Source organism: Schistocerca nitens, chromosome 4 (assembly GCF_023898315.1).
Source record: "Schistocerca nitens isolate TAMUIC-IGC-003100 chromosome 4, iqSchNite1.1, whole genome shotgun sequence".
NCBI classification, from domain to species: Eukaryota; Metazoa; Arthropoda; class Insecta; order Orthoptera; family Acrididae; genus Schistocerca; species Schistocerca nitens.
In genome coordinates, this window is record NC_064617.1 from 701189302 (window position 1) to 701766017 (window position 576716).

The 576716-nt window shown below is 41.3% G+C and overlaps 4 protein-coding genes and 2 pseudogenes across 5 annotated transcripts; 2 read left to right on the plus strand and 4 right to left on the minus strand.

Moving 5' to 3' along the window:
• Window positions 1–11326: 11326 nt before the first annotated feature.
• LOC126253816 (5S ribosomal RNA) lies at window positions 11327–11443 on the minus strand (annotated as a pseudogene).
• A 41847-nt stretch (window positions 11444–53290) lies between these two features.
• On the plus strand, window positions 53291–184833 carry LOC126252069 (lysyl oxidase homolog 3). Its single transcript, XM_049952915.1, has 8 exons — window positions 53291–53963; window positions 108164–108310; window positions 120800–121014; window positions 132111–132198; window positions 146257–146532; window positions 153884–154142; window positions 173361–173613; window positions 184404–184833. The coding sequence occupies exons 1-8, from the start codon at window positions 53780–53782 to the stop codon at window positions 184524–184526; spliced, it is 1545 nt and encodes a 514-aa protein (XP_049808872.1). The 5' UTR covers window positions 53291–53779; the 3' UTR covers window positions 184527–184833.
• On the minus strand, window positions 180246–344147 carry LOC126252070 (protein fuzzy). 2 transcript variants are annotated; one of them, XM_049952917.1, is made up of 9 exons: window positions 343935–344147; window positions 326253–326374; window positions 301154–301301; window positions 289859–289963; window positions 264441–264641; window positions 250135–250310; window positions 225868–226095; window positions 219505–219558; window positions 180246–180346 (listed from the first exon to the last, which is right to left on the minus strand). In XM_049952917.1, the coding sequence occupies exons 1-9, from the start codon at window positions 344025–344027 to the stop codon at window positions 180343–180345; spliced, it is 1131 nt and encodes a 376-aa protein (XP_049808874.1). In that variant the 5' UTR covers window positions 344028–344147; the 3' UTR covers window positions 180246–180342. The 2 variants fall into 2 exon arrangements, 1 of the variants encoding a protein (XP_049808874.1); XR_007545826.1 differs by lacking the exon at window positions 180246–180346 and adding an exon at window positions 225495–225735 and having other exon boundaries at window positions 219471–219558.
• Window positions 344148–472208: 128061 nt separating this feature from the next.
• Window positions 472209–479655, minus strand: LOC126252849 (pyridoxine/pyridoxamine 5'-phosphate oxidase-like). The gene is made up of 7 exons (XM_049953800.1): window positions 479414–479655; window positions 479183–479339; window positions 478991–479090; window positions 478846–478899; window positions 473275–473480; window positions 473003–473175; window positions 472209–472804 (listed from the first exon to the last, which is right to left on the minus strand). Exons 1-6 carry the CDS (start codon window positions 479514–479516, stop codon window positions 473010–473012), a joined length of 786 nt encoding a protein of 261 aa, XP_049809757.1. The 5' UTR covers window positions 479517–479655; the 3' UTR covers window positions 472209–472804; window positions 473003–473009.
• A 4099-nt stretch (window positions 479656–483754) lies between these two features.
• On the plus strand, window positions 483755–483872 carry LOC126254242 (5S ribosomal RNA; annotated as a pseudogene).
• A 3099-nt stretch (window positions 483873–486971) lies between these two features.
• Window positions 486972–557281, minus strand: LOC126253122 (signal recognition particle receptor subunit beta). Its single transcript, XM_049954247.1, has 5 exons — window positions 556887–557281; window positions 556590–556756; window positions 534154–534293; window positions 509878–510009; window positions 486972–487263 (listed from the first exon to the last, which is right to left on the minus strand). The coding sequence occupies exons 1-5, from the start codon at window positions 557002–557004 to the stop codon at window positions 487050–487052; spliced, it is 771 nt and encodes a 256-aa protein (XP_049810204.1). The 5' UTR covers window positions 557005–557281; the 3' UTR covers window positions 486972–487049.
• Window positions 557282–576716: the final 19435 nt, after the last annotated feature.

A 576716-nucleotide genomic window follows, 5' to 3' on the forward strand; every position in this document is an offset into this window, starting at 1 on the left:
GGCTATGGTTTCACAACTAGGTTATATATAACCTAGATGTGAAACCATTATATACAACCTAGATGTGAAACCATAACCTATGTGTGAAAATGGACAAATCATGTAATATTTCAGGACACCCACTTAAGATGCCTTGTAAAAAAGGCAAAACGCCTCTTTATATAACCTAGATGTGAAACCATAACCTACGTGTAAAAATGGACAAGTCATGAAATATTTCAGGACACCACTGAAGATGCCTTGTAAAAAAGGTGAAACGCGTCTGGGGTGCATAAATAAAAATTTCGATGTGCACCTTGCAAAAAAGGCATTTTCTTAAAAACAACTGCAATTTATATACTGCTGCTGCGAAAATGTCCACTACAAGAAACGTGTTAAATCTACAATTACAGTTACAATCTATATTTTCGGGTATTTACATTATTTCCATTTTCACGGGTACTTACAATTAATTCAATCTTCATATTTTTTCATGCCAAGCCAATGTATTTACATTATCTATAAGTATCAAATATCTGTCACCCCGTGCATATAAACTTAGTGCGAGTTATTTAACAGTAGAAACAACGTGTTGCTTTAACTGAACAAAAAATAACCCACTAGTGTTAACTTCCCAATCCAGTACACACTGTCTGCGACTGTTAATGGTTGACCTATTAACAGAAGATTGTTTTATACGTTTTGCTGTTTGCATTAGGCGTCCAGACTCTGACTCGAGTACATACATTTTTGCTGTTACACCTAAAAATTCTGTAATAGGTTTATCATTAAGTTTGTTTTTCATATCTGTTATTTGCAGGGGATTCTTGGGTATCGAATCATGTGTGCACAATACTCCTGATGTCCTGAGGGGTATTTAGTGTTTTAATGCGACAGATTAAGCTAACAGTGTCTGAGTAGCATAGTTTTTCATGATTTGATGGAAACTTGTTGAACATGTATCCATAGCGAAAGTCGATAAAAAGTGTTTTTGAAACAACCAAAATGGCTACATCAAGTATGCTCAGCTCAATGATGACTAAATTTTCGTTAAAAATTACACCCCTTCGAAAATTTCGTTCGGTAACTATTGTATCACCCCCCAATATACTTTCCACGATGCCGCTATTCTTATATCCTGCATCTGTTGTACATTTTGCACGGTTTTTCCAAAACATGCCATTATTCAGCAGTGTGAAGTACTTCTCAGACTCATTGCTTGCACTTGCCTGAATGATAAAAGATGGATCTTTACTTTTATTAGCGAATAAAGACGAAAATAATTTCTTTGGTTTCTTACTATTGGATGGTAGCAAAAGAGTTCCTTTGATTTCTTACTAGCGGATGGAGGCGACATTTTTCCAGATATAAAGACAAATACGAAAAAAATGTAAAAATTCTTGGGACAATCAAGATCCACCTCTAAAATGTACCCTTTGTAGGCATCATCTGGTACGTTCTGAAGAAAGCCGTCTGAAATTGGACATTAGAAGATATTGCAATATCGCCCAGCTGTATGGGCTATTCACACCAAGATAAATGGTGAAATATTCGTCAGTTTTGTCATAACATTTGGCCATGAAACTGTTGCTGGCAGCGGGATGTCTCTGGAAACAACGGATAATGCCGCCTCTAATGCCTCCTTCGACAAACTAGAGTTGTGCAACATTGGTAAGAAGCTCCAGTTTAGCTTTAGTAATTTTCTGCAGAGCAAAAAATTTGGTCTGATGCTATTTCAATGACGAAACTGTCAGTCTAAAGTAATGTTGTAATTAGTAACGGAAACTGGGTCAACCACGCGAACAGCTTTAACGGCTACCCTTCAGCTACGGACAGGGATGTGATGTTTGTGACATAACTGAAGTTCATATAATCAGTTAATATGACCTCAGGACATTTTGATTAATAAATTGGTCTCCATGGCGAACTACCGAGCGCTTCGCCAGTGCTCAGTTATGAGGAGTTCACCGCTTACGGACTCAAACTCACGCTCCCTAGCCGGCTGCGGCACCTCCCTCCTAGGCTTGCCATCACTTAAATTCCCGATCCCGAACAAAGACTTCAAAAATCCGGGACTTATGGGTCAAACCGTATTATTTTCCCGACATATACAACCTGTCGACGATAGGTTGGCCGATAACCACAGTGTACTGACGGGGAGCGGGGACATGAGAGGGACAATTTTCCCTCGTTTGCCTATCAGTGCTGACAATGCCGCAGGGTGCGAGCCCCTCGTGCGGACTAGCAACTACGACACAAATAAAACCACGACGAGTTAAAAAAATCTTAACGAATATAAATGATACGAACTTATGTAAGCCGTTGTACTGCAGTATTGAAATATTATGTACACGGTAGGGAAGTGTGGAGAGAATTGTATAATTTCAAGATTGGTTTGCAAGCGCGTGTGGGGCGGCGGCGCGGAGCATGCTATCGTCGATTGTCAGCGGCTTCTCATTGTTCTCAACAAAGAAGTATGTAAAATTTGTTTACAAGAGAGCGTCTAGGCGTGCTTGACGGTGGATTTTTAATTTAAAACGAACGAAACTACCTACAGACTAGTCCTCATGTGGTGAATATAAATTAAGATTCATTAAAATCTATTAATTTGCAATCAATCGAATTTCTATAGGCACAGAAAAAGGTTCAGGTTTACCCCGGATGGTTGTATAGCCCCCCCCCCTTCCCAGGACGCCACCACACGCTCTCAAAATTAGGACAAACCCGAAAATATTGGCAGCGCTACTCCCTAATCTCCTTCCGCACTGTATATGGTAGACGACAGTGACATACAAATGATATGGTAGCAAAACTTGGTTCCAAACAGCAGTATTTATACTGATTCTTGTTCTGTTTCCACTTGTCCGGCACTTTTGGAAGTTATGTATTTTTACTGCCTTCACAACGTTGAAGAACTGACGAAAATGTCTGAGTAAAATAAACATTCTCGCGCATATTCTTACTCCAGAAAATCAAAAGGAAGAAAATGAAAAACAAGCTAAGGGCATGAAAGCTTCTTTTTACATAGTTTTCTATATGCAGCTGAAAATCATGTAAAGATTCCCAAAATAGAAATACTACGAACTTAGATGATGGTCTGCAATTCTCTCTTCAAGAGTTGAACAACTTCTGGTGCGGGCAATAGCTTCGTGTGCTTACTTGTTGCCAAAACTTAGTTCCTTATTTGTAAATCATTACGAATTTTATATTGACAAATAAAAGTTGATTAGTGTAATCTTTCGTTGTTACAATCAGAAGCTAGCTTTGCAATCAAAGAAGTTATAAATGATAGTTAATTGAAATCCTCATCTGCCGACAGGTGTTGTTGATATACCTCGATGGGGCAGCTGAAAATGCTTGCCCCGACCGGGACTCGAACCCGTGATCTCCTGCTTACATGGCAGACGCTCTATCCATCTGAACCACCGAGGACACAGATGAATAGCATGTGTCCTCGGTGGCTCAGATGGATAGAGCGTCTGCCATGTGAGCAGGAGATCCCGAGTTCAAGTGCTGGTCGGGGCACACATTTTCAGCTGTCCCCATCGAGGTATATCAACAACACCTGTCGGCAGATGATGGTTTCAATTAATTATCATTTATTCTAGAGAAGCTGCACGGTCATCACTGGTTTCTGTTCTTTAGAGAGCAGTTACTATCTTCATATATAAAGAAGTTATAACTGATCAACACAGTAAACTCTCGACTATCTGCCTCATGACTAACCAGCTCTCCATACTATAAGGATTTTACAAGCACTTGTATTTCTGAACGCATTGTACTTGGGCGTCAGGCTCGATCTCACTAAGCAGCATGAGAAAATCTCTGTTGCATCATCAAGAGTCTGAGGGGAAAGTGGAAGCTGGGCCACCATAAGAGATGATGCCTATGCGTCAACATTTTCTCTAACTGGCCCTGAATACTACAATACGTTTTGTAAAAGATTTATACATTTGCATAATACACTGCGCAACGCAATTAAAGAGTCACATTTTTTAATCCCGACAACTATCTCCCATTGCGACTGAGAAGTATGAAATTTGGCTCAAAGCTGCCTACAGCCATCCTCTGTAACGGTGAAAGGCGTGGCACACTGCAACGTCACCCTCGATCTCGGAGACGCTTCAAACAAATGTTTCAGTGCACGTGGAATCCAAGGGGTGTCGAATGGGTTGCCTGCCTTCAGTAGCTAGAGCATCAGTGGAGCATTCGTGTAGAAGCTACATTTTTAAAGTACTCAGCAAAGTTGAGTGGGTGACTCTGAGGGTGCTGCCAAACTGGGCGCCATAGAGGGGCCCGTTACCGTTTTATTCAGGCACACTTAGATGTTGTAACCCCCACGATCACGCCACAGGAGGGATGAAAAGGCATAAAGACGTTTTACTGCTTCGGGTCGCATTAAAATTTCGTCGAATGATTTTGAACGGTCCCTAGTGATTCCACGCAGTACACCAGACCAAAATTGCTTTAGTGTTACACTCCAAATAAGTCAGATCACGTTCGGTGGGGTTGCAGCCCTACGATGCGCTTACACCACGGTGGCGTTGGGCAGAATTTTGGTGGAAAGTGGTGCCAATGTGACATCCTTAACCGCCCTAACAACTCACGTGAACTTCCGAGCTCTGGCCTTTTTTCTCACATGTGTCGACTCTTTGCTGTTTGAAGCGTCTCAGAGCCCGAGGAAGACGCTGCTGAGTGCCACGCATTTTTACTATTGTAAAGTAAGGTTGTAGATACCTTTTAGCCGAATTTCAAACTTCTGAGTCGCAATGGAAGATACTTATCGAGTGTCAAAGAAATGGACATTCAATTGCATTGTACAGAGTAGATGCAAACGAGAAGCGTAACCTGGATTTAATTTAACGTCTTTGTCACCATCTGTTGTCTTTCGTTCGCAGATGTTTGTGACCAATAAACTCCCATCGTAATTTCTCAGATTGTGGAACACGGTGGGCACCGTATAGTAGGAAATGTAATTCCCATTACAACTGGGATATGCTGGGCCTCAGAACGGTGAAATGACAACGGTCTCTGTGTTGCTCACGACAAGATACCGTCTAATATTCCAGTAGCGTGGTTGCTATTCACCTGAATGGCTGTGATACATTCTCGTACCATGGCAGCCAGATAGCTAAATAAGTAGAAGATGACCAGCATATACGAGGTGTTTGAGAAAAGCAGTGAGACTGACTTCTTATCTACCAAAGACCTCATTCTTTCTTTTTTTTTCAAATAACAATATCATATACTCCAAAGCAGTTTCTTCGGCAACTATGCGTCACGGGACTCGTTGTTCCTAGTCTTGGTAGCAGCAATGAAAGGCTTCAACTGGTAGGGCCTTTAACATGTCGGTCGCATTCTTTTGCGCGTTCTGCAGAGTCACAACATGACGTTCTTTTAAGACTTTTTCAATTTCTGGAAAAGAAAAATGTTACAAGAACTCAAATCAGGTGCTGTGGAACACCGGAATGCCTTTTGAGGTCAAAATTCTGTGATGAAAGTGGCCGTGTCACATGGAGCATTGACGCGATGCAGCATCCACTTGTCTGCAGTGTCCGGTCTCTCTCGGTCCAACCTTTTCCTGAGCCTTTCAAGGAAATCTTTGTAAAGCACTGGGTTACAGTTTGTCCTGGAGGAACAAGTTCTTTATCTACGATCCACTACTGCCAAATAGCAAATCAGCATTGTTTTAATCTTTGATTTCCGCATTCGAGCTTTTATGTGTCGATGAGATGTCTCAGCATGCCATTCGGGAGGACGACGGTTCAATCCCGCGTCCGGCCATCCTGATTTAGGTTTTCCGTGATTTCCCTAAATCGCTCCAGGCAAATGCCGGGATGGTTCCTTTCAAAGGGCACGGCCGACTTCCTTCCCCGTCCTTCCCTAATCCGATGAGACCGATGACCTCGCTGTCTTTTCTCCTTCCCCGAAACATCCAACCAACCAATCTCAGCATGCCACGCCTCATTTTCCCTTTATCTCAGGATCGTAATTAGAAATGGACTTAGCACACCATTAGCCGCCACTTCCCAGCCACGTAGCTCTTAGCTTGGAATCACCAGTCCATGTCTACCCCGATCATTTTTGCCCACCAAGGAAAATTCCTTCGCAATACCAGGAATCGAACCCGGGTCCTCCGCTTAGCAGCCAAACGTGCTACGGAGACGGACGCTTTACAAATATTTTATGTTTCAGATTGCACTAAGGTAATTTTAGAATTCGCTTTTTGCTGACATCAACGATTAATGTAGATTGTTTTAAAATTATCTGGCGAGTATAACTAGCGATTTTAATCATGAATTCACGAAAGAGTTAATTCGACGAAAGAAGAGAGAAGTTTTCCGTTGGAAATGATCATATTTTATATAACATTTTGCTTCGAAACAGCACTGGCTTATGTCGTCTCGAATCGCATACCCCAATGGGCAGTTTGCCTATGAAAGGTGAACGTTATTGATACATCTTTTCGGCGTTAATTTAGTTCCACGAAATGCTGCAGGCTCGTACGGCTGCAGAGCTCTTATTCATGTTAAATACTTGAGCAATGCCTGTGCGACTTGGAAAATGTTCAAATGTGTGTGAAGTCTCATGGGACTTAACTGCTAAGGTCACCAGTCCCTAACCTTACACACCACTTAACCTAAATTATCCTAAGGGCAAACACACACACCCATGACGGGACTGCAGCGCCTTAGACCGCTCGGCTAATCCCGAGCGACGCCTGTGCGATTACTTATCAGCGCTTCCAGGAAATCCTATTCCCAAGTGTACGCCGTTGCTGCTGGCTAATGCATGCTGGAACATGTGAAAGGCAAATGTCTTAAAAGTTGAACTTGAAGCTGGGGTGGCGTCTATCTTATATATATCATCATCATCATCATCATCATCATTTAAGACTGATTATGCCTTTCAGCGTTCAGTCTGGAGCAAAGCCCCCTTATAACATTCCTCCATGATCCCCTATTCAGTGCTAACATTGGTGCCTCTTCTGATGTTAAACCTATTACTTCAAAATCATTCTTAACCGAATCCAGGTACCTTCTCCTTGGTCTGCCCCGACCCCTCCTACCCTCTACTGCTGAACCCATGAGTCTCTTGGGTAACCTTGATTCTCCCATGCGTGTAACATGACCCCACCCTCTAAGCCTGTTCGCCCTGACTGCTACATCTATAGAGTTCATTCCCAGTTTTTCTTTGATTTCCTCATTGTGGACACCCTTCTGCCATTGTTCCCATCTACTAGTACCTGCAATCATTCAAGCTACATTCATATCCGTAACCTCAACCTTGTTGATAAGGTAACCTGAATCCACCCAGCTTTCGCTCCCATACAACAAAGTTGGTCGAAAGATTAAATGGTGCACAGATAACTTAGTCTTGGTACTGACTTCCTTCTTGCAGAAGAGAGTAGATCGTAGCTGAGCGCTCACTGCATTAGCTTTGCTACACCTCGCTTCCAGTTCTTTCACTATGTTGCCATCCTGTGAGAATATGCATCCTAAGTACTTGAAACCGTCCACCTGTTCTAACTTTGTTCCTCCTATTTGGCACTCAACCGGTTTATATTTCCTTCCCACTGACATTACTTTCGTTTTGGAGATGCTAATCTTCATACCATAGTCCTTACATTTCTGATCTAGCTCTGAAATATTACTTTGAAAACTTTCAATCGAATCTGCCATCACAACTAAGTCATCCGCATATGCAAGACTGCTTATTTTGTGTTCACATATCTTAATCTCACCCAGCCAGTCTATTGTTTTCAACATATGATCTCCATAAATAATATGAACAACAGTGGAGACAGGTTGCAACCTTGTCTTACCCCTGGAACTACTCTGAACCATGAACTCAATTTACCGTCAACTCTAACTGCTCCCTGACTATCCATGTAAAGACCTTTAATTGCTTGCAAAAGTTTGCCTCCTATTCCATAATCTCGTAGTACAGACCATAACTTCATCCTAGGAACCCGGTCATATGCCTTTTCCAGATCTATAAGGCATAGATACAATTCCCTGTTCCACTCATAACACTTCTCCATTATTTGCCGTAAGCTAAAGATCTGGTCCTGACAACCTCTAAGAGGCCTAAACCCACACTGATTTTCATCCAATTGGTCCTCAACTAATACTCGCACTTTCCTTTCAACAATACCTGAGAAGATTTTACCCACAACGCTGATTAAAGAGATACCTCTGTAGTTGTTACAATCTTTTCTGTTTCCATGTTTAAAGTTTGGTGTGATTACTGCTGTGGTCCAGTCTGATGGAACCTGTCCCGACTCCCAGGCCATTTCAATTATCCTGTGTAGCCATTTAAGACCTGACATTCCACTGTATTTGATGAGTTCCGACTTAATTTCATCCGCCCCAGCTGCTTTATTGCACTGCAATCTATTGACCATTTTCTCCACTTCCTCAAATGTGATCCTATTTCCATCATCATTCCTATCCCATTCTACCTCGAAATCTGAAACATTACTGTTCGTATTTTGACCTACATTGAGCAACTCTTCAAAATATTACCTCCATCAAGGCATCCACAGGATTCACCAGCAGTTTTCCTGACCTGTCCAAAATACTTGTCATTTCCTTCTTACCTCCCTTTCGAAGACTGCTAATTACACTCCAGAATGGTTTTCCAGCAGCTTGACCCATAGTCTCCAACCTGTTTCCAAAGTCTTCCCAAGATTTCTTCTTGGATACTGCAATTATATGTTTGGCTTTGTTTCTTTCTTCAACATAACTTTCTCTGTCTACCTGAGTTCTAGTATGTAGCCATTTTTGATACGCCTTCTTTTTCCTTTTACAGGCTGCCTTGACTGTGTCATTCCACCAAGCTGTTTGCTTCATCCTACTTTTACACACTACTGTTCCAAGACATTCTTTAGACACTTCTAGTACTGTGTTCCTGTACCTTGTCCATTCCTTTTCCAATGACTGTAATTGACTACATTCAACTAACTGGCACCTTTCTGAGATCGCTGTTATGTACTTGTGCCTGATTTCCTTATCGTGAAGTTTCTCCACTCTTATCCTCCTATATATGGACCTGACCTGCTGCTCTTTCGGCCTCACAATCCCAACTTCACTGCAGATTAAATAATGATTAGTGTCATCAAAGAATCCCCTGAATACAGCCTTCTTGAATTCCTGATCTGTTATTATATAGTCAATGACAGATCTGGTTCCCCTGCGTTTCCAAGTATACCGGTGAATGTTCTTATGTTTAAAAAAGGAGTTTGTGATTACTAAGCGCATACTGGCACAGAAATCCAAGAGTTGTTTCCCGTTCCTGTTGGCCTCCATATCCTCTCCAAATTTACCCATAACCTTTTCATACCCTTCTGTTCGATTTCCAATCCTGGCATTAAAATCACCCATGAGCAGAACACTGTCCTTGTCCTTTACTCTAACAACTACATCACTGAGTGCCTCATAAAAACTATCCATCTTATCTTGATCTGTCCCTTCACAATGCGAACATACTGACACAATCCTAATTTTCTTGCTAGACACTGTCAAATCTATCCACATCAGTCGTTCGTTTACATACTTTATTGCAACTACGCTGGGTTCATTTCTTTCCTGATGTAAAGCCCTTCACCCCATTGCGCTATTCCTGCTTTGACTCCTGACAGGTAGACCTTGTATTCTCCCACTTCCTCTTCTTTCTCACCCCTTACCCGAATGTCACTAACAGCTAAAACGTCCAGTCCCATTTAACTTGCAGCCTCTGCCAGCTCTACCTTGTTCCCAGAGTAGCCCCCATTGATATTAGTAGCTCCACATCTCATTACCATTTGTTTGCCAAGTCGTATCTTAGGAGTCCCTGGTTTGTCAGTTAGAGGTGGGACTCCGTCACCTCCAAAGGTCCGAGGCATTTTGCTCTGATTGTTGCCTGCATCATATTTAAAGTACCAGGGAAGCAGGTTGCTAGCCTTACTTGCCCCGAGTCCCCTTGGGTTTTACCCCTAACGGCTGAGGGACTAACCGGTGGATTTGGTAGTCTTTGCCGTATGAGCACAAAGGTGACCACGACTCAGAATATGTCCGAGATGCCCAGCCTTATTCCAAAGTAACTGGCATCCCGACTGTCGGGACCACTTACTTGGCCACTCATACGTTGCCCGTGGTTCATGAACTAGGACATGACTACAGGAACCCACACCATGAACCACTTATATATATATATATATATATATATATATATATATATATATATATATATATATATATATATATATAGGGATGCAAAGAAGCAAAGAACAAACGGCTACGACGGTTCAATCCCGTGTCCGGCCATCCTGACTTTCCCTAAATCGCTCCAGGCAAACGCCGGGATGGTTCCTTTCAAAAGGGCACGGCCGACTTCCTTCCCCGTCCTTCCCTAATCCGATGAGACCGATGACCTCGCTGTTTGGTCTCCTTCCCCAAAACAACCAACAAACGGCTGCATTCTATGACAAATTCAAGGAAACAATCAACAAAAGCTACAAAAGTGACCATATCTTAATTTTTCGAAATTTTTTATGCCGATGTTGGAAATCTGTCAGTAACGGGAGTGAAAGACTTTTCTGAGGAAGATAATACGGTTAAAAATGGAGAAGAGCTCTTACAGGTCGCAACATTCAGCAAATTAAAACTAACTAATATTTTCCTCTACAAAAAATATATATGCATGTAGCGTAAGCAGGTATAGTTTACTTGTAAATTATATCATCACAAACGAAAAAACGGAAACCCTAATTCAAGAGGGACAGATTTATAGAGGCTGTGACATATGTTCAGATTCTATTGGTTTCTGCAGTTGTATCATTAGCTGAATAGAAAAGCGTAAAACAAAAAATAAAGCTCAAGAAATATGCAAAATTCACTTTCTCCAACATGATAGTGCAAGGATACTATATCAAAATATATTAAATCCTCATCTGCCAGAAGTAACAACCAGCCATGATACTGGTGAAAAGTGGCGCAATGTAAGAATCTGAGTAGGAAATGCTGAGAAGAAACCGTGGGGAAAAGAAAGGAGCATAAAAAGGAGGTAAATTAAGAATATGGAACAACTGGAATCATCTACATAACAGAAATATAATGCGTGTGAAGTGCTCCTGCAGAATACACAAAAAACTAAAAACTCTGCCCGAACAGTCCATGAAAGCCCTACTGTACCGACCGGCCGCCGTGTCATGTTCAGCCCACAGGCGTCACTGGATGCGGGTAGGTAGGTACATGTGGTCAGCACACCGCTCTCCCGGCCGTATGTCAGTTCACGAGACCGGAGCCGCTACTCCTCAGTCAAGTAGCTCCTCGGTTTGCGTCACAAGGGCTGAGTGCACCCCGTTTGCCGACAGCACTTGGCTTACCGGATGGTCACCCATCCAAGTGCAGCCCAGCACGACAATGCTTAGCTTCGGTGATTTGACGGGAACCGGTGTACCCACTGCGACAAGGCCGTTGGCAGAATAACACATTAGAGGCATCTCCAACATCTAAAGCGAAGCCGTGGAAGACAAATACTAGCATACAAGATAATGATAGAAACCATTCGGAAAAATATACTTCAGAAGTGAATATAATTAGAACAGATGGATTCGAATTTATCAAGAATTATGTTGCAAACATACGAGGAAAAGGGACTTACTTAAACATATTGACATTATAGTAATGAATGAGCTACAAAACACGCTAAAATAGGAAAGTTGTAGCAATAAATGAGATGAATGCAGATTCAGTCAAATAAGCAGGAAACTTCTAATATCTCAGATTCCTAACTATTATCAAGATTTGCTAACATATGTGTGAAATCCCATACTCGTGATAGAAGGTGTAAAATGTCTCCCTGTTCAAAAAGGGCAATAGAAGTGAAGGCTGCATACAAGATATACCACAAAATCATGAACAACAGAATAACAGTTATAGCCGAGGAAGAAGGTGAAAGTGGATTTACAAAATGACGTTCGTGTATTGACAGTAATATACAATAAAACCATTCATAGAAAGTCAAAGATACTTTAATCTTAATATAAACACTGATCTTTATAGAACTGTAGAAATGTTTCGATCGAATTGATTGCAATATAAATATTAATGAGCGACTGAGGCTACCCACAAACTCACATGGCCAATTAAAAGCATGTATAATGAAATGAAAATGGCAGTAAATATAAGAGAAAAGGACAAATGAGATAAAAGTCAATTGCAGAGTGGGTGGGACAACAGTGTTCTCTTCTGCAATATCTTTATCATTTATATTGACGAGATTTTAAAAAATAGGAAATAAAATAATTATCCAGGAATTAAATTAGATAAACACACTAATGTAAATGAACTACTATATGCATACGACATTATAGCACAGAGAAAATAATGATGACCTTCAGCTACAAGTAAACCAGCTAAGCCAAATACGTACCGAATACAGTTTCAAAATCTCATTACATAAGACCAAAGTTATGGCCTTTTATGATAAATACCTTATACAGCCGTAGATAATAATCAACAATGAAATAACTGAATGGATGCTACATTTTAAATATCTTACCTCCGAGGCGAGCTATAATGATAATGTAGACGAAAATCTGTCCAAATTTCAAGAAATATTCGCTGTTGTGAAACCATAAACAGAAAATGTATCTAAAACCCCAAACATATAATAGTCAAATTTTATAATACTACAGTACCGTAGGTGCAACCACAACGAAGGGGTATATGTTGAAAGGCCAGACAAACGTGTGGTTCCTGAAGAGGGGCAGCAGCCTTTTCAGTAGTTGCAGGGGCAACAGTCTGGATGATTGACTGATCTGGCTTTGTAACAATACCCAAAACGGCCTTGCTGTGCTGGTACTGCGAACGGCTGTAAGCAAGGGGAAACTACGGCCGGAATTTTTCCCGAGGGCATGCAGCTTTACTGTATGGTTAAATGATGATGGCGTCCTCTTGGGTAAAATATTCCGGAGGTAAACTAGTCCCCCATTCGGATCTCCGGGCGGGGACTACTCAAGAGGACGTTGTATCAGGAGAAAGAAAACTGGCGTTCTACGCATCAGAGCGTGGAATGTCAGATCCCTTAATCGAGCAGGTAGGTTAGAAAATTTAAAAAGGGAAATCGATAGGTTAAAGTTAGATATAGTGGGAATTAGTGAAGTTTGGTGGCAGGAGGAACAAGACTTTTGGTCAGGTCAATACAGGGTTATAAATACAAAATCAATAAGGGTAATGCAGGAGTAGGTTTAATAACGAATGAAAAAAATAGGAGTGCGGGTAAGCTACTACAAAACAGTATAGTGAACGCATTATTGTGGCCACGATAGACACGAAGCCCATGCCTACTACAGTAGTACAAGTTTATATGCCAACTAGCTCTGCAGATGATGAAGAAATTGATGAAATGTATGATGAGATAAAAGAAATTATTCAGGTAGTGAAGGGAGACCAAAATTTAATAGTCATGGGTGACTGAAATTCGAGAGTAGGAAAAGGGAGAGAAGGAAACATAGTGGGTGAATATGGATTGGGGGAGAGAAATGAAAGAGGAAGCCGTCTGGTAGAATTTTGCACAGAACATAACTTAATCATAGCTAACACTTGGTTCAAGAAACATAAAAGAAGGTTGTATACATGGAATAATCCTGGAGATACTAGAAGGTATCAGATAGATTATATAATGGTAAGACAGAGATTTAGGAATCAGGTTTTAAATTGTTAAACATTTCCAGGGGCAGATGTGGACTTTGACCACAATCTATTGGTCATGAACTGTAGATTAAAACTGAAGAAAGTGCAAAAAGGTGAGAATTTAAGGAGATGGGACCTGGACAAACTGACTAAACCAGAGATTGTACAGAGTTTCAGGGAGAGCATAAGGGAACAATTGACAGGAATGGGGGAAAGAAATACAGTAGAAGAAGAATGGGTAGCTCTGAGGGATGAAGTAGTGAAGGCAGCAGAGGATCAAGTAGGTAAAAAGACGAGAGCTGGTAGAAATACTTGGGCAACAGAAGAAATATTGAATTTAATTGATGAAAGGAGAAAATATAAAAACGCAGTAAATGAAGCAGGCAAAAGGGAATACAAACGTCTCAAAACTGAGATCGACAGGAAGTGCAAAATGGCTAAGCAGGGATGGCTAGAGGACAAATGTAAGGATGTAGAGGCTTGTCTCACTAGGGGTAAGATAGATACTGCCTACAGGAAAATTAAAGAGACCTTTGGAGAAAAGAGAACCACTTGTATGAATATCAGGAACTCAAATGCAAACCCAGTTCTAAGCAAAGAAGGGAAAGCAAAAAGGTGGAAGGAGTATATAGAGGGTCTATACAAGGGCGATGTACTTGAGGACAATATTATGGAAATGGAAGAGGATGTAGATGAAGATGAAATGAGAGATATGATACTGCGTGAAGAGTTTGACAGAGTACTGAAAGACCTGAGTCGAAACAAGGCCCCGGGAGTAGACAACATTCCATTGGAACTACTGATGGCCTTGGGAGAGCCAGTCATGACAAAACTCTACCATCTGGTGAGCAAGATGTATGAGACAGCCGAAATACCCTTAGACTTCAAGAAGAATATAATAATTCTAATCCCAAAGAAAGCAGGTGTTGACAGATGTGAAAATTACCCAACTATCAGTTTAATAAGTCACAGCTGCAAAATACTAACGCGAATTCTTTACAGACGAATGGAAAAACTGGTAGAAGCTGACCTCGGCGAAGATCAGTTTGGATTCCGCAGAAATGTTGGAACACGTGAGGCAATACTGACCCTACGACTTATCTTAGAAAATAGATTAAGGAAAGGCAAACCTACATTTCTAGCATTTGTAGACTTAGAGAAAGCTTTTGACAATGTTGACTGGAATACTCTCATTCAAATTCTAAAGGTGGCAGGGGTAAAATACAGGGAGCGAAAGGCTATTTACAATTTGTACAGAAACCAGATGGCAGTTATCAGAGTCGAGGGGCATGAAAAGGAAGCAGCGGTTGGGAAGGGAGTGAGACAGGGTTGTAGCCTGTCCCCGATGTTATTCAATCTGTATATTGAGCAAGCAGTAAAGGAAACAAAAGAAAAATTCGGAGTAGGTATTAAAGTCCATGGAGAAGAAATAAAAATGTTGAGGTTCGCCGATGACATTGTAATTCTGTCAGAGACAACAAAGGACTTGGAAGAGCAGTTGAACGTAATGGACAGTGTCTTGAAAGGAGGATATAAGATGAACATCAACAAAAGCAAAACGAGAATAATGGAATGTAGTCGAATTAAGTCGGGTGATGCTGAGGGAATTATGTTAGGAAATGAGACACTTAAAGTAGTAAAGGAGGTTTGCTATTTGGGGAGCAAAATAACTGATGATGGTCGAAGTAGAGAGGATATAAAATGTAGACTGGCAATGGCAAGGAAAGCGTTTCTGAAGAAGAGAAATTTATTAACATCGAGTATAGATTTAAGTGTCAGGAAGTCGTTTCTGAAAGTATTTATATGGAGTGTAGCCATGTATGGAAGTGAAACATGGACGATAAATAGTGTGCACAAGAAGAGAATAGAAGCTTTTGAAATGTGGTGCTACAGATGAATACTGAAGATTAGATGGGTAGATCACATAACTAATGAGGAGGTATTGAATAGAATTGGGGAGAAGAGGAGTTTGTGGCTGCACAGGATAGAGTAGCATGGAGAGCTGCATCAAACCAGTCTCAGGACTGTAGACAACATCAACAACAACAACAACAACAACAGTGTTATTACTGCTGTTTAATGGAAGCGACCGTCTGATAAATTTTTAAAAAAATCTGATATCAAAATTCAAGCAAGACAGATGAGATTCTTGAGGGGCGTGCCAAGACTCTGCAAGAAGACACTTAGTTAAAAATGAAAATCTTGGCAATGAATTGAATGTATCTGCTATTAATGAGAAGACAGTTGAATCAAACACGAATGCGAATAACACGTGAATAAAATGGTTCAAATGGCTCTGCACACTATGGGACTTAACATCTGAGGTCATCAGTCCCCTAGATCTCAGAACTACTTAAACCTAACTAACCCAAGGACATTTTACACATCCATACCCGAGGCAGGATTCGAATCTGTGACCGTAGCGGTCTCGCGGTTCCACACTGAAGAGCCTAGAACAGCTCGGTCACAGCGTCCGGCAACACGTCAATAGAATGACAAGAAAATTCTGAAGTACAACCCGAAAAGAAGGAGAGGCAAAGGTCTACTGAGCAAACGGTGGGCATAAACGTTGTGAAGTCGAAACAGGCAGACGTCTAATCCCTGCACGAAAGACGACGACATGCATTGTTAGGTTCGACGGTTTGTTGGATTAAATACTTCACTTCCAGACTTGTACATGAATTTTATTTCAACAATCCATGGTCACGTCGGCTACAGAATGATTGGTCACAGAACGCGTGCAGAAATTGGGCTGAAGCACACTGACCACAGATTTCCTTTCGCATCACTCAGGGAATATATATTCAACGTATACTACTTCAGAACCCTAAAAATAATTACAAATTGTGCGCAAACAGATGTAAAATATCTAAATCAACTTAGAAAGTCCGCAGCTCTTGGTCTCGCGGTCGCGTTCTCCCTTCCTGAGCACGGGGTCCCGGATTCGATTCCCGGCGGGGTCAGGGATTTTCACCTGCCTCGAGATGACTGGGTGTTTGTGTTATCCTCATCACTTCATCATTATTCATGAACGTGGCGAGACTGGACTGAGCAAAGGTAGGGGCTTTGTACGGGCACTGATAACCACGCAGTTGAGCGCCCCAGAAACTATACACCATCATCATCAGCTTAGAAACATATTTTGAGACGAAATATTTCTGAATCGTAGTACCAGAATTCAAGATCTTCAGTTTTGTGCTACGGTAGCAGGTCCTTTGCTTCTCTATTTCTAGCGGTCCACAGTTTCCTTCCTAATGCGGCTGCATGTACTGCCGTCCAGTATAGCTTTGTCCCAGGGCTATGCTGAAGTCCCACCCCCCACCCTGGAATTTGGGGGATATTCAAAATGTCGGTGCTCTTTCTGGGACTCTAACCCTGGTCCTTCTGGATGGAAAATCCTAGTGCAGCCGCCAACATAATGATACCACCAGAGGGACTTGCAACTGGTATTAGCCAATAGGAACGCAGCATCTGATCGCACTAGGGATATAAGAAGTGCTCAGTAGCTCTGCAGCCTCACATGAAGCGCCAGCCGAGATCGTTCAGTGCTGCCCAACCCCAGCAGCAGAATAGGAAGAAGCCGCAGAAGAGTAAGTACCCGTTGCTTAAGGGGAGGTTTATACCATCTTTTGGTTCAAAAAATCGATTTTTTTAAATTGCATTTTTGTATCCCTAAAAGTGTTTAGAATCCACCCCTGAAACGGTTTTTCCGAATACGGAACGGAAATGTTTGTTATTCGCGGTTGAAGAAAAAAATTCACCTGCCTGAAATCGGCCTTTTTCACGCACCAGTTTTTTTTTCTTTCGGAGGACGAGTTATTGAACCGGTGCTTGGGAGGAAACACACAAAATTCAAGTGAAAGTTTGAACGCATGTGTTTGTAAGTTAGCCCCTAAAGCATTTGCATTGTGGTGCGAATACTGGGCAGATTGCGACTTTCCTGGCAGTGAGCAGCTTCAATGGTTCTGAGCACAATGGGACTTAACTTCTGAGGTAATCAGTCCCCTAGAACTTAGAACTACTTAAACCTAACTAACCTAAGGACATCACACACATCCATGCCCTAAGCAGGACTCGAACCTACGACCGTAGCGGTCGCGCGGCTCCAGACTGTAGCGCCTAGAACCGCTCGGCCACGTGAGCAGCTTCAACGAAGGGTATTCAGCAATTCTGAAGACCATGACAACGATGGACGTCACCCTGGACTCTATTCGACGCGGTTCGCCAAGCATTCGGACGACCACCGGATTCAAGAGGCCGAAAACCACTTGCCACCGGCCGTACGAGCGGCTCTGGAGCAGCGCAGGATGGCCCAGATCGAGCAGAACGCCCTGTATGAGGAAGAGGAAGGACTAGTTTATGGACCAGGAATAGCAGATTGATCGCAAGTTGCATAGTATTGCATTTACATGTAGTCAAAACTTCAAACGCGTTTTTCTCGAAATGACTTTTTTTTATCGCGCGGTATGGTAACTTCAAATCTACTGAACCGATTGCCGTGATTCTTTGTCTCCGACGACGCTAACTTAATTGTCTCGGAGTTGTACCACTTTTATTCCTATCCATCAACTATAAATATTTTTCACTTGGCCGACGAAGTCGAAAAATCGATGAAAAACCCTATTTTTTTCAAATGGCCGCCATTTTGTTTCTATGGTCCAAATTACTTAAGCGAGGTACCACTCCTAAAGAATCTTATATACTTCGCTAACGTCAACTCAATTTTGACTTCAGACGAGCCGGCTGACCCGTGACATACCGCGCGTGGAGGTCTACATCGAAATTTTGTTTTGTTCCGATGGCACTTCCGCCTTTGCTCTTCGATATTTCCGGTCAAAAAATATCCAGTTTGTACGGGAAATATCAATAAACATTTTAACCAAATTTGATATTGATATCTATAACACATCTCAAGAAAAAAATTTTCAAAGAACATACTTTTTTCGTGCCAAAGATAGTAAACCTCCCCTTAATGTCTGTGTTTACTGTCGTGTGTAGAAGATGAAGTCTTTATGCTGCTATTATCGCTTGTGAAGGGTTCTCATCTTTGCTCATCAGTTCAGCGTTTGCAGCAGCAACGTGTCCCAGTCCGTCGGGACCCGTAGCAGCGGCAGCACCCTGGCGCACCTGGTCAGCTTGGTGGAGCAGGACAATGAGCTGTTATTGTCGGCTGAAGACACCCAGCCAGCCCCTGACTCCCTGAAGTGCACCAGAGGCTCCAATCAACATGACGCAGGTCGATACTGGACCACATCACACGCACCATCGCAGAATATTGCAGTGATACTGCATGGACAAGGATTTAATGGATGAGAATATACCAATTAAGCCATGTGCGTTACTACTGTTCACTTCGTGTATAATTTAAACGGAAGTGATTCGAAGTGTTTACATATTGGTAAAGAAGCAACCGCATAGAGACTGGCGTGTTGTGATAGAGATCGAGAATGCAGCTAAAAGTTCGGTTTACGAAGGAGGAATGGGCTGAACTGCGTCGTACATAAGCCTACATCAAGCAGCAGCTGACCGCCGAGTATCATCCGAGCCGACCTCCCCTGGACATTGACTGCCCTGCTCTAACTCTGTCCATTACAACAGTGTTCTACAACTCTGCACTCCATGTGAAATCGAGTGACACATTCATTTATTTACAACACTCCACAATTAAAAACCTGTTCAGTCTACAGATGGCGCTATCCATTGTGTTAAAAAGACTGGACAGATGGCTACCTTGTGCTAAAGCTGTGTATAGGGACATTGCAGAATATCTAAGCACGAACAGATGTAGACGACTTCAAGCAATGGGTCAAATTGGTGCCAACGAAAACTAATGTACTGCGAATAAATTTGAGAGAAATACATGTAGAATTCTGTGCCTACAAGAAGGCTTTATTTTCTGTATTCTGTACTGGTGTTAAGATAAAGAAATAACCTCTTGATGTAGTGCATCCCATGTATGATTACTGAATAAAAACGTATATAACAATAACCATGCATGTGTGTTTATTTCTTACCTCTCATTATATTGCAAGTACTAAAGCTATTGCCTCCAATATTTTCACTGCAGCCGTGCAGGAACAGAAAGTTAAGTCATTTAACTAAAGTCCCTGTAAAATACCATCGCACACCAGTAACTGACATAGTCGGTACCATGACAGGGCACAGTGTTCATTATTTTCTATAATAGCTCATTGCACGCCAGTACCTGACATAGCTATCGTGACAAGGTGGATGAAGCATCAAGACGTTGTTGTAAGCGATTGAGCTAATGTGCAAGAAGAGCAGAAGAAGAATGGCGTACTCCTACCCGACAACATGCGCGCAATAAATGTAGGTCCATCCAACTGCAGTAAGACAAATGTTCTCATGTCACTGCTAACACATCCGGATGGAGCCCGCGTTGAACATGTAAGCGTATTTTCAAAAACAGCCCAAATACCAACTATTACAGGAGATACTGCAGGGTGTAGCTGGTGTGACATTTAGGGAGAGCAGTGGTATCCCTCCATCGGAAAAAGTAAAGCAAAACACAGTGTTCAAATTTGACGATGTTGCTGCGGAAAACCAAAATCAAATTCGAAGCTATTTCTGTCTCGGTCGCCATATGGCTGTTGATATATTTTATCTGAGTCAGACATATTGCAGAATCTCAAAACAGCTGGTAAGGGATACTGCAAATCTAATTATAGCATTCAAACATGACAACCTGAATTTAAAATACATTTGCCAGGCTCATGTAGGAACCGATATGTCGTTCAATGATTTTGGGAACATATGTACAGATTTCTGGAATCACTCACAGTGTGGGTTTCTCTTTATTGACAAAACAAGAAAACTGAATGATGGCAGGTACAGACGTAACTTTCAAGTTCCTATATATATAACCATGAAAAGAGGTAACTACATCAGTATACGCATCACCATGGATAAATTTGCACGCATGCCGGGAGCTCAGTCTGATAGGAAGGGTGTGCATAGGCCAAACATTCGCTTGTACATGCATGGGAAAATTCAAACTCTCGAACGTAAAGTTGGAGGCGTACGCAAGGAACAAGAGGCTCATTGTCATACCCTTCTGAGACTGAACTATACACTGAATGATAGGGTCATCCAATCGAGAAGAAAGTAAACGACTTAAATGAAAGGGAAATAGCTGTTATTGAGAAGGGGGCTTGTATGAAAGGGTTAACGCAATTGAAAAGAAAGTAAGCGACTAAAACGAAGGGAAAATACACTACTGGCCATTATAATTGCTACACCAAGAAGAAATGCAGATGATAAAAGGGTATTCATTGGACAAATATATTATACTAGAACTGACATGTGATTACAATTTGGGTGCATAGATCCTGAGATATCAGTACCCAGAACAACCACCTCTGGCCGTAATAACGGCCTTGATACGCCTGGGCATTGAGTCAAACAGAGCTTGGATGGCGCGTACAGGTACAGCTGCCCATGCAGCTTCAACACGATACCACAGTTCATCAAGAGTAGTGACTGGCGTATTGTGACGAGCCAGTTGCTCGGCCACCATTGACCAGACGTTTTAAATTGGTGAGAGATCTGGAGAATATGCTGGCCAGGGCAGCAGTCGAACATTTTCTGTATCCAGAAAGGCCCATACAGGAACTGCAACATGCGGTCATGCATTATCCTGCTGAAATGTAGGGTTTCGCAGAGCTCGAATCAAGGGTAGAGCCACGGGTCGTAACACATCCGAAATGTAACGTCCACTGTTCAAAGTGCCGTCAATGCGAACAAGAGGTGACCGAGACGTGTGACCAATGGCACCCCATACCATCACGCCGGGTGATACGCCAGTATGGCGATGACGAATACACGCTTCCAATGTGCGTTCACCGCGATGTTGCTAAACACGGATGTGACCATCATGATGCTGTAAACAGAACCTGGATTCATCCGAAAATATGACGTTTTGCCATTCGTGCACCCTGGTTCGTCGTTGAGTACACCATCGCAGGCGCTCCTGTCTGTGATGCAGCGTCAAGGGTAACCGCAGTCATGCTCTCCGAGCTGATAGTCTATGCTGCTGCAAACGTCGTCGAATTGTTCGTGCAGATGGTTGTTGTCTTGCAAACGTCCCCATCTGTTGACTCAGGGATCGACACGTGGCTGCACGATCCGTTACAGCCACGCGGATAAGATGCCTGTCATCTCGACTGCTATTGATACGGGGTCGTTGAGATCCAGCACGGCGTTCCGTATTACCCTCTTGAACCCACCGATTCCATATTCTACTAACAGTTATTGGATCTCGACCAACGCGAGCAGCAATGTCACGATACGATAAACCGCAATCGCGATAGGCTACAATCTGACCTTTATCAAAGTCGGCAACGTGATGGTACGCATTTCTTTTCCTTACAAGAGGCATCACAACAACGTTTCACCAGGCAACGCCGGTCAACTGTTGTTTGTGTATGAGAAATCGGTTGGAAACGTTCCTCATGTCAGCACGTTGTAGGTGTCGCCACTGGCGCCAAGCTTGTGTGAATGCTCCGAAAAGCTAATCATTTGCATATCACAGCATCTTCTTCCTGTCGGTTAAATTTCACGTCTGTAGCACGTCACCTTCAGGGTGTAGCAATTTTAATGGCCAGTTCAAAAATGGTTCAAATGGCTCTGAGCACTACGGGACTTAACTTCTGAGGTCATCAGTCCCCTAGAACTTAGAACTATTTAAACCTAACTCACCTAAGGACATCACACACATCCATGCCCGAGGCAGGATTCGAACCTGCGACCGTAGCGGTCGGGCGGCTCCAGACGTAGCACCTAGAACCGCTCGGCCACTCCGGTCGGCTAATGGCCAGTAGTGTAGCTCTTACCGAGAAGGGGTTACAGCATAAGAAGAAAAAGAGTGGATACATAAAATCTCATGCTTCACAGAAGTCCGATTAGTGTACGAGGAGTTGTCGACTAAGCATAAAGTCATCTAAGAATGGAAGGCCGTTCGAGAGAAGTTACAGTTGCTGAGGTTAGGGCATTTGAAGCGAGAGAAGTCATTGCGAGAAACATTTAAACTAGTCACTGAATCTCTTGATGAACATTGAGCAAAATTCCACAACGAAGACGATGACGCTATTGTTGATTTCATTAACCGTCGGAGCGACGCTAGGACAGACAAAACATTCGGTGTCAGTGGTGAAAAACCACACATGTTGGGCACGCAACCTATAATTTTAAATGAAAAACAATACATATCGGTGATAGACAGTTTCAAAGAACATCCAATCTACTGAACCTTATTTTCCTATGAACCCACAAAAACTGTGAGCTATTCGCCTAACGATCTGGAAACGTATCGTGAAATATTGCTTTTGATTGACCATAAGAATGAAAAAAGCTGAAGCAATGTGAAATACAAGTCCATTATAAAACCTATATTGGATGGTGAAAAAAATATCAGTGGTGGTGGTACTGACATTCAGCGTAAAAGAGTGAGCAATCGACTCCCGCAGTATATATGTTACGACTAACACTAATCATGGCATTAGCTGCCACTGATAATAAAGTTCATTCGAATGAAGTTGTTTGAATAATTTCTGAGCTTAGAGAGAAAGGTATCATCGAATAAGTATGGAGACTGTAGTTCGAGAATGGAACAAACCAGCAAGCAAAAATATATCCTCGAAAATACACTATGTGATCAAAAGTATCCGTACACCCCCCAAAAAATACGTTTTTCATATCAGATGCATTGTACTGCCACCTACTGTCAGGTACTCCATATCAGCGACCTCAGCCGTCATTAGAAATCGTGAGAGAGCAGAATGGAGCGCTCCGCGGAACTCACGGACTTCGTGCGTGGTCAGGTGACTGGGTGTCACGTGTCATACGTCTGTAAGAGAGATTTCCACACTCCTAAACATCCCTAGGTCCACTGTTTCTGATGTAATAGTGAAGCGGAAACATGAAGGGGCACGTACAGCACAAAAGCTTACAGGTCGACCTCGTCTGTTGACTGACAGAGACCACCGGCGCTTGAAGAGGGTGTAATGTGTAATAGGCAGTCATCTATCCAGACCATCACACAGGAATTCCAAACTGCATCAGGATCCCCTGCAAGTACTATGACAGTTAGGCGGGAGGTGAGAAAATTTGGATTTCATGGTCGAGCAGCTGCTCATAAGTCACACATCACTCCGGTAAATGCCAAACGACGCCTCGCTTGGTGTAAGGAGCGTAAATATTGGACGATTGAACAGTGGAAAAACGTTGTGTGGAGTGACGAATCACGGTACACATTGTGGTGATCCGATGGCAAGGTGTGAGTACGGCGAATGTCCGGTGAACGTCATCTGTCGGTGTGTGTAGTGCCAATAGTAAAATTCGGAGGCGGTGGTGTTATGGTGTGGTAGTGCTTTTGGTTCAAATGGTTCAAATGGCTCTGAGCACTATGCGACTTAACTGCTGAGGTCATCAGTCGCCTAGAACTTAGAACTAATTAAACCTAACTAATCTAAGGACATCACACACATCCATGCCCGAGGCAGGATTCGAACCTGCGACCGTAGCGGTCACGCGGTTCCAGACTGAAGCGCCTAGAACCGCACGGCCACACCGACCGGCGGTAGTGTTTTTCATGGAGGGGAGTTGCACCCCTTGTTGTTTTGCGTGGCACTATCACATCACAGGACTACATTGATGTTTTATGCGCCTTCTTGCTTCCCAATGTTGAAGAGCAATTAGGGGGTGGCGATTGCATCTTTCAACACGGTCGAGCACCTGTTCCTAATGCACGGCCTATGGCGGAGTGGTAACACGACAATAACATCCCTGTAATGGACTGGCCTTCACAGAGTCGTGACCTGAATCCTACAGAACACTTTTTGGATGTTTTGGAACGCCGACTTCGTGTCAGGCCTCACCGACCGACATCGATACCTCTCCTCAGTGCAGCACTCCGTGAAGAATGGGATGCCATTCCCCAAGAAACCTTCCAGCACATGATTGAACGTATGCCTGCGCGAGTAGAAGCAGTCATCAAGGGTCGGCCAACACCATATTGAATTCCAGCATTACCGATGGAGGGCGCCACGAACTTGTAAGTCGTTTTGAGCCACGTGTCCGTACACTTTTGATCACATAGTGTTTGTAATGATTAAAGGTTTTGACGACCTGTGGCAAGCAGAGCGTGCCAACATGAGAGAATATCACGTGTGAATAACGGATTTAAATTTTTGTCGGTCATTGGTACTTATTCTAAATTTGCCCGGGGCATTACCCATGAAAGCAAAAACAGAGATGTCGCGCATGTGTATGAGCGATTGCTGCAGACGGAGATGAATCGAAGCCCAGACAACCTCCAACCAGCTCATGGAGACAAGCTGGCGGCGGCTACATTATGCCCTATAGAACATTCACGTGGGCATCCATGTGCCAAGTGAAGCTCGTGCAAGGCACCATGACGGCCAGGAGGTATTGGTTACAGACTACGTACACCTCTTCATGACGATCATGCTTCCCGACAGCAGTGCCATTTTTCAACAGAATAATGTACCATTTCACAAGGCCAGGAGTGTGATGGAATGGTTCAAGAAACACATTGGCGAGTTTCAGTTGATATAGTGCCCTCCAAATCGCCAGATCTGAACCCAGTCGAACATTTCTGAAATATCATTGAACGTGGCATCGGAGCTCTTCGCCCCCCTCCCCAAAATTTTCGTGAATTAGGTGACTTGTATGCGCAGATGTGGTGTGAACTCCATCCAGCGACCTACCAACGTCTCATTGCCTCCATTTCACGACGCGCCGTCACTGTTATGCATGCCAAATGTGGACATACCGGCTATTAGGTAGGTGGTCATATTGTTCTGGCTAATCAGTGTAAAAGCAAATCATCACATCGTCTCCCAATGAACGTAAAGAGTTGGCCAACGCAACCTTTCTGCAAAATTTCACTCACCTACTTTTCGGTTTAAAACGTAAACAAACACTACTCCTTTTGACAACAACATGCTGTCAGTATCCAGAAATCACTACATTAAAATTTAGCAGCCTGTTCAGTCAGACATTAATACAATTATTGTTAAATTCGTTTAAACTTTCGACTAGTCATTATATCTTAATATAATTTCTACTGTCGTAATATTTATTTATTTCTCGCCTCTTATGTTGTTCTCTGTATGTACCACAATACTTACAAATCATCATTTAGGTAACAGTTCCTAACAAACTGGTTGCTATATCTGTTGACTTTATTTGTTATTAATGCTCACTAACTATTAAATTCACGTAATGTAATATTTATTCTGTGTAAACGTTTTATTGACAAATCAATGTATATATAGTAATGTCTCTGAGAAATAATTTCTTTTACACAATTCTATGTGTGATATCGCCATCTTTGTGAATGTTTCCCACGTGCTAAAAAGTTTTTGGTGTGTATGTGATGCTTTGCGCAATATGGTTATACGCTAATCATGTAAGTGCTGCATATACTCTACAGTATTTCATAAATGCAAGCCACCAACATTTCAACAAAATTAAGCGGTATTTTCGACATATTACTACTACTCAATCTTAAATATATATATATTTTTTTTTACATTGTGTTCGATCGTTATGAAGGATAGTTACTTTTAAATAGGTCGTTTCTAACATCGGCTTTTTGCCAGAGGGCACCAACAACCCAAGAATCTTTCACCATAAGGGGGAATAAAGAGCAAAAATCTTATGTAAACTTCAAACAAATGCGAATCTTGTGAACAGCAGTCTGAAGATGGAACTATCGCTTCGAAATCGGTTACGATTTACTTAAATAAATAGCATTATTAATAGTAGTTATTACTTTTGCTTTCTTCATATTGATTTTCATTCAATATCCCTCCTTTTGCTTCAGTTGTGTCCGCTATTTCCCGCAATTATTTTTCATTCTTTGCTAGAACAACAATGTGATCTGCAAGTCTCAAACACTACATTATTCGCCTCCAATTTTCGCCCCCCTTTGTATCTAGTGGAAATAGCCCAGTCGTATTTCCTAATTACAGATTTAAAAGTTTGGAGGCATACAGCAGCCTTGCTTTAGTCCCTTTCGTTCGCTACTATCTCCACTCAGTCTCACGCTTTTTGATTTAAATACTGACTTCTTCTGTCGACGCTTTTTCTTGTTACCTTATCTCAAGTCACATTGTCAAATACCTTATCCAGATCTGTGAAACATGTAAGTCCGTTCACTACTCAATAACACCCCCCCCCCCCCCCTACACACACACACACACAAAACTGAAAGTGTCCTATTGCTTCCCTTATGCTTGTACTCCTTTCAAAATTAAACAGTTCCTCAACGAAATTTCCCTCCATTATCTCCATTAAAACCAGTGTTTGCACCTGAAATCACTTACGTTCGTACCAACTTAGAACACTTTAATTACAATCGTACAATGAATAAATTCCTTATAAGCCTTAATGGACGAATTGCAGCCCATCACCTCGATAGTTTCCTGTCACATCTGTTGTCATCTTTTACTTGCGAACGACAGACTAACCAGATGCCATATTAAATGCACTATCCGTCGCTTCATCTACACCGATTCGCTGAACTTTTGTGCCATCAGCAACATAGTACATAATTCCATAACTCTCGTGCTGTGGTCGTGTGACTCCATGAACGTTGGGTACACTTGCAAACGCCAAGGTCAGCTGACCTCAATCACGTGGAACACATCTGGGACGAAGACTGTAGAGAATGTCTTAGTTGACGCTGCGGCGAACGATCACGAATGGTGGCCAGACGTTGCCACTAACTTCGTTCTACTTTTCCGCTCGTAGTGGCACGGCTAATAAAAGCGTTGTATTCTTGGCCATTTTTCATAATTATTAAATCAACCTGGCGACGCCTACATAATAATTTTTAACCTGTCCTGTATTTATTACCGAGACACGAACCCGTTCTAATCGACTCTCCAATATCGCGCTCCACGCACGTAATCGAGAATACTTTACGGGGCAGGCTTTAACCTACTTTGAAAGCGACCGGCTGTACTAAGCGTGGGTGGAAACTACTGGCTGCTCAGGCGTCCCAAGCACTAGAGTTTTTCGGCTCCATGCCTCGTGGATGCACTCCAGGGACTAATTAAAAATGTCTGCAGCAAATATCGTAACACATTTTTCAACACTAACATCACATAGGGTGGTGAAACGAAGCATTCTAATACTAGTTGCAGCTATGCAACACACGTGTTTATTGAGTGTTCACTTTTTTTCTTAACTAAACGATAGTGGCACGTTCGCAGAATATGTTTTCATTTTCTTTTTACTGAGAAATCAGCCCAGGCTCACAATCTCTAATTTACGAACTAACCGATTCATTCAGACCTAAATCATAACTCCCAGTCGGCACTAAATCAGTTGATTCCGAGTTCGATGCTCGGTAAGTGGTATGAGGTATTTTCACCAGTGGTCTGACTTTAACTTCAACCAGCGCTTTGCGTTTGTAAAAACTTGATAACGGTATCGTGCTTCCGATTTCTTGTTGACCGTTCCTCAAAATCGATACCGTTTGGACGTTGATCAAGTGCAAAAGTTGGCACAGTTTCCTTCGGGTTTACAGGAGTTTTGGCTCTGCGTTCTGCTTCCCAGGAGTTGATGTTACTTGGACGTTGATTAACGCTATTTTTAAAAGTAGGAGACAGTCTTTGTTTAACAGTGAGATATCCATTCCCTCTATTATTTCACCAACATTTTGTCTATTATGCAGTTATAACAGGTTTCCGGATTGGTATTCTTATCCGCCTAAACGACTTTGCCTGAACCACATTAACGAAAAATAATTGATACACTATATTGCGTCGGCCGGGGTGGCCGAGCGGTTCTAGGCGCTACAGTCTGGAACCGCGCGACCGCTACGGTCGCAGGATCGAATCCTGCCTCGGGCATGGATGTGTGTGATGTCCTTAGGTTAGTTAGGTTTAAGTAGTTCTAAGTTCTAGGGGACTGATGACCTCAGAAGTTAAGTCCCATAGTGCTCAGAGTCATTTGAACCACTATATTGCTGGCCACTAAAATTGCACGCGAGCAAGTGCAGCAAATAACTAAATTTTACTTACACTGAGGGGAAAAAATCGCAAAACCAAGAAGGAGTTGTGCGACATAAACGAAAGTTGCTAGACGTGTTTCTACATCTGAAAGATGCTGTCTATTCAAAATTACGCCCCCGTCACGTAAGAGTGGCCCTAGTAATGCCATTATGAGAATTCAAATCAGCTTTGCTTTAAATATAAGCAGTAATGGTGATGAGCTTTTGTTACCTTTGAGATTGAACGTGGCGAGTTGATGTTAGTCAAGAACGCCTTTAAGGTGACAAAGACATCATTATCAACACCTCACTGACTTTGAAGTCAGAAGGTACTTCTATGATACTGCAGAAAGACTTGGCAGAAATGTAACCACTGTACTTGACTGCTGGTAGCCGTGGTCGCGAGAATGTTCGGTCGCAAGAAGATCGGGCTCCTGACGGCCACGTGGCACTGCGAAGAGGGAAGACCATCGTGTTCGGCCTATGGCTGTGGCGCATCGTACTGCATTTGCAGCAGAAATCTGAGCAGCAGTTGGCACCACAGTGACACAACGAACTGTTACAAATCCGTTGCTTTAAGGACAGCTCCGAGCCAGACGCTCTGTGGTATACATCCCACTGACCCCAAACCACCGCTGTTTGCGACTTCGGTGGTTCAGTCGAGGGCTTATCGGAGAGCAGGGTGGAGGTCTGTTGCGTTTTCTGATGAAAGCTGGCTCTGCTCGGTGCCAGTGATGGCCGTTAGAAGGAGACCGTCGAGGGCCTGCAAACAACCTGTCTGCATGCTCGACACACTGGGCCTATACCTGAAGTTATGATCTGGGGTGCGATTCTGTATAACAACAGGAGCACTCTCGTTGTTATCCCACGCACCCTGACTCCCAAATTGTACGTCAGTTTGGTGATTCGACCTGTTATGCTGCCATTCATGAACAACATTCCAGGGGTTTTCCAACAGGATAATGCTCGCCCTCATACCTCAGTTGTTACCCAACATGCTCTACATAGTGTCGACTTGTCCCCTTGCCCTGTTCTATCAGAAGGAGAAGAGTAGTTATTTTATTTATTTGTTTCATTAACAGTACAGAGTAACCCACAGCCTTAAAATGTAACGTGGGTCGTATGCTTCTGAATCTAATAGCAAAGACTTCTCATTGTTACAGTCTTATTGGTATACAGTTGTTAATACTTTTTAAGTAATATAAAGAACATAATACAGGGTGATTCAAAAAGAATACCACAACTTTAAAAATGTGTATTTAATGAAAGAAACATAATATAACCTTCCGTTATACATCATTACAAAGAGTATTTAAAAAGTTTTTTTTCACTCAAAAACAAGTTCAGAGATGTTCAATATGGCCCCCTCCAGACACTCGAGCAATATCAACCCGATACTCCAACTCGTTCCACACTCTCTGTAGCATATCAGGCGTAACAGTTTGGATAGCTGCTGTTATTTCTCGTTTCAAATCATCAATGGTGGCTGGGAGAGGTGGCCGAAACACCATATCCTTAACATACCCCCATAAGAAAAAATCGCAGGGGGAAAGATCAGGGCTTCTTGGAGGCCAGTGATGAAGTGCTCTGTCACGGGCTGCCTGGCGGTGCTTGAACCAATTTCAGACGATAAGGTTTCATAACTAACCTGTTTCGTAGGACTCTCCATACAGTTGATTGTGGAATTTGCAGCTCTCTGCTAGCTCTGCGAGTCGATTTTCCTGGGCTGCGAACAAATGCTTGCTGGATGCGTGCTATATTTTCATCACTCGTTCTCGGCCGTCCAGAACTTTTCCCTTTGCACAAACACCCATTCTCTGTAAACTGTTTATACCAACGTTTAATACACCACCTATCAGGAGGTTTAACACCATACTTCGTTCGAAATGCACGCTGAACAACTGTCGTCGATTCACTTTTGCCGTACTCAATAACACAAAAAGCTTTCTGTTGAGCGGTCGCCATCTTAGCATCAACTGACGCTGACGCCTAGTCAACAGCGCCTCAAGCGAACAAATGTACAACTAAATGAAACTTTATAGCTCCCTTAATTCGCCGACAGATAGTGCTTAGCTCTGCCTTTTGTCGTTGCAGAGTTTTAAATTCCTAAAGTTGTGGTATTCTATTTGAATCACCCTGTATATAAAGATTTCTCTGAGGTTACAGCGAATTGAATGCTTAACAATTGTTAAAATGGTACCATATAATTTGTTACTACATAGTTGATGAGAATATAATTTATATAATGCAAATGTCAAAGAAAAATTAAAAAAAGAAAATGTAACACAATGAGCGTGGTTAAGAATAATTTGTAATATATAGAGGGAACTGATATGCTGTATTTTGATGAGTAATACAGTCTAAGTAGCACGTTGGTTAGTAATGGCCTATTTTTATCTATTTCAGATTAGAAGGTCTCGGTACAACCTCGAGCTATTCTCATCTGAAATGGTTTGCGCTGATGTATGTTTACACAGATTATACAGCTTAAATGCTGATTGAGCACTTCATACATGGAATACATGAATTTTAGCTTCACATGAGAAATACACTTATGCTTGTAACATGTTAGTTGAAATAGAATATAGTTCATTGCTACTTGAATGCATTATTCCTTAAATAACTTAATACATTTCTGATATATGAAATTCATTGATTATAGCTTTGAACAGAGAAGAGAATATACTTCTGTCTGCACACAATAAGACGAGCAATACATTACTGCTTGTGTACAGTATACTTTAAACACTATTCCATTGGGGAGGAGGAGCATCGGAATAAAAGTTCTTCGAGCCTTCTCCATCCAAGCAACGTTACCTTATTACTATAGTCTTAGTATGTGGTGTTTTATGACTTTTTATTTGTTTTATGACTGTTGTGATGTTTGTGACTGTGTCGTGGTATGCAGTGTCATACATTGTTGGTTTTGGTTCCTTACATGTTGATCCCTTCTGAGTCATGTTCACTTAGTGTTCCTTCCTCGGTTTTGGAATCTGTGGTCGTGTTCGTGTCCTCTCATGTGGTTTGTTGTGTTGTTTGTGCTTGTCTACGCCTCCTTCCATATGGGTTTTGGCGCTTGTAATATTCGTGCAGAGTGTTCGATACAATATCGGCTACACTATTTCTTGTGTTCCAGTCATCGGGATTACGTATTATTCTAGCATTGTCATTGTCATTCTGTATAGGTCTAACTTGTGCTAGCGTGTTGCACAGCAGTGTGACATGTTCTGGTGTCTAAGTTCCTTCGCATACGCGTACTTCATCGTTAGGGAGTCCCATATGGTTTAAATGTACCGGATAAGGCCCGTGGCCTGTCAGGAAATGAACCATCCCGCGGCTTGGGTCGACATGTTTAAGTTGTAGTCTTTCGTGTACACTTGACAGCAAAAAAAGTGGGTCACTGCCGAATGCAACCAACATACCGTAGCTGTGTTGCAGGTCCTCTAAACACCAAAACCCCGTGAGGTACAGTCGTTTGACTACACACAATGGGTACCGCAAGAGACTACTAGAGGCCAAAGGTCTTTATGGCAGTCAGTCTAAGCGTCAACTAATATCGTCATACAAAACATATTAGAAAACACGTTCTTAGCGATGAGACATCTCATGATGATGAGACACCCCATAACACTCATAAACTAACCTTAATTACAACAAGTGACATTCCAAAAGTTGTGAGAAAACGGATTATTTTACATATATCGTACAATAATCCTTAGTCAAAATTAAATACTTGAGACAATATATGGAATTAGAAGCTAAAAAGTTTTTCGCTCTCGAAAAGGTTTTAAATCCACGTGCTGAACGTCGCTCAACGGCGAGTGGCTCTGGAAACTGGATATTGGACGAACCAGTAAAAAAAACGCTACTAACGGCAACAAGAGCTCTACGGAAATCTCGACTTAACAGGGAATCACCAGTAATATCGTTGTTCTCGTAACACATCAACAGCTACGTGTACACAAATTTGAACTTTAAATGACATGACCAACGTCGTCGTTCTGGTCCCGGATTCAAACCCACCCCTACAGACATTGCTAACTAAGCTAAGTTTTGTTTGTGCCTTATTGAGACCCTATCACTAGGCATAAAGAGACATGAAGTATAGATGTTTGCACCAGTATCAGTTATCAATTCAGATCCTGAAAATAAATGACGAAAATGTTTGTACTGAACTGGGAATCCTGTCATAACAGTTACCTTCCTGGGAACTACCCCCAACGACGTTTAATATGGTGTCATTCACAAGGAACAAGATATGCTCATGTTTAAAACTGAAATGCCATCATGTAAAGCTTGTGACGGGGATGCGAACCCAGGACATAGATTGTTAACGATGTACGAAAAATCAGAAGTTAAATAGTAAATGTTTTCACTAATAGCGAGACGTTGGAACCTTAAGTGACGATAGAATTGTTTTTGCCTGACTGGGATTCGAACCCAGCATCTAGCGCCTTCGTTTTATAGCCACGAACAGACGATAAATAGCTATTGGTGGTTCACCAGTAGCGAGGTGTGCGCATGTTTAGGTAGATATCAGGCAACGAAAAGTTCTGTGCTGAATGGAATTTAAACCCTGCACACATGGTTATGAAGACACTTTAACTATCAAATTCTTTTCCAATAATAGCTAGGAGTGGCATGTTTGTACTTTCAATGATGTGATGGAAAATACTCTGCAGGCTAGAAGTTGAATCCACAACATATCGTCGTTGCTGACCACAACGAACACAACGTCAAACCCAAATCCGTTTTCGCCAGTAGGATGGAGAGGAATGTTTGAACTTGAAAAGATGTAAGGAAACGTTTGATCTTGTAATGTTGTGATAAAAAGCTCACCATGTGGCTGTGAGTTGAAACGAACACGTTAAAGCTGACAACGCATGAAGAGACGTTGAAAATGCAACTATTTTTCGCTAGTACAAAAATGGTTCAAATGCCTCTGAGCACTATGGGACTTAACTTCTGAGGTCATCAGTCCCATAAAACTTAGAACTACTTAAACCTAACTAATCTAAGGACATAACACACATCCATGCCCGAGGCAGGATTCGAACCTCCGACCGCAGCGGTTGCCCGGTTCCAGACTGTAGCGCTTACAACCGCTCTGCCACTCCGGCCGGCTTTCACTAGTAGTTCGGAGTGCACATGCTAGGGCTTGAAATAATGAATATTTTGTGCTGATCAGGATTCGAAACCAGATAGGTGCCTTTCGACGAGGCCTACAAGAGTTTGCAATATTGGGGAACACAGTGAAATCGAATTCGAATCCCAGTCCAGCACCACAATTTTCAACGTCTCAGTTTCAAATCAAGTAAGAGCCTTTTGAACTTACATGGCCATTGGTTCATTAAATGAAATACGTTTTCTAGTTTACGACGGCTTGCTGGTGACAGAGTCTCTGCCTTCCGGGATTTCTCCATCTGTCACAGCTCAAACGAATGCCGCTCTGCCCCGGTCGGCAGCGAAGGGATGTTATATTTACTGCGGATATTGAAATACGGAGCTTACTGGCGTTCTGCACTTGGCGTTTCTAGGGGTGAAGGAGAGTTACTTGTGTGTGTTAAAAATCTACGCCTCACGTGAGATGTGAACCTACACGTTTTACACATCAATACAAGATTAATCCACCAGACCACAGAACCCCCTGCCAAGCACATAATTATGAATTGCAGAGTATTCATTTAGATGTAGATGCAGATGTCAAGGGACGGGTAACAGGAAGGAGGGCGGGATCTGGGAATGGACAGAAGTGAAAAATATAAGCGTGAAATGCTTGCAAAGTATTGCTTATTTAGATGAATGCCACAGTTCGTTTTATCTTAGGGCCGAGAGTTAAGGAAGGACTGTTTTCAGCACGAAGAATGTGTTATAGGGAAGGGGAGATCAAAGAATACGGATTCATAGCTGTTGAGAGGAATGATAGAGAGTAAAGACAGCAGCAATTAAAAGAGAAAATGTAGCGTCAATACAAACCGCTAGATTTGTTTATAAAGTTTTGGGGGAATGGAATAGAAGGGCACTTGCGGCGATAGTGTCAGAGAGAGAGAGAGAGAGAGAGAGAGAGAGAGAGAGAGAAAATAGACATTAACAACGAGTAAACGTAATATGAAATCGTTTGCGTATTGTGTGGAGGATGGACGGTGTATTCATGGATGGAGGTGAAGAGAGTGATGTATTTGAAATAACAAAAACTACTGTGACAGAGTCCATCTACGCTGATTAGTTTGTAAGTATCTAGACAAGGTATAAATAAAATCAAAATAGAATATTTAACAAACTGTATATTCAAAAGAAACCCACTTGAATTATAAAAGCAACTCATAGGAAAACTAACCGATATTGTATCTTTTCTGCTCCCAATGAGGAAAAATGACGAAAAAGAAGACATAACAAAACATTTTAAGGACTCTAATATTTTATCCAGAACCATTCATTATTTTGTACTTCTATCACGCGTCTTGGCATAGAATGTATAAGCCGTCGGACGTAACAGCCTGAAGAAGCAACTTCCTCCCAGGCTTCCAGGACGCAGTCCCAAAGAGAGTCCGAAGTAGTTTGTTGGTTTCGTGGCCAGTTCTCTGTTAATGTTCTGGCGACCTCAGCCCACATGTTTTCCATGGGGTTCATATCAGCCGGCCGTGGCGGCCAGTCCATGACGTTGACACCAATCGCGGAGAGCCGCTGCTGAACAAATGCAGACTTGTGAATGGGAGAATGGTTCCTTTGCAATGTGACGTCCCCTTCTGCGTACAGCATTCGCGCTGACGGAAGCATCACATTTTCCAATATGTGGGCATACTGCAAGCTGTCCAGAGCTTCTTCTATCCTGTGAAGAATTCCCGCCCCTCTCGCAGAAATCCAAACCCAGCAGGTAACAAATAGCCGGCCACTTCTTCTCGTCGTGGTTACATATTCGCGTCGATGGCGAGTCCCTTGCGGCCTGTAAACGATTCGTGGACCGTCTTTACTGGTGGTAAACACCTTCTCATCAGTGAAAATGACGTTGTTCCACGACGCCCTCAGATGGAGCTCCGCAAATGCTAGCCGGTATAAATGTTGTCTTTGCTGAGCTCTTGTTTCACGACGGATCGTCGTGCATGCAGTCCAGCGTCCCTCAGCCTTCGGCAAATCGTGTCACTAGAGCCGAGTAAGTTGGTCTCCCGCCGCAACTGCTGCGCGTTCAAAAAGGGATTTTCTCTGCCCCTAGACACTAGGTCCCTGTCTTCCTGCTGTCAGATCACTCTCTTCCTGCCTGAGCCAGGAGCCCTGTTGGTGGTGCCTCTATCAAGGCTTCTCGTTGCACTGGTATGTGGTACGCCATACCGTCTGCCAGCTTCTCTGATGGAACATCCTCCTTCTTCAATGAGAGCGACGACTCTGTCTCGAACAGATCTCTCCTAGTGAGCCATTAGGGCAGATAGCCTGATGTGTATTTCTGCTTGCCGCTCTTATACTGATGCCAGGAGAGGAGGTAAACATATTTACGTCAAACGGAGCGGCAGAGGCAGAGGCAGAGGCATGCGGCACAGCCGTGCTGGCTCGTCCCGGGCTGTTGGCCCACCAACGCCACCGCCAGCTCACTCACTTCCGTCTCGCCTCGGCCAGCCTGGCTGGCCCGTAGCTCGCGAGCCGCGGGTAGTACAGACCCGGGCCGCAAGGCCACGATCACCCCTTGAAGGATCAAAAGTTCCACCTAACCTACCCAAGTGTGTAGTACAAACTAACGCATCTACAGCTATTATGCTATAACATGTGCAGGCACACCTACAGTTGACGATTCATTCAAATATTTGACGAACAATACGTTCAAAAATACACTCAGTTTAAACATAGCTACCACAAAATATTTCACCTAACTAGCAATAGCATGACGCAGGAAACTATTCTCTCTTGTAAGCGCTCTGCATTAGATGTAGCCTTAGGAAAACGTGTATTCAACCACAACTAAGCGGAATGTAAAAGTAAACTGGTTTGGCGGCAGCTTCTCCAAATAATAGTATATAGTAGTATATAATACACGTTTTGTGCATTTATAACATGTACTCAGTGTCTCTGAAACAATACGTGCAGCACGACGGAAATTACTTTCTGCTGAGGCACATCATTTACATCTCAATGATAGACGACTAATAGAGAACATTGCTCTTTAAGGCAGTCAATCAACTTGTAAATTAACACCATGATATCGCAGATATTAGGCAATACGTTACTAAGGATGAGAAACGCCTTAATGTTTGCAACTAAACATGCTACTCCTAGCTACTACTGAATAAGAATTTGATTATTAACGTGTCTTCATAACCATGTGTGCGGCGTTCGACTCTCAGTCAGCATAGACGTTTTCGTCGCCTTATTTCTAGTTAAACGTGCGCACATCTCGCTAATGGTGGACCAACATTGGACATTTCTCGTCTGTTCCTGGTAAGAAAACGACGGAGGTAGGCGCCGGGTTCGAATCCCGGTCAGGCAGTACAACTTCAGTCGTCATTGAAGGTTCCAGCCTCACTACTGGTGACCAACTGTGATATCTACATTCTGATTTTACGTACTTATTCAACAATCCGATTAGGTGCTGGGTTTGCATACTTGTCACCAGCATTACATGATGGCATTTCAATTTTAAACATTTGCATCCTTTGTTCCTTGACAATGCAACAATATACAACGTCTTTCGAGGTTAATTACCAAGAAGGTAATTGTCATGTTAGGGTTCCTGGTTTTGTACAAACATTATCGTCATTTACGTTCAAGTTGAGAATTGATAATTGATACTGGTGCAAACGTCAATATTTGATGTCTCTTTCTGCCTAGTGATCAAGTTTCGTTAAGGCACAAAGTTTTGCTTTGTTAACAATGGCTTTACGTTCTGGGTTTGCATCCGGACCCAGAATGAAGACGTTGGTCATGTCATTTAAAGTACAACTTTGTGTACAAGGAACTGTTGATGAGTAATGTGAACGATGATATTACTTGTGATTCGCTGTTAATGTTGGGATTTCCGTAGAGTGCTAGCCGCAATTAATCAAGTTTTCTTTTAACTGCTTAGTATTACATAAAGTTGATGCTAAACCACTCCCTATAGAACGTTTAACGCCGTTCAGCACATGTTGGTTAAACCTTTTACACAGCAAAGAACTTGTTTCCAATTGCCATACAACTTTATAAATCCATATACTGTCTCAAATATTTAATTGTGCCTAAGTATTACTGAACGATTTATGTGACAAAATTAGTTGTCCCATAACGTTTGAAATGTCACTTATTGTAATTAAGTTTAGGACTGTCTGATCTCTTCTGTACTATCGTGGTGTTACTTTACATCTGGACGAACTTTCATGAAGACCGGTGTTCTCTAGTAGTCTCTAGCGGTACCCATTGTGTATCTTACAACGACTGTACTGTGGAGGGTTGCGACGATGTGCAATACAGATATGCTATGTTGGTTGCATACATTCAGGTGCAGCCTACATGTTGAAATTCAGGTGTGACCCACTTTTTTTGCTGTCGAGTGTACATCAGGAAAGAAAGAGTGTACTCGGCGACCCTTTTCGGATGCATCCCACTAAGAAGAGTAGTGTCTAACGTCCCGTCGACAACAAGGTTATATGAGACGGAGTACAAGATCAGATTAAAGGAGGGATGGGGAAGGAAATCGGACGAGCCCTTTGAAAGGAATCATCCCGGCATTTACGTGAAGTGATTTAGGGAAATGACGGAAAACCTGAATCAGGATGGTCGGACACGGGTTTGAACCATCCTCCTCACGAATGCGAATCTAGTGTGATAACGACTGCCCTACCTCACTCGGTGCCTACTCAGTCACCATATTTCTCCAATCGAGCACATGCGGGACGTAATCGAACGACAGTTTCAGTGTCATCCACAAACAGCGTTAACCGTCACCGTATTGACAGACTAAGTCCAACAGGAATGAAACTCCATTCCACAAACTGACGTCCGGATCTGCACAACACATTGCATGCACGTTTGCGTGCTTGCATTCAATATTCTGAGAAGTCCACCAGTTATTAACGTACCAGAATTTCGCATTTGCAATGGCTTATACCGCGCTTCCATTAACCTGTGATCTTGCAATGTTAATCATTTAAATATATTATCTAGACAAATGTATTCCCGAAAGTTCTTTACTCTACATTAATTATTTTTTAGTGTTGCGATTTTTTTCGCCAATGCACTATGTGTACACAGTATAGTAGAAAGAACTGAATTTGATTCAGGGGTTATGCAGTACAAGAGGAGGAGCTGAGTTTGTATGTGATTTGAGGGTTGTACCTGGTAGGAAATTTAGTACGCAGATCTTCCATCTTCGGCAACAACAATGACTCATTGGGCGCTGGGCATCGACTCGAAATGTTCTTGGTTGACACATATAGGTACATCTTTCCATACTGCTTCAGCTCTATGCCAGAGATCATCAATCGTAGAGGGTAACGAGAGGCCTGGTGCAAGTCTCTCGGTAACCCATCATCAGACTGAAAGTTCTTGCTCCTTAGGTAAGAAAACAAACTTGTAGTAATATAGGACGAGCAAGTCCAATGCTCGTTTCTGTCACAAGATAACATGTAAAACCAAATTGTGCTGATGCAAAACGAACGAGTACAACGCTCGTTACTTTCACAAACTTGTACCTAAATTATCCTTGTAGTTGGCCAGTGTGCACAATGACAACTCCAACACAGTGAAGTGCAACTACAGGTTATATACTTTTTAATGGATCTCCTAACCAAGACAAGTTGTAGGACAAGTCAGAGGATCTTGAAATTTAAGTCAATACTGAGATTAATTGTTATTTCTTTACTCTAATAACTGACGTTAATCGCAATGAAACTGACATAGAGCAATGCAAATTTGAAAATGGCGACAACGCCGTGATGAGGTACCAAAAAGTGTGGAAGACTGTTAGGTGTAAGCACAACAAGACCTGCTTACGTGGGCAGCTCCAGAAATCAAAGTCAACTCTACAAGAAGAAGCCATAAATTATAATTACTTTAAGCAATACGAGTTGCATGGTACAGTGCGTAAGTAACGATCTTCAAGGAATATGGATCACATTACCGCAGTTGCAACACTTACAGTCCGCTAAACAGTTTTCGTGCGCCAATCAGCACCATATGGTGACCGGAGATGACTCTGTCTCTGCGATGGCCCAGACCAGAAACCGCAGAATCCTCTATGTAAAAAAGAAAATACCAGTACATGGCGAGGACGACTCCAAGCTGTTTCCAACGGGATAGTTGATAATTGTTGCTATATTCGTAAACAAGCAGAGAAAAGGACACGTAACTTAGTTCCTTTCACATACATATTGGTACTGAGACGAATCAGTGTCTTCGTGATTGTTCAACCTTAAGCTCGAAGCTCACTGTCCAGAGTGATGCAGTAATATTGGCTGAACCAAATTTTTGGAGTGAATGCAAGTGACTCCCCTACACTGTTCGGAGGGTGCCGTGGCGTCTGGCTCTTTGAAGTATACACAGAAAGGAAAAAAATTGGTGCTCAATTATTCTCTAGGTGCTCTGCCAACAATAGAGGCCATAGAGACGTTTGGTGATACACAATCCCCGCGAGCGAAGGCTGTCTTTTTCAGTTAACTCGCCTAAGTCACTACGAAATAACCGCAGAAAATGAATTAGTGCCGCACAGCAACTGAGATAGAACATCAGATTCTAGGAGTTATGAGACAAGATGTTTTCAGTGAGTGAGAGACGTGGAGAAAGCACTGGCCAATGCAACTTTCGAACACTGTGTATATCAAAGTAGCTCAGAATAGCACATGCAAAATGGAGTTTTGCGTTCTCTTGTTGAAAGACAACGTCAACGAGATCTCGAAGATAAAGTTCATTCACCAGCCTCAAAGCCTCAACCTGTCCGAAATGTAACGTATAATGACCAGATAGGCGAACCAGAGTGTCGCGTTGCGTACCCAGTGGTACCCCACACCACCAAGCCAGTCGCTGGCTCCTCATAACGATGACGAATGCAATCTGACAATGTTCGTTCTCCATACAGCCTTCACACTGAGATGCACCCGTCTGGAAGGACTGTGTCCAGTGCTGTCTTAGGGCGCGCTGATGTCAGTGGACCTCGCTCTGTGTGGCTGCCTCGAGGGAAACCTCAACACTGCACGCCATGCTGACAGTCTGCAGCGCTCCAGTCGTCTCACTTTCCGTGTGTATACTTATCTTGCTAAAATCACCAAAGTAAAGATATGTGACGCCGCTGTACGATACTGCACAGCCAAGTGAACAACACTCCTTTGTTCTCGGTTGCTTGTCGGACGGGGTCGCTGAGATCCCACATGGCGATTAGTATGGCTGTCCTGAACCCATCAGTTCCATATTCGCATGACAGTTGTGGGATTACAACCAATGCGAGTACGGATATAGCGGAACAATGAACCACAGTCTCGACAGCCTACAAATCCTGCGGCTGACAAATTCCAACACATTCTGGTGGACATTTCTCCTTTTTACGCGAGTCGCGGTCGCGCGGTTCCAGACTGAAGCGCCTATAACCGCTCTGCCACGCCGGCCGGCGACGTTCGTTGCAGCTCATTTTCATGACAATGCATTTTTAATGGATGACGGTGTTATTCTCGAGAAAAAAATCAACGATGTTTTTCACTCGTGGATTGGAGCCTGAATTTCAGCCTGAAATTCAGAGTTCCAGTCTTGCTTGCAAGAATAAGGCGGAGCTCACCATCTGCAGCATTGTCGATAGAACGACTGTGGTCCTTTGGTGCAGAGCCGAGCGGAGGGTCTGAATCAGAGGCTCAGGTGGTTCTGTGTCCGTGTAGGCTGCAGATTCCTTGACTTGCGCCATCGGGTGGTGAGTTTCCGGGTTCCGCTTAATAGGTCAGGAGTCCACTACACACAGGAAGCGGCTACACGGGTATCGGTGGCTGTGTGGAAGGGACTGGGCGGTTTTTTAGGTTAGAGGGTCTCAGTGAACCACAGAAAGAGCGTCCGTCTAAAGGTTGGAAGGTAAAAGACAGTAAGCTAGCTGTAGAAACGATTCGTATTGTAGTTGAAAATTGTTGTAGCTGTGTTGGGAAAGAACCAGAGCTCAAAGCCGTAGTATAAAGCACTGAAGCTCAAATAGTTATAAGTACAGAAAGCTGGCTAAAGCCAGAAATAAGTTCAGCAGAATTTTTTTCTAATGATATAACAGTGTTCAGAAAGGATAGATTAAATACAGTTGGTGGTGGAGTATTTATTGCTGTCAGAAATAGTTTGCCTTGTAGTGAAATTGAAGTAGATAGTTCCTGCAAAATAGTATGGGTAGAGGTTATACTAAACTATTAATTGGGTCGTTTTACCGACCCCCCCCCCCATACTCAGAAGATATAGTTGCTGAAGAGTTCAAAGACACCATGAGTCTCATTTCAAATAGGTACACCACTCATACAATTAAAGTCGGTGGAGACTTTAATCTACCCTCGATATGCTGGAAACATTATACGTTTAAAGCCGGCGGCAGGCATAAAACGTCATCCGAAATTGTAATGAATGCTTTCTCAGAAAATTATTTTCAACAATTAGTTCATGAGCCCACTCGAAGCGTAAATGGTTACGAAAGCATACTTGACCTCTTAGCAACAAATAATCCTGGACAAATCGTAGCCGCGCGGGATTAGACGAGCAGTCTTAGGCGCTGCAGCCAAGGACTGTGCGGCTGGTCCCGGCGGAGGTTCGAGTCCTCCCTCGGGCATGGGTGTGTATGTGTTTGTCCTTAGGATAATTTAGGTTAAGTAGTGTGTAAGCTTAGGGACTGATGACCTTAGCAGTTAAGTCACATAAGATTTCACACACATTTGAACATATGAACATTTGACAAATCGTATGAGCATCGTGACGAATACAGGGATTAGCGACCACAAGGCAGTAGCTGCTAGGCTGAATACCGTAACTCCTACAACCATCAAAAAGAAACGCAAAGTATATCTATTTAAAAAAGCTTATGAAAATGCTCTTAACGCCTTTTTAAGAGACAGTCTGCACTCCTTCCGATCTGATAATGTAAGCGTAGAAAAGTTGTGTAATAATTTCAGAGAGGTTGTATCGACAGCACTTGAGAGATATATACCACATAAATTAATAAGTGATGGTACTGATGCATTTTTAATGGATGACGGTGTTATTCTCGAGAAAAAAATCAACGATGTTTTTCACTCGTGGATTGGAGCCTGAATTTCAGCCTGAAATTCAGAGTTCCAGTCTTGCTTGCAAGAATAAGGCGGAGCTCACCATCTGCAGCATTGTCGATAAAACCGACTGTGGTCCTTTGGTGCCGAGCCGAGCAGAAGCAGAAGCAGCGAAAAAACGCATGCCAGATTTAAAAGAACGCAAAATCCCCAAGACTGGCAAAGTTATGCAGAATTTCGAAATATAGCGCGTATATCAATGCGAGATGCTTTCAATAATTTCTACAACGAAACTCTGTCTCGAAATCTGGCAGAAAACCCAAAGAGATTCTGATCATACATAAAGCACACCAGTGTCAACACGCAATCAACACCTTCACTGCGAGATAACAACTGTGAAGTCATTGATGATAGTGCCACTAAAGCAGAGTTATTAAACACGATTTTCCGAAACTCCTTCACCAAAGAATACGAAGTAAATATTATTGAATTCCAATCAAGGACAACTGCCAAGATGAGAAACATAGAAGTAGATATCATCGGTGTAGCAAAACTTAAATCACTTAATAAAAGCAAGGTTTCCGGTCCAGATTGTATACCAGTCAGGTTCCTCTCAGATTATGCTGATACAATAGCTCCATATTTAGCATTTATATACAACCGCTCGCTCACAGAAAGATCCGTACCTAAAGTCAGGAAAATTGCTCAAGTCACACCAATATCCAAAAAGGGAAGTAGGAGTAATATGTTTAATTACAGGCCCATATCACTAATGTCGATTTGCAGTAGGGTTTTGGAACATATACTGTATTCGAATATTATGAAGTACCCGAAGAAAACGATTCATTGACACGTAGTCAGCACGGAATCAGAAAATATTGTTCTTGCGAAACACAACTAGCTCTTTATACTCATGAAGTAAAGAGTGCTATCTACAGGGGATGTCAAATTGGTTCCATATTTTTAGATTTCCAGAAGCCTTTCGACACCGTTCCTCACAAGCGTCTTCTAACCAAACTGCGTGCCTATGGAATATCGCCTCAATAGTGCGACTGGATTCGTGATTTCCTGTCAGATAGGTCACAGTTCGTAGTAATAGACGGAAAGTCATCGAGTAAAACAGAAATGATATCCGGCGTTTCCCAAGTAAGCGTTATAGGCCCTCTACTGTTCCTAATCTATATTAACGACATAGGAGACAATCTCAGTAGCCGTATTAGATTTTTTGCAGATGATGCTGTCACTTAGCGTCTTGTAAAGTCATCATATGACCAAAACGGATTGCAAAATGATTTAGATAAGATATCTGTATCTAGCAAAAAGTGGCAATTGACCCTGATTAAAGAAAAGTGTGAAGTTATTCACATGAGTACTAAAATAAATAAGCTAAATTTCGATTACGCGATAAGTGACACAAATCTGAAGGCTGTAAATTCAACTAAATACTTAGGGATTACAATTACAAATACCCTAAATTGGAACAATCACATAGATAATGTTGTGGGTAGAGCAAACCAAAGACTGCGATTCATTGGCAGAAGGTGCAACAGGTCTACTAAAGAGACTGGTTACACCACGTTTGTCCGCCCTGTTCTGGAGTACTGCTGGGCGGTGTGGGATCCGCATCAGATGGGACTGACGGATGACATCGAAAAAGTACAACGAAGGGCAGCTCGTTTTGTACTATCTCGAAGTAGGGGAGACAGTGCCACAGACATGATACGTGAATTGGAGTGACAGTCATTAAAACACAGGCGTTTTTCGTTGCGACGGGATCTTCTCATGAAATTTCAATCACCAGTTTTCTCCCCCGACTGCGAAAACATTCTGTTGGCACCCACCTACATAGGGAGAAATGATCATCACGATAAAATAAGAGAAATGAGGGTTCGCACAGAAAAATTTAAGTGCTCGCTTTTCCCGCGCACGGTTCGAGAGTGGAACAGTAGAGAGACAGCTTGAAGGTGGTTCATTGAACCCTCTGCCAGGCACTTTATTGTAAACAGCGGAGTAATCACGTAGATGTAGATGTAGAACAGGTACAATGATGGTGACACCATTATTTATTCAAATAAACAACTGAAAATTAATTTAAACAAACATACGGAGAAAGTGCGCGGAATTGAAGTATGAAAGGGTGAACTAAATAGAGAACAATTCTCGAATGTACCGCCAGATCTCGGTGTTCAATCCGCGCAATGTTGGCAAACGACCACACAACTGTGCCGATTATCTAATAGAGTTCGCCTCTTACAGAGTTTCACAGCGGCAACAGAGTGGCTAAATCTGAGGATGCAAATCATGGCCGATAGAAAGCTCGCAATATGATGAATTTGATTAAATAAATGAAGACTCTCTTGTTGTCTCTGCCAGTCCTTATAAGGCATCGCGCTTTTGTTTCGTTGATAAGAATACGACGTCTCCGCGTGAATGTCATGTGACGTTACATTTCATGAACAATTACTACGCCATATGTGAGGTGATTGTCTCCGGGTGTAGTGACGGGTGGCTCCTCAACTGCCATGTTCCTCTAAAGCAAAATCTTCTGACTAATTAGGTTGTATCGTATATACTTTCCAAAATATTCTGCTAAGATTTTCTTCATGAGTCATTTGGTGTTCCCATCAACATCAAGATCGTTAGTGAATGGAGGAAACTGGCCTAAACTTGTGCAGGTGGTTCCATACGGCTTGTAAGTATTTAACAAAACTCATATTCCCAAACTGACAAAAGCTGCTTATAAACTAATTATTTATTTACTAGCGGTTTCAGTTATGTGAATTATCTCCAGGTATAATAAAATAATTTCCGCAACATTTCGAACCTTTCCATGCAGGCTGAAGGTAGTGGGAAGACAGAAAGCGGTAGTAAATGAATAATTATTTTATCAGCTGCTCTTTGAAAGTTTGAAGTTTGACATTTTTCAAATAATTGGAGTTTGTTGAAAGAACTGCCCAGTATTTGGATGAAGTAACCTTGGAAAAATAAAGAAGCGTCAAACATGGATGTCACGGAAGTGTTTATAAGACCAGCGTATACGTGTTTGTCGAATATCTATACTGGGTGGAGGAAAAGGGCAAGTGCCGATTTTATTTCCCTTTTTTCGATACGTTGGACAAGTATGGATTTGTAACGATGGCTGAAAGCTGAATTTAGTTTCATTGGTCGTTTACAGAAAGTTTCGCTCGGAAATGTATTACATTTAAAGTGAGTACAATTTTAGAGTCCTTTTAGCCAAAACCAGGCGAGCAGGTAGTCTGTCTGGGTTCAAAATGGCTCTGAGCACTATGGGACTTAACATCTATGGTCATCAGTCCCCTAGAACTTAGAACTACTTAAACCTAACTAACCTAAGGACATCACACAAAACCCAGTCATCACGAGGCAGAGAAAATCCCTGACCCCGCCGGGAATCGAACCCGGGAATCCGGGCGCGGGAAGCGAGAACGCTACCGCACGACCACGAGCTGCGGATAGTCTGTCTGGGGAATCACAGTTGTGTATATTTGAGAGGGGATTTTCAGTTCGGAGTTAACTTACAACCAATGGAAACTTCCCATAAACGTTGCTCAGGGAATTTTTGATTTATCTGTGAGATATTATGAAGACCTATAGCATGGTCAGGTATCTGTGCATGTATGTAACTCAGTGAAATAGATGACTCGTTCGACTTGTGACGTCCGCCTACCATCCACTTCTGAGCGAGCAAAACAGACTCCGTTTCTTTCTTTAATTGGCATTTACATTCCCCTCTATAGGTGGCTCTTCGACATTACGATTTCATATTTTTTAAATTTGAAAAGAAAATAATAAAAAGGTTAAAGTAGGTGACCAGGTTCTTGATAAGGTGGAAGTAAAGGGATGTGCAACCTTTTCATTGTGAGGATGATATGATAGAATCTGCTGGATAGAATTAAGATGTAAAAAATAAGGGGGGGGGGGATGATACGAAAAAGGATGGGGTTTATGGCTGAGTGAAGCGATAGGTGGGATGTATGTGTTAGGAGATAAGTGGGTCGACAACTGGGCAAGGGAACGGTAGATTGGAACCTTCGTATTGGATGGATGGGACAGGTTATGGGTGGAAGAATGAAGAATTCATGGTCTGGGAGGGGAAGGTGATAGAAATTATGTTGGGCTCTTTTTTATGTAATCGTTATTTCATCCCCCTCGCCCCACATGGGCGGCGGGTGAGCTATCAGCGGATACAATTTGCCACTCTTCAACCACATGAGAGTACAAATTTTAAAATGATAGGATAAAAACTAGACACACCGATTGGCAAAAAAGAATATTTAGCAACAAAAAAGACTGATCGTCAGTTGCATAACTTATAATAGAAAGGTTGATTTATTGATTAATTAAAATATAGACACAGATAAATGGAAAATGAGTGTTGCACACGAATATATAAATCCAGCTAGATAGGTGCATAAGATAAAACGTAAAAGATCACTGTGTTGACTGATTAAAATGGATGTAGATTACCAGGGATAAGGGACCTTATCATTCAAGGATAGTGCGTAGGAGGTTGTTTTTGAGTGCATGGATGTTTGGAGGAGGGTTTGGGGAAGGTTGAGGAGGGATGCGTTTCTGAACCAAGACTTAGGAATCTGGTGGAGACGAGTGAGGGGAAGGGTCCCCTGATAAGAGGAAGATGGAAGGGATCTCCTAGATCTGGTATGATGGGTATACATCAAGCTGTATTTCAAGGTCGGGTAAGGGAAGGCGACTAAAGTTCCGTTGGGAGATGACATGGAGGGTGTGGAAGTGTAGTGTTGGGGGAATGTGATGGTAGAGGTGCAGCAGAATATCAGGATCAGTGAGCAGAGGGGAACTAGGGGATGAGTAGTGTCGAGTTTATGGCTAATGTAGAATATTCAGAGATGTTCAAGATGGAAGAGCAGGGTGGAGAATTTTATAAGTTGGTAGAGGATGTGGGTGGATGAGGGTAAGGAATCGAAAGGCTAGGTGGAGTGCATAGCGTTAGAGGATCTGCAGAGGAAGTTCATGGAACATTTGCATAGTAGGGGATGGTCAGATCGGGGTATTGTAGGTGTGGAGGACTGTGGAAGGGTACAATACCCAGGTTCATTCAGTTAATAGTTTTAGTAATTTTAGTCTATTGTGGGCTTTCTGTTGAATGTTAGTCAGCGATCAGGTATTTTAGTGTGTTAGTTAACTGGATAGGACGGTCGTAAAAGAGAGAGGACAGAGCCTTGTGACACACCTGCTGTGGGATGGAAGCTACAGGAATTAGTGTTGTCGATGGTGACATAAGACTGACGGTTAGAGAGAAAGGATGCAGTGAAGTGAACATACTTATGGGAAGTGCGTTGGTCTAGAGCTTAAAGAGAAGTTCGGAATGCCACACAGGCTCATATGCTTTCTCGAGTCAAGGGGGAGAAAAATGGCCGATTTGTGGTCGTTGATTTGGTGGGATAGGAGGCACGTAAGTACAGGAGTTGGTTATTGGAGGAGATATTGGGATGTAAACCACACAGATGGACAGGAATGGGTAGGTTTTGTTGTTGGCTTTATGGATACGTCGGGATAGGATGGACTCAAAAACATTGCTGAACACAGAGGTGAGGCTGATGGGACGGTAAAAAGGAGGTGTTAGGAGACGTTTTTCACGGCTCAGGATAGAAATCGGTGTAAAGGATTGTATTATAAAGGGTGGCCAGGATTTCTTGGAAGGAGGGGTCATTCTTTCAGGTGTCTATAGGTCATGCAGACGCGACTGGGAATGGTGTTGCATTCGTTATGGGCTGTCTGTTGATTGTCTTGTGTTGTTATTGGATTACTGAGTTCAGTCTGTGGGCTGTTACCGAGGTACTGGAAGCTAGGAGCAATGAGTGGAAGAGAGGTATCTATACTCCCCTGGACTATAGGGAATAAAGAGAATCTTGGATGGTGAAGGTTTCAGGGAGATAGGATGCAAAGTCGTTGGTTTTGCTTAGGAAGTCGGGGACGGGGTGATTATCGTCCAGGAGGGGTAAGAGGAAGCAGGGGTATTGCCAGTAAGACGGTGAAATTCCTTTCAGTAACTGGAAGACTTTATGGGCAGTGTATCTTTGCGGTTTGTGGAGCCAAACGCGGTGTTTCTCTGCGATCAGCAGATTTCGGATGTGTCGTTGTAGTTGTGAGTGGCGTGGAAGTGTGTCTCGATCGTGGGTGTGCAGGGAGCATCAGTGAAGGCGACGGATTCACGGAGGAGTAGAAGAGCACGTGGAAGGAGTATGGAACAGTGCGTATAGAGGGGCTTCGTCGGAATGTGGTGAGTTTGTTGTATCAAGATGGCAGTATGGTGGATGTCATTGCAGTACTGGTAGGATAAAGGATAGATTCCGAGTTGGATAGCAACGATTTCCTTGTAGGCATCCCAGTTGGTATGGGAGTAGCATGTGCTCTGGAGAGGCAGAGGGTGCACAGGTTTGATACGTGTTGCAGGGGATGGTGAGTAGGACAGGGTGATGGTCGCTTCCAGTGGGAGGAGTTTAGGAGAGGTGAGGATAACATCAGGAGTGGAATTGTTTTCAGGGCGAGTATGCAGTGGGAGAGGGACTATATGATCGTAGAGAGCGGCAGTAACATAACACTACGGGTTTTCTATGGATGTTAAGGTCAGCAGCAATGATATAGGTCGAAAAAGTATGGTCCAAGTGGGTAAGGAAGTCATATGGAATGAGATGATGTGGTTGGATATTTATGGTTTTGAGAAAGCGAGTGAGAATAAGGAGTTCAGTAGGAGTACTGTAGAGGAGTTGTGGCTGAACAGGTATGTTCTTGTGGTGGTCAATAGCAACTCTGCCTCAAGGCATGGGAATTGTTTTATCTGTCTGGTGGAGGATGTGTGGCGAAATGTAGATAGTATGATGAGATTGAGGGAAAGTTCCATTCAGAAGGAAAGCGTCAATATGATGTTGGGATAGGGTTTTCATGTAGAGGTGTTCGTTGGCTCAAAAGGAGCGGATATTGTGGAATAGATATTACACTTCTTGAGCCGTGGTAAAAATTGCTGTTCTGAAGAGCGCGCCGCAACGCGTAGTGTGAAGCAGACGCCCTCCGTTTCAGGCGGTGGCGCCGCTGTGGCAATCGCAGCTTTGGTGTCTCCCTCTGGTGGGAAAGGGGAAAGGTAGCCTGTTCACGTGCATTTAAGGGGCGCTATGAGCTCGCCAGTATGTCACATTTGCCAACATTTTAGTGCAGTGTTCCAGTGACTGTTCAGTGTTGTTCGTCTTTCTCGTGTTGCGAACAGAAACCATGCTGTCGCTGGGTGTGAATTTTATGTCTTTTGCGAACAGAAACCAGACTGTCCCCGTGTTTTTTTAATTGTCTGTCTATTGTTTTACCTTTCTGCTTTGTATGTATTTTCTTAGCGTCATCATCCCTCAGTTCTTTGTTTTAAGTTCCACGATTTCTTTTCGCCATGTTACTCTTTAAGTCTCCGATTTTATCGCCTGTTTTTATTATTTATTCTCTTCATCTTTCTAACAAAGTCTGTAGGCTGAAGAGCGGCATACTAAGCTGCTGCCAGCCCGCCCCCTTCGGGGGGAATTGAAATTCAATAAAGGAAAAAAAAAACTTGCCAGTCGGTCAGTCTGGGTCAGTCTCTCGGCCCCATCTTGCTAGTCTGTCTCTCGTCCGCATTTGTTAGTTAATGTCTGTCTGTCGTTCGGAGTGCTAGTATGTCTGTCGTTCGGATCAACCTTTAAAGCCGGCAAAATGAGAGTCTTTCCACTCCGCCAGTAAGATAACTCAGCGAGTGGTCGCCCGGTCGGGGCTTAGTTCCTGCATCTGAGTCTGCACGTTAGGCCGCCAGCCTGCTCGAGTTTGTTCGGACAATGGTCATTGGCGGTTGGATCGATCGGTTGGTCGGTCGCGCACTGAGACACAAGATGACTTGGTCGTCTTGAGCGTCGGCGCATGTGAGGTCGCCACGTGAGTCCAGTGGGCCGCGGCGTATAGCGAGGGTTAGTGACTTCGCGGTCGACACGAGAGCAACAGGAGTCAACCCACGACATCAGTCTGGCCGGTGCGAGCTGCGACGCCGAGAGACGGGAGATCGGCGCGCCTTCCTGCGTCCGTTGAAGCGGCTGGCAGCGGACGGTTCGGGAGAGCGATTTGGGGGTGCTGCGCCAGGTCTTCTCGAGAAATCGCAGTTTATTAGAAGGTAAGTGACTGGTGATATGTTGTTTGATTTACTCTTGTTAAATTGTACTTGTTTTCTTGGTGATGTCACCAGTCGTTTTGCTTTGGGGTCGTCCCATCATTCTTCTCCGATTGCCCACCCACGGGAAGGTGGTCGTTTATAAATTGGGTGGTCCGTTTTTCCCATGTGGAGTAGGGGCGGGGCGAACCTGTGATTCGGGTTGTTCGGTAATCTCCCTATCAATCTACCGTACGTTAGTAGCTGCCTCTGTCATGTTTGTCGGATTTGGTGTGTTAACGAATTCATTGCTTGGAGTGTAACGGCCTAATACCTGAAATATGTTTTGATCTTTGGAAACTTTGATATTATTGGCTATGATCTTGAGAGGCGGTATCTGTGTAGTGTAGAGCATCTTAACTATTGTTTTTCAACCTTGTATAATTTTACATAAGATTGCATTTCATGGGCTTTTATTTAAATGATCATTTTCAGCATATAAATTTGCCACCCTTTCACCGTAAGACTTTTCTTAGATGTTAAAATCAAGTTGCACCTTCTGTGGCAAAGTTAATATTTTAATTGTTAGTGTACCATTTCCATCCCTCCTACCGAGGGGAGGGGGGGGGGTGCATAGTTTGTGCGCTTGTGTAAATTGTTAAAACTGTTAGTTTATAGTTATCTGGTGTGTTGCAGATTTGCACCAGTGTAGTATTTTCAGAGGCTGTTGTGAGCGGTCGTAACTACGGCCGTGTCAAAAGGGAGCGGCAAGGTTCTCTGCCTGAAAGCTCATACAGTGAAAACTTGTTTCTTTCTGCCTCTGAATAAATTGTAACTTTGATATTTAGCGGGTGCTTTCTGATTATAATTTTAAATCTGTTTCTTTTAAAAAATGCTTTTAGGCACTATTAAAGTGAATAAACTTCCCATTTGTTAAAGGGAATTTGGTTATGATTTCATCAGTTACTCCCTGGCAACTTACTCCCTGGCAACTACTTCCATGCTTACATAGTGTGATTAAATGTGAGAATGTTCTTGATGAATCGCTAGTAAATAAAATAAATTCTTAAGAATATTCTTTGAAAATAAATCACGGTTCACTTCTTTTACGAAATGGTTTAGGGGAAGAAGGGGTGGCGTGGTTGGGTGGTTGGGATTGATTTAAACTAAGGCATAGAGATGGGTGAAAAGAAAGTGGATCTGGTTTTGGCAATAGGTTGATTGTGTATTGAAGTGGAAGACAGAGTGGGCAGGAAGGGAAATTTGATGTAGGGCGAGTGGCCTCTATAAAGGATGAACTTTTTGAAGAACTATGGTCATAAAATGGATGATGGGTTCAGCTGTGGTAGGTGGGCGGAGAGAGTTGTTGACGTAGGGAGTGCTGATGATAACTACCAGCACAGGTTTGGAAGGTGGAGGTTGATCCTCACACTTGCAACAATGTTGAGTGAGGCAGCTCAAAGGCAATACTCGAGGCTGGGAAAGTGAGGTCAGGATATTGTTTGAGGAAAGGGTGGGACTTACAATGATGGCCGGTGGGAGGGTTTTTGCAGTCACTGGTTTTGTGGTCGTTATATATTAGGCATCTTTGGTAGTTGTAGGATTCATGGCAGGATTTGGTGGTACAACGGTGTGTCGTCTTTTGTTGATCGGAGCCTCATGGTGGAGAAGGTAGTCGATTGTGGATGGAAAATGGTTCAAATGGTTGTAAGCACTATGGGACTTAACATCAGAGGTCATCAGTCCCCTAGACTTAGGACTACTTAAACCTAACTAACCTAAGGACATCACACATATGCATGCCCGAGGCAGGATTCGAATCTGCGGCCTTAGCAGCCGCGTGGTTCCGGACTGAAGCGCCTAGAGCCGCTCGGGCACAGCGGCCGGCTTTGTGGATGGAGGAGATTCAGTGAAGATGTGCACTTTTAAGGTTGAGCCAGAGTCGTCAATTGGACTGTAGGCTGACGCATGTAATTAACGGATCTCCTTTATTTTGTAGTGATAGGTGTAAGGATGTACAGCTGCTCCCAGATGTCTCTCCTTACTCCGTCTACGAAGTGTAGCAAGAATGATGTCATATGCACGAACAGTCTTTTGCAAGCTGTTTGCGCGACAAGGCGACCGCTCCTGCGGCGAGTGTTGACAGGCGGCGCGCCCTCCTTTTTGCTGGCCCGGCGGCGCGGGGCGGCGCGTGCAGAGCGCCGCAGGAGGTCGCCGCGGGGTGACGTCAGGCGCGTCGGCTGCAGCGGCCATAAAGAGCGCCGGGCAGGCGCGGGTCTGCACAGTGACCGGCAGACCGCGGCAGTCGTCACCACAGCGTCCGCTCATGGGATAGGCCACCGCCGACCGCACCTGCGTGACCGACCCGGCTTCTGGCCGGTACCTGCCGCATGCTCTCCAGGTGAACGTCGCTCCAGGGCGCTGAATCTGCAGCAGCTGGACCTCACCGCTACTTGGCTGACTCAGGTGGCGAACCTAGCGATACCAGTATTCCGACACGCTGCAGACGTGACTCTCACTGCGTTTGTTTACCGTTAATTCTTGCGTTGCTACACGACACGACGCATGTGGTGCTGACAGTGAATTCCGGACCCTTTTTAGTGAGCTTTTAGCGTCGGTTTTATCGCAGCGAGGGTTTAGTGTTGCCCGAAACGCGGCAGCTGTTGGCGTTCGTCGTTCGTATAGCAGTTTTTTTTTTTCGACTTTTGGGCGGTAGTGGTCGCCAGCCCGCAGCGCAGGAAGAGAGAAGGCGCCCGCGATGCGACTGCTGAGATACTGCGCGCTGGCGTGCGCGCTGCACCTGGCCTCGGCGGCGGCCAACAACGAGACGGCGACCGGGGCGGTGCGCCAGCAGAAGGCGCTCCAGCTGCGCAAGCAGATGCGCCGGCTGCGGAAGCACGAGGGCGCCGTCAGGCTCGTCAACGGCGACGACGAGCACGAAGGTAACCTGCTGCTGCAATGTGTGCGAGATCCTAAGACACGTTTTAAGCTCGAACATCGCTACGTTCCTGGAGGAGAAATACAGATTCAGCAGACATCAACTGTGTGGAACACAGATTCCTTTATTCACGTTCGATATCTTGCAAACAGACGATACACGCGTAAAGGTAAGCGTTGCTCCTAGACCTCCGTTAGGCGTACCACATTCTCCACAGTGCCGATGGTACTGTTACCGACGACTGTGCCGCTGAAGCGGAGTTATTGAACGCAGTTTTCCGAAATTCCTTCACCAGGGAAGACGAATGGAATATTCCAGAATTTGAAACACGAACAGCTGCTAGCATGAGTTTCTTAGAAGTAGATACCTTAGGGGTTGCGAAGCAACTCAAATCGCTTGATACGGGCAAGTCTTCAGGTCCAGATTATATACCGATGAGGTTCCTTTCAGATTACGCTGATACAATAGCTCCCTACTTAGCAATCTTATACAACCGCTCGCTCACCGATAGATCTGTACCTACAGATTGGAAAACTGCGCAGGTCGCACCAGTGTTTAAGAAGGGTAGTAGGAGTAATCCACCGAACTACAGACCTATATCATTGACGTCGGTTTGCAGTAGGGTTTTGGAGCATATACTGTATTCAAACATTATGAATCACCTCGAAGGGAACGATCTATTGATACGCAATCAGCATGGTTTCAGAAAACATAGTTCTTGTGCAACGCAGCTAGCTCTTTATTCGCACGAAGTAATGGCCGCTATCGACAGGGGATATCAAGTTGATTCCGTATTTCTAGATTTCCGGAAACCTTTTGACACCGTTCCTCACAAGCGACTTCTAATCAGGTTGCGGGCCTATGGTGTATCTACATCTACATTTATACTCCGCAAGCCACCCAACGGTGTGTGGCGGAGGGCACTTTACGTGCCACTGTCATTACCTCGCTTTTCTGTTCCAGTTGCGTATGGTTCGCGCGAAGAACGACTGTCTGAAAGCCTCCGTGCGCGCTCGAATCTCTCTAATTTTACATTCGTGATCTCCTCAGGAGGTATAAGTAGGGGGAAGTAATATATTCGATACCTCATCCAGAAACGCACCCACTCGAAACCTGGCGAGGAAGCTACACCGCGATGCAGAGCGCCTCTCTTGCAGAGTCTGCCACTTGAGTTTGCTAAACATCTCCGTAACGCTATCACGGTTACCAAATAACCCTGTGACGAAACGTGCCGCTCTTCTTTGGATCTTCTCTATCTCCTCCGTCAACCCGATCTGGTACGGATCCCACAATGATGAGCAATACTCAAGTATAGGTCGAACGAGTGTTTTGTAAGCCACCTCCTTTGTTGATGGACTACATTTTCTCAGTTGTGCGACTGGATTCGTGATTTCCTGTCAGGAAGTCCGCAGCTCGTGGTCGTGCGGTAGCGTTCTCGCTTCCCGCGCCCGGGTTCCCGGGTTCGATTCCCGGCGGGGTCAGGGATTTTCTCTGCCTCGTGATGACTGGGTGTTGTGTGATGTCGTTAGGTTAGTTAGGTTAAAAAAATGGTTCAAATGGCTCTGAGCACTATGGGACTTAACTTCTGTGGTCATCAGTCCACTAGAACGTAGAACTACTTAAACCTAACTAACCTAAGGACATCACACACATCCATGCCTGACGCAGGATTCGAACCTGCGACCGTAGCGGTCACGCGGTTCCAAACTGAAGCGCTTAGAACCGCACGGCCACACCGGCCGGGAGTTAGGTTTAAGTAGTTCTAAGTTCTAGGGGACTGATGACCATAGATGTTAAGTCCCATAGTGCTCAGAGCCATTTCCTGTCAGGAAAGTCGCAGTTCGTAGTAACAGACGGCAAATCATCGAGTAAAACTGAAGTGATATCAGGTGTTCCCCAGGGAAGCGTCCTGGGACCTCTGCTGTTCCTGATCTATGTAAATGACCTGGGTGATCCACATGAGTTCCAAAAGAAATCCGTTGGAATTCGATTACTCGATAAATAATACAATTCTGAAGGCTGTCAATTCAACTATGTACCTGGGTGTTAAAATTACGAACAACTTCAGTTGGAAAGACCACATAGATAATATTGTGGGGAAGGTGGGCCAAGGGTTGCGTTTCAGTGGCAGGACACTTAGAAGATGCAACAAGTCCACTAAAGAGACAGCTTACACTACACTCGTTCGTCCTCTGTTAGAATATTGCTGCGCGATGTGGGATCCTTACCAGGTGGGATTGACGGAGGACATCGAAAGGGTGCAAAAAAGGGCAGCTCGTTTTGTATTATCACGTAAAAGGGGAGAGAGTGTGGCAGATATGATACGCGAGTTGGAATGGAAGTCATTAAAGCAAAGACGGTTTTCGTCGCGGCGAGATCTATTTACGAAATTTCAGTCACCAACTTTCTCTTCCGAATGCGAAAATATTTTGTTGAGCCCAACCTACATAGGTAGGAATGATCATCAAAATAAAATAAGAGAAATCAGAGCTCGAACAGAAAGGTTTAGGTGTTCGTTTTTCCCGCGCGCTCTTCGGGAGTGGAATGGTAGAGAGATAGTATGATTGTGGTTCGATGAACCCTCTGCCAAGCACTTAAATGTGAATTGCAGAGTAATCATGTAGATGTAGATGTAAGGTACGATCGCAGAGAGTGTATTCAAAGATATGCAATCGGTCCAATGACTTTTTGACAAATAGAATGTATTATGTCCAATAGAAACAGAAAAAACAGTGTGTTTGCCGCAAGGCACTGTAATAGGACCAAGGGTTTATCCAGTGAGTGCACCTGACCCTAATCTTCGCAAACCAAATTCGTATCGTGTCCCAGACAGATGTATTCGTTCAATAGGAGAGCTTCTTCGAACTCTGGAAGGTAGGAAATGAGGTACTGGAGAAAGTAAAGCTGTGAGAATTGATCTTCAGTCGTGGTTGGGTAGCTCAGGCGACAGAGCACCTGCTGGCGCAGTGGTTAGACACTGGACTCGCATTCGGGAGGACGACGGATCAATCCCGCGTCCGGTTACCCTGATTTAGGTTTTCCGTGATTTCCCTAAATCGCTCCAGGCAAATGCCGGGATGTTTCCTTTCAAAGGGCACGGCCGACTTCCGGACCGTCCTTCCCTAATCCGATGATACCGATAACCTCGCTGTCTGGTCTCCTTCCCCAAACAATCCATCCCAACAGAGCACCTGCCCATGGAAGGAAATATTCCTAGTCCCAGATTCGGTCCGGCAGACAGTTTTAATCTCCCAGGAAGTTTCATATCAGCACACACTTCACTGCAGAGTGAAAATTTCCTTCCAATTTAGCATCAGTTTTAAGAAGGCCACAACGTGTAATAAATACTGACTAGTATCAAGTGCATCCAGGACTATCAGAGTGTTCGCCGACAGCACTTTCATCTACATGGTTTTTTTTTTTTTTTTTGCTGGATTGTATGGAAATGTACAAAGAACTAGACAAAATTTTTGCTCGGTTTAATGAAAAGAAAATCTCTTAAATATGGGCAAATGGAAGATTATGCACATACCAAAGAGAAATGACCCGATACCACTCAGTTGCAAGATCGGGGGTAAAGGTTTCGAAACTGTCTCATTGTTTTAATATTTAGTGTAATTTTAAAAAGAGATAAAAAGTGTCTTCGTCTACATAAATACTCTCCAAATCACAGTGAAGTGCATGGCACTTTTGGAAACGTTCGCTCGCTATGCTCTTTAGAGTTTTCTGTGCGTTGAAGTCTTTTAGTAATTTTCGTGCTTTGGTTTTCAGCTGACATTGTTTATTGTTTCTAGTGAAATATTTCAGTAAAATTTTCATCCACTGTTTTAACTTCATTGAGTGTTCCAGTCGCCGCTTGAATTTTTGGTTTTAGCTAATTATTTTGTGAAGTTTTGTTGGTATTGGTATTAGTTGTGGTTTAGTAGTATTAATAAAAGTAGTTGCTTTCTTAGTAGCGAGAGAAATTCGAGACCGCTATTGTTAGTTCTATATATAGTTCTACTGGTGTAACTGAACGTAGACGTATAGTTCTTTTTCAGTAACTGTAAAATTTCACCATGAGCGAGAAATGTGGGCTCTGTCCTAGGTTTGTAAGTATTTTCATTGGGGGTGAATGCAGTGGGGAAGCCAGTGGGCGTTGTGGCGAGATCCTCTCCTGGGAATGCAGAATCTCTATAGAAATAAGTTGATAGAGGAGCAGGGACGTAAGATCTGTGCCCTACGGGTACACTTAAACACCCAAAGGAGTAACTAGATAGGTTGAGGAAGATGAAGGGCGCTGGGGAATGGTAACTGGCATTTGGCAAGAAGGCAGCGAGGGGGAGGAGGTATTCAGAAAGTTATACTTTGCGTGCATACAACAGATTTGACCAACTGTCAGAGTTGAGTGGAGAGAAGACTCTTGTAGCTGTAGGTGTAGAAAACCTGCAGCAGTCCGCAGCAGGTAGTGGGCCTAGGTCAGTTGCAAAGTCTAACAGAAAGAAGGTTCTGCAGCTAGGTAGTTTGCACGATAGAGGTGTGGGCCAGCAGTTGCCGGAAGCGTTGGGGAATGTGTACCAGGTAACCAGCATTGTGAAGCTAGAGGAGAGTTATGTAGGAATTTTACGAAGAAGGGTCAGGTAGTGATAGAGGGTGGAGCAGGGAGTAGTCTTGATGGGGACAGAGAATATGATGTAGGTGGTGACCTGGTAAAGATAGTTACTCAAACTGGTGGCACTAATGTGCATTTCGTGCAACTATTTCAGTGTCATGATCGGTCTCATCTCAAAGCGGCTGTTAGGCGCGTTAACATAGTGCTGGAGAAGGTGCTGATGGCAGAGGGCATGGGTCACATTGCAGTGGTGCCAGTTGAGTCTGTCAGTAGATTTGGTTTCACTAGGCATGGCCTGCACCTTAATAGGTATGGGAAGAGGAGGCTGGCAAAGCTTATAGGGGACAGTCTAGTGGGTGGTGGTAGGATCACTCATGGAAAAATTCCTGTAGTAGTTGGTGACAGAGTTGCACCTTTTCTAGATAGAAGTCAGCTGACAGGTATACCTGCTAAAAGGAAGCCCCTCTAACTGAGGGTTCACCTTCAGAGGACGTCATGTTTCCAAGTAGAGAAGGAATTAGCATGTTTCATCAAAATATAAGATGTATTAGAGATAAAGTTAGTGAACTGCTTATAGATGTTCACTCTGAAATTATTGATATATTCGAGCACGAATTAAATAATTTGGCAATTCAGAGGCTTCCTTTACCTGAATACAGATTAGCTTGCTGTTTTTCAAGGACTTCCTTGCGGGGTGGGGGAGTGGCCACGTACGTAAAAAACAGTATTTCATTTGAGTCCATAGACGTATCACGGCACTGCGCTGAACAGATATTAGAATGCTGTGCAGCATTGGTTGAATTTAGTGAAACTAAACTTCTAATTGTTGTTGTTTATAGGTCCCCTAACTCTGACTTCAGAGCATTACTGCTCAAGCTAGAGAGGGTTCTTAATTCACTGTATAGGAAGTACCAGAAATTAGTTATATGTGGTGACTTCAATATTAATTTTGTATGTGATGGTGCAGGAAAAAGGATGTTGGTAGGTCTCCTAAATTCATATGATCTGATGCAGACTGTGTTTTTTTCCAACTAGGGTGCAGGGGAACAGTAGCACAGCCATAGACAATATTTTTATTCATTCTTCATTACTAGATGGGCATTCTGTTAGTAAAAGGATGAATGGCCTTTCAGACCATGATGCACATATTTTAACACTAAAAGGCTTCTGTGCTCAAACAAATGTCACATATAATTACAAACTATGTAGGGAAAGTTAATCCAACAGCAATAGAGAGTTTTTAAAACCTCGTCCTTGGAACAAGAGTGGCAGGATGTTTACAGTGCTAATAACAGAGATGACAAATATAGCACACAAATATAACATATTTCTCATGCTCTTTGAGAGTTGATTTCCATTAGAACGTTCTAAACGGGGTACTAGCAATAAAAGGCAGCCTGGGTGGCTGACTAGTGCGATAAGGATATCATGTAGAACAAAGCGGAAATTATATCAAAATGTTAGTAGTCACAATCAAGCTACAATAGCCCATTACAAACAGTACTCTAAAGTGCCTAAAAATGCCATTAGGAAAGCAAAGATTATGTGGTACGCAAATAGAATAGCTAATTCACAGGATAAAATTAAAACCATATGATCAGTTGTGAAGCAAGTCTCTGGTCAGCAGCACAAGGTCGACGATATAAAGTCAGCTCGTAGTAAAAAAATTTTTGTTACTGATAAATCATATATATGCACAGTATTTAACAATCATTTTCTTAGCATTTCTGGTGAATTAAATAAAAATTTAGTTTCAACAGAGAGTCATGTAACTCTCTTGGCAAATGTCGTTCCGAGATTGATGTCTGAAATACTCCTCTGTGATACAGACAATGGGGAGACTGAGTCAATAATTAAATCACTGAAGACTAAGGACTGTCATGAATATGATGGAGTGTCTAGCAGAATATTAAAGTACTGTGCTGCACATGTTAGCCCTGTATTTAGCCATATTTGTAATTTTTCCTTTATGAATGGTCAGTTTCCTGAACGATTAAAGTACTCAATAGTAAAGCCGCTTTACAAAAAGGGAGAAAGGGATAATGTAGATAATTTAAGACCTATCTCCATGCCATCAGTGTTTGCTAAAGTTATTGGTTCAAATGGTTCAAATGGCTCTGAGCACTATGGGACTTAACATCTTAGGTCATCAGTCCCCTAGAACTTAGAACTAGTTAAACCTAACTAACCTAAGGACATCACACACATCCATGCCCGAGGCAGGATTCGAACCTGCGACCGTAGCAGTCGCGCGGTTCCGGACTGCGCGCCTAGAACCGTGAGACCACCGCGGCCGGCAAAGTTATTGAAAAGGCTGTGTATGTAAGGATAATTGATCATTCTATACCACACGATTTGCATTCAAATGTGTAGTTCGACTTTAGAAGTCTTTTAACAGCTGAAAATGCTTTATTGTCTTTTCTCTGTGAGGTATTGTATGGGTTAAGCAAAAGGTTTCGAACGGTAGGCATAGTTTTTGATGTAACTAATGCGTTTGATTGTGTTGATCACAAAATATTGCTCCATAAGTTGGACCATTACAGTATGCAGGGACTAGCTTGCAATTGATTCATCTTTTGCTTGCAACAAATAGCAAAATGTCATCATTCACAGTTTTGAGAATGGCTGTGATGCCGGCTGTGAGTGGAGACAGTCAAATGTGGGGTGCCCCAGGGATAAGTGATGGGGCCACTCCTGTTCCTTATTTATATAAATGATATGCCTTCTAGTATTCTAAAATATTTCTGTTTGCTGTTGACACTAGCTTGGTAGTAAAGGATGTTGTGTGCAACATTGGCTCGGTTTCAAATAGTGCAGCACATGACGTAAGTTCATGGCTTGTAGAAAATTAACTAACGCTAAGTCGCAGTAAGACTCAGTTTTTACAGTTTCTAACACACAATTCAACAAAACCTGATGTTTTAATTTCACAGAATGGTTATATGACTAGTTATACTGAACATTTCAAATGTCTGGGCGTTCAGATAGATAGAAAACTGTCATGGAAACCCCTCGTTCAGGATTTTGTTCAAAGACTTAATGCTGCTATTTTTACTATTCGAACGGTATTTTACTATTTGACACGAAAATTAATCTTCTTTACTTATTTTCATTCGCTTATGTAGTATGGTATTATATTTTGGGGTAACTCTTCCCATTCTAAAAGGATATTTTTGGCTCAGAAACGGGCGGTTCGGGCAATAAATGGTGTAAGTTCACGAACCTCCTGTCGACCCCTGTTCATGAGTGTGGGTATTTTGGCATTGGCCTCTCAACATATATATTCTTTGCTGTCATTCTTGTTTACAACATTAGTTTATTCCCAAGAATAAGCAGATTTCACTCAGTTAATACCGAGCAGAAATCAAACCTGCATTTTGGGTCGGACTTCATTAACACTTGTGCAGAAAGGTGTGTAATATACTGCTAGATCCATTTTCAATAAGCTGCCACAAGAATTCAAAACTCTTAGCAGGAATCCAAATGCTTTCAAATCGAAATTGAAGAGTTTCCTCTTGGGTAACTCCTGTTCTGCCGAGGAGTTCCTTGAAAAATTAAGCTGATTCTTGTTGCATTGTCGATTGCGTTTACTTAAACTTATAGCTTGATATTTTCCGGTTCATTTTTATCTGTTATTACTTTTATGTTGCAATTTCATGTACTGACACGTTCCATGACCTTAGAGATTTGCTCCTCAATTTGATCCTACGGAACTTGAGGTGTATATAAATAAATAAATAAACAGCGTACTTAGCATAGCATCACATGTGGTGCTTTCTTTTCTTTCCAATTGCGTGTGGGGCAAAGAATGACTACTGCCCAGATGCCTCTTTCTTGCTGTAATAGTCTAACCCTGTCTTCACGGTCCCTGTGGGAGCGGTATATAGAGCGCTGATGAATATCTCTGAAGTCTTCACTTAATGCTGGTTCCTGATATTTTTTTCTTTTTTTTTTTTCGTGGGCTTCAGAGGGATAACTGGCATCTACATTCAGTGGTCTGCCAAGTCATCTGTTTTGACATTTCCGTGACTCACTCTCGTGAGTCAGACAAACCAGTATGAACTAGAGCCGACCTTCAATATATGCCTTGAATACGCTCTGTTGGTCCTATTTAGTGAGGATTATCCACAAATGATCAATAATTCTCCTTTGTAGACTGACTGCATTTTTCCAATATACTGCCAATGAACCAAAATCTGCCGTTTGCTTCACCTACGACCGAGCGTTTGTGATGATTCTGTTCCATATTCATACAAGCTGTTACACAGATATATTTTTATGAGTTGAATGATTCCGACTGCTGCTCATTGATGTTATATTCATAGAACAGTAACTGTCCGCGTTTTGTGAAGCGTACGGTTGAACACTTATCAGAATTTAAACAAGTGCCAAATTTTGCACCACTTTGAAATCTTATCAATATGTGATTCCAAATTTGTACAGGTTTTGTCAGACAGTACTTCATTGAAGGTAATGGCATCATCTGCAAAATGTCTGAGGTTGGTATTAATTTTGTTTGTTAGGTTATTAATGCATAAGAATAACAATAGTCCCTAGAGTATACTTTGAACTACAATATTCCTGAAGGATAGATACCTCTCCCAAGGAATCGGACCGAGGAAGGTGATACACTGACTGGATTCGCATTAGGGAGTGAGGTGGTTCAAATACCCGTCCGGTGGCCACCTAATTAACTCGCCTCCCTCCCTCCACCCTTGCCCTCACCGTTCTCTCGTTCTCTCCAACCAATCCATGTCATCAACGGATAACATTTATCTAAATAAAACGAACGCCTGTTGCTTCCGTGTGCTCTCTAATTTTTACAATAGTCGTATTTACTTTATGAGTGAATAGTGTGGAGTAACAAGTTCGCAGAAATTTCTGTGTGGAATGATGCCTGCACTTTAAAACTCATCTTTTCACAATACGCTTGACGCCGTTGTATATGCCTCCTATTTTATTAAGAATAGGACAACACTTTCGCATCTACAAATCATAAATCCCCCGGTAATCTTAACATTATGTGTTTCATTACACCCTTCAGTGTCCTAAAGATGTCTTTAATACTGAACGACGTATTGTAGTTATTAAACTATTTCCTTGTTGCCTTGAAGATCGCTAAAACAGCAGTGCACATTTTCATTTCTGCTAGTTAGCCGTGTTTCATCTCCGAATTTTCAAACGACCTTCTCATTAGACATTCTTTCCCAGTTCTGGCGTATCTGTCAGTTTCTATTAAAGAAGAGTCGCTCACACCTCGCAGAGAATGGTCGCAGTTCGCTCGCAAATGCAAACGTCCTACTCAACAGCATCCTAAATGTCGCAAATAAGATTGTACGCGGGAACAGCGCCACCCAACTACGGAACTTCATATGCGTACAGCGTCCAACGACACCAGCGTGACACTGATCAAAAACGACAGAACGGTGCACTAATTTTCCGAACCTACAATTGTTCATTAAGACTTTTTCAGGAATTCAAGAGTTCTATATCATCTGCCAGTATTGCCCCTCATAGAAGATGCCAGAAGTACCGGTGATCCTGTTTAGGCTCTCATAATCGTTCCTTTAGGCGCCACTACCAATCCGAACAACACCTGGTTGGTATGAAGGAATCACAAAGTCCTGTAGTCTGCCATTAACATGTACCGTGAGGTAGTCCGCGTCCTCATCTCAGGTTGTCGCGGTTGTCGCGTTCCATGGTTTCTGAAACCAATGGCGGCGATTGCACACCGGTGTTAATGTTTGGTAATGTACTAGGGGTAAGATAGATACTGCCTACAGGAAAATTAAAGAGACCTTTGGAGAGAAGAGAACCACTTGTATGAATATCAAGAGCTCAGATGACAACCCAGTTCTAAGCAAAGAAGGGAAGGCAGAAACGTGGAAGGAGTATATAGAGGGTTTATACAAGGACGATGTACTTGAGGACAGTATTAAGGAAATAGAAGAGGATGTAGATGAAGATGAAATGGGAGATAAGATACTGCGTGAAGAGTTTGACAGAGCACTGAAAGACCTGAGTCGAAACAAGGCCCCGGGAGTAGACAACATTCCATTAGAACTACTGATGGCCTTGGGAGAGCCAGTCATGACAAAACTCTACCATCTGGTGAGCAAGATGTATGAGACAGGCGAAATACCCACAGACTTCAACAAGAATATAGTAATTCCAATACCAAAGAAAGCAGGTGTTCACAGATGTGAAAATTACCGAACTATCAGTTTAATAAGTCACAGCTGCAAAATACTAACGCGAATTCTTTACAGACGAATGGAAAAACTGGTAGAAGCGGACCTCGGGGAAGATCAGTTTGGATTCCGTAGAAATACTGGAACACGTGAGGCAATACTAACCTTACGACTTATCTTAGAAGAAAGATTAAGAAAAGGCAAACCTACGTTTCTAGCATTTGTAGACTTAGAGAAAGCTTTTGACAACGTTAACTGGAATACCCTCTTTCAAATTCTGAAGGTGGCAGGGGTAAAATACAAGGAGCGAAAGGCTATTTACAATTTGTACAGAAACCAGATGGCAGTTATAAGAGTCGAGGGGCATGAAAGGGAAGCAGTGGTTGGGAAAGGAGTGAGACAGGGTTGTAGCCTCTCCCCGATGTTATTCAATCTGTATATTGAGCAAGCAGTAAAGGAAACAAAAGAAAAATTCGGAGTAGGTATTAAAATTCATGGAGAAGAAGTAAAAACTTTGAGGTTCGCCGATGACATTGTAATTCTGTCAGAGACAGCAAAGGACTTGGATGAGCAGTTGAACGGAATGGACAGTGCCTTGAAAGGAGGATATAACATGAACATCAACAAAAGCAAAACGAGGATAATGTAGTCAAATTAAATCGGGTGATGCTGAGGGGATTAGATTAGGAAATGAGACACTTAAAGTAGTAAAGGAGTTTTGCTATTTAGGGAGTAAAATAAATGATGATGGTCGAAGTAGAGAGGATATAAAATGTAGACTGGCAATGGCAAGGAAAGCGTTTCTGAAGAAGAGAAATTTGTTAACATCGAGTATAGATTTAAGTGTCAGGAAGTCGTTTCTGAAAGCATTTGTATGGAGTGAAGCCATGTATGGAAGTGAAACATGGACGATAACCAGTTTGGACAAGAAGAGAATAGAAGCTTTCGAAATGTGGTGCTACAGAAGAATGCTGAAGATAAGGTGGGTAGATCACGTAACTAATGAGGAGGTATTGAATAGGATTGGGGAGAAGAGAAGTTTGTGGCACAACTTGACTAGAAGAAGGGATCGGTTGGTAGGACATGTTTTGAGGCATCAAGGGATCACAAATTTAGCATTGGAGGTCAGCGTGGAGGGTAAAAATCGTAGAGGGAGACCAAGAGATCAATACACTAAGCAGATTCAGAAGGATGTAGGTTGCAGTAGGTACTGGGAGATGAAGAAGCTTGCACAGGATAGAGTAGCATGGAGATCTGCATCAAACCAGTCTCAGGACTGAAGACCACAACAACAACAACAATGTAGGGTACTCAGGTATGACAATGATTTTTTCACCCATAACAGAGAAACGGTTGTGAATGTTAGGATGGTCCACCTGTTAACCAGCACTGATCTGCAAAGTGATATCATGCTCTGTGATCCGTCTGTCCGCTGTTACAAGCCGCGGCTTGCTGCCTTTGCCGACCACTGGGCAGCGTCTTCTCAGTCTGGAATCTTACTGATCGAAGTACAGTGGCCTTCAGAGATCAGTACCGGTTCGAATTGAGCCCCGATGAGCAGTGAAGACGTGTCTGAAGACGCCGTGGACAGCTGGGGGGTACCAACCTGACTGATGTCCACCATACAGCCAGACAACTAGGAGTGATGGTCTGGGCTCCAACTTCTTTTCATAGCAGGTCCCCTTTGGTTGTCATCCGCGACACGCTAACAGAACAGTGGTACGTCGAATATATTCTACGCCTCGTTTTGTTGCCCTTCATGGCAAGCCATCCTGGACTTATACACTACTGGCCATTAAAATTGCTACGCCACGAAGATGACGTGCTACAGACGCGAAATTTAACCGACAGGAAGAAGATGCTGTGATATGCAAATGATTAGCTTTTCAGAGCATTCACACAAGGTTGGGGCCGGTGGCGACACCTACAACATGCTGACATGAGGAAAGTTTCCAACAGATTTCTCATACACAAACAACAGTTGAGCGGCGTTGCCTGGGGAAACGTTGTTTTGATGCCTCGTGTAAGGATGAGAAATGCGTACCATCACGTTTCCGACTTTGATAAAGGTCGGATTGTAGCCTAACGCGATTGCGGTTTATCGTATCGCGACATTGGTTGAGATCCAATGACTGTTAGCAGAATATGGAATCGGTGGGTTCAGGAGGGTAATACGGAATGCCGTACTGCATCCCAACGGCCTCGTATCACTAGGAGTCGAGATGACAGACATCTTATCCGCATGGCTGTAACGGATCGTGCAGCAACGTCTCGATCCCTGAGTCAACAGATTGGGACGTTTGCAAGACAACAACCATCTGCACGAACAGCTCGATGGCTGCGGTTACCCTTGTCAATGCATCACAGACAAGAACGCCTGCGATGGTGTACTCAACGACGAACCTGGGTGCACGAATGGCAAAACGTCATTTTTTCCGGATGAATCCAGGTTCTGTATACAGCATCATGGTGGTCGCATCCGTGTTTGGCGACATCGCGGTGAACGCACATTGGAAGCGTGTATTCGTCATCGCCATACCGGCGTGATGGAATGGGGTGCCATTGGTTACACGTCTCGGTCACCTCTTGTTCGCACTGACGGCACTTTGAACAGTGGACGTTACATTTCAGATGTGTTACGACCCGTGGCTCTACCCTTCATTCGATCCCTCCGAGAGCTTACATTTCAACAGGATAATGCACGACCGCATGTTGCATTCCTGTATGGGCCTTTCTGGATACAGAAAATGTTCGTCTGCTGCCCTGGCCAGCACATTCTCCAGATCTCTCACCGATTGAAAACGTCTGGTCAATGGTGGCCGAGCAACTGGCTCGTCACAATACGCCAGTCACTACTCTTGATGAACTCTGGTATCGTGTTGAAGCTGCATGGACAGCAGCTCCTGTGCACGCCATCCAAGCTCTGTTTGGCTCAATGCCCAGGCGTATCAAAACCGTTATTACGGCCAGAGGTGGTTGTTCTGGGTACTGATTTCTCAGGATCTATGCACCCACATTGCGTGAAAATGTAATCACATGTCAGTTCTAGTATAATATATTTGTCCAATGAATACCCATTTATCATCTGCATTTCTTCTTGGTGTAGCAATTTTAATGGTCAGTAGTGTATTTCATCACGATAACCCCGTCCGCACATGAGTATCCACTTCTTTTCTTCGTGCTTGCCAAACCCTACCTTGGCCAGAAAGATTGCCGGATGTCTCCCCAATTAATAACGTTTGTTGCATTATAGGCAGGACGCTCGAACTATCTCGGGATTCTGACGATCTAACGCCCCAATTGGACAGAATTTGGCACGCCATCCCTCAGGACATTTAGAAACTCTGTTAATCAATGCCAAGCCGAATAACTGCCTGCATAAGGCCAGAGGTGGACCAACGTGTAATTGATTTGCGCAATTAATGAAGCTTTTTCTCTTGAATAAATCATCCATTTTTTCTGAAATTGTAATCATTTGTTTGTCTGTACATGTACATCGCATCTACCGATTTCCGTCCCATTCGAATAATCCTTTAGTGCTGATTCATTTTTTTCTTAGAGTGCACGTTCAGTTCCTTAAAAAAATGACGAAGACTTCCAAAAAGAACTAATTACATATCAGAGTGGTTAACTTATCAAGAGCCAGGAACAAAAAAATTATTAACTGACAGCCACTCTCCAACCGTTGGTGACCACGTAGTGCTGTTCAAAGTTAGTGTCGTGACGCCGGCCGGAGTGGCCGAGCGGGTCTAGGCGCTACAGTCTGGAACCGCGTGACCGCTACGGTCGCAGGTTCGAATCCTGCCTCGGGCATGGATGTGTGTGATGGTCTTAGGTTAGTTAGGTTTAAGTAGTTCTAAGTTCTAGGGGACTGATGACCTCAGAAGTTAAGTCCCATAGTGCTCAGAGCCATTTGAACCATTTGAAGTGTCGTGACAGGCGTGCAAACACTGCTGCCTAGTGTAGTGACACTATGGTTAAGGCAGTTCGCATTCGTGAGGGGAGCGGTCAAGATCCTCATGACAATAATATGATTTTAGTGTTCACAGTTTTTAAGAGATAATTAAAGCGAATTCTTGTATCTTTCTTGTAAACCTGCAGACTTCTTTTTGAGACGACCGCTGAACTTTATCTCATTCACGTACAGTCACTTCTCTATGCTATGTATGCTCTGTTTCTGAATTTCACTCCATTTGGAACGTGGAAGTGCTCATCGATTGCGCTTATTTCAGTTGGTGAAAGAAGGTACAGCAGTCAGTCACAACTTGTGTTTACTGTAGCAGATGTACAGTAGATTTCGGTCACTGAATGACTATTATCAGTGCAGCAGATCAGGTTAACACATTTCCGTCGTTACTTGGCTTAGTCCCTCTTGGACAACAGATGTCAAGAGTTCGAATTGTACTCAACAATTCAAACTGCAATTGCATTTCGATCTCTTGGCGTATATAGTTCAAGGGGGACTATGCCAAATAACGACTGAAGTGTTTTAACTTTATCTGTTGCACTGAAGATGGTCACTCAGTGACCGAAATCTAGGTTTGCTACACAAGTTGCAGCTGATTGTTATATCTTCTCCCCCCCTCCCCCCCCCCCCCCCGCCAATTGGCTGCATGTTACTATAAAATAATTTGAACATACTTTTTCCCATTCTCTAGTAAGCATACCATATAACTGAATGATAGAGACATCGTTCTTTAACATGTATGGCTGCATAAACATAAGAACTTTGTTTAGCTTTCTGTGAACCCGACATTAAGTTATTAGAAGTGAGAACAAATGCGAAAAGAATGTAAGTTCTTAAATAAGTATGTTCTCAAAACATAGGACTCTAGATACTCATGCTCAGCTTCAAATGGTTCAAATGGCTCTGAGCACTATGGGACTTAACTTCTGAGATCATCAGTCCCCTAGAACTTAGAACTACTTAAACCTAACTAACCTAAGGACATCACACACATCCATGCCCGAGGCAGGATTCGAACCTGCGACCGTAGCATGCTCGGGAGTTAGGTACAAACTGTTTTTAGCCCTTTTGTCCCAATAAAGAATCTTTAGTGTGACTCGGTGGCTCACTGCCTTACTATGGATCCAAATCATTGGGGTTCGATACACGGTCAGTCCAACAACTTTGTCTGTCACTTATCAATTCTTTCACCTCGGGCAATGTCTGCTAACGTGATAAAGGCTGAGTGGCACCGTGCTTCAGAGTTCCCCTGCAGCTGGCTTGGAAAGTCATTTCGGAAGTCGGAGAAAGGCAGTAGGAGCTGTAATAAGGCCATGTCGCATAAAGCACTGTGGTTTTCCAACCACCCTTCGGGTTGATGACAGATTTGCTTTTAGGAATCATTATGATGAGATTATGTGGAGTAGAATCACAAGGAAGTAGATTATCAGTACTAAAATCCATGTCCAAATCTGCAAAATATATTGGACTTAATTTACTGTTAAGCTGTCGATTGTATTTTACTATCCACTGGAATAATATGCCGCACACAGTCTTGCTCCTCCTGCTTAACCGTCCAGTTAATGTGTATGTTTGATCTGATTATGTATTTTTCTGATGAACAGTCTAAGAACCGACGGTAGACCGATTTATGCGAGGACTCAAGTTTTGGCATTTATCAAGCAAAATCTGGTGTCACCACGAAACCATTCCGAACTTGTTTGTTTACGATTATCACCGTTCTGTGGCCTGCCAGAGTGGAATATTAAGAGTCCACATTCAAGGACAGTTATCGGTCTCTCCACGAAACAGTGCCGAAAGGTCAAGTTAGTGTCCTAGAAAATGAACATCCTGCCCTACTTGCTTAATCTTTCTACGCGCTGTGACGGTTTTCAACATGTCAAGGATACACACAGTTATCACATCACTATGGCCGCCTGCTGAATGATACGTCCATAGAGCGTAGGTCATCAGTAAATTCATGTGTGAAGCGCCGACTAAATAGGTACATAAAATTAGTGGCAGGCTGTCCGCTCTAGTGTCGTTGAGGAAGAATGCAATTTCTCAGACTGAAAACAGGAATTGTAGGTTTTTGGGTCAAGGACAGCAAAATTTCTGTAACAGTAAACTTCATGAAGACTTCTTGTGCCTTTATGTTGAAAATGTGTAGTGAATAGACTAACGGTATTACCTCGGAAATTGCAGAATTACGTGTGTCAGTGATGTCCAGAGTGAGCGTAAAATATGAATGCTCAGGAAGTCTGCGCGACATGTTACTGTGGAATACGTCACAATCTAAATTAGCAAGTAATGACACTAGTATCTACCATCTACATCAATCCATGTGCATATACCACTGTGTATGAGTCTCCGAAGCGTCCGGAATTACGATTTCTGCACCCCATGCCAAGGACAGTTAGCTGGCTGGCTACATGCAGTCTCCCCAGACAAGTCACAATCCCTGTATTATAAAACTTCGACATGTCTGGTGACAAACGATCGATAAGTCACATTCCAGTCGTTGTTGGGAGAGTAAGATACAGTGGGGACAGCTGAGGAATGTTCTTGTGAAACTCCAAGCAACAATTAAATCATGTGGAACACAGCGTTGGCCGATCTGGCTGTAAATCCATCACGTTCGTTACACATGATAACTGTCTTTTTGGAGGAGATAGGATCTTTGAATATTGAAATGGCTACAAGTATCCAGAGATGGCTGGAAGAGCTTGACGAGCACTTCAGGGTGATTCCCTAGCCCCTAAAATTCTCGTTTCTTCACCTACACTGTCGGAAATGAAGAATACAAGTATTACACTATGCTAGTCTGATATTTATCAAACTTTGTGGACATGTTCATCACACACCGGGTATTAAATTATTAAACTTTCATTCCATTCAGAACTAATCTCCATCATCGACAGCGGCGTAAAGTATGACCACCAAAAACACGAATACACTTCTGTGGCATGAAAGCAGACAGGCACTGAAATGCATCTTGAGGAATTTCTTGCCACGCTGAAACATGTACTATGTCAGTTCACGAAGACTACTGGTTGGAGGCTGATATGAGAGTCTAAGTCTTCCCATCTCATCGCAGACAAACTCTGTGGGTGGCAAATTTGGGCATCGGCAGGCCAGTCAAGGATCTGTATATTCCTCAAGGCGTCTGTGGTGTAAACGTGAGTGTAGGGTTTTATATTGTCCTGCTGGAATATGCTATTTGGTATCCTGGTCTTGAAGGATATGACAACAGGTTTTAGCCTTCCTTCAACAACTACCAAATAAATCCTTTTATCACCTCCGACAGCTATTCACATCATGATCCCAGGAGTTGGAAGGGAATGTGACTCAAAAACCGTTGTTTCCAGTGATCTTTCACCAGGTTGTCTATTGACACTTTGGCTTCAATCTGATCACCACAAACGGAACGTCACTCTGTGAACAACACAGAATGCCATTCAATGTCCCAGAAAACTCTGGCTCTAGTGGTATGATGTCAGCACTAAACGATGAGTGGCAGCCCGAGGTCTCAACCCAGTTTCCAGCTGTCTGTTTCCGACGGTCTGTGGTGGTGGTTCAAAAATCAAATGTGTGTGAAATCTTACGGGACTTAACTGCTAAGGTCATCAGTCCCTAAGCTTACACACTACTTAACCTAAATTATCCTAAGGACAAACACACACACCCATGCCCGAGGGAGGACTCGAACCTCCGCCGGGACCAGCCGCACAATCCATGACTGCAGCGCCTGAGACGGCTCGGCTAATCCCGCGCGGCTGTGGTGGTGGTGCCCGTAATCCCTGGGCGGATACCAGCTATTGTCATTAGTCTATTTGTCACAGTCGAATAATCCTGTGATCTTCTGGTAGTGCAGTCCCTATGGAAGGGTGCATGCCTACTCTTTTTGCCATACGACTGCCTTGAGTTCATCCCACCACTACTCGTTCTTGCTCACTGCACTGCAGCCAACAGACAGTACGATCGGTCGGTGGAATGCCCTCATGGTCCTCATATCTAAAATAATTCGATCTTCGTAACAGTAACAAAGATTTTGACGAGCTTCACATGAACCCCTCCAGTACAGAAAGCCTGGAGACTGGATGAACAAAAAAAATAGTGGTTTTAACCCTTCAGGCGTTCTACATAATCCCCCCCAGTTGAGTACTCGTACAGAAGTTCATACAACCACGCGAAACTGTCAGAAAAGTCCTTCTTTTGAATGTTGTTCCTCTCGCGCCTCACGTTGGCTTGCATGTTTCCCGTGTCATCAAAGCCTTGACCCTTCAGGTGAATTTCTGTACTATGATAGTTTGTGGTAGGTTCGTATTCGTTAATAATAAGTCTTAGCATCCAAGACGGTTCATTCCAGAAAGAAATGTCCAAGTTTTTCATTTCAGTCAGTTCAGGGCAGACGTCCACGTGTTGCTGTTTCTGTTCGGGAGTCGAAGTGTATTGGAAAAATTTTGAACACATTTTTCTCTTTTTCTTTTTCCTTGAGAATGCCTAGTACACTTGATTTAGAAATGTTGTTCCATTGTGATTTTTGACACACCAGCGTTGAAACACTACGGCCGCACGTCCACTGCTTAACAAGTCTGCTCGCAGCTGACTGGTAGAATGCACATATGTTGTTTACAGTTGTTAGTTCAAGCTGCCACCGTAGTTACTGCGCTGGCGTCGCTCGTACGCCAGGAAGTCTCGGAACTTTTTTACAGACGATGCACGTCCTCCGGGCACACTGTGTTGCACCTCCGTCTAAGAACTTCCAGTAACATTATACATACCCAGTAGACATATAATGTAATCATATCATTTTTCATTTGTAGGAAAGGATTTTCTGTTCTGAAAATTTTTAAAATAAGTTTGCATAATGATGAAATTAAAAGAGGTATGCTGTTTTGTGAAACTCGATATTCGCATGCATTGCCAAGTAAAAGCGGTCCCTACTCTCAAGAAAAAGTCTGTTGATCAAAAGAGGGGACGCTAAGAATGGGGGCATGTTTTTATAATTACATAACGTAAGTTGGTGTACTTCTTCACAACACCTTTTTCACCATATGACATGGATTTTTGCTTAATCATTTAGATTTCTAACCGAATCGTCGCTCACTTTGTGTGCAATGTCTACGGAACTTGGATAGTTTGTAGACTGGACCCTGGTGAAATTATTGACACAAAGATTATGGCATGAAACGGATAAACTCTCTTATCTCTGTACAACTACACAATGAAGGTCGTTCCTTGGCGCATTTATATTTCGTAACTGAACGCAGTAGTGTTTAGAAATTGACCTGCTAGAAAAGCTTTTGGGGATTATTCAGCACTAATTACTGAGAGTGCGCAGACTATAAATGAAAGCGGAAAGTGAGAGGGAATTAGATTAACTGATCTGGTAAAGGTGGATATTTATTGCAATCAAATTCCACTACCACACACGAATCAGTGAGTATATCCCGAACAACTATAGATTTTATATGGTGGCTCATACATCTATGAAAGACATTTCCACACCTTACCAGTCTGATGAACAGGAGAGTCCTCTTCGGGAGCAAATAGGATACGACGCATGGAAATCGTTGAACAATGACTAGTTCCTAATGGAACCTATCAATCAATCATACAGAGGAGAAATCAAATGTAACGACTGCATGCTACGCCAGTACAAGAGAGTCTCCTTACAACGCATCAGATACGACTGGCACCCGAATCCATTACAACGATAAAATAAAAATAATCTGGTAAAACTCGACATGCAGAAATATTACCAAACATAGAGAGGTTCATCCACTCCGTAACGTCAACACCATGGAATTGAAGAAAGTGATTAGGGACAAAAAACAAGATCAGAGCCAAAACGTAAATTTACAATAATTTAGATAAAATTTAGTAAGTGAAACTGTTAGCAAATTGTATAGGAGTTTGTTTTACGCAGTGAACTGAGCTCTTTCTAACAGTAAGAATTACCAAACCCAAATCACCGATTAGCAAAGACGTGGTGCTAAGTATTATACAAAGAGCAAGTTTGACGTAATGAATATGTGGTATTAAGAACACAGTAAATGATGCAAATCCGATTGGATGAATATGGAGAGATCGCTGAGGGTGATTAAATGATAGAGAGATTAGTGAAATTTAGGTGATTGGGAATTGGCACACGGGTCTGTCACTCACGAATTCTAGGATCCGTTACACCTGATCAAATTTAGCGTTAATGGGCTGTGGCAGCAGACGATGTATGCGAGTGCCTTTGCTAACAGCACATTACTTGAAGCGCACCTCATGGGCTCATGACCCCAGACGTCTGGAAAACCGTGGCTTGGTCAGATGAGTCCGATTCCGGTTGGTAAGAGCTGATGGTAGGGTTCGAGTGTGGTGTAGACTTCACTGAGCCATGAATACAAGTTGTCAACAAGACACTGTGCAAGCTGGTGGTGGCTCCAAAATTGTTTGGGCTGTGTGTATGTGGAGCGGACTGGGTCTTTTGGTCCAAGTGAACCGATCATTGACTGGAAATGGTTACACTGGGCTACGTGGAGACCATCTGCAGTCATTAATTGACCTCATGTTCCCAAACGACGATTCAGACGAATGATTCGGCCACCCAGATCGCTCGACATGAATCCTACCGAACATTTATGGAACATAATCTAGAGGTCAGTTTACGCATAAAATACTGCCCCGGCAACACTTCTGCAATTATGGATGGCTGTGCCGCGCGGGATTAGCCGAGCGGTCTAGGGGGTTCAGTCATAGACTGTGCGGCTGATCCCGGCGGAGGTTCGAGTCCTCCCTCGGGCATGGGTGTGTGTGTTTGTCCTTAGGATAATTTAGGTTAAGTAGTGTGTAAGCTTAGGGGCTGATGACCTTAGCAGTTAAGTCCCATAAGATTTCACACACATTTTAACATTTTTGAACATGGACGGCTGTAGATGCAGCATGACTCAGTATTTTTGCAGGGGACTTCCGACTTGTTGAGTCCATGCCACGTCGAGTTGCTGCACTACGTCGGAAAAATAGAGGTCGGACACGATATTAGGAGATATCCCATGACTTTTGTCATTTCAGTGCGTTTCCTGAAATACACTGTTGTAGCTATTTTTCTCCAATGAATTAAACTAAAAGCGAAATGCTTCTGGTTATAGGTACATTAACGTACATCGAGCCACGAGGAAATAATAACCAACAGCACTCCTCCTACACAACGCATGTCATACTGATTTTCGTCTGACGGAAGGCTAGTCAGGAGTACATAAACGAGCTAGCATACTGTGTTTCACTTAGTTTTAACACTCCCACTAGTGGACGTGAGTGACAGCGGATTGGAGGCACTACAGTTAAACTCAATCAGGTGCCACCAGAGGCGCGACCGCCGCTCCAGTTCACATGGTCTCGGCTCAGTTTTGGGCAAGTTGCCTTGGTCCAGTATAGTATAATGCGTCACATGAGCTCAATTAAATCCTGCCTAGCTGCTATTCGGATTTCGACCCTGCTTTGGACCTTGACCTTCTGGCTTACATACTTGGAGTTTATGCAGTGCTCCATTCACAACAACCTTGGATTTGTTCAAAGATCACGCTTTCGTGTCAGGTGCGGACAGTTTACCTGCCATACGATGTTTGACGTCTTCACTAGCCAGTGAAATTTTGGTATCCACTTGACTCCTCTAATGTGACGTACGGTAGAAAAGGTACAGCCCTGCTTCCTCGGTAACACTCCATTACCTAACCAAATAGTGAAGGTTCCGATGTCGCTGGTAAAGAATGGGAAAGTTCGGTGGCCTCTAAAATGCTTTTGGAGGGACTTAGGCCATGAGTCAGCATAGAATTTAATCCTGCCTCTCGTATCTCAACGTCATGAAGAAAACGAACATGGGACTTCGCTATGGACGCAGCCATCTGACTGAACTAAACAGTTAGATAACACCCATGCTTAATTGAAGGAAGTATTAATGCACACTAAAAAATAAACCCTTTTTAATTATGTGGCTGAACCAATCCTTTTGGGTGTAACTGCAAACAGTTTCATAGAGCTTTACTTCCTAATTGCGCGGCTGGTCCCAGCGGAGGTTCGAGTCCTCCCTCGGGCATGGGTGTGTGTGTTTGTCCTTAGGTAAATTTAGGTTAAGTAGTGTGCAAGCTTAGGGACTGATGACTTTAACAGTTAAGTCCCATAAGATTTCACACACATTTGAACATTTTCTAATTGCGCTGTTATTATCGTACTTGACTGTAATAATAATAATAATAATGGAAAAAACGGATGCCTATAAATATCTAGGATACAGACAAAAAATAGGAATAGATAATACAAATATTAAAGAAGAACTAAAAGAAAAATATAGACAAAGACTAACAAAAATACTGAAAACAGAATTGACAGCAAGAAACAAGACAAAAGCTATAAATACTTATGCCATACCAATATTGACCTACTCATTTGGAGTAGTGAAATGGAGTAACACAGACCTAGAAGCACTCAATACCCTTACACGATCACAATGCCACAAATATAGAATACATCACATACATTCAGCAATAGAAAGATTCACATTAAGCAGAAAGGAAGGAGGAAGGGGATTTATCGATATAAAAAACCTACATTATGGACAGGTAGACAATTTAAGAAAATTCTTTATAGAACGAGCAGAAACTAGCAAAATACACAAAGCAATCACTCATATAAATACATCGGCTACACCACTACAATTTCATAACCACCTCTACAACCCTTTAAACCACATAACATCAACAGATACGAAGAAAGTAAATTGGAAAAAGAAAACACTTCATGGCAAGCACCCGTATCATCTAACACAGCCACACATCGATCAAGACGCATCCAACACATGGCTAAGAAAAGGCAATATATACAGTGAGACAGAAGGATTCATGATTGCAATACAGGATCAAACAATAAACACCAGGTATTACAGCAAGCATATTATTAAAGATCCCAATACCACAACAGATAAATGCAGACTTTGTAAACAACAAATAGAAACAGTAGATCACATCACAAGCGGATGTACAATACTAGCAAATACAGAATACCCCAGAAGACATGACAATGTCGCAAAAATAATACATCAACAGCTTGCCTTACAACATAAACTTTTAAAACAACAAGTTCCTACATACAAGTATGCACCACAAAACGTACTGGAGAATGATGAATACAAATTATACTGGAACAGAACCATTATAACAGATAAAACAACACCACATAACAAACCTGACATCATACTCACCAATAAAAAGAAGAAATTAACACAACTAATCGAAATATCCATACCCAATACAACAAATATACAAAAGAAAACAGGAGAAAAAATTGAAAAATACATCCAACTGGCTGAGGAAGTCAAAGACATGTGGCATCAGGATAAAGTTGACATCATACCAATTATACTATCAACTACAGGAGTCATACCACACAATATCCACCAGTACATCAATGCAATACAGCTACATCCAAACATATATATACAACTACAGAAATCCGTAATTATTGATACATGTTCAATTACCCGAAAGTTCCTAAATGCAATATAACACATACCGTACAGTTAATAGGAAGTGACGCTTGATCAAGGTCCGCGTCACTTTCCATTCTCAACCAGACTTAACGTCTGAGAAAGTAAAGAAATAATAATAACAATAACTATAAAGCTCATAATAAATACAATTCATAGGACTCACAGGGTCTAAATAATAATAAATATACTGGTTGCTGTGGTCTTCTGAGACTCTTCATATCCGAATAAGTACTGCATCCTACATCTGAATATTCTTAGCGTTTTCATCTCTTGGTCTCCCTCTTCGATTATTATCCTCCACACTTCCCTCTAGTACTAAATTGCTTATCCCTTGATGCCTCAGAACATGGCAGTACCAACCGATCCCTTCTTCTTGCCAAGTTGTGTCACAAATTCCTCTTCTCCCCAATTCTGTTCAGTACCTCCTCATTAGTTACTTGATCAGCCCATCTAATCTTCAGCATTCTTCTGCAGCATAACATTTCGAAAGCTTCTATTCTCTTCTTATCTAAACTGTTTATCGTCCATGTTTCACTTCCATACATGGCAGCACTCCATGCAAACACTTTCGGAAAAGACTTCCTGACACCTAAATCCACACTCCCTGTTAACAAATTTCTCTTCTTCATAAACGCTTTCTTTGCCAGAGCCAGTCTGTATTTTATATCCCCTCTACTTCAGCCGACATCAGTTTTTTCCTCCCAAAATAGCAAAATTCATTTACTACTTTAAGTATGTAATTTCCTAATCTAATATTCTCAGCATCACCTGATTTAATTCGGCTACATTCCATTATCCTCGTTTTGCTTTCGTTGATGTTCATGTTATATCCACCTTTCAAGACAGTATCCATTCTGTTCAGCTGCTCTTCAGTGTTCTTTGCTGTCTCTGACAGTATTACAATGTCGTCGGCCAACCTCAAAGTTTATATTAATTCTCCATGGATTTGAATTCCTACTCGAAATTTTTCGTTTGTTTCCTTTACTGCTAGCTCAATGTACAAATTGAATAACATCGGGTATAGACTACAACACTGTCTCACTACCTTCTCAACCGCTGCTTCCCTTTCATGCCCCTCGACTCTCATAACTGCCATCTGATTTCTGTACAATTTGTAAATAGCCTTTCGCTCCGTGTATTTTACCTCTGCCAGCTTCAGAATTTCAAATACAGTAGCTTTCTCTAAGACTACAAATGCTAGACACGTAGGTTTGCCTTTCCTTAATCTATCTTCTAAGATAAGTCGTAGGGTCAGTATTGCCTTGCGTATTCAACATTTCTACGGAATCCAAACTGATTTTCCCGGAGGTCAGCTTCTACCCGTTTTTCCATTCGTCTGTACAGAATTCGTGTTAGTATTTTGCAACCGTAACTTATTAAACTGATAATTTGGTAATTTTCGCAGCTCTCAACACCTGCTTTCTTTGGGACTGGAATTATTATATTCTTCTTGACGTCTGAGGGTATTTCGCCTGTCTCACACATCTTGCCCACCAGATGAAAGAGTTTTATCACAGCTGGCTCTCCCGAGGCTGTCAGTAGTTCTAATGGAATGATATCTACTCCCGAGGGCGTGTTTCGCCTTAGGTCTTCCAGTGCTCTGTCAAATTCTTCATTCAGTATTATATCTCCCATTTCATTTTAACCTGTGTCCTCTTCCATTTCCATAATATTGCCCTCAAGTACATCGCCCTTGTATAGACCCTCTATATTCTCCTTCCACCTTTCTGCTTTCCCTTCTTTGCTTAGGACGAGTTTTCCATCTGAGCTCTTGACATTCATATAGATGGTTCTCTTTTCTCCAAAGGTCTCCTTAATTTTCCTATAGGCAGACTCTATCATACCCCTAGTGATACATGCTTCTACATCCTTAAATCTGTCCTCTTAGCCATCCCTGCTTAGCCACTTTGCACTTCCTGTCGATCTCGTTTTTGAAACGTTTGTATTCCTTTTTGCCTACTTCATTTATTGCATTTTTGTATTTCCTCCTTTCATCCATTAAAATCAGTATCCCTTCTGTTAACCAACGATTTCTACTAGCCCTCATCTGTGTACCTACTTGATCCTCTGCTGCCTGCACTATTTCATATCTCAAAGCTACCCATTCTTCTTCTTCTGTATTTCTTTCCCCTGTTCTTGTCAATCGTTCCCTAATACTCTCTCTGAAACTCTGTACAACCTCTGGTTCTTTCAGTTTATCTACGTCTCGTCTCCTTAAATTCCTACCTTTTTGTAGTTTCTCCAGTTTCAATCTACAATTCATAACCAATAAATTGTGGTCATAGTCCACATCCACCCCTGGAAATGTCTTACAATTTAAAACCTGGTTCCTAAATCTCTGTCTTACCATTATATAATCTATCTGAAACCTTCCAGTGCTCCAGGTCTCTTCCATGTATACAACCTTCTTTCATGATTCTTAAACAAAGTGTTAGCTATGATAAAGTTATGGTCTGTGCAAAATTCCACCAGGCGGCTTCCCCTTTCATTCCCTATCCCCAGTCCATATTCATCTACTACTTTTCCTTCTCTTCCCTTTTCCTACAGTCGCATTCCAGTCCCCCATGACTACTACATTTTTGTCTCCTTAACTATCTGAATATTTTTTTTTTTTATCGGATCATACATTTAGCCATATCTTCTTCATCTGCGGAGCTAGTTGGCATATAAACTTGTACTATTGTGGTAGGCGTGGGCTTCGTGTCTGTCTTGGTTACAATAATGCATTCACTAGGCTGTTCGTAGTAGCTGCTATTTGAATTCGTATTTATAGCCCTGTATTCACTTGACCAGATGTTTTGTTCCTCCTTCCACCGAACTTCACTAATTCCTACTACATCTAACTTGAACCTATCCATTTCCCTTTTTAATTTTCTAACCTACCTGCCAGATTAAGGGACCTGACATTCCACGCTCCGATCCGTAGAACGCAAGTTTTGTTTCTCTTTATATCTCCTGAGTAGTCCCCCCCCCCGGAGATCCTCCAGAATATTTACCCAAGAGGACTCCATTATTATTTATCCATACAGTAAAGCTGCATGCCCTCGGGAAAAATTACAATTGTAGTTTCCCCTTGCTCTCACCCGTTCGCAATACCAGCACAGCAAGCCCGTTTTGGTTGACGTTACAAGGCCAGATCAGTCAATCATCCAGACTGTCGCCCCTGCAACGACTGAAAAGGCTTCTACCCTCTTCAGGAACTACACGTTTGTCTGGCCTCTCAACAGATACCCCTCCATTGTGGTTGCACCTACGGTACAGCTATCTGTATCGCCGAGGCACGCAAGTCTCCCCACCAAAGGCAAGGTACATGGTTCATGGGGAGAAAATATACTGGATCCGAGTAATTTTACCCATTACAGTACTACCCTGACCGTACAACATTACATCTCTTTTTGCTAAATTAGACGCTAATTGCATGATTCTGTGCAGATGCTTTAATCAAGTAATATTCGGTCCATAACTAATTCACCTCAAGAAAATATATAAAAATAAATATTATATTCTGAAGATGATACATGATTCTCAAATAACAATGATGCTACATAGGTTTAGCCAACAGTCTCTGTGGGAAATGGCTAACTAACAGGGCTGAGTACGATTTCTTCTTCTTCTCTTTAGGTATTGCCTGTTACTACCCATCGTCTCCTATCTCTTCTTCCTTGACATTTATAATTTCTAGCCTTTCTAGGAGTTCATTCCACTTCCTTCTGTAATTTTCAGTTTTGTCATTTAGACTAAAATTTTTAGTTCTCCTCTAACATCCGTCATCTATTGTGCAGCCTTAATCTCCTCTCAGGAATTTCATTTCATATGCCTGAATGCGCCTTTCTTGCTTTTTGGTAACCACCCAGACGTCGCTTCCATAGAGCTATGTAGGGACTGCAAGAGTTTTGTAGAATTTGATTTGAGTATCTTCCTTAGTTTTGTTTTTAAGGTTCTTTTAATTGTTCCACACACCCTGCTCAATTTACTAAGCTTAATCTCTATTCTGCAGCCATATGTCATCACACATCTCATGTAATTCAAGTGATTTACATGTTTTAAAATCTCATCTATAACTATTTTCGTTCTAGTGTATTCTTTCTCCATGGCGGCCATTGTCTTTGTTTTTTTCTGTTCATATTTCCATTTCAAGTTACGCACTTACTTGTTTCAATAAGTAAATTTCTTTGCGAAGTTCTTTTTCTTCCCCTGCTTCGATCTTTGTGTTGTCAGCATATAGTAAGTTATTAAAAGAGTTCTCCTGTCTAGGTATACACCTTTTTTGAAATTCTGTTTTCCATATATGCATTATTTTATATATGTACATGATGGAGAAAGTTGGGGAAATACAACATCCTTGTAGTGCTCCTTTGTTAGTTGGTATCCAATCAATCACTTTTCCATTGAGATATAGAGTGACAGTCGTATTCTGATATAACCTTTTTATTGCTTTTATTAGATGTTTCAGAAATCTGCGATTTGTCATTAATTCCGGATTTTCTGTCTACTGACATTGTCAAAATATTTTTTATATCAAATAAAAGCAATTCTCTGCGTTTTTTTTTAATTATTTGCTATAAATTAAAGTCTGCATCTATCGTGGAGCGTCCTTTCTTAAGACTTATTTGTTTCTCATGCAATACTACTTCAGTTACGTTTCTAAGTTTTGTTTTCCGAATCTTAGCATATACTCGTTATCTCGTATGCTGAATCCAGTAAACTCATTTCTCTGTAGTTACTGCATAGATTTTTATCTCCTTTTTTAAAAACGATATCACTCTAGCGATCTTCCAATCTTTGGGGATACTCTTGCGCTTCCAACATTCGTTTAAGAGATGTAGCAGTCGTAGGTGTGGCATCATTCAACCAAATTTTAGGGATTCAGCATTAATACCATCTGTTCCTGTCGCTTTTCTGTTGTCAAGTGGTACTAAGAGCGATGTTATTTCAACAGACCGTATTTCATTTAATATCTTCTCATCTGTTCGTTCAATGTCAGTTTCTTGTGCTGTATCATTATACGAGAACTCTTAGTGCTAAGACAGCCATTGTTCTTCTACAACATTGTTTATTTTAATTTTCTCTTTCGCTGAAAACATAAGTAAAAAACTTCAGTCATCCACGAACGCTTTTCTAGATCATTTATTTAGATTACTGGTTGAACGTTGTCATCTTCAGATCGGTATAGCATTGACCGAGCTGTAAGCGCAATGTGGTTACACAAATCAGATGTGACATATCTAAATAACATTTGTAAAAAATATTATGTAGATACGTCAGACTGATTTGCATAACCACAGTATACTTACGTCTCGGTCTATGCCTTACAGATCCGAAAATGGGAACATAGTTTGCCGAAACTGATAATCTAAATAAATACTCTACAAAAGCGACCGTGACTGTCTGAATTAAAAGGAAATTTGTGGTAAGTACCTATGGGACCAAACTGCTGAAGTCATCCACCCGGCGCGGCCTGTTTGAAGTATTTTTACCTCTGTTTTCATATTAATCAAGATCGTCCCCGAACTGAAAGAATGTCGAGTACACACTCCTCTTTTTCTGTCGTGTGAGATCACAAAGTGTAGTCGCTTTCTTGAGAGTATGTAGGTGGCAACCAAATGAGCCCTTAGCTAAGTCTGACATTAGTTCCACTTACCTGTTTCAGGCTTCTTCTGTTTTTCTTTACTGTCGGCTTCCCTTGGCCTACTGTTTCTTTTTTTACGACCCTAACGCCTTTAGGTTTGAGGCCCGCCGGTGGTTGTGTAATTATTATTATTATGTAATTGCTTACGTAATTGTTGTTATGTCATTAGCACCCTCTATGTTCATACGCTAAATGTTCGTCACTGATGTAACAGATGTAATGTTACAAAGAATATGATTGCGTCCTCGTCTGTCATTTAGATTTCTTTAGAAAGTATCTAAATCAAAATACGCTCGGTACACGTCAATTAAGGTAACCTAAATTTACGATAATCACGATTAAAGGACAAATAATCACGCTGATCTGATACTGAAGACTGCTATATTCACCCCAAACTCTCCACACACTTCGAGGAGCACGCTGCCCATAACTGCTCCGCATGGCCTTTTGCAGCTTGCTGACAGAGGACTGAATCACAAACTCGACAACCAGTCAGATCTCCCAAACTCCCGAAAAGCCGAAAGTATACAATAATAATTTATTTTCTGTTTTTAATTTGTGATGCGGAAAAATATAGATAATATAAGTTACGTGCGCAAGAAATAATGAACGCATGATCAGCAATTCCGATACATTTCAACCAGGTTTATGCCGTCTTCATTGATCACTATGCATCGTCGAATTTTATCTTCACTTGTGTACTATTTACACACCTTTCTTCTTTATTCTGCTGGCAAAAATCATAGCATTGTTATTTACCTTTGAGACCATCCTGTTCCCGAGGCTTCTTGGGGTACTAGGAGTAGTGTGTTTTCCGGGAGTTGGTTACCAGCCATCTGCTCAACCCCCCTATCTAGGTGGTCCAGGATCTTCTTCGATGATTATCTGCCTTAGCCGATATGGCCTGGTTATTTAAAGGCGCTGCGAAACTCGCCTTTAATCCTCTGCCATTGCCTATATAGCGCACAGCCAATGTAAGCCACGTATTGTCCAGGGGACGCACGATTAACGTCTTCTTGGACATGGGAGAGATCTGGAGAATGTGCTGGCCAGGGCACCAGTCGAACATTTTCTGTATCCAGAAAGTCCCGTAAAGGACCTGCAACATGTGGTCGTGCATTATCCTGCTGAAATGTAGGGTTTCGCACCGATCGAATGAAGTGTTGAGGTCCGCAGCTCGTGGTCGTGCGGTAGCGTTCTCGCTTCCCGCGCCCGCGTTCCCGGGTTCGATTCCCGGCGGGATCAGGGATTTTCTCTGCCTCGTGATGACTGGGTGTTGTGTGCTGTCCTTAGGTTAGTTAGGTTTAAGTAGTTCTAAGTTCTAGGGGACTTATGACCATAGATGTTAAGTCCCATAGTGCTCAGAGCCAATTGAACCATTTGAAGGGTAGAGCCACGGGTCGTAACACATCTTAAATGCAACGTCCACAGTTCAAAGTGCCGTCAATGCGAACAAGAGGTGACCGAGACGTGTAACCAATGGCAACCCATACCATCACGCCGGTGATACGCCAGTATGGCGATGACGAATACACGCTTCCAATGTGCGTTCACAGCGATGTCGCCAAACACGGATGCGACCATCATGATGCTGTAAAAAGAACCTGGATTCATCCGAAAAAATGACGTTTTGCCATTCGTGCACCCAGGTTCGTTGTTGGATACACCATCGCAGGCGCTCCTGTCTGTGATGCAGCGTCAAGAGTAACCGCAGCCATGGTCTCCGAGCAGATAGTCCATGTTGCTGCAAACGTCGTCGAACTGTTCGTGCAGATGGTTGTTGTCTTGCAAACGTCCCCATTTGTTGATTCAGGGATCGAGACGTGGCTGCACGATCCGTTACAGCCATGCGGATAAGATGCCTGTCATCTCGACTGCTAGTGATACGAGGCCGTTCGGATCCAGCACGGCGTTCCGTATTACCCTCCTGAACCCAACGATTCCATATTCTGCTAAGAGTCATTGGATCTCGACCAACGCGAGCAGCAATGTCGCGATACGATAAACCGCAATCGCGATAGGCTACAATCCGATCTTCATCAAAGTCGGAAACATGATGGTACGCATTTCTCCTCGTTACACAAGGCATCACAACAACGTTTCACCAGGCAACGCCGGTCAACTGCTGTTTGTGTATGAGAAATCGGTTGGAAACTTTCCTCATGTCAGCACGTTGTAGGTGTTGCCACCGGCGCCAATCTTGTGTGAATGCTCTGAAAAGCTAATCATTTGCATATCATAGCCTCTTCTTCCTGTCGGTTAAATTTTGCGTCTGTAGCACGTCATCTTCGTGGTGTAGCAATTTTAATGGCCAGTAGTGTAGAATCATCCTACAAGCTCAGTCATAGGTAAAGCAGCAGGTGATATAGTTTGGTTGGTAGCATACTGGAAAAATGCTCTACTTAGGAGACTGAATACAAAACAATTGTGCGGTCTGTGCTAGACTATTGGTCAGTGTATGGAACATATATCAAATAGGACTAATAGGGGATGTTGAACGTGTACCAAGAAGCGCAGCGCAAACGGTCACAGATTTCAGTCAAAAAGATTCTTATGGCTATTTGCAACAGTGGCCGAAACGTAGGAGACTTTTACACATTGATAATGCGGTCACGCACCCAGAAGACTAATTTATTGCAGCAACGGCCGGGGAAGCCTACACTTTCACGGTCACCGGTTTGTTTGACCGTTAGCAGAGCGTCACGGAGATGCTGGAAAACTCGCACTAGTTGAGAGCCTGCTTTCAGTGTTTCAATAACCAGTGTTACCTGATGAATCTAGGGATATGCTGGAATGGCCTACTTGTCGATACTGCAGGAACTGCGAAATTAAATGAGACTAGTTACAAACGGTACAGAAGCTTTCAAGCAATCATTCTTCCCGCACTCAATGCAACGGGAAGAAGCCCTAGTATATGGTACAGGAGGCAGTACCGTCCGCCATGATATTCGCAAAGGATTGCAGAGTATAGAAGTAGGAACAGTCAGTTCAGCACTTCAAAAATGTTAGGACTCTCGAAGCAGATTTTTCAAATATGCAGTAGAAGTAGCGACACCAAGCAGACTCGAGGGCAGCGCCGCCGCTGGCGGCCTTGTGTTCAGTGACCTGTGGCGGGGGCGCCACTGGCTTATCGGGCGGCCGACGCCTGCCATCCCGCCGCGCCACGTCACTGCACGCTGCACCACTGGGACGCTGGCCGCCGACGTGAGCCGCCACTCTTATCGTGTTGGTTTGTCAGTTATGTAATATCCACGTCGGTTCCGCAAAAGTGCTGAACGTTAGCTCGGGTCACTGGTTACACACGACAGATGTCTGCTCCTGACACGTTTCCCGCCCTTCTCATCGAATAGAATTTGAGCTGATAAAATCTGAACCCATTTGCTTCCGTTTTACGTAACACTCATTAATTGCAGTAACTGTGTGTAACTTCGTTTCACGGCTTGGTCACGGTTAATAAAAGAAAACATTGCCCATAGTATGCTCTAATGCAAACGAACTTCGTTTAAATCACGCGATTATCTAATTTAGACGAATTTTACGTATGACGTATACATGCCATATTTTTCACTACACGTGAAACGTAGGAATTACGAGATGTAATACGTAATATTTCATAAGTGCTTGAAAGTGACCAGTCGTCGAAATTAGTTTATCGCACGATGTAAGTGAAGGCCGTATACCTTACAGCCTACTACGGATCATGTTTTCTTTTATTAGACATTTAGAGGCTGCGCATCCTCTCATAAGAAAAATTTCAGTCACGATTGTTGATTCTCTGTTGTATTAAGATGACTTTTACTTCCTGACAAAATCATATTCATTATTATATTATTATTATTATTATTATTATTCTCGTTTAGACCCTACTGGTACCACTTGCCGTACAACGAAAAGAACTTCAGGCTTTTCTTTTAGCCGTACTTCATGTTCTTATTAGTATCATTCTCTCCGAATGATCTCTTTTCCTATTCTAAGACGAAGTAGTTCCAATATTCTTGGGACTTCTGCCTGTAGCTGTGACTTTTCTGCCTTCATACGATAAAAGGGTCGTTCTCTGTATTAATGTCATGCAAAATGAAGGGATTGAATTAATACATTTATATCTACCATAAGAAAACTTACACAGAGTAACACAAACAAGCACGCCCGGTTAGCTGTGCGGTCTAACGCACTGCTTTAAGGGCGGGTCCCAGGCACGAATCCGCCCGGCGGATTAGTGTCGAGGTCCGGTGTGCCGGCCAGTCTGTGGATGGTTTTTAAGGCGGTTTTCCATCTGCCTCGGCGAATGCGGGCTAGTTCCCCTTATTCCGCCTCAGTTACACTGTGTCGGCGATTGCTGCGCAAACACTTTCTCCATGTACGCGTACACCATATACACCATAATTCCTCTACCACTCGAACATTTGGGATTACACTCATCTGGTGTGAGACGTTCCGGGGGGGGGGGGGGGGGGGGGCACTGGGGGGCCGAACCGCGTGGGGCGGCGAAGGAGTAAGTGGACTGCTGTAGCCTGTTGTGGGGTTGTGAACCACTGCGGGCTACAGCGGGGACGAAGCCTCTCCATCGTTCCTAGGTCCCCAGTTCCATGCAATACAATAAACACAAACAAATAATTCAGTAGCTACAACCTGTCGGAATAACTGAATTCCCAATATAGGTAACCTGGAAATTTTGTGTTCACTCCAAATTAATAAAGACAGTGAACACTCAGGACTAGTGGGCACGAAAAATTTCTTCCGTTTCGTCCGTCGAGGCTGCGGCAAGAATCGACGCACTTTTAGCGATGTGCTTCTACTCCTATTCCACGCATTGCTCCGCAAATGTGCTCATAAATGGTATTAGTGGACCGGAATTAATTAATACTGTGCTCTGCGACACTCCTGAAGTAGTCTAAATAAGGGACGCTAGCCTCTCTTTGGGCCGCAGTAAAAGGTCAGAACTGTATTTACTCCTATACCACTAACAAATGCCCTGTATTTTTCCAGTTACCGTCAGCAAGACTTCCGCATTCGACCACCACAAAGGAAAACGTACTCAGCCACTACTCTGTCTCTCCAGCTGGTTTCCCCTCAGCTTGCGCTGAGAACCTCCTACAAAAACCAAACAGGATTAAGTTCAAAGTCAAAACGATATCAGACAAGTAAAAACGCTACTATTTTTGAAGTACAAGCGGAAACAAATGGCATTTACTGTAGTTTATTAAGCCTCGCCAAGATTGTCTCTTTTGTTAAACACCACCTCGACCTAGCCAGTGACTCCACGCTCCACTATGCAGCCAGTTCCTACCAGGACGTGCACGCTCACTAAACCGCATCATTCACATAGAAAACCAGCAGATTATGCTTAATTCCAGGCTCGCACTCGTGAATGCAGAAGCAAACAGTAAGAATAATATGTGGTGTTCATCTGTAGTCGTCATGTTGGTATCTCTTCAAGGAATACTCGTTTCAACTGTACCATCACATTACCTACAGGGTGCTCACAAACAATCTGAAAAGTTTGTCAGAATATTGCAGAGTGAGTTGCGCTCAGAACTAATTGTTAGGAAAAAAATTCTGTACTCTTCACCATTTCCGCATTAACTAGCACTGAATGTAGTTAATGAGGCCTCTGGGCTCCCCCATTTCAAACAGCCCCAACATACAATTAGTGTCAATTGTTCTCATAGCGTAGACTGCTCAGGGTTTGGTTTAGGTTCGATCCTTTCTACTGCTCATGGTTCAAGTTTTGTATCGTTCACTAGTCAAGATTTTAGGAAACCAAACGAAGAACACGTTTGATGACGACACCATCTGTGGCGGGGCGTTTGAAATTGCACACGCAACGGCCTGATTGGCTAACTTCAACATTAACTAACTCGGGACCAGCGCAGCGTATTGAATTTTTAGCTTAACAATTACGTCTCGACACAAACTACCCTACAACGCACTTACAAGCTTTCCACACTCTTTATGACCACCTTGTATATTCACTAATGAAACTCAGAATGAGTTAGACAAAATGTCTATTTGGTGTGATGAACAGCAGATTGCTCTAAATGTAGAAAAATGTAAATTAATGTAGATGAGTAGGAAACACAAACCCGTAACGTTCCAATCCTCCCCCTTGAACCATGGAGCTTGCCGTTGGTGGGAAGGCTTGCGTGCCTCAGCGATACAGATGGCCGTACTGTAGGTGCAACCTCAACCGAGGGGTATCTGTTGAGAGGCCAGACAAACGTATGGTTCCTGAAGAGTGGCAGCAGCCTTTTCAGTAGTTGCAGGGGCAACAGTCTGGATGATTGACTGATCTGGCTTTGGAACAATACCCAAAACAGCCTTGCTGTGCTGGTACTGCGAACGGCTGAAAGCAAGGGGAAACTACAGCCGTAATTTTTCCCGAGGGCATGCAGCTTTACTGTATGGTTAAATGATGATGGCGTCCTCTTGGGTAAAATATTCTGGAGGTAAAATAGTCCCCCATTCGGACCTCCGGGCGGGGACTACTCAAGAGGACGTTGTTATCAGGAGAAAGAAAACTGGCGTTCAATGGATCGGAGCGTGGAATATCAGATCCCTTAATCGAGCAGGTAGGTTAGAAAATTTAAAAATGGAAATGGATAGGTTAAAGTTAGATATAGTGGGAATTAGTGAAGTTCGGTGGCAGGAGGAACAAGACTTTTGGTCAGGTGAATACAGCGTTATAAATACAAAATCTAATAGAGGTAACGCAGGAGTAGGTATAATAACTTATAAAAAAATAGGCGTGCGGGTAAGCTACTACAAACAACATAGTGAACGCATTATTGTGGCCAAGATAGACACGAAGAACACGCCTACTACAGTAGTACAAGTTTATATGAACTAGCTCTGTGGATGATGAAGAAATTGATGAAATGTATGATGAGATAAAAGAAATTATTCAGATAGTGAAGGGAGACGAAAATTTAATACTCATGGGTGACTGGAATTCGAGTGTAGGAAAAGGGAGAGAAGGAAACATAGTACGAGGGCAGTTCAATAAGTAATGCAACACATTTTTTTTCTCGACCAATTTTGGTTGAAAAAACCGGAAATTTCTTGTGGAATATTTTCAAACATTCCCGCTTCGTCTCGTATAGTTTCATTGACTTCCGACAGGTGGCAGCGCTGTACGGAGCTGTTAAAATGGCGTCTGTAACGGATGTGCATTGCAAACAACGGGCAGTGATCGAGTTCCTTTTGGCGGAAAACCAGGGCATCTCAGATATTCATAGGCGCTTGCAGAATGTCTACGGTGATCTGGCAGTGGACAAAAGCACGGTGAGTCGTTGGGTAAGCGTGTGTCATCATCGCCGCAAGGTCAAGCAAGACTGTCTGATCTCCTGCGTGCTTGCCGGCCGTGCACAGCTGTGACTCCTGCAATGGCGGAGCGTGCGAACACACTCGTTCGAGATGATCGACGGATCACCATCAAACAACTCAGTGCTCAACTTGACATCTCTGTTGGTAGTGCTGTCACAATTGTTCACCAGTTGGGATATTCAAAGGTTTGTTCCCGCTGGGTCCCTCGTTGTCTAACCGAACACCATAAAGAGCAAAGGAGAACCATCTGTGCGGAATTGCTTGCTCGTCATGTGGCTGAGGGTGACAATTTCTTGTCAAAGATTGTTACAGGCGATGAAACATGGGTTCATCACTTCGAACCTGAAACAAAACGGCAATCAATGGAGTGGCGCCACACCCACTCCCCTACCAAGAAAAAGTTTAAAGCCATACCCTCAGCCGGTAAAGTCATGGTTACAGTCTTCTGGGACGCTGAAGGGGTTATTCTGTTCGATGTCCTTCCCCATGGTCAAACGATCAACTCTGAAGTGTATTGTGCTACTCTTCAGAAATTGAAGAAACGACTTCAGCGTGTTCGTAGGCACAAAAATCAGAACGAACTTCTCCTTCTTCATGACAACGCAAGACCTCACACAAGTCTTCGCACCCGAGAGGAGCTCACAAAACTTCAGTGGACTGTTCTTCCTCATGCACCCTACAGCCCGATCTCGCACCGTCGGATTTCCATATGTTTGGCCCAATGAAGGACGCAATCCGTGGGACGCACTACGCGGATGATGAAGAAGTTATTGATGCAGTACGACGTTGGCTCCGACATCGACCAGTGGAATGGTACCGTACAGGCATACAGGCCCTCATTTCAAGGTGGCGTAGGGCCATAGCATTGAATGGAGATTACGTTGAAAAATAGTGTTGTGTAGCTAAAAGATTGGGGAATAACCTGGTGTATTTCAATGCTGAATAAATCAACCCCTGTTTCAGAAAAAAAAAATGTGTTGCATTACTTATTGAACTGCCCTCGTAGATGAATATGGATTGGGGCTTAGAAATGAAAGAGGAAGCCGTCTGGTAGAATTTTCCACAGGGCATAACTTAATCATAGCTAACACTTGGTTCAAGAATCATAAAAGAAGGTTGTATACATGGAAGAATCCTGGAGATACTAAAAGGTATCAGATAGATTGTATAATGGTAAGACAGAGATTTAGGAACCAGGTTTTAAAATGTTAGGCATTTCCAGGGGCAGATGTGGACTCTGACCACCATCTATTGGTTATGAACTGCAGATTAAAATTGAAGAAACTGCAAAAAGGTGGGAATTTAAGGAGATGGGACCTGGATAACCTGACTAAACCAGAGGTTGTACAGAGTTTCAGGGAAAGCATAAGGGAACAATTGACAGTAGTGGGGGAAAGAAGTACAGTAGAAGAAGAATGGGTAGTTCTGAGGGATGAAGTAGTGAAGGCAGCAGAGGATCATGTAGGTAAAAAGACGAGGGCTAGTAGAAATCCGTGGGTAACAGGAGAGATATTGAATTTCATTGATGAAAGGAGAAAATAAAAAATGCAGTAAATGAATCAGGCAAAAAGGAATACAAACGTCTCAAAAATGAGATCGACAGGAAGTGCAAAATGGCTAAGCAGGAATGGCTAGAGGACAAATGTAAGGATGTAGAGGCTTATCTTACTAGGGGTAAGATAGATACTGCCTACAGGAAAATTAAAGAGACCTTTGGAGAAAAGAGAGCCACTTGAATGAATATCAAGAGCTCAGATGGAAACCCAGTTCTAACCAAAGAAGGGAAAGCAGAAAGATGGAAGGAGTATATAGAGGGTCTATACAAGGGCGATGTACTTGAGGACAATATTATAGAAATCGAACAGAATGTAAATGAAGATGAAATGGAAGATGCCATACTGCGTGAAGAGTTTGACAGAGCATTGGAAGACCTGAGCCGAAACAAGGCCCCGGGAGTAGACAACATTCCACTAGAACTACTGACGGCCTTGGGAGAGCCAGTCCTGACAAAACTCTACCATCTGGTGAGCAAGATGTATGAGACAGGTGAAATACGCTCAGACTTCAAGAAGAATATAATAATTCCAATCCCAAAGAAAGCAGGTGTTGACAGATGTGAAAATTACCGTACTATCAGTTTAATAAGTCACAGCTGTAAAATACTAACACGAATTCTTTACAGACGAATGGAAAAACTGGTAGAAGCGGACCTCGGGGAAGATCAGTTTGGATTCCGTAGAAATATTGGAACACGTGAGGCAATACTGACCTTACGACTTATCTTTGAAGAAAGATTAAGGAAAGGCAAACCTACGTTTCTAGCATTTGTAGACTTAGAGAAAGCTTTTGACAATGTTGATTGGAATACTCTCTTTCAAATTCTGAAGGTGGCAGGGGTAAAATACAGAGAGCGAAAGGCTGTTTACAATATGTACAGAAAGCAGATGGCAGTTATGAGTCGAGGGGTATGAAAGGGAAGCAGTTGTTGGGAAGGGAGTGAGACAGGGTTGTAGCCTCTCCCCGATGTTATTCAATCTGTATATTGAGCAAGCAATAACTGAAACAAAAGAAAAGTTCGGAGTAGGTATTAAAATCCATGGGGAAGAAATAAAAACTTTGAGGTTCGCCGACGACATTGTAATTCTGTCAGAGACAGCAAAGGACTTGGAAGAGCAGTTGAACGGAATGAACATTGTCTTGAAAGGAGAATATAGGATGAACATCAACAAAAGCAAAACGAGGATCATGGAATGTAGTCGAATTAAGTCGGGTGATGCTGAGGGAATTAGATTAGGAAATGAGACACTTAAAGTAGTAAAAGAGTTTTGCTATTTGGGGAGCAAAATAACTGATGATGGTCGAAGTAGAGAGGATATAAAATGTAGACTGGCAATGGCAAGGAAAGCGTTTCTGAAGAAGAGAAATTTGTTAACATCGAGTATAGATTTAAGTGTCAGGAAGTCGTTTCTGAAAGTATTTGTATGGAGTGTTGCCATGTATGGAAGTGAAATATGGACGATGAATATTTTGGACAAGAAGAGAATAGAAGCTTTCGAAATGTGGTGCTACAGAAGAATGCTGAAGTCTAGATGGGTAGATCACATAACTAATGAGGAGGTATTGAATGGAATTGGGGAGAAGAGGAGTTTGTGGCACAACTTGAGCACAAGAAGGGATCGGTTGGTAGGACATGTTCTGAGGTATCAAGGGATCACAAATTTAGCATTGGAGGGCAGTGTGGAGGGTAAAAATCGTAGAGGGAGACCAAGAGATGAATACACTAAGCATATTCAGAAGGATGTAGGTTGCAGTAGGTACTGGGAGATGAAGAAACTTGCACAGGATAGGGTAGCATGGAGAGCTGCATCAAACCAGTCTCAGGACTGAAGACCACAACAACAACAACGTTCCAATACGGAAGTAGTCGATCGGATATCTAGGTGTAACCTTGTAACCTGATATGAAATGGAACGAGCATGTAAGGATTGTACTAAGGAAGGCAAACTGTCGACTTCGGTTTACTGGGAGAATTTAGGAAATTGTGGTTAATCTGTAAAAGAGACCGCATATAGTACATTAGTGCACCCTATTCTTGGGTACTGCTCTAGTTTTTGGGACCCCCACCAGGTCGGATTAAAGGAAGACATCTACACTACTGGCCATTAAAATCGTTACACCAAGAAGAATTGCAGATGATATACGGGTATTCATTGGACAGATATATTATACTAGAACTGACATGCATTTTGGGTGCATAGATCTGAGAAGTCAGTACCCAGAACTACCACCTCTGGCCGTAATAACGGCCTTGATACGCCTGGGCATTGAGTCAAACAGAGCTTGGACGGCGTGTACAGGTACAGCTGCCCATGCAGCTTCAACACGATACCACAGTTCATCAAGAGTAGTGACTGGCGTATTGTGAGGAGCCAGTTGCTCGGCCACCATTGACCAGACGTTTTCAATTGGTGAGAGATCTGGGAATGTGCTGGCCAGGGCAGCAGTCGAACATTTTCTGTATCCAGAAAGGCCCGTACAGGTCCTGCAACATGTGGTCGTGCATTATCCTGCTGAAATGTAGGGCTTTGCAGGGATCGAATGAAGGGTAGAGCCACGGCTCGTAACAGATCTGAAATGTAACGACCACTGTTGAAAGCGCCGTCAATGCGAACAAGAGGTGACCGAGAAGTGTAACCAATGGCACCCCAGGTGATACGTCAGTATGGCGATGACGAATACACGCTTCCAATGTGCGTTCACCGCGATGTCGCCAAACACGGATGCGACCACCATGATGCTGAAAACAGAACCTGGATTCATCCGAAAAAATGACCGTAGCCACGGTCTCCGAGCTGATGTTTGCTGCTGCAAACGTCGTCGAACTGTATGTGCAGATGGCTGTTGTGTTGCAAACGTCCCCATCTGTTGACTCAGGGATCGAGATGTGGCTGCACGATCCGTTACAGCCATGCGGATAAGATGCCTGTCATCTCGACTGCTAGTGATACGAGGCCGTTGCGATCCAGCACGGCATTCCGTATTACCCTCCTGAACCCACCGATTCCATATTCTGCTAACAGTCATTGGATCTCGACCAACGCGAGCAGCAATGTCGCGATACGATAAACCGCAATCGCGTTAGGCTACAATCCGCCCTTTATCAAAGTCGGAAACGTGATAGTACGCATTTCTCCTCCTTACACGAGGCATCACATCAACGTTTCACCAGGAAACGCCGGTCAACTGCTGATGGTGTATGAGAAATCGGTTGGCAACTTCCCTCATGTCAGCACGTTGTAGTTGTTACCACTGGCGCCAACCTTGTGTGAATGCTCTGAAAAGCTAATCATTTGCATATCACAGCCTCTTCTTCCTGTCGGTTAAATTTTGCGTCTGTAGCGCGTCATCTTCGTGGTGTAGCAATTTTAATGGCCAGTAGTGTAAGTAGTTCAGAGGCGTGAATGTTCGAACTACACACAGCTATTATGGAGACGTTTCGGTAGCTCAAATTGGAATGCCTGGAGAGACGGTGACGTTCTTTTCGAGGAACACTGTTGAGAAATTTAGAGAACCGGCATTTGAAGCTGACTGCAGATCATTTCGACTGCCGCCATCGTATATCTCATGTAAGGACCACAAAGATAAAAGAAATTAGGGCTCGTACAGTGGCATATAGATAGCCATTTCTGCCTCTCTCTGTCTGCGAGTAGAACAGAAAGGAAATGACTAGCAGTGGTGCAGGGTACCCTTCGCCACGCATCGTGCGGTGGCTTGCGAAGTATGTATGTAGATGTACTTGTAAATTGTGTGGCTATCACTTTACGTTCGAGTGTATGCACAATGAAAATAATGCAGTATTCGGGTTTGAGATTCATCAGTGAAGAACACATTCTACTTTCGATGTTACTGAAATCACAATCCTTCCGCGGTCCCGTCCGCTGGATCGGACACCACCTGAGGTCTGGCTCGCAGAAGGGCACCTCTGAGCATCCGACACACAGTGTCGGTTAACTGCGAAACCAGAGGCAACTGTAGGCTGTGTACCAAGAGGCTGCGCTCCCACCACATCAAAAAAGCAAACACGAGTGAGATACCGTGGGCCTAATACATTGCTTCTTATTTTCTTTCTACCATGCATCTAGTCGAAGCAGGGAACACACTTGTCATACACAGATGGTGGGACCTTCCCGTGTCTGTGTACAAGACAAGATAATAGCTGAACAGGAGGGAATAATTATGGCCTTTAAGTAGCGTAATGACTAATGCGCATAAGGGGGAGGGAGGATGAGTGTTTATGTGTAATATGTAAACTAAGAATAAATATCAAAAACCAGTTAAAAATTACGTATATCACTGCACGCCAAAGATATGCAGAAGTTAAAGAATTGGGACATATATCATCGATAAGACAAACTGCAACGTAACGAGGCTAAAGTTACCTTATATTACGTTCCTTAACGTCGTGCAGTGGGTTACCTCTATGGCAAAAGTCCATCGGCCGCTGTGGCCGAGCAGTTCTAGGCACTTCAGTCCGGAACCGCGCTGCTGCTACGGTCGCAGGTTCGAATCTTGCCTCGGGCATGGATGTGTGTGATGTCCTTAGGTTAGTTAGGTTTAAGTAGTTCTAAGTCTAGGGGACTGATGACCTCAGATGGTAAGTCCTGTAGTGCTTAGAGCCATTTGAACCATTTGAACACTTTTAAGCAATATTCGAGACCTTCGTGTAAGTCCTCAATATTAGTGGAGCTTTCCAGTACATATCCCTGTCTTGTGATTTTTTTTTTTTAGTAGCGTACACTCTTTCGAAAGGAATCATTCGTTCAATGAAATAAAAAAGATAATAATCTACACCTAGTACAGGTATTCAACTGTACGAGAGGTGTTATACAGAAACGTGTCTGATGCTCTGTAGGTTCAATTTTCAATAGACTTACAACATAAATTAAACATTTTAGTGAGAAACTTTAAATTTTATGGTATGAGTTGTGAGGTTTACTTCCCTGGCAAACTGCCACTATTCTGTCTAGCATTTCCTCTCAGTATAATAGTACTTGCATGTATAAATTGCGATAAAATCTCTCTATTTTCCTGTTGTTCGTCCTCAGGGTGATACGACGTGCCAGACAGTCGTGCCGCTCATAATCCTCAATAAAATCCTGTTAAAACAACTGTGTTGCCACGTATGCGCCTGGTTTAGGTCACACAAAACTCTACTTTTATTCGGTGAAGTATATGCGAGACTCATATTAAGACCACATAGCTTTAGCCCAGATGATCCCGTGGAACCAGTATATTAATGTAAAAGACTTTATCTGCACATTAGTCATTTGACATCCACGGCCGCATAAACGATTTCTGCAGACTACTCCATTCGTTACGACATTCAGCTACACTATGTTGCTCCTGAATATTTTCATAATCTGACGTGCTCATCTTCCATGACCTACTCATCTTCCATTAGGTCGTCTTCTAGGCTTTTCTTATCTGTTGGAACAAAGTAAAGACGTTCCTTTGTCATTTACCATTCACTCTCCTAGGTATATATCCCGGTCACCACCATTTCATTTTCATTATAGTCACAATTATGTCTTCCACTCCATTCTTTTCGCTGATCCATTTTTTCTGAAAATTATATTTAGTTTACGCAAAGTACTACAGGCTAATTTTTGGTCTTCTATTGTTTATTTTGCTGTTGATCCAGGCATTGTTTCTGTCTTATCTACGGAGCAGAGCAGTCACGGTGTACTGATACATAATATTTAACTAACAAACATGGACCCTGAGAGCCAGGAGCTCTTTTTAAGTCTTGAACACATATTAAATGAAATATTGTAATTAAAGTGAAGATTATTACTACAAGAGTCTGAAATTTATTTTCTTCCTTTTTTTCACTGTTTGTGTATGTGTGTGTGTGTGTGTGTGTGTGTGTGTGTGTGTGTGTGTGTGTGTGTGTGTGTAATATTAGAGATTTTGACGTTAATACTGTACATATGTACACTTAACGACACAAAAGTTGGTCGTCGGAAATCAGAACTAGATGTAAAGCCCTATGCAGCGCTAACACGAATCAAACGGAAGATGCCCATTTTTCTAACTGCATTGGGAACACGCGAAATATCGTGTCAGTATTCTACACATAATCCAAAAAGACACAAATACTTTTCAGCAAATTTGAATGCTTATATTATCTATAGTTACAGCACATTGTAACAGGAAACGTTCCATCATTGATCTCTGTGCGTGCAACGTGGTCACAGTGAATTTCTGTGAGGAGCTGACACGCGCCAGAGTTGCCGATTCTATCCTGCAACTGTTCTCAAATCCCTGATACCACTGAACGTCGCTTCTTGTGTCGGGACCAGATCTTCATTTGGAACTGTACACGAAAAAATCTGATCGTCATCACCAGGACAGCACTTCACGCGAGTCACGATATCGCATTCGTTACAGATGAAAGAGAAACTACAAAAAAATGAAATAAAAGGCTGCTGCGCACGTTAGCATACTCGCCCCAGGACTCAGAGAGGCGCGCCAGCCCTGGATCGAATCCACCAGGCGTATTAACAAGGAGGGCCCGAGTGCCGACCAGCCCGAATGCCGTTTCTAGGTGGTGCCCTATATCCGACCGGGCTGCATCAATTACACGATTCGCAAATATTTCGAACACGTTCTCACATTTTCACACGGGATAAAATTGGGCCCAGGTTCATATGGTACACAAATACTGTCCTGGGGAGGAAAGGCTGGCGTCAGAAATGGCGTCCGGCCACCCTCTACCACTAACGCTGCCAGATACAATAATTAACACACGTAAATACGGGATAAGGCCGAGAAAAAGAAACGACACCCGGAATGGGAATTCTTCCCACCCGCTAAACTTTAAGCTACGTTTGGTTGACTGAGCCCAACAGAAGGCATACGGTGTCCTTGGAGACTTCGTCACTTACCTTTCCTTACCTTTCAAATCGTCATTAGCATCTAACGTAGTGCCTGCGAACGAGACGCAAATACACATCTTCACCGACAACTACAGCCTCCCATGCCCCTTCGTTCCGATCACCCTTCCCCAAATCCCCCATCCCCCGTGTGTTACAAAGCAGGATGTGCGGCTTTTTACACTGTGTGTCACAGTTAGTTCTGTTTGATTATGTATTTGGGCTGTGAAACAGGTCAATGAGCTCAGCAGAAATCGTATACAAGGCACATTTAACATGCTTGAGTTGGACAAGCTTCTTCAGGATTTGGGTCAAAAATTTGTACAAATGTTATTTCAGTTTACTAGAACATTCATTTGATTTCCACATCTCTAGGTATGAATTCCCTTCGACACTGCTGCAAAAGACCGTTGACGGTTTTTTAATTTCTCACTGGCCAAGGAGATATTGCGTGTGCAAAATATTATTTCATCTTAAAAGCTTGCGTCCTTGAACACGTTTAAGGCGAGTGTAGGACGGTGCTAATGTAATGGAAGGAGGTGCCACAAAAAAACGATATAAACAGTCAACGCCCAGTTTTCGTGTTCCGGGACGATTTTTCTATTTACTCCTGCAGCTCCCAGGGATCTTTGTCCCTGTTAACCACTTCTTGTTTGGCTTTCATCATTCGTTTTGGCCTACTTTGTAAAGTAGTAGTATTGTCGAACTTTTTGATTCAGTGAGCACACGTTTTATTAATAAAGGAAATCAATTCTCTGTATGAGACCGCGATCATTGTGAATATTTCGTTAATAAAAGCGTCTAGACGGCTTCTAAAATTTTCTTTATTTGCTACGCCGTTTCGGCTACAACCTTCATGAGATATCAAAAAACTTAAAACTTGCGGAACAAGGTTCATTGTCAGTCCTGGACCTTGTTCTGCAAGTTTTAAGTTTTTTTGGTACCTGATGATGGCAGTAGCCGAAACGGCGTCGTAAGTAAAGAAAATTTTAACTGCAATCCTTACGATTTTATTCACGAATAAAGGTTCATCGCAGCACTGAACTTCCATAGGTAACTCATCTCCAACCGTCGACCGTAGATGGTAGCTAATGATAGTGTGTGAATGTGCTGTTGGTAGCCTGCGAGGAAGACGGGGGGCACACCTAAATTTTCTTAGGTAAGCAGAAGTGGGGTTGTACCGTTTTTTATTTTGAAAAATGTTAGCTGGCGAAGGTGACCACGAATCCTCTGACGAGGAGACTGGGTTAATAGCTGCGTGTCCGTCCAGTTGGAGAGACTGTGCAGTATACGCGGGAAAATCAGATTGTCCCATGGGACAGCTTCATGTTGATTAAATTGGCACCTGCCATCAGTTGTTTCTGAAGCGTTGGTAGGGACGCCTTCTTCCGCCAACCCCTACATCACCAATAGCAGTTTCACCCTGGGCACTGCCGCGGGTTGAAGGGGGGAGGGCTCTAACATCCGACCACTCCAGCGATCTGGAAACCGACTAAGAGAGTGGCGGCGTGAATACCTGTGGAGGAGCTAGTGCTGCTTGCGTCGGCCGCGAACCCGTATGTCGCGGAAAACACGTCGCGTGGGGGTAGCCAGTAATTTGCTACATGACATACAGTGTTTCGGCGCGTAGACGCCTCTTTAATAGCTGCAGTATTATGTACTAAAAGCCCGCTGGCTTTGTTTCCTGCCTGCATCAGGAAGACTTACGTCAAGTATTGCGACGTGGAGGTCTGTACTCTTGTGAATCATCATGCGGTGCAGTTTTCTTGTGTGCTTTTACAGGGTTCGTCCTTAAACTGAATATCAAAGTGTTAATCACTTAGACTAAGAATAGCAACTGTTCGTTAGTTTTATCAGCAGCACTACATACCTTCTAGAAATTTTCGGATTTGCAGCCGGAACCCATCAACATTCTGCCACGATATTTCGGTCCAGAGACTTCCGGCCAACCTCAGGCGAGTAGACGAAGTACTGAAGAGACCTGATGCAGTCATGGTATTTATAGCGAATTCCGTACTGGCGATTTACGGCGCATGCATTAGGGGGTGACATGCGCGAGGCAGCCAAGTTGTGTGTGCTGCCCTCAGTGGTGAAGTAAGAACAAACTAATCCCTACGTATCGACTGAACATGTCGATTCCGTTGTGACCGCATAATTTTAATAATAGGATCACAATTTTTATCAAACTGAAAGCCATTATCACGATTCATTAAATTATCAGCAAGACGTATTTCTATGGATTCTTTAATTACAGAGTCCCAGAAGCTGGAAACCAGTGCTAAAATTTGGTATTATTGTATTTCATTGAATGTCCCATGGAAATGCAATGTTCGGCCACTGCTGATGTTAAAAGTGTGCCGCGACGGATGTGTTTTTCGTGTTCTACACAGCTTTCCTGGACCGCTCGTGTAGTCTGACTTAAAAATGCAGAGCCACTCTCACAGGGAATCTTATAAACACCCGCCTTCCTCAATTGTAAATCGTCTTTAACGGATCCGATTAAGGCCCTGCTCTTTTCTGTTGGACGGAAGATGACATTAATACTATTCTTACTAACCAATCTGCCTATTTTAGATGACACATTCCCGGCATATGGAAGCAACGCAGTTGATTTATAGTCGTCATCAGTCTCCTCAGAGCTTGTTGTTATAACTGTGTATGGCCTTCCGTATCTGACGCGAAGTATAGCCATTCTCTTTAAAAACCTTCCCCAGATGCACCAATTCTTCGTGAAGTGTATCAGCATCCGAAATTACATGTGCCCGATGAATTAAAGTACTGAAACACCGGCGGATTGTGCGGGGTGATGGCAGCTAGACGCCAGAAGATATAGATCTGTATATGTGGGTTTTCTGTACACCGAATGTCGCAAAGACCCATCATTCTTCCAACGCACTAACACATCTAGAAAGGGCTAAGTCCCATCTTTCTCAATCTCCATAGTAAACTTGATGTTCTCGTGTAAAGAGTTTAAACGACAAAGGAATTTTTCCAGTACTTGTCTGCCATGAGGCCATACAACGAAAGTATCATCTACGTACCGCCAGAAAACCGTAGGCTTTAAGACGGCAGGATCAAGAGCTTTCTCCTCAAAGTCTTCCATCAAAAGACTGGCCACCACAGCGGACAAGGGACTCCCCATGGCGACACCGTCATTTTGTTCAAAAAATTCGTTATTAAATAAAAAATAAGTTGAGAAGAGAGTATGTTCAAACAAATCCGTCAAATCATCACTGAACAAGTTACCAATAAGATGTAGCGAATCAAATAAAGACACCTTGGTAAAAAATAAGACAACATCGAAGCTAACTAGTAAACCCGAGCTGCTCAGCTTAACAGACTTCAAACGATTGATAAAATCCTTGGAATTACGTATATGGTGGCAGCACTTATCCACATACGGCTTGAGTAAGGAGGCCATATGTCGAATAATTAGAAGCACCAATATTACTATAAATCGTAGTGGAACGCCATCCTTGTGATTCTTGGGCACCCCATACAGTCTTGGTGGAACAGCATTGTGTGGTCTGAGCCTCTCGTTCAAAAGAGTAACAGTTTTTCTGGATGTACAGCTCGTTGGGTCCTTACATAGAATCACTTAGTTGACTATATATCTTCTCGTCGTAGGCTTTCCTTGTCAAAAGGACCGTAGCATTACCTTTATCAGTAGGGAGTACGACCGTACCAGTATCTTCACGGAGGTTGCAAAGAGCAGCTCTTCCTGCTGGAGAGATGTTACTCCGTTGCGGCGCACATTTCAGCAAGGTACGACACGATTCCCGACGAACGTCGTCTGCAGAATCCACAGGAAGAGGTCTAATAGCCTCCTCAATAGAACTGTTGAAATCCATTAAAGGAGGTGAAGAAGGTGTAGGAGCAAAGTTTAAACCTTTCGCAAGCACTGGCGTCGTCGCATCGTTAAACGATTTCTCCGTGAGATTCACAACGGCAATAAGCCCCTTCTGGACGACCCGTTGTGACAACCGTTAAGATTTTAAACAGGACACATCAGAAATAGTAGAGGTAGGGGTGTTAATGTGGAAGCGTGTGGGTAATGTGGAAACGTCTAGTATCTAGCCTGCAGAGTGCTACACTCTAGTGGGGCAGCCAGAAATTGTTGCAATAGTTCCTATTTGTCACGGTAGAAGGTTAGCAGTCAGTTGAGCAACAAGCGCCGTGACAGTGATGCAATTTACGTTCGTGCATTTTCTAAGCCTTTTTCGAGGTAAGTTGTAGTATTATATTTATCTACATATTTTGTAGTTATCTTTCTTTACGACTGATAGCTTATAAAGGGAGGTGCATAGAATGTTTTAGCAGTCCTTTGTCAACCATAAGTGGATAGTTGCTTAATGTAATCTACCGAAATTTACAAAATTTCAAATGGCTCTGAGCACTATGGGACTTAACTTCTGAAGTCATCAGTCCCCTAGAACTTAGAACTACTTAAACCTAACTAACCTCAGGACATCACACACATCCATGCCCGAGGCAGGATTCGAACCTGCGACCGTAGCGGTCGCGCGGTTCCAGACTGTAGCGCCTACAACCGCTCGGCCACTCTGGCCGGCCCGAAATTTACAAATGGCCATTGTGTAGGTAATGTGGAAGCATACATACGATGGCATTGTGGACACGTTTCCACAATACCAACATCAAATACATAAGTTCTAATACGTTTTGCGTCTGTTTCTAGATGCCACGAAAGCTAACTGATCGGAAACCAAGAGCTATTGTGAAGAAGTGGGATGCTGAAAACATTATTTAGGCTGTAATAGCCTTAAGGGAAAATCAGATGGGGTTAAGAAGAGCAGTAAAAGCTTTCAGTGTACCTCAGACGACACTTCAGAGGTTTGTGCATTGTGATATGTCACCTGAAGAATGTGTTTCTTTGAGACTTGGACGTAAGCGCGTACTGCCCGATGCTATTGAGAAACAGTTGGTACAGTAACTCGATGAAATGGATAATCGCTTCTATGGCCTTACCAGATTAGATGTCAAGAGAATGGCATATCAGCTAGCGGAAAGAAACAATATTAATCATCCTTTTACTTCAAATGCTGCAGATCTGCAGGTGGAGCTTGGTTTGACCTTTTTCTTAGACGACACAGAAATAAACTCACAATCCACAAACCTATGGGGACCTCATTCTCGAGAGCAAACGAGTTCAACAAAGAAGCTGTAGACAACTTTTTTGACTTTTGGAAGCTGAGTACATTGAACATTCCTAATTCCTGTAGTGCTGATCGCGTGTACAATGTGGACGAGACTGGCTCTCTGTCGTCCAGAGTACAATACCACTTGTAATTGGTCTAAAAGATAAATGTCAAGTAGGTGCCCTCACATCAGCCGAGCGAGGATCCCTGGTGACTGTCATATGCTGTATGAGTGCTGGCGGTACTTTCATACCAGCAATGATGATCTTCCCCAGGAAGAATTTGACTGATACTCTACTGAAAGGAGCACCATCTGGAACAATTGGTAAATGCCATCCTTCAGGCTGGATTCAAACTGAGCTCTTCTCCGAGTAGTTTGACCACTTCTTTTCTAAGCCATATCCCTCAAAAGAATCTCCTTTGTTGTTAATTCTTGATGATCATAACAGTCATGCCAGAAACCTTCAAGTTATAGAACGTGCAAGGGAGAACCAAGTTACAATCGTGAGCATCCCGCCTCACACCTCTCTTAAAACTCAGCCATTTGATAAGACCTTTATGGCCCTCTAAAAACCTACTACGCTGAGTATGTTTGCCAATGGTTGCGACACAGCAGCCGGCCCTTAGGACCATATGACATACCTGAGTTGTTTGGGAAAGCCTACCTAAAGTGCCAGACTGGCTCTATTGCTGCAAAAGGATTTTTGGAGACTGGAATTTTCCCATGTGACAGGACTGTTTTTGCAGAAATCGACTTTATAGCTGGCACGTCGGCTTTAGATGACCCCAGAAGTCTGAGAGGAACTTATGAGAATCCAGGATCTGCAGGTGGAAGTGATGACCTCAGACAAGAAGACACTCAGAATGCATTCAGACCTGTGACAACTGACAGTCCAAGTGAAGATGGGCAAAGAGAAAGCAGAAGGTCAACATCGTTGTCAAATACCTCATCAAACACGTGTGTGTCTCCACAAGATAGCATGCCAACCCCTCCTCTAAAGAGGAAGGTTTCCAGCAGAGGTCGTAAGCCAGGCTCAACAGCTGTTCTGACATCTTCGCTTTATAAAACACTCCTTGAAGACTCCTTACTGGAGGGTAAACAGAAGCTTCCTAAGGCACCTACCAAAAGCCAGAAAAAACATGAAGCTCCTCCTAGAAAACCATACAAAAAAACGGCTTAAGTTATCTGAGGATTCAGATGAACAGCACACTGCACCAACTGTCTCTTCAGGCGAATCAGATTTGCATCTCCCAGTTTGGGAAGAAAAACCTACTGAAGAAGATGCCATTTGTATTTTTTGTGGAGGCGCATTTTTCAAAGACGTTCTGGGAGAATTGTGGATTAAGTGTGTAGTGTGTGAGGAGTGGAGTCACTTTTGTGTGCCAGAAATGAAGGAGATATTTACATATGCGATTTTTGCAAGTGAATTCGCTTATAAAGCTTTCTTCTATTACAGTTGCGTTTAAAAATATTTTGTGTGATTTAAACTTAATATAAAATAAAATAGTTTCTAACATTTTTAACAGTTTTCGTTTGAAGTAGTCAGTTTCCCACAATTTTAAGGCGTTTCCACATTACGCGCACTTCTTGAAAAATTAATGAGTTGTTGTGCAAGCAGAAAATGTTTTTTAATTTTTAACGTATTTAGTTTTTGTGTTTCATAATATTACATTCGTTGCTAAAACATTATGAATTAGCTTTGGCTAATTTTTGAAGCTGAAAGAGAAGTAAGCATTTCTTTTATACAGCAAAAACAAACTGGGTTTCCAAATTTACACCCCTACCTCTGGTGACTGCTTGTGGCGCCAAGTTGAGAAGGGTGCCCAAGTGCATGAGTTGTATACAGGGCGATTACAATTCGTAGCGAAAAATGACACTGATGATGTATGAGGGAAAACGAGGAAGTGATAGGTCACTTGTGTGGAAAAATGTTCTCAAAGCAGCCCTGTATATGAATGTGCATTATACATGATGATTCAGCTGCCCTACTGATGGGTTTTATACAATCCGCATCATCTTCAAAAACCGTGCACAAATTATTGGTCCTACAGAAAAAAATGAACGGCACCTTTTTGCCGAAAAATTTAATCTAGTTAAATTTTGTACAGGGATACGTTTTCGCTGGAGCGCACGGTTTTAGATTTATTCAAGAAAAACGCGTTTGAAGGTGTAATCGTACTTGAATTACGTAACCATTACGGCACCTCATCTCAACCTCTCGATACCAGCAATATTCTACTGTGTTTCTGTAAAATAGTTAAAATATTTCTGTGACAACATTCAGATTTGATTTTATTAATGTAGAGGTACTTCGATACGTCGATATGTATATATTGCAATGATATTATTCTTATGTGTATTCTTTCTTTTGTCACTATGATCTTTGACGTACTTGTAACTCTGATTTTTGGACGCGTAAGCGGTTATTAGAGAGTCAAGTTTTGGTGGTCATGTTAAAAAGACGCAAATTGTAGTCAGTTTATGAAATGTGAACTTTAACAGTGAGGAAAATATTTTCAAGTATGTTTTATATTGTGAAGTGATGTTTTGGAAAGAGTTACGTGATATTGCAACAAAATAAATAAAAAAGAAGTGTAACTTAAATTCGGAGTGCTGATTACATTTTTACATCGCCATTGTCCTAACTTGCAAAAGTTTAATTTTCAAGAATGGTTTATGAAACACATCTATAAAACTTTTGAATATCGCAGAATAACACCTAGGCCTCTTTGCATCCGAGCCTGGAATCATCACTACCTAGATTTTCGACGATTGAGCCATGAGTTCACAACGAGACCAGCGTGGGAAACACGAAAAGATGAGTGCCTAGTTTATCCATTATTTCAAGAAACGACTTTATTAACTGTGCTCTAATGACACCTGCCACATAATATAACTTTGTTGTTGCCCTAAAATACAATATTTAGCAGCGTGAGCAACACTACAATCATAATTAATATTTTGAACTTTGTTGTGGTAGGGTTGTTAGAAAGGTCACTTTTGTGCGTTTTTCTTGAAAAAATGGAAAACTACGACCTCTAGCGGAAACGTATCCCAGTACAAAATTAAATTATCCAAATTTCTTACAAAAAGGTTCTGTTCATTTTTTTCTGTAGGACCAACAAGTTTGTGTATAGCGAGCGAGAGAATATGAAAATCTTGCGCGTGGTATTTGAAGACGTTGCAGGTTGCATAATACCAATCCGTAAGGGTAACTCAATCACTCCGTATAATAATACACTGAACGAATTTTTGACGAGCTCGGTTAGTTCATTAAGTGTCAAATTTTTGAACGTCGTAGAAAATTAAGCTAATATCTGTGTGTCAATATAAAATTCGTTTGTTACGCGTCGACGCGACTGGTGGAGACTTGGGGCACGTTTGCGTTTGGTTGCAGGCAACGTGGAGGTGTTCCACTTCGGGCGGTGGGGCAGCGTCTGCGACGACGAGTGGGACGAGCGCGACGCGGCCGTCGTCTGCCGGCAGCTGGGCATGGCGGGCGCGGCGCGCGCCACGCACAACTCGCACTTCGGACAGGCCAGGCGTGAGTAACAGTGTTCAAATTGTCTGGACTATAAAAGCTACTTTCCAATCACATTTGAGGAACCTAGAAGCCCACAGAGGTAAGTGCAACTTTTGGGTCAAGGGACTGACTGCATTCCTGAGTGAGTCTGTATGAGTGTCCTCTGTTGAAGTATCAAGGGACATAAGCTGGGAGTCGAGCAGGTGCTGAGATCTAGTGGTAGATATAAGAACTAGATCCGAGCAGGTTTCCAGATATCCCGTTTTTGGCGGGAATGTCCAGATTTATGTTGGAAACCCGACCCCCGATTAAATGTTTTCAGGATTCGCAAAAATTCTAACCACACCAAAATAGCCAATATTTCACACAACATAGTCTGTTTATTAAACTAGTGTTTAAACTAAGTAATTCGCTATTTTGTAAATGTAACTGAAATTAAAAAGTCATCTTTTAGTCGAAGACAGCTAAGTTGGCAAAACTGCATTCAACGGCTATTACGGCAAACTTACTCGCATTCAGTAGCGAGGCAGAAGTCACTTGTTACTGTGCGTTTTACACTTAGCGAAACATTCTTTGCAAATGGACTATTCGTCAGATGGAGAAAGTAATGAAACGCCAGTGCCGAAAACGCATCAAAAGTTGAGACTAAAAATCAAATTTGATAATGAATGGTGTAAAGTTTGCAGGTAACCTAACAATGGTAAAGATTACTGTAATGTCCAATGTACTATCCGCTCCTTATATTTCGGTACATCTCACTCAGGCGTTAAAATATCTATTAAAAAATGGCGACTTTGTTAGGATTAGAAGTGACAGATTCATAAAAAAATCTTGGTTTCTTTTATAAAAAACCTGGCCACCCTGATTTCAAATGTACGCTCTGATACATAAAGAAGACGCACCACGAAGAAATTATCCGAATGGGACCGAAATCTGTAGATGTGGTGTTCAATTGCAGACAAACAAATTATTACAATTTCAGAATCATTATTCAAGAGAAAGAGAGTCACAAACTTCCTGGGGGATATCGTGTCGGATTCTGTCCAATTGGCGCGTTTCATTGTCAGAATCCCGAGCTGGATGAAGGTCCCTGTCCACACTACTCCAAACGCTCTCAGTTGGGGAGAAATCGGAAACCTTGCTGGCCGAGGCAGGGTTTGGCAAACACAAAGACAAGCGTCAGAAACCGTCGCCGTGTTAGGACGGGCATTATCTCGACGAAATGTAAGCCCAGGATAGCTTGCCATGAATGGCAACAAAACGGGGCGTAGAATGTCATCGACGTACTGCTGTGCTCTAAGAGTGTCGCAGGTGGCAACCAAAGGCGTCCAGCTAGGAACAGAAATGGCACCCAGATCATCATTCCTGATTATCAGGGTGTATGGCGGGCGACATTCAGGTGCCTCTCCGGGACTTCTCCAGAGACGTGTCCATTGGTCCTCGGGCCTCATGTCGAAGTGGATCACTAAAGACAATTCTTCTCCAGTCAATGAGATTCTAGACCGAAAACGTATCTGGAGACGTCCTGGGCATAGGTGGGATACCAACCTAAATGACGCCCGCCATACTCCCTCATAATCTGGAATGATGATCTGGGTACCATCTCTTTCCATAGCAGGACCAATTTGGTTGTCATCTGCGGTACACTTAAGGCAAATAAAAAATATTCGCAGCCCTCTGCCAACGCATCCGCCCGTCTTTTCCAGCTGCTTTTTTGCTCCTTTTCTCCCCACCTTCCTGCCCCACAACGCCTGACGGTGCGCCTGTTGGCATGCTAGTCCTTACACACTCCACCAGACAGCGTTCCTCTCTTTGCCCACCCGCACACTACTATCCCTTCACCTCCCCGTCCCCTCCCAGACTGGTGCTTGCATCCCACGTGTTCGAGTTGGCGGTCGTGTGTGCCTGAGGTGTGCTTGCTTGTGTGTATAAATGATGTGTGTGTGTCTCTTTTACTGATGAAGGCTGTGGCCGAAAGCTTCATGTAAGTGTCTTTTAATTGTGCCTGTCTGGAACTCAATGTGTTTTCTTTGCGGTAAGTAGAAATCTATCTTTTTCTACATTATTAAATAGTATCTCTCACGCAAAATTATTCGAAATGCTACTTTTCTCCGTAGTAATTTCATTAATAAATCATTATTTATAGCAAAGTTTCTTTAAATGTATACTCCGTTTGTAGTTCATAGTTAAAATTCCAAATATTTGGACATTATCTTCCTGCGTTTAGTAGACGTGACCTCGGCTCTTGCGCTCTCTTCCTCTCCGACTGTTACGGAATTCCCAGACCTGTAAACCGCCAACTGACATTTGCTAAGGACATTACTACGGCAAAAATCACTATTTTTTAATAATTTTCCGTGATATACACTATTCTGTAAGATAAAACTGAAGAAAAAACGAAGTACATGGTCAGGGATTTGAACCCCTACCGTCAATGTGGTAGTTGTGGATCTTAGCCACTGACTGTACTACGTTCGCTTAGTCAAATAATTCCCTAAAACTTTCTGGCAGATTAAAACTGTATATCAGACCGAGACACGAACTCAAGACCTTTGCCTTTCACGGGCAAGTTCTCTACCATCTGAGCTACCCAAGCACGACTCACGCCACGTCCTCATAGTTTCACTTCTGCCAGTACCTCTTATCCTACCTTCCAAACTTTGCAGAAGCTCTCCTGCGAACCTTGCAGCACTAGCACTCCTAAAAGAAAGGATATTGCGGAAACATGGCTTAGCCACAGGCTCGAGGAAGGTAGGAGACAAGGCAGTGGCAGAAGTGAAGCTGTGAGAACGGGGCGTGAGTCGTGCTTGGGTAGCTCAGATGGTAGAGCACTTTCCCGCGAAAGGCAAAGGTCCCGAGTTCGAGTCTCGGTCTGACACAGTTTTAATCTGCCAGAATGTTTCATATCAGCGCACACTCGCTGCAGAGTGAAAATCTCATTCTGAAAACATCCCCCAGGCTGTGGCTAAACCATATCTCCTTTTGTCCTTTCTTTCAGGAGTTCTAGTTCTGCAAGGTTCGCAGGAGAGCTTCTGTAAAGTTTGGAAGGTAGGAGACGAGGTACTGCCAGGCAATGGCCCCTTTCCAGGCTGTGGTGAGCTGCAAACCGGCGTTCTTACGATGAAAGTGGGTCGTTATTTCCATCAGATCAAGGATATCGACGATTTTAAAAACGTAATTAAACATCCCCCCCCATGAACCTTGGACCTTGCCGTTGGTGGGGAGGCTTGCGTGCCTCAGCGATACAGATGGCCGTACCGTAGGTGCAACCACAACGGAGGGGTATCTGTTGAGAGGCCAGACAAACATGTGGTTCCTGAAGAGGGGCAGCAGCCTTTTCAGTAGTTGCAAGGGCAACAGTCTGGATGATTGACTGATCTGGCCTTGTAACATTAACCAAAACGGCCTTGCTGGGCTGGTACTGCGAACGGCTGAAAGCAAGGGGAAACTACAGCCGTAATTTTTCCCGAGGAAATGCAGCTTTACTGTATGATTAAATGATGATGGCGTCCTCTTGGATAAAATATTCAGGAGGTAAAATAGTCCCCCATTCGGATCTCCGGGCGGGGATTACTCAAGAGGACGTCGTTATCAGGAGAAAGAAAAGTGGCGTTCTACGGATCGGAGCGTGGAATGTCAGATCCCTTAATCGAGCAGGTAGGTTAGAAAATTTAAACAGGGAAATGGATAGGTTAAAGTTAGATATAGTGGGAATTAGTGAAGTTCGGTGGCAGGAGGAACAAGACTTTTGGTCAGGTGATTACAGGGTTACAAATACAAAATCAAATAGGGGTAATGCAGGAGTTGGTTTAATAATGAATAAAAAAAATAGGAGTGCGGGTTAGCTACTACAAACAGCATAGTGAACGCATTATTGTGGCCAAGATAGACACAAAGCCCATGCCTACTACAGTAGTACAAGTTTATATGCCAACTAGCTCTGCAGATGATGAAGAAATTGATGAAATGTATGACGAGATAAAAGAAATTATTCAGGTAGTGAAGGGAGACGAAAATTTAATAGTCATGGGTGACTGGAATTCGTCAGTAGGAAAAGGGAGAGAAGTAAACATAGTAGGTGAATATGAATTGGGGGGAAGAAATGAGAGGAAGCCGCCTTGTAGAATTTTGCACAGAGCATAACTTAATCATAGCTAACACTTGGTTCAAGAATCATAAAAGAAGGTTGTATACATGGAAGAATCCTGGAGATACTAAAAGGTATCAGATAGATTATATAATGGTAAGACAGAGATTTAGGAACCAGGTTTTAAATTGTAAGACATTTCCAGGGGCAGATGTGGATTCTGACCACAATCTATTGGTTATGAACTGCAGATTGAAACTGAAGAAACTGCAAAAAGGTGGGAATTTAAGGATATGGGACCTGGATAAACTGAAAGAACCAGAGGTTGTAGAGAGTTTCAGGGAGAGCATAAGGGAACAATTGACAGGAATGGGGGAATGAAATACAGTAGAAGAAGAATGGGTAGCTCTGAGGGATGAAGTAGTGAAGGCAGCAGAGGATCAAGTAGGTAAAAAGACGAAGGCTAATAGAAATCCTTGGGTAACAGAAGAAATATTGAATTTAATTGATAAAAGGAGAAAATATAAAAATGAAGCAGGCAAAAAGGAATACAAACGTCTCAAAAATGAGATCGACAGGAAGTGCAAAATGGCTAAGCAGGGATGGCTAGAGGACAAATGTAAGGATGCTTATCTCACTAGGGGTAAGATAGATACTGCCTACAGGAAAATTAAAGAGACCTTTGGATAAAAGAGAACCACTTGTATGAATATCAAGAGCTCAGATGGAAACCCAGTTCTAACCAAAGAAGGGAAATCAGAAAGATGGAAGGAGTATACAGAGGGTCTACACAAGGGCGATGTACTTGAGGACAGTATTATGGAAATGGAAGAGGATGTAGATGAAGATGAAATGGGAGATATGATACTGCGTGAAGAGTTTGACAGAGCACTGAAAGACCTGAGTCGAAACAAGGCCCCGGGAGTTGACAACATTCCAATAGAATTACTGACAGCCTTGGGAGAGCCAGTCCTGACAAAACTCTACCACCTGGTGAGCAAGATGAATGAGACAGGCGAAATACCCTCAGACTTCAAGAAGAGTATAATAATTCCAATCCCAAAGAAAGCAGGTGTTGAAAGATGTGAAAATTACCGAACTATCAGTTTAATAAGTCACAGCTGCAAAATACTAACGCGAATTCTTTACAGACGGATGGAAAAAGTGGTAGAAGCGGACCTCGGGAAAGATCAGTTTGGATTCCGTAGAAATGTTGGAACACGTGAGGCAATACTAACCTTACGACTTATCTTAGAAAATAGATTAAGGAAAGGCAAACCTACGTTTCTAGTATTTGTAGACTTAGAGAAAGCTTTTGACAATGTTGATTGGAATACTCTCTTTCAAATTCTGAAGGTGGCAGGGGTAAAATACAGGGAGCGAAAGGCTATTTACAATTTGTACAGAAACCAGATGGCAGTTATAAGAATCGAGAGGCATGAAAGGGAAGCAGTGGTTGGGAAGGGAGTGAGACAGGGTTGTAGCCTCTCCCCGATGTTATTCAATCTGTATATTGAGCAAGAAGTAAAGTAAACAAAAGAAAAATTCGGAGTAGGTATTAAAATTCATGGAAAAGAAATAAAAACTTCGAGGTTCGCCGATGACATTGTAATTCTGTCAGAGACAGCAAAGGACTTGGAAGAGCAGTTGAACGGAATGGACATTGTCTTGAAAGGAGGATATAAGATGAACATCAACAAAAGCAAAAGCAAAACGAGGATCATGGAATGTAGACGAATTAAGTCGGGTGATGCTGAGGGAATTAGATTAGGAAATGAGACACTTAAAGTAGTAAAGGAGTTTTGCTATTTGGGGAGCAAAATAACTGATGATGGTCGAAGTAGGGAGGATATGAAATGTAGACTGGCAATGGCAAGGAAAGCGTTTCTGAAGAAGAGAAATTTGTTAACGTCGAGTATAGATTTGAGTGTCAGGAAGTCGTTTCTGAAAGTATTTGTATGGAGTGTAGCCATGTATGGAAGTGAAACATGGACGATAACTAGTTTGGACAAGAAGAGAATAGAAGCTTTCGAAATGTGGTGCTACAGAAGAATGCTGAAGATAAGGTGGGTAGATCACGTAACTAATGAGGAGGTATTGAATAGGATTGGGGAGAAGATAAGTTTGTGGCACAACTTGACTAGAAGGAGGGATCGGTTGGTAGGACATGTTTTGAGGCATCAAGGGATCACAAATTTTAGCATTGGAGGGCAGCGTGGAGGGTAAAAATCGTAGAGGGAGACCAAGAGATGAATATACTAAGCAGATTCAGAAGGATGTAGGTTGCAGTAGGTACTGGGAGATGAAGAAGCTTGCACAGGATAGAGTAGCATGGAGAGCTGCATCAAACCAGTCTCAGGACTGAAGACCACAACAACAACAATTAAACATCTGTGTCTTAGGAAAGGTGAAGTTGTAGGATTGCTTAAGCACATGTTGATATCATCGCATTTATTATATGGCGGCTATGACTTCGACCGGTTGGAGGGAGTGGCGTTGGGAAGTCCTTTAACTCCAGCCACAGCCAACCTTTTTATAAAGAAATTTGAAGACATCGCTTTGGACACGGGTCCAGATAAGCCAAGTTGCTTTTATTGTTACGTCGACGGCACTTTTATCATCTGGCCCTACGTACGTGAAAAACTGGGGGAATCCTTACAACACCCGAACGGCAATCACGATCACATCACATTTACGACAGGAAGTAGGAATAGCTGGTCCATTGCCCTACCTTGACGTCCTCGTTCTTCATAAAACCAATGGACACTTAAGTCACAGTGCGTACAGGAAATCTAAACACACGGATCGGTATCTGAACGCTCTGAGACACCATCATCAAGCACAAAAATGTGGCGTTCTGAACACCCTCGTCCATCATGCTAAAGTCATCTGAGACACTGAAAATCTGTCACTAGAACTAAGTCACTTCCGCAATATCTTCCACGGAAACGGCTACAATAGCCGCCAGGTATCGCAAACTATTTCTGGTGAATCACGCAGGAGAAACACCAGCGAAGAAAAAAACAAGACACTTGCGTTTTTGCCTTTCTGTGGCACAGGACTTGAAACGCCTAGAGCGTACAAAAAAAAAAAATACTATGTCAGTGTGATCGCTACTACGTCCGCTAAACAGTACACCGGACGGAACACGAGAAGTGCTTATGCCTACACTACCCTGAAAAATCAGCTATGGCAAAACACGCTTTAGAAAATCGACACCGAATTCTATTCGACGAAACATCTACCATTATGAGGACGAAGAGCTTTTGTGATAGCGTCGTAAAAGAAGCGGTAGAAATAAAAATATTTGAAAACACCATCGACAAGGACGGCGATTTGCAGCTCAGCACAGCCTGGGACTCGGCCATCGCGAAGATGAAGCGGGCGCGACAGACGCGGGACGAAAACATTGCCACAGTTGGTGAGGAAGAGAGCACGAGGCCCACGAGAAAGACAGACCGCGGCGCGTACGTCACGAAGGAAATCCTGCGCTCGCTCGCTCGCTCAAATCAGCAGACAAACTACGTTTCTACACCTTTTAACTCGTAACTAGGCGTGTCCGTACAAACGAAAACTAAATCTTCTACTGGAATCCGCTATTATGGAATCTTACTGTTATTAGACCTATAATGATGGGTAGTCCATGGGCCTACTTATGATTTGTTACGGCTGTACTGGCGTACAATAAAATAAAATCATGCTAAAATGATTATCAGTTTCATAAAGCACCATTTCCAGCACGTAATGAGTACTGTTAAACAGAAGAGACTAAATGCTATAAACAAGCCGTTATACCATATATATCGAGTATTGATCTTAAATTAAATTTTGCTGTAGTACTGTTAATCAGTAAGCCTTCATAATATCATATTCCAGTGGAAGATGCTATTCTCGTTAGTACTTACATGCCCAGCTGCGAGTTAACAGGTTTAGAAACGCATTTTGTCTGCTGAGCTGAGCGAGCGAGCGAGTTCAGGACTACGTTCGTGACGTACGCGCCGCGGCCTGTCTTTCTCGTGGGCCTCGAGAGAGCACCAGTGACGTCACAGCCAGCAGCGGCTATATAACGACGAGGCTACGGCGACACGGAAGTCAGTCATCTCTCCACAATGGCCAACTCGGTCGAAATCTGGTGGGATTTTAACCACGCGACGCAGCTGCAAGCCCATAAACTTGCTTCTTGCGATACTACATCCAATTAGTGTACCATCCAATTTGCGTAAATCTGCTTCATGAAGAGGAGAACCGAAACGCTAATCACAGACGACTGCAGTGCCAGCAAGCGGAACCAGATGGACAGTCGTGTATGGCTTTTGAGACTGACTCTATACCTTCTTACTTCATTTTTATTGCCCAGTTATCACTACGAATACAGAAATCTGCCGGCCGAAGTGGCCGTGCGGTTAAAGGCGCTGCAGTCTGGAACCGCAAGACCGCTACGGTCGCAGGTTCGAATCCTGCCTCGGGCATGGATGTTTGTGATGTCCTTAGGTTAGTTAGGTTTAACTAGTTCTAAGTTCTAGGGGACTAATGACCTCAGCAGTTGAGTCCCATAGTGCTCAGAGCCATTTTGAACAGAAATCTAAGTTGATAAGTGCAACATCGTATTTTAACGGTTTCCTGAACATCAGCAGAGTGAGTCCCTGGCATGAATAGGAAATGTACAGGTGAACTGGAAACTGCATTACCCATCAGATTAAATACAACAAAGAGACTGTCACTAACTCAACTTTGCGCTTTATTTTCTCAAAAAGCGCTAAAGAGCAGTTACTTGCTTTGAATTTAGGCGTCTCGTTTGTAAGCAATGTGTAGCATGAAGGAGCAAAAGTGAATCTATAAAGGATGTTAACGATTTACGAAGATGTGCTGACTATTGTTAGGACTCAACCGAATTTATTTGGAACTTTTTCAATCAATAGATGGGTGATGTTGTGCAATAAGATATTTATCAATTTCCGATGTTTATTCTGAGCGCTTTGTGTTGAACCCGAAAATCAGTTCCTGTGTTATTAGTTTTGTGGTCTGCTTCGAGTAGAAGATCCGCTGCTGCTGTCTTATTACACTACTGGCCATTAAAATTACTAAACCACGAAGATGACGTGCTACAGACGCGAAATTTAACCGACAGGAAGAAGATGCTGTGATATGTAAATGATTAGCTTTTCAGAGCATTCACACAAGGTTGGCGCCGGTGGCGACACCTACAACATGGCGCCACGCCATGGATTCCCATTTTGTTTCCGGTTCGAAGTGGTGAACCCATGTTTCATCGCCTGTGACGATGTTCGACAAAAATTACCAGCATCAGCCTGGTAACACGCAAGCAATTCCTCACATATGGTCCTTCATTGCTCTTTATGGCGTTCGGTTAACAAGGGAGGAACCCAGCCTGCACGCACATTTGAGTACCCCAACTGGTGGAGGAGTGTGCCAGCATTACAAACGGAGACGTCCAGTTGAGCAGCGAGGTGTTTAATTGTGATCCGTCGATCACCGCCGGCCGAAGTGGCCGTGCGGTTCTAGGCGCTGCAGTCTGGAACCGCGAGACCGCTGCGGTCGCAGGTTCGAATCCTGCCTCGGGCATGGATGTGTGTGATGTCCTTAGGTTAGTTAGGTTTAACTAGTTCTAAGTTCTAGGGGACTAATGACCTGTGAAGTTGAGTCCCATAGTGCTCAGAGCCATTTGAACCATTTTCGTCGATCACCTCGAATGAGAGTGTCCACACGTTCCAACACTGGTGGAGTCCCAATTGTGTCAGGCCGGCCGGCACACGGAAGCGGTTTACTGTAGGTCTCTAGAAGAGCGTACCGTTCCAAAAGAATGGAAAAGGGCGCAGCTCATCCCCGTTTTCAAGAAGGGACGTTGAACAGATGTACAGAACTATAGACCTACATCTCTAACGTCGATCAGTTGTAGAATTTTGGAACACGTATTATGTTCGAGTATAATGACTTTTCTGGAGACTAGAAATTTAGTCTGTAGGAATCAGCATGGGTTTCGAAAAAGACGATCGTGTGAAACCCAGCTCGCGCTATTCGTCCACGACACTCAGAGGGCCATAGACACGGGTTCCTAGGTAGATGCCGTGTTCTCTTGACTTCCGCAAGACGTTTATACAGTTCGCCAAAGTCGTTTAATGAACAAAGTAAGGGCATATGGACTATCAAACCAATTGTGTGATTGGTTTGAAGAGTTCCTAGATAAGAGAAAGCAGCATGTCATTCTCAATGGAGAGAAGTCTTCCGAAGTAAGAGTGATTTCAGATAACCGCAGGGGAGTGTTGTAGGGCCGTTGCTATTCACATCAAAAAGTCAGTATAAATTTGAAAACTGAATAAATCACGGAATAATGTAGATAGAGAGGTACAAATTGAGACACATACTTGGAATGACATGGGGTTTTATTAGAACCAAAAAAATACAAACGTTCAAAAAATGTCCGACAGATGGCGTTTCATCTGATCAGAATAGCAATAATTAGCATAACAAAGTAAGACAAAGCAAAGATGATGTTCTTCACAGGAAAAGCTCAATATGTCCACCATCATTCCTCAACAATAGCTGTAGTCGAGGAATAATGTTGTGAACAGCACTGTAAAGCATGTCCGGAGTTATGGTAAGGCATTGGCGTCGGATGTTGTCTTTCAGCATCCCTAGAGATGTCGGTCGATCACGATAGACTTGCGACTTAGGTAACCCCAAAGCCAATAATCGCATGGACTGAGGTCTGGGGACCTGGGAGGCCAAGCATGACGAAAGTGGCGGCTGAGCACACGATCATCACCAAATGACGCGCGCAAGAGATCTTGCACCCGTCTAGAAATACTTCGTTTTTTTTTTGTTCTAATAAAACCCCATGTCATTCCAAGCCTGTGTGTCAATTTTTACCTCTCTATCTACATTATTCCGTGGTTTATTAAGTTCTCAAATTTATACTGACTTTTTGATCAGCCGGTATATAAATGACCTTGTGGATAACATCGGAAGTTCACTGAGGCTTTTTGCGGATGACGCTGTAGTATATCGAGAGATTGTAACAATGGAAAATTGTTCTGAAATGCAGCAGGATCTGCAACTAATTGACGCATGGTGCAGGGAATGGCAATTGAATCTCAATGTAGACAAGTGTAATATGCTGCGAATATACAGAAATAAAGATTCATTATCATTTAGCTACAATATAGCAGGTCAGCAACTGGAAGCAGTTAATTCCATAAATTATCTGGGAGTAGGCATTAGAAGTGATTTAAAATGAAATGACCATATAAAATTAATCGTCGGTAAAGCAGATGCCAGACTGAGATTCATTGGAAGAATCCTAAGGAAAAGCAATCCGAAAACAAAGGAAATAGGTTGCAGTACACTTGTTCGCCCACTGCTTGAATACTGCTCACCGGTGTGGGATCTGTACCAGAAAGGGTTGATAGAAGAGATAGAGAAGATCCGACGGAGAGCAGCGCGCTTCGTTACAGGATCATTTAGTAATGGCGAAAGCGTTACGGAGATGATAGATAAACTCCAGTCGAAGACTCTACAGGAGAGACGCTCAGTAGCTTGGTGCGGGATTTTGTTGAAGTTTCGAGAACATACCTTCACCGAGGAGTCAAGCAGTAGCTCCCTCCTACGTATATATCGCGAAGAGACCATGGCCATGAGGGATTAGCCGAGCGGTCAGAGGCGCTGTAGTCATGGACCGTACGGCTGGTCCCGGTGGAGGTTCGAGTCCTCCCTCGGGCATAGGTGTGTGTGTTTGTCCTTAGGATAATTTAGGTTAAGTAGTGTGTAAGCTTAGGGACTGATGACCTTAGCAGTTAAGTCCCATAAGATTTCAAACAAATTTTTGAAGAGACCATGAGGATAAAATCAGAGAGATTAGAGCCCACACAGAGGCATACTGACAATCTTTCTTTCCACGAACAATACGAGACTGGAATAGAAGGGAGAACCGATAGAGGTACTCAAGATACCCTCCGCCACACACCGTCAGGTGGCTTGCGGAGTATGGATGTAGATGTAGATCGGACAGGTTTGCGCGACATCGTTGCGATGATGAAAGACGCCTTGCCTAACGACTCACCGTACTTTGGTTCTCTGCCGGGTGTCTGTAGACAGTATGCAAGAGCCTGTGAATATCTGCGATGCTCTGATTCCCCGCTGAAACAAACTAAATGACGGCTCTCTTCTTGGAACGCAGCTCCGTTGCAGACGCCATTTTGAAGGTTAAGTGGAGAGCCGCTAGCTATGGGAACCTCGTCAAACTATAGGGGCTCAAGCGAGAACATTCCACGAAGTCCTACAACAATTTACACTTTTTTTTTTCAAACTAAATTGGCCGAGAAAAAAACAGCGTTGCGTTAGTTGTTGAAGCCTCTCATACAAAGGGTCTCCGCATCCAATAATTTACATTTGTACTTTACACGCAGAGGAGCGCTTCTGGATGGACAACCTGTACTGCACGGGGGAGGAGAGCCTGCTGTCGCAGTGCCGCTTCGACGGCTGGGGCAGCAGCGACTGCACCATCGCGGAGTCGGCCGGCGTCGTCTGCCTCGGCGGCGCCGCCACCTCCACCACCACCAGCAGCAGCGCCGCGGCGGTCACGCCGCCGCCCCCCGCAGACTCGCCGCGCCTCAAGATAAAGGTCAGTCTCCGGCGCACTGTCTGGGCCGGCGCTGGGGGCTACTATTTGATGCAGGATGTTATTTGTGTGGACGTGGTGGCTCTGAGGTTCTGATCGACATAGGCTTACGAACTTAAATCGACATACTGCTCAACTTGGAGCGCTGTAGATGTCACCCCTACCGCAAGTGGTAACTATGTGTCAATCGGTTGTATGGAAACAGTGCAGTAGCATGAGTCGATGTGGGGACGTGTCATATTACACTATTGGCCATTAAAATTACTACACCACGAAGATGACGTAGTACAGACGCGAAATTTAACCGACAGGAAGAAGATGCTGTGATATGCAAATGATTAGCTTTTCAGAGCATTCACACAAGGTTGGCGCCAGTGGCGACACCTACAACGTGCTGACATAAGGAAAGTTTCCAACCGATTTCTCATACACAAACAGCAGTTGACTGGCGTTGCCTGGTGAAACGTTGTTGTGATGCCTCGTGTAAGGAGGAGAAATAGGTACCATCAAGATTCCGACTTTGATAAGGGTCGGATTGTAGCCTATCGCGATTGCGGTTTATCGTATCGCGACATTGCTGCTCGTGTTTGTCGAGATCCAATGACTGTTAGCAGAATTTGGAATCGGTGGCTTCAGGAAGGTAATACGGAACGCCGTGCTGGACCCCAACGGCCTCGTATCACTAACAGTCGAGATGACAGGCATCTTATCCGCATGACTGTAACGGATCATGCAGCCACGTCTCGATCCCTGAGTCAACAGATGGGGACGTTTGCAAGTCAACAACCATCTGCACATACAGTTCGACGACCTTTGCAGCAACAAACATCAGCTCGGAGACCGTGGCTACGGTTACCCTTGACGCTGCATCACAGACAGGAGCTCCTGCGACGGTGTACTCAACGACGAACCTGGATGCGGGAATGGCAAAACGACATTTTTTCGGATGAATCCAGGTTCTGTTCACAGCATCATGGTGGTCGCATCTGTGTTTGGCGACATCGCGGTGAACGCACATAGGAAGCGTGTATTCGTCATCGCCATACTGGCGTATCACCCGGCGTGATGGTATGGGGTGCCATTGGTTACACGTCTCGGCCACCTCTTGTTCGCATTGACGGCACTTTGAACAGTGGGCGTTACATTTCAGATATGTTACGACCCGTGGCTCTACTCTTCATTTGATCCCTGCGAAACCCTACATTTCAGCAGGATAATGCACGACCGCATGTTGCAGGTCCTGTACGGGCCTTTCTGGACGCAGAAAATGTTCGACTGCTGCCCTGGCCGGCATATTCTCCAGATCTCTCACCAATTGAAAACGTCTGGACAATGGTGGCCGAGCAACTGGCTCGTCACAATACGCCAGTCACTGCTCCTGATGAACTGTGGTATCGTGTTTAAGCTGCATGGGCAGCCGTACCTGTACACGCCTTCCAAGCTCTGCGTACCCAGGCGTACCAAGGCCGTTATTACAGCCAGAGGTGGTTGTTCTGGGTACTGATTTCTCAGGATCTATGCACCGAATTGCGTGAAAATGTAATCACATGTCAGCTCTAGTATAATATATTTGTCCAACGAATACCCGTTTATCATTTGCATTTCTTCTTGGTGTAACAGTTTCAATGGCCAGTAGTGTAGCAGGTAGGAGTTATCGTCAAGATACAAAGGAATTAAAGACATTAGCAAGCTAAAAATTTGTGACAGACCGCGATTCAAACCCAGGCTCCTGCTTATTAGGCAGATGCGCTGACCACTACGCCATCAGGACACAGTGGTCATCACGACCACGCGGTCTGTCCTATCACACCTCCCGTAGCCGGCCGCGGTGGCAGTGCGGTTCTAGGCGCTCCAGTCCGGAACCGCGCTGCTGCTACGGTCGCAGGTTCGAATCCTGCCTCGGGCATGGATGTGTGTGATGTCCTTAGGTTAGTTAGGTTTAACTAGTTCTAGGGGACTAATGACCTGAGAAGTTGAGTCCCATAGTGCTCAGAGCCATTTGAACCATTTGAACACCTCCCGTCAGACCCAAAGTCTCAACTTATACCAAACACCACTAATGTAGTGCCCCTGCTCATTACCATCATCACTTGCGACATCTCGCCGATTCTGTAAGACTTTGAGATTGGTGTTCATCTGCAATGAAGGGATCATTTGCCATCATCACCTGAATTATACAGTATACTTATATGGATATGGTGTCTGTTCTTTCTGTCATTTCCGAAAGAACAGACACCATTGATGACCAGCAACCATCTAGAACGAAATTAGAATTATATTAATGCCTTCAGCTGCTTACGGGCGTTGATATATGTCAACGGGGACAGGTGAAAATGTGTACCCCGACCGGAACTCGAACCCGTGATCTCCTGCTTACATGGCAGACGCTCTATCCATCTGAGCCACCGAAGGCACAGAGGATAGCGCGAGTGCAGGGAATATCTCGCGCACGCCTCCCGCGAGACCCACATTCTCACCTTATATGCACACATATTACCCGAACTCTTGCGGGACTTGGTAAGAATGTCTTCCATGAGTAATGAGTGTATTGGGGTGGGACACTACGAATAGTGTGTGGACATACAAGGTGAGAATGTGGGTCTCGCGGGAGGCGTGCGCGAGATAGTCCCTGCAGTCGCCCTATCCTCTCTGCCCTCGGTGGCTCAGGCGGATAGAACGTCTGGCATGTAAGCAGGAGATCCCGGGTTCGTGTCTCGGTCGGGGCACACATTTTCACCTGTCCCCGCTGATATATATCAACGCCCGTTAGCAGCTGCAGGTATTAATATATAATTCTCATTTGGACTTATACAGGGCGAACATTGGTAAAACCTACAAACTGCAAGGACGGATTTCCGACTGCAAGTGGGGAAAAAAGATCCTATGAACTTATGTTAGCCGGCCGCTGTGGTCGAGCGGTTCTAGGCGCTTCAGTCCGGAACTGCGCTGCTGCTACGGTCGCAGGTTCGAATCCTGCCTCGGCCATCGACGTGTGTGATGTCCTTAGGTTAGAAAGGTTTAAGTAGTTCTACGTCTAGGGGATTGATGACCTCAGATGTGAAGTCCCATAGTGCTTAGAGCCATTTTTGAACATATGTCAGGAAATGCCACTTTGCCACGGTAGATGGCGCTGACGAATGATAGTTCCTCTGACCACGTGCCGTGTCTTCCTTGTGTGTTGCAGGCTGTGTGACTGACGCAAGGTACTGTAAGCACCAGAATGGTCCGGTATTCATGTCAGGGACAAGTCGAGATAGTGTTTGTGTACGGTCAAGCAGATGAAAAGGTCGGGAGGCTGCACGCCTATACCAAAACAGGTACCTTCACAGACACAAAATACATCACACAACATTTCAAGCCCTTTTTGAGGGTTTGTGTCCTTTCAGACAGACGAACGTGTTGGCGGGCCACTTGCCTGGAGCTTGTACTAGGGTTCGTCTCAGTATCCTGTAGAACCCGTTTATCCGAATCTAGTGTACGCACAGTCCGCCGCCTCCCTGCACAGGCAGACATTCGGAAAAGTACGGCCATCTTCATCAAAAAACCAGGGCAGCTCATTGAGAGCCGTTCGAACAGCATCACTGCTGCTTTATTTGAGCTTCTCTAAATGACAACTTGAAACACGTAAGGCACATGTACTTAGAAATAAGCTACAGCTAGGAACTGTCAGTATATAGTGGACAGGTTAAAATCACACGAAAACCGAAAGAAGATGGAAGTAAAATACCCCAACAACAGTTGGTAAACAATATATAAAAATGTAAATAATAAAATACTAACAACAGATGTGCCAGTGGCATGGTACAGAGTCATAAATAATGTTGTTAATAGCGATGAAAAATTTTTCTCACTAGGATTCAGTGCAACAGTTGTATGTCCTAAATGAACTACCCTCAACTCATTAAATCACCGCTTCATTTGTGATGGATATAAAGAAAGGCCTACATGGAAGGAAGTTGCAGTGCACGTTACTTTCTTCAAACAGAGTGGCGGAAAAGAAATAACACTGAACAATTTATTCTTTCCGGAAGAATCTTATTAACAACAACAAAATTTAATATTTTTATGTTTGCAAATTACCTCAGTTATGTTATAAATAAAAACGGAAATGATAATGCATAAGAAAATAGAAAATATTCGAAAAAAGTCTATTACAAAAAGTACAAGAAAAAAGACCAACAAAGGAACTTCGATAGTATGTTGAAAATTGTTCCAGAAACAAGATGTAGGCTAAAGGTATAATTAATACCCACATGACAAAATGATGAAGCATTTCAAAGTAGGGGACTCTTGTTGGGGGGGGGGGGGAGTATGGAGAAGACTTCACGGTCCCCGTGGTCGTTACTGAAGCTGTGAAGTCCTTAACACAACCCCGAAATAGCATTACCTACAGGGATACAATGCTACGGACTGAAGAACAGCTACAACGATTGCATCAACAAAGTACTGTTTACAAATGTAATGACATTATGTGTGAGAGTAGCAGCTAACGTCCTTCGTTTCCTGGTCCGCCGCAAAGACGCAGACGCACCTCGCAGCCACAGCCACAGTCTCCTGATCGTCCCGGCTTATTTCTGTGTATTAAAGAACTCTGTCGGTACAAAAAGTGGTTAAGTGCCAGAATTCAAATCCAAATGTCTCATATTCGATCTCCAGTCAATCCCAGAAGTTTTATCTGTCATTTATCAGTCTTTTTTTTTCTTTTTTTCGCCTCTGACAATGTCTGTTGATGTGAAAAAGGCCGAGTTACACCGTGATTCGGAATCCACATTATATCACTATATCTGGCTGGTTAAAACAATACAAAAAGTGTGAGGAAGGCAACGACACACTTCCTCCAACAAGACCATGACTAATAAAGCTTTGTGGTGTTCAAAACAACATTGGGGTTGGTGACTGCTTTATTTAGCGAGACGATGTACACGATTTTTCCGTCTAATCTTACCTTAAAGTGATGATGCTACGGTAGGAATGGAATTTGGTCGTTGAAATAAAACAATACTAAAGCAGGGTCAGAAAACCAAGTCCAGAGCTATCGAGAAACTAACTTCTCGAAGGAAGGACCCTTGTCCTAAGAGACAATAATAATTCCTCGTACATGGAACTGCGATATCACAGTGTCCTCGCGTGACGAAGTGTCGTGTAAGACGGTCATCCGCCCAGGTAAGAGCCCCGGCAATGAGCACGGTAGTCGTAGAATCCACCGGCACGTACAATACCGTTGTCAGTCAGCAGTTGAAACCCTGACGTCGTTCGAGATAATCTCATTCCGATCAATGTGTCCTCCACGGCAACTTTGCTAACAGAGATCTCAGAATTTGAACGAAAGAAAGAAAAGAAAAAACATGGGACACACTAAACCGTAGGCCTTTATCACTCACGTTCAGGCTGTTGTAAAATTTTGTAACATCAATGCTCGCACAGTATCACATGTCTGGTGACCGAAAATCTTCTCTACAGTAATCAACATGACTTCCGAAAACATCGGTCGTGTGAAACCCCTCTTACTCAGTTCGTCCACAAGACGCAGAAAGCAGTAGATACAGGCGCCCATGTTAGATACTATGTTCCTTGACTTTCGAGAGGCATTCGATACAGGTACCGAGCGAGGTGGCGCAGTGGTTAGACACTGGACTCGCATTCGGGAGGACGACGGTTCAATCCCGCGTCCGATCATCCTGATTTAGGTTTTTCGTGATTTCCCTAAATCGCTCCAGGCAAATGCCGGGATGGTTCCTTTGAAAGGGCACGGCCGACTTCCTTCCCCATCCTTCCCTAATCCGATGAGACCGATGACCTCGCTGTCTGGTCTCCTTCCCCAAAACAACCCAACCCAACCCAACGATACAGGTCCACACTGCCACGTAATGAACAAAATATGAGCTTATGGAACATCACAGATTGTGTGACTGGATTGAAGAGTTTCTAGCAAACAGAACACAGCATCTCATTATCAACGGAGAGATGTCCTCAGGAGGAACTTAATTCGGAAATGCCCCAGGGAGTGTTATTGAGTCATTACGCTTCACAATATATATATATATATATATATATATATATATATATATATATATATATATATATATATATATATATATATATATATATAACCTAGTAGATAACGTCGGAAGTTCCATGAGGCTATTCGCGGGTGATGCTGTTGTACACAGAGAAGTTGAGACGCTAGAGACGTGTAGTGAAATGCAGGAAGAGCTGCAGACGATCGACAGATGGTGCAAGGAGCGCCAATTAACCTTCGACGTGAACAGATGTAAAGTACTGCGAATACATAAATTGAAGGATCCTTTATTTTATGATTACATAACTGCGCAACAATCTCTGCATCAGTTACTTCCACAAGGTATGTAGGAGTATGTGTAAGGAGTGTCTGAAGTGGCACTACAACATAAAATTTATCGCAAGTAATGCAGATACCAGACTGAGGTACACTGGAAATGTAGTACAATAACAAAGGAAGTAGCATACAAAACACTCGTTCGACCCCTGATACTCCAATATTGCTCGCCAGTAGGGGATCCGTACCGGACAGGAGTGATAGAGGAAATAGAGAAGATTCAAAGAAGGGACCACGTTTCGTTAAAGGTTCATTTAGTAGGCGCGAAAGCGTGACGGAGGCGCTCCGCCAACTCAATGGCAGACGCTGCAATAGAGGCATTTTGCACCACGTTATGATGTACTGTTGAAGTTTCGAGAGCGTACATCCCTAGAAGAGTCAACCAGTGTATTTTTTCCTCCTACGTATCTCTATCGAAAAGTCCATTAAGATAAAATTAGGGAGTCGAGTCCACATGTAGGCTTACCAGCTGTCATTCTTCCAAGAGCCATACGCTACTCGAACAGAAAAAGGTGGAAATGACACCCGGTACACAAAATGCCCTCCGCCACAAACCGTAAGGTGGCATGCGGAGTACAGACCTTTCGTCTGGCGTAGTGCAGCAACTCTATCTGGCATGAGCTCAACAAGTCTTTGGAAGTCCCCTGCAGAAATAATGAGCCATGTTGCCTTTATAGCCGTCCATAACAGCGAAAGTGTTATCGGTCCAGGATTTTGTGCACGAAATGACCTCTCGATTATGTCCCATAAATGTTCGATGGAATCCTTGTCGGGCGATCTGGGTGTCCATAACATTCACTCGAATGTCCAGAACGTTCTTCAAACCAACTGCGAAAGATAGTGGCACAGTGACATTGCACATTGTCATATATAAACATTCCATCGTTGTTTTGGAACAAAAAGTCCATTAATGGCTGCAAATGTTCTCCAAGTAGGCAAACATACCCATTTCCAGTCAATTATCGGTTCAGTTGGACCAAAGGACCCAGTCCATTCCATATAAACGTAGCCCACACAATTATGGATCCACCACCAATTTGCATAATACCTTGTTGACAACCTGTACCCATGGCTTCTTAGGGTCTGCGCTACACTCGAACCCTACCATCACCTCTTACCAACTGAAATCTGGACTCATGTGACAAGGTCACGGTTTTCCAACCAATGTGGTCACGAGCACAGCTGTTAGCAAAGGTACTCGTGTCGGTCGTCTGCTGCCATAGCTCATTAACGAGAAATTTTGCCGCACTGCCCTAGCAGACACGTTCGTCGTAAGTTCTACATTTATTCTGCAGTTATTTCACGCAGTGTTGCTTGTCTCTTATCACTGAAATATCTTCGTAAACGTTGCTGCTCTCGGTCGTTGAGTGAAGCACGTCGGACACTGCGATGTCCGTGGTGTGAGGTTTTTGTAACGCCCTTCATAGCGACAACACTTCGCTGTAGAAACGGCCTACGAAGTCACCGCCACACTTTTAATAGCGGGCCGACCGGTCCGCTGGAACAGTGAACAGAAAGATGAAAACCCAAACACTCGGATTAAATGAAAGTCGGTACTTATCTTTATTAACGACGATACAGAACACAGTGGTGAACATGGTCTACAGAAATCTGTCTAGTTCGAGTCGGAGCGGCTTGGTCAGCGTCGGCTGACGACAAACAACAACTCTGCTGCGATGAACACACAACTGACTAGCAGGTACACAATTCGGTGGCGAGTATACAACTGAGCGGCGAATCCAGAACTGTCCTAGCGCTCGCGACTCCAGCGCTTAAGAAGCCAGAAGCCAGCGGTGGCGCGCGCAGACTTGCGGCGATTTCCTGTCTCGCTGGCGCTGCTTATGCGGACGGCGTCCGGACTTTGATGCTGCCAACCTTTTGGCAGCGGTCTCAGGTGGCATTACTGGCTAGGATATAACAGAGGTAATGCCTGAAATTTGATATCCTTGGCACACTCTTGACACTGCAGATCTAGGAATACTGAATTCTCTATTTCCGAAATGGAATATCCCATGCATCTATCTCCAGTTACCAAAGTCTGTTAACTCCCGTCGTACGGCCAGAATCTCTTCGGAATCCTTTTCACATGGATCACCTGAGTACAAATGAAAGCTCCGCCAATGCACCGCCCTTAAATATCTTGTGTACGCGATACTCCCGCTATCCCATGACTTTTCTCACCTCAATGCATAAGCGGAGCAGAGGCGAATGGAGGTCATTGCCCTACAGTTGCTGCTGCACTTCTGTTTAGTATGTTCAACGATGTTTTCAGAACCATACACTATCGGTCCAAATGGTTCAAAAGGGCTCTGAGCACTATGGGACTCAACTTCTGAGGTCATCAGTCCCCTAGAACTTAGAACTACTTAAACCTAACCAACCTAAGGACATCACACACATCCATGCCCGAGTCAGGATGCGAACCTGCGACCGTAGAGGTCGCGCGGTTCCAGACTGTAGCGCCTAGAACCGCTCGGCCACTCCGGCCAGCTACGCTATCGGTTAGCTTGGAAACATGAAGAGATAGTGGCCATACCGATCACTGGCAAAGACCTGCGACAAGCACAAAATTACAGGCTTAAACCTTGTTAGCAGGCCTATCGAAAGTCTTCGAGACGGTGTATCTCAAGAGAAGACGGCGTCACGCCACTATGGAGGCGATAGTATCCGAGCAGCCTTTCGGGTTTTAGAAGGGCCATTCAACAGAGCAGCATTCAGATTTTAGAAGGGTAATTCGACCAAGGATCAGCTCCTGCTATTAGTGAGGGAGGGTTTTGATTCTCCAGACAGCCCCGGGTACATCTGGGTGGTGCTCCTCAACGTTTCCGGGGCGTTACCGCCTCTTGTTCACCCTACTTGAGCATGGGAGCCGATGTCACGTGTCCGCATCATCCGCTCCCATCTCGACGATAGGACATCACTTGCATGAGATGAAGCTGGAATGTCTACAGTTTGTCATATCTGTGCTGGGCTCAGTCCTTGGATCGATCCTGTGCAAACTCGACACTCCTGACGCATGTAAGACAGTCCAAGAATTTGTGTAGAGAAATTGCAGATTGGGGACTTAGTGTGGAATAGGTAGGGAAGGTTATAACTGCTAATCTGGGTAGATCTCAGGAGTGATTTCATGGTCTAGGACGGGAAGATGGTTTACATGATCCTAGGAGTGTGTGGAGATTTAAGGAATGTGGGACGAGATGGCAGAGGCACTGCAGCAGGCGCGGGTTCTTTTGGATGGGAAATATAATACGGTATTTTGATTCGATTTTGCGAGTGACAGGAATAGCGAAGGTACTCCAAGTCTTTCAGTAGCAGTGGGAACTTTAGAAGCTGGAATAGCATACAACAAAGGAAAAGTAAACAGATAAGGAAAGTGAGGCGGAGTTCAAGGTCCTTAAGGGTTTTGAGGGCATGCTAAAACTTTTAGTCTATTGTGGGCTTTCGTAAGGATAGTTAGTAGGTGGGTCGGAGTCTTACACTGAGTGCTAGTCTAAAGTGTTTTAGCGGTTAGATTACGTGAATTTGAGGGCTTTGGGTTGTGAGAATGAGTTTTTGAGGACAGCAAACTCGTGTGGTTTGTTTTATAATTAATGCCAGGTAGAGGGTGGTATGGTCAGCAAGGAAAATGATATCGTCAGCATATCCAAACAGTTACACAGAAAATAATGGTTAAGGAACGTCGGTTATGTCTAGAAGATAAAGGAGAGATGACAGGATGGATCCTTGGGGCATGCCTGCAGTTAGATGGAAAATGTGGGCGTAAGTGTTGTTTATTGTTACATTCTATTGACAGTTAGATGAAAAAGATGCAATTAGGTGCGTTTGACAGTTGAGTTGGAACTAGACACCTCAATAACGTACACTGTTGTAGGTTCTTTCTTTGTCTAGGGATAGGAAGAAGGAAGGTCGGCGTTGGTTGTGATTTGGTTTGGGAGGTGGAACAGGTGTAGGATGGATTCAAGGACCAAGACTGTAGTAAGGCTGATAGATCAGTAGGAAGATGTTCCACTAGGAGACTAGTTTGGTTTTAGGAAAAGAAGAAATTTTGAGGTCTTCCACAGCTCGTGATAGAAACTAATAAAGAGGACGGTGAAGGCGGTGTTATGTGGGCTATCAAAGGTTTCTGGGACGGAGAAAGTACTTTCCTTAAGGTGGTGGTATGTGATGAAGCCGTGACCAGGCGCTGTGTCGTGTTTCTTTGCAACAGAGGCTTGTACGATGTGCTGTGATCGTTGTGTTTCATTCTGTTCATAATGTGGAGAGTGATTGGAAAGTTGGAGCAAGGGGAACAGCAGCTGTATCAATGTCCTCGAGGATGTATGGGTCACGGTGAGATCAAAACTGGATTTGTAAGAAATAGTAAATGTGTCTTAAATACCAGTTAGTTGTGGTAGCCAAGCTGGCACACAACCAATGGACTTGACTACGTGACATGGTGCTGTGCGAAGTCGAAGTTCTCTATGCTGGAGCCTCCTATAGTCTGTTTACTCTTACTAATTGTACGACCGTCCGGCGTCATCTCGAGTTTTGGGCGAGGATACAACATTGCATTTTCTTGCTGAAGCTGCCGCTCGTTCTTTTGCTTATTTAATATTAGTTTATGGGAAACTTGACACGTTCTGTTACAAAACTTGGGTGACCGTTTTGTGACCTTCAACACTTACTCTGGCTTTTGCATCCATAAGCAATTGTTGTAGTAGTGCTGCCCTCCAGAGATGGTAAATACATGAACTTTCTGTTGCAGGACGCTACGAAGCACAAGATGAAGGTGAGGCTGGTTGGCGGACGAGTTCCTACGGAAGGTCGCGTCGAGGTCAAGTTCGGGGATTCTGGTGAGTCCAGAGGCCGTTTCGGCCACCCATGGCTCCTCAAGTTTCATTGTTGTTCATATGGAGAGCACTGTCACCTGTAATCACTATACTTAATACAAATTTAGAAATATTATTCTGATCAATCTGGAAACAAAAGTAGTCGCAGTGTATCTTACAAAGAGTTACTGTTCAACTGTCGCGGATCGTGCTTCCAACCTGTCATTCCAAGCCACAGTTTTCGTAATTTATTGCTGATCCAGGTCACATTCTGTATCCATCAAATCAGTCTGCTCAGTCAATAATGCCTTACTACCAGGTTCTTTATGATCCAGGCCCATGTCCAACTACGCAAACCGCTTGTCGGTGCCCGTCAGAGCGTATTTCGTATCAGGTTTCATCTGTTTCTTTTCTGTTCCCTTGTGGATGTTTGAAATATCTAAATGAACCGCAAGAAAGGTGTAGTTACCTGATGAAAAGTTCTTAGAAAAATTCAAAAACCGCTATGTGTAAGCAATCTAGAAATATGCTACGATCCCTAAATCTCCCTCTCTACAAGAATAATTAAGGTGAGACTATCTCTAAAACTTTCCTGAATAGGACATATGTGCATATGAAGTTTTCTGCTTCAAATGAGCGTTCCTGTCATACTCTTGAATGTTGAACATTTCTCCTGGGACACCCTGTATTGAGATTTAAATAGATCAAAAGAAATTTGCGAAACACGTCTGCTAGTTGATAACACTGACGCCACAAGCGGTGATTCGTGTGGGTACCTGATCGGCTGTTCACTTGATTGCGTCATTTTCTTCCACCCAAGAGAGACTACAGTGTGTATTATGGTTTCCCTTAACGAAATGGTCAACTTTGATCCACGTTCCTCTCCGACTTGTAATGGTCCGCCTGGTCGTAGATATTGCTAATTGCTGTAATCGCACTATTTCACTCCAATTTACGGAGCTTGTTAGCACTTGATGTTAGGTTGGCGCCATTAAAATGTATTGTATTGTAGTAATCGCTGCTGCTTGCTGGATCGCTGCTTTGTCTCGATGCTGATGCTGGCTCTAAATTTGGTTGTCTAGGGTAAACACATGAGGTCCCGTGTTTTTCATGTGCTTTTGATGATAAAGAACGAGCGAAACCAACACATATGTAAACATCAAACATTTATTACTTTGGTGGCCATATTAATTCCACTGTCCACCAAAGACCATAACACAACACAAAGTAGTACTTCCTTTACATGTTCTTTGCATTGTTTTTCCATCCCAAACAATAACACAGAAACACACTTCACCAAAGTGACATTCCGACTGCCTCGACTGCCTCCGACTGCCTGTATTTATAACATTGTCAAAGAACTACTAAAAAGAGATATAGTTTATAAGTCACATGTACATCTGTTATCATAATTTGTGCAGAAAAGTTATTAATTTGCATCGAGTGACATAATTTAACATGTTATTAAAATGACAGACAGATTTGTTGACTTGACAGAATAATTCTTTGTTACAAAAAGGCCGTTTTTTAGAAGTTTGTCAACTGACTTCTCTAATTTGCATAAATAAGTAAGTAACATGAATTATTAAGAATTTCATTGGTTTTTGTCTTAAATAGAATTGATTACGTGAATACTGAGTGAAAACGCTCCTAGTGAACAAATAGGTTTCACTGGGTGATTTTTATTTAAGGAGATCCAGAATACCTTAGTTGGCCACTATTTTTCGTACTTCATATTATTTATTTAAGATAAACTTAGTGTTTTTCATGATGACATTTGCTGTATCAGTGATCAAGTGATATAAACTTTTGTGTGGGTCAGTTATTCAGTATAATTTAATGGGTTGACTGTTTATGGAGACATGTTGTGCAATCATTGTTAACATACACAATAACTTTTCTATAATCATAAATACTCATTAAACTGGTTGAATTTGGAGGGTATCGCATACTTCGGGAAAGTAAAGCCTTTAATATGTTCCGTTACAGACTGAAAATGGTAGATATTCCCCCGCTCTCACCAGTATTCTGTGAAAACACAGCGATTTCGGTAAACAAGTGCAAAAACAAATACAGATATCCACGATTATTGATGTAGCATGCAAACGTTCACGTTTCTGCTGTCAGAAATTAAATGCATCATGCCTTTCCGCGCGTTTTATCACATATATTGAAACAGTTTGTTGAGTTTATGTTGCAACGCTTCGATAACGTGTCTATGATGAACTACTGGGGCGAGATCACACCTCATGTCCGTCGTAAAGTGAACATGTGCGGTAGTATACTACTGCAGAGTTTTGTTGGTTGAAAATCTGTAAATCCGATGGAATATGAACGTGACATCTCGAAGATGAATCTGTAGTGCTGTGTGATGACTATTTGTACCAACGGATTGTCTCCTTTATCGAGTCAACTGACTTGTAAGACTGTATTACATACATTGGAAAATTATACGTATCCACAGTTGCCACTGGGAACCGTTTTTCATCATGGCAGTACCGCTCTACACTGAAGTCAAGAACGTGCGTTGCATTCTTTAAGCCAGCTCTCGTGACAGCTGGAAGGAGAAAATCGGATGTACAAAATGGCCACCATGATCGCTGGATTTGGCCCATCAGATTCATTTCTATGGTGATTTTTTAGTTAAAAAGAAGAAAGCACCCGTATTGTTGACGTCACATATACAGTGCATGATCATTTCGTGTACTATTTTAACACTTTCACATCCACAATAAATATTTACTGTGCTTCCGAAGACACCACAATACAACTTCTTTAATTAAAATTGCTGGCGACCTCAAAAATGTCATAGACGGGAAACGACCATTTTAGTGGTGCTTGATTTCAGCTAAGAGTCTGATGGAGTTGATTCCGAAATTTCGCTATTATGAAAATAATAACTGAATATCTGAGAGAGTGCACTCACGTGGTTGACATCTAACTGTGAAACAGATTTCGACGAGTCGTCGGTGTAATGGTGTAGTCTTCGTGGAACAATATGCTCCCAGAACTTCGTCAGGGTTAATCCATCTGCCGTTGCGTTTGCCCTTGAATTACGTTGTATATCTCATATCTCCTCCCCATGAACCATGGACCTTGCCGTTGGTGGGGAGGCTTGCGTGCCTCAACGATACAGATAGCCGTACCGTAGGTGCAACCACAACGGAGGGGTATCGCTTGAGGCCAGACAAAAGTGTTGCTCCTGAAGAGAGGCAGCAGCCTTTCCAGTAGTTGCAGGGGCAACAGTCTGGATGATTGACTGATCTGGCCTTGCAACACTAATCAAAGCGGCCTTGCTGTGCTGGTACTGCGAAAGGCTGAAAGCAAGGGGAAACTACAGCCGTAATTTTTCCCGAGGGCATGCAGCTTTACTCTTGGGTAAAATATTCCGGAGGTAAAATAGTCCCCCATTCGGATCTCCGGGCGGGAACTACTCAGGAGGACGTCGTTATCAGGAGAAAGAAAACTGGAGTTCTACGGATCGGAGCGTGGAATGTCAGATCCCTTAATCGGCCAGGTAAGTTAGAAAATTTAAAAAGGGAAATGGATTGGTTAAAGTTAGATATAGTGGGAATTAGTGAAGTTCGGTGGAAGGAGGAACAAGACTTTTGGTCAGGTGAATACAGGTTATAAATACAAAATCAAATAGGGGTAATGCAAGAGTAGATTTAATAATGAATAAACAAAATAGGAGTGCGGGTAAGCTACTACAAACAGCATAGTGAACGCATTATTGTGGCCAAGATAGACACGAAGCCCACGCATACACAGTAGTACAAGTTTATATGCCAACTAGCTCTGCAGATGACAAAGAAATTGATGAAATGTATGATGAGATAAAAGAAATTATTCGGGTAGTGAAGGGAGACGAAAATTTAATAGTCATGGGTGACTGGAATTCGATATTAGTAAATGGGAGAGAAGGAAACATAGTAGGTAAATATGGATTGGGGCTAAGAAATGAAAGAGGAAGCCGCCTGGTAGAATTTAGCACAGAGCATAAATTAATCATAGCTAACACTTGGTTCAAGAATCATGAAAGCAGGTTGTATACATGGAAGAATCCTGGAGATACTAGAAGGTATCAGATAGATTATATAATGGTAAGACAGAGATTTAGGAACCAGGTTTTAAATTGTAAGGCATTTCCAGGGGCAGATGTGGACTCTGACCACAATCTATTGGTTATGAACTGCAGATTAAAACTGAAGAAACTGCATAAACGTGGGAATTTATGGAGATGGGACCTGGATAAACTGAAAGAACCAGAGGTTGTAGAGAGTTTCAGGGAGAGCATAAGGGAACAATTGACAGGAATGGGGGAAAGAAATACAATAGAAGAAGAATGGATAGCTGTGAGGGATGAAATAGTGAAGGCAGCAGAGGATCAAGTAGGTAAAAAGACGAGGGCTAGTAGAAATCCTTGGGTAACAGAAGAAATATTGAATTTAATTGATGAAAGGAGAAAATATAAAAATACAGTAAATGAAGCAGGCAAAAAGGAATACAAACGTCTAAAAAATGAGATCGACAGGAAGTGCAAAATGGCTAAGCAGGGATGACTAGAGGACAGATGTAAGGATGTAGAGGCTTATCTCACTAGGGGTAAGATAGATACTGCCTACAGGAAAATTAAAGAGACCTTTGGATAAAAGAGAACCACTTGTATGAATATCAAGAGCTCAGATGGAAACCCAGTTCTAACCAAAGAAGGGAAATCAGAAAGATGGAAGGAGTATACAGAGGGTCTACACAAGGGCGATGTACTTGAGGACAGTATTATGGAAATGGAAGAGGATGTAGATGAAGATGAAATGGGAGATATGATACTGCGTGAAGAGTTTGACAGAGCACTGAAAGACCTGAGTCGAAACAAGGCCCCGGGAGTTGACAACATTCCAATAGAATTACTGACAGCCTTGGGAGAGCCAGTCCTGACAAAACTCTACCACCTGGTGAGCAAGATGTATGAGACATGCGAAATACCCTCAGACTTCAAGAAGAATATAATAATTTCAATCCCAAAGAAAGCAAGTGTTGACAGATGTGAAAATTACCCAACTATCAGTTTAATACGTCACAGCAGAAAAATAATAACGCGAATTCTTTACAGACGAATGGAAAAACTGGTAGAAGCGTAAATCAGTTGGGATTCCGTAGAAATATTGTAACACGTGAAGCAATACTGACCCTAAGACGTATCTTAGGAAACAGATTAAGGAAAGGCAAACCTACGTTTCTAGCATTTGTAGACTTAGATAAAGCTTTTGACAATGATGACTGGAATACTCTCTTTCAAATTCTAAAGGTGTCAGGGGTAAAATACAGGGAATGAAAAGCTATTTACAATTTGTACAGAAACCAGATGGCAGTTATAAGAGTCGAGGGGTATGAAAGGGAAGCAGTGGTTGGGAAGGGAGTGAGACAGAGTTGTAGCCTCTCCCCGATGTTATTCAATCTGTATATTGAGCAAGCAGTAAAGAAAACCAAAGAAAAGTTCGGAGTAGGTATTAAAATCCATGGAGAAGAAATAAAAACTTTGAGGTTCGCCGATAATATTGTAATTCTGTCAGAGATAGCAAAGGACTTGGAAGAGCAGTTGAACGGAATGGACAGTGTCTAGAAAGGAGGATACAAGATGAACATCAACAAAAACAAAACGAGGATAATGGAATGTAGTCGAATTTCATCGGGTGATGCTGAGGGAATTAGATTAGGAAATGAGATACTTAAAGTAGTAAAGGAGTTTTGCTATTTGGGGAGCAAAATAACTGATGATGGTCGAAGTAGAGAGGATATAAAATGTAGACTGGCAATGGCAAGGAAAGCGTTTCTGAAGAAGAGAAATTTGTTAAGATCGAGTATAGATTTAAGGGTCAGGAAGTCATTCCTGAAAGTATTTGTATGGAGTGTTGCCATGTATGGAAGTGAAACATGGACGATAAATAGTTTGGACAAGAAGAGAATAGAAGCTTTCGAAATGTGGTGCTACAGAAGAATGCTGAAGATTAGATGGGTAGATCGCATAACTAATGAGGAGGTATGGAATAGGATTGGGGAGAAGAGGAGTTTGTGGCACAACTTGACTAGAAGAAGGGGTCGGTTGGTAGGATATGTTCTGAGGCATCAAGGGATCACCAATTTAGTATTGGAGAGCAGCGTGGAGGGTAAAAATCGTCGAGGGAGACCAAGAGATGAATACACTAAGCAGATTCAGAAGGATGTAGGTTGCAGTAGGTACTGGGAGATGAAGAAGCTTGCGCAGGATAGGGTAGCATGGAGAGCTGCATCAAACCAGTCTCAGGACTGAAGACCACAACAACAACATCTCATATCTTTTCCCTGTAACATGTACGTTGATGGCGTCCAGTTGATAGTCCCAAGGAAATTGTTTCTCCAGTCTCGCTCATAAATGATGATCTTCGTTCTAAGAAGATGGCAAAAATTGCGTCTGATATTGATCTGTCGGCAGTCATAATCGGGACATTCATATCTCACCAGAAGTTGATCAGCGAACCTTTTTGAAGAACATTTCTTCCCACTCCCCTTAAGAGTAACTTTTTACCTTAACAGAGAGGAGTTAAAAATCTTAGAAAGCTCCTGGATAAGCATCTGAAAACCGCGCGAACTGTCGTATTATGCAAGAAATCATTCTCTTGCATATTTGCATTTCAAAAATGAAGAAGAGTATTTTCGATTTGAATAAGACTAAAATTAGCTCCGTCATTGGTGCTGACGAATCTTTACTAGTGTTACACAATGGCTGGACAAAAACATGTGAACCCCGCGAGATCTGCCCGCTTGCACATAAATGCAGATGCCACCTCCTCCGTTGCGCTGTTGTATTTGACCGCGAACCGCACCAGTGCACGACGTTGCTATGTCAGTCGCAGTTAGAACAGTGTTCTGCGTAGTTTTTGTGAGTGTATTATGCCGGAACTAAGTGATTCGAATGTGGCTAATTGTTGTTGCTCGTGTGGTGGGTGTTTCCATAACCAAGATAGCCGATATATTTGGTGTTTCAAGAGGCGTTGTGTCGAAGATTTATACCGCACACAGGGAAAGCGGACGATACCTTGTGCTGAGTGGTCGTGACCGACGCTCACTGAAGAAAACTGAACAAAATTTATAGGATGACAATTGCAGAACTCACTTCAGAACTGAAAGTCGCACTCGCCAACCATGTCATCACATAAAAAAACAAAGTCAGTGTGTGTGAAAATCACGTTGCATGTCTGCTCGCATCCACTCAAACTGAGCATAAGAACTAACATGAAAAACCGGTCGAATGCTACATACATATCTTATGAAAGCATAAGTGGATAGCCCAAGTCGCCTGGAGTTTCACCTGCTCGGACCATACTGAAATATAGAGGAAATGGACAAAAATATGGAAACACCAAGAGTACAACACATTACCACGGTCAGTACGATGCAGGAAAACTTGCATATTCGACTGTTAGCCCTTGGGCTCGGTTTGCATGGCTGCGAGCAAACACGAAATGTGGTTCTTGGTCGGTTTCTGAGTCACTGGACTCGTCAGTATCACACCTCAGATAAAATTATGATTGTCATTCCATAATAGTAACACAGGATATGACACATACCGCGCAACTCCTAATATTTGTCCTCCTCCCTCATCATTTCACCCATGCATCTGTGAAGCAAACTGCCAAATAACCTGCGTCTATATAAAGGTTGTTGCATTACAGAGAAAAGTAAAGCTTTTCGTTATCATTGGCTTAGTCTCCTTTTCAGTCTTCCTTCTGTCCGACAACGAACAACTGTCTGATTCATTGCCTTAGCTTTCCTCACTTCTGTTCCCATCTAATGTTTTTTTCCCATTTCTACCTCCACTGCTTTTTTTTGTTTTACTATCTCCTATGCAAACTTTCCTGTTATTTTTCGCACTTCCTCGAGCCAGTTAACTTCTCGAGATTCGTTTCTTTCAGTACTGCTATCATGCATTGTCTCATTACTCCCATTTGACAGGAACGTTGTATTGTGAAACATTTACTAAATGTTAACGGGGTTGACATTACAGTAACATTATGTCAATTACTATAAAATAATAATTGTTATTATGTGTAACTCGTTTATAGTGCACAACGTAATACTGACTGTAAAAAGAAATCTCAAGAATGCGTAATTAAGTATAAGACAGCAGGGAAGCCCTAATCTTGTCAAGTAAAATAAATACATAAATAGCTAATAATCTCGACACTCAGGTCCTATATTCTAACATTCTTTTCAGTTCCGTAAGTTTACTCGCAACACTCCAATAGATAACAGCTTGTCAGACCTGTTTTACATTTGTTGATTCACGAAATATAAACGCCATAAAGACATAGCATCAGAGATACGACATCTTGCTTGTCATTATTTTCTTCCTGCCCTCTACACTTAAAGGCTGCGTGTTAATGAAGGCAAATATTGTAGCTGATTGTCAGGGAAACTTGAAAATTTCACTTCTGGGCATAGGAATTTTGTTGTTTCATGTTGTTGCATGTTAAACATCACCGTAACCCAAACGTCAACTTGTCACGAGAAACAGTTTTGTACTCAACGGTTCTCTGTTGTTACCCTGTATGAAACAGCGTGCCATCAGACAATTCTTTGTTTTGGACGGCCTATTTCCAGCTGACATTCATCCAAGGCTAATGAAGGTTCGTGAAATGAATACTGCGAAAGTTATGTGGACCAAACAGATGAAAAATACACGGTGGATAAACCAAGCTGATAATAAGTTCAGAGCAGGAAGTTAGCAAAATTTTCCAGATAACCACAAGTACGAGAAGCAGTGTCGTGGAACTCCGGTCATAAGATGAGAGCCAATCAGCGACGATCGCGCGGAATCTGTCCGGTAAACGAACGTGTTTGATAGTGTCTAGTGCTGCGGTTTTGTCCGAGAACGAGCGCCCGTCATTTCTTCGACAACGTCAGTTTCGTAGCAAGGTTGGAGGCAGGAATTTCGAGAATTTTCTGTAAAAATTGACTTCAGAAAAAAGTATTTAATGTAATTTCTTAGAAATTACATGTTGTAACAAGTGAGGTTGCAGTATAATTTATTTTTTATTGTACGAGGGATTTCGGTCAGAGATCATTTTCAGGTGTAAATTTAGTTAATAGCAGGTGTTGTGGGACGGGGAAGGCGACTGAAAAATTGATACTGGAAAATTATCTCTGGCCAAAACCGGTCGTAAATTAAATTCTAATTATACATCAGTTTCACGTGTTACAGTACGTCGTTTCTAATATTTATCAAAGCTGTGGAACACTATCGACAAAAACTATTTTGGAATATAATTTCTATAGTTTTTGCCATCATTGTCTTAGTTCACACTTATGGATTTACTCTACTTGTAAGAACAGAATGTCATTGGTGCTCTCCGTACATTAGCAAAAATTGAAATATTTGGCATTTAGATTTCAATATCAATAACGTTGCGCCTTATAGTATCAAACGTCGACAATCCTAGAGCAGTGATGTTTCTGCAAAACAGCTTATCATCTGAACAAATTAATTAGGAGTAGTTGATTAATAGTCAGACTTAACCAACCATGGACAGAACCTCGAACTTTATCTAGCATTGATCCTTCAACGGGAACCACCCACTTCCGCTAAATTAATGAATAACTACAATCTTTAGCATAATACATATTACCAGTGTAAGTGGAGTTAATTTAAAATGTGCATACTTCCGAGTGCTCGTCAACAAACTGCTTCGTTTTACGGCTGCGATTTCATAACGGTTTTATTTCCGACCTGCGGATACGTGTAAAATTTTGCTTCATTCGACGCCCCCTACGCTGCCCTAACCTAATTAATAGTTTCTTTGTATCCACGCCGTACGTAAGACGTAGCCTCAATTACAAAACAGAGAAAAATGATCTTTCATATGTACAATGGGAGTTGTTTTGGGAACAAGAAAATTGCAGGATTTGGAACACGAACTATTGAAACATCTACAGCATACATTGCATTTGGCACTTCCTCCTATTCCCCACATCTAATTAAATCAGTGACTAGCAAACTTTTTAAACACGGAAAAGTGATTATAACAGTAGACGGACGGCTTCTCCGAGGAAGAAACACTATACGCATCAAACTGCAAACGAATTTTAACGAAAATTAACTGTCTTTGTTAATTAAAGGCCCTTTTTTTCAAGTGGTAGAGCGAGAACTTTTGATATCGCACTCGTACATTCATAATGTAGAAATATAAAGGTGCGTACAGTATACACTTGCGAGGCGAGTTTCTCGTGAGCCTCTCGTTAGGACGTTGCTCGCGATGGTGACTACGCTAGCGAGCGGTTAGTGGGCTGCTCAGCGTGGCCTGCCTGCTGTTGGCATTCCCAACGCGCCCAGGCGTAGTGGGACGGCACTGTCGAGTGTTCGTACACAGATGAGCCTAAAAACTATGGCCGCTGCCCACTGCGAGATTGAATGCCGCCTGGCAGCGCTGTGGGCGAGTGAAACGGTAAGGAAAGTGTGCAAGGGCAGCAGAGGTGAGTGGGGAATCATTATAGGGACGATATCGGCTGCAAATGGGGAAATTTTATTGACATAAGCAACTTTGACGAAGGGTAAAATGTCATCGCGCGGCACCAGAGAATGAGTATCTCGGAATTGGTGGAGCTGGTCAGCTGTTCGCCTGCTATTGTCGTGAGCTTCTATTGAAAGTGGTCGAAGGACGGTGAAAACATTTTAAAAAAGCAATAGGCCAATAGGCGACAACTTACTAGACCTCTATGTCACGCCACACAACGTGATTCGAGGCTAGCCGACTCTGTAGAGTAGTGCAGGCGGCGATTGTGGCAGACTTGACGCCACAGTATCAGGGGACTTCAGAAATTAAGTTACGCATTATTATGGCAAGCAAAGTAACTTTTATTGAATCCTGCATTACACTTCAAAGTGACACGGAAATAGGACACTATTTTCAGCCTGTCACCAATTCTCTGTGTACAATGTCGATTGTACTACCTGTCGTTCAATTTCCCGACCACAGAAATCTACTCCTCGGTCACAGAGCCAGTCGAGAACCGCTGCGTGAACGTCCTATATTTGGTAAAATCTCAATCCCCCCTTTCACATGTTCTTTCAGTTTGCCGACTGGCTGGACTCTGTCGTCTGCGGCCTTAACCACATGCAGAAGTTTCATGATAACTAGCTCCACAGCCTTCGTGAAATTTTTAAATGAGATCATTCCGCTTTTGGCAGTTCAAACAGCTAGGCACGACACTGCATTTGGTCCCTACACCGCCAGAATTTAACAGTGAATCTACGTGCTGTTTACATGTTTTACCCACAAGAATCGTACTGTCCCATACACATCAACTGTGGCGTACGTCTGCAATTGCCACAAAATTCCATCCACACATTGTGATGCACCTGATATTCTCATCGCAGCAGAATTGTCTGAGGAAACTTGTAACATGTAGCCTCTTCTGACAATGCGCCACTGTTCTGGTGCAATGGTCTTAGTGCGGGATGGCGTGTCTAGCTTACTTAATGAGATACTTACGTACAGTGCTAGTCCAGGCACAAGCGTTGCAAATCACATCATTCAAAGAGCGTAGCTGAACATGAGTCTCCACACATGACGACCCCCACGTATTCCAGTTTTGACCGAACGACATCGTCAATTACGATTGCAGGGGGAGGGGGGTGGGCATATGGTCATGGTTGGACCGTGGGCCAATGGAAACATGTCGCCTGGCCAGATTAACCACGTTTCTTGTCAGGTCAATGGTCGTGTCTGGGTACGTCATCATCCAGGCGAGCAACTGCTCGAAACGTGGACTGCACAACTGATGCAGGCCAGTGTAGGCAGTATCGTGCTATGGGGGACATTCATCTGGGCTTTCGTGGGACCTGTGGTAGTAATCGAAGGCACCATGACAGGTGTAGAGCACCTGAACACTACTGTGAACCACCTACATCCCTTCATGCGTGATTTCTTCCCCAAAAGCAATGATAATTTCCAGCAGACTAACTGTCCACGTCACAAGGCCAGAGTCGTGCTACAATGGTTTGAGGTACATGATAGAGAACTCACGCTGATGTCTTGGGCAACAAATTCGCTTGATCTGAACCTGATGGGGGACATCTGGAAGGTTGCTGATGCCATCTTCGCGCTCTTAATTTACAGGAATTACATGACATGTGTAGACATCTGGTACCACATATATTCAGAAACCTACACAACTTGCCATTAAAATTGCTACACCAAGAAGAAATGCAGATGATTAACGGGTATTCATTGGACAAATACATTAGACTAGAACTGACATGTGATTACATTTTCACGCAATGTGGGTGCATAGATTCTGAGAAATCAGTACCCAGAACAACCACCTCTGGCCGTAATAACGGCCTTGATACGCCTGGGCATTGAGTCAGACAGAGCTTGGATGGCGTGTACAGGTACAGCAGCCCATGCAGCTTAAACATGATACCACAGTTCATCAGGAGTAGTAACTGGCGTATTGTGACGAGCCAGTTGCTCGGCCACACATTGACCACACGTTTTCAATTGGTGAGGAGGAGAAGATTAGTGTTTAACGTCTCGTAGACAACGAGATCATTAGAGAGGGAGCACAAGCTCGAATTAGGGAAGGGTGGGGAAGGAAATCGGCCGTGCCCTTTCGAAGGAACGACCGTGGCATTTGCCTGAAGTGATCTAGGGAAATCACGGAAAACCTAAATCAGGATGGCCGGACGCGGGATTGAACCGTCGTCCTCCCGAATGCGAGTCCAGTGTGCTAACCACTGCGCCACCTCGCTCGGTCTAGACGTTTTCAGTTGGTGAGAGGTCTGGAGAATGTGGTGGCCAGGGCGGCAGTCGAACATTTTCTGTATCCAGAAAGGCCCGTACAGGACCTGCAACATGCGGTCGTGCATTATCCTGTTGAAATGTGTGGTATCGCAGGGATGGAATGAAGGGTAGAGCCACGGGTCGTAACACATCTGAAATGTAACGTTCACTGTTCAAAGTACCGTCAATGCGAACAAGAGGTGACCGAGACGTGTAACCAATGGTACCCCATACCATCACGCCGGGTGATACGCCAGTATGGCGATGACGAATACACGCTTCCAATGTGCGTTCACCGCGATGTCGCCAAACATGGATGCGACCATCATGATGCTGTAAACAGAACCTGGATTCATCCGAAAAAGTGACGTTTTGCCATTCGTGCACCCAGGTTCGTCGTTGAGTACACCATCGCAGGCGCTCCTGTCTGTGATGCAGCGTCAAGGGTAACCGCAGCCACGGTCTCCGAGCTGATAGTCCATGCTGCTGCAAACGTCGTCGAACCGTTCGTGCAGATGGTTGTTGTCTTGCAAACGTCCCCATCTGTTGACTCGGGGATCGAGACGTGGCTGCACGAACCGTTACAGTCATGCGGATAAGATACCTGTCACCTCGAGTGCTAGTGATACGAGGCCGTTGGGATCCAGCACGGCGTTCCGTATTACCCTCCTGAACCCACCGATTCCATGTTCTGCTAACAGTCATTGGATCTCGACCAACGCGAGCAGCAATGTCGCGATACGAATATACGATAAACCTCAATCGCGATAGGCTACAATCCGACCTTTATCAAAGTCGGAAACGTGATGGTACGCATTTCTCCTCCTTAGACGAGGCATCACAACAACGTTTCACTAAGCAACGCCTGTCAACTGCTGTTTGTGTATGAGAAATCGGTTGGAAACTTTCCTCATGTCAGCACGTAGTAGGTGTCGCCACCGGCGCCAACCTTGTGTGAATGCTCTGAAAAGCTGATCATTTGCATATCACAGCATCTTCTTCCTGTCGGTTAAATTTCGCGTCTGTAGCAGGTCATCTTCGTGGTGTGGCAATTTTAATGGCCAGTAGTGTATTAAGGACGTTTTGACACAGAATCACTGCTATATTGTGTTTCAAAGGTAAGCCAAAAGGTTGTTAAGCAGTGTATCATAATTTTTAGGCTCATCATTGTGTCTACGCACTCGCGAGAAATGTGGCTCACAGAACACTCAGGGCGAGCTTCTTCCCTGAGTACTTCATAAGAGATGTGTTGTGTGCTCAGAGTGGGGGACGGTGTGCGGCGACGGGTGGGGCATGCTGGAGGCCGGCGTGGTGTGCCGGCAGCTGGGCCTGGGCTACGCGGCCGACGCGGCGCAGACCGACTTCTTCGGCGGCGCGGGCCGGCCCTCCTGGCTGGCGGGCGTCGCGTGCAGGGGCAGCGAGGCGGCGCTGGACGAGTGCGTGCACGACGCCATGGCCACCGGCAGCGGCAGCGCCAAGGGCCACGTCGCCTGTCCGGGCAGGCATGACAGCTTCGCCGCCGCCGTCTGCGTCGACGGTGAGTCGCAGCCGTGTCCGCTTCTGTTTTTGCTGCCGCAACAGCGAAGGGAGGCTGCGTGCGCCGGCCGTCGTATACACATCCGACACATGTCGATTCGCTACTTTACTCTACATACCTACCAACAGGATGCGACTGAGAGAAAATACCTTTCAAAAAGGGTCAGACCTCCCAAGAAAGAGATTCTTTAGCCAACGGCCAGCAGGTTCTGCAACCCACCAGCCAGAGTCCACGAGAAAGCAGGCAGAAGATTGCTAGATACCAAACAGAGAAAGCATTGTCTTAGCTTCACACTTGTAAACGCGGCTACCGATTAAACTTGGCCAAGGTTTGTAAAAATCTCGATTACACCAAAATGGATAATTTGTAGCCTTACGAGGAACTCCTAGAGGGCTGATAGAATCCGTTCTATCCACCCATTTTAGAAGCTGAATTGTCCGCCAGCTTACCCTCGAGTGAAAAGTTTAAGGACAGACATTTTCCTGCCGCCAAATGTCGTGCTATTACGTGGGTTAAAGGGTGGGCGGTCGCTTATCTCTTTCATGAGGGACCTAAATCCCGCCCCGACTTCTGGACCTATTTACGAACAGCCCACCCAGCTCTCGAAAACACGCCACGTTACCGAACATTATTTGCTAACTACCTTCGAGCGGTCTTTGTTAGACCTCCACTGAGTTGGGGGTTGCCTGGCTCAGAGGGCACCTACCCCTCCTCCCCCGGCGGTGTCTGAGTTTAAACCGCCTACGATCGATTCTACTTCTGACCTCCGCGGATGGCAGAGCGCGTCGTAGATTGCGCGGATTTTATTTCTTTTTGCTTTTCGTTTTTCTTTTCTTTTTCTTTAACCAGAATTTATATTTCTTTTTCTCTTTCGCCGATGTGTTCACATAATTTCATGATAGTGAATATTACAAAAACACATGCAAATAAATAAATAACAACAACGCCTTCCACTACTGTTGATTCCTGTGTCTCCCACTTCCCTAAGCACCACAGGCTCGGTGGTGGTGAGGGGGACACTGTGGCCAGGCCTCGGGTTTCGACCCCTGCCCACTTTGCCCCCCGAGCCCCCACCGGTCCACTACCACCCCAAAATAAAATTTAAAAAAATAAAAAAGTGGTCAAAAAACAAAAAACAAAAAATAAAAAAATAAAAAATGGATAGAGCGTCTATTAAAAAAAGCTGGGTGGTAACGTGCTTGCCTTCCATGCTAGCGGGCTTGGGTTCAATTCCTGGCCGGGTTGGAGATTTTCTCCACTCGTGGACTGTGTTGTGTTGTCTTCATCACCATTTCATCCTCATCATCGGCGCGCAAGTCGCCCAATGTGGCGTCGAATGAAATAAGAGTTGCACTTGGCGGCCGAACTTCCCCGAATAGGGGCCTCGCGGCCAACGATGCCATATTTTCATTTCCAGAAGCTAAATTAATGGTGAAGATGAATTATTATTCATTTAGATGTCTGCAGTTTCGTCATTTTCTCAACAGCAGTGAAAGGAAGGTTCTGACAATAACGTTCCAAAAGATAACAGAAATATCTATACGGTAAAATGCAGTACTTTGCTTCAACTCAAACTTGTTCATACTGTGTTACCTGCGTTGTTACACCTTAACCATTAAAAATAAAATGACCAGGATTTGTAGAAAATTTATTTGTATTTTAGATTTGTATGAGTAAATTCTAGCTTTAGAGGTGTCAAAAAAATCTCACTGTTAAGTTTTGAATGGTCACGTTCACAAAAAAAATCACACCTTGTTTACAAAAAATTTGGCGACCACGATGGTACCCAACTTTCAATAAACTATAGCATTTGTACAGTGATTTCAGCACACAGCGCATAACACAGTCCATTTTATGCAGACTATTGGAAGTCACGGGCCCCAGTTGATCCACAAACTCATTTTCGAGCGGTGCTCCCCTGTCGAAAATGACGCCCATGCAGCTAAGAGGTCTGAAGCAAATGAAGGGGAGCAAAGCAACTGAGATCTAGTACTCCATCAACTTCCCCAGAGCCTCCTGCTCACGAGCAGTTTATTCAGGCATTAACAGATACATTGTTTAACGAGTAGCCCTCAAGGTGCAGATACATTCACAATCTGCCATGTAAGACACACACGTCATGCAGGTAACGCATCCCCACATTCCGAGATAAATTAACCTGAGCCAGGACTGATGGGCTCTCCCAGGCCGCACTGCCGCACTTCGGACTTGCACAGGAGTATCCAGGAGCACCCAAAGCTTTGGCCGTCAACGAGCAACAAACACGGAGGCCCAGTATTTAACTTTACATTAATGCCTAAGGAAGATAAACTTTGTACTGCAAACATCTATCATGCATCCCTCCATGGTATACAGTGTAGTACCATGTTTTCTGGGCTCAAGACTAATTTTAATAGACATTTTCAGTTTCTAATTCCATGAACCATGGACCTTGCCGTTGGTGGGGAGGCTTGCGTGCCTCAGCGATACAGATGGCCGTACCGTAGGTGCAACCACAACGGAGGGGTATCTGTTGAGAGGCCAGACAAACATGTGGTTCCTGAAGAGGGGCAGCAGCCTTTTCAGTAGTTGCAGGGGCAACAGTCTGGATGATTGACTGATCTGGCCTTGTAACATTAACCAAAACGGCCTTGCTGTGCTGGTACTGCGAACGGCTGAAAGCAAGGGGAAACTACAGCCGTTATTTTTCCAGAGGACATGCAGCTTTACTGTATGATTAAATGATGATGGCGTCCTCTTGGGTAAAATATTCCGGAGGTAAAATAGTCCCCCATTCGGATCTCCGAGCGGGGACTACTCAAGAGGACGTCGTTATCAGGAGAAAGAAAACTGGCATTCTAGGGATCGGAGCGTGGAATGTCAGATCCCTTAAACGGGCAGGTAGGTTAGAAAATTTAAACAGGGAAATGGATAGGTTAAAGTTAGATATAGTGGGAATTAGTGACGTTCGGTGGCAGGAGGAACAAGACTTTTGGTCAGGTGATTACAGGGTTATAAATACAAAATCAAATAGGGGTAATGCAGGAGTAGGTTTAATAATGAATAAAAAAAAATAGGAGTGCGGGTTAGCTACTACAAACAGCATAGTGAACGCATTATTGTGGCCAAGATAGACACAAAGCCCATGCCTACTACAGTAGTACAAGTTTATATGCCAACTAGCTCTGCAGATGATGAAGAAATTGATGAAATGTATGACGAGATAAAAGAAATTATTCAGGTAGTGAAGGGAGACGAAAATTTAATAGTCATGGGTGACTGGAATTCGTCAGTAGGAAAAGGGAGAGAAGGAAACATAGTAGATGAATATGGTGTGGGGGGAAGAAATGAAAGAGGAAGCCGCCTTGTAGAATTTTGCACAGAGCATAACTTAATCATAGCTAACACTTGGTTCAAGAATCATAAAAGAAGGTTGTATACCTGGAAGAATCCTGGAGATACTAATAGGTATCAGATAGATTATATAATGGTAAGACATAGATTTAGGAACCAGGTTTTAAATTGTAAGACATTTCCAGGGGCAGATGTGGATTCTGACCACAATCTATTGGTTATGAACTGCAGATTGAAACTGAAGAAACTGCAAAAAGGTGGGAATTTAAGGAGATGGGACCTGGATAAACTGAAAAAACCAGAGGTTGTACAGAGTTTCAGGGAGAGGATAAGGGAACAATTGACAGGAATGGGGGAAAGAAATACAGTAGAAGAAGAATGGGTAGCTCTGAGGGATGAAGTAGTGAAGGCAGCAGAGGATCAAGTAGGTAAAAAGACGAGGGCTAATAGAAATCCTTGGGTAACAGAAGAAATATTGAATTTAATTGATGAAAGGAGAAAATATAAAAATGCAGTAAATGAAGCAGGCAAAAGGGAATACAAACGTCTAAAAAATGAGATCGACAGGAAGTGCAAAATGGCTAAGCAGGGATGGCTAGAGGACAAATGTAAGGATGTAGAGGCTTGTCTCACTAGGGGTAAGATAGATACTGCCTACAGGAAAATTAAAGAGACCTTTGGAGAGAAGAGAACCATTTGTATGAATATCAAGAGCTCAGATGGCAACCCAGTTCTAAGCAAAGAAGGGAAGGCAGAAAGGTGGAAGGAGTATATAGAGGGTTTATACAAGGGCGATGTACTTGAGGACAATATTATGGAAATGGAAGAGGATGTAGATGAAGATGAAATGGGAGATAAGATACTGCGTGAAGAGTTCGACAGAGCACTGAAAGACCTGAGTCGAAACAAGGCCCCGGGAGTAGACAACATTCCATTAGAACTACTGATGGCCTTGGGAGAGCCAGTCATGACAAAACTCTACCATCTAGTGAGCAAGATGTATGAGACAGGCGCAATACCCACAGACTTCAAGAAGAATATAATAATTCCAATACCAAAGAAAGCAGGTGTTGACAGATGTGAAAATTACCGAACTATCAGTTTAATAAGTCACAGCGAATTCTTTACAGACGAATGGAAAAACTGGTAGAAGCGGACCTCGGGGAAGATCAGTTTGGATTCCGTAGAAATGTTGGAACACGTAAGGCAATACTAACCTTACGACTTATCTTAGAAGAAAGATTAAGAAAAGGCAAACCTACATTTCTAGCATTTGTAGACTTAGAGAAAGCTTTTGACAACGTTAACTGGAATACTCTCTTTCAAATTCTGAAGGTGGCAGGGGTAAAATACAGGGAGCGAAAGGCTATTTACAATTTGTACAGAAACCAGATGGCAGTTATAAGAGTCGAGGGGCATGAAAGGGAAGCAGTGGTTGGGAAAGGAGTGAGACAGGGTTGTAGCCTCTCCCCGATGTTATTCAATCTGTATATTGAGCAAGCAGTAAAGGAAACAAAAGAAAAATTCGGAGTAGGTATTAAAATTCATGGAAAAGAAGTAAAAACTTTGAGGTTCGCCGATGACATTGTAATTCTGTCAGAGACAGCAAAGGACTTGGAAGAGCAGTTGAACGGAATGGACAGTGTCTTGAAAGGAGGATATAAGATGAACATCAACAAAAGCAAAACGAGGATAATGGAATGTAGTCAGATTAAATCGGGTGATGCTGAGGGGATTAGATTAGGAAATGAGACACTTAAAGTAGTAAAGGAGTTTTGCTATTTAGGGAGTAAAATAACTGATGATGGTCGAAGTAGAGAGGATATAAAATGTAGACTGGCAATGGCAAGGAAAGCGTTTCTGAAGAAGAGAAATTTGTTAACATCGAGTATAGATTTAAGTGTCAGGAAGTCATTTCTGAAAGTATTTGTATGGAGTGTAGCCATGTATGGAAGTGAAACATGGACGATAACCAGTTTGGACAAGAAGAGAATAGAAGCTTTCGAAATGTGGTGCTACAGAAGAATGCTGAAGATAAGGTGGGTAGATCACGTAACTAATGAGGAGGTATTGAATAGGATTGGAGAGAAGAGAAGTTTGTGGCACAACTTGACTAGAAGAAGGGATCGGTTGGTAGGACATGTTTTGAGGCATCAAGGGATCACAAATTCAGCATTGGAGGCAGCGTGGAGGGTAAAAATCGTAGAGGGAGACCAAGAGATGAATACACTAAGCAGATTCAGAAGGATGTAGGTTGCAGTAGGTACTGGGAGATGAAGAAGCTTGCACAGGATAGAGTAGCACGGAGAGCTGCATCAAACCAGTCTCAGGACTGAAGACCACAACAACAACAACAATTGTGAACTGCTGAACATTGGTCATGGATTTAGCATGTAACACAGGTTAATAAATAAGATGTTCGTAGGTTTACTCGGAGGGGGTGGGGAGGCCTGGCGCTTCCCCCCACCCCCACCCCCTCTCCAGCATAACGAAAATTTCACAAACCGAACTCCAGTACCGCCCTGCCACACAAGCATGCGGATCAAATCAGTTTCAAGAAGGGCGGAAAAAGTAATGGACACTGAGTAGTAGCACGTGTACCCAGGAACATCTGTCGTGGAATCTCAAACCTATTTCAACATTCACCATAAAACTAGTATCCACCACAGCCCCCTCCCCTCCTCCGCATGGGCACTGCTCTTGAAGATGGGGTCTTGCAAGGTAACAGAAAAATCACAAGCTAGAACTGTAGAAACAGCTCAGCTCAGCCGCCTTCGCCAGTCTTGGGGAGAAACATACCGTAAGCTAATGTCACTTTCGTTCAGTAATGTCATTTGACGCTTAGTCGAGCGTGTCGGCTTCTAGCACTATTCTGGATTTTACAGGGTCGTTACCCAGGAAGCCCATAAATTTTACTATCCTTCAGGGTACAGTTAGTGCAGTGTGCATAGTCTTGGCAGAAAGGATGTAATCTTTGCACCATTCTTTGCAAGGCATTTTCAGTTACTTGTTTAATAATTGTACCGTTGGCATATGAAAGGATCTAGGATTGTTCCAGAATTCGAGAATAGTAAATTAACTTTAAACTATCGACTTGTGTCTAGGACTCAAGTCGATTACAAATTTAAAATTTCCAGTGTATATAACGTGTTAACACGCCTGTGGGAAGAACTCGTGTTTTTAGCTCGCTGGTTTGATGGGGTGGCATAGGAAACTACCAGCGCCATTTCTAGTCAATGTGAGAATAATGTCTAATCGATACATTTAGACCTACCTCCTAGCTGAGGTGCCTGATGGTTGGCGCTCGACACAGAAGTAGCCAATCCGAATCCGAAATCTAGTAGCAGAAGAGATTTCTGCAAAGGGAGGCGGTGATGGCATAAAGTTCCTGATCAACAGACTTGCACTAATGTCCTGGATTAAATTCCAAACTTCTTTGCAGTGTCTCATGAGGTGAGAGCATGTGACTCAGTTGATAGTGACGCGTCCGGCCGGGTACACACACACACACACACACACACACACACACACACACACATACTTTACGTGAAAGAATGGATCGTAGGAACGGTGGTTTTAAACAAGTGACTTACAGCAAGGATAGACAGCTGTCATGGTTCAAATGGCTCTGAGCACTATGGGACTTAACATCTATGGTCATCAGTCCCCTAGAACTTAGAACTACTTAAACCTAACTAACCTAAGGACATCACACAACACCCAGTCATCACGAGGCAGAGAAAATCCCTGACCCCGCCGCGAATCGAGCCCGGGAACCCGGGCGCGGGAAGCGAGAACGCTACCGCACGACCACGAGCTGTGGACACAGCTGTCATGTATTCGGACACAATCCTATTCTCTTAGTAATATGAAAGGAAACAGAATTATGCAGTGCTTGTTGTAATAACAATACACTGTATTTCTGTATGAACTGCTTTGTTTTCACTAACTATCACTATTAGGTGACTTTACCCAATTTGTGAAAAGCAGTGTCACATCGGCAACTCTGTGGTTCCAGTGATGGCGGACCTAGTGATTGACCACTTTGAGATAATGCGGACGGCGCACCTGGAGGACCGGCAGCTGTTCCTGCTGCAGTGCGCCATGGAGGAGAACTGCCTGGCGTCGGAGGCGTACCGCATCCAGCGCGACAACCCCTCTTGGCACCTGGAGACGCGCCGCCTGCTCAGGTTCACTGCGCGCATTCTCAACGCGGGCACCGCCGACTTCCGGCCCTTCATCCCCAAGCACCTCTGGGAGTTCCACCTCTGCCACATGTCAGTATCCATGCGCTCACTGCAATACACCTAGATGTAGCCCACTCGGAATCGAAAAATCATAACTTCTGTAACGCCACGACAATTTTAAGTGATAACATAGCATTTCAGTGTGTCCTTCAGTAGTCACCGTTACTCCTCAGAAGCTGAAAAGTATCCTGTAAGATACAAAAAACCAGTGCCCCTCACATGCATCAACTGAGAGTCATGCAAAGCGCTGCTCGGTTTCGAGACAACGGTCATTAAAAAAAATGGTTCTGAGCACTATGGGACTTTACATCTGTGGTCATCAGTCCCCTAGAACCTAGAACTACTTAAACCCAACTAACCTAAGGACATCACACACATCCATGCCCGAGGCAGGATTCGAACCTGCGACCGTAGCGGTCACGCGGTTTCTGACTGAAGCGACTAGAACCGCACGGCCACACCGGCCGGCACAACGGTCATTAAACACTGGTGGTTTAGCTGGAGAACGTAGCGCTTAGTATCAGAGTTCATACCTTCCCGGAGACTCGGACGAGTGATTCCACAGGAGAAGTTGCGAACCAAGCAATCCATAAGCAGAGCAAAGTCCTTCAACAGCGGATTATCACCTCTCCAAAGATAAATCCAATACAAAATCCTAACACACAGCGATGTCGTCAACGGTGGTCTATTAAGGCATCTTTCCAACAGCTTCATATAACATACTGATCACCTCTAGGCACGTACATTGACATGTCAAAAGTTAAGGAACACAGCGATATGCACATAAACAGATGGTAGTAGAATCGGGTACAGAAGGTACAAAAGGGAAGTGCGTTGGCGGAGCTGTCATTTGTATTCAGGTGATTCGTGCAAAAAGATTTCCTTGCTGTTGATAACCGAACCAAGACTGAAAACTCAAGACACGTTCGTTGGATTTGTCGACTTGAACAAAGCGTTCGACTGTGTAAAATGTTATAAGATGTTCGAAATTCTGGGAAAAGTAGGGGTAAGCTACTGGGACAGAAGGGTAATATGCAATACGTGCATGAACCAAGAAGGAACAATAAAACTAGAAGACCAAGAACGAAATGCTCGAATTAAAAAGGGTGTAAGACAGGGATGTAGTTTTTCGCCCCTATTTTCAATCTGTGTATCGAAGAAGGAATGATGGAAATAAAAGAAAGGTTCAGGAGTGGAATTACAATTGAAAGTGAAAGGATACCAATGATACGATTCGCTGATGACATTGCTATGCTGAGTGAAAATGAAGAATCAAATTAGATTAGATTAGATTAGTACTTGTTTCATAGATCATGAATACGACACTTCGTAATGATGTGGAACGTGTCAGGTTAATAAAATGTGTCTATACAAGATATTTCATTACACAAAATATTACATGACAAGATTTTTAATTTTTTTGTGGGGGTTGGGGAAATTACCCACTAACTATATCCAAAAATTCATGTCATAAGTAGAAGGAGTTGCCATTAAGAAATTCTTTTAATTTCCTCTTAAATGGTATATGGCTATCTGTCAGACTTTTGATGCTATTAGGTAAGTGACCAAAGACTTTTGTGGCAGCATAATTTACCCCCTTCTGAGCCAAAGTTAGATTTAACCATGACTAGTGAAGATCATCCTTTCTCAAAGTGTTGTGGCCATGTACACTGCTATTACTTTTGAATTCGTTCAGATTGTTAATAACAAATTTCATAAGTGGTTATATATATTGTGAGGCTACAGTGAAGATCTCTAGCTCTTTAAATAAGTGTCTGCAGGACAATCTTGGATGAACTCCAACAATTATTCTGATTACACGCTTTTGTGCAATGAACACTCTTTTGCTCAATGATGAGTTACCCCAGAATATGATGCCATGTGAAAGCAGAGAATGAAAATAGGCGTGGTAAGCTAATTTACTGAGATGTATATCGCCAAAATTTGCAATGACCCTAATAGGATAAGTAGCTGAACTCAAACGTTTCAGAAGATCTTCAGTGTGTTTTTTCCAGTTCAACCCCTCATCAATGCATACACCTAGAAATTTTGAATATTCTACCTTAGCTACCGATTTCTGATCGAAGTCTATATTTATTAATAGTGTAATTCCATTTACAGTATGTAACTGCGTGTACTGTGTTTTGTCAAAGTTTAATGAGAGCCCATTTGCAGAGAATCACTTAATGATTTTCTGAAAAACATCGTTTACAATTTCACCAATTAATTCTTGTCTGTTGGGTGTGATAGCTATACTTGTATCATCGGCAAAAAGTACCAGGTTTGCATCTTCGTGAATATAGAATGGCAAGTCATTAATATATATTAATGAATTACATGATCTGCTGAATGGAATAAACAGTCTAATAAGTACAGAATATGGATTGAGAGTAAACTGAAGAAAGACGAAAGTAATTAGAAGTAGCAGAAATGAGAACAGCGAGAAACTTAAGATCAGGATTGGAGGACACGAAGTACATGAAGTTAAGGAATTCTGATACCTAGGCAGCAAAATAACCAACGAATTCATCAAAAGCAGGCTAGCATGGCAAAAATGGGATTCCTGGCCAAAAGAAATCTGCTTGTGTCAAACATAGGCCTTAATTTGAGGAAGTAATTTCTGAGAATGTACGTTTGTAGCACAGCATTGTATGGTAGTGAAACGTGGACAGTGGAAAACCAGAACAAAAACTGGAATAGAAGAGAATCGAAGTATTTGAGGTGTGGTGCTCACAGGTGAATGTTGAAAATTATATAGTGCGTTTAAAATAAGTTGCGACTTTTGACAGTTCAACACGGAGCGAGTGGAGGGAAGCGTAGATGCCAGCGTGTGTAGGGCGCGTCAACAGATAACTACAGTAAAATGTCAGTTCCACTAGGCGCGGAACTTGGCAGGGTCGCTCGACTGCGTAAACAGCAAGCTGGCCGATCAGCGACCTTTCTGAAACGATTTTAAAGAAACTATTTCGTAATAAACTCTCATTCTCACGCATCCTATCGTTTAAGTGGTCAGCTTCATCACGAACCACCTATCATTTCGTTAATGGTCATAGTTACTGTGATGTTTCGGCAGTAGGCAATACTACAAGAAATTCTTACTTTGTAGTGAAAAATAGGTGTCGCTATTAATGTGTGTTTGATGCGTTTTAGGTTTCATATTGCTGTGTATTAAATGTAGATAATATATTGAATTACTCTTCAAACTTGTCAGGATATCGTTGTCTATTCCCAGTCTTGAGAAAATTTAACGCACATAAAGCGCTCCGACACGAACTCGTGAGTCAGTCAAAAAACTAGCATGAAATATTCATAAATTCCTCGTATCTCATAAATGTTTTAAGGTATCGAAACATGATTATGGTAAATGGTAACCATTACGAAACTGTTTCGCCATATGATTAATATGCGGGCCGCGCGGGATTAGCCGAGCGATCTCAGGCGCAGCAGTCATGGACTGTGAGGCTGGTCCCGGCGGAAGTTCGAGTCCTCCCTCGAGCATGGGTGTGTGTGTTTGTCCTTAGGATAATTTAGGTTAAGTAGTGTGTAAGCTTAGGGACTGATGACCTTAGCAGTTAAGTCCCATAAGATTTCACACACATTTGAACATTTTCATTAATATGCGGAATTTCTATATCTACAGCGATATTCAAGCGACCACAATTTTTTTCAATGATATAATGTAATTATTGAGGGTCATGGTGAAACGATCTCTGCTGTGGGTTTTGTAACAATATAAGTGAAGAAGTTATACGTTTATTTTTATACTGAGTATCTGCTGTTTCATATTCTATTGACCTGACTTGCAGGCAGTTGCTAGTTTAATAGTACACTATGTCAGGATTCTGTCGCAATTTCAACTACAATATTGTTAGTAATGCTGTGTTTTAACAAGAGATGCAGATTGTAACGTGGCAGCACAAGAAGTTACCGTATTCCTCAAAACTCGTCGGTCCTTCATGAATCAATGTCTCCTCAGCTACCTGCTTGATATCATGGCTGACAACTCAAGACCAGTCCCGTTGTGTAACATTTGCAGTGACTTCTTTTATCAGCATTTCAATCTCAGTTAACGTAAACTTCTTGCTGTTTTTTGCCACATTACTTTTCACCTAGGCCCAAAGATTCTGTCGGATTTAGATGATTATGATACAGATGAAGCCTGATTAAACTATGTCCTTTACCGTTAGCCAGTTCGTCGACACGGTAGCGTCAAGTTTTGGCTTGTACAACAAACAACACTAAAAGTTCCATTAACTTCACCTTATACATGCCAAGTTAAAATTTATGTCATGGAACATTTCCTTGTACCCAGAGCAAAATTTCCCTTTCGTCCACTGTGTAGTTGGAGCTGTATGCATCATAACAGAGTGGTATGGAGTTTTATCCAATACTATTGTCGAATTCTGAGGATGTTTTGCAGCAGAACGTTATCTTCCCAGCCGGTGAACGTGTTCTTGGACGAGACTTTTATTGCAAATCTCGATTCAGATGTGCTGCACTGTTGTCATTAACGCAACGTCAACACAAAAGACTTTTCACAGTACCTGACGACTACAAAACACTTCAACGCCAGAAAATATGACTCTACTGCGAGAGCTGACAAACGTTGATGCATCTGATGGGTGACACCACGTGGTGCGGTTTACCCATGGTGTAGCAACAGGGGTGCTTTACCAGCCGAACCGCTGGTGGCGTAGTAGGAAAAGCTGGCTCGCCATTACCTGGGCAATGCCGTCATGTCCCCTCCGGTAGCCAAACGCCAAAAGTCGCAACTAATTTTAAACGCCCTATAGGTGGACCGATAAGGTAAGGAACGAAGAGGTACTGCGTAGAATCGAAGAGGAAAGGAATGTGTGGAAAACACTGACAAGGAGAAGGGACAGGATGATAGGACATCTATTAAGACATCAGGAAATGATTTCCATTGTACCAGAGGGAGCTGTAGGGAGCAAATGCTGTAGAGGAAGACAGAGATAGGAATATATCCAGCAAATAATTGAGGACGTAAGTTGCAGGTGCTACTCTGATATGAAGAGGTTAGCACAGGAGAGGAATTCGTGGTGGGCCGCATCAAACCAGTCAGACGACTGACGACTCAAAAAAAAAAAAAAAAAAAAAAAAAAAAAATCTGATGGTAGGGTTTGAGTGTGGTGCAGATTCCACGACGCCATATGGCCGCAAGTTGTCAACAAGGTGCTATATTTATAAGGAATGGACTGGATTCTCTGGTCCAACTGGATCAATCATTGAGTGAAATGGTTTATGTTCGGCTACTCAGCGACAAAACATGGATGAAATTTTTATGTATGACAATGCACCATGTCATTCGCCACATTGTTCGCAATTGGTAACCAGTTTGCCCGACATGAATGTCATTGAACGTTTATGGGACATAATCGAGAGATCAGTTCGTGCACACAAATCTGCACAGGCGACACGTGGGAATTGTGGGTGGCTAGGCAGCATGGCTCAGTATTTCTGCAGGGGACTTCTGATGACTTGTTGAGTACATGCCTCATCAAGTTGCTGCACTACGTCAGGCAGAAGGATGTCCGACACGATATTAGAAGGTATCACACGACTTTTGTCACCTCAGTGTACTGCGACGGGATTTATAGGCTGCTTTCACGGCGATATGCCTATGCTTGTCGTATCCATACCTTCACCCATGATAAATCAAATATCTCTGAGTCTTCATCACTGTCGAATAAGCTTACAATATCAATGTTTCAGAGTTTTAGCAAAAATTAAAACATACCAAACTTTAACTGTATACAGGAAACTTCACAAAGATCATCAACTTCAAGCAAATAACTTAACGAAATATTTTGTAAGAGAAAACCAGAGAAATATTTTTATACTGAATTTTTCTCTTCCAACTTCAATAAACTTTTCACCTCTCTTGGATACGCAATAAATAACTCTCCTGGGGGCATCTTGTCATATTATTATTAAGATAAAACACTGTCAAAATTTCAAGTTACTATTTTGTCCTATATATCTACTTTTACACGAGATTATGAACTACATTTTTCGTCAACTCCATCAAGCAAATATCTAGCATAGTAAGAGCTGGAAACCTTAGCAGCAGCTTATGTTACTAGTTCAGCTGATCCAACGGTTAGAGTATATTACATTATATGTTATCTGATGAACAGATAAATATGGATTCTGAAATTGTGAAAGAATATACCCATTCTTATAGCTGAAAATGGTGTATCGAGTGACAATTGCAACTCCTTTAACTTGTATCTTCCAAATGTAAGAACATAAGCTAGTTTAGTAAGACTATAAGCCTAAGTGAGAGATTTTCGATTGAATGTACAAAGATGCTGTTTTGAAAATGTGTCCCCATAATAATATACGGATTTATCACACCATTGATTTTTTTTAGGACTTCTGTTGATATCATCACATGTCAGTGAAAAATATGACTGTATTAATCAGAGACGAAAGGGTAGCTTTGAGAGATGAAACATTTAAGGAAGCAGAGGATCAAATATATAAAAAGACAAGACCCAGCAGAAATAATCAGACAACAAATGAGATACTGAATTTAACTAGGAAAAAGAGGAGATATAAAAATGCAGCAAATGAAGTAGGCAAAAATGAATACAGATGGCTAAAAAATGAAATTAGCAAACAGGCAAAAGAAAATAGCAGGAATGGCTACAAGAGAAATCAAAGCTGTGGAGCATGTATAAGTACTGGCAACTGAAAATTAAGGAAACCTTTGTAAAAAGGGAAGGAGCTTTATGACCATAAAGAACTCATACAGAAAGGCAGTAAAAATCAAAGAAGGGATGGAATCTACAGAAAGGCTACAGGAAACAAACCTGATGGCAGTATTATATAAATGGAAAGGGATGTAGATGAAGATGGGATAGGATATGTGATTCTGTAAGAATAATTGGACAGAGCACTGTATGACCTGTCAGAACAAGATAACTTGTGTAGACTACATTGCCTCAGTATAATCAAGATCTATAGTATCCCCACCAGTGGACAGACACATGGACGCAGATGAGGAGGTGTGGATCTCGCGGAAGAGTAATGCGAAAAGTTATCAAGGACAGCACGCATTGAGCATAGTATGGGCGAACCTCAGACCCATGTATTTACTTGCCATTAGTGATAGGCTGGACTAGTCAGTTCTTATTCAATCAAAAATGATAATTGCATGCTTTTATAGACCACCTGCATAAGGAGTTGTAGTGATAGAGCACTTCAGAAAGAACCTGTAGAACTTCATGAACAAACTTCACGCCCATGCCATTGTAATAGGGGGTGTACCTCACCAGTTATAGAATGGGAGGGCCATGTGACAAAAACTGGTAAAGAAACAGGGATTCATGTGCCATTATTCTGAATGTATTGTCCTAAACTGACTTTGAGCAGGTAGTTAGAGAACCAACTCATGAAGTTAACTTTGTAGACCTCCTAGTAACAAACAGACATGAACTTTTCAAATTAGCTCACATCAAGGAGGGTATCTGTGATCATAAGGCTGTGATAACATCTCTGACTATGGGTATTACAAAGAATGTTTAGAAAAGTGGGAAAATATTTTTACTTAACAATGGGTGAAACAGTACAAATTGCTGGGTATCAGAGTAGTCAACATCAAATATTCATTGCTGAGCACCAAGACCTGGTGCACTTTCAGAAAAAATTCAAAAGCATCATTCAATATGTCTTAGACAAGTATGTTCCAAGTAAGGTCTTAAGGAATGGGAAATACCAAATGTTAGAAAACTGGTACATAATTAAAGAGAGCTTCATCACAGATTCCTATTACGAAATCTGCAGGTGGTTTTCCAACACCATACGGTGAACAGCCTTCATCGCACATTGGGAAATTTTTTTTTTCTCCCCCAAAGGTGCATTTTTTGGACATGTGCTTAGCAAAAATGGCCTTGTCCCTACAGCCAATGATGTCAAAGCCATCATTAACCTATCAGCATTCAAGAACTTGAGGGAGTCCCAGTCCTTCTTGGGCAAGATTTCTCTTTATGCTAAGTTTATCGCCCAGAGTGCAGATCTCCACCATCATCTTAACCACCTTTTGCAAAAGGCCATTGAAATCATGTGGCCTGTGGACTGTCAATAAATGATGGCACTCCACTTACTCTGGCCATCAGACTATCCCTCACAAAGTCAACAGAAAATATTAAAGCATTGTCACTCATTTTTGCTGTTACAGCTCCCCCAGAGCCTCATAACCAATAATGGTTCACAATTATTGTCATGTGAGTTGGAAAATTTTTGCATTAGCAGACTTATCCAGCATCTGACTATCATTTCATTTCTCCTGGATTCTTACTCAGAGAGGGAGCTTTCGAAACAGAAATGAAGAATGATTGAAGCAGAAGAAATGAATTAAAATTTGTTCTTCAATCATTATCATAGATGAAGGAGAGACTTAAATGTCTCAGGGAAAAATATAATTATGAAATGAAGAAGTCCCTGTCTGGCTGGTTCCACAATAATGCAGTGTCTAGCTTTCATTCCATAATGTCATATGGGATTATTTTTTTGGGTAATTCATCAAGCCAAGCTAAAGTTTTCCGGGCACAAAAACGTGCAGTAAGAGTTATATGTGGTGTGAACTCAAGAACATCCTGCAGAAGCCTGTTTAGGGAACTAGGGATACTAACTACTGCTTCCCAATATATTTATTCCTTAATGAAATTTGTCATTAAAAATATATCACTTTTTCAAACCAACAGCTCAATTCATGGAAACAATACTAGAAATAAAGTTATGAAGTCTTGTACAAAAAGGTGTGCATTATTCAGGAACATACATTTTCAATAACTTGCCAGCAGCCATAAAAAGCTTAACAGCCAATGAAATTCAGTTTAAGAGAAGCCTAAAGGATTTATTGGTGGCCAATTCCTTCTACTCCATTGATGAATTTCTCAGTAAAACCAAATAGTATAACTTCTGCACAATTTCAGTGCAGTAATGTGTTCATTGTAAATATATATATGTGTGTGTGTGTGTGTGTGTGTGTGTGTGTGTGTGTGTGTGTGTGTGTGTGTAAGTACAATCTAACTTCTGCACCATTTCTGTGCAGTAATGTGTTCATTGTATTATAGTAACTGTATTACATGTTTATTACCTTATAAATAAATAAATAAACTTTTTTATTTTAAATTCAGTGCACTAGTATTTGTAAAATGACTCTTTCATATAGCGTTCATTAAAAAATGACAATCATTCCACTTGGGACCTATGGAATGGTACATTAGCTTATTTGTTTTAGTTGTAAATATTTGTCATGTATTGTTGTTTTTCTGACATGTTCTACATCCTGGAGGACCTCCTCATTATGGATCAATTTGAATGAAAGTAAATCTAATCTAATCTAAACACATACTGGTTGATGCCAGTTAATGGATGCAGTCCAGTGGAATGTTTGCATGGGGACCAGCCATGGGCCTCCTGGATTTTTTATAACCTGAGTCACATGCCCCAGACTACTGTGACCTGCCCTGTTTCCCTTGTGAGGCTGCCATTCAGACCCAGTCTTTTGGCCACTAACAGAGGTGGCTGCCACGTGTAGTAGTGAGGTACAAAGGTTGGCGTTTGTTTGTGGTGGATGTAGGTTCGAACCACCTGACCCATCATTCAGATCAGTTGCACATATGACTCCTTGGATCCATGACACTACTGTCTCCACACAAACTGGATATTGGGTTTGTTGAGCATTTTCCCAGTAGCAATCCACATCCGCTGCTGCCCCTGCTATGTCCTCTGCTGTATTACTTTTACTTGGAAATAGGGCCCAGTGGCAATTACTCCTGCAGCTCCTGCTGCTGAGCCCATAGACTTGGAACCTGCACCCTCCTTTCCCCACTCACCATGGATGATGAAGGTAGACCAGCCAATATGCCAGCTTCCACAATCTGTTGCTACTCTGGCAGAAGCAGCTGAGTTATCATTGCCTTTTCAGGAATAGACTCACTGCTAGGAAATCGCTTGCCCTCACCTGTTTTGCAATTGAGATCATGACAGAAACCAGGCCTTTTTTTAGCCCTATATGGCCTTTTCAGGGTGGAAGGAATTTAGTATCTCTGCCAGTGGGTATACATGTGGATGCAGCATATGGGCTGGTGCAGGTTCATGGCAGAACAATGTCAAAAGCTATCACAGATAGTGTGCATGGTGTCTCATAAAAGCGGAACCAAGCCAGGTGTTACTGCTCTTGGTTCCAGGTGCTAGCTGTTTTGGTCATTCATACTGGTTGTGTTTCGTGCTTCCTTCCTTGCTATTCTCTACACAGTGTTTGGGCTCTCTGCTCCCGTGTAGACTGACCGGCATGTCAATCTTTTCCTGTTTTGGGGTCTTTCCCCCCCAGCTTACAGGTCAAATAATCACCATCAGCTAGCATAGTGATGTTTGTGCTGGCAGGACAGTTTTATAGTGTTGTCATGTATATGCAGAAACAATGTGATTCCTGAGACAACTTACTATGATTAAACTGTATCACCCAGTATGCAAAATTTGTGACAGATGAAATACCTTCAGGTTTCAAGAAGAATGTAATAATCTCAGTCCCACAATAGGCAGGCGCTGACAGATGTGAACATTATCAAACTGTGTGTTTAAAATGCCATGATTGCAAAACATTAACACACATTATGAGCATAAGAATGGAAAGACTGATAGGAGCTAACCTTGGGGAAGATCACATTTCATTCCTTAGAAATGTAGAAACATACCAATAGGCAATACTGACACTAGAAGATAGTTTGAAACAAAACAATAAAAAAAACTACATTTATAGCAATTGTAGATTTAAAGGATGCTTCTGAAAATGTAGATTGGAATATAATATTTGACATTATAAAGGTAGAAAGCATAAAACACAAGGAGCAAAAATATATCTTTGACCTGTACAGGAACCAGACTGCAATTATAAGAGTCAAAGAACAGACAAGAGGCAATAGCTGAGATAAGAATGAGACAGGATTGCAGTCAATCCCCAGTGTTGTTCAATCTCTACATTGACCAAGCAATACAGGAAACCAAAAAATAGGGAAATGGGATTAAAGTTCAATGAGGAGAAACTTTTAGGTTAGCCGATAATATTGTCCCATAATTCTGTCAAGCAGTAAGAGGACTCAGAAGAACAATTTAATAGACTGGACAGTATCTGGAAAGTATGCTATAGTACAAATATCAAAAGAAAGTAAAAGAAATGTAATGGAATGTAATGAACTTAAATCAGGAGATGCTGAGGGAATTAGATTCGGAAATGAGATACTGACAGTATGAGTAGTAGATGAGTTTTGCTATTTAGAGAGCAAAATAAGTTACAACGGCCAAAGGAAAGAGGACAGAAAATGCAGACTGGCAATAGCAAGAAAAGCTTTCCTCAGAAAGAGAGGTGTTTCATCACCTTATATAAATTTAAGTTTTAGGAACTCTTTTATTACAATATTTGTTTGGAACTTGCAAGGGGAACATGGATGATAAATAGTACAGACTAAAAGACAACAGAAGTCAGAAGGTTTTGGGCCTTGAGAGAACTGTTGCAGGGAGACCAAGGGAGATAACAGTAAGCAGGTTCAGGAGGATGGAGGTTGCAATAGTTACATAGGGAGGAGGAGACCTGAACAGAATAGACCCTCCGCCACACACTGTAAGGTGTATTGTGGAGTATTGATGTAGATGCAGCAGAGAGATGCATCAAACCAGTGTTTGGACTGAAGTCCACAACAACACTATTTTAGTATTCATACCAGGGAGAAACTCAGATGGTGCTCATGTATATCAGTAGTCTGATGTCTGAATGTTGTACCAATTTAAGGAGTAAATATCATTTCCATTCACTTGGACATACTTACAAGCAACTTTACAAGGCAAAAAGAAAGATTCATTGCATATTTCACTAGTAAAAAAGGAAAAGAAACAGTGTTTAAAATATTGAATAAAGTGTCAGGAAGAAATACACTGGGGATGTAAGTGGTACATAATGTGGCCTCTCTGCCAAGTTTTGAGTAGTAACTAATAGTGTTTATGAATGCATATTTTCTGAGTTCATAAAAACCATTGATAATTATTTAAAAATAATTGCAAGGCTACCTATTTATTTATTTACATTTTATGGCCTTCATTGGACCACTCTAACCAACTTTAAATCAGGAATTTTTCAGTTTCCTGTCAGCCCAGTACTTCTTCATTCTCTTGGATCTCATCCTTCTTTCTTCATCAGAAATCACCCTTCCTGTTGTCTGTTTGTTGATTCTCGTTTGCAGTCTGGTTCGTTTGTCTGTGAGTTTCCTGATTTTGTCAGTTTTGTTTCTTAGGTCTTCCAATGTAATCTGTAGCTCATCCATATCTTCCTTGATTTCTGTAATCCACTTAATGTTGCACTTACTATTCCACAATTTTTCTATTTTGCTCCTGATGCTCCTGTTCTCTGGTGTTCTGATTATGAAATGTGTTTCTTCTTGATTGTACTCGTTACCAGTTCTATTTCCTTGTAAGGCTACCTATTATGAATGAATTAATATTAGTTCCCATACTTGTAATTTCCTGTAGATCCAGAAGAAATTTGTTGCCATCATACTTTGGTAGCTGCCTTGCTAAGTGGTTCAAACCTGGGAGATACATCTGTGAGTTTTCCCGTATCAGTCAGTAATAATACTTTATTTATAAATGCCACCAATATGAACACAGAGATTAACATGACACTTCTCATATCTTGTCCACAATATAATATCCAAAGAAAGATGGATGGGCACTCCCTGCTACCAAGAATCCAATATTAATCAGAATTATGTAACCTAAAGAAAAATCCGATCTTAATAACCAATAAAATATGTTGAACATGAACACACTTCATATGCTGCGATCACAGTGTACACTCTTTTATCTCTGCACAATGACCAGTTTCAACAGTCTTCTGTTGCCATCATCTGATCTAAGGGGAAACAAAGATAATATGGAGGGTGGAGGGAGACTACAATTCATGTGATGGACATATAAAAATATACAATATTCCGTGCACCTTCTGGAACTCATTATAAAACTGCCATGTTACACTACATGAAGTCAAAGCATGAAAGGCACTCTCCACATATACATGCCTTGATAAAAATCCAGTTGATAAAATACACACGGTCGGTAAAATGAACACAAATGATAAAAACCCCAGCTAAAATCCTTGTATCATCAATGCAGGCTGGAGGCAAACACGATTCTTACAATATAATTCTTCAGACTTTCCTGGCAAAACATTGTCATGTTAATTAATTGGATTTCTGCCAGTTATTTGCATCTTTCCTGCATGATATTTCAACTGCATGACTCGTAGTCTTCTTCAGGTGCTAGAAGACTGCAAGTCACACAGTTGAAATATTGTGCAGGAAAGACATGAATAACTGGTAGAAACCTGATTAATCACCATGATTCTTACAAGCTTGCCACACAGCACAATGCTGCCATCAGTGTTGACATAGAGGTGGCACTTAATGATGACAATGTTTGGCTTGTGGGGTGCTCAAATGCTCGGTCATCAGCACCCGTACAAAGTCCCAAGTTTTACTCAGCCCAATTTATTACACAGTCCAATCTAGCAATTATCACAAATGATGATGATGATGATGATGATGAAATGATGAGAACAACACAAACACCCAGTCCCTAGGCAGACAAGATCCTCAACCCAGCTGAGAATCAAACCCGGGTCCCCACGATCCAGAGGCAGAAATGCTAGCTACTACACCACAAGCTGCAGATGAGGTTGCAGTTGCTACAAAGTTATCTATCTTGTTGCTGGATGGCATGTGTAGTACATGCTAAATGATCATGTACTGTGGTTACCAGCAATGAATAGTGATGCACCGGAAGAAAGTTTGATTTTTCAAAGTGCTGTATTGAACAATTAGGAACGCCACCTGGTGAAACATACAAAATTACTATGGGTGTAGGCCCATATAAAGTCTGTTGTAATTACATGCTGTGCCCTTATTGATAGTGTGAAAACAACAGTAACAATCAAAAACTTAAAAAATCAATAACTTTAATTTACAAACCAAGATGATGTGAAAAGAAGAAAACCGCTCTGGTGCAAGCATGAATCCTAAACTGGCCAGACCTAGATGGGTCCCACAAAGTACCCACATAGAAAAAAGGGGCAACACACCCAAAAGCCATTTGGTGCTGAACTTTCTTCAAAAGTCATCTACTCAAGAGGCATATGCAAACCTTACTGGGTGTGATGTGTCTACTGCAGAATCAATTGAAATGACATATACCATAAAAAAAATGTAGATGACTAAATAAAATTAAAAGTATGAACAGTTGATAATAGTGCTTGTGTGAGTATGTCATACAGCATGCAGAGGATGTCTGTAATCCATGCTGTGTGAACTATGCTCTACAAAGACTCATTCATGCTTTTAATTTGGTATGTACCATTTTAATTGATTCTGCAGTACACAACTCACTCCCACTAAGGTTTGCATCTGCCTTTGGATCAGACGACTTTTGAATGAAGTTCAGCACCTTGTGGCTTTTGCACACGCCCCCCCCCCCCCCCCTTTTTTCTGTGGGGACACTTTTGCAGGACCCATCTAGATATGGCCAGATTAGCATTTGCACTCGCACCAGTGCAGTTTTCTTCTTTGTACATCATACTGCTTTGTAAATCAAAGATATTGTTTTTTTTTAAGTTTTTGATTATTACTGTTGTTTTCACACTGTCAAGAAGGTCACAGTATGTAATTACATAGGCCCATAGCAATTTTATATGTTTTGCCAGGTAGCATCCCTAAATGTTCTATTGAACACTGAAAAATCAAACATTTTTTTCTAGTGCACCACCAATTGTTGCTGGTAATCACTGTATGTGATCATTTAACATGTACTATATATGCCATCCAGCAGTGACATAGATAACTTCGTAGCTGGTGCCACCTTTATGTCAACACTCTGCTGGAGCATAGTGCTGTATGGCAAGCTTGTAAGAATCATGTTTGCCTCCAGATTGCATGGTTTATACAATGATTTTAGCTGTGTGTTTTTTATCATTTGTGTGCATTTTACCAACTGTGTGAATTTTATTAATGGGATTTTTATCAACACATGTACCCTTGACGAAACTTGTCATCTTGGAGCAACAAAAGCGTCTACAATGCGATTGTGGCATACAAAGGATGTTCATTTTCAACCATACCAATCACCCCACAGTCATGTGTACCTTACAATAAAGTCTGTGGATGACTTGTTTAGGGAGAGATATTTTTCTTTCCTTTTTATTTTACTTACTAGCTGAGTACTCTGAATTCCCTGGGTATGTATTTGTTCCAATCCTCTATTTGTTTGTCTCATCATCCCCCTCTCTGTCCATCTCTAATCTGCTCTCTCTCTGTGTCCACATACACCACACCTCACTTTCTGCCCATCTCCTCCCTCCTCTCTCTCTGTCTATTTGCTCCTCCACTCTCTCTCCATCCATCTGTCCATCCCCCCTCTCTCTGTCCATCTCCACCTTCCTGCCCCCTCTGTTCATCTACTCCTTCACCCTCTGTCCCTCTATTCCAAACCCCCTATCTTCTCCTCCCCTTCTCACTGTCCATCTTCTCCTCTTTCCTTTCTCTGCCCATCTCCTCCTTTCTCATCTCTCTATCCATCTCCTCTTGCCCCCCCCCTCTCTCTCTATCAATCTCCTCCTCCCCCTCCTCTCCTCGTCCATCTCCTTCTCCGCCTCTCTCTGTCCACTTCCTCCTCCACCTCTCTCTGTCCACTTCCTCCTCCACTTCTCTCTGTCTGTCCCTCTTCTGCCCTCCCTCCATACATTTCCTCCTCTTCCCTTTATCTGTCCATTTCCTCCTCTCTCTCCCACTGTCCATCTCCTCCCGTCCCCTCTTCTCAGTACATCTCCTCTTCTTTCCCTCATATTACCATGTCTCCCTCTCTCCTATCTCTGTCCATCTCATCCTCTTCCCTTTCTGTTCATTTCCCCCTCCCCTCTCTCTGTCCATCACCACCTACTCCACTCCATCTCCTTCTTCCCCCTCTGTCTCTGTCCATCTCTTCCTTTCTCCTCTCTGTCTATCCATCTCCTGCCCCCCCCCCCCCCCCATTCTCTCCCCATGCTATCATGACCACTGCAATAGGGGGTTGCTGGTTCTTACCACCACTGTATTTCTTCCCAGTAAGTAATGTGGGTACCAAGTCTTGTTGAAATCGATCCAGGGGTTTAGTAGCTGTATCTTACCCTTGGCTTTGCATGCATATGCACATTTCACATATATTTCATGCATATTTAATATATTTCACACATATTTGCACCCATATTTCACATGTATCTCTAGCAAGTTTACCCAGCAGTTTCTTTTTCTCACAGCTTATTGTTTACGTAGTGATACCTTCTGAATTATGTATCGTACAATGATATAGTGTCACAGGTATGTACAGTGGTATATGTGGCTACTGTCTGTAAAATGTGTTGAGAATAGAGTCAGCAGTAAAGAAATAATAAATTAAAATATCATGCATGATGTAACATTTTTACATACATCTCAGTGTTTATTGATGTATCTCCTGAACTATGTGTTGTTGGTTGGTTTGGGGAAGGAGACCAGACAGCGAGGTCATCGGTCTCATCGGATTAGGGAAGGATGGGGAAGGAAGTCGGCCGTGCCCTTTGAAAGGAACCATCCCGGCATTTGCCAGGAGCGATTTAGGGAAATCACGGAAAACCTAAATCGGGATGGCCGGACGCGGGATATGTGTTGTACTATTATAAATTTTTGAGAGTACATTCAATGGTACATGTGAATACTTTCTGACAAATTTGTTGCAAACAGAGTTAGTAGCAAGGAAGTAATAAATTATGAAGTCATGTCTGATACGGCAGTTGTACTGCATGAAAAGTGAAAATGTGGTAAGCAATAAACTTCTTTCCTTTCAGCATTTTTGAAGTGGCAGGACCAGGGGGGGGAGGGGAAGGGGACAGTGATAAAATGTTTGAAATTAGGTGTAAAGTTGGTTGCAAGTCACTAGGTACACTAAGTACACTCATTTTCAAAAACCAGATGAAAATAGTCTGGCTATTTGCATGTCATGATCTACCCTACATTTTGATCCCCACGATCACCCCTTTGAGAGACAAATGCTTTTAGTTTTACAGTAGTTCTTTCCCAATGGTAAGTGATACATGGACCAACTTTGGTTGAAATTGATCCAGTGGTTTTCGAGGACTGTTGGAACATACATATGTACATACATACATAGACTTTTATAACATGTATGGGTTAATAAATATACAGCCAGTATTAAGTTATAAATGGTAGATCAACTTGTCTGGACAAATAGAGGGATGGAATCAGCAATAATTTTTATGAGATCCATCTTTAATGTCACCCAAAACTATTTCAAGAAACCACAAAAAAAATTAAAGTTCTTTGAACCATGCTTGTCTCGTGTATGAAAATGGATTTATAACTTGGATTAAAAAAAAAACTACAGAAGCTTAATGCAAAACAAAACATAATCTCAACATAATCTGTATAGAGCATTTTGTCCAATAAGATTCAATTTTTTAAATCTTTTCAGTAAGGACATTTGTTTGAAACTCTGCTCTGCAGTCATTTTCAGGAAAGATAACCCCTTTAGCCCCCAAAATCATTTCCCTCCAAACCTTTATATGATTTTTTTTTAAATTCACTTGGGACTTAAACTCAAAAATAGGATGAGTAGGGGATCTATTCTGAAGTCCAGCAAACACAGATTTCCCATTACATTGGGCACTTGCCCACAGGAAAGCAGGTACATTGTCCTGATGCAAGAGTACTTTGCAAATAGAGTTAGTAGCAAGGAAATAATAAATTATGAAGTCATGTCTGATGTGACAGTTGCACTGCATTAAAAGTGAAAATGTAGTAAGTAATAAACTTTTTTCCTTTCAACATTTTTGAAGTGACAGGGCCAGACATGCAAATAGCCAGATAGCCAGACTATTATCATCTGATTTTTCAGAATGAGAGTACTTAGTGACTTGCAACCAACTTTACACATAATTTCAAACTTTTTATCACTGCCCCCCCCCCCACACACACACACACACACACTGGCCCTGTCACTTCAAAAATGTTGAAAGGAAAAAAGTTAATCGCTTACTACATTTTCCCTTTTCATGCAGTACAACTGTGAGTAATAAGAGCCAGAAACCTTTTTACTGCATCCATGAACATTACTGGTCTGGGTCAACAAACATAGCCCCCCACTCGGAATCCATTTTTCCATATGCAAAAATTCTTATAATATATTATGTACCCATTTGTATAACATGTCTACCATCTCAATAATCTCACAAATCATAATGTGATTGTCTCCTACCATGATGTTTCATACCAAAAGATTTCCAGTGAGCGTATTGGAAGCCTTTTGGTCCGAATACAGCTAGTTAATTTGTCTGTTTTTCTTTTTACTTCTTTTGCGTGTCATGCAAAGTCATCTATTAACTTCTCATATCTTGTTTTTGCTAAATGTAAGTTCATATACTTGAGAGAAGAAGTCTACTGAATGATCGTGTGAAATACAAAGTGTAAATATAAAAATATTAGATATGAGGATGGAGGATTTATTTTCATAGAGTTAGGGAAATAATAATTTCTTCTTTCAACACAATATCCTATTTAATTTTCACAATCATTGTTAACTGATATTTAGAAAAAACAATAATTTATGTGCCACTAGTGTTACTTGTCATCTGTCATTTCAATGTAAGGATGGGAGCTATAGCTTTGGTTTCTAAGATTAGGTGTCAAGCTGCTTTTGTCCTGCAATTTAATGTCACAACTTTCGCTGTGAATAAAACAATAAGAGCCATTGTTTGGACACCACAAGAAACTATACAGTCTACACACAGAAACTGGTTACATACAGTCACCCACAGAAATGTAGTCCCCTATAACCTGATGACACAACACTTCACATACAAAAGAACAGCGAGCAGACAGTTAAAACATTCATTTAACCAATTTTATGGTATATTGCTACAAGGTGTAAAAGAATATTCACTTCATTTCTTTTAGACATAAATTTTACAACACTGCTGGAAGTTAACAGCATGCAATTTGAATAGCTAAATCAAGTTTTCATGCTATTGCTACACCAGCTGTAATGTAGAATAGGCATAAAGTGTGGCCTTAATGCAGTGTTGCATTAATTTGCATGCCTTTATTAAAATGTTCCATTCTAATCTCTGCATAAACACTTTTCTTTCAGGCATTACCACAGTATGGAAGTATTTGCAACTTTTGATATTTTGGATTCAAAAGGAGTGAAAGTGGCAGAAGGCCATAAGGCATCATTCTGTTTAGAGGACAACCAATGCATGCCTGGGGTGCGTCCCTTCTACGCCTGTGCCAATTTTGGAGATCAAGGAATTTCTGTAAACTGTTCTGATATTTATAGGCATAATATTGATTGCCAGTGGGTGGACATATCAGAACTCAGTCCTGGAATGTACACATTCAAGGTATGATTTCAGGAATCACCTTAAAAATAAATAGAATAGAAATGCTTTAAATGTAAGAGATGAATTCCAAAATCTTATGATCAGATGTTACTTCTATGCATGATGCAAACAGAAAGGAAAGGTAATTTTTTGATTAACATATGTCAAGATGTGCAAACACCATACGGCTTTCTCTTGACAACAAAATTCTATGTATTAAGTACAGAAGTGTTGCTGCTTCATTGAAAATTTAGATGGTTTTAATAGCAAAATTATAAATAGAAATGAGTGTACATATATCATGCATTGTAAAGTAAAAGGATTAAATGTTGAATACTCTGGTGATAAAAGCTCTAAAATAGATAAGCTTGAAATTTTTTGTCTGAGTTTAAAAATGTTAAAGTAATTTGTTTAAATGAACACTGGCTTAGTGAAGGTACAATAAAAATCTTAAGTAAAACTGAAAACTTTAAGATAGCTGCCAGCTTTTGTAGGAAAAGTAAGTCACTTGGAGGTTCATGCATACTTATTCATTCACATTTAGATTACCATGTAAAAAGTGACTTTAACTTTTTAAATGAAGAGTGTAGTTTTGAGGGGTGCTGTGTGAAATTAAGGAACCTAAGTGTTGATATAATCTCGATTTATACAGTCCCAGGGAAAGAGATAACTGAGCACTTCCTACATAAATTTCAGTTTTTTCTAGAACACCTTAGTAAAGAAAACAGAAGAAAATTGTAATTTCTGCTCATTTCAATATCAAAGTGTTGAGTGAAAATGATCAAGCATCAGAATTCACTGACTTAATAAAAAAAATACAATTTCAAATTAAATTTTTCAGAATCAACAAGGGAAAATGCTCAGTCAGCTATGTGCATTGACAATATTTTAACAAATTATTTTTCTGAAGATGTACATAAATTTTGTTTAGATTTGGGTATTCTGTTCATTCAGCACTATTAACTGAGTTGCCCAGATCAAGTGAGGAAGTTCTGTGTAAAAAGGTCTATGTAAAACAAAACTTTAATCAGGAAAACATGACTTCATTTCATGACAAGCTGAATAAGACAGAATGGCACTTTGACAAAAATATTTCAAGCATTGCAAATTTTGAAGCATTCTTAAGTAGCTTTTTAAATGTTTTCAATTAAATGTTTTCACCTACAACTTATTTTAATAAAGTGCTAAGAAAAGGCACTTACATAATGAACTAAGATATAATAAAAATACTGATTTTGTTGAATGTGTTAGACAGTACAAAATTACGTTTAAGAAAGTTGTCAAGGCAGCAAAACAAATGGCAAATAATAGTTTAATTTTAAGACATGAGAATAAATCAAAGGCAGTGTGGTCAGTTGTGAAATCTGAATTAGGTGTTAATGTGTCTGGTCATGAACTTTGTAAAGTCAAGCTTGAAGATAAGCTTATTGTGAAAACAGCTCAAATTTCAGAATACTTCAATGAATTCTTCATAAATGTAGCAAAATCAGATATCAGTGTTGCAGATTATGACAACAAAGTATGTCCCTTCGGACTTGATCAAATGTTGGAATGCTTCACAAAATTTAAAGCAGTGTCAGTGACAGAAGTAGAAAACATTATATTAACAATGAAAAACAAAAATTCTTCAGGTTAGGGTGGGATACCCATAATAGTTCTCAAATTTGTGTGTAAAATAATAGGACACCCATTATCTTTAATAATAAACCCGTCTTTTGAACATGGATGTTTCCCAGAGATGCTGTTCAAAAAAAGGTTAATAGAGGATATGGGAAATTATTGTCCCATATCTCTTCTCCCAGTCCTGTAAAAACTGTTCAAAAAAGCTACTGCCATCCAGATTCAAAATTTTATTGAAAAATAAGAGATTATTTTGAAAACTCAGTTTGGCTTCCAATGCGGGAAAAGCACTACAGATGCAATACACAAGTTTGTGGGTACGAGTAGCACATCATTAGACAATAAAAATAAAGTCACAGGGATCTCTTGTGATCTCACAAAAGCTTTTGACTCAACAAATCATGCACTTCTTATCCACAAACTTGACATGTATGGAATTAGGGGTAGTGCTTTACAGTGGCTTACTGCATACCTGTACAATGGAAAACAAAGAGTGATTGTCTCTTCAAATGCAGCAAATTACTTTTCCAAATGGAAGACAGTGACACAAGGTGCCCCTCAAGGTTCTATCCTTGGACCTATTTTGTTTCCATTCTACATTAATGACCTCTCTATCAACCAATACCAGTGCCCCATCGGTCTCATTTGCAGATGACATGACTGTATTAATTGAAGAACAGGAGCCAGAAACTATTCTTATCAACATCATCAATACAATAGAACATTTAGAAACTTGGTTTCATTTCAGTGGATTAACCCTAAACATCCCAGAAGCCCATGTGGTCCAGTTCAGAACAAAACAGTCAACATCCCAGTAAATTAAAATAAATCACATAAATCAAATTCTGGGAGAAGCAGATTCTGTGAAATTTTTAATATTAAACCTAAACAAGAATTTAAAGTGGAATAAATATGTTGAATATCTATTAAACAAACTATGTAGCATTGCACTTGCAATGCAAATATTAGCTAATGCCACTGATGTGGACACAAGAAAGATTGCATACCATAGCTACTTCTAGTCAGTTATACAGTATGGTATTGTTTTTTGGGGAAATTCAAGCAACTTAATGCACATACTGAAATTACAGAAAGGAATTGTTAGAAACATGTGCACTGTACATCCAAGAAAATCATGTTGCCCAGTATTTAAAAATCATAAATTATTAACAGTGGTCTCCCTATATATCTATGATATAATTTTTTAAATATCAATTTAGAATTATACCAGAAGAACTGCTTTGATCACACTTACAATACAAGAAATAAATAAAATTTTATGCTGCCTGCTTGTCATTTAAAATGATATGCTCAAAGTCCGCAGTGTAAGGAAATGAAAATTTACAACAAACTAAAAGCCAAGGACATTCTGAGTGTGAAACTAGATTCACTGAAAAGAAATCTGCATGATATCCTACTTCAGTGATGCTACTATTCAGTTGAGGAATTCATGAATAATGAACTGAATACTTGAGCAGGATGTAATATATCAATTGTCTTTTTATGTAAATGTGTGAATGTATCTTTCTACAAAAAGTTACATCAACATTTCAGTCATCTTATTAATCATAGATTTATATCAATGAAATTGTATAAACCATATTTTGATGTGTCTCCTGCACTCTAATCAAACGATTAGCTTTTGCATGATATGAGACGAATAAATCACAATTCACATAAGACAGCCCCAGCTCACTTAAGTCAAGCTGCAAAGCATGTTTCTATAGCTAAAAATTGTCTGCACATGCAATTTTGTTATGGTTTTCTCAGCACAGAAAGCTGTTGGGTTCTTTTAAACCAATCAGTAAGTGACATTAGACATTTCAAATGAGCACCTGATATTTCCATGATATCCTTATTGAAAACAAAATCACAAAATTATTCCATTCTGTTCATGCCATATTTTCAATAATTACTTCAGCTGAGACACCACAGACACTATCTGAGGGAAGAAACTTCAGTGTTATGGTATAGATGAAGGTATAGAGTAACAGATAGGAATAGCTGTTAGGAGCTACTCCTGTGTAATCTGTACATATTACCAGGCCAATTATAAAATTAATTAATGATGGTTTTTTTCCCTTTTGAATCTCTTTTCTGTCACCCAGAGCTGTAACAAACATTTCAATAATAATTACTTCAAAATAATTTCAGAGTAGAGAAAAACTTGTGAATGTTATTATTAAAACTGACAGCAAGGGCATTGACATTATTTTTATTTTATTTACTAGCTTTACACACGCAACTTAGATCTCCCCATCACTCTGTCCACCTCCTCCTCCCTCCTCCCTCAGACCCTCTCCTGTGTCACCCTGTTTTCACCCCTCCCCAATGGGAGGTGGTTCGTACCACCACAGTATTTCATTCCAGTCAATAAGTGGCATATATACCAAGTTTGGTTGAAATCAGTCCATTGGTTTAGGAGGAACTGTAAAAGAAACATTTTATAATATATATGTATATATAGACGGAGAACCTCTCTTACCCTGAACCAAGGTTTGACATATACAGTATTTTCTACATCAAAATTTCTTAAAGTATAATGATAATTTTAATATGCTGCATGGTAATAAAATTATAGTCATCATATTAATTTTAAAACAAGAAGCTGATGTATATAATGACACCTGAAATAACAATATTGAATAAAAAATAATAGCAATAATTCTAGTGATACTATTACTACTACTACTACTACTACTACTACTACTCCTGCTGCTAGTGATGGTACTACTGCTAATAATAATTATGACAACACTGACAACAGAAAATACAAAAGTAGAGGGTGTTTATAAAGTCATTAGCTGTTTTCCACGTAACACATTCCCTATCGAGGAAGATTTAGTATCTCACCTGTATTTCATACTAGCCCACTGGTGATCTGATGAAAACTATGCTGAAGTATGGCTCAGGTCACCAGTGCGCCAAACACCACTAGTGTAATAATACATCAGTATGACGTCACTACATGAGTGCTTGCTGGGCTGTCTATAGCAAACAGGACATATTGCTGCATAAACTGCTGCAGTAGTGGCCAGCTAGAACCTGCAGTGACCCTGAAACAATGTTTTTTTATTGGAAATTTCCACCATACTGCTTTATTTGGTAAATACATATCTTACAGGAAACAATAAAAAATAAAAAAATAAAAATAAAGATGTTTTCACATGAACTTTGCACTCTTTAACAACTGCAATCTTAAAAATTCATTCTTGGTTTTATTGTATCTTGTTTTGTTTTTTTCTTTTTTTATTCTTGAAGGAAATTTTACTCCTAATTTATTTGCAAAACACATAAACAACATCTACAAACAACACAAAAGATACTTATCAATGTAACCTTTGCACTGTTTAAACACTGCTATCTTACATTGTTTTCATTGAAACAACTGATGCACATTTTAGGTTGATCTGGACAGTCATTGCAGAAGGTTGTAACTTTCTTGATTTTGTTTTCTTCTGCTTTTTTGGCTTTCTGAGCGAAAATCCTCTTGTAGCCCAATGTGAAGTGTCACCGAAATTTTCTTGCTAGAGTCTCAGTTTTTCGCACAGTATGGGCTTTCTTCCTTGATGGATGAGTGGCACAGGTCACATGTTCACATAAATGCAAGGCAACAGACTTTTTGAAAATCCAAGTTCTTCTCCTCAAAGTGCTGTTTTTACAATGCAGAATCGCAGCATTTACTATAGAAGTCCCTAGTAAAAGTTCCATTACTACTTTTCTCCACCATTTCACCCCTTTCTCAATGGTAAATAATGCGGATGTCTGGTCACTCAGATCAATGCTTTTCTTTATTTTGTACTCCAGCATAGCCTTTTCCTTTCCCTGATGGTATCTAAACCATCATTATGTTCAGGAACCACTGAAATCATTCTAAACCTCCTGTCGTCCACCCAGTTAAAAATTTTGAGATCATTATTGTTCTCTGCTCCACATATTTCCCCCTTTTTAAGCTCCTTCTCCACAATATCCTTGAGCAGGCCTGCTCTATTTAGATTAATTGTTCCACAGAGAAGCATATTTATTATCTAAAAACTTATGCACTAGATAAATGCTTGTATAGAAATTGTCAACATACAGAATGCAACCTTTTCAAAAAAAGGCTCACATATTTTGTAGTGATAGCCTCACCATGACCTGCAAATTGCAGTTCATCATCTTTCCCTTGGTAGATATGCAGGGCAAAAGTGTAGCCTTCCTCTGTACAAATTTTGTACAGTTTTACACCATACTCACATAGATTTCCTGTGTATAAATTTCGTACAGTTTTACATTTTACACGTGAGACTTGTTGGGGATGTTCTGCCTAAAATCAATCTTCCTCTCTAATGATTCATATATTCATCAATTACTACATCTCTTCCATTGGTCAGAGCATTTTGAAAGTTACTCTGCAGATGTTCAGCTAACAACAGTACTTTGTAAGACTTGTCATTTATGTTTCTAGGGGCATCATTATCAATAAAATGCTAGCAAGATAATAATGCCAGAAATAGATCATGAGGCATAGTGGCTTTTATAACTTTATTTTTGTACAGTGAATTCTTTAAACAATAAAGTGAAATTTCTGGGACCTCATTTAACCCCATAATTAGCATTATGGCAATATACTTGTCAATTTCTTCCTCAGAAGTGTCAACCCAACTGGCTAGTTGGGATCTTTTTTTGCCTGTCATGTTGTACACTTTCTGTACTGTATATCTGTTTGTTTCCAACACCATTTTGTTAAATATAACTTGTGTTACCAGTGTTTTGAAAACACTGGAAGGGGTGTCAAAATTTGTGGATATATTAATCGCTGAATCCCAATTAAAAATTACTCTTGTTATATTTTGTCCAGTTGGTTTCCAAATTGGGATATCATTTTCATTGCCATTATCAGAGTTACACATGGTATCATGAGCCTCATCAGAACAGGAGTCATTATCACTTACATTTAAATCCAGAGAGGATCTTGGATCTTGGGGATTGTAAGTTGGCTCATCGTCAGATGCAGGAGAGACATCATAATAACTGGAGTCACTTTTATTTAGGTAGTAGTTCAGATAGTAGCATAACTCTCCTCATCTGCTGGTGTAATACATCTCCACTTCCTTGTTACTGGCAGCCCAGAAGCAGTTGGATCCATTTCTAGCTAAATATGCAATGAAATGTCATTATATCTTGTGGCCAACCATAACTATTATAGAGCATAAACAATCATCTCATAACTGTCAAACATACGTTAAAGCAACTATTCTTGGCTACTAGCACTAATACAATTTTAAAGCAGTTTTTCTTACCTGCAAACACTAACAAATTGCATTGGGACACGTAGTGCGCAGAGCCACAGGGAACATGTTAAACACTTTATTATAGACTATAAACATGAACATACACTTCTTAACACAAATTCAGTACATTTCATTGTGATGACCCTAAAAATGTAAGCACACTCCTGTGTAGCCCAAAACGAGCTCACTAACATATTTATTTGTTCCACAGCTACAAATATATGGCTTTCCAATTGTTGGGAATTAGTGATTTTCACTTGATATTCTTCAGAGCTGGTAAATTTCCAGAAGAAAAATCCAATTGGGTCAAATTGGGCAAGTTAGGAGCACTAAGTCTCCGTGATGTACGGCCAATCTGTCACCCAGGGAAAGTGGCATTCACCTGTAGTCCTAGACAGTTACAGAAAAATGTGGAGGTAGTCCATCTTCTTGTCAGATGATAGTATCTAGAATGTCATCCTGAATCAACTGAGGCTCCAAAAATTATTCCATTAGGTCAGGATAGGTGTGACCTGATGCTATTATCTCAGCAAATATGAACAGTCTGTACACTATTGATCTTGTGATATTCCACACACTTATCCTTTGGCATTTCCTATTCCTATGATGCATATGGCTGTTCTTTTGCCAAATCCTATAGTTATGTCAGTTCACACACCCACGGTGTGAAGTGTTGCCTCATCACTGAACTGAATGTGCTGCGTTACATATGCATTTATAACGGCATCCAATTATTCATAGAGCATAGTGCAAAGTTCATAGATAAGTGAGTGGTCCAAAGACTTCCTAAATGATAGAATCCAGTATGTTGTCCTCAATGGCAAGTGTTCATCAGAGACAAGAGCATCATCAGGAGTGCACCAGGGAAGTGTGATAAGACTTCTGTTGTTCTGTATATACATAAATGAACAAAAATGTGAGAACTGTGGTAGGGAAGGGAAATTGTTGACTTCAGTTTATTGGGAAAATTCTAGGAAAGAGTGGCTATAGAGGAAATCACATATAGGATGCTTGTGGGACTTATTCTTGAGTACTGAGTGTTTGGGATCCATAGCAGGTCAGATTGAAGGAATATGTCAAAGCAATTCAGAGACGGGCTGCTAGATTGTTACTGGTAGGTTCAAACAACATATAACTGTTACAGAGATGCTACAGGAACTCAAATTGGAATCCATGGAGGGAAGGCAACATTCTTTTTGAGAAACACTATTGATAAAATTTAGAGAACTGGCATTTGAAGCTGATTGCCAAACGATTCTACCACTGCCAATATACATTGCACGGACCATGAAGGTAGGATACAACAAATTAGGCCTCATATGGAGGCATATAGACATTCATTTTTCCCTTGCTCTATTTGTGAGTGGACCAGGAAGGGAAATGACAAATAATGGTACCGAGCACCCTCCACCATGCACTGCACAACGGCATGTGGAGTATCGATGTGGATGTAGATGTGGATGTAGATGCAGATGTAGATGTAGATAGCCTGTCTGGTGGCATAGTCCTCATATCCAAGTTCATGAACAATTTGAATGTGGTAAGCACCTTTTTTAAATGAGTCAGAGTTTTCCACATAAAGGTGTGTGCAATCCCAAGTTCCCTATTTAGCCTTCTGGTTGATGCTGAGGGGCTGGAAGTAATCACTTCCTAGATCATTCCACTGTTTCATTTGCTACCACTAGCCTTCCCAAATGCTGTTCATTAGTAACAAAATCAGTTTGCTTTAATTTTTTGACCATGTTCTTAGTAGCATCTCCGGTAGGACGTGGTTTTTGAAATTTATGCATGAAATTATTCCATGCCTTCTTATACAACATTCCACATAGTCAGTCAGCAGCAACAACTGTTATTTCTTCTACTGTGTACATTCTTTTAAATTAGCTGCAAAAAAGTCAAAACTTAAACGTTAAGACAGAAATGGTTAGATACTTTACAAACATCCCATATTTATGGCTGTACAAAGAAGAGATTTTATGATATAGTGAGTTCCGAGGAAGAAGACTACAGCATCTACGAGTTTTGGGAAATAAGGAAGATCTGATGGGAGAGACTTTTTTTAAATTATTACTAATGATAAAGGTGCAATCAGAAGATATGAAAGATAGCTACTTAGCTTTAATGGAGTAAGAGATGCATAGAGAGCAAAGGCAGGTATTATTGATGTTTTACGTGGTCCAGCCACATTAATGTGACCACCACCTATGTTCAGCATCAGAGTGCAATAACCACTCACAGATGTCAGGTGCCAGCACTAGCTGTGGATGATATATTAAGCATTTAGGAGGAGGGGGATGAAATGGAAAACAGTGCAGGTCATTGCTGTAACGTGGAAATGGAGCAAAAAAAAAGGGCATGATCATTGGCTTTCAGGCCAAGGGTGAAAGCCTTTCTGAAACCACTAATTTTGTAAACTATTCATGAGATGCAGTGGTCAAAGTATAATATGCATGGCAAAATCTATCTAAAACCATCAGCAAGCAACTGTGGTGGATCACGAGCCATAAATGAGGGGGTGAAAAACAGTGGCAGAGAGATGTGTGAGAGAACAGACTTGCAACGTTGAGCAACTGATGACCCAGATGAACCAAGAGGCTGCCAATTGTGTCTCCTCAATGATTGTTGAGAGAGTGTTGCTGCGTATGTGCCTCCACAGCACGACCTGGTTCATGCACCTATGCTGACTGCTATTCTTTAGCAACAAAGGCTGAAATTTTCTTACCAGTACCACAACGGGACATCTGCGGAGTGGTGACAGGTGGCTTTTTCAGATGAATCGCATTTTATGCTCCATCGCACAGATTTCCAGCGGTGTGTGTGGTGTGAAATCTCTGAAAACTAACACCCTGCAACAATCATTGGAAGACTCCAGGCTGGAGAAGGAGGCATTACAGTCTGGGGAACGTTTTTATGGCATTCCATGGGTGATCTCATCATTCTGGGAGGCACAAAGGACCAACAGATGTATGCATCTGTCCTTGGGGACCACGTCCATCCATACATGCAGTTCGTTTTTCCTCAGCATTCTGGCATCTACCAACAAGACACAGCTTACAGTGTAAGTGCATGGTTTGAAGAGCATCAGAATGAGTTTGTCATACTACCCTGGCCACCAAACTTGCTGCATTTAAACCCAATCAATAATCCGTGGAACCACCTCAATCAGGCAGTTCATGCCATGGATCCTCAACTGAGAAACATGGCACACCCGACTGTGGCACTGGATTGACATGACTCCACATCCCTGTTGGTACCATCCAGAACCTCGTTGACTCTTTTCCTGCACACCTTGCATTGGTCCATACTGCTATAGGTGGTTATTCAGGCTTCAGACAGGTGGTCACATTAATGTGATTGGACAGTTAGTGGGTATATTGTTACCTGCATTTTGAAGTTGGAAATGTCATTTGGTTTTCTGTGTAATGAGGGAGATCATTCCAGAGGCTGCTTTCTGCTACTGAAAAAGACTTAGAGAAAGTGTCCAAGTAATGAGAATGAGTGTTTCTGCTTTGTTGTTCAGGCTAGAGAGTGAAGATGGAGAAGAGATATAAGTAACTGTATACAGATAAAAAGGTAAAGGAGACAGGGTGCATAGAAATTTCTATGTTTGTCTGTGTGTAGCCAGGATAGCAATGCGTATTATGGTAAAATTATGATCAAAAAGTCAAATGTTGGATGTTAAGCTGGGGTTACCTACAGCTATGAAAGAAGCTAAGTGTGTGAAAAATATTATTACTAAGGTGAACTCTAACATTCTTATGTTCATACTTTATTGTTGTTGATCATTCATTTTAAATTATGTCATCAACTATTAGTTTAATAGCACACAGCATAAATAAAAACGTTGAGTTTTTTTTCAATATATGAACTTTTATGATTAGTGAAAATGTCAAAATCAAAATTACTTCTTTGTTTCAGGTATCAATAAATCCAGAGTTCAAAGTTGCTGAGATGACATATGAGAATAATGCTGCTGTTTGTTCTTTGTATTATTCAGAATCATTTGCACATGTATTCAACTGCACAATACAACGGCCATGAGCATATGAAGGATAATAGAAGATGAAGATATATGGTGATGAATGTTAAAAACACAACATATTTTCCTAACAAGAAGACAATTTTGTTCTTCAAGAACTGAGAGGTGTTGAACAATTGAGGATATGTTAACTTATAATGTAGCAAACTACCTACATAACTGCACATGCAACTGTAAACTAAAAAGTGTGTATATATGTTGTTTTTTCTGTACATAGTGCACAAATATTTAAGAAGTTTGAACATTTTAAATATTTTTCAGTCTCAGTAATAAATTCATTTAACAATCAATTTGTACAAAAGTCTCAATAAATGTGCTTTTACAAACTGATGGCTTGCACAAACAATTCAACTACCTTCTTTTTGGACATTTCCTGTAATTATATTCACCTGACATTTGTATAAATCTACAGAAATACTGTATAGTGGATGATGGAGAGTATTTCTATTGTTCATTGTTTACCCTTTCTTTCTCATATCATTTGTGAATTCTTGTGAATTTTTGAATACTTATAAAAAGTGTACCACTCCTTTAGGGTTAAAATTGTGTGAATGTAAGAAGGTCCTAAATTGAATAATTTTAGAAAGGAAACTAATGGTCAAAAAAGAATGTTTAGTTTTCTTTGACTTATTAACACAAATAGCTTACATAAAATAGTAATGAGTTAAACTCGACTGCTATTACTCAGAAAGACAGCCACCTATCACTATATAAAACAAAGATGCTGTAACTTACCAAATGAGAAAGGGCTGGTAGATAGACACAATAAAAAAACACACAAACACACTTACAAATTTCAAGTTTTCGCAACCCAAGGTTGCTTCATCAGAAAAGAGGGAAGGAGAGGGAAACACGAAAGGATGTGGGTTTTAAGGGAGAGGGTAAGGAGTCATTCCAATCCCGGGAGCAGAAAGACTTACCTTAGGGACGTTAATTTTTTAGGCTAAAGTGAAAATAAAAATAAAGGTGAACTAGAAAGCAACTGGAGTTCTGGTGTGAAAAAAGTCGAAAAAGTGTTGGTTAAAGCTGAGCACAATCCCGGGATTGCAATGACTCCTTACCCTCTCCCTTAAAACCCACATCCTTTCATCTTTCCCTCTCCTTCCCTCTTTCCTGATGAAGCAACCTTGGGTTGTGAAAGCTTGAAATTTGTGTGCGTGTTTGTGTGTTTTTTTATTGTGTCTATCTACCAGCACTTTCTCGTTTGGTAAGTCACAGCCTCTTTGTTTTTTGAATTTTGGATTTAAAGGCATTTGAACCCTTTGCTTCTCCATCAATACTCTCCACATTGTATTTTTTGAATTGAGTTGAAGGCTGCCTAATCGTTAAATCTTTTACCACCCAATCCAAAAGCAACTTCCCAATTACTACAGAGCAAGCAGCCTATTCTTTGTGGCTTTAATAATCCAGTTTCTCATATGTTTTTAAGCATGGCAATAAACTTCTTGCAATTAGCTTTATGCCTGCAGGACAATTTTTCTCAGTGCATATGCTCAACTTTCTAGGCAATACATCTGCTCCACTGTACATTAAATGCTTGTCTGTAAGCTCCTCATATGCATTTTGAACTGCCAGTTAGTAAATGTAAACAGTGTTGAACTCCACCATGGATATATGAAAGGCAACTGCATATTGGTTTTTAAGGTACAGCTTCCAACATTGTTGTTGCAGGCAGTGTACTGGTTGTTACCTATCTCATTTCTTAGATAACTGAAAAACTGTGGAATCTTACGCAGTATATTGTGGTAGGACCACTTTCACCACGTGTTTTTGAATGAGAGTAATACAACTAGTTCCAGCACAATTTCAGCAAGCCTTATTTTTTAGTAGCTGCTGAAAGATTACACACTGCAGATCTCATTTGTCTAAGGGGCTCTCGAAGTTTTGTCTGCAAAATAATCATTCCAACAAGCATGGCCTGGGTTTTCTTCTTGTTTGAAATAAACACCACCGGATCTGAAATACTTTCAGCTAAAATTATATTTATTCGTACTTTTTGGTAGTAACTACACCATTTTCACTATGAACATTGATACTCTACATCCATTATACTGCACTTGTCACATAAACACATCCATCTCCCTCCAATACAGACAAAGAAGTGGCGGGCAAGCCAACATGTGCCCGAAAGTTGCAGACATTCCTGCATTCTAGATTCTTTGGTCTACTGACCTTAATAAACTCCAAAGATACATATAAATATACAGCATTTAACATCTTAAACGAATCCATTATTTATCATAAAAGAAAATATTCATAATTAAATAAATTAAACACATTTTCTGGCAACATAATGAAATTACCTTAACTCTTTACTGTGGGCATCGTACTTTTCGCATGAGATAAACTTTATCTCTGACAGTTAATTACATTACAGCAGTTAGGCAGTTTTATGTCATGCAATAAGTAGTTAAAAAAAACTCACTTTATTATAGGCCTTTGCATATTCGCCAGTTCAGACTACAGTTTTTTCTCTCCAGGCTTCACAGAATGCTAGACTTGGTTCTTAAGAATGGCGTGAGACTGATAAAAAAAATGTCTTGTGACTAGGGCCTCCCATCAAGTAGACCGTTCGCCAGTTGCAAGTCTTTCAATTTGATGCGTCAATGGGAATGAGATGAGATGAGATGAGATGAGATGAGATGAGATGAGATGAGATGAGATGATGATGATTAGGACAACACAACATCCAGACCCTGAGTGGAGAAAATCTCCGACCTAGGTGGAAATCGAACCCAGGCCCTTGGGATTGACATTCTGTCGTGCTGACCACTCAGCTACCAGGGGTGGATGTGAGACTGATCTTGTGTGGGGATTGCTGTACATGGTTTCTGGTTGAGTCCCCAGAGAAAAGAATGTTAAAGGATTTACTTGAATCTTACGATTTGGTACAGACATTATACTTTCCAACCGCTGTTCAGGGAAACAGCAACATGACCACAGAAAATATCTTCATAAACTCTTCTCTAGTTGATGTGTGAGAAATCTTGGTTACTGCCTGTCAGCCCAAGATGCACAGGTAGTAATACTGAAATGAATAAAGGCATAGTCAGATCCCAAAGTAGTGAACAAAAGATTTAAAAATATGAGTTCACATGACACCATGCAGACATTTAAAGCCAATTTTGGAAGGCTAACTTGGTAGGTAGTCTACAATACAGACCACTTGAATGATGAACATAACAATTTTCTTCAAACTTTTATAAAGTTCTTTAATAGCACTTTCCCAGTTAAAAAGTGCAGGCAAATATAGAATATCTTCTGGTAAACCTTCTGGGATGTAAGGTCGTGGTCCATGAAACATTTCAGCTCCTAAAGTTTCGTCCAGAGCTGTGCTGGACTTCTTCAGAGGGGTGTTTCTCCTCCGGTGAGTCTTGCCGACTGACGGGTCGGACGTCTGAGAGCGACTTATATATCGTAGAAAGTGGGCGTGACCAGAGTTACACGTGATATGCAGAGATAATCTTTGTCAGAGATAAAACTTAACTATCGATCGTAATCTCGTCACGGATAAAAACTGTCTAGCAATTCTGTAGTGCTACTGTCCAAATATCACTAAGTTTCATGGTCTCTTCTTTCCGATTAAAATTATCCCTATGTTTATATATTTCAATAGCAAGATATCTAGCAACTCGTTTGCATCCATATACTGGAAAAACTGACTCATATATAAAGGACTCACGTCATTTTATAGAGAAAATTGAAGGTTTAATTCTGACTCCTGAAGATATTTTAGTAAGTTTTGATGTAGTGTCTTTATTTACCATGATTCCAGTTAATGAAGTTATGGATTTTATAACAGATATTTTTCCAGAAGATCTCACTGCTCTTTTCAGACATTGTCTTACTTCCAATCAGTTCCAGTGGAATAATGAATTTTATGAGCAACTTAATGGCGTAGCAATGGGTAACCCATTGAGTCCTGCAGTAGCTAATTTCTACATGGAGAAATTCGAACAGTCAGCCTTGGAAAAAGCAGATAAGAAACCATCTCGCTGGTATCGGTATGTAGACGACACATTTGTGGTCTGGCCACATGATAGAGAAGCCTTAGATAAATTTCTTGATTACCTTAATAATATAAATCCAAGAATCCAGTTCACCATGGAGAGAGAAAATGATAACAAAACACCGTTTTTGGATGTTTTAGTTATGAGACAGACAGATGGAAGATTGAAACAACAGATTTTTAGAAAAATAACGCACACAGACAGATACTTACATAAAAACTCTAACCACCATCCACAACAAAAGAGAGGTGTGATTAAAAGTCTCGTTGACAGAGCCAGACAGATTTGCACGCCGGAGTATCTAGACGTCGAATTAAAACATCTGAAGCACGCTTTTGAGAAAAATGGCTACTCAAAGAAAGAAGTAAGCAGAATTCTGCACCCAAACAACAAAAAGCCTAAGGACAAGCCCGAAAAATGATGGAAGAATACAGTCTCTCTCCCTTTCATAAAGAAAGTAACGGATCAGATTGGAAAGATTTTAAGTAAACATGATATTAGACCTGTTTTTAGACCAACGAAGAAAATTTGTCATGTTCTCCGGTCTGTAAAAGATAAACGCGCTCCTCTATCAGCCAGTGGCATACATAAAATTCCGTGTACAATGGAAAAGTTTATATTGGAACAGCAAAAAGAAGCGTAAATACACGGTTAAAACAACACAGAAGTCTTTGCCGATTAGGAAAAACAGATAAATCGGCTGTAGCAGAACACGCTTTTCAGTCAAGAAATCATCAAGTGAGGTTTTCCGAAACAAAAATTTTATCTACGACAATGAACTATTACCCACGGCTTTGTAGAGAAGCAATTGAAATATATAAACATAGGGATGATTTTAATCGGAAAGAAGAGACCATGAAACTTAGTGATGTTTGGACAGTAGCACTACAGAATTGCTAGACAGTTTTAATCCGTGACAAGATTACGATTGATAGTTAAGTTTTATCTCTGACAAAGATTATCTCTGCATATCACGTGTAACTCTGGTCACGCCCACTTTCTACGATATATAAGTCGCTCTCAGACGTCCGACCCGTCAGGCGATCATTGTAGGCAAAACCACCCCTTCCTTCCGCCTCCTTGATTTCTATCTCTCCATCTATGGCCGTCCTATCACCCTCACTCCCACCCTTAAGTACCTTGGCGTCACCCTCGACCGTCACCTCTCCTGGACTCCCCATCACCGGACAATCCAAGCCAAGGCACACTCCCGACTCCGTCTCCTCAAGCTCCTTTCCGGCCGTACGTGGGGTCTGGACCCCTCCACCATCCTCCACACCTATAAATCCCTCATCCACCCTATCCTTTTTTACGCCCATCCGGTCTGGATCTCTGCCCCCCCCCCCCCTACCTTTTATAAATCCCTCCAAATCCTTGAACGCCATGCTCTCCGCCTTGCCTATCGCATCCGTCTCCCCTCCCCCACGCGGATCCTGTATGATCTCATCCCCTTCCCCCACCTCCTCCTTTTCCTTGAAAGGATACAGATCCTGTACACCTCCTGCAAACTCGATCCTCCTCATCCGCTTGTCTCACCCATCCTCTCCCACCCCCGCCCGCTGCCGCGCCTGTATTCCCATGTCCCACCCGGTCTCCATCTCTCCACCCTCCTTACACTCTCCCAAGGTGGCTTCCGCCAGCTCCCCCTCCCTGATGATGTCCTCCTCCCCTCCATCTACCCCTCCTATCAACTTTGATCCTCCCCACCCCACTTCCTGTGTCCTTTCCTTTAGGCACCCTCCCTCCCTTCTCTCCCCTTTTTCCCCCCCATCCCTCTTCCTCCATCCCTCTTCCCACGAGCTTCCCCTCCCCCTTCCTCCTTTCCTCCTATCTCCTCTGCTCATGGCATCTCTGCTCTCCCCTCTCCCTCTCCCACCCCCCTCCTCCTTTCTTGGCAGGTCCCAGGACTCGCACACGCTACGTGGACTTTTGCGCGCCGGAGATCATCGCCATTAGTGTCTCGTGTATGCCGTCGTGTTTAGTGTTCAGTGTTCACCCTCGCACTTCATTGTTCACCTGTGCCATCACCATTGTCAGTGTTTGTGCGTCGTATCAACAGTTTGCCGTGTGGTTTATCGTCGAGTGTGAACGGCTCCGTGTTTGTCCTTATGTGTCTACTGTTTTATTGCCCACCGTTCTGTAACTTATGTGTATTCTTCCTGTTTTTTCTCATTGTGTATTCTATGGCTGAAGAGCAGCGTAGAATGCTGCTGACAGCCTGCCTGTTGTACAGGTTTTAAAATAACAATAAAGTAAAAAAAAAAAAAGTCCGACCCGTCAGTCGGCAAGACTCACCGGAGGAGAAACACCCCTCTGAAGATGTCAAGCACAGCTCTGGACGAAACGTTAGGAGCTGAAGAGTTTCATGGACCACGACCTTACATCCCAGAAGGTTTACCAGAAGATATGTCATCCGGTCGTGAAAGCCTTCATACTAAATATAGAATACTAATAAGCAGATGATTTGGGTAACTAATAGCATTAGAAAGTGAGCTTTCAGCCAACAAGGCCTTCGTTGGAAATAGACAACACACACACACACACACACACACACACACACACACACACACAAATGCAACTCACACATACATGACCAAAGTCTTTGGCTGCTGAGGCCAGACTCAATCTGTAACCTCAGCAGCCAGAGACTGCAGCCATGTATGTGTGAATTATGTTTGTATAAGTGTGTGTGTGTATGTTGTCTATTTCCAATGAAGGCCTTGTTGGCCAAAAGCTCACTTTCTGACAATCTTTTTGTTGTGCCTATGTGCGACTCAGCATCTCCACTATACGGTCAGTAGCACCTATCCTTTTCATAATATTGCTACATTCTACCCCATATTTTCTATTGTTTAAAAGCATTAGAATATCATCTATGGGGAAATGAGAGCTGTATCAAAATGTGGAGCACAGTCAAAGCATAAGAAAAAAATTTCACTACAGATAGTATCAGTACCGCAAAGTGCAGAGAAACATCATCAGACAATTTAAAACAATTAATTACATGAAGAGAAGAGAAAGCTTTCATAATAAAATTAAAGCTAGGTGAACAACTGTGAATGCTGTATTAGGGTAGGATGTGAGTGCTTAACATATTACATCTCTCTTGTGTGAGAATGAAACTGTTAGTGATCCACCAGAGTTGTGCAAGATATTTTATGATCACTTATTGTCAATAGCCATTAAAAATAATAAAATAACACAAATAAATATGAAGAACTCTTAAAATCTGGTTTTCTGAGATGACTGCATCACACGCAGTTACAGGAAACAAGCAAAGATGAAACTGAATCAATTGTTACATCATTAAAGTGTAAACACATACTTGGGTATGATGAAATTTCCAGCAGGGTTACGGAAATCATTGTACCATATACTAGTTCTGTACTTAGTCACCTGTGTAATTAGTCTTTCAGATGTGGAAAATCTCCTGATAAATTGAAATGCTCATTAGTGAAACCACTTTATAAAAAGGACGAAGAAAGAGATAATGAAGACAACTGCTATACAATTTTTTGTTACAATTGTTTTCAGAAGTTTTTGAGAAAGCAATGTATAGGAGAGTAGTGGCACATCTCAGTACCCATAATTTGCTTTCACACATGCAGTTTTGTTTCAGGAAAAGGGTACCTGCAGAAAATACAATATATATATATATATATATATATATATATATATATATATAGAGAGAGAGAGAGAGAGAGAGAGAGAGAGGGAAACATTCCACGTGGGAAAAATATATCTAAAAACAAAGATGATGTGACTTACCAAACGAAAGCGCTGGCACGTCGATAGACACACAAACAAACACAAACATACACACAAAATTCAAGCTTTCGCAACAAACTGGTGCCTCATCAGGAAAGAGGGAAGGAGAGGGAAAGACGAAAGGATGTGGGTTTTAAGGGAGAGGGTAAGGAGTCATTCCAATCCCGGGAGCGGAAAGACTTACCTTAGGGGGAAAAAAGGACGGGTATGTCTGCTTGTGTCTGTATATCTGTGGATGGATATGTGCGTGTGTGTGTGTGTGTGTGTGTGTGTGTGTGTGTGTGTGTGTGTGCGCGAGTGTATACCCGTCCTTTTTTCCCCCTAAGGTAAGTCTTTCCGCTCCCGGGATTGGAATGACTCCTTACCCTCCCCCTTAAAACCCACATCCTTTCATCTTTCCCTCTCCTTCCCTCTTTCCTGATGAGGCAACAGTTTGTTGCGAAAGCTTGAATTTTGTGTGTGTGTTTGTGTCTGTTTGTGTGTCTATCGACCTGCCAGCGCTTTCGTTCGGTAAGTCACATCATCTTTGTATTCCACGTGGGAAAAATATATCACTGTCCCTGACTCTGAAACATGAAGACATGTCTACTTTACTTACTTTCACTCTATTATCTTGCATGGTGTTATACAGGGTGAGGCAGCTAAGTCATAATATCCCTTTTATCTCCCCAACCGTAATAGATACAAAGATGCCATTTGGAAAGTGAATTGCAGGGACAGGGGCTACTTGAATACACCACATTTCATGTTTGTCCTACTTTTTATTACAGAGATATGAGGCCATCTTTGGCTTTTTTATATGGAACCCTATGTTAAATTTCAGTGTAACATGATGGGCTTAAAAAGGTGGTTTCAAATATGTACATACCATAATATTTAGGTGAATAGTTTTTGAGACACAGATATGTTTTCATATCATGTTCGTCATTTGAAGTGGCATTGACCAATGCGACCTTTCCTGTTGACCACTGAGGAACTTAACAGGGAAGGCATTGTTTTCCTGCTTCTCGATAACACTGCAAGGTGACGCACAAGTTAGCTGGAGAGAAGGCTATAAATGTGCTGCTGGGGTAATGAGACATCGCATTTCTGTCACAGTTTCTTGGAGCAGACATGTACACCAATGAAGAAAAGTTAGATATGCTTCTAGCGTATGGTGAAAGCAGAAGAAATGCTGTTAGAACAATAAAGTGATACGGAGAGCTGTATCCTGATCGTGAGCATCCTAGGCGCCAGCTTCTTGCATGTATTTGCAAGAAACTACTTGAATTGGGATCATGGAACACTATACTGAGGACAAGGCAGAAAACTGCAACTGGCAAGGTACATGAAGAGGGCATTCTAGCATTGGTGCATTACAACCCTATTGTTTCGTCGTGACGTATAGCCTCGGAATGTGGTATAAGTCAGAGAAGTGTTCTCCGCATATTACACTGGCATAGATTTCACCAATTTCATCTCTCATTACATCAGGCACTCTCCAGTGTGGCTTTTGAATGGCGCCAGGAATTTTGCTGGTTTGCTCTGCAGCGCCTGCAAGATGATTCGATGTTTTTTCAATGGGTGCTTTGTACTGATGAAGCAACTTTCACCAACCACGGTAATGTGAATTTGCATAATATGCATTACTGGTCAATAGAGAACCCTCATTGGCTTCGACAGGTACAGCATCAGCAACCGTGGAGTGTTTACATGTGGTGCGGCATCATCGGAAACATCATTGTGGGGCCGTACGTCATTCTGGGTGTACAAAATGGCAATAACTGCGAAACGTTCTGCCCATTTTGCTGGAAGAGGTACCACTAACTACGCATCAGTGCATGTGGTTCCAACATGACGGCTGTCCTGCTGACTCTTCCCATGTGGCTACAGAGCTGTTAAATGGAAAGTTCCTGGATTGTTGGATAGGATGACATGCTGAAGTGAAGTGGCCAGACCGGTCTCCTGATTTGACCCCTCTTGATTTTTTTTTCTGTGGGGAGCAATCAAACATAAAGTGAATAAACTTGTTGTAGCTGGGATTCAGAGTCATAAAATTTTTTTCTAAGGACATCATCTTTATGCCAGTGACTGTTATAAGTTTTTATTACACTACTGCAATTTTGGCCTCACACTATTATCAAGTGCTGCTGAAAAGTACAGAATGCTTAAAAAATTATTTTACAGATTCATCATGTATCTTGCTTGACCACTTTTAAATATTTTAACTTTTTTATATGTGATTGCCCTATAATTGACATGCCCAAAACAGTTTTTTAAAATAATTTATCTTGCACCTTTACTGGATGGCAGCCATTTTTATTTGTAGGTGCGCGACGATTTTTCAGACTGGAGACATTAGCGACAATTTGAATATCTCTGCACCGGGCTAGGTCACAACATTGCAATTGACAAGATTGTTTTTAGAAAAGTGTCCTCTACAACACTGACTATTACACAAAATACCCTAAATTCAAAAATAACCAGTCAAAATGACCTGCAAAGTTTGGTATCCAAATTTTCAAAAATCCAATTTTTAGGCCCAAAAATTACAAACAAGGAGTGATTTATGAGAGTCTATTTTTCCTGTAGTTAGATATCATACACTACTAGCCTCATGTAAAGCAAGAACACTTACAAATGTTTTCTTAACTTTTTATGAATATTTGAAATTTGAAGATTTTCATTTTTTGTTAAGTTTGGGGTTAGTTATCTTAGGTGGGACTGAACATAAAAATATGATTTTTGCACAGTTTGTACACCTATATGATAGCAATGTACTGTAAAAATTTCAACATTAATATCTTACTGGGAACAAAGATATCAATTTTTGAAAATGAGGAAATAATTCACATTACCCTACAACTGATCTTATGGCTGTTGCCTATTTAAATGGTTTATTGTTTCACCGTAATAAAATCTAATTGTGACATATATTTAGTTAACACTATCACCCAATTTTTATTTATTTTATTTATTTTTAATAATGCAATATTAAACAACAGGAGATTTCGCTTTTGTTCTATGATAATAAAAATGCCCATTTATGTTTAGCTTTATTGTCAATAAAGTAGTACATAATTGCTGTGTTCTGTTCTGAAACATCTGTTAGAGTGGATGTACATACTTCATCAAGAGTGTAGAATGTGTTATGTGCTTTGTTCTGTGTGTAACTTGTAACTAATTGTTAGAGATTGACTGCAATGCAATAACATGGATAAACAGTGCTCTGTTGGACTGATAGCAAGTGAAGTGTGTCACAAAACAGTTTACGGTTCAGTTTCAAAAAACTTGAAAACTGTCAATGACTTTGATGAAGTTAGACAAACTTCGTTTAAATTTTGAGTAAATTCTTCTGTAATATCAGTGTGTGAGTTTCATGAGAAGAAATACACTCCTGGAAATTGAAATAAGAACACCGTGAATTCATTGTCCCAGGAAGGGGAAACTTTATTGACACATTCCTGGGGTCAGACACATCACATGATCACACTGACAGAACCACAGGCAAATAGACACAGGCAACAGAGCATGCACAATGTCGGCACTAGTACAGTGTATATCCACCTTTCGCAGCAATGCAGGCTGCTATTCTCCCATGGAGACGATCGTAGAGATGCTGGATGTAGTCCTGTGGAACGGCTTGCCATGCCATTTCCACCTGGCGCCTCAGTTGGACCAGCGTTCGTGCTGGACGTGCAGACCGCGTGAGACGACGCTTCATCCAGTCCCAAACATGCTCAATGGGGGACAGATCCGGAGATCTTGCTGGCCAGGGTAGTTGACTTACACCTTCTAGAGCACGTTGGGTGGCATGGGATACATGCGGACGTGCATTGTCCTGTTGGAACAGCAAGTTCCCTTGCCGGTCTAGCAATGGTAGAACGATGGGTTCGATGACGGTTTGGATGTACCGTGCACTATTCAGTGTCCCCTCGACGATCACCAGTGGTGTACGGCCAGTGTAGGAGATCGCTCCCCACACCATGATGCCGGGTGTTGGCCCTGTGTGCCTCGGTCGTATGCAGTCCTGATTGTGGCGCTCACCTGCACGGCGCCAAACACGCATACGACCATCATTGGCATCAAGGCAGAAGCGACTCTCATCGCTGAAGACGACACGTCTCCATTCGTCCCTCCATTCACGCCTGTCGCGACACCACTGGAGGCGGGCTGCACGATGTTGGGGCGTGAGCGGAAGACGGCCTAACGGTGTGCGGGACCGTAGCCCAGCTTCATGGAGACGGTTGCGAATGGTCCTCGCCGATACCCCAGGAGCAACAGTGTCCCTAATTTGCTGGGAAGTGGCGGTGCGGTCCCCTACGGCACTGCGTAGGATCCTACGGTCTTGGCGTGCATCCGTGCGTCGCTGCGATCCGGTCCCAGGTCGACGGGCACGTGCACCTTCCGCCGACCACTGGCGACAACATCGATGTACTGTGGAGACCTCACGCCCCACGTGTTGAGCAATTCGGCGGTACGTCCACCCGGCCTCCCGCATGCCCACTATACGCCCTCGCTCAAAGTCCGTCAACTGCACATACGGTTCACGTCCACGCTGTCGCGGCATGCTACCAGTGTTAAAGACTGCGATGGAGCTCCGTATGCCACGGCAAACTGGCTGACACTGACGGCGGCGGTGCACAAATACTGCGCAGCTAGCGCCATTCGACGGCCAACACCGCGGTTCCTGGTGTGTCCGCTGTGCCGTGCGTGTGATCATTGCTTGTACAGCCCTCTCGCAGTGTCCGGAGCAAGTATGGTGGGTCTGACACACCGGTGTCAATGTGTTCTTTTTTCCATTTCCAGGAGTGTATATTCTGAAGTACAACCACATTTTTGGAAGAAAGTGCTGTGATCCACTTAAAGTTAATAAAAAGCCTATTACTAAAGGTTTGAGGGAAATAAAACTTGAACATTTGTCCTTGATATGTGAGAGTGAAACAGCTTCCGAAGTGATTCCTGGAAATTCCCTGTGCCCAAATTGTTACTCAAAAATATTTGTTGTGAACCCAGAACCAGTATCATGTAACCTTGTTAATGACATTTATATTCCTAATGAGGAAGCTGTAAGCATATTGGATTTTGTTTGTTCTAAGTTAGACGTATTTCCTGCTTTGAAAATAATAAAATTAAGTAGCAGAAAAAGAAAAGTAGCTATTGAAAATTAGGTACAACAAATTTCAAACAAAATTAAAAAAGGCTTGGAATCATGCTGTAATAACACAGATACCAACATTATTTCTAAAAAAGAAGAAAACCTGTCACCAGCATCATCTGACCCTGAATATTTGAGCTTAATAGAGAAATTAAAAATTAAATGTTCAGTGACATGTAAAGACGAAAAAGTTAAAATTTTAAGTTTACTTCCTGACTCACGGTCAAGAGAAAAAGTAGTTCATGAATTCAACGTTTCTCATCGTTTGGTTAAACTAACCCAAAAATTAGTGAAAGAGCAAGGCATTCTTCCAGTTTTAGGAAAGAAGAAAGGAGTAGGTATAAGTGAAGAAACAATTTAAAAGATCCAGCAGTTTTTTGAAGATGATGAAAACAGTAGAATGTGCCCAGGTTGCAAAGATAGCAAAACAGTAGTTATAAATGGAGTTAAAGTAACAAAGCAGAAATGACTAGTGCTGTCAAATTTAAATGAACTTTATGTAGCTTTCAAAATTTCTCATCCTGAATTTAAAATTGGAAGGTCAAAATTTTGTGACCTCCACCTTAAGTGGTGTATTTTGGCTGGATCCTCAGGGACACACTCCATATGTGTTTGTTTATATCATCAAAATGTCAAAATGATGATTGTGGATGCAAAACTCAGTGATCTTAATTACAAAGAGTTAATAGATTTAATGGTCTGTGACACTAACAGTTATGACTGCATGATGAGTTTGTGTAATAAATGCCCTGGTATGGAAACCATTATTGAATTGTTTCATGAATATGACGAGAAAATACCAGACAGTATTACCTTCACACAGTGGGTCACAACTGACAGGGCAGAAATGATAACAGTGGTTAAATCTCAGGAAGAGTACCTGGAATCTTTAATTGATAACTTACAAAAACTCAAAAGTCACCACTATGTTTCTAAAATCCAAAGTAAGTTTTTGAAGGTCAAAAAAGTACAACTTCATGAAACTGAATGCATAGTGCTAGCTGATTTTGCAGAAAATTTTACATTTGCGTTGCAGGATGCAATACAAGAGTATCACTGGGTCAATGACCAGGCAACAGTGCATCCATTTATTCTACACTTTAAAGAAAGATGAAGTTTGCAGTTCAGTTTGCATTCTAAATGACTACTTGGAGCACAACACTTTGGCTGTACCTGTGTTTCTAAAGTATGTAATAAATTACATAAAAGAAAATTTTCCCAAGGTTGAGCGGCTGATATACTTTTCAGATGGAAGTGGTAGTCAGTATAAGAATAAAAAGAATTTTTCCAGTCTGTGCAACCACAAAGTAGACTTTGGGTTGGAGGCTGAATGGCACTTTTTTGCACCTTGCCATGGTAAAAATGCATGTGATGGAGTAGGAGGTACAACAAAACATGAAGTAAGTGAGGATCAACCACAGACCAAATTCTCACAATGACAGGACATGTATGTCTTTTGCAGGGATAATATTAAAGGCATTACCTATTTTCTGATCAAGAAAGAAGTAGTGGTTCTGCATATGAAAACAACACTTCAAACCAGATTTGAAAATTGTATAGCAGTAAAAGGAACAAGGCATTTCCACAAATTCCTTGGCATTGCAGAAAACTTAGTTTGATGCTATGTAACATCGGAAACCAAAATTTATGAGGATCATTGTGTCAGTAAAATTACATCTCTGTCTTTCATGTTCAATGACTTAGTGGCATGTGTGTATGATGGACAGTGGTGGCTTGCAGAGGATGAAAGAATAAGTTTGGAAAAGAATGATGTTTTTGTGCATTTTTACCACCCTGCTGGCCCAAGAACATTATTCAAGAAATCTACTAGTGACAAAGTTTGGATACCAATGAAAAATATTTTAAGGAAACTTTCAGTGCTTGAACTTACCACAGCAACTGGGAGGTCTTATTCTATATCACAGAAGCTGTCTGAAGAAATAAGTGTTCTTAACATTCACCACAAGGTTTAGGAACAGTCGCATCTCGAAGGATGTTAATTGAAAATATTTATTTTAAGTATGTCAAAATAATATAAATGTTAATTTCAGTGATGTTTCCACTTTTTGTATATAATTCAATACCTTACTTCAATAATAATTGATTATATCCCGCCAATATCACATGTGAATAGGCAACAGCCATATCAGTTGTACAGTAATGTGAATTATCTCCTCATTTTCAAAACTTCATATCTTTGTTCACAGTCAGATATCAATGTTGAAATTTTTACAGTACATTGCTATCATATAGGTGTACAAACTGTGCAAAAATCATATTTTTATATTCAGTCCTACCAGAGATAACTAACCCCAAACTTTGCAAAAAATGACAATTTTAAAATTTCAAAAATTCATAAAAAGTTAAGGAAACATTTGTAAGTGTTCTTGCTCTACATGAGGCTAGTAGTGTATGGTATCTAACTATAGAGAAAAATAGACTCTCATAAATCACTCCTTGTTTGTTATTTTTGGGCCTAAAAATTGGATTTTTGAAAATTTGGATACCAAACTTTGAAGATCATTTTGGCTGGTTATTTTTGAATTTATGGTATTTTGTGTAATAGACAACTTTGTAGAGGACACTTTTCTAAACACAATCATGTCAATTGCAATGTTGTAACTTAACCCAGTGCAGAGATATTCATATTTTTGCTAACATCTCTAAAACTGAAACATTGTCACGCACTTACAAATGAAAATGGCAGCCATTGAGTAAAGGTGAAAGGTAAATTTTTTAAAAAAAACTGTTTTGAACTTCTCAATTATAGGGTAATCACATATAAAAAAATTAAAATATTTAAAAATGGGCAAACAACAAACTTAATTTTTATTGGACCACTTCATTTGGATTGTCCCAAATGTTTTAACTATGTAGCCATGTTACTTACATTTTATGGCTTTAAGCAGTAATGTAAGCTGACACATTTGTATGTCGTCATCAACACTGTTAAATACATTCGTGACATTGACAATATTACACGCTGTACCTAAAGGAAGAGTTACGAGCGTCCTTGAAGACATGGAAATATACAAGCATTCCAAAAATGATCCTGATAATCTTCTAAATGACCAAACTAACTTTATAAAAAAATGATTCTTAGATAATTTTTACTCGATCTTATGATGCACACGCTAATAGTAGCTCAGATTTAGGCTCAGATTAACGTATTAATTCAGTCTGTTATGAATTTTATACAACGACGAATGTTAAGGCAGTGTAGTACAAATTTTATAAAATGACGAACTCCCGTCAAAACGATATTGTACACTTTTTTACCATTTATTGCTTTACTCGTCTATGCCGGTAGCACATTTTATATGACTGACATGGAGAAGACATACTATATTGTATTTTCACATTACTTTCGTTTGCTATGTCGATGATCAGTTTATGTACTGAAAACGTATGTAAAGCTGACAAAATGTTATGCCAGCTGTGTTGGATTTGAGCGAAGGTGGTTCCATGGGAGCATGCTACTGATTCGGTAGCACATGAGGTACTGAGTGACTTCTCACTGTCTCTCTCTTTTGTGTGTGTGTGTGTGTGTGTGTGTGTGTGTGTGTGTGTGTGTGTGTGTGTGTGATTTCATTCCCCTGCCATGTATGGGCAGGGGAGGGCTGTCAGCGGCACAATCCGCCGCTCTTCAGCCAAGTGATATGGCAACTAATACAAGAATAAAATGTTACATATAAGGCGATAAAAAAGAGTAAGGGAGGTAAAAATACACTGACATGGAGACGTTCATGGGGGACAATTAAAAAAGTCGACAAAGTTAAAAAACACAGCTGGTGATTCGGAGAACACAAAAAAGACACTGAAGTCACACGCACAGGTTAAAAGTTGGCCACAGTATTAAAAACACTCCATAACAACACACTTTAAACCCACTTGGAGCACACATGATGAAGAATAAAACTGCCAGGTGGGACCTGCTGAGGGAGAGGCCTGAGAGGATGGAAAAGGAGGGAAGAGCAAGGTGCAGCAGGGGAGGGAGCGGGATGAAAAGAGTAGGGGGTATTAGCGGGTGCACCAAGAGGCAGGAGACAGGTGGGGGAGGAGAGGAAGAGGGAAGACAAGGCAGGAGGGAGTGCAGAGACACCGAAGGGGAGCACGAGAGAGGGAGGGGGAGTAGAAGGGGAAAGCCGTTCAAGGAGGAGGGAGGGGGAGGAGGGGGAGCCCTGAGGAGGAGGCAGGAGGAAGATAGGGTTAGAGTTGGTAGGAAGCGTAGATGTCAGGGTGAAGCTCATCATTCGGGAGGGGAGATGGTGGAAGTTATGTTGGGAAAGGAGGCCGAGGGTGTGGAGATGGAGAGAGGGTGGGATCTCACTGTCTGTCAGTTTGGTTATATAGTGTACTGCGTGACATCTCAGTGTCTCTGTCAGTTTGGTTATGTAGTGTTAATACAATAAACCTATGATGTAATAATATATATCCTGTACAAATTTAACAGGAAGAGTGGCTGAAAAAGAAAACCTAAAGTTATGTATAACAATGTTTAACACTTGTGTGTGTAATTCGACATATAATTCTCACGTTTATTCATGATGTTTTAAAAATAAGTCATGTAAGATTTTATGTATAACAATGTATAACCCTTGTGTATGTAATTTGATAGTAATCCTCACATTTATCTATGATGGTTTAAGAATAGGTCACATAAGATTTTATAGCAGACTTCATAATTGTGTAAAGAGGGTATACTCTTTGCTTCCTAGTACAATCATTGGACTGCAATGGCGCTCCTGCAAAGTGCAAACAGTAGTCTGCAGTTGTGGTGTAATGTGTTTGTGACTAGTGATGGGTTAACGAACACGTGCACTTACAGATTATGTTGTTTTACGATTTTTAAATACGTGTGCTTGCACTGTGTAGCAACGTCACGAATGTATTTAACAGTGTTGACAATGACAAACAAATCCTATATTGTGCGTTTGCAAAGATTCTTCTTCTCTCTCATTCATTTCTGCTACTTACTCTGAATCTAAAGTTGTCTCTCGCAAATATTTTATGGGGTGCTTGATGACACTAGTTTCTGACGCATTCCCTGTATCTAAAAGTGTTTTGTTTCAAGTACTTTTGTAACTACTTAAAGTTATTTACATCCATTATCAATGATTATCAATCAATGGATTTTATTTATTGTAGGGTGTGTAGGCTTCCATGGCCGTTGTCACTGTCAGTAAAATTCTTCTCTGTTACTGACAGAATTGTCAATATATAGAATTATCTAACATTTTGGCCAATATTGCGAGTGGCCTCCCTCAGAGCTTTGTGCTGAGCTGACTGCTGTATGAGAGAGACTTTAGGTCTTATACAGTAGTGGAAGAAGCTGTTGATGGGGTACTTGAGGATAGGAGCTCTCCCGCCCACATGTGTGATATGCTTTGCATGTGGTGGTCATACGTATACAGAGCGTAGACACACTGCAGCTTGCACATGGCAACAAGTAAACAGCACTACATCACAGCTACCACCCATCTCTAGTCTGCCTGTTTCCGCTAAGTGCAAGAAATAATGTAAACACCAATCAAGCACATCTTTAGCCACCAATGACAAGGAATAATATAAAGACCAACAAAGAATGCCTAACACCCCTCCTTCCTAGCCTCATATACACTATCAAATTGCGTATACAGCTTCCTCCACTAGATTTAGAGTCTCTTATTCAGCAATCTGCTCAGCACAAAGCTCTGAGGAAGGCCACTTGCAATAGTGGCCAAAACGTCAGACAATTTTATACATTGACAATGTTGTCAACAGTCCAGAAGAATTTTATTGACATTATTTATTGTGTCTGATATTTGGTATTGTTTTGTCTATATGGCTCTATGACAACCATTTACTTAATAAGGCCTTTTTAATGTTGATGGATTTGTTCTTGGATGATGTGTGAAGACCACTGGCAGGTGATAACCATTTATCATTGTGTAAGTAGTGTTCAAGTGTGATCCATGTTGAGGTGGATAAAAGACAGCAGTTTATGTTTGAGCTCTGAATTACAAAAGCAGTAAAAAAAAGATAGTAAGCAACAGTTCTTTGGGAATTGGAGATGCACGGATGATAATACAGGAACTAGGTTTAATGCACATAGCTTGTAGGAGGTGCAATAATTACACGCAAATCATAGCCCACCAATTTTTCCTATGGCGGACTGCTGCAAATTATAGCCATATTGGGAGAAACTCAGGCTGACACTGAACAAATGAGGATGATATGGCTGGTATGCTAAATATAGGTGGACACTGCAGCAGTGTCAGAATGCTTAAACAGGAAACCCGCAAGGAACATGATGTTCAGAGTGTCACCAACAATCAGGAAGTTCTCAAGTAACCATGAAAAGGTCCTGCACACCAACATACATTTGCAGGAAACAGAGAACCAACAGAATGATTTAATGATACCAGTAACAGGGATAGTCTAAGTAACAACACATGTGCAGTAGACAGAGAAACCCAATGCCACAATCTAGAGAACAAGGCTCAAACATTCAGAGAGGCAGATTACAGTAGAAGTAGGAAGCAAATCTGTGACCACTCAACACACATAAACACATGGCCACCTAAAAGAATTGTTGCCAAAGTGCGGTCATTACAGCAATGGCAGTCCTAAGGATTTTCCATATTCAGCCAGTGATGATACACCTATTCAATGTTGCAAGAACATGAGAACCAACTTTTTGATGAAAGTGAAGCATGTTCTAGACAATGGAATAAAATCATATCCTCTTCCACAAAAGCGAAACTTGTACAAATTGGAATACACAAGCAATGCTACATCATACAAATGTTATAAAATGATCAGTGAGATTGAGGAAGAAAATGCACTGATATATATATTTATTTAGGTCAACACCAGGGATGTGAACAGTGTCACATAGCTATGTAAAGGATTTTATCACCCAGGAAAGACAGGGATGAAAAATCCATCTAGGCTCAAAAATGACAAACTTCAAAACGCATGTAAGATGTGGGGACTGCTAAATCAATAGTGACTAACAATAATACACTTCTTGCCTCATCTAGTTCTATGGGTGTTATGAAAGAACACCCATGATAGAATGACTGAAGAAGATGACTGCAAGTGATACTCATCAATGATTAATACTACAGTCAAGCAACTCATTCCAACACTAAAATAACTGTAGTACTTTTCTCAGATTAGCTGGGAATCTGTGTAAAGAACACGGTGCACTTGGATTATATTTTGTGGAGACACAGTGATAGTAAAGATTGTTTGTTTTGTGCTGTGTGTTTTGCTCCCAGAAAAATAAGAATTCCTGGCACACTAGAGAGACAAAACGACTTTCTCTCTCAGTTCACGACAACACGGAGGCGGCTTTTACTTATGCTGAAAAACTGCTGCCAAATAACATGTCTCCAGCCAACCAAAGCTACCAAAGAAATGAATATTTGAATTACTCACACCCTCAGGTATTCCTACAGATACATGACTGTACACATTCTCCAGTCTGGAAAGTGCTTCCCAGATGCAATAACGGAGGCAGAGATTGTATAGAAAGGGGCCGTACATTTCTGAATGCCAGAGGAAGGAACTCGCACAAGAGAATTGCCATTGCCACCTGTGATAAGCCACAGTTACCACTCATCACTCGGTGTCTACCATTTGTATGCCTGGTAATGTAAACGTATGTTATATGTAATGTACTTATGTTGACACAGAGTTCCCCATAGCGCATGCATCAGAAAATAGAGATGTATGTGTCCTCAAGCACAGCCTCTGAAATCTATTTATCCAGTATATTTTCTATTCTGGTAACAGATCTCAGAATGTCTCACTTTAGCGCAGGGAAAAGTTGTAAATAATATTGTAACTGTTCTGTATGATTTGTCATTATTCATTAAATATTGTTCTTCACTATTTTAATTCACACAGGCATGTGCTTCTTGTGCCCAGTATGGCTTTTCATGGATAATAAATTTCCTTAAATTATTTTCATTTCATTTCAGTTAATTAAAATAAAGTAATAACACACCCTGGCTCAGTTGTCTGCTACAACATTCACAAAGCTACTCTCTATGGTCAAACCTTTGTTATCAGTTGACAATAACACACAGTAGCAAAAACTTTTGAAAATTCAGGAGTGTGGAACCTTCCTGTTAATTTGCATCTATAATTTGTGAGATGTTTGTGAAAAGTGCTTGATGAGTTTTATGCGCATGATGCTTTCTGAATCCAAGCTCATTATTTTTGGAAATATAATTTCTTCCCTTACCTATGTCTGCCATTGTAAAGGGTTCTTCAAAAAGGAATAATGTAGTATATTTTTTTGATTTATTCACCACATTAGTGTGTGTGTGTGTGTGTGTGTGTGTGTGTGTGTGTGTGTGTGTGTGTGTGTGTGTGTAAGTGACTTAGCGACGTGGTGCAGTAGTTAACACACTGAAATCGCATTCGAGAGGATGACGGTTCAAACCTGCATTCAGCCATCCAAATTTAGGCTTTCTGTGGTTTCCCTAAATTGCTCCAGGCAAATGATGGGGTGGTCCCTTTGACACAGCACACTCAATTTTCTTCCCTGTCCTTGAAACATTCCGGGTGTATGCTCCGTCTCTAATGGCCCCAGGTCGACAGGACATTAAACCTTATTCTCCCTTCTTATGCAATCCAACTGTTGCTTCAGTCTGAATTTCCACATTTCTTCATTGCATGTCTAGCCATGGAGCAGTTTACTATTGTACAACCTATGTTAACACTGAAAATATGAGGGGGAGTTGGAAAATAAGTTTCCCCTGTCGACTGTGGGCAGAGTTGTGTGATATGGGCAAAAGACGACATGGCAGGTGAACGCACATGTGCAAGACACCTATACACCACTGGGTAGAGGTCGACCATGATCAAGCAGATGGCGCTGTCACAGTGCCTGCCGCTCGGTCTTTTCCCGGAGCTATGGAGAGAAGGTGCGTTTTGGAGTCGTAGTCAAAGGCAGAAGTGAGAGCTATTATCCGCTATGAATGGGCATGTTGAGTTTCAGATACAGACATTCATAACCACCTTGTTGAGGTGTATGGGTCAGGTGTGATGTCGAGGCATATGGTCTTGAGATGCTGCCAGCAATTCAGTGATGGACGTCAGCAAGTGCAGGACATACCGAGACTCGGACAGACACGTCAGGAAGGTGGATGACATGATTAAAACGAACCGGCGTATCACCATCAATGGAATAGCGACAGAACTTGGAATCGGACATGAGCAAGCTCACAAGATCATCCACAACATTCTTCGATACAGGAAGGTGTCAGCATGATGGGTGCCCCGCCAACTGACCCCAACACACATGGAACAACGTATGGCGTTCAGCCTGGAACAGCTTGTGCATTACCATGTTCTGTTTCGGATTGTGATGGGGGATGAAACGTGGGTTCACCATTATACACCCGAATCTAAGGCTGCATCCAAATATCCATCATCACCTGTCCGAAAGAAGTTCAAAAGCACTCCATCTGCAGGTAAAGTGCAAATCACCGTTTTCTGGGATGCCAATGGAGTTTTGCTGCTGGACTTTCTGGAGGATGCAACCATCAATGCTACGCAGTACTGTGCCACTCTGTCAAAATTGAAAGAGGTGATTTGGAAAAAGCGGCCAGGCCTTCTCAGATCTGGCGTTCTGCTGTTGGATGATAATGTGAGACCACACACGGCAACGGCGATGCAAAACCATATTGCAACTCTTGGTTGGGAGCACCTACACCATCTACCTTACAGTCCGTATCTCGCACCAAGTGACTTCCATCTGTTTCCTGCTTTGAAGAAGACTCTCAGCAGAAGGTGCTTTTGGCAGCAATGCTGACGTCAAACAAGCCACTCAACGCTTCTTCCGTATGCAATGCCCTGATTTTTTCGTGGAAGGCTTTTTGAAGTTTATAAAGCAGTATGACAAATGTCTCAATGTACTTCGAAATTATGTAGAAAAATAAAGATATGTCTTATCTTTAATGTCTCATTCTTTTTTTTTTTTTTTTTTTTTCCTTTCACATACAACTCTGACCACAGTCGACAGGGGAAACTTATTTTCCAACTCCCCCATGTATTTATCAGAATGGAGACAGCTATACAGAAACTGTGACACTTTTTGTGCAGTCCTAGGGGGCCGTGAAGTACCAAATGAATTAACACTTCCATGAATGGCCACCAACAAACTGTGGCCAAGAAACATATGGACCACCCTGCTGCTGAACATGCCACCCAACACGACATTCTTCATTTCAATGGCTGCTTCACAGCATGTGCCATTTGGATCCTACCCAACAAACCCCCTTTACTGAATTGCATAGGCAGGAAATCTCCATGCAACATATCCTTCATTCTTGTAACCCTCCTGGCCTCAACCTTCATTGGTCATTCTCCTTACCCATCTAGCCCCTCCCCTGTTCCCATTCCAGCACTACACAGCCCTCTATTCCACCACTGCACCCAGTCTTTTTACTTCTCTCCTTTTCCACTAACTCCGCCTCCTCTTCCCAATCCTCCGTTTAATGTCATGACTGCACCTAGCTGCCCTACCCTCTCTCCATCTTGCCCTGCTCACTCCCACATGCAGTGCTAACCTGCTAACCCCTCCCCCCCCCCTTCCCCCACCTGCTTCCTCCTTAACCCCCACCACCCAGTTGCTTCTCCCATCATGCGCTGCTGGTCACAATCTGGCTTCAGCTGCCAGAGACAGTAGGCATGTATGTGTGAGTTGTGTTTGTGTGAGTATGTGTGTGTATGTTGTCTATCTTCGACAAAGGCCTTGTTGGCTGAAAACGCACTTTCCGACAGTCTTTTTGTTGTGCCTGTCTGCTACTCAGCAGCTCCACAATATGGTGAGTAGCAACTACCCTTTTCATAGTATTGTTACATTCCATCCTGGATTTTCCATTGTTTGACAAATGTTTCAGTGAGTTGAGCAGTATGTTCCTGGTACCACCCAATAGTAGTTCTTTCGCAAGCACCACATGCTCACTAATGTGCCAGTACGTCAGGGTCTGTATCCTGGCAAAACTAGCCCTCACAGCTATTTAGGTCACTCTCTCTCTCTCTCTCTCTCTCTCTCTCTCTCTCTCTCTCTCTCTCGCTCTCTCTCTCGCCCCACCCCTCTTGCCTTCAGTTACAAATGATGTTACAGTAACATAGTGGTTGCTGATACCTCTCTCTTCATTAAAAGTATCTATAGGGCCATATACATAATTTCCATTTGATACTTATACAGACAAGCAGAGAACTGAACCCATGTTCTTTTCTATATATATATATATATATATATATATATATATATATATAAAATCCACGTAGGAAAAATATATCTAAAAACAAAGATGATGTGACTTACCAAATGAAAGTGCTGGCAGGTCGGCAGGTCGACAGACACACAAACGAACACACAAAATTCAAGCTTTCGCAACAAACTGTTGCCTCATCTTTCCTGATGAGGCAACAGTTTGTTGCGAAAGCTTGAATTTTGTGTGCATGTTTGTGTTCGTTTGTGTGTCTGTCGACCTGCCAGCGCTTTTATATATATATATCACAAAGATGAACAAATGAAACAATTGAGTCACACTTACCAAAATTCATAATCATCAGACATCAACAAGGCAAGACTTGTCCCCAACTTTATTGATTTTGTTATAAATGATATTTTCCTCAGAATTTCAGATGAATAACAAACAAAATCAACAACACGACACTGAGCAAAGAATAGGTTTTTTACTATGCTTTCTAATTTTTAACTTTTTACTGTCTTGCTGAAGCTTGTATATTCAAACTGTGTGGCAATTCAGAACTAATTGCTAATTTATGGCAATGTGAACAGCAGTTAGGGGTGAGGTAATATAAATGTGTGGAGGAGAGTGTATAATACTCAAATGGATGTAGATGTTTCTGTCTCTACCTCAAGAATGTCTCACAAGAAACAGAAAGACTTGGCAATTGTGGTGTGAGTAAACTACTGGAACATATTTAAAAATTAATATTCTCAACTGATTCCATCAACATTGCAGAAACAAATCAAGAGCTAAACGTATTGTCACAATAAATGGCTATTTTAATCTGAGACTTCAGAAAGGGAATAATGCACCATTTGGTTTCAGTTTCTTCAGAATTTATTCAAATTAATCATGGAAAAATACATGGGTTACATCGAAGATATAAAATACATCATCGTGATGTCAGTGTAAATAAAATACAAAATTATTATGTAAAATATATATCAGAATAAACATTTGCACACATTTTATAATAATCTGCAAATATAATACAAATGGACAATGTAATTTTAGGAACATGCGGTTTGTTTTCTCTCTGTCAACACTATTTATAATAGTTACAATACTGTTTTTCATAATTACCATTAACTATTTCATAAAGCAATGTGAATGAATAATTAATTAAATCACATTCACTTGCTTCTTTTAAATTCTGTAAAGCATAATATGGACGGCACACATTATTTAGTGATTTCTTTTTTCTTCTCTCTTGTTTTTTTTTTCTATGGAGGAATTATTTCATTTGACTACAAAGAAAAATTTGTCTAGATATTCATTCTCAAAACTCACATTCTTTCTTTTTCTTTCTTGCAAGCAAGTAAAAGATTTGTTTACAAGCTTTAAATTTGAAATATATTATCAAGTTTCATTGTGTTTCAGTTTCCAAGTTAAATTGTAAGTTCTCTTATAACCTGAGGGGTAGTAATTTTAAAAGATGAAGGAAGGCAAGGGCATACCACTTTCAATAGAACCATGCCTAGCATACCACTGCAGCGTTCAAACTAATGACTATGACTAACCCAACAATAGTTTGGAAAAGAGAGAGAGAGATCATTTCACATTGAAGCTTTGATGGCATAGAAAAAAAAAAGGTAATGTACTACCAAGTGGAAGGCAGTACTCATAACAGATTTAATTAGGCACACACAATCACTATGTATGTAACTTGGTAGTTATATAGTAACCTATGCATATTACATCAGATATTTTGGGCTTCACAAGGACTAAAATAAATCCTACTCGCAAAGTTAGTAATTTCTTGAAGAATTGCATAGCAATAATGATAATGAATAAGTGGGTAAGAGTCAAACTGCAAATATGAAAATTCGGTGTTCAATCCTCAGTTGGTGCTTTAGGGCAATGGAAGGCCGGCATAACAACCTACTTTCAATTTTCAAGTGATCGCAGCCTGGTAATATAAAGATTACAGATACATATAAATCCATAAAGAAAGAAAGTTGCTACTCACCGTAGAGCAGAGATGCTGAGTTGCGATAGGCACAACAAAAAGATTCACACGATTATAGCTTTTGGCCATTAAGGCCTTTGTCAGCAGTAGACACACACACACACACACACACACACACACACACACACACACACACACACACAACTTGCACACACGTCTCAGCATTTCCGCTATATGGTGAGTAGCAACTTTCCTTCTCTGATATTGTTACATTCCATCCTGGATTTTCCATTGTTTTATCTATAAAGAAAGAATCTCATGAAAACCAAATCAAAAAAGTAGACTCTGAAAATTATTTAAGAGTGGGGAAGTACTACAGATTAAATGAAGCAACAAGTTCAGCATCTTGGGAAATTAAGATTGCATAAAAATAGACAAAAAGGGCAGTTACCAAGGTGCTTGGACAAACAACAAAAGATGATGCAGTTGCAAAGAAGACATCAGAGAAGAAATTCTGAAATGGTTGTTATTTGGAAATGTCTCTGATAGTACGCGAGAAGACGTGATGAATATTTGGTAAAACATGCATCCTGTGCGCGCGTGTGTGTGTGTGTGTGTGTGTGTGTGTGTGTGTGTGTGTGTGTGTGGAGATTCACTAAATTATCAACAACCACATAAGAAAAAGAAACATTAGTTTTTGATCAAGCACATGAACTAGCTGCCTGTCAAAGCAGATAAAGCACAGTGGATCATTTGCAAGTCATGAATGAAACCACAGAATGGATCAATGAGTATTAATTACTCCTTTCTGGGGATTCCCAGAATTTGCTAAATTCAAAATTGTTAAGGCTTTCGTGGCCACTTGTTGACAAACTGCCTATTGGCTTCTGTCTTGGGTTCTTCGGCCGACGTTCATCTAATGATTTTTCTGACGTTTCGCCAGCACGAGTGGCTGGCATTGTCAAAGCTTCACCCTCCATTGCCGGTGGTGAACTGGACCCGAGCTCGCGGCCGCAGACTATATGTACCTGGCGTGCCAACGTCCGAAGGCTTCTCCGCGGTCATTTCCGGTGCGGTTCTCCTCTTGCTACCTGCGACGGTCGTTCGCTGCAGTACGGGAAGCCAGGATCCGTTTACCTTAAGGCTTTCCTCTTTCTTGTTCAAACTGTTCGCGTGCTTTTGTATTTCTACAGCTTCTCTGAACAAGCGTGTGTGATAGTGCTTCTCTACAGCCGACCACGTAATAAAATTTGCCGACACGGAAGTTCTGGCCGTAGAGAAGCACTATCACACGCGCTTGTTCAGAGAAGCTGTAGAAATACAAAAGCACGTGAACAGTTTGAACAAGAAAGAGGAAAGCCTTAAGGTATACAGATCCTGGCTTCCCGTACTGCAGCGAACGACTGTCGCAGGTAGCAAGAGGAGAACCACACCGGAAATGACCGCGGAGAAGCCTTCGGACGTTGGCGCACCAGGTACATAAGTCTGCGGCCGCGAGCTCGGGTCCAGTTCACCACCGGCGATGGAGGGTGAAGCTTTAACAATGCCAGCCACTTGTGCCGGCGAAACGTCAGAAAAATCATTAGATGAACGTCGGCCGAAGAACCCGAGACAGAAGCCAATAGGCAGTTTGTCATTTGCTAAATTGTTGACTTGATTTCAACAAAATCTGTACAAAGAGCCAGAGAGGAAAGAGGTACTGATTCCATCCATGTTAGTACATGAGTAGTACAAACATCAGTGCTACAGCTTTCATCAGACTTTATCAACATAGTGAGAAAGTCATAATTGAAAGTGGAGTAGCACATGGAGATCCACAACACTAAAATTGCCTCAGCAGTTACAGAGGGAAGTTACAAGATGCTTAAATTGTGAAAACAAAGGAGGAAAAAATGTTAATCGATCATACTTCAGCCACCTTCATTTTAATGATGATATTGTATAATTTGTTCTTTGTGCAAATCAAATTTGACAATGTGTGGAAGAACTTAATAAAGGGATTTCAGAAGCAAGCCTGAAAATCACTTCCATTAAGGTTAAAATAATGTACAATTAACACATCTAAAATAAAAATACTAATTAACATTCAAACCATGAAACCAGTTGGTGAGATTTTGTATCTACAACTTCTGAAGACAATGACTGGATGTGCTGGATCAGAGATAAAAACTGAAGATCTGAATTGTCCAGGAGTGCTTTTGATAAACTAAACAGAGTTTTCTAATTCAGTTTTCAATTAATCTGAAACAGAAGGTTTACAGTTGGTATGTCTTGCTAGTTTTGATTTATGGTAATGTGACACCTACTTTCTGTACAAAAGCAATTCATAAACTGGGGTTTGCTCAGCAAGTACTAAAAGAGTCACGATGTGGATTACTGGGATGGACAAGAGTGCAAGCAAATGAAACAGAGAACAGGCTGGAATGGAAGATGTAATAATAACTGTATTGAAATTTAAATGGAATTTAAATGGGATATGTGACCCAACGAGTAGATGGTATATGGACCAAAGAAGTTCTTTGCTTGATGCTGGAATGACAATGTAAGGGGTCATGTGTAGATGACATTGAAAAAATATGCAGAAGTAACACCCACACATTCTGCTGAGGGCCACAAAGTCTGGAAAAATCTATAAAGGAACTTAATGCAGTAGCATATGTCAGATGGCTGATGACAATTACAATATTTGAGAAACTGAATTTAACATTAAAAATCTTTCTAAAAAAATTATAGTTTGCTTAACAGGACACCTGGGACAGAAAATTGAAAAAAAAAAAAAAAAAAAAAAGAATTGATTTTCTTTTCCATTAAAATCTAAGGAATCCACTGAACATTCTGATACATTATTTACTGGGAGGAAACATTACCTTGCTGGTATTATTGCCTTTTTATTGTTCATCAGCATTGTCAATTTGCCTCCTCATGAGTTACACTGACTCAATTCAGTGGGCATATTTCCAAAACTGATGATTCCAGAAGACTGTTGTTTTTGTCATTTTGTTGTGGACAGCCTGCTCTATGTAAGGTTTTATCCCCCAGCTCTTTGTTTGAATAGCATAAAGTATTTCAATTTAGTATTTTTAGTTTGTACAGCAAGCAGACATTGAAGGAATTTCTGCAGAAGGAAAATGAGAAAACCAAGCAAAATATTCGAAATGAAAAAACAAAGGTAACTGGTTTTACCAGAAATGTGTAGCTGATATTAAAAATGCTTGTTTATGCACAACACAAGACACTATAAGCAACAGCTGTGACAAGACAAGTGCAGTGCCAATTCCCTCTCTCCCCTGCGCTTCAAAATGGAAAGTCAACTTCAGCATTTATGAAGAGCTCAGTGTAGAAAAGGACATGGATTCCAATATAATTATGGAGTTTGGCATTTTGGCTCATGTTCTAAGTTAAACAGTGAGCCGTTCTCTTGGTGGTGGTGCAGTAACATTGTCTGAAGATGAATCAACAAGGAAAGGAATTGTGTGTCAACTACGTATTTTCTGTCGGACCTGCAAATACTCTAAATCAATCAAATGCAAAAAGAACCTTCATTCAAGTAATGTAAGATCAGTGTATGGACTGAGGTGCACTGGGAAGACATTGTGCAGAATTATGGATTTGCCAGGCCCACCTACAGAGTACAAACACTACACAGATGCCATCGGTGATTGCATAAAGGAAGTGGCTACAGATTCCATTATAGCTGAAACCACAGATGCAGTGGAAGCAAATGATGGGAGAACTAATAGAAGTATTGCCTTTGATGGTTTCTGGCACAGACGAGGACACAAATTAAAGAATGGAGTTGCAACAACAACAAATGTCAACACCGGGAAAGTCCTGGATATACAGATTTTGACTAATTATTGTCTTGGATGGACATTGCTGGTGTGGATAAATAAAGAGTAGAAGCCCATAAGCCAAACTGCGGAAAAATTTATGGGGGACAAATTGAGGAATGGATGTGGCTGCTGCACTAATTTTTTTCAGTGATCTGAGGAAGAAAGAGGAATTAGATACACCCAGTCTTTGGGAGATGGAGACAGCAAGTCTTTCAAAGCAGTAATTGCCAGCAAACCATATAGAGTGCCCATAACTAAATTTGAGTGTGTAGGCCACGTCAAAAAGAAAATGGAGGCATGCACATCTCAGACACCTAAAAATAAAACTCGTCAATGCAAAGATATCAGATGGTAAAACAATAAAAGGCACTGGTAGACTGACAGACACGATACTAGATCAGTTTCAACACTATTATGGCAAATCAGGGAAAACTCCAATGATTTGCACAAGATAGTGAGAGCAGTGTGGGCTATCTACTATCATAAAATTTCAAAACCCAGTATATTGCTTGTGTCCTCTCCCTCCTGAGGCATGGTGCAAGTATGGAAAATCTGAGGCTGAAGGATCTCTGGAAGATTTTTAGCATAAAAACACTGTGCCTCAATCAGTAATGAAGACCCTGAAGCCCATATTCAGAGATCTAGCCCATCCAAATCTGTTTAAAAGGTGTTTGCATGGCAAAACACAAAATGTCAACGAATCATTCAATAATCTTCTTTGGACTCGTCTGCCAAAATGTATATTTGTTGGGATAAAAAACCCTACAGTTAGGAACCTGAGACACTGTAATTACATTTAATAGTGGAAGCAGCAGCAGATTGAGAGCACTCTAAAACCTAGGAGTGATTTTGGGAAAGCATACAGTGGAAGGACTTCACAAAGTGGATATGACAAGAGTGAAAAAAGCTGAGGTTTCAGCAAAAAATATGACCAACAAGGCTAGAAAAAGAAGACAGCTGTTACTTGATAGCACTGGTGGTAAAGATGGCCTACAATATGGAGCAGGGTGTTTTTAATAACATCATGTAACAATAAAGGCAAGAAGTTTCATATGAAAACTTTAAATGTCCTTTCAGTTTGTACATTTTTCACTACAAATGCCCCATTTTCTCAGAAACAATTCATCTTATTGCAATGAAACTTAAACAAGTTCCTCCACAACCATCCAGTAAGCCATGAATCTATAATCATGAATATACATTCAGCTGAGTTAAATTTGTGTACATTTATCACACAATTTTAACAAAAATATAAGCATTGAGCAAAAAAATTATAAAACCTGCTGTATCGAGGGTGGGGGAAAAAAAACCTTCCACTGTACATCAATAGAATAAAGAGACTATTAGTAAACATATGATATCAATTTCAAATCTATATCTCCAACAATCTCCGAGATAACGGGTGATTAACACTGTTGATTTACCGTGGGGGAGATTGGGCCCCAGGTCTCTCCTTAAAGATATAGTTTTGCTAAATGTTAGCATTATAAATCTCAGATATACTAAAATATCTATAAACCTAGCCAAAGAGGTACCAGTTGGCAGACAGAGGTTTGCAGAAGAATGCTACGGAAACATATTTTGCCTGCAAAAGAGGCAACTTAAAGTCTTCATTTGAACATTTCTCAAATACTAATATTACGAAATTAAATATTTGGAAGAGAGGGAAAATACTTGAGAAAGAACAAGTTGTTTCACTACAAGTTTGCTTAGCAAGTATGAAATTCCCATATAACTCCAGTGGGAGACACAAACAAGAAATGTGTTTTACATCACTGAGACTCAAAATCCCAAGAAACCATATCCATACATACATCAATAAATAGATTACTTCCACCAACATACACCTCTAAAAATGCAGGCAACAGTAAAATTAAAGAAAGTCAGCCTTACACAGAAGAGTAATAACAACTGTTCTTCACAGGCACCTCCTCAATTACTTAAAACAAGAGGTGGATGTCTATGGTACTCTGGGACCAACTGCAACATACTGTGCAGATGGCCTGCAGTACACAAATGTGGAAAACAGTGAAAGAACTGTCAGTGCTTACTGAGTGTATAAATAATGAGATAGTAAGAATCCAACAATACAGCAGAACCTCAATTATCTGACCTTCGATTAACTAACTTCTTGGATTATCCGACCCTGTGTCTCGCCATCTGTCAGTGTGCTGCACCAGAGAATGCTATGTTATTGATCAATTTTACTCCTGTCACAACATGTGTCCATCTGAGCCATGCTCCACATGCATGCTCAGCTGACTGACTGCAGTTTTTGCTTTATTGTGCTCTTTAATCTTCTATTTTATCTGTGCACTTTTTAAGTTTATTATTGTATTCCTTTTAATTTTAAAGTTGCAATGTAACTTTATTCAGTTTATTAAGTTGTGGTTATGTTGTGTAAGGGATTCTGAAAGTGTAAAAATGCTACAAATCCGAAAAGGAAATGTGTTGTGTGTACAATTGAACAGAAACTACATTTTCTGCAAAAACTTGACAACCATTAGTAAGTTACTAAATTAGCCTCTGAAATGGGTGTTGGAGTGGCAACCACTAAAGACTGGAAAAAGAACCGAAAAGACCTTGAAGTTTTTAATTAACTGTAGATAGTGAAAATGCTTTAAAAACTGCAAAAGCATTGAAAAACCAAAACTTGAGTTCTTGGATGACACAGTATGGGTTTGGTTTTGTCTGGGAAAATGAATAGGGGCCCCACATTGAGGCCCTATCATAAAAGAAAATGCTTTTCAGTGCAGGATGTGGGCGGGAGGGCGGGGGGAGGGTGAAGAAGAAAAATTCCAAGCAAGTGAAGACTGGCTTCACTGGTGGAAAAATCTTCACAGTGTCAGGTTGCTATTTCAGAAGAAAAATTTTCTTCTGATGATGCTGTAGATAGGGAGTTTGCTGAAAATTTTGAAAAAAATAGTCTAAGAAAATAAACAGATAGCAGATCAATTATACAACATTGGTGAGATGGGGCTGAACTATAAAATGCTCCCTCAAAGAATCCCTGCCTCAAAGAATGAAACGGCCACAGGAAATAAATTAGCAAATACAGGGTGTCCATTGCAACATGCAGCAACAGAAGTGGTGACCATAAATTTCGTTTGATATCGGCAAATGTAAGAAACCAAGAGCTTTCAAAAACATAAACATATCAGCACTTTCTGTTTACTACAAAGCTCAAAGCAGTTAATGGAAATTTATTTAAAGATTAGTTTTTGATGCATTTGCTCCAGATGTTAAAAATTACTTGAAGTCAGAAAACCTACCACCCTGTGCAAGTGTACTGTTAGACAATGCTCCAAACCACCCTTCTCAAGACACCCTTCTGAGTCTGAAAAACAACTAGGTGACATAAAAGTTAAGTTTTTGCTCACCTCCCTCCAGCCCTACCCTGTGTGACTTGATTAATCCAACCAGTGGACCAGGGGGTGAGTGAGTGGTTAAAACAACATTACAGGAAGGAACACATCAGTGTTTTGTTACAGGAAATGCAAGTGTGTTGTGATCTTTTTTGAGGTAATGAAAAGCCTGAACATAAAAGATGCAATTTACACAGTTGCTCAAGCTGAGGAAGAACTTCAGAAAAACACTCTACAAAAATCATGGAACACAAACTTCCAGAAACTAATGAGTGAGACATTGCAGATTTGCAAACTCTTCAAATTCTGATATACGACCTGCCGACACAGAGGAATGGCTAGCAGAAGGTGACATTGCTACTGTTATCAATGAAGGATATGAAAATGATCAGATGATGAGGAAAAGGAATACAATGAAAAGATCAACCACTGTACAGCAAAGGATGCATTTGAAACTGCCCTCAATTCAGAAAACCGCTGCAGCTACGGATATATTGTGAGCAAAGAAGTGGTGTGATGCAGCTGCAAAATCAACGTTTAAGAAATTAAAACCAAAGAACATTTTACACTTTTCAAATACATTTTCCATGTCTAAAATTTTCCGTGTTCCTTTCTCTTTATTAGAAACATAATTTTTCATTTAATTTTGATTTATTACATTGTTTTGAGCTCTGTGAATGACTTGTTTCATTCCCCTCTGATTAATTGCCCTTTTTAGCATTCTGACCACCCTAAGTCCCAACAGTGCGAGTTAACCGAGGTTCAACCATATGTCATTACTGGTGCAAGGAAAACAAGTACATGGGCAATAGCTTTGTGGCACAGGTCAAAAATGACAATGATAATATCAAAATAAAGGCACAATATTCATTGCAAAAATGAAAAAGAATGATGAAGGCAACAAACACATAATCTATAAAACAATCAATGTTCCAAAAGCGAAAGAACATTAGATGATGATTCTGAAAATGGAGAAATAGATAAGGAACTATCTACAAGTTAAAAGAGCATAACTACCTGTTGCACTTTTCTTGGTTTTTAGCAGGAAGTGATGCAACAAGCAAACCAACAGAACAACATGAGATTCACAAAGTAATGGCTGCTACAGTACCACACAGAGTATTGTTACTATTAGATCTTTGAGGTAGGCAGCAGATGGACATAAAACACTTTTAGCCCAAGGACATTTGGGAACAAAACACAACTAGCCCAACAACATGCCACTTCTACAAGTTCACCATAAAGTACGGGACAAAACAGTAATTACTTTTCCTGGCACTTTTTACTTTTCCTGGCACATTAAGTTTTATATTACACATGTGGTCAAGCATGGCACTTTGAGGAATGTAACATCACCACACTTAGGTAATAAAAATTAAACTCACAAACACATTTACCATTGACTTCACAGAATTCAACTGAACAGTTTAAAACAAAAAAAAAAAAAAGTAAGAGAATTTTTTAAAAAAGTGTTCAGGAAATTGTCTGCTGTAGTAAGGCCTACCTGTCCTTTCTTAAGTGGAAGGAGAAGAAGTGTGGGGGGCAGGGGGGGGGGGGGGGGGGAGAAGGGAGGCATATGAAAATGGATCGGATGCAGTGTAAGGAAGGGAGTGTTGGAAATGTGAAAGAATGTTTTAACTGAGATAATAATTACTAAACTCTTGAGCATCTTGAAGAAATAATAATGTAGTTACCAGCATAGTTGCTTGTCTGATAGAATCATTTTCAGAATCTTCTTGGATAGAATCCTGAAAAAAAATAACTGAATTGGTTAGAATCCAGAATGGAAAATCAAAAATGCAAAATTCTAAGTACTATCAATAGATACATGTAAAAGCAGAAAAATCTGTCCTTGCTTTTGGAACTATTTGTCTGTCCACTGGAGAGGAAAGAGGTATAGGTTTGGCAGGGAAAGTTATAAAGGCAGGACTGGTCACTCATAGCTTTGGTTGAGAGGGGTGAACCTGTTGTGAAACTGAAAGGGAACAAAGTTATTGAGGAAAATGTCAGAGAGAGAGCAGTAGCTCTTCATGCATTCCAACGGGTAGTGACTAACATTAAGAAAGCACAATCTTCTACACTGTAACATGAGGTTCTACACAGATAGGCCTTCGCTGTCCCATTTGTATTCTGGAGGCAAACAAACAAGCACATACTTCACAAAAATTGCTTGCAATTCTGTCTTGCCCTTTCTTTGGTCCACAAAAATCACAGAACTGTATGCTGTTCTCTTAGGGTACACACCAGTATTACATCTGTCATCTTGCACTGGCTGCAGTTCACCAGATTACTGTGTGTAGGCCATCTTACATCTGACCTCTGTTGTCACCATATAGAAACGCAGTGGCATGAAATTAAAATGGTATACAATATTTTAGTGATTGTGACTTATTTATTGACTCTCATCACCATACATTAATAATTCAGACAATTCTCAACAGACATATTCTGTGTAGACAATTCTCAACAGACATATTCTGTGTGTGTGCGGGGTGGGAGAGTTGCAATCTCACCTCAAGGGAAGTCAATAGCACAAAAATGCACCAAAGTAACCTGGTCATACAACCACTCACATCTCAGCCAGATTTCTCGACATTGCCAACTACACCCCACAATCACTTAGCCAATGGATGTACACTTGAATCCCATCTGCTCAAAAGAATATTCCTGTCAATAAAATACCTAGTACATATATGAATGTGTGTATGTAACCTAATCTCCCTTACAAATCAACAACACCTTTTGCAACCTCACGATGTTACTTAGCCATATGTTGATTATGCCTCAATCCTGTCTCACATGGAATAAGATTCGCTGTAAGCTTACTTGCTGGCTTATGCAATGACTCCCTAGCAGGCTCTGTCGTCTGCTAGCCAGCTGTGCATACTTTCCGTCATTGCTCTGGTGCTGTTTCCCTTGTAAGGTTCCCTGAATGCTTAAAAAAATTTATTCTCACACACTTATAGCTTCATTAGTCATCTTCAGGATGAACTTCCTATCATTTTGTTTAGGGTCATGGTGGTTGTGATATTTCGAGATTAAGTAAACTACTTGAGAAATGCAGCAACAAACTGAAATAGTCTTTACACTTTAAAGTCTGTACTATCTGCCTCCAGTCTTCACAAAATGGACTGTACGTAGAGCACCCTGATCTGACTGCAAGCACCAATGAAAATGCCACAATGAAACGAAGGGATGAGAACGATACAATCCATAGCCAAGCTTTTCTCAAAATACGTTTTTAGTGTTAGTTCAACAACTATTGAACAGAAGAAGCTAATGCGAAAATATTTTAACTTTGACTCACTACATGGCAGAGCAGTTCACACTTGTTATTCTCATACGGTGAGGAAGTAGTCTTTTGTGTTTGTGTGACACAACCCAAAGCCACAGTCAAACTGTGCTGGCAAAGAAGAGGCTGTTTCCACGCATAACCAAAAAAGAAGATTTCATGACCGAAATGGCCAGTTCTGAAGAAGTTATTCATCCAGTCATCCAGTAGAAGTAGTTATTGTCCCTCTGATGAATATTCATCTTTAAAAATGACATAGTAAGTTGAAAATACTTACTTTTTTAAACATTTAAAACATTGAGGCTTAGGACTGTATCTGCGTAAAATATTATTGCATAATTATAACTATTATATACTCGCTAATTAAAATACGTATGTGTAAATCATGAACAAATTATACTTCTCCTATTAATTACTGCATTATTGGTAATAATTTTAATATTATAAGGCTATTTGTGTAACATATTAAGGCATGTTATATGGGGTAAGCGGCTTTGGTCTTTCTCATCCTGAATACTTTGTTTGGCTTAGGATGCTGACGAATGTAAAAGGTCTCCCAATCTCCCGAAGTATCACCTACTAAAGAACCTGAAGGTAGAAAAAAAAGAAGAAATATGTGCAATTGGAAAAAAGAAAAATGTAAATATCATAGAAATTCTGGCAGAGTGTACAGATCTGATAAAACAGGAGTAACTGTTGGTGCTAAAATTCGTGGTTCTGGATGAAAATGTAAAAACAAGTGTTGGAGCAAGATTTATGAATGTGTAGAGCAGATATTCCATTCTTTTTGCAATATGGGTGATTTCAACTGCCAAAATAATTACCTTCTAAGCAATATTAAGATGAAACAAGTGCAAAGGAGGTAACTATGATTAATGAAAATCTAAAATTAATTTTTTTTATTTCATGTACTTTTTATAAATAAAATATAATTATTTTGATTAATATAGCTTACTTTTTTAGGTACCCAAAGAAAAGGAAAAGCACAGTTTCGTGGCGAATGGTTACTTTTTTGTACCAGGTTAAAGTTAATGGCTGTAATATATTGGTATGCGGAGAAGCAGTTTTAAATGTACATGGGCTTCAGAACAAGCAATGATGACTTAAGAACTTACAAAAACACTTGCGTGATGGGCACTCCATTTCTCCTAAAGACAGAAGAGGTATTTAAAGATTAATTTAATGTTGCTTCCCAGAAAAACCATAATTTTATTCTATTCTGCTTATTTGGAGAGGGTATGATGGGGTGGAACAGCTGTAGAAGTAGAAGCAGGTGAAGGACAGCAACAAGGAAACAGAGGCCTGAGAGATTGTGGGAATGAATATACTTCACTGTCATGTCTCATCAGCACAATTCACATTATCTGAATAACCGTGTTCCTTACATGGGTGCCACAGTTCAGCAATCACTATTCATCCAGATGGATAATTTATTAGCTGACGTTATCATGTAGAATGCTGTGCAATGCTTGCAGAAAAGTGGGTAGACCATGAGACAGCTTTCACAGGTGGTCTTGCCTCTGACATGGTTGAAAGTGCCAATGACAGAGCTGAAATAGGAAGTGGTGGTGGACAACTGCACTACACAGTCATTAGCTGTCCAGCTTACCATTAATCACATACACCCTGGGCACTCCACAGTTATATTACTCATGCCACCAAATGTGGTAACTTCTTTTTCTACACTCAACACTAGCATCAAATTCATACAGCAACTTAGTTTGTTTACTATTGAACAGCTGTTGTTAATTCTTATTCTTTTATATGCTTGTTCTAGTTACATTTATCATCTATCTATAATCCTTAGTATTTCACAAAGCTTTTGGCTGGCAGTATGTATGTTCCTGCAGCAGTGTTGCTGTTCCATGTAATGGGTAGAATAATGCTACCGTGCTTATGTACATATATGGTTGTTTTAATAAAGGAGAAAAAAAAATTTGTTTACTGAAATAATAAGCCCATTGCATTTATCCTCTATGCAATGCATTGAATCTTTCTGATACAGTTCTCCAGCAATAAGTCTCTTGCATACATGCCCAGATTATCAGCAAACTGTAGTATGTGAGTACTTCCATCAAATATACTGTATCATGAAGTTATAACAATGGAAAATCTAGGATGGAATGTAACAATATACTGAAAAGGACAGTTGCTACTCACCATACAGCAGTGATTCTGAGACACAGAAAGACACAACAAAAAAACTGTCAGAAAGTTAGCTTTCGGCCAACAAGATCTTTTGACAAAGGCCTTGTTGGCTGAAAGCTAACTTCCTGACAGTCTTTTTGTTGTGCCTTTCTGCGACTCAGCATCTCTGCCATATGGTCTGTTGTACAAGTGATGAAAGGTAATAGGCTAAAATTGATTTATTGGTCATTCATGGTCTAAGAAGTATACCACAGAGCTAAATTATCAGCAACCTCTCAAATACTAACATCAGACCAGTGCTGAAGTCTTCTACGATGGCATGTGGTTGTAGCTTCCGTCTAAAGGAGGCCAATGACACAGTGTTGCATCCTTTTTTAGTATTTACATATATTGCAAAGATGTACTTATTGTTCTCAAAGCTCATCAATTTCTGCTGCAAGTAAACAAGTATACTAACCATACTTTTGTATGGTATGACATGGAATATAAAGTGCATTTCTGGAAGTAAATTATTACTTTTGTACCATTGTTACAGTTTTTGCTTTATCATTCTTTTGAGCACTTTATGCAAACATGCAAGCAATGTTCTTCCTCTGTATGTTTCAGTGTACATATCAATTCTTATTTGTTTTTTGTATGAGAACAATCTGACCCAGTTTCATATGTAAAGGACATAAATGTTTTCCACTTACAGTTCAGAACTTTGCATTTGAATATCATCAGGTCTAGGCACAGTAATTTCATCAACACTCTATGTATTCTTGTGCCATGAAAACTTTACAGAGGATAGGTTCCATTTTTTGGTTACTTCCTCTATTTTTCTTGAACAACCTGTGGTAGTATCATACCCTGACGAACATACAGTAATATTTCAATTATTCACATTGGACTAGAAAAGTTTCTCCTCTGACCAATTTGAATCTAAGCAAATGAGATTTCTTTACTGATGTTAAAGCAAAACATTTTCCATTTGTCTCATAGGATTAGCTTACAGAAAACCAACTAACTATATCGTATGTTCCATGGGTGGTGTAATACCACTTTTGGAACATTGAAAGGAGAGTTGGAAAATCTGCTTCATTTCAGGGCACACTGAGAGGTAGTCTAAGCATTCTTGGAAAATGTTACTCAGCTGGTCAAATTATATATGGCATTATGCAATGAAGAATCATTATATTGTGGTTAGTCAGGCATGTGAGGCGCACTGAGTGCATATGATGATAGAACACGGAAGCTTTGTATGTAGACAAGTTATGGTTAGTCTGCATATGTCTCTGCAACGTCAGCATAATGGTAGAGAGACTGCTTGTCACTGTAAATGTGGCATCCATGGCCATACAGGATGTATCAAAGGAAATTTAATGTTATTGTTAATGTGAAGATATGTTGCTGATGGATTACTCCAGGAATTTACTATGACCGCCCCCAAACTGTCAGATTGCATGAACAGGCATCCACTATGCAGTTGCCAAACTAGATCTACAGTATAACTCCACGACTTTAAGGCCTGCTACACTGCAGGAGTTAATTGGATCCTCCCAGCCAGTATGATTTTGCGTAACTCCAGAAAAGCGGGAAGGGGGTTGCTTTGTTTTCCATATAGTTTCACGATTTCAATAAGGCATCCTGTCAGACACAATTCACCTTATTTTCTCCCCCACCACCCAAATATAGAAGTCTATTTTATTTCATCTGATTTGCTTATTATTACTATGCTCTTCAGTGCCATCAATGTTTCTTTATTATTGCCCCCACTCCCTGCCCTTTTCTTTTTTTTCTTCTTCTTCTAAGCTGACACTGGCTCAGTGCTTACTGACTTACTGACTTACTGATCTGCCATGTTTAGCCTTTCTAAAAGATGAAGGAAATCACCTCATGGGTTACCATAATCTTAGCCTGGGATGACCTGCTGTTCCCACCCCCATGCCCTTCCCCGAAACAAAAAAGTCTCCACAACTTGTCAAGTTTTCCTCTTTTCTCATCCTAAAGATGGAAGTTAAGAGAACAGTTTCATTGGTATTCGTTTATTGTACCTGCACTGGTAGTTGCGCCTCCTGAAATTAAGTGCTGGCCTGAGAGTGTGTTCCTATTAATTTAATACATTTCTGAGTGGGATCTTCATTTTTACAGGTACATCTTTCAACCACCAGAGTGAACTGAAGGCTTATCTCTACAATGTGAGGTACATCATATGAGTCCCCAATATTTCTGAACAGTGTACTACTTATGATCTTGTTGTCTCACCTAGTAATTTGAGCTAATACAAAGTTCTTTCGTTTCCAGATAGGTGACATCATCAAAAAAGTTGGACATTTCCATTTTGATAAGTGTCATTCTCATCAAGATTGGGATGATAGGTGTAACACAAATCAAAATGTTACCTTTGTGGCAAGATAACTTTGCAGGAAATCTGTGGATACGTATCACAGTACTTGTGTTTCATGTATTATACTGCAAATCACAAACGTGCATTTTTCTTGAACACCTGAAGCACAAAATACTCTGATAACTAAAATATTTTTGTCAGCACATACTAGAAATTTTCACACAAAGTTATACGGTTGCAACAAGAAAGGCAAAATTATTGAGACTGTCACGACAGAAATAAACTACTAACCTCATGGTGACATTTGGGACAGTTGCCGAGTACATAACACAAAGTAAGTTGTTACCAGATCGCAATGAGTGACATTTATGATATTCTGAACACCAGTAACTCTCTAAAGCATGAGAAACACTAGAGCTCACAGTATGCTGATAGAATGTACGCAGCATATCCATACGCTTCATTCCAGGTGTGCGATTCAACATGAACTTCCCCATTTCCAGATCAACTAATAGAACACTGTAACATATACAAAAGAAACAATTACACTGAGTATTGTCAATCTGTACAAGGATAAAAACATTACGACAGAGAGTTAGACAATTTTGCTCAGAGGAGTTACATGAATAAAATACAATTAAAACCAGAAATTTTGTAAGCAAACAACACTGAAATAATAACAACAATAATAATAATAATAAGACACCACCTAAGTGGCTTGTGTGACCTAACCTACCCTGAGTAAATGGGATTTAGTTTAACATGGAATCCAGACCATTAATCATCCCTGGTGAATCTTCACATCACACGGGGTGAAGGCTAGGTTAAAGCCAGACTGAAATATTCTGTGGTCCAATCAGATTTCGTTACCACAACCCAGTGCTCGATATGCATAAAAAAAAGAGGTTCCAGTACTGTGACTTCTTTGGGGGGGGGGGGGGGGGACTATTTATTACATGTCTTAAAACATTATTTTAACACTTTTCTGTGCATTTTAAAAGTGTGAATGCAACAACTGTACTGGTAAAATATGAAGTTATATTGTACCACATCTCAGAATCTATGCTTCCGATTTCCCCCCCCCCCCCCCCCCATCAGAGGAACCAACATGAAGTATCAAGGCAATTGACACAAATCAAGCACTGCTGCAACCTATCACTTTCCTATCATGTACTTTACCATAAGACCATCAGACCTGACAACAATCAAATCACAATCATACTATGGCCTTGAGTTACAAAATTTGAATCCTCATTGTATTTCATCACTTGCATTTTATAGGGAAAGGAAGAAGAGATGGTGGAATAAAGGTATTAAGTTAAATCCTAAATGTCTTTACAGTTTCTCGTGATATATGGGAATTTGACACTGGCCTATTTGTCAGATGGAGATGTTAAACTTGATTGCCTCACTGACACCATACGATGGCTGTTCAAAAAAGTAAGGTACATTCGATTAATGATCTTTTGTTTGTTGTTGTTATGTTGGTACACATGTCCCAAACATATGCACAGTTTCAAGTGTACAGCATACTTCGTTTGTTTTTGACAGATAGAAAGGTTATATGTGTTTTTGTGAGCTTGGTGATTGCATCAAATTTTTTGTGAAAAATGGTATCAAGTGCTTAAAATGTTGACAGTGCCATATGGTGAGTCTGCTCTAAGTAAAAAAAAAATGTTTACAAGTGGTACAAGCTCTTCCAAGATGGCCAAGAAGATGCCAATGACGAACCTCAATCTGGACACCACAGCACTTCAACAACAGATGATAACATCGAAGCTGTGAAGAAAATTGTTTTGGAAAATTGTCAAATTACCATAAGAGAAGTTGCTGAGGATGTCAGCATATCAGTCAGCTCGTGTCATTCAATTTTTTCAGATGTCTTGAGCATGAGACGTGTGTCAGCGAAGTTTGTTCCAAAACGTCTCAATTTTGATTAGAAGAACCGTCGCATGAGCTTCGCTCAGGAGCTCTTGAATGACATCAATTACGATCCTGATTTGCTCAAAAGGGTCATAACTAGTGACAAAACATGGGTTTATGGTTAAGATGTCAAAACCAAAGCCCAATCGTCACAATGGAAGCATCCCTTAGAGTCAAGACCAAAAAAAAGCATGCCAAGTTCGATCAAATGTCAAAATTTTGGTCCTTGTTTTTTAAATTACCGTGACATAGTGCATAATGAATTTTTGTTTCAAGGTTGTACAGTCAATAAGGAGTATTACCTTAATGTTATGTGCCATTTGTGAGAAGCAGTATGCAAAAAACGTCCGGAATTGTGGAAAAATAATTCATGGCTTTTGCATCACGACAATGCACCTGCTCATTCATCATTGCTTGTGAGAGTTTTTTAGGCCAAAAACAACACGACAATCATGCCTCAACCACTATATTCACCGGATTTGGTCCACTGCAACTTTTTCCTGTTCCCAAAACTGAAGAGACCTATGAAAGGACAAAGATTTTCAATGATTGAGGAAACAAAAACTGCATCGCTGGAAGTACTCAAGGCTGTACCAAAAAGTGCTTATGAGAAGTGCTTTGAGGATTGGAAGAAGTGTCGGCACAAGTGTATTGTATCTGACAGGGATTACTTTGAAGAGGACAACATGAATATTGATGAATAAATAAAGATGCGGCATCTGGATGAATTGCCGGAACTTCATTCATCTGTATTTCATTATCAGGTAAACATGATCATTTATATCGCAGAGTGTGGAGTAGTGCTACTTACTGGCTTGTTTTGATTTCAGGTAAAGAGCAGAGATTGTGCAAATATATTATGTAAGAAAGCTTTTTTGTCCTTGTATCGTATTTCTGCTTCCCAACTTAGGAGTGCTACTTCAATCTGTTTACTAAAGGAGAATTTTCTCCTTTGACAAGTGTGGTGGTAGGAGAGAAATCTACGTAAGTGAAACTGTGAGAAAGTTATATATTTTTAGAGAGTGCTTTGGAGCTCAAAACTGCAACAACATTATTATGAAATATTCACATTCTTTATTTAAAGTGGAAGTTTGAACTACATCTGCCATGTTTTCCCCACCCAAGGTCACTCATATCCGTTTTGTGACTGTGATTTTACCCACACTGAGCAGAAGAAAAGAAAGATGATAGTGTCAACACACCAAATCAGCAGCTTAAGAATATCCACAAAAGTGCTGGTAATATATGTCTCTGAAGTGCAATCCCCAATAAAAGATTACAAAACCACTTTCTCCAGTTTGAGAGAACCTGTTTCTCTGACAAACAACCAAGGCATGTGGAAACTGATGGCATATAAAATCACTATGTGCCATAAGAATTATGTGATTGTAAGCAAAACTGCAAGTGGTCTGGCCACTGATATATTTCAGTTCCGACGGAAGCAGATTTTTAATCATTGGTTGCTTAAATGTGCTTTTAAAGATGACACTAATGAAAGCTCCTAGGGCAAAGGAGATTAGGAAGTATGTAGCATCAACTTTGAATAACAGATACAGATATATGAAACGCAAACAGAGAAACATGTTGATTCAGAAACTGAAGTCTGGGACACAGATTAAAAACATGAATGTATTATTAACACTATTTTAAACCATTTAAGTCAAAATAAACACTGTTTCTATCTTGCTAACTTAATTTGAGCTCTCTTATTGTGAAGTTGCACAAACTGGAATACAGTGACTTCCAAAACACCAAAAAACAAAATTTTAAACATTTTCTCACACTTAAACCATTCACTGAATTTCATTGATGTGAAACAAGGTTATATATACATCTACTAGTTAGATGCACACAAAATATCAGTATAACAAACTAAATAGTTCTAGAATTTAATATAGTACGAAAATATAAAAAAATTTGCTCACCAAACAGCAGCAGGAGAAAACACACATAAAAGATATGGAAATGCGCAAGCTGCAGAAGGTCTGAAGGAAAAGAAAGGACAAAGAAAAAGGGCTTGTGAGGTTTAGGAAATATGGAGTGTCATGGAAAAGTTGCCAAGAACCCTGGGCCAGGAGACACTTGCTGTATAGAATGAGGAGGAAAAATTAATTGTTGTTACCTCCACCGGACACTGGAAAACCTGAGAACTTATTGGTGGAAGATAGGGTAAAAGCAAGACAGAGATTACTGAAAAACAATCATATGAAAGTCAGTAACAATGGAAAGCTAAGTCCATTATATATGATAGACAGGTGGCGGAGTGGGAGAAAAACAGACAGATCAGAAAATAAGATAGATGGAATAAAAGGGAGTGAAGAAAAATTACAGTTACTGAAAAGAAATGCTGAGACTGCAGAAATTAATGTAAATTTAGGTCAAGAGGGTGGCAAGAAACAAGCACGTTGCACTGACAGTTCTCACCTTCGGAGTTCTGAGAAATTGGTGTCATGAGGGAGAATCCAGATGGCAAGTGTCATTGAACAGGCACTGAGCTCAGAACCATACTGTAGAGCATGCTCAGTGACAGGACATTTTGTGTTACCAGTACACACACTATCTATGTCTACTCATCCTAACTGATAACTTGGCAGTAGTCACACCAATATAAAAGGCTGAACAGGGTTTATAGTGAGTGTAATGGGTGTAAGTGTAGATATTTCTATTGGTGACTGAGGATAGTGTACTGAAAAATATAGCTTCAGTATTTATGTCATTTGCAGACCAATATTACAAGTGGTATTTTTTTGGATGAGTAGTACCTTCAAGTACACGTGACAAGAGCAAGGCATTAATGTTTATTTTCCCCTGGGCAGCAGATTAAGGGTTGAAGTGTGGACGCAAAATGGTCAGTCTATACAGACAGGCACATTCCACTTAAGAGGTGCAGCTATGGCCATGGTCGTAAAGTTTGTGAGCTGTTTGTGGGAACACTGTTCGGTGCAGGGAACAACATTCAACACACTGATGTGTACATATTACGGTACCACATATAAAAATATCTGCACTTGCACCTGTCACACCCTGTATAATAACTGGTACATGACGTGTCACTTCACAGATGGCTCCCTCTTTGATAGCATATTTTTTGCCAGATATAAGGCCTGTCCCCCCCCCCTCCACCACCCCCCTCCCCCTCCCCCCAAGAACCATGGACCTTGCCGTTGGTGGGGAGGCTTGCGTGCCTCAGCGATACAGATAGCCGTACCGTAGGTGCAGCCACAACGGAGGGGTATCTGTTGAGAGGCCAGACAAATGTGTGGTTCCTGAAGAGGGGCAGCAGCCTTTTCAGTAGTTGCAGGGGCAACAGTCTGGATGTTTGACTGATCTGGCCTTCTAACACTAACCAAAACGGCCTAGCTGTGCTGGTACTGTGAATGGCTGAAAGCAAGGGGAAAATACAGCCGTAATTTTTCCCGAGGGCCTGCAGCTTTACTGTATGGCATGGAGAGCTGCATCAAACCAGTCTAAGGACTGAAGACCACAACAACAACAACATAAGGCCTGTAGGAGTATGCATCCGCCTTACAGCTGGGACAGGGGTAGGAGCCACACGACAGGGAAATGAATGCAGAAGGAGCATGTGGTCTGACTATAGTTCAATTCTTTTATCTTGGCGGCTCGCGCATGCCCGCCCAGACGCGGGAGATTGCTGCGTTGCCTGTTGCACACGACGCACGTGCCAATAGAAGCGGCGCCATAGTATAGCATAGTTCGCAAGCTTACGTTTAGGGGGGAGCGCGCAGTTCATGAAGTAAAGCCACCACGGCCGCATTAACCCTTTCGCTGCTACAAAGACGTGCCCCCTGCATTCCGCGCTGTGCGCGATTTTGTCACTGCACTGCTCGCCTGTGCAGACACATCGTGTTCCGACTGCTTTGACACTCTTTTCATTCGGTTCCACAAAACAAAATTTATATTTTTACACATCTTCTTGACTGATACCTTCCCCCCATAAATGACTTAATTTTGTTTCGAACGCAGTTATTATGCAGCATTAAATATAGTAAACCATTGCACAAAATTTTGAAGAGTTTGCAGAGGTAAAAGTCCATAGAGTATACTTTCCGTATGGTCGATTTTAGTTGCCACAATGTTGAGAATGAAATGTGGACAAGATAACTAAATTTCATATAAAATTTACTGTATAACAATATTTCATTTAAGTACCACATAGGTGTCGTATGTAATATTGAGAAATATTCCGTCTTTCGCAACCATAACAAAAGTTTTATTTACGCTGAGCACGTTTGGCTTTATTTTAAAGCACTTCAATCAATCAAAAGGAAGTAGACAAAATACATTAAACAAAACTGTGGACTTACAAAAACATTAGAACTTGAATATACCGTCTATCAGTGAAGTGCTCAGAGCTATGTCAAATATAATTTTTGTGTGTGGCACACACAACCATCATTTATCTGCTAAAACACTGTTCAGGCAACATAACTGTTGAATATTGTGTTACCGCAGCACAAAACTACGAAAGGTGACTTGGCAATGGAGGAGACAAAATACTGTCCACTGAAGATGCTTCAAAAGAGAGAAACGCGTCTGGTCTAAATAAGTCGCTTATTACAGTTGCAGAAGAGGAATATATTTCAGTACCATTGGTAAAACTGCGACTGTGGAACAAAAAAAGAAAGAGAACATGAGTACCATTGTGTATGTGCCATACCTTTCATTGATTGAAGTGCTTTAAAATAAAGCCAAACGCGTCCGGTGTAGATAAAACTTTTATTACAGTCACGAAAGACGGAATATTTCTCAATATTACATGTGACACCTATGTCGTACTTAAATTGAATGAGATATTGTTATACAGTAAATTTTATATGAAATTTAGGTATCTTGTCCACATTTCATTCTCAACATTGTGGCAACTAAAATCGACCATACGGAAAGTATACGCTATGGACTTATACCTCTGCAAACTCTTATGCTGTATAATAACTGCGTTGAGAATTGAAACAAAATTAAGTCATTTATGGGGGGAAGGTATCAGTCAAGATGATGTGTAAAAATCTAATTTTTGGGCCAAATAGTTTTTGTAAAATCGAATGATAAGAGTGTCAAAGCAGTGGGAACACCATGTGTCTGCACAGGCGAGCAGTGCAGTGATGACAAAATCGCGCACAACGCGGAATGCGGGGAGCACGTGTCTGCAGCAGCAAAAGGGTTAATGAAGAGACAAAGCACTAAAAATTTAAAAAAAAAATGCATTCAAACGAATATAATTCGTGTAGTAAGGCACTTCCATATTGTTTTTAAATAATAAAAACATTAAGCACCACACAAGGTTTGAACTCATAACCTTCCACGTAGGAGCCGAACACCTTAACTGTTACGCCATCGCAACTCGTCTGACTACAGAATGCCATGAGGACTCTAACATGTGACGCAAAATACTGACAAACACTGTTGGTATGGCTATGAATTACTCACACTTCGTCGAAGTACAATAGGAAATAAACAATTACCACTGTTCTTTATTGCGAAAAAGCAGTTCGTGAGATTGATACAAACACCTTTCCTTGCTATCGCCTGAATTAGGAGTCTTATTGCTTGATTGGTTTAATTAATTAATAGAATATGACGCAATTGGTATCAAGAATGCTTTTTCTAAACTTTCTATAAAAGAGAGTCTGCTATCATGACATTGCTTTTGTTCTATTACTTTATTTATGACTGAACGTTTCTAAAACTGAAGACACTCGTCCATGCTCTGCACTGCAGTCGAGATCTGGCAACGTCGTTCTCTGTTCATTGGCCGACTGTGTTTTGTGACGTCAGATGCGCAGAATGAACCTAAACTCGGCCACCAAAATAAATGACGCGCACTTTAGTATACTGAGGAGATTGTGGGAGGGGGGGGGAGGGGATGAAAAGTTAGATAAATATGGTGGGGGAACGTGTTCGACAGAATGGACCTCACTTCAGGAAGTCATAGCCTTGCTGAAGTAGCTACTTAACACATTTCAGACAAGGTTACGCCGAGTAACAAGATGTATACTCTGAAGTTGAGTTTTGTAGGGATCAACAGTACCAGTATTGGATGATACTGCCTGGGAAATCTGCTTTCAAACTAGGTTAGTAGGATAATCTTGTACTGCGGAGGCTGAGGTGAGAATGGTGTACTGCTGTAAAGAGTCTGCATCTGAACAATACATTTGCCTCAAATGGCTAAGCTATATGGGAGGAAATGTTTGATATATAAAGAATGGCAACTGTGAAACTGTAAGTACTGTTGTATGTTTGTAGCTTTAATATGAACAGAAGTGGGTAGCTGACCCTCAATGAGTATAAGGTCAGCATCATGAAAAATGGCAAGAGTCAAAATAGGACCATGAGAAATTTAACTGGTAGACTGTGATTAGAGATTCCAAAATGAATCTCTAAATATAAAATTAATCTCTAAATACATTCTCTCAATTAAATTTAACACAGTCCTATTTCTGGGGATGCCACTTTCTTTGATGTTGAACTCATCCTCACTGAGGGTTTGTTACATAATTCTGTTCATATTAAAGTTAAAACAACGACAATACTTACATTTTGACAGTTGCCATCCTTGAAACATTCCCTCCCATGCTGCCTTGGCATCCAAGCCCTCAGTGAATGTAATTATCCCACCCAACTTAGTTCAAAAGCAGAATTTTTGGGCCATCACATCCAATCCTGGTACTGCTGACCCCCTTTTTAAAAAAACACTCCTTAGGAGTACACCTCATGTCTCTCAATACTCCTAGTCCTGAATAGAGGTTCATTCTGTGTGACATTTTTCTCACCACATCTAGACTAGCTTTTCACCCACCCCACCCCACCCCCAGGCCCCCTCTCCCCCCTAATCTCTGCAATTTCGTGATGTTGCCCTTTACTCCTAATGCACTCATTTCTCTACCCATGAGTGTACTCATTTCCCTACCCATGATTCCTGTGCCTGTGACTTTCCCTGCTGCAAGACTTGCCAGATGGATAGTCCTACCACCACCTATACCAGCCCTGTAACTGTCAAAACATACACTATCAAAGGGACAGCAATCTGTGAAACTAAACATTGTGTACCAGCCGATATGTACACACTGTTTAGCCTTCTGATTGGTATGACTACCATCAAATTATCAGTTAGGATGAATGGGTATAGATGGAGGGTATATGCTGGTAATACTCAGCTACATCTACATCTATACTCTGCAATGTGCACTGTGAAGTGTGGTGGAGGGTACTTTGTGTACCAGTGTCACTTCCCCCATTTCCAATTCCAATTGTGGATGGTTCGCAGAGATAACTATTGCTGGTAAGCATCCATGTGGGCTCAAACCTCTCGAATTTTATCTTCAGCATCTTTTTGAGATATATACTTAGGAGGAAGCAATATATTCACTGATTCTTCTAGGAATGACTCTCTCTCAGAACTTTAACTAACCACACCGTGATACAGAACAGCCATCTTGCAGAGTCTGCCACTGGAACTGGTTGATCATCTCTGTAGCACTTTTGTGTTTACTAAGTGAATCTTTAATGAAATGCACTGCTCTTCTTTGGATCTTCTCTGATTTCTCACAATCTTATCTGGTACAGACCCCATATAGGCAAGTAATATTCAAGTATCGGTCAAATGATGTTTTGTACTACCTCCTTTGTTGGCAAACAACATTTCCTGAGGATTCTTCCAACGAATCTCAGTCTGGTGTCTGCCTTTCCAGCAGAATAGTTTTAAGTGATCGTAGACTTTAAATCGGTCTGTATGCATACTCCTAGACATTTTACCGAATTAAGTGCTTCCAGTGATTGTTCTGCAACCATGTAATCAGGCAATGATGGGACTTTCTGTCTATGTGCATGCAATGTGTTACATCTGTTTACATAGAAGGTCAACTGCCACCTCCTGCACCAAGCATCAACCCTTTGAAGGTCTTCCTGCATTTCACTACAATTTTCTAGCATGCTCTGTCGCATGACAGTCGTAAACTCAGTGCCATCCAGATTCTCAGCCCTGACACCAGTCTCTCAGAACTCCACAGGTGGCAGCTGGTGTTATAACATGTGCTCAGTTCCCGCCACCCACCTAGCCTACATTTATGTCAACTTCTGTTGGTCTAAGCATTTCTTTTCAGCAACTATAATTTAGGGGCATGAAGGGGGAGCAGTTGTTGGGAAGGGAGTGAGACAGGGTTGTAGCCTCGCCCCGATGTTATTCAATCTGTATATTGAGCAAGCATTAAAGGAAACAAAAGAAAAATTCAGAGTAGGTATTAAAATCCATGGAGAAGAAATAAAAACTTTGAGGTTCGCCGATGACATTGTAATTCTGTCAGAGACAGCAAAGGACTTGGAAGAGCAGTTGAACGGAATGGATAGTGTCTTGAAGGAAGGATATAAGATGAACATCAACAAAAGCAAAACGATGATAATGGAATGTAGTCAAATTAAGTCGGGCGATGCTGAGAGAATTAGATTAGGAAATGAGACACTTAAAGTAGTTAAGGAGTTTTGCTATTTGGGGAGCAAAATAACTGATGATGGTCGAAGTAGGGAGTATATAAAATGTAGACTGGCAATGGCAAGGAAAGCGTTTCTGAAGAAGAGAAATTTGTTAACATCGAGTATAGATTTAAGTGTTAGGAAGTCGTTTCTGAAAGTATTTGTATGGAGTGTAGCCATGTATGGAAGTGAAACGTGGACGATAAATAGTTTGGACAAGAAGAGATAGAAGCTTTCGAAATGTGGTGCTACAGAAAAATGCTTAAGATTAGATGGGTAGATCACATAACTAATGAGGAGGTATTGAGTAGAATTGGGGAGAAGAGGAGTTTGTCGCACAACTTGACAAGAAGAAGGGATCGGTTGGTAGGACATATTCTGAGGCATCAAGGGATCACCAATTTAGTATTGGAGGGCAGCGTGAAGGGTAAAAATCGTAGAGGGAGACCAAGAGATGAATACACTAAGCAGATTCAGAAGGATGTAGGTTGCAGTAGGTACTTGCACAGGATAGAGTAGCATCGAGAGCTGCATCAAACCAGTCTCAGGTCTGAAGACCACAACAACAACAACAATCTTTTCACTCTCTTTTATGTTTCTATATCTTTTATTTTCCAATCGGTTTACTTTTACCTTTCTCCCCCCCCTCCCCCCCCCCCCCAAAAAACCTACCTACCATGTACAATACACCTTGCTTTCCATCCTTACTGACTCTTGCAGGATGTTTTTTCAGTAATCACTGTCTTGTTTATTACCCCGTCTTTCACCTTTAAAGTTCTTAGGTTTTCAGATCTCATTAGATGCAGGCACAAATAGTCCATCTTTCCTTCTTATCCCGTCCAGTAAGTTTCTCCTGACCTGCTGGTCCGAGCAACTCTTCTGTAGCTCTCCCCATTTCTTAAACCTCACAGGCCCTTTTTCTTCACCTTCTTCCTTTCCTTTCAACCCTTCTGCTACAAGAAAGAGCAAGTGACTCCAAAAGCTTGCACATTCCCACATCTTTTATACGTGTTCCTCCTGTTGCCACTAGGTGAGAAGTTTTTTTTCTATCCACAATAAATAATGATATATGAAAATAACTGATTTCTTAAAAGGAAGGTTGGTAGACTTGTGCTGCTCTGAAAGTCATGGCTTCAATTTTTGCAGAATATTAGAAATCCGTTTCCTGTTTAATAGTGTTACCATTTAAACATGTTTTATTTTATTGTGTACTGCTGTTTATTTCTTATGCTGCTGGACTTTCTTTACATTTTATGACATACTTCTCTACTTTCTGGGTGTAGACCACCTTCCAACTGTAATATTTTGTCACTGATTAACTTACTGGGCATAAACTCATGCAACTTCATGATCAGTTCTTTGAATTACCGAAAGTTCTGTGCTGGACAACAATGCCTCAAATATCAGTATTGTTTAACATGCAAACAAGCAACAGACAACTTCAGTAACTTCTAGCTTCATAAATGCTACCATTCATACTACTCCAAATCAGCTTTCACTTTCTTTGTTTCTTTCCTTCTGATTTATCATATATCCATGTCTCTCCCATCATAATTGCACTGATATTTTAGCTATTTTCCAGTTTCAGAATTCGAAAGGATAGTACATTAGGGTTTAACATTTCATCAATGGCAGTGTCATTCAAGGCAATTTCACTGCTCAAAGGTGCAGTAGTTTCACTTTGGGGAGGGGGAGATTGGTTGGTTGGCTGATTTGAGGGAGGGCACCAAGCAGCTAGGCCATTAGTCTCATCACGTGAGGGAAGGATGGGGAAGGAAATTGGCCACGCCCTTCCAAAGGAACCATCCCAGCATTTGCCTGAAGCAATTAAGATAAATCACACAAAACCTAAATCAGGATGGCTGGACACTGGTTGGAACTGTCATCCTCCTGAATGCAAGTCCAGTGTGCTAACCACGGTGCCATCTTGCTCAGTGGGAGGAGGGGGGGCCATGTGGAAGCATTATTTCGGTGTAGCAGCTTTTTCAATCCCCATTACATAATTGACAACACATACTGAGATCAATTAATAAAGTTTTCCATGATAATGTCCTGCACTTTGACTGGAATTCATCTTACTTCTTTGATTTATTCAATAGTTCCAGGACAATGTACATACATCTTTACTTACAGTGTTAAGCAAAGGAGCTTGAATTAGGTAAATGGGGAGGTCAAAGGTTGCTATCTTGCAAAGAGATTTGATGACAGGAAAATATTTCTCTAAAACTCAGAAACAGATTATTATTATTGTTATTATTATTCTCAAGTCAGAAACATACAAATTTGCAGTAGCTACACACATAATTAGGGCACAAAGGGCCCTGAAGCATGTGGCTTGTGGTTTGCCCTTGTGCACAATTACAAGATGTATCTTTTGTTATGAAGCCACATCTCTTCAGGTTGTCTCTGGATCATCCAACTCCTGATCGTAATCTATTTAAAGATTTCCACACCAGCCAGCTCTCATTGTGTCCAGGTGGTAGTTCTTCAGCTTCTGGCATCCATCTGTGCAGGTGAGGCATCGACTTCTTCCATAACTCCAGCCTTGCCTTCTCTGGTGAAATGGTGAGCTTCTTGGATGTCCTCACAAAACTCTTTCGCGATCTCAGCTGTTGCTGTGGTGGATTATGTCCGTGCAGTTGAATTACGTCCGTGCAGTTGAGTTATGTCCGTGCAGTTGAATTATGTCCGTGCAGTTGAATTATGTCCGTGCAGTTGAATTATGTCCGTGCAGTTGAATTATGTCCGTGCAGTGGATGGCCACTGTTCTGTTCCACTTTCAGCCTCTCCTTGCTGGAACCCACTACTCTGCGTACCCCTGGTGGCACTATTCCAGCCAGGTAGTACAGCTTAACAGTTGGGGTAGGTCTTAAGCAGCCTGTGATCAACCTGCAGGTTTCGTTGAGAACAATGTCTACTTGTCCGGCATGAGATGACCTATACCAGACTGGGGAGGCATATTCAGCAGTAGAAAAGCACAGTGCCATTGCAGAAGAGCGAACAGTTTGTGGATGTGAACCCCTATGTGTCGTCGCTAGTTTGCGAATTAGGTTGTTTCGAGTGGAGATTTTCATTTTGGTGTTCTTGCAGTGAGTTTTGAATGTCAGAGTTCTATCGAGAATGACTCCCAAGTATTTAGGGGTGTGATGATGCTGGAGATGGATGCCTGACCATTCAATATGTAGCTCACAATTATCTTCTCTGTTCCTTAAATGAAAGGCACACATTTGTGTCTTTGAAGGGTTTGGGCTGAGTTGGTCCCAATTGTAGTAGCTTGACAGTGTTCTAAGTGCAGTTGTCAGGTTTCTTTCCACTGTTTAAAAAGCATTAGCTCTGCGTAACTAGGGCATATAAGAATCTCCTTGTGCCCAGGGTCAATAGCTGGTCTTTAAGAGAAATGGAGCCGAGACACTTCCCTGAGGTAGACCATTTTTCTGCACTCTCCAGCGACTGCAAAGTCCTTGACATTCAACAAAAAACCTGCAGTTCTGGAGGAGGATGCTGATTAGTCTAATGAAGTGAGCATTCTTGATCATATTGTATAATTTTGCATGAAGTAACTGATGACGGACAGTATCGTACACTGCTGTGAGATCCACAAAAACCACGCCCGTTACTTGTCGGGTTTCAAAGCCATCCTCTATAAACTGAGTGAGATTAAAAAGTTGCCCTGTGCAGCTTCTGTTTGGTCAAAATCTTGCTTGTTAGGGTATGAGAAGAGGGTCTATTACTGGTAGGATTCTATTCAGAATCATACGTTCGAATGGTTTACAAAGGTGACTCGAAAGGCTAACTGGTCTGAAATTCTTGGGAAGATTTGCTTCCTTTCCAGGTTTCAGAAGAGCTATCACTCTGCTCTTTCGCCAGATCTTTGATATTTGGCACTGGTTCATGCAGTTGTTGAAAAGCTCGATGATCCATTTTCTTATTGCTGGGCCAAAATTCTTGATTTATTTCATACAGATGTTATCGAAACGGGATGCTTTACCAGTTTCACTCTCCTTAATAGCCTTGTTTAATTCAGATATCTCGAATGAGAGAGTCAGATCCCTCGTTTGCTCTTGGGCCTCTTGTACTTTTGGCACTTTGATTCTATGACTTCCTTTCCCATTCACGAGCAGTTAGTGTGCTCTCTGATCTGTAGATATGTTGCAGTATGCTCTGGAGCTGGTTGGGTCATCATTGAGGCGTCTCAATAAACTCCATGCTTTATGACTGTCTCTGATTAGATCAAGTTCTTTCCTAGTTTTAACCTAAGAATTCCTTTTGGATTCTTTCAGAGATGCAATAAGTTTATTCCCAGCCACCAGCATTGTCTCGCCAAATTGATCTTCTTTGAGTAGTACCTTATACTCTGTAAATTGAGCACTGAGTTCTGAAGTTAGACCAGGAATGTATTATGTTTGGCAACCCCGAGGAATGGCAATTCTGGAGCATCTCATTACAGATGTTTGGCAACCCTGAGAAGTGGAAATTCTGGAGAATCTCTTTACAGCAAAAGTGTCATATGAATCAGGTAAAGGTTCAATATTGGGAACTGCAGTGTCCAGCATTTCTGTAAATTTTGGCCAGTTGGCTTTTCTGAAGTTAAATCTCCTTCTAAACAGAACTGTCTGTGATCTAACAGCTGTGTAAATTTTGCACACGATAGGTCTGTGCTGTGTATTTTGAGTAAGGTTGCAGACAGTTTTTATGCACTGTTGTGAGATGCTCTCATTGCAAAATATCAGATTGGGGTTGTATCCGCATTTCCATCTGCCACTGTTGAATGATGCAGGATGCTTAGGGTCATGTATAAGGCTGATCCTTTCACACCTGAAACATCATCTTGGTCCTTTTCAGGACCATTGTTGACCATCATATAGGTGAATATAGAATGTATATCATCACCAAAAGAAGAACTGTTATAAGAGCTGTGCAGGCAAACCAAGTGTGATGTACTCTGCACACACGAGACCCACAGAATCTCTCAAAGCTACCCATTCTTCTTCTACTGTATTTCTTTCCCCCATTCCTGCCAATTGTTCCCTTATGCTCTCCCTGAAACTCTGTACAACCTCTGGTTCTTTCAGTTTATCCATGTCCCATCTCCTTGAATTCCCACCTTTTTGCAGTTTCTTCAGTTTTAATCTACAGGTCATAACCAATAGATTGTGGTCAGAGTCCCCATCTGCCCCTGGAAATGTCTTACAATTTAAAACCTGGTTCCTAAATCTCTGTCTTACCATTATATAATCTATCTGATACCTTTTAGTATCTCCAGGGTTCTTCCATGTATACAACCTTCTTTCACGATTCTTAAACCAAGTGTTAGCTATGATTATGTTGTGCTCTGTGCAAAATTCTACCAGGCGGCTTCCTCTTTCATTTCTTAGCCCCAATCCATATTCACCTACTGTGTTTCCTTCTCTACCTTTTCCTACACTCGAATTCCAGTCACCCATGACTATTAAATTTTCGTCCCCCTTCACTATCTGAATAATTTCTTTTATTTCATCATACATTTCTTCAATTTCTTCATCATCTGCAGAGCTAGTTGGCATGTAAACTTGTACTAATGTAGTAGGCATGGGCTTCGTGTCTATCTTGGCCACAATAATGCGTTCACTATGCTGTTTCTAGTAGCTTACCCGCACTCCTATTTTTTTATTCATTATTAAACCGACTCCTGCATTACCCCTACGACTCCTGCATTACCCCTATCTGATTTTGTATTTATAACCCTGTATTCGCCTGACTAAAAGTCTTGTTCCTCCTGCCATCGAACTTCACTAATTCCTACTATGTCTAACTTTAACCTATCCATTTCTCTTTTTAAATTTTCTACCAATGGCAAGGTCCATGGTTCTTGGGGGAGGGGGGGGGGGGATGTAGAAGTATGAAACCGAAATTTCTTTATAGATGGTGCTACCCATCAGTGTAGGGCCCATGACACAACGCGTGCAGCACCCTCAGCTTCCTGTAACAGCTGACGACAAATGTCAACACACAGTGACCCAAGTTCCATATACTGGTATCTGTTTCAAACCCATAAACATGTCGAGTTTTGTGTCTACGAAATATGATTTGTGGACAGTATTGGTGTTCTGTTATCATTTGAAGAAAACTGCTGCAGAATCACATAAAATGCCTGTTGAAGCTTTCAGCAAACATGCTCTTGGGAAAACACAGTGTTTCGAGTGGTTAAAAAAATTCAAAAGTGGTGATTTTGATATGAGATACGACAAGTGCGGGAAACCAACAAAAAAGGGCAAAGACAACAAATTGCAGGCCTTATTGGATGAAGATGATACTCAAACTCAACAGGAACTCGTGGAACAATTGAATGTGACACAGAGAGCCATTTCTCTTCGGTTGAAAGCTGTGGGAAAGATGCAGAAAGTGGGAAAATGGGTTCCGGATGAACTGAATGAAAGACAGCAAGCAAATCGAAAAACCAATTGTGAAATGCTGCTCACAAAAATAAGTTATTTCTCCATCAAATAGTAGCAGGTGATGAAACACAGATATATTTTGAGAATCCTAAGCATTGTAAATCATGGGTGAATCAAGGCAAACCATCGACATTCACTGAAAGACCAAATTGCTTTGGAAAGAACACAATGCTCTGTGTTCAGTGGGATCATAAGGGTGTCATCTATTATGAGGCTGCTAAAACCTGGTGAAACCATTAACACTGATCATTACCAACAGCAAATGATCGATTTAAATAGAGCATTATGTGAAAAATGACCAGAATATGGAAAAAGACAACACAAAGTCATATTGATCTATGATAACGCCCCATCACACGTAGCAAAACAGGTCAGGGACACGATCGATGCATTCAGTTAGGAAATACTAGGACATGTGGCTTTTTCTGCAGACTTGGCTCCACCCAATTATCATCTATCTGCACCACTGGGACACATTCTCACTGAACAATGCTTCAGTTCATATGAAAATGTGCGAAAATGACTTGCTGACTGGTCTGCTTCAATAGAAGAACTGTGGTTTTTTTTTTTTTTTTTTTTTTTTTTTTTTTTTTTTTTTTTTGCGTTCATAGACTGCCACAGAGGTGGGAGAAATGTATAAATAGCAATGGAGATTATTTTGAATAAAATATTGTTTATCAGTTTCAAACAACAGATGTGTAATTATTGCAACCAAATTCTGGTTTCATACTTCTCCACCTGGTACCCCTTACCCAATACAGAAAGTTTATCCACTGTGAGATACTGAAAGTTTTACTAATTTATGATGCATAGCTGAGACCAATATGTATCGTTGCTAAACAATGCAAGAACTGCATAGGCACAATAAAAGCTCTATTGCCTGATAAAAGGCCCAGCATGTTTGTTTGTGTTTTGCTCAGCTCTTGCCCTAATGTTGTGTTTTCAGAGATACATTCTAAAGCTGCACACAATATGTTTCTGAGATTTCAGTTGAAAATTCCAGGGGGACAGCTTGTTTCCTTCCAGAATGCTTTTAACACTGCTCAGTTAAACCCTTATTGACGGAACATTTTCAGGCCTCGTAGTGCTCTGGGTTCAGTCAGGTTGTTTATAGTCTAGTGCTGATCCAACAGCTCTTATTTTCTAATCCGTATATCAATCATGTCAAAAGACAGATAATTCTCATTTATTCTTCCATCTCAGTTACATATTTTTAATTAGATTAAATGTTTCGATCTCTCCAAATGCGCTTCAGATCTAAAACAAAGTAAAACTAAGTAGTTGCATTAGTATGTAATGGATCTGGGAGATGTGTTATTTTCTACTGGATTTGTCGATACCAAATCTAATGAGGGAGGTTGTAAATGTTTTCTTATATTTTTGTCAGAATATTTTTTGTGAATTGTAATTTGCCTTATTTTATGCTAATTTGTTTATAAGTTCGAGAGTGACAGCATATTGATTAATATTACTAGATGTGACAAATAATATCAAAGAGACTGGTTACAAGTGGAAGCTCGTGTGTTGTGTGAATTGACTTTGACGCTGGAGTCATTTTTGATCGTAGTCAGTCGGCAATGAACACTCGGTGTGTGACGGTGGAACAATCTACAGGTCCCCGTTATAATAATTTGCAAGTGACCAGCAAAAGTGAGTTATTCTACTACTTTTTTATATAAACATCAAGAAGGAAGCACATTCGGATAAATGGTATTTGAAGCACCAAAAATGAGGCAAACGCATTGAACCAGGACATTTCCGCAGCCGACGAAACAGCATTATGGAATCATACTTTCACTAGATGACTGAAGCCAACACAAAAAAGTCAAATATCATCTTATAAACATCCACAGAAAAGTGAGTATTGTCACAAAATATGCTAAATTCAAGTATATAAAAATAGTGAGCATATTTCAAGTAACCTGTCTTGTCTTCTCCGAACCATGTCAGGATGCTAGTAGAAAAGATTGGCTGCTGACACAACTACTTCGTTTTACTTTGTTTTAGATCTAAAGATGATCCAGAGTAATAGAAACTGTAACGTAATTAAAAATATGCAACTGTGACAGAACAATAAATGAGAATTATATTAATTATCTACACAGTTGCCAAATCTCTCAAGACAATTGTGTCTACTATAGTGAAACATGTCAGAAGTGCCTACAAAATACCCTTTATGCCACGCTCACAGTTTTATTGCTGTTGAAATACAAATCAAAAATCCGTAAGTCTCACAAAGGATTACACTGAAAATTCATAATGCAGTTAGCAGTGAGCCTTGTAACTTAGATTGATACAGACAGACAGAACCAATCATTTTTGTCAATTTGGTATGTGGTCACACACATTAAGAAACCAATGTTATTGTGCTCACTAATTGTGAATTGGGCACAAGAGATCGTGCAGTCTCACATCAAAAACAGGCCCAAAGGCAGTGTATTGTGACCACCAATTGACAAAGAGGGCAGCAACTTCCAGCCAGCAGCAAAGTTTGACCTCAATTTACTTCAAAACCAGTGCCTCAGATGATTACCGGGCAACAGCAGAAACTACACTATGTGATCAAAAGTATCCGGACACCCCAAAAAACATACGTTTTTCATGTTAGGTGCATTATTCTGCCACCTACTGCCAGGTATTCCATATCAGCGACCTCAGTAGTCATTAGACATCATGACAGAGCAGAATGGGGCGCTCCACGGAACTGACGGACTTCGAAAGTGGTCAGGTGATTGAGTGTCACTTGTGTCATACATCTCTATGTGAGATTTCCACACTCCTAAACATCCCTAGGCCCACCGTTTCCAATGTGATAGTGATGTGAAGGGACACGTGCTGCACAAAAGCGTGCAGGCTGACCTCATCTGTTGACCGACAGAGACCATCAACATTTGAAGAGGGTTGTAATGTGTAATAGGCACATATGTATCCAGGCCATCACACAGGAATTCCAAACTGCATAAGGATCCACTGCAAGTACTAGGACAGTTAGGCAGGAGGTGAGAAAACTTGGATTTCATGGTCAAGCGGCAGTTCATAAGCCACATATCACGCTGATAAATGCCAAACAACACCTCACTTGGTGTAAGGAGTGCAAACATTGGACGATTGAACAGTGGAAAAAAGTTGTTGTGTGGAGTGAAGAATCAAGGTACACAATGTGGCGATCTGATGGCAGGGTGTGGGTATGGCAAATGCCTGGTGAACGTCATCTACCAGCGTGTGTAGTGCCAACAGTAAAATTCGGAGGTGCTGTTGTTATGCTGTAATGTATTAATAAAGAAATCAGTCAATCAATCAGTCACTCACTCAATGTGACTAGCCATCTCAAATGTCTGCACCATCGTAAGACAACTTACTGTTTTGTCCACTTAGTTGACTTGATGTTGGAACCCTGCAATGAGAGTGGACCTGCCTGGGGTCACAGGCATGACATCATTTGTTGCAAGCTGGGCTGGTGCCACTATTTCATTGTGCTAGCTTCCACTGCACAGACGATAGAAGCACTTCTAACTGCAATGACACATTAAACAGTACCCACTGGCATTTTTATGGTCAAAATGTATGGTTTTCAGACTACATAGTAATCACAATCTTGCAGTCTACACTGTTGAGCTGCATAATAGGCAAGTCCCAAGTCTGTAGTTTGCGATGCCATGTGATCCTGACTCGTACCCTTTAAGAGCACTGCGACCAGTAATCATTATGTTGCAAAGGTTCTAGAACCCAGGACACTGAACCTCCCTTGAGCAACCATATTTACGTAATGAAGTATATAAACCCATGAGACAAGGTCTGTGCAAGCCTTGTTAAAACAATAAATGTTGCCGTTGCTTCCTTGCGGTATATACTTGTCTGACAATTTACCTAATACAGATCTGAGATATAGTTGGTAAACAACTTATTCCTCATGGTCCTCCAGCAACCGCTGATGTTTTGAAAGCTTGCATTGCAACAACGGTACTCAAAAACATATCAAGGCCCAGTTAGATTGGAGTGCCACAATAATTAGAGCTTGGCTGCAACATGTGGGAGCCTCACACCCTGGTGAATTCTCATAGTTAGAGATCATGCACAATCCTGCAATGAACATTTGTGTATTGTCTGGCATACAATCTATGGTATAAAATTCATTTCAATCACATTCATCGTCCTTGGCATTACAATTTTCACAAACATCAGTGTTGTTGTTGTTGTGGTCTTCAGTCCTGAGACTGGTTTGATGCAGCTCTCCATGCTACTCTATCCTGTGCAAGATTCTTCATCTCCCAGTACCTACTGCAACCTACATCCTTCTGAATCTGCTTAGTGTATTCATCTCTTGGTCTCCCTCTACGATTTTTACCCTCCACGCTGCCCTCCAATACTACATTGGTGATCCCTTGATGCCTCAGAACATGTCCTACCAACCAATCCCTTCTTCTGGTCAAGTTGTGCCACAAACTTCTCTTCTCCCCAATCCTATTCAATACTTCCTCATTAGTTATGTGATCTACCCATCTAATCTTCAGCATTCTTCTGTAGCACCACATTTCGAAAGCTTCTATTCTCTTCTTGTCCAAACTATTTATCGTCCATGTTTCACTTCCATACATGGCTACGCTCCATACAAATACTTTCAGAAATAACTTCCTAACACTTAAATCTATACTCGATGTTAACAAATTTCTCTTCTTCAGAAACGCTTTCCTTGCCATTGCCAGTCTACATTTTATATCCTCTCTACTTCGACCATCATCAGTTATTTTGCTCCCCAAATAGCAAAACTCCTTTACTACTTTAAGTGTCTCATTTCCTAATCTAATTCCCTCAGCATCACCTGACTTAATTTGACTACATTCCATTATCCTCGTTTTGCTTTTGTTGATGTTCATCTTATATCCTCCTTTCAAGACACTGTCCATTCCATTCAACTGCTCTTCCGAGTCATTTGCTGTCTCTGACAGAATTACAATGTCATCGGCGAACCTCAAAGTTTTTACTTCTTCTCCATGGATTTTAATACCTACTCCGAATTTTTCTTTTGTTTCCTTTACTGCTTGCTCAATATACAGATTGAACAGCATCGGGGAGAGGCTACAACCCTGTCTCACTCCTTTCCCAACCACTGCTTCCCTTTCATGCCCCTCGACTCTTATAACTGCCATCTGGTTTCTGTACAAATTGTAAATAGCCTTTCGCTCCCTGTATTTTACCCCTGCCACCTTTAGAATTTGTAAGAGAGTATTCCAGTCAACATTGTCAAATGCTTTCTCTAAGTCTACAAAAGCTAGAAACGTAGGTTTGCCTTTCCTTAATCTTTCTTCTAAGATAAGTCGTAAGGTCAGTATTGCCTCACGTGTTCCAACATTTCTACGGAATCCAAACTGATCTTCCCCGAGGTCCGCTTCTACCAGTTTTTCCATTCGTCTGTAAAGAATTTGTGTTAGTATTTTGCAGCTGTGACTTATTTAACTGATAGTTCGGTAATTTTCACATCTGTCAACACCTGCTTTCTTTGGGATTGGAATTAATATATTCTACTTGAAGTTTGAGGGTATTTCGCCTGTTTCATACATCTTGCTCACCAGATGGTACAGTTTTGTCAGGACTGGCTCACCCAAGGCTGTCAGTAGTTCCAATGGAATGCTGTCCACTCCGGGGGCCTTGTTTCGACTCAGGTCTTTCAGTGCTCTGTCAAACTCTTCACGCAGTATCGTATCTCCCATTTCATCTTCATCTACATCCTCTTCCATTTCCATAATATTGTCCTCAAGTACATCGCCCTTGTATAGACCCTCTATATACTCCTTCCACCTTTCTGCTTTCCCTTCTTTGCTTAGAACTGGGTTTCCATCTGAGCTCTTGATATTCATACAAGTCATTCTCTTATCTCCAAAGGTCTCTTTAATTTTCCTGTAGGCAGTAGCTATCTTACCTCTAGTGAGATAAGCCTCTACATCCTTACATTTGTCCTCCAGCCATCCCTGCTTAGCCATTTTGCACTTCCTGTCGATCTCATTTTTGAGACATTTGTATTCCTTTTTGCCTGCTTCATTTACTGCATTTATATATTTTCTCCTTTCATTAATTAAATTCAATATTTCTTCTGTTACCCAAGGATTTCTACTAGCCCTCGTCTTTTTACCTACTTGATCCTCTGCTGCCTTCACTACTTCATCCCTCAAAGCTGCCCATTCTTCTTCTACTGTATTTCTTTCCCCCATTCCTGCCAATTGTTCCCTTATGCTCTCCCTGAAACTCTGTACAACCTCTGGTTCTTTCAGTTTATCCATGTCCCATCTCCTTGAATTCCCACCTTTTTGCAGTTTCTTCAGTTTTAATCTACAGGTCATAACCAATAGATTGTGGTCAGAGTCCCCATCTGCCCCTGGAAATGTCTTACAATTTAAAACCTGGTTCCTAAATCTCTGTCTTACCATTATATAATCCATCTGATACCTTTTAGTATCTCCAGGGTTCTTCCATGTATACAACCTTCTTTCACGATTCTTAAACCAAGTGTTAGCTATGATTATGTTGTGCTCTGTGCAAAATTCTACCAGGCGGCTTCCTCTTTCATTTCTTAGCCCCAATCCATATTCACCTACTGTGTTTCCTTCTCTACCTTTTCCTACACTCGAATTCCAGTCACCCATGACTATTAAATTTTCGTCTCCCTTCACTATCTGAATAATTTCTTTTATTTCATCATACATTTCTTCAATTTTTTCATCATCTGCAGAGCTAGTTGGCATATAAACTTGTACTACTGTAGTAGGTGTGAGCTTCGTATCTATCTTGGCCACAATAATGCGTTCACTATGCTGTTCGTAGTAGCTTACCCGCACTCCTATTTTCCTATTCATTATTAAACCTACTCCTGCATTACCCCTATTTGATTTTGTGTTTATAACCCTGTATTCACCTGACCAGAAGTCTTGTTCCTCCTGCCACCGAACTTCACTAATTCCCACTATATCTAACTTGAACCTATCCATTTCCCTTTTTAAATTTTCTAACCTACCTGCCCGATTAAGGGATCTGACATTCCACGCTCCGATCCGTAGAACGCCAGTTTTCTTTCTCCTGATAACGACATCCTCTTGAGTAGTCCCCGCCCGGAGATCCGAATGGGGGACTATTTTACCTCCGGAATATTTTACCCAAGAGGACGCCATCATCATTTAATCATACAGTAAAGCTGCATGCCCTCGGGAAAAATTACGGCTGTAGTTTCCCCTTGCTTTCAGCCATTCGCAGTACCAGCACAGCAAGGCCGTTTTGGTTATTGTTACAAGGCCAGATCAGTCAATCATCCAGACTGTTGCCCTTGCAACTACTGAAAAGGCTGCTACCCCTCTTCAGGAACCACACGTTTGTCTGGCCTCTCAACAGATACCCCACCGTTGTGGTTGCACCTACGGTACGGCTATCTGTATCGCTGAGGCACGCAAGCCTCCCCACCAACGGCAAGGTCCATGGTTCATGGGGGGGAACATCAGTGTACATTTACAAATTAGTTAAATCTACAGTTAAAGCTACAGCAGAAGTTCTGTTTATGCAACAAATTCTAAAGATTATGTTAGTGCAAACATTTTCTGTGCTATGGAGAAAACAAAGAGAAGAAACACAAATTATGATTAATTTTCTGTTTCACAAACTTGTAAAGATTTTTACAATAGAAGCTATTTAAATATTACTCCAATAAACAGGACCGCCATTTTCAAGCACTAACCCAGCAACTCCAGAATCAAAAGAAAAGGACTGTTGAGCATTGCGCAACAAGTCAATGGCACTCCTCCAGCACTGTGCAGCTGCGCGCTCAACCTCACTGAGGCCTGGAGTTGGTCCACACAGCACACACACCTCCACATCAGACGTCAAGAGACAGGACACAACACGATAGGCTACCTGCAGACATCCACTATATGATGTACTGGGTTTATGGAGCAAGTAACTATTCTTATGTAACATTAACAGCAGCATTAAACAAAAAATTTATGGACTGAAAAAAGTTGGGCTTAAGTTAAGAGTAAGGAAAATGTAAGCTGTGACTCATTTTACTTCTCCTTGTAGGGTGGCAGCAAGTGGCATGCAACCAGTGGGAGGATACTTTTAGATAGCCAACTAGAGGTGAGAAAATGCAGTTTTCTTTTGTGCCAAAATTAAGATGTTAGAAATATTGAATACGTGAAGGTTAGTCATCAAGATTGAATTATTACCTTTAAAAATAAAGTTACGTAATTATTTTTTTCCAAGTATGTGTCTGCAGTTCTGGTACACACTGAAACTCATGTGCTAGTTTTATAGCACACCACTATAGTTCAATTCTTTTATCTTGGCGGTTCGCGCATGCCCGCCCAGACACGGGAGATTGCTGCGTTGCCAGTTGCACACGACGCACGCGCCAAGAGAAGCAGCGCCATAGTATAGCATAGTTCGCAAGCTTACGTTTAGGGGGGAGCGCGCAGTTGATGAAGTAAAGCCACCATGGCCACATTAACCCTTTCGCTGCTACAGAGACTTGCTCCCCGCATTCCGCGCTGTGCGCGATTTTATCACTGCACTGCTCACCTGTGCTGACACATGGTGTTCCGACTGCTTTGACACACTTATCATTCGATTCCACGAAAACTATTTGGCCCAAAAATTAGATTTTTACACATCATCTTGACTGATACCTTCCCCCCATAAATGACTTAATTTTGTTTCGATTCTCAATGCAGTTATTATGCAGCATTAAATGTAGTAAACCATTGCACGAAATTTTGAAGAGTTTGCAGAGGTACAAGTCCATAAAGTATACTTTCTGTTTGGTCGATTTTAGATGCCACAATGTTGGGAATGAAATGTGGACAAGATACCTAAATTTCATATAAAATTTACTGTATAACAATATCTCATTTAATTTAAGTACCACATAGGTGTCGTATGTAATATTGAGAAATATTCCGTCTTTCGCGACCGTAACAAAAGTTTTATTTACGCTGAGCACGTTTGGCTTTATTTTAAAGCACTTCAATCAATCAAAAGGAAGTAGACAAAATACATTAAACAAAACTGTGGACTTACAAAAACATTAGGACTTGAATATACCGTCTATCAGTGAAGTGCTCAGAGCTATGTCAAATATAATTTTTGTGTGTGGCACACACAAACAGTATTTATTTGCTAAAACACTGATCAGCCGACACAAACGTTGAATATTGTGTTACCGCAGCACTAAACTACGATAGGTGACGTGGCAATGGAGGAGACAAAATACTGTCCACTGAAGATGTTACAAAAGAGAGAAACGCGTCTGGTCTAAATAAGTCGCTTATTACAGTTGCAGAAGAGGAATATATTTCAATACCATTGGTAAAACTGCGACTGTGGAACAAAAACAATAAACAGAACATGAGTACCATTGTGTATGTGCCATACCTTTCATTGATTGAAGTGCTTTAAAATAAAGCCAAACGCGCCCGGTGTAAATAAAACTGTTATTACAGTCGCGAAAGACGGAATTTCTCTCAATATTACATATGACACCTATGTGGTACTTAAATTAAATGAGATATTGTTATACAGCAAATTTTATATGAAATTTAGGTATCTTGTCCACATTTCATTCTCAACACTGTGGCAACTAAAATCGACCATACCAAAAGTATACACTATGGACTTTTACCTCTGCAAACTCTTCAAAATTTCGTGCAATGGTTTACTACATTTAATGCTGCACAATAACTGGGTTGAACATCGAAACAAAATTAAGTCATTTATGGGGGGAAGGTATCAGTCAAGAAGATGTGTAAAAATCTAATTTTTCGGCCAAATAGTTTTTGTGAAATCGAATGATAAGTGTGTCAAAGCAGTGGGAACACCATGTGTCTGCACAGGCGAGCAGTGCAGTGATGACAAAATCGCGCACAGCGCGGAATGCGGGGAGCACCTGTCTGCAGTAGCGAAAGGGTTAATGAAGACACAAAGCACTAGAAATTTCAAAAAATTGCATTCAAACGAATAAAATTCGTGAAGTAAGACACTTCGATATTGTTTTTAAATAAAGAAAATATTAAGCACCGCACAAGGTTTGAACTCTTCACCTTACACTTACAAACCGAACACGTCTTAACCATTACGCTAACGCAGCTCATCGTATAATGTGACTCCATGAGGGCTCTAACAGGTCACGCAAAATACTGACAAACACTGTTGGTATGACTACGTATTACTCACACTTCGTCGAAGTACAATAGGAAATAAACAATTACCGCTGTTCTTTATTGCGAAAAAGCGGTTCGTGAGATTGATACAAACACCTTTCCTTGCTATCGCCTGAATTAGGAGTCTTATTGCTTGTTTGGTTTAATTAATTAATAGAATATGAAGCAATTGGTATAAAGAATGCTTTTTCTAAACTTTCTATAAAAGTAAGTCTGCTATCAAGACATTGCTTTTGTTCAATTACCATATTTATGACTGAACGTTTCTAAAACTGAAGACACTCGTCCATGCTCTGCTCTGCTGTCGAGATCTGGCAACGTCGTTCTCTGTTCATTGGCTGACTGTGTTTTGTGACGTCAGATGCGCAGAACGAACCTAAACTCGGCCGCCAACATAAATGACGCGCACTTTAGACGATCCAAAATGTACATTGCTACAAACATGTCCTCTACCTGGTACTCTCTCCTTGTCCACCTACAACCAAATGTCATCATACTATTTTGATTTCCCATCACACCTTATCCGGAGTTTTGTCAATATTGATCCATGAACCATAAGCATAACAGCATTAGCCCGGCTCTCAACATTTAATGAAAGTAAGGAATGCATATACATTAACACGTTCACACACAAAAGACACAGGAAACAAAATTCAGAAAAATAATTGTGAAAAGATAATCATCAAAAAATTAAATGTGTTATCTTTCTTTTGTTTACTGCTTTACTATTTTACTTAAACATGAACCTCATAAATAACTGGATGACAATGAACTTTCAGAGTTATTTTTAGCTGACATCTCATGAAAACATAAATAAATATTTACATTTAAGTGTCAGTACACAGAATAGCACAAACAGCCAATGGAACTGTACAAGCAGGTTGTGGAGAAGTCAAATGTTATGTAAAACAAGTATGAGACAGGAATGAAATAACACATATCTAATATTTAGAGACTATGCTTAACCAAACATTTGAAACTAAATCCTGATTTTTGTCAAACTGACAAAGCATTCTGCAAGAATTTTTTACTGTAACATGCTAATCAAGTAATTCTAGCCACTGTGAGTTAGTAATCCAAAAATCTTGACATCAACATCCATTAAAGGTATAGCTTAACAGACTATTGGGTTTCAATCTTAACAGTTAGTATCAGGGTTTTTTTTTCCATTATAGATGCATGTGTTTAAGTTTTCAGTAGTCTATGTTGTTACTCTGAGACTGACAGAAAATATAGTGCAGGACTTGCACCTGTACAGTATGTGGTTTTCTATGATGGAAGCAGTCGTGAGAAATCCAATAGTTTCATTAAATACGGTGTTACATCAGTTAACAAAACTGCTGATTCTAATCTTTTCCTTGACCAGCAAAACCAAACAAAGCAAAAAATAAATAAATAATCACATTATGACCACCACAGTAACATAATATACTGATTACAATATAACTATTTTTTAAAAAATACTTATTTGCAGTCTTCTGAAACAATTAACAAGAAAAACAACCCTATTTCCAAAATAACAGAATGATGAAACTGATATCAACTGTTCCAAAGATATAAAAATACCACAATAACCTACAGGACAGCTTCTAAAACCTAACCTTCTTTTTTCTTTCATTTTTCTCTTTTTTGTTACTCTGAGAACTTAAACTTCTTAGTATCCTGAACCATTACATTTCCTACATCTACAACTACATCTACATCTACGCAGGTACTCTGCAAGCCACTGTATGGTATGAGGCAGAGATTATCTTGCACCACAACTAGTAGTTTCCTTTCCCGCTCCAATCGTAAATAGAGTGAGGCAAAAAATGACTACCTACAACCCTCCATACAAGCCCTAATTTTTCTTCGTCTTCTCTCTGTGGTCCTTACATGAAATGTACAGTGGTGGCAGAAGAATCATTCTGCAGTTAGATATGAATGCCAGTTTTCTACATTTTTTCAACAGTGTTCCATGAAAAGAACACTGCCCTCCCTCCAGGAATTCCCACTCAAGTTCATTAAGCATCAGTGTAATATTCACATGTTGATCATACATGTGGGTAACAAATCTAGCAGCCCACCTCTGAATAGTTTCAATGTCTTCATTAGCCTGACGTGGTGGGGATCCCAAACACTCAAGCAGAACTCAAGAATGGATTACATTAGTGTTCTATATGAGTCTCCTTCACAGATGAACAACACTTAACTAAAATTCCCCCAATAAACTGAAGTTGACCATTTGACTTCCCTACTACCCCATCCTTATACGTTCATTCCATTTCACATCGCTTTGCAGCAATATGTCTAGATATTTAATTAGCATGGCAGAATCAAGCAGTAAACTACCAATGCTGTATTCACATACCCTTTTTTTGTGAGATTTAAAACCTTTTCCAGCGTTCCAAAAAATTTTGGGAGAACTGCCGAATGTTTGTAACTTCCTGCCACAGTATTTCTGTGCAGAGTCTTCTGGCCATCTTCAGGTGATACTGGTGAAAACGCACTGAGCTCTGCTATTTAAGGCCTCACCGGCACATGTGTGGATCTGTCAAAGATGACCTAGAACTGCGCAAGGCAGGTGTTTACAGGATTCCGTGTGAATGCGGCAAATCTTATATAGGGCAATGATGCAAACTGCAGGATCGCATTGTGGAACATCAGCGGCACACTCGCCTTCTTCAGCCTTGTAAGTCTGCCATCACCGAAATCTGTATTTCCACTGGTCATGTCATGAATTAGAGTGAGACAAAAATTGTGGCCCATAGGTTCCACTCCAACTTTTGGAGTTCTATTATTAATGAATCTGTGGAAATACGACTGTCTGACAGTGAGTCTCTTATTAATTGAGATGGCGGTTTTCAATTGAATTCGGCATGGAATCCAATCATCGAAAAACTTCGTGTCCTCCATAGCCGGCGTAGTTCTGTAATGGAACCGCAGGAAGACAATCAAATTGATATTGATGTGGCAAATTTTCACCACGGAGGGCGCGCTGCACAGCAGAATCAAACACGCTCAATAGCACATGCGCAACGCCAAGTGAATTCACCATGCATGTGCTGGCTGGGCCTTAAATACCAGAGTTCAATGCATTTTCACCAGTATCACCTGAAGATGGCCATAAGACTCTGTGTCGAAATATTGTGGCAGGAAGTTACAAACATCTGACAGCTCTCCTGGAATTTTGTGGAACACCCTTTAAAAAAATAAAATAATAATAATAATAATTAGAGCAATCTGCCATGAATCATGCCAACTAGAAATTTTGTCTAAGTCATTTTGTATCCTCCTAGAGTCACTCAAAGAGAACACCTCCCCATCCACCACTGCATTATCAACAAACTGCTGCAGATTGTTGCTCACCCTGTCTGTCACACCATCTATACTACTATATAAAGCAAGTGGTAGTTAAAAGTTGTTACCAAAAATCTTGGAATATTCTTGACTGATTTACTTAAAACTTTTACACATATTCTATCAAACGTTTGGACGGACATGGGCTAAACATTTCTTTAATGTATATGGTATACAAGTACATATATACTATATAAATGGGAAATGTTTTTAGCAAAAATGTCAGTAAATTTTGGTCAATTTCCTTAAAATTTTTAAACAATACTCTAATAAATGTTCAGAAAGACACCAACTGCACCTTTTCTCATCCATAGGGTATATACATCTTCACACAAACATCTATATGTCTATTTGAAAGCAAGTCATACTTCAATATTGTTACCAAAACTGTCAAAAAGTTCTTGACTGGCTTGCTTCAAAACAGAACAGGCTCTGCTAACGGAATACGCCTTCCACATCACTGGCAACGGGTTCTACACAACGCTAGTGACTACTTTGAAGGAGAGTAACAAATGCAAACATTTAACTCTTTTGTATCAGTTGTGAATAAATAGTTGCCACTACTTAAGTTCCAACCCTCATGTATGGTATTTAAATATAAATATAATATACAAAGGGGAAACATTGCTCGCAAAATTTTCAAAAAGCTCTTGACCATATCACTTCTATGCACAACTGTACTAAACATTCAGGTGGACATAGGCTACATATTTCTTCAATATATAAATATATATGTAATACATGAAGAGGAAGCATTGTTAGCATAAATCTCAAAAAGTTCTTTAGCAAGTTACTTCAAATTTTCATACAAAACACTAACTCTACATATTTTTTCAGTACAAATAATATATGAATGAATATAAGTAATAAGTAACAGGCAAATTATGTTAGCAGAAATCTCAAAAAGTTCTTGATTGATTTACTTCAAATTTTTGCACAATACTCTAATGAAAGTTCAGACACGCATAAGCTTTATATAGTTTTAAAGAAGAATGAACAGGTTTTCTGTTAAAAGAAATTGCAGTGCTGTGCTGTGCTTTGGAAATGTATGGTTTAGTCTTCTTTCTTCCAGTCAATTTTAACTACAATACCAAGGCATTGAAACCAATAGACAGATTGTTTCTCCTGTATATATTCATTCCCCTTATGTACATTTTTAAACAAAATGTGTATAAACAGCAATGTGCTGTTTTGTTTTATTCTCTGTAGTTGATTTCAACAGAAAACAGAAAAGCTGTGTTTATGGCTTATTGGCCTATGATTAGAATACTACTACAGAATATCTGAAACTTTATAATCAAACCCATTTACAGATTAATACCATGCCAAATACTGTCACTGAAGGTACTATCCTCACAGATCTAGTACTTGGAGAGATCTCACTCATACTCTGTATATCAATTATACCAACCAATCCTTTGTTAGTGATTTCAATTCCGGATCAAAGTTTCATTTGTAACACCAGTTACCAAGGCTCAAAGTGAGAGCGAGAGGGCGGAGGCAGGTAGCCAGAGAGAGGGGGGGAAATGGACATAGAAAGTAGGAAACACAAGATGGACATAGAGAGGAGGAGGAGGAGGAGGAGATGGATATATAAAGATGATATGAATATAACAGAGGGAAACATTCCACGTGGAAAAAATATATCTAAAAAGAAAGAAAGTGATGAGACTTACCAAACAAAAGCGCTGGCAGGTCGATAGACACACAAACAAACACAAACATACACACAAAATTCTAGCTTTCGCAACAAACGGTTGCTTCGTCAGGAAAGAGGGAAGGAGAGGGAAAGATGAAAGGAAGTGGGTTTTAAGGGAGAGGGTAAGGAGTCATTCCAATCCCGGGAGCGGAAAGACTTACCTTAGGGGGAAAAAAGGACGGGTATACACTCGCACACACACACATATCCATCCGCATATACACAGACACAAGCAGACATTTGTAAAGGCAAAGAGTTTGGGCAGAGATGTCAGTCGAGGCGGAAGTACAGAGGCAAAGGTGATGTTGAAAGACAGGTGAGGTACGAGCGGCGGCAAATAGAAATTGGAGATTAGCGGAGATTGAGGCCTGGCGGATAGCGAGAAGAGAGGATATGCTGAAGGGCAAGTTCCCACCTCCGGAGTTCTGACAGGTTGGTGTTAGTGGGAAGTATCCAGATAACCCGGACGGTGTAACACTCTGCCAAGATGTGCTGGCCGTGCACCAAGGCATGTTTAGCCACAGGGTGATCCTCATTACCAACAAACACTGTCTGCCTGTGTCCATTCATGCGAATGGACAGTTTGTTGCTGGTCATTCCCACACAGAAGGCTTCACAGTGTAGGCAGGTCAGTTGGTAAATCACGTGGGTGCTTTCACACGTGGCTCTGCCTTTGATCGTGTACACCTTCCGGGTTACAGGACTGGAGTAGGTGGTGGTGGGAGGGTGCATGGGACAGGTTTTACACCGGGGGCGGTTACAAGGGTAGGAGCCAGAGGGTAGGGAAGGTGGTTTGGGGTCTGCCTGTGTCCATTCATGCGAATGGACAGTTTGTTGCTGGTCATTCCCACATAGAAGGCTTCACAGTGTAGGCAGGTCAGTTGGTAAATCACGTGGGTGCTTTCACACGTGGCTCTGCCTTTGATCGTGTACACCTTCCGGGTTACAGGACTGGAGTAGGTGGTGGTGGGAGGGTGCATGGGACAGGTTTTACACCGGGGGCGGTTACAAGGGTAGGAGCCAGAGGGTAGGGAAGGTGGTTTGGGGTCTGCCTGTGTCCATTCATGCGAATGGACAGTTTGTTGCTGGTCATTCCCACATAGAAGGCTTCACAGTGTAGGCAGGTCAGTTGGTAAATCACGTGGGTGCTTTCACACGTGGCTCTGCCTTTGATCGTGTACACCTTCCGGGTTACAGGACTGGAGTAGGTGGTGGTGGGAGGGTGCATGGGACAGGTTTTACACCGGGGGCGGTTACAAGGGTAGGAGCCAGAGGGTAGGGAAGGTGGTTTGGGGTCTGCCTGTGTCCATTCATGCGAATGGACAGTTTGTTGCTGGTCATTCCCACATAGAAGGCTTCACAGTGTAGGCAGGTCAGTTGGTAAATCACGTGGGTGCTTTCACACGTGGCTCTGCCTTTGATCGTGTACACCTTCCGGGTTACAGGACTGGAGTAGGTGGTGGTGGGAGGGTGCATGGGACAGGTTTTACACCGGGGGCGGTTACAAGGGTAGGAGCCAGAGGGTAGGGAAGGTGGTTTCCAAACATCTCTCTCTCTCTCTCTCTCTATATATATATATATATATATATAAATATAACAGAGGGAAACATTCCACGTGGAAAAAATATATCTAAAAAGAAAGATGATGAGACTTACCAAACAAAAGCGCTGGCAGGTCGATAGACACACAAACAAACACAAATATACACACAAAATTCAAGCTTTCGCAACAAACTGTTGCCTCATCAGGAAAGAGGGAAGGAGAGGGAAAGACGAAAGGATGTGGGTTTTAAGGGAGAGGGTAAGGAGTCATTCCAATCCCGGGAGCGGAAAGACTTACCTTAGGGGGAAAAAAGGACAGGTATACACTCGCACACACACACATATCCATCCACACATACAGACACAAGCAGACATATTTAAAGACAAAGAGTTTGGGCAGAGATGTCAGTCGAGGTGGAAGAGTAGAGGCAAAGAAGTTGTTGAGAGACAGGTGAGGTATGAGTGGCGGCAACTTGAAATTAGCGGAGATTGAGGCCTGGCGGATAACGAGAAGAGAGGATATACTGAAGGGCAAGTTCCCATCTCCGGAGTTCGGATAGGTTGGTGTTGGTGGGAAGTATCCAGATAACCCGGACGGTGTAACACTGTGCCAAGATGTGCTGGCTGTGCACCAAGGCATGTTTAGCCACAGGGTGATCCTCATTACCAACAAACACTGTCTGCCTGTGTCCATTCATGCGAATGGACAGTTTGTTGCTGGTCATTCCCACATAGAATGCATCACAGTGTAGGCAGGTCAGTTGGTAAATCACGTGGGTGCTTTCACACGTGGCTCTGCCTTTGATCGTGTACACCTTCCGGGTTACAGGACTGGAGTAGGTGGTGGTGGGAGGGTGCATGGGACAGGTTTTGCACCGGGGGCGGTTACAAGGATAGGAGCCAGAGGGTAGGGAAGGTGGTTTGGGGATTTCATAGGGATGAACTAACAGGTTACGAAGGTTAGGTGGACGGCGGAAAGACACTCTTGGCGGAGTGGGGAGGATTTCATGAAGGATGGATCTCATTTCAGGGCAGGATTTGAGGAAGTCGTATCCCTGCTGGAGAGCCACATTCAGAGTCTGGTCCAGTCCCGGAAAGTATCCTGTCACAAGTGGGGCACTTTTGTGGTTCTTCTGTGGGGGATTCTGGGTTTGAGGGGATGAGGAAGTGGCTCTGGTTATTTGCTTCTGTACCAGGCCAGGAGGGTAGTTGCGGGATGCGAAAGCTGTTGTCAGGTTGTTGGTGTAATGTTTCAGGGATTCCGGACTGGAGCAGATTCGTTTGCCACGAAGACCTAGGCTGTAGGGAAGGGACCGTTTGATGTGGAATGGGTGGCAGCTGTCATAATGGAGGTACTGTTGCTTGTTGGTGGGTTTGATGTGGACGGACGTGTGAAGTTGGCCATTGGACAGGTGGAGGTCAACGTCAAGGAAAGTGGCATGGGATTTGGAGTAGGACCAGGTGAATCTGATGGAACCAAAGGAGTTGAGGTTGGAGAGGAAATTCTGGAGTTCTTCTTCACTGTGAGTCCAGATCATGAAGATGTCATCAATAAATCTGTACCAAACTTTGGGTTGGCAGACCTGGGTAACCAAGAAGGCTTCCTCTAAGCGACCCATGAATAGGTTGGCGTACGAGGGGGCCATCCTGGTACCCATGGCTGTTCCCTTTAATTGTTGGTATGTCTGGCCTTCAAAAGTGAAGAAGTTGTGGGTCAGGATGAAGCTAGCTAAGGTAATGAGGAAAGAGGTTTTAGGTAGGGTGGCAGGTGATCGGCGTGAAAGGAAATGCTCCATCGCAGCGAGGCCCTGGACGTGCGGAATATTTGTGTATAAGGAAGTGGCATCAATGGTTACAAGGATGGTTTCCGGGGGTAACAGATTGGGTAAGGATTCCAGGCGTTCAAGGAAGTGGTTGGTGTCTTTGATGAAGGATGGGAGACTGCATGTAATGGGTTGAAGGTGTTGATCTACGTAGGCAGAGATACGTTCTGTGGGGGCTTGGTAACCAGCTACAATGGGGCGGCCGGGATGATTGGGTTTGTGGATTTTAGGAAGAAGGTAGAAGGTTGGGGTGCGGGGTGTCGGTGGGGTCAGGAGGTTGATGGAGTCAGGTGAAAGGTTTTGCAGGGGGCCTAAGGTTCTGAGGATTCCTTGAAGCTCCGCCTGGACATCGGGAATGGGGTTACCAGGCGGAGCTTCAAGGAATCCTCAGAACCTTAGGCCCCCTGCAAAACCTTTCACCTGACTCCATCAACCTCCTGACCCCACCGACACCCCGCACCCCAACCTTCTACCTTCTTCCTAAAATCCACAAACCCAATCATCCCGGCCGCCCCATTGTAGCTGGTTACCAAGCCCCCACAGAACGTATCTCTGCCTACGTAGATCAACACCTTCAACCCATTACATGCAGTCTCCCATCCTTCATCAAAGACACCAACCACTTCCTTGAACGCCTGGAATCCTTACCCAATCTGTTACCCCCGGAAACCATCCTTGTAACCATTGATGCCACTTCCTTATACACAAATATTCCGCACGTCCAGGGCCTCGCTGCGATGGAGCATTTCCTTTCACGCCGATCACCTGCCACCCTACCTAAAACCTCTTTCCTCATTACCTTAGCTAGCTTCATCCTGACCCACAACTTCTTCACTTTTGAAGGCCAGACATACCAACAATTAAAGGGAACAGCCATGGGTACCAGGATGGCCCCCTCGTACGCCAACCTATTCATGGGTCGCTTAGAGGAAGCCTTCTTGGTTACCCAGGTCTGCCAACCCAAAGTTTGGTACAGATTTATTGATGACATCTTCATGATCTGGACTCACAGTGAAGAAGAACTCCAGAATTTCCTCTCCAACCTCAACTCCTTTGGTTCCATCAGATTCACCTGGTCCTACTCCAAATCCCATGCCACTTTCCTTGACGTTGACCTCCACCTGTCCAATGGCCAACTTCACACGTCCGTCCACATCAAACCCACCAACAAGCAACAGTACCTCCATTATGACAGCTGCCACCCATTCCACATCAAACGGTCCCTTCCCTACAGCCTAGGTCTTCGTGGCAAACGAATCTGCTCCAGTCCGGAATCCCTGAAACATTACACCAACAACCTGACAACAGCTTTCGCATCCCGCAACTACCCTCCTGGCCTGGTACAGAAGCAAATAACCAGAGCCACTTCCTCATCCCCTCAAACCCAGAATCCCCCACAGAAGAACCACAAAAGTGCCCCACTTGTGACAGGATACTTTCCGGGACTGGACCAGACTCTGAATGTGGCTCTCCAGCAGGGATACGACTTCCTCAAATCCTGCCCTGAAATGAGATCCATCCTTCATGAAATCCTCCCCACTCCGCCAAGAGTGTCTTTCCGCCGTCCACCTAACCTTCGTAACCTGTTAGTTCATCCCTATGAAATCCCCAAACCACCTTCCCTACCCTCTGGCTCCTATCCTTGTAACCGCCCCCGGTGCAAAACCTGTCCCATGCACCCTCCCACCACCACCTACTCCAGTCCTGTAACCCGGAAGGTGTACACGATCAAAGGCAGAGCCACGTGTGAAAGCACCCACGTGATTTACCAACTGACCTGCCTACACTGTGATGCATTCTATGTGGGAATGACCAGCAACAAACTGTCCATTCGCATGAATGGACACAGGCAGACAGTGTTTGTTGGTAATGAGGATCACCCTGTGGCTAAACATGCCTTGGTGCACAGCCAGCACATCTTGGCACAGTGTTACACCGTCCGGGTTATCTGGATACTTCCCACCAACACCAACCTATCCGAACTCCGGAGATGGGAACTTGCCCTTCAGTATATCCTCTCTTCTCGTTATCCGCCAGGCCTCAATCTCCGCTAATTTCAAGTTGCCGCCACTCATACCTCACCTGTCTCTCAACAACTTCTTTGCCTCTACTCTTCCACCTCGACTGACATCTCTGCCCAAACTCTTTGTCTTTAAATATGTCTGCTTGTGTCTGTATGTGTGGATGGATATGTGTGTGTGTGCGAGTGTATACCTGTCCTTTTTTCCCCCTAAGGTAAGTCTTTCCGCTCCCGGGATTGGAATGACTCCTTACCCTCTCCCTTAAAACCCACATCCTTTCGTCTTTCCCTCTCCTTCCCTCTTTCCTGATGAGGCAACAGTTTGTTGCGAAAGCTTGAATTTTGTGTGTATATTTGTGTTTGTTTGTGTGTCTATCGACCTGCCAGCGCTTTTGTTTGGTAAGTCTCATCATCTTTCTTTTTAGATATATATATATATATATATATATATATATATATATATATATATATATATATATATATAGAGAGAGAGAGAGAGAGAGAGAGAGAGAGAGAGAGAGAGAGAGAGAGGGAGGGAGATATGTTAGGATGTACACCCAATTTGCATACATTTTTAGCAATTGTGAAGCATTGCTGGGCTTACTAGTTTATGTACACAGAGAATAAGAGCAGTCCTGTCACGCTTCCTTGGGGCACACCTCTGATGAAAACTACCTGTCGAGGACACATACTGGGTTCTATTACTTAAGAAATCTTCAAGCCACTCACATATTTGGGAATCTATTTCATATGGTTGTTCCTTCGTTAACAGTCTTCAATAAGGCACCATGTCAAAAACTTTAAGGAAATCTAGGAACATGGAACCAGCCTGTTGCCCTTCATCCTTCACAGCATATCATGTGAGAAAAGGGTAAGCTAAGTTTCACACCTTATCTAAGGAAGTACTAAAAAGAAATAAATTGAAATTATTGTGAGCCTATAGACATTTGAAGTAATACTTGCCCATCCTGATCCTTACAAAATTAGTGGGCTGTAGTATACTAATATAGGATAATCTTTCTTTTTCTTATTCCTTCGCCTAATAATACAGACATCAAAATCAATGTGAATGGATTGTGCACTGTGTGAGGAATCACCAAATGTATTTAACAAGCCATTAGATTTTTCAGTTTTCTTGTAAAGAACTAGTTTGACCAAAGAAATGCTCCAGTGAGACTAGATTCTCTCTTATATCTCATACTCCAGTCTCCAGAAGTTGTCAAGCTCTAGTACACCAGACAGCTGGTAACAATAAATGCATATATCACTTAAAGGTGAAAGTACAGCTAACAGGAACAGCCATTATGTATTTAATAGTCAGTGAATGGTAGCAGAATACCACCACACATAGTGACAGATTGTGTGTAGAATGGGTGCATTCAGTACACAGCTGAAGCATATACTTACATGTGGACTTTTAACTGGCAGGAAGACTGGAACATCATGAGCCACAGTATGTTCATTACCACACTGCAGCAGAAGAACCAGCAACTGCCTTTCTACTGGTGCCAATGACCACCAACTGGATGTGGCAACTGACACACAACCACGAATCATGAGAACTCCATAGGAGGAACCGACACACTCACAGAAGGCATCTAAAATTCCCTGAAATCAAAGCTGTTTTTAAGGTACAAAAACTCACATAAGGTTAAAATACTGCTATTAATCTTCACTATTTAAAATCTCTGTACACCATTCATAATACACAGATCTTTCAGGAACACCAGGATGAATGGCCACCACCAAACTGAGGCCAAGAGCAAAGTGTACTGCTCTGTGGCACAACATGCAGCTGAACTTAACATGTTTGATTTCAATGGCTGCTTCACAACCTGGGCCATCTCGATCCTCCCTTCCACACTAGCTTTTCTGAACTGCACAGATGGGAGTCGTCCTTCCAACACATTCTTCGCACCATAAATCATCCTGGTCTCAGCCTACAATAACCTATTGTCCCCTCTCACTGCACTACCACCTCCTCCCAATTCACATCCCCACACCCTCACTGTGCACCGCTCTCTGCCACTTTACCCACTGGTCTTTTCCCCTTCTCTGATCCTCTCCTTTTCCACTCCCCTCCCCCCCCCCCCCTCCCTTCCCCACAGCCTCCTGAAAATACAACTGGCAGCCTTGTCCTAACACCATCTAGTCGCTCTACACACTGCCAGGCTGCATCGACTTCTCTCCCTCCACCAGTACCGTGTTATCCCTCCCCTTCCCCGGACCACTCTGGACTGCTGCTTCCATCTGACACAACACAGCTGCTTTCTGTCTGGAGCAGCCGAAGATAGTGGTCATGTGTGCATGACGTGTACTTGCTTGTGTGAATGTGTGCATGTTTTCCTTTCTGAAGAAGGTTTTGGCTAAAAGCTCAAAGTGTGACGGTCTCCTAGTTGTGCTCATCTGGAACTCAACAGGTAATCTTTATGATGAGTAGCAATCTACCCTTTTCATAATATTGCTGGTATTCCAACCTGGACTTTCCATTGCTGAATATACACTGAAGAACCAAAGAAATTGGTACACCTGCCTAATATCGTGTAGGGCCCCCGTGAGCAAGCAGAAGTGCTGCAACATGACTTGGCATGGAGTTGACTAACGTCTGAAGTAGTGCTGGAGGGAATTCACACCATGAATCCATAAATCCATAAGACTATGAGGGGTGGGGATCTCTTCTGAACAGCACATTGCAAGGCATCCCAGATATGCTCAATAATGTTCACGCCTGGGGAGCTTGGTGGCCAGAGGAAGTGTTTCTGGAGCCACTGCAGCAATTCTAGACATTTGAGGTGTCACATTGTCCTGCTGGAATTGCTGAAGTCTGTCGGAATGCACAACGGACATTAATGGATGCAGGTGATCAGATAGGATGCTTATGTATGTGTCACCTGTCAGAGTCATATCAAGGGTCCCATATCACCCCAACTGCACACACCCCACACCATTACAGACCCTCCACCAGCTCGAAAAGTCCCCTACTGACACGCAGGGTACATAATGAGGTTGTCTCCATACCTATACATGTCCACGTCCACCCACATGATACAATTTGAAATGAGACTTATCCAACCAGGCAACACGTTTCCAGTCATCAACAATCCAATGTCGGTGTTGACGGGCCCAGGTGAGGCGTTAAGCTTTGTGTCATGCAGTCACCAAGGGTACATGAGTTGCCCTTCAGCCCCAAAAACCCATATTGATGATGTTTCATTGAATGGTTCACACACTGACACTTGTTGATGACATAGCACTGGAATCTGCAGCAGTTTGCGGAAGTGTTGCACTTCCATCACCTCGAACTATTCTCTTCAGTCGTCGTTGGTCCTGTTCTTGCAGGATCTTTTTCCGGTCAAATGATGTTGGAGATTTGATGTTTTACCGGATTCCTGATATTCACAGTACACTTGTGTAATGGTCGTACAGGAAAATCCCCACTTCATCGCTACCTCAGAGATGCTGTGTCCCATCACTCGTATGCCAACTGTAACACCATGTTCAAACTTACTTAAATCTTGATAACCTGCCATTGTAGCAGCAGTAACCCAGCTAACAACTGAGCTAGACACTTGTCAATATTTCCAGTTTTTAGTACAAATAAACACAAAATCTATCCTCAAAATGCACAGCTACATACAAAACTGACAATGTGCACAAATTTTTGTTTAAGAGATATTACACTCATGTGTAATTCCAAAGAAAAACTGTATAAACACTTGGATAGCATGTGTTTACACATATACTCACTAATGGTGAATGGGTGAATTTTGTTGCTTAAATGAGGATAACAACTGCTGATATGAAAGTGAAAACACACCAATTTCTAATAATGAAGCCTATTCAGTTTTCTCCAATATCCACTTATTTTTAAGTGGAAATAATCACCACAAAAGATTGCAAGTATGCCTATGTCTGCAGCTACACAATGGTTAGTGAAGTCGCACACTGCCATAAAAGACTGAATAGTTAAGAAAGACAAATAAAAATTCACACACATCTAACAATATGAGCAACCACAACTGAACTGCTAAACGCAGAAAGGGCTTCAGTCACAAAATTTCCAAAATGAAATTTTGACAGAAATTATACCTTTATGGGGATTTCCATCATTCTGAGCAAAAAGGTATTTAGTCCACTGCTTGGACTGAAGCTTTTTGTTTAGAGTTCTATGCAGAAAGAATTTCACTCCAGGACTGAAGCCCTTCTTTCTAAGAAACTGCATTTCAGCACAGAAGTTGGACACTTTCAGGATAATTCTGTTAACTTTAATGTGCAAAATATACTGGCCAAACTGTACAATTTATTTGTTGGATGGCAAGAGCTGATACTGTACACTGTAGACATACACATTTCTTCTGTAGATAATATTTCCAGTTTTATTTCTGAAAGAGATGGAAGGCCCCACTGTATCCAGGCAAAAAAGGAAAAGCAATCCTTTAACAGGAAAGAGGAATATTTCAAAAACAGTGAAACTAAAAGTTCAAGAATGAATTGACTATAAAGTACAATGCATACCAGCTATTGGGTTCATGCATAAGTTCATAGCATTTTTCCATAAGATTAATAAACACAACATATATATATATATATATATATATATATATATATATATATATATATATATATATATATATATATAACAGAGACTTTAGTCACCAATACTGTATTCTATTTCACTATTTACAACAGTCTGCCAATGCTGCAGTAACTTTTTCATTCTCCAACTGTAGAAATCATGTAATTCAGAAGTGAAGAACTCGTGAAGCCATGTTCGGAGCACATTTTCTCCCAGAAAAGAAGCTTCTTGAAAGTTGTTCGGTAGAGATCAGAAAAGATGAAAATCTGAGTGTGCAAAATAAAGTGAATAAGCTGGGCGCAAATGACTTCCCAAACCAGCTCCTGTATAGAGTTTTTGTCAGTCTACCAGAATGTGCACAGATGTGACCATGGAGTCGCATCACTTCACGATGTCTTCCAGGTAGTTCTTGGCCTGCATTTGCAAGATGTCTCAGTTCTTGACAATAAATGTCAGCAGTGATGGTTACATCCCAAGGAAGCAATTCATAGTACACCACACCACTGTTGTTCCACCAGGTACATAACATTATCTTCTGTGGATGCATGCAGGTCTTTGTAAGAGGAGTTGCTGCTTTGTTTGGGCTCAACCATTCCTTTCTCTTCCTTATGTCAGCATAAAGACACCATTTTTCATTGCCAATAATGATACAGGATATGAATGGTCAGTGTTATTCACTAGCCAATTCATGACGAGCAAGCAGAGATGAACATATGGCCACCTGCTGATTTTGTGTTTTTGCCTTACAGCATGCGGTGTCCATACACCAAATTTCTGAACCTTCCACATTGCTTGCAAATATCACACCATGGTGTAATGATCACAGTTCATCACATTTGCCAGTTCTTGAGTACACTGACGTTGATCATTGTGGATTAAAGCGTTTGAATGATCTTCATCAAATGTCAAAGGTCTTCCTGAATGTGGAAAGTCTCTAATGTCAAAACATCCTCCTTAAAACAAGAAAACCATTTTCTTGCTGTGCTCTGTTCAATGGTATTATCCCCATACATAGAGCAAATGTTTCTGGCTGCCTCCACCACTGTCAACACTCTGCTGAAGTCAAACGGAAGAATATTTTGGAAATGTTCCTATATCTCCACTTGGCACTCCATTTTATAGCACCCACAGCTCAACTCACTATCTCCAAATACCAAAATTATAATATGTAAAACTCACATAGCACCAGTGAGCTACAAATAAAAAATGACAATCCATAAATAAACCCACAGCAACCTGCATACCAACATGCAAAACAAAAACACTATGAACTTATGCACCAAGCTAATAAAATTAAAGCATCTGACTGTAGGTAATTCATAACTATACTGGATGTTCCTGACAGTTTCTTGAACACTGTTAGTAGTGTTTGTAATATATGATATACTATATTACAATCCTGTTAACAGCTTAAATAGGTTTCTAGACTGGATTATTTTATGTTCACAGTTGCAAGAGATTCAAGTGCTTTCCAGCCATTAGTGCTGATTAAAAGGAACCTATTTTTGTATGGCTTCATGACCTCCCCTACGAGGATGAACAAGGTATTCATATCCAGTCACTTATAGACATACGTCCAGTGACACTGACAGAAAAGAGGGTTCAGTTCGACAAGTGACCAAAGTCTTTGCTGCCCATGTAATTCTGTGCAACAACAAAAGGAAGGTACGTTACAAAGCATTTCTGGCTGTTCTAGCTATAACTGACAAAAGAATGGAACGACTGGGAAAGCTGTCTATATTAGATCACACTACACATGACTAAAGAGGGAAAAGTCCCAGTGTAAACGCTTTGTCATCCAAAATCTGATAACTTATCAAGGAACATATAAACAGCTAACCAGTAAAAGGAAGCCACTACTCTTGGAGGGCAAGTACATATTTAGACACAAGACTCAACAGAAAACTGTTTCATAAAACGCTCAAGAAGGAACTTATTGATGTTAAATGTAGCAACCAGACTTTTGCTCTGTTTTTCAATGAAAACTACTACTTGTCATTTGGGTCACCTCAGGTAGATGCATGCTGCTTGGGTGAAGAATTAAAAGTTAAGATTCAAAATCCCCTTATTAAAGATGTGGCAAAAAGGTGTGCATTGGCTGAGATGATAGAGCACAAGGAAAAGGCTAAAAGAAGCTGAAATTCTAATGAAAGATCAACCCCACATATTGTCTCTGGCAACAGATTTTATGCAGAACATTCAGTTACCAGTTTTCCCTGTCCACAAAAACTTTATTTGTGCCAGATGGCTACTTATGTGTTTTGCACCGCAGGACATTCCTGTTGAAATTACAGGACTACATTTGTTGCCCAACAACTGTGCAGGACAGAATAAGAACCATACTTTAGTAATGCTCCTTCTACTTTTAATATACACTAGCAAAGTTAAAGAAAAAAAAGAGCAATCCTTTGCTGTCACAGGTGATTCTTTTCTGTCCTGTTACTGGGGTTTTGCTACAACTAAATGCACCCTTAGACGGTATGATTGACTGTACTCCACGCATGAAATAACCAAACTGGCCATAAAAAGCAGCACTTCCATGAAGTTTGAAGTATGAGAAGTGAAAACAGGAGATATTTTGGATTTCAAAAACTGGTGGCCAATGATTCATACAAGAAACTGTATATCAGAAGAAACTGAGCCAAGATCAGTACCATGAGACAAGAAAGCACATTTTGGCATCAGCATAATGATGCATTTTTCATACAGTATCTGACTCTGTGGTTGTTTAATAACATCCAGTTTACTGATGATATCATGAAACACACAGGCTTTCTCAACCTGAGCTTATTTCAAATTCTACTTTTCTAACAAACTGTGTATATTCCATGGGGAAAAGTCCAGTACAAGCAACAAAAATAAAGGACATTACTAGATTACTCACTTATATACCTAATGAATATCAAGAATTCTAACATGAAATTACATTTTGGCACAAAAGTGAAGCTGTTAATTCACAAGAGTAAGATGACTAAAGAAACTCGAAACAGTATTGCATTTTCTCCTTCTCCGTTATTTTCTTAATAAATATTGATTGAAAACCAATTGTTTTACTTTCTGTAATTCTCATGATTCTTTCACATTCCTAAACTATAGCCATACCCTCAAAGTAATATATGAATCATTATCTTTTCCCCAAGAAAATACTGAAAACATAAAAATCTATTTTGGTCCATACAAAAAGGACTTAAAATACTTCAAATTCTTTAAATCTCTATAAGGACTTTTGTAATTGGTCAATAAACAACAGTGATTTTTCCCTTAGCTTTGCACTCATACTGTAGAATCCAGAATTTTTTTTAAAGCCCTTTTGCATGGAGCGATTCAATTAATACAATATCAACAACATCTCAGTGATGGGTATGATAATGCCCTATATAAAGTAACTGCAAACAACTGCAAATTGCCTGATGTAGAAGACAAAACAATTTCCACTTAATGCAAGGATTCGCCTTCTGCCATGAACAACACAAAGTGCAAACACCACAAAGTTATTTAATTGGATAGATAAAAAGTCTACTCAACAAGTGGCGGCAGAATACACACATAAAAGACTGTTGTAATTGGCAAGCATAAGAGTTTTGCTATTTGGGGAGCAAAATAACTGATCATGGTCAAAGTAGAGAGGATATAAAATGTAGACTGGCAATGACAAGGAAAGCGTTTCTGAAGAAGAGAAATTTGTTAACATTGAGTATAGATTTAAGTGTCAGGAAGTCTTTTCTGAAAGTATTTGTATGAAGTATAGCCATGTGTGGAAGTGAAACATGTACGAGAAATAGTGTAGACAGGAAGAGAATAGAAGCTTTCGAAATGTGGTGCTACAGAAGAATGCTGAAGATTAGATGGGTAGATCACATAACTAATGAGGAGGTACTGAATAAAATTGAGGAGAAGAGGAGTTTGTGGCACAACTTGACTAAAAGGAGGGATCGGTTGGTAGGACATGTTCTGAGGCATCAAGGGATCACCAATTTAGTACTGGAGGGCAGCGTGAAGGGTAAAAACTGTAGAGGAAGACCAAGAGATGAATACGCTAAGCAGATTCAGAAGGATGTAGGCTGCATGCAGTACATACTGGGAGATGAAGCAGCTTGCACAGCTTAGAGTAGCATGGAGAGCTGCATCAAACCACTCTCAGGACTGAAGACCACAACAACAACAACAACAACAACATTATTATTATTACATTACAAAGTTTCTAGCATTACTATAGCTAAAAATATGGTAAGATAGCCATTTTTTCAGCAGGGTTGTTACTTTTCAGGATGTAAAAAAAAATGTATTAAAAAAATTACATAGATATGAAAGCTATATGATTCAATTATAAAAGCAGTAAACAGAATCCATTGCTGAGATGCACCTACAGTCCTTTAAGAACATTTCCATTAAAACAAAAATAACTATGTCTTTGTATGTGGACAAAATCTCAAAAATGTGTCTGCAACACACAAAAATCATCCACCCATCAAAGAAGACCAAGATAAAGACAAAAAGTACAACAACACAAAAACAACAAAATTGATTAGAAATAATGTATCCAAAGGTAGTGGCTTAGAGTTCTTTGGCAGTGTAAATTAAGTAATCACGTAATTATGGTATTATTTTACCTTCTGCCTGCTTCCAGTTTTAAATTTCTAAGCTGGCTGTAACAATGAGAAATAATGTGTTTCCATAATTCCAAAAGGGGCTTTGGTCATCATCTGGTTATTAAAAACATAATACCCACTAACTATTCAATGCAACAAGAAGCATTCAAGCATGACCTCCAAACCAGGGCTGAACCACAGTCTCACATAAGTTCTTTCAGGAAGTAAAGCAACCAGATGCACACATCACTTCTCTCTCTCATTTATTTGTTTATTAATGTGTTAAATACCACTGACACACAACTACGAAACACATCATTACAACAACAACAAATAAAGGCTTAAAATCAATAATAACAGTAGTCCTGCAGAGATACTGATTTCAAAATTGGGCTGTAGAAGTTCATGGCAATCATCTATCTAACCTATCTTAAGGATCCATTTTGGCATTGAGTTCAAATGCTCTGAGAAAACCCAGAGCTCTCATTATAAGGACAATACTACTTAAGATCCTATTGTTTTATCAACAACCACAATTAAAAGGATCTAATGTTCATTAATCAACTAATTGATTTCATTTACCATAAATTCTATCTTTAAACAGAGTCTTAACGGAGTAAGAACAGAAAATTATCTACTTCTTAAATTATTCAAGTGCTGTTTTCATCTAATAAGTCTTTTCATCTAATGATTCCATTTAAGAATTTATGTAATTTTACACACAATATGTATTTATACTGGTAAAGTCAAAACCCGTTTTGTACTAACTTTAGCGTTAATAACAATACAGAGGAGATGTTAAGTTGCAGAGAGGCACAACAAAAAGACTACTAAACATGTGGGGTTTTTGCCACCAAAAGACCTTCATCTAAAGTAGACAAAATATACACACACACACACACACACACACACACACACACACACACACACACACACACACACACACGACCACTGTCTGTGGCCACTGAGGTCAGACTGCAAGCAGCTGCACATGATGGGAGAAGTAATCTAGGTGATGAGGGTAAGAAGGAGTCTGGGATAGGAAGGGGTAGGGATAGCTGAGTAAGGATGGGTGATGATAAAGTGGTGCTTGTGGGATCATGCAGAGACATGGTGGAGACAGGGTAGGGCAGCTTGCTGCAGTCAGGAAGTTAGATAGTGGAGGGGAGAGTGGGGGTGGGAGGAGGGGGGGGGGAGGGGGAAGGAGAGTGGAAAAGAAGAGAAGTAGATAAGGAGAAAAAAAGACTGTGGATGTGTTGGTGGAACAGAAGGCTGTGCAGTGCTGGTGTGGGATCAGGGAAGGGGATAGGTGGATGAAGTACAGGGACTAACGAAAGCTGAGGCCAGGGGAATTACGGAAATGTAGGGTATATTGCAGGAGGGATCCCCAACTGAGCAGTTCAGAAAAGCTGGTGTTGGTAGGAAGGATCGAGATGGGGTTTTCCAATTTCCTGCCCTGATATCTGTCAGCAATGTTAAACACTTTTGTACCACAATAAAAAAACCATTCTGAACCCAAGACAGGGATGCATAGTATATATCTAATCCATGAATACTTCTTATGTTCGTTGAGTAGTTTGTCCAACCTTGAATTTATTTATTTATTTACATAACTGATAACTTTCTAAGATTTGTTTCTTTTTATATGAGATCAACACTAGTCTTCGTCTTACTACCATCTGTGAGCACTTTGAATTCAGCCAGACTGTTCCACATCTTCTATCAGTGACTAATATTTTCTGTCTTGGTATAGAGCTGCATGAATCATCATTGATTGCAATGATTAGTTCTTTACAGTATTATCAAACAGAAACTTTTGGAGCTGTATCTTTCACTTTTTCTCATATAACGCTACTGTGTTTCTCACAGTTGGCTTGTTTTATTTTCCAATAACTCTTTCTATAATATTTACAGAGTAATATCACTTCATCTGTAACTTCTACGACTATAGTGTAATGGTTTCCCCCTCCAATTTTCCCATTCCTTCAAAATTTTCCAAAGTGATTTTGAGAATGAGTGCATTTGGTCTTCTGCCAACAACTAGGCTCAAACATAACTTCTTGTTTGCAGTGTTTATTGTTCCATTTTCATCCCATACAAGGCTACACCCCAACCAAATGCTTCAAGAATATTATCAATAAAAAACCACATGGCGGGTTGGGATACTAATTAAAGTAACCAAAACAGGTATAACACTCAGCTTCTCCACTGTCTCCTATATTCAACCATCTTTTGAGACGGGATGCTTGCCCAAAAAGTTGAAGTACACAGGAGTTAAATCTTTATTCAAGAAAGTGTCAAGGGAAGATGTAGGTAAACACCCAGAGTATTGGAGAAATTAGATCCGAGACATCCTCTGCCAATGGTGTCATTTGATGAAGTACGTAGGGGGATGGGGATCAGTACACCACTCTCCTGGCCATTGTCCTTTTTCATAACCTGGAGCTGCTACTACTCAGTCATGTAGCTCATCAGTTGGTATCATAATGCTGATGCACTCTGTTCCAGTCCTCACACCAATGAAATATCTCTGGCTGTACCGGGAATCAAATCCGGGTCCTCTGCATGGAAGTCAGCAGCGCTAATCGCTCAGCAACGGAGGCGGACATGATTGTAAAATACTGACATGAATTATTTATTAGAAGCCAACCTCAGGGAAGACCAGTTTGGATTCTGGAGAACTTTAGGAACATGCAAAGCAATACTGATCCTAAGCCTTATCTAAAGAAAGGCAAATCTCCATTCGTAGCACTTGCAAAGTTAGAGAAATCTTTTGACAATGCTGACTGGAATGCACTCTCAGGAATTCTGAGGGTAGTGGAGACAACATACTAGGAGTGAAAGGCTATCTACGAGAGTCACTCCAAAAGAAATGCACACTATTTTTGTAAAAATACAGTTTTCATTCTGGATGTGCGAAAGTTTTACAGTGTGTAGATACATCCTTCCCACTTGTTTTCAAACTTAGTTCAACCTGTTACCGTGAATGGCGCTGTCACAGCATCTACATCTACATCTACATCTACATCTACATGACTACTCTGCAATTCACATTTAAGTGCTTGGCAGAGGGTTCATCGAGCCACAATCATACTATCTCTCTACCATTCCACTCCCGAACAGCGCGCAGGAAAAACGAACACCTAAACCTTTCTGTTCGAGCTCTGATTTCTCTTATTTTATTTTGATGATCATTCCTACCTATGTAGGTTGGGCTCAACAAAATATTTTCGCATTCGGAAGAGAAAGTTGGTGACTGAAATTTCATAAATAGATCTCGCCGCGACGAAAAAGTCTTTGCTTTAATGACTTCCATCCCAATTCGCATATCATATCTGCCACACTCTCTCCCTTATTACGTGATAATACAAAACGAGCTGCCCTTTTTTGCACCCTTTCGATGTCCTCCGTCAATCCCACCTGGTAAGGATCCCACACCGTGCAGCAATATTCTAACAGAGGACGAACGAGTGTAGTGTAAGCTGTCTCTTTAGTGGACTTGTTGCATCTTCTAAGTGTCCTGCCAATGAAACGCAACCTTTGGCTCGCCTTCCCCACAATATTATCTATGTGGTCTTTCCAACTGAAGTTGTTCGTAATTTTAACACCCAGGTACTTAGTTGAATTGACAGCCTTGAGAATTGTACTATTTAACGAGTAATCGAATTCCAATGGATTTCTTTTGGAACTCATGTGGATCACCTCACACTTTTCATTATTTAGCATCAACTGCCACCTGCCACACCATACAGCAATCTTTTCTAAATCGCTTTGCAACTGATACTGGTCTTCGGATGACCTTACTAGACGGTAAATTACAGCATCATCTGCGAACAACCTAAGAGAACTGCTCAGATTGTCACCCAGGTCATTTATATAGATCAGGAACAGCAGAGGTCCCAGGACGCTTCCCTGGGGAACACCTGATACCACTTCAGTTTTACTCGATGATTTGCCATCTATTACTACAAACCGCGACCTTCCTGACAGGAAATCACGAATCCAGTCACACAACTGAGACGATACCCCAGAGGCCTGCAGCTTGATTAGAAGTCGCTTGTGAGGAACAGTGTCAAAAGCTTTCCGGGAATCTAGAAATACGGAATCAACTTGAGATCCCCTGTCGATAGCGGCCATTACTTCGTGCGAATAAAGAGCTAGCTGCGTTGCACAAGAACGATGTTTTCTGAAACCATGCTGATTACGTATCAATAGATCATTCCCTTCGAGATGATTCATAATGTTTGAATACAGTATGTGCTCCAAAACTCTACTGCAAACCGAAGTCAATGATATTGGTCTGTAGTTCGATGGATTACTCCTACTACCCTTCTTAAACACTGGTGCTACCTGCACAATTTTCCAATCTGTAGGTACAGATCTATCGGTGAGCGAGCGGTTGTATATAATTGCTAAGTAGGAAGCTATTGTATCAGCGTAACCTGAAAGGAACCTAATTGGTATACAATCTGGACCTGAAGACTTGCCCGTATCAAGCGATTTGAGTTGCTTCGCAACCCCTAAGGTATCTACTTCTAAGCAACTCATGCTAGCACATCTTTAAGATGGCTGCTACACTTGACGTTCGTCAGAAGCAACGTGCTGTCATAGAATGCCTGGGCTGTGAAAACAAGACAGTGGGAAACATCCACAAGAGGTTGAAAAAGGTGTTTGGAGATGCTGCTGTCGTTCACAGTAAAGTTAGTCGGTGGGCAAGCAGGTTACCTGATGAAAGCGGGCACGGCAATATTGAGGATTGTCCTCGCAGCAGTAGGCCTCATACTGCACACACTCCAGACAATGTGCAGAGAGTTAACAAATTGGTGACTGCTGACAGACACATAAGAGTGAACGAATTGTCACACTACACTGGGATAGGGGAAGGAAGTGTTTGCAGAATACTGAAAGTGTTGGCGTTAAAAAAGGTTTGTGCCAGGTGGGTTCCCAGGATGTTGACAGTGGTTCACAAAGAAACAAGAAAAACGGTATGCAGCGAACTTTTGGAACAGTACGAGAATGGTGGAAATGAATTTCTTGGAAGAATTGTGACAGGTGATGAAACATGGCTCCATCATTTTTCGCCAGAGACGAAGAGGCAATCAATGGAGTGGCATCATGCAAATTCACCCAAGAAAAAAAAATTCAAAACCACACCTTCTGCTGGAAAAGTTATGGCTACGGTGTTTTTCGATTCCAAAGGACTCTTGCTTGTGGACATCATGCCAAGTGGAATCACCATAAACTCTGATGCATATGTGGCGACACTGAAGAAACTTCAAGCTTGACTGAGTCGTGTTTGACCATATCGGCAAAAATAGGATGTTTTGCTGCTGCACGACAATGCACGGCCACATGTCAGTCAAAAAACCATGGAAGTGATCACAAAACTCGGATGGAAAACACTGAAACACCTGCCTTACAGTCCTGACCTGGCTCCATGTGATTATAATCTCTTTGGGAAACTGAAAGACTCTCTTCGTGGAACAAAGTTTGAAGATGATGACTCCCTTGTGCACACTGCCAAACAGTGGCTCCAACAGGTTGGCCAGAATTTTACCATGCAGGTATACAGGCGCTAGTTCCAAGATGGCGTAAGGCAGTTGAGAGGGATGGAAATTGTGTGGAGAAATGAAAATATTGTTCCTGAAGGACGTATCTACACACTGTAAAACTTTCAAACATGTAGAATAAAAGATGTATTAAAAAAAATAGTGTGCATTTCTTTCGGAGTGACCCTTGTACCACTTGTACAGACAGCAGACTGCAGTTAAAGGACATAAAAAGGAAGCAGTGACTGAGAAGCGAGTGAGATAGGGGTGTAGCCTATCCCCGATGTTAATCTGCACATTGAGCAAGCAGTAAAAGAAACCAAGGAGAAATTTGTGAAGGAAATTAAATTTCAGGGAGAAGAAATAAAAAGCTTTGTGGTCTCCCAATGACATTGTAATCCTGTCTGAGGCAGTAAAGGACTTGAAAGAGCAGTTTAACAGAATGGATACTGGCTTCAAAAGGTGGTTTAAGATGAACGTTAACAGAAGTAGAAAAAAAGTAGTCAAGTCTAGTTGATTTAAATCAAGTGACACTGAAGGAATTAGATTAGAAAATGAGACACAAAAAGTAGATGATGAGTTTTGCTATTTGAGCAACAAACTAGCTGATGATGGTCAAAGTGGAGAATATGCAGACTGGTTATAGCAAGAAAATCTCTCCTGAAAAAGAAAATTAATTAACATCCAATATGGGAATGATATGATAAGCCCAATAAAAAAAAAGCAAGAAAAAATGCTTGTTTCATAAACAACTCACATTACTTCTCAAAATAGTCTCCTCTGATGGATATACTCTTGGGCCAGTGATCCTCCAGCTTTTTCATACATGCAGAAATACAGGTTTTGTCGAACTCTGCAAAATTCTCGTTGACTGCAACTACCACCTCCTCATGTGATGAAAATATCTTTCCAGCAATCCAAAGTTAGGGAACAGAAAGAAGTCACTTGGTGCTAATTCTGGTGAACAGGGAGGATGAGAAACCAATTCAAAGCCCAAGTCATGCACTTTCGCCATTGTTATCACTGATGTGTGTGATGGTGCATTATCCTGGCGAAAGAACACTAAAAAAGTGCTCTTTCACCAAGATAATCCCACACATCAGCCATAACAATGGCGAAAGTGCATGCCAATCTCAATCTTTTTTCACCCAACTCAAGTTTCAAATGATCCAACAATGAAGCATTATAGGGTCCAGATATGGCTTTACCTTTTCAAGGTAATCTATGAGGATTATTCCTTGGAAACGCAAAAAACAGTGGCCATCACCTTACCACCTGACAAAATGATCTTTTCCTTCTTTGGTGCATGATCACCTGCCTCTGTCCACTGTTCTGTCTGCTGTTTTGACTGTGGTGCATAATGATGGATCCAAGTTTCACCAACAGTTACAAATTGGTACAAAAAGTCTTACAGATCATGATTAACATCACCAGACATTGAGTTGAAATGTGCTGGATATGCTTTTGATCAACTGTGAGCTATCGTGGCACCCAGCTCTTACACAGCTTCTTCATAGCTAATTCTCCATGCAGGACATTACACGCTCGCTCAGTTGAGACACCTACAGTCTCAGCAATCTCATAAATTTTTATTTGGCACTCTTACATTACTGTAGATTATATTTTGTCAATAATTTCCATTGTGGTGACTTCAGCGGGATGGTCAGAGCATGCTTTGTCTTTGGTGCTTGTCCAATCACTTTTAAATTCATTAACCCAAAAGTAAATGGTTTTCAATGATGCAGAGTCTGAATAAACTTCATACAATTCTGTTTTGATATGTGTGGCAGTCCAACCCTTCAAACCAACAAGTTTAATGACAGCATAAAATTAGGTTTCCTCCATTTTGACATGCAGACAACACACTGACCAATTCAGATGGCTGTCAACAATGAACTGTATGCTGCACACTGTTGAAATTCTTTATGCAATCCTTGGAATAACCAAGTTTACCAATCATGAAAGCACAACAAAATTGTTTCCATTCTTTCGTTACAATTTATCAGTCTTACCAATTGTACAAATTTAAGTGTTAGGAAGTCTTTTTTGAAGATATTTCTCTGGTGTGTAGACTTCTATGAAAGTGAAACATGGACAATCAGCACTTCTGAAAACAATAAAAACGGAAGGTTTTGAAATATGGTGCTCAAATAATGATGAAGATTAGGTGGATAGACCAAGTTACTGATTGAAGACATACTGAATCAAATTGGGGAAAAAAGGAATTTAAGATGTAATCACACTAAAAGAAGGGATAACTGATAGGATGTGTCTCAAGTCATCAATGAGTCATCAATTTGGTAATGGAAAGAAGTACAAGAGGAGGGGGGTGTAAAAACTGTAGAGAGAGACCAAATGATGAATACAGTAAGCAGGTTCAAATGAGAATTGGCTGCAGTAGTTATTCGGGGATGAAGAGGCTTGCACTCGGATGGAGAGCTGCATCAAATCAGTCTTCAGATTGAAAAGTACAACAGCAATATGTTATCAGTAGGAATGTTTTCTGGGTGTCCAAGCCTTTTGTGATTCCAAGTGCCATGTATGCCCAAGTGCCAGCTGATGACATGTCAGAGAAGCAAACTCAAGTTTCCATGAGCTTCATCCCTACTTTCTTTGCTACCACACATGATTAAACATGTTGTCTGTTATCCTTTGATGTTTTTCAATTGAGTTATATGATCTAAAAGATACACAAACCAATATCCTACTCATGCTCCATTTATTCTTATGCTTTCTTTCACTATGCCTTGCTGTTTTTTCACAAAGACTGTAGAGTTCGGGTTGTATTCAAAACAACAACGAAAGACAATCTGGCAGATCAAACAATGGAAAATCCAGGATGGAGTGTAACAATATTATGAAAAGGATAGTTGCTGCTCAACATATAGCAGAGTTGCTGAGTCTGGCTTGAGCTGCCAGAGACTGTTGTTATGTGTATGTTTGTACGTACGTGTAGGTGTGTGTGTGTGTGTGTGTTTTGTCTATTTTCAACAAAGACCTTATTGGCCGAAAGCTCATTTTGTGACAGTCTTTTTATTGTGCCTATTCTGACTCAGCATCTCCACTATATTGTGAGTAGCAAGTGTTCTTTTAATAATAGTGTTGTAATCTGATAGATGTTTTTCTCCAAGGGTTATTAAAATAACCTACAAAAATGATGAGAGTTTAAAGCAATACAAAATAAGAAAATACAACAATATTTGAAAAAATGTACTGGGGCATGAAGCAGAGCTGTTGTGCAGCCGAGGTTGGGATATTTGAATGTATAACATGGAAAAAAAAAACATGTTTAAAGTCAACATTGCCTCATTACAAAGGTTGCTTTGAACATTGTACAGCATTACTAAGCATAGACCAAACTGATATGGTATACTCTCGGCTTCAACTGACTTAGTCCAGCTGAAGGAGGACCTACAGTTTAATGTAGAATCCAAATCATGGTACAATTTGGCTTTTTCTCACATGCACGAATCATTGCCAGAGGTGAAAGGAATGACATGTGAAAGGAAAAAACATAAAATCAAACTGGGATTGGACTTCAGGTATTTAGATTTGTAGTCTGCCTCTCATTCAGCCACTGAGCCACATTTGTTACAAATCTAAATTTGAGCACAGAAGATGCTAACCTAGTTCTTGGTCACTTACAGACAGAAAAAAAATGGTAATTCATTAACAAAATGGGACCCATATTCAAACAGATTTTTCTGTTTCTTTTAATGTCTCCTATTTGCCTGCAATGTAGGTTCTATTATGATTCTATCTGTATAGTACAAATACAGTGTTTACCAACAACTAGCACTGAATACATTTGCTACTATACTTCAAGTCATTAAAATTTTTCTTTTGTTATACATTCAACTTCTTGGATTTTGCAATCAGTTAATTTCCTTTCCTTAAGCAAACAATGGAAAATCCAGTATGGAATGTAACAATATTACGAAAAAGATACTTGCTACTCACCATATAGTGGAGATGCTGAGTTGCAGATAGGCACAACCCTTCGTTGTAAATACACACACACACACACACACACACACACACACACACAACCAGAGTCTCGGGCTGCTGAAGCCAGACTGTGATCAGCAGCACATGATGGGAGAAGCAAATGGGTGATGGGGTTAAGGAGGAGGCTGGAGCAGGGAGGGGGAGGGATAACGGGGTAGGGGTGGGGGATGACAAGGTTCTGCTTGTGGGAGCATACAGGGATGAGGTGGAGAGAGGGTAGGGCAGCTAGGTGCAGTCGGTAGGTTAGACAGAGGGCGGGGGATAGCAGAAAATGAGAAAAGTAAAAATACTGTGGGTGCACTGGGGGAATAGAGAGCTATTTAGTGCTGGAATGGGAACAGGGAAGGGGCTAGATGGGTAAGGACAATGATTAACAAAGGTTGTGGCCAGGAGGGTGACTGGAATGTAGGATATATTGCAGGGACAGATTCCACCTGCAAATTTGGAAAAGGTGGTGTTGGTGGGAAAGAGCAAGATGGCACAGGCTGTGAAGCAGTCATTGAAATGAAGAACGTCGTGTTGGATGGCATGCTCACCAACATGGTCGTCCAGCTGTTTCTTGGCCACAGTTTGTCAGTGGCCCTTCATGTGCACAGACATCTTACTGCTTGTCATGCCCACGTAGAATGCAGCACAGTGGTTGTAGCTTAGCTTGTAGATTACATGAATGTTTCACTCTGCCTATGATGGGATAGGTGGTGCTTGTAACAGGACTGGAGTAGGTGGTTGTGGGAGGATGTGTGGGTCAGGTCTTGCATCTAGGTCTATTACAGGGATATGAGCCATGAGGCAAGGGGTTGGGAGCAGGGATTGTGTGTGGATGGACAAAGATACTGTGTAGGTTCAGTTGGAAGTGGAATACCACTGTGGGTGGGGTGGGAAGGATAGTAGGTAGGACATTCCTCATTTCAGGGCATGACAAGAGGTAGTTGAAACTCTGGCAGAGAATGTGAATCAGTTGCTTTAGTCCTGGGTGGTACTGACACCAAGACCTCCAGATGTCAGACACTCAGATCAGAACTAAACTCTGTTTGTCATAGAGTTTTAACCAAAACTCTGATTTAGTTCATACTATGTGCTGTCATCCTGGAGAAACAGTGTAAACATTTATTAAAAGCACCACCAGATTTACGGATCACAGGAAAAGCATAACTGTGTGTAACAAATTTATATAGCTTCCATGGGAAGTTGATTGAGCACTGGACCTTCGTACAAAGGGTCCTGTGTTCAAACTCCAGTGACGACGACTTCTTCTTCTTCTTCTTCTTCTTCTTCTTCTTCTTCTTTATTGCGTTATGCATGATAGCGTTATATGTGACACCTTGTTTATGACGTGTAAAAGGGCTGTTTGGAGTTTAAAGCAAATTTCTCTAGGCAGTCAGCTTAAGTTTCACTTCTTTGAAAGTACCAGACCTGTAGAGTACACTTGTAGTGTCAAAGGATATAAAATCAGAAGAGAAAAATAAAGGAACAACTGCATCACATGTACCAAAGTAATAATAATAATAATAATAATAAAACTAATAGTAATAATAATAAACAAAATAATAAGATCAATAACAAGTACACAATGTTCAACTAACGAAGCAAAAGCAGACTGCCAATAGAACACTGCTACAAACTCCAAAAAGTCCTTTTACATGTCAGGAAAATGTTCTCCCATATAACAGTTTCTTGCATAAACAGGTACAAAAAGTTGTCACCAGTGGAGTTTGAAAGCGATCTTTGGCACGACAACCGCACACTCTACCAATTCACCCATGGGACTGATGAAACAATTACCGACAGATACGGTTTTCCGGTGCTCTGCAGTTCTGGTGTTACTTTTAATTACCATTTGTGCACATTCTACTGGGCGATAGCACATAACACAAACTAAATTGGTGTTTTGGTTGATACTCTATCGACGAACAACATTTGGTACCAATCTGAGTGTTTGACATCTGAAGGTTTGGGTGTGTCATAAGGGGAATGCTCCTCTGTGGCCAAATGGTGGGATTTTGGGAGGTGGTGGGTGACTGGAGAGATAACGCACAGGAGATTTGTTTTTGTACAATGTTGGCAAAGTAATTATGGTATTTTTACCCATTTTTACCTGCCACCATCAATCCTTGCTCCTTCCATCTGTGTCAGTACACAAAAGTTTGCTCATCGTAGTCAGAACCGAGTCCCAAATATTGTTCTTGCATTGTTGCTTGGCTCATAGAATCCCCCCCAAATTGGTTTACCATCAAATTACACATCTCTGGCTGCCACTCTTCCTTCCACAATAACCTCCATCTGTTTAGATTCCACCAGTCCTTAACCCTCACCAACATAGTCCTGTAAAACCATATCAATCAGGTCCAGACCTCCTTGGCAACACCTCCTCTCGATCTGCAAAAATTTTCTGCTATGCAATAGCAAATTCCTGGATCCCATATCACACAATATTGCTCCCGAACATGGACCATTACAGAATAAGGGGAGTAGCTCACAATTGGTTCACCTCTTACTTTAGCAATAGGCAGCAAAAGGTCATTATTCACAATGTTGATAATGGCTGTGATGTGGGATCTGAGTGGGGTACTGTCAAGTGGGGGGTGCCTCAGGGATCAGTGTTGGGGCCGCTCCTGTTCCTTATTTATATAAATGATATGCCCTCTAGTATTATGGGTAACTCTAAAATATTTCTGTTTGCTCATGACACTAGCTTGGTAGTAAAGGATGTTGTGTGCAACATCGACTCGGTTTCAAGTAGAGCAGTACATGACCTCAGTTCATGGCTTGTAGAAAATAAACTAACGTTAAATCACAGTAAGACTCAGTTTTTACAGTTCCTAACACACAATTCAACAAAACCTAACGTTTTAAACTCACAGAACGGGCATATGATTAGTGAAACTGAACAGTTCAAATTCCTAGGTGTTCATATAGATAGTAAGCTGCCATGGAAAGCCCACGTTCAGGATCTTGTTCAAAGACTTAATACTGCCATTTTCACTATTCGAACGGTATTGAAAGTGAGTGATATTTCGACATGTAAATTAGTCTACTTTGCTTATTTTCATTCACTTATGTCGTATGGTGTTATGTTTTGGGGTAACTCTTCCCATTCTAGAAGGATATTTTTGGCTCAGAAACGAGCGGTTCGGGCAATAAGTGGTGTGAGTTCATGAACCTCTTGTCGACCTCTTTTCAAGAGTCTGGGTATTTTGACATTGGCCTCTCAATATGTATATTCCTTATTGTTGTTTCTTGTTACCAATATTAGTTTATTTCCAACAATAAGCAGCTTTCACTTGGTTAATACTCGGCAGAAATCAAACCTCCATTTGGATCGGACTTCCTTAACTCTTGTGCAAAAAGGTGTGCAGTATACTGCTGCATCCATTTTCAATAAGCTCCCACTCGAATTAAAAAATCTTAGCAGTAATCCACGTGCTTTCAAACCAAAACTGAAGAGTTTCCTCACGGGTCACTCCTTCTATTCTGTCGAGGAGTTCCTTGAAAAATTAAGATGATTCTCATTGCATTGCTGATAGCGTTTGATTAAACTTATGGACTGATTTTCTTTCAGGTTCATGAACATTTATTTTTATCTGTTATTACTTTTTATGTTGTAAGTTCATGTACTGACACGTTCCATGACCTTGGAGATTTGCTCCTCAATTTGGTCCTACGGAACTTGACATTTAAATAAATAAATAAATAAACACTTAAACTCTGTCCCTCCAGGAATTAGAGCAACATACACAACACCACCTCAAAAAACTCTCCACCCTGTTTACTTCCTACTCCTGCCTACTATCCTCCACCACCTCAACAATAACCTCCAAACCTCCCTCACACCTTCTCACAGCTGACAAACCCTGTCTCGCAAGCCTTCTACATTTACCCCATCCTCAAAAACCCTCCCACTACCATACAGAATCCAGAACCAAAACATGACATGAACCTTTCCTCCAAAAGCCTTAGCCCTGCAGAAGTATCAATCCTTTCCAAAGGCCTCACCTTTTGTCCCACCGCCAAATGTAGATACGAAGCACTTGTTAAAGACCTTCATTGCTTCTCCCAGTCCCTACAGTGGAAACACTTTTTAGCCACCCACCCTATCAATCAGACTCAACCAAAGGCCAATGTTAAACCCTTCCTGACTCAGTTCATACCTCCATCCAACCCTGATCCATCCCCACTTCCTGCATATCACCTCCTGTTAACCTTCCAGAATTGCTTAACCTCGAACCTTGCTCACCATCATTCCCCAAATCCCTCAACATGCAAACTAACCTTACATCTGCAGAAAGAACAGCAATCCACCACCTAAAAACTGATGCCGACCTTATATGAGGTGCGACTGGAAAGTTTTAAGAATGGGCTGGTAATTGTGCAATGGTGGTACTTACATGCTACTGTGACGCATCTCCTTCAAAATAATCCCCTTCTGACAGAACACACCAACTCCAATCATGTTTCCACTTTTGGAAACATACATGGAATTTTTTTTTCCTGAAGTGTGTTAAGCACACTCTCCGTATTTGCCTGGATGTCTTCAATCGAAGTCAAATCACTTTCCTTTCAGTGAAAATTTCAGTTTAGGAAACAGGTAGAAGTCCGCAGGGGCCAAATCAGGGGAATATGGTGATTGTCGAAGCACAGGAATTTTGTTATTTGGTCAAAAATTCAACGAGGGAGAAGGCACAATGAGCCGGAGCATTGTCATGGTGTAGCACCCAACCCCTGTCTTTCCACAACCCAGCACTTTTCTTCCGCACCTTTTTGCACAAATGCTCAAGGACACATTTGTAGTATTCCTGGTTAATTGTCTGTCCTCCAGGGGTTAATTCATGATGCACAATACCAGTAGAATCGAAAAAAAAAAAAAACACCAAGATGGTCTTCACCTTAGACCGACTCTGCTGTGCTTTTTTCAGTCATGGTGATCGTGGAGTCTTCCACTGCAAAGACTGCACTTTGGTTTCAGGATCATGTACCACAATTTTCCACCTGGAATTACCATATTTAACAAATCTGGGTCATTTTTAGTTGGATTAATCAGTTCTTGGCACACTTCAAGTCAGTATTGTCTCTGATCACTTGAAAACACTTTTGGAATGAATTTTGCAGACACTCGATGCATGTTCAGTTCTCAGTTAAAACTGACTGAATTGCATAGAAACTCAAATTAAGTTCATCAGCCACCTCCCTAATTGTAAGTCTTCGATCAGAGTGCACTAAGTCGTGAACTTTCACAACGTTTTCATTAGTTTTTGAGGTGGAAGGATGGCCAGACCGTAGTTAATGTACAAGTGATAAGCGGCCGTTTTTAAATCTGATGAACCAGACAAAAACATTTGACTGGCTCATACAATTATCTCAAAAAATCTGTTTTTAATAGTTTGTAAGTCTCAGAAGTTGATTTCCCAGTTTTAAAACAAAATTTCATACAAACTCATTGGTCTGTTTTCACGTCCATTTTCATGCAGGCAGAATCTGGCAATAAGCCCTAAGAGACCCGCACTCAACCAGCTACCACAACGATCTGAACAAAGAAAACACAGTTTCCTGTCAGAAGGCATTCAAGGACAAGGCAATGACTCACTCCTCACCCTCCGTGTACCTCCCGCCAAACCAGTAAGCAGCAGTGGATTCATTCTTAAAACTTTCCAATCACCTCGTATCCTACCAGCTGACAAAGGTTCCACACTGTTGTTTTAAACTACAAGGATTACCTGGCGGAAGACTCTATCAGCTGTCAGATTCATCCACCTGCACATCCTGCCATGGTGACCGCATTCGAGAAATCCAGCAGAATCTCCAGTCTCTCTTCAAATCCTTAGGCCCATCCCAATAACCCTCCCCAGTCTCCCTCTCTCCTCGCCCCTATCACTTCCTGCACTCCTACCTTCTACATGCTTCCTAAAGTCCATAAACCCAAACTCCCAGGACACCTCACTGTGGCCTGTTACTGTAACCCCACTGAGAGAATCTCCACTCTCATAGATGAACACCTTCAGCCTACTACCCATGAACTACCCTCCTATATAAAAGTTACCAACCATTTCCTCCACTGATTCTCCCCAGTTCCTATTCCATTACTACATGGTGCCCTGCTCGTCACTACTGATGCCACCTCCCTTTTCACTAATATCCCCAATGCCCATGGCCTTACCGCTATTGAACACTATCTTTCCCAAAGCCCGACAGATTCAAAACCTACAACCTTCTTACTAGTCACCATGACCAACTAAATCCTCACCCACAATTACTTCTTCTTTGAAGCCACTACATACAAACAAATCTGTGGTATGGCTACGGGCACCTGCATGGCACTATCCTCTGCCAACCTATTCATGGACCATCTAGGGGAATCCTCCCTAAATACCCAGAATCCTAAACCTCTCATCTGATTCAGATTCACTAATGACATCTTTGCTATCTGGAAAGAAGGTGAGGACACCCTACCCACATTCATCCACAACTTCAACAACTTCTCACACAGTCACTTCAGCTGGTCTTAGTCAACCCAACAAGCCACTTTTCTCAATGATGACCTCCACCTCAAAGATGGCTACATCAGTATCTCTGTCCATATCAAACCTACCAACCACCAGCAATACCTCCACATCGACAACTGCCATCCATTCCATATCAAGAAGTCCCTTTTGTACAGTCTAGCTACACCTGAGGGTCCACCATCTTCAAAAATCCCACCATCCGGCTACAGGGGAGCATTCCCCTCGTGACTCAGTACTACCCAGGACTGGAGCAACTGACTCACATTCTCCGCCTGGGTTTTGACTGTCTCTCATCATACCCTGATATGAGATATGTCCAACACACTATCCTTCCCACCCCTCCCACAGTGGTATTTAACTGCCCACCGAATGTGCACAATATCCTAGTTCATCCCCACACAACCTTGATCCCAGTCCTCTGTCTCATGGCTCATATCCCTGTAATAGTCACTGATGCAAGACCTGTCTCATACATCCTCCCACAATCACCTAATCCAGTTTGGACATAAGCATCACCTATCCCATCAAAAGCAGAGCTACTGGTAAAACAAGTCATGTGATCTACAAGCTAAGCTGCAACCACTGTGCTGCTTTCTATGTGGGCATAACAACCAGTAAGCTGTTTGTCCGTGAATGGCCACCTACAAACTGTGGCCAAGGAACAGCTGGACCACCATGTTGGTGAGCATGCCGTCCAACATGACGTTCTTCATTTCAATGACTGCTTCACAGCCTGTGCCATCTTGCTCTTTCCCACCAACACCACCTTTTCCGAATTTGCAGGTGGAAACTGTCCCTGCAATATATCCTACATTCCAGTCACCCTCCTGGTCACAACCTTTGTTAATCATTGTCCTTACCCATCTAGCCCCTTCCCTGTTCCCATTCCAGCACTAAATAGCTCTCTATTCCACCAATGCACCCACAGTATTTTTACTTCTCTCGTTTTCTGCTATCTCCTGCCCTCCTGTATAACCTTCCAACTGTACCTAGCTGCCCCACACTGTCTCCACCTCATCCCTGTGTGCTCCCACAAGCAGCATCTTGTCATCCCCCACCCCTACCCCATTATCCCTCCCCCTCCCTGCTCCAGCCTCCTCCTTAACCCCATCACCTGTTTGCTTCTCTCATCATGTGTTGCTGCTCACAGTCTGGCCTCAGCAGCCCGAGACTCTGGTTGTGTGTGTGTGTGTGTGTGTGTGTGTGTGTGTGTGCATTTCCAACGAAGGCCTTGTTGATCGAAAGCTCACTTTCTGACAGTCTTTTTGTAGTGCCTACCTGCAACTCAGCATCTCCACTATATGGCGAGTAGCTACTATCCTTTTCATAATATTGTTACTGATCTAGTACAATGTCAGCTCTCTGCTCATAATTTAAATAACTCTAAGAAATTTTAAAATTTTATACATATATGTTAACTAAATAACAGTTAACATTTTTACTGGTTCAAAAAGTGAAATTAGTTACTTTAATTGTTTAATTCGCTATCTAAGTAAAATCAAATTTGCCCAAATAGACAAGCATGTATGAACATCAGCTTCCGATTTGTAAATATTAACCTTTAATAGTTAATTACTGATTAATGGTAACAACCACTTAAGTTTACCTGGAGTAGTTGATTCTCTGGACAAAGAATAACCTCATGGAGGCCTAATAAATCAGTCCCACCCTCCAATCCATTCAGTAATTTGTCCAGAATGGGGTAGCATACCTGAAGCCATATAAGAAATACATACCTTTAAAAAAAATTACAAAAAATTAGAAAAAATAACCTAAAAGTTCAGAATATAATAAAAAGTGTGACTCATTATTGATACAAGCTGCAACCATGACAAAGAAATATGGACCACATGAGGTGGATATTTACAACAATTATCCTACAATTTCACTGTGATGGAGCTACAAAATGCTGTGTATTTATCATCTGGTACTGTAAAACTTTTAAAGAAACTCAGCAGTTCTTTTGCTTCTGCAAAATTACAGTACTGGATGACATGAAGGATCTCACTGGTTTTCGTTGTCAAAAAACCATAACATTACTTCATCAACTTTAGAAAGTTGGCAACTGTGAGAACAAAAAAATCTTGACAGCAAGGCAGTGGGAATCCAACGGTCAGTAACTTCCCACAGTTCTGCTCAATACATTTCTCACTAGATGACAAGCAGAATTTTACCTTAGGATCTAAATCGCTGTTCCCACTAAAAATGCTGACAGCTCATTACATGGATTGCACAGAGGAGGAAAACAAAATTTTTTCATCAGTTACCTCTGTATAATGCAAATTTTCCACACAAGAACAATTCAAACACTAGCCACAAAAAAGGTTTACTTTTTGTAAAAGCATTAACTTCAAACATATGATGGAACTGAGCAATATGGATAAATTTTGAGTAACTGGCTAACATTTACCAGAAATCAGTTTTTACAGTTACTGCATCCAGTGACATTTCTTCAGTATCAGAATTATCTTCTCCCATCTCTTCCCAACTTTTTTGTTCCATTCACAGGAGCTTTAAAAAAATAACAACAATAAAAAGAAATCTCCTCCCTATTTTCTTTTTCCATACACAGTAACTTAAAAAAGGGTCATAATAGTCTCCAAATGATACATACAGAAATGGAAGCAGTTCTTAACATCCAGTGCAAGGATAAATTCTTTAAATTCTAGGAGAAGCCCTTCATACACTGTATACATTTTTGGTCAAATACCTATCAAAATTTTCTGTACCATTTTAAATATAACATTTTTATAACACACTTTGATACACACACAAAAATACTCTCTCTCTCTCTCTCTCTCTCTCTCTCTCTCTCTCTCTCTCACACACACACACACACACACACACACACAAATAAAACCTGAAATCGAGAATCTCGGCAATTTTAGTCTATTATTGATGTCAATACTGGCAAGAGATCAGTCATCGGTCCTGGGAATTCCAAACCTTATCAAAACCTCTACAGTTGTTCCTGAGACTGACCCACACAGATGAAAAGAAGCAAGCAGGTAACTTCAGTTTATGTATGTAGAAAGAGAAGATTCAATAAAATATTTTTATTTACTTACTAGAATATGACTACAATTTACATTTTATGTTTGCATGCAGTAATATTTTTCTATCACACTTTTGACAGACGACAAATGCTACGTAAGTTCTAATAGCAAAAAAGATACTTTTTATGTAATACAATTACAGGAAAAAAGATTTGGATTTTTTTCCTTTACTTATACTGTGAAACCTCGCTTCTTGACAAATTTTGTTGTTCTACATCAATAAGACATTCCCTATAAACGAGACTGAGAGTATCAAAATACATGACATAAGTGGTGATATCTTTTGACTGCATTGACTTAGAAGCTTAAAAGTTGCACACTGCCAAGGACCTGTTGACCTTCACATATGACAAATTTGAACTTGATACACCCACCCTTTCCTGGGAAAAAGGCTTCTTGACAGTCAGAGAGAAGAGAGACAGATGGATGGACAACATAGTGATCCTATAAGGGTTCAGATTTTATCCTGAAAAATGAAAAAAAGGAAGACATTTAAAAGAGAAAATCAAATTAGAAACAAAATTAACTGATTTTTATCCAACATCTAAGAAACTTTGAAGGATCTGGTAGAACTGAACCAGATCAAAATCTTCCACAAACACAAAATAGGAAGATGTAGACTAAGACTCAAAAGTGTTTTCTGTTTGGTTAGTAATGGTACATCCATACACACGCATTCCAAAAAAATGTCAGTAGAAAAAAGGAGGAAGTAAGAAAGTGGTATAGAACATAAATGGCATGGATCAAGGTACTATTAAAACAAGTTAAGGGTGAATACCAATTACATGTTTGTGAGTGAATTCTTGGTTCCTACATTTGGGTGTACTGATGTTGAGAAGAAGGACCTCAATGACATGACTGATGAACAGTTACTCAGGTTCATATGGCTCCACCCATGTGAGTAGTCACACTTTAAAGCCTGTCCTATACTCACTGTTAGTGCAATATACTCGAAATTCAGCACTAGCACAACTGAGGCAGTCCAGTCTGAGAAATCAAAAACATAGTTTATTAACAGATGGTTAACATTATAACACTCGTGGGAATCCGAAACATTACCACTCACAGGGCTTAAAAATCAGTGATATGCATATTTTTCCCTTGATGAATGGCATCTCAGAGAATGATACACATCTAGGTAATCTTCTTATTCATTGCAACTGTTACCACAAGTGTCAGTGTGTTTACCTAGGATGAAAGTAAAAGCTAAATAGATAAGCAAGGAGACACAAGCCAGCATATAGTAATCATGTGAGGTGCCGTACACACTCAAGTCGTGCCAGTGTGTATAGAGTGTTGCAAAGCACATAGAATAGATTCATGATAAAGCATGTTATGGCTACACCAGTGTCCTGATTTAAATGAGTTGTTACAATTTGTTAGTATACTGTAATTAATTTTACATTCATTGTTACTACTTCTTGTAATGGGAGTGGTAAACAGTATTGTGTATAACTGGAATAGGGGCATTATAATGTAGAGGGATACACTTTGTAATGATTAACCATGTACTTCCAGCCTTGCAGAAGGGGGAGGGGCAGTGATATGGATTACTTTCTCCCAGGTGGCACTATGACAGAGAACACTTATACTGAATCTGACAGAGTACTCTTTGTGCTGGCTGAGAAAGCCATTTGATGTGTTGCGGACTCAGAACACAACCGACTTAAGTAATACTCTAAAACCAGACCTCCTCCTTTCGCTGGTTGAATTGATAGCCACGCAGAAAGGTCATATTACTGCTGAGCAAATGTTCCAGCATATTTGGCAGTACAAAACTGAGCAGTGATACAGGATTATGACAATTAGTATCTCAGTTTCTGGTACTACTGTGGTTATGATCCTGCTTTGTGTAATCTGTGTCTACTTCAAGCGGAAAAAGCAGGTATCGAGTTGCCAGTGCACAGTTGTCAACAGACAGGGCTAACACTATTTTATAATGTTTAGATTAAGAAACAGCTAATGAACCATGTGGTTCGTGCTAAGAATTAGAGAATGGGGCACTGGAAAACTCTGTGTTTTTACGTCAACTTAAGAAAAATTTGTTACGATATGAGTATTTGTTGTCCAGAGATGTAAACAGGTCACAATCTGGAGACCAGATTTCTTCTAGGGCAGTGGAGTGTTGTATAATGACTCCATTGGCTAAATGATCTGCTCCTGTGAAGCTCATCAAAACAATGTCACACAGAGGGAAGCAAGTGTCAGCGTGAAGTCTAGATACTGTTTCACAAGAAAGCATATTCAGAATGAAACAGTGCTTATTCAGGAAGCTGATGAAGTGAAAGAAGCTAGCCAGCACATCTGAAGGATGAAGTTGGGCAATATTACACCTCCAGCCAGGCTCCTGCAGGAACTGGCTAAACAAGAAAATCAGAACAAATAAAGTCATCACCAATATAGACAAGCAGCATCCAGGGTAGGGCTGCTGCTGGCAGAAAAGTCCTGGCCAGCAGGCACTCATAAATAGTACTCCCCCACCCAAATCAGACCCTCACTCGCAGATGTTCTCAGATGCTCAACTAAACTCTCTGTATGGGGGTGTGTACATGATGCCGAACACAACCATCTTCATCAGTTCTTAACATCGAGCTGAAGACCACTGCATTCCAGATGAAGTATCCAGTCACTTTCCAAGGACTTCAACTAAACCAGCTGCAGGCATCTGTCTGAACAGGGGACCATATGCAGACAACTTGGCACCTTCGTACTGATGGGTCACCTGCTGTGCGACTATCTTCTGCCAGTGACTACCTCCCTATTATGTCAAATGTTCAAGCCTGGGCTAGGGGCTGCCTAGTCTCTCTCTGTTGCTGTTCAATGATTTATTTGGGCCCTCACTGGTGCTGATCACCACCCAGTGTGGGCATACATTTCGACTCTGGTCATACTGGGCACTACGGTTTAAACACCATCCTTCCCAGTGTGGTACACAGCAACCATAAGATAGCCAGGCTGCCAGGAACTGCACTTGACACACATTGGTGGCAGCTTCACCGACACCAATGCCTGTTTACCAGACCAGCAGTTGCTGACATCAGAATGCAGTGCATCTGCAGTCAACTATGTTATTGAGGGGCAACAGCTTTCCACCTGTTGGAATCCTAGCTCTATACCAAAATAAATGAAGGATTACTGTAAACAGGGATGTTCCACTAATGGTTCACCATGTGATTCCAGTAAAAGCAGCCCATGTCCAGTGAGGAATGGCACATTTCGCTAACCTACAAACTGCGAATTCTATTCAGCCCTACTGCATATGCTGTTCTCAGGTACAGGATGATTTAGTTGCTGTTCGAAGGCTGCAGGAAATCATCATGACTAGTCTCATGGAGTTGAAAGCTGCTGTGATGGGGAGGGCTTCTGAGAGTCATGTACCACGGATGTCAAACATACCTCAAGTACTATCGTCTCCTGTGGATACTGCTTCTGCTACAGCAAGTATAGGATCTCTCTACTCTTCCACTTGATTGTGTCATGACAGTGGTAGGTTCAGGTATCCTGTAAAGTGGAGAGAGGGACCAGGGAGGGTTCAGGATGTTACACCCATCCCTCTAACCAACAAGTTCAAGTGTTGTGTTCCATTGAAACTAACCCAGTGAGGCTCACTTCAACTACTGGGAAAGTGCTGTGTCTCATGTCAAGGGATGGCAAATGCAAAAGAGCAGGGTTCTATTAATTGTCAGCAGTTCAAACACGTGGCTAATAATGGTACCCTTTCGGAAATGCCAAGGTGGTTTGAGAAGGGACCCCATGTACACTCAGTGTATGCCCCTGGGAACATTATTGAACATGATGCAGAGGCTATTCTAGCAGCCATTGTTGGAACAGGGCGCACATTGGGACTGATGTGTCTGTTTTCTAGGCTCCTAGGTCATACTTTGATCATTCCAGTGACTGGTAGAGAAGGTTGAGAATGACAGCCTTGCCCATGGAGTTTCAATGAAGCTCGAAGTCTCCAGCATTGCCCCAAAACAGGTCACGGTCCCCTGGTTCTGAGTTGAGTGGACAGGGCACCCCTAAATAAGTCAGGTGTGCACTACACATCATCAGAAATTGCTATCCAGGTAGCTGAAAGAGTGAGGGACTTACACATGTGATTTTTGGATTAGGCGACACACTGTTCAGTCCAGATAATGATAGCTGTAGGAGATACAGAAGTCACCAAGTAACATTCAAAGAAATGTCCCCCCCTCCCACACACACACACACACACACACACACACACACACACACACACACACACACACACACAAGAAAGAGTATTAAAATCCTTGAAAAAGCATTTGCAACAAAGTGTCAAGTTTGAAACACTCCTAAAAAGCAGTGAAGTTCACACAACACTAGGTACAGAAGCCTGGTTATAACCTGACACTGACAGCAGTGAGATCTTGGGATAAAATTTAAGTGTATAATGAAAGGAAATGCTAATGCCAAATGGAGGCAATGTATTTGTCACATGAGACTCAAAACTGCAGATACATTCAAGACTGTTTGGGCAAAACTCAGTATTTGGGGTGATCATAAACTTATAATTGGATTATTCTATTGACAATCAGACTCATCTACTGATGTCATTGTAAATTTGAGACAAAATCTCAGTTCATTAATGTGTTAGTTCCCCAATCACACTGTAATTCACCAACAATCAACTGGGATAATTACAGTTTTGTTAGTGGTGGGTGTGACAAAGACATCTTGCGAAACAATGTTGGATACCTTCTCTGAAAACTACCAAGAACAGATAGTTCAGAATCCCACTCATGGTGGAAATATATTGGAACTAATGGTAACACACAAGACTTGACATATTTGAGACTGTTCACACTGAAACTGGCATCAGTGACCATGAGGCAGTTGTAGATACAATGATTACCAAAGTAAGAAGTGCAACTAAAACAAACAGATTTATATTTTCAGCAGACTAGATAAAGACACAATAGTGTCATTTCTCAACAAGGAACTTAAAACATTTAGCCCTGGACAGAAGCTTGTAAAGGAACTATGGTCCAAGTTTAAAATAATAGTTGACCAGGCACTGGATAGATATGTTCCTACTACAACTGCTCATGGTGGGAGGATCCTTCTATGGCATATAGCCACTGTGAAGAAACTTCTAAAAAAACAGACACTACTGTGAACTAAAGCAAAGCATAGGATTATAGATAGAGAGATGCTGAGTAAAACCCATTTGGCTGTTAAGAGGGCAGTATGTGAAGCCGTCAATGAATATTGTAGCAGAATATTATCGAAAGATTTTCCACAAAACTTGAAGAAATTCTGTAGATGTGTTAAAGCTGTTAGTGCACCAAAGTTGCCCAGACACCCACAAATGAGATAGGAAACTGAAACTGAGTGTAGCAAAGTAAAAGCAGAAATGCTTAACTCATTTTTCAAATGTTCTTTTACAATGAAAGATCCATGGGTAATCCCCTAATTTGATTCTTGTGCCATTGCAAAGCTGAGTGAAATAGATATTAGTGTCAGTGGCATTGAGATGCAGCTGAAATTGTTAAAACTTGACAAAGCTCCATGGCTTCATGAAATCCCTATCTATACCAAACTTGCAGCTGAGGTAGTCTGTGTTTTAACCATAATACATCAATGATCTCTCGAACAAAATAACTGCACACAGCAGTTGAAAGAAAGCACAAATCACATCCATTTAGGAGAAGCGCAGCAGAAGCAATCACAAAACTGCCACGCACTATCATTGACATCCATCTCTTGTCAAATCTTAGAACATATTCTGAGTTCAAACATAATGAGGTGTCTAGTTCCATACATGAATGGAATGGGACGAAGATATATCTGGTGTGATGGAAACTGCCCTCTGCTATGCACTTCACAGTTGTCTGCAGAGAATGGATGTAGGTGCAGATGTAGATATAGACATATACATTTATTATCAAAAGTAGCATCGTAAGTGGTACACATTCATTCACAGACGTACTCTGAAAGCCACCACATGGTGCATGGTAGAGGGTACCTTGTACACTACTCTTGTTCCACTCGCAAACAGAGTGATGAAGAAACAACTCTCTATATGTGTCGATTATGAGCCCTAATTTCTCTTATATTACCTTTTTTATCTTTATGCAAAATGTACATTGGCAGCAGTAGAATCATTCCGCAGTCAGCTTCAAATGCCAGTTCTCAATAGTGTTCCACAAAAAAAAAAACATCACCTTCCCTCCAGGGATTCCGATTTGATTTCCCGAAGTATCTCCGTAAAACTTGTGCATTGCTAGAACCTATCTTGCAGCCTCACTTTGTATAACCTACCAGTAACAAATCTAGCAGCCTGACTCTGGACTGCTTCAATGTCTTCCTTCAATTGAGCTGGTAGGGATACCAAACACTTGTGCAATCCTCAAGAATGTATCATACTAGCATTCTACTTGTGATCTCCTTTACAGATGAACCACACTCAGCACACTTCTAATTCTGTATTAAAACATTACGGGATGCTTTTCCATTCATCAGCAAATAGCTGCAGATTGCTGCTCATCCTGCCATCAGATCATTTTTGAAGATAGAGAATAATAGTGATCTTATTACAACTTCCCTGCGGAACTCCTGGAAACACCCTTGTCTCTAGCTGATTAGAGACTAAACTGAGTATCTTTTGGTGATCAGGACATATCATGTTGTCTTGGATTGACAGTCATTGACAAATGTAGAAGTAGCTTCAGATGTGCCCCAGGAATGTGCATTGGGACTCTCAGTTCATGCTGAGTGTTTATTAATGACCTTTCAGACAATATTAATAGGAACCTTAGATGCAGAGAATGTAATTATCTATAATGACATATCATTTGAAAAAAGCTGCACAAATATTCATTCTGATCTTGTTAAGTTTTTAAAATGGTACAAAGATTAGCAACTTGGATGAAATGTTCCAAATTTAAAATTGTTCAGAAAATAGTACAATGTATTATCTTCTGGTTACAATACCAATAAGTCACAGTGGAATTGGTTAACTCAGACAATATCTGAGTGTAACAATTTGTTGAGAAATGGAATGGAGTGATAACACAATGTCAGTGGCATGTAACGCAGGCGACTGCCGTTCACTGATATAGTCCTAGGGAAATGCAATCTACCTACAAAGGAGATAGCATACAAATCAATTTTGGTACACATCTAGAATACTGCTCAAGTGTGTGGGACCCATACCAAACAGGACTAATAGTGGATATTTAGTGGATACAAAGAATGATAGCACAATTGGCCACTGGTCTGTCAGCTCCATGGAAGAGTGTCATTAAGATGATGAAAGAACTGAACTGGCAGACGCTTGAATACAGACCCACCTATGCAGTGAAAGCCTACTTAGAAAATTTCTAGGACCAACTTCAACAGATGAATGTAGGAATATACTACAACTTCCCATGCATCAATCCCAATGGATTGCAAAGACAAGGTGAGACTAATCACAGTATGCACAGAGGTGTTTAAGCAATCATTTTTCCTGGGCTCCATACTTGAATGGAATGGGGAAAAGCTCTAATAACTGTAAAATGGGATGTACCCCCTACCACACACTTCACAGTGGTTTGAGAGTAGGGATATAGCTGTAAAAGTAATCATAATTTACACTTGACGGTCTGTCATGACAGTAAATTGTATGGTTACCCAACAACTAAAATTTTCATACAGAGTCTTTGAAACTGCAACAGCTTTACTGGAATGTCAGGCAAAAAAATTTCTGCAATGGAGCAGGTCATTAAAATTACTTATTATTATTAATAGTAGTATCAGTGGTGGTGGTGATGGTGGTGGTGCTGGTGCTGGTAGTAGTATTTTGTGAATCGAGTACAGTAATAAAATTGTAATACAATATGCCTACAAAGTATCACTTTTTTGAAACCCTGTAATTGTCTCCTGCTGTGATGCATAAGTTTGACATTTGGCTCAAAGATGCCTACAGCCTTTCTCTGTAATGGTGCAAAGGCATGGAGCCCTGTGGCATAACCCTCAGGCTTGTTAACACATCAAACAGCAAGGTGGTGACACATGCAGGAAACAGGCCACAGAACATAAGTGCATGTGAGATGTAAGGTGAGTTAAAGATGTCATATTGGCACCAAATTTCACAATTCTACCCAATGAAATCGTAGATGTGTCATACAACATACAGGTTGTCACACTCTCACCCATATCTCACATCTTCTTATGATAACTCTGTGATGGAGGTCATAATCATGACACCCAGCATCAAAATCAAGTGGTTTCCTTATGGGTGATCCAGGAAAAACATTCCTGGCACACTGCCACTCAGAACCAACACAAAAAGCCCTCAGGGGGTGGCATATAGAGCGTCAATGAAAACACCTTTTCCCTTGGGGCATTGATTTCCACACATTTTGCTGTCAAAAACGACAGCTCGTAGAGTGATAAGCAACAGGACAATGTTCGACAACATTCGGTACTGCTGACACCTGCTGGATGATTCAACCTTACTCTAAGGACATTGTGGGGCTCCAACAACACTGAACATGACCTGACCCCTTTGGGGTGCAGTGCAACCACAATTTTTGCTTTTGTACAGAGTGGAACAACCAGGTACCATTCAAAATCATTCAATGAAATTTGAATGTGATCCCAAGCAACAAAGTGTGATCACAGAGGGATTCAACACAGACATGCTTTCATAAAACAAAACCACTGCAGCATTATGTACTTTTGATATAAATTTATTGAATTTTAGGCCTATTTTTGCTTGTTACTTACAACTATAATCTGTTCTAGGCATTATGAGTCCATGGAAGTTTAGTGATGTGAAACTGTGTCAAGGAAAAATGTGTAACAGCTTTAAAATATCTGTCATGAAATGATGGATGGTAGAAAACTGTATGTCCCAGCAGTTGTAAAGTGAAACCACCTCTTTAAAACAACAGATTGTTTACTTTTTGCCAATTTCTCCTTATATTTGTTGCTTACTACGATAATAAGGATTATTTTTGTGAAAAAAATTTAAAATTATATTCAAAAGTGAAACCACCTCCTTAAAATAGTTGATTGTTTAGTTTTTGGCAATTTCTTCTCGTATTCATTGCTTCCTATAATGATAAAGGTCAATTTTGTGAAAAATTTTAAATTTTTTATGCTGTTGTGTTGTGTTAGGTTAATTCAAGCAATATATTAGGTATGGATAAGACAATGATTTTTTAAAAAAAAATAAGTTTATGATATTTTATCTTATCTGACCCTGGGCAGATCTACTCCTCTACAAACAGTACTTATTTACATTACTCTGATAAATGACAGGCATAAATAAACCCACGGCTACAGAAGTAGGAGTAGGAAGAAGAGTAGGAGGAGGATAACAAAGCGATTGTGCTTAACCAATGGATGTTGGCATGACAGTGGGTTTAGTCGAGGCCAAATATTTGCTACACTATTCTAGCATGGACGAAAAATCTGTAACTTGGACTGTGCTTCACACTTTCAATCAAATTTTCTTGGCATTAAAGGATACTGCTAAAGATCCTTTTAGCTTCAAATAATGGAAATTAACAACTGTAAAGAATGTACAGAAATTAGGGTGGCATCCATTCACATATTAAAAGTAGCGCATAGGCAAATTCATTCTCTCTCTCTCTCTCTCTCTCTCTCTCTCTCTCTCTCTCTCTCTCTCTCTCTCATACGTACAGATAAGCTTATTGCAAAAGTTAGGTGAATAGCAAAACTTCTCTGTGCAGAGAGGGGGGAGAGGCAAGCTTCTTGATATGATGTTCTTTACCTAGGGACACAATGGGAGTTATTTAGAACCCTACCTCTGTGAAAGGCTGTGAAGTAAGACTACTTCTCAATAAAAATGTGATAAGCATCATGCATACCCTCAGGTCCTTCTTCAGTCTTTCAATATTACGTGGTGACTTTATCTCCTCTGCGCCAACTGTAAAAATCATTGTACTATGCACCAGGGAAAGCAATTTCTGTAAGAGATCTTCACTTGCACCATGTGCTGCTGCTATGAGGATGACACTGAAATAAAAATGCAGATACTCTTTCATTTTTCAGTGAGATAATGAAGTACTTAGATCAATATTTCTAAAATCTTATTTCATATTCATCAAAAATGGTATCATAAAGGAAATTACATTAATACACCATTTTAAAAAGTCATTTAATAAAATCACTTAACAGATGAAAGTCACTGAATATCTCAGAGTATCTGTCAGATTATACCGTTAATCCTGTGCACAGACCACCCCCTCTTCTACCAACAATGTACTGTGGCTGTGGGGCTCTTGAGGAATGGGGGAACGCATCCAAGTGGAGAAATGGACAGGTTGTCCCACATTTTTAAGAAGGTAAAAGAGGGCAATGTACAGAACTATTGACCACTTATTCACATTTACTGTAAAATTATGGAACATGAAACTGGGGCTTTAACCCTGTTCATGAATTACATTTTGGAGACAAGAACCAACACAGATTCTATAAACATCACTCTTGTGTAACTCAAGCTCACTGTCTTTGTTCATGTGACCACTAAGCCTCCAATACTTCATGCCATGTCATTCATTTTCCAGACAGCGTTAAATAAGGTTCCACACCTTTGGCTGGTAAAGAAAATGCTTGCTTCTACACCTACATCGATACTCCGCAAGCCACCACACAGTGTGTGGCGGACAGTACCTTGTACTACTACTTGTCATTTCCTTTCCTGTTCCACTCGCAAATAGTGCAATGGAAAAACAGCTGTCTATATGCATCCATATGAGCCCTAATTTCTCAAATATTATCTTCATAATGAATGTTGGTGGCAATAGAATCGTTTGGCAGTCAGCTTCAAATGCCAGTTCTCTAAATTTTCTCAATAGTGTTTATTGAAAAGAACATAGTCTTCCCTCCAGGGATTCCAATTTGAGTTCCAAAAGCATCTCCATAACACTTACATTTTGCTCCAACCTACTGCTAACGAATCTAGCAGCCCACCCATGAACAGCTTCAATGTCTTCCTTCAATCTAAACTGGTAAGGATCCCAAACACTTGTGCAGTACTCAAGAATAGGTCACACTAGTGCCCTATAAGCGGTTTCCTTTACAGGCGAACCACTCTTTCCTAAAATTCTCTCAATAAACTGAAGTCGACCATTCGCCTTCGCTACCACAGTTTTCAAATGCTCCTTCCCATTTCATATTGGCTTGCAACGTTACACCCAAATATTTAAACAACTTAACTGTGTCAAGCAAGACACTAGTAACCGAACATTACAGGTTTGTTCTTTCTACTCATCCACATTAACTTACAGTTTCCTACATTTAAAGCTAGCTGCCATCAAATCACACCAACTAGAAATTTTGTTTAAGTCATCTTGCATCTTTCTACAGTCACTCAACTTCAATATCTCACCATACACCACAGCAACATCAGCAAACAACCACAGATTGCTGCCCACTCTGTCCACCAAATCATTTCATCAGTGGTCCTATCACACTTCCCTGGGGCACTCCTAGCGATACTCTTATCTCTGATGAACACTTGCCATTGAGGACAACATACTGGGTTCTATTACTTAAGAAGTCTTTGAGCCACTCACATATCTGTGAACTTATTCTACATGCTTGTACCTTTGTTAACAGCCTGCAATGGAGCACCATGTCAAATGCTTTCTGGACATCTAGAAATATGGAATCTGCCGGTTCCCCTTCACTCATACTTCTAAGTATATCATGTGACAAAAGGGCAAGTTGAGCTTCGCACGAGTGATGCTTTCTGAAACCATGCTGATTTGTGGACAAAAGCTTCTCAGCCTCAAGAAAGTTTATTACATTTGAACTGAGAATACGCTCAAGGATTCTGCAGCAAGTCAAAGTTTGGGACACTGGTCTGCAATTTTGCAGATCTGTTCTCTTACCCTTCTTATATACTGTAGACACCTGTACTTTTTTCCAGTTGCTTGAGACTCTGTGCCAGGTCAGAGATTCACAATAAATGCAAGCTACCTAAGGGCCAATGCCATAGAGTACCCTTTGTAAAATTGAACTGGGATTCCATACGGACTTCGAGATTTATTTGCTTTCAAGCTGTTTCTGTACACCATAGCTGCTCATTACTATGTCATCAATATGAGAGTCTGTCCAATGGTCCAATAATGATATGTTTGAACGATTCTCCTGTGTTAATGATTTCTTGAACATGAAATTTAAAACTTCAGCTTCTGTTTTGCTTATGTTTGTATGATTCTCCTTTGTGAATGATTTCTTGAATGGGAAATTTAAAATTTCAGGTTCCATTTTGCTATCTTCAACTGCCATACCAGACTGGTCAATAAGGGACTGAACTGATGCCTTAGACCCGCTTAGTGTTTTTTACGTAGGACCAGAATTTTCTTGGGTTCTCTGTCAGATCTTTTGCTAAGGTGTGATGGTGGTCGTCGTCATATGGTTCACACATAGATCTTTTCACAGATACACAAATCTCTAAGAACCTTTGCTTGTCATCATTTGTGCATTCATTTTCAAACACCCTCTGCTTCCTCAGCATCTTCCAATTTTCATTATTAAACCATGGTGGGTATTTTACATCCTTTGTCCACTTACTAGACACATAACTCTCCAGACTACGATTTACAATTTGCTTAAACTTTGCCCATAATTCCTCTATATCCATCTTATTGGAACCTAGTGATGTCAATGCACTGTCTTAGTGACATGCTAACAACTGCTCTATCTAGCAGAAACACTCTGCTAGCCTTTTTGACTGATTTTTTTAAACTTTCATAATCATAGTTGCTATAATAACATCATGACTGCTAATCCCTGTTTCTACACTGACATTGTCAATAAGGTCCAGCCTATTTGTAGCTACAAGATCTAAGATATTTCTATTGTGTGTGGCCCAGTTTATACTTGGTAGGTTAAAGTCCCCTCCAACTATTGTTTCATGACCTGGGTATTTTAACACTATTGACAGTGGACTTTCTTTGAATGTCTCTAGAACTGTCACAGTGGAATCAGGTGGCTGATAAAAACAACCAACAATTAACTTGGTTTCACCTACACTTGTTATACACGATCAGTTAATTCACTGTCACATTCAATTTCGACCTCAATAAAGACAATATTTTTGTCAACTGCAATAAACACTCTCCCTCCTATAGACTCTAATCTGTCTTTCCTATATACACTCAAGAACTTGCTAAATATGTCAGCTCTCTCGACTTTGGGTTTCAGCCAGTTCTTGGTGCCAAGAATAATTTGAACATGAGAACCTTCCTGGAGGACAGTAAATTCAGGAACTTTACCACGGATACTTTGACAGTTTACTGATACAATTTTGGAAGCTGAAATGCCTTTACTCTGAACGCCGCATATCAACTGGCGAGTGTTCATCAGAACACCTTGAACTACTGTCTAGCCTAAAAAAACCTCGTACACACTCCACAAGTACTCTACTATCCAAGTAGCTGCTTCCTTTGTGTAGTGCATCCCTGACCTATTGAAGGGAGTCCTACAAATCACCACACGATAATGCAAATGTAGAAATCTGCAGTCAAGCCCATCACAGAGTCAACAAAGCCTTTGGATGAGACCTCTGCTTGACTCCAAACCAAAGGATCCCAATCAACTCTGTGAACAATGCTGCAAATTGCAAGCTCTGCTTGCATCCCATGCATGAGGCCAGCAGTCTTCACCACCTCTGGCAGCTGCTTGTATGAACTGAGGATGGCATCAGAACCCACAGAACAGGCACCATTGGTGTCGACATGAGCCATAAGCTGCAGACAACTGCACCAGCATGCTCGACAGCCGCACACAAGGCTGCATCCACGTCTCGGATGAGGCCTCCTGGCAGACTTACCAAGTGCCAATTGGCTTTCTTTCCAGCCCTGAATGCTATCTGCCTAAGGGACTCCACAATGCACCTAACATTCCAGTTTCCAATAAATAGTAAACCTCTCCCCCAATGTGCCTACTGAAGGAGTGACCACCTGTCCACTCTCAAGGTAAATGAGCGAGGCTAGGCGGACAGTCCCCACATTGGCCCTCTGCCTCGTGTGACGCAAATGTGTTACCACCTCCCACTCACTGTTGTGAGGGCAGATCCACTGCATCGGGTAGATTAAGAGGTGCCTGAGGAGCAGACCTCGTGGGCAAAACAAGCAACACCTGAGGTGTCCCATGTGATGCGCCAGAATTTCCTCTACTACTACATTCAAGGCTGCAGCCTGAAGGTGACTGACCTAACCAAAAATGCATTCAGCTATATACAAACTGCAGCCAGCTCCTCCTGCGTCCGCACACAGCATGCACACACCCTAACCATCCTAGCACAACTAACTGAAGAAGTAACCTATAAAAACAGACAGAATCTTAGATATGCAACTTGCTACCCTCCTGATGTGTCATCAATGGACAATTTTGTGTTAATGAGCTATGTAAATAGCTGTTTAGTGAGCAATTATTGTGCTACAGATTGAATTAAATCGCCATTACAAAAATGCAAAATTGAACCCCTTAAACAGAAAAACAAGCATGAAATTTAATAAATGTACAAAATTTAAAATTGCTGCTCTATAAATGTATATCAGCCACAAGCTGGAGCCTGACTGGCTGGCTTACTAAACAAATGGATAGTTGCCTTCAAAACAAAACAAAAAATGAGCAAACTACTGCACTACAGACAATGAATTTACACCTCTTAACTGGCTGTTCAGTATGCAACTATAGCACTAAGACTGAATGAAATCACTCTTGCAAAAACACGAGATAGAACCTCTTAAACAGAAAAACATGCACAAAATGTAATTACTATACTGCGAGGAAAACACAGAAAAAGATAAACACTTAACTTGCCACTCTGTAGATGTATATCGTCTGGGAGCTAGAGCTTGACTGAGTAATCCCAAATCAAGAACAATAAACATGTAAGGTCAGACTCTGGCTATCCACATGGCCAGATAACTGCTGCTTACACACCATCTGACAAGATATGTGATTGGTCAAAAGAAGATAAAGTTTGAAAAGGTGTAATGTTCATTTTTAGAGTTTCTGTTGCAGTTTTTTTTACTGAAAACTGTGAATACTTTTATTTTTCATACACTACAAATGACTAGTTTTTGCCATTAGCCACCACGAAATTATTTCAACATAGACCATCTGGTACACAAGCTCACGGAGTAGCTTCCTGTGCCTTCCGCCTAGTAATATTGTGATCAAGTGGTGAATGGCAATATTATCCAATGCTGTGAATGGCAGGAACCAATCATTTGTGAAGTCCAAAAACATAAATATACATGGCACAGACTGAACAATAAGTATGTTATATGTCATTCTCAATCGAATGATGTCATCAGCATTAAAGCAACATCTGGCTTTTCCCAAGAAAAAGTGACTAAATCACAATGTTTGCTATAAATACAAATGATCTTACTGATTACTTCAGTAGCTCTCAGAGGCTACTGGCAGAGGATGCATTTGCTAACAAGGGGATGATGGTGGTGGTGATGATGATGATGATGATGATGTTTGGCGTGTGGGGTGCTCAACTGCACAGTCATCAGCGCCTGCAAAAAGTCCCAATTTTTGCACCATCCATTTTCTTTTCACAATCCAATCTAGTCACTTGTAGTGATGCAAGGGGTACCAAATTTGTTATAAAAATCAGTAAATTACTCAATGGGCAGTATTTTTCAGTACAGGTATTTTGTTCATTCCAAGCACATATCGATTCGGGACGTCATCGTCTAGACACAGTTAACTGTAATCTGAATCTGTTTTAGCAAACTAATTGTTTCTTTCAAGTGATAAAATTTTATTGATTATGAAATACAATTTTTTGAAGTTTATTCAGGATGGGAAATGTTAATTAGTAATTGCAGGCCATAATTTATCTGTTTAATGTAAAGGTGTTTTGAATTTTGTGTGTATGAAAAAAAATGAATTAATATGTGCGGCTTTTACTCTGAGACGAGTTATCAGTTAGAGTGCTAAAAGTGCGCGTATACAGTTTGCTGAACTGCGTGGTGAATTTTATTTTTTGTGATTTTGACCCGAATGGAAACAAATCCAGTTTCATTCAGACTTTACATGACATAGACACATCATGTTATTACAAAAGAGTCATTTAGCCCATTAGGGAAAACTGAAACCTGTGCGCTCGATTTGAAATACGTTACGTGCTAGTGCGTGATCAAGCAGTCCAGTGAATCGTGTACAATAGTTGCAAATTCGTTTGGACTTAATGTATGAAGTTGGAAATTAATTTTGAGACAAGTGCTGATTTTGACAAAAAATGAACCAAAAGTTTATTCAAAATATTGAGGTTCTGTTTTAATTGACACACATATCACCTTGTTGATCACATTGCTTAGCAACACTGTAATGTAGATTAATTAATTCATTAGGATGATTTGCGACATAATAAGTCCCATTACACATACAAAATGTTACACGAAATTTGCTGACCGCATGAGAGTATGAGAGTGATTTTATTTCCAGAAATGCCAATAAACCGGTGATTTCAACAGTTAAATTACTAACTTTGTGTAACTTCATTGATTGTCCCATGCCACTGCTGAATGTGTTGTATCGTGTCTCTTCACAAGAGATCTCAAAAAGCCAGGATAAACAATAAATAAGAAGAAGACTAAAGAAGAGGCATCGGTATACACTCTCACAAATAATGATGATGAAACGATGAGGACAACACAAACACCCAGTCACCAGAAAGAGAAAAATCCCCAACCCGGCCAGGAAACGAACTCGGGACCCCAGGACCCAGAGGCAGCAACGCTAGCTCCTAGACCAGGAGCTGTGGACTGCAAACAAGAAGTTTGCTTAATTAGAAAACTGGTTTGAAATTTAGGAACACTTGCAGATGATCAATACATGGTGCAAAGACTGATAGCAGACTCTCAAGATAGGCAAATATGAGGTAAAGTTGTTAAATAGGTGAAGATGTTCAACACTAAGATTACAATCAGTGGGCTTGGTCACAACGGACAAATTTTTCTATAATATTCAGGAGCAGGTAGAAATAAGGTTCACAGTAATTCAAACAGACAGTGGTGTAGAGAATAGTGGAACAAACTGACAGTTCAAAATGATCAGTAATGAGAGATTTCACACGCTGAAACACAAAAACTGTCATCGAGTGATAAATCTGTACAGAGAGTAATCCCAAATCAAGAACACGAAACAAGCAAGGTCAGACTCTGGCTATCCACATGGCATGATAACTGTAGCTTCTTGGAACATGAAAGAGTGAATGCAATTCTGCCTTTCATAGCATTTATTTGCGGTATCATACCAGGGGACATGCTTACCTTGCACATCTCCCACCCTTCACAGTGCCATGTGACAATTTGCTGCCTGTACAGCGACTGTATCTCTGACTGCCCATGAATATTGATACTTGGGCTGAATGAAAGATCTGCGTCGTTTTGGTATATTAACATGACCCACTCCCTTCCCCTAATGGACATGTAGGCTGAAACTGGCAACTGGCATGGCCACCAACGGAAGGAGAGAGAGAAATGCCGCAATCCTTAACAAAGTGTCCCACAAGATGTCTATGCTGTGATTGGCTGTTTCAAGTATTGTACTGGGGCCACAGGTTATAGAACCAGCTGTTTGGGCCTGACTGCAGGAAGTGAGTGCCAGTGGTAGAGCTCTGAGAGCAGTAACAGTTCTGCCTCCATGGATAGCTCACTGTCTTTATGTTTGACCTTCACTGCATTTTCTAATTTGTAGAAGGGATCATTTTCTTGGTAGGAACCACAATTAGCTCACGAGTTGCAATTCCACTGACACAAACAGGTGTTCACTGAGGAACCCCTTTTGTCAGCCAAGACACAGGTAGATGTTGTAACAATATTTTTTTAATTGATGGAATGCAAATGAATTACAAAATATATCTTGTTTGTTTAGTATGAAATATGTTTTAAATCTGTACATAATTTCAAATTATCGTCATGTGGCAGAGTTGAGGGCGAATCAAGCAGACTATGTTTAGGTGTTTTCCAGTGTGCCCTTGGTCTGGGTAAAAGCTTGCACGGTCTATGAGCTGCTTATGCAATATGGTGAGCACATAGTTGAACTTAGTTATTTCAATGCAACAGTTTGTAATTCTGGTGATGCATTGTCATGGTGTTTTAGTGTGAACAGTTATACTGAACTTTATTCGAGAATCAGTTATTTAATCAACTTCAGTGAACTGGTTAGATGTGGGGGAATTTGCTTACATTAACGAATCAGTGCGCAGGACAATGGCTTTAGGACAGAAGTAAACACTGCCTGCGTATGCCATGTTTGCATTAGCATTTCAAAATCATATTTCATTCTTGGGTACACTATCATCATTGTAAGACCACCATTTCAGATAACTTGTTTTCTTGAATTAAAAATAACATTAACATTGAACATAATTCTGATGTCAGAGCACATCCATGTGCTAATGGACTATTCCTAATTAATCTTATTTAATAATTCATATTTATTTCAGTTTAATAATCACTGGTTGTTCCTTAGCCATGTTACTATTATTTGAAGAATTTCTTGGGGGCACAATGCATCAGCACACAACCAGACCGCTATGTTTGCAGACGATCCACTAAATTTATTAAATGGCTGTGTGCTTGCACACTGGTTGTTACGTAGCAGCCTTCCTTTTTTTTCCTGTAAACTAAGTGGCACATTGTGACTGGTTACCTTTTATGAGAAAATAAAACCCCAATAGCACATGTGAAGTTGCAATGTTATTTGGATATGTACTTCTAAAACTAAGCACCAAAAATGACTCTCCATCACTTAACCTAAATCACCCAGCTTGTTGTAATTTGCAATATTGTATCCCTTCTTTGCTCTTCTCCACTATCTTCCACAACCTTCCTTCTGTTTCCTCTTCTTTTTTATTGTCTGTATTCTCTTACTCTTATTAGATTCTGCATCCTTTTGAACTCACTTTCTGGTCTGTCTGGCTGCCTGTTCAGCACATATTTTGCAATTGATTGTAAACTAACTTCCCAATGAGCTGGAGATGAAATTTTAAACATAGCTCAGAATTGGATGGCAAAGCAATATCACCTCACTTTTTAGTCAGTCTGTAAGGGGGCAGGTGTGGGCTGGGTGGAAAAGGTTGTAATGCCTCACATCTACACCCTGTTCAAAATTACTTTAGAATTGACATTTATAATGGAAGTAGAAGAGAGAGCCCACACCTGAGGCATGGACAGCACTTCACCAATCTCACAATATCTGTGGCCGCAGTAACCACCCGAAAGCCTTCATACGACCACTCCAACACTTCCCGCTTGCACTGTGTTTGAACTCAAGATAGTCTGCTGTGTGATTGTTGCTCCCTCTGAGTTTGTTTGTTGTCATACTCACTGTTGCAGGAGTTGTTACTGTATTTGTTGTTACTGTTATTTGTTGTGTCGCACTGAACAATGTCAGTAAGAAAATTTGTTGTGTGGCGCTGAACAATGTCAGAAAGAAGTTCATATAAAGTTATGAGTGGAGAAGTTCTGCATCATTCTCTAGGCCAGGAGATCATCACAAGAGGTCAGTTGAGAAAATGGTTTGCGAGTTGTGTGTCTACTCTGAGAGAGTTGTGTGTCTACTCTGAGACTGGAAAACTTAATGGCAGCCCACTGCTCTCTGTCAATAATGTAACAAATAGAATGGCTACAGTTCTGAACATAAACATAACAGAGACAGCTGGGGACAAGGAGGTGGACAGACAGAGAGGATGGAGGAAATCAGTAGAGAGGGGTTGAGGATGATACAAACAAAGAGGGGGGATCAAATGGACAGAGAGAGAGAGAGGAGAGAGAAAATTGACAAAGAGAGAGGTAGGAGTAGATGGACTGAAATAGGGAATGGGAAGATACAAATAGAGAGAGAGAGAGAGAGAGAGAGAGAGAGAGGAGGAGGAGCACGTAGCCCAAGAGGGGGCAGAAGGAGATGGACGGAAAGAGGGGTGAGTAGAATATAGACAGGGAGAGAGGGGGGCGTTCTGAACTTTTTTATATTTATGGAAAAAAAATTTTCTTCAAAAATGCCGATCCATAAAGTTATGATTTTTTCTGTTGATTAGTACCACATAGTTCTACATTCCCTGAAAAAGAGAGCTTCCACTTTTAGGTTGAAGAGGTTTTATAAACAACTGAAATTTTTGCCATACATAAAATCTGTTTTATTTACCACATTATCACATAACAGGCTCATAAAAATCAAAACCTACCCTTATTTAACATAATTTTAGTTTTGAAGGAAGAGTAAGAGACTCATTTTTCAAGCATTTTAAATGGTTCCAAAATGTATGTGAAAGGTCCAAAGACTTAAAGGTTTCAGTTTATGCAACTTCTGTGCACTCTGTTTTGTACTGAAAGTAGCCAGTCAATCAACTAAAAATGTGTTTCACTGCTTCAGTATCTTCCAATAGGAACTGGAGCATTTACAATCGTCAAAACCTTGTGAACAGGATGTGAGCACTGATGGCATTGTTGCTGTCCTTTAGCTGGAAACATAAATCCAGCAGCTGGTCCATGTGGTAGCCTTAAGTTCACTACAACTCCATTTAACTCATAACTGTTTATAATTTCTGTAATCCACCAGTCACAGTCATACACACACACACCACAAACATCCCCATTCTCAGGTTGTGAATGTGAATATTATCCTGCTGTTTCTGAGGTGTTGGCCAGGCGACTAGCGCGAGTTTTGGTGTTCTTGTAAAGATAAGTCATTTTAGATTATAAAACATATAGATTAGTACTGAATACGTGGTAAATAAGTGTATTAGTGTGCCGTTTAAGTCTACCATTAAAGGTTTCATTTTTCTTTACGTAATATAGCAGAAAACACGAAAAGACCGTACAGTCGTATTTTCTGTTTACGTTCTGCTGAAGCAAATCTATAGAATTTCGTTTAGTTGTTCCTTGCTCTCTCCAGCAATTTAACTTAGCGTACCTCTTCATTATTTAACTAGCATTTCCGGAAAGTAGCGTAAAGTTTAAGTTGTTGTTTCAGAAACTTTGCACTTTTGTTTTTGTTTACACACAGTTGCGTAAACAGTTGCGTATAGGCCAAATTTGTGTAACCATATTTTCGTGTTTATCTGTAATTTAACTGACTTATTCTTAATAAACTATTACGTTTATCATGAGTGAAAAGTGCTTGACTTGCCGTAGAATTGTTAGGTCGGGGCTTTGGTGTGATGGGTGCTGTAGTTTTTTCCATGTGGGTGACTGTAGTGGCGTGGGAATAGGGGAAGTAAATGAGACTCATCAGTGGTTTTGTAGGATTTGTAGTAGAGATAGGAAGATACTAGAACAGGAGGGGAAAATTGCCGCCCTTCAGGCTGAGTTAGACAAGGCCAGGGGAGATCTTGACAGGTTAAGGAGGGAGAAGGGTAAAGAGAGGTGGGAAGTGGCAACAGGCAACAGGAGGAACAGGCCTAGAACTTTGTCTGACAGCTTTATGGTGAATGTTGAAAATAGATTTGACCTGTTGCTTCAGTTAGAAGCTGGTGAGCCTCAAGCAGTTGCAGGTGTAGACAGGGCACAACAAACTTTCAGCAGCAAATTGAAAAGTAAGAATGTAGGGAAATCAGTAAAGAGAAAGAAAGTGTTGTTGTTAGGTAGTTCCCATGGAAGAGGTGTTGGCCAACTTTTGCAGGATGAACTAGGATCAGAATACCAGGTCACCAATTTTTTTAAACCTAGTGCTGGTCTGGAGCAGGTGACAGAGGATTTAGGATCACTTTGCAAAGATTTCACTAAGGAAGACACCGTGGTTATAGTGGGTGGGGCAGGTAACAGTATTGACAGAGATCCTGGGTACAGTATAGAGTGTGACCTGGCGAAGATTGTGTCAGCATCGAAGCATACTAGTGTTGAGTTTGTATCTGTTCTTGGGCGCCATGACCGACCTCATTTGAACTCTTCTGTCAAGAGAGTTAATTTGGAGCTGGAACGGCTGCTCATGTCGGGTGCGGGGTCACACATTGGTGTGGTTCCTGTTGATTCTCTCAGTAGGTGGGATTATACTAGGCATGGCCTTCACCTCAACAGGAAGGGGAAGGGTAAATTGGCTGGGGAAATAGCAGGAAAGTTAAAGGGGGGAGGCACTATCATGAGTGGTAAAATACCAGTGGTTATAGGATTCAGAAAAGACCCTTTTTTAGGGTAGGGAGGACAGAAAGAAAGCAAATTTTAAGAGAGGTTAGAACTGAGACAAATCTTCAGTTTGAGAAAGAAATCAAAAAACATAATTCCAGCTTATTACATCAGCATAAACAGCCATTGGTTAAGAATTTTCAACTGTCAGCAGATATTTTAACTCCACCCAATCTTAACTCAGTCAATGAGAAATGTCAGCTATCTTTATTGCATCAAAATATTCGAGGACTGAGAAATAAAATTAATGAATTAACTATCTGCATAGATGAATTAGAGTCTTCAAACCCAGCTGACATAATCTGCCTCTCTGAACATCATGTGACCACTGGTATAGAACTTTTAAGTGTTACAGGGTTTAGGTTAGCATCTCACTTTTGTAGATCAGAAATGGAGAAAGGAGGAGTTGCCACATTCATCAGGAACTGTCATAAATTTAAGAACATAGACATTCATAAATTTTGCCTAGAACAGCATATGGAAGCATGTGCAACAGAATTAGAATTTCACAAAAAATCCTTCATAATATTAAGTGTATATCGAGCACCTGCAGGTAACTTTAATCTGTTTGTCAACCACCTTGAAGCTGTACTGGCCCATTTAACAACCAAAAACAAAGAAATAGTGGTTGCTGGTGATTTCAATGTAGATTTCCTTAAAGACTCTCCCAATAAGAACTTGTTTGAGTTAGTAACACTATCATTCAACTTAATTCCCACAGTAAAGTTCCCCACTAGGATAGCCACTTGCTCACAAACAGCCATTGATAATATCTTTATAGAAAAGTCCAATGAACAAAATTATATTACAAAACCAATAGTCAATGGCCTCTCAGACCATGACATGCAGTTCCTTCTGTTAAATGTTAATACTGAACAGGATATAAAATCTGTTAAATCTGAGCTCAAAAGGGTAATCAGTAAGCCAAAAATTGATTATTTTAGGACACTCCTTAGAGACATTCACTGGACTGATGTTTACAGCGTTCATGGCATGAATGAAAAATATAACATTTTTGCTAATAAAGTGCTTACCTTATTCGAACACTGCTTTCCCCCAAAACTTACCAAGGTTAGAGCAAAGTCTACAAAGAAGCCATGGATTACTCGAGGAATAGGGGTATCTTGTAAAACAAAAAGAAAACTGTATCTGTCACTCCGAAACATTTCCAATGTTGATGCTATAGCACATTATAAGAAATACTGCAAAATATTAAAGACTGTAATACGGATGTCAAAGCAAATATATTACAAGGAAAAGATAGTCATATCAGATAACAAAATAAAGACAATATGGGATATAGTGAAGGAGGAGACCGGTAGAACCAGGCATGAAGAGGAACAAATAGCATTAAGAGTAAATGATACATTGGTGACAGATGTGTATAGTGTTGCAGAACTTTTTAACAAACATTTTATAACTGTTACTGACAAGATGGGGTTGTCAGGTTCGGTAGATGCTGCTATGGATTACCTTAGACCAGACATTTCAAGTAACTTCCTTAATATGAATTTGACCCTCACTACCCCAACAGAAATAATGTCCATCATAAAATCTTTAAAATCAAAAACATCTAGTGGGTATGATGAAATATCAACAAAGTTAATTAAAGAATGTGATTCTGAGCTAAGTAACATATTAAGCTATCTGTGTAACCAGTCGTTTATTAGTGGAATATTTCCTGAATGGCTGAAATATGCTGAAGTTAAGCCACTGTTTAAGAAGGGAGATAAAGAAATAGCATCAAATTTCTGTCCAATTTCACTGTTGCCAGCATTCTCAAAAATTTTCGAAAAAGTAATGTACAGTCGTCTTTATAACCATCTTATCTCAAATAACATACTGTCAAAGTCACAGTTTGGATTTCTAAAAGGTTCTGATATTGAGAAGGCTATCTACACTTACAGTGAAAATGTGCTTAATTCATTAGACAAAAAATTGCAGGCAACTGGTATATTTTGTGATCTGTCAAAGGCATTTGACTGTGTAAATCACAATATCCTTTTAAGTAAACTAGAATATTATAGTATAACAGGAAATGCTGCAAAATGGTTCAAATCTTATATCTCTGGCAGGAAACAAAGGGTGTTATTAGGAAAGAGACATGTATCAAGCTATCAGGCCTCATCCAACTGGGAACTAATTACATGTGGGGTCCCACAAGGTTCCATTTTGGGGCCCTTACTTTTTCTTGTGTATATCAATGACCTTTCATCAGTAACATTACCAGATGCCAAGTTTGTTTTGTTTGCCGATGATACAAACATTGCAATAAATAGCAAGTCAAATGTAGTCTTAGAAAGATCAGCCAATAAAATATTTGTGGACATTAATCACTGGTTCCTAGCCAATTCTTTGTCACTAAACTTTGAAAAAACACACTACATGCAGTTCAGAACTTGTAAGGGGTGTCCCAAGAGTATATGTCTAACATACGATGACAAGAAGATAGAAGAAGTGGACAGTGTTAAATTCTTGGGATTACAGCTTGATAATAAATTCAACTGGGAGGAGCACACCACAGAACTGCTGAAGCATCTTAACAAATCTCTGTTTGCAATGCGAATTTTGTCAGACATAGGGGATATAAAAATGAAAAAGCTGGCATACTATGGTTACTTTCATTCCATAATGTCATATGGGATTATTTTTTGGGGTAATTCATCAAGCCAAGCTAAAGTTTTCCGGGCACAAAAACGTGCAGTGAGAGTTATATGTGGTGTGAACTCAAGAACATCCTGCAGAAGCCTGTTTAGGGAACTAGGGATACTAACTACTGCTTCCCAATATATTTATTCCTTTATGAAATTTGTCATTAAAAATATATCACTTTTTCAAACCAACAGCTCAATTCATGGAATCAATACTAGAAATAAGAATAATCTTCACAAGGATTTAAAGTCACTTAGTCTTGTACAAAAAGGTGTGCATTATTCAGGAACACACATTTTCAATAACTTGCCAGCAGCCATAAAAATCTTAACAACCAATGAAATTCAGTTTAAGAGAAGCCTAAAGGATTTATTGGTGGCCAACTCCTTCTACTCCATTGATGAATTTCTTAGTAAAACCAACTGATTTGTATATAAGTACAATATAACTTCTGCACAATTTCAGTGCAGTAATGTGTTCATTGAAAATTTGTGTGTGTGTGTGTGTGTGTGTGTGTGTGTTAGTATAATCTAACTTCTGCACCATTTCAGTGCAGTAATGTGTTCATTGTAAATAAGTATTACAGTAGTTGTATTACCTTATAAATAAATAAAAACTTTTTTATTTTAAATTCAGTGCATTAGTATTTGTAAAATTACTCTTAGTGTTCATTAAAAATGACGATCATTCCACTTGGGACCTGTGGAATGGTACATTAGCTTATTTGTTTTAATTGTAAATATTTGTCATGTATTGTTGTTTTTCTGACATGTTCCACATCCTGGAGGACCTCCTCACTACGGATCAATTGGAATGAAAGTAAATCTAATCTAATCTAATCTAATGAAATTTCTTCTTTCTTGCTCTTTAAAGTGCATGCAACATGAGTTCGCCCATCACTTTGACTCCAAACATGTGTCTTCTGAATTACTTTCACAGGAGCAGTTTGTTTGGACCATTGTTCTTTTTTCTGCTCACAGAATTCTTCGATTTCCTCTTTGGACAAAAGAATGGGGGCTGTGGATGTGTAAGATTTCACAATTCTCGTAAAATCCTCAGCATTCTGAATTACAACTGTATCTGGTCTGAAAACATTATGTTTTGTAGCATGGTGCTTCAGCAGGCCTCCTGCACCATCACATGGCCCAGTCTGGTGACCAGTAGCACTGTATACCCAGTCAGTTGGCACAAGCGACTTACTCAATTCAAACAGCTGGTAATTATTTTTAAAATGACTAGGAGCACCATCAGAAATATTGATGACCTTCTCTGCCTCTGTTTGCAGTTAAAGAATTTGCTAGCAAAGCATGTCCTGAGTCATGTCCTGTGTCATCACTTATAACTGCAACACTGTGGTCTTGTTTTGAAAATATGTCACTCCTGTAAAAATTGAAACCCTTGTTGGAGAATTACAGCCCGGTTCTCAGCAAAATCACAGTGAAGTACTAAACATAGTTCTTCATCCTGTGTACACACCCATTCACTTCTGCAATGTATTGTTGCAATTTCTTCAGATTCTGGTGTATTTGCTGCTTTCACTGACCATTTACCAAGTTCATCAATGAAACTGTCAAATGCAACAGTTTTCTTAATTAGTTTATTTTCCTCCCACATTGCATATGTAATTTCTTCAGAGTTATCTGCTATGTCTTCCAGGCCAACTGTCTGCAAAGGCAGTCACCGCATTCTTGGAACAAACACGTCTCTCGCTTTACATCACAGACCACTAATGACTTCACACACCCAACCAAGGTGTCATATGTCACGTGCTCCAGTACGTTCTTCAAAGCTACCACACTAAGTTCTCTAGTCTTCCAAACACTCCTTTTATAGACCTCACATTCCTTGATTTGTCTACCATGTACTCTGATACTGATGGAATGTGGTTCAAATTGTTTTCTTTGAAAATGTCTCTGGAATAATAGTTGAAACTTGTACTGTTTCACTGTAGGATGCACAATATTCAACAACTGAAGCTCATTCTGGAAACTGAATTGATATTTGTGAAACACTCCTGGAAAGAGGTGCAAGAGTGCTTTGGTTCATTTTCTTCTGAAGATGGAATTCCTACTTTGAAGAGTGTGGTCAGTTTTGCTGTAGTGTATTCACCCACAGCTTTAGTAATTTCTCTGCACTTTCTTGATCCATAGAGCTTCACTGACCATGGTTTCTTAACAGGACTAACACCTATCTCTATACTTGACTGATTCAGGGTATTTCATTTTTCTTCTATTGATGCAAAATCTGCATCATCTGCACCATGGGAGGCTTCACCATGTTCAGATACTCTCATTGTTGCTATTCTATCAGAACATTTAGAACACTAAAAGTCCTCACTGTAAACATCTTCACTTTGAAACAGAGTCTTCAAATGAGAACACTTATTCCCAAACTGAACAAAGTCCGTTTCTTTTTATGAAAAGAGTCAGCACAATTCACTCTCCTGTGGCCCCAGTCAGAATACATTTCAAACAGTCCTTTTCTCAACATGCACTGCAACTGTGTCAACTGGCAAATTCCTCACGAAAACACAGAACTCACTGCATGTTCTCAGATTTCTTAGAAGCTTTTTTGTAAACGAATTAGCACTGAACAACTACAATACAGAAACCTGCAATGAACAAACAGGACAAAGACAATAGAAATAAACACTGTAACAATGAAATTAGTAAGAAACAACTTTGGTGAAGACAACTTCAGTGAAGAACTTAAAAGTGGAAGCTCTCCTTTACACAGAATATAGTACTACATGGTATTAATCAACAGAAAAAAAAATCTACATTTTCTGGATTGGCATTTTTGAAAAAAATCTGTGAATTATTAAAAAAATTCAAAAGGCGACTGTAAAAGAACTTTGACAGATATATCCAAATGGAGGATGCCATTGTAATCGTAAAACAACTATCTATCAACTAAAGAAACTCTAACAAAATATCTAGAACTGTTACAGAGATACAGCATTTTAAAATTGTTTTCGAAATTTGCATCTTCAAAATTGTGTTCACAGTGTCATCTTTCGAGGCCTGTATCTCGGAGCAGGAATTTTTTTGGAGATAACAAAAAGATATGTGTTTTTTACTTACTCCTGAATTTTAACGTATGCTAAATTCAATAACATCCGAGACTATGAAGGTAGCTCCCTGCCTGAAGTGACACAGATTATGCCTATTTAAAATTAATTTTGCTTGTTTTTTATTTTACTTTTTTAAGGAAATTACAACTGAACAGATTCATTGTGGGTAGATACAACACTATTCTACTTCATGTATTAACAGATAAAAAGACACTGAAATAAACCTGACATTTGTCTACATCTACGTCCATATGCTGCAAACACTGAATTGCACGGCAGAAGGTATATCCTATTGCACCAGTTATTAAAAGTTTCTTCACTTTCCATTCACATATTGAGTGCAGGAAGTATGATTGTTCAATGCCTCTATTTGTCCTGTAATTAATCTAATCTTGTCCTCATGATCCCTACGTGATACATTCAGGCTTTTAGTATATTCCTAGTATCATCATTTAAGGCCAGTTCTTGAAACATTGTACATTGGCTTTCTTGGGATAGTTTAAGTCTATCTTCATGAGCCTGTCAGCTAAGTTTTTTTTCTGCATCTCTGTGACACTCTCCTATGGACCAAACAAACCAATGACCATTTGTGCTGCCCTTCTCTGTATAGGTTCAATACCCCCTGTTAGCCCCATTTGGTACAGGTCCCACACACTTGAGCAATATTCCAGAATGAGTCACATGAGTGATGTGTAAGAAATCTCCTTTGTAGACTGACTGCATTTTCCCAATAATCTACAACCTTCTTTACCCATGACTGCAGATCCTATGTGTTCATTCTACTTCATATCCCTACAAATTGTTACACTCAGGTATTTGTATGAGTTGGGCGATTCGAACTGTCATTCACTGACATTATAGTCATCAAATGCAACTTTTTTTTAATGTACACTGCAGTAGCCACCAGAAAGATTGCGGGAGGCGCACATTGGCACAGCTCGTCAAGGACGGTAGTTGCCGCAAGTAGAGTCTCGTCCACCAGAGGGCACGCGAGAATTCGGACGCGACCTCTGCCGGCATAACAACAACAACAACTCTGGCAGCACGGGCCGTGCCCAGTCAGTTAACATCGGGCATGCCTAGGACACAGTCCTGGTCTACGCTAAGTGAAGTGCGACGTAAACTGAACAGTGTTACTACACAATTGGCGACGAGGATGAGATCGTTCTTTCGCGTGTTGCGTCGTTGCTCTGGTTTCGCAGCTTCTCCACGGCATGGAGGATTTGGTGCAAGTTTTGATTGCGCAGCAGATGGAGCTCATGGCCACCATGAAACAAGTGCTTCCGGCGTTGCTCTCCACACCATCTGCTCCGGCGCAGTTCCCTCCTCCCTTTCCCCCGTATGACGAGACGGCGGAGGATTGGGACGCATATGAACATCGCCTTCGGCAGCATTTCCAGGCGTTTCATGTTGCCGATGCGGAGGTATGTCGTGCTCTCTTCTTGTCTTGGATATCTCCCTCGCTGTATCAAGTTTTGCGGCAGCTAGCGACGTTGCAGGAACCATCGTCCTCGTTTTTTTTTTACGCATTGTGTTCATTGCTGTCTTCATATTATCGCCGCCGCACGCATGTTGTGGCGGCTAGGGTCGAGTTCTATCAATGCAAGAAGCAGCCCCATCAGTCTTACCGGGCGTGGGCCGCTACCCTGCACGGTCTTAGTCGCAAGTGTCATTTTGTCACGGAGCAGTCGCGAGAGTCGTATGCCCACGTTATGGTACGCAACGTCATTGTTCGTTCGGCCCCTGATAGGGAGGTCCGGCAACGGGCCCTGCAGTTAGAAGACCCTTCCCTCGAGGAAGTCCTGTCCATTGCTCAATCGTATGAAGTCTCTCACGCAGCAGGTCAACAGCTGGAAGCGTGGTGCGACGTCGCGGAGGTTCAGGGCGGCACGGCCACGTCCACTGTGTCCGGGGTGGACGACGTGTGAGCGGTACAATCCGGCCGTTACGGCCGCTCCCGCACGGCGCGTAAACAGAATTCCGGCCGCCGGCACCTGTTGCCGTCCTGTGCGTCATACTATATACATCATGATCGGTCAGGGTGCTCCCAGCGTTGGGCCGTTTGTCGCAAATGTAATAAAAAAGGTCACATTGCTAAAGTTTGCCGCTCAGCCTCAAAAGAATCGAAGGAAGCAGGTACAGAGGACATAGACGTTGACATTCAGGAAGTTTCATCGGGCCAGGCTCCCGAAGCATCGGCATGCAAACTCTTTATCGAGGTGTCGGTTCGGTCGTGCCGGTTACAACTGCAAGTAGATACGGGCGCGGCAGTTTCGTTGTCGAATGCACTAACTTATTCCGACCTTGGATCGCCCCCGTTGGTGCCAGTTTACTGGTGTCTACGCGGTTATGGTAAACAGTTCATTCCCCTACTGGGTCAATTCACTACCGACGTGACTTACAAATCAGTCACTCGGCCTATTACTTTTATTGTTGTTAGTGATGCGAGCTCCGCTAACCTTTTTGGCCTGGATGCCTTTCAAGCTTTCGGTTTTTCTATCGCTGACACCATACAGTTGGTCTCCGAAGATGTTCCCTATCAATCATTGGAATCTTTGATCTCAGACTTTCCAGATATTTTTGAGGAGGGCCTGGGGCGTGTTTCAGATTTTGAAGCTCACTTAACGTTGAAGGCGTCGGCTCGCCCGCGTTTTCTAGGCGTGAGGCAGATCCCCTTGGCTCTCCGCCCTCAGGTAAAGGAAGAGCTAGACCGGCTGACAGCCCTAGGGGTCGTTCTTCCCATTTCTTCCAGTGAGTGGGCTTCGCCCCTCGTTATTGTAAGGAAGCCCTCGGGAAAATTACGTCTTTGTGGCGATTTCAAGGCCACCATTAATTCCCAATTGGTGGTGGACACCTATCCTTTGCCTCGTGCTGATGAATTGTTCTCCGCCATGGCGGGAGGCCAATATTTTTCGAAAATCGATCTGTCGGAGGCTTATCATCAGATACCACTTGATGAGGACTCCAAACGGCTGGCGGTCGTCAACACCCCGTTTGGCCTTTACCAATACCAGCGGTTGGCCTTTGGAATATCCAGTGCCCCGGCGATATTCCAGCGTTATCTTGAGCATGTCACGTCGACCATCCCTCATTGTATTAATTACCTGGATGACATAATTGTCACAGGCCGCAACACAAAGGAACACTTGCACAACCTTCGCACCCTCTTCCTCAAATTCAGGTCTGTGGGCTTGCGTTGCAACCTGCATAAGTCAACCTTCTTCCAACCGTCCATTGAGTATGTGGGTTACACCATCTCTCGGCACGGCATCCAGCCACTAGGAAGTTTGGTCCACGGTATCGTCAACCTTCCTTGGCCCGCTTCGCTGAAAGAGTTACAAGCTTTTTTAGGCAAGATAGCCTATTACCACCGGTTCATTCCCAGGGCTTCCACTATAGCCCACCCCTGTACTGCCTTCTGCACAAGGGTGTTCCTTTTGATTGGTCGCCTGCATGCGAGCGAGCGTTCACCTCGTTGAAGGGCCTCCTCACGTCAGCCCCTCGTTTGACTACTTTTGATCCCCATAAGCCGTTGGTCCTGGCTACAGATGCTTCGCAGTATGGGGTCCTGGCCCATCGCAACGCAGATGGTTCCGAGCAACCACTGGCGTTTGCGTCTAAAACGCTTAGTCCCATGCAGGCCCATTACTCCCAGGTGGAAAAAGAGGCTTTGGGCATTGTCTACGCTGTTACCAAGTTTCACCCTTTCTTGTATGGCACGAAGTTTCAGTTAATCACTGACCATAAGCCGTTAATATCGTTATTTGGCCCCGCCTCTCAGATTCCAGATAGGGCGGCCCACAGACTACAGCGCTGGGCCTTGTTCCTCTCTAAGTACCATTATGACATTCATTTTCGCCCTACAGGACAGCATGCCAATGCCGACGCTCTTTCCCGTCTTCCGGTGGGCCCGGATCCTACGTTCGATCGAGAGGAGATTATGTGTTTTCATTCAGATGTGGCGTCCCGCCAAGCGGTTGATGGCTTCCCGATCACTAGTTCTCGAGTCACCAGGGAAACAGCAGCTGACCCGGTTCTCCGGCAAGTAGTTCGCCTCATTCAGCAGGGGTGGTCATCCCGCCCTCCGGGTCGGGCCTCGGACCCTCTTCGTAATTATTTTCTTCTACGAGACCGCCTCTCGGTCTTGGAAGGAGTTCTCCTTCTGGCTACCGATGATACAGCTCCTCGCGTGGTTGTTCCTGCAAGTTTACGAAGGGAGGTCCTCACGTTATTACATGCGGGGCACTGGGGTGTTTCTCGTACTAAAACCTTGGCTCGCAGACATGTGTACTGGCCCGGTATTGACAGACAAATTGAGCACGTGGTGGCCGCCTGTTCCCAGTGTGCGAGCCAACAAGCATCTCCCAGGGCAGCGTTCTCTTCACGGCCGCCGGCAACCCAAGCATGGGAACGTGTTCACATCGATTTTGCGGGCCCGTTTCTCAATGGCTTTTGGCTCATTGTCATTGATGCTTATTCCCGCTTCCCATATGTGGTTCGCTGCTCCTCAACCACTTCAGAAGTTGCAATCCAGGCACTAGCAAAAATCTTTTCTGTGGAAGGTCTGCCAATCACCCTGGTCTCGGACAATGGACCGCAGTTTATTTCGCAGACCTTCCAGGATTTTTGTAGGCGCTTCGGTATTCGGCACGTTTGCTCTCCCCCCTTCCATCCACAATCGAATGGGGAAGCCGAGCGCATGGTGCGCGCATTTAAGACGCAGATGAAAAAGTATGTGCACGAATTTCCTGCGGAGGAAGCATTGACGTTTTTCTTGACGGCATACCGGACCACACCAATGGTAGAACGCAGCCCCGCAGAGCTCCTCCATGGGCGTCAACCTAGGACTCTGCTGCACCTCCTCCGGCCTGGTCCTTGCCAGTCTTCACAAAACGGAGTACCTGGTTTTCCACTGGGTATGTCGGTCTGGGCCCGTGGGTTTGGTTGCAATCCAAGTTGGATACCGGCGGTGGTACTGCGCCGCAATGGCCGCCGGCTCTATACCTTGCAGGCGGGGGACCGGGTGGTACGTCGTCACCAAAATCAGCTATGTCCACGTTCGGGCACCCACCCTCCGACCTCTCGGACACCGGCTTCCCCATTGCCGGCACCTGTGTTGGTTTCACAGAGGACGTTACCTCCTCTCCCCGCTGTGACTCTGCCGCACTGCGATGGTTCTCAGCCTTGGCAGCCTCCAGTAGCTCCAGCACCGGCATCGCCATCGTTCGAGATGCCCCAGGGAGAGCCGGCCCCCCTAGCAGGCCCGGTTTCTCAGGAGGCTGGTTCACCTGTGGTCGTCCCTTCCCCTTCATCCCCGCCACTGGGTCTTGCCCCTCCCGAGGTGGAACAGGATCCGGAGTTTGACAGCTTGTCGCCCGTTCTGTCCCGGGCTCCGGTTGTGGGACGAGGGGGGCCTCTTCGTGTGGGTCACTTCCAGCCGTATTCGAAGGTTCCGGCTCGAGGGTGGGCAGATCCTCTCGACTCCGGCCATCCAATGGATGTGGGGGTCATCGCTCTTGCCCGACGCTCCACCTTCCGACGCAGTGGATCACAGTGGCTTCACCCCCCGAAGGAGGAGGAGTGCAGTAGCCACCAGAAAGATCGTGGGAGGCGCACATTGGCACGGCGCGTCACGGACAGTAGCTGCCGCAAGTAGAGTCTCGTCCACCAGAGGGCACGCGAGAATTCGGACGCGACCTCTGCCAGCATAACAACAACAACAACTCCGGCAGCACGGGCCGTGCCCAGTCAGTTAACATTGGGCATGCCTAGGACACAGTCCCGGTCTACGCTAAGTGAAGTGCGACGTAAACGTGAACAGTGTTACTACATACACAGCTTTACATTTCTGAACATTTAAAGAAATTTGTGATTTCTTGTGCCATTTTGAAATCTTATCAAGATCTGACTGAATATATATGCAGCTTCTTCCATATAGTACTTCACTATAGATAACTGTGTCATCTGAAAACCGCCCCCCCCCCCCTTCCCCCATGGTTATTATTAATACCGTCCACAACATGAACACAATCTCATCGTTACGTTTAAAATATGTTGAAAGATTAAAATTTTAATATATTTTACTTTTAAACTGGATTGAAAAGCATTAAATAGTTTCTCCTACACCCCCCCCCCCCTCCCTGTATCCTAACCCGATACAGATAGTCCTGAAAACTTGTGACAGTGAATTTTTAATATCTGTAGCTTTGTAAATACTTTTAAAAGTTTTAAAACAACAAATGTGGGAAGCATGCAACACATAACTGAGGCATGAACAGTCCACCTCATTGTTATTACCTATCACTTGTGCTCCACATTTTTTGTTTTAAATCTTACAAGTATTTCCATAGCTTTTAAAAATTCACGATCACAAATTTTCTGGTCTGTCTGTATGGGGTTAGGAACTTGTATGGGGCTATGAGAAATTATTTTATACTTGTTAGCCCAATTAAAAAACATAGTATATTAAAAATTTATTTTTATTTAAATAATCATTAATTTTTTCTTTTGCCTTTCATCATTTCTATAATGAATACTTCAAATCTGTAAAGGAATGTACACTGGTATGAACTGTTCTACCAGATTAACCCTGCAGCATAGCTTGGACTCCAAACCTTGCCTTGCAGGGATGTGGTTTAATGGCTTCACAGGATGCCTATCAAGAAGTTTCACAATTTTGTACACTCATCTACAGAATAAAACTGCTATGTTGTGGCTAAGCCCCTTTTCTCTAAATCACTACTCACGACAGTGCAACTGCAGCAAGATATGCACAAGAGCTTCTTGTGGAGTTCTGCGAGTAGAAGAGAGGTATCGATTGACTGAAGGTGTGAAGTAGGTTGTACTGCATTTGGTAACAGAACAACCCACTAAAGCCAAGTGTGGATTTAAGACTCAAACGAAGACATAGTTTTGTCCTGTCAATAAGTCTTCTTTTCTTCCTGTTGTTTTATTTGTTTCCATTCTGTCATTTCTTACTTATCTTGGAAAGTGAATTTAAGGAGGTTTCTGTTAAGGGTCACAACTATATATAAAAACCATCAATCAGGTTTATCTTTACTACTCCCACATTGTCCTCACCTTTCCTCTACTTCATGCCACACAACTGTCATGTCTGATGAAGAGGTACTCTGAAGCATCATTTTGTGGCATTTTCCAAACATGTGAACACCATTTAGTGAGGCCACAACTGGAAACGGAAGCTGCAACAAAATGGAACAGATGTATTCAGTTGTGGAAGCTCACTGCACAGTCCTAAGTAACTACAAACAGTTCATCATACAAAAAGTTTTCACTGCGCAAGTCCCATCACAATGTTAGCTATGCCCAAAAAATTCCAATTTAATTAGTTACTACAAAATGGTTACAAATGGTAGAAATGCCTCTGTGAATATGAGGTGGTGTACAGTGCAATCAGGTTTCATGTTGTAATGTTGAGGACACAGGCTACAGTACTTAAAAGTTGCAATTTTCAGTTCAATTTCATGTGAATTTTCATTAATCAATACCTTCATGAAAAATCTTGAAACTGAATGCATTACTAATCTGGCTACTGCTTCTCCTTCAATGAGCGGGTGGTATACAAACTAACCCATAACACAGCCAAGGGCGCCCACATGGCACCCTCCCACACAACCTGGTTATGGCCCATCTAAAGGAAACCTTCCTAGCCATCCAATACCCAAACCTCTTAACTGGTTTTGGTTCTTTTTTGACATCTTAATGATCTGAATTCAGGACCAGGACACTACCCTCATTCCTCCACAGTCTCAACACCTTCTCTTCCATATTTGTCCTCTTAAGCCTAGCGTGTTACTTACCTTGACATTGATCTCTACCTCTCCAAAGAGTCCATAAAAACTTATACATATATAACGCTCATTAATCACCATCATGACCTCAAATTTTGATAGCTACCATCCTTTCCACAGCAAAAAGTCTCTCCCTCACAGCTTGGTCATCCACACACAATGTATCTGCAGTGACGAACAATCCCTTGTTTAGTATGCTTGAAGGTTTTACTAAAACCTCCATAGGCAGGCTTTGCCTTCCAAATCTACTCCACATACAGATTTTCCATACAACATACACACATTTCCCTGTTCCTCCTAACACCTATGAACCAGCTGCACTGGGCAGTTGGTTACTGCTATTTTTTGGAAGTAAGCAGTGGCTCCAAGCACTGGCTCCTCATACAGTCTAGATCAGGGCTTCACAACATACGTGCTCGCGGAGCAAGCTGTGAGCAGCAAGGCGCGAGCACGGAGCAGCGCGAGCACGCTACCCCCACTACAGGACCAGAGCGGAGAGTGGGGAAAGTCACGTGGGGCACACAACAGCTGCCGCCAGTCAATGTAAATACGCGGCCACCTGCAGGGATATCACTCACGAATTATTACTGCGACAAATGAAACAAATAAAGGAGAATGTACACATGCCACATAATTTTATTAGCTTCGCATTAATTTGTGAACTGTTACACAATAAAAGGTGTCACTGAAGTGTGAGATTCTCGGTTATCTTGTACTTTTTGCCCTTTACAATTGCGTCTATGTTCGGAGTAATTGTTCTTGTGCATTTTAGACGCAGCGTGCAGTTTAAATTTCGATCAGACAATGCGTTTCTCAGGCGCGTCTTGTTACATTTCATTGCAGAGAACAGTTGTTCACAAACATACGTGGAACCGAACATTGATATTATTGTCGCCGCTAGTTTGTGCAAACGAGGAAATCTATCCTGAGGGAAGTGTCTGTAGAATTCCAAAATGTTTTTCTTGTTCTGAAAGTTGTCTCTGTATTCTCTGTCACACTGCAGATCAATAATTTCTTGCTGCAGCTCAGGACGAATCTCTTAAGTATTCGCTGAATATGGAGAGAACAGATCAAAATCACTGTCTAGTGCTGTCAGATCTTGAAAGCGCTGATCAACTAAACTATGTGAATAACGTTCACAGTCTTTGTGACATCTTGCATGGATGATAATTTAGGAAAATGAGCTAGGTTTCCTGTTTCCAGCTGACTCACCCAAAGTGTCAATTTCATTTTAAAAGCTCGTATTCGATCTATGAAATGAGTAATTAGCAGATCTTTACCTTGTAGTAAAATGTTCAAAGCATTCAGATGGCTAGTTAAATCCGCTACGAACGCGAGATCACATTCAAACGTGCGCGCGCATTTCCCCTCCCTCCCTACTCCGTGACCTTGCACCTGCTCGCGAGCACGTGCCTGAGCAGACGCGAGTACTCGCGCTCAAAACCGGCCAGTTGTTAAGCCCTGGTCTAGATAAATTAACTCTGATCAAATGATGGTTATGATGACTGAAAGTGTTCACCATCACTGAAATTAAAAGAAATTACAATTTACACTATTACAAATGATTCATATGTAACCCAAAACTCACTGAAATTCCAACATATTGCCAAAATTTATGTAATCACATCCTTTGCCCCAGCTTCTACAACTTATCATTCTGCCCAGAATTGATCATCTACCCACAACCACACCTTTCCCTCCAAAAGCTGTATTCTATGGCCCACCCAATCTGCAAACTACAGGTATCTTAGTCCACCCTTAAGCAACACCTCCTCCCATGACCCACCAAATGAATTATATCCTTGTGGAAGGTACAGGTGGCTCCATCCAGTGCATCCTATTTCAGGAGTATTTTATCCTACCACTTGTGAAAGTAGTCATATCATTTACCAGCCCTGCTGTAACTTTTGTACTGAATTTTTGTTGGCTTAGCCACCAACCAGTTGTCCACCCGACTGAATGGCCACCAACCAGTTGTCCACCCAAAACAATGGCCACCACCAGATCCTGGCCAAGAGCAAAACTCAGCACCCAGTGGCAGAACATAATGTTGTGCAAAACATGTTCAGCTTCAATACCAATGCCAGCTGACCCCCCTCCATTCTCTCTCATTTACATCTAAAAGAGTCTGACAGAGGGTTCATCAAATCGCCTTCACATCAATTCTCTATTATTCCACTCTCGAACAGCAGGCAGGAAAAAAAAAAAAACACCTGTATCTTATTGTGCGAGCTCTGATTCCTCTATTTTATTATGATGATCATTTCTCCCTATGTAGGTCAGCACCAACATAATATTTTCGCATTAAGAGGGAAAGTTGGTGATTGAAATTTTGTGAGAAGATCCCACTGCACTGAGAAATACCTTTGTTTTAATTATGTCCACCTCCAAATCCTGGCTCACATCTGTGACACTCTCTTCCCTATTTCTCAATAATACAAAACAAGCTGCCCTTTTTTGAACTTTCTTGGTGTACTCTGTTAATCTTATTTGGTAAGGATTCCACACCATGCAGCAGTACCACACATGAAGAGGGACAAGTGTAGTGCAGGCAGTCTCTTTAGCAGATTCATTGCATATTCTATGTGTTCTGCCAATAAAACACAGTCTTTGGTCTGTCCTCGCAACAACATTTTCTGTGTGTTCTTCCCAATTTAAATTTTTTGTAATTGCAATCCCTAACTATTTAATTGAATTTACAGCCTTTACGTTTGATTGATTTAACATGTAATCAAAGTTTAATGGATTCCTTTTAGCACTCATGTGGATGACCTCACACTTTTCATTATTTAGAGTCAACTGCCAATTTTTGTACCTTACAGATATCTTATCTAAATCATTTTGCAATTGGTTCTGATCTTCTGATGACTTTACTACATCTAGTATCAGCAGCAAACAACCTAAGACAACTACTCATTTTGTCTCCTAAATCATTTATATACGCAAGGAACAGCACAGGGCCTACAACACTACCTTGGGGAACACCAAAAATCGCTTCTGTTTTACTCGATGACTTTCCATCAAATACTATGAACTGTGACCTCTCTGACAGGAAATCAGGAATTTCTCCTACATCCCAACCCCATCCCCCAATACCAGTTTCTCTGAACTAGTAGGTGGGAATTGTCCTTATACCCCTGGCCTCAATCTTACTAGTCTCTCCCCCACACCCACTTCAACCTGTGCCCCTAACTTCACTTATTCTACACTCACATCCCTTCTCTGCAATTCCCTCTTTTCCTGTTCTATTTCACACTCCCAGTTAATTCTGCCATATAACCCGTGTGCCATAAGCAGCTTCCAATGCCTGCACCAATGTCTGTTGTGTCTTCGGATGAAAGCTGGTTCTACCTTGACCTACAACTGGAGTTACGGTCTGGGGTCCAATTTTGTATGACAGATGAAGCAATCTCATGGTTATCCCATGCATCCTGACTGCAAAATTGCAGGTCAATCTGGTGATTCGACGGGTTGTGCTGCCATTCATGAACAGCATTCCAGGGTGTTTCCCGACAGGATAACACACACCTATGTACCATTGTTATAATACAACAAGCTCTACAGAGTCAACATGTTGCTTCAGACAGCCTGACCACCAGGTCTGTCTCCAATTGAGTACATACAGGACATCTTCGGACGACAACTCCAGTATCATCCACAAACAGCATTAACTGTCCCTGTACTGACTGACCAAGTGCAACAAGCATGGAAATCTATCCCACAACTGGCATTCAGCACCTTTACAACACAATGCATGCATGTTTGCATGCTTGATTTCAACATTCTGGTGGTTACACCAGTCATTAATGTACCAGCACTTCACAATGGTAATGGCTTATCTCGTGCTTACATTAAACTGTGATCTTGCAATGTTAATCACTTCAACATGTTACCTAGACAAATGTATTCTCAAAATTTCATTACTCTAAATTAATTATTTGTTTGGTGTTATAGTGTTTTTCCATCAGTGTGTATATCAATGGCTTTCCAAATAGTGGAAAGTCAGAATGGAATAACAACAATACAAAAAAGACAGATTGTTGCTCACTACGTATAAGTCGTAACTCAATGTCTCCTTTATGAGGTAAGTGGTATACTCTTCATATCATTGACTTTCCAGACAGTGGGAAGATATGGAGAAAACATTCTCTTAGCTGATGACAGCAACATCATTGTAGGCCATAAAACATCAGAACTGAAACTGAAGAAAGAAAATGAAACTCTCAAGAACGTTTACAAATGGGCAGTATGTAATAAATTGACACTGAACAGAAAGAAAACAAAGAGTATGCACTTCAGCCTAAATCAAGCATGCAAACATGCATGCATTGTGTTGTAAAGGTGCCGAATGCCAGTTGTGGGATAGATTTCCATGCTTGTTGCACTTGGTCAGCCTAAAGAGGGAACATAATTGCACTGCATTAAGCGTAAGTGATTGATTTATAGCTGGTGTAATAGGCAAATGGTTTTTAGGAATGAATACAGATTGTCAATAAACGTGGAAAGCACACACAAAGATGGTGGCAAAAAGTAAGCCATCTGCACGTTTTACTCTTAGGATTTGTACCAGCCAATGTCTCAAGATGCTGTACTATTCTAATACACACTCAGTTCTTAACTATGAGAGTAGTTTTTGGGGACTGAAAGTAAAGAACACTGATACAGTTTTTAACCTGCAGAAAAGGTCCATAAGAACAATAACTACTACCACTACTACTACTAGTAGTACTAGTAGTAGTAGTAGTAGTAGTAGTAGTAGTAGTAGCAGGGCTCACTGTAAAGAACTGTTTAAAAAAATGGGATAATCTTAATCTGCCAAGTGAGTACATCTACCAATTTGTTGTGCATATCAGGAAAAATAGTTCTATACATAATCATGGACCATATGGATTTACATTTGCCACGGAAAAAACAAACAAAAACTCAAAACAGAATTTTCTATCACAGAATAAAATTTTATCATGAACCAATGGAAGTGACATAGATTACTGAAATACAGCTGTTTAAAAAGGCAGCTAAAATGTTCTTTATAAGTAATGCACACTACACAATCAAAGATTACTTTGAGGATTCATCGTAGGGGTTAACAATGAAAGGGGATAAAACTACATTACTCTGTCACAGCACAATACTGTAATGCTTTCACAAGAAAATCACACGTCAAGATCTATAGTGTATGATAGTAATGTCTTGTCATTCTCCAGAGTTCAAGAGGGGGGGGGGGGGGGGGGGGAGGCTGACTCAGTTTTTCAAGTGGGCTGAGGAAACAATGTGAAGAGACATTTTTCCAAATGGACTGGCCAGTTTTCTACATGGATTGGAATTGGTGCTGGGGGCACAGCAGCAAGTTCAGTAGCTGTGAAATCATCTGTGGTGGTCCTCAATGTGTGCAGTGTTGAAGAGCAAAAATATGTTTATATAAAAGAATGTTGTGCAACATGGACAAACAGAATGAAGCAGTGCAGTTATTAAGACAATGACCTCATATTCAGGGGGATGAAGCTTGCTTTGTCCGACCATCCTGGTTTAGAGTTTCTGTAGATTTTCTAAGTCACTTCAAGCAAGTGCCAGGATGTTTTCTTCAGCAAGATCATGGCCGAACACCTGTCCTATCCTCATAAAGCATATTTACATATGTTGGAAATGAGCACCTATGTCGCTGCTCTTATATATGCTCTTTGCCATTAATTTCTTCATGTTCGCTTTTTATTCTTAGCTATATGTTTGTTCTGAATAATGTGTGCAGGCTTTTGTAAAAGAAAACACATCTTGTGCATTTCTTCAAGCCATGATCACTTTACTGAATATCAAAGTGAAAAATACAACAGGCTTTGGGGCCAGTGTACCCAGCAAATGCAGTTTGCTGAAAGTCACAAAACAAAACTAAGCTCAGTGATCTACTTGAAGCTGGAATTATGGCAGTAAACTCATTACAGTCTATAGAGAAATTGAAAGGGAGAAAAATGGCTCTGAGCACTATGGGACTTAACATCTGTGGTCATCAGTCCCCTAGAACTTAGAACTACTTAAACCTAACTAACCTAAGGACACCACACACATCCATCATGCCCGAGGCAGGATTCGAACCTGCGACCGTAGCGGTCACGCGGTTTTGAAAGGGAGAGTATAACAATATGTAGCAGTTTGCTATCACAACATATCTTCAACATGAAAAGCTATGGGAATACTTCTCATGTGATGTAGAGGACGAGCCAAAAGTGTTTGATGCTAGAGCAAAAATAATATCATCAGTTATGTGATTGCAGTCTTTCTCAGCATATTCCACTGATGAATTCTTCTCGGGTTATCAGCCGAGTGGGGGCGTCATCTTGTCACAATGTTTCAATGAGCTTCGTACCCATCATCTTCTGGCGAAGTCATTGTCAGATGTAGAAGTAACTTCAGGTGTGCCCAAGGGAAGCGTGCTGCGACCCTTGCTGTTCATGGGTAAAAGTCTAGAATAGGAACAGTGGCATACTTACATATTTTGCGCAGGAATTTTGTCAGCATTTGCCATGTAGTTGTGTCAGATGTTTGTGTTATGCTGCCAATGAGAGAGCAGCAAAAGACGACATGTTTTGAATGCATTTGGAGGAGAAATTGAAACATTCCTGTGAACGAGATAATTAATGTAATGCAAGGACAGCATTGCAAAAGATGATGTACTGAAAAAACAGTGAAATATTTCTCTTCTCTGTATTGCTACTAAATCAACGTGTGCAAGCATGCTGAGGAAGTGGATCAATGTTTTTTAATTAAGCCAAGGGGGGGGGGGGGGTGGAGCAATGTTATTAATTAAGTCATGGGAGGATTGCCATGAAGGAAGATTATTAAACAGCAAACAAGACAATAGTTTCAATTTCAGCACTAAAAATTTATTGTCTATGTTCTTGCCTCTCATTGGTTATTGGCGGAATCCATATCACTTCAGGCTTCAGGGTAACCTTCATAGCCTTGGATGTTATTGAATTTAGCATATGTTAAAATTCAGGAATAAGTAAGAAACACATTTTTTTTGTTTTGTTTTTTTTTTTTTCCTCCAAAAAAATTGCTACCCCAAGATAGACACCTCAAAAGATGACACTGTAAGCACCATTTTGAAGATGCAAATTTCAGAAAACTTTTAAAAATGCTCTGTCTCTGTAACAGTTCTAGATATTTTTTTAGAGTTATTTTATTTTAATGATGCTTGCTTTATGATTACAATGGTATCTTCTGTTTGCACATATCTGTCATCAAAGTTATTTTACTGTCGCCTTTGAATTTTTTTTATAATTTAAAGAAAAAAAAAGTTTTTTCAGAAACGCCACTCCAGAAAAGTTAGATTTTTTTCTGTTGATTAGTATCATGTAGTTCCATATTCTCCGTAAAGGAGAACTTAAACTTTAAGTTGGACAGGTTTTATTTTTAAAAAATCAGTTTTTTAAACTTTCAAGGTTATTTCTTACTAATTTCTTTGTTACAATTTTTATTTCTATTGTCTTTGTTGCAGTTACTTCTTATCACTTCATTTGTAGCAGTTATTCTTGTAACTCTAATTGTTGCAGATATTTCTTACATTTTGTTGTAGTTTCTTGTCAGTTTCTTTGTTGTGGTTGTTCATTGCAGATTTATGTACTGTAGTTGTTCATTGTAAATTTGTTTACTGAAGAGGCTTCTAAAAAATATGAGACCATGCAGTGAGTTCTGTGTTTTCATGAGGAATTTGCCAGTTGACACAGTTGCAGTGTGTTTTGAGAAAAGGACTGTTTGGAATGTCTTCTGATTGGGGTCACAGGAGAGTGAATTGTGCTGACTGTTTGCATATCTATAAAATAGTGATATATAAGACAAACAAAAGAACAGACTTTGTCTGAAGACTTTGTTTCAAAGTGGTCTGACATAATAACAACAATGATAATATCTGAACAAGGTGCAGCCTCCCACGATGCAGACGATGCTGATTTTGCATCAATAGAAGAAAAATTAAATACCCTGAATTACTCAACTATAGAGGTAGGTGTTAGTCCTGTTAAGAAACTGTGGTCAGTGAAGTCGAGTCATAAGCTCTATGGATCAAGAAAGCACAGAGAAATTACTAAATCTATGAATAAATACACAACAGAAAAACTGACCACACTCTTCAAAGTAGGGATTCCATCTTCAGAAGAAAATGAACCAAAGCACTCTTGCATCTCTTGCCAGGAATTTTTCACAAATATCAATTCAGTTGTTGAATATTGTGCATCCTACAGTAAAAAGGTGCAAGTTTTAACTATTATTCCAGAGACATTTTCAAAGAAAACAATTTCGAACCACGTTTCATCAGTATCAAAGTACACAGTAGACAAATCAAGAAATGTTAGGTCTGTAAAAGGAGTCTTTGGAAGAGCAGATCCCTATTATCGTCATCCCGTAGAAGCAGCTCAAGTTCAAACAGTACACTCATTTTATCTGGAAGATAAATGGGCCTGTTCTTGCCAGAGTGCCAACAAAAAATACACTATAAAAGTAACAGCTGAAGGTCAAAAAGTTGCAAAACTGAAGAGGTACATGACACACAGTATTAAAGCAACTTTTGAAATTTATAAGAGCAACTATAAAACTTCACATATTGGAAGATCAAAATTTTATGCACTACGACCTAAGTGGGTAGTTCCTCGCCCACCTCGAGATGTCTGTTTATGTGTGTACTGCGCGAATTTTGAACATTGTATTTGAAGAACTTACTGGCGCATGTGACATATGACACCTTGGTTGGGCGTGCGGAGTCATTAGTAGTCTGCAACATAAAGCGAGAGATGTGTTTGTCCAAGAATGTGGTGACTGTCTTTACAGACAGTTGACCTGGAAGACATAGGAGATAACTCTGAAGAAATTACATATGTGACATGGGAGGAAAACTAGCTAATTAAGAAAACTGTTGCATTTGACAGTTTCATTGATGAACTTGGTAAATTGTCAGTGAAAGCAGCAATACACCAGAATCTGAAGAAATTGCAACAACAATACATTGAAGAAGTGAATGGGTATGTACACAGGCTGAAGAACTATGTTTAGTATTTCACTGTGATTTTGCTGAGAACTGGGCTGTAGTTCTCCCACAAGGGTATCATTGGAGCAATGATCACGTTTCAATTTTTACAGGAGTGACATATTTTCAAAACAAGACCACAAGTGTTGCAGTTATAAGTGATGACACAGAAAATAACTCAGGACATGCTTTGCTAGCAAATTCTTTAACTGCAAACAGAGGCAGAGAAGATCATCAATATTTCTGATGGTGCTCCAAGTCATTTTAAAAATAATTACCAGCTGTTTGAATTGAGTAAGCCGCTTGTGCCAACTGACTGGGTATACAGTGCTACTGGTCACCAGACTGGGCCTTGTGATGGTGTAGGAGGCCCGCTGAAGCACCATGCTACAAAACATAATCTTTCCAGACCAAATACAAATGTAATTCAGAATGCTGAGGATTTTACAAGAATCGTGAAATCTTACACATCCACAGCCCCCATTCTTTTGTCCAAAGAGGAAATCGAAGAATTCTGTGAGCATAAAAAAGAACAATGGTCCAAACAAACTACTCCTGTAAAAGGAATTCAGAAGAAACATTTTTGGAGTCAAAAGTGATGGACGAACTCATGCTGCGTGCACTTTGAAGGGCAAGAAAGAAGAAATTTCATTCATTTGGCCAACACCTCAGAATCAGCAGGATAATATTTTCATTCACAACCTGAGAAGAGGGATGTTTGTGGTATGTCTGTATGACTGTGACTGGTGGACTGCAGAGATTATAGACACCAGTTATGAGTTAAATGAAACTGTGGTGAACTTAAGGCTACCACATGGACCAGTTGCTGGATATAGGTTTCCAGCTGAAGGACAGCAACAACGCCATCAGTGCTCACATCCTGTTCACAAGGTTTTGACGATTGTAAGTGCTCCAGTTCCTATTGGAAGATACTGAAGCAGTGAAACACATTTTTAGTTGATTGACTGGCTACTTTCAGTACAAAACAGAGTGCACAGAAGTTGCATAAACTGAAACCTTTAAGTCTTTGGACCTTTCACATAAATTTTGGAACCATTTAAAATGCAGGAAAAATGAGTCTCTTACTCATCATTCAAAACTAAAATTATGTTAAATAGGGGTAGATTTTGATTTTTATGAGCCTGTTATGTGATAATGTGGTAAATAAAACAGATTTTATGTATGGCACAAATTTCAGTTGTTTATAAAACCTCTTCAACCTAAAAATGGAGGCTCTCCTTTTCAGGGAATGTAGGACTATGTGGTACTAATCAGCAGAAAAAAAATCATAACTTTATCGATTCACATTGTAAAAAAAAAAAAAAAAATCCATAATTACAAAAAAGTTCAGAACACTACAGTAAAAGAACTTTGTCAGGTAAGTCCAAATGGAGGATTTATTTGTAATCATAAAGCAATTATCTTTCAAATAAAAAAAACAACAAAATATCTAGGACTGTTCTAGAGATACAGCATTTTAAAAGTTTTTCCAAAATTCGCATCTTCAAAATGGTGTCTCTTTGAGGGCTGTATCTCGGAGCAGAAATTTTTTTGGAGAAAACAAAAACAGACCTGTGCCTTACTTAGTCCTTCATTTTAACATATGCTAAATTCAATAACATCCCAGGCTATAAAGGTAATATTTTTCGTAGCATACCTGAATGGGTCAACGGAGACATCTGATCCATCCGACGGCTGTGACCCGTGATATAAGGGTGTTGTTGTGTGTGACATCATGATGGCACAGAGTTTAGTTTATGAGTGTGTTGTGTTTGTAGATGTCATCTTGTTGCAGTTGGGTGTGTCCTCTGGTTGTCCGTGTATGGTCCATGTGTTATGTGGTGTATTAGGTTCATTTGGGTATCAGTGCTTGAAGTGTGCATTTATCAGTCCTGACTGCTATAGAAGGGCGGAAATTGGTTTCAGTGAGTTAAGAATTAAGTTTCTGTTGTGTTTATGTTACTGCGGTCTCGTTTGATATTAGTGGCTTGCTGTTTGTCGCGTTGCTTAATTCAATTTGTGGCTTCTTTTATTAGGTATGGATATGGCCTCTAAGTTTAATAGTGCGCATCTGTGGGCTAAAATGTGGGACGACATGTTGTCCATCATTAAGTTTCTGCAATTTTTGGACTTGTGAGGGAGATAGCGAAATGCAGCGTAAGTAAACATAATATGTGGTTGACCCGAGTTGCGGCGTCTCAGATCAGGGACTGTTGGTGGATTTTTGGGTTTGGGAGGAGGGTGAAGGTGGGGGGGGGGGGGGGGGGTTAGTAGGTTTTGGATGGGTTGGGAGCCTCTTTTTTTACATGTTTGTGTGTGTGTGTGTGTGTGTGTGTGTGTGTGTCATTGGGGTGGCTGACCTAGTGTGTAGCGCCAGAACTTCTTTGTGGTAAATAGTCGTTTTTTCGGGTCTATTATAATGTCCGGTGGGATTTTTATGTGTGTGTGAGTCAGTATTATTTACTGCATGTGTTGGTGGTTGATGTTTTGGTATCAACACTTGTCGTTGATTTATGTATCTTAGGGGTAGTATTCAATTTCAATTTTTTTGGTATTGTGAGTTGTATTTGAGTTATATAGGACATGGGAAGTGTCTGGTTGCAAACTGTCATTGTAGCTACAGTGGTGGAAATATTTATTGCTTCACCATGAATTACTTCGTCTTTTTGTCCTTTGCAGCAGTTCGCTTCAGGTTATACCAGTCCCATTGTTGCTAAGCTTCGTTGACATATTCTTGCCTTAATAACCTGACTTCTTCACGCATGTTTTACAACAATACACAACTCTTCGTTGTTGTCGCTTGGTTTTACAATGAAATCAGTGTTCATACTGGCATTTTTGGTTGAGACTTTGCAGTGAGAAGATGGGCAGGTCAGTTGAATTTACGCCAGAAAATAAATCTGCTATACTTGCTTATTCATCTGTTGGTCTCAGCACCAGAGAGTTAGCCTCTAAGACAGGATTTAATCAGTCTACAATTTCGAAGTTACTAAAAAAATACAGGGCAAATGGAAATGTTGATTGTGAGAAAGGAAGAGGTCACACAAGGGCGTCTACTGCCAAACAGGACAGCGTACTGAAAAGGCATTCGCTCAGTGATCGTCGCCTGTCATCAACTGAACTAAAGCGAGACTGGGAAGAAATGTGCAACATCTCAGTAACCAGTAGAACTGTAAGAAATACACTAATGGAGGCTGGACTCGCAGCCCGTCATCCTAGAAGGAAGTCTTTATTGAACAAGATAATGCGACAAGAGAGACTACAACATGCAAAGGCACATGCAACATGGACACCAGAGATGTGGAATGAAGTAATCTTTTCAGACGAGTCCAAATTTAATCTGCATGGCTCAGATGGAAAAGTGTTCGTGCATCGAAGAAAAGGTGAAGAATTTTTGACATCCTGCATAACATATACAGTCAAACACCTACAAGGACCGATGGTCTGGGGGTGCATTTCCAGTCACGGAGTAGGTCGTCTGGACTTAAACAATGGCATCCTTGAAAGAAAGCTTATGCCAACCATTAGAGACCAGTTTGGAGATGTTTCCAATTGCATTTTTCACGATGACTCTGCTCCTTGCCATAGAGCTTTGAAGGTGAGTCCTATGACAAATACTTGTACCAAACACGAAGCAAATTACTTTCTTGGTTAATTATCACGATCTTCTACATTTCAGGTAAAATCTTTCCTTCGACAAAGTGGGATTCGAGTATTAGAGTGGCCTGGAAATAGCCCTGATCTCAATCCTATTGAGAACTGTTGAAAGATTATATGAAATGCTATCACCAAAACGAAGCCACGGAATAAACGGGAGCTATTGGAGACCCTTGTGCGTGAGTGGTTTCATGAACTGAGTGAGGAGTACATTAAAAAGTTAATTCTTTCAATGCCTTCACGAAGCCAAGCGCTGACTAAGGCGCGTGGTGGAGTAACAAATTATTTAATGCAACAGTGTGTTCATATGAGGCAATACAAACATCCGTGTTATGTTACAATATTAATATGCAGTGTTTCTTTCAACATTAGTATTCATATTTCAGAATAGCAAACAGAATAGCTGACATATTCACTTACACTCATTTTTCAAGAAAGTGTTAAATTATAATAAAAAAAAAATAAAAAAAATAAAAAAAAACATTTTTATAGAAACAAAAATTAAAAATAAAAACGAATTGACAAAAATTATTGTGTATATTCATTTCTGATAGAAATCAAAAGAAATCAGGCAAATTTAGCTTAGTTATTGAAGTATTGTAACAAAAATTGTCAATTGTAAGAGGTGATGCAATAAATATTTCCACCACTGTACATGTGTTTTGGTATCGTGAGCCACTGTTAACCTATATATGTCAACGGAAGTATCCGATTCCAATGTGTCATAGCTTTGTGTTTTGGTATCATGAGCTGCTGTTGTTCTATATAGATAAGGAAAGTGTCAGATCACAATTTTTGTCCCTATATGTGTTGGTTTTGTGATATCGATAGTGCGGTGTATTATAATTTTTGGAGTAGTTGGTTTTTAGTTTCTGGTATTGACAATTGCGGTTGAGCTATGTAAGTGACGGGAAGTGACCAATTCCTGTCGATATTGTAAGTGTAGTGGAATTTGAAAATTTTGTGGTGTTTTTATGTCGTTGTTTTGTGTGGTTTGGCATCGTGGTGTGTGTTTGTATGTGTTTATATTTCGTCTGTCCCCAACCAAAAACCCCCAATTTCCCACGCTGGTTCGTTAGTTTGATTATATTTTTGGAAGGAGATGTGTTTGTTTCATATGTATTTTCGTGTTTGTTGTGTTTATGTAATGCCGTCACAGGCACCGTATTGGAGCCGTTGAGAATGGTCGTTTCTGCCATATTGGTGACATCATGGGTCAAAGCAGACAAATGGAATCGGATGCTTCTGTAAGCCCTGGGAGTCATTAGAAATTTTATGACGCTAGTGGGAAAACAAACTGGCTGTAACGTTCAGACCTTGTGCACAGACAATGGGAAGGAATATGTGAACCATGAACTAGCAGACTTCTTGCAGAATGAGGGAATAAATCATCAAACAACAGCACCTACAAGCCGGAACACGATGGAGTAGCAGAAAGATATAGGCTAACAGAACATTACTAGAAAAAGCCAGACACTTACTATCTAATGCAGGCTCACCAAAAGAACATGGGGGTAAAGCAGTTTCTACAGCTGCTTACCTCATTAACAGAGCACCTACGAAACCTTCAAAGAGCATGACACCAGAACAAGCGATTACCAGAAGAAAACCAATAGAGTCTAAATAGGTTCAGGAGGCAATAATTATTCCCTCAATTAAGCAAGATGAAATGGAAAGAGATGAATCTGAGCCTATTACAGATAAGGATAATAATAGCTCAAGATATATTTTACCCAAAAGAAGCTCAGAAGATTCAAATTCATCAGACACAAATAAAAACCGTGATTCCTCACAGCAAAGTCAAACACTCAGAAGATCGTCAAGAATTCCAAAGCTAATAAAAATAAATGCATTTGTGACCTATTACTTTACAGAGAGAGAGAATTCAGATCCATTGTCATTAGAAGAGGCTTCACAAAGCAAAGAATCACACAACTGGATTCAAGTAATTAAAGAAGAATTGCAGTCACATGCTCAAAATCAGACATGGGAAAAGGCAGTTTTACCTTCAGATATAAACCTAATAGATACCAAATGGGTTTTTAAGAATACAAAGAATCTTCTCTGGCACATTTTTAGGTACAAAGCATGGCTAGTAGTTAAATGCTGTGCTGAGACAAAGGGTGTAAACAATGAAGAGAAATATACCCCATATCATTAAGATGTCTTTTTGGTTTGGCAACTAAACAAGACCTACATATAGATCACTTTGATGATGTTATGGCATTCCAGCATGGTGATACGAAAGAGGTATTTTTTATAAAAATCCCAGAGACTGATTTTAACGCTAGAACTTTTACGGACAAATGCATCATGAGATTTAAAAAGCAGTTTATGGTTTAAAACAAGGTAGTCGCAACTGGAATATTAAGCTAAATAAAGCACACTTAAACATGAACCCTACAAGAAGTACAGCACATCCATGTATTTATCAGAAAAATAAAGGAAATAATGTACCGACTTTTGGAATTTAAGTCGATGACATGTTAACTTTTAGTACAATAATAATCCATAAGAGAAGGAAAGCTTCAAAACTCAAGGAACGCTTTAAACTGAAAGAGTTAGGAGAAGTGTCAAATTGCTTGGGCATAAAAATAACAAGGGATTGTAAGAGGGAACTATTATGGATGGAGCAAGTTCCTTAAGTAGAACAAATATTAAATAAATACAACACAGAGGATTGCAATCCAGTGGTAACACTTTTGGAAGTCAATCAAGTACTTTCTTACACATGATATGAGCCCCAAAACAAAGAGAGAAAAGCCACAAAAAATGTTCCCTACAGAGAAGCTACAGGTAGTTTTATGTATGCACAGTAGGGAACCCGACCTGATCTTGCATATGCAATTGCAGTTGTTACATCACTTCAACAATGACGCAGGCATGCCTCACAGGCAGGCAAATAAAAGAATCATGAGGTACTTGAAAGGGACTATGGACTTCAATTTGCAGTCTTCTAAAGAACAAAATCAATACATCATCAGAGGATACAGAGTTATGATAGGGCAGGAGACAAAAAGGACTGGAAGTCAATCCCAGGTTTTCTGTTTAAATCAAAAGGAGCTGGTATTTCTTGCAACAGCAAGAAACAACCCACAGTAGCTTTATCAACTACTGAAGCTGAATACATGGCCCTGGCTTCAGCTTGTCAAGAGGCACTACGCATGCACAAGTTAAAAAAGGAGGTCCCCCCATGTCCATAAAATGATCATATAAAACTTTATTGTAATAGAAAAGATGCGGCTGACTAATGCGAAACAAGCAGCTATAGTGGAAGGACGAAAAATATTGATATCAAACATCATTTTATTAGGGAGAAGATAGACTCAGCTTAAGTTATACTGGAACAAATCCCAATGGAGCTAATGCTTGCTGAGGGCCGACCGAAGCGTCCGATCCCACCCATTGGCTTTGACCCATGACGTAAGGCTGTTGTAGTTTGTGACGTCACGATGGTGCGGAATTTAGTTTGTGAGAGTGGCGTATTTGTAGGTGTCGTTTTGATGTGATCAGTGGTGCTCTCTGGTGGTGTGTTTATGTGTTGTGTATTAGGTGATGTTTTTGGTTTAGTTTCCGTGTGAGCATGTTTATAGGTGGCGTATTGTTGCGGTCAGTGGTTCTCTCTAGTGGTGTGTTTATAGGTAGCGTGTTACGTGGCGTATGGGGTTCATTTGCGTGGTAGCATTGCACTTGTGTGGTATCAATAGTGAATGTGCTTTCAGCAGAATATTTTTCGTCGACATTGTAGTTTTTTTCTGTTCGTCGTGTGTGAATTTTGGCAAATTGCTTTTTTTTATGTCTTTGGTAGGTATGGATATGACTGACAAGGTCAGCAGTTTTCGGTTGTCAGCGATGATAGGGGACAGTGCGTTGTCTCAACAAAAAAAAATCGCATTTTTGGATGAAGTCGTGGAGTGTTCAGTGTGTCACAAAGAAATGAGACTTACTAAAGTTCCGGCGTCTCAGACCAGGGACAGCTATACGTGGAGATGTCGTAAGGATAACAGGTCAAGGGAAGTGTTCGATTCCAATCTTGTTGGTTTGTTGTGTTTTTTGAGGTAGTAATGATTGTGGACATAGTTGCAATTTTGGGTTTTATGATTTGGTATAAGTAGTTTCTGTAGACCCCACATTCGCATAACGTTACAATAACACTTGCTTAATGGTCAAGTTCCCTTCATTTCACTTATAGCAGGCAATAATCCATGGAGAATGAAAGCAATCTATTAATTATTTCCTCTGTAAACATAGGGTTCTTGTAAAAGTACTGTTGATACGTACAGGTTCACCCTCTCCTTTTTTTCTTGAAAACAAAGGTAGTCCACCGCCGGACGTCAAACACATTATGTGCGCGCTCATATTTGCAGCATTCATTTCTTGTCGCTACATTACTAGTTCCACTTAACTAAATAGGGCACATTACTGATCTGTATTAAACCGCACGTGAAATTCAGTTTTAGAATCTTGAACAACCAAACACCCTCAATGTTTACAAACGACTTCCCCACCCAAAGAAATTAAGTCAAAAAACGGTCTATAAGCGTCAGCAAAGTTGTTATAATTACAGAAAATCAAAATCAAATCGTTGACCAGAGTATAAAGGCACGTCCACACGCAACGATCTGTCTGCGCAAATATCTGCGCACATAACATCTGCGCAGACAGATCGTTGCGTGTGGACAGAAGATTTGCACCAACCTGAGGTGTGTGCAAACCTGGAAGTTGGAGTTGGAGGTTTGAGCGAAACCTCTCAAATCTGTGGGTTCAAACCACATCTGCGTAGACAAGTTGGAGCGTGTGGACAGGAGATCGCCGCAAGTTTGGCGCGAAACAGTTGTTTGCTCAGTCTAGTGTTTGTATTTGTGCTCACTGGGAATTAAAATGGCTGATACTCGTCAGTGTTCTCGAAAGTTTGTAAGTGAATTCATTGAAATATATAGAAAGCACCCATGTTTGTGGAAGATTAAAAGTAAAGATTATAGTGACCGAGACAAAAGACAGCAGCATACAATGTTCCAATTGAAAAATTGCGGGCAGTTGACGCCTCGGCAAACAGAGAAACAGTAATAAAAAATAAAAAAATCGTTGCGAACTGTTTACCGAAAAGAGTTATCCAAAGTTCAGAAATCTAGAAGATCTGGTATGGGAGTAGATCAAGTATAGCAGCCAACATTATGGTATTTTGATCTGATTGACTTTCTTAGTGATCAAGAAACGCCAAGACCAAGCAGGAGTACAATTGAAAATGAAATTGGAGTGTCAATGTGCGAGGAAATGGAACACGAGGTAATGTAAAACAATAGTATAACCATATTAATTATAGTATTCACAACCACAGTACTACCAGTAAAACTTTTCAGGCAGATAACGTATCTCTTTCTAGAATTCAGAATGGAGTTTTGTATCCTGGAACAAAAGTTTGTAACAGGTTGCTTGTACACAGTAGCGAACTGAAAATGCCTACTCAGAAATAAAGTAAACCATAGCTCATTGGCCGTGTAGGTATATAATCTCCAATAATATAGGCCTACTGTGTTTCAAACACGTCTACAACACCAAAAATATTATCTGTAACTTGACAGACTTAATTTACTTGACTTGCCTTCATGAACTCATCCTTCAGGACAGCGTAAATAGCTTCACATGTGTTGGGTATTATTTCACTCAACGCTTGTTTCGATATTGCAGTTGAAAATTCTAAATCCTTGTAGCTCCTTCCTGTTGCTAGGAATCTTAATGTTACTGCCAGCCGTTAATGAAGAGAAATTGCCCTTCTCATACAAGTATTTTTTCTCACAATATGAGGGGTTACAAGCTTTAAGAGATAATTACAAGTTTCGACATCCATCCGCAAATAATTTCGCCAGTCGTTAGGATCGCCCTGCAACTCTCGCAGTAAATTTACGTAAGAAAACTGCTTTCGCTTTAGCAGCCACTGTCTACACATTTTGACCGCTTTCTCTGTTTCCTGCGGTTGGTCTGAATTTTTTTTTGCAACAAAAGTTGCGAACACAAACCACAACAGAACTTCCTCCATTTCTATATTTCAAAATAACTGAATTAAATTTTGTACGTTTGCGGGGAACGTAGTCGCTTGCCACTGATATTTCTTTTCTACACCGACAGATGGCGGGCGAGTAGTAGATTGGGGTTTGTGTCGTGTGAACACACCACATTTGCAGCGATCTTTTGCATGTACAGACATCTGCACCGATGTCTGCGCAGACAGATCGTTGTGTGTGGACAGGGCTTAAGCTAAGCAGTTGTAAATGCAGACGTGCTTTTATTTGTATATACATTCCTGGAGGTATTGTAGCTGCACCAGTAGGTTAATAATAATACTAAGGCTGGTATTACACTATCAAATTTCTTTGTCAAAGATTTGATCAAAGATGTGATCCAATATTCCGTCCAATATATTTGACAAAGATCTTTGACGTAGCGCTAGAAGGGGTATTACACTGTCATCAAATTTTTCGTCAAAGTTCAAGATGGCTGACAACAACTTGTTATTAACCACAGCAGTTGTACGTACCCCAATTGCATTGTGTGCACATGCGGAAAAGAAGTGGGGGAAAAATGGAACCATACATACAAGGTTGACAGTCTTAAAAGTCCTGGGTTTACAACTTGATAATAAATTCAGTTGGTAGGAGCACACCACAGAACTGCAAATCTGTATTTGCAATTCGAGTGTTAGCAGACATAGGCAACATAAAAATGAAAAAGCTTGCATACTTTGCCTACTTTCATTCAATAATGTCATATGGGATAATATTTTGGGGTAAATCTTGAAGTCAACCAAAAGTTTTCAGAGTCCAAAAGCGTGTAATACGTATTATTTGTGGAGTAAATTCACGGACGTCCTACAGAAACCTCTTCAAAGAACTGGATATACTAACTACTGCCTCTCAGTATATTTACTTCTTAATGAAATTTGTCGTAAATGATATATCTCTTTTTCCAACAAATAACTCAGTTCATACATAAAATACCAGGAACAAAAAGGATCTGCACAAGAACGTAAAAGCACTTCCTATAGTTCAAAAAGGGGTCAACTACTCAGGAACACTCATCTTCAATAATTTGCCAGGAAACATAAAAAATTTAGTTAGAAATAAAGATCAGTTTAAAAGGAGCCTGAAAAACTTACTACTGGCCAACTCCTTCTACTCCATAGACGAATTTTTTAATAGAAACAAATGATGTATTGTATTTATTCATACTATTAGTATTGTTATTTCAGCTTAAAAAAAATCGACATGTTCCACATCCACGAGGATCTCCTCAGCACGGATCTATGGAACGAAAAACTAATCTAATCTGGGTGAAGCCGTGGGTTTTACGACGACACGATAAAAGCATTGAACAAAACTTGTTACGTGAGCTTACAGTGGAAGACGTCAAGTCGTACATCAATTACTTAAGAATGGATGAGCATACATTTCTGTATGTGCTCAATGAAGTGTATCCTAATATCACAAAGCACAATATTCACTTAAGAACTGCTACATCTTCGGAAGACAGGCTCACTGTAACACTCCCATTCCTTGCTACAGGAGAGGGTTATGTTATGTTAGGTTAGGTCAGGTCAGGTCAGGTCAGGTCAGGTCAGGTCAGGTCTCCAATCTTCTTAATCTATTTTTGTATTCAGGGTGCCTCACGTTGTAAAGCGTCTCATCACTTACAGACATCTTTATTAATTTTTGTAGTTGTCGGCACACACCAATTGTATTTACCGGCAATGGTTATAAAAACACTTCAGATGACAGAACGCTGCAGCGATGCTAGTGCTCCATGTGGTAACATGTCACATTGCAGTAAACAGAAGACAAGCGGTTTCTTTGATCAAATATACAGCGAGGCCCTAGATTTGATCAGATATTGGACGACATTTGACAAAGTCCCTATTACACTATCAAATATCTTTGACAAAGATTTTGGACAAAGATATTGGACAAAGAAATTTGATAGTGTAATACCGACAACTACAAAATTAATAAAGATGTCTGAAGCTGATGAGACGCTTTACAACGTGAGGCACCCTGAATACAAAAATAGATTAAGAAGATTGGAGACCTGACCTGACCTAACCTAACCTAACATAGCATAACATAACCCTCTCCTGTAGCAAGGAATGGGAGTGTTACAGTGAGCCTGTCTTCCGAAGATGTAGCAGTTCTTAAGTGAATATTGTGCTTTGTGATATTAGGATACACTTCATTGAGCACATACAGAAATGTATGCTCATCCATTCTTAAGTAATTGATGTACGACTTGACGTCTTCCACTGTAAGCTCACGTAACAAGTTTTGTTCAATGCTTTTATCGTGTCGTCGTAAAACCCACGGCTTCACCCAGATTAGATTAGTTTTTCGTTCCATAGATCCGTGCTGAGGAGATCCTCGTGGATGTGGAACATGTCGATTTTTTTTAAGCTGAAATAACAATACTAATAGTATGAATAAATACAATACATCATTTGTTTCTATTAAAAAATTCGTCTATGGAGTAGAAGGAGTTGGCCAGTAGTAAGTTTTTCAGGCTCCTTTTAAACTGATCTTTATTTCTAACTAAATTTTTTATGTTTCCTGGCAAATTATTGAAGATGAGTGTTCCTGAGTAGTTGACCCCTTTTTGAACTATAGGAAGTGCTTTTACGTTCTTGTGCAGATCATTTTTGTTCCTGGTATTGTATGTATGAACTGAGTTATTTGTTGGAAAAAGAGATATATTATTTACGACAAATTTCATTAAGAAGTAAATATACTGAGAGGCAGTAGTTAGTATATCCAGTTCTTTGAAGAGGTTTCTGTAGGACGTCCGTGAATTTACTCCACAAATAATACATATTACACGCTTTTGGACTCTGAAAACTTTTGGTTGACTTCAAGATTTACCCCAAAATATTATCCCATATGACATTATTGAATGAAAGTAGGCAAAGTATGCAAGCTTTTTCATTTTTATGTTGCCTATGTCTGCTAACACTCGAATTGCAAATACAGATTTGCAGTTCTGTGGTGTGCTCCTACCAACTGAGTTTATTATCAAGTTGTAATCCCAGGACTTTGAAGACTGTCAACCTCGTATGTATGGTTCCATTTTTCCCCCACTTCTTTTCCGCATGTGCACACAATGCAATTGGGGTACGTACAACTGCTGCGGTTATTAACAAGTTGTTGTCAGCCATCTTGAACTTTGACGAAAAATTTGATGACAGTGTAATACCCCTTCTAGCGCTACGTCAAAGATCTTTGTCAAATATATTGGACGGAATATTGGATCACATCTTTGATCAAATCTTTGACAAAGAAATTTGATAGTGTAATACCGGCCTAAATAGTATTGAGCTCACAAGGTTGCGCTCCTTTCAAAGATATGCTTTGGTTGAAGAATCTTTGTGACGCCTGTGATTTGCATTATAACCATAATATCACTTATATCCAATAAATAAATCCTATTCCAGAACATTTGTACATTAGGAATTTCTGCATAAGGTACCATTTATTGGTATTAAATGACAGAAAATGAATTATTGGCGTTTAAAGATTTCAGGAGACGTATGACACATGACAAATTTCTGTTCTGCTGTTGATCACGCTGGTGTAGTGGGAAACAACCTCTGTAGTGGATGAGAACGTCAAATTGTGATCACGGAATATCTGGCCCGTGTCCTCCCATCATAAAAAATTTCATTATTCACCTTCACAGTTCTGAGAGCTTCTGGGACACGTCAGTGTCAACAGTTTAAAAATTAAGCTTAAATATGGAAATGCGAGTGAATAATCAAAACATGACGATTATCTAGTGAAAACAAACTACCACTCGTCAGAACATAAAACACGAAAAAGACAGACACGTGAGAAAGAGACTTCTTTTCCAAACACAAATGTCTTCAAATATTCTGGTACTGGTGCAGCCATATTTCTGTTGGTGTCTCACTTTCAAGAGCAACGGAAGGAGGTTATTTTCCTGGCAGTGAAGTGTAATTTTTCGCGCAAATCAGAATATACACTCCTGGAAATTGAAATAAGAACACCGTGAATTCATTGTCCCAGGAAGGGGAAACTTTATTGACACATTCCTGGGGTCAGATACATCACATGATCACACTGACAGAACCACAGGCACATAGACACAGGCAACAGAGCATGCACAATGTCGGCACTAGTACAGTGTATATCCACCTTTCGCAGCAATGCAGGCTGCTATTCTCCCATGGAGACGATCGTAGAGATGCTGGATGTAGTCCTGTGGAACGGCTTGCCATGCCATTTCCACCTGGCGCCTCAGTTGGACCAGCGTTCGTGCTGGACGTGCAGACCGCGTGAGACGACGCTTCATCCAGTCCCAAACATGCTCAATGGGGGACAGATCCGGAGATCTTGCTGGCCAGGGTAGTTGACTTACACCTTCTAGAGCACGTTGGGTGGCACGGGATACATGCGGACGTGCATTGTCCTGTTGGAACAGCAAGTTCCCTTGCCGGTCTAGGAATGGTAGAACGATGGGTTCGATGACGGTTTGGATGTACCGTGCACTATTCAGTGTCCCCTCGACGATCACCAGTGGTGTACGGCCAGTGTAGGAGATCGCTCCCCACACCATGATGCCGGGTGTTGGCCCTGTGTGCCTCGGTCGTATGCAGTCCTGATTGTGGCGCTCACCTGCACGGCGCCAAACACGCATACGACCATCATTGGCACCAAGGCAGAAGCGACTCTCATCGCTGAAGACGACACGTCTCCATTCGTCCCTCCATTCACGCCTGTCGCGACACCACTGGAGGCGGGCTGCACGATGTTGGGGCGTGAGCGGAAGACGGCCTAACGGTGTGCGGGACCGTAGCCCAGCTTCATGGAGACGGTTGCGAATGGTCCTCGCCGATACCCCAGGAGCAACAGTGTCCCTAACTTGCTGGGCAGTGGCGGTGCGGTCCCCTACAGCACTGCATAGGATGCTACGCTCTTGGCGTGCATCCGTGCGTCGCTTCGGTCCGGTCCCAGGTCGACGGGCACGTGCACCTTCCGCCGACCACTGGCGACAACATCGATGTACTGTGGAGACCTCACGCCCCACGTGTTGAGCAATTCGGCGGTACGTCCACCCGGTCTCCCGCATGCCCACTATACGCCCTCGCTCAAAGTCCGTCAACTGCACATACGGTTCACGTCCACGCTGTCGCGGCATGCTACCAGTGTTAAAGACTGCGATGGAGCTCCGTATGCCACGGCAAACTGGCTGACACTGACGGCGGCGGTGCACAAATGCTGCGCAGCTAGCGCCATTCGACGGCCAACACCGCGGTTCCTGGTGTGTCCACTGTGCCGTGCGTGTGATCATTGCTTGTACAGCCCTCTCGCAGTGTCCGGAGCAAGTATGGTGGGTCTGACACATCGGTGTCAATGTGTTCTTTTTTCCATTTCCAGGAGTGTACTTCGCACAACAAACTCCTTTATTTAGCTCTGGGAGAGCTTCTCCGTACGTACGTTTTGTAATACATACCACTATGTAAATAACTAGTATGTAGTTGACAGGTTCTTATGTTCAAAGAAAGAAAATAAAGTGATAGTTGTAAATTAAAACATACTTCACACAGTCTGAATACTTATGTTGCGTTGGGGGACCTTCTTCAGCACATTTTGTACCATATACCACCATATAAATAAGGAGTATAAAGTGGGCAGGTTGTTAATTTCAAAGAAAGAAAAGTCAATAATACTTTTCAAATTTGCAGTGAATGGACCAACCGAACCTACAGATAGTTTCTAAAGGCAGGTTAACACACTCAACTATACAGGCATCACAGCTAGTAGCATGCTGCAGTTGCATGTGTGAACACACGCAACAGAAGAGTTGCATGTATGAACTCCCAAGTTTTTAGAGGTGTAACTTTAGAGATACAACTTTTGTCATGCCACAAAAACGTCTACTTGGGCGTACTTTGTTGCGCCACTTACCTTCCACCAATGCTCCCTGCTGGCGCATCCTTCTGCATTTACCGAGGAGTAATTGCTGATATACTCCATTAGATTTCAGTCTGTTTTAATTCTATTGGTCAAAAAAGTGAAAACAATGGTCTGTAGGTACACTTTTGTAGCTTATGAAACTACAAGTACACCAACCGATTTTTGATTATCAGCAGCAGCAATGTGTGTGTGTGTGTGTGTGTGTGTGTGTGTGTGTGTGTGTGTGTGTGTGTGTGTGTGTGTGTGTCACAATCTTTATAGATTTTTGGGTGAATAAATAAATAAATTTCATGTGCGCAACCAAAAAAGTGAGTCATACAAACTTCGTGATTTGTAAGACCAAACATTGTATAAATTGTGGATTGTATGAAAAAATTAGCTGCCCCGTGTGATGCAGCTGTTAGCTAAAAGTTAGTTATTCAAAGTGCCTACATCAACGAATATAATAAGATTCTACAATGTTGGAAGAGTGGCGTGATAATATTCACATGCCACCTCCTGGTTAGTTCGCCACTGCAGATAGCATTTACGTCTCCTAATGTTACTTCTTTTATAAATGTGTTTGTGGCCTCTGATTCATCCCTGTGAAAAATCTGTTCTCTTCTATTTATTTATTTTCGTGTTCTGTAGATCCTTGAAGCGTGTGTATTGTTAGAATGTAGAGTGTGTCAGATTATTACAGTAATAACCATATCTAAATGGTCATAAGGCTTACAAACTAAATCATGTATATGCAGATACATGAGGTTCAAGTGTTTAAACAACAACACAGAGTATAGTAGTAATAATGATTACACAATCAAATTATAAGTCTTACATTTTAACACATATAAAAAGCATCTGTCATCAATTGATATGCCAGTGATACGTAAACAGTTCTTATAGGAATGCTTAAAATTAAACACATTGCACTAATTGTATTCCTGTAAAGAATAGAAATAACTATTCAAAAGATAAAGAGTCAGCTGTTTTTTAATTTCGTCATATCCCCAATGGATTGAGTTAGCATGTATTGAATACTTTTATTCTTGAATAGTGTTCTCCTTTCTGTACCATGCTGAGATTTTTTATATCTTTGTGAACATCATGTTTACTTCTTGCATCATGTTCATGATATTCTGTATTTGTTTTGCAAATGGTATGATTATTGTTCACAAAGCACATTAGTGGAAAAATATACTTATATGGCATGATGAGGATCCTGAGCTGTTTGAATAAGTTCCTGCAAGAGCAGCTGGAGTGCACTCTAGCCATAATTCTGATGGGTTTTCTGTAATCTGTTTGAAAAAGTTCTTGCAAGAGCACCTGGAGTGCTCTTTAGCCATAAATCTGACGACTTTTCTGGACAATAAAGACTGTTTTTGCTCTTGACTGGTTACCCCAAAATATGATGCCATATGTCAAAAGTGAATGGAAATATCCTGGGCATGCAACTTTAATTGTTTCCAAGTCACAAACAGATGCAATTGAGCGAATGGCAAATGCTGCTAAATTCAGTCTTTCACATAGGTCGTCGTCGGGAACTGACCAGTTTAGATTGTTGTTTATGTGTAATCTCAGGAATTTGGAAGATTCAACTCCCAATATTTCTTTGTCACCACACTTTGTTTCAATATTTTCCTGTATTTTTTAAAATTTGTGTTTGAAACTGAATGAATAATCTTGCTCACACTGAACAATGGGCCATTTGAAGTGGACCAATCTAGAGTGTCTTTGAATACAGTGGTCGTAGTGTTCTCTAGACTGCAATTTGGTGTTTTGTCAATTAAATTATTGTGTCATCAGCAAACAGTGAAATGTGCTTTACGTGTCATACAGCATGGCAGATCATTGATAAAGATGAGGAAAATTAAGGGATCCAGCAAATGGCCCTGCGGCACTCCATATTTTACTGTGCCCGAGTAAGAGCAGACAGGTGTCATTGCAGAATTGTTGAATACTACCTTCTGCCTTCTGTCGTCTAGATATGACTCAAGCCACATGCTTGCTTTACCACTTAATCCACAGTGCTCAGCCTTCATAAGTAGAATTTTGTGATCTACACAGTCAAATGCTTAAGACAGACCACAGAAGTGACATTTATTGTTTATGGATTCAATGAGTTGGTTGACAAAACAGAAAATGGCATGTTCAGCTGAAGTACCCTTTTGGTTTCCAAACTTATTTATATTAAGGATTTTATTTTTATTAAGATGATCCATGATTCTCTTGAATATTAGTTTCTCTAGCATTTTAGATAGACTTGTTATCAATGAAATAGGCCAGTAGTTGGAAACATCGTTTTTGAACAGTTGTTTCACAGTTGCATATTTGAGTCTATTAGGGACAATACCTTCATTTATGGACTCATTAAATATGTGACAGAGAACGTCAAGAATAAATTTGCAGCAGTGCTTCAGTACATTGACAGATATATTATCCACATCAGTGGAATAATTATATTTCATTTGCCTTATTACTTTCTCAATCTCTTTGGTTGCAATATAGTGTACATGCATCTGACTAATTTTGCTCTGCAGTGGTTTTTGCAGAAGACTCATGGCTCCATCGTGAATGTGCATCCAGACTGGAAAAGTCTAAGGCATTGTATCTGAAGACCCACGCATTACATGGGTATCAGCCATTAGTACCAAGGCTCAAGTCAAGGAAAAGCTTTCTCCATTCAACTGAAAGCCTCACTGAACCACCTTCCAACTTCAGAGTCAATTCATGTCATTCCAGATCCAGCCACCTTGCAGTGTTGATGATCCCAACCGAAAGCCTCCCATCAGGTCACGAAGAAAGCTGGTCAATAAGGAAGACCCTCAACAGGCTGTGTTCTGGAGTTGGACGAACGAAGACCAACTTGAAAAAGTGGGGATTTGGATGTGACTCCACAGCATGTGAATGTGGTGAAGAACAGAAAGTGAGTCATCTTCTTGTCTGCACCCTATGCCCAACGTCATGCTCGTGACAGAATGCCATCAAGGAAGCATGTGAAGTTGCTGCATACTGGTCACACCGCATTTATTTGTAACTGTAATGCTTATAGTACCATCTTTTGGAACATTTTGTATAACTTGTAAGCTATAGTGTGTATTTCTGACACGATTAAATGAAAGAATAAAAATTGGTAAAACTGCTCTTGTTAGCCAGGCTTACGTCATGCATTTTTAACATTCCCAATCATGGTCAGAAAAGCCACTCAAGATTTGTGTTACACATAAGTTATCAATTCTGTTATTGTCTACAAAAGTATTGTCAATCAGACTTGTGCAGTTCTTAGTCACCCTTGTGGGAAAGTTAACAACTGCCCTCAGATTAAAAGAGCTCATTACATTCCCAATATCTATTCTATTATTATTACTGGGAAGGAATTTTGCATTAAAAGCGCAAAGCATGATTATTTCTTTGCTTTTTTGAGAACAGACGAGTCAAAAGTGATTTTATTTGCTTGAGGAATATACTAAGCTTTCGTGAGGATGCTCTGTAAACAGTAATTACATAAACCGGCAAAGTATTAATGTGGAGTTCAATGCAACAAGCCTCAAGACGTTGATCAACACAATAATTTTTTTACATCTACAGGCTTGTACACCACATTAGTTTTATCATACATTATTACTTCACCATTATCCACTGTATTTCCAGTATAATAAGCTGCTAGGTTGTACTCATATGGTTGCACCATTTCAATCTTTTCTGTCAAATCATGTTCAGTAAAATATAATACATGGGCATTGTTATTGCATCAGTGTCATTAATGCAGACAAACAACTGGTTCAGTTTGTTTCTTACATCCTTCATATTCTGATGAAAAATACAAAGTTTGTCATTTCCTAAACTCTGTGTTCTGATGTCACTGTTTTGTTGTAAATTGTAATTAGAGATTATAAACAGTGCATCTGCAGATTTTTTACTTAAGTTCGTCCTGGAACTGAGGCTGGGTAATAGAGTTGTGCATTTCCTGGTTCTTGTGCTTTTTCTGGTTGCTTCTATTACTGCTGATAATGGTGGAGACACATTAGTTGGAGCAGAGTCTTGTACTGCTGCAGATTGTGGAGGGTTTAAGACTAGTAAAGCGTCTTGAGCCACAGATGGAAGGTCAACAATAGATGCAATTTCCACCACTGCTGCTTATGAATGCAGGGGGACAGCTGTTGCAGGTTTGAGATTCCACTGTTGCTGCACCTTTAGTTTGTGGTAGTGTTCCTGTTGAGTAATCTGTTGTTTGCACACGTATGGTTGGATCTTCAGTACTTGTCACTGCTGGCAGGGGTATTGGGATACTGTTTATTTTACTTATTGACAGAACAGCTTTCGTTATTTCAGTACAAATGGCATCTTTACCCCTGCTATTTCGGTGCAGACTATGTTTTGTAAAGTGGTCTCTCACAGTGCTGTCAACTGGTATGAAAATTACATTGTGAAATGATTTACAATTTTTTCGTATTTTCCTATTAGTGTTCGTGATTTCAGTATTAATGCACGGTTTTTCTATTAACTAATGCCTCCATGGAAAAGCAACAACAGAAAAGGTAATTTGTGGGTTATTTCGAAGTTTTTATTCCAAAACTATCATTGCCAACCTACATTCATTACAGTAGACGTCGTTTGCGCCTCCTGTAACAATACATTTGCTTCCAGACCGTAAGGAGCTTTCACAGTTTACTAAAACTTCAGGTAAAGGCGCTCCTGGTTTGATAGTGCCAGTTACGTCAAGTCTTTGGTGGATACTACGAAAAATGTCGGCGATTCCTTTACCGTGGCTATCTGCAAGAACATGTATTTTTCTATTTTTCTTCGGTTTGCACGATTTACGTGGTGTACATTTTGTTAACAGTGTCTTTCACATTCATTTCATTGTTACGTGTAACAGATGGTATGCACAGCTTCTTTCCGCCACTGTTTTTCCTAATGCTAAATTTAGACGATGTTTTGCCTTCCTGCCAACATGGTGGCTTTGATGTTCATTTCCACTTACCGGTATTGATTCAGTGTCTTCACTCACGGAAAGAGCTTGAAATTTGTTTTTAGGCACCAGTTGTTCGATGTTTTCACTTTCTGGGGACCTTGTTGTGCTCAAACTTAATTTATATATATATATATATATATATATATATATATATATATATATATATATATATATATATATGGTATTCTAGTCCACTGGTTTGGATTTTCAAGCGAAATAGAAGTGGAACTTTCTATGCCTAATGGCTTTCTCATTTGTGTTCGAAGTTCAGAGATATCACTATTCAGTGCACTAATGATTAACTGAAGGCTAGAAATACGCTTTTACCTTCACAATTTCGGTCCTCCAGTTCGCACACACTTTAATTTTACCATAATTTTTTCGTTTTTCGCTAAAACATATTCATTTGTACACACAATGCTGACATGTTGAACTACCTGTAGTGTACGGTACTGAACAGTTTTGAAATAAAACCACGAGGGAACTTGAAAACCTACTGAACACTAATTCAATGCTAAACAAAAGTTTCAGCAATTTAATATATCAGTGCCATTATTGCGTACAATTGCTGTGAGTATGTCTTCATAAAAAGGTCACATTCAGTGCTGAAGAGAATCAAAAGCTACTATCAGAATACTACTGGAGAAGAGATACTGTCTCATCTTGGAATTATTTCAGTTGAGATTGTCTACTGAGAGAATTCAAAAAGAAGGAACATTTCTTTGAGGAGGTGGTTACCAAATCTGCCACCCAAGAGAGAAGAATGAAAGTTCAATTCCATTGATCTTACATAGGTGATCTACAGAAGTGCCAGAGGTGATTTTAAAACCAGAAACTAGTTATTTTCTGTTTATTATAAAATAAATTGTCATAACTTTTACATGTGCAGTGAGTATTGACACATGGATGTAGGTGGGTATTTGAATTAAAATACACACATCATCACTGTTGATAAATGTATTACAGAAAACACACACATATTACATACACAATGGCGCTACTTTCACAGTTTGGACCCAACATTGGGTTTTGTCTTTCTTGTACGTAGCTCTTGTCGTAGCTATACTGACATTACCAGCACTATAACGTTCATACTCGCCCACACCAGTTTGTCAGATTCCTATGTAAATGCCGACTACAGTGACGAAACTAACACGAACAAGGGAGAAGAAATAGTTATTTGGAAACCTTCAGATACTTTTTAGGCGAAAGTATGCCATTTCAGAAAATGTAACAACGACAGTTTTTCACCAAAATACAAGAGGAGAGCAAATGAAATTTACGTTTTCTTAGAGGATCCACAAGGAATAAAAGATGCTGGTATGTTCTCTTAGGGGATCCACAAGGAATAGAAGATGCTGATATGTTATGTTTTAGTGAACGTCATATGAGAGAAGTTGAAATATTGCAGTTGAGTGGTTACTGTGTAGCAACACAATCTGGATCTGTACTGGTAAAAAAAGGTGTTGTTGTAATTTATTACAGAGCATTAGATATAAGGAGTCAGTACACAGAACAAGATTTTGAAATATGTGAAATAGAGATGGGACCAACTACACATGACCGCCAGTTGTAGTGTTAGCACTTTAGAGAGATCCTACAAGGAAACCCAAATGTTTTCCTGTAGCAGCTAGAGTCTCTTGTGTCCCAGCTGTATTCAAAGTGCTAGAATTTAATAATTGTAGGTTATTTTCATATCGATTTTCTAAATGAGAGCAACAGCAAAGTTGATTTAGAAAGTCTAGTAGAATCTTTTAACCTGATGACAGTAGTGTATTTGCCGACTAGGATTACTAATAACTGTCAAACACTGATTGACAATGTATTTGTAGATTAGTCAAGAATCAACAATATCAGTGTACGTCCAGTTATTAATGGCCTTTCTGACCGTGACATCAATCTGTGCAACAGGTCTGACCATTCTTGGAAATCTTTTAGGATACCAAATGATGAGTCCCTTAAAAATTTCAACTGCAGCCGCCAGGAGATAGACTGGAGTCCAGTTCACAGCGAAACAGAAGTGACTAAAAAAGTGTAATATGTTTTAAATGAATTTCTGTCTGATTTTGGAACTAGCTTTTCCACAAAAATAATTAGAAACAATCATGCAGCCACTGACAAATAAAAGTGGCTCACTGCAGGAATAAAAACATCCCACAGAACAAAAAGTTCTCTCAAAACTTGTAATGATACTACAAACTTTACTGTAGCATTCTGACGAGGGTTATAAATGAGTATGTGCATTGTTGTTGTTGTGGTCTTCAGTCCTGAGACTGGTTTGATGCAGCTCTCCATGCTACTCTATCCTGTGCAAGCTTCTTCATCTCCCAGGAACTGCTGCAACCTACATCCTTTTGAATCTGCTTAGCGTATTCATCTCCTGGTCTTCCTCTACAGTTTTTACCCTCCACACTGCCCTCCAATACTAAATTGGTGATCCCTTGATGCCTCAGAACATGTCCTACCAACCGATCCCTTCTTCTAGTCAAGTTGTGCCACAAATTTCTCTTCTCCCCAATCCTATTCAATACCTCCTCATTAGTTATATGATCTACCCATCTAATCTTCAGCATTCCTCTGTAGCACCACATTTCGAAAGCTTCTATTCTCTTCTTGTCCAAACTATTTATCGTCCATGTTTCACTTCCATACATGGCTACACTCAATACAAATACTTTCAGAAACGACTTCCTGACACTTAAATCTAAACCCGATGTTAACAAATTTCTCTTCTTCAGAAACGCTTTCCTTGCCATTGCCAGTCTACATTTTATATCCTCTCTACTTCGACCATCATCAGTTATTTTGCTCCTCTAATAGCAAAACTCCTTTACTACTTGAAGTGTCTCATTTCCTAATCTAGTTCCCTCAGCATCACCCGATTTAATTCGACTATATTCCATTATCCTCGTTTTGCTTTTGTTGATGTTCATCTTATATCCTCCTTTCAAGGCACTATCCATTCCGTTTAACTGCTCTTCCAAGTCCTTTGCTGTCTCTGACAGAATTACAATGTCGTCGGCGAACCTCACAGTTTTTATTTCTTCTCCATGGATTTTAATACCTACTCCGAATTTTTCTTTTGTTTCCTTCACTGCTTGCTCAATATACAGATTGAATAACATTGAGGAGAAGTTACAAACCTGTCTCACTCCCTTCCCAACCACTGCTTCCCTTTCGTGTCCCTCGACTCTTACAACTGCCATCTGGTTTCTGTACAAATTGTAAATAGCCTTTCGCTCCCTGTATTTTAGCCCTGCTACCTTCAGAATTTGAAATAGAGTATTCCAGTTAACATTGTCAAAAGCTTTCTCTAAGTCTACAAATGCTAGAAATGTAGGTTTGCCTTACTTTAATCTATTTTCTAAGATAAGTCGTAGGGTCAGTATTGCCTCACGTGTTCCAATATTTCTACGGAATCCGAACTGATCTTCCCCGAGGTCGGCTTCTATCAGTTTTTCAATTCGTCTGCAAAGAATTTGCGTTAGTATGTGCATAAAAATTCAAATTGACACATCAGAAAACGAAATAAAAACAATTTGGAATGTAATAACGAGAGAAACTGTCAGAAAAACAAGGAACAGGACACAGATAGAAATTAAATGAGATGACAATATTATAAAGAAACCGGAAATAGTTGCACAAACATTTCCTGTCAACAGCAGAGAAGGCAGGCTGTAAAGGACCTGTGGACAAAGCAATGGCTCTTCTTCAAAAAGCTATCTGCAACAAAACCCCACAGATATCCTTACCTCTACTTACATCAAATGATATTGGAAGAATAATCAGGTAATTAAAAAACAAAAAAAATGTTTGGTGTGGACAATATTTCTAGTTAAATATTGAAATATTGTTATATAAGTCTAGTGTTATGCCACATATTCACTGCATCTTTCCGAGATGGAATTATCCCTGATAGACTAAAACTGGCTGTAGTGATACTTCTTCCTTAAAAAGGTGTCAAAAACAGTGTCATTAACTATTTATCCAATTTTCCTTTTAACTATCTTTCCAAGAATTCTTGAAAAACTTGTGCATAGATTGGTCGTCAACCATCTCAACTTCCACAATATCCTCAACAATAGTCAACATGAGTTTCATGCTGTTTTTTTATTGAACAAGCATTATTCTCTTTAATAATCAAGTTTTGGAATCTATTAAGAAAAAGATGTCGCCAGTAGGTATTTTTTGTGATCTCTCGAAAGCCTTCGGTTGTGTAAATCACCAAATTCTTTTGAAAAAGTCAGAATAGTATAGTCTAGGTAGCACTATTGGTTTGCGGTATCAATCATACCTAAAGGACCGGAGGCAGACTGTAATGCTGAATGGCTCTTCCGGGGAGCCTTCCTCATCGGAGTGGGTACCTTACGTTGTGATGTTCGTTGGGGCCACTGCTATTTCTTATTTTCGTTCTTTGTTCTCATACAAAGTCTAATTTTGATGATTCTGCAGATGATACATCAATTTGCAGTGATGAATTGTCAGACAATAATCTTGAACTCTGAAGCTTTAGAATGGTTTTCTGCAAATGGTCTCTCACTCAACGCAGATAAAACCAATTATATGAGGTTGCACATGCCACAAAGAAATCTTAAAGAAATTAACAAACATGTAGAGATCAACAAATACAAAAGGTTGAGGACACAAAATTCCTGGGTGCATACATAGACAGCAATTGTAATTAGTCTACATCTCTATAAAAGACTTAGCTCAACAATATATACACTGCAAATTATTGCTTCTGTGACCGCAGCAGATACTGTTAAAGCCTCCTACTTTTCCTACTTTCATTCAATAATAGCTTTTGCTAATATACCCGGACCAATCAACGACTCACAAAATAATTTTCGATGCTCAAAACAAAAAGCTGTCAGAATAATGAGTGGTGGTCATCATAGCACTCTTACAGGAACTTGTTTCAAAAGATGGAGATCATTACAACCTCCTCACAGTGTATTTTTTCCTTGTTGACTTTGTCTGTAAAAACTTTTCTCAATAAAAAGACAATGGTGAATATCATGACCACAATACAACAATCAAAAATAGTCTACACATTGAATTGAAAAGTCTAAATCTGGTGCAAAAAGGAGCTTATTGCTCAAGCATTACGCTGTTTAGTGCTTTCTCACCACATATCAAATGTCTGCATAAACAATTAACAAAATTCAAACAAATTCTGAAAGAGTACCTAATAGATAAATCTTTTATATGGTCGATGAATTTATAAGAGAAAACGAAAACCACCACTAAATTTACAATGTTTTACAAACACTTTTAATCTCTATCATAGATATATAATAATTTTGGTTTTCTGTATTCAAGTGTGTATTTATTGTATTATATATCTAGTTTTCGCTTCCTCTGTATGTTACAGATCCTTCCTAAGTGTAACTCAGTATTCTGTTAACTGGATCATATATCAACACAAGCAATCTATTGATCAGTGCTTCTAAAATATTACTGGTTAATGAAAATATAGCACCATAAGTTGAGAGGTCTTTTTGGGATCCAAACTGAGAATGGCTAAGAGCCGTGTGGATGTTCAGGTGTGTCGCAGTTCTCTTATGGATTCATTTCTCAAGAACTTTGGAGAAGTATGTTAAAAGATAAACCAGGATATAATTTGAAGCATCAGTTTTACCTCCTTTCATGACTTGTGGTTCCACATTGGCAAATATAAAGAAGACACTGTGGTTATAGTGGGTGGGGCAGGTAATAGTATTGACAGGGATCATGGGTACAGTATAATGGGTGACCTGGCAAAGATTGCATCAGGATCAAAGCATACTAGTGATGAGTTTGTATCTGTTCTTGGGCGCCATGACTGACCTCATTTGAACTCTTCTGTCAAGAGAGATAATTTGGAGTTGGAACGGCTGCTTATGTCGGCTGCAGGGTCACACATTGGTGTGGTTCCTGTTGATTCTCTCAATAGGTGGGATTATACTCGGCATGGCCTTCACATCAACAGAAAAGGGAAGGGTAAAATGACTGGGCAAATAGCAGGAAAGTTAAAGGGGGAGGCACTGTCATGAGTGATAAAATACCAGTGGTTATAGGGTTCAGAAAAGACCCTTTTTTAGGGTAGGGAGGACAGAAAGAAACCAGCTTATTACATCAGCATAAACAGCTATTGGTTAAGAATTTTCTACAGTCAGCAGATATTTCAACTCTACCCAATTTTAACTCAGTAATTGTGATATGTCATCTATCTTTATTGCATCAAAATATTCGAGGACTAAGAAATAAAATTAATGAATTAATTATCTGCATAGACGAATTAGAGTCTTCAAACTCAGCTGACATAATCTGCCTCTCTGAACATTATGTGACCACTGGTACAGAACTTTTAAGTGTTACAGGGTTTAGGTTAGCGTCTCACTTTTGTAGAGCAGAAATGGAGAAGGGAGGAGTAGCCACATTCATCAGGAACTGTCATAAATTTAAGAACATAGACATTCATAAATTTTGCTTAGAACAGCATATGGAAGCATGTGCAACAGAAGTAGAATTTCATTAAAAAATCCTTCATAATATTAAATGTATATCGTGCACTTGCAGGTAACTTTAGTCTGTTCATAAACCACCTTGAAGCTTTGCTGGCCAATTTAACAACCAAAAACAAAGAAATAGTGGTTGCTGGTGATTTCAATGTAGATTTCCTTAAAGACTCTCCCAGTAAGAACTTATTTGAGTTAGTAACACTATCATTCAACTTAATTCCCACTGTAAAGTTTCCCACTAGGGTAAACAATTGCTCACAAACATCCATTGATAATATCTTTATAGAAAAGTTCAATGAACAAAATATTACAAAACCGATAGTTAATGGCCTCTCAGACTATGACATGCAGTTCCTTTTGCTAAATGTTAATACTGAACAAGATATAAAATCTGTTAAATCTGAGCTCAAGAGGGTAATCAATAAGCCAAAAATTGATTATTTTAGAACACTCCTCAGAGACATTCACTGGACTGATGTTTACAGTGCTCATGGCATGAATGAAAAATATAACACTTTTGCTAATAAAGTGCTTACCTTATTTGAACACTGTTTTCCCCCCAAAACTAACCAAGGTTAGAGCAAAGTCTACAAAGAAGCCATGGATTACTAAAGTAATATGGGTATCTTGTAAAACAAAAAGAAAGCTGTATCTGTCAATCCGAAACAGTTCTGATGTTGATGCTATAGCACATTACAAGAAATACTGCAAAATATTAAAGACTGTAATACGGACATCAAAGCAAATATATTAAAAGAAAAAGATAGTCATATCAGTTAACAAAATAAAGACAATATGGGATATAGTGAAGGAGGAGACTGGTAGAACAAGAGATGAAGAGGGACAAATAGTATTAAGAGTAAATGATACATTGGTGACAGATGTGTATAGTGTTACAGAACTTTTTAACAAACATTTTATAACTGGTACTGAAAAGATGGGATTGTCAGCTTCTGTTGATGGTGCTATGGAATACCTCAGACCAGACATTTCAAGTAACTTCCATAATATGAATTTGACCCTCACTACTCCAGCAGAAATAATGTCCATCATAAAATCTTTAAAATCAAAAACATCTAGTGGGTATGATGAAATATCAACGCAATTAATTACAGAATGTGATTCTGAGTTAAGTCACATATTAAGCTATCTGTGTAACCAGTCGTTTATCAGTGGAATATTTCCTGAATGGTTGAAATATGCTGAAGTTAAGCCACTGTTTAAGAAGGGAGGTAAAGAAATAGCATCAAATTTCCACCCAATTTCACTTTTGCCAGCATTCTCAAAAATTTTAGAAAGAGTAATCTACAATCGGCTTTATAACCATCTTATTTCAGATAACATACTGTCAAAGTCACAATTCGTATTTCTAAAGGGTTCTGATATTGAGAAGGCTATCTACGCTTACAGTGAAAATGTGCTGAATTGATTAGACAAAAAATTGCAGGCAACTGGTATATTTTGTGATCTGTCAAAGGCATTTGACTGTGTAAATCGCAATATCTTTTTAAGTAAATTAGAATATTATTGTGTAACAGTAAATGCCGTAAAATGGTTCAAATTTTATATCTCTGGCAGGAAACAAAGGGTGTTATTAGGAAATAAACATGTCTACTGGGAACTAATTACATGTGGGGTCCCATAAGGTTCCATTTTAGGGCCCTTACTTTTCTTTGTGTATATCAATGACCTTTCATCAGTAACATTACCAGATGCCAAGTTCGTTTTGTTTGCCGATGGTACAAACATAGCAATAAATAGCAAATCAAGTGTAGTCTTAGAAAGATCTGCTAATAAAATATTTGTGGACATTAATCACTGGTTCCTAGCCAATTCTTTGTCACTAAACTTTGAAAAAACCCGCTACATGCAGTTCAGAACTTGTAACGGGTGTCCCACAAGTATATGCCTAACATACAGATAGAAGAAGTGGACAGTGTTAAATTCTTGGGATTACAGCTTGATAATAAATTCAACTGGATAATAAATTCAACTGCTGAAGCGTCTTAACAAATCTCTATTTGCAATGCGAATTGTGTCATACATAGGGGCAAAAATGAAAAAGCTGGCATTCTATGCTTACTTTCATTCCATAATGTCATATGGGATTATTTTTTGGGATAATTCATTGAGCCAAGCTTAAGCTTTCCAGGCACAAAAACGTACAGTAAGAGTTATATGTGGTGTGAACTCAAGTACATCCTGCAGAAGCCTGTTTGGGGAACTAGGGATACTAACTACTTCTTCCCAATATATTTATTCCTTAGTGAAATTTGTCATTATAAATATATCACTTTTTCAAACCAACAGCTCAATTCATGGAATCAATACTACAAATAAGAATAATCTTCACAAGGATTTAAAGTCACTTACTCTTGTACAAAAAGGTGTGCATTATTCAGGAACACACATTTTGAATAACTTGCCAGGAGCCATAAAAACGTAACAACCAATGAAATTCAGTTTAAGAGAAGCCCGAAGAATTTATTGGTGGCCAACTCCTTCTACTCCATTGATGAATTTCTCAGTAGAACCAACTGACTTGTGAATATATATATAAAAGTACAATATAACTTCTGCACAATTTCACTGCAGTAATGTGTTCATTGTAAATAAGTGTGTGTGTGTGTGTGTGTGTGTAAACACAATCTAGCTTTATTACATTAAAAATAAAAAATAAACATTTTTTTTTAAATTCAGTGCAATAGTGTTTGTAAAACGATTCTTTCATATAGTGTTCATTAAAAAATGAGGATTATTCCACCTGGGACCTGTGGATGGTACATTAGCTTATTTGTTTCAGTTGTAAATATTAGTAATGTATTATTGTATCTCTGACATGTTCTGCATCCTGGAGGGTTTCCTCACTACTGATCAAATGGAATGAAAGTAAATATAATCTAATCTAGTCTAATACTTCATTTTCTCCTGTTGAAGAGATTCATTAAATATATGGCAAAGTATTACACAAATAGCATTATGGCAATGTTTAAGTACTTTAATGGAAATATTATCGAAGTCAGATGAATTTTTATTTTTCATTTTATGATGATCCTTTTCATCTCACAGACCATAACAAGCTATGTGCATTTCATTTATTTTGCACAGTATAGATCCTATCAGAAGGTCCAATGCCTCCTTGACTCACCCTTTACAGGCAGTTTTCTCAGTAGCTGTTAGAAAGTGCTCATTAAGGACACTTGCAGCTGTGTCCATTTCTTTAATTAAATTACAACATGTTATTTCTATGCTGGATATACTAAATCTTTGTTCCTCCGATCCCTTTTGATGACATTCCAGATCGTTTTGACTTGGTCATTTGAGTTGTCTATTTCATATTTAATATGTAAAGTTTTAGAACACTTCATAATTCTTTTTAGGATTTTACAATATAATCTATAGCATTCTTTTATTGCAGGCTTGTCAGAACTTCTTTGTGATATATGTAACTGTTTCTTTGTTTTACATGAAATTTTTATGCATTTTGTAATCCATGGTTTCATTTTGGAGGCTGGGGATTAGCTTTCACAGTTTTCTTGTGAAATACTGCTTCAAAAAGGGACATGAATTCATCTATTAATAGGTTAGATCTAATATTAACATTTCTTTCTATATATACTGGGCTCCAGTAAGTCTGTTGCAAGAGCTGATTGAAATTTTGTAATGTGTCCACATTTATTGTTGTAAGAGACCTAAAGACTGGTTTAAATTAAAGCTAAAACGTATGTCTTTTAAGCAACTGCCCCTTATGGTCAGCCAGATCATTTATAATCTAACTTACAGTACTACTACTTCTACTAAAGCTATCAATAAAGATGTTGTCAATAAGATATATGCTAGTAATCAGTAAAGATGACATCAATAAGGTATACATTGGTATTTGTCACTCACGTAGGAAATTCAACTATGGAAGTTAAATTAAAGGTTTGTAACAAATATTCCCTTCTCTTCTGCTGGTGTTATCTATAAGAAAGTTTACATTTAAGTCCCCATAATAACTAACTGCTTAGCCTTTGAAAATACTTTTACCAAAACTGATTCAAGCTGTTTAAAAAAAAAAAAACACAAATTTTCCCTGCAGGAGCCCCATATATTTTCCCCATTACATAATAGCCCAGTTATCTGCCATGAGACCACTGACGGCCCAATGGAGCTGTTTGCTATGACCAACAATGACCACACGGCAGTCGTGTTAAGGTTCAAATTTGATCAGAAAGATCAAGTGATGGTCAGAAGTTTGTAACATGAGATCAATTTTTAAAGTAATCAATTTTATCAGAGAATTTGTAAGGTGAAACTTGAACAGCAATCAGTCCATTTAGTTTTAATAAATAAAAAAGTGACTCCTTGTATATTAAAAAATTTACTCTATCAATGTCAGATTTTGTCTGTCATATTTTAAAAATATTTATCTTCTCATCTGTCTCCCACTTTTAAACGAAACAGCTGCCTCATGCAGACAGCAACAAAAGGAAGTATTCGACATTTTAGCATTTGTTCTGTTTCCAGATTTTTCTGTCTTATTTCTTCTGGTTCCAAAAGCTCTTTCTCAAAGACAGTACCCATTTTTTTTATTTTAGTAGACATGGTGTGCACAGCAGTGAGTGAACCATGTCAGTATACCTGTATGTGCTCACCGGAGTTTCACTGCTTTCCACAGAATCAAGAACAGTATCTAAATGTACTGGATCATTTTCATAACATCCTGATATCTGCATATAATAGTTTACACTGAAGCAGCATTCTCTGGAAACAGATTAGGAATCCTCTTCAATTTGCTCTTGAAAAAATACCTCAAATATCTCCATTATTTCGTATATCAAACTTTATTATATATATATATATATATATATATATATATATATATATATCTAAAAACAAAGATGATGTAACTTACCAAATGAAACCGTTGGCATGTTGATAGACACACAAACACACACACAAAATTCAAGCTTTCGCAACCATCGGTTGCTTCATCAGGAAAGAGGGAAGGAGAGGAAAAGACGAAAGGATGTGGATTTTAAGGGAGAGGGTAAGGAGTCATTCCAATCCCGGAAGCGGAAAGACTTACCTTAGGGGGAAAAAAGGACAGGTATACACTCGCAAACACACACATATCCATCCGCACATATACAGACACAAGCAGACATTTGTAAAGGCAAAGAGTTTGGGCAGAGATGTCAGTCGAGGCGGAAGTACAGAGGCAAAGATGTTGTTGAATGACAGGTGAGGTATGAGCGGCGACAACTTGAAATTAGCCGAGGTTGAGGCCTGGTGGGTAACAGGAATCCTTCTTAAAAAACCTTAATCCTACTCCCAACATCAACACTGCTGAAGCACAGGCTATCTGTGATCTGAAGGCTGGCCGATCCATCGTCATTCTTCCGGCGGACAAGGGTTCCATGACCATTGTACTTGATCGTCGGGAGTATGTGGCTGAGGGACTGCGTCAGCTTTCAGACAACACTACATACAAAGTTTGCCAAGGTAATCCCATTTCTGAAGTCCATGCGGAGCTTCAAGGAATCCTCAGAACCTTAGGCCCCCTACAAAACCTTTCAGCTGACTCCATCAACCTCCTGACCCCACCGAGACCCCGCACCCCAACTTTCTACCGTCTTCCTAAAATTCACAAACCCAATCATCCCGGCCGCCCAATTGTAGCTGGTTACCAAGCCCCCACAGAACGTATCTCTGCCTATGTAGATCAACACCTTCAACCCATTACATGCAGTCTCCCATCCTTCATCAAAGACACCAACCACTTTCTCGAACGCCTGGGATCCTTACCCAATGTGTTACCCCCAGAAACCATCCTTGTAACCATTGATGCCACTTCCTTATACACAAATATTCCGCACGTCCAGGGCCTTGCTGTGATGGAGCACTTTCTTTCACGCCAATCACCTGCCACCCTACCTAAAACCTCTTTCCTCATTACCTTAGCCAGCTTCATCCTGACTCACAACTTCTTCACTTTCGAAGGCCAGACATACCAACAATTAAAGGGAACAGCCATGGGTACCAGGATGGCCCCCTCATACGCCAACCTATTTATGGGTCGCTTAGAGGAAGCCTTCTTGGTTACCCACGCCAGCCAACCCAAAGTTTGGTACAGATTTATTGATGACATCTTCATGATCTGGACTCACAGTGAAGAAGAACTCCAGAATTTCCTCTCCAACCTCAACTCCTTTGGTTCCATCAGATTCACCTGGTCCTACTCCAAATCCCATGCCACTTTCCTTGATGTTGACCTCCATCTGTCCAATGGCCAATTTCACACATCCGTCCAAATCAAACCCACCAACAAGCAACAGTACCTCCATTATGACAGCTGCCACCCATTCCACATCAAACGGTCCCTTCCCTACAGCCCAGGTCTTCGTGGCAAACGAATTTGCTCCAATCCGGAGTCCCTGAACCATTACACCAACAACCTGAAAACAGCTTTCGCAACCCGCAACTACGCTACCGACCTGGTACAGAAGCAACTTACCAGAGCCACTTCCTCATCCTCTCAAACCCAGAACCTCCCACAGAAGAACCCCAAAAGTGCCCCACTTGTGACAGGATACTTTCTGGGACTGGATCAGACTCTGAATGTGGCTCTCCAGCAGGGATACGACTTCCTCAAATCCTGCCCTGAAATGAGATCTATCCTTCATGAAATTCTCCCCACTCCACCAAGAAAGTCTTTCCGCCATCCACCTAACCTTTGTAACCTCTTGGTTCATCCCTATGAAATCCCCAAACCACCTTCCCTACCCTCTGGCTCCTACCCTTGTAACTGCCCCCAGTGTAAAACCTGTCCCATGCACCCTCCCACCACCACCTACTCCAGTCCTGTAAACCGGAAGGTGTACACAATCAAAGGCAGAGCCACATGTGAAAGCACGCATGTGATTTACCAACTGACCTGCCTACACTTTGAATCTTTCTATGTGGGAATGACCAGCAACAAACTGTCCATTCGCGTGAACGGACATAGGCAGACAGTGTTTGTTGGTAATGAGGATCACCCTGTGGCTAAACATGCCTTGGTGCATGGCCAGCACATCTTGGCACAGTGTTACACCGTCCGGGTTATCTGGATACTTCCCACTAACACCAACCTGTCAGAACTCTGGAGATGGGAACTTGCCCTTGAGTATATCCTCTCTTCCTGTTACCCACCAGGCCTCAACCTTGCATATCGAAGTTGGTGTCGATTTCATTGGCGCCACATAGCACCTGCTGTATGGAGTACTCTTCAGAGGCCGGGGGGTGGGGGGGTGACTATGGCGTCAGCAGGGGTGGTCCGCAGGAGCCGGACCACGGTCAGCTCGACAGCGTCGTCGAGGAGCTGTGTGGGTAGATGTCTTGAAGGAAGGTTCGGCCACCAAACCTGGAAGTCGTTGAAGCGAACCGAGCATCGTACTGGGCGTGCTGGTACTGCGGCAACAGGTAGGCCGGCGGTTTGCGGGTGAATCGGAGCTATGACGACGATGTCTCCATTGGGCGTGGCGAACACACGAAGCATGTCCAGGTCGACATCAGGTGGGAGGGGAACACATTTCACCAGGTGGCAGGGAATGGCGGAAGTTGTGTCATGAGCACCGGATGAAGAGAAACACACGACGAACAGTGTATAATCGTGCAGTATTATTGAGATGTCGTGGATTATGTCCGGGGGGACAGGCACAAACACCTCGAGCGAGGGCACATTCAAGACGGGGGCGTGAGAAACCTCGACAGGGCGAGGCAGGCGATGATGGAGAGGTCAAAGGGACCGGCGAAGGGCCAGGCGGCGTGGGCGTGATCGTAGGTAAGCTCGACGTGAGGAGCATGTGGTCACTCGACGGAATGCGTGAGACCAGAGTAGAGGGCGAGGTCGGAGGAGAGCTCGACGATTGGAGCTGGAAGTCACTCGACCGAGCTTGTAAGTTCGACGTGGAGGGAGTGGTCGGAGCGTCGTGAGCCACGACAGTGAGTGACGTGGTCGTGGCCTGAAGGGGGGTAGAACAAGGCTTGACATGAGCAGGCTTACGTCTGTTGAGAGAGACTGTAACAGCTGAATCTTTCATCTGGATGTCATAGGTGTTGGTTGAGCGCCGGAGAACTCGGCATGGACTGGTATATGGAGGTTGGAGGGGTGTATGGACAGTGTCATCTCAGAGCATGATGTACTAGCAATTGTCCAGAGATTTCGGAACGTGAACCTTAGCGCGGGAATGGCTGGCGAGCGGAGGGATATGGAGGTTGATGAAGTGGCGTCTGACGCGGTCCACGAAGGAAGGTAAGTCAGACTGAGGGAGAGAAGCGGAAGGGCTCACAAGTTCGCCAGCAAGAACAATGTTCTGGCCGTATATGAACTTGGCTATCGACCCTTTGAGACCTTCCTTCTAAATTGCATGAATGCCGAGTAGCACAAGGGGAAGGGCCTCCATCCATAGACAGTCGTGGCATCGAAGAGCCACCTTGAAAGTGCGGTGCCAGCGCTCGACAAGCACGTTACTTTGCAAGTGATATGCTGTGATACGGATGCGCCGGATGCCGCAAATGTTAAAAATCCCGTTGAACAGGGCCGACTCAAAATGTCAGCCCTGGTCAGTCGTGATAATAGGTGGACATCCGAAACACGATACCCATGACTCGACGAAATCTCGATCAACAGTTTCTGCCATAATATTGGGGTGGGGGACAGCCTCGACCTAGTGAGTTGTTCGGTCGATAGATGAGAGAACACAACGAAAGCCGTTAGAGGGGGAGAGAGGGCCGACAATGTCAATATGAATATGCTGGAAACGCCCAGGAGGGATTGAAAAGGCGCTGGGGGGGGGGGGGTGAAGTGTGCTTGTGTACTTTGCAGCGTTGGCACGCGACCCAGGAGCGTGCCCAATGCTGGCAGTCCTTGTTGACATTTCTCCAGACAGGTGGGCGGACGCACGAACACTGGGGTGGGCTAAATTATACAATGCGTTGAAGACAGCTCGAGGGAGCATGGTTGGAAAGAGGCGGCGTAACGTGCCCATTCTGTCGTCGCACCAGATCTCACCAGAAATGCCAGGGAAGGTGGTGCGGATGAAGCGTAGTGAAGAAGTAGAGTCTGAAATCAGGTTTTGTGTTTCCTCGACAGCGAGTTGGAGGTTAGGCAGTTCAGAGAGGTCTAACAGCGAATGGACAGCGTTGACTCGTGAAAGGAAGTCAGCAACTATATTGTCAGCACCCTTTATGTGTCTGACATCGGTGGTGAACTGAGATATGAAGTCCATGTATCTGAAGCGGTGAGGAGGCGGGTCAGCTGGCGGGTTTGTAATGGCCGCAGCCAGGGGTTTGTGGTCCGTTAAAACATAAAAAGGACGTCCCTCAACATCAGTCTTAAAATGCTTAATCGCTTCGTAGACCGCGAGCAACTCCCTGTCAAACGCGGAATATTTCCGTTGTGCATTGGTGAGCTTGCGTGAGAAGAATTGCAGAGGCGAAGTTTGACCGTCGATTGTCTGACTAATGACAGCGCCGATGACAGTATCGCTCGCGTCTGTGATGATGAAAAGCTGCGCATTGGGATGAGAATGCGCGATGGTGCAGGCCTTGGCAAGAACATTTTTGAGAGCAGTGAAAGAGTCAGTCACAGCAGGGGTCTATGGAACGGGCTGAGATACGAATGGTTGGTGCCCGCCATGGCGTCCGACAATGGAGCCTGAATCTCCGCAGCCCAAGGTAGATGACGGCGATAATAATTAACTGTCCCCAGACAGTGCTGGAGCTCTTTGAATGACGCAGGTCTGGGTAGGTTTAGTATTGTTTGTACTTTCTCAGGGAGCAGTGAAATCCTGTCGGCAGAGACCCGAAAACCAAGAAAAGTGACAGTGGGTTGATGTAGCTGCAATTTGTCCTGGTTGGTCTCGATGCCTGCTGCCGCGAGAGTGCTCATAGCAGTTTCCACATGTCAAATGTTGTCATCGACGGAGAAGCTGAACAGAAGAATGTCATCAAGATATGCAAAGCAGAATTTTAGGTCGAATAGTACTTCGTTGATGAAGCGTTGCCAGGTCTCGGTTGCGTTTGTCAGACAGGAGGGGGCGTGACCTTGGGTGGAGCCAGTGACGTCCCAGTTGCTTGTTTACTGCTTCCCGGAACGAGCAGAATGGTAGGCACAGTACGGCCCCAGCCGCGTCCGGCCGCAGGGCGATGAGCCTGAACCTGAGACTTGTCAGGTAGGCAGTGGCTGGTGAAATAGAGCAGTGATGCATCGTGTAGCTTGTCAGCAATTGTCATTCTATCCTCTACAGGTTCAGCAGACCTTTGAGCCAGAGCAATGCGGATATGAGGAGATAGTTTATCTGACCAGATGGCTAGGAGCGCTGTGTCAGAGAATAGATCGACGCTGACCAGAGCACGTAGCCGTCTCCAGAACTAGTAATGTTTGTCATTGCCTAGCTGCTCGATGTGGAGCACTTGCCGTATTGCTGCCTCAGTTGAGCACGCAAGCTGACGTAGAACTGTCTTTTTGGCTAGAGTGTACCGGGTAGATGAGTCCAGGGCGTCGACCAGGTCAGCAATCAAGTCCTCCTGGTCGTGCAGGTGGGTGATGAGGCACAGAAACCTGGTTGACTCGTCGAGTTTGTAATACTCGAACACTTCGTCCACAATTTTGAACCAGGTTGTTGCTCTGTCGGGATTAAATGGCAGCAACGTCGGTATGCGTTGTAGAATGTTCAGAAGAACAGGTTGAGTTGAGTTCACTACCTGAATCGAGCTGTTGTTGCTGTAGTATTCCAGGAGAGTGTGCCTCCAGGGGATGTGGCAACTACGGCTGTTCGGGTGGCAGCGTGAAGGTGACACGTTGTGGTTGGGCGCGATCCGTCGCGACGCGGAAGGCCGACACGGGTGAGACACCGTAATGTGTCGATTGCGGTTGCGGAAGCTCAACACATTGCGGGTGTGTTCGGATTGACGCGTCACGGAAGACCGACGCAGACGAGGCACCGAGATGAGCTGAGAACAGTAGCAGAACCTCGACTGTAGCCAGTGCGGGGGTGACAGGTGAGAAAAATTTCAAAGTTTGAGAACGCGTGTTAGTCTGCGGAAAGCTCGACGTATGATCAGAGCTGGGGCCACCTGTGTTGCAGGGAGGCTGCAGAGGTGCTGGCTGTCCAGAAGCACAGTGTGGGAAATGATGTCGAGCGTGAGACAGAATGTGTGAATGTTCACTGTTCATAGTCACTCCACTCAAAACAGTGTGCAGATAAGGTGAATGTCGTGGCACAAAACACTGAGGCACAGCAGTGGGATGGAGGTGGAGGTCAGGCACAGATGACAAGTTATTCTTCCTGTTGCAGGCTGAGGTATTGAAGTAGGAAGGCATGTGCTGATGCTGAACCGAAGCAGCCGCGGGAGTGGTCGGATGCTGAGGAGGTACACCTGTGAACGAAGCAGTTCCGGCCACGAGGCAGGTATTTGCGTGGTACTGCATGGATTGCGGTGTGGTAAATTGTTGTCGTGGCAGTAGTAGGTCGTCCGACGAAGCATTTGCAGAAATCGGCATTGGTCCCGCACTGGACGGAGATCCGTAAGAGGTAACTGCACAGTCTTTGAGGGACGGCACATGTGGCGGGAAAAAAGGCGTTTGATAGCCGGAATCATGCGCACTCCTAACCTCACTTATTGTTGCAGGCTCGCAAACATGCGGCGAAATCGGCGGAATCATCGATGAGAGGCATCGTGTTGCAGTCGTGGCAGGTGTACATCGCCCACAACATGATGCATGTTGATCACAAAATCTGGTGTTAGGCGCTGGGCCGAAGTCATTGTTCGAATGCTGTGTTGATGTAATACACGTGAAAATAACCGACGCAGAAGTCGCGGACAGAGCAAAACGGCGAAAACAGAAGACATTACAACTCGGGGTCACCAGTGAGGAGGATTACCGGGTTGGTTGCACCAATAATCACACCCATTTAGCAATAGGTCGTTTATTAACCTTAACACATACAAGGATCACGTAGAACTGAACTGAACATGGCGGGACAACCAAAGATAATGCTTAGAGTCCAAAGATGAATGCATATCGATGTTGGTGTCGATTTCATTAGCGCCACAGACGTAAAAAATTATGTAAATAAAAGTGTCCTCAGCATAAAGGTTTGTTTGAAGACCATAGTTCTTTACTTACAATTGTGTTACTGATGATCATATGCTCTTACGTCACAGCAGCATCAGACACTTTTAAGTGACTTACTCGATCACTTATGGGGGAATCTAGAGTTTAACAAGGATTTCGAACTTCAGAGCAGTTAAAAGTTTCTCACATAAGCAAGTCCTTGCAAAAGTGAAAGAAATTATATGTGACAGAAAAAATTCCTAGGAGTAACTGGGGGGGGATTCATTTCCATGCTTTTAAATTTGTAGTCTGGCACCTCGAAAAACACAGAAAAACTCCATAAGAATAATGTCACTTCAGTTATAGAATTGGATGATATGAGCTTAGCCAGTTTTCGTATCTTAGCAAAAAGAACTTATTTTCAACTTTCACAGTAGAGGCAGCAACGGATATCATACGAAATACTTACTACATTCTCAATAAACTAAAGTCTCATATGTGACACTGCAAGAAGACTTTGGAGCACTAAAAGAGCTAAGTCGCAACAGGGCCCCTGGAGTAGATAACATTCAGTAAGAACTATTAATAACCTTTGAAGAGTCAGTAATGATAAAACTATTCCATCTGGTGTGCAAGATTTATTAGACACGCAAAATAGACTTAAAGAATAATGTAATAATGTCAGGACCTGCTTTCTTTGTAGCTGGAATTATTACATTCTTCTTGAAGTACGATTGCTGAACTATCAGTTTAATAAGTCATGATGGTAAAATACTAACACTACTCTTTACAGAAGAATGGTAGAACTCATTGAGGCCAGCATTGGGGAAGATCAGTTTGCATTTCAGAGAAATGTAGGAATACATGAGGCAATAATGACCATACAACTTATTTTAGGAGATAAGTTAAGGAAACACAAATGTACACTGAGAATGCTTTTGACAGTGTTGAAATTCTGAAGGTAGCAGGGGTAAAATACAGGGATAAACAGAAACCAGATGGCAGTTATAAGAGTTGAGGGGCATGGTGAGTCAAGGTTGTAGCCTTTCCCTGATATTACTTAGTCTGTAAAGTGAGCAAACCATAAAGGAAACCAAAGAAAAAATTAGAGTAGGAATTAAAGTTCAGTGAGAAAAAATACAAACTCTTAGATTTGCTGATGACACTGCAGTTCTGTGAGAGAGAGCAAAGGTCTTGGAAGAGCAGCTGAATAGAATGGATAGTGTCTTGAAAGGAGGATATAAGATAAAAATGTTGACAAAATCAAAACAAGGATAATGGAGTGTAGTAGACTGAATGGAGTGTAGCCATGTATAGAAGTGAAACAAGGACACTGAACAGTTTCGACAAGAAGAGAATAGAAGCTTTTGAAATGTGGTGCTGAGAAGAATACTGAAGATTAGATGGATAGATCGCATAACTAATAACAAGGTACTGAACAGAGCTGGGGAGGAAAGAACTTGACTAGACGAAGGGATCGATTGAAAGGCGATATTCTGAGACATCAAGGGATCACCATTTTGTATTGGAGGGAAATTTGGGGAGGAGGGTGGAGGACATCACAGGGGGAGACCAAGAGATGAATGCAGTAAACAGATTCAGAAGGATGTAGGCTGTAGCAGTTATTCAGAGATGAAGAGGCTTGACCAGGAAAGAGTAGCATGGAGAGTTGCATCACCACCACCATTTGCACTGAAGACTACAACAACTACAGCTTGCAGAGAACCTGGAATTTATCACATGATCAGGATAATTTTAACTTCCAATTATTTCAGGTACATTTAGGTTTATATGCAAACTAATGGGCTCTCAGATGAGACAAAAACTGCTTTCAGGACATAGAGATTATGGATCCTTTGATCACGACCAATAGGCCTAAGGTGCAACAGAATTCAATATACAACCCATAAAGCATCGAACAAAACCCATAGAAAAGCAACAATGTATAAAATATGTTAGGCTTGTTTCCAGTCTTCCATTGGACAAAGTGGCTGGGAATTTTGAACTGGACACATCGTACACAATAATGCATACCTCTGCAACAGACTAGCAATTCTCAATGGGCACATTCAAACGAAACGAGCCATCCTTTACAGGCATATAATAAAATGTTAATGTTTGCAGCTCTTAAACAAAAATCATAGAATAAATCTAATATAGGAGAGACAATCTTCATACCTGTATTAACTATTACAGACAATGGTGAACAGGTGCAATTTGTGACAGCTGTCTTCTTAGATCCATTAAAGGCTTCAACCGTACGTATTTAACAAACCCTTCGCAAATCAACGTATTTTTAAAAAATCTTTAATGCGTCATTGCTCTGAAATGGCATACTTTTACAACCCGCAAAATATAATGCAAAAGCCATCAAATACGACAATTCTATACCACCAATATAACGTTTTTCATCATTTGGTTAGCACAAACTGTATCAGTAGCGACGAGTTTTCGTTTCTGACGGTTTTTCGGGCTTTTCTTATTAATTTAATATAAGTATGTTCTATAATACTCCACGTTAAGTAGATGTAATAGCGTTCTCTCGGGAGTAAACTGTCATTGTCAATAATTTCCAAATAAACCTTGAACTACATAAATTCAAGTAAATATTCAATACACGTTGGTTAGCTAGTGAAACAACCTAACGCTTCAAATAAAAGACATAGAAAAGACTGACCCACATTAAAAATAATTAAAATGTGGCTTAGTCGCAGTCGTCTGCAAATGATAAAAGAAAACTTCAAGATAGTTGTTTTTGGAGACCTATATTACTTTAATGCAGTTGAGTCGTATAAAGTTCGTAATGGTGGAAGACATCTTATTAACTGTTGAATAAATTCGATTTGCTGGTTTTCATATAGTTTACATTCAAAAAGGACGAGTGATATCACATAGAACATATGTCACACAACTAGCACATTTGTTTACCATTGAGAAAGCTTCTCGTTCAGTACTTTTCGTTATACTTATTCAAATAAAGAGTATGAAGTAGGCAGTTTCTCGCTTTCAAAGAAAGAAGAGACAGCAATAGTCTCCAAAATGGTTTGACTGAGCCAGCTGAAGATGTATGTGTTTTTTTCTTTCTTTTATGGGATTTCATTTCCCCGCTCCAGAACGGCGGGTGGGGGGGGGGGGAGGGAGGTTCGGCTAGCAGCAGTGTAATATGCTGCTCTATAGCCTACAGAAAAGTTAAAAAACATAATGAGAATAAAAACAAACAAGAAAAACATGCGATAAAACAGTGACATTGTAAAAAAACTGTAAAATGGCGGTAAGTTGTGGAATTTAAAATATAAAAGCACTGCGATGACGTTGCGGATGAAGACACACAAGAAGTAGACAGGCACAATTAAAAAACACAGCGACAGTCTGGTTTCTGTTTGCACGAAATTAAAAAAAAACCAGCGACAGTATGGTGGCTGTTCTCAACTCTGACAGGGGACGCACAACAGTGAACACTCACTTATAACACTACTACACAGGTGACACGATGACAAATGGAGGGAGGGGGGGGTGAGGACTAGCACCTATGAGGGGAAAAGGGGGGGAGGAGGGGAAAAGAAAAAAGTGGGAGCCGATGGAGGGAGGGGACGTACTGAAGATATATTTTTTTCTTTATTGTTATTTTAATACCTTTACAATAAAGGTAGGCTGGCAGCGGCCTAGGTGTGCCGCTCTTTGCCACAGTGAACACATATAGGAAGCAGAAAGACAGAGAAAGAAACAATCATGGTGGACAAAAACTGGAGTTAGACATAGTAAAATAAATGAAGCCGTTCACGGGCGCACTGTTTGAATAAAAAACGTTCATCACTAAACACAACAGAACGAATTTACACACGTGAACAGAGGAGCACAAATGGAGAAACACTGAAGCACTGATGTGAAGAGACACACGAGCAGTGGCAATGATCTCTGGCAGACGAAGATGCACTGTTCATGCACAAAGCCATGGACCTTCCAAAGGGAAGTGGTGTGGATAGGAGGGAGAGGGGAAGAGGGTGTTGATGCCAGTGGGAGAGGAGAAGGGAGGGGAGGGGAAAGGGTAGAGGGGGTTGTGGAAGCCTGGGGGGAGGGGAGGGAGGGAGGAAGAGAGGAGGGAGAGAGGAGGGAGAGAATGGAGAGAGGGTGCCCTGGAGGAAAAACACAGGGAGAGGAAGGGGAGGATCGAAGTTGATAGGAGGAGTAGATGGAGGGGAGGAGGGCATCATCAGGGAGGGGGAGTTGACGGAATCCACCTTGGGCTGTGGAGTGTGGAGAGATGGAGAGCGGGTGGGATGTGGAAGTACAGGTGCGGCAGCAGATGGGACTGGGAAAGGATGGGAGTGATAAGCGGGTGAGGGGGATCAAGTTTGCGGGAGGTGTAAAGGATCTGTATCCATTCGAGGAAAAGGAGGAGGTGTGGGAACGGAATTAAGTCATACAGGATCCACATGGGGGAGGGGAGGTGGATGCGATAGGCGAGGCGGAGCGCATGGCATTCCAGGATTTGAAGGGATAGGTAGGAGGGGCGGCGATCCAGGCGGTATGGGCATAGCAGAGGATACGGCGGATGAGGAATTTATAGGTGTGGAGGACGGTGGAGGGGTCCAGACCCCATGTGCGGCCAGAAAGGAGCTTGAGGAGGTGGAGTTGGGAGCGTGCCTTCGCTTGGATCATCTGGAGATGGGGGGGGGGGGGTCCAGAAGAGGCAATGGTCAAGGGAAGGGTGACACCAAGGCATGTGAGGGTGGGGGTGAGGTTGATAGGACGGCCATAGATGGCGAGATATAAATCGAGGAGACGGAAGGAACGGGTGGTTTTGCCTCCAATGATCGCCTGGGTCTTGGAAGGATTGGCCTTGAGCAGCCACTGGTTACACCAAGTGGGGAACCGGTCAAGACGGGATTCGAGAAGGTGCTGGGAGCGTTGCAGGCTTGGGGCGAGGGCAAGGAAGGCGGTGTCATCAGCATACTGGAGAAGGTGTAAGGGAGGTGAAGGCAGTATTATGTCCGCCATGTAAAGAAGGTAGAGAAGGCGGCAGAGGACGGAAACTTGGGGCACACCAGCAGAGGGGTAGAAGGTGTAGGAATCCATGTTATGAATGGTGACATAGGAAGGACGGTGGGAAAGAAAGGAGGCGATCAGATGGACGTAGTTAATAGGAAGGACGAAGGTTTGGAGCTGGAAGAGGAGACCAGAATGCCATACACGATCATAGGCACGTTCAAGGTCAAGGGAGAGGAAGATGGCAGAGCGACGGGAGTTGAGTTGTTCGGAGAGGAAGTGAGTGAGGTGAAGGAGAAGGTCATTGGCAGAGAAGGATGGTCGAAAACCACATTGGGTAGCAGGAAGGGGGCGGTGCTGATGGGGATGTTGGTGGATGTGTCGGGAGAGGATGGACTGCAGGACCTTGCTGAAGGGTGGTGGTAGGCGAAGGGGTGGGTATCGATCTGGGTAGTGAGGGTATCCCAGTAGGCATTCTAGTTGGCACGGGAATAATCATGGACATATTTCGGGGGAGGGTCGATGTGAGGTTTGGGATGGGGGTGACGACCATCTGATACAGTGAGGAGGACAGGGAGATGGTCACTGCCAATAGGGTCGAGGACATCCACCGCTATGTGGCCAAGGAGGCTAGGGGAGGCCAGGATGACATCAGGAGTGGTATTGGATTTGGGGCGAGTGTGTTGGGGAATGGGAAGAAGATCATCTTGGAGGGTGGAGAGGAACTGATGCCACCGCTACAGCTGGGCGGCGGTATGACTATGGATGTTGAGGTCGGTGGCAATCACGTAGGAGGAGAAGGTACGGTCAATATGGGAAAGGAAGTCGAAAGGAATAGGGGCAGAGAAGCGGACACAGATGGTGGTGCAGGTAATGGTAAGGCTGGGGAAGGAGAGACTGAGGGTCAGGTGTTCCGTGGGGTCGGAAAGGAGGGGGTTGGAGCCGAACAAGGATCTGGCAGTGGTGGCCAATGGCTACTCCACCACACGCTATCAGGAGAGAGTTAAGGGAGTGGTGAAGGAGGTAGGGCGATGTGTGGACAGTATGTTGGGGCTGGAGAAATGTTTCGTTCAGGAGGAAGGTATCCACATGGTGGGTTGTAAGGGTATGGAAAGGAGGTTCTTGTTAATGGGGAGGGAGTGGACGTTGTTGAACAAGATACGGTGCTGTTGCGCCATGACAGGAACTTAGACAAGGGTGTCAAGATGGGAGTAGGTGAATAGGTGAAGTGGGCTTGGTTATGGGAGTAGGTGGCATAGGTATTTTGGGGGAAAACGGATTGAGTGGCGAGGGATATCTGCTGGAGGGTGTGGAGGCGCTGGAAAGGATGGACGTTTTGGAGGACGATGGTAACGAACCTGATGATGTCCTCAGCAGTGGGGGGGGGGATGAAGGGAGTTACCAGGAGAGGTGGGGGTATCCAGAGGGTGGACGGGGATGGTCAGTTCAGGAATGGAGTGGGGGGGGGGGTCGGGCTTTGCACTTCTGGGAGTAGGTGGGGTGAGGAAGGTTGCAGGTGTTACCGGAAGGAGGGGACTGGAGGTTCGGACACTGCCAGAGGAAGTGCGCCTGTTTACAGTGCAGGCAGACAAGGGCCTCGCGGCACTCATATGTTAGGTGTGCACTGTAACGTAAACATCTCTGGCAGCAGATGGATTGGAGAGGGGAACGGGAGGTTGCACATAGTGCCACAGTACATGCTGCAGCTTCTCTGCCACCGACACCAACACCACCGACAACACAACTGCCAGCTACAGCAACGGGGCCTTCCACCCCTGCCACCTGCCTATTACTCCCGTCCCCCAATCCGCCTCCCACCTTGATCCAAAGAAACGCCCCAACACCACCCCACCCAATCCACAAGCTCCAAGAAAACCCTTGCCCCCCCCCACTTCCTCACCCCCACCTGAAGATCTCATGGATCTCACCCCTCCACCTCCAGCTTCTTCTACCACTTATTCTCCACCTACCCACACCTACATCCTCTCCCACCCCGACACCCACCTCCTGGAAGCCCGCAACCTCACTCTTTTCTCCGTAAGTACTATCCTACTGCCTCCATCTCCCTCCTTGTCCCATGACGTGACTCGGTCCTTATCAAATCCACGAGCCCTACCCGCCACTCTGATATCCTTTCCCATATCCCAATTATCCACTTCGGTCTCAAGGCCATCATCACCCCTGCCCAGCCCACATACTCCTCCCGCCACCAGCCCTAACCTCCTCGCCACCTGCCAACCCTCACCACTGTGATCACTCAGCTTAGTCTGACGATAACAGAGGAGGAGGTGTTGGCGGAGCTTAATGTGCACCAATACCTGGATGTGCGTGCCATCCGCCAGACATACAATCCTGCTGGCCCCATCCGCCTTTTGTGGGTGTTCACTGAGCACACTCCCTCCATAGACCTTCTCCTAAAAGAGGGAGCCGTCCTGTTTCACTGCCGCTACAAAGTTGCTGATGCAGTAATGGCAGGGGAAGAAGGAAGGGGAGGGAAGGTATCAGGCCATGTAGAGGGAGTAGGTGTGGCTGCAGGGGTGGAAGGGAGAGTGAACGAAGTGGGGGTAGGGATGGACATGAGGGGTGGGATGGACACAGGAGGGTTAGCCTGTGCAACACCACATAATGTGGTAGTTGAAGTAGAGCGAGAAGTGTAGACCACAGAGGTGGTAAGATTGGACATGGTAGAAGAGACTGAAACGACAAAAGACAAAGATGAAGACTAACACAAAGACACAGACGATGACAGTGTCAAGAAGGAGCCCACAGAAGAAGGCTGCTGCTGGGCTGCGATGGTGGGGAAGGGGGTCGGGGCCCCGTCCTGCTGCTGCTACGTTGGAAGACGGGCATCAGCTGCGGGCTGGCAGAGACGGCGGCGGTGGCAGCAGCAGCAGCAGCAGCGAGTACCAGGAGATGACTACACGGCGACCAGGCAATGGCGGCGGCAGCGAGCACCGGGAGGCGGCGGCGGCAGCAGCGAGCACCCTGGAGGCGGCAACCAGGCGGCGGCGGCAGCGGCGGGCTACGGGAGGCGGCGGCGGCGGCGGCGGCGGTTGCAGCAGCAGTGAGCAGCGGGAGGCGGCAACCAGGCGGCGGGCCCCGGGAGGTGGCGGCGGCGGTGGCTGTGGCAGCGTGCGCGGGGAGACAGTGAACAGGTGGCGGCGAACTGCGGGCGGCAGGGACCGGGCGGTGGGCAGCATGTAGCAGTGGCGGTATGCAGACGGACGGAAAGACGACAACACTGGCTGGGACCTTGCAAATCGACGATACACCCTGAGTGTAGCGCAGGCACTGTAATTCCTCGACTCGGAACTGAGGGAATCCAACCCTCAAATGCTGAAGATATAATGACAGCTCCTGCTTTAAATCGCCTGCTACAGTGGCTACTGTAGTTATGACATGTCAACATCTATCGGTGCCCTCGAGAGTGCCAAAATATATCTTTGAAAGGATCAGTCATGGTATCTCTACTGATGTTTATACAAATAAAGACACTGTAATTTAAATTGTCTGCTAGAGCGGCTGCCACTCTCACGACGATAAATTTACAACAAAGATATCTATCGATGCCTTCGAGAAAGCCAAAGGATATCTTTTAAAACAACTTGTTTATACTTTGTTTCACCACATTCCATTGCGCCACTTTCCATCCATCATTGCTCCTTCGTGGCTCCATTTAGAAACACGAGCATTCTGTATCAGTTATCGTGGGTAATTGTCAGTGCTATACTACATTCAATTTCAGTGCGTTTTCATTTTATTACTGAAGAAACTGTAAACAGGGTCGCCAGGTACAGTTTCACCGCTTCCAGAACTGCAAGAACAACAACCTATGTCTGAGTTTCTGTAACAGTGTGTGCACGAGCAATATTTGCAAACCAATGATGTATCCCAAAATCTTAAAAGATTTAGAGACGAATAAATAAATGAACTTAATATGTAACCAAAAAAGTAAGTCGTACCTGTACAAACGTTGTGATTTGTGAGCTCAAGCACTGGATGAATTGTTGATTAAGCTGGGTCTCCACAGGCATGAACTGTTTACTCATGCATACCACCACTCACAGAAGTCAACTGTCATGTGGAAACACTCTACTTGCACATTGTCTTGGCAACTTACGCATGAGTTAGAAAACTGAAAAGCGTTCTACTTTCTTGCACGATGTCGCTTCCTGGGGTCCTATTCTGTATCTTTCCGCCATTTTGCCGATCGGTTTTGTACGCGAGCATACCGAATGGCCTTGTTATCGAAGGAGAGCCCCAACATTATTCTGTAAGCATTTCAGAAGCGATTCCGAACGGTCCTAGCGAACTAAAACGCTGTTGTGTTCTCCTCGCGCCATCCAGTCAAAACCAATCTGCCTCAGATTCGCGCTTGTGCATTGCAGCAGCATGAACTTGCATGAACCTGAGGCTAGCAGCCGACACAGGGACGCTATTCTTCACAGTACCGAAAAGTATGGTTAGAGTACGTTCAAATTTCGCTGACTGCATGCTTCAATGAATGTATGATAACAATAGATTATTGACTGTGTTCTGGAATCTGTCATAAATGTCACATTATGTCATTTTAGTCTCATTCACATCGACGTCTTCTTTTGGATTTTCCGTTTCGGAATATGAGTTAGGAATGGAGTGTAGTAACACAGTGTACAAATCCATGCATAGAAACACCCGAAACATTCGTCAATTTTTCTGTTTTCCGTCGTTCCTTAGTTGCTTCAAAATTCATGAAGGTTGTTTCGTCTATACAATTAATTGAAGACAGTTTGTTTATTGACATACGCGTTTCGCTTCTTTTATTCGTGAAGATGCTTCATAAATAAAAGAAGTGAAACGCATATGGCAATAAACAAACTGCCATCAATTAGTTGCAAAGACGGAACACATCTCCCGAATCCTAAAAATTGTTTAAGAGAGTGTTAATGAATAAGAACTTGCATATAATGTGGTTGTAACTCGCTCCTAGAGATCCATATGATGAAGTAGCCTACTTCCCTATAAGATACTTCGATTTGTTTCAAAAAATAAATAAATAAATAAAATAAAATAAAAAAACGCCATTTCGACAGCGTGTGACGAGTGCAGCTATAGAAGTTCGTTGTAGTTTATAACATGCATTTTTGATGAATCAATATGTCTCATATATGGTGATAGTCTAAAAATATTGTTGCAGGAATCTTTCATCTCTGCCTACTGTTGTTAAGGATTCGATCGCAGATAAATACCTGTGCCAAGCTAAAGTATAAAGACGATTGCTGCTACCTTCATTCTCAGTAATTTAAGTTGTGCTCTTAGATTCCTGTCTGACCACACAGTCGGAAATCGCTACGTATTCATAAAAAAAATGCTTTATTATTTCTGACAAGAAAAAGTATAGCTGTAACTCTCAGTTGTTTCACCCACAGCAATTTCATCTTTCATTTCTTAAACAAATGAAAGTCACGAAACTAAAGATACTCATTACTGAGAAAGCGCGCTATTACGTGTAAATAACAACGGATAAGCCAGGAAAATGCTTAACTTTGACGATTAACGAAGTCTCAGAATGTGTTACAAATGAGAAGAGGAAAGAAAATGTTGGTACAGAGCGGTATTCGAATCTACGACCTTTGAATGACTGTTTTGTGGGTGTGTGTGTGTGTTAAGGTGTAATTTATGGGAAGTAAAAATGTAAATCCAGAAAATAAAAGAAAATGTAATAAATAAAGAAAAACAATAAAAACCAAATAACAAGTAAGTGATTTTTTTTAAATCTTTTGTTGTGGAGACTGGAAACGGTCGTCTGAGATCTGGTGTCCGACAGAGCAGACACCACAATTCTACACTATGTGATCAAAAGTATCCGGACACCTGGTTAAAAATGACTTACAAGTTCATGGCGCCCTCCATCGGTAATACTGGAATTTAGTATGGTGTTGGCCCACCCTTAGCCTTGATGACAGCTTCCACTCTCACAGGCATACATTCAATCAGGTGCTGGAAGGTTTCTTGGGGAATGGCATCCCATTCTTCACGGATTGCTGCACTGAGGAGAGGTATCGATGTCGGTCAGTGAGGCCTGGTACGAAGTCGGCATTTCAAAACATCCAAAAGGTGTTCTATAGGCTTCAGGTCAGGACTCTGTGCAGGCCAGTCCATTACAGGGATGTTATTGTCGTGTGATGACTCCACCACAGGCTGTGCATCATGAACAGTTGCTTGATTGTGTTGAAAGTTGCAATCGCCATCCCCAAATTGCTCGACAGTGGAAAGCAAGAAAGTGCTTAAAACATCAATGTAGGCCTGTGCTGTGATAGTGCCACGCAAAACAACAAGGGGTGCAGGAACCCTCCATGAAAAACGCGACCACACCATAACAACACTGCCTCCGAATTTTACTGTTGGCACTATACACGCTGGCAGATGACGTTCACCGGGCATTCGCCATACACACACCCTGCCATCGTATCTCCACACTGTGTGACGTGATTCGTCACTTCACACAACGTTTTTCCACTGTTCAATCGTCCAATGTTTATGCTCCTTACACCAAGCGAGGTGTCGTTTGACATTTTGTAGGGAGCACATTGTGCTCATGTGGGAGCGATCTAGATGCATGTAAAACAATAAACTGGTAGCCAAGATGGCAGGAATTCTTTTTGTTCCATGATTACCGGTTTTGCCGAAACTCAAGCCGCCATCATCGGATCTTAGGACACATATAGGTTACAACATCAAGGCAACCATTGTTTGCCTTGATCTTCAGATGACTCACCACCTCAAGGTGATGTTGCCCTGGTTTTCGAATCGCCCCTTGATGTTCACGATTTTCTTCCTGAAGACATTTACATCAAGTTGATCGACAACAACCTCCTTGTCGAGAGGCCGCCTTCAGACCGAGTATGGCTCTATTGCCCATCACTTCAAGAGAAGCTTTAATGTACTACATCAATACCATCACTCTCACCTCCCACTTCTCCAAAGATTAGTTTCCTCACCATCATCGTTCCCCACCTGTCCTGGTGACCTCTCCATATCCCTCCGACCTCTGACTGCACCACACAGCCATACTTCAGCTGTGCACCAGGGCATCTTCATGATATCAACTGTATCCCATGCGGTGTATGCCACCACCCCATGTCAACTGCTAGAGATGACAACATACCCATACTGTCCACATGGCGCCCTGGCGATCTGTCTGTCTCCACATTGCCTTCTGCACGCCATGCACCTCCCATCACAGTGCTCCATGCTGCCAGGGAGATGGGCAGTTTGGGGACTCTGTAAGAATAAACAATAGCACTGGTTGTCGACTGAGACCATATGTGTGCAATCTCTGACAGAGATTGTGGCTAAAGGCTTTGATCAGTGGTGTGTGCTTATTCACATGCAGGCTGTGTTGTTGTACATCCTCGCTATAGTAGAGCACTACAAACTCTCATTGCTTACATTCATGGTATCTGAAATTACAGGCCTAATGTATTATGTTGAAATTTGTTGATGATAAATAAAAATGGTATACCCAGGATAACACTACCTATCTCCAGCCTAATAATATAGCAGATTTATCAAGCGATGCGTCATATGTATGCTATGTGATCAAAAGTATCCGGACACCCTCAAAAACATACGTTTTTCATATTAGGTGCATTGTGCTGCCACCTACTGCCAGGTACTCCATAACAGCAACCTCATCGTGAGAGAGCAGAATGGGTGCTCCGCGGAACTCACGCACTTCGAACCTGGTCAGGTGATTAGGTGTCACCTGTGTCATACATCCCTTGGTACACTCTTCCCAATGTGATAGTGAAGTGGAAACATGAAGGGACATGTACAGTACAAATACGTACACGCCGACATTGTCTGTTGACTGACAGAGACCGCCAACAGTTGAAGAGGGTCGTAATGTGTAATAGGCAGACATCTATCCAGACCATCACACAGGAATTCCAAACTGCATTGGGATCCATTGCAAGTACTCTGACAGTTAGGCTAGAGGTAAGAAAACTTAGATTTCACGGTCGAGCGGCTGCGCATAAGCCACACATCACGCTAGTAAATGTCAAACGACTTGTAAAACAATAAACTTGTAGCCAAGATCGCAGGAATTCTTTTTATTCCATGATTACCGGTTTCGGCGAAACTAAAGCCGCCGTCATCGGATCTTAGGACACATACAGGTGTAAAGCCTCCTAAAGAGTCGACACCAGTTTAAGGCAATGGACTGTTGTAAGTTTCTCATGTAAGAGTATGTCAGAAGCACAGTTGTCTGTCAAAGTACGTTGCAGGTACCTGAGTAGGGGGTTGTCAGCCTGATTGTATTGTGTCATTACATAACATCACAAACTCGTAATCTTTTATAGCCTTGTGGAGGAATATCTTAGGTGCAGAGTGAGAAAGAGGGGGAGGTAGCCAGAGGTGGTTGATGTGTCATTTTACTTGCAAAAGAAGATTGGACAGGTCAGGAGGTGTAGTTAACAGTTGTTGGAATACATCAGCGGGGAAGAAAAGCACTTCACTATAGAGAATTTCAGTGACCAAAGCCCCAAGGTAGTGTTTGTGGGTCATATAAATTAGCAGCATTTCCCACAATATTGCCTCTGTCCAGCGTCCACCATGGCGCATGAAAGCTGCCATTAACATGCGATGCCACCACTTGATGAGACCTTGCTCTGTGGGTGGCACATTGTCATTCTAAATCGATGAGTGCCGCCCTTGTCGCAGAACTTGAGGAAGAAGGCCATTTCAAGCTGCCAGCCTTGGTCAGTTATTACGATTACAGGGTAAACAAAGCGCAAAATTATATGTCGATAAGGACTTTGAATTTGGCCATTGAGTGGTATAGCTTCTGCCCATCAAATGATGCAGTCAATCACCAACAGGATGTACTGATAGCCATCGGAGATGGGGTGTGCCAAGATATGTAACTGGTCGAAGATGATGTGGCGAAATGGTTGAAGAACAAAGGGGCGTGATCATTTTTGCGAGATGCCTCAGAGAATCCAAACAGTCCTGCCCAGAATACGCTGAAGTTCTATCTGGAGGTTCATGGAGGAGTCGCTAAGAAGAGCCTGTAGCTGGTGGTCTTGCTGTTGTGCTTCCACAAACTGGTCATAGTTTAAAAGCGATGGCATGATGCTGATAAGTGAGAGCTAATCTGCCATGCCATTTTCCACACCTATAATATGAAGAACTGTGCAATATAATCCAAATCCTGAAACTGTTGGGGGCAGGTGTCTTTGTATGTGTTTTGGATAGAGTCTATGAGCAGTCAGTGGCCTGTGTAAACAATCAGAGGGTGCCACTTGATATCTAGCGCGAAGTAACATACTGCATTATAAACTGTTAGTAGCTCTCGGTCATACACTGACCCATTGCACTGCAAACGCGAGAGCTTGCGCATGAAAAAATGGAAGAACTGTTGAACACCCATACTTCTAGCTACAGGACAGTGCCTACAATGGTGTCGCTTGTTTCCGCCATTTTGATGAGCTGGCAGCAGGGAGGGGATATGTCAAAGTAATTTGTTTGGAGGAGACAGTGTTTAATATGTTCAAAAGTAGATAGCATCTCTGCAGTCCACATGAGTTTACTTACACCGATAATGTTCCCGCCAATGAGAGTGTCTGGAGAGACAGTTCTGGCAGTAAAAGTTAACCGTGCCTACAAACCAGCATAGTCTATGATAGTCCTGTGAGAGCAGTATTTGTCGAATGATCTCTAAGCGCTGTGGCACAGGGCGAATGCTGGAGGTGTTTACTATGCGTTGAGGGAAACGACTTCCTTTTGTGGGAGTTGGCATTTTCCTTCGTTGATCAAAACTCTGTTGTCAGAGAGCCTGTTGAAAACTTGTTTGAGGTGCATATTATGGGAGTCTTTATCCGATGAGAAAATACGAATACCCTGAAGAGAAGCACATCACAATAAGAACTTGAGTAGTACACTATCAATAAAACAGTGCCAGGTTTGCGTGGCAATCTTGAATCCATATGGCATACACTCAAATAAGGCAAAATGTATGAGAACAACCATTTTGTGGGTATCATCTGAGCACATAGGGATTTGCAGGTATTCTTCCTTGCAGTCAATGACACTAAACACAGAGGCATCTAGCAGATAGTGATTGCAGTCCTGGATGTTCAAGACTCGGCAGCTGTCCAGTGTAATAAGAGCAATGAGAGCTCTGTAAGCACCACACAACATCGCAGATTCGTCTTTTATTAACTAATATAATGGGAGGAGTCCTGGAACTGTTAGAAGGACGCACACTGTCAGCCTGTAAGAGTTTGTTGACCACTGCCCCAACGACACTAAGTAGATCCAGCAGTAACATATGTGGCCTTGGACATACCAAGGTCCATGTGTAGTTTTGATCTTATGAACCGTTCCATTTTAATTGCATACTGCACAAACTGGTCTTGCAGGGAAGAGCATGAAGGCACATCAGGAGGACAGTGAGCGAGAAGTGTACTGACCTTTATGTTGGCGTATGATGATGATGCTGCTTTAGGTGTATCAGAGGATGCGAAAGAATTTCAAGGTCAGCTCAGTGCAATGAGACAGCAGTTGTGTCAGATTCAGGTGGAGGTAGTCAATGAAACTGGTCGAGGCAGCCCTGTGCCAGGTCGATTTCCTCCTCAACTTCATGAATTCTGCACTGGGTGGTCATTATCCTGTTGCTCATCGTATGTGAGTTTAAATAGAGCTTCTGTAGTTTCTGAACGCGATCAGTGATGTGAAGGCGGTCCTAAAGGTACTGGTGGCAATCAGACATTACGATAATTCGCGGAATCTGTTGCATAAAGTGGGCAGCTCTGTCGTGCTAGGCCACTGAGGTGCCAGAGCAGAGCAGCCACTAGCAGTCGTCAAAATGTCGCCACATACATCGTGAACCAAGCTGAAGTTTTGAAGGAAGTCTGCAACAAATACTGGCTCACTCATATCTACAGCAATGAATGTCCAGATGAAAACATCATCAAAACCCAGGTCCAGTGCGCAGGTCTGAGATCCATAGACTCATCTTATCGAGTCGTTTGCTGTGCACAGCTGAATGGCTCAGCAGGATGGGATTGGGGATGGAGAAGATGGCAGCAAAGTACTGACCAGAGTTGACAAAGAAGTATTGGCTGCAAAAGCAGTACAGGAAGCTGAGCCTGTTCTATGATGAGAGCGAGGGGGAGAGAGCCAGCTTCATCATTCCAAGTGTCTAGGTGACTTAGATATCATGTACGGTTCGATCCACCTCTTACGAACCACACATTGAGTTTGGTTCTGTGATACCAGCAGAAGCTGTTCTCCCCAGGTGGGGGATAGCTGGCACGTAGGTGGGGTTTATTGTTACTGTGCATCAGTCATCACTCGAGCCTGTGGTGGTGACATCAATAGGCAGAGGTCTGGTAGACCAGCTCTGCTCATGGTAGGTGAGATGTTGGTTGCACTCATGCTGTGATTGCAAGTCAGGCCCAATGCCACTGTTGTCTGTATTATTAATACGTTCTCAATGCTTTACAACGGAAAATATTCTATTTGCAGGTCTGAGGCATGCGTATGACATCTCTTGTTCATGATCAACAATGGGCAATTGAGCTTTTGGGGGAAATTTGACGATCCATGTGTTGCTGGGCAGGAGATGCAAATCTATTTTTGTGTTTAACCAGCACCATAGTCGCAATGGAGTCCTGTCCTCTAAATCTTCATTGAAGATGACATGTTCCTCTGGGGTGAAGGAAAGGCAGTGGAGGAGTGCTGTTTCAGCAGCCTCATGTTTATTGGCTAAGGGTGGGGTGAGTATGATATCGATGATTATATTCGTATGTTCACCCAAGTGACGAAGCAGATAGACGAGTTTTGAGCTGTCTGTGATGATGTCACACAAAGCAAAAATGGTCTCCACGATGGCAAACCACAGGCTTGGTTGATCCGGCCGAAAAAGATGGCTTAAGATGAGTCCCCAATGGAGTACGTTGCCATGGCGACATCTGTGGAGGAAGAAGAGCTGCGCAATTTTATTTCATAGGTGGAACACCTTGATTTCTGGCTGCATGAGGCCCAGAGCAAATGAATTTGCATGTGATGGAAATGACACTACAGTCCAAGTGAGCAAATACACAACCGGATCAGTTGGATTGGTGTGGCTCAAAAGTAGCCCAGTTTGCAAGTGGAGCCGAATCCACAGCAAAATTACAAAGTAGGTTGTCTGATGCACTCCACTCTTCAGCAGCACCACTATTCACTGTCAGAGCACTGTCATGAAGAGTGTCACCATCACTTTTAATAACTTAAGATGTGGAGGATGTTATCCATAATACCAGATATTATAGCACAAGAGCTGCTGTCCGGATGCATGAAAAGCGCAGCACAAGAGGGGTATGATGGCAGCATTGTAGCTGTGCAGTAACTGTATATGCCTTACAATGAATGTGAACATGGTCATTGTAGGTCTGCATTGCAGTACTCTATTGTAGAAGGGATGTGGAATGTACAATACCACAACCCATATCTGAATAACTGCAAACTTTATTATAACAAAATTAGTACAGCAGAGCTACTTCTGCACTGGTTGAACCCATTAGCCGCACCCTCTGCCATTGATTGTTCACTTGTGATCTCAGGTGACCGACAGCATTATTGTTTATTGTCACAGTATCCCCACTGAACAGCATGACAGATGCATATTCACACTTGTTTATTTTCAAGAAATACTTTAACAAAAATAATTACATAACTTGTTCTTATTCACTCCATTCCCATCTGATACAGGCATCAAATGAATTTATGATTTTCACGTGTTCCCTGTTGGACGTTTGACTGTTTTGGCAATTTTCTACCAATCCTGTTTCTTTTACTTTGGAATTTGTGCTGCGGATCTCATTGGTCACAGAAGCACATATAATATCTATATTCTTCTATCAGAAATAATTACAAGAAACATTACATTCTCTTCAGACCACTTCCTCATTCAGCTCATATCAACAGCAACAAAAGTAGACACAGTAGCAGAAAAGCATTGTGTTCTATTAGCGCCAATGCAAACTTCCTTTGATGGTTCACTGGAAAACCAACAACCTGCAGATCACAAGCAAACACAAGCAAATGAGACCTGCACATGACCAAATGACGTTTGCACACATGCTAGCATACCGGTGCTAGCAGTATGGATGTTTTTGTCTACTACACTGACAGAAAAAAATTCGCAACACCAAATAATAGTCCGCAGCTCGTGGTCGTGCGGTAGCGTTCTCGCTTCCCGCGCCGGGGTTCGATTCCCGGCGGGGTCAGGGATTTTCTCTGCCTCGTGATGGCTGGGTGTTGTGTGATGTCCTTAGATTAGTTAGGTTTAAGTAGTTCTAAGTTCTAGAGGACTGATGACCATATATGTTAAGTCCCATAGTGCTCAGAGCCATTTGAACCATTTTTGAACCAACTAATAATTAATGCAGTGTAATGAAATTTCAGGAATACATTTGTCTGGGTAACATATTTAAGTGATTAGCATTGCCCTGTCACAGGTTATGTAAGTGTAAGAAATGCGTTTTAGATATGAGGTGTTGGTACATGGATAACTGGTGTAACTGCCAGAATGTTGAATACAAACCTGTAAATATGTATGAATTGTATTGTAAAGATGTCAATATCAGTTTGACGAATAGATTTCCATGCCCGTTGCACTTGGTCGTTCAATACAGGGCAGTTGATGTTGTTTGTGGATGATGCTAGACTTGTCGTCCGATGTCCCATATGTGCTCGATTGGAGACAGATTTGGTGATCAAGCAGGCTGAAGCATATCAACACTCTGTAGATAATGTTGGTTTACAATAGCAGTAAGTTTCCTGTTGGAAAACACCCCTGAAATGCTGTTCAATAATGGAAGCACAACAGCTCGAATCACCAGATTGCTGTATAGATTTGCAGTCAAGGTGCATTGGAGAACCATGAGTGTGTTCCCAGTGTCATACAAAATCGCACTCCAAACCATAACTATGTAAGGGTCTACAAGTTGCACGCAGCCGTACGGTACATAACACGCGCTCGCCAGTCGACCTATCTGGAATGCTGACAATTTGGTTGGTCAGTATACGTGCGTCCGGCCGCAGTGCGACGCAGGGAGTAAGCGACTGGCCGTCGTCAGCAGCGCGCCGTATTCACTAGCGTGGCCTCGGGCGCGAAGATGTCTCTTTCTTAGCTCACCATGGAGCCTTTCGATACGACCGTAATTAGGATGTCAGACACAGTGATGATGGGTCCACGTATCGTGCGTGTTTTATAAACAGTACTTGTTAATAAAACTGTTTAAACTTCTTCTCGGTGTTCGTGTATAGTCGTACCTCAAGGACCCACCGCTTAAAAATCCTGACAAATATTTCGTGTAATTATCATCCAGGGGTAACAACACAAACAACCCTCTTATAGAAGTGATGTCAGCATGGGGATAATTATGGAAAATCTACAGTCGTGAAGAGGTGCAGCACAACGTGAACTTCGAGCAGCAGCAGCAGCAGCAGCATGAACATCTTCTGACTACGCAGGGACATCCAACGCTGGAATAAAGTTTGGTCTGCTCCAGTTTGGCTAGAATACGAAAGGCAATGATGGATTTTTATTTTACATTGAATGACTCATTGGCGTTAAATTAGAGGAAATGTCGCAATCCAGTCAGAGCAACGTTGTCGATTTACAAACTGTTATTAATGAACTGCAAGAAGAGATTTGGCAGTTAAAAATAGAAAGAAGCGAGCGTAACATTCCGAAAGACTTGTCAAATGATAGTCCATGCAGTACAACTGCAATAAAGAATTTTTCATTACTGCCACCAGTACAAGTGTTTAGCGGGAAACCCGAAGATATTGTGAAGATAGTACGCTGTTAGGATCATGGACAGATTCCGATAAGCTAGTGGTTGCAAAATTAAGAATTCAGGGAGCAGCACAAGATGTCGTTAGCGCGGAGCCTACTTGCGCGAAAACAGAAGATTACAATGAGCTCAGAACCATTGTTTTTCAGAGATTTAAAAACGTAAAAACGCGACCATATTTTACAGAGAGCAGCTTTACAGTTTGCGAATGTGACAAGACCAATCTATCGAGCAGTTTGCTGACAGAATTCGAAACATCAACGCTCAAACTGCAAGTTAGTAGAAGATGAAAATGAAAATTGCATTCAGTTGTTCGAAGCCAACCAGAGAGCCTTGGACACATTCGTTCATGGGTTGCACGGAGAGGAAGTAAGCAAAGCTGTTCGATTGGCACAATGTTAAACGTTTCAGGAAGCAGTAGAATCAGCTGCTGGTTTCGTTGAAGCACTAAGACGTCTGCATGTGATACAAAACAAGAACGCAGAGTTTTCAACAGAACAGTACAATGCTACAAATGCAATAAGCTGGGTCACAAGCGTAAGCGCACGTTTACACTGCCTGCGATGCGACGCGACGAGACGCGACGCGATGCGAAGCATAATGGCCAAAGCGATGCAATACGATGGAGCGTTCACATTGCACACGATACAGCGCGCGCGCGATCTAGCCAGCAATTGAGCAGTCTCGGCACGATGTCGTGTTTCCTCGACCCAGTAAATTCTTTTTTATTAGAAAACAGTGCTCTGGGAATTCAACGCAGTCGTGAATGGGTGCATGAAATCAACAAGGAGAGGAGGGCTTTAGGAGAATTTCATCATTTGTACAGTGGCTTGAGAAAAGATGAGGATAAATTTTGGAGTTACTTCAGAATGAGTACAGAGACATTTGATTATATAGTGTCATCTGTTTCAAATAGATTACAGAAGCAAAACACAAATTTCAGAATGGCTATTACCCCTGAAAAAGTTATGATCACCATTAAGTAAGTACAATATTAAGTTTATAGCAATCATTTTATTATGAAAAATTTACAAATTGTGATAGATTCAAACTTTCGTTTAATAAATTTTGACATAGTTGGCAATGAGAAGTAAAATACATCACAGTTCACTCACTTAAGTATCAAAGTTTTCAGAATCTTGGTGGCTTGAAATAACAATGTCATCAGGTTCAATTTCAGAAATGACTATTTCATTCTGCGGATTTCCAGCAATTACGATTTCAACTGGATTTTCAGGTGCATAGGGTGACATCAACGAATGTGCAGTGGAAGTGGTTGATTGTTCCAATTCTTCCAAAAGAACGTGCTGGATTTTTATCCTGGCTCTCAACTGAGCTGCTGGTGATAGTTTTCGCATTGCAGGCAGCAAACTCACTACAAAATGATAGCTGTCATCTTGCGTTTCTGATTTCGACATTTGTTGCTCAATTAGCTTCAACTTATGCTTCTCTATATTTAGCGACTCAGGGTTTGTCGATTTCTTGGATCTCTTGTTTTGGTTTGTGTGTAGGGTGGGTGAGGGAGGAGGCATCGAAACGCTACCCTCTGAACTTACAGTCTTGAAGACCTGGCTTGGTTGGTTTCATCAGGTGAAACACTCTCTTTCTCTGTAAGAGCTGGTGCAAATGGTACGTCGTCGTGTGCGTCGTCGTGTTGCGATGCTGTTCTTTTACTGTGATGGACATTAGTCTTGGTCTTCCGTGGCGTCATTATGTCAGTCAGGAAGGTCATTAGCTCGTACCACGGCCAATTGGATTGGAAATGCGGCATGCCACCTTCGTCTCCTGAACGTTGAGCACGAGTTTTTTTGAGTTCAGAGAGGAAAATGTCACGTAGGTTCTTCCATTTATTCTTCGGTACCTCGCCTGAAAATATAGACGTGAAATTCCAAAATGACAGAGCAAACAGTAGTGCTTCAAAAAGAGCGAGGAGTGTCAGAGAGGCCTTCAAAAACTATGTCAACAGTCATTAATGCAAATATATTTCACGTCGAAATTATCAAATACTGTAACTATTGTGAACGTCATTTCATTATCAAAATACTGTAATAATATCTATACACAATTAAAATTAGAAAATAAACGAAGTTGTTTGTGTTACTTATTTCTTGGAGTCTTGTAGCTATTTATTTTCCTTTTTTGTACTTACTGTCTGTTCCACAATCTTCAGCTATTTCATTCCATGCTTGACGAACAAAATCCCTATTGTGGTAATATTTATTTTCTGCTCCCACAACACGGAGCGTTCACGCACACTGTTAATTAGTCTTTCGATGTCCATTGCAAGCAAGCAATTACTTCAGACGCAAGCGCAAACAAGCAATCGCTCCAAACACCTGCGCGAAACGCAAACTCGGTTGCAACTACAGCGGAGTCATCGCATCGCACCGCATCACATCGCTCGGCCCAGCCTGCAGTCTAAACGGGCACCGCTCTCTGTTGCCACTGTTCAACCAAGCCTGCCCATTGTCACGCGATTTCAGCGCTTCATCGCTCGGCTCGGCTCGGCATCGCATCGCATCGCATCGCGGGCAGTGTAAATTTAAGTGACTGAAATCTAATGGAGTACATCAGCAATTACTCCTCGGTAAATGCAGAAGGATGCGCCAGCAGGGAGCATTGGTGGAAGGTAAGTGGCGCAACAAAGTACGCCCAAGTAGACGTTTTTGTGGCATGACAAAAGTTGTATCTCTAAAGTTACACCTCTAAAAACTTGGGAGTTCATACATGCAACTCTTCCGTTGCGTGTGTTCACACATGCAACTGCAGCATGCTACTAGCTGTGATGCCTGTATAGTTGAGTGTGTTAACCTGCCTTTAGAAACTATCTGTAGGTTCGGTTGGTCCATTCACTGCAAATTTGAAAAGTATTATTGACTTTTCTTTCTTTGAAATTAACAACCTGCCCACTTTATACTCCTTATTTATATGGTGGTATATGGTACAAAATGTGCTGAAGGAGGTCCCCCAACGCAACATAAGTATTCAGACTGTGTGAAGTATGTTTTAATTTACAACTATCACTTTATTTTCTTTCTTTGAACATAAGAACCTGTCAACTACATACTAGTTATTTACATAGTGGTATGTATTACAAAACGTACGTACGGAGAAGCTCTCCCAGAGCTAAATAAAGGAGTTTGTTGTGCGAAGTACACTCCTGGAAATGGAGGAAAACTACGTAACTATGGAGAAGTTGACGTCGAATTAATTCTTGGCCAAGGCCAAGACGAAGGTGAAAATAAAGATAAAGATAAATACACAGCAAGGGTGCGAGTGGTTTCAAATAATGGAACTCGTTATGATGATGTACATGGACTTGATTACTTGTTCGCTAACGAGGCAGAGATATTTGTTGCAAGATCAGACTAGGCCGTAGCAACTACAGCCTAGGAAATCGTTCTTCAAATCATACTCAAAGGAGCAGCAATACTGACGTCGTGGGAATGGACCACCCAAACGATGCATCAGTTCAAACCATCCCAGTCGATTTTCAGATTGATCAGCCTCAGCGTTGAAGTTAAGTCACCCTGATGCAATGAGGGAACTTTGTTATTAATTGAGCGATCCGAGAAAAGTGAGTTACTCGATACAATGCATTGTTATGTTGCTAGAAGTGTAGGTGTTGCTACAATGGTGAGACAGAATGTCGCGAAAGTCCTGGTTACAATAACTAATATGAGGAATGAGGATGTTGTTTTGCCACAAGGAACGAAAGGTGCTGAAGTGTCGAGTGTAAGTAATAGTGACTGAATACAGATCCCAGATGAGGTAACAAATGCTGCAGATATAAACACAGATTTTTGTAACAGTACTGCAAAATTAAAACGAGGAGACGAAGTTAATAATGAACTGAAGTGCAAGATTTGTAAGAAGATAGAACATTTGACAGCTGATGAACAGAAGATTTTAGTGCCTGTTTTGTTGGAGTATGCATATTTATTGCGAGAACGTGCAAATTTACGTGTCACTCATTTGTTTCAGAATCGCATTCATACAGGGAATGAAACCCCAATCACACAGAAACCTTACCGAATACCATTCAGAGAGTTGGTAGAAGACATGGTTAAAGAACAATTAGAAGCCAGAATTTTACAACCAAGAGATCCTTCAGATTCACTTTGGTGTTCGCCTGTTATAAAGAAAAAATCAATTTCTGGAGAACCACAGCTCCGTTTTTGTGCTGATTACCGATCTTTGAATGCTGTGACCACACCCGACATTTACCCCTTACCAAATTTAGTGGAAACCTTGGATTACTTGGGCAGATGTCGATTTTTTTCAGAATGTGATTTAACAAGTGGTTATCACCAGTTAACAGTGCATCCAGATGATCAAGCAAAAACTTCATTTGTAACAGCAAGAGGAGTATGCAAGTATCTTCGTATGTCGTTTGGACTTCGTAATGCTCCAGCTACATTTCAACGCCTGATGGATTCCGTTTTATGATGGCTCACCCCAACACAAGCACTTGTTTACCTTGATGATGTAATAATTTTTGGTGAAAACATGAAGCAGCATACTGAGAGACAAGAAGCTGCTTTTGAGTGTATAAGAAGTGAAAACCTGTCTTTATCAATAGATAAATGCAATTTTGCACAAAGTGAAGTTAACTATTTTTGTCATGTTATTACCAGTGAAGGTGTTCGACCTGATACAAAATTAATTGAAGATGTAAAGAATTTTTCTGGACCACAGAATTTGAAAGAACTTAAAAAATCATTCTTGCGACTGTCAAATTTCTACGGACGATTTATAGCCGGTTATGTGAATATAGCACGTCCAATGACACAGCTACTGAAGAAAGGAGCCACATTTAACTGGTCAACATTGTGCAAAAAGGCAATGGAAGAACTTAAAACTACTCTAACCACAGCTCCAGTGTTAGCCTATCCGGATTTCAGTAAACCTTTTATTCTTTCAACAGTTGTTGTTGTTGTGGTCTTCAGACCTGAGACTGGTTTGATGCAGCTCTCCGTGCTACTCTATCCTGTGCAAGCTTCTCCATCTCCCAGTACCTACTGCAGCCTACATCCTTCTGAATCTGCTTAGTGTATTCATCTCTTGGTCTCCCTCTATGATTTTTACCCTCCACGCTGCTCTCCATTACTAAATTGGTGGCTGGCCAGGGTTCTAGGCGCTACAGTCTGGAACTGCACGACCGCTACGGTCGCAGGTTCGAATCCTGCCTCTGGCACGGATGTGTGTGATGTCCTTCAGTTAGTTAGGTTTAAGTAGTTGTAAGTTCTAGGGGACTGATGACCTCAGAAGTTAAGTCCCATAGTGCTCAGAGCCATTTGAACCATTTTTACTAAATTGGTGATGCCTTGATGCATCGGAACATGTCCTACCAACCGATCCCTTCTTCTAGTCAAGTTGTGCCACAAACTCCTCTTCTCCCCAATTCTATTCAGTACCTCCTCATTCGTTATGTGATATACCCATCTAATCTTCAGCATTCTTCTGTAGCACCACATTTCGAAAGCTTCTATTCTCTTCTTGTCTAAACTATTTATCGTTCATGTTTCACTTCCATACATGGCCACACTCCATACAAATACTTTCAGTGATCAACAGATGCATCCAATTTTGCTATAGGTGCAATCTTGTCTCAAGAAGTTGATGGTCATGAACAAATGGTTCAAATGGCTCTGAGCACCATGGGACTTAACGTCTGAGGTCATCAGTCCCTAGAACTTAGAACTACTTAAACCTAACTAATCTAAGGACATCACACACATCCATGCCCGAGGCAGGATTCGAACCTGCGACCGTAGCGGTCACGCGGTTCCGGACTGTAGCGCCTAGAACCGCTCGGCCACTCCGGCCAGCGGTCATGAACATCCAATCTCATTTGCTTCCAGACAATTAAACAAAGCAGAATGTAATTATACTACTACTGAGAAGGAGCTTTGTGCTTTGGTTTTTGGTATAATACGTAACAGATGTTTCTTAACACGAAGAGAATTTACAGTTATTACAGATCATGACACACTTAATTGGTTATTGAGCTTAAAGGATCTAAGTTCCAGATTAACAAGATGGGTACTAAGACTGAGTGAGTACCAATTTAAGGTTATTCACCGACCTGGTAAACAATATGTGACTGCTGATGCAATGGGTCAAAAAGGCAACGTTTGTGTTACAATAAGTCGAGAAGAAGAGTTAAAGGGAGCTCAAGAAGAACACCCACAATGCAAATTATGGAAAAATGATCAACATTTTGTCGAAATAGATGGATTATTGTACAAAATTACTAGTAAATGAAACCGCCTAGTTATTCCAGAAAGCATGAAAGAGCAAATCATGAGAGAACAACACGATTCTTTATTATCAGGACAATGCAGTAAAAAAGCAACAGACATTAAAATAGCTCAAATGTTTTGGTGGCTGAGCCACAAAGTTGACGTTTTCGAGTTTGTTTCACAATGTGATTCCTGTAACAGAGGGAATAATGTAGGAAAAAGTAGAGCACCATTGCAAGAACTGCCAGAGACAAGTGAACCATTTGAAAGAGTAGGACTAGATGTGATAGGACTGTTGCCTAAGACTAAAGATGGAAACAAATATACAGGGTGATTCAAAAAGAATACCACAACTTTAGGAATTTAAAACTCTGCAACGACAAAAGGCAGAGCTAAGCACTATCTGTCGGCGAATTAAGGGAGCTATAAAGTTTCATTTAGTTTTACATTTGTTCGCTTGAGGCGCTGTTGACTAGGCGTCAGCGTCAGTTGATGCTAAGATGGCGACCGCTCAACAGAAAGCTTTTTGTGTTATTGAGTACGGCAGAAGTGAATCGACGACAGTTGTTCAGCGTGCATTTCGAACGAAGTATGGTGTTAAACCTCCTGATAGGTGGTGTATTAAACGTTCTGGACGGCCGAGAACGAGTGATGAAAATGTAGCACGCATCCAGCAAGCATTTGTTCGCAGCCCAGGAAAATCGCAGAGCTAGCAGAGAGCTGCAAATTCCACAATCAACTGTATGGAGAGTCCTACGAAAAAGGTTAGTTATGAAACCTTATCGTCTGAAATTGGTTCAAGCACTGTCTGCAGCTGATAAGTTTAAAAGAATCGATTTCTGTGATTTTATCCTTGCTCAAATGGAAACAGATGAATCTTTCATTTCAAAGATTGTGTTTAGTGATGAAGCAACTTTCCACACTAACGGGAAAGTCAACCGTCACAATGTCTGTATATGGGGCACTGAGAATCCGCGGGAAACAACTCAGTATGAACGTGACTCGCCTAAGGTGAACGTTTTCTGTGCCATTTCAGCCAATAAAGTTTTTGGTCCCTTTTTCTTCGAAGGTGCTACTGTAACTGGACTACAGTATCTGGAGATGTTAGAGAATTGGCTGTTCCCTCAGCTCGAACAAGAAGCACAACAATTCATATTTCAGCAGGATGGAGCGCCACCACATTGGCACTTATCTGTCCGTAACTACCTGAACGTCAACTACCCGAGGCGATGGATCGGCCGCCAGGCAGCCCGTGCCAGAGCACTTCATCACTGGCCTCCAAGAAGCCCTGATCTTACCCCCTGCGATTTTTTCTTATGGGGGTATGTTAAGGATATGGTGTTTCGGCCACCTCTCCCAGCCACCATTGATGATTTGAAACGAGAAATAACAGCAGATATCCAAACTGTTACGCCTGATATGCTACAGAGAGTGTGGAACGAGTCGGAGTATCGGGTTGATATTGCTCGAGTGTCTGGAGGGGCCCATATTGAACATCTCTGAACTTGTTTTTGAGTGAAAAAAACTTTTTAAATACTCTTTGTAATGATGTGTAACAGAAGGTTATATTATGTTTCTTTCATTAAATACACATTTTTAAAGTTGTGGTATTCTTTTTGAATCACCCTGTATATTGACAATGTTAGATCATTTCTCTAGATACCTTCTCATGGTACCAATAACTGATCACAGTGCTGAGACTATAGCTAAAGTTTTTGTAAAAGAATGGATTCTTAAGTTTGGATCACCATTAAGCATAATTAGCGATCAAAGAATGAATTTTATGAGTTAATTACTTAAACAGACTTGTAAGCTCATGCAAATAACTGAGTTAAGGACTACACCAGCACACCCCAGAGAAAATGGAAAAGTCGAGTGAGTCCACAGAACAATTATTAAAATGGTTAGCCAATATGTGAGCAGAAAACACGACAAATAGGGTGTCTCTTTACCGTACTTGGTGAGGTGTCACAATGCCAAAATGCACAGCTCAACTTGCCTAAGTCCATATGAGATCGTCTACGGAAGAAGAATGCATTCACCCTTGGACTTTGAATAATCGACTGCAGGAATCAGCGATGAACACGTAAGGGATCTAGCATTCAAGCTAAAGGAAGCATGGAGGGGAGTGAAACAACGAAATCATCAATTCTTTCTTCAGCAAGCAAGACAACACGACTACCAAGCAGCAGTGTCACAGTATGAAGTTGGAGATCTTTTGTATCTGAGCAATGTGGTGTTAAAGAATAGTCAAGTCAAAAATTTTAAGAAGTTTTGGAAAGGACCATATCCAATCTTGGTGATGGTGTCCCCAGTCACTCTTAAACCCCAATTGCCCTTTCGTTCGATTGTCGTTCACGTCAGTTGTGTAAAGCCATTTCTGGGTAGATTTCCTGTGGTATTGCAAGATGACGAGGACTGACCGAGAGGCAGACCTGCTGTTCTCAAACCAAAGAAGGGAGAATCGCGAGGTCGCAGTCCAGACTTTGAGGCTGAGGCATCACCACGTTCCAAGCGATCCTTTTCCAGACACCCCAACAATCTGTGTAAACGTGTGTAATGTTTGAGAGTGTAATGTGTGTGTTTGTTTCAGCCATGTGCTTATATGAATGTGTTGTGAAAATTTAATATTGAAGCTATTACACGAGTGCACAAGCGAAACTAAACCTTTTACTCCACAGATTACTGTAAGATATTCATTTATTTTATGTTTAGTGTTAACTCAAGTATTTAGAACTAACTAACCATGTTCATTTTTATCCTAATGTTTGCCATGATAGCGTATTCTACTAATGCTGTAGTAATAGTACCACAGAGTACAGGGGTTTTGTTTGAACCACGATCAGACATGGTAGTTTCGAAAAGTAATGCAAAACTTGTCCTCAAGTACAATCGGAGTGAAATCCAGTAACAGTTAAATTCTGTAAAGAAGCAAATTGATCTAATTCGTTCTGTTAACGGTAATGATACAAATTTGGAAATGAGTACATCTTGGTATAATAACTGGATCACAGACAAAATGCAGGTAGAGTCTACATTTGTTAATTATGAACAAGTGAATTATCGTTTTTTCAAGCTTTTGCCGCACAAAACTTTAATTAGGCGTAAACATGCCTGGTTTGATTTTGGAGGGAGTTGTGGGGAGGCTGGTTGGAAATATGTTGTTGTATAAATGTTTGAATGTTGAAACACTGCATTTCCCGGCCGATTAACCATATGTGACGCAGCTGGTGAAATTATTGTTCTTAAAAATGTTTCTATTATTTTTGCTGTTGTTTGCCGTTCTCAACACTGGCTCTCTAACTACGATATTGGCTACTAGAAAGTGATTAGCAAAACGTGAAGCCTGTAATTAGAATTCCTAGTGCCCACTTCATCTGAGAATACACTTATAGTTACAGCTTATAGCTCTGAAGAATTAGGAGATTGTCCGGGATTTATAATCAAAAACGATTTTCTAAAATAGTTGAGTATATTCTGAAAGTCACAGATGAAAAACAAAAGAATCCACACAACCTAACTAACAGAGCAGTTCAGAGTCTAATGCGCTGATGCAACTATAATTGTCCAAATTGAATATTTAAATGAATGCTCGCCATAATTTGATGATTAGGTTCATCAAACGCCACGCTAAAATAATGGTAGAATGTCTGTCCCGCGACGGCACGTGAAAATATGACATACGCAAACTGAAGATAGATAATTAAAGTCAACCCAGAATTTACACTTCACTCGAAAATGACTTCATGGTTACGCGCATCCCGAGCAACTTACTACGGCATCCGAGGCCGTTTATAGCAATGATACCGACGCGACGCGACTCCCGACACAGATGGTGTGTTATTCAGCGTCTGGAGAGAACTGGGGCCTTCCTTCCTCGTGCAGCGTTCTTATATATAAAGCCGCGGTGCAGACGGCTAAGGGAACGCCTGATCAAATCGGCTCTCCCGACTAGCCGCTGGGCTAGTAATGCACCACATTAAGTTATTGAATAAATCATAGCTTCTTTTGCTGATGGCCGATGAAGCTCTTAATTTAAATGTGCATTCAGCACGCAGGTAAGTATTGATAATAAAATTTTGACGTGGCTAAGTTAAATATTTTGGGCGAGAGAATTAATTTAATTACACTGCACGCAGTAGACGAGCTCTGAACTGGCCCTTTGGAGATACGCTATCGCTATAGTTTTATAGGTATTCAAATGAAACTTTTCACATCTTCATAGTTATAGCGGATCTCCAACCTACTTAAATATAAACATCCTAGCCTTATTTATTAGCCTACTTAATCCATCTTGCTTCTTAAAGTTTTGAGACGAAAATCAGAAAATCATGAATTTTCACTAAAATTTTAATTTGTGAAATCCAAAGTACTGTTTTTATTAAATAATTATGAAAGATGAATCTAAATATAAAATTTTAACTTTCTAGCTCTTTTCTGTTGCGCCAATGATTTTTACAGAAAAACGTCCAAATTTCGAAAATGGCTAAAGTTATCGAACTGATATTCAACACATATTAATTTAGTATTACTCCTGACATGCTAGAAACATTTCAGGTTATTTATTTGATTTTTAAAGTATTGCGCAACAGCCCGCATCTCTTGGTCGTGCGGTAGCGTTCTCGCTTCCCACGCCCGGGTTCGATTCCCGGCGGGGTCAGGGATTTTCTCTGCCTCGTGATGGCTGAGTGTTGTGTGCTGTCCTTAGGTTAGTTAGGTTTAAGTAGTTCTAAGTTCTAGGGGACTTATAACCACAGCAGTTGAGTCCCATAGTGCTCAGAGCCATTTGAACCATTTATTGCGCAACATTTAAGACGTCAGAGCTAGTTACAACGGACTGGCTGGCACACAATGGAAAGACTGCTGTGAATTTACTACGGCGTGAGTAGGCTGCTTCCCTACATCACCCTCTACTTAAATTTTTTGTTTTTATATGTTAATGAATGAAAAAAATATTTAATTACAAAAAGGGAAGCAAGAGTACACCTTAACTTGCTATGAAAATTTAAAATTGGAATGTAAACATGTAGAAACACTAAAAGAAAACTGATTACCTACACTAATTATTTGAATTGCAGGCATGTTCACTGCCTCTTAAGCAACATTTTTACTCAAAATTTTAAGGAAAGTCAATGAAACACTTTGGCATACATATTGCCTTAGACAAACAAACACATAAAAATATGTAAAATTATGAAAATCTTAAATCCATTAAATACATTTTTACATACACAAATTCAAATAAAATAAAAGTTATTCAAGATACATAAACAGATGATTATATCTTAGCAGTCTTTTCTAAACCTGAAAGAAAATTTCACAAATAATTTTTACACACGTGGTTGTAGCCGCTTTGGCTGGCATTCTACACTTCCATTCACAAGGGTAGAGGAGGGGAAGTTGCTATGGTGTGCGTCCTTCACGTTCATTCTAAATTACATGGGGAAAGGGGAGGGGTCACTGTGAGTTGTGTCCAAGTCACTCCACGCTTTCACGCAGCTACCAGGCTGCCATTATCTGGTTTGTCCTGTAGAACAAACAAAAAGAGTGCCTCAGACTCTGTTCACTTAATATCTAAGGGTGGGTCACACGGAAATGGGGATATATACATTTTATCCTTTAATATTTTTCTGGAACAAAGTTAACAGAACTTTTTCAATTTCACTCTCGTGGTTACTTAATTGTCATAATCGATAAACAAATGGCTCAAAACGCCGTTAGTCACGTACTAGAGAAATTTTATGCTTAAGGCATACAATCATAACTCCTATTTAATCTGAATTTATTATTTCTGGGCCGGAACACTGAACCAATGCTCGGTACATTCCTGACAAATCTGTATTTTACTCACTTAGCTGACTCATCTTCGATTACCTTAATCTTAGAGATAATATGAGTATATTTGATTAGTAGTTTTCTCAGCTTCTTTGTACATATGAGTAACGTTTGGTAATAGTACAGTTCTGAGTGTTCAAAACACACTACGTTTAGTTGACTACAAAATCCACTTATTGGTCCTCTGCTGCTGTGTCACTTCCACATCTGCAATTAGGTACTTACTTACTTTGAAGTGTATTTATGCTAAGCTATCAATAATGTTTCACGTCTGTCATTATGTTACTTATTTACTTTGCTAGTGTATGAACTTAAGTAATACTCACTCCAGTAACATTTTAAAGCATAGGATAGCACATTTATATCATATCTATAGTGTATTGCAGCTGATCAGTTTGCTCACGTGGCAATCCATTTCCACTCGATCGGACGCTGAAACCTCAGGTAGTCTCTCTCGACCTACCACTAAAGTGCATCAAGTAATTATGGACGAGCGTAATGCTAAATTCCTTAGACCTATAGGACACCATGAGTTGCTCGGTCTCATCTAACATAAGGGTACCTATGGTCGCATTCACGCCTCCAACTCATAACCTCAATACATGTAGGTGTGTCCTGTCACACACTACACCAAATTAATGGCCAGCTCCAACCTTATAAATACTTCAGGGACGTGTCCTTCATGTCTCAACCACAAACACTGCTCAATTCTATTACACTGCCATTCCTTGCTACACAAGGTGAGTTTATTCTTACAACTTGTCTGCCTATTTTTCATAACACTGAGCAATCTCTTTTACTATTAATTAGTTAGCTCTACAGCATACAATAGGTTTCACTGCCACTTCAGATCCTGCTTGTACATGAATTTGTTTTTTTTTTTAAATATTGTTGGTGGACCATTTCCAATAACACAACACTTTCTACTTATAATATTACCAGGGTTCTATACATATTTGTTACTCAAATACATTTATATCTTAATTACGTCATACTTCTCTATTGTTTATGTCACTGTTAGGTTTGTCACATTAGGTATTTTTCTTCACTAATCGGTGGATAGAATGGTTACAGAACTCATGGCTTGATAGCCATGACGGAAAATTTTCATTAGAGAGTAAGCGCCGAAATTTTGGTGGATAGGAAAGATGAATAATGAGTGAGACCTGAAAAGGAAAGAAGATCTCACACAGCTGGGACTGCACAGTTGCCACACTGTGTAGAGGTTACAGAACAACCTCCTCCCTACAGCATTCATTCATAACCTTTGACCACGTCACGTTGATCTGAAAATACCTTATGATGCCCTTTTAGAACCTGTCTCAGTTCTTCCTTCTGATTAGCTGAAATTTTATCGATTTCCTGCAATTTAGCTTCTATTTTGTCCAAAATAATTGCTTCTTCTTCTTCTGTGTTTAGCTTACTTGTACTAAGATTAACACTTTCGTCCCAATATCTCCTATTTTTCAGAACTCGTATAGGCAGCTACCAATTTTCATCATTAGTTACTACATGTTTATCACTAAAAGGTACTGTAATTACTCCAGTTATCGGCAAGACCATTTTTAACTGGCTTCTTTCAAAGTCAACAACACTCTGATATTTTGACAAGAAATCTATGCCAATTAAAATCTCAATACTGAGATTGTTTACAATTAAGAATGGATGATCAATTAAATTACCATTAATGTTAAATGGCAGCAAAGCTTCTTGCTTTACCGTTTTTGACACCTTGCCAGTAGCACCAATTATTCTTAGTCCTGATACCCTCATTACTATAAGCTTGTCTTTACCAGGTAATGCATCAAAGAAGGACTGAGATAATGCACTCACCTCACTTCCACTGTCTAAGAGACAACGTACATTGATACCCAACATATTCACTATTATTATAGGGTGGCTTATTCTAGGTTGTACAGGTGGTTCCTCAAACTCATCCAATAGTTCCTTTTGGATTTGTCTCCAACTAAAGTGATCGACATCTGTCTTCATTACATTTAGGTCACAGTGTGTAGGGGTTTCCTGAATTACATTTTCAGCTGCCTTTTCCAGTCGGTCTATTAATTTTAAATCGAAACACCGCACGACTTCATTATATTTAGTTTGCTAAACATGACCCAAATTACTGTAGTCTGAGCGATTCTGCGCCTCCAGACCGGGCATAACACTAGTTACAGCTAAACCACTTTCACCATTATCGTCGGTTTCCTTCTCAAGTGACAACTGGTCACAGCTACTGGGTTCATCGACCCCCAACAAGCTACCCTCTACATTCTCACTTATCTCCTGTCCTAAATCTATTAGTACATTATCAACATCCTGCATAGGCACTTTATATAAGAGCACATCATCCTAATCGTAAATATAAGCATGAATTTCTTCTGCTTCTTCTCCTGACAATTCAATATTTTGTAGCTCTTCCCTATCGTTACACTGCTGCGCCTTCTCTTTCTCTTCCCACTTAGAAAGCGTCTCTAACACAGTATCGATCAAATACTGTGAGTGATCTAATATTTCTAATGTATTCTTAGATGCTACCGACTCTTCATCCACATTTTCAGTCTGAGTATTCTGATCTGTCTTACCAATTATCGTAACTATTGGCTTAGGAAAAGTAACCGCCTGGTGAGCGCCAGTGTCCTCATAGACGGGAACTAGTTTTCCTGCCTCGGCCTACTGCTGTTTCCTTTATTTTCATTATAGTTAACTGGCATAGCATTGCTTTCCGTACTGTTGTTTACATGCATAATTTTGTTTGGAACAAAATTATTATCATTTGGATGCCATTGTTGGTTCTGATAATCATTTCTCCAATTCCTACCTCTCTTAGGATGGCGAACACCTACTGTTCTGATGTTTACATTGCCATTTTGCTCCTTCCTAAAATTACTACTACTGTTATTAGCATTTCTGTTATTACGTGCTTGCTCCTCATTGGCGGCAACACGTTCTACACGTTCCAAATATTCAATGAAACGATCCAGATTGTCTCTAGGGGCAGATATAATTCTAGTTTGCCAATACCATAGCAGTTTGGCTTCAAGACCTAGTATAATCATTTCCGGTTTTAGCTTTTCGCCCAAATGTGACAAATGTGAGATCCATGACCTAGCAAACTCTTTAATAGATTCCTTGCCTGCATTGAAGCGTTTTCCACTCCAAAATTCTCTCAACACTTCATTTTGCTTATTGCTAGACGAATACTCATTAATGAAAGCTGTTTTAAACTCCGCTAATGTTTTACACTTCAACATAACATCAGCTGACCAACGCATGACGTCACCTGCTAAATGGCTTCTAATAAATGAGATTTTCTCTCGTTCAGACCAAGTTAGTGGAATCACATCTTCAAAATCGTTCCAGAAATCTAGCGGGTGGATATTTTTATCTGGATCGAACCGCAAGAACTGCCGACACCCGATAAAAGCGGCGTTAGCAGCTACAACTTGTTGTATACTACCATTACCAGAAGTTACTGAAGCTACTTTACTCTCAATGTTAGCAGTGTTAGTACTGATATTTTCTACTCTCATTTCAACATTATCTACTCTTTGCACAATATGAGTAGTATCAGTTTTGATTGCATCTACTTCTGCTTGACATATGTTTTCTTTTATATTAACATCTTTAAACCTATCTGAGCACAGTTCAGATTCCGCCTTGATCTTTTCTGTTAACTTGTGCTCCAGCTTCGCATCTTCCATTTGGAAGTCTTTGTGAACCTCAGCAACTTCGGATTTTACTGTTTTATACATTTCAGAAAATTGTTGAGCAACCTTTTTCTTAATATCCTCATGATTGTAATAAATTTTATAATTCAAACTGTCTAGATCCTCTTTCAACTTATTGCAACCAGCCTTGAAGGTATCGTCCATTACCTCCAATCGTTTATTAAAATTAGTTTGGCTGGCCACAATCCTGTTATTTACCTCAATTATATTAGATTTTAATTCAGCATTACTGGCTGACAATTTTGCATTACTGGCAGCTATTGCTTGTAATATAACATTTAAATCAATAGCCCCAGCATCTTTGGGTTGCTCACTAGCTGGCTTTTTATCACACTCATGTGACGAAAAACTAGCTCCAACACCAGAATCATCAAAACTAAATGAAACTTCTGATTGATCAGTCACATCTAACTTATCCTTTTTAAACTCTACTACCTCTGATGGCTGTTTCGTTTTTAATACATCAGATAAACTGTCATCCAATAAATTAACAATTTCTGATTTCTGTTTTACTACAGAATCATTGCCCCTTCCCACACTACTGTCAGGAGACAATACTTCATATTTCACTTTAACATTACTACTTTCATGCATATTTACACTTGAACTGTTGTCTGGATTTACAGTTCCCTCAACAGACATAGGTTCTGATATAAGTTTAACCTCAGTTTCTTTTGGCGGTTCCATCGCCGACAGTCTTTTAGTGCAGGTTAGTAAAATTTTTAACAGCTTTTCACTTAACTTAGTTCCTTCTGCACGACGTATGGCGTTGTCTGCGCGGCGTACCGGGATTACTGATGCGCCGCAGCGCGCTGAAACTGCAGACAGCACTCCGATGGCTGTTGTGGGTTTGCGTGGCCCGCAACTGCAGGCACGGCTCCAGCGGATGACTGTGGTGCGGCGAAACTGGCTTCTCGCGATGCCGGCAGCGCCGCTAGACTCAGTGCCAGCTCCGTCAATCCAGAGGCGTTGTTAATCCAATTGCGTCGTCCACATACACACGTAACACATTTACTGTTCTATACTCAGCTGCGTGTCGCATTTCACTCGCGAATCCGAATAGTTAAAAATCACTTTCACTTTTACTCAACTTATTTCCCGGCCGATGCACCATATGTGGGGCGGCGGTTGGTGGAAATTTAAATGTTGTATAATTTGTTTGAAAGAAACACTTCCCGGTCGATGCACCATATGTGGGGCGGCTGGTTGGAAACATGTTGTATAAATGTTTGAATGTTGAAACACTGCATTTCCCGGCCGATTAACCATGTGCCGCAGCGGGTGAAATTATTGTTCTTAAAAATGTTCCTATTATTTTTGCTGTTGTTTGCCGTTCTCAACACTGGCTCTCTAACTACAATATTGGCTACTAGAAAGTGATTAGCAAAACGTGAAGCCTGTAATTAGAATTCCTAGTGCCCACTTCATCTGAGAATACACTTATAGTTACAGCTTATAGCTCTGAAGAATTAGGAGATTGTCCGGGATTTATAATCAAAAACGATTTTCTAAAATAGTTGAGTATATTCTGAAAGTCACAGATGAAATACAAAAGAATCCACACAACCTAACTAACACAGCAGTTCAGAGTCTAATGCGCTGATGCAACTATTATTGTCCAAATTGAATATTTAAATGAATGCTCGCCATAATTTGATGATTAGGTTCATCAAACGCCACGCTAAAATAATGGTAGAATGTCTGTCCCGCGACGGCACGTGAAAATACGACATACGCAAACTGAAGATAGATAATTAAAGTCAACCCAGAATTTACACTTCACTCGAAAATGACTTCATGGTTACGCGCATCCCGAGCAACTTACTACGGCATCCGAGGCCGTTTATAGCAATGATACCGACGCGACGCGACTCCCGACACAGATGGTGTGTTATTCAGCGTCTGGAGAGAACTGGGGCCTTCCTTCCTCGCGCAGCGTTCTTATATATAAAGCCGCGGTGCAGACGGCTAAGGGAACGCCTGATCAAATCGGCTCTCCCGACTAGCCGCTGGGCTAGTAATGCACCACATTAAGTTATTGAATAAATCATAGCTTCTTTTGCTGATGGCCGATGAAGCTCTTAATTTAAATGTGCATTCAGCACGCAGGTAAGTATTGATAATAAAATTTTGACGTGGCTAAGTTAAATATTTTGGGCGAGAGAATTAATTTAATTACACTGCACGCAGTAGACGAGCTCTGAACTGGCCCTTTGGAGATACGCTATCGCTATAGTTTTATAGGTATTCAAATGAAACTTTTCACATCTTCATAGTTATAGCGGATCTCCAACCTACTTAAATATAAACATCCTAGCCTTATTTATTAGCCTACTTAATCCATCTTGCTTCTTTAAGTTTTGAGACGAAAATCAGAAAATCATGAATTTCCACTAAAATTTTAATTTGTGAAATCCAAAGTACTGTTTTTATTAAATAATTATGAAAGATGAATCTAAATATAAAATTTTAACTTTCTAGCTCTTTTCTGTTGCGCCAATGATTTTTACAGAAAAACGTCCAAATTTCGAAAATGGCTAAAGTTATCGAACTGATATTCAACACATATTAATTTAGTATTACTCCTGACATGCTAGAAACATTTCAGGTTATTTATTTGATTTTTAAAGTATTGCGCAACATTTATGACATCAGAGCTAGTTACAACGGACTGGCTGGCACACAATGGAAAGACTGCTGTGAATTTACTACGGCGTGAGTAGACTGCTTCCCTACAGAGTACTGTATTTGGTACTTTAACTAGTGGAGATCTACTGGAAGTTAAAGGCAAAATACTAGCTCTTGAACAACAGTCCAGTACAGATTCAACTAACTTCTCTAATGAAATTATCGTATTAAAGAACATGCAAAGAACGATTACTAACCACACAGTTTTCATTGAACAGATCGTAAAGCTATTTATCTCACATTTCCATGTAATTCGTAATGAAACAAACACAAATATCCAAGAAGTATTCCAAGGATTAAATGTTGTGAATGCACATTAGATTTAAACACTCTTTTGTCAAGGATTACTGATAGTTTATCAAATGCTAGAATTGATGCCCTTAACTTAAGAACAGCCTTAGAAAGTATTTCAAATGATTGTTTGAGCAGTGTACTACTACATCGAGAACAATTTTTACAGATCCTACGATCAATTGAACGAAAGCTAGATGCAATATATATTATGATTTAACCTGTTAACTCTTACAATTTATACGATTACTATAAGTTAACCACCACACACTCTTTAATGATCGAATATTAATTAATTGTTATTGTTTCTATACCCATTGCTAGATCAAAGCATAATTTTGAAATGTATAAGATTTATAATTACCCTGTAAAATGGAGACAGGCAGGCATTCACGTAAAGTACATACTGAATGATTATCTACTGCTCAGCTAGGATCAAAGATATTTTGTGTGCCTAAATGTAAATGATTTGCGTATGTGTAAACGTAGTCATAAGTTAATTTGCCCTGAATCGGCAGTATTCTTAGACAGTAGAGTGTACAGCTGAGAGAGAGAATTGTTTATGAATCATCCCCCAAGAGATGATTGCCCTACAATTTTGACACACCTTTATCATCCACTTCTTAAACAATGTCGAGAAGAAGAGTTAAAAATGACCTCAGTCAGAGGAGCCTGAGACCAGGCAAATGAATGATCACAGAAAATGAGATATTGCAGGGGATGCCATGGTACAGAAGGGCTATCACATATGCAATGTGCGGTACTGGCAGTCACAAGCGCAAGCCAACATCGACCAGTCCTGTGATGACCCTGAGTTGTCGGAAAAAGCAGACAGCCAGTGTCCCCTCATCGAAATACCTGTGGAAGGAATTAAGATGAGAGAATGTCTCGATTCTGAGTCTGAAGTGCCAGCACTTTCAACGGCTTTTTACTCAAAGCTGATACAAAGTGGTAGCAAATTAGCTAAGATACCCATAAAAGGAATCTCACTTTCCCACTTTTGGGGCGAAAAGAAAGAATGTAGAGAAACAGGTCTTGGTGTCATTAAGCGACAGAAGAAGTACCTTCCAGGTGAACGCAACTGTCATCTGTGGGTTGCCGCTCGATTTTATAATCTGGAATGACACACTCTCGAATACAGCAGTGGTCATGGATTGGACCACTAAAACTGTGGTCAGTTTGTTTGAAAATCCAATCGCATGGGGTGCAGAAGGCATTGTTAATTTAGTAAAATGTAGGGAGAACGAGGAAAATTTCATAGATGGGCCATGGGAGCTAAAAGGTGATTTATTTGAGGGAACAGGGGTTCCAGATGAAGTCAGTTTGCCATCCGCAAGTCATGATGAGAATTCCACGAACACAGCCAATGAAAGTTGTTGTGTCTAGTTCATACAGCATAGACACAATGAGGTAGCTAGGTGCACGCTAAACTAACGCAGACGGGCTTGAAGTACTGGAACAGGAGACTTATTAATGCACTAAAGAAAAGTACGTAGTTTTATAATACTTAACTTTATTCTCTTGTTGGAATACATCTCTCTTGAATATTAGTAAGCTATAAGCACTGATACAAATGGCGCCTTGCTAGGTAGTAGCTATGGACTAAGCTGAAGGCTATTCAATCTGTCTCTCGGCAAATGAGACGAAGGCTTCGTACGTCTGGTCGCAAGCAATGTCGTCCGTACAACTGGGGCGAGGTCTAGTCCGTGTCTTGTGACCTGCCATGTGGTGGCGCTAGGATTGCGATTACACAGTGGCGACACGCGGGTCCGACATGTACTACAGGACCGCGGCCGATTTAAGTTACCACCTAGCAAGTGTGGTGTCTAGCGGTGACACCACAAAAGTGAATCTGATGGACATGATGCAACTGGTCATGGGTTAAAGACCCTCGCACATATTCTATTAGGGTTTAGAGGGCCAGAAGCCGTTAATGAGTACACTCCTGTGACACCACAAGCCGCCCATGGAAGTATGGAAGACACGCTCCAAAAGGAACAAAATAATGCGCACAGAGAGACCACAGTCAAATGCCATGACGAGAGCGCCGAGACAATGAAAAACGTTGAAGATGAAGCACCCACAGCAATAGAGGAGCCCATGTGGAGTGTAGAATGCGAAAGCGAGTGCCAAGTGGTAGAGAAGCACTGTGAAGGGCACCAGAGAAGTATTAACGCCCACTCGCCAGCAGTAGAAGACAATATTGTTCCCTCCACAGTTGCAATATGTGCAATAGCCAACCAGTTTTTGAAGGATCGCGGGTGTTTCCATGCTTCCAAGTGGAGAGAAAAACTGATGTCTCAAGCTGAAGCAGGGGAGACTGCAGACGACAATGATTTCTTATGCTTTTTATGATGATGAGAACGAGGTTGAGATTTTTAACGCCCGCGGCCTGAGAGCACACGTGGCTCAGCAGTAGTGTTACAGAAAATTGTATGTCTGTTGACAGCATCTTGTGAATACATTTTCTGTTGTAATAACTAATACGTAGTTTATGTGCTTAGATAATCTTTTGAGTGTGTCTGGACTGTACGCCACTTGGTGTGAATATGGAAAGATGATATGACAGTTGGATGTGTGTGCACCTGGGTTCCGTGTGCAAAATGTATTCAATTTTTGTTTGTTTATTTGTTGTATGTATAATTGTAATGCAGCGTGATGGATCCATGCTTTATTGTATTACCGTGCTAGGTGTTCAGTGTAATGACTAGTGTAAAAGGTGAAAACCAGACACACAGCAATATCTGATGAGATTTCTGTTGCAGCGTACAGAGGCATCCAGTAAGTACCTTGCAGTAGGTAGAGAAGACATTTTACCTTTGCAAAGTAGTGCATAAAACGTTGATCGAAGCATGGTAGGATTATTTCGCATGTTAGAATTGAAGGGTTAGGCCAAATATCGGGAGTGTACAAAGTAAAATTACGGCAAGAAAAAGGAATAAAAGTGAGATAGTGTTAATACTTTCATCCTTCTTTACCTCCTCTGATTTACTGCAGGTAACATGTCACTGAGCACATTTGTACAGTGCATGCAGTACAAGTGAGATGCCTAGTTGTTTCCATTGCCCTGTGTGGAATACATAAGTTCCTGTACACTTCACTAACCTGCTGTCTTCATCATGATGATGTCCCCAGCGCAGAAAACAGCACGCAGGTCGTGGATGCTTTTTCTTGAGGCTGAAATTAACTTCGCAAGGAATTGCTGCTACGAATAAACTATAACTCATTTGGGATGCCACTCGCGTTTTTATTGATATAGACACAAGAAACTATTCTTGATCACAACGTATTGAACATATCTTTCCACAGTCATTATATCTGGCTAAAATAACATGAAATACATCCTGCCACAGACAACATGTCTGTCTATTGGAACCGTCAGAACTGGAGAATAAAATTACATGCATCAAATACTACTATTACAGACAACATGTCTGTACCTAGCGACGGTTGGAACTGTAGAAAATAAAATTGCATGAAACAAATACTGCTATAACAGACAACATGTCTGTCTACTCGAACGGTCAGAACTGGAGAGCCGGACTGCCCAAGACACTTCACGCGCCAAGCCCGCAAGGCGTGACCCGAACGCCACCGAAGTGCATCGGCAGTAATATCGTCAGTCTTTTGTTTTAGTAATACTTTGATTTTAATAATTCTGAAATGACTGATTGATAGCTGGCTGTTGAGAGACGTTTATTTAAAAAATGAAGTAATTTGGATGACAGGTTTAAATAATAATAGCAACTAAAGTTTAACGTTTTGGCGCCCTGCCGCCGAACACAGCGGCCAATCACAGAGCAGCAGCATCATGCAGGCGGTCTGTATCATGGGAATGGTACCAAATCTAACATCTGTCACTGGTACCTCATCCCACATTGCGTCATCTCTATGCTTCTTGCATCTCCACTGCCCTGGGAATGGCTTCGTGGAGCCTAATATGATGGCTGAATAAGCCAGAAATATTACACATCCCCTTCCTTCTGAGATTTTCAAAAATTGGGGTGTTCTCGAAGACAACACTCAATTTTGGAAAAATACGAAAAAATAGAACCAAATTTTGATAAAACTGTGACCCAATAGGATATCTCTCAAGAGCCAAGCTATCCACTGTCCCTACTTTAAAAAATCAACCTGTATACAAGAAGCTTGCTTTAACCAATCTGCCCTAACATCATTATTAGAATTCCAAAATCTGAGAAGAAGGAAATGATGTGATGCCTGCCATAAATTCCAAAACAGTAACACCCTACACCACAAACATTGCCAACATAAAGTTACATCTTCAGCTCCTAACAGAATAATATGAAGAATAAGTAAACATTTTACAAATAGTATATCAGCTTATGATTACACAAAACACGTGAGAAATAAACGAATTTTCAAAGTAAATCACATAGTTATCTGAAACACAAGAAAAAAATCAGCTTATAGCTGTCTTTTAAGTTTACCCAAAAAGATTATGAAGTTATCTAAAAACATTAACAGCACACAAATGTTCACATTATTATCGGCTCATTGCCGTCCATTGAAACTCAAAAGAAATTACAGCATTACATAAATTGTATTAAAATAGAGACACCTTCTCGGTTCATTGCCGTCTTTTTCAAAATCACTATTCACAATTTCGAAAATAAATGACTGAAAATCACTCTTTTACATACACTTTCACTATTACAGTAACAAACGCATATGACTCACAACAGCAACAGGGGCTTCCGTTGTCCATTAAGTGGTCTTGCATTGAGTAGTTCATCTCAACTGGTGCTGGGTTTGACAAGTGACTGTCCATTCTCAGTCTCCAACTCCAGCATACAGGACCAGTACATTTCACGTAACAATACAAAATGCCTTATATTAGATTTCTAATAAAACTTAACTAATCCCTGAAATAAACTTTTGATTATACAATACAATGAATATGTAAATGAATAGACCTAAAAAGTGAACTTCATTCTGTTTGAATGCAGTGCCACTGTTTATAAACAGTGACTGCTATCATATGGCTAGGGCGTTGCCCACAGCGTATGATGGGTCGATGTCCATTCACAACTTGTGACGTCCAGTACTAGCGCCATGACTCATCCATACAGATGCCAGCTGTTGCCGTATGCTTGAACTCTGACGACAGCTCTGCGTCGTATAACTGTTTCATTACGCAGACTTATATGACTGCACCTCCAACTCATTCTCATACGTTATTTCTACATTTTTCAATATAGTATCATTTTAGATATTACGTAAACAGTTTCCTTAATCATTAATAGGCATACCGTTGCGATTCACAGATATTGAGAGAACACTTCAGAATAAATCTCTTAATGAAAATTTTGGCTGTCAGAAACGTTGCATCACTCAACTGCATGTTGGTTCTCGTGTAAGCGTTGTTCTATAACCAGTGGAACTGTATTAACACTTTCGCTGCGGCTGACGCTTATAAGCGTCACAAGAAGCCACGAGCCAGTGTGGCTGACACTTACAAGCGTCTGCGCTCACTTTCGGATTACTCAGTCCAGTTCCAGCGTCTAAGCTAGCATCAAAGCGTGTAAACTTTTGTTTTGTGTGGGCAGTTATCGACCGTATATTGTTCGTAACGGCGGCTAATGAACCGACACCTGGACCGTACAATGTGAAAAGGAGCAGGAAAAGTGTTAAATTGACAGAGGAAGTTACTTAGTGTACTAGATGACAGCGATCTTCTATGTAATGAGGACGAGGCATGCCACGGAGATTGTCATGTAGAGGCTGCAGAACAATTGCAGTGTGCTGATAGCGTGGAAGCACAGCTTTGTAATCTGTTTCGTGACAGTTCCGAATCTGACAATACGGATCACGACGATTGTGTGGAAATCGACGAGCAAAAAGAGCCCGACCTGTCACACGGAGATAATCCAGGTGAGTCCTGGCATAAAGAACCACATAATATGAAGTGTCACCCATTTACAAAGGAAGAAGTTTTGCAAATTCATCCTGCTGGCAATTCTCCTATGGATTTCTTCAGATTACTGGTAACAGACGAATTGTTGCAACTTGTAGTTGACGAAACGAACGATAACGCAGTCAACATATTGCTGAACGAAAATACGAAAGAGGATATATAATCTGTAAATGGAAACCTCTAAGTATAGGCGAAATACTAGTTTTCCTTGGTGTGTCGTTACATATGGGTAACGTTAAATATCCGCGAATACAAGACTACTGGAAGAAAGAACCGCTGTTTGAGAATAGAGGAATAGCGATGAATATAAGCAGAGACCGGTATTTGATCATATTACGCTCTCTGCATTTTGGGAAAAATCCTCTTCCAGGAAACCCGAACCCAGACGATCGTTTATATAAGATACGACCTATGTTGGATTATTTTAACACGAGAATGTCTCAAGTGTATTACCCGGGAAGAGATTTATCAATAGATGAATCAATGATTCTTTGCAGGGGAAGACTGTCATTTAGACAATACATAAAAAGCTAACGTAATAAATAGGGCATTAAGATGTACATGCTCAACAATCCAGACCGTTTCATAAATAAGAGCTGTGTACACGGGAAGTAGGTTAGTGGAGATATGGGGGGAAAAGGTCACGCTGAAAAGGTCGTTTTGCATTTGATGGCAGAAAAGCTGCATGTTGGTCATCACATTTACTTGGACAATCATTATAACAGTTTTCATAAATGACTCAACTCTTTTGAACCTAAAAACACTTTCCACAGGCACTCTGAAATTAAACAGGAAATATACCCCCGAAGATGTTGTACAGGCAAAACTTGGGAGAGGAGAGACAATTGTAATAGAGTTATGATTGGAAAATGGAAGGATAGACGAGAGGTTTCCCACATTTCCACAGAACATCTAAATGTTATGGGGCGTGTGACGATTGCGCGCCAGCAAATAGTCACAAAACCTTTGCCTATTATTAGGTACAATGCGTGTATATCTGGGACTGATAAACAAGATCAGATGTTATCGTATTATTTATGAGAACGAAAGACTATCCGCTGGCCAAAAAAACAATTCTTTCATGTCATTTACATGCTAGTTTTCAATTCTCTATATCTGTACAACAAATACTCAGGAAATAAAATGACGTACGATTACAGAATGAACATTATAAAGGGTTTCCTTCCACCAATGAACGTTCCACGAAATGTGAGCAAGAAACATCACAAACAAACGCACGTTGTGCAAAAGCTGGAAGCTACTACAGGGAAGAAGCAAGTGATGAGGAAGCGGTGTAAGAAGTGCGCGGAACAAGGCAAGCGCACTGATACACCATAGGAGTGTACAACTTGCCCAGACAAACCTGGATCCTGCTTGAGCTGCTGTATAATTTCCCATAAGTAGCAAACACGCGATAATATCGGGGAAATTCCGATTATCAAAGACAACTTCTTTTATTTCTTTTGACATTGCACGGTTTCTACTTATGACGTGAAAGGTTAGAACTATTTTTCGCGAGTACTCAGAAAAAAAGATGGGAATTTAAGGAGATGGGACCTGAATAAACTGAAAGAACCAAAGGTTGTACAGAGTTTCAAGGAGAGCATAAGGGAACAATTGAGAGGAATGGGGGAAAGAAATACAGTAGAAGAAGAATGGGTAGCTTTGAGGAATGAAGTAGTGAAGGCAGCAGAGGATCAAGTAGGTAAAAAGACGAGGGCTGCTAGAAATCCTTGGGTAACAGAAGAAATACTGAACTTAATTGAGAAAGGAGAAAATATAAAAATGCAGTAAATGAAGCAGGCAAAAAGGAATACAAACTTCTCAAAAATGAGATCGACAGGAAGTGCAAAATGGCTAAGCAGGGATGGCTAGAGGACAAATGTAAGGATGTAGAGGCTTATCTCACGAGGGGTAAGATAGATACTGCCTACAGCAAAATTAAAGAGACCTTTGGAGAAAAGAGAACCACTTGTATGAATATCAAGAGCTCAGATGGAAACCCAGTTCTAAGCAAAGAAGGGAAAGCAGAAAGGTGGAAGGAGTATATAGAGGGTCTATACAGGGGCAATGTTCTTGAGGACAGTATTATGGAAATGGAAGAGGATGTAGATGAAGATGAAATGGGAGATATGATTCTGCGTGAAGAGTTTGACAGAGCACTGAAAGACCTAGGTCGAAACAAGGCCCCTGGAGTAGACAACATTCCATCAGAATTACTGACAGCCTTGGGAGAGCCAGCCCTGACAGAGCTCTACCATCTGGTGAGCAAGATGTATGAGACAGGCGAAATACCCTGACTTCAAAAAGAATATAATAATTCCAATCCCAAAGAAAGCAGGTGTTGACACATGTGAAAATTACCGAACTATCAGTTTAATAAGTCATGGCTGCAAAATACTAACGCTAATTCTTTACAGACGCATGGGAAAAGTGGTAGAAGCCGACCTCGTGGAAGATCAGTTTGGATTTCGTAGAAATACTGGAACACAGGAGGCAATACTGACCCTACGACTTATCTTAGAAGATGATTAAGGGAAGGCAAACCTACGTTTCTAGCATTTGTCGACTTAGAGAAAGCTTTTGACAATGTTGACTGGAATATTCTCTTTCAAATTCTGAAGGTGGCAGGGGTAAAATACAGGGAGTGAAAGGCTATTTACAATTTGTACAGAAACCAGATGGCAGTTATAAGAGTCGAGGGACACGAAAGGGAAGCAGTGGTTGGGAAGGGAGTGAGACAGGGTTGTAGCCTCTCCCCGATGTTATTCAATCTGTATATTGAGCAAGCAGTGAAGGAAACAAAAGAAAAATTCGGAGTAGGTATTAAAATCCATGGAGAAGAAATAAAAACTTTGAGGTTCGCCGATGACATTGTAATTCTGTCAGAGACAGCAAAGGACTTGGAAGAGCAGTTGAACGGGATGGATACTGTCTTGAAAGGAGGATATAAGACGGACATCAACCAAAGCAAAACGAGGATAATGGAATGTAGTCGAATTAAGTCAGGTGATGGTGAGGGAATTAGATTAGGAAATGAGACACTTAAAGTAGTAAAGTAGTTTTGCTATTTGGGGAGCAAAATAACTGATGATGGTCGAAGTAGGGACGACATAATATGTAGACTGGCAATGGCAAGGAAAGCGTTTCTGAAGAAGAGAAATTTGTTAACATCGAGTATAGGTTTAAGTGTCAGGAAGTCGTTTCTGAAAGTATTTGTATGGAGTGTAGCCAAGTATGGAAGTGAAACATGGACGATAACTAGTTTGGACAAGAAGAGAATAGAAGCTTTCGAAATGTGGTGCTACAGAAGAATGCTGAAGATAAGGTGGGTAGATCACATAACTAATGATGAAGTACTGAATAGAATTGGGGAAAAGAGGAGTTTGTGGCACAGCTTGACAAAAAGAAGGGACCGGTTGGTAGGACATGTTCTGAGTAATCAAGAGATCACAAATTTAGCATTGGAGGGCAGCGTGGAGGGTAAAAATCGTAGAGGGAGACCAAGAGATGAATACACTAAGCAGATTCAGAAGGATGTAGGTTGCAGTAGGTGCTGGGAGATGAAGAAGCTTGCACAGGATAGAGTAGCATAGAGAGCTGCATCAAACCAGTCTCAGGACTGAAGACCACAACAACAACTCAGAAAATGAGGTTTTCTTTTGTGTTAAGTCGATTTCTTTCTTATTGCGTTGTAAAGCGTTCACTTCAGTTTTTTGCGAAAGAATTTGTTGTGCTAAATTTGTTTTAATAATACCGCAATTGAAGTGATGGGGGACATGAGAGAAGCATCCACGTAGAGTGTGTTTCGCTTACAAATTTCTACATATCCGGGCGTCCCCTGGGCGTCAGTGGTAAATGTAGACGGCTAATTCTCTCATACCAGGAGCAAACATGCTACTAACTTGACGACCTCTATCAGAGTCAATCTTAAAAACGCGCATTTGAAGTAAATATAATTTCAAATGAATCCAGTTTCCTTTTTTTCCTTGTTAAGAATTTGCGTTTTGGAATCCAAATTTTTCCTGAATGCAGTGGATTCGTTGCTTGTTTGAATTGTATTTTTTGTTACATTATCAACAAATCACGAACATTTGAATGACGTTTGTGATCCCTATAGATGTCAGACAGCAAACAGACTTTAAAACATGACCACAATACAGTCGAAGCTTATTTGAAGTAATGCATCTAAGGTGTCGTCATTAAGTCAGTATAGAACATGATCCTACAGATCTTACAAGGTCTTGACGTCAGCCTGTAGCTCAGGTGTGCTTAGGAGCGTCGGCCCCGAGCGGTACCTGCCGTTTCAGAGTGTTACCAGCCCGCACTCGAGCGTTACCGGCCCGCACTGGAGAGTTGCGCGCCTGCACCGATGCCACAGCGATAGTGTTAATGTGTTCATATGTGTACACTTCTGTAATCATTCCTGTGTCAAAATTCGTATGTAAGTATTATGTGACTTCATGCAGGGGCTGTCTGAACTATTCATTGCTATCATTGTAGTTTTCATACTTCTTATTATAAACCAGTGAGCTATTCTCCATATCTTATATAATGTGGCCTTATCTTTAAATCGTAATTGTATTGTGTCTGTGTCCCTTGAGATGTTCGCGCTGGTGTTGTGTCTTGCTCATGTCAATAACAATACGTCTATTGTCTCGTACTTCATAACCAGTTGGCGGAACCACTTCGCCAATAAATACCTCCTTAATAATGGGCCGACTCACACTTCACCTTGTACCTCCACTTCCTCATACTTCATAAATAATGGGCAGACTTACACGTCGCCGAATAATTCTCATCTCCTCAGTTCTTCGTTTACAATTTGCCGACTTACCTGTCGCCTAATAATATTTGTCCACAACATAAATCTCTTTGGCAGGACCATCCCTTGCCTATAAATACATACTCTCTTGCCTCAGCGGAAATTGCGTCGCTGGCAATTCATACTGAAGAATATAATATATTTATTTCCACAAAACTTAACACAACTTTTGCACTAATAATCTCCTGGCATCGTTTTCTGCCACCAAATCTCATTCTTTCGTCATGTTCACTTACATGGTTTAGCGTCATCCTCTTCTTCAGCAACTGCTAGCTTAGGTCTGTAATAAGAGCCCATATTTCACTTATTTGCTACTTTTTCCAGATTTTTCAAATATAATGCGTGATGTGTAGTACTTACTAGTTCTTGAAATTCAAAAATAAATCTTTCCACTGTATACTTTGTGATAGATGTAATGTCATTAAAAGCTTATATTGATGTTTCTTAAGGCAACGTAATACTCTGTACTCTAGCTTGTGTATCTGTGATGCTATACTTTGGTGTTATAAAACTCGCTGTTCACGTATTTTCCGTCAATTCCTGTTTTTTACCTGTGCAATGCAGATGTTTATGCTGCTGGGTTACTATGCTGTCACTAATCATGTTTGTTGTCACAAATCGAGTAAAAAATTGTCATAGCCGTGGATAGAGAAGAATGTAAAGAACACAGAATATAGCTCAGAATGAAAGAAGAGCAAGAACGAACAGCATGAAAGAAAATGAAAGAATGCTGTCAGTTAACTCGGGTACCTGGTAGTCGTCATCTACCTAGCAATGCAAAGAACGCTATTGCCCCCTGACGGATACTAATGTTCATAGTATTTTTTGATGTCTACAATATTGTAGAGTCCTTTGCTTACTCCTGTTTTTATGTTAGCTACTTCCACAGCAGTGGGGTGTGGTATCCTTTCATAGAAATTACTTGAGGCATCACTGATCTCACTACCAGAATCTAAAATCGCAACTGTTTTCTTGCTCTGAATTTCAGTTTCTATAGCTGGTTGGTAAACCTCCTTTATTTCCTGCCTATCTTCGTCCATGAGTGCATTTTTTATCTCATCCCTTTCGTCATAGCCCAAGAACCTTACTAGTGGTCTGTTACATTCTGCCGTTCTCAACTGGACCAGGTCCGAACCACCCACTAGTTTTCCGGCTCCTCCTGATTCCTGTCTCTTTCAGGAGCATGATCCCTTCCATTGTTATGATATTCTCTATTTCTACCATAATATCCTCCTCTATTCATACCTCTCTGAAATGCACCTGTCCGCAGCTTGTGGTCGTGCGGTAGCGTTCTCGCTTCCCACGCACGGGTTACCGGGTTCGATTCCCGGCGTGGTCAGGGATTTTCCCTGCCTCGTGATGACTGGGTGTTGTGTGATGTGCTTAGGTTAGTTAGGTTTAAGTAGTTCTAAGTTCTAGGGGACTGATGACCATAGATGTTAAGTCCCATAGTGCTCAGAGCCATTTGAACCATTTTTTTGAAAAGCACCTCTCCCTCTTCTTGAAGGACTGCGACTGTAACGAGGCGGCCTATTTTCCTCTCGGTCGCGACGCTCGTCGCTTCTGTTTGTTCCTCTGCTTCGGCTTGACTCACGGTCATTACGGCTGTCTGCATACCACCTGTTCCTTCTCCAGCCTTCCTGCACTTGCTTGTTGCCTGACAACGCATCTAACTGCTCGAGGACGTGCAGTTGGTTATTGACATCGCTTTTGTTTACATTGATTAGCTTCTCTTGTACAGACACTGGAAATTTAAGTATGATTATTTCTATGAGGTCTGATTCTCTTAAAGGTTCAGTTAAGTGTTGATTCTTTTCCCAATAGTGTTGAAAAACTCTTTGTAACTGTTACAACCACTACTAGCGAAACTCCTTCCCTCAAAAATTTCACTCCTGACACTATTTTGTGTGCTAGTAGACCAGTATTGATTTAAAAATGCTTGTACAAATTCCTTGTATGTGGTACATGTGTTACTGACCCCGGTTCCCCATGATATTACATCTCCCTGAACAGCTTTTATTTTTTGTTGTTCTGTTAGATTTTCAGGAAGTGTACCCTTGAACTGTTTAATAAAATCAACTGGATGTATGTTACCTCTACTAGAGAAAGGATGGTAAACAATAGTGGGATTTGTTACATCACTAGCATGTACACACACTCTGTCTTTACTTTCGTCAGGAAATTGCTTAATTGCTTGCTCAAATTCCTTCAATTTATCTTGAATCGCATCTGTGGTACCTTTCCAATCAGCACCTATTTGTGAAACCTTACGACTAAGTAGCTGCTGCTCATCTTTGATGTTTTCTAACTCACTTACCTGCTGTTCATGTTTATCATTACATTCTTTAGCAGCCTTGCTTTGCTCGTTTATTACTTGGCTAACATTACTACTTATTGTTGATATTACCCAATCCTGAGCCCCCATATCATCATTCAGCTTTTTAATTTTACAATCAAACTTCTGATTTATCTCAAGCTTACATAATTCTAATTTCTTACCCCATTCTTTTGTTTCTCGATCTATTTTACTGGAACAAGCCTCAGTTTTAGCTTCAAGTTTTGATACCTTTTGTTCTAAAGCCTCAATATTGCTATTGATTTGAGTCATTACTGCATATGCTTTCCTGACATCACCTTTTGTTCCTCTTAACTCGGCTTTTATCTCTTCTTTAGTGTCATTTTGCCCTTTATCTATTTTTTCGTTAGTTTCTTTTAAAAGTAATAATAACATAGATAACTTATTTTGCTCCTTGCTGATTTCTATCTCCCCGTTATCTACTGTTGGCAATGTTTCAGCTGAAGCAGTCCCATGACTTAATCTGTGTGACTCTACTGTTGGCTCATTTGCAATGGTGACGTCAGATTCAGTGTGTCTGACGTAATCATCCAAATCTACTACGTCGTTGTGGTCAGGAGCGACAGTGTCTACATTTTCAGTAGGATCATTTAACACAGAATCAGCAATTTCCGAAACATTTTCAGTTTCATTATCTAAACTTTGCAAATTATCTGAGAGATCATCAACAAAGTTATCTAATTGCAGGTTTTGTGGCTGATCTGAAGGATCATTGCCATCAATATCTACTTGATCCCTTTCCCTACTTCTAAGGGGATATCTTTTTCCAATATTTTTAGACATTTTACACTTAATATACTTTACAAATTTTAGACAAATATGTTTAAAGGGATAAATTTTAGACTTTGAAATTACAATATTATTCTACTGTCCGTTACAGAGATTAGCTATTTGCGCCAGAATAACACTTACTCTTCGATGCTATTCTGCGTGCTGCCATCGAGAAGCTCCTTCTCTGCTCTGGCTGCTGAAGCTGAAGTGTCGCACTGCTGTCCGGACTGCTGGAACACCCTGTTCAGCAGCTGCTACTGATCTCGCCCGCTGCTGGCTGCCGATCCTCACATCTGACGTGGAGAACTGCGGCCGCTGGCTCTGCCTCCCCGCGCTACGTTGCGTCGCCTCATAGCACGTCGAAATCTCGATGAAAATTAAACGTAATCCCATGGACCGCACACACGTACTTGATTTTCTGTCACTTGCACTATAACACTTTCAGCATCTACTATACATGGATGTTATATTCTCGTGAATTAAAAAAAAAAAAAAAAAAAAAATTCTGTGGCATCAAAAATCGAAGTTCAACTAAAGTTCAAAAGAGTTCAAACACAGTTCAAAAATCATTTGAAACAGTTCCTACACATTTCTATTGTCATGTAGTAGCAGAACAATCACCTTAGGTGTTATGAATTTTTCCAAGATTTTTTCACAGTTCACGGTACTCGCTAATAATCAAGCCTCATATCTCCAAAGAACTCAAACATCGAAGACATCCCCACAAGGGTTGCCATGTACTGCAAGAAAAAAGGAATAAAAGTGAGATAGTGTTAATACTTTCATCCTTCCAGAATGAGATTTTCACTCTGCAGCGGAGTGTGCGCTGATATGAAACTTCCTGGCAGATTAAAACTGTGTGTCAGACCGAGACTCGAACTCGGGACCTTTGCCTTTCTCGGGCAAGTGCTCTACCAACTGAGCTACCCAAGCACAACTCACGCCCCGTCCTCACAGCTTCACTTCTGCCAGTACCTCGTCTCCTACCTTCTCATTCTGGAAACATCCCCTAGGCTGTGGCTAAGCCATGTCTCCGCAATATCCTTTCTTTCAGGAGTGCTAGTTCTGCAAGGTTCGCAGGAGAGCTTCTGTATAGTTTGGAAGGTTGGAGATGAGGTACTGGCAGAAGTGAAGCTATGAGGACGGGGCGTGAGTCGTGCTTGGGTAGCTCAGATGGTAGAGCACTTGCCCGCGTAAGGCATAGGTCCCGAGTTCGAGTCTCGGTCCGGCACACAGTTTTAATCTGCCAGGAAGTTTCACTTTCATCCTTCTTTACCTCCTCTGCATTACTGCAGATAACGTGTCACTGAGCACATTTGTACTGTGTATACAATACACGTGAGGTCCCTAGTTGTTTCCACTGCCCTGGGTGGAATACATAAGTTCTTGTACACTTCACTAACATGCTGTCTTCATCATGATGATGTCCCCAGCGCAGAAAACAGCACGCAGGTCGTGGATGCTTTTTCTTGAGGCTGAAATTAACTTCGCAAGTAACTGCTGCTACGAATAAACCATAACTCATTTGGGAAGCCACTCGGGTTTTCATTGATACAGACACGAGAAACTATTCTTGATCACAACGTATTGAACATATCTTTCCACAGTCATTATATCTGGCTAAAATAACATGAAATACATCCTGCCACAGACAACATGTCTGTCTACTGGAACCGTCTGAACTGGAGAATAAAATTACATGCATCAAATACTACTATTACAGACAACATGTCTGTACCTAGCGACGGTTGGAACTGTAGTAAATAAAACTGCATGAAACAAATACTGCTATAACAGACAACATGTCTGTTCAAATGGTTAAAATGGCTCTGAGCACTATGGGACTTAACATCTATGGTCATCAGTCCCCTAGAACTTAGAACTACTTAAACCTAACTAACCCAAGGACATCACACAACACCCAGTCATCACGAGGCAGAGAAAATCCCTGACCACGCCGGGAATCGAACCCGGGCGTGGGAAGCGAGAACGCTACCGCACGACCACGAGCTGCGGACTCAAAATGTCTGTCTACTTGAACGGTCAGAACTGGAGAGCCGGACTGCCTGAGACACTTCGCGCACCAATCCGCAAGGCGTGACCCGAACGCCACCGAAGTGCATCGGCAGTAATATCGTCAGTCTTTTGTTTTAGTAATACTTTGATTTTAATAATTTTGAAATGACTGATTGATAGCTGGCTGTTGAGAGATGTTTATTTAAAAAATGAAGTAATTTGGATGACAGGTTTAATTAATAATAGCAACTAAAGTTTAACGTTTTGGCGCCCTACCGCCGAACACAGCGGTCAATCACAGAGCAGCAGCATCATACAGGCGGTCTGTATCATGGGAATGGTACCAAATCTAACATCTGTCACTGGTACCTCATCCCACATTGCGTCATCTCTATGCTTCTTGCATCTCCACTGCCCTGGGAATAGCTTCCTGGAGTCTAATATTATGGCTGAATAAGCCAGAAATATTACAACATACACTGAGTACTTGTTTTTAGATTATTGACATTCAAGATCGTTTTCACAGCTCACACAGCTGACACTATTGAATATAGTTTTTAGGAAAACTGCATGTTTAAGTTAAGGCAATAGGAAGTTAAGTACACAGGAACAATTGTTTTTTCCTTAATATTCGAGTCTGGCCATGCGGCTCGCATAGCTGACACTATGCAACCTAGTTAATGAGAAGAAGGCCTCCCAAAGACCAGTGATGAGTACTTTATACATACTGATTGTGCGTTCTGTGGAAGAAGAAAAGGTACAAATGTTTTTTTTTTGTACATCTTATAAGGTAACAAAACGTGCATGGTTGACGAAAACGTGAAGGTGCTACCCATCCCATCCTACCTATCGTATCCTTATCAGTTCAACAAAGTGTGTCATCAAAAAATTTATTGCTTTGTGTCACCAGATGTCTGAACTGACATCTATGCTGTATCGATGTTATAGAGCCCTTCGATGAACAATGCATCTTGAGGTCAACTCTTATGTCACTTGCCTTCATTATATCTTGTGTAATTTCCATGTTGGCATTACTGACTAATAAGTCTGTTATACACATTATGCAATGTATGATGAGAAAAGAAATTATTCAGATAGTGAAGGGAGACGAAATCTTAATAGTCATGGGTGACTGGAATTCGATTGTAGGAAAAGGAAGAGAAGGAAACATGTGTTGTTGTTGTGGTCTTCAGTCTTGAGACTGGTTTGATGCAGCTCTCCATGCTACTCTATCCTGTGCAAGCTTCTTCATCTCCCAGTACTTGCTGCAACCTACGTCCTTCTGAATTTGCTTAGTGTATTCATCTCTTGGTCGCCCTCTATGATTTTTACCCTCCACACTGCCCTCCAATGCTAACTATGTGATCCCTTGATACCTCAGAACATGTCCTACCAACCGGTCCCTTCTTCTTGTCAAGTTGTGCCACAAACTACTCTTCTCCCCAATTCTATTCAATACCTCCTCATTAGTTATGTGATCTACCCATCTAATCTTCAGCATTCTTCTGTAGCACCACATTTCGAAAGCTTCTATTCTCTTCTTGTCTAAACTACACTCCTGGAAATGGAAAAAAGAACACATTGACACCGGTGTGTCAGACCCACCATACTTGCTCCGGACACTGCGAGAGGGCTGTACAAGCAATGATCACACGCACGGCACAGCGGACACACCAGGAACCGCGGTGTTGACCGTCGAATGGCGCTAGCTGCGCAGCATTTGTGCACCGCCGCCGTCAGTGTCAGCCAGTTTGCCGTGGCATACGGAGCTCCATCGCAGTCTTTAACACTGCTAGCATGCCGCGACAGCGTGGACGTGAACCGTATGTGCAGTTGACGGACTTTGAGCGAGGGCGTATAGTGGGCATGCGGGAGACCGGGTGGACGTACCGCCGAATTGCTCAACACGTGGGGCGTGAGGTCTCCACAGTACATCGATGTTGTCGCCAGTGGTCGGCGGAAGGTGCACGTGCCCGTCGACCTGGGACCGGACCGCAGCGACGCACGGATGCACGCCAAGACCGTAGGATCCTACGCAGTGCCGTAGGGGACCGCACCGCCACTTCCCAGCAAATTAGGGACACTGTTGCTCCTGGGGTATCGGCGAGGACCATTCGCAACCGTCTCCATGAAGCTGGGCTATGGTCCCGCACACCGTTAGGCCGTCTTCCGCTCACGCCCCAACATCGTGCAGCCCGCCTCCAGTGGTGTCGCGACAGGCGTGAATGGAGGGACGAATGGAGACGTGTCGTCTTCAGCGATGAGAGTCGCTTCTGCCTTGGTGCCAATGATGGTCGTATGCGTGTTTGGCGCCGTGCAGGTGATCGCCACAATCAGGACTGCATACGACCGAGGCACACAGGACCAACCCCCGGCATTATGGTGTGGGGAGCGATCTCCTACACTGGCCGTACACCACTGGTGATCGTCGAGGGGACACTGAATAGTGCACGGTACATCCAAACCGTCATCGAACCCATCGTTCTACCATTCCTAGACCGGCAAGGGAACTTGCTGTTCCAACAGGACAATGCACGTCCGCATGTATCCCGTGCCACCCAACGTGCTCTAGAAGGTGTAAGTCAACTACCCTGGCCAGCAAGATCTCCGGATCTGTCCCCCATTGAGCATGTTTGGGACTGGATGAAGCGTCGTCTCACGCGGTCTGCACGTCCAGCACGAACGCTGGTCCAACTGAGGCGCCAGGTGGAAATGGCACGGCAAGCCGTTCCACAGGACTACATCCAGCATCTCTACGATCGTCTCCATGGGAGAATAGCAGCCTGCATTGCTGCGAAAGGTGGATATACACTGTACTAGTGCCGACATTGTGCATGCTCTGTTGCCTGTGTCTATGTGCCTGTGGTTCTGTCAGTGTGATCATGTGATGTATCTGACCCCAGGAATGTGTCAATAAAGTTTCCCCTTCCTGGGACAGTGAATTCACGGTGTTCTTATTTCAATTTCCAGGAGTGTATTTATCATCCATGTTTCACTTCCATACATGGCTACACTCCATACAAATACTTTCAAAAACGACTTCGTGGCACTTAAATCTATACTCGATGTTAACAAATTTCTTTTCTTCACAAACGCTTTTCTTGCCATTGCCAGTCTACCTTTTATATCCTCTCTACTTCGACCATCATCAGTTATTTTGCTCCCCAAATAGCAAAACTCCTTTACTACTTTAAGTGTCTCATTTCTTAATCTAATTCCCTCAGCATCACCCGATTTAATTCGACTACATTCCATTATCCTCGTTTTGCTTTTGTTGATGTTTATCTTATATCCTCCTTTCAAGACACTGACCATTCTGCTCAACTGCTCTTCCAAGTCCTTTGCTGTCTCTGATAGAATTACAATGTCATTGGCAAACCTCAAAGTTTTTATTTCTTCTCCATGGATTTTAATACCTACGCTGAATTTTTCTTTCGTTTCCTTTACTGCTTGCTCAATATAACAGATTGAATAACATCCGGGAGAGGCTACAACCCTGTCTCACTCCCTTCCCAACCACTGCTTCCCTTTCATGCCCCTCAACTCTTATAACTGCCATCTGCTTTCTGTACAAATTGTAAATAGCCTTTCGCTCCCTGTATTTTACCCCTGCCACCTTTAGAATTTGAAAGAGAGTATTCCAGTCAACATTGTCAAAAGCTTTCTCTAAGTCTACAAATGCTAGAAATGTAGGTTTGCGTTTCCTTATTCTTTCTTCTAAGATAAGTCTTGCGGTCAGTATTGCCTCACGTGTTCCAATATTTCTACGGAATCCAAACTGATCTTCCCCAAGGTTGGCTTCTACTAGTTTTTCCATTCGTCTGTAAAGAATTCGCGTTAGTATTTTGCAGCTGTGGCTTATTAAACTGATTGTTCGGTAATTTTCACATCTGTCAACACCTGCTTTCTTTGGGATTGGAATTATTATATTCTTCTTGAAGTCTGAGGGTATTTCGCCAGTCTCATACATCTTGCTCACCCGATGGTAGAGTTTTGTCAGGACTGGCTCTCTCAAGGCCGTCAGTAGTTCTAATGGAATGTTGTCTACAACCGGGGCCTTGTTTCAACTCAGGTCTTTCAGCGCTCTGTCAAACTCTTCACGCAGTATTGTATCTCCCATTTCGTCTTCATCTACATTCTCCTCCATTTCCAGAATATTGTCCTCAAGTACGTCGCCCTTGTATAGACCCTCTATGTACTCCTTCCACCTTTCTGCTTACCCTTCTTTGCTTAGAACTGGGTTTCCATCTGAGCTCTTGATATTCATACAAGTGGTTCTCTTTTCTCCAAAGGTCTCTTTAATTTTCCTGTAGGCAGTGTCCATCTTACCCCTAGTGAGATAAGCCTCTACAGCCTTATATTTGTCCTCTAGCCATCCCTGCTTAGCCATTTTGCACTTCCTGTCGATCTCATTTTTGAGAAGTTTGTATTCCTTTTTGCCTGCTTCATTTACGGCATTTTTATATTTTCTCCTTTCATCAATTAAATTCAATATTTCTTCTGTTACCCAAGGATTTCTACTAACCCTCGTCTTTTTACCTACTTGATCCTCTGCTGCCTTCACTACTTCATCCCTTAGAGTTACCCATCCTTCTTCTACTGTATTTCTTTCCCCCATTTGTGACAATTGTTCCCTTATGCTCTCCTTGAAACTCTGTATAACCTCTGGTTCTTTCAGTTTATCCAGGTCCCATCTCCTTAAACTCCCACCTTTTTGCAGTTTCTTCAGTTTTAATCTACAGCTCATAACCAATAGATTGTGGTCAGAGTCCACATCTTCCCCTGGAAATGTCTTATAATTTAATACCTGGTTCCCAAATCTCTGTCTTACCATTATATAATCTATCTGATAGCTTCTAGTATTTCCAGGATTCTTCCATGTGTACAACCTTCTTTTATGATACTTGAACCAAGTGTTAGCTATGATTAAGTTGTGCTCTGTGCAAAATTCTACCAGACGGCTTCCTCTTTCATTTATTTCCCCCAGTCCATATTCACCTACTACGTTTCCTTCTCTCCCTTTTCATTCTCTCGCATTCCAGTCTCCCTTCACTACCTGAATAATTTCTTTTATCTCATCACACATTTCATCAATTTGTTCATCATCTGCAGAGCTAGTTGGCATATAAACTTGTACTATTGTAGTAGGTGTGGGCTTCGTGTCTATCTTGGCCACAATAATGCGTTCAATATGCTGTTTGTAGTAGCTTACCCTCACTCCTATTTTCCTATTCGTTATTAAAGCTACTCCTGCATTACCCCTATTTGATTTTGTATTTATAACCCTGTATTCACCTGACCAGAAGTCTTGTTCCTCCTGCAACCGAACTTCACTAATTCCCACTATATCTAACTTTAACCTAACCATTTCCCTTTTTAAATTTTGTAATGCACCTACCCAATTAAGGGATCTGACATTCCACGCTCCGATCCATAGAATGCCTGTTTTCTTTCTCCTGATAACAACGTCCTCCTGAGTAGTCCCTGCCCGGAGATCCGAATGGGGGACTATTTTACCTCCGGAATATTTTACCCAAGAGGACGGCATCATCATTTAACCATACAGTAAAGCTGCATGCCCTCGGGAAAAATTACGGCTGTAGTTTCCCCTTGCTTTCAGCCGTTCGCAGTACCAGAGCAGCAAGGCCGTTTTGGTTAATGTTACAAGGCCAGATCAGTCAATCATCCAGACTGTTGCCCCTGCAACTACTGAAAAGGCTGCTGCCCCTCTTCAGGGACCACATGTTTGTCTGGCCTCTCAACAGATACCCCTCCGTTGTGGTTGCACCTACGGTACGGCCATCTGTATCGCTGAGGCACGCAAGCCTCCTCACCAACGGCAAGGTCCATGGTTCATGGGAGGGGGGGGGGGAGAAAGGAAACATAGTAGGTGAATATGGAATGGGGGTAAGAAATGAAAGAGGAAGCCACCTGGTAGAGTTTTGCACAGAGCATAACTTGATCATAGCTAACACTTAGTTCAACGATAATGAAAGAAGGTTGTATGCGTGGAAGAGGCCTGGAGATACTGGAAGGTTTCAGATAGATTATATAATGGTAAGAAAGAGATTTAAGAACCAGGTTTTAAATTGTAAGACATTTCCAGGGCAGATGTGGACTCTGACCACAATTTATTGGTTATGAACTGTAGATTAAAACTGAAGAAACTGCAAAAAGGTGGGAACTTAAGGAGATGGGACCTGGATAAACTGACAGAACCAAAGTTTCAGGGAGAGCATTAGGAAACAATTGACAGGGATGGGGGAAAGAAATACAATAAAAGAAGAATGGGTAGCTTTGAGGGATTAAATATTGAAGGTAGCAAAGCATCGATGGGAGCTAGTAGAAATCCTTGGGTAACAGAAGAGATATTGAATTTAATTAATGAAAGGGGAAAATACAAAAATGCAGTAAGTGAAGCAGGCAAAAAGGAATATAAACGTCTCAAAAATGGAAGTGCAAAATGGCTAAGCAGGGATGGCTAGAGGACAAATGTAAGGATGTAGAGGCTTATCTCACTAGGGGTAAGATGGATACTGCCTACAGCAAAATTAGAGAGACCTTTGGAGAAAAGAGAACCATTTACATGAATATCAAGAGCTCAGATGGAAACCCAGTTCTAAGCAAAGAAGGGAAAGCAGAAAGGTGGAAGGAGTATATAGAGGGTCTATACAGGGGCAATGTTCTTGAGGACAGTATTATGGAAATGGAAGAGGATGTAGATGAAGATGAAATGGGAGATATGATTCTGCGTGAAGAGTTTGACAGAGCACTGAAAGACCTAGGTCGAAACAAGGCCCCTGGAGTAGACAACATTCCATCAGAATTACTGACAGCCTTGGGAGAGCCAGCCCTGACAGAGCTCTACCACCTGGTGAGCAAGATGTATGAGACAGGCGAAATACCCTGACTTCAAAAAGAATATAATAATTCCAATCCCAAAGAAAGCAGGGCTTGACAGATGTGAAAATTACCGAACTATCAGTTTAATAAGTCATGGCTGCAAAATACTAATGCTAATTCTTTACAGACGCATGGGAAAAGTGGTAGAAGCTGACCTCGTGGAAGATCAGTTTGGATTTCGTAGAAATACTGGAACACAGGAGGCAATACTGACCCTACGACTTATCTTAGAAGATGATTAAGGGAAAGCAAACCTACATTTCTAACATTTGTAGACTTAGAGAATGCTTTTGACAATGTTGACTGGAATACTCTCTTTCAAATTCTGAAGGTGGTGGGGATAAAAGACGGGGACCGAAAGGCTATCTACAATTTGTAAAAAAACCAGATGACAGTTATAAGAGCCAAGGGGCATGAAAGGGAAGCAGTGGTTGGGAAGGGAGTGAGACAGTGTTGTAGCCTACCCCCAATTTTATTGAAAATGTTCATTGAGCAAGGAGTAAATGAAACAAAAGAAAAATTCGGAGTAGGAATTAAAGCCCATGCAGAAGAAATTAAACCTTTGAGGTTCGCCGATGACACTGTAATTCTGTCAGAGACAGCAAAGGGCCTGGAAGATTAGTTGGAACTAAAACAGGTGACGCTGAGGGAATTAGATTAGGAAATGAGACACTTAAAGTGGTAAATTAGTTTTGCTATTTGGGGAGCAAAATTACTGATGATTGTCGGAGTAGAGAATATATAGAATGTAGACTGGCAATGGCAAGGAAAGCGTTTCTGAAGAAGAGAAATTTGTTAACATCATGTATAGATTTAAGTGTCAGGAAGTCTTTTCTCAAAGTATTTGTATGGAGTGTAGCCATGTATGGAAGTGAAACATGGACGATAACCAGTTTGGACAAGAAGAGAATAGAAGCTTTCGAAACGTGATGCTACAGAAGAATGCTGAAGATTAGATGGGTAGATCATGTAACTAATGTCAAGGTACTGAATATAATTGGGGAGAAGAGAAATTTGTGGCACAACTTGACTAGAAGAAGGGACCGGTTGGTAGGACATGTTCTGAGGCATCAAGGGATCACCAATTTAGTATTGGAGGTTAGCGTGTAGGGTAAAAATCGTAGAGGGAGACCAACAACAACATGAACATTATTGTTGTGGAAAGTGCAATTTTGTTTCACATGTTCTGACGCTTTGGACGACAAGAAGTGATGTGGAGCTGGTTTGCAAACTTCCCACCTCTCTTCAATAGGTTGACTTACTTGGTATGCATAGCCAATCTTCTTCTCTGGGTAGCCGGCCATGTCAATCTCCAAAAACTACTTCTCCGAAGAATAATTCTGGTAAAAGGAATTTATCAGACACTCTCTCCACTCTTGCAATAATTTGGTACTCTAAGAATACTTTTAGTTCAGTCATGGTATATTTCAACTTCAACAAAAAACAAATTCACCATTTCTCATATAAATATTTGAACTCGTGGGAGTCAACCAAGTCGTCAAACATTAGACTCTATTAAGATGCATTTACAACATGGTTTGTTTAATAACCACCAGAAAATATGAACGTGTCTTGCTTCTAGCAAGTACAACGCACCTATAGCCATTGCTAACCAAGCTAAGCTTTGTTTGTGCCTTATTGAGACCCGATCACTAGGCATAAAGAGACGTGAAGTAAAGATGTGTGCACCAGTATCAGTTATCAATTCAGATCCTGAAAATAAAAAACGAAAATGTTTGTACTGAACTGGGAATCCTGTCATAACAGTTACCATCCTGGGAACTACCCCCCAACGACGTTTAATATGGTGTCATTCACAAGGAACAAGGTATGCTCATGTTTAAAACTGAAATGCCATCATATAAAGCTTGTGACAGGGATGCGAACCCAGCACCTAATCGGATTGTTAACGAAGTACAGTCATGCTCAAAAGTATCCGAACGACCTGGATTGCATTTCGCCTGATTCCCATGCAACCCACATAACGCAGCTCTCTAGCAGGTCCTCTAATCGCTCCTTGATACAGTCGTTTGACTATTGCAAATGGTTCCAACAAGTCACCACTAGAAAACACTGCTCTGTATCACAATAACTTAAGATGTAAAGTAATACCACGATACTACAAATATCAGGGAACACCTCATCACAGATAGGACTGTCCTTAATGCTTGTAAGCTTACATTTATTGCAATAAATGACATACCTGAAATGTTAGCACTCCCATTATTACGTCAGATAGGTAATGCACGTAGTAAGTTCGTCGTATTCAAGATTTCCTCTTCAAAGTAACATAACATACTTGTTATTTAGCACAAAATGTCATTAAACATTTACGTTATTCACGACCAGCTAGTTGAGAATATGTATGAACTTCAAATGACACGACGAACCGCCTCGTTCTGCATATGGATTCAAACCCAGGTCATGCAAACTAAGATTTCGTGACTGACGGAAATTAAGTCATTCCTGACTAGGCATAAAGAGAGTGATATACCGCGATTTTAGACAGTATCAGTTAACAAATATCAACTTTAAATTACAAAACGTAAACATTTTTAACAGTCGCGAATTCATATCCAGCATCTATTGTACCTGTTAACCAACAACGAGAGATGTTAAATACTGCTTCTTCACAAGTAACTTAGTTGAAATGCAGTGAGGTAAAGCTTTGTGTTGGACAGGGATTCGAACCCAGAACCTAATCGGATTGTTATCGAAGCACAATCAACTTTGACATATCGGATTTTCTCGGCAGTAGCTAGATGTATTAACTAAAATGACGAGACGCGACATTAATTTTTTCCTTCACAGGACTCCAACCCGGCACATATCGCTGTTATATTCTAGAGAAAAGGAACGTTAAGTATGGGTTTTTCACACCAGCAGAGACATGTGAGCATGTTTGAACTAGAAATAATATGACGAAAAGTTCAGTGCTGACTGAGAATCGAACCCCAAACATATCGTTGTTGACTACACACAAAGTGACGCACTTCCGAATTTTTCTCCACCAGCAGCTCGGAATAACATCCTTGAACTTACAGTGATCTCGCAAATAGTTCTGCGTCTCACTGGGAGTCAAAAACGTCAGATATCGTTAGTGTTGACAACGAATGAAAATGCATTAAAAATAAAAATTATTATCCACCAGCAAATAGGTGTTCTCACGCTAAAGCTTGATAATACATAGTGAAAACTTAAGTGCTGGGCCAGGATTCCAACCCATTCATGCGCAATATGTGGAGATGTTGAGGAATCTGCAGTTTTGAACAAACAACAAGTTGTAGTCGAGCTGTATTGTCACGAAGGGATCAAATTTCGCGTGAAGGGCAGTCTGAGTTGCATTCCCAGTCCAGAACCAATTTTATCGACATACAGAAGCTCAAATAAAAGATGGAATAAGTGTCCTGTGACCATACACAGGGTTTGTTTCGTCACTAGAAAGAAATAACTAGTATAAGAAAGGTTACTGGTGATACAGTTTCTACATGTCGCCACTCCTTACTTTATAGTGGTTCCACCTAACGTCTACTTGGTAGAGAAGGAATATCATGTTTAATGTGATTTTCAGACCACAATGCCATTATACCTTCTTCACTTGGCGTAGCCAACACCGTTGCGGCAGACAAGATGAGAATTCTGACACACAGGCTCCCTGTAGTGGTTTGCAGGATGTTCAGTACATTCATTTACTTGGTTGACCGAATCGCCATGAACTAGCTGCCTTGGCTACCCAGTGCATACATTCGACTCTATTTTGTAATCACCGAAATAAAATAACGTAACTGCAACCTACAAAGAACTGCCAACAGTGTAGGATGCAGAAAATTGAATAGGAAGTGTTCCTTTCCATTTGAGCTACTCTATTGCGCTATCTGTTTGTTGAAACCATCGTGCAGTGTAAAAGAAATGCTTTAACTGTCTGTCTCTCGGAAGTCTAGATCCGGCCATATGCATTACCTCACAGCACTGTGGAATGCGGAAATTCTGGAGGAACTGTTGTTCACTTCCAGAGGTGCTGTAGCTACGTCACAGCTAGTAGCATAATGGTAAGCGTCGCGCATTGTTGATAAGACGTCGCATGTTCTCTATTACATTCTCTGTTACATTTTTTAAAACGCAATTCTGCTGTCTGCTGAAGTTAACAATGTAATGGAACTTTGAACATAATTCTCTTCACTTCTCAACCCAAAATAGTCGCATGTGGAAAAAAGGCTAACTTCTGCGTCATTTTGTTCTTTTCAGGTTTAATAGATGGCCAGGCAGCAGATGCGTCTCGAAGCTTTTATATTATGTATGGGGAGAGTGCATCGTGCCAAAATAGTCAGAAAAGTATTTTCTATATTAGCTGTCGTCTGGTAGTGGCATTTTATTCTTCTTCAAACTTTGTTTGACAGCTTTAACTCAGAACAAGTTCTCTACATGCATGTAATCAATAAACTGCATGTACATTGTCAGACTGTTATAGATAACATCAGAGAATTCGCATATATCATTGACGATTAATTTCTCTCTCATGTTTAGTATTGTTTTAACAACACTAAAAGAAACCTTACGAAAACTGTGCACTGCATTGTAAGGAATGAAATAAAACTGCCCACGATAACCTTACGACGAAAGTCTGTCTTAACAAAACTGAGTATCTGTACACAAGTGTGCCTGTATCTGTACGAATTAGTAAAATACTACTCACTTAGATTTCGATTGAGTCTGTGTTTAAATGGTATGCTGTGTCATACTCAACAGGTATGCAAATGTGGCATTTCATAAACAAAGTTACATAATCCTAGAAACCCAAAATTTGCTTGTCAGCGGCGGAAAGAGGTGTTACCTGTTTTGCAGCATTGTAATTTTTTCACCATTGCACTTTGAGCTGAAAGTATTTTATTGCGGCCGGCCGAAGTGGCCGTGCGGTTAAAGGCGCTGCAGTCTGGAACCGCAAGACCGCTACGGTCGCAGGTTCGAATCCTGCCTCGGGCATGGATGTTTGTGATGTCCTTAGGTTAGTTAGGTTTAACTAGTTCTAAGTTCTAGGGGACTAATGACCTCAGAAGTTGAGTCCCATAGTGCTCAGAGCCATTTGAACCATTTTATTGCGATTTGCTAAGCAATTTATTTCCTTCATACTTCTCACCCTGGCAGGGGAGTCTTAAGTGAAGAACATTATTGAATTTCGTATCGTTGACGGTCGATTCGAATTTCTTCAGAGACGCTTGAATTGTATAGCAGCTTGGCAGAAAGCCGAGATCTACTACCGTTAACACAACTTACTGCGTCGAGCTGCCAAGAGGATTTGATGTGTAAAGGTTTTCTTCTGATTTTGTTACAGAATTTTTTCTGGGAATTTGCAGCTCCATGAAATAATACACAAAAAAAAAAAAACTCGCATGCGCTGCCCCTACCACGGATAGAACTGACGATTCTCTTAACCGTTGGAACACGAGACACGGGCGGTACCACGGGGTTACGGACACACTGCTGCCAGCATGCCACTCTCATCATGATATTGGTCGCTCAGGCTCATAACGCATCGTGAAAGATATTAAAAGTTGTCACTTATGTGAAGAATAGCATTTCTTTGGCCAGAAAATTGAAATTTCTGTCTCAGTGTCTTAGTTTACGTGAGGATTATATACTAAGAGTCATTCAAATGGAAAGGGAATATAAAGTGAATTTAGCGAGTCCGTTCAGTACCATACGTGGAAGTGATTGCACTGTCATAGTGTTGCCAAGTGTTTGTGACGATGTTGCCAAGTCTCAGCTGTGCTAGGAACAGCTCTGTAGCGTTATAGGAGGAGAATCCTGTGCTTATGTCATAGAAGGATACGGAGAGGAGTTGCGGGGTTTGGTTAATATGCAGCGTTTTCTCCTACCAGCTGTGTCAAACATTCAGGTGTGTAATCTTCCATCACGATTACAGTTTCCCACAAAATATATATGAATAAAACACCTTGTTACTTAGTTACAAAAGATTATTTCAGTACAATAAAAAGTCTTTGGAAATCAACTTTGCCAACCTGTCACGAAAAGTAAGATAACAAACACTTTGCACCTTAAAATCGATTGCATCTATGTGCAGTCTTGTGATCATACAAGTAGAATTTCATGAATTGCACGAGAATGTAGAAAAATGTTTGTGCGAATGGAAGCTGTAAGAAACACAGTTACCTAATTATTCTGTACCACATAATAATCAATTCATTTGATAATTCAGAAGAGAAGAAACAAAAAATTATGCCCATTAAGACAGAAACTAAAGCGCAGATGCGGGCACTGTGCAGATCTGCGCTTTTTCATCTTCAGATCTATACAAATAATGTACACTAACCAGCGTATTCATTGCTTTCGTAATGCTTCCCTCTTGTTTAGTCTTCTTATGATGAACTAGATCCACACCCATGAGTCTGATTTTTTCTTTGTATCCTTCCATCTAATTTCTTTGTGTTCTTGTTCGGAGTTCAAAAAGCAAAATATTATGCCTGCTCTCACGATGTATTAAAATGAGGGCGCAAAAAGGCTAACGAATTATAATCAAAATACAGTGAGACGCCAATTTCTCTGTCGTCATGGTGTTAAGTGGACAGAAATAGTTGGGTGTTATTGTTCTCTTTTTTTATTGAGAATTTCATATTACCCTGACACAAGACGCTGAGATAAATGTGTATATTCTCCATGACGAAACATCCCACATTCCATTCATCCTGAGCCATTCGTTACGTGCATCGGCGGCAATGGAAAGCTGCTGTGGGGTGACGAATAACAATAACAATGGTAGTAATTACAAATCAATAATCAAGGATGTTTGCTGCATTACAGACGATTAACAAAATAACCAAGAATGGCTGAGTGTTTAATTGGCGCACTGAGTAGGTGTTTTTACCACTTTATTACTGAATTCTGTTCTAGTTGTTTGCAGAGAGAAAACAAAGTACCCCGTAACCATACATATCGCTTGTACAACGAGATATTACCTATCAACTATCCTTGCTTTACATCACGAGACGAACATGGCGTCACTGAGCTGATATTTGAAATACATTCCTGTTTTCTCTCTCTTTCTCTCTCTCTCTTTATTTTTTTTTTTTTTTTTTTTTTGAGGAAAGCATCGAGAAGCGCGATAATAAGTAAGTAGGATATAACCTGATTACTTATTCTCATCGGGATACATAAGCAAAAATACAACATTTAAGTGTATTATTGCGTAATTCCAGTTATTGACAGTCTATTCGTGGGCTTCCTCGCATTCAGTGGGGTGAAACCTATCACAGAAGCAAGCAAAACACAAATATTTCTTGCACTATGCGCAGCACATAAACGAAGAAATCTCGCTGCACTGACGTTGTCCGATATATTGCACGGAAAACATATCTGATTCATGTTGCTAAATACAGCTCTATCAGATATCAATTTCGAAGCGTACCCAGTGTATAAAAGTAGATCTTGAAATACGCAGAAAGGCCCATAGAGATATTCGACTGAAACATAGCCATGACCAAAATTGTAACTGGGGTCGACAGCATCGTCGTCGACCACCTTGACAACTCGAATGGTGACAGTGCTCGGCCGGTTACTTTGGTTTACTGGTATCAAAGCTACAGCATGAAAACACAAAAATGTTAATAACCCGAAGATCATTAGTTTTGGTACCCATAGAAAGTAAAGCAGTCATCAGTCGCAAGAGTCGTTTGAACACCACAGTGCTTTAATGGGCACGGTCTTGTTGGAGGTGGTATGCTGTTGCTTTCATCCGACCTTTGAGTTGACTTACCTAGCCAGTTAATAGGGGAACCTATAGTTTTACGTGGATTTCGGACCACAGTGCAACTCGGCATTTTTTCACTTCAACAAACACTGCCCCAGGGGAAATATCTGTAAACCGGCACATAAAAATCGTGGTACTGGTGAGGGATCGAACCTGAGGCCTTCGCATCCATGGTCTTGTTCTTTATCACCTTGCCACCATGCAGCCAACACTGTGGTTTCTGCTTGCCATTAAAATTAAGGATCTCTCGTTTGTGCCTGCATTGGCACTTGCGTGTCCCTTACGAGACCTTACCTTTGGGATTACCCTCGTATACGTGTGTGTAAACGCCTTCCAATGCCCACTGAAGGAAGACAAGGATACCTAGTCTAGCTTCAATATTACAAATACGCCTCAGTTTGTGGATGAACGCAGACTTAGGTTGATAATCATGTTGAATATTTATCAGTACTGTACCCATTGGTGTGAAACTCGTTTTCTACCAATGATTCCCACAGCTACAGGAACACTACTTTAATAACTCTTACACAAAATACTTACGCAGTGTTATCAGACGAAAAGGTCAACCTGACACAAACTGTGGGAAGTTTGTTTTATAACCTTCGTACCTGGATAAAGAGCTGTTCCTATTTGAGATATCTGTGAACGTTGCTGCATAAGACGATTTAAGAAGAAACTAAATTCCTTCAGCTACGCCAATGTTTAAAGAAATCGTGTTAACAACACTAAATCGTGGTTTGTAAATCCTTTACCAGCCGTACTCTGCCGCATTTCGCTGGTTCGAAGGCAGAAAGCTTACTTACTAATTTCACAGAAGGAAAAGGGGGACGAAATGTCTCCCACTCGAAGGTCATGTTGTTTTACTTAAATGATTACAAAATCGGGTAAAACGAACAATGAGGTTGTCAGTATAAGCACATTACTGTTGTCAATATGATGTTGCACCGCCCAGGGCCCGTAATGATAAAGGGCCGGTTTAGGTCAGGTATATTGTACACAGAAGTGGAAGAGAGAGCACCACTAAATTCTACAATCCGTATCCATTGCATACACACAGAAATTACTGTTACAGTGTACTTATGGAGCCCAATGTGCGAATTGCATATTTTCCGGTGAGAAAGAGCACTGGCAAACAGTCTTCGCTACATTAGGTAACTTAAACTGGCGTCACTTTGAGCTAGAATTTATGGCCAGCGACTAAGTATAAGGACAGTGAGTCAGATGCGGTTTTGCAACTGTGAAATACTTTCCTTACATTATGGAAGCGAATATTAAATTTGAACTAATATTGCGAAGATTTTGGACTTGGATAGCTTAGAATGAAAATCTTTCTGTTTATTGCAAAGGAAAACAATTGATTTTCTAAAACATTCTGTGTCATACACAACTTGAAACAGGTCACGTCGACCAAAATCATATGGAAGAACCGACAGCGACGTATATTGGAAAGCAGTAAGATCCCTTGGCTTTTGGTTTGGCAGTATTCGACAGCCATTTCTAGGCGCAAGTAAATGAAGAAAGGCAGCGCGTTTTCGTTATCATGTAACGTCTTCATCAATTACTTTAGTTTTAATGTGATCTACGAGTAATTGCTGATGTTTGATATTAACATGAAAAGGATTCCGTAGACAGGGAAAGAACTTGTTCTTGGGCAACTACTTCTATAATGACCAAAAGGACTTAAATTATCTTCAAGCACATGTGTTACAGCAGCGGTATGAAGAAAATGATAGTAATAATGACGGTGATAATCGAATTATCCGGTAACTTCACACTTCACAGTGGATTTTCTCGAACTAAGAAATTTCCTGAATTAGTGAAAATTTCAAAATGGCTACAAATCGAGGCTATGACGCCTAGAAGAGTCTTTACATCCTGCTGACATGAGAATAGCATAATCTCCACGTCAGAAGCTTGCTTCTACTTAACCATTTAATAGACTCGCGTTTTTTTTCCCACCGTGACTAGTTTTGTAAGCTAAGCACATCATCCATTACAGCACACTCCTGGGGCTGGGAAATGTGGCCACAATGGTCTGGTGGAACGAACTACCACAAGTGCAATGCGTGGGTTCATGCATTTACGTTTAAGAGACACAAACAGATTTACTTTACCTCTCGTAACCTCAAGAGAAAGCTGTTATAATCCAGAATCCGCATTAAACATCACGTTCCTTCATTCCAAACTGGGTAGAGCCGGTTTATTGGAAAATGACATAGGTGGAGATGAGGGTAAACAGAAATACTGTCACCAGTAAACTTACTTACATTAGAAAATTTTATTTTATTTGATAAACTGATAGCCGTCTAAAGGAATAGGGCTCTTAGTTTACTTGTACTTGATTGAACTAGAGACGTTGAAAAATTTGGTGCTGGACTGTGATTCCAATTCGTATCTCCTCTTTCGAGGATCTGAATCTCTCGGAACAGTATAGTTCAATCATTTCATTCCTTTTCCCAAGACTGCAGTCTTCTCTAGGTCTCGTCCAAAGGTAAATATGTGGGTCCGAATCCTGATCCAGTACAAAAATATTCACAATTTCATTTCAAGCCCTATCACGTGCACACCGGCCTGCTAGTGAAAATTAACGTGCATTTATAATGTCTGTTCATGTTCCCAACAATTTCTGGACAAACACGCACACATCTTACTGTTGGTGAGTAAGCAATTGATACTTAAGCAATATTCGTGGACAATAAAGAAGAACAATAGGACTGCGGTTCGATTGTCGCTCAGGCACAAAAATTTGTGTCCTTATTTTAGATTCAAACACCTAACAGCTGGCAAGAAAAACCGATACGTAACATTTGATTTTACTTAGTTAACAATCCGATTACGTCTTGGTTTCGTATCTCCGTCGCAGAACTTCACATCATGCGCTTCATCTTTAAATGCATACACACTTCGTTACTTCTGAATTGAGGTATATCAGACATCTTTCATGGTTAGTTAACAGGGATGAAAGGGTCTTGATAGGAGTCCCGGTTTATTACAAAAACTGTCGTCTTTTATTTTCAAGTTTAGATTTGGTTACTGATACAGGCGAAAATTTCGGTACTTCATGACTCTTCATGGATAGTCAGCAATATGATATGATTAGATTGGATTAATACTTGTCCCATAGATCATGAATACAACATTTCGTAAAGATGTGGAATGAGTCATTTTAATGAAAGATTTCTTTAGATACCAGTATTCAACAATTTTTACCCCCCCCCCTCTCTCTCTCTCTCTCTCTCTCTCTCACTCTCTCTCTCTCTCTCACACACACACACACACACAATTTCTTTTTATATGTTTGTTGTGCTTGATTATCGGCGAGGCACGAAAACGTCCGTGAATGAGTTTCTTAGTTCTGAGTACGGTTACGAAAGAAATATAAAAACAACCATGAGAGTTACTGATTTATGATGCTTACAAGGGAACCTCCCCATCGCACCCCCCTCAGATTTAGCTGTAAGTTGGAACAGTGGATAGGCCTTGAAAAACTGAACACAGATGAATCGAGAAAACAGGAAGAAGTTGTGTGGAACTATGAAAAAAATTAGCAAAATATACGAACTGAGTAGTCCACGTGCAACATATGCAACTTCAAGGGTAATTTGCAATCAGGAGCGCCGTGGTCCTGTGGTTAGCGTGAACAGCTGCGGAATGAGAGGTCAATGGTTCAAGTCCTCCCCCGAGTGAAAAATTTATTTTCTTTATTTTCGCAAAGTTATGATCTGTCCGTTCGTTCACTGACGTCTCTGTTCACTGTAATAAGTTTAGTGTCTGTGTTTTGCGACCGCACCGCAAAACCGTGCGATTAGTAGACGAAAGGACTTGCCTCTCCAATGGAAACTGAAAACATTTCATCGCAAGGTCATAGGTCAACCGATTCCTCCACAGGAAAACACGTCTGATATATTCTATACGATGCTGTTGACGGCATGTGCGACACATGACAGTAATATGTTGTCGACCCACCTAACTTGTACACTTGGCGAATGGGTAAAAAGATTTTCTACCTTGCACGATTTAGGTTTTATTGTGGATGTAATTATCACTCCCAAAAAAGTGATCGCATCGGACGGACAGATAATAATTGTCTGAAAACAAAAAATTAAAATTTTCAGTCGAGGAATGACTTGAACCAAGGACCTCTCATCCCACAGCTGCTCACGCTAACCACAGGACCACGGCGCTCCTGACTGCACATCACCCTTGAAGTTGCATATGTTACACGTGGACTACTCAGTTCGTATATTTTGCTAATTTTTTTCATAGTTCCGCACAACTTCTTCCTGTTTTCTCGATTCATCTGTGTTCAGTTTTTCAAGGCCTATCCACTCTGCCAACTTATAACTAAATCTGAGGGGGGTGCGATGGGGAGGTTCCCTTGTTAGTGGCAGTCAGTTCTGAGTATTATTAGTAACTAAGCTCCAGTCCCTAAACCTGGTGACAGAAATGCGAATAAGACACATTACGTATTCCATGCCGTAGCAGCTGCGTCTTTGAGTCGCCAGCTATGGTCACTTACCAGCCCACTGTAGGATCACATCGGTTCGTCATCTTCCTGCTGGTAATGTAACTGAGATTTGGCAACAACGCAAGGTATGTTTGGCAACTCTGATCGACGAGTTACTTCCTGGTTTGCACAGAATTGAGCCTCAAAGTTCACTTGATTTCTCGTGTCATTTCCATTGAATAATCTGAGTTGTTATCACTTGAGGTGTAACAGAAGATTATAAATTTACGGTTTTCAGCCCAGCAAAGTCATTGAACGTGGCAATCGCAACTAATCTCGTCTTGCAAATAGCGGTTTACTAGTTCTAACCACTATTGGCCTCGTAAGAGGAAGGCACAAACCATATCTATCTGCTACCTCTGTGTTGACGTGCTGACGTGTGGAAAGCGACTGTTATGGTTCGCGGTTCCAGCCTCGCTGAATGTAACGTTTTTATCCCTTCTGTGTAAGAGCTGCAAGCAGTCAGATGAAACATCGATAAGCAAATCGTAAGAAAATACTTTCAGCTCATAGTGCAATGGGGAAAAACTTACAATGGTGCAAAACAGGTAACACCTCTTTCCGCCGCTGACAAGCAAATTTTGGGTTTCTAGGATTATGTAACTTTGTTTATGAAATGCCACATTTGCATACCTGTTGATCGTGGGCAGTTTTATTTCATTCCTTACAATGCAGTGCACAGTTTTCGTAAGGTTTCTTTTAGTGTTGTTAAAACAATACTAAACATGAGAGAGAAATTAATCGTCAATGATATATGCGAATTCTCTGATGTTATCTATAACAGTCTGACAATGTACATGCAGTTTATTGATTACATGCATGTAGAGAACTTGTTCTGAGTTAAAGCTGTCAAACAAAGTTTGAAGAAGAATAAAATGCCACTACCAGACGACAGCTAATATAGAAAATACTTTTCTGACTATTTTGGCACGATGCACTCTCCCCATACATAATATAAAAGCTTCGAGACGCATCTGCTGCCTGGCCATCTATTAAACCTGAAAAGAACAAAATGACGCAGAAGTTAGCCTTTTTTCTACATGCGACTATTTTGGGTTGAGAAGTGAAGAGAATTATGTTCAAAGTTCCATTACATTGTTAACTTCAGCAGACAGCAGAATTGCGTTTTAAAAAATGTAACAGAGAATGTAATAGAGAACATGCGACGTCTTATCAACAATGCGCGACGCTTACCATTATGCTACTAGCTGTGACGTAGCTACAGCACCTCTGGAAGTGAACAACAGTTCCTCCAGAATTTCCGCATTCCACAGTGCTGTGAGGTAATGCATATGGCCGGATCTAGACTTCCGAGAGACAGACAGTTAAAGCATTTCTTTTACACTGCACGATGGTTTCAACAAACAGATAGCGCAATAGAGTAGCTCAAATGGAAAGGAACACTTCCTATTCAATTTTCTGCATCCTACACTGTTGGCAGTTCTTTGTAGGTTGCAGTTACGTTATTTTATTTCGGTGATTACAAAATAGAGTCGAATGTATGCACTGGGTAGCCAAGGCAGCTAGTTCATGGCGATTCGGTCAACCAAGTAAATGAATGTACTGAACATCCTGCAAACCACTACAGGGAGCCTGTGTGTCAGAATTCTCATCTTGTCTGCCGCAACGGTGTTGGCTACGCCAAGTGAAGAAGGTATAATGGCATTGTGGTCTGAAAATCACATTAAACATGATATTCCTTCTCTACCAAGTAGACGTTAGGTGGAACCACTATAAAGTAAGGAGTGGCGACATGTAGAAACTGTATCACCAGTAACCTTTCTTATACTAGTTATTTCTTTCTAGTGACGAAACAAACCCTGTGTATGGTCACAGGACACTTATTCCATCTTTTATTTGAGCTTCTGTATGTCGATAAAATTGGTTCTGGACTGGGAATGCAACTCAGACTGCCCTTCACGCGAAATTTGATCCCTTCGTGACAATACAGCTCGACTACAACTTGTTGTTTGTTCAAAACTGCAGATTCCTCAACATCTCCACATATTGCGCATGAATGGGTTGGAATCCTGGCCCAGCACTTAAGTTTTCACTATGTATTATCAAGCTTTAGCGTGAGAACACTTATTTGCTGGTGGATAATAATTTTTATTTTTAATGCATTTTCATTCGTTGTCAACACTAACGATATCTGACGTTTTTGACTCCCAGTGAGACGCAGAACTATTTGCGAGATCACTGTAAGTTCAAGGATGTTATTCCGAGCTGCTGGTGGAGAAAAATTCGGAAGTGCGTCACTTCGTGTGTAGTCAACAACGATATGTTTGGGGTTCGATTCTCAGTCAGCACTGAACTTTTCGTCATATTATTTCTAGTTCAAACATGCTCACATGTCTCTGCTGGTGTGAAAAACCCATACTTAACGTTCCTTTTCTCTAGAATATAACAGCGATATGTGCCAGGTTGGAGTCCTGTGAAGGAAAAAATTAATGTCGCGTCTCGTCATTTTAGTTAATACATCTAGCTACTGCCGAGAAAATCCGATATGTCAAAGTTGATTGTGCTTCGATAACAATCCGATTAGGTTCTGGGTTCGAATCCCTGTCCAACACAAAGCTTTACCTCACTGCATTTCAACTAAGTTACTTGTGAAGAAGCAGTATTTAACATCTCTCGTAGTTGGTTAACAGGTACAATAGATGCTGGATAGGAATTCGCGACTGTTAAAAATGTTTACGTTTTGTAATTTAAAGTTGATATTTGTTAACTGATACTGTCTAAAATCGCGGTATATCACTCTCTTTATGCCTAGTCAGGAATGACTTAATTTCCGTCAGTCACGAAATCTTAGTTTGCATGACCTGGGTTTGAATCCATATGCAGAACGAGGCGGTTCGTCGTGTCATTTGAAGTTCATACATATTCTCAACTAGCTGGTCGTGAATAACGTAAATGTTTAATGACATTTTGTGCTAAATAACAAGTATGTTATGTTACTTTGAAGAGGAAATCTTGAATACGACGAACTTACTACGTGCATTACCTATCTGACGTAATAATGGGAGTGCTAACATTTCAGGTATGTCATTTATTGCAATAAATGTAAGCTTACAAGCATTAAGGACAGTCCTATCTGTGATGAGGTGTTCCCTGATATTTGTAGTATCGTGGTATTACTTTACATCTTAAGTTATTGTGATACAGAGCAGTGTTTTCTAGTGGTGACTTGTTGGAACCATTTGCAATAGTCAAACGACTGTACCAAGGAGCGATTAGAGGACCTGCTAGAGAGCTGCGTTATGTAGGTTGCATTGGAATCAGGTGAAATGCAATTCAGGTCGTTCGGATACTTTTGAGCATGACTGTACATAAAATCAGAAGCTAAATATCAAATGTTTTCATCAGTAGCGAAATGCTGGAACCTTAATTGACGATATAATTGTTTTTGCCTGACTGGGATTCGAACCCAGCATCTAGCACCATCGTTTTCAAGCCAGGAATTGACAATAAATAGCTATTCTTGGTTCACCAGTAACGAGATGGGCGCATGTTTAGCTAGACGTCAGGTGACGAAAAGTTATGTGCTGAATGGAATTCAAACCCCGCACACGTGGTCATGAAGAAATTTTAACTATCACATTCTTTTCCAATAATAGCTAGGAATGGCATGTTTGTACTTTCAATGATGTGATGGAAAATACTCTGCTGGCTAGAAGTTGAATCCACAACATGTCGTCGTCGGTGATCGCAACGAACACAACGTCAAACCCAAATCCGTTTTCACCAGTAGGATGGAGAGGAATGTTTGAACTTGAAAAGATGTAAGGTAACGTTTGATCTTGTAATGTTGTGATAAAAAGCTCATCATGTGGCTGTGAGTTGAAATGAACACGTTACAGCTGACAATGCACAAAGAGACGTCGAAAATGCAACTATTTTTCACCAGTAGTTCGGAGTGCACATGCTAGGGCTTTAAATGAAATAATGAATATTTTGTGCTGATCAGGATTCGAAACCAGATAGGTGCCTTTCGAGGACACCTAGCGGAGTTTGCAAACTTCGGGAACACAGTGAAATTGAATTCTAATCCCAGTCCAGCACCACAATTCTCATCATCTCAGTTTCAAATAAAGTAAGAGCCTTGTGAACTTACATGGCCATTGGTTCATTAAATGAAATACGTTTTCTAGTTTATGACGGCTTGCTGGTGACAGTCTCTGCCTTAAGGGGTATCTCTGTCACAGCTCAAATGAATGCTACTCTGCCCCAGTCGGCAGCGAAGGAATGTTATCTTTACTGCGGATATTGAACTACGGAGCTTACTGGCAGTCTGCACTTGGCGTTACTAGGGGTGAAGGAGAGCTACTTGTGTGTGTTAAAAATCTACGCCTGACGTGAGATGTGAACCTACACATTTTACACATCAATACAAGATTAATCCACCAGGCCACAGAACCCCCTGCAAAGCACATAATTATGAATTGCAGAGTATTCATTTAGATGTAGATGCAGATGTCAAGGGACGCGTAACAGGAAGGAGGGCGGGATCTGGGAATGGATAGAAGTGCTAAATATAAGCGTGAAATGCTTGCAAAGTATTGCTTACTTAGATGTGTGCCACAGTTCGTTTTATCTTAGGACCGAGATATAAGGAAGGACTGTTCTCAGAACAAAAGAATGGGTTATAGGGAAGGGGAGATCAAAGAATACGGTTTCATAGGTGGTGAGAGGAATGATAGAGAGTAAAGACAGCAGCAATTAAAAGAGAAAATGTAGCATCATTGGAAACCGCTAGAGTTGTCTAAGGTCAACAGTCCCTAATCTTACACTCTACTTAACCTAAATTATCCTAATGACAAACATACACACCCATGCCTGAGGGAGGTCTCGAATCTCTGCCGGGACCAGCCTCACAGTCCATGAGTGCAGCCCCTTAGACCGCTCGGCTAATCCCGCGCGGTGAGTAAACATAATATGAAATCGTTGGCGTATTGTGTGGAGGATGGAGGGTGTTTTCATGGATGGAGGGGAAGAGAGAGACGTATTTGAAAGAACAAAAACTACTGTGACAGAGTCGATCTACGCTGATTAGTTTGTTAGTATGTAAACAGGGTATAAATGAAATCAAAGTAGAACACTTAACAAACTGTATATTCAAAAGAAACCCACTTGAATTAAAAGGGCAACTCAAAGGAAAGCTAACCCATATTGTATCTTTTCTGTTGCCACGCGATTTTCCACTAGCTCCCAATGAGGAAAAATGATGAAAAAGAAGACATAACGAAACATTTTAAGAACTCTATAATATTTTATCCAGAATCCTTTATTATTTTGTACTTCTATCACACGTCTTGGCATTGAATGTATAAGCCGTCGGACATAACAGCCAGAAGAAGCAACTTCCTCCCAGGCTTCCAGGACGCAGTCCCAAAGAGCATCCGCAGTAGTTGGTTGGTTTTGTGGCCAGTTCGCTGTTAATGTTTTGACGACCTCAGCCCACATGTTTTCCATGGAGTTCATATCAGCCGCCCGTGGCGGCCAGTCCATGGCATTGACGCCATTCGTGGAGAGCCACAGCTGAACAAATGCAGACTTGTGAATGGGAGAATGGTCCTCCTCCAATGTGACGTCCCCTTCTGCGTACAGCATTCGCACTGAAGGAAGCATCACATTTTCCAATATGTGGGCATACTGCGCGCTGTCCAAGAGTTCCTTCTATCCTGTGAAGAATTCCCGCCCCTCTCGCAGAAATCCAACCCCAGCAGGTAACAGATAGCCGGCCACTTCTCGTCGTGGTTACATATTCGCGTCGATGGCGAGTCCCATGCGGCCTGTAAATGATTCGTGGACTGTCGTTATTGGTGGAAAACACCTTCTCATCAGTGAAAATGACGTTGTCCCACGACGCCCTCAGATGGAGCTCCACAAATGCTAGCCAGTATAAAACGTTGTCTTCGCTGAGCTCGTGTTTCACGGCGGATCGTCTTACATGCAGTCCAGCGTCCCTCAGCCTTCGGCGAATCGTGTCACTGGAGCCGGGGAAGTTGGTCTCCCACCGCAACTGCTTCGCATTCAGAAAGGGATTTTCTCTGCTCCTAGACACTAGGTCCCTGTCTTCCTGCTGTGAGATCACTCTCTTCCTGCCTGAGCCCTGTTGGTGGTGCCTCTTTCAAGGCAGATCCTCCACCATCTCGTTGCAGTGGTACGTGGTACGCCATACCGTCTGCCAGCTTCTCTGATGGAACATCCTTCTTCCTCAATGTGAGTGACGACTCTACCTTGGCCGGCCGGAGTGGCCGAGCGGTTCTAGGCACTTCAATCTGGATCCACGCGACTGGTACGGTCGCAGGTTCGAATCCTGCCTCGGGCATGGATGTGTGTGATGTCCTTAGGTTAGTTAGGTTTAACTAGTTCTAAGTTCTAGGGGACTGATGACCTCAGATGTTAAGTCCCATAGTGCTCAGAGCCACTTGAGCCATTTTTTGACTACCTCGAATAGACCTCTCCCAGTGAGCCATTACAGCAGACAGCCTGATGTGTACTTCTGCTTGCCGCTCTTATACTGATACCAGGAGAGGTTGGTTGGTTGGTTTGGGGAAGGAGACCAGACAGCGTGGTCATCGGTCTCATCGGATTAGGGAAGGATTGGGAAGGAAGTCGGCCGTGCCCTTTCAGAGGAACCATCCCGGCATTTGCCTGGAGTGATTTAGGGAAATCACGGAAAACCTAAATCAGGATGGCCGGACGCGGGATTGAACCGTCGTCCTCCCGAATGCGAGTCTAGTGTCTAACCACTGCGCCACCCCGCTCGGTTACCAGGAGAGGTGGTAAACATATTTACGTCAAACGGAGCGGCAGAGGCAGAGGCATGCGGCGCAGCCGTGCTGGCTCGTCCCGGGCTGTTTGCCCACCGACACTGCCAACTCACTCACTTGCGTCTCGCCTCGGTCAGCCTGGCTGGCCCGTAGCACACGAGCCGCGGCTAGTACAGACCTGGGCCGCATGGCCACTATCACCCCTTGAAGGATCAAAAGTTACACCTAACCTACCCAAGTCTAACGCAGCTACAGCTATTATGCTATAACATGTGCAGGCACACCTACAGTTGACGATTTATTCAAATATTTGACGAACAATACTTTCAAAAATACATTCATTTTAAACATAGCTACCACAAAATATTTCACCTAGCTAGCAATGGCATGACGCAGGAAACCATACTTCCTTGTAAGCGCTGTGCATTAGATGTAGCCTTAAGAAAACCAGTATTCAACCACATCTAAGCGGAATGTAAAAGTAAACAGGTTTGGCGGCAGCTTCTCCAAATAATAGTATATACTTAGTATATAATACACGTTTTGTGCACTTATAACATGTCTCTGAAACAATACGTGCTGCATGATGGAAATTACTTTCTGCTGAGGCACTTCATTTACATCTCAATGATACACGACTACTAGAGAACATTGCTCTTTACGGCAGTCAATCCACTTGTAAATTAACATCATGATAACGCAGATATTAGCCAACACGTTACTAGGGATGAGTAAGGCCTTAAGGTTTGCAACTAAACAGGGTACTCCTAGCTACTACTGAATATGAAGTCGATTATTAACGTGTCTTCATAACCATGTGTGCGGCGTTCGACTCAGTCAGCATACACGTTTTCGTCACCTTATTTATAGTTAAACGTGTGCACATCTCGCTGATCGTGGACCAACATTGGACATTTCTCTTCTGTTCCTGGTTAGACGACGGCGGTAGGCGCCGGGTTCAAATCCCGGTCAGGCAATACAACTTCAGTCGTCATTTAAGGTTCCAACCCCACTACTGGTGACAAACTGTGATATCTACATTCTGATTTTACGTACTTATTCAACAATCCGATTAGGTGCTGGGTTCGCATCCTTGTCCCTAGCATTACATGATGGCATTTCAATTTTAAACATGTGCAACCTTTATTCCTTGACAATGCAACAATATACGTCTTTCAAGGTTAATTACCAAGAAGGTAATTGTCATGTTAGGGTTCCTGCTTTCGTACAAACATTATCGTCATTTACGTTCAAGTTGAGAACTGTTAACTGATACTGGTGCAAAAGTCAATATTTGACGTCTCGTTCTGCCTAGTGATCGAGTCTCGATAAGGCACAAAGCTTTGCTTGGTTAAGAATGGCTTTACGTTCTGGGTTTGCATCTGGATTCAGAACGAAGACGTTGCTCATGTCATTTAAAGTACAACTTCATGTACAAGTAACTGTTGATCAGTAATGTGAACAATGATATTACTTGTGATTCGCTGTTAATGTTGGGATTTCCATAGAGTGGTTGCTGCCGTTAATGACGTTTTGTTTTAACTGCTTAGTATTACATAAAGTTTATGCTAAACCACTCCCCGTTGAATGATGTTCAGCATGTGTTGGGTAAACCTTTTAGACAGCAAAGAACTTGTTTCCAATTGCCATACAACTTTATAAATCCGTATACTGTCTCAAATATTTAATTGTGCCTAAGGATTACTGAACGATTTATAAGACAAAACTAGTTGTCCCATAACATTTGAAATGTCACTTACTGTAATTAAGTTTAGTTTACAAACGTTAAGGACTGTCCGATCTCTTCTGCACTATCGTGGTGTTACTTTACATCTGGACAGACTGTCATAAAGACCGGTGTTCTCTAGCAGTCTCTAGCGGTACCCATTGTGTATCTTACAATGACTGTACTGTGGAGGGTTGTGACGATGTGCAACACAGATATGCTATGTTGGTTGCATACATTCAGGTGCAGCCTACACATTGGAATTCAGGGGTGACCCACTTTTTTTGCTGTCGAGTGTACATTTATATCACATAGAATAACGATTCATATTCCAACAGTATACCTTGTTTTTTTAATAACCATGAATACCCTTTTGCTTATTATTTCCATTTTACTTTAATTATAAAACGTGAATATTTCACTCAATGTTGGAGTTGGCTCTTTCAATATCTAAAAATCGTGAGGGCCAATTATTTTCTTTTTTTTCTGCTCTTTACACAATCGTAAAAATGGTTCAAATGGCTCTGAGCAGTATGGGACTTAACAGCTGATGTCATCAGCCCCTAGAACTTTAAAATACTTAAACCTAACTAACCCAAGGACATCACACACATCCATGCCTGAGGCAGGATTCGAACCTGTGACCATAGCAGTAGCACGGTTCCAGACTGAAGAGCCTAGAACCACCCAGTCACACCGGCCGGCTTACCCAATCTTAAATTCCAGGTGTTCAGGACACTTGAGTACTTTATTCTAATTCCTTGTACTATTTTTCTTTAGTATATACTAGTATCATTATTTATAGCAATTTGTAGTCTGGAGGAACTCTGGGCAAATGAAACTGTTCGTTTCGACCCTAGTAAACTCACATAAAACACAATAACGCTAGTGGTACACAGAATTCAAAATTACCAGAAGAATTCCTATCTAATGTGTGACTTCTGTCACAATACTGTCCTTTTCCCCTAGGATCAGTACCTATAACTTACATGTGGGTTGACTATATGAATGCACTTCCTCCTTCCGTTCTGGTTGGTACGCCCCTTTATAAAACATCCCTATTTATCAGGCCACAGCTCGTCCTATCTCTATGTAGCTACGCCTGCCCTGGGTACGTCCCCCTTATCCTTTATGAGTAGGGCTCATGGTTCATTGCCCTAGTATACAGTTTTATGCATGCTATAATTAAATATTTCCTGGTAAAAATAAAATCTATTTTATACTTTACTCTCACTTCTTAGTACCTCCTCTAATACCCGAGAGTCCTCTTCCACTTCTCAACTTCTATAATCTTAGTAGATACTATGTCTACACATATTATTCAACTCATGGTAGATACTGTCTACCTGTATTAATCACAACTCTTAGCAGATACTATGACTACACATAATTATCAAGTCCCACTACTTTCTTTTTACCCTACAACCCTTGGCAGTTCTTATATCCTTTTAATCTGGAACTTCATTGTTTGTGTATTCGTATTTCTTTGTGTGTATGCGGAAGTATTTTCGTGTAGTCTGATTCCTCGGCCTTCTTGTCTGAAGATAAGTTGTAGGTTATTGGAAACCACAGAAACTAGGAATGGCTCCTGCAATAGAAGTAGATGAATGTGGAAAGAGGGAAAATAGATAGGTCCTCAAACGAGAAGTAAGAAAGGAAAAAAGGTAGATGTGGTTGCTAAGATTGAAGAAGAGAAAGAAGACAGCCCCAAAGACAGGAAACCCTTCCCAACCCCATTCCCCGGGATCCCTACCTCGCCTGTTCTTGAGTGAGAAGCCACAGGAGGTATGGTATTGAATCGTCTCCTACAGAACAGACATTCCCACCTTCACCCTTGAATCCAAAAGAAAATCTTAGCAACCATATGGAAACAGCAAATGGTGAAGAATCATGCACACTTGGTTGCAAGGATCGTTTGAAAGGTGTGATATGTGTTTTGTGTTAGTCATGATTTATCTATTAGTGGAAATCATGCTTTTAGTTACACTACCCACCCCCTTTTGACATCGACACAAACCCTCCTGTCTATATCACATCTCATAAAAGTTATAAAATATTCTGTACCAAGTATAAATTTATATATTCCATTATCACAGTCATTTAATTAGTCACACAATATTATGTTTTCCACAAATATAATATTCAAATCAGTTTACTACGAAACATGTGCTTCAATGACTAACTCTAATATCTTACATTCAGTGTGAGAAAGGTATTCTCACGAATTCAGAAATTAATTTGAAAGTTATGTGCCACATATGGTTCTGCCTACTTGCTTAGAAAAATGTGACAAAAACAGGATTCCCAGGCAGCTTTCATGAAAACCATTTTTGGAATCATTGTAATTATGATTCATATTAATAGAACATATAAATTTAATGATGTTGATTTCACCCAGACTTCTGTCCATAGATATGCACAGAAAACTGGTGAAGAGATTACTTACAAGGATTAATTCAGGCAAAAATAAAACCTAACAATATGTGGAGAACGCGTTGGCTGCTGTTGACATTACAATTGAAACTATGGCTAGGCAGATTTAATCTATCTTATTTCAGGGACAATATGTGTACTAATTCTCACCTCATGCCGCCGCCTAGTAAAGTCAGGAAAAGTTGGGGCAAGCCGGGACAAGTCACAAGGACAGCTAGGGACACCCCTGGAATAACTGAGGAAGATGCAATCAAGATTCCTAGCAGGCACAACCCTCTAACAACTGAGGACAACACAGTCACATACCAAAAGCAATTTTGGGTGACATAATCACAATTTCTCACTGGTATGTTTCTCTAATAACCTCTAAGTGGGGGATCATAGAATAGTGTAAGAAGTTGGGGGCCGAAAACTCGGGATCCGATGGTCATCACTCCGCCCTGGGAGATAGACGACTCCACCCGGATCCTATGGATTTGATATAAACTTCACTTGAGCAAGTGCAGACCAGTACTTCTTGTTAAATTTTGTTTGAAAGTCTCCCCACTGCAAAACAATCACCACTTCACTAGGTAACGACATTAGGTGACAATACATTTTTTTCTACTTTAGTTTTTGATAAGCTTGAATTCTTTCCACATGTCACCTATAACCTTGCTAGTATCATTAAGTTTGGAAGAAGCAATAGTCAAAACGTTTCCGCAGATTATACATTCGGTAACTTTTCAATCTATAATTTTGTTCAAATGGTTCCTCCAAACTACATACATTTATAATATCAATGTTAGATATAATCTCTTTGAAGTATCTATCAACATTATCCACTTGTGTACTGACACCTGTAATTTGCGACTGAATAATTGGCATTAATTCCTTAGGCTGAACTATACACTGTTTAAAAGTATTCATTCCCTGTCTTACATTATTGTATTCACTATTGTACACGTCTTCCAAAGGTTCTAAGTTTTCAATCGGTTCTGATTCTACATTATTACATTTGGCATCAGTGTCAAATCCTGAAATTTTTCATTCTGTCTCTGATTATAGTCAGTGAACCGTTGATATACGTGACTGCTTAAAGAATTAGTTAGTTCACCTTTCAAATCTATTTTAAAATTTTCTACTTTAGCAGTAAAAGCATCAAATTCAGTTTTCAAATTTCCCAGGCGTTCACATAAATGGCTAAATTCCTTATTTTGTTCATCTACTTTAGCACAAAACAATCCTGAAGTTTCATTCTGAAAATCCAATTTATTATTTAATTGAGTATTCACTGAATCTAATTTAAGACACTGAGCATTTAAAGTTGTATTTAGTTCCTTTCTTAAAGAAGCATTTTGGGCAGTTGAATGTGCCCTCTTGTCATCTACTTTATCATTTAAAGTTTTGATCAAATTCACTAATTCAAAATAGTCTGACACCTGCTTACTCACTTTCATTGCCATGGTTGGTTCTGAAGTTTCTCCAACTAACTGTACATTTTCTATTGTTTTACCAAATTTAGATCTAGTAAGCATTAAAAAAAATAATTCTAAGTATAATAACTACACAAATACAGTTTACTGAACAGTTTCTTCAAATTTATACTTAAACAATTATTTTTTTACGATCACCCGGCGTAGAGTTTTAGGTTGCACAGGTGAGTGAGTGTGGAATCAGCACCGGTGAACAGCAACTGGTGCCGGTGTCAGTTGTTGGTTTCTGTGTCGGCGTCGCTGTGATGTGAGAGAGAGCTGTATACTCCCCACACTGGATCCTCTTAGTTGAATTATTCTCATCGTATATCTTCTTAGTCTAATACGTCGGGTCTTCTTTCCATTCTTTTAATGTTGTTACTTCCTTACGTCTTTCCCTTTGCTGCATTCACAAAATTTCTCTTTCCTTTGATTTCTGGGCTAAATCAAGTTTCTCATGACAGTTTTCTCATCTTGTTATACTCAGTTGCTATGGCAACATGCAACATCCACTTTTCTCTTTTTCGTCTCTAATTCCCGTTCTTTCAGCTCCTTTTTCACCGGTCGCCACGTTCTAATGCTGTTTTTAGTATAGAATGTGTGGAGTAAATATACAAACTTCATGTTTTCACCAATTAATGATGTTTTGGACTACGCAGAATAACATTCTCACATTCCGCATCTAAATACCTCCGTCTTCCCGTATTTCACACGCTTTTCAAGCTTTAGAAACACATTTACTTACATTTATAAACGATTTGGTTTAAGAACCACTCAGGATTATGAACATGTATTGCTTCTAGCAGGAATTACTTAAAAGCCTAATCTTATTTCTTCATTTGTTCTTAACAGTCATCACAGTCACTAAACCAGCAAAGAATAGCACAGGCCCTTTTCTACACATACACTGAAACTCTATGGATCGTACAGCAGGTACTTGCTGGCCACATTTTGCCCGTGAATGTTTTAAGACCTGCACACACAAACATGCAATGCGCATTAGGTCAGATTCGTCCCTCACACACTTCTATTTAAAATATTGTGGGTTAGAGACAGAGGAAGGCCAACTGGTTCAAGAATTTACGAGGAAATTCTCAAAGCACTACAATGTCTTAACTCTATATGTCGTGCAGATGTATAATATTCACATTTGCGTGTAATGAACAGTATTATTGTGAGCGGTTTATTTTGATTTACACTCATCTTGAATACATTTTTAGTTTGCAACATCTTGCGTATGTCTGTGACGTTATCGTCACATTGTGTTCAGTGTTATTTGTGTTACGCATATATTGTTTACTTGTTTTGATCTTCATATATTTGTGCATGTCTTGTCTAATGTACATATGTGACATCATCATGTTCATTGGGTTCAATATTATTTGTGTTCCTCATGTACTGTTTATTTGTTTTGATCTTTATTTATTTGTGCATGTCTTGTGTACATATGCGACGTTATCGTCAAGTTCAATGCAATGACATTCTTCACGAACAGTTTATTTGTAAGGAAATTTATTTATCTGTACATTTTTTGTACCTCTTTACTAAGGGCAACCATATATGTAAATGGTCAACTGGGTTTCACACGCTAGGGCAGGACTGAAAACTTAATATCCCAACAGTATCGCACATCAGTGAATGAAGTGTTAGTGTAACTGTTAGGGAGTGAAGATTTTTGTTTTCTTTTGAAGTGTGTGTGCACAACGGGCCAAATGAACATGGATGGGCCATTTTGCCATGACTTTCATCCTTCTGTATCAACAGCTTAATAGTCATGAGAAGGAGCTGTGCAATAGCACAGCCACTTTCGCCAAGTCGCCACGGTCGGCTGTGGAGGAGGAAGGGGCCTGACTCCCTGGGGTGAGCCCCCGGTGCAGTCATTCTGCAAGCACACAGCAGGAAGCTGGGGCAAAGTCCCCGCGTCGCTCAAGAAGGGACACGAAGCGCTGGCCCATCTAATGAAAAGCATGCCGAGAGCTGATGGACAACTGCAGCCATTAGGACGGAACACCAAGAACGTACGCACGAAAGCATCCGAGTTCTTCTGGCCTTGCGACAGTAATTTTACCTGCCTTAGAAAACACAAATGTGCCGACAATTCCAGCACCCCACAGGCACAGGGAGGAACATGCAAAAAGCACGGGGAATCGGCACAGAGAGGCTTGGGGAAAGAAGCCAGCATTCTTAAGAAGATGTTTTCCTCGATAGCGAGGACATTCCTTGTAAATGACGGGCAGCAGCAGATTTAGAGACGGAGTCCACACATGAATACGTCCAGGGCTCACGCAGAGAGAGAGCGGTTATAAAGAAGTGTTGTGTAGCTGCTCTCCCAACAGCCTTGAAATGCAGGGAAACATCTTAAGCAAGTGAAATCATGAGAAAGATAATAATTCACGAGGCACACGCCACGCCATGCCAGATAGAAAATTTACACCTTGCACAGAGAGGCGTGGCAATGAAACGGCGATCTGTCATTGGGCTTCATTGAAAATTTCATCCCCCAATGACAACACCGAAAGGAATAATGTTTTGAAGAGGAGTTGAGCCGAGAGATGGATGAGAAGCAAAAATGGGGAGTCGTGGAAACACTTCCGAAGTGAGAGGACATGGGTACTCTTCCACCCAGCATGAACATCTGCCTTCCAACACCGTGACAGCACAGCTTCGGCCATGCAACCAACAATGGAGAGATCGTACCCGAGTCCCGCCACAAAGCCGCAATTGCTGATGAGGGCAGCCAACCTGTGCAGCATAGCTCCGACATGACACACCGCACCGACGCAGCACCTACAGCCGACAGCAGTATATGACGAACAATAACGAAGGATGGTGATACTATTCATTCCCTCCTCCTTTCCCTTAATAACCGACTCATGTCCATGTCCAGTCAAATCAGCACTGAGATTTATAATTTTGTTTTGTTTTGTGTAAACAGCATGGAAATATATTTCTTTCATGGTTTGATTATATAAGCAATCTTTTACATTCATGCATGAACACCTTAATTACAAACCATTTGTTTCATTACATTTAATTTTCCCAAGTTGATTATAACGATAGGGACACATTTGCAACAGAAGGATACAAGCTGAAGGCGTGCTCATTGTAGTACAAAATAGCAACTCAAAAGAAGTATTAGTACATGCAAGGAAAGCAAAGTTGCTCTTTTCTTTCCTTGTTTTCACCCATTTCATTCCAAATAAAATGTTTAGCCATGGCATTTGTAATACTGCATTGTGTTCAGTTCTGTTTTCTAGTTTGAATATTGTAATGAGTTTCATTTTTGAATTCAGCAAATTATTTAATATATTGTATCACCTTTGCATTCAAAATCGCATGGTGTGTGTCCCTGATATAACAAGGTGGTCTTTTAAAAAGACCACCACCCAAAATGGATAGTGATCTGTAATTCCACCCCTGTTTCTTCATCTCAGTTCCAAGGAAACTGGACATCAAATAATTCAAAGTATATTACATGCATATGTAAGAAGTGAGGAATGCAATAAAAAAACTACTTTCCAAATTTTGACAAAAAAGTGTTTTGTCCTATAAAAAAAAGGGAAAATTTATGTCAAAATACAATAGACTGATTTTACTGGATTAAAACAAGGTAGTCACAACTGGAATATTAAACTAAATAAAGCATGCTTAAAAATTGAACTTTACTGAACAGCAGCAGATCCATGTGCTTATCAGAATATTAATGGAAATAACTAAGTGTTGCACTTTGTGTTGAATAATGTTAATTTTCAGCAATAACCAAACAAAAGAAGGAAAGCATCAAGATTAAAAAAAAAAGACCAATTTAAACTGAAGAAGCTAGAAGATGTATCAAAATGCTTGGATATTAGAACAACAAGAGATTGCAAAAGGGGACTGTTATGGATGAATCCATCTCATTGTATAAAACAAATATAAAGTAAATGTAATATGAAGAACTGCAATTCTACGTCAACACCTCTAGACAACACTCAAATAATTACACAAGATCTGAGCCCCCAAAATGGATGACGAAAGAAAAGTAATGAAAACTATTCCCTAAAGAGAAGTTATAGGCAATTTAATGCACACTCGGTTGGGGTCGAGACTGACCTTGTGTATGTAAATGCAGTTGTAAGTCACTTCAACAATAATTCAGGTATGCCTCACTTGCAGGCAGAATCACAAAGTGCTTTAAAGGGACTCAGGACTGAACCTGCAATTTTCTAGGGAAGAGAACCAAAATGTTACAGGGCATATCAATGTATACTGAACAGGAGACAAAGAAGACAGGAAGTCAGTCACTGGTTTTCTGTTTAAACCACAAGGAGCAGCAATTTCCTAGAGCAGTAAGAAACAACCCACAATAACTTTATCAATTACTGAAGCTGAATACATGGCCCTGGTCTTGACATGTCAAGAGGCACTCTGGGTAGACGGGTTAAAAAAAAGGAAATCTCTCAATGCCCTGAAAGTGACCCCATTAAACTTTATTGTGGTAACAAAGGTACAGCTGACTGATCCAAAACCATTTTGTTACCAGGCATCATTTTACTAAAGAAAAGACAGACTCAAATCAAGTTTTAGTGGAACAAATCCTGGCAGAGCAGATGCTTGATGATATGTTAACTAAGTCACTCACAAGAATGAGACAACATCAAACGTTTCAAGGAATGTGGACTGATAGTAAGAAGGGTCTTTTTTTTCCAATGTGTGTTCTGTAATCTTGTTCATACAGTATACCAAACAATGGAAAGTCTAGGTTGGAATAACAATATGGAAAGGATAGATTGCTACTTGTCACATACGGGAGGTGTTGAGTCCCATACAGGCACACTGAACAAGACTGCTAAAATATTATACTTTTGGGCAGAATCCTCCTGACATGGAATATTTTGGAAGGAGGACTGTCTGAAATTTTATATTTGGCAGTCTTTTTCACTGTGCCTTTCTGTTTCTCTACGCCTCCTCTGTCCAACAGTAATTTTTATTACCTTGACCATTTGTTGGCCTGTATAAAAATACTTTGTATGCAGAAGTGATTTTGTAAGACACAGAAGGACCGCACAATATAGTTAACTGCCACACAACAGCCTAATGTTTCAGAAAATAAATGTCGTAAGTACAAAAATATTTTCTTTTGTGAGATTACAGTTTATTTTTCCCCACATTTTAATGGCTTGTTATTACTGACAGTTGCCCAAAAGCAATTTTAATGTTATGTTATATTGAGAACAGACAATTCCCTAGAATTGGAATGTCTAACTTAAAAGCGAGTACAAAGTAAGATGGTATATTATCACAGAAAACAAGAAACTCAAATCCACCAAGATAAAACCAGAAGCTGCATGAGAGACTGTCTGGGCAACACTCAGCATGAGGGGTGGGCATAAAACTGTAATTGGATCCTTCTGTTGAGAACCAGACTCATCTCCTCAAGAAACGAAAAACTAAAGAGCAAATGTTAGTTTGCTTGCACTGAAGTTCCCCATCACATTGTAACCATTGGAGGACTCTTAATCATCCAGTCAATTCAGATGATCACAATTTTGTTGGCAGTGGATGTTACAAGACATCCAGTGAAACGTTACTAAACACCCGCTCTGAAAATGATCTGGAATAGATAGTTCAGAATCCCACTCATGATGGAAACATTTTGTATCCAACAGCAACAAAACAGACCTGACCTCATTGAGGTTGTCCACACCGAAACTGCTATCAGTGACAGTTATGCAGTTGTAGCAAAAATGATTACCATAGGAGTAATTGTGACTCAAACAAGTAAAAAGATCTATATTTTCACAGGGTGTCTACGTGGACAAGAAAAAAAAATTCCCGGATTTCCCGGTTAAAAACACAATTTCTCCCGGATGAAATTACGTATAAAGCGGGTGAAAATACATCCGTGTTAAGTAACAGTATACTTTCCCTCGGAGCTGTAAAACCTATCAGTCCTTTGAATCGTAAATGTCTTATACCGGCGGAGGACGTCCCAGCACTTTAGGAAACAAAATCCAGGAAGAACAATGCGTTTGGAAAGTTGTTTGACGCGAGACAATATGCACAGAGTTTATTTTCGTATTGCGAAAGTATATACATAAATTCCACAAATTACAGCACGGTAGCTTCTGAAACTCTAGAATAGAGATTGCGTTGAGCGATGCACTTTTGTCAGCCAGTCATAGCTCATGTCACGTGATCTCGCTAGTGAATGACGGCAGTTATTCGGAGCATGAGGCCTACGAGAAAGACAGGCCGCGGCGCGTACGTTACGAAGGTAGGCTGAGCTCGCTGAACTCAGCAAAGTGCGTTTCTACACTGGTTAACTCGTAAGCAGATGCGTATGTACGAACAAGAATTGCATCGTCTATTGGCATCCACTGTTATTAGTCCTACAATGATAGGAAGTCCGTAGGCCTACTAACAGGCTCTAATTTGGCAATTAAAATCGTGCCAAAAGTCTAAGTGTTCTGGCATGAAGAGACTTGTGACATTGCTCAGTAACACATTATGCACATTTTTTTAAGGTCAATTACACTTCTTGCCATCGATTGCATAATTTTTTATCTATGAAAGAACATCATTAAATATGAAAACTAACTTGAAGCTCGGTCTTTTTTTAGCGTATGTTGCACGTTAAGTCATATCAAATACAAATGTGCCAGTAAAATTTTAATTAGTGGCATAAATGACTTATCTTCTGGGCCCGACATTTTTCAAATGGCTGATCCTCAAAGTGTTACGTTTTGAATGAGAGTTAAAATGCCCTGCGATTTAATAAATTCACTGCACATTCTCACACATAACATAAATCATCTTGCGTGGAAATTTACTTTGAAAGTAACGCATCTCAAGCCACTATTCGTAATATTTTCTGGTGATCTGTTAGAAATGTAAACAATTGTGACGTCACGCACATCGAATGCACGTTAGTTGTTACGGACGTACTGCATAATCTTCGACCTAAAGCCTTTGACACTTTTCGGTGTCGGCAAACTGGTTTGTGAATTGAGTAAATTACCCATTTTCTATGCAACTAAACTTTTATTTTGGTGTTATTCTCTGGTTTATGATTCATTGCTGCAGTATTATTCAGCAGTAGTGGACTAAAGTACTTTGTCAGCGTACCAGATCTTGCACGTCAAACCTACAAAACTTTAACTGAAATCTAAAACAATGAAAAATCCCGGAATTCTAAAAAATTCCCGGGTTTTTCCCGGATGTCCCGGGCCGTATACTAGATAAAGAAGCAATAGTGTCATATCGTAATGAAGAATTTGAAACTTTCGGCTTATGACAAGAGTATGTAGAGGAACTGTGGCAAATTTAAAAGAATAATTAACCATGCACTGATGGAAATATACCTGACAGAAAAGTTCATGATGGGAAGGACTCACCATGGCATACAGCTACTGTAAATAAATTTCTAATGAAACAAAGACCACTGCATAGTAGGTGTAGAAGTATAGGGCTGATGCTTAATAAAATGAGTTTGGCTGTCAAGAAAGCAATTGTGAAGCCTTCAGTGGCTACCACAACAGAATTCTATTAAATGTCCAATCACAAAACCCAAAGAAATCAAGGTTATACGTAAAGGTTGTCAGTTGCAACAAGGTTTGTGTGGCTAGGGCCTCCCATCAGGTAGACTGGTCGCCTGGTGCAAGTCTTTTTAGTTGAGGCTACTTCGGCGACTTGCGTGTCGATGGGGATGAGATGATGATGATGATGATGACGACGACAACAACACCCAACCCTGAGCAGAGAGAATCTCCGACCCAGCCAGGAATGGAACCCGGGCCCCTTTGTATGGTACTCCGTTGCACTGACCACTCAGCTATCGGGGCGGACACGCACTTGTGAGACAAGAAATGAAACAGAGGGTAGCAAAGCAAAAATACATAACATAGTTTTCAAACATTCCTTTACAAAGAAACACCCAGGAGTATGGCCCCAAATTAATCCCCATACCACTAGAAAAATGAGTGAAATAGATGTTAGTGTCAGTGGCACTGAGAACAGCTGAAATTGTCAAAACTGATAAAGCTTCAAGGCTCGATGGATTCCTATCAGATTCTATTTTGAATTTGTAGCAGAAGCAGAAGTGATCCACCAAACAACCATCCAATAACATTGACAATTTGTTGTAGAAGCTTAGCACATATTCTTAGCTCAAATGTAATGAGGTATCTTGAACAGAATGACCTCCTCCATGCCAAGCAGTACAGGTTCCGAAAACAATGGTTTTGTGAAACTCAATTGCACTCTTCTCATATGCCTGGATCAAGGCTGTCACGAAGATGAAACCTTTTTCTGTTTCTGTAAAGCATTTGTCTAAGCACTTATTATCAAAAATACTATCATATGGGGTTTCAAGTGAAATTTGTGGCAGAGAATTTTTTGGTATGGAGGACGTGGCAAGTTATCTTGGATGGAGAATCACTGACAGATGTAGAAGTGATTTCAGGTGTGTCCCAAGGAAATACACTGACGCCCTTACTGTTTATTTTTTATATTCATGACATTGCGGGAAATACTGAAAGCAACTTAAGACTTTTCACAGATGATGTAGTTTTCCATAATGAAGCACTTTCTGAAAGCAGCTGTGCAAACATTCAGTCAGATTTTAATAAGATTTCAAAGTAATGTGAAGATTGGCAACTTTTTTTTAAATGTTCAGAAATATATAACTGTGCACTTCACAAAAAAAAAACAGTGTCCTGTGACTATATCATCAACAATTCACAGTTGGAATCTATTATCTCATACCAATACCTGGGTGTAATACTTTGTAGGGATACGAAATGGAACAATCACAAAGACTCAATTGTACATAAAGCAGATGGCAGACTTCAGTTTATTGGCAGAATATTAGGGAAATACAACCCTTCTATACAGGAGACTGCTTACCAACCACTCATGTGACCCATCCTAGTATAGTGCTCAAATGTGTGGGACCCATACCCCAATAGGATTAACAGGGGATACTGAACATATACAAAGAAGGGCAGTGTGAAAGTCTCAGGTTTGTTTGACCTGTGGGAGAGTGTCACAGAGTTGCTGAGAAACTGAACTGACAGACTCTTGAAGATACGGCGTAAACTACCCTAAGAAAACCTACTTACAAAGTTTCAAGAACCAACTTTAAATGATGATTCTAATTATATACAAGGGCTATGCCGAAAGTTTTTAGCAGAATGTGTGAAAAAAAAATTTATTTGCAAAAAAAGTTTACAACTTTTCAAAATACTCTCCATTAGCATGTATACATTTTTCCATTCTCTGAAACCACTTAGAAAATGTGTCAGCCCGAGCTTCTTTTGGGATGTCACTTAGTGCACTCTTGTACACTGCAATGGCCTCTTCATATGATGAAAACCACTGCCCTCAAATTTTTTCCTTAGTCTTAGGGAACAGAAAGAAGTCACAGGGGACCAGGTCAGGTGAACAAGGGGGATGGGGTAACACACGCACTTTTTCCTTCTCCAGAAAGTCCATCGTTCTGGCAGCTCTGTGCACAGATGCATTGTCGTGATGCAGCAGAAGGTGCCCAATCTTGGACTTTGGATGCTGTGACTTCCATGTGGCGATGACTTTTGGAAGACAATCGTTCACGTACCATTCAGCATTGACTGGACGATGTGTGTCCAAGGTCACAGAGGTGAGATGCCCGATCTTTGTGAAAAAAGTTGCCACCATCTTTTTTCCAGAGCTCCGACTTCGTTGAACTTTAGTGGGTGGTTCCTCCCCTGGAAAGCACCACACAGAAGACTGTCTCTTCGTTTCAGGGTCATGATGGTAGACCCATGTTTCGTCACCTGTGACGATATTGTAGGTGTCTTGGGACTTCCCTCCATTTAATTTTTTGAGCGTGAAACGACACCAGTCCACTCTCGCCTCCTTTTAGCGTTCTGTCAGGGAATGTGGCACCCAACAGGCACATCTCTAAGTAAGGCCTAAGTGACTATGAACGATGGTCTGTGCTGTTGTTGATCCAATAGTTAGGGTCCCTTCAATGTCGCAAAATGTAAGATGTGGATCTTCTTGATCATTTTCCTCACAGCATCAATGTTTTCAGGAGTCACAGCTGTTGCTGGCCGACCAGGTCGAGGTTCATCTTCAATTGACTGCCGACCCCCCGAAAACTCGCAAAACCAATTTCCAACTGTGGCCCTAGAAGGGGAAGCGTCATCAAAAACACGCAGCAAAGAAGAATGGCATTCTTCGGCACTTAAACCCTTTTTATAATCGTAAAAAAATCATGGCGCAAAAGACGTGGCGCGACAGCTCCATCCTGCACCTTCTCTGACTCAGCACTGCCTGTGCTTTCTTACCGCGCTGTGGGGGGATCACCGCTAGCCAGGGGCTGCACGCACACATCCCATGGTCGAAAAACATCGCTCTTTCGAATGAAAACAACCCCATTGTCATCCGCCTTACGGTTCACGGGATCCTATAAACTTTCAGCATAGCCCTCAAAATGCAAACCCCTTTGTATCACTTCCACAGGGACCATGAGGACAAGAGTAGAATAATTACACCAACCAAAAAGGCATTCAAGCACTCATTCTTCCCTTGCTCCACAAGTGAATGGAATGGGAGAAAGTACTAATTAATGGTACAGTGGGTCATATCCTTTGTCATGCACTTCACAGTGTTTCGCAGAGTATAGAAGTGATACATGGGTTCTATTCTTAATAAATACAAAGAAGTTACGTGCCACGTGAATGGTACTCTGATGTTGGTTCAGTAATTTTTGCCAAATGTGTCCATTTATGTAATATTCTCATCAATTAGCAATTTTCCAAAAATGTAGGTACTTTCCATTTAATCTAGAAGTCCCATTCCGAGAAGTTCTGGTGGCCCTTCTAGGGATTCTTCCACCACAATGCAGATTAAACTTGTCTTCTTGTTATCTCATTGTATGACCAATACTTCTAGTTTTCACTGTTGTTACAGTGTTAGGTTTCACTCTAGTTTCGTTCAGATTCAGATTGCAGGGCACATCCCTGCTTAAAAACATTTATTTAGTATTTTGTGCTTGGATATCTAGTGATCCTTTCTCTCTCACTTTCACCCCTTACTTCCAAAGTCTAGGTTTCATTACATATGTTATTACTGGCTGAATAATTATTTATAATGCATATTTTGATCTACCTGTAAATATTACTGTTCTTTAAGATATCTGATAAGGCATAATACATTTTATTTGTTTTCTGAAACCCAAGTCCCATTTTATCTATACCACTATTTAATATATTAAAGAAGGTTCCTGATATTTAAATAATTTGTGTGTTCAAATGCTTTTGTCTGGGCTTGCAAGATACCACTAGTATATATATTAGGTTTTCACAGTAAGTACCTATCTTCTTCCTATTGATCCCAGACAAGCACAACATATTAATATTGCTCATAAAGTCTCTTGTTGCCAGCTCCACATGAAGTGCATAACAACATACAAGAAAATACAAAATCAGCTTCACTCAACTACAGGTCCCCAAGAAAGTTGAAAAATACTGAAGTAACAGGTTCCTATTATAGTCATAACAACGTTCACACTCTGAGGAAGACAGCTTCATAACATCTGTAAAATAAACAGAAAAACACCACACTGCATTAAGATGAACCGCCGTCAAACTTATAAGAGGCAAAGAAACAAAATTTTAATATCTTCAATGATTCAAATTGACAAAATCAATTGTTTTCTCAAATTCATGGCAAAAATGACATTTTAAATTGCAATATGATAAATGTAATATTTCTATATTGAATTATTACTTACTGCCAATTCATGGTGCCAGTCTTTCATACACCCATCCATCTTTTCCTTTATGAATACGAATTTCATCTGATGTTTCATTCTCTTCTAGCCGTCTGAATCTAATACGATCATGCACTCTATCACTCTGTCCTTGCCAAAACTCAAAAGTAGTTGGTTTCACAATGAAGCCACCCCTACACAATCACAAATTTAGCTGAGCAATTTGTATTAGAATGTTATTACTATTTTCTAAGCAAATTCACATTAGGTCATTTCTCTAAAATTGAACCTACCATTCATTTGGTCGAGGAATTTCTTTCCCTTGACTGACATAGTCCTCTCGAATCTTATGGCCTGCTTCAATAAGTTCCTCTCTGCCTGAAATAACAGTGCTCTGATGGCTGATACAGGCTCCAATCTGGCTATCAACTGGCCTTGAATGGAAGTATTCATCAGATTCTTGTTCTGATAGTTTCTCAACAACACCCTCAATTCGGACCTTGAGGCAACATAATAATAAAATTTAACTACCTTTCCAACCATTTTTAGTGATAATTAAGTTTTAACCTTAACATAGAAGTGGCATACTTTGTACTCACACACGCACACGGTGAAATCACCATTGATGAACAAAGCAGAATTATCAGATGAAACCCTAAGTTACTCAGTGTCAATCACAAACAGATAAGATCAAATGAAACCAAGGAAAGCTTTACTGTAATGCTTATGATTTCAATACATAAATGACTATTAGAGACAGTACAGAGTGCACTCATATTGTGAACAAACACTACTGTCTACACAAATATCAGAAATGAACAACAGGAAAGAAATGGAGACAAATTGGCTCTGTGGTGAAATGAATGGCAGCTTAACTTACAAAATTGATTTGCGTGGGGTAATACTCACAAACAAGAGAAAATCCTACAGAATTCAAGTACAGCATTACTGATGAACATCAGGACAGTCAGACCTTGAATAAAGCACCTTTGGTAACAGTCAGATATGGTAAGAAGTGACATGAATGTATAACAGTAGTTGCATGAAGAGTCAGAAAACTTCAAACAGTTTCAAAGAAAGCACAGACTCCTGGCTTTTATTCTAGACTTCTGTCCAGGTATTCACCTATTTCCATGAAGCTGGCTGAAGGAAGTGCTATACGAATAGAGAGACGGGCTCAAGTGTGACACTAGTTTTACCCATCACAGCTGATGAGGTAGATTATCTGTAGCACAGTACTAGCTCAAGATTGGAGGAAGGTGACAAGTCAATGATTGTGAATATGAAGTAACTGTTGTGATGACAGACAGTTATGTAGCTACATCATGAGTTTTCACTCCATATTTAATATACTTTTATTAGTAAACAACTAAAACCTGAAGCTCAATTCAGAAATTTTATTTTACATTACAGAGAAACCTTTGGCATATTTTGGAAATTATTACATACATACATAACATATCACCTATACTAGTCAACCGCAAACATTGAGGCTACTTGATTTTGTCCATATAAAAGTGTCTAAAAATGGGAACTTAATGGGATGTTCATGGGAGGAAGGAACTGTTCTCATTACTATAAGGTAAACTCAGAAAGTTTAGTAGGGTACTTCATAAACATTGATAAACATTTCCCTGCTGCTATAATATAGTTTAAAATAACAGAAAGTATAAGGTGTACAACTCTGCTTCTGCCATTTGCTGATAGGTGGCGTCAACGGTAGGTTGCAGTCGAAAGAAAGAGACTGCAGACGTCAGGCAGTTAGCTTGGACCTCGGTCAACATAACCTCACTCAAACATTAGTTGATTTGTGTCTGCATTATAAAGATATTCTTGATTGAAAATGTCATTTTATGAGCCTAATTCTCATCATTTGAGGGAGGTGCTAATGTTTTGTTTCAATATGAAGAAAACTACGCCTGAGTCTTATCGAATGCTCTGAAGTACATATGGTAAGTATGCTATTAGTGAAAGAACGTGTCTTGAGTGGTTTCAACACTTCAAGAACTGTGATTTTAACGTCGTATACCGGCATAGTGGTGGAAGAGGGAATGTTCTCGAATTAGAGGCACTGCTGAGTGAAGACTCGCATCAAACTCAAGAAGAATTGGCACGAGTAGTGAGAGTGACACAGCAAGCCATTTCAAAACGTCTCGAGGCCATGGGCATAATTCAGAAAGGAGGAACTTGAGTCCCATGTGAGCTGAAACCAAGAGACGTTGAGCAGAGTGTGTGTGTTCGTGAACAGTTGCTTCAGAGGCAAAAATGGAAGGGATTTCTGCTTTGCATTGTGACCGAGGACGAAAAATTGGTTCATTATGATAACTCTAAATGCAAAAAAAATCATGGGGATATCCCGGCCATGCTTCCATGTCGACGGCCAAACCGAATATTCACAGCTCCAAGATCATGTTCTGCTTTTGGTGGGACCAGCTCGGTGTCATGTACTGAGCTGTTAAAACAAAGTGAAACAACCAAAGGCGCTCGTTATCGAACACAATTAATGCATTTGAGCAGAGCATTAAAAGACAAACGGACGCAATACAGCAAGAGGCACTATAAAGTGATTTTGCAGCACGACAACGCTCAACCACATGTTGCGAAACAGATCAAAACGTACTTGGAAATGTTAAAATGGAAAGTCCTACCCCTCCCGCCAGAAATACGGAAGCGTCCGATCGCGCCCATCTGCTTTGACCCATGATGTCACAAATATGGCAGAAACGACCATAAACCACAATTCCAATATGGCGCATATAAAGTCATTATGTCCACATTATGAAGATGAAAAATAAATCGCAAAACAAACACACACACACGTTCCACAAAAACCCTAATGACATTAACGGGACAAGTGCGGGAAATTGTGCGTTTTTGGGTGGGGACAAACTAAATATAATCAAATTTAGACACCCACCCTCATACAAAACCATGCAAAATGACGGGAAAAAAAACCCGACATCACAAAACTCCCCAAATACCACTAAACACAATATCATCTGGAATCTGACACTTCCCATGAACTATATAGCTCTACAGCAGCTCCCGATCCCATAAATTGGGATTGAACACTTCCCTTGACCTATATAGCTCAACAGCAGCTCCTGATCCCATCTCCCAATACAAATACCAACATATACCGCCAAACATTGGGATCGAACACTTCCCTTGACCTATATAGCTCAACAGCAGCTCCCAATCCCATAAGTTAGGATCGAACACTTCCCTTGACCTACCTAACTCAAAAACATCTCCAATACTAATACCAACCTTCACAACCACACATTTCAATGAAACACTTCCCTAGACTCCAACACACAACATATACACCAAAAACAAAACAATAAAATCTTACCACATAAAAGTTGCGGCACCACAAACTAGATTGGCCACCACAATCACACAAAGACACGCACACACAAACCAACGAAAAAATACTCAACCAAAAGAAAGACCCGACCCACGCACACCTCAAACCCCCCCCCCCCAACCCAACCAACCTCCCACCAAAATCAAAAAACCACAAACAAAAACCAAATGCAACATAAAAAAATCTCCATCACACATTACTACTCAACAAAAACTTCAATAAAATAGATCCTCCACAACTAAAACACAAACACACTCCCCCCCCCTGTCACAAACACTAACACAAAATAAACCACCCACCCCACCCTGAGCTGCAGCCACCCACCCCACCCTGAGCTGCAGCCACCCACCCAGACCACCCACCCACCCAGACAACCCAGACCACCCTAACCAACCACTTTCGGCCTATAATTTTACTCACAGCCCTTAAGAAAACCCGAACAACACAATAGCCCTCAGGGACACACTTCCGCCAACAGTACTCATCTAAATGAGACTGAAGGTTGGAAGAGCGCCTCTCCCCCCTCCCAAGAACTGACTTAACCGCCCCCCACATCCCCTCTATTGTATTGGTACAAGCCCCTGTCTCATAATTCTTGAACTCTAAGCTATGATTCACTACTAAATGATGAAATTCCCTCTCACCCGACCCCCTATACGAAGAAAAAGCATCAGAAACTACTGTGGACCACGGCTCTATATATTCCTCAATTAACCCTACTAATTCGGCCTTAGACCTCCTTTCCACAACCCTAAAAACACATTCAGAACACCCACCCCCCAGAACAACAGCCCCCCCCACCACACCCGGAGACCAGCCACAGACTTACCCCTTCCATACTTCCTTTTCCCAAACTGCGACTTGTCCACCTCCACAACCACCCCATGCCCCCTCAGCTTACCCCTGTACTTAATGAACTCTGAACACACTTCACGGCAAAAAGAATACCAATCAAGCACACTCCTCTCACTCACACCAGTCTCATGCGCGCAAAAACTGTGTGGGGATCTGTAACAAAAGTAATAAGTAACCAGTACAATGTCGCGCATTCCCAACCTAGACTTCTCGAACCAGGTACCGCGCCGTACGGAATGCCAAATGTCGTCTTTCCGACAACGCCACATATAACCGTCCCTGGTCTGAGAGGTCGGAACTTTAGCCAACTTCGTTTCTTCACCGCAAACACTGCATTTGACAACCTCGGCAATTAAGCCAAAAAGCTGCAAAAACTTAATGAGCTCTAAAGGGGTGTTCCCCATCATAGCCCTCAAACGGGCACTGTTAATCTTCTGTCATATCCATTCCTGAACAAAAAACAACAACCGATTAAATTTAATAAAAATACCACACGACGTACAGCGATCAACACTAAATTAACCTTCACACAAAACCACAACATCGTTAACTCACTGAAATGAATTCCACTTCAAACACACTCGAACAATACTCGATACTGAGCAACAGCAAACTGAGCCCATTACACCAAACAAACGAAAACCCTGAACATACCACCAGAGGGCACAACAAACCACAACACGACAACATCTACAAACACGCCACACTCACAAACCAAATTCCGCGCCGTCATGATGTCACACACAACAACACCCTTACGTCACGGGTCAAAGCCAACACGTGGGATCGGATACTTCTGTCCACCGCACCCGCCATATTCTCCAGACATTGCTCCCTCTGAATATCACCTGTTTAGATCAATGGTGCATGGCCTGGCTGACCAACACTTCCGATCTCATGAAGAAGTCACAAATTAGATCCATTTGTGGATCACTTAAAAAGATGAACAATTTTTTTTGACGCGGGATTCTTACAATGCCTAAAAGATGGGAGAAAGTAGTGGCCAGAGATGGAAAACAGTTTGAATGATACATGTGTAACCAATTTGTTTCATTAAAGTCTCAAATGTTCGGGAAAAAACAGCAGAAGCAGCTGTACACCTTGTAATTACATGAGATTTAGGACAAGTTCAGAGTGTCATTTTCTGTGTTTTTCAGATGAGAATGACAAAAGGATGAACCACCTAACAAATGCATGAATTATCATGTGACTAACACTACATGAAGAAAAAAAAAGTGCTTTCCGCTTCATGACTGTTTTTAATAATTTTAATGGAATTTAAAAAACTTTGCACTGAGTGTATAGGTTATAACTTCAGCAAGTAGTATTTTTTTCTCCAAAATATCCAATACTTGGAGATGAGGGTGTTTAAGATTCCAAACAAAATAGAAGTCTTTAAGCAACTCCAATAATAGAATTAATAAAATGTACGTGTAAGTGCTCTGTCCTGAAGAAACAGGAACAGAAATTCAAATAAGTGGAATTATTTTTAACACACAATTATGGGCTTTCAAACTACCCTGATCTTTTCTCGATAATAAACAGAGGAACAACCAAATCTAGGCCTACATACTAAGGCTCTTACAATCGGTAACAACAAACTTTCAACATGTATACCACATGAATGATGTGACCTTACCTGTCTAGCTAAAGGTGCCCAGTAGAAATTTAAAGCAGCTACAGGATTTTCGGCCTTTGAACAGAAAATTTAGTCTCAGTAGTGTCACATTATTTTATATCCTATTGACAGCAATTACTTTAATACAATTTCCAAATATACCCACTAGTTCTTTTCCTTTTCTGCTTTCATAATTCGTATAGAATTTAAAGCCATCAGTTCCATAACCTTTGAGGAGAACATAACGGCACGACGGCATCCCTGATCTGTAACAGTTGTTTCTTTTATGCCTCAAAAACGTTCTCAAGTCATTTATGAGCAACGAATTTTCTCCAGTAATTCTAAACCACCACCTTACCTACTTGCAGTTGCTAAGCACATGGCATTCGCTTCAAATATTTGAGGATTTTTGCACGCCTCATCAAACCAAATTTTAAAAAGGCTATACGGATTCTTGTCCGTGATATCACTTTCTGTGAAGACATCTGATTTATCCTTGTATTTTTTTCTCATCCCTAAACACAACTTTGTCGGTTAAAAACTAAAATACAACACGTAAATTTCACGTCGAGTAAAGCAGGTAACTTACCACTTATGTTCACAGCTAGAGTACTGCCATCACCACCAATGAGAGCCATAATTATCTTCTCGAAAATTTTACGAGAGCAATATTTTCGGACAACAAATATCATCACACATAACACCGCTCCATATCACCAAATAATCACAGCGTTTCAACACTGCTGACTAGTCCTTTATCTCAAACTGTAGCAGAGTGTGTGTACAGTCAACAACGCATGGCGAGTTGATAGTCTAATACTTGATACCAGTCGACTTTTAAGCCAAAGATGCTTCTATTATTTTTTTTCCCCTTTTTATTCGCTTGGTCCCGTGGTTAGCGAGAGCAGCTTCGCAGCGAGAGGTCCTAGGTTCAAGTTTTCCCTTGAGTGAAAAGTTTAACTTTTTATTTTCAGTTTATGTGACAAACTCTTATGTTTTCATCACTTTTTTGGAAGTGATTATCACATCCACAAGAAAACCTAAATTGGGCAAGGTAGAAGAATCTTTTTACCCATTCGCTAATTGTACAAGTTAGGTGGGTCGACAACATATTCCTGTCATGTGACGCACATGCCGTCACCAGTGTCGTATAGAATATATCAGACGTGTTTTCCTGTGGAGGAATCGGTTGACCTATGACCTTGCGATCAAATGTTTTCGGTTCCCATTGGAGAGGCACGTCCTTTCGTCTACTAATCGCACGGTTTTGCGGTGCGGTCGCAAAACACAGACAGTAAACTTATTGCAGTGAACAGAGACGTCAATGAACGAACGGACAGATCATAACTTTGCGAAAATAAACAAAGTAAAATTTTCAGTCGAGGGAAGACTTGAACCAAGGACCTCTCGTTCCGGTGCTACTCACGGGACCACGGAGCTCCTGATCTCTTATTTTCCCCGTTGTTATCTATCTTGCGCATGGACTACTCAGTTTGTATATTTTACTAATTTTTTTATAGTTCCACACAAGTTCTTCCTGTTTTCTCGATTGATCTGCGTTCACTTTTTCAAGGCCTATCCACTGTGACAACTTATAACTAAATCTGAGGGGGGTGCGATGGGGAGGTTCCCTTGTTAGTATCGAGAGCATGGATACTTTTGAAAACTTTTGCAGAATGTCCTCAAATGATCTGGAATATTTGTTGATGTTAATAGCGCCCGTCATATCAAAACGAGACACAAACTTCGGTACTGCTATTTCCACAAACGAACGTTTGCTAGTCACTCTATGATTTATAGCTACCGGTGAGCTACGAATAAAATAGGCATTTGATTTATTTATGTGAAACATACAACCAAAAAAAGTTTGAATTTTGAAATCTTTTCTTTGTAGGAGACTCATACAAGTCCCTAATGTACTTGTTTCATATTCCCGTCAGCACGATTTCTCTGATCGTACCCGATGTATGTAGAGCCATTTTTAACGTCTTGAAAAGGGAAAATTATTTGAAGGTATGTGAAAACACAACAATGAAATTAAATTTGTATTGAAATAAACTGCATTTTACAGAATGATATGCTTATAAAAATGTTTTTTTTCTTCTAATGCTCATAAAATGGAAAGTGACAAGCTAAGTAAATAAAACATGTAATAATTACACAACGTCTTTTTCTAGACTCCTAAAACAACAAGCGAGTGGATGCAGGTGGCAAAGGGGTTGTGTCTTCAAGTTATGCTACTTTCTATTTACTTCTTTTATAGATGTGTCGAAATCGACGAGATTTCATTTAATGCGCTCATCTTGTTCACTCTATCATTAAAGTATCGGTTATGCACGTTCCGTATTTCGGGGTAGCTCTCCACGGCTTCAATAAAATGTTCTGTATCCTGCTTCATCCATTCCCGTTTCTTCCCCATTTCTGAAATTTGTTTGCATATAATACGTAAGATTGTTGCATAAAATTAAGTCACCACATGAAGTAAAATGTTAAATAAGAGTGTTATGCAGACGACATGCTTACTATAACTTGCGCTTCCTACTTGCAGGAAATAGAAATAATTAATAAATCCTAAAAGCTGCAAGTTACTTGCAGATACTTCTTGCGTGGTGTTTACACTGGAAGCGGAAAACGTGTGCAAGTCACTTCCGCAATAAATTGCTACGGTCGCAAGTCGTCTTGGCGATATGTTTATACTCGCAAATCGCGCGGCAAGTTCCTCGGCGGATGTAAATTGCTGCAATAACTTGCTAGTGTAAACCGAGCATAAGAGCCCCTTTAAAAAGTTAACTCAGACTTTCTCACAGCGTCTACACTGAAATAAATGAGATCGACATCGCCAATTGTTTCCTCTTCAAATTGACAATAGGGTGTCTCCGATTATATGTAAGTGGGCAGGGAAAGATCCGTGACTGAGACGCATTCTCACAATGGACGTTATAATTTTCGTTGAATGTTTGAAGTTCGCAAACAGTGTGTGTGCGGTATGAATGTCTGTATACGTGCATAGCTTTTACTTCTTGTTTGTTGGCTTTCATTCCATTCTGCCTGCCATGAGAGAATCGCTTGTTGTATTACTTTTGGGAGGTATTCTGTGCATGGGAATGTAATGTCCATAGGCTTTCCACTGTTAATCCCATCTCTCGCTAGTTGGTCTGCTTTGTCATTGAATAGAATGCCGGAATGTGATTTGACCCATTCAAATTCTATTATTTGGCCAGTCTTCTTAGCTTTGTGATGATGATCCAGTACGTCGAGGGTGTATTTACTAGTTCTTTTGTCCCAATTCCTGTAACTAATGGATTTCAGAACGCTTTGAGTCGACGATTACTACTGCCTTGGGTTTTTTGAGAGATCTTGCAAGCGAAAGTTTCAGCAAGAAATATGGAAGCATCACCTGGTAGTTGAAACTTCCTTTCTTCTACAGATTCTGGACAGAAGAAAGCTCATCCGGTATGATTTTCCGTCCCCATTTTTTTGAGCCATCTGTATATAGTTTAAGATATCCTGCCCCCTTTTCTGGCAGGTGCAGTGTAGGTGAAAATTGCCAATATCCTTTCCCTTTGCTGGAATAGTCGACGTATGTTACAGGAATATCGTGATAAGAGCTGTGATAGTCATGTAGGAACATTGGAAGAACCTCACTTTGATATACCTTCTTTTGGAGGTATTTCCAGTCTTTGTACCGCTTGTAGATATAAAAATGCTGTTTCCTGACATTTCTGTTATTCCCAATTTGCGAATATGTAGAGGCATTTCTGCTGCTTCCAGGAGAAGGGCATTGGTGGGAATGGAATGCATAGCTCCAAGGCAGATGCGTAAGCTTCTGTACTGCAGTTTATCCATTAGTGCTAGGTACTTGTTAGCAGCAGTGTGATAGGCTGTGCAGTAGAGAGTGAGTAGAGTAAGTACATTATCATGCGCTCCAACTATATCCAGTAATATAGCTGTTACATTCTCTTTTCTTGTTGTTGCGTCAAATATCTCTGAGGTTAAGATATTTAAATTATCTATTGTTCCCTTGCCTTTTCTAAACCCATACTGACACGATGACAGGGTCTGATTTGATTACAACCACCATCCAACACAATTTTTTCCCAGGCGTTCTAAAGTTTTGCCGATATAGGAAGAAAGAAAGATGTCTGTATGATTTGGCCTGCTCTTCATCCGTATGTGGTTTCAGTATGGGTACCATTATTTGAGTCGTCCAATCTTCTATTAGCATGTCATTCATCCATATTTAGTTAAATATCTGCAACAGTTTTCTGAGTGCTATGTCGGGGAGATTTTCTATCATCTGATGATAGTGTATACCATCCTCACCGGATGTGGAAGTACACTCTTTTTAATGCCATTCAATAGTTCTTCATACGAAAACAGTATCACGAGCAGATGATTGTAATCCCGTTGCTCTGGGGGCGCAATATGACAGCTCGGCTGCGGAAACTGGTGAGATTAAATTCACAAAGTCTTCAAGCCATGCGTCATTTAATGGCTGATGCATAGTCGAGCTTTTGTTTTTGAAAAATCTTAATTTCTTCCAAACATCATCAGTGATATTAACTTTGCTATTTAAAGATTCACAGAAATTTTACCAGCTATTCTTTTTACAGTCTTTTATCCACCTTCGAACTTTCACTGCTATTTTCCAATATGCAATGAAGTTTCCTACATTTTGTTGTTTACAGAAGTTACTGTACGCAAGTTTGTGCTGTGCTAGGGCTCTAGAGCACTCTGATGTCCACCAGACTGGGGGCCGTTGCTTCAACATGATGACTTCCTTTTTTCTTGGAATGGAAATTGTTGTAGCATCTTCAATAATTGAAATTAGCTGTTGGTAAGCCTCTTTCTGAGCTAACAAATTGTTAAAAGGCCGAAACTTCACCTGGTCTGTTGCAGTATACTGTGGCCACCTGCTGTTTGGGTGGATGGCAATGGCCTTGCCGCAGTGGGTACACCGGTTCCCATCAGATCACCGAAGTTAAGCACTGTTGGGTGTGGCCGGCACTTGGATGGGTGACCATCCGGGCTGCCATGCACTGTTGACATTTTTGGGCTGCCATGTACTGTTGACATTTTTCGGGGTGCATTCAGTCTCGTGATGCCAATTGAGGAGCTACTCGACTGAATAGTAGCGGCTCCGGTCAAAGAAAACCATCGTAACGACTGGGAGAGCGGTGTGCTGATCACACGCCCCTCCTATCTGCATCCTTAGCTGAGGATGACACGGCAGTCAGATGGTGGATGGTCTCAATGGGCCACTTGTGGCCTGAAGATTGAGTGCTGTGCTTTGTTTGGGTAGATAATTTCTACTGTATTTATAGGTAAGTCTGTTGTGATTTCAGAGGGAAATGATCTGAGCCAAGAGGGCCTTGTTTGACCATCCACTCCGTTACACGGTTTAAGTCAACAGAGCACAATGTCAAATCAACGGTCAATGGTCGTCTGTTTGGGTTATGTATCATAGTAGGAGAACCATCATTTAGAAGAATCAAATTGAACTTTTCAAAAAGCGTAACTAACTCTGCCATCCGCGTCATCTATTTCGCAACCCCCGTAGTGAGTGGGGTGTGTTGAAGTCTGCACAAAGGAGAATGGCATTTGAAGCTGGGCTACAATCTGATCCAGTGAAAGATCTTTTATTTTACACTTAGGTGGTTTGTAATTAGTGACGATGGTGAATGCACCGTTAGGAGTGTAAATTACAGCAGCAACTACCTGGCATTCTGTTGTCCTAATAGTGATGTACAATTTTTTTAAACCTAACTGTCTCTCTAATCAAAATGGCTACTCCTCCTCCTTTTCCATCATCTCTGTCATTTCTGAGAACAGCGTATCCTTTTAATTGTATTTGTTGGGTTGGCTAAAACAAAGTTTTGCAAATAAAAACTACCGGTATATGGTTGCTGCTAAGCTCCCGATAAAGACTTTCTCTGTTCGAGATTGCTGACCATGCATTCCACTGGAGTACTTTAAAAGCCATTGTCAGAATTGCAGAAGTCTTCAACAGCATTATGTATAAGAGCCTATGTCTGTTTCATTTTTAAGAGAAAGAAAGATCTGCATTATTAAAGCACAAAGGTTGTTAGTAGTAGTTTCTCGACCCGTGTAAGATGTTGCCAGAGGAGTGGGAGGATATGGATTGTTTTGTATCGAGTTCTGTGGACCCTGAAATTCGTATAACGTATCACAATAACGCTGCATGTATGAATTGCGAGTAAATGGTTTATTTTTGTAGGACATGGGAGCTGGAACCGACTTAACTGCATGCTTAGATCCCTGTTTTAGCCTTTTGTACGTCATGTTCAAACCTTTTGGTTTCTCGCGTATTTTAGGCCAGTCACTAGGAGAGAGCTCTCGTGTTGTAGAAACACCAGCAGTAGTCTGCGCAAATGATTGTCGCGGTGACGAAATGGCAGTTGCGTAAGAAGTGCCATAGGCTTCGCTGTGCTTTGCTTCCATGTGCTGCTGATAAATTGGGCAACAATGATCATTAGCGAGGTGATTTCCGTTGCAATTTAAACACCTGTGCTCTCCAGCATGTGAACACTGTGAGGTCTCATGGGCTCCCATGCATTTGGCACAGCGGGTACTACTACAACATTGCAAAATTAAATGGAAATATCTAAGGCAATTGTTACATTACAAAACTGATTTGACATACGGTGCAACAGTGCATCGCATACTGCTCAAATATACATACTGGGGAAGTTGTTAAGATTTTAATGCTACAACACATTTCGGTGTGGGAAGTACTTTCAACTCTCCATTTTCTATTACTTTCTTTGTGAACCTTTGTATGTTGGTTACTAAAAATTCCTACTTTATTTCTGCAAGGATGTCTTGGTGGGATAATGCAATACCAAAATCACGGATAACTCCCCTTCTCTTTGTTAGGAAATTTGAAATACAAGCCTCCATATTCTTCAGCCAAAAAACATCAAGCAACCACAACCTGTTTGCAGACTGCCCTGTTTCAGTTTCAATTTTATACCTGTTTCTACCAATAGCTGAGATAGTAACTATTTCATGTCTTAAGTTATTACTATCTGTAAGCAACATTCTTCTAAGAGCCATTTGATGTAACTTTCCTATATTACCGTTTTCTTCCTCTACAAAGATGACGTAGGGACCCATGTCTGTTGATTGATATGTATTATCTTTACTAGCATATTTTTTGTTACTAGGAAACGTGCTATTTCCTGTAGGAAGTACCGTTGTGGTCACTGAATTGTCCAAGTTTTTACGACATACTTTTGGAAAGCAGGCTGCTCATTGCAATTTCTGTCTCCTATATTTACACTCAAGTTACTGTATATTCCTAGAACTTCCACAGTGTATGCAACATTATCAATATCTACAAAATCTACGTCCCCTTCAACATTACTACTGTGCTTTTCACTTGCCTTTGCCTTCTTCAGAACGTTTGTGTCAGGAGCTGCTGCCTGTTGGGGTGATGGTGATTGGTGTCTTGCCTTTTGTCGCTGGGTGTTGTTTGTCAGACACTGTGACAAGGCAGCTGAACTTGATGAATGCTGATCCATCTCCATCTGATCATTCTGGGGACAGTGATCTTGAGAGCAAATTTCGACGGTACCCAGTTGATGCCTGTTTGTAATTAACACTGTTGAAGGAGGGTGCATCATGACAATCTCGATGTTGTGACTCGTATGCAAAGCAATAGCCGACCCTTGGCCGGTATCGACTGGGATTTCGTCATTAGTTCCCATTTTAAAAATAGCTGCTGAGAGAAATCTCCCAGCAATGATGATTTGACACTTGGTGCTAACTACTTGTAGATAAAATATCCAGTAGATTACACAACAAAAAAACTTTATATCGGTGCCGGCTGCCACACGTAGCACAAACGACTGCTCAGCGCGGCTGCCTTAACTGCAAGCAACAATTTGTCATTACCCACTCGTCACAAAGTTTTTCACTGCAGACAACACAGTTTAGAGTTGAACTGTTAATAATTAATCAACCTTTCTCAATATTCTTGAGAGTGATAGGAAAAACAGCGTTATTTATTTTGTTGCTAACCAAATAATCCATGCTTCTGTTATAAACAGAACAGCATGCGGGGAAAGTATTGCATCGGAAATATCTTTATTTAACTTAATCTCTAATGACACAACAAAAATAAATAATATGGTTACAGGTTTATTACAATTTTTTAATGACATAACATTTCACAAACACAAAATACAAAACCATCATCATTATCACGCAATCTTCTGCAGCCACGTCTTCAATTCATTTAATTCGGCTGGCTTGGAAGTATCTTTATCACAAGCACTTGATTCTACAAACTCAACTCTCTGGGGATGCAAATGTGCAAATTCGAAATCTTTTCCTTTCTTGCCTAAGAAATGTGTGGTGGTTTCTGCACTGTTGATGCTTTCCAGCTGGCTCGATTTGGTCTGTCGCAATAAATTCCTGGAAGCAAAAGATGTACGAATTCTTAAAAGAAAAGGTCTCTAAACAAAATTATCAAATACACTGGTGCAACATATAAATTTTTGAAAGGGCTGAAGGAAAAAGTTGCACATCTGGTTACAGTAATTAATTTTTTTTTATTTTTTTTGGGGGGGGGGGGGAGGGGGTTTGGTTGGTGGTTAGACCCCAGGGCCTTCCTCGCCTTACACTCTGTCTCCTACAGCTGGTACCATCCTCAAATGCTACGGACAAGTCTGATCTATTTTTTGTGTTAAATGTTTCAGAAAGCTGAATGTGGATTGTATTCCGTTTTTTACACATTTAGTTAAGATGGCGGCCAGTGTAAAAGTTTATCGTGTATCTCGTCAAAAAAGTGCCAGTTCTGCTGGTAAAAAGAAAGTGGGTGTACAATATAAACATGAAATATTGCAACTAAATGACCGTGTTTCTAAATTATGACCAGTGAACTGAAAGTGGATATTAGTAAACTTACATTAGAAAAACATGAGCTGATGCTGAAGTGGGAAATGATGAAAGAAAACTCTACTTTTTGGATAAGTTGATGAAATATATGTGCATAAACAGTTCACAGAGCATCAAAAATCAAAAAAGTGTGAAAGCAGCCTACATTTATTGCACAACGACAGCTGTGATGTCTTATCTACTGTAATTTATGAAAACTCCAAAAGCAAACAAAGTGCTCTTGTTTCATCAAGAAGTAGGTTAGTAACTCCTGTAAAATAAATAACGACAGCTACACTAAAGTTTTAAGTATTGGAAAGCGTGCAGATACAAGAAACAAGGTTTTTATTTTTATCTGATAGTCATGGACCACACTGAGCGAGTTTATTAAATCAGACACTTCCTCCAAGATATTTTGCGACACCTGTTGTCAAAACAAATGCACAACTGAAATATGTTGTTAATAACATTTAAGAGAAGGTAAAGGACTTCAGTAAATTTGACTGTGTTATTGTCCTGGCTGGAACAAATGATGTAGAATCAGATATCAAGGATTACCAACGCACTGTGAACATGCTATACACAAAAACTACTAACACTAAAGTGATTCTGTGTACAGTACTCACAGAATATACAAAATGAACATGTTCTTGATGGTGTTGTCCAGTACAGTCACGCTAAGATACAGGATGTTAATATGTTTTTAAGGAGGGCTGAAAGGAAAAGAAAAACTTTGCAGTCCACCCCTCTGTTACGTATCTCTGTTAACTGCTTGTAACAGACAGATCAATCAATCACCAAAACTATATGTTTACAAAATGGGAAAATAACAGAAGACTAAACCAAAAAAATTAACAGTAACTATGCATACTATGGAACGAACGAGTGACAGGGAAGCCACACAGAAGACAGTATCACCACAGTATGAGAAACTAACAGACGGAGAAACCAAAAAGGTTAACAGTAAATATGCCTTCAGTGGAATGAACAAATGGAAGAGAAGCAGAACAGAAGACAATATCACCATGTAAAAAGACATGAGAAAGCTGTACCAGAGTGGGCAGAAGTTAAAAACAACAGATCACGACAAAGCACCAGGCAAAAGTTAGCATCCAAACAACACACGAATGATTTTTTTATGGCCCAATCCACTGCAGAAGAAAACAAACAAGTAGTCCAGGACTCCCAGGAGGTGAACATCAAGTTAGACACCTACTCTTCAAAGAATTAACCAGGCAAGTAGTATACCTCTCGTAGAACCGAATAATTCTTTAACTCTCCTACATCATAATGTATAGGGCTTAACCAGTAAGCTATGTGAGCTAGAAGTCCTTTTGAATGGTACACTGAAGGAGATATCAATCTTGTGTGTAACTGAACACTGGCTGCAATAAATACAAAACTGTGCAGTTGGGATTTCAGACTTCCAAGTGATCAGGAGCTTTTACAGGGAAACATACAGAGTGGGTGGAAGATGAATATATGTAAGAACAGGTATTAAATCAAAGGAAATTAGGTTTAAATATGTTGGCTATATTGAAAAAGATTTTGAATATTGTTATGTGAACCAACAGATACTAAAATTATAATTGCATGTATATATAGGTCCCCATCTGGCAATTTTGAATCTTTCTCTGAAAATTTGGAAAATATTCTGAACTGTCTAAATAGTCAGTCAAAATACATCATTTGTGCTTGGGGATTTCAATGTTAATGTCAAGGACAACAGTAAAAAAAAAAAAAAAAAAATTAAAAAAAATATGGGGGGGGGGGGGGGGCGGCAGAAACTAGTTACTCTACTAAAAACATACAATATGGACATTTATGTAGAAGATACCACCAGGTACAGCAGCAAAAGTGAAAGTACTATAGACCAAATATTCATTGACAAATCAAAATGTGGCTTTAAATCTGAGATGTTGAATACAGATTTCTCTGGTCGTCAAGTAATTAAATTGACTTCAGAGAAATCTTATGAGAAAAGTGACAACAGAAGCTATACTGTGCGCTTTTGACACAGCTCAGTGAGCCTTGAGCAGCCGCTGGTGAAGTATCAGTGCAGTAGCGAGTCGCATATTTAGCTCTCATATTTGTTTTGTAGTTTGATTATTAATTTCTTTCCGAGTGTTTGTGCACTTGCATATTTAATTACATAAAATCCTTGCGTATTCTCGTATTGAGAGGAGTAATATTGCTTATTGATAGCTGTAGAGTATAAATTCATGGAGTCGTTAGATATTAGCAGTAGGATGGATAGGGTGTGTGCGGGCACAGGAGGAACTGGCTGCGGTTCGCGAGCAGCTGAGCGTGCTGTTGGCCACGGTCAGCCGCCTTCAGGTTGCTGCCTCGAGGTGCAGCGACAGCAGAGGGTTTGGCGCGTCGCTTGAGACACCCCAGTGTCACTTGCTGCGTCCGCTGACTCAGCTGCCGAGGCACCTTCTAGTGTACCCGGCGCGTTGGGGCCGCCCTCACCTCAGGGTGAGTGGCGGACTGCAACGCGTTCGCGTCGCTCGAGGCGGAGGGTCAATGTGGAGGCTGTCCGGCTGGCCTCGCCCGTTCATCCTGTCAGTGGGCAGGTGGCCGCTCCTTCAGCAGGGCCCGAACAGGCACACGGGGGCAAAGGATTGCTGGTTATTGGGAGCTCCAACGTTAGGCGGGTGATGGAGCCCCTTAGGGAAATAGCGTACAGGGCTGGAAAGAAATCCAACGTGCACTCGGTTTGTCTGCTGGGGGGCCTCATCCAAGATGTGGAGGCGGCCTTGCCTGCGGCTATCGAGCGTACGGGGTGCAGTCATCTGCAAGTAGTTGCTCACGTCGGCACCAATGATGCCTGTCGCTTGGGTTCTGAGGAGATCCTCAGTTTGTAAAGGCGGCTGGCGGATTTGGTGAAGACCGCTGGCCTCGCGTGCGGGGTGCAAGCAGAGCTCTCTATTTGCAGCATCGTTCCCAGAGTGGACCGGGGTCGTTTGGTTTGGAGCTGAGTGGTGGGTCTCAATCTGAGGCTTCATCGACTTTGTGATGGTCTTGGCTGCAGATTTCTAGACTTGCGTTATTGGGTGGGGAATTGTAGGATGCCCCTAGATAGGTCAGGGGTGCACTACACAAAGGAAGCGGCTACTCGGGTAGCAGAGTACTTGTGGCATGCACATGGGGGTTTTTTAGGCTAGGCAGTAGTGCGAGGTGTCCTGATGAACACTCACCAGTCAACGTGCAGGCAGGGAAATCAGGACGCGCTCAGTGTAAAGACACTTCAGCTATCAAGATATTAGCAGTAAATTTTCAGTGTGTTCGGAGTAAAGTTCCTGAATTTACTGCCCTCCAGGAAGCGTGTGGCGCGCAAATTATTCTCGGGACTGAGACCTGGTTGAAACCTGAGATAGGAAGTTCTGAAATATTTAGTGAGGCTTGGAACATGTATCGGAAAGACAGATTAGACACCATAGGAGGTGGTGTCTTCATTGCAGTTGACAAAAAGATTGTGTCTACTGAGGTCGAAGTAGAGTGTGATTGTGAAGTTATCTGGACACGTTTAACAGGGTTAGGGGAAATAAAGTTAATTGTGGGGTGTTATTACCGGCCACCGGGTTCCACCGTGACAGTTCTAGAATCATTCAAAGGGATTCTACATTCTGTATCGCAGAAGTATCCGTATCATGCTATATTAGTCGGAGGCGACTTCAACCTACCTAATATAGACTGGGATGTCTATGGATTCATTACAGATGGTACAGACAAGCCGTCGTGTGAATTACTTTTGAACACATTATCCGAAAACTGTCTTCAGCAGCTAAATTGACAGCCAACGCGTAATGGAAATATTTTAGATCTGGTAGCCACGAACAGACCAGACCTCATTGACAATGTCAGTGTTGAGATAGGAATTAGTGATAATCATGTTGTCATTACGACTATGGTTATGAAAGTTAAAAAGTCGGTCAAGAAGGCTAGGAGAGTATTCTTACTAGAAAGAGCAGATAAGCAGTTGTTAGCATCCCACTTAGTAAATGAATCTACTTCATTTACTTCTGGTACAATGGACGTGGAAGAATTATGGGCAAATTTTAAACACTGTGCCGAAAAAGTGGGTTACGGATGGAAAAGACTCACTGTGGTTTAACAGCGCAATTCTGAGAATGCTCAGGAAGCAAAGGCAGTTGCACTCGCGGTAAAAGAAAGATCATGAGAATAAGGACAGGCAAAAGTTAGTAGAGATTCGTGCTGCTGTAAAAAGAGCGATGCGCGAAGCATTCAACCACTACCACCGTCATACCTTAGCAAAAGATCTTGCTGAAAATCCAAGGAAATTCTGGTCTTATGTAAAATCGGTAAGCGGGTCGAAGACTTCCATTCAGTCACTCACTGATCAGTCTGGCCTGGCAATGGAAGACAGCAAAACTAAAGCTCAAATTAAAATTTAGCATTTGAGAAATCTTTCACTCAGGAGGATCGTACAAACATACCGCTGTTTGAGTCTTGTACTGACTCCCGTATGGAGGACATAGTGATAGACATTCCTGGGGTTGTGAAGCAGCTGAATGGGTCGAAAATAAATAAATCGCCAGGTCCTGATGGGATTCCAATTCGGTTTTACAGAGAGTACTCTACTGCATTGGCTCCTTACTTAGCTTGCATTTATCGCGAATCTCTTACCCAATGTAAAGTCCCGAGCAACTGGAAAAAAATGCAGGCGACGCCTGTATATAAGAAGGGTAGAAGGGTGGATCCTCACAATTACAGACCAATATCCTTAACATCGGTTTGTTGCAGGATTCTCGAACATATTATCAGTTCGAATATAATGAATTTCCTTGAGACAGAGAAGTTGCTGTCCATGCATCAACACTGATTTAGAAAGCATCGCTCCTGCGAAACGCAACTTGCCCTTTTTTCACATGATACCTTGCGAACCATGGACGAAGGGTACCAGATGGATGCCACATTCCTTGACTTCCGGAAAGCATTTGACTTTGTGCCCCACGGCAGACTCCTAACTAAGGTACGAGCTTATGGGATTGGTTCCCAAGTATGTGAGTGGCTCGAAGACTTCTTAAGTAATAGAACCCAGTACGTTGTCCTCAATGGTGAGTGTTCATCGGAGGTGAGGGTATCATCTGGAGTGCCCCAGGGAAGTGTGGTAGGTCCGCTGTTGTTTTCTACCTACATAAATGATTTTTTGGAAAGGGTGGATAGCAATGTGCGGCTGTTTGCTGATGATGCTGTGATGTACGGGAAGGTGTCATTGTTGAGTGACTGTAGGAGGATACAAGATGACTTGGACCAGATTTGTGATTGGTGTAAAGAATGACAGCTAACTCTAAATATAGATAAATGTAAATTAATGCAGATGAATAGGAAAAAGAATCCTGTAATGTTTGAATACTCCATTAGTAGTGTAGCGCTTGACACAGTCATGTCGATTAAATATTTGGGCGTAACACTGCAGAGCGATATGATGGTTGGTTGGTTTGTGGGAGTAAAGGGACCCTTGGTAAAAAAAAAAAAAAAAAAAAAAATATATATATATATATATATATATATATATATATATATATATATATATATATATAAAAAAATGAACAACAGGAAAGACGGCAGACGACGCAGGACTAGAAATACTCCGACAAAGAACAGACAAAACAAATTAAAATCACACCGAGTGTGACGGTGGTTGGCCGACCATAGAGAAAAAAGGGAAAAGCCAACCACCGAAAAAACACATTAAAAAAGCAGACTAAAATCGTAGGCCATAGGCCAGAATCAACACAAAAACACACACACATTTACATTAAGCGATAAAATCCCCCTGCCCGAATAAAATGCAAAACTAAGTCCGCTATGGCAGAGTCATCAGTTAAAAGCGCAGGGAGCGTATCAGGCAGCGCAAAAGTCTGCCTGAGCACAGTTAAAAGGGCGCACTCCAACAGAATATGGACCACCGTCAAGGACGCCCCACAATGACAAAGAGGTGGATCCTCACGACACAGTAAATAACTGTGCGTCAGTCGGGTGTGGCCAATGCGGAGCCGACAAAAGACGACTGAGTCCCTGTGGGTGGTTCGCATGGATGACCGCCAAACAGTCGTCGTCTCCTTGATACGACGGAGTTTGTTTGGCACGGGCAGGTTGCGTCATTCAGTGTCCCAGAAATCGAAAACTTTGCGGCATAATAGTGCCTGCAAATCAGTCGCCGGGAGGCCAATCTCCAGAGGTGGTTGACTGGTGGCCTCTTTCGCCAGGTGGTCAACATTCTCATTGCCGGGTATCCCAACATGGCCTGGGTTCCATACAAAGACCACAGAGCGGCCGCTACGTGCAAGAGTATGCAGGGACTCATGGATAGCCATCACCAGACAAGAACGAGGGAAACACTGGTCGAGAGCTCGTAAACTGCTCAGGGAATCGCTACAGATAACGAAGGACTCACCTGAGCAGGAGCGGATATACTCTAGGGCACAAAAGATGGCGACCAGCTGAGCAGTGTAAACGCTGCAGCCATCCAGCAAGGAACGTTGTTCGGAATGGTCCCCCAGAGTTAGCGCATAACCGACACGACCAGCAACCATCGAACCGTCAGTGTATACAACGCCAGAGCCCTGATATGTGGCCAGGATGGAATAAAAGCGGCGGCGGAAGGCCTCTGGAGAGACTGAGTCCTTCGGGCCCTGTGCCAAGTCGAGCCGAAGGCAAGGGCGAGGAACACACCATGGGGGTGTCCGCAAAGTGGCCCGGAAAGGAGGTGGAACTGTGAAAACCCTAAGCCCAGAGAGAAGCTCTTTGACGCGGACCACGATCGTACAACCTGACCGGGGCCGATGTTCTGGCAGATGGATGACCGATTGCGGGAACAGGAGACGATAGTTTGGATGCCCGGGCAAGCTGAAAACATGGGCAGCACAAGTGGCCAGTAAATGTTGGCGCCTCAATCGCAGTGGTGGGACACCTGCCTCCACAAGTATGCTGTCCACAGGGCTGGTGCAGAAGGCACCAGTGGCAAGTCAGATCCCGCTGTGTAGTAGTGGGTCCAGCACCCGCAACGCAGATGGGGATGCTGAGCCATAAGCCAGGCTCCCATAATCCAGACGAGACTGGATTAACGCCTGGTAGAGACGTAGGAGAGTAGATTGGTCGGTGCCCCCACCTGGTGTGGCTAAGGCATCGCAGAGCATTTAGATGCCGCCAACACATCTGTTTAAGCTGCCGAATATGAGGCAGCCAAGTCAACCGGGCATCAAAAACTACACCCAAAAACCTATGCATCTCAACCACAGCAAGAAGTTCGCCATCAAGATAAAGCCGCGGCTCCGGGTGGACAGTGCATCGCCGGCAGAAATGCATAACGCGGGTCTTGGCAGCCGAAAACTGAAACCCATGCGCTACAGCCCAAGACTGCACCTTACGGATAGCGCCCTGTAGCTGACGTTCAGCATCTGCAATGCTAATAGAGCTGTAGTAAAGGCAGAAGTCGTCAGCATACAGGGACGCTTGGACAGACGTCCCCACCGCCGCAGCGAGCCCGTTAATGGCTATTAAAAACAGGCAGACACTTAAAACAGATCCATGGGGCACACCATTCTCCTGGACTCTAGAGGAACTATGGGAGGCCGCGACTTGCACGTGGAAGGTACGATACGAAAGAAAATTGTGGCTAAAGATCGGCAGAGGGCCCCGAAGACCCCATCCATGAAGCGTAGAAAGGATGTGATGACGCCAAGTCGCATCGTACGTCTTTCGCATGTCGAGAAAGACAGCGACCAGGTGCTGACGGCGGGCAAAGGCAGTACGGATGGCCGACTCCAGACTCACCAGATTGTCGGTGGCAGAGCGGCCTTTACGGAACCCACCCTGAGACGGAGCCAGAAGGCCCCGAGACTCCAGTACCCAATTCAAGTGCCGGCTCACCATCCGTTCGAGAAGCTTGCAAAGAACGTTGGTGAGGCTAATGGGGCGGTAGCTGTCCACCTCCAAAGGGTTCTTCCCAGGTTTCAGACTGGGGATAACAATACTTTCCCTCCATTGCGATGGAAACTCACCCTCGACCCAAATGCGGTTGTAAATGTCGAGGAGCCGTCGCTGGCAGTCCACTGAAAGGTGTTTCAGCATCTGACAGTGGATGCGATCTGGCCCAGGAGCGGTATCAGGGCAAGCGGCAAGCGCACTGTGAAATTCCCACTCACTGAATGGAGCATTGTAGGAGTCAGAATGGTGGGTGCGAAAAGAAAGGCTCCAACGGTCCATCCGCTCTTTAATGGGGCGGAAGGCCAGTGGGTAAGTGGAAGAAGCGGAATTCAGAGCAAAATGCTCTGCCAAGCTGTTGGCAATTTTGTCGGAGTCTGTACAAACTGCTCCATTCAGTGAGAGCGCAGGGACGCTTACAGGGGTCCGATAGCCATAGAGGCATCGGATCTTGGCCCAGACCTGCAATGGAGAGACATGGAGGCCAGTGGTGGACACATACCGCTCCCAGCACTCCTGCTTGCTTTGGCGGATAAGGCGGCGGGCTCGCGCACACAGCCGTTTGAAGGCGATAAGATTTTCGATGGAGGGATGTCGCTTGTGACGCTGGAGCGCCCGCCGGCGATCTTTAATCGCTTCAGCGATCTCAGGCGACCACCAAGGCACAGTCCACCGCCGAGGGCACCCAGAAGAACAGGGAATGGCAGATTCGGCGGCAGTAACGATGTCTGTGGTGACCGATTGAACCACCGCATCAATGTCATCACTAGAGAGAGGCTCAATAGCAGCAGTGGAGGAAAACAAGTCCCAGTCAGCCTTATTCATGGCCCACCTGCAAGGCCGCCCAGAAGACTGACGCTGTGGCAGTGACAGAAAGATCGGAAAGTGGTCACTACCACACAGGTAGTCATGCACACTCCAGTCAACAGACGGTAAGAGACTAGGGCTGCAAATCGAAAGGTCGATGGCGGAGTACATGCCATGCGCCACACTGAAGTGTGTGAAGGAACCATCATTTAAAAGCGAAAGATCGAGCTGTGCCAATAAATGCTCAATGGTGGCGCCTCGACCTGTCGCCACCGACCCACCCCACAGAGGGTTATGGGTGTTGAAGTCGCCCAGTAACAGGAAAGGGGGGCGGCAATTGGGCTATCAGCGCAGCCAAGACATGCTGCGCAACATCACCATCCGGTGGAAGGTAAAGACTGCAGACGGTAATAGCCTGTGGCGTCCACACCCGAACAGCGACAGCCTCTAAAGCAGTTTGTAGAGGGATAGACTCGCTGTGAAGACAGGTAAGGACATATATGCAGACGCCACCAGACACCCTTTCATAAGCTGCCCGGTTCTTATAATAACCCCGATAGCCACGGAGGGCGGGGGTTCGCATTGCTGGAAACCAAGTTTCCTGAATAGCAATGCAGAAGAAAGGGTGAAGGCTGATAAGTTGTCGGAGCTCAGCTAGATGGTGGAAGAAACCGCTGCAGTTCCACTGGAGGATGGTATTGTCCATGGCGGAGAAAGGCGTGACAGGACTGGGAAGGCAGATTACGCCACTGGGTCACCTGCTGCCTCCGATGGAGCACCCGTGCAAGTGCTATCCATTGTGTCTGAGGGACCGGCGAGATCGTGGTCCTCAGCGGACGCAAGGATCTCCACCTCATCCTCAGACGCAGAGCTTGTAGGTAGCAGTGGAGTAGGTGCCACTGCAGGTGTCTTGGTCTTACGGGTCTTCAAAGTCGTTTTCTCTCGCTGTTCCTTTGGTTGTCTTTGTTGAGAGGGCTTATTGGAGTCAGTCTCCGGGACCGAAGAGGATCGCGAAGCCCGATGACCAGCGACCTGTGGCTTCTTCAGCCACTGGTTGGTGTCTGCTGTGCCGCTGGTAGGAACCTGGGAAGGGAGTGACCCAAGGGATCCCTTCCGAGCGAGAGAAGCCGAAGAAGACTTACGCTTCTCCGGCTTAGAAGTGGGGACTGGTGTCCCCAGTGGTTTAGTGGGTGCTGCTCCCGAGGTAGATGGTGTGGGAGCAACAGCGAGAGAAGGGGCCCCCATCGTCAAGGGGGCAGGTGAGGTCCTCTGACTCTGAGAGCAGACTGTATGTCTTGCAGCTGAAGGAGCTGGAGCAGGAGTGACAGTGGAGGCATAAGATGACATCATGCGCAAGGGATGTAGCCGTTCAAATTTCCGCTTAGCCTCAGTGTAGGTCAGTCGGTCCAGGGTCTTATATTCCATGATTTTGCATTCTTTCTGTAAGATACTGCAGTCTGGCGAGCAAGGGGAATGAGGCTCTCCACAGTTGACACAGACGGGAGGCGGAGCACATGGAGTATCGGGATGAGATGGGCGTCCACAATCTCGACATGTGAGGCTAGAAGTACAGCGAGAGGACATGTGACCGAACTTCCAGCACTTGAAGCACCGCATCGGGGGAGGGATATAGGGTTTGACGTCACATCAGTAGACCATCACCTTGACCTTCTCTGGTAATGTATCACCTTCGAAGGCCAAGATGAAGGCACCGGTAGCTACCTGATTGTCTCTCGGACCCCGATGAACGCGCCGGACGAAATTTGCACCTCGGCGCTCTAAATTGGCGCACAGCTCGTCATCAGACTGCAAAAGTAGGTCCTGGTGGAAAATAATACCCTGGACCATATTTAAACTCTTATGTGGGGTGATGGTAACGTTAACATCCCCCAACTTGTCACAAGCAAGTAACCTGCGTGACTGGGCAGAGGATGCCGTTTTTATCAAAACTGACCCAGAGCGCATTTTGGACAAGCCCTCCACCTTCCCAAACTTGTCCTCTAAATGCTCTACAAAGAACTGAGGCTTCACAGATAGAAACGAGTCACCATCAGCTCTGGTACAGACAAGATACCTGGGCGAATACATGTCACTGTCATTCATTGCCTTTCGTTCCTCCCATGGAGTGGCCAGGGATGGGAACGATTTGGGGTCATAAACGTTAGCTTTAAAATGAGCCCTCGAACGCTTAGAGACTGCTGGTGGCTGGCCGCCAGCGAGAGATGATGTACCACGCTTCATTGCGGGTCATCCGCCCTGATGCCACCTACTCCGACCAAGGGCCGTCCCCACGGGCGCCACTCAGCCGCAGCAATAGCCACCTGGCAGGATGGCCATTGCCGGGAGTCCTGATGCCCCAGGGAGATGGGCATCTACTCCTTGGCATAGGTGCGGAGTTAACGGCGCAGGCATCAGTAGAGCGATCCCTGTGTTGTCAGGGGGCTACAACCAACAGGGTACATGGCAGCCCCACCACAACGGACTGGCTACCGTGCTGTATCTTAGGTGCAAAAATGTCCAAGGTCGTCGTCGCAGTTAAAAGCGACACTGCAGAGTGCAGCGTGGTAATCGCACCCAGGGATGTATCCTCGCCCAAGAGATGGAAAACGAGCGGGACACCATTGCAACGACGAAAAAGCCGGCTAAAGGTCTCAATGCACGACGGATACAGTGCACCATGTAAGGCGCCCTTCCCCAATTGGTTCGCTCTGCGGAATAATTTAGAAAGATGGAGGTCAAACCCGAGAGGGGACCATCACATAAGGCCGAAACATTTGAGACTCCTTTTAGTCGCCTCTTACGACAGGCAGGAATACCGCGGGCCTATTCTAACCCCCGAACCCGCAGGGGGGAGCGATATGAAGTGGCACAAGATGTAATGGCAGTTGTGAGGAAGGCGGATAGTCGTCTTCGGTTCATTGGTAGAATTTTGGGAAGATGTGGTTCATCTGCAAAGGAGACCACTTATAAAACACTAATACGACCTATTCTTGAGTACTGCTCAAGCATTTGGGATCCCTATCAGGTTGGATTGAGGGAGGACATAGAAGCAATTCAGAGGTGGACTGCTAGATTTGTTACTGGTAGGTTTGATCATCACGTGAGTGCTACGGAAATGCTTCAGGAACTCGGGTGGGAGTCCCTAGAGGAAAGGAGGCATTCTTTTCGTGGATCGCTACTGAGAAAATTTAGAGAACCAGCATTTGAGGCTGACTGCAGTACAATTTTACTGCCGCCAACTTACTTTTCGCGGAAAGACCACAAAGATAAGGGAGATTAGGGCTTGTACAGAGGCATATAGGCAGTCATTTTTCCCTCGTTCTGTTTGGGAGTGGAACAGGGAGAGAAGATGCTAGTTGTGGTACGAGGTACCCTCCGCCACTCACCGTATGGTGGATCGCGGAGTATGTATGTAGATGTAGAAGATTAATTAATGATGACAGCAATAGGATTTTTAATCTCATGTTAAAAAAAAATGTAATCTGGAACATAGAAACCAATAGTTCTGTAGACATAAAATTCAACAATTTCTTGTCAAGTTATAAATACTGCTAAGATATTTCATTTCCTCTGAAGAGAATGAAAATAAACAACCAAAAAATCAAATTCATGGATAAAAGTGAAGTCAAAGAGTCATCAAAGAGACTTAGAATGCTATATAAGTGTGCAAAGCAAAACACTACCTGGAAACCATATGTAAAGTGTTACAGGAAAAAGCACAGGGAAGCTATAGTTGCTGCAAAAAAGAAGCATAATGATTCATATATCAGAAAGGGTAACAACAAAATGAAATATATGTGGAAAGTTATTAATGACCATACAGGCAAACATGAAAATCGAAGTAATAAAATCACCATAAAGCACAGAAATGAAATTGTTGATGATCCACTTCTAATAGCTAATATTATATTTATGTACCCCAAAACCTGATCACCACTAAATGTAATCCAAAGACAAAGGTAATAGCTCCAATAAATGAAAGGGCAATGTACCTATATCGTGCAAAAAAAAAAAAAAAGAAAAAAAAATCAGGAAACTAAAGAGTTAATTGACCTTTGGAAATTATTGGTATCTGTGACAAAATTATTAAATACAGTTCTGATAATGTTGTCTCTCAACTTGTGGACATAATCAATGACTCCTTTGAAACTAGTGTGTTTCCAAATAAACTTAATCAGTCAACAGTAATACCAGTTTATAAAAGTGGTGACAAGTTTTTCATTAAAAATTTCAGACCACTATCATTATGATCTGTATTTTAAAATATAATTGAAAGAATGATGTATGACAGATTGCTAGACTTCCTAAATAAAAATAAAATTCTTGTAAATGCACAGAATAGTTTCAGAAAACGCAAATCTACACAAATGGCTCTCTCCAATTTCCTAAAACTTGTTTACAAAGCTATTGATAAGGAACTGATTTGTGGGCTGTTTTTGGTCCTTTCCAAAGCATTTGATCTTATAAATCATAATCTACTGCTGTTAAAACTATATAATTATGGTGTCCATGGTGTTTCTTACGAGTGGTTCAAGCTATATTTAACTGATAGGAAACAAAGAGAACAAATTTCTCAGGACGGAAATTTGTACTATTCTGAATATAAAATAATTAATTATGGGGTGCCCCAAAGGGAAAAATGATTATGAGATGCAGCAAAAAACTGACAAAACAGCAGAAGTGGCAGAAAAATGGTTTAAAGATAACTGTCTGGTTGTCAATGACAAGAAAACTGTGGATGAACTTCAACCTTTTAAGGAACAGAAATAGGACCAACGCAAAATTCACATTATCAAATAGCCAAATTCAGCAAAAGAATCACATAAAATTTTTAGAATTACGGGTGGCTGATCATCTAAGATGGGAAAAACATGTAGAAATGCTGAACAAAAAATTAAGCAATTACTGTTACATATCAATAATGCTTAAAGAATGTTGCAATACCGAAACAGTGTTAAGTGCTTATTATGCATATAGTCTACTGAAGTAAGGTATAGTGTTCTTGGGAAATACCTCTTTTGCAAAGCAGTCTTTCAACTCCAAAAGAAAGCTGTAACGTTAATAAGTGATGTTGCTTACAGATCATCATGTAGAGGTATCTTTAAGGAATTAAAAATCATTGACCTTACCATCTATATCCATATTTGAAAATATCTGCTTCATTAAAAACCACCAAGTTTCGTCTTTGAATAGTGAGATCCACTATTATCGAACAAGGAACAGGGTTGACTATCATAGGGATGTGCACATAAAATCAATATATCAGGACACTGCTCCTTACAAACCAAAAATTCTTTACAATGCATTGCCAGATAGTATCAAAATAAAATACCAAACATTAATACATTAAAAAAAGAACTAAAAAATCTACTAATAAACAACAGCTTCTACAGCATTAATCAATACCTGGAATTTTGCTCAAATCTGTAGGTCTGCTTCATAGCGCTCTAAACAAAAATTCATAATTATCAAACCATTGCTAGATAATACCAAACTTCTTTTATCCATGTATGTATCTAATTATGCACCTAACTTTTGTGCCATATATTACTATGCCTAGTTAACTAAAGTATTGGTATTTAATACTTTTAGTAAAATCAACAAAGGTGTTTTGCTAGCAATTATTTTATCTGTAAGTACGTATATAATTTTATAATCTTATTAAGCAGAATAATGTTTCTTTTATAAAGATGTGCTGATACCAATGATAAGATTTTGTACATGATGTAAATATGTAATATTTTATACTGTTCTGTACCTTGTCAAGTCCCATATCATGAATGTGATAATACAGACGCTAAACAAATAAATTGTGGGATAATCAATCAGCTGTCTCCATAGCTTTAGTGTGTGTTCCAGCAGACCTAGACGAAAGTTCAGGCAGTAAAACATGCCTTGGACCACAGAAAATACACCTCCCACCCCCTCCCTAAAAAGGGAATACTGTAAGCAGGGGGTTACTTTGGCTCTTTGCGTGTAACTTTAGCACACTCATCGGAATAAAAGTTGTAAATTATTTTTTCTGTGAAAGTAACAGTGCTACAATAGAATAAACATGACAGTATACATTCACAATGCAGAACGAACAATCTAGAAGGCTGTGTGTTTCAAGAAGTGAAATTGTATAGGCACCACTTAAAGTTTTTGTTGACCGTAAAAGTTTTAGCTGCTTTTGCGTCTCCAAACTTTGTGCCTGAGGAGATAACACCAGTCACACCACGGAGTAGCACTTGCAACCAACATCCTCAATTAATTCCTGCCTATATTCCAATCTGTCCTCCCATACAATTTTTATGCTCTACAACTCGTGGAAGTTATTCCTTGATGGCACATGTCCCATCATCCTGTTCATTCTTGTCAATGCTTTCCATATGTTTCTGTCCACACCAATTCCTTGGGGAACTTCTCCATTTATTACCTTATTCATCTGCCAAAATTTCAATGTTCTTCTATTGTAACACATTTCGTACATTTTCACTGTCTTCCTTTCCAGTTTACCACAGTCCATGATTAACTTCCATACAATGCTGTGCATTTTACATTCTCACAAATTTCTTCCCCACATTGGGAAGACTGTTTGATACTACTTGGTTTCTCTTAGTCACAAATACCCTCTTCACCTGTTCTAGTCTGCTTCTTATATCCTCCATGCTTCATCCATCAAGTGTAATTACATTTTCATGGGAGAAGATTTCCTTCACCTCGTGTGCTTCATAGTCCCCAATTCTGATGTCAAGGTTATCGCACAATGAAGAGTTAAGACGACATAGAGGCTTATAGTCTAGTTATATTACATACTAATTCACAGTCATAGGCTCTTTCTTTGCTACAGATAATTCCATGTAGGCACAGGACAGGAGTATCTACAACAGTTTCCGAATTCCCTCCAACCATGATCTGCCTTCCCTCCTCAACCATGATCTGCCTTCCCTTCCACCCAGCCATTACCTGATAACCTTTCAGGAATTTCTCACTACTAACATGGCCTCGTCTTCATTTCTGAAACCCCTCCCCAGTGAGTCCAAGATCACTCCCATGGAACACACAGCTGTCCATAACCAGAAAACCAATACAGACCTTATTATCCTTCCCACAGAGAAATGCTCCATAACAGTGGTCATGAATCATAGTTATTATGTGGCTCATGGTCTCTACCAACTTTCTGAAACCTCTGTATACAAACCTTAAAAGTATGATCCTATCCCAGGACTCCAATAGGACCACCTGAAGCTCCTCATGGCCTTTGGTCCATCCCAAATCCTGATGTGAATCCATCTCCCTTACACACGAGCGCACACACACTCCTACCTTTCACCTTCTACCCAAACTCTACAAACCCAATTCCACAGGTTTTCCTACTGGCCATCCCAATGTGGCTGGGTACAATGCTTTCACAGAACAATCCTCAGGATTTGTTGACCAATACCTTCAAACTATTGTCCATAGCCTCCCATCCAACGTTCAAGACACTGCTCACTTCCTTCGCCGCCTTTCTGCAGTTCCTGTCCTGTTACCTCTGGACTCCATATTGGTCTTGTGGATCTGACATCCTTATACACCGATATCCCCTGTATCCATGGGCTGATGGCCACAGAACACTACCTTTCCCAATGTCATCATGTCAGCAAAGTCACCATCTCTTTCATCCTAGCTAACCACATCTTGACCCACAATTATCTCACTTTTGAAGGCCAAATTCATAAACAAGTCCTTGGTACTACTGCAGGTACTCACATGGCACCATCCTATCTGGAGGAGTCATTTCTATCCAGTCAAGACCAACAAACCCTTGTTCTTGTTTAGATTCATTGATGGCATTTTCATGATCTGGAATCATGGCAGGAACAACCTTTGCTCTTTCATCTGTGACATCAACACCTACTCCCAGGTATGCTTTACCTAGTCCTCCTCAACTCAACAAGCAACCTTCCTAGATGCTGATCTCCATCTCTCACATGCTCCAACCTTGACAGGTGTCACCCGTTCCATGTCAAAAAAATCTCTTCTTTACAGTCTTACCAACCATGTACACCACATCTGTAGTGAAAATCAGGAGTTGACAAAATATACTGATAATCTGAGAGCCTTTATGGGCAGACAGTATACTATCCCACTCATCCATTAACAGATCTCCCTAAGTCATCTCCTCCTCTGACAGCAATAGATCTGTTAACCAACCACTGACCGGCACTGCTCTGATCACCTAGTATCATGCTGGCCTTTAAAAACTCAACCACATCTTTCACCTGGGTTTTGACTACCTCTAGGTATCGACTACCTCTCATCATGCACTGAGATGTCATATCTATCCTATCCAAAATCCTACACACATCACCCAAAGGAGTGTTCTGCCACCCACCCAATCTATAGAATATCCTTGTCCATGTTATATATCAGCTATGCAGCAATTACTGTGCAGCATTCTATGTTGGCATGACAAGTAACCAGCTATGTACTTCCATCAATGGCCCCCACAAAACTGTGTCAAACTGAGAACTTGAGAAACCAGTTTCCAGACATGCTGTGAACCACAATACAAACACTTCAACAGCTGCTTCACTATGCAAGCCATTTGGATACTCACTCCCAGCAGTAATTTCTCTGAACAACGCTGGTGGAAATTCTCCACATCTATGTGATTACTCTGCTATTCACAATTAAGTGCCTGGCAGAGGGTTCAATGAACCACCTACAAGCTATCTCTCTACCGTTCCAATCTCTAACAGCGCGGGTGGGAAAAACAAGCACTTAAATTTTTCTGTGCGAGCCCTGATTTCTCTTATTTTATCATGATGATCATTTCTCTCGCAATTCTACTGGCCTAAAAATCTGCTAATCTGTTTCCCCCTGCCTCACTTTATCTCGTCCCTCTAAGTCTGTCTCTGCCCCCCCCCCCCTTTCATTTCCACTTTCTTCCACTTCCTTCCTTCTCCCCTTTCTCTGTCTCTTATATGCTATACCTTCTGAAGTCCTTTCGTCTTGTTGTGCAGCTACCGAGTCATCTGTCAAAGGAACTGCCTCACACTATTCCGCTATCTCCTCCTGACCTTGTGCATCGTTTCCTGTTCCCTCCCACTTCTATCTACATCAACATCTACATCCATACTCTGAAACCACTGTGAAGTATATGGCAAAGGGTATGTCTAATTGTACCAGTTATTAGAGTTTCTTCCCATTCCATTCACTTACGGAGCACAGGAATAATGATTGTACGAATGGCTCTGTGCATCTTGTATGTATTCTAATCTTGTCTTCATGATTCCTGTGTGAGAGATATATAGGAGGTTGTAGTATATTCCTAGAGCCATCACTTAAAGCCATTTCATGAAACTTTGTTAGTACACTTTCTCAGAATAGTTTATGTCTGTCTTCAAGAGTTTGCCAGGTCAGTTTCTTCAGTGTCAAATGAACTCCTGACCATTCCTGCTGCCCTTCTCTATACATATTCAATATCCCCTGTTAGTCCTTTTTGGTTCGGTTCCAATGCATCTGAGCAATATTCTAGAATGGGACACACGAGTAATTTGCAAGCAATCTGTTTTGCAGACTGGTTCCACTTCCCCAGTATTCTACCAATAAACTGAAGTCTACCATCTGCTTTACCCACAACTGAGCCCACGTGGTCATATCCCTACAAAGCATGACACCCAGGTATTTGTATGAATTGGCTGTTTCCAACTGTGACTCACTGATATTATTGTCATAGGATACTATGCTGCACCATTTTGAAATCTTATCAATATCTGACTGAATATTTATGCAGCTTCTTTCAGACAGCACTTTATTATAGATAACTGCACCATCAGCAAAAAGTCTGAGGTTACTATTAATATTGTCTGCAAGGTCATTAATATACAATATGAACGTCAAGGATAACTTTTGACAATAGACATATGCATAGCACTGAGTAAAATGCTTTTCAAAAATCAAAAAATACTGCATCTACCTCACCACATGGATATAAAGCTTTCAGTCTGTCATGTGAGAAAAGTGGATGTTGGTTTCACAAGATCAATGTTTTTGGAATCCAAGCAGGTTGGCACGGAGGAGGTCATTCAGTTAGAGCTCAGAACATGATGGTGGTTTGAAAAGTTCTCGGAATGGAATAGAAAAAAGTACGTACATCTCTGAAACTCATTCCAATCCCGGGAGCGGAAAGACTTACCTTAGGGGGAAAAAAGGACAGGTATACACTCGCAAACACACACATATCCATCCGCATGTACCCTTTTTATTTGCTACCTGTCACCACCACCATCCCCTTTCTTCCCTATTCTTTCACACTATGGTACCACATTTTTTTCTCATTGTTTTTCTTTCCTGTGTTTTCACTGCTGCTTCGAGCCCTGTCATTACTTTTGAGATAGCTCTCATTGCTGAATCACTGATTAGGGTCAGCTCAACCCAAAGGTTGGTTTGAACACTCAAGTGGTATACTAGGCAGCCATGTTGGAAGTGGTATGCCCTTGCCTTTCCTCTGACCTTTGACTTACTGAGCCAGTTATCACGGAAGCTAGAGTTTAATGGGTAATCCAAACAATGCTGAAACTTGGTATATTTGCAATAAGAAGTCATTATCAGAGGTGAAAGAAATTATAAGTTATGGGGACAAACTGCTTGGACCAATTGAGAATTGAATCTCAGACCTCTGGATTTGTGGCATAAAACTGCATCACACAGCTCATTATTGATATCCTGGAATTTAAATTTGTAATTGTTCCCGACTCCTTTCAGTATCAAGTGTTTGTCGTGATACAGTGTTTGGAATAATGTAGCCTTCCCTCAGGATTCTGCATATATTATGCTCACTTTCCTTGTTTTTTTACTTTTCTCTTTTTTCAGAATAAATGGTTCACAGCTCTGTACTAATGGTACAATAGATATTTTTTAACATTAAATACCACCTGAAATTTCATCATTGTTATTTTTTGGCAATAAATGCTCCACTTCTGTCTCCACATTGTTAATACTGTATTTTATTTTTACCTGTTTTTCCAGCAGTCTTTAATGCTATTTGGTAGGTCTCATCTCTTGTTCCTTTAAACCACCTTGTTTCAGCCCTACATTTCCAATTACTTATTTTTTCCTTTCTTTCCCTACTCATCTGTTATTTTTAAGTCACTCTATGTACAGTAACTCACTATCTACCCTTTTCTTCTCCAGCCACCTTTGCAAAACATTCTCTCAAGAAGAACCACAGATATTGTCTATACTAAAACCTTCATGTGTACATAACTTTTGCCTATTCTTTTTGGAAAAAGACACACTACTTCAATTGTGTTGACCAACAGTACAAGACTGGGCAGACAATATCCTTGCCTCTTCACTTCCCAGGTGAAGAATTAATTCTGGTCACCATAAAATTACTTAAGTGTTTCAACTGCCAGATTAGTGGTGGAGTACATCCCTCGAGAGACTGACAGCCAGTCATGCCATACGACTATATTATTTTTAGTGTTTGTGTGTTTCATAGCTTCTTATGGTCAACAGACCAACTAACACTAGAAAGGCAGAAGGGATCATGATCCCTGTCATACATTTTTCGTCAATATCCTACCGTAAATTTTTACTTCACTCATGATATCATAACTTTTCCTAATTTTTTCTCCTCTGTATGAAGACTTGTTGTTATTATTATTATTATTATTATTATTATTATTACAAACTCTTCACTTTTTTGGGCATAAATTATGATAAATTTGCAACTATCAGAGGAAATAATGCTTTGGGAGGTGCAGTCTGCATGAACGTAATGAAATCTTTTTGACATTGCTTCCTGATGTTTCCTAACTGTAAGAAAATTTCATCAAGATACTAAAGCTGATCTTTAGCACGAACAGCTACTTTGCTTTTATATTCCACAAGCCACTTACGGCATGTAATGGAGATTACATCACATACCATTTCTTTGTCCTCCCAGTTCACAAATGGTGCACAGAAAGTAAACTATCAGGTAACCTCTGTATAATATCAAGTTGTTCCAATTTGATCACAGTGGTAGGTAATACAGTGCTTAACACATCTTGCAATGTGTGCTCTTACAATATTATGAAAAGGATTGCTGTTCTTTACCATATAGTGGAGATGCTATTTGCAGATAGACACAATAAAAAGAATGTCAAACAAAAGCTTTTGGCCAAACAGGCCTTCATCAGAGTAGATGACACACACACACACACACACACACACACACACACACACACACACACACACACACACACACGAGAACTGGTTGAACAAAGGTTGTGTAAACGGTGTCAGTCCTTCACAGAACATGACTGAATAAAATCTTCAGTTTTCAACCCACAGCAACTGAGTTACAATTTTCAAGCTTTTGGAAGCTGTCACCACCATATTCTTCAGCAGCTAAAATACTGACAGGCGGGAATGGAAAGGAGAACAGACCGCTATTCCCCACATATCAATAGTATGCGAGTTACAGGAAGCACAAGAATTATGATTGAGCTGATGTAACTTTAAAACTGTGAGGATTTGATTTAGTAAATTATTACCTTCTTGGATAAATTACATTCCTTTACAACCTTTCCAAGAATTTTAGCCAGAGATCTCCCTTTTCCTAGAACTGGTCTTATATGGCCATTCAACTTCAAATTACTACCACTATACATTTGCAATTGGTCACTAATGGCAGAGTGAAACAATAATAGCACTTCTGCATATTTATATGAAATACATTATATTTGTTTATGTTGATGATCAGCTGTCATTCAGTACACCAAACATCAATTCTCTTCAGGTCTCTCTGCATTTCCCTGAAACTTCCCTGCAGTTGTGACTTCCCCACATGGATCATCATTGTCCATAAACAGTCCCATGAAGTTATTGCTAATACAGATAAAAAAAATTCATAAACTGTAATGGTTTTACAATTCTTTGAGGTGTGCCCGAAGTTACTTTCACATCTGACAATTTCTCCCCATTTATAACAACATACTGACCTATATTTGCCATAAAGTCTTTCAGTATTCTTTTATTTTATTAACTAGTCAAGTTTAGCAAAATATATCAATACTCTTTGAATGCCCAGGAACACAGTATTAACACTTGCTGCTTCTGTATCTCATGAACAAACATAGCATGCTAAGTTCATATATGATCACCACTTGCAAAACCAATACCTGCAGACTCTTTATTAATAAATAGAGCAGAAAATAATTTTTTCAGAGGGATACTCCACAAAAGCTACAAAATAAGTCATACTAATATGCTTCATACACAAGGTGTACTTTGCAGAGACTGGTGACTTTTTACGTCTGTGGTACTGATACACTACTCAAGAATTTTTTGCATCTATTTCGGGGATGTAAGTCATTCTGCATTCTAACACAGGTAATACAGCAGCGAAGACTGCTAAAATGATAAAGTACTCACATTTCTTTCTCCAGCAATGCTTGAATTACTTTGCTCCCTTTGGCCATTGTTTGATCTTGTTTGTTACACAACACTAGGAATGGTGTTACATTTGATTTGATACTCGGTTCGGACAACAAGGTGTACAAGTATCTGAAACAAAACATATTATTAATACATAATGTTTATGCACAGAATATCATTCATAGACATGCTAAGCAGATCTTTCTACCATTTAGTTGATAAAATATTCCACAAATTATTTTTGTTGCAACGGAAACCATAGCCAATATAAATTTTTCGAATGATAACAGTATGTTGTACTGGCTAACATTGGTTAAATAAAAAAAATCATTTTATTTTGTGATCATCACTACTACACAGTTTTGGGTGTTTAGCCATTTTTACTTTGTTATTTTACATCACTGTTATTCAGGATACACTTGGTGTCACATTTTAATTTTAGATTCTGGCCAACTCGTGGAACAATGTGTGATGAACGTTCAAATTGTAACCCAAGTATGTCCATTTCACAAATTATACTATACTCACATGAAAAATCAGTACACAGCCTAAACTGAACAGTAGTCATGATCATGAAATAAAATTAAGAAACTGCTGAACCAAAAGAGTGAAGCACCCAGAAGACATGGTCAGATGTCAATGTAACTTCATATATGTACACCATCAGCAGCTATGTAAATCATTACAGTTGTAATTCCACAACTGCTAGAGTGCATCAGTGTTGTTCATGTTCAGTGTTGTTACCCGGCCTGGTATGGTACACAAGCAGCGTGATAGGATTAGGTGTTGACTGTACACTGAAGAACATGGAAATGCCACGTACTCATATGCGACAGCATTTTCTGCATCTGACAGAGTCTGAAAGTGGCCTCATTATCAGTCTACAATTGGTCAACTAGTAATATCATGAAACATCCAGAATTTTGGGGCTTTTAGGTGTGACAGTGGCTTATGTTGAACTCTACGGGAATGTTAGGGCAAGCATGCTCCTCAGTGTCGGGGTCGATCACATCTGATCACCACAAGGGATAATTGCCATATTGTGCACCAAGCACACTGTAACTTCTACTCATTTTCTCCTGTCATCTGTGAACAAGAAATGAACTCCTTGCAGCAGCCTGTGTCACCCGGCACCACTGGTTAGTGACTAGCAGATGACTGCATTTGGAGTGGTGCTATGGCTGGGAAGCTATGACTGCTGGTGAATAGTGTTGCTGTGTTTTTGGATACGAATCACAGCTCTACATCACAACTGATGGTTTGGTCGGTTGGTTTAAAAGAGGAGGGGGGGGGGGACCAAACTGCAAGGTCATCGGTCCCTTTTTCCCGGCGGTAAAATAATTACACAAAGGGAAGAAAAAAGAAAGGAGACCTACAGCACAATAACAGGAGAAGGAAGAACCAGAAGAACGACAAAAGGACAACCACCACTACCATGGACAAAACAGGAAAAGAAAACCACAGAGGGGCAAGAAACAGGTAGAAGAGGTAAAAACAAGAAAGCAGATGACCGTGGCTGGCCAACTACGAGAATAAAAAGAAAAAGCCAGCCACTCTGCGACACATTAAAATATCCACCCTAAAAGCATTAGATTGGAGAACACAAAGGGACAAAGGACATGCGCTCAAACTTATATAGAATGATAAAACCCACTGTTGTGTATAAAACGTAAAACTAAATTAGCCGATGAGGCGTTGTCAGCTAAAATTAATGGCAACGAGTCCAGTAACTGGAGAGTCCGTCGCAGGGCAGCCAAAGGACAGCTCACCAAGATATGGGCCACTGTCAGCCAGGCACCACACCAACATAGAGGTGGGTCATCACGGAGCAGGAGGTAGCCGTGTGTCACCCAAGCGTGGCCAATGCGGAGCCAGTAGAGAACCACACAGTCCCTGCGAGAGGCCAGCATGGAGGACTGCCACACATTCGTAGTCTCCTTAATGGCATGCAGTTTGTTGTGTGTCCTGAGGTTATGCCATTTCATCTCCTAAAGCTGCAAAACCTTGCAGCAGAGTACTGAACGCAGGTCAGTTGTAGAGAAGCCGATCTCCATAAGCTGACTCTGCGTAGCCTGTTTGGCCAGCCTGTTAGCAAGTACATTGCCTATGATTCCGACGTGACCTGGGCTCCAGACAAACACCACAGAATGAATGAACCATTCCAGGGCATAGAGGGACTCCTGGATGGTTGCTACCAAAGGATGATGAGGGTAGCACTGGTCGATAGCTTGTAAGCTGCTCAAGGAGTCAATACACAGAAGAAATGACTCCCCAGGGCATGACCAGATGTGCTCAAGAGCACGAGACATAGCCACCAGCTTGGCAGTGAAAACACTGCAGCCATCGGGCAAGGAATGCTGTTCAATATGTCCTCCATGGACAAACGTGAAGCCGACATGAGCATCAGCCATCGAGCTGTTGGTGTAATCCACTTCATGGCCTCAGACATGTCAAGAACCGAGAGGAAGTGACAGCGGAGATCTGCAGGATTAACTTCAGTCCTTAGGACCATGTGAAAGGTCCAGGCGAAGTCGCGGGCTAGGGGTACACCATGGAGGTGTACGTGAATGGACCTCAAGTATATGTGGTAAAGGCAAGGACTCCTGTTTGGGAATGAAGAGATTGAACATGAACTGCAATTGGAAGCCCTGACCAGGGCCACCGATGCGGGAAATGAACCACCATGGGTGGGAAAAGGAGACAGTGATTTGGATGTGCAACATAACTGGCCAGCAGTTGTGCATGCCTAACCTGCAATGGAGGGACTCCAGCCTCCACAAGGACGCTGGTCACCGGACTTGTCCTAAAAGCTCCTGTCGCTAGGTAAACACCACAGTGGTGCACTGGGCCGAGTAAACGCAACGCTGAGGGCACCGCCGAACCACAAACCAGACTCCCATAGTCAAGGCGGGATTGAACAAGGGCTCTGTAGAGCTGCAGCTGCGTAGAGCAATCTGCACCCCAGTTGGTGTTGCTCAGGCAGCAGAGGGCCTTGAGGTGCTGCCAGCACTTACACTTAAGCTGCTGAAGATGAGGAAACCTAGTTAATCAGACATCGAAAACGAGTCCCAAGAATTGATATGTCTCCACTACAGTGAGTGGATCATTATTAAAGTAAAGTTCTGGATAAATGGTACGATGGCAACAGAAGAGCATAACACACGACCCTGCGGCCAAAAACTAGAAACCGTGGGCTAGAGCCCATGACTGCACCTTGTGGATGGCTCCCTGTATGCCCCGCTCAGCAACACCAGTACTGGTGGAGCTGTACGAAGTGCAGAAGTCGTCTGCATATAGAGAAGGTGAGACGGACAGCTCTACATCTGCTGCTAGACCGTTAATGGCCACTAATAATAGAGAGGCACTCAATACAGAGCCCTACGGGACCCCATTCTCCTGGATATGAGCGGAACTATGGGAGGCACCAACTTGGACATGGTAGGTATGAAGTGACAGGAAATTTGGATAAAAATTGGGAGCGGGCCTCGGAGACCCCACCCATATAATGTGGCAAAGATATGATGTCGCCAGGTCATGTCATATGCTTTTCGTAAATCAAAAAGACTGCAACCAGGTGTTGGTGTCCGGAAAAGGCCGTTCGGATTGCAGACTCGAGGGAAACAAGATTATCCTTGGTAGGCCGATACTGGCGGAAGCCGCACTGACATGGAGCCAGCAGGCCATGTGACTCCAGGACCCAACCCAACTGCTGACACACCATACATTCCAGCAGCTTACAAAGAATGTTGGTGAGGCTGATGGGCCGACAGCTATCCATACCAAGTGGATTTTTACCAGGTTTGAGCACCGGAATGATGGAGCTCTCCTGCCATTGCAGTGGAAAGATGCCATCGCACCAGATTTGGTTGAAGATGTCGCTTGTAGTCAGATAAGAGATGTTTAATGATCTGACTGGATCCGATCTGGCCCAGGAGCTGTGTCGGGGCAATGTGCAAGGGCACTGAGGAGCTCCCACTCTGTAAGTGGGGTGTTATAGGATTCACTGTGGCATGTAGTGAACGAGAGGACTTTCCCTTGCAGCCGCCGTTTGAGAGTATGAAAGGCGGGAGGGTAATTCTCTGATGTAGAGGCTCGAGAATAGTGCTCAGCAAAGTGCTCCACAATTGCATTTGTGTCGGTAGATAACACGCCATTTATATTAACACCGGGAACACCTGTTGGAGTGTGCAACCTGAAAACACGTTTGATCTTTACCCAGACTTAGGAAGGTGACATATGGCAGCCAATGGTCGAGACATATCTCTCCCAACACTCCTGCTTCCATCATTTGATAAGTTGGCGAATGCGGGCACAGAGCCGTTTAAAGGCTGTGAGGTGCTCCAGGGAAGGGTGCCACTTATGCCGCTGTAGAGCTCGCTGACGCTCCTTAACTGCTTCAGTGACTTCAACTTCCACCAAGGGAGTGCCTTTCGCAGAGGACACCCTAAAGATCGAGGGATCGTGTTTTCCGACACAGAAACGATTGTTGTAGTCGCCTGCTCAATCATCACATCGATGTTACCGTATGGGGGAGATTCAATGGTGACAGCAGATGTGAAAGTTTTCCAGTCCACCTTGTTTAAAGCCCATCTGGGCAGGCGTCCATGGGTCTGATGATGGGGCACTGACAGGAAGATGGGGAAGTGGCGAAATCTGTAAGGGGGGACACTAATACTCATTGATGTACTTTTTTAGACTAATATCAGTGTCCAATGAGAAGTTCAGGCAGGCAGGTGTTAAAGAGGTCCAAAACTCACAAGATTCTCACAACAGTAAATAATAATGTTACAATATTTAACCAAAATATTGGTGGATTAAAGGAAAAAGTAGATTCTCACAAAAGTAAAGTAAAAAATAATGTTACTATTTTTCACCAAAATATTTCGGCATTGAAGAATAAAGTAGATGAGCTCCTGGTTTGTTTAAATGACATTGAATCTGATAATGTAATAGATATACTATGCCTGTCTGATATGGAAAAGGTAAATATCAGTGGCTATAAACTAGCTGCACATATGAGTAGAGAGAATAAGGTGAGAGGAGGAGTTGCCATATATGTCAAAAGTTATCACTGTGTATAAAGCTTAGATACAAAAAAGTTTTGTCTACAGCAACATATAGAAGCATGTGCCTGTCAACTTAAACTGAAGGAGTGCTCTTTTATAATTGTAACAGTATACAGGTCCCCTTCAGGAAACTTACATTTATTCCTGGAAAACTTGGATGCCTTGTTGTGCTATCTGTCAGATAGGGGAGAGCAAATTATTACTTGTGGGGACTTCAATGTTGATTCACTGAAAGAGTGTAATAGGAAGTATGACCTGGAAGTCTTGCTCGGTTCTTTCAATTTGACATCTGTCATTAATGTTCCTACTCGGGTAGTAAAGGACAGCAGCACATTGATAGATAACACTTTTATAGACCAAGATAAGTTTAAAAACATAAATTCTTGTCCTGTTGAGAATGGCCTTTCTGATCATGGTGCTCAGCTAGTTACAGTATATGACACAGCTCCATTCAGTAATTCAAAACTACCCTCCAAAGTTGTGCGTTCAATTAATGACTCAACAATTAGAAACGTCGGGGAAAATCTTCAGCAGTTAGACTGGGATGAGGTGTACAAGGAACCCGATGCTAATTTAAAATATAACTTATTTCATGATACACTTGTAAGAGAATTTGAAAACTGTTTCCCCAAGAAAATAGTTAAATCTAATTATAAGAAACAATGCAAAAAACCTTGGCTTACTAAAAGAATAAAAAATATCTTGTAACCACAAAAGGGAACTGTATCTAACAAAAAGAAAGAGTAATGACCCAGAAACAGCCAAATATTATAAAAACTACTGTGCTACATTAAGAAAGGTTATTAAAAAGTCTAGAAGCATGTTCATCATGTCTGAGATTAATACCACTGATAAAAATCAAAACAATTTGGAATATTATTACAAGGGAGACAGGGCAACCAAGAGTACAGGATGACGGCATTACCATCAAAGCGAATGGAAACTTGACAAACAACAAGCCGGAAGTCGAAAACATTTTGAATAATCATTTTTTAAATGTTGTAGAGACAATAGGATCTAAATGTTCATAAGAAGAAGCAAGGCAGTTAATGGAAGAGGTCTTACCCACACAATTTGATACAATTGAAATTCCACCGACCTCTCTGTTATACTATCAAGATGAACACACACATTTCAAAAACGACACAACACATGTAAGTCACAGAGCAAGTAGACAAAATAAGACGTGTGTACATGGTAACATTCAAATCAGCACTGAGTCCAAGTCTAGCGGCCGCTGGATGGCTGGCCGCTTAGGCAGCGTGGCTGCTGCTTGGCTGGCAGACAGCGCCGCATGTAGAGGACGCGCGTAACTGCGCGGCGGCACTTTGAAAGATCGGCGAGTCACAATACTTTTCCCCCCTTTGAATTTTTTCACAGGTCTTGATGGAGGTGGCCTGTAGATTGCTAATGTCCATAGGTGTTGTTTGACTGACCGTGAAGTCTCGAGGAGGAGGCTTTCCATACGGACGGAAGTGTCCCCAGTGATAACGGGTCAAGATGACAGGAGACGTAGGGGTCGAATCTGCTGGGGCCCGTGCACCAATCTGCCCATTGCGGCAAGTCCGATTGTTACAACAGGAGACATGGGCGATGTGTCGGCGTCCGTAGGAGAAGGAGGCGAATAGAGTTGCTCCGACAGATGATGGTCCTCCGGTTCCTGCATGGGCACGTTTCCTGGTGGTGTCCGTTCTTATGCTGGCACTGAGATGATGAAGACAAGGCTGCATTGTGAGTAATGAGAGATGCCAAGATCCCGAGCGTCAGGTAGAGCCGAAGGTGGTGTAGCGGCATTCGGAACAGGCGTTGCCGGCACACGAGGCCGAAGCCGGTCCAAATGACGCACTGCAACACCCGTGTCCGTCTGGATTTCATACAGGCACCGGCCATGGTGTCGTAAGATGCGGCCAGTAGTCCACTTTGGCCACCTGCCAAATCCACGTACCCATACAAGGTCCCCGGCGGTGAACCGGCCAAGTGAAGGCACCCGCAGCCGTGAGGTGAAAGGCCGCAGAAGATGAAGTAGCGTGCGGGGCTGTCGGCCATGTAAGAGCTCAGCTGGGCTGTGGTCGCCCATGGGGGTGAAACGGTAAGAAGCCAGAAATTGGAGAAGCGCATCATTAACAGCAGAAGAAGTCACGAGTTTCCTCATCTGAGCCTTAAATGTGCGGAGCAGTCATTCACCCTCACTGTTTGATTGTGGATGGAACGGAGGGGCCGTGACATGCATGGTGCTGTGACGAGCACAAAAATCCGCAAATTCGGAAGAGGCAAATTGCGGACCATTATCAGTAACAAGAGTAGAGGGAAGGCCTTCCAAAGATAAAATGCGAGCTAGAGCACTTGTGGTTGCCGTGGTGGTAGGCGATGTGCAACGGACAATGAAAGGAAAGTTAGAGTAGGTGTCAATTACAAGTAGCCAATAAGTACCTAAAAAAGGTCCCGCGAAGTCAGCATAAATATGCTCCCAGGGCTTCTCAGGAGAAGGCCACGGTGACAAAGATGACTTCGGGGTGGCGGCCTGTGACGCACAAGGGCCACAGGCGGCAACCATGTGTGCGATTTCAGAGTCGATGCCAGGCCAGTACACATGACGGCGCGCCAGAGATTTTGTGCACGAGACACCCCAGTGTCCTTGGTGAAGGAGGCACAAGACCGAAGCACGCAAAGACGCAGGTACCATAACATGCGGCGAAGCATTGTTGGTGGAAAGGAGGATAACACCGTCCCTAACCATGAGGCGGCAGCACAAAGCGCAGTAGTTCCACAACGGATCAGAAGTCTTAGCAGACGGACGATCTGGCCAACTCTTCTGAATACAGTGTAAAACCTGGGAGAGGGTAGGGTCAGAACCCGTAGCAGCCGCCAGCCGGTCCCCGGTGATGGGGAACCCATCCACGACCCACTGCTCGGCAACATCCAGATGGAAACACAAAAGTTCGTCCCTATTGAATGCCAGATCAGGAAGGCGACACAGTGCATCAGCATTCGCATGTTGAGCCGTCTGCCAGAAATGAATCTCATAATTGAAACGAGACAAGTAAAGAGCCCAACGCTGGAGGCGGTGTGCAGCCTTGTCGGGAAGTGACATTGATGGATGAAACAAGGAAACAAGTGGTTTTTGGTCCGTAACAAGATGAAATTTGGATCCATAAAGAAAAGCACCAAACTTATGAAGAGCATAAATAATGGCCAAAGCTTCTTTTTCAATTTAAGAATATTTTACTTTGGGCATCCGTGAGCATTTTGGAGGCATAAGCAATGGGTTGTTCAGAACCGTCAGAAAAACGGTGCGCAAGGACTGCACCAACCCCGTATTGAGAGGCGTCCGTGGCAAGAACAAGATGTTGGCCAGGTCAATAAGTAGCCAGGCACGGGGCCTGTTTCAGCATAGTCTTCAATTTCTGGAAAGCTGCATCGCAGGACGCGGACCAGTGAAAGGGCACGTTTTTATGCAACAGGCGATGCAACGGCTGAGCCACCGAAGCCGCAGACGGTAAAAACCTGTGATAGTATGCTATTTTCCCCAAGAAGGCCTGCAGTTCCTTAACAGATGTAGAGCGAGGAAGGGCATCGACCACAGCGGCAGTTTGCTGAAGCAGACGAATACCATCCCGAGAGAGTTGGAACCCCAAGTACGTGATAGATGCCTGAAAAAAATTTTGAGTTCTGAAGGTTACACTTAAGACCGGCAGTCCGTAAGACATGAAAAAGTGTGCAGAGATTCTGAAGATGTTCTTCAGTGGAGGAGCCAGTGACAACAATGTCGTCCATGTAATTGATACACCCAGGGACAGCGAGCAATAATTGTTCCAAAAATCGCTGAAAGAGAGCAGGGGCGCTGGCAACCCCGAATGGCAATCGTTGGTATTGATAGAGGCCAAAAGGCTTGTTAAGGACCAGAAACTGCCAGGAAGCAGCGTCAAGAGGAAGTTGATGATAAGCTTCTAACAGGTCAATTTTAGAAAAATACTGGCCTCCAGCAAGTTTAGTGAACAATTCTTCAGGGCTTTGAAATCGCCACAGGGATGAATATCAGCATTGGGCTTAGCAACGACAACGACAGGAGAGGACCACTGACTTGAAGTGACAGGAAGCAAGACCCCTGAAGCAGTGAGACGATCCACCTCCCGTTTGACCCGATCATGAAGGGCCACAGGACTGGGCCGAGCCCAAAAAAACTTAGGCCGATCAATGGGTATGAGCGTGATATGAGCTTCAAAGTCATTTGCATGGAGAAAAAAGGGACGAAAATGTCGTCGACAAGGAATCCAATTGAGCATAAGGAATGGCATCAGAGACGATATTGACAGAGTCAGCTATGGAGAACCCAAAAACGTGAAAGGCATCGAAACCAAAAAGATTTTCCGCATTACTATGGTCGACCACAAATATGGTAACAGTGTGAATGACGGATTTGTAAGATCCGTCAGCATTAAATTGTCCCAAGAGAGAAATCTTCTGTTTATTGTACGTCCGTAATTGTCGAGTGACAGGTGATAGGATTGGAGAACCCAACTGAAGATACGTCTGAGAATTGATGATAGTGGCAGCAGACTTCCCTGAAAGGGAAGAAGTACCATTGACAGACAACACAGAAGCAGAATCAGCGTCACGGTCATGAACATCAGGTATGTGGTCGGATTTACAAATGGATGACCCTTCTTTTTGCAATTGTGACACATGGCCCAACGTTGGGGACAATCCTCCCGTGAATGTTTCGTAAAACACCGCAGGCATGAAGGAAGTTGCCGGGGGTTTTGCTGCAGTTTCTTAGAGGTTTGTTTATGGTTAGGCCGAGGCTGCACTTGGGAGCGTACTGCGGCCACGTCGGCCGGCGGGGACACGCCACATGCGTCATCAACAGCGCACAGAGGTTGCCTTTCCCCGACGTCATTCCACACCTCTATTTGTGCTCCAGCGGCGCGAGAAATTTCAAACGACTGCGCGATGGATAGAACTTCATCTAGAGTCGGATTTGCCAACTGAAGGGCACGTTGCCTAACTTCTTTGTCGGGCGCCGACCGGATAATAGCATCCTGTACCATGGAATCGGCGTCGGATTCTTTGTGAACTTCAGTAACAAATTGACACTTTCTACTGAGGAAGTGAAGTTCAGCAGCCCAAGCGCAATAAGATTGATTCGGTTGTTTTTGACAGCGATAAAAGGCAACACGAGAGGCTACCACATGCGTATGCTTTTGAAAATATATGGACAGAAGTGAGCACATGTCAGCAAAGGACAAAGACGCAGAATCTTTCAAAGGAGCCAATTGCGACAACAACCTATACATTTGAGGTGAAATCCCTGAAAGGAACAGAGACTTACATGTTTGTTGGTCCGTAACATGAAATGCCAAGAAGTGCTGTCAAAGACGTTTTTCGTAATCAGACCAGTCTTCTGCCGTCTTGTCGTAAGGAGGAAAAGGAGGTATAGACAACGACGAGAAACGCCCCGCATTGGATGCCGCGACGAAATCGCGTATCGCCGATGTGAGAAGCGTTTGCTGTTCAATGAGACCTTGCAATAGTTGGTCTAAAGTAGCCATGGAAACCTGTGGGTCAACGATGAAAAGGAAAAATCCACTACCTTGTCGCCAATTGTTATAACGTCAAATTGAACACATATATTTCAAAAACGACACAACACATGTAAGTCACAGAGCAAGTAGACAAAGTAAGACATGTGTACACAGTAACATTCAAATCAGCACCGAGTCCAAGTCTAGCGGCCACTGGCTGGCTGGCCGCCTAGGTGGCGCGGCTGCTGCATGGCTGGCAGACAGCGCCACATGTAGAGGACGTGCATAACTGCACAGCGGCACTTTGGAAGATCAGAGAGTCACAACACTCTCCTTCTGAAATTAGGAAGATAGTAAATTCTCTCAAGAATAAAAGCTCACATAGAATTGATGGCATTTCAAGCAGGATAATAAAAGCTTGTACCCAAGAGATACGTGGGATTCTTAGCCACATATGTAATAGCTCTCTGAAGCAGGGTATTTTCCCAGATAGATTGAAGTATGCCATTGTTAAACCACTGCATAAAAAAAGGGATACGTCTGATGTCAATAACCACCGCCCAATCTCTCTTCTGATTGCCTTATCCAAAATTCTTGAAAAAGTAATGTATTGCAGAGTAGCTTCCCATTCTTCTAATGTTTTGGACAGGCACAGCAGTGTTACCCCTGGCACCATGGTATCAGGAGCCATCGGGTATGACTTCCGGGACAGCTGGTAGTGATTAAAGGAACTCTGAAAGCACAATTGTATATAACGGACATACTGCACCCTCATGTGTTACCTCTCTGGTGACAGTATTGTAGTGCCATTTCTCAACAGGACAATGTCTGTCCACACATTACATATGTTGCTATGAACTGCCTGAATGATGTTGAGGTACTCCCATGGCCAACAAGGACCCCATATCTGTCCCTGACAAAATGTTTTTTTTTTTTTTTTTTTTTTTGGGCGCAAAACTGCTATGGTCATTAGTGCCCGGTCCGTGACTTAGGAAACAGTAAAAAACCGAAATTGAAAACCAGCAGCAATGGGAACGAAAGTCATAAAATTGGAGAAACTAAAAACAGAAGGAAGGCTTAAAAATTCACTACAGAAAGGGGTTGGTTGTCCCCAAAAAAAGCTTCAAATGACTGACGTCATTTCACTGGCACTAATAAACTCGAGAACACGGTCGGCTGAGCGCGTGTCATCTGCTAAAATCGACGATATATCAGGCAATAGCTGTAGACGGGAGCGTAACGGATTAAAATAGGGGCACTCAATTAAAAGGTGTCTTACCGTCCACAGCTGAGAGCAGTGGGGACAGAGTGGGGGAGGATCGCTGCTTAAAAGATCGGCGAAGGGAATCGATTGAATAGCTGGCCGAAGAAGAGAGACTGCAGCCTTGGCTGCAATATCGGCCACCTCATTTCCACAGATACCAACGTGTCCCGGGAGCCAGAGGAACGCCACCGAGACGCCCCCCAGGTGGAGCAAGCGCAGACAGTCCTGAATCCGGTGGACCAGAGGGTGCACAGGATAAAGAGCTTGAAGACCGAGGAGAGAGCTGAGAGAATCTGAGCAGATAACGTACTGTATCCGCTGATGGCGGAGGATGTAGTGGACAGCCTGGAGAACAGCGTAAAGCTCCGCAGTATACACCGAACACTGGTCGGGAAGCCGAAAGTGATTTGGGGTGTCACCAACAATATAGGCACTCCCTACACCTAACGATGTTTTCGAGCCGTCAGTGTAAATAAATGTGGCGTCCGTCATTTGTGCACATAGAGCAGCAAATGCCCGACGATAAACAAGTGAAGGGGTACCATCCTTGGGAAATCAACAAAGGTCACGGAGCAGGCAAATCCGGGGACGGAGCCAAGGCGGTGCTGTACCCCAAGTTGTCAAGAAGGTTTTAGGAAAGCGGAAGGAAAGAGAATGGAGCAGTTGACGGAAGCGGACTCCCGGTGGTAGTAGGGAAGAGGGGCGGCCTGCATACCCTACATCAAAGGTGGCATCGAAAAAAAGGTCATGGGCTGGATTAGCAGGCATGGAAGACAGATGGCTAGCATAACGACTCAGAAGGACTGCTCGCCGATTGGACAGCGGAGGCTCAGCAGTCTCAGCATAAAGGCTTTCCACAGGGCTGGTGTAAAAAGCTCCGGACACTAAACGTAATCCACGGTGGTGGATAGAGTCGAGACGCCGAAGAATAGACGGCCGAGCAGAGGAGTAGACTATGCTTCCATAGTCCAATTTCGAGTGCACTAAGGCGCGATAGAGGCGGAGAAGGACCACTTGGTCCGCTCCCCAGGAGGTACCATTCAGGACACGGAGGGTGTTAAGGGATTGCAGACAGCGAGCCGAAAGATAGGAAACGTGGAGGACCAGCACAGTTTTCTGTCAAACATAAGACCCAAGAATTTAGCGACGTTTGAAAACGGAAGGTTGACAGGACCTAGATGTAAGGAGGGCGGAAGAAACTCCTTACGTCGCCAAAAATTAACACAAACGGTCTTACTGGGAGAAAAATGGAAGCCGGTTTCGATGCTCCAAGAGTGGAGGGAATCGAGAGAGCCTTGAAGACATCGTTCAAGAAGGCTGGTCCATTGAGAGCTGTAGTAGATTGCAAAATCGTCCACAAAGAGGGAGCCCGAGACATCAGGAAGGAGACAATCCATAATTGGATTGATGGCAATGGCAAACAGTACAACACTCAGCACGGAGCCCTGGGGTACCCCGTTTTCTTGGGAGAAAGTACGGGAGAGAGTAGTGTTCACCCGCACCCTAAATGTGCGCTCTGCCATAAATTCGCGAAGAAAAAGGGGCAGCCGACCTCGAAAGCCCCAAGAGAACAGTGTGCGGAGGATGCCTGTCCTCCAACAGGTATCGTATGCTCTCTCCAGATCAAAAAATATTGCTACTGTTTGGCGTTTCCGGAGAAAATTGTTCATGATATAAGTGGAGAGAGCAACAAGATGGTCAACTGCAGAACGATGCTTTCGGAATCCGCATTGGGCAGGTGTTAAAAGACTGTGGGATTCCAGCCACCACGCTAAACGGTAATTAACCATACGCTCCAAACCCTTACAAACACTACTCGTGAGAGAAATGGGGCGATAGCTAGAGGGGAGATGTTTGTCCTTTCCAGGTTTCGGAACAGGAACGATGATAGCTTCCCGCCATCGTCTGGGAAAAGTACTGTCGGTCCAAATTCGATTATAAAGGCGAAGGAGGTAACGCAGATTATGGGTTGATAAATGCAGCAACATTTGGACGTGGATACCATCCGGTCCTGGGGCGAAGGAGCGAGAAGAAGAGAGTGCATGTTGGAGTTCCCGCATGGAGAAAACAGTATTGTAGCTTTCGCGATTTTGAGAGGAGAAAGCAAGAGGTCGCACTTCCGCTGCACGTTTCTTCGGGAGAAATGCTGGTGGGTAATTTGAAGAGCTCGAAATCTCAGCAAAGTGCTGACCCAACGAGTTAGAAATTGCGACGGGGTCCACTAATGTGTCATGCGCAACAGTGAGCCCAGAGACCGAGGAGAAACTAGGCGCACCTGAGAACCGTCGAAGCCGACTCCAAACTTCCGAGGAGGGAGTGAAGGTGTTAAATGAGCTAATAAAGAATTTCCAGCTTGCCTTCTTGCTATCGCGGATGACACGATGGCATCGCGCTCGGAACTGCTTATAGCGGATACAGTTGGCCAAAGTAGGATGGTGGCGGAAAACGCGGAGAGCACGTCGCCGCTCACGTATTGCATCACGGCATGCCTCGTTCCACCAAGGAACTGGGGGGTGCCGGGGCAATTCGGAGGTGCGTGGTATTGAATGTTCCGCAGCTGTAAGAATAAAGTCGGTAATATGTGTGACCTCATCGTCGACGCTGGGAAAGAGACGGTCATCGAATGTCGCTAGAGACGAAAAAAGTGTCCAATCAGCTTGGGCAAACTTCCAGCGTCGCGGGCGCATGTATGGCAGTTGAGGCTGCAGTCTAAGGACACATGGAAAGTGGTCACTCGAGTGTGTATCATCAAGGGCGAACCATTCGAAGCGCCGAGCTAGTGGAACAGTACCGACCGCAAGGTCCAAATGAGATAAATTTGTCGTGGAGGCAGACATAACTGTTGGGACCCCAGTGTTGAGGCAAACTAGATCCGCTTGGTGGAAGACGTCTAGCAATAGTGAGCCACGTGGACAAGGATGTGGAGATCCCCAAAGCAGGTGGTGGGCATTGAAGTCCCCAACCAGCAAATAGGGGGGTGGAAGCTGACCAAGAAGATGAAGGAGATCAGCTCGTGCCATTGGTGTGGACGATGGAATGTATACAGTACAAAGAGAGAACGTGTATCCGGAAAGGGAAAGACAGACGGCGACAGCTTGGAAGGAAGTGTTTAAATGGATTGGGTGATAATGGAGAGTTTCATGGAGAAGAATCATGAGTCCTCTATGTGCTGGAGTGCCTTCAACAGAGGGGAGATCATATTGGACAGACTGAAAATGAGGGAGAACAAAGCGGTCATGGGGACACAGCTTTGTTTCCTGAAGACAGAAGATGACCGGCGAGTAGGATCGCAAGAGGATCGACAATTCATCCCGATTGGCTCGAATACCGCGGATATTCCAGTGGATAATGGACATAGGGTGAAAGAAAATGGAGGAATGTGACCAAGGTCACTGTCAACTCAACGACTGCTCAGAGCTTGCGACCGACAGCATGGAATGGCATTCAGCCGAAGGCAGAAGATCCTGATCATAGGTTGGTCAGGAGCAGCTCCTGCCACCAGCGATCGGCCAGTCGATCGGCCGTCAGCAGTGCGCCTCGGCGACACAGAAGACGGCCGAGGGCGATTTCCACCAGGTGGTGCTGTAGATGGGACATGCCTTGGCGGAGAAGGAGAGGAACTGGGTTTCTTTGTAGCCTTCTTGGAAGTATGATGTTTAGATGAAGGAGGAACCGATGGTTGGGAAGTTGTGGTACGTAAAAACTCTTCACGAGTATGCTCTTTTTTCGAAGTCTTGGTGTCTGACTTTTGGGCTCGAGATTTAGCAGAACCCGACGAAGGGTGAGCCAGAGAGTGGGCAGGCGAAAGTGGTGAGGTTGAACGAGCGATCTTTGCGCTGGCCGATCTGACGACCGTGGTACTAAAGGTGAGGTCGGAAGTCTGCGTGGCCGCCTCCTTTGTTGGCCGAGGAGAAGCATGGACAATGCTGTATTTTCCTGTCTGAGGGACGGTGGGCTGTCGACTGGCGAATAATTTTCGAGCAGCAAAGCTTCACTCTAATTTCCTGGATGAGCTTTTTGTCCTTAAAAACGGGGCAATCTCGAGAGGAAGCAGCGTGGTCACCCATACAGTTGATGCATCGAGGGGATGGAGGTGGACAAGCACCCTCATGGGCATCCTTGCCACACGTAACACATTTGGCCGGATTGGAACAGGACTGGCTGGTGTGATTGAACCGCTGACACCGATAGCAACGCGTAGGGTTTGGGACGTAAGGGCGAACGGAAATTATATCATAGCCTGCTTTGATTTTCGATGGGAGTTGAACTTTGTCAAATGTCAAGAAGACAGTGCGGGTTGGAATGATGTTCGTGTCAACCCTTTTCATAACCCTATGAACAGCCGTTACGCCCTGGTCAGATAGGTAGTGCTGAATTTCTTCGTCAGACAATCCATCGAGGGAGCGTGTATAAACGACTCCACGCGAGGAATTTAAAGTACGGTGCGGTTCCACCCGGACAGGGAAGGTGTGTAGTAGTGAGGTACGCAGCAATTTTTGTGCCTGGAGGGCACTGACTGTTTCTAACAACAGGGTGCCATTCCGTAATCTGGAACAAGACTTTACAGGACATGCAATTGCGTCAACACCTTTCTGAATAATGAAAGGGTTGACCGTGGAGAAGTCGTGACCTTCATCAGACCGAGAAACAACAAGGAACTGTGGCAACGATGGAAGAACTGTCTGTGGCTGAGACTCAGTGAACTTACGCTTGTGAGCAGACATAGTGGAAGGTGAGGAAACCATTGCGGAAGAATCCCCCATGATTACCGGCGTCTCCGATGGCGCGCTCCTCCCTTGTGGGGGCCCTCTCTGAGGGCACTCCCGCCTTAGGTGATTGTTCACACCTCAGGTCACACCTCCCAACAAACGGACGGAGGGACCAATCGGCACTTTCGGAAGGTATCAGCTCAGGTAATCACCCCTCCCTGGGCCTGGCCGTTACCAGGGGGTACGTACGTGTCCTACCTGTCTACCCGGGGGCGGGGAATTACGCGTTACCCCGTCACTGGCTACGCATGGAAGTGCGTGGGTCGGCCTTCAGACACGCACAGGGAGGAAAAAAGAGAAAGGGAAAGGAAAGAAGAGGGATCTCAAACGCCGCAGTGGAGAAAAGAGAAGAGGGAAGGAAAAGAGAAGGACAGAGGAAGGACGAAGACTTGCAAGTATAGAAAGCAAGGAATTTGTAACAGTTTCAAGCGTCCGTCTCCGGACGTAGGCACAAACCATACTCCCAGAGGGGGAGAAAGGAAAGGAAAGAGCCAGAGGTGGGGGGTGGGGGGTGGTGGTGGGGGGAAGATGGGGGACAGGGAAGGATGCGGAAAGGGAGGGTATGCAGCCCGGAAAGGAAGGAGGGCCACATTAGCTCGGGGTCCCGTGCTCGCTACTCACGTATCCACAAAAGAGTTGTGGAGCCCCTGGGGGGTTGACTGAATGTGTTGTGCCAGCTCAGATGTCAACTCTTTCCCAGTGCCAATATACAGGATACCCCAGGACCACTTACAGCAGTTGTGGGCCAGCTTGCCTCACGAGGGGCTACAACAGTTTTACGACACCCTTCTGAACCAATTCAGTGCATCCATCCAGACAAGAGGGAATGTACTGTCATATTGGAAGTGAGTTCTTACTGCCTAGTTCTTTGTAAATTTGACTACTTTGTTATCACTGAAATAACATGATGTAACCTCTCAATTCAAAGTTTAATTTCATGTTGTTCTTCCCTTCTGGGTGCTTCCCTTTTTTTCCAGGCAGTGTCTTTTAATCCAGCCAATGATAGTCAGCGTGGAACATTAATTCAGCCAATGACAGTCAGCGTGGAACACTGTTATCACTCAAAAAATTCAGAAAACTGGTTATCCAGATAATCAGAATAGACGAATAAAAAAGCACATTGTTTCAAAATTAATTTTTCCTTGGACTTTGTGAACAAGTTTCTAAATTTTTCTCTGATGCCTCCTCTTTCATCTTTATCTCCTTTTGTCCTCACATCAGATAGGTCTCCATCATCTGGGGATCTGGGTGATCTGCTCCATCTTCCCAACCTTCTGAAACCTATCCCCATTTTCTCCATCATGAACAAACAGTTCTGAAAATTAGAAATAGGTTTTTTTCTTTTTCTTTTAGTCTCTTAACAGTATTAGTCTGCCATTCTGTCTCCCTGCAAAATCATACACAGTACAAAAAAAAGGTTACAGTAGACAGGGAGATGGAATGATTAAGTGGAAAATATATAATCCCAGTAAACCAAAAGAAAATATAGCACTAATATCTATGTACTAGTTGATTCTGGGATGGTGTTGAAAGTCAAGTATAATAAATAACTGTAGTCCAACCTAATCAAGTCTGGCTTGATGTAATATACTAGTATTTAAGTATGGTAGAAGAAGGGTACTTGTGATTTTGCATGTGATTCAGAGGCTCCTGGATACTGGAGAGGGGACATTATGCAACCAATTGGGTGAGCTACGAGTACACTAGACAATGAGCAATGCACCATAGTTTCGGGTGGCTGCTGAGTTATATCTACAAGGCCTCCAAATAATATGCAAGGAGCACCATGATTATGCTTTTATTACATGTAAAAATAAAAGCCACTAAAACTGTGAATCATGTAGTACTTTCAGTGAAGTTCGTTGTAGGCAGTCATCGAGTTCAAATTTGGCTGATGTAACTGTCAATAAATCTGTGTTCACATACATGATTTATCATTTCTTATAATTAAGTATATTAATTCTTGTAGCAGAATCAAAAGTTAATTTATATGCTACAGTGGAGTGTATTTTGAACAGTAAAAGAAATTCTGTAAATGCACAACCAGCCCGAATAGTGGGGCAGGCATCAGGAGAGCATGCTACAAATAAGCTGTTTAAGCAAAATGTATGCCCAATAGGCAAGCACTAAATAGCCACTTATAATTCACAACTATTTTACTTGTTCAATTAGGAAAAATATGGCAGATGGCAACCAACTGCGTAAGCAAGAAACTCACAGCAATTATTCTTAGATTACGAGAACCTAATTATCAGCCAGTACAGAACGTAAATATACAGGGTGTCCCATTTATCTTGAGCACCCTAAATAACTGTTTGTCCAGATGCAAATTACAAAATGTTTCAAGCAAATGTTCTTTAGCCGTCAGGGGGACAGCAATCAGCACGATTGCCTTCGTTGTAGAGATGGGCAAAGTCGTTCATACTAGGTAACTAGTTCACTGGTGATCGCTCTTTTTTGGGAACCATTCCTTTTTACTCTTTCACTGTTCATTGTGCTTGGTAATTGGTTCTTATGAAAAATTGAAAGTTAGTAGCATAGGTGACTGAAGATGGAAGGCGCGGAGAGGGTGACTTGTCCCCCCCCCCCCTCCCCCCGGAGTAATTCTCACACACTTGTAATTTTTGTGATTCTGCAAAACATCTCATTTAGCCAACTGTAGCATTATGTGGCTAATCGCAGTGAAATAATACAAGGTGGCGCACAAAAAACTGGCCCCGAGTACAGACTGCTCACCAGTTATGCACAATTTGTTGACCGCTACGAGTAGAATAAACAAACACGTAATAATTAGACAGCGAAGCTAATGCAAACAACTTCGAAACAATAGATGACGGTTGGTAAGCGACAATGAGCAGTCTAGTACTCGGGGCCGATTTTTCGTGCACCACCCTGTGCCACTGAAATAATATTGTAGGAGTTATCATATTCTCTTTACAAAATGTGACACCATACACTCTATTACGAAGTGAGGGCTTCATTCAGTTGTAAGTTGGTCTGCCTTCCATAACAATGAACATGCGCCTTTACCTTGGATAAAAAGACGGGAAATGGCCACTCGTGTGTGCCGTGCTGACGTCTTTTGCATGTGTAATTAAAAAAAAAAAATCTTGCCTTTTTACAAGTATTTCTTCTGCTGTTTATCGAAATAGTGAAGTAAGCTAATACACCGTTTTGTTACCCGAAAAGATCTATGTATTACATACCATATAATTTTTATGTAGTTTACATAATTACAAAATACATTTTAATTACCAGTCGTGGACGCTGAATAGAATATGAAAAGAACCAGAAGTTCAGAGTTCAAAAAAGATTTGAAACAGATCTAGAATGGGCATGTGAAGTGAACAAAATGAACAACAACAACTCGATACTCAACTAACTATGAGCAGTTGGCAGGGGAACTGCAATGAGTGGCCATGTGAAGGACGAGTCGGGCCAAGTGAGACCGAGACCGAGACAGACAGGAATGGGACCAAGGCTGGAACAAGACCGGCCGACCTGCCGTTCGTGAACAAGACCAACCGTTTCCCGTTCCCGGGAACTATAAGTAGAAAGCCACAACCGGGACCAAGACATGTGGGAACAGGACCGAGGCTGTAACAAGACCGGTTGATGTGCCGTTGCAGGAACGAGACCGGCCGGTTCCCGTTCCCGGGAACTATAAGTAGAAAGCCGTGACCGAAGTGAACTATGAAAAACTGTTCCTTAGAATTCATTCCTTGTTTGTTCTGTTAATCTTGGTGAACCATTCCCTTGGACCTGTTAGTTTGCGAACGACCCATCTCTACTTCATTGTAGCTTTGTGTGTGTGTGTGTGTGTGTGTGTGTGTGTGTGTGTGTTTTTTTAAGACAAAGATATGAACAGCGGTGGACTTTTAATGGCTCCCTGTATTTTTTATTCAGTAATTCATTTCCTCTCCTTAAGACTTATTCAAAAATGTATCACAGGGTACCATTCACTGAACATAAGTAGGAAGCACACCTGTCAATCCATCAACCATCATCAGTTGAAGAGTTATGTGAGTAGAATGTACACTAGCGAAGAGAAGGTAGAAATGCTACTCATCTATGGGGAATGTAAGTTAGCAGGACAGTAGTTTCAATACTGCTTTCTTATGTATGGGTACATTTAGTACAGTAGCTTAGTCCTTTTAAATACTGTTGTGTAGAGTAGGCATACAGTAAAGGCTGTCCTCCTTACAAACTGCATTGACATAATGTTTCTTTTATTGTTGCTGTTGAAGGTAGGTGAAATGCTATGCACGCAGTGGAACTGTACAGAGAGCGATATCCTGACAAGAACCCACCTTCCCAATGGATGTTTTCTTGTCTTGTTGCGATGCTTCAGGAAACAAGAAGTTTCAACCCATGACAACACAATCGTCGTAGCACTCGCACAGGCAAAGCTGCCTAAGTTACTGTTCTCGCTTCTGTTGCTATGAATCCACATGCGAGCACACGACAGCTTGAAGATGAGATTGGCATTCCTAAAACCAGTGTACATCATATTCTTAATGTCATCAGTTCCATCCTTACCATGTACACCTACAACAATTGCACGGGAATAATTTCCAGAATCGTGTATAGTTCTGTCAGTGGGCACAGCAGCAAATCCTTGCCAGCCCAAACTTCTTCTCCAATGTTCTATTTACTGATGAATGTCCCTTCTCCAACAAAGGACAGGTAAATACAAGGAACACGCATTATTGGTTCAGCGACAACCCACGATGGCTTGGACAGGTGGAACATCAGTGTCAATGGAGAGTAAACGTCTGCTGTGGGATGTTTGGTACTACAATTATTGGCCCTTATTTCATCAATGGTAGTCTAAAAGGCACAGTGTATGCCAACTTCCTCAGATGAATTCTTCCTCCTCTTCTGGATGAAGTGCCGCTAAGGACCAGAATGTTTATGTTTTATCAACATGATGGATGTCCAGCACGTAATGCCTTGTGTGCACATCTTGTTCTGAACCAAAGGTATCCTGCCAGATGGATTGATCGGGAAGGAACAGTTACTTGGCCTGCTAGGTCTCCTGATTTAAATCCTCTGGGATTTTTTCTTTGGGGATGCATTAAAGACATTGTCTATTGCGATATTTCAACAACTCTAGAGCACATGCAGGAATGTAACGTGCTTGCTTGTAATTCTCTTCAGCAGGCAACACTGGAAGCAGTAAATAATTCTTTCATTCAATGAGTGCACCAGTGTATCGGTGTCCAGGGTCACCACTTTGAGCACCTTTGAATGTTCTTCTCCTGGGCAATGGTACAGGAGAGTCAAAGTAAATTTTGTGTTATGTTTTTACTCGGTTTTAATTTGTTTTCTGCAATTCCAGCAAGTGGACACGTTTGTGATCCTGGGTTCGAAGTCGATGTTGTGTTGTGTAATTAATAATGTTGTGTTTTGGTGAATGGTACATTGTGATACATTTTTGAATAGGTGTTTAGGAGAGGAAATGAATTACTGAATAAAAAATACAGGATGTAATTTAAAAAGAGTCATACCGCTGTTCACATCTTTGTAAAAAAACAAAGCTGCAATGAAGGCAATCATGCTGATTGATGTCCCCGTGACAGCTAAAGAACATTTGCTTGAAACATTTTGTAATTTGCATCTGGACAAACAGTTATTTAGGGTGGTCAAGATTAATGGGACACCCTGTATATAATTGATTTACCTATATTGGCATGACAGGAGAGATATGAAGGAAATAACATTCTTTTCTTGTGATAACAAATACAAGCTGTGCAATATTATGTTCGAGTTCACAACTAAAAAAAAAAGGAAATGTTCACAGATCACTTTGTAGCTTCCAAACAGATTGTGCTTTGGTACACTGCATTCTTCTTAAATGGAAGGTGCCAATCAAAATGCAGAGCTGGCATTTTTTTAAAATGTGCATGGCTAGCCCTTGGCTTTCTTTTTTAAATTTTTGCTGTGGTCAAAATTATCTGAATCAACATAAAAGTGTCTTATGGTTGCCAAAATAAATTTCATGAAACAATCATCATATGCTTCAGTTCTCAGATTAAATTAGTTCAGGAATTCATGTGGATCTACTTTAGAGAATAAAAAGTTATACATTAAAGTATGAAGAAGAAGAGGAGGAGGAGGAGGAGGAGGAGGAAGAAGAAGAAGAAGAAATAATGGAAAGGGTGTCAAAAGCAGAAGGTGTCATACTTTCACGAGGACACAAAAGAATGATGAAATATTTTTGAATAAAGTGCCAAAAGCCAAGCTGCTGCATAGTGAAAATTTCTCCTCTGGCTGATCTAAAAACTAAAAATTGTTATCCAAAAATGATAGAGAGGTATCAAAATAAGTGACTTCTCTCTTGTTGTAGCTCTTCGATATTTTCTTGACATTTCTTAAGCATTCACAACTGCTACTTGCATTCATCAGTTGAGTTCAATAAATATGCAGTGACTGAAAAACCATCAGTATTCTGTTGTAAAAGGTTGCCTGATAGTTTTCAGATGTAAGCAGAATACAACTAAAAGTACTTCAACATAAATGTTTATAAATTATTTTGCAATACATTCTAAAATAAGTACATGAATGATATCTGTGATCATTGTGATACAACACCCTGATCTTGTCCTGTTAAACACCGTACCTGACAGAATATTCAACAAGTACTCTCCCACATCAATATCTAACTTAAGTTCAAGCCACATGCCACTGTTGGCTAGAAGATCCCATGTAGTAGATTCAACTGCCTAATTATAAATCATTCCTTTCTATACTTGGACTGGCACTTTCCTTTCATTATCTGGGAATGTTGCATGGTAAGTGCTGAATCTAGGTGCCTCTGATGTGGTCATGTGGAATTTTAGTGTTGATTTTTGTGCTGGCAGTAGTGGTGACAACAGAAGGGAGACAATGAGACACGATACCACAACATGACCCACAGCTCTCAAATAACACCAAGGAAGATAATAAAGTTAATGTCCTGATCTGACAGATGGATCATCATTGCCAGTGTTAGATACCCTTACTTCATGTGACACTGTGAAGAAGTTTGAGGGTTAATGCACAACTTCTGGTTTGCCTTGTACTGGTGCTGAAAATTTCTTCTGCAACCAGCATTCTAATTGGCTATTATAGGTTTGAACATCACTGCCCTAGCATGCGTTAGTGATCTTCATTAAGCAGCATCTACTTCCATAGACACGTTACAGTACATGTTCACAGAGGCATACCTCCATCACACCTCAGTGAGATGACAGAATGTATGCAACCCTGAGAATGTATGACTAAGCAATAGCACTATTTCCTTTGCTGCCAATTACATAAATGTTGCATATAGCTGTCCAATTGGCCAACAGAACTCTCTGGTACACTCCACAACATTGTAATATTATTATGTTGATTAATATTCAATAAAGTTTCATTACACACATTGCAAGTATAAGTACATTAGTAGTTCAATGAAATGCCTATTATAAGCAGGAACAACTCCCATAAAAAATATGGCCAGTGAAATGATAACAAGTAAATACTGGAGGAAAAAAAAAAAAACTGAAAAATTAATCAGCATTCACTTTCAACAGGAAAAATGTGCAATTACGTGTCAATATGTAGTTAATATTTAAAGGCAGCATCAAAGCTACCGCAGTATAATATGAATGTGTGTTATTACTTACTCAGCAACATCTCTAATGTCTTTCTGGAATGCCACAGAATCAATGACAAACACAATTCCCCTTGCTATTGGCTTATACTGTTCAAAGAATTTTGCCCTGAGTCTTTCATGTCCAGGAATATCAACAATTCTTAGAGAGCTCTGCAAAACAAAGGCGACATAATAAATATTTGCTTATTTCTGAAAACTAATCAATCACAGCAACATTTTAAAATAATTTTACTGTATAGCTTAGGTATCAGAATATTCGGCAAGACCACATGCAAGACTGAAAATGTTGTTTAGCATTTGGAAGACGTCCTCCTCCAGAACTAACTGAGAGAACACACACAAACACACATATAGCTACACAGCTACATTGTCCTTGCTGACTACATTGTACCCCCACTGCAGCTCCATAAAAAGTTTTCCACCATAATACATTTTTATTAAATCTTCAAGTACAAATAAAATATTATTGAAAGTTGAATGTTTTAATTTCATTAAGGACAATATTAAATAAAATTATACACTGAAGTGAAGCAAAGAATAACATAAAAATATGGTGAAATGTGTAACTGACACCTATTACTTTACAAACCAAATATTTCTTTATTTTCTTTATAAAGCAGTGTGTAAATAAATACCACACTTAGTCATAATAACATTGCTTTTTAAGGATTCAAAATGATATTCATGGATCTAGGCGCCCACTTCAGGTGCTGGATGGAAAATGTTTGTTACATTCTGTTTTTCCTGATTTCTAAAAGATGTACAACACTGTTCTACACTGCTGAATGCTAATCAAGATAAAATTACACAACGGTTCTTCTGAAGTAAGCAATTAATTGGAAGAATGCTAGACTAATAGAATCTAAAATATTATCCTAGACAACAAATGTTCAACAGAAATAAACTTAACATCCAGAATGCCTACAAGAAGCATATAGGAACACTACTATATTCAACACACACCAACACTTTATCAGTCAGGATTAGCAGCATACTACGAACATTCACTGATGGTTATGTCGTCTACAGGGAAACATCACAATTGAATTATTGTATGAACATAGATAATAACCTCTACAGTAATTCTACTTTATATACGGAATGACAGCTATCTTTAAAAATGGATAAATGCAAAATAATGGTCATATACAGGTAAATTTCTGAATCCTGCACTTCATTTCAAATGCATAGGGGCAATGCTACAAAACAGTATAAAATGGAAGAAACTTTCAGATTCGAACAACAGCGGTCAGAAGAATGTGAAAGAAAATACGTATTTCCACTTTTCGATGGAAACAATTATGGAAACTTAGAATTTCAAATGTGAGGAACACTACACAAAATTAGATTTGTTGGTTGTCACTGCAGAAAAACACAAAGAACAAGAGTAAAGTTTCTGGACAGTGACATGGCAAAGGAATAAACTGAGAATGACAAACAACTCACAAAACATTTGGAATACGTAAAATACTGTGACAGTGCATTTTAAAAGTAGAAAAACTAATGTGACACATTTGAAAGAAAAAACATCACCAGTCAGTTACTTCTATGTAAGCAGTTACTACAATTGAAATTCAGTCCAGTAAAAAGTACACTGAGTGAGCGCTTCTTAGAATTTGACAAGATTATACGTGATCTTTAGTCGATAGGTGCGACAGTTTAAGAAAGTTATGCTGTGTGCCATCTTTTATTAACAATGCCACAATGAGGATACAACACCATTGTACCTGCAATCAAGGAACTGTCTACAGAAAATCTGAAGTTAACAATAACGGAAATTCCTGGATGGAGCAATATATAAAATAAAGGAAACGCAACCAGTCACCTACAGTGGATCAATGCACGGAGCACACAAACACATAACAACATCTGAAACACTCACACACAAAGACACCCAAAGTGCATTTAAGTGTCTGTGTGGTTGCGTGCGAGAATGTTTGCTAATGCTAGAAAAAGAGCTAACGCTCGAAAGTTAGTGTGAATGCTGTTTCCTGTGATGGGTTTCCGCACTCCACGCACTGATCCACTACAGGCTCATAGGTCACAAAAGTATTGTAAACATGCAGATTCTAAGAAGAAACCTCCAGTACACTTGGGACAGACTACAGTGTTTATTACATACAGACAGAGTTTCAGTTGTGGGAAAAACTCATAGGAAAAAACAAATTTGCAAATGTCAGCGAAAGTGAGAAGCACAGTTCAGGTGGAGGGAAACAGTTTAGTTTTAAATAACTTACCTGTCATGAATATGGGCACAAAAGTAAGCAAAAACAAGAAAGGCTCTGTAAATTCAGTAAATTGTGAATCTCAAGGGGGTTTCAGTGAGTTTGGATGCATGTAGTTTTTCAATTGGTGCATTCAATGTATCATTTTCATGGTACTGGGACTGTGGTGTGAGTGAACACTTTGTGAATGATGTAAAACGACACTGATAAAATGCAAATGTTTGACAGACCAGTAGTGATTAATGTTGCAAAAACTGGATCCATTTCAAAGGCAACAGTCCACTGAAAAGATAGTTCCACTGCAAAGAAAAATGAGACAAAAATGTACACTTTGAAATTCACCACAGACCCCTGCACAGAATTTCTTACTGAGACACTGCAAATCTGGCATCAAAGATTAGGACCCTTTAATTACACATCTGAAGGTGCTTCCGAAATATGTGGAGGGAATGAAAATTGAAGATATGAAGACACCGGAATTGTGCACCATCTGCATGGAAGGCAAGCAATCAAGACTTCCACGTAATCAGGAAATGACAAGAGCAAAATGTCCATGGGCGCTAGTACACAGTCAGATAACCATGTGTTAATGTGTGTCAATAGCACAGATGGCTTATGAAGTCTTCTACAGAAACAATGTGCAAGTATTGGCTCCCTGTTATATAACTTACAACTGGATGCTTTTTGTTATTCATGCCACAGGGTCTGAAGGTGACTATTGGCGAGTTGCAACTGGTAGCCTAAATAAAAAGCCATACAAATAACAGCTGTTGGAATATTAATTTTACAATTCATGAACCAGCTGCAGTCCCACACTCCACAATACGCAGGGGGAGTTATGTTTAGTGAGGCCATGGGGACCACTACGATTACAGTACCAAGGACTGCGATCGCCAAGAGAATTATGTTCAGAACTGATCCCTCAGAGACCCCTATTTCCTGTACATATTGCCTGCTCAGGGTTGAACCTATCTGTATCCAGAACAGAAAATTCAGAATAAAAGTGGTTAAGTGGCTCCGGAAGCCCCAGTCTTGCAGTATAGACAGGATTTGATGGTGCTCTGCAGGTCAAAGAACACAGCAATCAGGTGTTGACAATGTGTGAAAGCTTTGTGCACTGCAAATTTGAGGTCAATAAATTGGTCTGTGGTGGACCAGTCTGCCCAAAACCCCACTTTGAAATTGTGATTAACATCCTCTGACTTCCAGGCAGCTTCTTTCAAATAATTTACACAGTACATTGTTGGAGAGACTGGTCAGCAATTAGTCAAAATTTCTCTGGTTTCAGAACAGAAATAATAATATCCTCCCACCAATAAGAAGTAAACTCCCCTTGCTGCCAAATAATTCTACAAAACCTGATGATGCGTTTAATGCTGTCATTGGTATGGTGTTTAAGCATCTGATTGTAGACTTATCAAGTCCAGGGACTGTCTCTTGACACTGAACAAGCACTGTAGAACTCCCATTCACTAAATGGAAAAGCTTTCAGCATGGAGGGGGTAAGTAGTTTAAATTTACCATGCATTTCTGGGTTAGTAAATTAGAGTGATTGTTACTGCATACCATGAAACATTCGAGAATGACCGCAGCATCAGTACAGATTGTCGCCCACGAGGGTGGTGCCCAGAACTGCTGTTGGCAGTGGGTAGCTGCAAATATGTGGAGTTTAGTCCACAGTTGAACAATTGGGTGTATGCTCTCACAGATGTTTTCTCTGATGTACCTCCAAGGAAAGAAGCAACTGTATATCAAGTAACAAATGCTACCTCTGATCATGATGCACAGTTAGAGTAAATGAGATAGTGCCTTACAGTATAGATACTTCTCAGTGGAAATCAGTCAGAATAATGAATCACAACATACAAATGTTTTTGAAAAATAGTTTACAAGAAATAACTTGGTATGAAGTTAATAACGATACAAATGCTGATGTAGAGTTTTAACTATTCCATGATAAATTCATATCTTTTATTTCGAAAATAGCTTCCACGTAACTAACCAAGACATCAATCAGCCATGTAAAAAACCATGGATCACAAGATGGATTGAATTATCATGTGAAAGGAAAATGGAACTGTATCTGTTGGCAAGAACAAGTAGAGATTATGCAGCAATTGCACACTACAAAAACTACTAAAATTACTAAGAAAAGTCATTAAAATCAAGAAACACACACATCATGTCACAAACCAGTAAATCAGACAACAGACTTAAGGTTATATGGAATATAGTGAAACAAGAGACAGGACAACTGGCTGAAGAACAGGAAAACATCACTATTGACTTACATGGGAAGGCTATAAATGATGAGCCACAGGTAGCAAAGGCATTTAATAATCATTCCCCCATTCGGATCTCCGGGCGGGGACTACTCAAGAGGACGTCGTTATCAGCAGAAAGAAAACTGGCGTTCTACGGATCGGAGCGTGGAATGTCAGATCACTTAATCGGGCAGGTAGGTTAGAAAATTTGAAAAGGGAAATGGATAGGTTAAAGTTAGATATAGTGGGAATTAGTGAAGTTCGGTGGCAGGAGGAACAAGACTTTTGGTCAGGTGATTACAGGGTTATAAACACAAAATCAAATAGGGGTAATGCAGGAGTAGGTTTAATAATGAATAAAAAAATAGGAGTGCGGGTTAGCTACTACAAACAGCATAGTGAACGCATTATTGTGGCCAAGATAGACACAAAGCCCATGCCTACTACAGTAGTACAAGTTTATATGCCAACTAGCTCTGCAGATGATGAAGAAATAGATGCAATGTATGACGAGATAAAAGAAATTATTCAGGTAGTGAAGGGAGACGAAAATTTAATAGTCATGGGTGACTGGAATTCGACAGTAGGAAAATGGAGAGAAGGAAACATAGTAGGTGAATGTGGATTGGGGGCAAGGAATGAAAGAGGAAGCCGCCTTGTAGAATTTTGCACAGAGCATAACTTAATCATAGCTAACACTTGGTTCAAGAATCATGAAAGAAGGTTGTATACATGGAAGAACCCTGGAGATACTAAAAGGTATCAGATAGATTATATAATGGTAAGACAGAGATTCAGGAACCAGGTTTTAAATTGTAAGACATTTCCGGGGGCAGATGTGGACTCTGACCACAATCTATTGGTTATGAACTGCAGATTGAAACTGAAGAAACTGCAAAAAGGTGGGAATTTAAGGAGATGGGACCTGGATAAACTGAAAGAACCAGAGGTTGTAGAGAGTTTCAGGGAGAGCATAAGGGAACAATTGACAGGAATAGGGGAAAGAAATACAGTAGAAGAAGAATGGGTAGCTCTGAGGGATGAAGTGGTGAAGGCAGCAGATGATCAAGTAGGTAAAAAGACGAGGGCTAATAGAAATCCTTGGGTAACAGAAGAAATATTGAATTTAATTGATGAAAGGAGAAAATATAAAAATGCAGTAAATGAAGCAGGCAAAAAGGAATACAAACGTCTCAAAAATGAAATCGACAGGAAGTGCAAAATGGCTAAGCAGGGATGGCTAGAAGACAAATGTAAGGCTGTAGAGGCTTATCTCACTAGGGGTAAGATAGATACTGCCTACAGGAAAATTAAACAGACCTTTGGAGAGAAGGGAACCACTTGTATGAATATCAAGAGCTCAGATGGCAACCCAGTTGTAAGCAAAGAAGGGAAGGCAGAAAGGTGGAAGGAGTATATAGATGGTTTATACAAGGGCGATGTACTTGAGGACAATATTATGGAAATGGAAGAGGATGTAGATGAAGACGAAATGGGAGATAAGATACTGCGTGAAGAGTTTGACAGAGCACTGAAAGACCTGAGTCGAAACAAGGCCCCGGGAGTAGACAACATTCCATTAGAACCACTGATGGCCTTGGGAGAGCCAGTCATGACAAAACTCTACCATCTGGTGAGCAAGATGTATGAGACAGGCGAAATACCCTCAGACTTTAAGAAGAATATAATAATTCCAATCCCAAAGAAAGCAGGTGTTGACACATGTGAAAATTACCGAACTATCAGTTTAATAAGTCACAGCTGCAAAATACTAACGCGAATTCTTTACAGACGAATGGAAAAACTGGTAGAAGCCGACCTCGGGGAAGATCAGTTTGGATTCCGTAGAAATGTTGGAACACGTGAGGCAATACTAACCTTACGACTTATCTTAGAAGAAAGATTAAGAAAAGGCAAACCTACGTTTCTAGCATTTGTAGACTTAGAGAAAGCTTTTGACAATGTTGACTGGAATACTCTCTTTCAAATTCTGAAGGTGGCAGGGGTAAAATACAGGGAGCGAAAGGCTATTTACAATTTGTACAGAAACCAGATGGCAGTTATAAGAGTCGAGGGACATGAAAGGGAAGCAGTGATTGGGAAAGGAGTGAGACAGGGTTGTAGCCTCTCCCCAATGTTATTCAATCTGTATATTGAGCAAGCAGTAAAGGAAACAAAAGAAAAATTCGGAGTAGGTATTAAAATTCATGGAAAAGAAGTAAAAACTTTGAGGTTCGCCGATGACATTGTAATTCTGTCAGAGACAGCAAAGGACTTGGAAGAGCAGTTGAACGGAATGGACAGTGTCTTGAAAGGAGGATATAAGATGAACATCAACAAAAGCAAAACGAGGATAATGGAATGTAGTCAGATTAAATCGGGTGATGCTGAGGGGATTAGATTAGGAAATGAGACACTTAAAGTAGTAAAGGAGTTTTGCTATTTAGGGAGTAAAATAACCGATGATGGTCGAAGTAGAGAGGATATAAAATGTAGACTGGCAATGGCAAGGAAATTGTTTCTGAAGAAGAGAAATTTGTTAACATCGAGTATAGATTTAGATGTCAGGAAGTCGTTTCTGAAAGTATTTGTATGGAGTGTAGCCATGTATGGAAGTGAGACATGGACGATAACTAGTTTGGATAAGAAGACAATAGAAGCTTTCGAAATGTGGTGCTACAGAAGAATGCTGAAGATAAGGTGGGTAGATCACGTAACTAATGAGGAGGTATTGAATAGGATTGGGGAGAAGAGAAGTTTGTGGCACAACTTGACTAGAAGAAGGGATCGGTTGGTAGGACATGTTTTGAGGCATCAAGGGATCACAAATTTAGCATTGGAGGGCAGCGTGGAGGGTAAAAATCGTAGAGGGAGACCAAGAGATGAATACACTAAGCAGATTCAGAAGGAGGTAGGTTGCAGTAGGTACTGGGAGATGAAGAAGCTTGCACAGGATAGAGTAGCATGGAGAGCTGCATCAAATCAGTCTCAGGACTGAAGACAACAACAACAATCATTCCTTAAATATATTAGAAAATTCACGAGAAAAAGCACAGCACTACGTTGAAAAACGCAACTGATACAAAATCCTATTGTATGAATGTATCACCAACTTCTCCCTTTGAAAATAAGAAAATTATTTATTCCTTCACAAATCAAAGCTCATATATATTTGATGGTGTTTCCAATAAAGTACTAAAAATTTATACCCACATAATAAGCTCTGTTTTATCTGAAATATGTAATGCATAACTTGCACAAGGAATTTTTCCAGACACATTGAAATATGCCATTGTTAACCCCCTAACCCCCCCCCCCCCCCATAAGAACGGCGATAAAAGAGACATCAATAATGAATTACCTGTTTCACTACTGACATCATTTTCCAAAATTTTTGATAAGGTTATGTATTCTACAACAGCATCCCATCCAAACAACAACAATATCCTCAGTAACATCCACAGTTTTGATTTCAGAAGAGTTACTGTACTGAGAAACCATTTACACATTCAATTCCGAAATTTTACAAGCATTAAGTAACAAAATAGTACCAGTTGGTACTTTCTGTGAACTATCTAAGGCATTTGATTCTGTGAACCATAATAGCCCCTTCTAAATAAAAAGAGCTTTTATGGTATTGATGGTATAGCTAACTAATAGATAATGTCGTACCTAATCAAAAGATTGCAGAAAGTTGTACTTGGTAATTCAACCAATGTAATCACAAGAAATTCCTCTGACTGGAGAGAAATCACATGTGTAGTTCCTCAAAGCTCAATCTTAGGTCTGTCATTCTTCCTCGTACATGTAAATGACCTTCTTTCTACTATGAAACAAGTAAAATTAGTTCTTTTTGCAGGTGACAGTAGTATTGTAATCAATCCAGGCATATATTCAGTAACACAAGAAATGGTAAACAATGTTCTTAACAGTGTCATTGTCTAGTTTTCTGTAAACGGCCTGACTCAATTTTAAAAAAACACAACATATTCTGTTCTGCACATCTAAGGGTACTACACCAAGGAAACTTCAAAAATTTTAGGTGCTCACATTGATGAGAATTTAAACTGGAGAAAGCACATCTAAAACAACCTAATTCTACCACATTTGCACTTAGAATCATTGTAAATTTTGGGGGAGAGAGAAATCAGTAATCTGACATATTTTGCATATTTTCATTCAATAATGTCATAAGGAATAACGTTGTAGAGTAACTCATCTACAAAAAAGAAAGTCTTCATTACTGAAAAACATTCTGTAAGAATGATAAGTCGTGCTCACCCACAGTCATCTTGTAGACATCTGTTTATGGACTTGGACATTCTGAGTACTGGTTCACAGTATATTTATGCCCTCATGAAGTTTGTTGTAAATAATAAACTGCAGTTTTAAAGGAACAATGATGTACATAAGTACAATACCAGATGGAACAATGACATTCATTACCCCACATAAAGGTTGTCTTTAGCATGAAAAGGGATTCACAATGCTGCAACTAAAATTTTGGATCACTTGGCCAGTGATATAAATGTCTGACAGGCAGCAACAGTCAAATGTCTCTTCTACTGAGCAGGTGTTCATAGGTCGTAAGGTATGCATTTTAGAGCTCACATTTACTATATTATTACTATTTTTTTATTATTTTTTATTTATTTATTTTTTATTATTATTATTATTATTATTTTTTTTTTTCAAATGACTGTTCCTGTCATATCCCTGAATATGACTGTGTCCTGTGTCCAAGATTACTGAATCACCAGTGTAGACTTTATCCTACGAAAAATGACTTTTGAATCATCCTGTATATGGCTGAGTATTTTACATGGGCCATACTGAAATGTGTTACAGCTATAGTAATAAGCAAACAGACTGTGTTCTGAAATAAATTTTGTATTACTTCAACCTAGCTACATGTTATTGTTGCCACACAGAAGACTGTCCACCAGCTCGTGATATGGTATAGATTTATCTGGGGGGATTGTGATGGTGGTGGTGGGGAGATAGATAGATAGATAGATATTACTTACTGTTACCCTACCTGACAGGTGGACATAACTTGTAATTCAGTGTTTAGTGACACCTGCTCAGTGAAAATGTCAGGACATAGAGGAGAGAGTATCCTCCAGATGCCAACTCAGTGCTAATGTGAATTTTACAGACGGGGTTGTAATTTTTAACAGCACAGAGTTGAATTTCTAAAAATTTTGTCTTCTGGAGTGCCACATCAACTGTGGAGTAAGTAGCAATTAATTGACAGAGTTCAGCCAATTGTCAATGGTAGCTGTTACAATTCCACAAATTTCATTGAAGGAACATCTCATTTGGATCTGAGAAAGTGGTACAGGGGAAATGGGAGTACGAATTAGTTTGCTATTGAGTCATGCTTCGCCTGAATGTGTGATTCTTTGCCAGTATTTGTAGGCTCAATCTCATGAGGGAGATGGGACCAGATCGACTGAAGCAACAGATATCAGTTTTCTATTCAATTTCTCCTTCTTGTGCCTATTAGGTTTCAGTTTCTGCAAGAATTTTCCTGTCTTGACTTCTGAGACAGAAGAGGACTGGTCTTTTCTACGACCTTTCAGTTACTGGTTGGTGTCAGACTGCTGATCAGTTCTTTGACAAGTGTCCTCTTCCCTGCTAATAGCAAAGGAGCACGAGGCATCTACAGGTGTGCTGATGGAGTGGTTACCACCAGTGCCATTGGTTTGTGTATTGAGACAACGGATGTCTCCTTCCTCCGACTGAAAAAATATGCACCAAGATGTGGCCAGAGCCAGTAGCAGCTGTTTGGGACCATGCCATTGGGCTAAGGGTGGATTTTGACACAATGTTTGCGAAGCGTGACGTTGTACTGATTGGGTGGAGTTGTTCAACTTTCTCTTAGCATCTTGATCACACCGAAAACATCTCATAGGAAACAGAAAATAGGGTATGACATCACACCTATAAACCACGATTTTAACTTTCTCAGGTAAAACATTTACACTGAAGACTAGTATGACAGCTCCTGTGTCCACCCTATTATCCTTAGGTCTCCTCTAAATGTGATGTATGAAATGTACTCGGTGCCATTCTTGGTTAGTGTGCAGTTCACTACTTGTAGCATAGGGTCCTGATGGAAGATGATGTCTTGTATCCCACAGCCTTTCACGAGCCTGAAGTCTCTCTGTGATTGGTTAGCATTCAAAATTTTGATCAACGGAGATCCATTATTGCAGTGACTACTCCAAAGCCATTCTTAGAATCATCAATGAAAAAAAGTGGTTTTGTCATTGCAAAAGGCTTCCGTCAATTTTGGAGCATACCAAGAACTGGTCACATTGTACACCAACATTTTGCCTTGCTTTTCACCCTATGTTTTTTAGAGAACAATAGGCCTACCCTTATTTAAAGCAATCATTCTACAATTTCATTGCATAATTATTTGATAAATGAGTTACTTTTTAGAATTTTTGGACCCTTTTTTTTAGTTACAGGTATGCGTGTTTTTGGATAACTTATTTCATAGCAAATCAGCATTTGTGATTCGCTGTTACTGCCAAAGAATAGATCAACCCAAATTTCATTGCATGCCAATGCAAATAAATGTACATTTTTTTGAATTTCAGAAGTTACTTGTCCTGTGCATAATCTAATTTGTAGCAAATCAATGTTTGTGATGTAGTTACTGTAGCTGGTATTACTAACATAGTGTGTTACATCTAGTTTTCCCTTAAAGAGGAGTCTATATTATATACCTTTCCCATAGATTAACTCCATTTTTGAGTTTGGTTACAGCTAAAATTAACCTCAAAAATATTTAGGAAATTAGTAATTTTTAACAAAGGTTTTCTGTTGCCTTGATAGAAACCTCATTTTGGGTATTTGCTTCAGTTCTTACAGAGAAATACTATTTTCTTAGCTCAACAGACACAAAAGATGATCAGGAGGCTTAGTTTAAAGTTATTTGTTTACTGTTCTGTAATACACTGCACTAGCCAAAGTGCAGCCCCACTGTGAATGCTGTTCTCTAACGCAGGATGAGTTGGCTGACATTCATACGCAGCTGGAAATTGCCCTGACTACTGTCAAATGGTTGGTACCTGCTGCAAATCACTGTGTTAGAAAACCTCCAGAGTGTCTTGAACCTGTGGTACCAGTACCAAAGGTACCTCAAGTACTATCCTCTCCTGTGGATCCAGTCTCCTCCGCAGACAGTATGGGATCTGTCATTAACCGTCCACTTGACTGTGAGTGGTATTTCAATGGCAGATCTAGGTGTCATGTACACATTCAACGGGTGGACAAGAGAGCACTGAGTGTGTTTCACCGACCCCTTAACCAGTAAGTTAGAGATGCTGTCTTTCACTGAAATTGATGCTGTGGGACTCACTTCACCTGTCTTGAGGAAAACTGTTTAGTCTGGCTTCAAAAGGAGACAAACGCAAAAGGGTAGGCTTCTATTAATCATCAGCAGTTCAACCGTATGTTGAATGATGGTAACCCTTAGGAAAATGGCAGCAAGGGACAAGAAAGGACATGGATGTGCTCAGTGCGTATGCCTAGGGTTTCATTCAACAAGCTGAAGCGACTATTCTGGAAGCCACTGAGGGAACAGGGTGTAAACAACTGCAGACTGTGGCACACATTGGAACAAATGATGCATGTTGTCCGGGCTCCAAGGTCATATTTGGATCATTCCAATGACTGGAAGAGAAGGTTGAGATGACCAGTCCTGCGCACAGAGTTTCAACGAAGTTCACAATTTGCAGTATTGTCCCCAGAACTTATCATGGCCCTTCAGTTCTGAATCAAATAGGAGGACTGAAACACAAACTTTGAAAACTCTGTGACAAGCTAGGCTGTGACTTCCTGGACTTGTGCCATAGGACTGAGAACTGTAGGGTGCTCCTAAATGGGTCACGTGTGCACTACACATCAGCGGCTGCTACCCAGATAGCTGACTGTGTGTGCTGTAGGAAACCCAGAAGTATTAGTGAACAAAGCCGCAGGGCCTGGCGGAATGAGTATCAGATTCTATATTGAATTTGCTCCTCAGTTAGACCCTCTTCTAACTGTATTCTATCATAGATCCCTTGAATGAAAGACCATGCCCAGTTGCTTGAAGAAAGCACAGGTAACACCCATCTACAAGAAGGGTAGTATAAGTGATCTATCATCCAATACCTTTGACACTGATTTGTTGTAGAATCTTAGACCATATTCTGAGATCAAACAGAATGACCTCCCCCATGCCAACCTGCATGGATTCCAAAAACATCAATCATGTGAAACCCAACATCCAACACTGAAAGCTTTGGATCAGGGTAGTCAGGTAGGCGCAGTACGCCTATTTCTTAATTTCTGAAGAGCATTTGACTCAGTAATACCTCTATGTTCATTGTCAAAACTTTTATCACCGCAGAATCAACTGCAACTTGTGAATGGATTATGGACTTTTTGGCAGGGAGGATGCAGCATGTTATCTTGGATGGAAGTTGTCATCTGATGTAGAAGTAACTTCAGGTGTGCCAAGGGAAGTGTGTTGGGACCCTTGCTGCTCAAGTTGTATATTAATTACCTTGTGGACAATATTAATAGTAACCAGTTGTTTTTTTTTTCTCAGATGATGCAATTACCTACAATGAAGTGATGTCTGAAAGGAGCTGCATAAATATTCAATCAGATCTTGATACAATTTCAAACTGATGCAAAAACTGTCAACTTGCTTTAAATGTTCAGAAATGTAAAACTGTGCACTTCACAAAATGAAAAAGAATAGTATCCTACAATTATAATATCAGTGAATCACAGCGTGAGTTGGTTAACTCATACAAATAACTGGGTGTAACACTTTGCAGGGATATGAAATGGAATGTTCACATAGGCTCTGTTATGAGTAAAGCAGGTGCTAAACTTCAGTTTATTGGTAGAATACTGGGGAAGTGCAATCAGTCTACAATGGAGATTGCTTACAAATCACTCATGCAAATCATTCTACACATTGCTCAAGTGTGTGAGACTCGTACGAAATGGGGCTAACAGCAGATAGCAAATGTATAGAGAGAAGAGCAGCATGAATAGTCAGAGTTTTACAGTGATGCTCAAAAAAGTGAATGGGCAAATTCTTGAAGATACACATAAGCTATCCCAAGAAAGTCTACTAACAAACTTTCAAAAACCAGATTTAAATGATGGCTCTAGGAATAGACTACAAACCCCACATATTGTTCACGAGGACGAGATTAGAATAATTGCAGCACACAAAGAGACATTCAAATAATCATTCTTCTCGTCCTCGTGAATGGAAGGGGAAGAAACTCTAATAATGATAGAATCTGATGTACTCTCAGCCATGTACTTCATGATAGTTCTCAGGGTATTGATGTAGATGTAGATGGTGTGGCAAAAGAAGGCAATGCAATGGGATTGTAAGCCTCTGCGTTAAAATCTTGTTTTATATCTGTTGAGATGGCCATCTTGGCATGACCTCAGGTATGGGTGAGTTAGGTCCTTTTCATTGCAAGTCATCCATTCTGATGCCACTCACTCCAATTTGACGCTCTCCCCATCAATGTCACCATGCTGTGGCAAAGGCTACATGGCTAGTAGCCATTGCTCGAAGTCCCCGTGTCCCAGATTGGACAAGCATTTACTCTCAGCTCAGGTGAGGTGGTCACAGCTCAGGAATCAGCATTCTGGTCCCTGCACTGTCATCACGCTACAATAATGAGTGCTCGGTGGCTACATTATGCACCATGTCAGGTGTCGTTCCTCAAAGGCCCACATTCCTGTGAAATTTAGAAAAGCGGAGGCCAAACCCTAAAAGAAGACCATAATTAACTAAGCCGAAAAAGTTGAGGGAAAGGTTTTGAAATGAGCTGAAACTGACAGGTATCCCAATAATAGCCACATCGTCAATGTAAAAGCAAGACTGGGCAAAATACTCCTTTTACTCAAGTATTATGACAGGCAAGGAATTACCGCAGGTCTATTCTATGCAAACAACCTTTCTAGTATAATGCCATAAAATCTGCAATTAAATCCTTACACATTCAATGCAACTGTAAATGACAGAAGAACTACATTAATAAAGAAAAACCAATCTCAGAATTTCCAGTACTTGATTTAAAGATAAAGAATTAGCCACGAATCAGAATAAAAGTGAAAAAATAATCTTTAGTTTGTATTATTCTAATACTGATTTGTGTCTGTTAAACTGCTGGGTGTATACTTGCATTCTAAATTAACATGAAATCACTGTGTGTGTTATAGAGTCATATATTTGCTATGCAAATTTAGAGTATGTGAAAGTGAAAACATGGTGCTTAGCTCCTATTACACATTCTGTCATAGCAACATAACATACTACATACTCCTTGGGGGCAGTTCCTACAGGGCAAAAAGAGATTTAAGTGTCATAGAAAGGCAGTCGGATGTATAGCAGATAGCATGAAGGCCACTATTCAAGAAACTCAGTGTCATTACAGGCCCCATATTATTTATACTGAGTGGCCGACTATACACAAAAGAAAACAATGAGAGTCACAAATTAAGGAAGTTGTTTCATTATAATACGTGCAAGACTGACTAGGTCTTTTCCACACTAAGTAAGACTTCTGCTAACTGTGCATACCAGCGAATTATATTGTTCAATGCACTGTGTATCTCCTTCACAACCTTCAGGAATCTGGATTAGAGGAATGTTCTATAAGAGACATCGGGTCTGACCAGTAACATAGGAAACATGCAACCAACGTTGTAAACAATATAGCGACTTTAACGCGATGTTATCGGTAATTTTTTCGAACAAGTTAGGCTACAGATCAATCTGTCACCATAACAAGGTTTTTTGTATCTAATTCATTGGGCTTTGGCAACTAACAACAAAACTGTGAATATATGTACCAAAAAGTGACGTTACAGGGGCCATTAACATTACGTTGGTGGCCAAATACGATTCGTATCAAGCATTCCTCTTGGCTCAGTAATGTTCTGTAAAGTGGCTTAAAAGAACGAATTTTATACCATAGAGGAATACATAGATTGTGCAAAATAAGACACTAAAATTTAACTTATACTCTCTGTATGTGCATGTGTAAGCTTTAAACATTATCTTTATTACTGTGCTGTATTGTTTATCATTTACTTAGTATTAACTGTGACATCAATAATACATAGAATGCTTGAAAACAGAAAATAAATTTCAAGTTAAAGAGCTGTGGCCTTTCAAGTCTTTTGGATATTAGAGAAGCTGTAGATAACAAGAAAGCACATTCAAAATTTGTTGGCATTTTCTTATGGAAAACCATTCACGTGGTGTACCAAGCAGTGGTCTTTATACACTCCTGGAAATGGAAAAAAGAACACATTGACACCGGTGTGTCAGACCCACCATACTTGCTCCGGACACTGCGAGAGGGCTGTACAAGCAATGATCACACGCACGGCACAGCAGACACACCAGGAACCGCGGTGTTGGCCGTCGAATGGCGCTAGCTGCGCAGCATTTGTGCACCACCGCCGTCAGTGTCAGCCAGTTTGCCGTGGCATACGGAGCTCCATCGCAGTCTTTAACACTGCTAGCATGCCGCGACAGCGTGGACGTGAACCGTATGTGCAGTCGACGGACTTTGAGCAAGGGCGTATAGTGGGCATGCGGGAGGCCGGGTGGACGTACCGCCGAATTGCTCAACACGTGGGGCGTGAGGTCTCCACAGTACATCGATGTTGTCACCAGTGGTCGGCGGAAGGTGCACGTGCCCAGCGACCTGGGACCGGACCGCAGCGACGCACGGATGCACGCCAAGACCGTAGGATCCTACGCAGTGCCGTAGGGGACCGCACCGCCACTTCCCAGCAAATTAGGGACACTGTTGCTCCTGGGGTATCGGCGAGGACCATTCGCAACCGTCTCCATGAAGCTGGGCTACGGTCCCGCACACCGTTAGGCCGTCTTCCGCTCACGCCCCAACATCGTGCAGCCCGCCTCCAGTGGTGTCGCGACAGGCATGAATGGAGGGACGAATGGAGACGTGTCGTCTTCAGCGATGAGAGTCGCTTCTGCCTTGGTGCCAATGATGGTCGTATGCGTGTTTGGCGCCGTGCAGGTGAGCGCCACAATCAGGACTGCATACGACCGAGGCACACAGGGCCAACACCCGGCATCATGGTGTGGGGAGCGATCTCCTACACTGGCCGTACACCACTGGTGATCGTCGAGGGGACACTGAATAGTGCACGGTACATCCAAACCGTCATCGAACCCATCGTTCTACCATTCCTAGACCGGCAAGGGAACTTGCTGTTCCAACAGGACAATGCACGTCCGCATGTATCCCGTGCCACCCAACGTGCTCTAGAAGGTGTAAGTCAACTACCCTGGCCAGCAAGATCTCCGGATCTGTCCCCCATTGAGCATGTTTGGGACTGGATGAAGCGTCGTCTCACGCGGTCTGCACGTCCAGCACGAACGCTGGTCCAACTGAGGCGCCAGGTGGAAATGGCATGGCAAGCCGTTCCACAGGACTACATCCAGCATCTCTACGATCGTCTCCATGGGAGAATAGCAGCCTGCATTGCTGCGAAAGGTGGATATACACTGTACTAGTGCCGACATTGTGCATGCTCTGTTGCCTGTGTCTATGTGCCTGTGGTTCTGTCAGTGTGATCATGTGATGTATCTGACCCCAGGAATGTGTCAATAAAGTTTCCCCATCCTGGGACAATGAATTCACGGTGTTCTTATTTCAATTTCCAGGAGTGTATAACTAAGAAAGGAAGGAAATCACACTTTTGTAAATAAACTGGCATGCTTGTATGACACATATTTCCAGATTAGTTTTAAATGATCAAATTCAGTTTTTTCCCCTCTGTTAAACTGAGTTTATTTTATACACACATGAAAGACCTAGATAATTATAATGATAAAAATACATTTTCTTATTACTGTGTGTAGGCCTAATCAGTGTTTGTGACCAATTTCTCAGTTTGAAATGTATTAACTTGTATGTGAACAAGTATTTCTGTCATCAAAATAATGTGGTTGTGACAGTCAGCTGTCACCTGATGACAGCCCGAGAAGTTGAAAATCAGTTAGCAAAGGAAAAAAAAAAAAAAAAAGCAGAATATCAATAAAAATTGTTTCCTTTTGTAAATATTGCCAGATTTTAATAAGTATATATGAACAGTGAGTGTGCATACTCTCAGAACCACTATCTTCTACTCCCTCTTTCATCCATTCACAAATGGTTCATGTTAACAACTGTCAGTAAGACTCTTCTTGAACTCTAATATCACTGATTTTTCCACCATGGTCACGGTCTTGGATTGCATATTTTCAAAATTTCAACAGTAACCCACACTGTAATACATACTGCATTATAGTATCTGCAGGTTGAGTTTGGTGTGCATTTCCACAATGCTGCTACACTTAATAAACAAAACATACCACTTCTTCAGACCCTCTGTTAATCCTACCTTGTAAGGGTCTTGGATGAATAACCAATACATAAGAACTGATCAAGTAAATGTTTTGCAAACTTTCATGGAAATATATCCAACGAATGCAAAATTTATTTACATCAGTCATAGTAGTCCTCAAGTTCTGTGCCTATCTAGACCACAAACATTTTATTTATTTATATCATGATACGTTTTGGTCACTAGTCATCTTCAAAGGGAGATGAAATGAATCAATAGAAAGTATCTTGTCAATGTGGTTAGTTTAAATTGTAAGTTCACACTGGTTTTATGTGCAATGTGTTACATATACTTATGATGAGGTTTAAGTGCCAAATCTTGCACAAAGTTTCAAAATTTTGCATTTGAGATGTAACAACAACACTGATGAGACACTTTACATCAATTTATGTCACGTCCTTTTGAAGGTAGCTAATGGCCAAAATGTATCAGAAAATTAATAAAATATTTGTTGCCCAGATAAACATATAATGAAATAATATGAAACTTCTCCCCCCAAGAACCATGGACCTTGCCGTTGGTGGGGAGGCTTCCGTGCCTCAGCGATACAGATAGCCGTACCGTAGGTGCAACCACAACGGAGGGGTATCTGTCGAGAGGCCAGACAAACGTATGGTTCCTGAAGAAGAGGGACAGCAGCCTTGTCAGTAGTTACAGGGGCAACAGTCTGGATGATTGACTAATCTGGCCTTGTAACACTAACCAAATGGCCTTGCTATACTGGTACTGCAAATGGCTGAAAGCAAGGGGAAAATACAACCGTAATTTTTCCCGAGGGCATGCAGCTTTACTGTATGGTTAAATGATGATGGTGTCCTCTTGGGTAAAATATGCTGGAGGTAAAATAGTCCCCCATTTGCATCTCCAGGCGGGGACTACCCAGGAGGATGTCGTTATCAGGAGAAAGAAAACTGGCATTCTACGGATCGGAGTGTGGAATGTCAGATCCCTTAATCGGGCAGGAAGATTAGAAAATTTAAAAAGGGAAATGGATAGGTTGAAGTTAGATATAGTAGGAATTGGTGAAGTTCGGTGGCAGGAGGAACAAGACTTTTGGTCGGGCGAATACAGGGTTATAAATACAAAATCAAATACGTGTAATGCAGGAGTCAGTTTAATAATGAATAACAAAATAGGAGTGCGGGTAAGCTACTACAAACAGCATAGTGAATGCATTATTGTGGCCAAGATAGACACGAAGCCCACGCCTACTACAGTAGTACAAGTTTATATGCCAACTAGCTCTGCAGATGACGAAGAAATTGAAGAAATGTATGATGAAATAAAAGCCATTATTCAGATAGTGAAGGGAGACGAAAATTTAATAGTCGTGGGTGACTGGAACTCAGTAGTAGGAAAGGGGAGAGAAGGAAACGTAGTAGGTGAATATGGATTGGGGCTAAGAAATGAAATAGGAAGCCGCCTGGTAGAATTTTGTACAGAGCACAACTTAATCATAGCTAACACTTGGTTCAAGAATCACAAAAGAAAGTTGTATGCATGGAGGAAGCCTGCAAATACTGACAGGTTTCAGACAGATTATATAATGGTAAGACAGAGATTTAGGAACCAAGTTTTAAATTGTAAGACATTTCCAGGGGCAGATGTGGACTGACCACAATCTATTGGTTATGAACTGTAGATTAAAACTGATGAAACTGCAAAAAGGTGGGAATTTAAGGAGATGGGACCTGGATAAACTGACTAAACCAGAGGTTGTAGAGAGCTTCAAGGAGAGCATAAGAGAACAATTGACAGGAATGGGGGAAAGAAATACAGTAGAAGAAGAATGGGTAGCTTTGAGAGATGAAGTAGTGAAGGCAGCAGAGGATCAAGCAGGTAAAAAGACGAGGGCTAGTAGAAGTCCTTGGGTAACAGAAGAAATATTGAATTTAATTGATAAAAGGAGAAAATATAAAAATGCAGTAAATGAAGCGGGCAAAAAGGAATACAAACATCTCAAAAATGAGATCGACAGGAAGTGCAAAATGGCTAAGCAGGTATGGCTAGAGGACAAATGTAAGGATGTAGAGGCTTATCTCGCTAGGGGTAAGATAGATACTGCCTACAGCAAAATTAAAGAGACCTTTGGAGAAAAGAGAACCACTTGTATGAATATCAAGAGCGCAAATGGAAACCCAGTTCTAAGCAAAGAAGGGAAAGCAGAAAGTTGAAAGGAGTATATAGAGGGTTTATACAAGGGCGATGTACTTGAGGACAATATTATGGAAATGCAAGAGGATGTAGATGAAGATGAAATGGGAGATACAATACTGCGTGAAGAGTTTGACAGAGCACTGAAAGACCTGAGCCGAAACAAGGGCCTGGGAGTGGACAACATTCCATTAGAACTACTGACGGCCTTGGGAGAGCCAGTCCTGACAAAACTCTACCATCTGGTGAACGAGATGTATGAGACAGCCGAAATACCCTCCGACATCAAGAAGAATATAATAATTCCAATTCCAAAGAAAGCTGGTGCTGACTGATGTGAAAATTACCAAACTATCAGTTTAATAATTCACGGTTGCAAAATACTAACGTGAATTCTTTACAGACGAATGGAAAAACTGGTAGAAGCCGACCTCGGGAAAGATCAGTTTGGATTCCGTAGAAATATTGGAACACGTGAGGTGATACTGACCCTACGACTTATCTTAGAAGCTAGATTAAGGAAAGGCAAACCTACAGCGTCTTGAAAGGAAGATATAAGATGAACATCAACAAAAGCAAAACGAGGATAATGGAATGTAGTCGAATTAAGTCGGGTGATGCTGAGGAAATTAGATTAGCAAATGAGACACTTAAAGTAGTAAAGGAGTTTTGCTATTTGGGGAGCAAAATAACTGATGATGGTCGAAGTAGAGAGGATATAAAATGTAGACTGGCAATGGCAAGGAAAGCGTTAGGAAGTCATTTCTGAAAGTATTTGTATGGAGTGTAGCCATGTAGGGAAGTGAAACATGGACGATAAATAGTTAGGACAAGAAGAGAATAGAAGCTTTCGAAATGTGGTGCTACAGAAGAATGCCGAAGATTAGATGAGTAGATCATATAACTAATGAGGAGGTATTGAATAGGATTGGGGAGAAAAGAAGTTTGTGGCCCAGCTTGACTAGAAGAAGGGATCGGTTGGTAGGACATGTTCTGAGGCAACAAGGGATCACCAATTTAGTATTGGAGGGAAGCATGGAGGGTAAAAATCGTACAGGGAGACCAAGAGATGAATACACTAAACTGATTCAGAAGGACGTAGGTTGCAGTAGGTACTGGGAGATGAAGAAGCTTGCACAGTATAGGGTAGCATGGAGAGCTGCATCAAACCAGTCTCAGGACTGAAGACCGCAACAACAACATGAAACTTCTTTTGTGGATAAGTTATATTTCCTTGGAAGTCATGCAACGAATCTCAACTTGGCACCTAATTTTCATAAAACTAGTTTCATGCGACAGTTGCACTCCAGGTGACACCAGATGGATACTATTACACATTTTATAATTGTTCACCAACAGCACAATTGAATATTAATGCATCTTTGGCTCATTTATGTCCCATATGTGACATTCATATGCGACAAGGGTCATCCTTTAGGAGATCTTCCTGCATTCTGCAGCACATTCCTGGAATAGGTACTTTCCCGCACACAATAGCATCATCAGCAAACAGGCTCACAGAGCATATTACTTTGTTAAGATAATTTACGTACATGTAGTGAACTGTTGTGACCTTGTAACACTCCCACGACTTCATTCCATTAAGAAGTTGAGATGTATCTGTTGGAAGTTGTGAATCCAGTCACAAGACTGGTCTGAGACTGCACATTCTCGTATTTTGTTCACTAAGTGACAGTGTTGAACTGAATGGAATACCTTCTAGAATGGAAAATTGTGGCTACCATTGGTGATTGAGGAGGCATTGCACATTCAGATTGAGGAGGAAATCAGCAACTGTGTCCTTTTCAAGATTCATCCCAGCATTTGCCTTCTGGAATACCAAGTACACAGCATCTGAACTGTCCATATGTACAACTGAACACACAATATTTGTAAGGCAATTGAAGTATAATTTGATACTTATTTTTGGCAAGTATTCTGGGATTTTAAAGCAATATCGATAATGAATGTTTCTGCACAGCAGGCCTATCACAGGATAAAAAATTAAATCTTTGGTGTACATTTAATGCAGAGATTCAAACCACAAAAGTTTATGAGTAATAGTAGAATGCATATGTGTTGGTCACTAATATCGCTAAATTTCAATTACGTATGATAGCCCTCATCACACTATCAATTGTTACCTTCACGACTAGTATACAGTGGCATAACATCACTAAAAATCCCTCTGCAAAACCTTTTAACCATTCTGTCATTGTCGTGTTTTCTCGTCTCTCGGACTATAAGCTAAATGCAATTTATTTTCCGATACCAATCACTTAACTTAGACTATTTCAGTTCAACTGGGAAAGATGAAATAATGTTGGCAGATTACTCACGTTGTTCAGCACCAGATCTTCAATATTTTCTTTTATAGACGTATGTGTTAACACGAATTTAGAGTGCAAAAGCCTTGAAAATATTAGGGTCTTGCCGGAATCACTCAGTCCAACAAGCAGTATGCCTCTCCTGGCACTCCTTTGCCTTCTCCATATGGCAAATAACACTAAATGGGATAAAACACACATGTATAGTATTTTATCAAAATTTATGTTCCTCTGCTCACAACATTTTAATACACGACTGACAGCATCTAATATTCATAATTTGTTCTAAATTAAGGTACTTCCACTTACCCAACGTAATAAATATGACGAGGACCGCAATTACAATCCCAATTAACTGAGAGTCTTTTACTTTAACTAATGACGGTCCTGTTTGTGGTTCTGCTTTACTAGCTGTATCGTGTTCCATCTCGCGAACGCTAATTTACGTACAGAAGCAGCAGACAACAGCACGCGATGTATGACTGGAACAAGTGTGTGACCTACACTCAGTGGAAATAAACAACAGCAGGGAGCATATTAATTCGTTTGTGCTTTAAATTTGTTTCACTTATATGAGTTTCCATATGAATTTCACTATGAGGTTGTGTATAACAAAATACGGAAGCAATGGATTTAATATAGTTTTTTCACAAACATTCTCATACAAGTTCTAAGTTTTTCATACAACACAAACATGCACATCTGTGTCAAGCACTCTTCGACCATTAGTATCTATGGTCGAGGCATGCACCACAACGCGGTGTTATAACTCTGACTTTCCTTGATCCGTGCGCACTGGTGAGTGTGAACTGTGGAGGTGTGTCAGAAAATGAGCGAACAGCGAAGGGTATACATGTCACTTGGCGACTAAAGTAACATAATGCTTATTTAAGAAGCATTTTCGTAGAGTATTATTCCATAATATACACGCGTTAAGTAAATACGATACCAAATACTTAGTATGCCTTCAAAAGTGGGACACGGTTAGAGACACCATGTCAAGAACTGCGCGGAATGGTAGTGTGTTGCCCATAGCGTAAGTTAGTTTAAGTAGTGTGTTGGTCTAGGGACCGATTATCTCAGCAGTTTGGTCCCTTAGGAAAGAGACAGATATTAAGCTGTCACGCGTCATCCAACTGGGATCTAATTACATGTGGGATCCCACAAGGTTCCATATTAGGTCCTTTACTTTTTCTTTTGTATATCAATGACCTTTCATCAGTAACATTACCAGATGCCAAGTTCGTTTTGTTTGCCGACGATACAAATATTACGTTAAACAACAAAACAAGTGTAGTCTTAGAACGATCGGCTAATAAAATATTTTTTGACATTAATCACTAGTTCCTAGCCAATTCTTTGCCACTAAACTTCGAAAAAACCCACTACATGCAGTTCAGAACTTACAAGGAGTGTCCCACAAGTATATGTCTAACATACCATGACAAGCAGATATAAGAAGTGGACAGTGTTAAATTCTTAGGATTACAGCTTCATAACAAATTCAACTATGAGAAGCACACCACAGAACTGCTGAAGTGTTTTAACAAATCTCTATATGCAATGCGAATTGTGTCAGACATAGGGGATATAAAAATGAGAAAGCTGGCATACTACGCTTATTTTCATTCCATAATGTCATATGGGATTATTTTTGGGAGTAATTCAACAAGCCAAGCTAAAGTTTTTTGGGCACAAAAACGTGCAATGAGAGTTATATGTGGTGTGAACTCAAGAACATCCTGCAGATGGCTGTTGAGGGAACTAGGGATACTAACAACTCCTTCCCAGCATATTTATTCCTTAATCAGATTTGTCATTAAAATATAAATCACTTTTTCAAACCAACACCTCAATTCACAGAATCAATACTAGAAATAAGAATAATTTTCACAAGGATTTAAAGTCACTTACTCTTGTACAAACAGGTAGGCATTATTCAAAAACACATATCTTCAGTTATTTGCCAGCAGCCAAAAAAAGTTTAACAACTAATGAAATTCAGTTTAAGAGAAGGCTAAAGGATTTATTGGTGGCCAACTCCTGCCTAAGTACCATCTAACTTCTGCACCATTTCACTACAGTAATGTATTCATTGCAAATAGGTACTGTAGTAGTTCTATTACATGTTTATTACCATATAAATTACCCCTACTAGGGGTAATGCAGGAGTAGGTTTAATAATGAATAAAAAAATAGGAGTGCGGGTTAGCTACTACAAACAGCATAGTGAACGCATTATTGTGGCCAAGATAGACACAAAGCCCATGCCTACTACAGTAGTACAAGTTTATATGCCAACTAGCTCTGCAGATGATGAAGAAATAGATGAAATGTATGACGAGATAAAAGAAATTATTCAGGTAGTGAAGGGAGACGAAAATTTAATAGTCATGGCTGACTGGAATTCGTCAGTAGGAAAAGGGAGAGAAGGAAACATTGTAGGTGAATATGGATCGGGGGGAAGAAATGAAAGAGGAAGCCGCCTTGTAGAATTTTGCACAGAGCATAACTTAATCATAACTAACACTTGGTTCAAGAATCATAAAAGAAGGTTGTATACCTGGAAGAATTCTGGAGATACTAAAAGGTATCAGATAGATTATATAATGGTAAGACAGAGATTTAGGAACCAGGTTTTAAATTGTAAGACATTTCTGGGGGCAGATGTGGATTCTGACCACAATCTATTGGTTATGAACTGCAGATTGAAACTGAAGAAACTGCAAAAAGGTGGGAATTTAAGGAGATGGGACCTGGATAAACTGAAAGAACCAGAGGTTGTAGAGAGTTTCAGGGAGAGCATAAGGGAACAATTGACAGGAATGGGGGAAATAAATACATTAGAAGAAGAATGGGTAGCTGTGAGGGATGAAGTAGTGAAGGCAGCAGACGATCAAGTAGGTAAAAAGACGAGGGCTAATAGAAATCCTTGGGTAACAGAAGAAATATTGAATTTAATTGATGAAAGGAGAAAATATAAAAATGCAGTAAATGAAGCAGGCAAAAAGGAATACAAACGTCTCAAAAATGAAATCGACAGGAAGTGCAAAATGGCTAAGCAGGGGTGGCTAGAGGACAAATGTAAGGATGTAGAGGCTTGTCTCACTAGGGGTAAGATAGATAATGCCTACAGGAAAATTAAAGAGACCTTTGGAGAGAAGAGAACCACTTGTATGAACATCAAGAGCTCAGATGGCAACCCAATTCTAAGCAAAGAAGGGAAGGCAGAAAGGTGGAAGGAGTATATAGAGGGTTTATACAAGGGCAATGTACTTGAGGACAATATTATGGAAATGGAAGAGGATGTAGATGAAGATGAAATGGGAGATAAGATACTGCGTGAAGAGTTTGACAGAGCACTGAAAGACCTGAGTCGAAACAAGGCCCCGGGAGTAGACAACATTCCATTAGAACTACTGATGGCCTTGGGAGAGCCAGTCATGACAAAACTCTACCATCTGGTGAGCACGATGTATGAGACAGGCGAAATACCCTCAGACTTTAAGAAGAATATAATAATTCCAATCCCAAAGAAAGCAGGTGTTGACACATGTGAAAATTACCGAACTATCAGTTTAATAAGTCACAGCTGCAAAATACTAACGCGAATTCTTTACAGACGAATGGAAAAACTGGTAGAAGTCAACCTAGGGGGAGATCAGTTTGGATTCCGTAGAAATGTTGGAACACATGAGGCAATACTGACCTTACGACTTATCTTGAAAGAAAGATTAAGAAAAGGCAAACCTACGTTTCTAGCATTTGTAGACTTAGAGAAAGCTTTTGACAATGTTGACTGGAATACTCTCTTTCACATTCTGAAGGTGGCAGGGGTAAAATACAGGGAGCGAAAGGCTATTTACAATTTGTACAGAAACAAGATGGCAGTTATAAGAGTCGAGGGGCATGAAAGGGAAGCAGTGGTTGGGAAAGGAGTGAGACAGGGCTGTAGCCTCTCCCCAATGTTATTCAATCTGTATATTGAGCAAGCAGTAAAGGAAACAAAAGAAAAATTCGGAGTAGGTATTAAAATTCATGGAGAAGAAGTAAAAACTTTGAGGTTCGCCGATGACATTGTAATTCTGTCAGAGACAGCAAAGGACTTGGAAGAGCTGTTGAACGGAATGGACAGTGTCTTGAAAGGAGGATATAAGATGAACATCAACAAAAGCAAAATGAGGATAATGGAATGTAGTCAAATTAAATCGGGTGATGCTGAGGGAATTGGATTAGGAAATGAGACACTTAGTAGTAAATGAGTTTTGCTATTTAGGGAGTAAAATAACTGATGATGGTCGAAGTAGAGAGGATATAAAATGTAGACTGGCAATAGCAAGGAAAACGTTTCTGAAGAAGAAAAATTTGTTTACATCGAGTATAGATTTAAGTGTCAGGAAGTCGTTTCTGAAAGTATTTGTATGGAGTGTAGCCATGTATGGAAGTGAAACATGGACGATAACTAGTTTGGACAAGAAGAGAATAGAAGCTTTCGAAATGTGGTGCTACAGAAGAATGCTGAAGATAAGGTGGGTAGATCACGTAACTAATGAGGAGGTATTGAATAGGATTGGGGAGAAGAGAAGTTTGTGGCACAACGTGAGTAGAAGAAGGGATCGGTTGGTAGGACATGTTTTGAGGCATCAAGGAATCACAAATTTAGCATTGGAGGGTAGTGTGGAGGGTAAAAATCGTAGAGGGAGACCAAGAGATGAATACACTAAGCAGATTCAGAAGGATGTAGGTTGCAGTAAGTACTGGGAGATGAAGAAGCTTGCACAGGATAGAGTAGCATGGAGAGCCGCATCAAACCAGTCTCAGGACTGAAGACCACAACAACAACAACAATACCATATAAATAAATAAAAACATTTTGTTTTAATTTTAAATTTAGTACATTAATGAGATCTTAATAAATGAGTGTTTGTAAAATGGTTCTTTCATATAGTGTTCATTAAAAAAATGAAGATCATTCCACTTGGGACCTGTGGAAGGTACATTAACTTATTTGTTTCAGTTCTAAATATTTATCACTATTATTGTTTTTCTGACTTGTTCTACATCCTGGAGAACCTCTGCACTCTGGATCAATTGGAATGAAAGTAAATCTAATGTAATTTAATCTACACACATATGAACGTTTCTCAAAAGTGCGCAACTAAGTGTCAGAGAGAATTGAACAGTTTGTGATGCTGCTGAGCAAGAGTCATACAATAATTTTTAAATGGACACCCCACCATTTGGCTGTAGTGTTGTTCATTTAATTAAGACCCAGGTTTCGGCCTCTTATGCCATTTCATTTGCCTGAGGTTTTGTCATTAATGTATAATGCAGGACATGAAGCTGACAAAACTGATCTTTTTACAGGATAGTGATATGACACCTGCAAATTCGCGGGAGCCAACATTTTTTCTTAATTTATGGCCAACTTTTAGCTTGATGTCCTGCAATATATATGTTAATGACATAACCTCAATCACTTGAAAATGGTAGGAACGCCGAAACCTCAGTCCTAATTCAATAAACAACAATACAGCCAAATGGCGTTATGTTCATTTAATAATATCACATAGAATGTAGGAACACTACCCAACAATAACACTGCAGTTGGAAATGCTAAATTTTAAGCAGAATTAAAAAGTAGTTGGTAGAGGAGATGAAAAGGAATCCTATTTGACGAAAATAGGCATGGCTGTATGTGAGTAGAGTCCTAAGTGGCACAACTGCTGAAAATTTATTTATTTGCCCAGGAGACCTTGTTGGTACATGGAATGTACATCAGATGGTGGACATCATTTAACACAATATGTTTTCTATCGTTTTCACATCATTAATCTCTTATGGTTACACTAGTTATTGTTGGTACATTATTTTTATTTGTTCAGCAGTTAGAATGTTGCTATCGTTTGAGTGGATAAGCAAGATACTTTATTATTCACATTGGCACATTATAATTTATCAAAATACTCTTTCAGACTATAAAAGCAGTGATCAATTAGATACATATTTACTGCTGCTTTGAACCCTTCTACGTTGTTTATTGTTTGTATGGTACTTGGTGGTTTCCAGAATATCTTTTCTCCATGGTGCACAACTCCATTTTCGCAGAGCTTAGTTTTTGTATGGCGCGTGTAGAGATCCATTTTTTGCCTTCTGTTGTGAGTTTGTACATTTTCATTTTTGAAGAAGAGTTCCATACATGTGAAGGCATGAAAGTGGGAAGATTTGTAATTTTCTGAAGAGTGGCTTACAATATTTTCTGTGTTTGACACTTTCTATGATCCTTATAATTCTTTTTAGGATTCTAAATAATTTGATAGTGTTTGGAGAAGCTCCCCAAAAAATGACGCCATCCTTCAGGAATGATTGGATGCTTGCCTAACATACACGTTTTAGGCAGACTTTGCTACAACAACTTTCAAGGATGGTCATCACATAGCAGGATGTGTCCAATTGAGATTGTCAATATGAGTTCCCACCTGAAATTCCCCTGGATCTAGAGCCGAAGAAACTTTGTCAGATCAACTCTGTTTACAGTTTTGTTTAACAACTGGATATTTATAGTTTGTAGGACCTTTTCCTTAGCATTATGGAAGTTTATTGCTGCAGTTTATACTTCATTTCTGATTAACTTATCGTATGTGTACCATTCTGCTATGCTATCAATTGTCTTTGTTATGTTTTCCTGTAGTAGGTTTTCTGATTTTGCAGCAGTGAGAAAGCTTGTGTCATCACCTAGCTGGTAAGCATTTTGACACTGCATGTTTGTTTGTAAGTCATTTACATTTAGGAGGAACACCACTGGCCCCGTGCCGATCCTTGGGGAACACCATATTGCATGTCTTGGTAAACAGAGTAATGGTTGGTGATTTTGTTGCAGTCAGTGTGCTGTATTTCCACTGTGTGTTTCCATCCACAAGTCAAGGCATACACCAGTGATGTATTCGCCACTGTCCACTTTCTGGTAAATTTCGCTTAGGAATTTCTAGATAGTACTGTTGGTTGGGCTTCTTCTTAATCCCATGTTGTGCTGTGGATATGATTTGATATTTTTTTCATAAAGACTTTTGTGGAAGACCTTCTCTAAAATTTTTGAGAAGCCAGACAGTATGGTAACTGGCCTGTAATTGCCAGCTTCTTCTGTGTTTCCTTTCTTGTAGATTTGTTTCAATTTTGCAATTTTTAGACAAGAAGGGAAAGTCCCTGATGCCAGTCAAAAATTGCATAAAAATATTGGTGGTTTTACAATGAGTTCACTAGCTACATCTTTTTATTAATTTATCTGGCATACCATCTACTCCTGAGGACTTTTATGAAGGTCAGGATTTCTTCTTCATTCATTGGTTACAGATAGAAAGAGGAAGCAGAGCTCTTCACCTTAAGTGGATGTGCTGTTGTATTTTGGTTACTCGGAGTAATTTTACTGATTAGTTGGCCACTTACGTTTGTAAACTAGCTGTTGAAAGTATTTGCCACACGATATTGGCATTTCTGGTAGTGACATTACTTGTCTGTTGTTTCACAACTTTCCACATGGCTTTGGACTTGTTTCCAGTAGACTGAATGTGTAGATCATTAGCCTTCATTTTTGCTTGCTTGACAACTTTTTTTTAGTATTTCCTCGTATTTTCTGTAAAAAGCCTGAAATTCATCGTCTACCTGATATTACATAGTCTTCTCTTTTTCTTGTTTGAAATCTTTTTTCGAGTTATTACCCAACATTTGTTTCTATTATTAGAGCTCAGTCTATGGTTTTTTTTAATTGGGAGTGCAGTTTCATAGAAGTTGCTAAATATTTCCATAAATCTGTTAAACTTTTTACATGTACTTTCATGCTCATATACTCAGTGGCGGCTACAGAAAAACCTGAAGGAGGGGGCGCCAAAGAGCTTGAGCTACCTTCACTTTTACCATAGTAAAAAATAATCAAGTCACATGCAAAGTTTAAGAAAGTATTACTTAAACTGATTATACATATATACAAGACAATGCCATCTTATGATATAAAAAAGTTTCAGTTGTGGTTCTCTTCCTGGAATGATGAAATCTATGTGCCTATTCTTCCTGGAAAATTGGTTAATTATATCATCAATAGCGCAATCAATGTCAGGGTGAGTGTTCAACACAGCTAAGCCATTAAGTCGACCCTCGTTCATTGTCGACCTCAGCTGTCTTTGTATGATGCAATCTTGAAAAACTTCTTTCTACTGTAGCAACAGATGCAGGTAGACAAGCAATTATTTTGTACAGTGTGTGCTAAGTAGTATAGTCAGGTCTAGGACAAAGAGACAACGCTTTCATAACAGGATCAGGATTATTAAGGACGTTTATGCTCGTTTGCTTATATTGAAAAATGTCTCCCATTAGTGTGTTTTTAACCACAAAATAGTAAAATATTCGCAACTTTTCTCGAACAAATGCCAGACAGAATAACGTATCGAGATCACTAGAATGGCTGAGACTTTTCTCATAGGTATGTGTTACCTATCTACGTGCTAGACAGAAACATATACGAGGGTGGGTCAAATTCAAATCTTAAATGTTTTTTAAAATATTATTTATTGTGCAGAAGTGGTACAATGCTGTATCGCTTTTCAACATAATCTCCCCCACACTCAATGCAAGTCCTCCAGCACTTACAAAGTGTATAAATTCCTTTAGAAAAGAATTGTTTTGGCAGTCTGCACAACCATTCATACACCGAATGGCGTACCTCTTCATCAGAACAGAACTTCTTTCCTCCCATTGCGTATTTGGGGATCCAAACATATGGAAATCACTTGGGACAAGGTCTGGTGAGTATGGTGGATGAGGAAGACACTCAAAATGCAGGTCTGTGATTGTCGCAACTGTTGTACGGGCAGTGTGGGGCCTTGCATTGTCATGTTGCAAAAGGACACCTGCTGACAGCAATCCACGTTGCTTTGATTTGATTGCAGGCCGCAGACGATTTTTTAGTAGATCTGTGTATGATGCACTGGTGACAGTGGTCCCTGTAGGCATGTAATACTCGAAAATGACGCCTTTTTCGTCCCAAAACAGAGTCAGCATAAACTTCTCAGCTGATGGTTCTGTTCTGAACTTCTTTGGTTTTGGTGATGAGGAATGGCGCCATTCCTTGCTCGCTATCTTCGTTTCCGGTTGGTGGAAGTGAACCCAGATTTCGTCTCCAGTAACGATTCTTGCAAGGAAGCCATCACCTTCTCGTTCAAAGCGCCGAAGAAGTTCTTCACAAGCATTAACACGTCGTTCTCTTATTTCAGGAGCCAGCTGCCGTGGCACCCATCTTGCAGACACTTTGTGAAACTGGAGCACATCATGCACAGTGTGGTGTGCTGACCCATGACTAATCTGTAAACATGCTGCAATGTCATCCAGTATCACTCGGCGGTTTTCCTTCACTATGCCTTTAACTGCTGCAGTGTCCCATGGAGTCACAACTCAGTGTGCCTAACCGGACGAGGAGCATCTTCCACTGAAGTCACACCATTTGCGAACTTCCTACTCCATTCGTAGACTTGCTGCTGTGGCAAACATGTATCACCATACTGAACCTTCATTCGTCGATGAATTTCAATAGTTTTCACACATTCACTACCGAATAACAGAATGCTGTTCTTCCCTGGTGCAAGTCGCAAGTGGGGCGGCCATCTTTATAATGATACTGCGATGGCATGTGTGCATCTACACTGTGCTGCACATACAGGCCATTCTTCATGCTGTTTGGAACACGCTTACCAACTTACAGGATAACGGCGCGAAATTTCAATTTGTTATTACAAATTTAAGGTTTTCATTTGACTCGCCCTCGTAAAATACGATGACGCGGATATGTGTGCTACATAGGAAAGTATAACACTCGATAACTCGATTCAGTCGACTCGACTGTCGAAAGAAACGAACGAATAGCGTCCGGGCTGACTGGCAGGGACAGTGAGGGTGGCAATGCAGGTACTCCCGAAAGGGCGGGGGGGGAGGCCACCTCGCGCACTCCCCATATGTAATCACCACTGATATACTGCATTCCATGTTTCGTTAGCTAACAGTTGTCTAAAGATGTCGATATTCTGTTCACAGAGAACACAGAGAATTTTCGTTCTTCTTTGACAGATTCTGTTTGCATTGTGGTTTTAGGTATCAGTATTGTATGGAAAACAATATACTGCCCATTATGGTCACCAAATCCTGTTTTTATGGTTCCAGTGTGGAAGTCGTTTTTTCCTGGATTTATGAGTATTTGGTCAATAGTAGCACATGTAGTTTTCGGAAATCTACTGGGAGAGTTTATAGTGGCCTGTATATAACACATTGAAAGAATGATCATGAGATTTTGTTTATTGAGTTTTTCTGTAAATTTATGTTGATGTCACCACTTACTATTAGTTTTTTCTTGTTAGGTTTATGTTTGCTGAGTGCACTGTCTAGTTTCTGTAGGAAAATGTGTAAGTCTCCATTTGGGCATCTGTACAGGCAAATTATTATTATTTTTCATTAACTTTATGCAAAATGATTTTCCTAATGTGACAAATTTACAGCCAAAAAGCTTGATGCCAAGGTGCTGAATAACTGTTTGAAGGCTATTGTTGACTTTCAGCTAACAGATAAAGTAATAGATAACATTATTTGGTCCAAGTATATTGTAATAAAGCGTTTTTTTTATTATGGAGACGACTAGTATTCTTCTGAAATGGGCTCTTCAGTGACAAATAGTCACCAAGAGCAACTAAGTGTAAAAGTATCACAGAGCTCAAAATGTCACTCCCACAGTTGTAAACAGTGCTAATGAATTAAACTTGGTGTCTTATCATTTTTTATAGAAGTGAAGTCAGATGTGCTGTGTACAGGTGAACACTGGTTGTCAGTACAAGAAACTGAATGCTACTACTGCACAACTGCCTCCGTTGGTGGTGTATCTATATAAGCCAACAGAAAACTTAGTGTCAATAAGCTGATTTAAAAAGCTTCTGTGTGAATGTAGATTTAGAATTGATTACTTTGGAGTTACTAGAAATGGAATCTTGCCTGTGGTACTGCTCTTGAAATCAAAAACTGCGTTTTGTGGTGATTTACACTTTGGTAAAGAGAGCACTAAGGAGAGATAATTAATGTACCTGTGGCGACTATGTGAGTTCGCATGCTTGGCATGTACGATCAGCTGATCGCCACTGAATTTCAAGGAGTTCGCGCGCCTGCCGCTTGGAGCGCTGCCTTGCGCTCATTGGCAGCAGCAGTGCGGACGCTGTGCAAATCTGTGATTTAGCAATTAATTATTCTGTTGTGATTACGAAGGCTTTCTCAGTACAATAATTGATAATATTCTTCTCGGGTGTGCAGCCAGTTAATAACATCATCTTGACACAATATTTTCGCTGTCCAACTGGCCGCTACCTTCAGGTGAGAGTGCTGCTACACAATTTCGCCGAACTGATTTCTCAGCGCAAGCGGCGGCCCCTATGTAGGCCGCTGAAGGCCCACAATGCGTGCGCGAGAAGGTGCCGTAACTGCCCTCTGTAACACCTACAACGCCTCTCGTTGTTAATAAACCAAAATAGCTCCCAAATTAGCTCCCATGCCCTCGAAATATAAATTCAGAAAATGTCCCAAGCCCCTCCACAAGTAGTAATTTACGAAATAGAAATAGGAGACAAATTGAGGGATATCTATAATAGAAAGATAATAGAAAAAGAAACCAATTTTAATCATAAACTTTGGAAGCATGGGAGGGGGGAAAAACGATAGAAATGGTTAAATTAATAGTTATTCTTATATATGAGAAAATCAATATTAACAATAAGAGCTTTATTAAACCAGGCCGCAAGAATAAATCGCTACAAGATTGTTTTTTGGGAAGCATTAATTTTAGATCAGAATTAGAACTTTTGTCATATTACAGGAACGGGGAGGTGATCAATAATCTCTCCGACTTTAATGTCACTTCGTGTGAAGATTTAAATATTTTACAGAGTTAACGATTTTTGGACAGATTCAGACTTTGTATTGTGATAGTGGAAAAGCTTTACTGCACGCGACTAGTAATCATAGTTCGTGACAGTTTATGGATATTAAACAGGAACAATCTTTTTATCGAAAGTGACAGAGCATTGTTTAGTATCTCTGATATTGACGGGATTCCAGATTAGATATTTATTCAAAGAACCCCTTTGAATGCGATCATGTGAATGAACTGATTTATTAATAATTATTGTTAAATAAAATAACGTGTTAATTTGAAACTGACTATTCGTCTTGAACTTTACTTCGATTTAGGTTCATAAATAATTAGGTTACATGATTTTCACAACAATAAACTGAAGACTAGTAACTGAAACAAGTGAACGAGAATCTATTGAAAACACTAGTATTAATTTACTTATGGGTTTTTCCTTCAGAACTGGGAAGACAATATGTGTAGTGACTCACTGGGGTTAATTTAAGAACTAGCCGGGATAAAACAAAACCCCTCAATACCAGTCAATGTATAGATAAATTAACATTCCTGTTTTCATGCAAGATTCGGAAGTCGGGATAGAAAAAAGATTCGTTACACCTCTAGCGCAAGTAAACATACCACGCCACCAGTGGTGGAAACAGGCGAAATCGAGATATCGCTATCAAAAATTTAAAATTATTCCGACGATCGAAACACACACCGTTGTGTTTTAATGTCTGAAAACACCGGGTTCCAAGTCTTAAAAGGTAACCCGTGTCTCTATTAACAAGATTATCAGATAAACGAATACCTATGGATTCCTTTAAAACATTAATAGGATAGGTTTGGATAAAGGCAACGAATATGTAATATGTAGTATGTTAAAGATGAAGGCTATGCAGGTGGCTCTTTCAATAAAAGCAGGCGTGTATGGCAGAAGCATAAATTTGTGAGAGATTTAAGTAAAAGTAATGGGAATAAATTTGCGGAGAATGTTGTAAGTTATGGATGTGTAATGAATGAGTGTGTGAATGATGATGAATGGAAAGGTTCAGTGGTTCAAAAAGAAGTTAATGCAACAAGGTTATTTATCTAATTTAAAAATTGAAACCAGTATCTTTAAAAGTAGACAATTCCCCACGTTTTCAATCGAGAAAAATAGCGTTCAAATCCATCCTAAATTATTCATTAATAGCTTTAAGAGAGTATTTCCCCAAAGTTGGAGAGAAAAGGACAAAATACCGTTTACTGTCTCTAAAATGGTTGGAAAAGCAGCTATATGGGCTACCGACGCAAGTGAACGATGTTCTTCATGTCAGGAATTTGGAAGGCTATTTCTGGCAAAATTCTGGTCATTTAGCAAACAAGAAAGATTACGAAATGAGGTTTATAATCCTGAGATATTCAATCCTTAAAAGGGTACTCTTAGGAATTATTTTGAAAAGTACATAAATAAGACGAAATTCTGAGATAATCCTGTTTCGTTTAGGGAAGTAATAAGAATTTTAAGATTTAGATTGGCAATTTATATTCGAGAACGTCTAGTAACGGTGCCTGATGACGATCTTGTATATTTTTTGTCCATGGTAGATGAAGTAGACATTCTGTTAGAAGATGCTAGACATCAGAATATTAACAATAATTATTGTCAATTTATCGTAGGTAGTGGTAATGGCAACAACCTTAACTACAACAATAACAACTTCACTCGGGGAAAAGGCAATCGAATTGGGAATAATAATAATACTAATCAAAGGCAAAATTTTAATTCTGGGCAAAGGTATAGACCTTCTTTTGGGAACAATAATCCGAATTTTGGTAACAACCATTATTACGGTTCTAATAATAAAATTTTGGAGTCAGGAACGGTAATAATACATCGAATGATGTCCAGAATAGGAAGTGTAGCTCTACAGAAAACCAATCAGAAAATTTTAACGGACTGCACAATATTTCTGCACCGAGTACATCTTGGGCACATAATCGAAATGTGCAATTGGAGATATCATGTGTGAGTAATGGTAAAAGTAATTTCACAATCTGTATGAATAGTGCTGACAATTCAATACTGTTATCCAATAGAAAAGGTTTTAATAATTCCGGTGCTTTAGGTAATGGTCAACATACTCTGAGAATAGTAGAAGTACACGACGAACCCAAACTTATGACTGAAACTAGGGAGGTAAACTGAATCCAGTCAACTTAGGCCTTCCTCGGTTGGCTGGAGGGAACCAGGAAGGCAAATCGTGTGATATGTACATATTCCGATATAATAATGAGAAAGATATCCGAGATGAACTGTTAGAGGAAAGACACTGTACGAAGACCAATAAAGAGAGTTTATTAGCCACGGTGGAGGTAAAGATTGGAGAAATTTCTGTGCAGATATTGGTAGATACTGGGTCCTCAGTGAATGTCATGAATTACAGTTTCTATAAGCAGATTTGTCGATGTAAAACGACGCGGTATTTACCGGTATCTGGGTGCATGATCTCTGGGCATTTAGTGCTAAAGCACAACATGTTAGGATGCAGGTTCAGGTTGAGATTGAAATACAAGATGATCGACTAATAAGCGACTTCTTGATTGTTGAGAAACTTTCTGTAATGTGTATTTGGGGTTGGAATTTCCTAAGAGATCACAGTGCTATCTTAGATATTAAAGAAGGTACGTGTAAGTTAGAAATAAGAGATAAATTTGTTGAGTTAAAGTTCATGAAAAGATTTGATGTTCATGGAACGTACTGTAATAGCTTTAATATAAGATGTTTGAATAATGACATTTTACTGCAAGGTTGTGATGATCATTGTGAGGATCATACAAATGAAATCAGTGAAAATATTATTAATGATAAAGTATCGGAATCAGACGCCAGTGAACACAATTTTAAATTATTTTTAATTAGATTAACATCTTATAAAAAGAAGTTTGATGAAATGTGTAACAAAATCACTGAATTGCAATGTGCCGATAAGAAGTGGGGCAATATAATACGATCTTAGAAATAAGCGAGTAATGTGAATGGCAATAAATATCAGTTGTTCGGCGGGACATTGTACTATCGTAAAAATGCAGATTCTAACTATTTAATATGCATACCTACTGAATGTTTGACTAAGTTTATTTGGTATATTCATTTAGTTTGGGGACATACGGGTGTAAAGAAATGTGTAAGCAAATTATTAAGATATTGTTTTTACCCAAACTTGAGAAAATATGCAGTACAAATTTTGTCTAGATGTGTTTTGTGTCAGAAGACTAAGCCAAGTAATATCAGTAATAAAGTATAATTATGTCCTATCATTCCATCTAGACCACTGGAATTGGTTTCGTGTGATTTAATCAGGCTGTGGCCGATTGTGAAGGGAAATTTTCGATACGTGATAGGTTTCTACGATGTATTTTCGAAATTTATTAAGTTATATCCTATAAGAACTACGAATGTAAGACCTATGTTGAGGATATTTGTGAATAAATATATTTATGATGTAGGGAAACCAGAAAGAGTAGTTACAGATAACACCTCATATTTTATTAGTAAATGTTGGAAGCAAGTGATGTCCGAACAGAAAATCCGGCATACCTTCATTTCCAAGCACAGACCTCAAAGTAGCCTGATACAGCGGGTATTTAGAGAGTTGAATAGATTTATGAGGACTCACATTTCGAAGGACCATGTAAGATGGACTGAAATGTGCCAATTTTCGAAAATATACATAATAACCTACCATATCTCTCTACAAATTCTACACCTAATGAGGTATTTTTAGGTAAACAGGATTCCATAGAATGGTTATCTACCAATAATCTACCAATAATACACCAGTGATGTATTCGCCACTGTCCACTTTCTGGTAAATTTCGCTTAGGAATTTCTAGATAGTACTGTTGGTTGGGCTTCTTCTTAATCCCATGTTGTGCTGTGGATATGATTTGATATTTTTTTCATAAAGACTTTTGTGGAAGACCTTCTCTAAAATTTTTGAGAAGCCAGACAATATGGTAACTGGCCTGTAATTGCCAGCTTCTTCTGTGTTTCCTTTCTTGTAGATTTGTTTCAATTTTGCAATTTTTAGACAAGAAGGGAAAGTCCCTGATGCCAGTCAAAAATTGCATAAAAATATTGGTGGTTTTACAATGAGTTCACTAGCTACATCTTTTTATTAATTTATCTGGCATACCATCTACTCCTGAGGACTTTTATGAAGGTCAGGATTTCTTCTTCATTCATTGGTTACAGATAGAAAGAGGAAGCAGAGCTCTTCACCTTAAGTGGATGTGCTGTTGTATTTTGGTTACTCGGAGTAATTTTACTGATTAGTTGGCCACTTACGTTTGTAAACTAGCTGTTGAAAGTATTTGCCGCACGATATTGGCATTTCTGGTAGTGACATTACTTGTCTGTTGTTTCACAACTTTCCACATGGCTTTGGACTTGTTTCCAGTAGACTGAATGTGTAGATCATTAGCCTTCATTTTTGCTTGCTTGACAACTTTTTTTAGTATTTCCTCGTATTTTCTGTAAAAAGCCTGAAATTCATCGTCTACCTGATATTACATAGTCTTCTCTTTTTCTTGTTTGAAATCTTTTTTCGAGTTATTACCCAACATTTGTTTCTATTATTAGAGCTCAGTCTATGGTTTTTTTATTGGGAGTGCAGTTTCATAGAAGTTGCTAAATATTTCCATAAATCTGTTAAACTTTTTACATGTACTTTCATGCTCATATACTCAGTGGCGGCTACAGAAAAACCTGAAGGAGGGGGCGCCAAAGAGCTTGAGCTACCTTCACTTTTACCATAGTAAAAAATAATCAAGTCACATGCAAAGTTTAAGAAAGTATTACTTAAACTGATTATACATATATACAAGACAATGCCATCTTATGATATAAAAAAGTTTCAGTTGTGGTTCTCTTCCTGGAATGATGAAATCTATGTGCCTATTCTTCCTGGAAAATTGGTTAATTATATCATCAATAGCGCAATCAATGTCAGGGTGAGTGTTCAACACAGCTAAGCCATTAAGTCGACCCTCGTTCATTGTCGACCTCAGCTGTCTTTGTATGATGCAATCTTGAAAAACTTCTTTCTACTGTAGCAACAGATGCAGGTAGACAAGCAATTATTTTGTACAGTGTGTGCTAAGTAGTATAGTCAGGTCTAGGACAAAGAGACAACGCTTTCATAACAGGATCAGGATTATTAAGGACGTTTATGCTCGTTTGCTTATATTGAAAAATGTCTCCCATTAGTGTGTTTTTAACCACAAAATAGTAAAATATTCGCAACTTTTCTCGAACAAATGCCAGACAGAATAACGTATCGAGATCACTAGAATGGCTGAGACTTTTCTCATAGGTATGTGTTACCTATCTACGTGCTAGACAGAAACATATACGAGGGTGGGTCAAATTCAAATCTTAAATGTTTTTTAAAATATTATTTATTGTGCAGAAGTGGTACAATGCTGTATCGCTTTTCAACATAATCTCCCCCACACTCAATGCAAGTCCTCCAGCACTTACAAAGTGTATAAATTCCTTTAGAAAAGAATTGTTTTGGCAGTCTGCACAACCATTCATACACCGAATGGCGTACCTCTTCATCAGAACAGAACTTCTTTCCTCCCATTGCGTATTTGGGGATCCAAACATATGGAAATCACTTGGGACAAGGTCTGGTGAGTATGGTGGATGAGGAAGACACTCAAAATGCAGGTCTGTGATTGTCGCAACTGTTGTACGGGCAGTGTGGGGCCTTGCATTGTCATGTTGCAAAAGGACACCTGCTGACAGCAATCCACGTTGCTTTGATTTGATTGCAGGCCGCAGACGATTTTTTAGTAGATCTGTGTATGATGCACTGGTGACAGTGGTCCCTGTAGGCATGTAATACTCGAAAATGACGCCTTTTTCGTCCCAAAACAGAGTCAGCATAAACTTCTCAGCTGATGGTTCTGTTCTGAACTTCTTTGGTTTTGGTGATGAGGAATGGCGCCATTCCTTGCTCGCTATCTTCGTTTCCGGTTGGTGGAAGTGAACCCAGATTTCGTCTCCAGTAACGATTCTTGCAAGGAAGCCATCACCTTCTCGTTCAAAGCGCCGAAGAAGTTCTTCACAAGCATTAACACGTCGTTCTCTTATTTCAGGAGCCAGCTGCCGTGGCACCCATCTTGCAGACACTTTGTGAAACTGGAGCACATCATGCACAGTGTGGTGTGTTGACCCATGACTAATCTGTAAACATGCTGCAATGTCATCCAGTATCACTCGGCGGTTTTCCTTCACTATGCCTTTAACTGCTGCAGTGTCCCATGGAGTCACAACTCAGTGTGCCTAACCGGACGAGGAGCATCTTCCACTGAAGTCACACCATTTGCGAACTTCCTACTCCATTCGTAGACTTGCTGCTGTGGCAAACATGTATCACCATACTGAACCTTCATTCGTCGATGAATTTCAATAGTTTTCACACATTCACTACCGAATAACAGAATGCTGTTCTTCCCTGGTGCAAGTCGCAAGTGGGGCGGCCATCTTTATAATGATACTGCGATGGCATGTGTGCATCTACACTGTGCTGCACATACAGGCCATTCTTCATGCTGTTTGGAACACGCTTACCAACTTACAGGATAACGGCGCGAAATTTCAATTTGTTATTACAAATTTAAGGTTTTCATTTGACTCGCCCTCGTAAAATACGATGACGCGGATATGTGTGCTACATAGGAAAGTATAACACTCGATAACTCGATTCAGTCGACTCGACTGTCGAAAGAAACGAACGAATAGCGTCCGGGCTGACTGGCAGGGACAGTGAGGGTGGCAATGCAGGTACTCCCGAAAGGGCGGGGGGGGAGGCCACCTCGCGCACTCCCCATATGTAATCACCACTGATATACTGCATTCCATGTTTCGTTAGCTAACAGTTGTCTAAAGATGTCGATATTCTGTTCACAGAGAACACAGAGAATTTTCGTTCTTCTTTGACAGATTCTGTTTGCATTGTGGTTTTAGGTATCAGTATTGTATGGAAAACAATATACTGCCCATTATGGTCACCAAATCCTGTTTTTATGGTTCCAGTGTGGAAGTCGTTTTTTCCTGGATTTATGAGTATTTGGTCAATAGTAGCACATGTAGTTTTCGGAAATCTACTGGGAGAGTTTATAGTGGCCTGTATATAACACATTGAAAGAATGATCATGAGATTTTGTTTATTGAGTTTTTCTGTAAATTTATGTTGATGTCACCACTTACTATTAGTTTTTTCTTGTTAGGTTTATGTTTGCTGAGTGCACTGTCTAGTTTCTGTAGGAAAATGTGTAAGTCTCCATTTGGGCATCTGTACAGGCAAATTATTATTATTTTTCATTAACTTTATGCAAAATGATTTTCCTAATGTGACAAATTTACAGCCAAAAAGCTTGATGCCAAGGTGCTGAATAACTGTTTGAAGGCTATTGTTGACTTTCAGCTAACAGATAAAGTAATAGATAACATTATTTGGTCCAAGTATATTGTAATAAAGCGTTTTTTTTATTATGGAGACGACTAGTATTCTTCTGAAATGGGCTCTTCAGTGACAAATAGTCACCAAGAGCAACTAAGTGTAAAAGTATCACAGAGCTCAAAATGTCACTCCCACAGTTGTAAACAGTGCTAATGAATTAAACTTGGTGTCTTATCATTTTTTATAGAAGTGAAGTCAGATGTGCTGTGTACAGGTGAACACTGGTTGTCAGTACAAGAAACTGAATGCTACTACTGCACAACTGCCTCCGTTGGTGGTGTATCTATATAAGCCAACAGAAAACTTAGTGTCAATAAGCTGATTTAAAAAGCTTCTGTGTGAATGTAGATTTAGAATTGATTACTTTGGAGTTACTAGAAATGGAATCTTGCCTGTGGTACTGCTCTTGAAATCAAAAACTGCGTTTTGTGGTGATTTACACTTTGGTAAAGAGAGCACTAAGGAGAGATAATTAATGTACCTGTGGCGACTATGTGAGTTCGCATGCTTGGCATGTACGATCAGCTGATCGCCACTGAATTTCAAGGAGTTCGCGCGCCTGCCGCTTGGAGCGCTGCCTTGCGCTCATTGGCAGCAGCAGTGCGGACGCTGTGCAAATCTGTGATTTAGCAATTTTCGAAAATATACATAATAACCTACCATATCTCTCTACAAATTGTACGCCTAATGAGG

Coding starts and splice junctions, on each gene's coding strand:
- LOC126252069 (XM_049952915.1), top strand. CDS start 53,780: ATGCGACTGCTGAGATACTGCGCGCTGGCGTGCGCGCTGCACCTGGCC. Junction 53,964..108,163: donor CGGCGACGACGAGCACGAAG/GTAACCTGCTGC, acceptor GTTTGGTTGCAG/GCAACGTGGAGGTGTTCCAC. Junction 108,311..120,799: donor GCACTTCGGACAGGCCAGGC/GTGAGTAACAGT, acceptor CTTTACACGCAG/AGGAGCGCTTCTGGATGGAC.
- LOC126252070 (XM_049952917.1), bottom strand. CDS start 344,027: ATGAATGCTGCAAATATGAGCGCGCACATAATGTGTTTGACGTCCGGC. Junction 289,964..301,153: donor GACTGAAGAAGGACCTGAGG/GTATGCATGATG, acceptor ATATGGCTTCAG/GTATGCTACCCCATTCTGGA. Junction 264,642..289,858: donor CAGAGAATCAACTACTCCAG/GTAAACTTAAGT, acceptor CTTTGATTTCAG/GGAATTTTAGATGCCTTCTG.
- LOC126252849 (XM_049953800.1), bottom strand. CDS start 479,516: ATGATATTTGTTGTCCGAAAATATTGCTCTCGTAAAATTTTCGAGAAG. Junction 479,340..479,413: donor TCTAGCTGTGAACATAAGTG/GTAAGTTACCTG, acceptor AGTTGTGTTTAG/GGATGAGAAAAAAATACAAG. Junction 479,091..479,182: donor TGCTTAGCAACTGCAAGTAG/GTAAGGTGGTGG, acceptor CAACTGTTACAG/ATCAGGGATGCCGTCGTGCC.
- LOC126253122 (XM_049954247.1), bottom strand. CDS start 557,004: ATGGAACACGATACAGCTAGTAAAGCAGAACCACAAACAGGACCGTCA. Junction 510,010..534,153: donor GACATTAGAGATGTTGCTGA/GTAAGTAATAAC, acceptor GTTTTGTTTCAG/ATACTTGTACACCTTGTTGT. Junction 487,264..509,877: donor GCATTGCTGGAGAAAGAAAT/GTGAGTACTTTA, acceptor TTTTGCTTCCAG/GAATTTATTGCGACAGACCA.